Below are 576716 nucleotides of genomic sequence, written 5' to 3'. Positions count from 1 at the left end.
TAAGAGTCTCCCTTAAGTCAGGGTAGGCTCTTCCTTTCCAGTTCTAACAATTTCCTTTTCCCTACCTTACTGTAACATATATAAATATATATATGTATATATATATACATATACATTTTAAAGAGAGAGGGAGGGGGGAGTGGGGGATGGGCAGAGGTAGAAGGAAAGAGCGAATCTTAAGCAGACTCAGCCTCAGCACACAGCCCCACAAGGGGCTTGATCTCATAACCTGAGCCGAAATCAGGAGTCCGATGCTTAACGGACTAAGTCACCCAGACACCCCAGTGGACATATGTTTCAAGCTCAAAGCCCTCCATATTTTTTTTAAATCACTCTACAGATTGGGGTACCCTGTCTTTTGAGACTCTGGGATGTGTTGGAAGTTCATCTTAAAATTGCAACTGCAATAGAGTTATTCTTAAAAAACAGCCCTGCCTTTTCCGCTTCTCTATTAATAGTGTGGGTGTGCCTTCCACGCTGAACCACAACCTACCTGACCAGGCCCCACAAGGCATCTCTTTTAGTTAGACTTCTCAGGTGGCCAGAACACAGAATGGCTCAGGTAACCTCACACAAATGGGGCTATTTTGTAAAGACGGGCGGGGATGGACACCTCCTTAGCAGCTGTGTGGTGTCCTTCATGGAATCCCATTCATCACCGCTCAGCCTTCAGCTACTGTGGCTCTAGCCATCTAAATAGCAGCTTCGGTGACCCACTCATTTGCCTGCCCTCAGAAGTGGGCATCCATTGCTCCTCTCAAATTCTAATATCTCAGCTTTCCTTAATTTCTGCTTCTCTCTTTTTCGGACTCATTGTCCACTGTTTTTTTCCCTATTGCTTCTGCCTACTTCTTCTTCTATTCTCTCCTCTCTCACATTCTCTAATTCAAAACTGCTTTTGATCTTACTTGAACTTCTAATACCTGACACTCAAAATCTGGTCCTCAGCCCAGTAGTATCAGCATTTACTGAGAACTTGTTAGAAATGCAGAATCTCAGGTCCCCCCTCCAGACTTGAATCAAATTCTGTATACTAACAAGATATGGACAAGTGTTGCTTCAGTGTGCTAACTGCTTAACTTTCTCCCTGCCCTTCTGCTCCCCTCTTCTCATCTGTTTTTTTCTTTCACTGTCATTATTTAGTTTGGATCCCACAGTCCATTATATGAATGACACTCTCACAAATAGTCTTAACTCCCTGTCCCTTTGTCTTTTAAGTGCCCCCCCCATTTATCTGATAAAAGCCCAACTCTGAATGAATGCATCTATGTTCCCTCTATGTCTATGACTGAACAACCTGGCACTGTCACAGAAAGACCCATCAGGGCAGATTCGTGCCAATACATTGGGCCCTTTAAGTCTGCCAATTCTTTGTTCCTCTGGTAAATTCTCTCCCTCTATTTTCAAAAAGTGTTTTAAACATTCTACACTCTATTCGAACCTGAAGTATTCTTAGCTCTTCCTTGGTTTCAGCAGATGACTTCACCTCCTACTTCCTGAAGAAAATAGAAAGGATCAGATGGGAACTCCCTCAGCTTCCTGCTACCAAATTCATACAGTTCCATCTGTACCCATGTTCTTCTCTTTCCCTCCTATTTTAGCATAGGATGTAGTCTTCTGATCATTTAAGGCCAATCTCACCACTTGTGTTTTGGATTTCGTCCCTTCATGTCTTATCGGGGACCTTACATTATCCATTCCTCCTCATCACCTCCACTCTGCTATTTATTCAACATATCCTTCCCAGTTGGATTGTTTCCAATTAATTTACACTTGTTCATGTCTCTTCTATCTTAAAAACAACCATCTTTTCTTGACTCCCACTTTCCCTTCCAACTCCTTTCAATCTTTCCCATTTCTTTAAATCTGAATTTTCTAAAGAGCTTTCATTGTTTGGTGAGTCCATTTTTTTTTTCTTTTACCTCCTCAGCTGACAGTTGTTTCTAGCTCTGCACCAAAACAACTGCAGCTAAGGCCACCAATGACCTCCATAATTTAAATCCAATGGATGTTTTCCAGTAATTTTTTTTCTGATCTCTAAGCACTCTTGCCCACTCTAAGTTTTTTTGTATTGTGTTAATTTTGTCTCCTGGGACACAATGCTATCCAGGTTTTCCTTCTTACTTTTCTAACATTTCCTTCTTTGTTACTTTGCAGATACACCCTTCTCTGGTTGGTGTGTTCTGAGCACTTTTCCCTTTCCATTTTATATTCTGTTATAGGTTGGGTTCTCTAGATCAGATGTTGTTGTGATAGAGTTTGGGTGCAAGGTGTTCATTATGAACCAATACCTGTGGACAGAAAGCAGAGATGTGAAAAAGAAGTTGAACCTGGACACAGTTCCAACCAAGCTTTGGCCAATCTGGGAATGAGTGTGGGGGCATTCTGAATCATGGGTTCATCCACCATTAAATTGAAATTGCTGAGCCTTTGGACACCTGCCTTACTCATTCACCAGATGTGAGGTGCCCAGAAAAGGCATGAGGTCCTTCAAGAAGATTCTCTTAGCTGAAAAAGATGCTAAAGGAGTTGAGAGCTAAAAAATATCTGTTGGGAGATGTGAGTGGTATATCTTTGTGTCTATCACATATTCTCTCTTTGGACAGTATTTTCCATATGCATGGTTCATTTTCATCAATTGGCTAATGATTCTCAAATTTATATCTCCAGTCCAGACAAGACCAGACCATACACTGAATTGCCTATTCGATATCTCTACCTGAGTGTCTCAAAGAGTTTTCAGGCTCAGTGTGTCTAAATAAATAAATAAAATAAATCTTAATATTCTATGAATCTGTTCACCTCTCTCCTTTTCTACTGCTATTGTTCTAGCCCACACTACCATTTTCTCTAGCCTGAATCCTGTAGATTCACTCTATTTGGTCTTCCCATATCCACTCTACCTCTTTCGTCAGTTTATTATATTGCAACTAGAGCAATATTTTTCAAATACAATTTTGAGTATGTTACCTCCTCTGTATACCTGAAACCCATACCTTGATGGACTTAACATTGTTGCTTTAAGTAGGGACCAAAATAATGCTTATAGACCTCAAGGGCTTCTCTTGGTTGGCTCCTATCTGTGTCTCTAGCTTAACCTCAATGTACTCTTTTCCTCAGTCCCTGTATTCCAGTGGCTCTGATTTATTATTTATTTTTAAATTTTCTCTAATGGGTTCACAAAAGTCTCACAATATTGTTCTCTCTACTAATAATACTCCTCTCTCATTTTTCAGCTTGTTAACTCTTCTCCATTTTTTAGCTCAAGGCTCATTTTTTCAAGTAAGTCTTCCTTAAGCCTCTCATATTGAGTCAGGCTTTCAAAGTATTTTGTTTTATTTCTTCTTAGCGCATATGTTAGCATGTAAATGTATACTTGTTCATGTGATTATCTGACCACTATCTGACTTCTCCATTAGTAAGTCTCATGAGTACAGAAAATCACTGTCCATTCTTCAATATCTGCTGTACTTAGTGCACTGTCTGACCCAGAGTACGTTCTCAATACGCACTTATTGAATGAATAAATATGTCCTAAGCTAGAACACCTGCCAGGACTATTAGTTGCCATTCAATATGTAAAATTTTTGTTCCAGGTTAACTAACAGGCTCTTAGTTCAGCCTATCTATTGCTTCTGGAGAAGAAATTGGTTGAGGTATATGTAGTCCAATCACATGCAACCAACCTCAACCAAACTTGAAGTAGAAGTTACATGTGGTTGCTTTCTTAGAAGGTGCCTGTGGGTACAACCGGTCTTGGAGAAAGAGAACCTCTTCTCCAGCTTAAACTTCTAGTATATTTACATTAGAGATTACATGACATTAGATAAGAGTGTTTGGTGGATATAAGAGGAATCAAATCTACCCATACTTCTCCTTACTGACTGTTATGTGTGGTACCATTCTAAGCAAATCCTTAGTAAGCACGTCTGTTGAATGCGTTAACAACTCTGATTGAGTACTGTAGGAAAATTACCTTAGGAATGTTAACTGCAGTTAACTGACATTGCACAAAATCTAAACATTTTTTTCATACAAGTGCACTAATACTAATGGCTTTCATTTGACTGGAAAATTCTCGAAGTGATTTGCTAACACACAAAGTTTACCAATGCCAACCAGGTCTGAGACTGCAGCTGGGGGCAGCTGTATATTGCTGCACGATTAAGCTTTTTCAAAATGCAAATTCAAAAGAACACCTTATTCAACTGAAGCTTCTGGGGAAATTTAGAAAGGCAAATGCAATTATGCAAGTTGGACAACTGCCAAAAAAGGAGTTGGCCAACATCTTTAATTTTGCAAAGAGGGTCATTATCAATTTTTATATATAAATCTCTATCTGCCCCTGGAGAGATAATGAGTCCTCTAGGGTACAAAGTGAAGAGATGTTTTTCATGGAGAATCAGTAATATGTTAACAATAATGTTGATGCCAAGATACATATAGTATCTGCTATCAAATAGATAACAATACTGCTTATAATCAGATGATGCTAAGCAGTGACCAAAGTCTAGAATTTTCATTATGCACGAATTTTTATTTTTGTATTGTAAACAACTCCCTGGTGATATTGGACAGAAGACAAGTACGTCACATAGTTTTGTCTCTCAAAGGGCTTAAAAAAATATCTAGTTGAACATATATAAACAAGCAATGTTTAGAAAACAAATGTTAGTAAATACTTATTTATGAGTCTTCTTACACCCAAAATAAAATCTTGAACTTGGTAAAAATTCTTTTTGTTTATCTTATAGTCTTCTTTCTTTCTTGGGAAACTAAGAAATCAACTGAAAAGAGTTTATTTTTTTATATCAAGAATTTATAAATAGGGGCGCCTGGGTGGCTCAGTCAGTTAAGCATCTGCCTTTGGCTCAGGTCATGATCCCAGCATTGTGCGATCGAGCCCTGAGTTGGGCTCCCTGCTCAGCGAGGGGTCTGCTTCTCCCTCCCCCTCCTCTTAAGCTCTTGCTCGCTCTTTCTCTCTCTGTCCTTCTCAAATCAATAAATAAAATCTTTTAAAAAATAATTTATAAATAGATTAGTTCGTTCAATATATATTTGTTTTATTGTGTACCAACAATGTGCAGGACAATGTATTGGATATTAGAAATACAACAGTCCCTATCTTTCTTAGCCTTTATAATGCGGTGATTATGATAGACTATAATGAAGCAGTCCCATGAACAACTGTAAAGCTATAACTGTGTCAAGAGAAGTCAAGTTTGCAATGTTACAAAAATTGAAATTAATCTAATGGATGAAATGATGTGGTCAAGGAAGTCAGGGAAGGCTTTTCCTTCTCTGATGATGGAAACTTTGAACAGAGCGTCAAAGGATGAAAAAAGAAAAACTTGTCTGGCAAAAATAAGAGCCTGTAAGAGCGTTCTATGGTGGGAGGTTGCCTGGTATGTAGGAAGGACTGAAAGAAGACCAGTGAGTCTGCAGCGCAGTGAGCCCAGAGGGGCTATGACATGATGAGGGGGCAGCAGGAACTGGACCATGCTGGGCTGGCTCCATGTGCCACGTTAAGGTGTTTGGTCTTTTCCTTCAGAGAAATGGAAAATACTAAAGGGTTCTAAGCAGAAGGAAACACGATCCAATTTGTATTAACTCCTAAGTTTAACATCGATTATATTTAGATTGCCAATATATATTCACTGAACTATCTGTGGAATAATGTATGTGTGCAGGATATCTACACCTTTTACTTCATACTATGTCCTTGAATATAAAGAGATATTTTGAAAATTAATTTTGATCCCATCGTCATTTTGAGAATGAGTAATAATTAATTTGAGTTCATTGAAAAAATTAAAATAGCTTTGGTTTTTAAATATTAAAACAATGTTGGTTAATGAAGGATTTTAGGAAGTGAAGATTAGCATTTTGAATGTAGATTAATAGAGGGTGAGACCAAGGGACAGAATGATGAGAATGTGTAGAGGAGAAAGTGAAAAATAAAAGACTAACCTTGGGTATTCAGAAATACAAAAAGCATAAGTTTAGGTCTGTGCATTAACAGTTGATGCTTAAAAATCAAAGATAATGCTTAGTCTGAATGCAAAGGGGACGCTTGGAAATTACAATTAAGACAAGTGACATGCTTTGGGGTTTTTCCTTTTTATGCATTTTGTCAGCCTTGCGTCTCTTCCTTTTGGATAAGGGTTCCCATGCACACTGTTAGTCCACGTGGTTTGAATGGGATCTACTCCACCCACTGGCTCCAGGGGTAGTCAGAGGACTCCATTGCCTTGTCCACATGATTGACTTAGGGATGGACCTGTGATCCAAGAAGATAAATAAGAGTCGTTTCTGTAATAATTTCTGAAACTAATGGGAAAGATGTGCTCTCTTTTTGAGGGGGATGGCTATGTAACAATGGATTAAGATGCAAGTGTTCTCCTTTGCCACCAATAAGGAAGAATTTTCCTAAGAAAGAAGACAACAGAGAGGAAAGCAGAGTCAGAAACTGGAGAAAAAGGCAATGACAGTGGCTAACCCCCTGGAACCAGATATACTTCGAAATTTCCAGTTATATAATTTGATCAATTTTCTTCGGCGTTTAAGCTAGTTTGAGTTGGGTTATTGTCATTTGAAGCCATGAATTTTCCTTTGCACTAAACTTCCAAAAAACTCATATCTAGATTAATCTAATAATCTGTCATCTCTATACACTTGAGATCTTAAAAATAACTGTAGAGTCCTTACAAGAATAGCTAAGAGCTATAAAGTACTGGTGGAGATTACATGAACTAGTAGGTTGGTGTCATGGAGCAGTCATGGTTCACAGCAAAGCTGGGACCTCAACGCTACTTGGCAATATTTTTTTCCTGTATCTCTGGTTAGAATGACTCCCATTTTACTCAGTAGTTTTATTTTAATTTCATTTTTAAATATCTATCCTACAAATTCTACCTTTACTCTTAGCTGATGATATGCTGCTTTTTTACTTCACTGAGAAAATTGAAACCATCCGGTGATACTATCTCCCTGCTTATCAATAGCTCAGAATCTGCACTCATCCTTTCTTCTTTTCCTCTTGGCACACAGGAAGAGATGTCCTTCCTCCTGCTCAAGATAATTCTATTTGTGCTTTGGTTTCCATTTTCTTCACCTCCTTTGGGACCTCACTCTGTTGATCTTTCCTGTCTCTTGTGTTATAAATCTCTATTTGTTCTTTTGTGTATAGTCTCACCAATTAAATATAATCTTTAATTTTATATCCTTCTCTTCCTATGGCCCTTTCTTTCTTTCTTTCCTTCCTTCCTTCCTTCTTTCCTTCCTTCCTTCCTTCCTTCCTTCCTTCCTTCCTTCCTTCCTTCCTTCCTTTTGCTTCTTGAGTTAGTTACATATCTCCATTTCCTCACCTCTCCTCTGTACTTTGACTTACAACAGTCTGACTTCTGCATTTATCTTGGTTCAATCCACTCAGATAGAGGTCACCGATGACTTCCATATTGCCAAATTTTTTCTCTCCCTGTCTTTCTTGAGCTCTCTGCAGCATTTGACATTGTTGATGGCTCTTGCTTTCAAATGGTCTTCTTCCTTATCTTGTGTGCCTTGAGCCTTCTCTCTAGTGATGTTCCTCTTAGCTCTTAGGTTGTCTTCTATAGCTCGCTACTTCATGATAAATTTATTAAATACTTATTTTGGGCCAGGCCCATTAGCTTATGTAATTGTAGGCACTACTAATGTTTTACATAATTATTTACATAAATAATTATACAATTATTATATTTTACAAATTGGAAAGTTGAGGCTCAGAGAGCATAGGTACCTTGCTTAAGATCATACAGCTTGTAAGACATGGAGTCATGACTTGAATCCAGAGTCTGCTTTGTATTTTATTTTTAAGATTTTATTTGTTTATTTGTCAGAGAGACAGAGAGAGCAAAAACGCACAAGCAGGAGGGGCAGCAGGCAGAGGGAGAAGCAGACTTCCCACTGAGCAAGGAGCCCGATGCGGGACTCCTTCCCAGGACCCTGGGATCATGACGTGAGCTGAAGGCAGATGCTTAGCCAGCTGAGCCACCCACCCCCAGTCCTTGTTTTGTATTTTTAAATAAACTTTTTAATGAAGCATAATATACAAACAGAAAAATGAATAGCTTGATGAACTTTAATGAAGTGAACACATCTGTGTAACCCACAAACAGACCAAGAAGCAGAATGTTCCCAGTACTTTAGAGCCCCCTCATATTACCACAACACTCCCACAAATGGGTAACCAATACCCAGACTTCTAACACCATAGATATTTTGCTTGTTTTTCAACTTCATATAAATGGGTCATGGATTCATACAAGATATGTATATGGTATAAGATTCATTCATTAAGTTTTGTGTAAGAAAAACTTCTTCACTGTTATTACATAGTTACATTTTGATACTTCATTGTGTAGCTATATCACCATTTATCTATTCTACTTTTGAATGGACTTTTGGGTTGTTTCCTGTATTTTTTTCTAAAACAAATGGTGCTTCTATGAATATTCTTGTATATATCTTTCAGTGGACTTTATATACACTTTTGTTGGCTATACATCTAGGAGTAGAATTGTTGGGTTGGGGGCATGCCTATGTTTTGTTTTGTTTTGTTTTTTTAAAGATTTTATTGATTTATTTGACAGAGTGAGAGTGAGAGAGAGTATGAGCAGGGGGGAGGGGTAGAGAGAGAGGGAGACACAGACTCCTCACTGAGCAGGGAGGCCTACATGGGACTGGATCCCAAGCACCCTGGGATCATAACCTGAGCCAAAGGTAGATGCTTAACAAACTGAGCCACCCAGGAGCCCTATGTTGGTTTTAGTAGACGCTAACCAATGATTTTTCCAGCTAATTTTATCTTAATGATTGACTGCTTCAGTTCCTATAGGCCCAAAAATAAGCCTATTATTTTCCCAGGGGAATAGAAAGGTTTTTTTTTTTTTTTTTTTTCTTTCTTTATTGATCATATCCCTTGCATATACCCTTTACCCAGAATTTATTTTTGTATATATGGAGATATTTTCATTTGTTCCAGTCTCAAAATTTATTATTATATTGGTTGAAAACTTTGTCTCCTTTATTTACCCCCAAAGTAGAATCTTGGTCTGAGTAAAATATTTTTCGAATGTGCTTTGTTCTCTTCTTATCCAAATGGCATGGGCATATCATCTCAAAGTTGCTACATCATTGTGTTGCTCCATTTGCCCACGTTTAAACACTGTTCATGGACATAGTTTAAAGATTCATAGTCACATCCTTTTGCGTAAACATCTTTCCTTGGGGGTGGGGTGGAGATTTTGTTTCAATTAGTGCCACAGCAAGTGATTAGTGCCACAGCAAGCAATGATTGTTGCACAGTGCTCTAATTGTCATTTCTACTTGGACCAGCTGAATCAAACCCTAGAAAATCATGTGTGATGGAATACATACCGCTAACCCAGTGGTTTTCTATAAAGGAAGCCCATTGTGAGGATTAATTTTCCACTGTACACTTTTGAATAAAGTCTCTCTTCATTCTTTGAGAGATTCCTCTATCCCACAGATATGCATAAGTTAAAGCCCAGCATTACCCAGCTGCAATGTTATGTGAACATATGCAAGCAAAAATGCCCCAGATAATATCCTCATGTGTTTGACTGACTTACATTTACTTCTTGCATCATTCATGCTCCAGCTGTCTCTTCTATCCATTTTATCAAGTGAAGACTTGCCAAGGCATCCATTCCTACTCTTGTGTTTATCAAGGCAGGGAACAAAATCATCTATGCTTTATTCTTCTTCCATGGGACTCCTCATAAACAAACAAATAAGTAATTTTTGTGGTGCCTGGGTGGTTCAGGTGGGTAAGCATCCAACTCTTGATTTTGGCTCAGGTCAGGATCTCAGGATCATGAGATCAAGCCCCCCATAGGGCTCTGCTCTGGGCATGGAGCCTACTTAAGAGTCTCTTTCTCCCTCTCCCTCTGCCCCTCCCCCACCACTTGTGTTTTCTCCCTCTGTCTAAAAAAAAAAAAATAAAGAAAAACTAGATAATTTTTTATTGAAATACATTTGACATATAACATAATGTAAGTTTAAGGTGCACAATGTATTGATTTGATACATTTATATGTTGTAATATGATTGCCACTGTAGTGATAGTTAACATCTCTATCACATCACACAATTATCATTTCTTTTTTGTTGTGGAAATAATTAAGGTTTAGTTTCTTAGCAAGTTTGATGATTATTATACAATATCACTGTCTATGTTCACCATATTGTATATTAGATCTTCAGGATTTATTTAATAGATGTTTAATATTAAGTAGTTTTTAAGTAAGTGCTCTACAAATACATAGTTTATGATCTCTAACCTCTTGGGGAAAAATAATCTTTTGTTGAGAACAAATGCTTTGACTTAATATAGAGACATTGTACCAAAAAGGATAAAATACCTGGGAATAAACTTAACCAAAGAGGTGACAGGCCTATTCTCTGAAAACTATAAAACACTGATGAAGGAAATTGAAGATGACACAAACAAATGGAAAGACATTCCATGTTCATGGATCAAAAGAACAAATATTGTTAAAATGTCTATACTGCCCAAAGCAATCTGCAGATTCAATGTAATCATTATCAAAATACCAACAGCATTTTTTACAAAACTAGAACAAATAATAACTAAAATTTGTATGGAACCACAGAATACTCTGAATAACCAAAGCAATTCTGAGAAAGAACAAAGCTGGAGGTATCACAATTCCAGATTTCAAGCTATTCTACAAAGCTGTAGTGATCAAAACAGAATGGTACTGGCACAAAAACAGAAACATAGGTCAATGGAACAGAATAGAGAGCCCAGAAATAAACCCACACATGTATGGGCAATTAATCTATGACAAAGGAGGCAAGAATATACAATAGGAGAAAAGACAGTCTTTTCCATAAATGGTGCTGGGAAAACTGGACAGTTACATGCAAGATGAAACTGGATTACTCTCTAACATCATACACAAAAAATAAACTCCAAATGGATTAAAGACCTAAACGTGGGACCTGAAACCATACAAATCCTAGAAGAGAACACAGGCAATAATTTCTCTGATATCAGCCACAGCAACATTTTTCTAGATGTATCTCCTAAGGCAAGGGAAACAAAAGGAAAATAAACTATTGGGACTATATCAAGATAGAAAGCTTTTGCACAGTGAAGGAAACTATCAACGGAATAAAAAGACAACCTACGAATAGGAGAGGATAATTACAAATAATACATTCAATAAGGGATTAATATCCAAAATATATAAAGAACTCATACAACTAATACCAAAAAACCCCCAAACAATCTGATTTAAAAATGGGCAGAGGACCTGAATAAACATTTTTCCAAAGAAGACATATAGATGATCAACAAGTACATGAAAAGGTGCTCAACCTCACTCATCATCAGGGAAACGTAAATCAAAACCACAATGACATATTCTCATGCCTATTAGAATGGCTAAAATCAAGAAGACAAGAAATAAGTGTTGGCAAGGATGTGGAGAAAAAGGAAACCTCTTGCACTATTGGTGAGAATGTAAATTGGTACATTCATTGTGGAAAACAGTATGGAAGTTTCTCAAAAAATTCAAAATAGAAATGCCGTATGATCCAATAATTCTATTGGGTATTTATCTAGGGAAAATGAAAACATGGATTCAAAAGATACAAGCACCCCTGTGTTTATTACAGCATTATTTACAATACCTAAGATATGGAAGCAACCTAAGTGTCTATCAATAGATGAATGGATAAGGAAAATGTGGTGTATATACACAATGGAATATTACCCAGCCATAAAAAAGGATGACATTGTGCCATCTGCGACAACGTGGATGTACTTAGAAGATATAATGCTAAGTGAAATAAGTTAGACTGAGAAGACAAATACCCTATGATTCCCCTCATAAATGGAATCTAAAAAATGAATAAATGAACAAAAAGCAGAATCAGGACTATAAATATAGAGAATAAACTGATGGTTGCTAGATGGGAGGGGAGTTGGAGGTTGGGCAAAATGGGTAAAGGGGAAAGGGAGATACAGGTCTCCAGTTACGGCATGAGAGTAAGTCACGAGAATAAAAAGCAGCACATAAGGAATACAGTCAATGACACTGTAATAATGATGTAATGGGACGGATGGTAGTTGTACTTGTGAACATAGCACAATGTATAAACCTGTCCAATCACTGAATTGTACACCTGAAACTAACGTAACATTGCATACCAACTATAGTCAAATAAAAACATACACAGAGGCATTGTGATGTAATACACTAGCTGTCAACATTCAGAGTTTCCATAAATAATTTTTCTATATAAGTAATGTGGAATAATATGTCTCCAGTGAAAGTGAAAAGTGAAATCACTTTTCACCTTTTAAAACTAAGCTTAATGTTCACATTTGCTGTGATTCCAGAAATTGGTAAGAAGTGAGAAATTTCATAAATTGATTTAATATGTGACTGATTCATTTTCTTTAAATACCAAAATACTGGCTCAAGACGGCTCTACTGACAAAAAGCCAGAGTTAGGCTTTGACTATGCTTGTTTTGCGTAGATTGAATTACTTATGTGTTGATCAGTCCATGATTTCATGATTTTGCTTTTCTAATTTTGCATGTTGTGACAGGTATCTAATAATACCTGCGTTCAAAGGAGTAAACAGCGAATAACAGGAATTTCTCGCCTCTATGTTATCTACTTTCGTCGTAACTCTAAATGTTCTGTCATTTTCCTTTCCTCTCTTCCTTTCAATAAGTTATTTGAGAATCTTTGGTATCTTCCTTACTATTGTACTTGAGAAAACTAAACTATTTAAGAGTTTCTTGTTTCTTTAGCTTCATTTCAGGTAATGTTTTCTTCTTTTTTATACTTCAGTTTTCCTGAGAGCACAAAATCTGTTCAAGATTTGTGGTTGGTGCAGTCATAACTTCACTTGGATACCCACGGAGTCACGCCAGGGTTTTGAGATCCTGCTTTAGTCTCTTGATGGTTGTGCCACTTATGTTCAGGGAGTTAAATCCATCAGATTCCTCATTGATAAAACAGCAATTGTAATAATGGCCCATATTTCTTGAGCCAGGCACCATTCTACGCACCTGATACACATCAACTAATGCAGCATTTCCAAGAATTCCTTGTGCTGGGCACCATTATGTACCATTCCTGATTTACAGCTAAAGGAAGGATACTATGGTCATCCAAATTTTACAAAAAAAGAAAAAGGAAAAGAAAGAAAGAAAAAAGAAAAAAGAAAAAGAAAAAGGAAAAGAAAGAAAGAAAGAGAGAAAGAAAGAAAGAAAAGGAAAGGAAAGAAAAGAAAGGGAATGGAAAGGAAAGAAAAGAAAGGAAGGAAGGAAGAGAGAAAGAAAGAAAAGAAATTGAGGCCTAGTTAAGCTGAGGTTAAGTTCCATACCCAAGGAACGCATCTAGTAAATGGCAGAGCTGGAAGCTGAGTGGAACTCTAGCACACTGTCCATTACCTGCTAGGTCAATTTGTGAGAATTAAATGGATAATTCTGTTAAAAACACCTCACTGTATACTGGAATTAAAAGCAAAAACATCTCACAGTGAACTTTACCTATAAATACTCAATAAGTGGTGATTATTATTGTTTTTATTGAGATAGCAAGACAGTGAGAATGGGAGGGAAGGTGTCATGTTCATTGTGGATCTCCCTTATCTGGAACTGTGCTTTGCAATGAATGAAAGAACGCATAACGCATGATCTTAAGACAAGATTAAATTGGACATAATTGATAAAAACCATATATAAAGGTACAAAGTGTTCTAAGTGCATCATAAATGTCCTTATGGTTTGTTTTTATAGGGATAATAAAGTTAAGAAAGTGTTGTAGGAATAGGAGAAATGAGACTATAAAAAAGCCCTTAAATATGCTGTTACAATGATTTTATTAATTTGTTTTATTAATTGTGATTATAGTTACTAGCAAAAAAAAGAAAGAAAGAAAGAAAGAAAGAAAGAAAGAAAGGCAAAAAAAAAAAAGAAACACATGATAAAACGTCAATTTTGTTATAAATTTGTCACAGCCAAAAGAAAGGAAGAATATTCTGTGATTTATTAGAATTAAAGAATAATGATAATTCAATCTTTGGGAAATTTTGTGAATGCATAGCTATTTTCAGTTCCTTTTGAATGAATACCAGAAATAATATTAATGTAAAATTTTTGTCTATTCATCTCTTTTTGAGAAGAGGAACATATTTACTCCACTGATATATATATTTTCACATAAACATTTCTTTTTTTTTTTAAAGATTTTATTTAGTTATTTGACAGCGATAGAGACAGCCAGCGAGAGAGGGAACACAAGCAGGGGGAGTGGGAGAGGAAGAAGCAGGCTCCCAGCAGAAGAGCCTGATGTGGGGCTTGATCCCAGAACGCTGGGATCACACCTGGAGCCAAAGGCAGACGCTCAACGACTGCGCCACCCAGGCGCCCCCACATAAATATTTCTAAAAACACAATGGTGTTTTGTTATCCTTGGCTAATAGTACTCAAATGCCTTACTTAATTAAACAATGTATTTTATTTTTAATAGGTCAGGGTAACAATTCAGACTTTATAGACGTATGCGATCGGGTACAAAGATATCACTGAATCATGTAAATTATTTGCGCTTTCCTTGTATTGTGTGTTAGTTATCTGTAAGTCATTCCTACTAAAGATAAAAAGGTGAGACTACAGCTTTAAAATGAGCACAGTCTCCATATTACACTTCTTATAAGTCTGCAGTGGTTAAAACTTTTAATTCTTGAACATTAGATATACTATATTAGATGTGGCCAATGTTATTTTTGGCTAAGCAAACAGGCCATCAGTTTGGCAAAACTGTATCCTTTTGGATCATGTTCAAAATTTTATAGATTTTTAAAAGTATAAACAAAGTTTAATTCTTTTTTAAAAAGATTTTATTTATTTATCTGAGAAAGCGTGTGCACAGGAGCAGGGGGGAGAGGCAGAGGGAGGGGGAGAAGCAGACTCCCTGCTGAGCAGGGAGCCTGCCAAAGGCTAGATCCCAGAACCCCTAGATCATGACCTGAGCCGAAGACAGATGCTTAACCAACTGAGCCATCTATGTGCCCCCAAGGTTTAATTCTAAATAAGAAAAATATGTAACTATGGTTATGATCACTTATTTTTAAATGATAGGGGCAATGCTATCGAAAGTCAAATTTGTTTAAATAATTTTAATTGCTGGGGCGCCTGGGTAGCGCAGTCGTTAGGCGGCTGCCTTCCGCTCAGGGCGTGATCCTGGCGTTGCAGGATCGAGTCCCACATCGGGCTCCTCCGCTGGGAGCCTGCTTCTTCCTCTGCCACTCCCCCTGCTTGTGTTCCCTCTCTCGCTGGCTGTCTCTCTCTGTCAAAATAAATAAATAAAATCTTAAAAAATAATAATAATAATTTTAATTGCTAAAGACAGATTCTATTTGACAAATTTCTGCTTTAATGGCATCTACAAAGAAAGAGGACAGCAGACATTCTTCCTATTTGCTTTACTTAATCGTTTCTACCAGGGCTAACAATATACAAATGCACGTTTAGCACTCAACTTGATACAGGTGCTATGAATACTCTTAACTGTTTATTAGATTCAACTCAAACATCAGGAACAAAATATTAGAATCAATAAAACTTAAGTTTTCATTTTCTTTAAGACAAATAAACTACCAGTATTTTTAAACGTTCTCAAACATGAATAAAAAGTTCAAATTCAGTATTTTTTAGTGTTGACAATTTATTTTTAATCTCATTATTTAAATATGTATAAATCTTAAGCCAGTTTAAATTCCCACTCCTAAAATAAATAAATAAATAAATAAATAAACTCCCAATGCTTATGGTTCTTAAATGGCAACAAAACTAACACTCATGTACAAAACTACAAAACCAATAAAATATAAATTAGTGATATTAATTTTATGTGATGGATGAGGTTTTGCTGAAAAGAAATGGTTACTTGTTCCATGAATACTGACTGTTTAATAGAGCAGGCTCTTTCGAGCTTGCTACGTCTGTAATATAACATGTTTTATGATCACTTAATTTTGTCACCACGTTTACAATTTGGGCTATAAAGAAATCTTTGCACAGCGTGCCATGATAGCATTTGGTCTTCGCTTGGCACAGACTCATTATTTAGGTATTAAGTCGATCTCTGTTCTTTTCTCATTAGCTAGTGACAATTAAAGCAGTGCCCTTTGTTAATGGTATACTCAGAAATACAGGCAACAACACAGGCCCTAAAACTGAGTGACAATATTCAGTTATAAGATTATTCTAATCTTCCACAATCTCTTTTTAATTGTGCTGTTTTAACATCAAACTGAACACGTGACATTAAGGAAAAAATCCACAGAGCACTCTCAGTCTTTTGAAAAAATCCCCAAGGATCAGTTTGAGAAACAATGATTTACAGAATTTTCCTTTCAGATACTATAGATGTCCTTTAAAACCATTTTATTAAAATTTATGAAAACATGCCTGCTAGTCATTAAGGTGTGATGGAGCAGAAAAAGAATGCATACTTTGAAGGAAAAAAAATGTATAAAATGGATTTCCTGGAAAGAATGCTGCTGATTATGGACATTTTACCGCTGATGTAATTTTCTAAATGGCCATAAATTTACAAATACAATATTACAGTAGTTTTAAAAGGAGATGTTAGGTATATCAGAATCATTACAGGCACCATGGTACTTAAGAATTTTAAAGACTTATTAAAGTTCTTATTTATCTTGTTCAATTTTGATTCTTGTTACTGCATTTCTTTAATAAACCAAGGGTAAATTCAAATTTGCTAAATAAAATGAATCTTCAGTACTATCTCTTAGACACTTAGTAAGATATTCAAGTCTTGATTTTCTATTAGGATCATTATAGACTTTGTCTAAGTGAGAAAATGAAAAAATAAAACTTGAATCGGAGAATTAGACTTTTAACTGATATTGTTAGTTTCTTGCTAGATGGACACTACCACTCAGAGAAATAGTCCAATGGAAAAAAATCAACAAAAACAAAACAAAGCATCAGCAATTTCAATATCAATGTTGTTATCAACTATACCTACTAGCAGCAGCCAACCTTTATTGAGTTGTCGCCAAATGACAGGCACCATGCTAATTGCTTTATCTGCATTTTCTCATTTAATCTACACAATAACCCTGTGATTAGATACTATTATCCCCATTTAGCAGACAAAGAAATCAAGTAGCTTGCCCAAGGTCACATGGTCAGTGAATGGCAGAGCTGGAATTTGAATCCAGGCAATTTGACTGTGGAGCCTGTTCTTAGGACTCTGAGAAACTTCCCAAAATAGTTTACTGGTTGGACCAGTATGGACAAGCAAACAAATTTTTCTGTCCCATTAATGACCCCTTTCTCAATTTGCATTTCTTATATGGTTAGTAGCTTAAATAAGGCTTCCATGTGTTTTTTTTTTATGTTGAAATACCGAAAACATCTTTGCCAATGAAGTATATAAAAAGGCATTTATTTCTCCTATTTGCTAAATTGATAGTAATTGAGAATACTAATTCTTAATAAAAGAGAACTACATAAATTTGGCAAATCAAAGTTACACAGAGAATCAAAGGAGTCAATTGTTCTTTAATAAAACTATTCTAGTATTTTGTTAAAAATTTGCATTTTTAAACATTCACTTTGGACACAATGAACTATCAACTGTGTAGTGAATTCGTTTCTTGCTTGAAGTTATGCCTAATTAAAACACTAACCAGAAGCATTGCAATGTCGGATGCCAAAAGCAAACAGGAACGCATATATTTCATATAGTTTAGAAAAGAATTCTCAAGAAGACCAACCAAACAACTAAATAAGGTGGCATTGAAAGCATTAAATATAATATATCAACAAAGTAATTTTGAATTGTCTCATAGAATTCAGGGATGGAAATAAACAAGAAGAACATTGTGTCTGTTCTGTTGGTGAATAGGTATTTTTAAACAAATGGAATGAAAACAAAACAAAACAAAAAAACCCCAAAACACTGTATGTTCTTACTTAGGGTTTTTTTTTTTTTTTTTTTTTGAAGCCTGTGGGAGATGTATTAACTCTTGAAGGTGATGAGATAGAAAGGAGGGTAAACATGAATGTTATATTGAAAACATTATAGGGGTGCCTGGCTGACTCGGTCAGTAGACATGCAACTCTTGATCTCAGGGTCTTGAGTTCAAGCTCCACTCTGGGCTTAGAGCTTGCTTAAAAAATTATATATTTTTTCTTTTTATAAGAGTAAACTGTGATCCTTATAAAAAAAATTCCAACAATACAGAAACATATTAAAGAGCAAAAGTATCCTATAATTCTATTTAGTTTGTAAATATTCTTACAGATTTTTCTCTGCATATAGTAGCATGAATAGAACACAGCCTACATCTATACTACATCTATAGTATACATCTATACTTACATGCACATATTTTATTTATGTTATGTGTAAGTTATGTACATATATTTTTCTTTTACAAAAACTATCACATTATATATGCTGCTTTGTAACTGACTTTTTTTTCCATCTTAATAGTATATCTTGGACATCTTTCTTTTTTTTGGAATTTTTATTTTATTTTTTATTTTTATTTTTTTCTTCAAATTTTTATTTAAATTCTAGTTAGTCGACATATAGTGTAATACTGGTTTCAGGAACAGAATTTAGTGTTTCATCACTTACATATAACACCCGGTGCTCTTCATGACAAGTGCCCTCCTTAATACCCATCACCCATTTAACCCATCCCTTCGTTTATCTCCCTCTGTCAACCCTCAGTTTGTTCTCTCTCTTTAAGAGTCACTTATGGTTTGCTTTCCTCTCTTTTTTTGCCCCTTCCCATATGTTCATCTATTCTGTTTCCTAAATTCCACATATGAGTGAAATCATATGGTATTTGTTTTTTTCTCAGCATAATACACTCCAGCTCCATCCATGTCATTGCAAGTGGCAAGATTTTTTTGATGGCTAAGTAATATTCCATTGTGTGTGTGTGTGTGTGTGTGTGTGTGTGTGTGTGTGTACAACATCTTCTTCATCCATTCATTAGTCGATGGACATTAGGGTTCTTTCCATAGTTTGGCTGTAGTTGATAACGCTGCTATAAACATCTGGGTGCTGTACCCCTTTGAATCTGTATTTTTTTATTGAACATCTTTCAGTGATATTACGTTTCCTCCCAGTGACTGCACATTACTCCATTGTACTGTAATTTGTTTAATCAATCCTTTACTAATGATATTGAAATTGTTTCTAGTTTTTCATTACTGACAGGTGCAATAAATATACTTGTATATATTCAGTTAAATAGAACTTGGTGATTATCTCTGTTAGGATAGGCCAAATTATGCTTCATTAGCAAGCAAACCTGAAGTCTCAGGTGCCTGCTACAACATAAATGTATTTCTTGTTTAGGCACATTGCAGATTTAGGTGATTCTTCAGGGCAGTTGTCCTGCATGTATTGGCTTAGCATTACAAGGTTCTTTGATATTACCACTCGTCCATATCAACAAGCACTTTTATGATCACTGTGACAGGAGAAGAATGAGCTAGAAAGTCAGGCACTAACAATTAAATACTTCTATTGCAAGGTAACTTTTGCTACCATTTTTATTGACCTAAGCAAATAACAAGGTCATGCCTCACTTCATAGGATAGGGGAATGCAGTTGTTCTGTGTGTCTGGGAGTAGAGGAGATCTGAGTTCTGCCAAACAGAAAAATAACTACCACAGTGATTAACTCATTGATCAACTGTGAACAATAAAGAGTCCAAGTTACCTGAGAATTTTTGAGTTTAAATAGTAAGCGTAGCAATGTCATTAACCAGATCCTGGGGTTCTTGGAACGCTTAGTTAATTAAGATAGTGTGGAGATTGTGTTGGGAGTTGGATCAGAAATTATACCTACTCCTGGGCTGGAAGAATTGCCCCAGTAACTGCTGTGTGCAGAGGAATTTCATCCTGGAGAACAAAATGTAGTGTTGAAGGAGAAGCCGTAATTTCAGTCACAGATCTGGTAAATAACTGGCAGTAAGAAAAAGGTGAATATGAGTCATATTACCAGTAGGTAGCTGGACACCAGGATTGGGAGATCCAGAGTTGGTGGCACTCAGTATTCCGAAGCCTTAGAATTGGCCTTGAAGAGTGATATGGTTCTAGGTGCCAAGATAGGATTCAGGATCAGAAATGTAGTATCTCTGAGGGGTACCATGACGTAACAAGACTGTTCCAATGGTTCTCAATACTTATGAGTTCATAGTGTGTTTTATAATGCTGGGAAAGATAAAAAGATGAATATTAGTTAAAAAAATAAGCAATCTTTGGAAAACTGAAAATATTATATAGTTGTTGCCCATATCTCTAGGTGTGCTTTTACACTGAGGACCTGTTTGAATAGAGCTGTTTCATTAAACAGCTTAATGTCTTCTCTTATATTAAATTTCTAAAGAAGTGTGTGGCTCTTCTCTTTACAACACTTCAGTTGTAACCCCATCTCTCCTACCCTTTTCGGACAAGTGCCGTATTGATATTTAATTAGTTATCTCTATTTCTTTATCTTCAACTCACTTTTTGGGGGGTTTAATGTAAAGAAAAGATTTAAAAAACATTTATTGGTTTAGAAATGTAAGGCCTTGATTACTTACTTACTTAATTATCCTTTAAAATTAATTGAACAGCTTTGTTGACACATAATTCACACAGCATAAAATGCATGCTTTTAAAGTGTAACATTCAATGGTTTTTAGTATATTCATGGTGTTGTGAAACCATCATAAGAATCAATTTTAGAATACAGTGGTCCCCCCTTGTCCATGAGGGATACATTCCAAGACCTCTAGTGTGTGCCTGAGACTGCAGATAGTACTAAACCCTATCTATATTATGTCATTCCCTATAATACATACCCATGATAAAGTTTAATTTATAAATTAGGCACAAGAAGAGATTGACAAAAATAACTGGTAATAAAATAGAACAATTATAATAATGTACTGTAATAAAAGTTATCTGAATGTGAGCTTCTCTCCAATATCTTACTGTACTGTAGTCATCTTTGTTCGTGTGATGATGTGAGACGATGAACTGCTTACATAATGAGATGAAGTGAGGAGAATGATATGGGCATTATCACGTAGTGCTGAACTGTTATTGACCTGAAGATACGTCAGAAGAAGGATCACCTGCATCCTGACCGTGGTTCACCACCTGAAACCAGGAAAAGCAAAATGGTGGGTGGGGGCTGGTGGTGGGGCTCTACGGTACTTGAACAGAAACTATTCCTGTGAAAATTTGACTATGACAGTGGCTAGCAGTTCAAATCTCAGGAATCAAATCAAATCTCTTCCCTGATTTGAGCTGGCTTTGATTTCCAGGTGCCCTATGTTAGTGGAAGAGGAGCGAGAGTTTCCTGGAGGTAAGGAACCTACATTTATTGATTACCTATTGTTTGTTATGCTAGATTCTTCATATTTTTCATCTTATTTCTCACAGCAAGTCTGTGAGCTGGAGAGCGTTACAGTAATTTTAAGGAGAAGGTGGAAACATGAGCCCCTGGAAGGTGATTCCGTTGTTTGACATGCCATACTTAGTAAATGATGGGGCTGAGAGTCCAGCCTGGGTCTGTCTGACCCCAGAATTATGCAGTGGCAACAGCTGATGTGTTTAGCTGTTCTGGTTCTAGCACGTTCTATTCAGTTTGAAGCATATGTCAGCCAGTGGTGGACAAACCATGACTGTGTTTGGTCACATGTATTCTATGGTCACGTGCCCATAGAATAAACAAGGTATCTCTCACATTCACCTATGCCTATTTTTCAAAATATAAGGTTGATTTTATGATTAATAAGTCATAAACCTACTTACATCTTTAATAAAATTAGTTTCCTTTTGTCATTATCTAGTAACAGTTTGAGACAATAGACCCACAGGTTGAAAGTATTGTGCAATGGTTAAGACCCCAGGTTCTGGAGGGAGAACATTTTGCATTTGAATCCTGGCTTTGTTATTTACTCTCTAGCTAAGAGACATTGGGCGAGTTACTTCTCTTCTCCAGGGCTCAGCGTCTTTCCCTACAGAAGGAAGACACCATTGAATTCACAAGCTTGCTATGAGGGTTAAATAAATTGATCCATGCAAGCTACTTAGGTAGCACATGGCTCAGACTCAACACTTAAGTTTTAGTTATTATTATAACTTCTCTCCTGCAGAGAATTTAAGAAACATTCTGATTTTAAGAGGGAAAATACTTGAAATAGGTAAGAACTTCTGCATTCAAATCCAGTTCCATCCCTTAGGTCCTGTGACTTTGAAAAGTTATTTCAAGTTTTTTGTATCAGTTTTGCCTAAGGTGCTTTTAATAATTAAAATGAAATTATAGAGACATAACACTAAATGCAGCGCGTGAGAAGTCCTAAGTGCTCAAACCATGATAGAGATGAGAAATATGATAATTATGATTTAATCATTAAGCATAATTTTAAAATTTACTTGGATTAAGTCACTTTTCAAAAATAGTCATTTAAGGAAATGTGTAACAAGAACGAAAACAGCAAAATCACAATTTTCCAGCAAGTTTTATGTGCCTGTCTCTGTGTTAGACAATATTATGCAGTAAAAAATGATGAGGTCTCTGACTATAAAGGAACTTGCCATCTAATTTGAGATATGAGTCACCCACAAATGGGATAATGTCTGTAATGCTCTCAGTATCCTGTCTGTCACACAGTAGGACCTTAATTACTAAAAGCAGATGTTTTATTATTATTAATATTATTATTTTATTAATTATCAAAAAGTACATAGCAAAGAGCTAAACAGTATAATAGCAACAATTAGAGTCTAAGGCCATGTGTAATAAGGGACTAGTTAGTATAGCTATGTTAAAATGAAAGCAATATGAGTTTAAGCTCCAGTGAATTCTTGTTGTTTGCAAGTTATGATCTATAAAGTTGCTGAGAACACTGAATTAGGGAATACTGAAGCTAACTGCTTTGGTAAGTAAGCACTGCTTCTAGGGGAAATACAGGGTTAGGTTACCGTGAGTCTGCAGTTACAACATTTTCATCCACTGATCAATACATAATCTTGTTCTATGTATGTCTCTATTTAAGGACACTTGCTTAATGTACATTGTTGATTCATCAACACTGACCTCACAGCCAATAGCAGTACAACTCACATCTGAAGGAAGATCATCGAACACACACATTCTCTCTGTAAGACATCACGGCTTACTTATGCATAGGAATACTCAACAGCGCTCCAGCACTGTGCTTGGGGGCCATTTTAAACAGCCAGATCACCCACAGAAAGCACCAATATGTAAAAGACACAGCATTAAATAGATGACCAAAAGGCCACTTGTCTATAATATGAAAGCTGAAAGAAGAAGGTGGAGCATTGCTTGGTTTGACTTTGCCTGGGAAGATGCTGCTCTCCACATGTTTGAGTGACTGGGGAAGGACCACAACTATTGATTTTGGGGGTTACAAATACACTGTAGCCAGCAGGTGAATTTGCGAATACTTAACGTATATTGTAAACCTGGAGGACTGACTTCGTGGAAGAGGAGAGTTTCGAGGTAGCCCTTGCAGGATGAATAAAGAAGGGTGGGAGAGATAGATGGGGAGATGCAGCAGGCCCTTATGGGGTCCAGTCTCCCACGTGTTCTTATGTTCCTCCTGCAAATTGTTTGCTTACTCTGGGATACCATGCTGTCTCCCAAGCCGAATCTTTGAACTTTACTGTTTATTAAAGAAGCAGTTTCATAATCAAACACAGGGAGGCATCTCACTTACAGAATAAAGTATTGTTAGGTGTCTTTCCATAACTAAGGTAAACTTCTTTTGTCTGTGAATGAAAATGAGCTGGAGGTTTTTACTTAGGGATAGATATCAATTAAAAACCTTGGGTTCAACCTGCAATTAAATCTGCAAATCAGGACAGATTATTCTCATTTTTTTGTCATACACTTTCATTATGCCGAGCAGAGATAGAAAATTGGGGCACAACGAAGGAGAGCCTTGCAAATCCTATGTTTTCCAATCCCCAAATTAGCTTATATTGTTTTTGATTGTCTTTAAGTGGAAAAAAATGATTTTCCCTTAATCCATAATTCAAACATTGCTTCTTGAAGTGATAAAAATAGCATGTAGGTATTAGTCAAAGATTTTCTTTTTCAAGATTTGGCTGAAAACCAAACTAAAACTTCCATGTGCTCCAATAAACCCAGTGTTTCTCATAGGTTGCTATTTCTAATCCTTGTTTCCATGGAAATGGACTTTTTACATCAGCAAAATGGGGATGAGGTACTGAGTGATTTATACCTGCTGTTTGATATTTTAAGTGATTCACCACTGCTCTTTGTCTTTACTGCAGAAAGTGTATAAGGATATTTTTCTTGTAGGACTCTCAGACCCTCAGAAAAGGAGCTCTAGAAATAAAATCCTTAAGGGATTAAGCCCCAGCCAGTGTGTCCCTTATAAGCCATGGAGGACAGAGGCCGCAGTGGTTATAAGAGAGTAAACCTAGAAGTCATGGTAGTTCACTGCTCTACTCAAAATGGTTTAATGGAAATGGGAGGTTTACGAGGCATTTACAATATATCCTTTGAAGCATTACAATATATCCTTTCTATCCTAGGGGCTAGAAAACATTTAAAAATCATTATTAAAACCAATAGCTCAAGATTGACCTTTATTTTTTTTTTCCCTCTACAGGATATTTTTCCCTTTGATAAATCTAAGAATCCTTGAAGGTTCACTTAGTCAGAGGATCTGTGATTTGGTTCTAATCACCTTCCAGAAAGGAAATTGGTAGTTCTGATGGGTCCACTTGTGGACCTGTGCTTTGTGGCCATTGTTGTTGCTTCTACATTAATGGGAATATTCATTAGTCAAAAGTCAGTTCTGAAAGGTTCAATTACACACATGACTGCTGTCAACTTCCTTTTTTCTCCTGAGCTGAAGTCCCCTATTTCCCCACAGCCTGGAAAATAGGGATTCCCTTCCACCTATAATTGAGCGATTGACACTCTCAAAGTTTGTCTAAAACTCAGGAATTTTAGCTGTTCTGTTGGTAGCAAGTATTGTTATTTTAAAGATACAGTTTATACTAACCTTATTAGTAGTGAAGGTCCGTGCAGACGGATGCAGTTGATTTCAACTTTTAAAAACATCCTGTTTTTCAAACTGCTAGAAAATAATTTGACTGAATTCATTACGTTAACCTGTGTTTAGGTGTAATGGAAAACCAGTAACAAGCTCATTATTTTACAGCAGTTAACCTCTTTTCCCTTTCCTCCAAGTTGGCATTGGGGGTATGAGCTATTCTTACAACTCTAGAATGTTTATGAAAAGGAAGAATGATTCAGTCTGGCTGCAGTCATTGTGCTGAGATGAATAAATCCTTTCCTACTTTTGTTTTTCCAGTTCCTCTACTTTCACTTTTTCCCTCTGTGGCTGCTTCCCATTTCAAATGGAGAAAATCATAGTACATTAAAAGACAGTTCTTTTCAGTTACCAAGGCAAATGTTTTTAAACTCCCCTCTGCAGCATGGAAGCTCCATGATCTTCAAGAATTATTCGTTTCTTTACATTTATATTCCCACAGTAAGCACTAGGTTCATAGTTGGTGCTGCCCAAGCATTAAGTAAGAGCTTGAAGAAAATTTTATAATTCCTGCGTGCTTATGAATAAACACCCAATGAACAGTAAAATGGAAAGCCCCAATTTTAAAAAGCGAGTGTCTCTTGCAATGATTCAAATGTTTGCTTTAAAAGCACTTAAGAAGTTCCTGCAGAATCTCTTGCTCTCTCTTTGTAACAAATTCTGCTTGCTCCTCCTACGTGAAAGGTTGATGTTACCACAAGAGTTCAAATAAAATGGCGTGGTACAAGTCCACACAGGCCAGATGCCTCTCAATTCTTCTTGTGGTGGTAAGTGGGCGGAATACATATCCAGTTCTCTTGACACAAAGAATTCGAAGTACTTTGAATATTTCAGTGTAAGAGTCAAGGTAGTCACATACCTCCTCATTCTGGAACATTTTCGTTCTAGTCACCCCTCCCCAACAATACCCTCCCTTCTGATGTTAAGGCGCTTGGATGCTCGCCAAAAATACAAGGCTAAGTGGAGACTCTTTTCACCCCTCCTTTACAGTCTACACTCTCTTACAACTGCATTGTAATCCAATTATCGTAAAATAAGGAAAATATTTACATTACAGCCTTGCTATAACATGTTCCTCAGGAGGCCATGTGGAGAGAGAGTAGAAGGGGGTGCCTGGTCCTGTGTCTATGTTACGTCACCTAATCATTATATGTGTGAAAGCAGTTCTTCTTCTTTTTTTTTTAATCCTTATTTAATAGATGAAGAAACTGAGTCTCAAACTGGTAAAGCAGCTTTTTCCAAGGGCACAGAACTAGTTACAAGGGAAACCTGAGGTTGGAATCCGTGCTTATCTGAGTCCCACACCATATATGTAAAGAAGGCGAAATGGTATGGGGTTGATGTCCTCAGTGCAATTAAACAGAAAATTGTTTGAGAAGGGCTTCAAAATTAATCTGCTCCATTTAAGATTTTTTATTCTGGAGAAAGGTTATTTGGTCTTCAAGGATCAACTGAAATTAAGTAATGTTCTTAACTCTGCTAACACAACCTTATGTTCTCTTATGTAACAATGTATCCAGCCAGACTTCAATTAGTTCCAGACACATGAATTTACTTGTAGGTTGCAAACTGGCCTGGGGTACAAGAGGGCAAGGAGATACCAGAGAAAGTGACAGACAACTCTGGGTCGGTGCGTGGCAGCTTTATTTTATTTATTTATTTTTTTAAAGATTATTTATTTATTTATTTGACAGAGATAGAGACAGCCAGTGAGAGAGGGAACACAAGCAGGGGGAGTGGGAGAGGAAGAAGCAGGCTCATAGAGGAGGAGCCTGACGTGGGGCTCGAACCCGGAATGCCGGGATCACGCCCTGAGCCGAAGGCAGACGCTTTAACCGCTGTGCCACCCAGGCGCCCCAGCGTGGCAGCTTTAATAAGCAAGGGAATTTACACACGAGGCTTGTCTCTTACCGTCGCAAGACAAGCAGATCTCTGCGCCTGCTGGCCAGAATCTTCAGTTTACAGAGGTTTTAACTGGATTCAGTCACTGTACAGTTCAGATGGTCTCCACAACACGTTCTCTCTCAGGACTGTGTCCTTGAATATGGCTCCGGCTGTGGGAATGGTGGCTGAATGCACATTCTAAGGGCAGGGTTGGAGGTGAGGAGCCTCCTATCTTCTGCGTCCAGCTCAGGGGTCAAATGGCGGTCACATCCTTTCAATGACCGCCTCCGACATGACTGATGGATAAATCCACTCAGATGCCTCCTGGGCCCCTCAGACTCAATACAGGTAGGTCGTTGAATATGAAAATTGTGGTTGAGGGACTCTGCCATGAACTAGCTGTGTGACTGAGCAGCTCCTCGTTGGTAAGCTGGGAATCGTATAGAACCTATCTGACAGACTTGCTGTGAGGCTTTGGGGAAAAGAAAAAAAAAAAAATATATATATATATAGTGCCAGGTACAGAACTACTGCTATGTAATTGCTTGCTCATCACCCAAATAGCCTTATGACTTTTTCCCCAAGGCTAGAGTCCTCATATGTTCCTTGGGTAACCTGCCCTGGCATGCAGTTGCCCAGGGGTCCAAACCAGAGGACTGGGCATCAGCTGATTCTTTCCCCTCCTTCACCCCCATGTTTAATCAGTCACCTAGTCTTGTTGATTTTAGCTTTAAATCTTTCATGAATCAACCTACTTCTCTTCATCTCCACTGTCAGTTCTCTAGTTGGAGATACAATATCTTTTACCTTGACTACTTGAATAACTTTCTTGAAAGTCTCTTTCTGTTCATTCTCTCTACTCCTAACTGCATCCGTTTTCCTCATTGCAGTTGGGGTCGTTTGAAAAATGCAAGTCTGACTGTGTGACTCCTCAGCTTCAATCTTGTTATGGCTTGCTACTGTTCTTGAGGTAAGTGCGACAATTATAATTTTAATAAGGTCCTATTGACGGACGGCCTCATCAGAGCCATCTCTCACCACGGTCTTTGCTCTCTGAACTCCAACCACAAGGGCCTTCGTTTGTTTTCTTGTAGGCTTCACACCTTTTCTGGCTGTAGGGTCTTCTTACTTGATGTTCCTCATGTCAGAATGTTCTCTTTTCTCTTCCCATAGTTAATTTCTATTAATTCTTCAAAACTCAGCTCAAATGGTAATTCCTTCAACTAAGACTGAATCACATGCACCTGTTATATGTTCACACCACTCTGTATTTCTCTTTAATAGCATTTATTTCAAATGTAATGAAATAATGAATTAGCTATTTTTACCTGTTATTCAGCAGCCTTGCAGGTATTTGGCATTCAACAAATAGTTATTAAATGACTTTCTCTATTTAAAACTCAGTAATAATGGCATAAAATGGAAGTACTATTAGTATGTTTTGAAAGCCCACACCTTTGAAAACTATCATACAAGTCTTTGCAAAAAGAATGGGCTTATTGGGGTGCCTGGGTGGCTCAGTCAGTTAAGCATCCAACCTTGATCTCAGCTCAGGTCTTGATTTCAGAGTTGTGAGTTAAAGCCTCAATAATTATGAAACTGGTTTCAAGATAATATTATATTCTAGGCACCTGATAAATGATTACTTTGCCTTACTTCTGAAGATTCATTGGTATTATTTCAAGTATGATTGACTTTTCCTGGCCTGAGGTTTTTTTTTTTCTTTTTTTTTTTAAAGATTTTATTTATTTAATTGACAGAGAGACAGCCAGGGAAAGAGGGAACACAAGGGGGGGAGTGGAAGAGAAAGAAGCAGGCTCTCAGCGGAGGAGCCTGACGTGGGGCTCGATCCCAGAACGCCGGGATCACGCCCTGAGCCGAAGGCAGACACTTAACCACTGTGCCTCCTAGGCGCCCCTGGCCTGAGGTTTTGAATTTGAATTTAGTTCATATATAAAATAACTTGGTACTATCTCTATTGATTTATTCTAATCGCCTGTGGAAGTTGGACTACAAAGGGAAGGATTTCCAGTGTTCATATCCATTTTAACCTGAAAACTATTAAATAAGCACTGTTAGGTGTAAAACACCCTGTTCCATGCTGTGAAGGATACGGAGCTGTATGAGACGAAGAACCTATTCTGAAAGCAGTTTACAAACTAGTAAAGTAGATGAGAAAAGCACTTCAATATCCAAATTCAATAGACCTGTGGTAGGGCCAAGATTTTGACTTTTTAGAAATGTCCCCATGTGACTTGCATTATTACCCCTGATGGTGTGGGGATCAGTGTTGTGTGGCTGACATTAATAATATTCTGAATCCTACATATAACATCATCTGACAGTGGGAAGGGTGCCATAAGATACGATTATTTTACAAGTGAAATAGTTCCTATGTTGAGCGTGCATGCAATAAATACTTGTTGAATATTTATAATTCCATCCTTTTGTTATTGTGGTCAATAACCTTTAAATGGAGCACAAAGACAGATATACCATGTGGAAGCTTAAGGTCAACCCCCACCCACCAAGAAATGTCCCAACCCTACAGCTTTTGCCCCACCCAGACTCTGTTAGGGGTGTTTAGAAAAGCCATCAGCCTCAAGCTTTTCCATTTCTCAATACTTGCAGCTCATTATCAACTGGGAGCTCCAACAAGTTGATATACTGGGGCCCCAGCCGAGACCAATTAAATCAGAGATGCCAAGGGGGCATATTCTGTGTTATCTGTGGAACAGAACACCAACCTAACTTGGGAAAGACCCAACTCAGTTGGCTAGTTAGGGCCAAGGAGACTTTAATAATAAAATGGTCACAGTGTCTTAGTTCTTCATTGTCTTCCTTATCCCTTCAAGAAGACAGGCCTTGGATCAGGGTGGTGAGAGCAAGGTTGCCGGTAAGGTTGGGGGGAGGGGCTGCCTCGTCAAGCATGTCTTACATACAAGGCATTATTTTAGGTACCGACAGATTATGTCACAAAAAGGTTTAGTAATGATTGTGCATCATCATCAGTCTTTTAAAAAATCTGCTAAATTCATGCATTTTTAAATTAGGAAACCCAAAATATTAGAAAATAAAAACTAAAATTAAGAAAATACATTGAGAAAAAATTTGTGACTAGATTAGGAATATCCTGCCTTTCAGTAAAATTTATTTAGAGCTATTGTAAGAAGATATGCAGTAGAAGTAACTGTGGGCTCTAAACATCTGTGGAGAGGAAGTCACAACAAAATAAATCTAATTATTGCTCAATCATAAAATACTAGAGGTAAAGACATCCGAAGGGTCATCCTTCATTTTAGAGAAGTTAGGTTACTTGTCAAAGGTCACATAGCTGGCTATTTTGGGAAGTTTTCTCACATGCCAGCTGAATTTCTAAAAGAAACAGAACTAGTGATATTAATCCAGAAGGTGTTATGTCAAGATGTCATGGAGATTTTATGTTTGCACTATATATTATCATTGTTCTTAGTATCCAAATTATTCTAACTAAGACTTTCTATCTGGAAAGTAAAAATATTAGTTTTTAACCCAATCTATATAAAAGTTTGAATATATATCAGGAATTGCAAGTGTCATAAACCCTGATGTTAATACAAAATGTGAAAATTGATAACATTTTTATTCCTATTTCCCAAATCTTGTCTCCCCCTACAGTACACCCCTTTTCCTACCCAGACTTTAAGATTCTGGATAAGAAAAGGTAAATTGATATCAGTTGTTTCAATAACTTTTGCTGAAGGCAGATTATGCAAAAGCTTTCAAAGCACTGGAACTTGGCCCTCAATATATGGGGGTGCACCCAATGGAAATCATGAAAGGCTTGGTTCCGAAAGGTACTGGGAAAAATAACATCAACGATGTGCATTGTGATAAAAACATTTCCATCAAAACATGAGCAGACTGTTTTGAGGGTATGTTCAGAGTTAATTGTAGGGACAAATATCTTATCATATCATTAGAAATAAAAGGGAATTATTCCAAGATCAACAAGGACGAATGGATGCAAATCACAACTACTGGGGTGTATGGATGAAAACATTTGCTGGCTCCATGACCGAGGAGCCTCGTCAGCTGTTATAATCAGATGTCATCAGTCAATGTCTGTGTGTGGCAAAATTTATGTCTGAGACAATAAAGGAAGATTCTTCAGCTCTTGGCAGCTTCTTCTTCTCATGAAATCATCACTTCTTCCTGTCTTCTTTTAGGACACAATGGCCTTTACATTACCAGGAACCACCTCTTGTTGACGCCATTGCCTGATCCATGATCATGGTCAGTGACTATGACCTTCACGGACTGTGATAGTCTGATTTAGGTTTATGTCCCAGTGGATGAGCAGTCACCCTTGTGTTTGCTTTATTTTCCCAAAGACTGAATATCCACCTTCTTTATTTTGCTTTCTTTTATCTTTCCTCTTCTCTTCTCTATATATTTTTATGAATTCCTTCTCCATGTATTTCCTAAGCTGATACACACTTCCAGGCAACTAGAACATATTCTATAGGACATGATGATTTTTGCAGCCATCTTGTGAAAAACACACATGCACAAGCATACACACAGGCACACACACAAGTATACACACAGACACACAGACATACATGCAATCCTATACCCCATTCATCACAAGAACTCATTACGTACAATGCCTTGGATTGAATTTTTCCATATTCCTGAATGCTTTAGCTTTAATCATTACCATATAGAAGATAATGTAATGGTGGACATTCAACGCTTTTTTTTTTTGTAGTTTTTATCTTTCTACTTAGTTTTATTGATTCAGCAGTAAAAGGACAATATTTTTTATCAGCACTATAATGAAAATAATAATGTTTTTGAAGCATTTTGTTTTATTTCAGTGAGTTTGCTAAAAAAGGTGTTTAACTGCCAATTTGGCAAATTTACCTATTGTTTCAATTTGCCAAAAATAAGTGTCTTTTAAATGCTGGTAATTGTCATAGCAAGTCATAACGGGTAGGGTGTTTAGCATCTGCTGATGTTGGCTGGGCTTGCTCAAGTGTGTGATATCAGAGGGCGGCTTGGATGCGGATTGTACCATGCGGCGTGTGGACGGCTTGCTGCCCTAAAAATGACATAAAATTATTGAAATGTTATTCAAATGGTCAAAAGAAGCAAGACTTTTATAAATTGCTAATATTGGAGAGTTGGGAAACAGGCCTTTTAATTTAGTCATTTAGCTAATTGACTTTCAGTGAATTGGCTTTAGAAAATTTGATTTTTGGCATCCTACTTGCTCCCCTTTCAGATACATTATATCATTTGAGCTTTACAGTAATTCTGATTTTTTTCTTCTGCAATAATTCTGAGTAATTGTTCTTTTTTGTAGTGGCAAGTGGGTGGAATCATATCCAGCTTTCTTAACCCAAATTATTCTAAGTTCTGTGAATCATTTCAGGGTGCACACGTATGGTCCGTTTGTCCCATCATCAGTGATGTGAAATTTGATAACTCGGCTCGAGTGGCATTTGGCAGATTTTCCCATTGCTCAATCACTTCTTTCTCTCCATAATCCATAGCAATCTGTGTGAGAGATACTACGAGAATATGTCAATATACTGTATCTTAACAAATTTTCACCCAATGGTTTTAGCATCCTTTATGATTTCATTTAAATCAATTATTACCTTTGAAGGTTGCACGAGATTGGTTTTCTAATTCTAACATTCATTCTACATTTATTAGCTGGCATTCTTCTATAGAGAAATTCTCTTGCACCCCTTTTTCTTTAGTATCACTTTGGACATGTAGATTTTTTTTTTTTTTAATATTTCACTATCATCATTTTTTTCTGGTGCTGAAATTACCCCAAATTTAGCCTTAAGATAGCTCTTGTGTCCTTCTGGGGCGCCTGGGTGGCACAGCGGTTAGGCGTCTGCCTTCGGCTCAGGGCGTGATCCTGGCGTTGTGGGATCGAGCCCCACATCAGGCTCCTCCGCTATGAGCCTGCTTCTTCCTCTCCCACTCCCCCTGCTTGTGTTCCCTCTCTCGCTGGCTGTCTCTATCTCTGTCAAATAAATAAATAAAATCTTTAAAAAAAAAAAGATAGCTCTTGTGTCCTTCTGACTATCTCTATCAGTTTTTTAGCTCCTCTCTGCTTTATGACACAATAAAATGCTGTAGGCTCATTTTGGGCTTTCCCTGTCTCAGATCTGGAACCATTCACTTCTTTAAGGAGACTGAGTACGGAATGGTGTTTAGATCTAGCACTAAGTGTTTTCCTTGCTATTATGCTGTTGTTGCCTCTAGGCCCTTGCAGCAGTCAGAACTAGAAATATATTAAAATGTAAAAAATGTGTTCATATTGCCACCTCTATTTTAAATCAAGCAGCGTAGAGTTCTTCCTTAACTTTTTCCATTCCATATGTGCATCTTCCTTCTCTTTCAGCGAGAACTCTGGTTCCCCAAACAATCTATTTATTCATTCCCTTTATAATGCAATTTTAAGTTCAGAATATTTTATCTTTTCTCCCTGAGTTATGCTGTAAACATGCATTGTAAGTTTTATTTACTATCCTCGAGGATGTGTATGATTTTTTTAAAAGGACGCTTAGACAAATTTGGATTTGAGACTTCATTATTTTATGGGGACACGGAAAACTTCACATTGCCTTTTCAAGCGTTTAAAGCTGGAGTTGACCCATCCCTTCAATTCACATTTCATTATTGGCCAGAGAAACACGTGACTGGTCACACTCAACTTCAAAGGATGAGAGAAGTGCAAATGTAACCACATGTCTAGAAGGGTAAGTGGAATACCACTGATGACCATCGCAACCATCTCAGTGACCAAATGTCCAATCACTCTTTGCTAAGGCTTTCGCTATTCTCTTCGACTAGATTGCTTAGGCAAAAGCTTATATGGAACTGTTTATTAGAGAATACAGGAAGCTGGTTTGAGTAAAAAGGAGAATGAAGCAGAGAAGGAATTTGAGCCAAAGGAGGATATATTCTGAGCTGGCCTTGGTACTGGCTGGTATCAAATGCAACCGATTACTCCCTCTTGAGGAGCCTCCTTCCGACAGGCCATAGCAAATTATTGCATCTCTGGACAGTCCATCTTGGGAAGAGGAAATTACTCATCAGCTTTTATCTCCCAGCACTCAAAAAGGTGTTTCATATAGTGTTAGCCTCCCTGAGTTTTGGTTGTGTATGTGTGTGTCCTGAGTCAGCAAGGCAGAGTCTTCCATCTCGGTGGTAACAGAGAAGCCCTGAGATTGAAGACAAAGGTGTATCCGTTGGCATGAATGGTCGGGTGTTAGTAGGTGTACCTATTGGAGCCTACATCGAGTTGGTCATCAAAGTGAAGGCTTAGGTGGACCAGTCGGACAAGGAACGCCGAGACAAATGAGGTTGAGAGTATTTAGAGTAGCACTTAAGGGGGTATCTGACATAATCATTTTTGCCTCTGAATCTTAGTTACCATCTTAATTGCCATCTATAAATATAAATATAATAGAACTCATCATGTTTTTTCCAAAAAAAGTCCTTTTTCTTAATTTGCTTTTTCCATTAATGACATTTGAATTACTCAATTAATTTAGAGTTGAGACCTTGGAGTAATCTATGATTACTGCTTCTTCTGCAGTCACAGTGAGAAGCCTAGTTATGTAGACCCTAACTCCGCAATGGCTGTTGAATCTGTTGTCAGTTTCTATTCCCAATGTCATCACTTTAACTTAGGCTTTGAGTACATTTTGCTTGAAATTTCCCCCTGAGGTTTTCCCTACTCTTTGCCTCTTCTTTCTCTTGTTTGTTCTGAAAACTGTTTACCAGAATAACCTTCCTAAAGCATCTGATAATGTTTTTTTCTGCTTTATAACATCAACTGCTGCCACGAGTCTACCAAATTAAAGTTATCCTTTTTTTCCCTGTAGGATCTAGAACAACCCAGAAATTAATAAGCCTACCTTATCTACCTGGCTGTGTTTTACTAGTATCCATATACCCAGTATCAGCCAAATTGGGTCTCACAGGTTTTCCTGGACACAGTGTGCTTTCTTGATTTCATTCTTTGCTCATATTCCCCTCAATCTGAAATGCCTTTTCTACTACTGCTGTTTTCCAAAACATCCCTCTTCCAAGCTCATCTTTTAAATGACCCCCTTCAGGAAGCCTAGGCAGTACCCTCAAGCCTGTTGTTTTCATCACTGCCACTAGCTGATCTCTTGCACTGCTGTTCTTCTCTTCTTATTTGGGCTATTTTTAACTTTCCTTTAAAGGGGGGAGGTGTGTTAGGGGAGGGGACATGTGCCTGCTCCATCATTGGAGCCACAGGATCCTCTGAGTCGCTGTCTAGTTTCAGAGCTTAGCCCCAGGCAGGGAAGAGGTAAATTTGACAGGCTCAGATTAAGGACATTAGAGCTAATTATGCTGCAAAGATACCCATGTTCTGTTCTCTTCGCCTGAGCTCCTTGACATACAAATTTGTAGGAAGGTCTTTCTCAGCTGCCATCAGGCTGTGAAGCATCATTGAGACAGACCGATGCTAACCAATTTTGCAAAGCCAGTTAACTGCGTTATATGCTGATTTGGGCAAACTGGCAGGACTGTGTGGGGGTCTTCGTGTGGTTTAGGAAGGTGAAGATGACATCGGATCTCACGTGCCAAAAATGCTCAATTATAAACGAACTCTAAATTCAATTACATTTACAGAATCTAGTGAACAGTGGCTCAATCTGTAAATCTGTGCTACAGCCTTTTAGAGTCATATGAATATTGATTAATTGGCATCATTTCAACAACTCAGATATCATTTGCTTTGTTTGGGTGGAGTTATTTTTACTAATAACAAAATTGGGGAGAAATGACTCTTATTGCATATGAGCTGACATTTTGTACTAGTAAGAACATATTTTGGTAGGAAAAAGATGAAGGCTAAAAATAGTATCCTGGAGAAGTCATTTTTATCAGGCAGAGTCTGACTGAGAGAGGTCCTAAAACTCTTGTTCTTAAGAAGTGTTTAGTCTTAGATCTGTTTTTTCGGTCATTTTAAGAAAAGGAACAAGATTGCCTTTTGATATTGATACTGGATATTAAAGTTTCTGGTTTCAAAGTAAATAGAATTTATTTACCGAGAAGAGGCCTGCTTCTAAGGAGGAAGCTGGCTAATTTTGGCCCTTTTCCCTGGAATCACAATTTCCTATCTGATGGGAATGTGAGGAGCATGATTGTTTATGCTCCAGAAAAGACAGTGGGAAGAAGAGAGGAAACAGCATCAAGGGATTGACCTTTTGACCCAGCTGACAGCCACAGAATCCAAGATTTTCGAATTAGGATCAAAAGGCATCAGGGACGCATCTTTCTAAGGCGAATGAAATGTGGTTCTGAATTCTCTGAAGAATGTAGGACTCTCTCCCAACTATGTCTTGAATGTGTTCTTTCCTCTCCATCATTTCTGCACGGGATAAATGCAGCAGCTTCTTACCTGGTCTCTTGGCCACCGGATTCACCTGGCTTCAGCTCCTCCTGCTGCCAGCATATTTAATGGGAGTGATAGGGGTTGTCTGTTTTGCTCACTGGATGGTACCTGGCAATAACAGATAAATGAAAACGCCAAAAAATGAATGAATGCAACGTTTTCCAAAAATAACAAATTCAAATAATGCCTCCCCTTTGCTTATAAGACCTTATTGTCTTGCTATTGATTACAGGAAAATGTCAAAATCCCTAAGCTTGACCCTTCCCATCAATGTTAGTAGCATCTTCCCTGTGCTTCCGGTGCACTGTGGCACTGTCTTGTGCTGATTTGTTGACAGATGACTCTCACACCTAAGCAGTGAGCTCCATAAAGGTGGTGATTATGTCTTATTTATCTTTACATAGTCAAGCCCTTAATATATATACTTTGGTACATGGTAGGGATTCATTATATTTTTCCATTTTAAGATGTTAGTTAGTAAACAAGATCTTGCTCACTCTATTCACATGATGTATTTCAATTCAAGGAATATCTGTTGAATGTCTATTTTATGTCTAGAACTCCCTGACTCATGATTCTGTAGACATAATATATCCTTTCACCAGTTCTCTTTAGAGACTGAGGTTGATTCTTGTTTGCTTGTTTTCCTTTTAACACAGTTTTAGTCTTCTCTTACAAGCAATACCACAATTCTTTTGATCTCATTAAATGAGGCTCTTCCGACTTTTTACTCTGCTGCCCCCCCCCCCCTTGCTTCCACCCAAACAACAAAAAGCTTGAAAATGCTGGGGTTTTTTGTTTTTGTCTTTGGCTTGATTATGTCACCACCATATTAGGCCGATCATGGGATGGGATAGCTATGGTGATAGATTCCTAATTATCTCCTTATTAACACCTTTTTTCAGGTAATGTAAAAAAGATGTGTGCTAAGTTATATGAAAGCAACTGCAAAGATTTATTGACAAATTATAATGTATTATTTCTTTAGTGTTTCTAAATATGCCAGGCACTATGCTGAATCCTTGCCGGATTATTTTATTTGATCTTCACAACAACCTTGTGAGTAGGCACATTTTACAAATGAGAGCATAAAAGATTAAAAAAAACCTTAATTACTTCTCTAATTCACCCAGTTAGTAAACAGCAGCACATGTGGGATTTGATCCCAAGTTTCTCTGATTCTTGAGCCCAGATAGTCCCATCACTCCCATTGTCTTGTCTTCCTTTCTCTTCTTCCTTCTTTCTTTCAACTATTTAAATCACCAAGAGGATTTAACATCATGGTTCTTTTCTTGCATGGGTAACTGATGAGGCCTAGAGTTGCTATAACACCTGCTAAGAGCATTTCTTATATCTGTTTACAGTGAATAATATATAATCTCTTTACAAAAAAATGTCCCAAGGATCCCCTCTTCCCTAAGGGTCTCTCCAAAAAATCCTAGTTTGAGAAATACTGATTTAAGAGACTGAAGTTTTATTCTATGAAAATGTTCTTCAATTTGAATTATTTCTACAGAAGAGAAGTTTTAGATTTAAACGGGCTAAGGTGAATTTTTAAAAGATTTCCACCAACATAAAATCACAAACAGGAAAAATTTTACACGTTCAAAAATGTGTCCTTGGACTCTGGGGTCCTCAGGCAGTGGCAGAACAAGGGATCACTTGGGGTTGAGGCAAGGGGATGGCCTTTGCACCTCTACAATGTTCATTATCCACCCTCTAGTGGGCGCTGTGGTGCCTTCTCCAGATCCTGCCTTCGTTCTGTACCACAGTTCGCCTCCTCCCTCTGCCCTGTCCTGCTTCCTTCACTCCCTTGTGTGTGTTGTTCTTGAGAGTACCCCACAATAAACAACCTGTATGCAAATCTTTGGCTCAGGAACCAACTCATGACAACTTTTAAAGCCACCTCAAGCCTTTAAGATGAGGCTCCTACGCCTACCTTTCAGTCAGACTGTTGCCCCTTAAGCTCTTCTATCAGATATTCTGGAAGAGAAAGTCCTGACTCTAACCTAGTACAGGTGTGGACATTAAATATCTACAACAACCCCCTCATCCTTAGAAACCATCCTATAGAAGTCTCCCGTTCCTCCCTAGAGGGGAGAATCTGTACAACACAAAGTAAATTCAACCACTTCAGGTAAAAAAAAAAAAAAAAAAAAAAAATTCATGGCAGCAGCTTGAATGATCTTGTTCGGTTTTCTAAATTGACCAAGTAAATAGAATAACTGACACTAAAACTGTCTACTTTGTATCATGTAGATGGTCTAATATTACAATATGACGTTTAGGCTAAGGGAGCTTAGCTGCCATTAGGAGGATGACAGGGTGGTATATGTCCATAGTGGGAAGTTCTCTGTGGGTTTGTGCGGCCAGTGACCAATCCTTTTATCTACCCCTCAGTAATCTTAAACAGGAGCAATTTGTTTTGAGTTCCAGTAACTGGAGGTGTGCCTGAGTTGCTGAGGATTAAGAATGCAAGAAATGCACAGAGAGTATATGGGATGACACACACTTGAAATTTGTACTAGTTTCAGAACATGATTTTGGAAACAAGAGATACAGGCAAAATCATTATTCAACTAATATAAAGAATTCAAGCCCAAATCCATCTGAGGTTCATTCGATCGTCTTTGAATCTTTTTAGGTTGATTAAAACAAATAATTGTCAAAACTATTAATTTCCTTTGAGTCATCTACATGACTCAAAGGAAAGAAAGGTATTTGAGATCACATTTAAGCTTGATATACCGAGATACTTCTACGTTATGAACTTAGTTCAAAGATGCATTCCAACATATAAACAAAAGAAGTGCAGCTAAAGAATCATTGAGCATTACATAAAAAACTAATGATGCATTATATGTTCACTAAGTGAATTAAAAAAAAAACAAAAAAAACCCCAAAACACTGAAAGATTGGGAAAAAAAAAGAAGTGTACTGTCTCCCAACGACAAAATAATATTAAGTGCCCCTGTGCCCTTACATGGCCATCATGACATACCTTGATAATCAAAGGGAGGCAAAAATGATTGTCCTTAGTTCATTTTGCAGGGCTATGGCAAAGTTGAAAAGAGGCTGGCAGGCAAGGAGGAAGTTAGAAGTAGAGTACACTACAAGGTCTACTGCATGGATAATTACTAGCATTAGTATGTAATGGAAGAGGGGAAAATTCTCCCAGCTGGTCAAGATGTGGCAGTGGAGAAAAAATCCAGATGTAGATTCAGAAGATAATTTTTTTTGCATAGTCTTCGCTGACTATGTTTATAGAAGTAAATGTCAAGGTAAGCTTGGCAAGGAACAAAAGAGATGAGTCACATTTCTCCAGTCTCATTCCTGAGATGCTATCTTTTTTACCTTTCTGAGTATGCACAAGTCTGGCACTGGGTTTTTGCTCCTTTATGGGAAACAGTATGCAAACACTCAAATAAGAGCAGGACAGTCATTTTTCATATATGCTTTGTTTTCATTTCTATGACTTGGAAAGACCAAGTTTCCAAACGCAGAAATCCATGTAGTTGCTCTGCAACTTGAGTCCTCGCCTGCCCTCTGGACTTTATAAAGCAATTAGTTTTAAACATACTCTTGGGAGAGAGAGTGTAAGCTTTGAATTAAAAACCTTTTTCTCTGTGTCTTGCTTTCACATCCAACAAAACCAAGTTCATTTAGACAGTAGAAAGGTGTGAATAAGACTTGTCAGTACCTCCACCTCTTTGTGACTTAATTATATTTTTTCTGTTTCTGAAACAGAGTCTATGTCATCGACTATTATGTTATAACCTGCTGAGCCAACAGGTGTTAACAGCAAGAGACTGTGCTAGTCCCTTTTAGAATACGATGACTTTTAAGGTTAAAAATCTTGACTTGTGGGGCGCCTGGGTAGCGCAGTCGTTAAAGCGTCTGCCTTCGGCTCAGGGCGTGATCCTGGCTATCCGGGATCGAGTCCCACATCAGGCTCTTCCGCTATGAGCCTGCTTCTTCCTCTCCCACTCCCCCTGCTGTGTTCCCTCTCTCGCTGGCTGTCTCTCTGTCACATAAATAAATAAAATCTTTAAAAAAAAAAAAAAAATCTTGACTTGTAATACTAGCGGAAAAGACCATCGCAGTTTCCCTACAGCTTTGTAACGAGGGTGGTATCAGCCTTCCTCAACTTCAACATCTTGAATCATTGCCTCATTTTTTTTTAGCTTTCTTTTCACTTTCAAACTTCCCTAAAATAGTTTATATTGGACACCTCCATTTCCCGCCTATTCATTCTTTATTTTATTGTGATCTGAATTCAGTCCCATCACTTTCCTGAAGTTTTTTTTCCTGAAGTTTTTTTCCTGAAGTTTTTTTCCTGAAGTTTTTTTTCTGAAGTGAACTTTTACGAAACAGATCTAAAGACTTTTAAAAAACTGACTCATTTTTTTTGGACTTTCCTATAACATTTGCCTTGTTGATTGCCCTCACTGCCTTGAAATTCTTCCTTTCTTCTCTTAATATCCGTGAAAGTATATAAAACAGTTTCTCAAAATTGGCAAATACTCTCTATTTCTCTGTTTTGGTCATGGATTCAAACCAGAAAGTTATGTTGGATTCATCTCCATCCCTTTTCTACTCAGTCTTGTCTGTTTCTCCTTTGCAATATCCTATCTCCTTTTTTCCTTCCAAGTACCACTGTTACCACCATTGTCCAAGTCCTATGTCATGCTTGTTCTCAACTGGTCTCTTTGTATTCAGTTTTTTCCTCATTCCAACTGTTACTAAGCTACTGCCAGATTTTTTCATCCAAACAATTTTTTTTTGAACAAGTCACTCCATCAAGCTCTCTGCTTGGAAGTGGCTGGATTTAAGCCAGGTGGGAATATATCTATTCTGAGGATATATTTCCCTTAAAACTAGACCAATACATCCAGTGAAGACGTAGAGAAAACACATCAGTGGTCGTCTTGGATGTAGATACTGACGTAGAGCAATTTAGTCTGGAGCTTAGACCGGGTCGCATGAGCTAGAGATCAGAGATGTGCAATCAAAGGCAATTTGAAGGGTAGGTAGTTGAAATGAAGCCAATACAGATATGGGTTGAAGAATATTAGGAACTCTAAACAAGAGAGACTCAGACAGTCTGAGGACAGATGAGGGTAGATATTCTGACAGGGGATCGAAGGAAATAGCCAATTAATAGACTAGGGTAAGCAAATTTTGGTTGTTATACTAATAGAGAGATGTGGAGGTGGTGGGGGTTGGGGGAGTGGGGAGGTAGCCACGCTGAGTTCTATGGTTTTTCTGCTGTGATTTTTGCCTAAGGAGTAAAGTTGTGCTGAATGGGCTTAGGAATTGTCTAAGGAGAGAGGCTAAGGATTTCCTGGGCTAATTAGCTGAAGAGTGGTTTTTCCATGATTCCTTTGTATCAAACTCTTGTTTTAACTAAATGAATCTAGTGATTGCTCCCCAGCCCATTCCCGCATCTCTGCCGTATTCCCTAGCAAACCATGATGTTTCTTCTCTGTTTTTGTGAATTTTACTTTTTTGAAAACTCATGCATGTTTAATCTCTCATCAGTTAGTTCTTGGTTCAAAGCAATGAAAAAGAACACTGGCTAACTTAAGCCCTACTTGCCCTCTGCCACAAAAAGCATAAGGAATTTACTAGAAGGACTCACAGAATTCACAGGAGGCTGGAAGATAAGTTTGGGGCAGCTGGAACCAAGAAAGCTCTAGAAGGTCAAGAAGGAGGAGACATACATAGCAAGCATCTCACAGCAAGAAGAGTCCATTAAGGACTCGGTCACTGCCACTGTCATGACCTTGACCTCCACGTATCTCTTATCACTCACATCCCCCTCAGAATTCCAAGGCCTGGCATAGAGCATCCATTTGGCCCAGACTAAGTCATATGTCCATTTGTTCTGTCCAGTTTGTGGAAGGGATCTCTGTTTCCATAGTGTGCAGAGAACAGCAGCTCCAACCAAGAGTATGCACACCATGGGCTTTCCCAAAAGGGAGAGTTCAATATTGTTAGGAATAGGAGAGTCAGATCCTGGAGAGCCTCCAAATGACAAATTCCACTGTCCAACTCCTCCATGAATCATTCCTTTGTAGCCCAGCTCAAAGTAACTGCTGCTGCTCCTTCAAACTTTTTTTCCTCAGCCATTACTTTGGGGCGTCGTTCCCAATAGTTAATACTGTTTCTCTATGTCCTTTTCCCTAAAGAAGATGGAAAGACCGTGAGGGTCAAAAAAGAACTTTGCACACGCCATGTACTAAGTAATTTTTTTAAAGGATGACATTGACCAACTATTTCATTTCCAGTGAATGGTGTCCTATGAGAATCAGCTTCATGTTTTATTTCATTTAATATGGGATGAACCAGGAGAGGGTAACTGGCATTTTCTGCACACATACTCTGTGTTAGGTACCATGCAGAATAGTTTCTCTTGTAATAATAATGATAACAATAACAAGTGGCATTTATTTGGCTTTATTATGTGCTATGCATGAAGTGAAGTGATTTACATAATTTCATTTCATCCTCATACAACCACATGATACAGGTCTCACTATTTTGGTTGTTTTACAGATGATGGTGTTGTTGGTTAGACATGTTTAGTAACTTTCCCAAAGTTTCACAGCAGATCCATGCAGAGCTGGAACTTGAAACTATTTCAGTTCGATTCCCCAGCCTTTTTAATATTTTGCGTTGCTGGAAAAGCAAAAATGAAGTTTGAACAAACATATAATTTCAATAAAGATTTCATCTCCTTCACCATTAACTCGACTCCGGTTTCTCAGTCTCACCTGGGAACTTGTTTGAAATGCCAATTCTTAGGGATTGGCACAGACCTGCTGAGTCAGGAACTCTGGAGGTAGGGCCCCAAAATCTCTTAGCAAAAGAGATTCTGGTGCTTCTAATGTACGTTAAGGTTAGAACTGCTGACCTATATTCTTTCTCACTGTCTGTGCCTTTATGTGGGTCTAAACCTATACAAGTCAGGCTGAACCCCTATAATCTGCTTACTGTAGTCTGTTATATGTCATCATTTAAATGTTACTCTTATATTTTCAATCTCCAGTTTTAGTTTATTTATCTGGTGCATTCTGAAGGCTGCTTTTGTTGAAAATTTAAAAATACAAAACTGTATAGAGAGCATGCCTACATGAATGCCAGTTAGCATATTCCAGAATGGGCCTCAGTGTTCTGGGCATTTTTATCTACCAGGAGGAAAACAGAATGAGAAATAAAACTTAATCCATGCAGGCAAGATTTATCTCCGCTACTTTATACCCTTTGTCAGAGGAGCCAAAGGTTTTAGCCAGTAATTTTACATTGCCTTCTCTTCCAACTTTTGCTGGAGTATCAATAAGGATGTCAACAAGTCAGTTATGACTCTACATCTCTTCAGCTTTCCTTGGATTCATTGAAAATCTACCCAGATGCTCCAGATTTAATGTATACCAATTACATGTGATCTTCTCTTCTGTAAGACGTAAAACTCTCTGCTGATCATTTCAGCCGCACCACTCTTCAGGACCAGGTATGTATTCCAAGTGAATGAAGGTTTCCTGTCCTGCTCCTCTCACCTGCATATCTAGCAAATTGAATATTATGGAGGTGGTTTTCAAGATAATATTAGGATTTGCGAATGTTTTCTCCCACTTTCAACAGGGAAATGAGTCAGAAAGGGGGAGATGAACAAATAATTTCCCCTCTCTTTATGTGTCTCTCCTGTTACATTTATATCAAGAATACATTTTACTTGACTCTTTTTTTTAATTCATAATAATATTTTTATTATATTATGTTAGTCACCATACAGTACCTCCCTGGTTTTTGATGTAAAGTTCGATGATTCATTAGTTGCGTATAACACCCAGTGCACCACGCAATATGTGCCCTCCTTACTACACATCACCGGTCTATCCCAATCCCCCACCCCTTCCCCTCTGAAGCCCTCAGGTTGTTTCTCAGAGTCCATAGTCTCTCATGCTTCATTCCCCCTTCTGATTACCCCCCTTTCTTTATCCCTTTCTTCCCCTACCGATCCTCCTAGTTCTTACGTTCCATAGATGAGAGAAACCATATGATAATTGACTTTCTCTGCTTGACTTATTTCACTTAACGTTATCTCCTCCAGTGCCGTCCATGTTGTAGCAAATGTTGAGAACTCGTTCTTTCTGATGGCTGAGTAATATTCCATTATATATATGGACCACATCTTCTTAATCCAGTCATTTGTCGAAGGGCATCTCGGCTCCTTCCACAATTTAGCTATTGTGGACAATGCTGCTATGAACATTGGGGTGCATATGGCCCCTCTCTTCACTACGTCTGTATCTTTGGGGTAAATACCCAGTAGTGCAATGGTTGGATCATTGGGTAGCTCAATTTTTAACTTTTTAAGGGACCTCCACGCTGTTTTCCAGAGTGGCTGTACCAACTTGCATTCCCACCAACAATGTAGGAGGGATCCCCTTTCTCCACATCCTCTCCAACGATTGTTGTTTCTTGCCTTGTCAATTTTTGCATTCTAACTGGCATAAGGTGGTATCTCAGTGTGGTTTTGATTTGAATTTCCCTGATGCATTTTACTTGACTCTTAAAGTCAGTTTATTTATTTGGATCTTTGAGTTTAAAATACAAGTAAAGTGACTAAACCCATCTAAATTACCAAAATTAGGTTTTAGTTACTTATTTTTCTTGTATCTAAGGAGACAATCCTAATGCTTATTACTAAGATTTTGCTTCTGTATTTACAATTTGCTTGATAAAAAGGTTTCCTTTCTTTATTTCTTCTTTTTTCACCTCAACCTCTTCTTCCCTCTTCCCCTCTCACTTCTCTCCCTTTTCCCCTCCCTGACCCTGGCTCCACTTTGACAAGAAAGAAGAAAGAAAGAAAGAAAGAAAGAAAGAAAGAAAGAAAGAAAGAAAGAAAGAAAGAAAGAAAGAAAGAAAGAGAGAGAGAGAGAGAGAGAAAGAAAGAAAGAAAGAAAGAAAGAAAGAAAGAAAGAAAGAAAGAAAGAAAGAAAAGGAGGGAGAGAGGAAGGAAGGAAGGAAGGAAAAGAAAAAAGAAAAGAAAAAAGAAAAGGGAAGAAAGGCCAACAAACATTGGTTGAGCACTTACTCTGTCTCAGAAACTGTACTAACTTCTTCATAATTTTTTTTTCAATCTATTCTCTTCTTGGTAATCCTACATTCAACCATCTCTTTCCACTGAGACTTTCATCTTTTCCCTCTTCACAATTTCTCTGAGTTCTATCGATTCAACTTCGTAAACATCTTTTAAATCTACCCTTACCACTTAATCATCCCTGACTTACCCTTGTTTCAGCCAAAGTATCTAAATGACCTCTGAACTGGTTTCCCTGACCTCATTTTCTTCAGCCTCTAGTGCATATATTTTTATCACTGTTAAAACAATCTTTCCACCATGCAAATCTAGTCAATGATTCATTCAACAAATATTCATTGAGTATCTATTATTTTTTAGACATTTTGTGCTGTGAATATTTGTATGACTATGACAAGGTTTAAAACCTCAAAATATTCCCTATTTAGCAGAGGAGACAGGTGTATAATTGGACAATAAATCTAGAATGTGATTTGTAAGAGGATAAAAAAATATACACAGTATTAAGGAAGGATTAAGGAAAAGTATAGGATTCTGGAGCAGAAATTGGAAGAGGGACTCAGGAAGGACTGGCTGGGCAAAACACCTCCTGAAATGAATCTTGAAAGATGAATAGAAGGTAATTTAGGGAGAAAGATGAAGGGGAGGGCTGAGCATGGGTGCTAGAGGAGAAGGACATTCTGAACCCAGAGGTCATTTTAAGCAATGGCAACAACAACAACCAAAAGAAGTATCTTGATGTTTCCTGAACTAAAGAAGTTCTGTTTATTATTGTTTTAAGTGTCTAAGTTTTGGAATAATTTATTATGCAGCAATAGATAACTAATGCATCAACTGAAGGGCCATTTATAAAAATAGTACAAAAAGAATCTGAACTGGATTGGTAACTATAGAGATGGAGAGGATGATACAGACTTAAAAAACTCATGGTAATTAAAATCTTTAAGATGTGGTGATTTTGATTGTTGGGTAGTGAGGGTGAGTGGGGAAAGAAAATCAAGTTCCAAGTTGGGTATGGCTTAGATATTACTCCCTGCTCCTTAAAACTCGCTAGTGTTTCTTCGTTATCCTCCAGGATAATGATCAAATATCGTCAGAAACTGCTCTGACCCTTATAAGCTGGCTCTTTGCTATTTTCCTTACCGATTTTATTACCAATTCTCTTCACCCTCACTCTCCCCCACCATATTACTGATTTGGGAACATAATCTCTCTTGCTTTTTTAAAAAAAAATTTGCTTGTGATGATTCCTCTTCTAGGAATGTCTTTCCTCTTCAACCCAACCTCAATTACTCCTCACATATGCGCCAATCACACAAAGCACTCTTTCAAGATTCCATGTCCCTCCCACCAACCCCCCCAAGTCAAAGTTAACTATTCTTTCTTCTGTGGTAAAGCAGCAGTTTCTACTTATCTATATTGTTACATTACATCATAATTATTTATTTACATGTCTGCCTATTCTTCTGGACTGTGGACTGCTCAAGAAAAAGCTTGTTATCTTACTTATTTTGGGGTAAGTGCCTGTGCTAGCACCTGGTATATAGTAAGGTTTAATCAATGTTACTGAATATATGCATGAAAGAGTGTCCTCTAAATTAATGAAGTATCATTATATCTTTCCTGTATTGTTAAATTCCTTATTTTGAGATTCATATTGGAGAGGCTTACAGATGGGATTTACTTGAAATTAACGTAGCTTCAAAAACTCTGTGACCACCTGTCATTGGTCTCTCCACAGCCTAATCATTCCAATCAACTTTTCAGCTGGTTTATTATTTTTTTTCCTTAACTTTTTTGTTCCCCAGGGTAAACTATTTTGCATTTCTCTCATTTCTTCTATTTCCACCAGTCCAAGGAAGATAAGAGACACATGGGGCAAACTTGGACCCAACTTACAACTTGGACCTAGACCTGATCAAGCCCAGACTAGATCAGCTAAACCCTAGACCAAGTATAGATGTCTGATCAAGAAAAAATACTGTTTTTTATTTTTCAGCATTGCTTGTTAAACGGCATTGTTGAAGCAATAGTTCACTGATACAATCAAGGTTTCATTTTTTTTTTTTTCCCTTCCATTCTCGATGCTACCATCCTCTTTCCTTCACTATTCGCCTGGACTATTGCCATAGACCACTGAGAGAAGTCTTCCAACCTTTAGTTTCTTTTCTTCTCAACTCATTTTATGTACCACATTAGATTACTCTTCCTGTTTAAAACATTCAGTGATTTCATATTATTCTCCAAATAAAGTTCAGATAAGTAGTTTATTTCCATTTATTGAAATTCTATCTATCCTTTGATGTCCATCTCAAATGCTACCTTCTTTAGAGACTGCTATCTTCCTCCCAACTGATGAGCTCTCATTTTCCTATGGACTTTAACATCTCCCAATTCCCCTGTGCCTCAGCCCCTGGTAACCACCGTTCTACTTTCTGTTTCTAGAAGTTTTGCTTTTTAATATTCTGCTTATATGCAAATATACAGTATCTGTGTTTCTCTGTCTGGCTTATCTCACTAAGTGTAATGCCTCAAGGTCCATCCATATTGTCAAAACAGTGGGATTTCCTTCTCTTTCATGGCTAACAATATTTCATTGTATATATAAACCACATCTCCTTTATCCATTCGTCTGTAGACATCTCCAATTTCTAAATACTGAAGTTCTATAGGGTTTAGTCATTGAAAATATTCTCTTTATTTTTTGTTTATTCTGCTTAGAAATTAGTGGTCTTCTTGAATATATGGATTGATACATTTCATTAGTTTTAAAAAATTGTTAGTTATCATCCCTTCAAATAATGCTCTGTCCCCTTGTTTTGGGCAATCCCGTTATATGTTGAACTTCACAGTGTACTCTAGCTCTCTGAACCACATGCTTTGATTTTTCTCTTCTGGATTATTTTTTTTCTGAGCTTTTCTAGTTCCCTATTCTTTCTTCAGCCAGATATAATTTGCTTTTAAATCCCTCCATGACTTCTTAATTTTGATAATTATATTTTTAGCCCTTTTCAAGTTTATTATGATTTTTTTTTTTAGAGTTTTCAGTTGTCTGCTTTCCATGAATAAAGTAAGCGTGGTTATCTTAAAGTCTAATTTTGGAAATTCCAGTATCTGGAGTTCCTGTGGATCTCTTTCTATTGTCTGGTGTTTTTGCCATATCTTCTTGTGTACCTTGTTACCTTTGATTGTTTATCAAATATGACAATGGAAAATTGACTATAGAAATACTTTGAGGCCTACACATATCTTATATTTCTCAATAAAGGACTCTGATGGTTTCTGCCAAGTTTCTGGGGGCATTATCAATCTAGTATCACCTTTTCAGTGTCAGGTTTGAGATTTTCTGGACTACTCAGATGATTTGAAGCCTGGGTGATCTTTGTTGCTTTTCTGAAGATAAAATTGTTTTTATATTTAGTTAAACACTTAGTTTTTTAAAACGTTTTCTTCCAGTTTTATCGATGTGTAGTTGACAAATAACAAAGGCATATATTTAGGGTGTATAATGTGATGATTTGATATATATGTATACATTGTGAATGGTTTTTCCACAACCAAGCTAATTAACACATCCATCACCTTACATATTCACAATTTTTAAAAAATTCATTTATAATATGAACAAGTTTTGAGGATGTAATATATAGTATGGTGACTCTAGTTGAGAATATCATATTGTATACTCAAAATTTGCTGTAAGATCAACTCTTTTTTTTCCTTATAATTTGGGCATTTATTTTTCTTTCAATTTTTTATTCAAATTGAATTTAGCTAACGTATACTCAATTATTTGCTTCAGGGGTAGAATTTAGTGATTCATCAGTTGCATATAATACCCAGTGCTCATCACATCACGTGCCCTCCTTAATGCCCATCACCCAATTACCCCATCCTCCCACCCAACTCCCCTCCAGCAACCCTCAGTTTTTTTCTCTATAGTTAAGAGTCTCTTATGGTTTGCGTTCCTCTCTGTTTGCATCTTATTTTATTTTTCCTTCCCTTTCCCTATGTTCGTCTATTTTGTTTCTTAAATTCCACATATGAGTGAAATCATACGGTATTTGTCTTTCTCTGACTGAGTTATTTCGTTTAGCATAAACACTCTAGTTCCATCCATGCCATTGCAAATGGCAAGATGTCATTCTTTTTGATGGCTGAGTAATATTGCATCATATATACATGTCACATATATGTATCACATCTTCTTTATCCATTCATCTGTCGATGGACATCTGGGCTGTTTCCATATTTTGGCTATTGTGGGCATTGCTGCTGTAAACATTGGGGTGTATGTCCCCCTTCAAATCACTATAGTTAAACATTTAGTTTTTAACAAAAGAATTGTTCTGAATTATTTTGTCTGCTTTTTTGCTATTCACTCTCATACAGTCTCATAGCTCCTCATGGCTTTAAACATTCTCTCTATAGGTTGATGAATCCTGAATTTGTTTCTTTAACCTGGATTTCTCTCTTGAATTCCAATCTTGTATATCCCGTGTCTATTCTATGTCTCATTTTGGATGTTTAATATCATTTTCCAATTAAATCTGCCTGAAAATAAACTTCCGCTTTTCCCCAAAGCCTGCTTTTCTTGAAGTTTTTCCCATCTTTGTTAATGGCCATTCTATCTTGGATACTTGGTCTAAAAATCTTAACATCTTCCTTCTTTTTTCTTTCTTTCACATTCCAAAACAAATCATTTGGTAAATTCTCATAGCTTTAAATTTAAGATACATTGAGAGTCCAGTTACCTTCATCACCATTATTCTGGTCCCAGGCAGCATATTGTTTATCTGCATTAGCATAATAACCTCTTACCAGGTTTCCCAGCCACCACCTTGTCCTCATACAATTTATTCTGCACATAGAGGATAATATAATACCTTTTTCACCTCAGAGGTATACCTCTTGATATATTGTTGACCTTCAGTGCCTAGTTTTCTCTCTTCCTTCCATCCTAGCTTCCCTGCTGGTTTCCAAGTATTCAAGGAATGCCTCAAGTTTTTGGACTTGCTCTTCCTTCTACCTGGAATACATTTTCTACAGACAGACAAATAAAGCTATTGGTCTTTGTTCAAAAGTTTTCTACTAGGGACGGCTTTTATGACCACCCTGTTCACAATTGCTATCCTTGCCCTACTCCAACCCTTCCAGATATTTTATCATTCCTTGTGATTTTTCTCTTGTTTTATGATTTAAACATTTATCCACTCCTGACATACTATGTATTTTATTTATGTTTATTTCTTATGTTTCTGTCTCTCCTCACATCCTACTAGAATGTAAGCTTCACAAGGATAGGGATTTTGACCTGTTTTGCTTACTATTTTACTCCAAATACCAGGAATATTGCTTGGCACATGATAATGTTAAATACATATTTGTTGACTGGATTACTGTTCATACTCACAGGGAAAAAGTGCAAATTTTGGACGATTTTATATATGAGATCTTATTAATGCAAAAAGCTCTTTTTTTAGGACAATAAGACAGGATTGTTTAAAGTATAATCAGCAAGATATATTTAATCTTCCATTTTTATTCTGTTAAGTCAATTGTAGCTGTCCCTTTTGTAATGAAATGCCAATGGTTACTATAATTTCATGTTATAAAGAAATTTCTAGGCAACAAAGAAAAAATATCACTGAATTGATATTTTAGTAAAAATTCAATTACCATCTGGTTCTATAATCTTATTGTACAATCGATTGTGAATACTTATTTTCATGTTTACACAATGAAAGACATTGGTATAGTGTTTCAAATAGATCACTGCCTGGACAGTACTTTGATGAACTTGTGAGAAATGGGTTTGACCAAAATCTCTTGCCAAATTAGATATTTGACCCTGGACACATCAGGGCACTGATTTGGACATTTTAACATTATCCTACTCAGTGCTCAGATCTTAATATGCTTTCAAAACACTAATTAATGCTGACCAAATTCTGAGAATTTATTTTTAATCCTGATTTTACAGATGAGGAAGCAAATAGAGAAGAAGTTAAATGGCTTATTTAAAGCCACATCAGAAATTAACAGCAAGCTGGGACTCTATGCCAGGCACTCTTGTCTCATGTTTCTAAGTTTATTAATGTCATGATCTGATGCCAGGATAGTCACAGGAACCCAGGCCTGGGGAACATGATTTATTTTCTGAGGCTGCTGCCATGATGACTGAAGACTTTCCCATTAAAATCTTGGACAAGACCTGCTTCACATTGATTAAAGAGTGGAGCTCTACTTTGTACTTCCGTTCTTTGGGAAGAACTATCTTCTTGATGATTTTCAACTTCTCAGATCGAGGTGCTAGTGTAATAGGATCAATGAAAAAAAAAGGGTACCACATGTTTTGATGTTAGTACAATGGAGTATTACAGTTTATAAGTAAAATTAGAGTTGGAGTTTCCTTCTCAAAGAGAATAGAGTTAAGTTAGATACCACTTTTCTAGACAACCACTCACTCAGTTATACAGATGTGGAGTAACCTGTTATGAATCAAAATGTATGTGTTCCTTATAGGTACAGGCGATTCTTATTCAATCTTGCCCTTGGACAAGCACTTCCTTCCTCTCCCCACCCCTGTCTGTGTCCTTTCTCCCTTCCTTCCTCCCTCCTTTCTTTTCTCTTCTTTTCTTTTCTTTTTTCTTTTCTTTTCTTTTCTTTCTTTTCTTTTCTTTTCTTTTCTTTTCTTTTCTTTTCTTTTTCCTTTCCTTTCCTTTCCTTTCCTTTCCTTTCCTTTCCTTTCCTTTCCTCTTTTCTTTCTTTCTTTCTCTCTTTCTTTCTCCTTTCTTTGTCTTCTTTTTTAAAAAGTATTAAAGTATAGCTAACATGCAATTTTATAGTTTCAGGAAGGGGTCCTTTCTTTATGTTAGAAAGAAGGGCTTAGAAGTGTAATTATACTCAGTTATAACTGCCAATTAGTCGACAGGGTTATTTTATTCTCTCATATTCTTAGTTTCCTCATCTGTAACATAGTGTTAATTGTAGAACCTCTCTAATAAATTTGTTGGAAGAATTAAAAGAAATAAGCTAAGTTGAATGTTTAGTGTTGTGCTTTGCACATGGTAAGCACTACAAAATGGTTAGTGCTATTCTTCTCATCTTCCTCCTCCTTCTCCTTATTACCATTATGCATGATGATGATTAAATGATGATGCGAGCATATGTTCTCCAGATGAATGGGAATGGGTGAGGAAGTTTTTTCATCTTCTTTATTTCAAAGATTATGAGAGCTTTTGCTACCAGATGCAAGATAAGAGTATCAACTACTTTAATAGTCATGATTCCAACACAGAAAGCCAGCAGCTAAATTAGCATTTTCAGGCAATAAAAGCAAATATCAAGGAAATATATAAAATCCTATTTTATTTTATTTATTTTTTTATTATAATAATATTTTTTATTATATTATGTTAGTCACCATACAGTACATCCCCGGTTTCCGATGTAAGGCTCGATGGTTCATTAGTTGCGTGTAACACCCAGTGCACCATGCAATACGTGCCCTCCTTACTACCCATCACCGGTCTATCCCATTCCCCCACCCCCTCCCCTCTGAAGCCCTCAGTTTGTTTCTCAGAGTCCATAGTGTCTCATGCTTTATTCCCCCTTCTGATTACCCCCCCTTTCTTTATCCCTTTCTTCTCCTACCGATCTTCCTAGTTCTCATGTTCCATAGATGAGAGAAACCATATGATAATTGACTTTCTCTGCTTGACTTATTTCACTTAACATTATCTCCTCCAGTGCCGTCCATGTTGCAGCAAATGTTGAGAAACCGTTCTTTTTGATAGGTGAGTAATATTCCACTGTATATATGGACCACATCTTCTTAATCCAGTCATCTGTCGAAGGGCATCTTGGCTCCTTCCACAATTTATCTATTGTGGACAATGCTGCTATGAACATTGGGGTGCATATGGCCCTTCTCTTCACTACGTCTGTATCTTTGGGGTAAATACCCAGTAGTGCAATTGCTGGGTCATAGGGTAGCTCTATTTTTAACTTTTTAAGGGACCTCCACACTGTTTTCCAGAGTGGCTGTACCAACTTGCATTCCTACCAACAATGTAGGAGGGATCCCCTTTCTCCACATCCTCTCCAGCAATTGTTTCTTGCCTTGTCAATTTTTGCCATCCTAACTGGCGTAAGGTGGCATCTCAGTGTGGTTTCGATTTGAATTTCCCTGATGACTAATGATTTTGAACATTTTTTTCATGTGTCTGTTAACCATTTGTATGTCTTCATTGGAAAAGTGTCTGTTCATATCTTCTGCACATTTTATGATTTACTTGTTTCTTGTGTATTGAGTTTGAGAAGTTCTTTGTAGATCTTGGATACTTGTATTCTATCTGTAGTGTCATTTGCAAATATCTTCTCCCATTCCGTGAGCTGCCTCTTAGTTTTTTTGACTGTTTCCTTGGCTGTGCAGAAGGTTTTTATCTTGATAAAGTCCCACAAGTTCATTTTATCTTTTGTTTCTCTTGCCTTTGGGGATGTGTCATGAAAAAGGTTGCTTTGGCCGATGTCATAGAGGTTGCTGCCTATGCTCTCCTCTAGGATTTTGATGGATTCCTGTCTCACATCGAGGTCTTTCATCCATTTGGAGTTTATCTTTGTGTATGGTGTGAGAGAGTGGTCAAGTTTCATTCTTTTGCATGTAGCTGTCCAATTTTCCCAGCACCATTTATTGAAGGGACTGTCTTTTTTCCACTGGATGTTTTTTCCTGCTTTATCAAAGATTAGTTGCCCAAAGAGCCGAGGGTCCATTTCTGGGTTCTCTATTCTGTTCCATTGGTCTATGTGTCTGTTTTTGTGCCAGTACCATGCTGTCTTTGTGATCACAGCTTTGTAGTACAACTTGAAATCCGGCATTGTGATGCCCCCAGCTTTGTTTTTCCTTTTCAACACTTCCTTGGTGATTCGTGGCCTTTTCTGGTTCCACACAAATTTAAGGGCTGTTTGTTCCAGTTCTTTGAAAAATGTCATTGGTATTTTGATTGGGATAGCATTGAAAGTGTAGATTGCTCTGGGTAGCATGGACATTTTAACTATGTTAATTCTTCCAATGCATGAGCATGGAATATTTTTCCATCTTTTTGTGTCTTCTTCAATGTCTTTCAAGAGCGATTTGTAGTTTCTAGAATATAGATCCTTCACGTCTCTGGTTAAATTAATTCCAAGATACTGTATGATTTTTGGTGCTATTGTAAATGGGATGGATTCCCTAATTTCTCTTTCTTCAGTCTCATTATTCGTGTATAGAAATGCAATTGATTTCTGAGCATTGATTTTGTATCCCGCCACATTACTGAATTGCTCTATAAGTTCTAGTAGTTTGGGGGTGGATTCTTTTGGGTTTTCCATATAGAGTATCATGTCATCTGCGAAGAGAGACAGTTTGACTTTTTCTTTGCTGATTTGGATTCCTTTTATCCCTTTTTGTTGTCTGATTGCTGTTGCAAGAACTTCTAGTACTATGTTGAATAATAGTGGTGAGAGTGGGCATCCTTGTCGTGTTCCTGATCTTAAGGGAAAGGCTTCCAGCTTTTCCCCATTGAGAATGATATTTGCTGAAGGCTTTTCATAGATGGTTTTTATGAGATTGAGGAATGTACCCTCTATCCCTACACTCTGAAGGGTTTTAATCAGGAAAAGATGCTGTATTTTGTCAAATGCTTTTTCTGCATCTATTGGGAGGATCGTATGATTTTTGGCTTTTTTCTTGTTGATATGATCTATCACACTGAGAGATTTGTGAATGTTGAACCACGCTTGCATCCCAAAGATGAATCCTACTTGGTCATGATGGATAATCCTTTTAATGTACTGTTGGATCCTATTAGCTAGGATCTTGTTGAGAATTTTGGCGTCCATATTCATCAGGGAAATCGGTCCATAATTCTCCTTTTTGATGGGGTCTTTGCCTGGTTTGGTGATCAAGGTAATAATGGCCTCATAGAATGAGTTTTGTAGTTTTCCTTCTGTTTCTGTTTTTTGAAATAGATTTAGGAGAATAGGTATTATTTCTTCTTTGAATGTTTGGTAGAATTCCCCGGGGAATCCATCAGGCCCTGGTGTTTTGTTTTTTGGAAGGTTTTTAATCACTGTTTCAATCTCTTCGTAATTAATTGGTCTATTTAAAAAATCAATTTCTTCCTGTTTCAGTCTTGGTAGTTTATAGGTTTTCAGGAAGGCCTCCATCTCTTCCAGGTTGCTTAATTTATTGGGATAAAGCTGTTGTTAAAAGTTTCTAATAATCCTTCCTATTTCATTGGTGTTGCTTGTGACCTCTCCCTTTTCATTCATAGTTTTATTAATTTTGGTCCTTTCTTTATTCTTTTGGATAAGTCTTGCCAGTGGTTTGTCTATTTTATTTATTCTTTCAAAGAACCAGCTTCTAGTTCTGTTGATCTGCTCTACTGTGCTCCTGGTTTCTAATTCATTGATCTCTGCTCTAATCTTGATCAACTGCTTTCTCATGGGTGGATTAGGCCTGTTCTTCTGTTGCTGTTCCAGCTTCTTGAGGTGAGAATATAAAAACTGCATTTTAGATTTTTCTGTTCTTTTGAGTGAGGATTGAATGGCTATGTATTTTCCCCTTAGGACTGCCTTTGCAGTGTCCCATAGGTTTTGGACCATTGTGTTTTCATTCTTATTGGTCTCCATAAATTGTTTAAATTGATTTTTGATTTCCTGGTTTATTGAATCATTCTTGAGCAGGATGGTTCTTAGTCTCCAAGTGTTTGAGTTTCTTCCAAATTTTTCCTTCGGTTGAGTTCCAATTTCAAAGCGTCGTGGTCTGAGAATATGCAGGGAATAATTTCAGTCTTTTGGTATCGGTTGAGACCTGTTTTGTGACCCAGAACATGGTCTATTCTTGAGAATGTTCCATGGGCATTAGAATAGAATGAGTATTCTTTTGTTCTGGGGTGTAGTGTGCTATATATACCTATGAGGTCCAACTCGTCGAGTATGGCATTCAAAGCTCTTGTTTCTTTGTTGATTTTCTGCTTAGGTGATCTATCTATTGCTGATAGTGGAGTGTTGAGGTCCCCTACTATTAACGTATTTTTATCTATATGTCTCTTTATTCTGGTTAAGAGTTGGCTTGTGTATCTTGCTGCTCCCCTGGTGGGGGCATATATATTTATAATTGTCATATCCACTTGTTGGACACATCCTTTAAGAATAATATAGTGTCCTTCTTTATCTCTAACTATAGTCTTTAGTTTAAAATCCAATCTGTCTGATATGAGATTTGCTACCCCAGCTTTCTTTTGAGGTTCATTGGCATGAAAGATGGTATTCCATCCCTTTACTTTCAGTCTGGATGTATCTTTAGGTTCAAAATGAGTCTCTTGTAGACAGCAAATGAATGGGTCATGTCTTTTTACCCAATCTGCAACCTGTGGCATTTATGGGAGCATTTAGGCTATTTAGATTGAGAGTGATTATTGAGAGATATAATTTTAATGATGCCGAGTTGGCTGTAAAGTCTTCGTTTCTATAGATTGTGACTTTCTGTTCTGTATCACTCTTGGGGCCTTTTTACTTTTATAGAACCCCCCTTAATATCTCCTGTAGGGCTGGTTTTGTGGTTACGAAATTGGTCAGTGACTGGCGATTCTGGAAGGTCTTTATTTCTCCATCAATTCTGAATGACAGTCTTGCTGCATAAAGGATCCTTGGCTGCATGTTTTTCTCTGAAAGAGCTTTAAAAATGCCCACCCCCAACCCTTTCTCTCATTCCAGGTCTGTGTAGACAGGTCTGATGTAATTCTGATACCTTTGCCTTGGTACATGAGAAATGTCTTTGCCCTGGCTGCTTTCAATACTGTATCCTTGGATCTAATAATTGCGAATTGCACTATGACGTGACGTGGCATAGGTTTGTCATGGGTGAGCTTGTTAGGGGTTCTCTCTGCCTCTTGGACACGAATGTTTGTTTCCTTTGCTAGACTAGGGAAGTTTTCAGCTACAATTTGTTCAAATATCTCTTCTAGACCTCTGTTTTTCTCCACCCCCTCGGGGATGCCGATGATTCTGACATTGGAACATTTCATTGAGTCAGTAATCTCCCATAGCCTACATTCTTGAGAATGGATTTTTTTTTAGCCCAGATTCTATTGTAGCTTTCTCTTCTACTAACCCATTCTCCAATTCGCTGATACATTCTTCTGCCTCATTCACCCTGGCCGTCAGAGCCTCTAGTTTTGACTGCATTTTATTCATAGTATTTTTAATTTCTGCCAGATTCGCTCTCATTTCCACCCTTAGAGATTCTATATTCTCGTTAATATTTTCGTTAATATTTTTTCAAGTCTACACATCATCTTGACCATTGTTACTCTGAATTCCATTTCTGATAATTTGGTTATATCCATATCCATTAGTTCTGTGGCAGAGGCCACAGACTCATTGTCTTTTCTTTGCTGGGGGGGATTTCTCCTTCTCGTCATTCTGATGAGGAGAGGTTGCAGGGTTGCCCAGAGCCACCCCAAATTATTGACCAGGACCCAGGCAGTGTGCACTTGTTTTATAGGGACCTTAGGGATGTGGGCTTCTTGATTTCTCAGCCTGCCTTCTGGAGGAGGGGCCTGCCATGCCGATACTCAGGCAACCCTGTTTGGGTAGAGTCTCCGTGTCCCTGCGAGGGGGGATGGGGGTGGGCACACTGTGAGCCAGTGTTTCCAGGCTTTTGTTCTCTGGTGGCTTTCCCTGGTGGTTTGCTGTGCCTCTTCTGAGAATCAGGGCAGCTTGGCCAAATCCTAGACTCTGTCTCAGAACAGAGGGATCGCAGTCGGCTCTCCACTGGGCTCTTCTGGCCACTTTAACTCTGTTTGTGTCGGTGCTGCTAAACCCTGCAGCGTCCCGGGATGTGCGCCCCACAGCCAGCGTCCCAGTCCTCACTTTCAGGGCTGGCGCTCTCTGTCCTTTGTGTTTCTAACACCACCAGCTGCCAGCCTCCCCCACGCGCTCCCGGAGCTCCCGGTCTCAGTCTGGTTCCAGTGAGCACACCGGAGCTCTGTTTCAGACTGGTCGCGCGCATTCCCAGGCTCATGGTCTCAGTCTGTTCTCTCGCAGGTGCTGGTCAGCAAGTCCGCCCGCTCCCATGTGCAGGTGGCTACTGCTTCCTGGGCCGAATGCGGCGGCTCCCTCCCCCATCCGTTTATCTCCCGATATCTGTGTGCGGTTTCACGGCTCCCCACTTCGTACCTCAATACTCAGCGCTGGAGATGTTCATTTGTAGAGGTCCAGATGTATCTTCCTGCGTCTCATGCTGATTCCGTGGATGTTCAGGATGGTCTGGTACCTATCCAACTCGATTCAGGAGACCAGCTAAAAAGGGGGACCCCTACTCCTCCGCCATCTTAACTCCCTCCCCTATAGTCATATTTTAGATTATAAAGTGGCAAGAGTACAATAACAGACTGTAGCTGAATAGGGAATTGATGTGTTCTCAGAGAATAAAAGAGTAAAAGTAGAAATGTAAAATTAATATTGAGTATTAGCACATTGTTAAGAACAAAATGTTTTTTTGGGTGAATGAGCAAATGAATTGGTGGGTGGATGGTTGGTTCCTTGCCTAATCACAAGTCGCCAAAAATGTCCAGTGTGGCAGAGATGTAGATTGTCTTACCTACCATCTTTTCCACCTTCCTTTTAGTGTGTCCTTCAGTACTGCAGAGACTAGAAAGCTAAAAATCACATCTCCTAGCAAGGGTGTCAGATGTGATTTAGGTCCAGTCAGTCAGATGAACTCACCTGAGATTTAAATTACGCCATAAAGGGATGAAGGGCAAAAAGTATCCATTTGGCTGGTGCAGATTGCTGTAGAGGCAGATGGCACTGGTTCTGGCCTTGAAAGTGGTGGCTCCTTGATGGTGGCAGGTGAGGCAGTGTCTAGGAAGCCCATTCCCACAGTGGAAACTTGGGAGTTATTCTTGACACTCTGCCCAGAGTTTGTTTATTTAGTTCTTCCATTTTCTCTGTATGCCTTTAAATACCTGGGAATTAGAGCAATCCCTTTCGATTTAAAGAGGTTGGTGTGGATTCTGTCCTCTGCAACTAAGCTTTGACTAACCCTAGAAGTGGTTCCTTTTACCTCCATCTCATCCTTCCTATCTTTTTTTTTTACCTTGTCTTGGTCAAATACCTCTTTCGTCATTAAACATTCCCTGATCTCGCCAACTAATGTGGTTTATTTTATTCCCTAAAAGATTTTGTGCTTCTATGATGATTTTCATCAGATTCTGTCTTATGAGTTCGTCTTCTTACTCTGTTCAAATGCAAGTTCTTTGAGGGAGTGTAAAATTAAAATGTACGTACAGGCCTTTTTGAATTTCCACGGTACTTATCACAATGCCATAGTTAGAGCTGGTACTTCATGAATATGAGGAGAGTTTTAATAAAATCACTTTAGGAAGACTGCCTGTAGAAACACTATGCTTAGGGGTAGGGGTCGTGTGCCTATAGTTGAAACTACAGTGTATGTGTTGACGGCCACTCTATATTCAACACAGACTTCTCTCTTGCACTTCAGTTTTATTCCTCCAGCCACTTCCCAGACATTATCATCTGATATCCCATTCACACTTTATTTATTAATTTTTTTTGTTTCAAATTTTTATTTGCATTCCAGTTAGTTAACATTCAATGTAATATTAGTTTCAGGAGTAGAATTTAGTTTCATCATTTACATGTAATACCCACTTCTCATCACAAGTGTCCTCCTTATTACCCTTCACCCATTTAATCCACTTTAAACCAAACACTTCCCAAGCTGAATTCACTGTCTATACCCTCAAACCTGCCTTTCCTTCCCCGCCCCCTACACTATAGTGTGTCAGGCATCTTCATTCTCTTAGCTTCATTCAAGCCTTGTCCCTGAGCAATAATCTCAAATATGTATCTTTTTCTTGTTACATCCATTCAGTAGCCAAATCACCTCCACCGAAGTTCCATCTACTTCACCTGTCCCCCTTTCTTCATTCCCTCTGCTACTGCCATTTTTGGTCTTTTTCATTTCCCACGGGGACTGCAGCACTGATCCCCTTCATACTACCACATGCTGGTCTTGGTAGCAAGTCTCACATTTTTCAGCTGTTTTTCAGCTTTACCAGCAATGTTCTATATTTCACCTTCAGGGTCAGTGCAGCTGCATATGATGGGCAGAGGTAAATTGCTGGTGCGTAAAGATCATTTTGAGTGACTGTACCTGGAGTTTAGTTTTAAGGTAGATTGATTTTGATGTCTGCTTTGTTTACTATTTGTGCTCAGTTTTGTAAGAAGATGTGTTTTGGGACAGTTTTAACATTATTAATTAAATAACCACATCAAATATTGTTTACTATTATTAGTTATTATTTTGTTAAGAAGTAGAGCACAAGGTTGAAAAGTGAGTCAGACTCACTGGGTGGGATCAGCCAAGTTCTGCCCCTAATGGCCTGATGACCTTGGGCAAGTTCCTTAATCTCTCTGTGCTTCAGTTTCCTACTTGTAAAATGCGGAAAATAATAATATTTACCTCTGAATCTTGTTGTAAGGATTGGATAATTCAATATATGCAAAGTGCTTAGAAAGGTGCTTAGCACTTAGTAAATATATGGTGCCAACTGTTATATTACTATTTATTAAACATGAATTTGAGCTTTTAAAGTATCTAAATGACGTGAAATACCAACTAATTAAGAGAGAAGAACTGGTATCTCTGGGAATAGATGTGGACTTCAATGATGTTAATAATTGAGGGACTTTTCTTTACATTTATGAAATAAACATACCTAGAATAACTTTTTAAAAGTTCACTTAACCTACCAAATTTATCTTCAGAAAAATAGTGTATGTACAAAGTTTAAGTTATCCTGGTAATTGTTAATAAAAAGTAGCATGCTCCACGAGAATCATAATAACCACTGATTTTTCTACAGCTCTTGCAGATGTTTATTAGAACTTGATGATCTTTTTATTCTGGTACCTTTTTTTTTAAAAAAAAGGCAGGAGCAGGTAATTATACTCTGTCACATTTCCTGAGTTCTTAAATCACATAAAGTAGGCTGGTGATTTCAAGGGGAAAAAAGGCAAGATATTTTTATTAGCTATATTAATAAAAGTAGGCTGTGGAATGATCTTTCTCTTTTTCTTGTCTTTTAGATTAATTTGTGGAACTTAACATCAGTGTTATCTTTATTTTTCTCCTCTAATGGGAAGATGATACTAATGACTCATTTTTTTAAAAGATTTTATTAATTTATTTAACAGAGATAGAGACAGCCAGCGAGAGAGGGAACACAAGCAGGGGGAGTGGGAGAGGAAGAAGCAGGCTCATTAGTGGAGGAGCCTGGTGTGGGGCTCGATCCCATAATGCCGGGATCACGCCCTGAGCTGAAGGCAGACGCTTAACAACTGCGCCACCCAGGTGCCCCTAATGACTCATTTTTTAACCATCACATTACACCATCAGAAAGTAACAATGTTTGGGTATGGAGATGAGAATATCAGACACTTACTTATTGGCACTCAGTGTCCAGGGGAGAAGAACACTGCCTCCAGGGAACTTGGGTGTGATGAGCACCTACTGCCCGGCCCTGACATCGTTCCTTTCTAGTAGGGCTCAGTATGTATGCACTGATTAAGTGAAGAGGTGTTTTCTAACAGGCGGACTTGTTTCATCACACCTTGCCATGCTCTGGATGAAAACCCCTTAAGGGGTGTCAACCTCCTCTTGCTTTGCTTCCCAGTCTTAGGTTCTCTGAGACTCACAGCATCAGCTGCTATTCAAGATTTTTCACATCAGTTCAATAGAGACCAAAAGTCAACATTTCAAGTGGCTCAAGTTCTACAGAGTCTTCAGAGTTGATGACTGGTAAATATATTTTTTTCTGCATATGTTTGTAGTAGAAAGAAGATTTTTTTTATTTTAAGGTCAGTAACACAATTTGTCTTTGAATAAAAATAAACCATGTTTAAGAAAGTACCCGAAAAGCCACTCTGAGAATGAAATGGGAAACTGTCCCCTACACTCCCTCACCCTGTCCTCCCTCGTTTTCAAGTGGGCTTGGTCAAGATAAGATAGATCAGGAGGGAGCTGTATTGCTTGCTTCCTATACTGAATGGGAGAACTTTTGAAAGAAGTTTTGAAAGAAGACCAAGAGAGAGGAGGAGAGAGACTCTTGAGAGGGAGAAAGATAAGGGAAAGACTTAGATCAGCACCATCCAAGAAAAACACAGTGTGAGTCATTCATATACTTTTAAATTTTCCAGTAGCTAGATTTAAAAAGTGGGAAAAAAAAACAGATGAAGTTAATTTTAGTAATATATTTTACCTTGACAGCATGTCCCAATTTGGACTAGCCAAATTTCAAGAGCTCAGTGGGCACATGTGGCTGGTAGGTTACTGTATTGGACGGCACAGATACAATGAGAGGAGCGCCAAAAACCATAGCCAGAGTCTGGAGTCCTGTGAAGAGACAGGCACTTCAAGTCCTACGTGGTGGGAATGGAGAAAAGCTCTGAAGTTTCCATTTTCCATTCATTTTCTGTGTTGTGCTAAGATATAATCCCCACTCCCATTATCCCTATGTCTTTGGTAAAATTCTGGTATAGAATATAAGATATCTTTGGTGAAACTTCTTCATATCTATATTGGTAGAGAGTGCTTCCTAAGCATTCACCCAAGCCAGAAACAAAATGTCTCTCCTTTTCTGGGAGCCTGTAAAGCCAAGTCCCATTCATTATACAGCCTTAATATCACCTGTATCACTTTCCTCCTGTCTATCCCCACTTTATACTTTGTTAGTAATGGACACTCAAAGGAAAAGAGGTTATATGCCATAGTGGGGTCACACAAAGCAGAGAACACGAAACAGACATCGGAAGCCAGATGCGAGGGAGATGGGAACGTGGCAGAAAGGACAAATCAGAAGGCTTGGAGATTGGATGGGGTGGAAGGCAGGAAGTTTCCCATTCTTCATTGGAGGAGAACTTGACTCATTTTTATTCAAATATTAAAATGAAATCTGGAGAGCTTAGGGTCATTCAAGCAATAGTGATTTCTATGGAAGGCGTGGTGGGTGGGAGAGCTGGGAAAGACTGCCTGGGATTAATTAACATAGTAGTATTCCAACTTGAAAGAATAATTTGGTGACAAAGGCCTACTGATCTAATTGGGTCCAAACCTGGTATGAATTGACATAAGACTATTTATGGTCTTTGTTTTCACATTTAGGGTGGATATTCATATATTCTGCAGCAGAAATATTAATGTATTTGATGATGGTACTCCACTATAGGGTATTACATAATATAAAGTATATGTACTTTTATCAACTTTCTGAAGTCCAAGAAATTCAGAATTCCAAATTCCTGCTGGCCTCTTGGGTTTCCAGTAAGGGGCTGTGGGCTTGAATTTGGATTGGAGGTGGGGTGGTGATGGGGAACAGATGAATGGGAAAAGCTTTTCTAGAATACCTCAAATCATGGCCTAGAGGTCACTGCTTGAGTTGTCTCTGTTTAAAGTGATCTCTGCTGATATACACACCGCTTTTCTCTCATTAATTGAACCAAGGCTCCTTCTCTCCTTCTCTTCCCTTCGTTTCTTCCATTCTTCATCGTTTGTCCTCTACCTTCTGGAGTCCTGTAGGGTTGTGTATAGTTCCCAATGTAGAATTCTAGCATTGTTGGATAGTAGGGAGAAACTCTTGAATCTCTAATTAAGGGATGCTGTTGCTCAGAAGTTCATCTCAGAGGTGCTTTTTGTTGTTGTTGTCATTGTCGTTGTTGTTGTTGTTGCTTGGGTTTTTTTGAGCCGAAGAGATTTGATTCAGGTTCATCGTATTTGATTAAGTGTGTTGCTTGCTCTTGAAGGGATGAAGAAGGCGGAACCTAGGCAGTAAATATGTGCTCCAAGTAACACATCTGTCCTATTTTATTAACAGCATAGTGATTCTGATCTTATTGGAGAAGAGAGCTGCTTATGTAGTATGCCCTTCTGGTGTACTATCAACATTCTCTAGCTAGAGATTCTTCCATGCTAAAAGAGTTAATGTCATTATAAATAGGGCTCAATTTACCCTCGGAGAATCATTTACCTGGCTGGAGAGAGGTATATATTTCTTCTGTATATTCAGGGGCAACCCAAATACTCTGACACTTTGTCAAGTCTCCTACTATAATGCCTGATGAAAACAACAACAAAAACGAGTGTCAATAACTATAGAAGGGAGCTTGCTCTCCCCCAAATAGAAAGTCTGACATGACCAAAGTTCATTGTTTCTCATAAATCTCTCCAGAATATTTTTTTTCTGTTTATCTTACTGAGCCAAACTTCTTTCAAGAATTATATCTCTCCTCTATGTGATATTCATTTTGAAAATGCTTCCCTTTCTATGCAGCTTTGACAGAATAATGTGTTCCCTGCTGAACAGAATGTAGAGTAATTTCTTATCCAATAAAAATGAAAAAAGAAAGCTGTTCAAAAGAAACTTCCAAACTGCCCTACAAAGAAAACTCCAGAGAGATACCCCAGCAAGCTGGGAGACCAAAGGGTAATATTCAGGACTCATCCATTTGCATATATCATTCATCTGAGCAGCTAGTGACGTGTCAGTCACTGACTTTTTGCTGTTTCTAAGGAAGCAAACAAATACAATAATTACTGGAGGAAAGACCTGCAGCTTCATGGTAGATGGAAGAAAACTCAAAGTAGGTCTTAAGTTCACAGACATCCATTGGCATTGGTTTTCACTTAAGGGCCATGGAGAGCAGTTGTTATTCACCTTGGTTGAGTCATGAATTGTCAATGAAGAGTAAGGACCCTTTCCTCAGAAAAATGAATGCACATGCAATTGTGTATAATTTAGGGAAGTGTGTGGGTTCTCTGAGGTTCATATCTGTAACCTGGGATAAGTCTGAAAAGAGAAAGATGTAAACATAGATGCCCTTTATTTCTTTTTTCAACTTTTAAAATCTGTTTCTGAAAATCATGCTTTGTTTCATATTTGTATCTTAAAGAAATTACCAAGAAAAAGAAGACAAAAAATGTTCAGTTATTTAATTCTGAAATTGTGTGTGCCTGAAATAATAAATAATAGGACTCATGATAAGATTAATTTCAAAATCCTCGCAAGACAGAGTAGGCCAAAACAAACCATCTCGAGATGTCTTTAAGGTCTAAAATATCACTTTATCCGCAGACATTAAAAGAAAAATTCTATCTAAAAAAAATCCGTGGGAATAGAGCCATTTTATTTGTACCTAAATTAGTAATGCTGTTGCAGAGCATGGCCTTGGACTTCTAAACATTTGCTGTTCCCTTTAGATGGACTTCTTCTGGAAGGCAGATGCTCCAGAATGGAGGGAAGGGTGGGTATGAGACATGGGGCAAGCAGTTAACCAATTACTGATATCACTGTGAATGGCTCTCCAACTTATATGACATTTAAAAATTAATATTAACCTAAAGAGCATCATGAATTCTGTGCCTTATAGAATACAAACTATCTAAACATTAGTTTTCTATTACCTTGAAATTCCCTTTGTAGGCACTTTTCACAGATATCTTTACAACCATGCATGGTAATGGCCATTACCATTCTTATGTTTTTTGATGGAGAAAATTAAGATCAGAGAGGTCAAATAACTTGCCCTTTCAATCCCGGAAGGGATTCATAGATCTGGGACTTCAACCCGAGTTTCCAATTTCCCTTCTTTTTGCTCAATCAAGAACAGTACATTCCACGTCAGAGTCACCTGGCCCTGCAGCCTCTTGGTCTGGCTGTCACTACCAGTGAGAATTTGTGAGATTAGACTAACTTCTTCTAGGACCAGAAAGGATCGCTGTCATGTGAGTAGGTCAGGCTTCTTGTCAGAGAGAAGCAATGAAAGGTGGGGTGTGGTGAAGGGCAGTGGCTCTTGGGAGTTGGGAGTTTGGTAGCAAAGAATGAAGAAAATAGATTTCCTTATGGCTCAACTGTGTCAGAGCCCAATCCTACAGAGCAGTGTTTGATGATGATGTGAAAGAGGTCTTTAGGATTGAGAAGGGGGAAAAAAAAAAAGCAGAGACCCAGTCAACTTTGTGCTTCATTCTTTGTTAAGGAAGATGCTAAGAAGATTTTCCCTCCCAAATTCCAGCTTGAAGCTGAGAGGTCAGAGGTACTAGAATAAATAGCGACAAAGGCACAGTATGTTCTAAACGTAATGACAAAGTAGATGCAAATAAATAGCTGGGACTGGAGGGCACTCATCCAAGAGTAGAGCAGAGTTCCTCCGAAGGAACTCAAGAGTAAAACAGTCTGTGGGTCCAAGGCAATTTATAGGCACAGATGACTCTTGAGTGTTTCTAGAATTTGAGGATAGGTAACAAATCCAATCCCCTATTACAAAAATCTAACATCTGTCATTGCTTTGTTTTTTCTTCTATTTAAAAAAATTAATTCATAAATGTTCATTGAGTATCTCATGTAAGGCATTATGAAATAATTATGTTTTTGACTTTTCAAATTGTTTTTATTAGATTTCCAGAAAGCTCAATGAATACTCAGACATCTCCATAAAAATCCTTATAGACCTAGCAGCCTATCTATTCAAGGACTTTTATTATAAGTTAACACCAATACTTTAGGGAAACAAAATCACAGACCAATACCCAAAACCTAAAAACACAGTTGACAAACAACATTATTTAGGAAAATTAGTCTATACTTAAAGCAAAAAAGCAGAAACATGCCCCAGGTTCCTAGCATAATTGAGCATACAACAAAAGGCTCCCAATGGGCTCAGATGGGGCTGTCAGAAAGCAGGCAAAGAAGTAGTTTCTAACATTTATCCTACAAATTAGTCTAGTTTTTTCTTTCAGGTAATTTAAGAGATGATGTTGTATTGACTTGTTCTAAATAGGAGTCCTAGTTTTTGAATGAGGGTTACAGGAAAATATATGTTTATTTATTTTCTGTCCTGCTAAGCTAGAAATCATTCCCTAGAATTTCTAAAGAAGGACAGAATGGCCTTGAATTGAAACTTCCAAGTACACAGATGTAAGTTCTTGTATTTAGTATTTTTCAGTCAACCTGTGAAACTACCAGAATCAGAAAAGAATTCTTAGATAGGTATTAACAATAGAGACATTACCTCAAAGAAAAGCAGTATGTAGGTGAAAAGGCATTTTTTTTTCCTGGTAGTTGTAAAAATGCAACAATTAAGGCAATGAATTTTTGCAACTATAGAAATTTCAAATGTCTTTTTCCCCCCTTCTTCTTAAATAACACTGACTTGTAAAGGAAAGCTGGATTTCTGCTCCCTGCTTTATCTGTCCATGGCACTTGAACACCAGGGGAAGACAGAGGACCTGCAGAGAAGAAGAGGGAAGAAAAGAGGCACATTTGGATGTTGTTAGTATTAGTTGAATTAAGGACCCCCAACTGTTGCTAAGACCAGGGTAACAACAGCCATGAAACACTTTCATCTTTTTTTTTTTTTTTTTAAGATTTCATTTATTTGAGAGAGAGATAGAGAGGGAGAGAGCACAAGCAGGTGGAGTGGCAGGCAGACAGAGAGGGAGAAGCAGACTTCCTGCAGAACAGAGAGCCTGACGCAGGGGTCCTGGGATCATGACCTGAGCCGAAGGCAGACACTTAACCGACTGAGCCACCCAGGTGCCCCATGGCTTTCTACATCTCAGTATATCTTTTAACTTTAGGACCACATGGGATGACTGACTGTTCATTTTAGAAAACTCCATGTAATGGTGGGTCGTGTTAGTAATAAGGCTCTGTTCTATTTTATCTTTTGTATTATAAGTATTACCTAGCTCAAGAAGAGAGTTTTCCTATTTTTTTCTCTCAGCTCTTTTCTTATTGGCATTCCTTCTTTCCCCCTTTTTTTTATCATAAAGAGTGGGAAATCAGACCTAATGCGATCAGAGGAGGGCTTGCTTGGCCTTCCTAAATCTTATTCATTCTGAGACTTGCATTTTATAGGCAGTAAATAAATAAGGTTTTTCTCATATATCTAGCCATAATCTATTGCTTGTTTTTGAGTGAGAAATTAATGTGGTCCTCAGCCGTTGCCACTACTTATCTGGCAATTTTTCCTCACATGAAATAAAGAGTTGACATTATGTCTAAATGTAGCACGACTATGGAGTTTTTGAATGTGCTATTAAGTGGAACTGTTGTCAAAATTATGAAGGGTCAACAGTTATTTTTTTCTGCTGCCTGAAATGTTGGTTGAGCTGAATAGTGTTGAGTTCAATAGTGTTCTAACCTCAGGCTTTCATTTGTATTTGTATCTCTGGACTCTGCACAGGAAGTAAGTTCTCAACAAAGAAATATCTTGAGTATCTACTAAGTTCCAGGACATCTCGATGTTTAGGAGGATGGGCTCTGGATGCAGAATTGCGTTGGCCTTGTGGTTCCGTTGCCAACTAGCTCTGCACATTCCTAACCTCTTCGTATCTCAGTTTCTTTATTTGTAAAAGATAATAATAGTGCCTTCCTTATAGGGTGTAAGAGTTAAAGAAACATATCGTGTCAGGCTGCTTTGGGATCGTTTGTGTTCAGGTCCATTCCTTGCCCTTCCCCAGCTCTACCTTGTATCACAGAGGGACTGACTCCTCCAGGCTGCCTTTCCCAGTCTCCCGTGTCAACAGGCTTCTGGCTGGTGGAAGATTGGAGGTGCAGAAAGAAAGGAGAAGCCAGGACACCTTTCCCCTTTCCTCTCTGCTTGGGGATATCCTCAGGCAGCAGCTAAATCTCCTCCATGACAGTGGCTCCTGCTGGGCAGTCACCTTGCTTCCTGCTTCCTTCAGGTGTCCCCCACCCCTGGCTTTTGCAACATTGCCTCCTCCTTTGTCTCTCCATCCTAAGGGTGACAGTGACTTCCTGCTCTTGCTGTGTCTGGGTGACCGCATTCTTCCCTGTTTGGCTCTCAGTTCCTCTAGCCATTTGTATGACCAAATTCCCTGAATCATTTTCTCTGTTGTAAATTCTATTTGTTTATTTATTTATTTATTTGAGAGAGAGAGTGAGAGAGAGACAGAGAGCACAAGCAGGGGCAGAGGGAGAGGGAGAAGCAGACTCCCCGCCAAGCAGGGAGCCGGATGTGGGGCTCGAACCCAGGACCCAGGGATCAAGACCTGAGCCGAAGGCAGATGCTCAACCAACGGAGCGACCCAGGCACCCCTCTCTGTTGTAAACGCTTGAAGTGGTTTCTGTTTTCCCATGCGCAGCCTAATTTATAAATTAAAATTTATCATAGGTGTATATGTATAGGAACAAGCAGCCTGATACAATATGTTCCTTTAACTCTTACACCCTATAAGGAAGGCACTATTATTATGTGTATGAAATATTTAGTATAGCACCTGGCCAATTTTAAGTCTCCTTATACATGGGTATGAACAAATACAAAACCAAATAGAAATTAGTAAATCCTTAAGCATTTTAAGTATGAGAAAACCCCAACCCCACAACTCCTTATTCACAATTCTAAAATCTATAAAGCTATGAAGACTTGAATTTTAAAAAATAAGTTTGTGGTAAACTCATTTAATTGCAAGTTCTGACTTGAATTGACATGCCGCTATCCAGAATATTTATTTATCCCATTCAGTGTGTTTTTGTTTATGTTTTAATGCATAAAAATTGATGTGTTTGCTCTCAAGAGACTGATCAGGCTCTACTGAGGATGTTACCTAACAAGTGGATGGCACACATATTCTTTGGAGATACTCCAAAAGATTCCGTGTTCAGAAATCCATTGGACGCAAGTGTGTAGAACAAGGGAGCATGTGACTGTATACAATTTAAGAAAAGGAAAAAGTTATCTTTGAAATGGGCCTTGTTGAATTGGTAGAGATAAGGGCATATTGAGTAAAAAGAAAGTTTTGGAAAAAAGTATGGAAAAAGGGAAAAATGAGTTGAACGTGGAAAATGGTAAGTAGGAGTAGGAGGAAGTGAAGAGAGAATAAGTTGGATACAAATAATAAAAAAATCTTAAAATGTTGTTTTTTTTTTTTTTTTAAGATATGGAAACCCCTTGAATTTTGTGCAGAAGAGTAACTTAACATTGTGCTTAAAGGAACATTAAACTAGATAGGCTGGCATAAAGAAAACCCTTCTACAGGTGGAGATACAGTCAATAGGCTGCTTTGATAGGATGAGCAAATGCAATTGAAGGGAGGTACTGTAGCCCCCCCCTTATCTGTGGTGTCAGTTACTCACCACCAACGGCAGTCTGGAAGCAGATGAGTCTCCTTCTGACGAGTCATCGGAAGGTCAACAGTAGCCCAACACAACATCACAATGCCCATGTCACTCACCTCACTTTGTCTCATCACGTAGGCATTTTATCCTCTCACATCATCACAAGTAGAAGGATGAGTACAGAACAATGAGATATTTTGAAAGATAGATCACATTCACATAACTTTTATTACGCTATATTGTTATAATTATTCTATTTTATTATAGTTGCTGTCAATCTCTTACTGTGACTAATTTATAAATTAAAATGTATCATAGGTATGTATGTATAGGAACAAACGTAGTATATATAGGATTAGGTACTATCCACAGGTTCAGGCATCCAGTATGGTCTTGGAATGTATCCCCAGAGAAAAGGAGGGGGAACTACTGTAGTGTCATGCAAAGCAAAGTACAAATATAGAATCTGTAGGCCTTGACTGGTATGGAAGAAGAGGAAAGTGTGATGGTTAATTTTATGTGTCAGTTTAACGGCTATGGGATGCTAGATAGCTGGTAAAACATTATTTCTGGGTGTATCTGTTTCTGGAAGAGATTAGCATTTGAATCAGTAGATGGAATATGGAAGATCTCCCTCACCATTATGGGTGGGCACCATCCAATCCATTGAGAGCTTGAATAGAATAAAAAGGCCGAGGAAGAGCAAATTTGCCCTCTGCTTGGGCTGGAACACCCATCTTCTCCTGCCCTCTCATACTGGTGCTCCCAGTCCTCAGACCTCCAGACTTGAACTAGGACTTACCTGCTCCCTTGGTTCTCAGAACTTTGGACTGAAACTACAACATGGGCTTTCCTGGGGCACCACTGGCTTTCCTTGCAGATGGCAGACTGAGGGACTTCTCAGCCTCTGTAACTGGGTGAATTAATCCCTCATGATGTATCTTTCTATGTATCAATATATATCCTATTGGCCTGGTTTTCCTGGTGAGCCCTGACTAAAACAGAGGCAAATCTAGAATAATTAAGTTCTTGCCTGGGCAATTAAAAGAATAGTGCTATCATTAGCAGAAATACGCAAGACAGGAGGAGGAGCTGGTTTGGGGGGAAGATAGTATGCTTAAGTTATGACATATTGACAGATTCAAATATTAAAGCCATGTGGAAATGGTGGAATGTTTGTGAAGATAGCAAGTAACCATCAACTTTGCTATTGTCATTTATGGATTCATGGGATTGTGAGAAAAGTAATTTCACGTCTGTTCTTCATTTGAAATTAACATCTAGAAACCTGACTTCAGAACTGATGGATTTGCTTTGGTAAAGCTCTTCAAAACAAAAGACTTGCCAATGCTAGAATTTAAATAAATATCCTTTAAAACCAGAAATTCCTATTTTCATATTAACAATTCATTTTCCCAGCACATATGCTGCAGTTTCACGATTACATCGAATTACATTGAATTCAATGAGTACACAATTATAAAAAAGAAATTCCTAAGTGATTTTTAAGGTTTTGACTTATGGTGAATTTAGAATTACCACTCTGAGGTGATATGAAAATTCCTATTCTGCAAAAATAGTTTATTAAATAGACATTTATCCCCTTCCTTTGTAAATTGTCAATCACAAAACCACAGTTATATTTTTATCAGTGCTTAAGTGCCACTGAAATTGCAGTGTCATGGAAACAGATGCGCTTCTGTAATTACGAAGTGTCCTGCTTAAAGGCAAACACAGTGTTCAAATTTACAAGTTCTTTTTACTAAGGGGGTCTCCTTATGACTAGAGTGGATTCATTGTGGTCAGTGCGCACAAAGACACCTGGATTTGTTTGCCAGAGCCGCCATAACAAATGTCACAAATGGAGGGGCTTAAACAACAGAAATGTAAGCAACAGTTTTGGAGGCTAAAAGTCCAGAATCAAGGTGTCAGCAGGGGAGGTTCCTTGTGAGGTCTGTGAGGAAAGGCTTTGTCCCAGGCCTGTCTCCTTGGCTTATGGATGGCTGTCTCCCCATGTCTCTTCACATTGTCTACCCTCTACGCATGTCTGCCTCTGTGTCCAAATTTCCCCTTTTATAAGGATATCTGTCATATTGGATTAGAGCCCATCCTTATGATCTCATTTTAACTTGATTACGTCTTAAAGATCCTTTCTTCAAATAAGGTCAAATTCTGGGGTCTGGGATCTAGGACTCTAACGTAACTTTTTTGGGGGAATGTGATTTAACACCTCATCATAAGTGTGTCCCTGTGACTCATGAATCCCTAGGCCCCATTACAACATAAGGAAAGGTTGTGGGGTGTCTTGAAAACTGGACTGAGAGTTAGTTGCTGGGCAGATGGATGGTCCTCCTGGCTGATAGGCTGGCCTAGATACCTCTTTCAAAGAGGAAAATTGATGATCAATTAAAAAATGATTGTTTGTTCACTGAGTCCTCTTTACTTCTAAAATAAAGATATTCTTTCCAAAAAATTAGAGCCTGAATAAATCCTAATTGCCTCCCTATCAGTAAAAGCAATAACTTCATTATGAAAAAATTTTTTAAGAAAGTTACTTTTATTTTAGTTAAATATTTGTCCTAATTAATTTTTATTTACTTAGCTATATCTTTATGATGACAGGACTTTGTTTTATGTTCAACATAGAGTAAGTTTGTCAAATGAATGAATAAACTAATGAACAAATGACATTCTGTTCTATACCATTGCATTATCATTTGGGGAGAAGAAAAGAGGAAACCTCGGAATGATAGAATCCCCTATAAAAATTGAAATAAAATCGTAAAACATTACAACTTAGACACTTTGGGGATCCTTGTAAGAGAAGTTTAGTGTTTTTTTTTTAAACAATAGAGAATGAGGTTCAAGGAGATCAGTGTTTCTGAGAGCATAGGATGAAGTTAGTATCTGGCCTAAGAATAACGTGGGATAGTAGAAAAGTGGGCATTTTGAAATCAGAGTTTTTGTTGTTGTTGTTGTTTTTAACAGTAATCATGTATTCTGAAGATCTGCAAGTTAGCTGAGGATTGGCTGCTCTCATCTGGTTTAGCAGATGTCTCTTTTGGGATTATTTGGGCTGACACATGGGTCTGGAAGTCAGCTGATCTAGGCTGGGCTTGCTTTGATTTGAATTGCTCTCTGTGTCTCTCATTTTTCTGGTACTGCTGGGCCAACTTGGATATGTTCTCAGAGGAGCAAGGGGGCAAGCCCAATTGCGCAAGCTCTTTCCAAGCTTTTGGTAATGTCATGTTGCTAATATTCCACTGGTAAAGCCAAAAGGCTGAATCCAAGGTTCTGGATCAGGATATATTCTCCCTCTTTAACGAAAGGAACTGTGAAGTTATGTGGCAAAGACCGTGGATGTGGTGGGGGATAGGGTTATGAAGGATTGGAGCTGTTAATCTACCACAAATAATGAATACTGGGGAGTGAGAATAGAGGGTGGGAGTTTGTGACTTTTTTTCATGGCAAGAATATGGTACATTAAGTCTTGGCTTTATAGCATAGATTTGAGAAGATGGGCTGTCCTCAGTTTCTTTATCTATGAGTAGAGATTAAGGGTATATGTATTGCTGGATAATTGTGAAGAATAAAGAGATGGCACTTATAAAACATTTGTCATGTGGTATATTTTGAATTTATGTTACATCTCTTTCCTCTTCTCCTTCAGAGTACTATTTCAGGGTATATATACCTAAAAAACAAGAAGGCTATTATAAATAAAAAAAAAACACATAAAAATACAAAATACAAAAAAAGCAAATAAATACATAATGATAGAGTGCAGTAATATAGAGAAGGAATATAATAAGGGAAAAAATTCTTGGCCTGAAGAGGATATTCATGAAGATTAATGGAGAGGACTAGAGAGGGTATTCCAAGGCTAGAGGGGGATTAGAAAAATGTGGAGATGATGTCAAAATGAATATATTTAGGTCATCCCACAATAGAGCCTTCCCCCTTTGTGGGAGACTAGGGAAAGAGGCCTGTCCCAGCTAGGTGCTTAAAAAATGTGAAAAATATCTCTTCTCTCACTTCTATCTGGTACCTTGTCTTCTAGGATTCTTAATAGATTTGTAAAATGGAGAGAGGACCCAAGGAGGCTGAGCTTAGGTGTGCTTTGCTTTTCTCCTGTTTTCTGATCTTTTCTCACTGTTTATTCTAGTCCTTACTAAGAATGGATATGCCCTTATATTTTTATTCAATAAGCATTTATTGAAGGCTAAGTGTGTGCAAAACATTATATCTGATGCTAAAGAGAGGTGATGAAGTAGTGGTGGTGAGATGTGTGTACAGAGATGTATGGCAAAGGGTTTCTGCTATCAGGGAGCTGGATATCCTCCATTTCCCCCCACTGCCCACTAATCACTGTTTTCCCCCGTGCTGTGTCTAAGACTGGCCTCTATGAACATCAACTGAGTTCTATTGCCTTCTGGCTTCCACTAGAGTTCAGTCAATGGGACACACCAGCAGGTTGTTAGAGACTGGGAAGTGAGAGTTAGGTTACCGCCCTGCAGCCATAACAATTGGCAAGGGCTACATTCCCAAAGTCACAGTTTCTATCTGGCAGCCCTTTCCTAGAGCTCAAGCTACAGCTTCCCCTGAGTTCTGGTAACTGCTCCCTCCCTTGGCCTATAGCTGGTAATAGCTTCGCAGTGCTTCTAGTCTTGGGATGTTTCATCAATACTTGTTAGTTTCCCTTAGTCCACCCATATCTTGGTAGATAGCCCCTTCACTAAACCTTCTTCAATTACTCCTTTTGATTATGCCATCTGTGTTCTGTCAAGACCCTGATACAACTTCCTACTGTTGAGTCAATATATAAATTGAGAAACAGGTGGTGCTAATATGCTTTCTTTTCAAATGCAAGTTTTGCTGGATTAGTGATAGCCTATTTTTTAATATATATTTTCATACATTTACCTTTTCTTGGAAAATGATTTTATCTGAATTATGGTTGCTTTTTTCTTCCTTCTCCTTCCTTCCTTCCTTCCTTCCTTCCTTCCTTCCTTCCTTCCTTCCTTCCTTCCTTCCTTCCTTCCTTCCTTCCTTCTCCCCGCCATCCCCCCATCCCTCCCTCCCTCCCCTTTCTTCCTTTCTTTCTCTCTCTCCTCCTACCTTCCTCCTTTTTCTTCTTTCTTTCTTTCTTTCTTCCTTCCTTTCTTTCTTTCTTTCTTTCTTTCTTTCTTTCTTTCTTTCTTTCTTTCTTTCTTTCTTTCTTTCTTTCTTTCTCCCTTGCTTCTTCTTTGTGTTTACTTGCTATGTGCGGTAAGACAAGAAAGACATTTAAAATCTAAGCAAGGCTTGGACAAAACAATAGACCTGGTGTTTTGAAGAAAGAGATTACCACTGAAGCCAGAAAATTTGGTGCCCATTTTATATTAGAAAAATTTTAAATCCTGGTGTTTCTATTTAAGTATTATACTTTCTCATGACTTATACTTCTAATCTAAATACAACACTTGCAATAACTTCCCTGCCCCCTTGCAGTCTGTTAGCAAATCTTATATAGTTAATTTCCCAATATCTCAGGGTTTATTTTTTGAACCCCTACTGTACAGTCCTCTTTAAATCCTATTCCATGATATATTTGAAATAGACAATTGTTCCTAAACTTGTATGTATAATGGCTTAATTTAAGTTTTTCTCCCTAGCCAAACTCAACTTAGCCCGTGAATCCTATTTACAATTTTGACAGAAAGTCATTCTTGTTAATTCAAGGTTAACTCAGTTATGCCATTCCCAGATGTAATATCAGAGAAGAGCTTCACCCAGGGTCTGGATTCTGCTTACTTTGTTTCCTATCTAATTCTATGATGTTCTGTTGCTGTTCACATGACGCATTGCTAAACCACCTGCAGTTTCCCAAACAACATGCTTGATGCTTTTCCTGCCTCTGTTTTCAGACATGTAGTTCTTTTAGCTGGGTCAACCACAGTCCCCTTTCTCTCTCTTCACCATATTCACTTCATAGGAATAAATAAATGTCTATTCTCTTTATTTGACTACTCTTTTAAAACATTTGATAAACACCCAGCTTACAAAAGTCCTGTGGTAGTAAGATCATTCCCACTCCAAAGGTAAGAAAACTGATGCTCAGAGATATACCCAGCATTAAAAAAATTGACAAATATATCAGTTGTGGAGGTGGAATTGAAATTTCTGTTTCTGACTCTAAATTTTGTGTCTCACTCTCTACTTACCATAACCTAACTATTTATTCATACAGGAGATATTTGTGGAATTCCTCATATGTAGTAATTGGTGGAATACAGGGATAGTTTAAAAGGTCTCACAGTTCACTGGGAAGGGTTGTAAGTGGAGGGATAGGTATGACACTAATTAGAGAAGAGTTAAATGGTGGTAGAGCAGGGGCGGAGAGAAGTGCCACCCTCTGGGAAGGCAGGAGAATCTTCCTTAGAGAGATAACATTCAAGTTAGTTTTTGAATATAAGTAAGGCTTCCTTAAGCAGAATGAAATTCAGGAAGGATAACTGATACTATCTTTACTTCAAATTTTTATTTTTGTTTATTATGAATTTTTTGCATTGATTTAGATTTTTAAAGTATTGCATTAAAATATTTGTCTTGATTCCTGAGCTTTTTAGTGACCCCTTTATGCTTGGTGCTTGAAGCAAGCACCTTGCTCTTCTCATTCTTGTGCTTTTCCTGTAAGTCATCGAGTCGGAAATTATAACTTTTCCAGCAAAAAGTGACAAGCTAGCCTTGGTAGAGCGAAGGGTGTGAATTGGGAACAGTGGTGGGGGTGGAGACTATCCAAAGACAGGGATACTGCTGGACTGTGAAGTGGCTAGGTCACAGCCTAGAAATCCTGGTTTTGATTTTTTGAAAGAGTCATTGTAAATCTTTTTGAAAAAATCAAGAATGGTAAAATCAGATTTGATTTTTGAAGGATCTTTTTACAAAGTACTGAGTGGAGGAGGCAAGACTTGAACATGGCAATAAGCTATGAGTTGGTTTCATCAAACAAGATAAGGAATATTGGAAACCTAAATAAAATCAGTGAAGCTAGATAGTGTATGAGAGGTAATTTGATCTTATATTTAATTTTGAAATAGAAGTTTCTCTTGTTAAGTACCGAATTAATTTTTTCTTTGAGGACAGTTCCCTTAGACAAGATTTTTAAAAAAATCATCATCTTATCTTCTACTTTTTAATATTTGACTTGTTGAGCTATAAAATGATAGTGAAGTGCAACTTTACACCTCCACCACATGGCACCTTATCCGACCAACATTGCTTTTCTTGTTCTCCGGAAAATCAATGGCAGGAAACCACAGAGTTGATTTTGTTTAGCATGTCACCACCTAGTAATAAATAAATAAATAAATAAATAAATAAATAAATAAATAAATAAATGCAAGAAGCATGAGCAATTGCAAGTATCTTCCAGTCACTCGAGAATTGCCTCTCATAATACTTTACAAACTGTTTTCAACCCTAATAAGGAGAAAGCTCCTCCACTACATAAACGTTCAACTCATTCTACTGTAATTTTTTCATTTGTTGACTTAGCAACAGCCTTTGACTCTGAGAGTTTTTGTTTTTATTTATTAATTTTTTAAAAATTATAGCCAATAAGGTGGAAACATTGATTTACCTAATGAAGTAAGCACCATTGGAAGATAGATAATTTGTCCAAATAGAGGGCGACCAAGGTCATGTCATGTTTCATAAATTAAATTGTGCTAATTTTTTTGAGAGGGTCTCAGAGTAACTATACTGGGGATTTAAGATATGAAAATGGTAAAGGTCAACTGTGAATAGCCTTTAATGTTCCTGATCAGGTTGCACCATGTCATCAATAAGAGTTATAGCTATAAAAATATGAGGTTAAAAAGAATGGAGCAAAGGCTATAGTAAGTTTGTTCTGGAAAAATATGAGGCAATAAGTAACTTTATTTTGGCAATGACTCCTGGCAGACTTGGAGAGTATCATTTAATAGATTTTTCTGAGTATGTTCCTAATAGGACATCTTCGTCATGAAACTCAAAGCCAACTGCCTTATCTTGGAAGTTCCTATCTCTTCTTTCAGTGGACAGAGAGTTTTTGAGAAGCTCCTCTTCAGTTTGATGAATAGAACCTTCTCTAAGCCATTAGGAAAATGAAAATGCATTTGTAGCAGATGTTAATTACGATTCTGTCATCATCATCCTTCCCTATACTTCCCTTCCTTCCTTCATGGTCTTTTACAAATTTATAGTTTTACATTTTACGTTTAGGTCTATGATCCATTCTGAGTTATTCTTTTGTATGAAGAGTGAAGTATAGGTTAAGGTCAAATTTTTTTTTTTTTTGGCCTACAGATAGTCAATTGTTTTATGCTATTTATTGAAAAGAAATCCTATCTCCACTGAATTGTTTTCACACTATTGTCAAATATGAACTGACAATATTTGTGTCTATATTTTTTTATTGTCCTTTCACTATTGTCATTGTCCTTTCACTAATATCATCCCATTTTGATCACTGTAACTGAAAAATCAGATACTGTGGGTCCTAAACTTTGATCTTCCTTTGACTTTGAATTCTTTTGGTTATTCTTATTCTTTTACTTTTCCATTTAAACTTTAGAAGCAGCTTTTTATATCTTCTGGGAAGAAGAATCATACTTCTGGTTTTTTTTTTTTTTTTTTTTTTTGGACTTCATTAAATCTACAGGCCAATTAGGGGAGAATTGACATCTTGACAATATTCTGTCTTCCAATTCATGAATATTGTATATCTTTCCATTTTTAAAAGGACTTCTTCAGTTTCTTTTAACAACGTTTTGAAATTTTCAGCATACATACCATGAATGTATTTTTGCCAGATTTACACCTCAGTATTTAACCTTTTTTGGAGTTCTAAGTAGTACTTATCAAAATTTCAGTTTTCATTTGTACATTCATAATATATAGAAACACAGATGAATTTTTATACTGATATTATATGTTATGACCCTGTTAAATTTACTTATGTATTCCAGCAATTTTATGAATATATTTTGGGATTCTTCTACATAGAAAACGATGTCACCTGTGTATAGAGATAGTTTTACTTCTTCCTTTTCAAACTGAATGCATGCCTTTCCTTTTTATTCTCTTGTTTTATTGCTGTGGTCGAAATCTTCAGGCATACTGAAAAGAAATATGAGAGCGGACATCCTTGCCTTGTTCCTTATCTTTAAGGGGACACATTCAGTTTTTCAGCATTATTATCTTATTTGTTGGTATTTTATAAATTCCTTTTACTGGGGTAAGGAATTTTCTTTTTATTTTGACTTTTCAAAGTTTTTTTAATCATGAAAAAATTGGGAATTTTGTCAAAGTTTTTTTCTGCATTTCTTCGTATGATCATGTAGTATGTTAATATGATGCATTGTATTGATTTTTGAGTGTTGATCCAGCATTGCATTCCCAGGATAAACCTCACTCAGTCATGATATATTATCTTCTTAAAACATTGCTGAATTCAATTTGTTAATGTTTGCTTGGAAATCTTTGTGTTTAAATTTATGACAGTATTGTTCCATTAGTTTTATTTTCTTGTAATCTTTTCAGTATCAGAGTAATGCTACTAAATTTAGTAGGCCTACTAAAATTAGTTTGAAAGTATTATCTTCACTTACATTTTTCTGGAAAAAATTGTGCAGAATTGGTATTATTTATTCCTCAAAAGTTTAGTATAATTTGCTAGTGAAACCATTTGGGCTTCGAATTTGCTTTGTTGAAATAATTTTGAATTTGATTTTTTAAATAGATATATGACTATCTAGGTTATCTCTTTCTCCTGCATGAGTTTTAGTAGATTGTCTACTACAATATAAGATCAAGTGTAATGACTTTGTAGTTTGTGTCTTTTGTCTTATATATATGAAATCTTTGCAAAAACCAAGGTGATGAAGATCTTCTAAATTTTCTTCCAGAAATTTTAACTCTTAATTTAAAGTCTATGATCCATTTCAAGTTAATTTTTGTATATGCCATGAGATAAAGGGTGAGGTGCATTTCTTAATTATGTGGCTATCCAATTGTTCCAATACCATTTGTTAAGAAGATTATCATTTCTTCATTGAACTGCCTTGGAAGGTTTGTTGAAAACTAATTGACCATATATGTACTGGTCTATGTCTGTACTTGCTATTTCATTTTGCTGATCTCATTGTCTATCTTTGTAATGATATCATACTGTGTTAGTTATTGTAACTTTTTAATTTTTGGAATCAGAAGGGTAAATCCCTCAGCTTCATTCATCTTTATCAGAGTTTTGTTGATTATCTATCCTTTTTTATAATTATAAACCTTTTATTGATCTCCTATCTTATTAAATTACTAACAAAACGTATATATAACTTTATAAGGTTCTTGTGGATTGATGTATTATTAGTTAATTATTAATATACTATTATTTATTCATTTAAAAAATATTCCCCTCTTTATTACCTGTGTTTTAAAAAAGTCTTTATTTTAATTCCAGTTAGCTAATGTACAGTGCTGCATTAGTTTCAATTGTACGATATGGTAATTCAAGCCTTCTGTACATCACTATGTGCTCATCACGACAAGTGCACTCCTTAATCCCCATCACCTATTTAAGCCATCCTTCCCCACTCCTCTCTGGTAACCATCAGTTTGTTCTCTATAATTAAGAGACTATTTCTTGATTTGTCTCTCTTTCTCTTATTTTTTCCTTTGCTTGTTTGGTTTCTCAAATTCCACCTATGAGTTAAATCATATGGTATTTGTCTTTCTCTGACTGACTTATTTTGCTTAGCATTATACTCTCTAGCTCCATCTATGTTGTTGCAAATGGCAAGATTTCATTCCTTTTTATGGCTGAGTTATATAAACATATCTATCTATATAATCTCTCTATATAAGATATGTATAATTATACATAATACATAAATTATATATGTAATATAATTACATATGTAATTATATCTATCTAGGCTTACTTAAGCAAGCTCGAATTCAATTAAATGAAATATAAAAATTATATATGTATATATGTAGAAATTATATATGTAATATATATAATTTATATATATATTATGTATATTGATTAATGCATGCATGTGCATATAAACTACCTGATGCTGGCAAAACAACAAACAAACAAACAAAAACACCAGAAAGGAACTAAGGAAAAAATCTCCAAAATTCACATAGGGTTAGGAATAGTTCATGTTCCCAGCAGACACAGTGGAAAATCTTGTAATTTTTTATAAGAAAACAATAATTATATATATATAATTTATATATTATGTATAATTATATATATGAATTATATATAATTTATATATTATATAAGTCTATCTATCTATTTAGATAGATATCACATCTTCTTTATCCTTTCATCAATTGATGGACACTTGGGCTGTTTCCATTTCTTGGCTATTGTAAATAATGCTGCTATAAACATCAGGGTGCATGTATCCCTTTGAATTAGTGTTCTTGTATTCTTTGGGTGATTAGACCTTTGAATTTTTACAAAAATGTTTGTTGGGACTTATTTGGATTGCATTTAATCTATAGACCAATTTGGGGGAAAATGACATCTTAACAATGTTGATCACCTGATCCATGAATATGGCATATGTCTCTATTTGCTTAGGTCTTTAATTTTTTTGCAGCAATGTTTTGAAGTTTTTAGTGTATAAGTCTTATACATATTATATATCATCCTTTTGAGATTGTTTTTATGCTTTGTGAGGATGAATCATAGCAAGTTTTATTCTAGGGTTATTTTGCTCCACTACTGAGGTAATACCCTTCTGAATACTTTACCTAGTGCCCTATGAATTACAAGATTTTCCACTGTGTCTCATGGGAACATGAACTATTCCTAGCCCTATGTGAATTTTGGTGAGTGCTTCCTTAGTTCCTTGCTGGTGTTTTTGTTTGTTTGATTTTGTTTTGCCAGCATCAGGTAGTTTATATGTACATGCATGTACTAACCAATACTTAACTGAATATTTAAGGGGGACTTTCTACAGATCTCTGGAGCTTTCTCTTGCAGCTCTACACTCTTCTGTACTGTGCCTTGCAAACTCTGGCTGCCTTGGCCTCTCCCATCTCTCTGCCCTGTCTCCTCAACTCATGGGGATTACCTGACTTGATCTGGGACCCCCCTCCACATGAGGAGTATCCTGGGGCAGCTGAAATGCTCAGTACACTATTCCTCCTCTCTCAGGGATCACTGTTCAGTGTTGCCTGATGTCCAATATCAGAAAGCCATTGTTTCTTATATTTTGCACAGGTGTTTAATCGTTTTACAGGTTTTAGTTGTTAAAGTTCATAAATTCAATCTGGTCTCTGTTTACTCCAACTTTGCTGGGAGCAGGGATAATATTACTTTTTAAATCTTCCACCTCTTTTTATCTTCTTGCATGTGTACGTTTGTATTTTGAAAGCTACTTCTCTCCACCTAGTGTGGAAATGATGACTCTTTTTATTTTAACTATTACTTTTGAGGTAGGAGTTGCAGATAAGACTCCAATTCCTTAGAGAATGGAGATACAATATAGAAACTGTTGTGGGTGTGAAAAGGTTTATTACTCACACAATGAGGCTTTCTAAGGAGAGCAAGGCAGGCTTCCAGACAGGTCCAAAAATAGCTTTTGAGAGCAAGGAAGAGGGGACTGGCTTGGTTTTTGTTGTGATTATGATGGGGCTGGCGTAAAGCACCACCTTACTGGGGCAGGCTTACATGCTGTGAACTTCCCACTGGAGCTAAAGGACAGAGCTTTCTTATCAGCGTAACCACGTGTGGGACATATGGGGAAGCGCGAGTGGTAAGGCTTGAAACTGTCAGCAGTCAAACATCACAAGTGGAGTCAGACTCTTAATTACAACTCACCCCTGATATTTGACTGCTGACTGAAATGGGCCATGTTTCATTTAATTGAATTTGAGCTTGCCGAAATAAGTCATTATGGCACTCTGTAAGACCTGTAGCTTGAGACCAGTAAGGGAGGGGAAAGCTTCACTGAATGTCTTTTTCAAGAGCTCACCATTGTGTATTCTGTGAAGTGAAATGAGTACCTTGGTCACTTTTAGTCATGTTTGGAACTTGGAAGGATAGAGGGATTGTCTTAGTGAGTCCTCGTATTGTGGCTTTTGTATGTGTGAAGACATGGGGGATCTTGATTTATATTTTGGGTATCTACGAGACAAATGATTCCCAGAGTTCTTTACCCTAAACAAGCAATGTTGATTAAAGAATTGTTGTGCTAGACTAGATGGACTAGCCAATGGCATTGGCTTAAGAGTTTGTAAAAATGCGCAAATGGTACCAGTTTGGCCAGGGCATCCAGTGCATGAAATTTGGCCAATTGTATTGACCCCTGGCTGCCATCCATGATTTGTGGCTATCCTAGTTAAATTGACAGCTCTCCAGTGAGCATCCATCGCGTGGTGGTGCTGTTACCCATAAAACATACAAACTCCCTTTGCTTTTCACTGTTGTTCCCAACAGGCCCCCCAGGCAGGCAAGGGGTCAGTGAGAGGGGTGAATTCCTCCAGACCTGAGGCATCTGATGAGGGAGTGAAGACAGGAGAGACCACCCCCTCCTGCAGGTGAGTTCTGCCAGAAGGTCGAGGCTTGGTTCTATCCTCTGGGTATTATTTCTGTTTTAGCAAGGAGGCTTGGTAGCCTTGCTGAGCTTTGTGGGGTGTTGCTTTTATAATCCAAGTCACTATGAACAGCTGTGTATGGACAGTCAGTCAAGGCCTGTGAGAGCCTTTGTTCCTGTGATGTCCCAATATGCAGTCAGCCATTGCCCCTCTAATGGCATATAGTGTGTAGCTGAGGAGATCAACTTTTAACTCCTGAAGTACGTAGGAAGCTTATGGCCATCATGGTTGGGTCATAGACTCCAACGGGTATTAGAGGAGGTTGCTAAAGCCTCTACAATAAAGAGGGATGGAGTGGCCTTTAGTTTACAAACTGATTTTCAGGAGTTTAACCAAGGTCCATGTACAAAGTATGGCTCAATGATCCATCTTTTTTGTGCCTGAATTCCTTTATGAGTATTTGCACGTCCTGAATGAGAATATTAAGTGAATCTCCTTGGAGGACGAAGTCATCAGTATGCCATGATGATGGGGAAATAGGCAAGGCAATTTTTCTGATGGCTAAAATGAGACATACGGCTTTGCCCTCTATTTTATGTTCAATAACTCTCCTGAGAGCATAGGGGGCACCTTGTTCAAATTTAGTGCTATTCCCAAGTCTAACTAATTTGAGCACCGATATTGATTAAGGTCATGAAATTTTGCCAATTGGTACGTTTCAACAGATGTTAAAGGTAATTTAGATCCTCTGATGTAGAGACACAAAAGCTGATCAGCACCCTTTTATCTTTTTATCTTTCTTTGTATAAATTCTTTTAGTTTGGCATTTTGGATTTCCAATTAGGTCAAATTACGGATCTCTGTTGCAGTTTATTTCCTCTCTCTCTTCACCCAAAGGTTTTTTGTTTGTTTGTTTGTTTGTTTGTTTTTTGTGGTAATGGCATCTACTTCAGTGGGAGTAGTGAATTCTGTTAATTTTCCTACCTTAAGTTTCTTCCTCCAAAGAGTCTCCAATCAGTGTCGTCAGGACTAGCCCCCCATCCCCATGGCAATGGCTGCTTTATAGGATTTAAGGTCTCCAAGTTTAAGTCAAGTTTGAATTAATACCTTGGTTGTGCCCTGGGGGTGTCATGGAGGTTTTCTGTATAACCCTGAAGATCGGGATTTTTTGGGCAAGAGATGCACAGGCTATATCATCAGCAACAGCAATTTTTTGGGTTCTAGTGAACCATCTGCTTTTAGGAATGTGACAGCAGCATGCTGCAAGGTGACTACTATTCCACACATAAGCGACCAACTATAAGTGGTCTGTATAAGACCTAAGTGGGCCTGTATATTCCACATTGTATCTTCCTTTATCCTGAGCTCTCTATGGAATTAGAACCAATTCCTAGTTGAGACATACCATCAATGGTCACAGGGTAAGAATCATTCTCCTGAGCTTAGCATTAGTCACAGCTTATGCTACAATCGGACACAAAATTCAATCTGAGATACACAGGTAGGTCTGGTCCAAGATACATGACCCAAGAGCCACTTTAAGTTGGGCCCCAATCCCATACTTCTGTCCCTAAATGTTAGTTATCAAAACTTCCTACTTGGGTTGGTTCAATCTCTGACAGAGGCTTCATAGGACTCAGCGAGTGCAGCACAAAACAGCAAGTGCAAGCTGGCCAGCAGGCAGCAAACATCACTCAAAGAACATGCTAGAAAGCAGGCAGTAGAGCCAGTTAGCCAAGTGTTTGATCCAACAAATTCCCTTTATACCATTTTACATTACCATAGGAAAAGAAAAATTAAATGGTACATGGTTATATTAAACCAAGGAGTTCTTAATTAAGTATGAGTTCAGCTAGAAAAATAAATAATTGTATTGCAGTGTGATTGGCCAACAGAGAGGTCGATCAAAGGCACAAAAGAGAGTGTAATCATTTTTTCTACGGTAGAGAAGGAGGGAGAAAAGAAGAATTCAAAAAAAAGGAAACATCAAGTTGATTTGGAAGGAAGATTACTCCAAGAAGAAGGGGCTGGGGTGGCTGGGTTGGTATTATAAGCTGAAAGAATTGCATGTGCAAAGATGTGCAATGGTGCATTCGAGTAAATTGTAAGAATCTCAAGATGATCAAAGCAGAAGGTTCACATCAGCAGGTAGGCTGAAGCAGAAAATGGAGATTTTTGCACCCCACTGAAGGAAAATCATGATTAAGTCTGCACTTGGAAAGATCACTATTGCAGCATATGTGAATAACGTGGAGGGAGTATCTAGAAGAAGGGAGACCTTAGTCTACTGTTAACCCATATGGAACTCTTACGCAAATTTGAAAAGGCTACTGTTTCTCAAGTTTATTTATTGGAAAATAGTCACATCACTGATTATAATAGATGTTTTACCGTAAAGTGAGAAATGTTTTATAAAAAAATATAAATCTATAATGCCCATGATGTAAATGATGCCTTCATTAATAACCTCAAGTGTGGTCACTGTGTAGACCACAGACTTTACAAACATGTCTGTCTGTCTGTCTGTCTATCTCTATCCATCCACCTATCTATAAGCAAAGAGCAGTAATTCAGGATGGTATAATCCAAGGGATTGGTGATCTACGATTACTTAGACTCAAAATTCTGGATGTAAGATTTGAAGAAGTAGTAGGACTCCTAAGGTGACTTTCTTGGGGGGGGGGTGTCTTGGGAAACTGGGTAGGTAATTATGTCATCCACAAAAATAAGTAGAAGAAAAGGACACAGGATGGGGGTTAGATGGGGTGACTTAGGAAATGAATTTGGTTTAGTTTTAGATATGCTAAATTTGTAGTGTTTGTGGGCTTATCTATAGTCAATTAGATATATTGATTTGGAGCTCAAGACAGGAAAGATTGAAGCCATAGGCTTAGTAGTCACTAACTATTGGCAGTTGTAAAAAACATGGGAATACTTATTTATACGCAAACTGCATGACTGGAAGAACGAAAAGTAAGCATCGTCCCTTGGTCTCTCCCTCTCATTTTTTTCCTGGTATCTTGAGAGGATTCCCATATGATTTCAAAGATGGAGGAATTGAATCTCTCGAATGACTGGCATAGGACTATTACTCTTCTAACCTGATATGGGGGGGCTCAGAGACAGAATGAACTCATTTTTAAAAAATGGAGTAATATGCCTTTTCTTAAGCTTGCTAATTCATACCCAATTATGGAGGCATCAGAGCTTTCTGGCTGAAGACCCTGGCTCTGGAGGCCAATGTTCCTTCAACACGAGAAAGTGGGATCCTACAGTAGAATATGGAATGTGGAGAGAAGAACCAGGAGAATAGAGATGACACAATGATAAGGGCAATCTGGACAGAGAGGCAGTAAGCAAATTGGATAGGGACAATGACTTTGAGATCAGGCTGCCTGGGTTATAATGCAAGCTCTGCCTCTGGCTTGCTATGTTACATGTTAATTGACCTCATGGTACCAATTTCTTTATCTGTAAAATGGGATACTAATGAAATGACCTCATAACGTTCTTTTATTCATCATAGGATTAAATGAAATGATATACATAAAGCTTTTAGTTGAGTGCCTTGCACATTGCTGTTCGGTACATGTCAGTGATATGCATTTTACTTAGGGAATCTATGTGCTTGCTACAGAAGGATGCCTTTAGAGTCTGTGAAGAAAAACATAATGTACCTATTAATTAATTGATGCTTATTCCGCTTTATCACAAAAGGATCTGAGGCGGCACTACCATAAGATGCAAATATAAAGAGAGTACAATAAAGGGACAGATAAGTTGAGTCATATAAAGCCAACAGGACGTAGAAACATAGGCCATAACGTCCAACACTACATCTGTAAGTGGGCCACATATTCAGGGCCACATATACGGCCACACAAAGACTGGACTATGTATTTTGGGCTATTTCTTCTTTCCAAGATGGTCCTGGAGGCCATGTCATTCCTGTGTTTCCAGCCTGCACCTCTTGCATTTTGGCGACATATTAATGTTAACTCTACCTAAAGGAAAAATGTTTTCAGAAAGTTCTTTTCTCCTGTCTTTCCAGCTCCGGTGAAATTTTCTACTGTACGCCCAACTCTCAGATATAAAACTTTGGGCTTCTCTTGGTTCCTTTCTCCCAATATCTACTCCGCTGAAGATGTTTTTTCTTCCTTGGCAATTCCTTTCCCAGTAGGTCTCACCTTTTCATTCCTGCCACCATGCCTCTGGTTTAGACCTCCGTCCCTTCCTGGATATTCTTTGTAGTATTTCCCTGTTTTTCTCCCTGCCTCTTGGTCTCACCCTATTCAGGATCTCCAGTACATCCCTATCAGGCATATCTTCCCCAAACAGAGTTCTAATCATATTACTCACTTGCTGAAAAGCTTTGAGAGGCTCCCAATTGCATTCTAAATCAAGGTTAAATGCCTAATATTGAAGGGACCCTTACAATCTAAACACATTTTTTATTTCCAGATTTATCCTTCACCACTTCCCAACTCATAACTGTGCTCTGCGGCCCCAGTGCTTTCTTCCTTAGTGATTCCTGCATATTTAAATTCCCGCATGCCTTATTCATCTCTGTATTCTACACAACACCGCCTGCAGTGCCGAGCTGAAGGTGAAGAGTTCAGTGAAAATCTAAGTGTTGCTTCCTCTGAATTCAAAACCCATGGAGTGCTGCCCTCTTTTGGTTAAAGTGACCCAGAGTCCAAACCACCAAATAGGGAATAATGCTGAATGACTCATCTTTTCCTTTTGGTTAGAACCCTCATGGAAACAAACAGGCAGGATGAAATAATTCCATCCTCTTTTCTCATTTCATCTAACTTCAAAGATTGTTTGGGGAGATAGAAAGAAGATAAAATTCTGTATAGAAAACTTGGAACTCTACTGATTCAAATCATATATTACGTGAACACTCAGAGCTGAAGTAAAGCCAGTAGTTACTTTGGACGCTTCCAGAGCTCCGAAAATCTTCAGGCCTCCGCGCCAGACTTTCATGTAAAATTCAGGGGACGAACAAAGAACAAGCATTCCCTAAAAGCCCTGTAAGGTGAAAGACAGCTTCTTGATGTAAGGGATACTGAGGCAAGGGCCAAGATCATTTTTTCACATTGATAGCTTGGTATTTGGTCAGGTAAGAAAAAAATGGGGCCCGGCCTGGAAGGTAGAGTGTACTTCTGTAGATCTTGCTGGATCCCAGTCTCGAAGATCCAGCAGAAGCAGAGAGGCAGGATGACTCGGACGGTCACATGGTCTTTAAGCAAAGATGACAGGATGAGAGATGCTCAGGAAAAAGATCCCAAAAGAGTGAGGTTGGTTCTCGATTATGAAATGGATGTCTAGGATTGTTAATTTCAGAGCTTTACTACCATGCCATTGTTCGGAGTCACACTGAACTGCACCAGGTATGAAGACAATGAGGAGTAAATAGGCATGCACTATAAATACCAGGAACGCTCCATTAAGGCAGACCGTGAGCTTGATCTCAAACGTCAATAAAACCAAGCTTCCTTGGATCTGAAAGGGAAAGGCATTCTAAAATCGAAACCCAGCGGCCGACAGGATGCTCTACACCTCTTGCAGGAGGACGGAAAGGTTTGTGGGTTGGTGTCTGATGCGATCTTGGCACCATCTTTGATGAGGAGCTAATGTTAGCAGAAAGATCAGGTGTCAGTCATGACCAGAGTTGTTCTCTACTATCTTGAGAAGGTCACAGGATTGCTGCCCCTTCTTTTTTGAAACCTGATCTGAGGACCACAAACAGCCACAATGAGTTGGATCACCGCCATATGCTCTAAATTGGGCTGACAAGGCTGACCCAGTGCCAGGAGCTGACACAGGATGCAGCTTGAAATATTCAGATGGGGAGACGGTTGAGTTTTCTTTTTCATTTTCAAGAATGCTATTCAAGGAGATAGGATTGTATACGAACATCAAAGAGTGAATTAAATGAGGTTTGTCCTGCATTTGGGCAGAGGAGATCCACACAAGTCTGCAACTTCCCTGTGTTAAATTTTAGGCTCTGGATTACTTTGCTATATTGGGAGGCTGCTGTTCCTTTTTAATGTGGTGGGCTGTCTCTTTGACTTTGCAAATATAAAATTTGTTTAAAGGTCCATAAGAGACAATGGAAACTCCCTCCTGTGAATAAGAATATGCACACTTCCATAAATACGGGTTCTTTCATTTGTGTGTGAATTTGCAAGCAGCACCTCACTAGAGCTGAACTTTCGCTATATAAATAAAACCATCTGGTGTATCCAAAGAATTTCAGTCTCTAGAGAACAGGATCATAAACAATCGATCCTCCACAGACCTTTCAGTATTTTAGTTTGAGTAAAGTTTTCCCACAGCCCTGCTTTGGTTATTTTATCTGTTCTTAATCTTCTAAGGATTTTATAATTTGGTTTCCCTAATCTAATGTCTTCATGGAGTCTGTAAGGAAAAGGTCTACCCTACCACTTTAGGCATCCTTTAAGTTACTTTGATGAATGGATCACAAGTAGATACTCAGATTAATAGGGAGTTTGGAAGAAGGAAGTACGGTATATTATTCCATTTTTCTGATGGGAAAATGAGAGCTAGAGTGATAAGTTCAAAGTCCCACGTCCCACAACTATTAACTGCTAAACATGAGCCAGATTTTGTGAATCCCAGTTGAATAATCTTTTTACCCAACACTGTCTTTAACTTAATGTTTATTTTCTTTGAAGCATGCTTCTTAGTAAAACAAAGAAAATCCAATCTTTGACCAATTGACCAAACAAGACCCAGCAGCTGGGAAACTGGTTAAGTCTCATAAGAATGCAACTGGCTTTCTTCTGTTTTTCTTTTTTCTTTAACCTCTTCTGACTCCTTCATCAAAAATCATTTAGTGTTAATTCATTTCTTGGAAGAAGCAAATTTCTAGGCGGAATATGTTTGTCTGGAAGACCAAAAGGGATTGATCAAAAAAGGCGTGTCATAGAACATTGGCCAGGGTGTCTCCATCCACAAAGCTGCATTATAAGCACTTGGGGGGGGTTAAAAACAAAGTACTAATGCCTGGGTCCCATACCTAGAGAGTAGCATCTCATTGGTCTGGGTGGGGCTCTCTAAGATCATTCTAAATGCACAGGCTGGGTTTGAGAATCACTATTTGATTCACCTGGACCACATTATTTCACAGGAAAACAAGCTTATGGATTCTCATCTTTCACCTAGGGTGGTCTTTTTTGTTTAGAAATAATTTTAAGAGAAGCTAAGAAGTTAGATAGCAATATGAGAGGAGTCTTTAGGAGGGATCGAAAACAGCTGTAATGGGAACACTCACCCAAAACTGGCTTCTACATTTTCCTGAGGTTTAAGTAGACCTGCAGGGTAGCTTAGGTGATTAGAAGTAAGGGACCTAGGTTGGCAGGGTCTTCTGAACTTGGCTCCTGCCAGAGCTGGCCATAACACTTTTGGCACCATTTTAAAAAAGATTTTATTTATTTATTTGTCAGAGAGAGAGAGAGAGAGCACAAGCAGGGGAAGCAGCAGGCAGAGGAAGAAGCAGGCTCCCCACTGAGCAAGAAGCCCCATGCGGGACTCTATCCCAGGACTCTGGGATCACGATCCGAGCCGAAGGCAGACGCCCAACCGACTGAGCCACCCAGGCATCCCCCATTTTTTGTTTTTATAACAGGTTGAAATATCCTAGATTCTGCATTTTTAATTTGGGTATATAATAATACTGTTGTTTCTATGATTTATTTTTGGCACATAATGGCATTAATAGCAAGTATCTTCACCGCAGTTTTATTTGGATGTGACTTGTCAGACTGCTGTACGCACGCACTGATATTTGCCGAGGTCTTTGGGAACAGGATGTTCCCTGCATCTTAAATGACCTATGAAAGAGCCTCCCCAGTCCAGTAAAATACACACTTCAATGAGGACAATTTTTGAATAATTGAATGCTTAGAAGAAAAAAAGAAATTCAGAGAAACATAAAAAATAATTAAAGCTGGTGTCTACTTTTTCTTTTGGACATCAAGGTATCACTGGCATCAAATCAATGTTTGTAGTTCGCGGAGAATCTATTCAGGAGTTAAAGTTGCCAAAACCATGGGCAAAGGGAACCCTTATAGCTCAGCTTGAGAATTAATCTGAGTTTTGTTTAGTGCTAGTATTCTTAGTGGTTCCCTTTTAAAAATAGTTCTTCCTTTGCTTTGTAGTTCATGCTTTTCCCAGGCTGGTGCGGAGGAGCCTTGGTAAGGCTGCAGCAAAGAAAGCCATCTGCCCAGCTCCAGCAGGGCTGGTTCTCAGATGCAGCTGGCTCTCCGTGAGCATGGGTAGAGGGCTGGGAGGAGTCCGGGTCGTTCCATCCACGGGCCTGAGGCCTCTATCTCTACCCTTGAGAATAGGTCCATCCTGGCTCTGAAGACATCCCTTAAGTTTGTCTTACAGCGTGGCTTTAACGTGATTGGATATTGCCCAGATGCTATTTTGAAACAAGGCAGGGAAGCACTAAGTGAATTTTTAAAAGCCATTTAATGTGTCTCTTAACATATTCAAGTTTACTCTAAAGAACTGCATTGTAATAATTTATAAAGTTTTATTTAGTTTGCTGTTTCTTTTTCAAAATAAAAATGCCATATCCAAACAGTTGCCTTCTTCCTGAGACAGGATATTAAGACTTTACTGACAACTGGTTCTTTAAAGGCTTTGTTGTTAAAGTAGTTTTGTAATGGTTACATTGTAATAGAAAGAGTGATGGCTCAGGGTCAGAGTTCTGGTCCCAGTTCTGCTACTTACTAGCTCTGTGACGACGAGCAAGCTATCTTCAACTGTTTACATGGCAAGAGAGGGCATAGAGAGCACTTATAGGAACTTTAAATATTATGGCCCACTTAAACAAGATTACATTTCAGTGGAGGAATTCTAAAAGGAAATTTCATCCAGATTTGTTTTCGAGAAACCCATCTCTGTGCAAATGATTACAGTACCCATGACTAGGAGGACCACCACTTATTCTTAAGAATTTGTAGCAAATTGTGAAAAAGTATCAAGACTAATACTCTACCACTGGTGCTCTTTCCTTCTATGGAAAAAAATCTACTTCCTTGGCCTATGTATCTTGAAGTTCTGATACATTATTTTGTCTCTCATGGATACCCTCAGCACATATGGTAAACTTTTTGATGAGACCAGTATAGCAAGTCAGACCCCAGAGCAAAATTTTCTTGGCGATTGTTTCCGTTCTCACAGAACTTGGTGTACAGTTGGTATTCTGTTTTGTTTTGTTTTGTTTTTAACCTCCAACACAATCGGTTCAGTAACGTGAGGGCCCCGCTCTGCTTGTCAGGCTATGGTTGGCTACAGTGTCCTGACTGAGATGGCCGCAGTCCAAGATAAGCCAGTCACTCCCCACTCCTCCGCCCCAGAATTCTCTCCCAGATTCTTATTCCTGGTCTGTTCTTCTTTGCTTCACCATATGACCTTACTTTCTCACAGTTTTATGGGAAAATAGAGGCTATGGGTGTGCTCCTTTTAAAAGTGAATATCCACACTGGAAACCTTGCTTTCACTAAAATAAGGTCCTGGATTTCACATAAAAATGAAGTTTCACATAAAAAGGAAGATTTTGTGAAACATTACCAACTGAAACTCTTGTTACTAAATATAAAAATAGCATGTTCTCTTAACAGGCAGGCCTTTTTGAGGGAAAATGCTGTGTAATTCTAAGTGAAAAAGGTATATTTTTGCCCAATGTATTATTTTAAAATAGGGGGAGTATCTGTCAAATGAAAAAGAAAAGTTTCGGATAATTGATGAAAATTATTAAAAAACTAGTAAATGGTTGTTAGGAATCATACTACTTTTTTTTTTTTTAAACCATGACGATCCCAAAAGTAAGCAAGCACAGTAAATTCTTAGTATATATCCAGATAGTTATGAATAAAAAGAAAGCTGTTACTTCAACAATCGGTTGAAATTGGGACATAAGATGTGTCTTCCTCACTGATACACAGTATGGATTTATTTCAAATGTGTTTTAAAATTGTTGGTAGAATTATCACAGCAAGATTTAGAGGATTAGATATCTCTGAAGGACAGTCCAATTCCCTTAATCTGGAAAATACAAAACGTCCTCTAGATGGAGCACCAAGCCTTTTCTTTGGTAAAATAAATAAGTCTTATTTTTGTTGAGAGGAACTTCAGAACTTCATTTTGAACGGAAAATAGTTTAAGGAACCTTACTCTTAACTTTGGGATGTTTTACCCTGAACATCTACTCTTCGATGAAGCAAATGTTGTATTTTAGACAATGTAACTTACTTTCATATGTGCTGGAGTAAAATATGTTTGATTTTCAAGTTCTCCAAGTGAGATCCACTGAGTTCTGGAGGCTTGTTCTGGCCTGTGCAAGAGCCAGAAAAGCCACAGGTGTCTTCTGAAGACTTAAGTAGAACCAAGAGGGAGGAATGGTGAGGTCTGAGAACCACAAGGGTCAGGAAAGGTCCCTTCGTCTAGATGGAAGCATTTCCAAAGGTTGCTGCAGCGTCTGTCCAGTTAGTCTTCATGAGTGTGAAATGCAGGAAGTTTGAAGTCTTCTAATGCATTCTTCTCATTTTACAAAAGAAGAAACTGAGACCCAGAAAAGTAGCTGTCTTTCTCTTGTATCGATGGAGTTTTATGGTACAGACAAAATTGAATCAGCAGTGTAGTGAAGCTTTATTGTTTTATTTATTTTTATTTATTTATTTTTTTAACTGTCTAACATCCAATTCCTCTTTCTCATGACACTAATTTTCTTTTGGGAATTACATTCCTCCAACTGTATGGAATCTTGGAGAACTAGTAATGGAAGTTGAGGTGTTCCATGAATTTCCTTCTCTATAGACAAGGGTTAGGCGTATGACCCAATCAGTCACTCAAGGGACCTCAGATCGTAAGCAGAGTTTTTATAAGGAAATACAAAACAGTTGGAATTCATTTATCTTAAGTGATAACCTAATATTCATTGTACTAAGCATGATCTCCTCCCCAACTTCATTATTGAGATACAAGTGACTTATAACACTGTGTAAGGTTGGGGTAAAATGGAATGATTTGATATATGTACACATTGCAAAATCTAAGCATGATTCTTCAATCTTCCTATTAGATCTGTGAGATCTCTAATAACCTTCTGACAATTCCCCTTTGGCTTAAGTTGGCCAGAGTTAGTTTCTGATATTTGGAACTACAGAAATGTAAGTGATTCCAGTAACTACCATCCACCCAACAATCAAGCAAGACCATCTTATTAGAAATTTAAATCACCTGGGACGCCTGGGTGGCTCGGTTGGTTAAGCGTCTGCCTTTAGCTCAAGTCAAGATCCCAGGGTCCTGGGATCAAGTCATCTGGCATCAGGCTCCCTGCTCAGTGGGAAGCCTGCTTCTCCCTCTCCCTCTGCCCTCCTACCTGCTCATGCTCTCTCTCTCAAATAAATAAGTAAATAAAATAAAATTAAAAAGAAATTTAAATCACACAACAGAGTTACCTTAAGTCATCAGGAATAATTTAAAACTGATTCATATAGGGAAAATGAAAACACCCTTTTTTAATTACCTTGACTGGAAACATAATCAGAAGTGTTATGTTTTAGATCTGTTGAACTATGACAAATTTTGAATTCTAGGAAGAATAATGCGACAACACTATTATAATAAATATTTGTTGTCTAAGTGAAAACAGTTTTCCCTTACATAATGTTATACCAGAGAGGACTCTGAAATTATATTTTAATACAGCATTCACATTTATTTTTTCTGATGATAAAAGGTAATACTGACTTATTTTGCTCAGGTTTTTTTTTTTTTTTAAGATTTTATTTATTTATTTGACAGAGAGAGACAGCCAGCGAGAGAGGGAACACAAGCATGTGGGGCGAGAGAGGAAGAAGCAGGCTCCCAGGGGAGGAGCCTGACGTGGGGCTCGATCCCAGAACGCCCGGATCACGCCCTGAGCTGAAGGCAGACGCTTAACGACTGCGCCACCCAGGCGCCCCTGCTCAGGTTTTTTTTAATCTTAAAAATTATTTAAATGATTAATAAACTATTATCTGTTCTCCTATTAGAAGAGAGGAAAAAATCCTCCACATTGGTAAAGTAGTACAAGCAATGAGGCATAGAAATATGTGAGTCAGGCTAAAATAACAGTGAAATAATAAGGCCTTTAAAATTATTTTCCCTGTTCAAATTCCTTCTCAAAAGCATCTGACTTAACCCTGCTATTTAGAAAATGTGTTACAAAAACTTTATTTTTCTTTATAATGTAATTCCATTGAATGTACCCGGCAAGTAGACACATCCCACCCCCCCTTTCTGTATCTCAGAATATCATTTTTAAAAAGGAGTTTGATGTTTATAAAGTTTATTTAGGCTATTATAACTAATCTTGGAGTAATGCAGTATGATATGATTTATAAGCTGACAAGTCTCATGTTTTAACAATGAAACAGTTAGGCCATTCTTATCTTAATGACATTTTTAAGGCAGAATTTTCAGTTTAGCTTTGCTTGGCAAAGCAGGGGAAAGGAATGCTTTAAAGCCTGAAAGCGCGCACACTGGCTTTCAGAAGCGAGCCAGCAGAGGGCTTTTCTGTGGTTGCTGTGAGTGCCTTGTTAATGGGAAATTCGTAGAGCAATGGAAGAAAAATTGCCTTATAAAAGATAAACTCAGGCTAAAGGGAAATCAATTTCCTGGATATAAGCTAGCTTAAATAAAAAGAAAATAGGAAGGCTGGTTTGTAGAATGAAATTTATGTGATTTCATTCAACCTAGTGTTTGACTTGTTAATGTAATGTTTTTTTGAGGATCACAATGTGTGTTAATCAGGTAGAAGGGCATCAGTTTTGGGGTCCACTCGAATGAGAGTTTGGTATAGACAGTGCCCTATCACGGCTCTTAAACTGGGTCTTAGTGGCGTGGTATGCTGGGGCCAGATCCTATTGGCTCATGAAAGCCAGTTACTACACTTGCAGAAATGTTACGAGTCTGTTGAAATCACACTGAGCTGCAGCCCTTCTCCCCTTACTTCTTGCTTATTTTCTCCCTTCCGGTCTTTCAAAGCATGTAGTAAATGCACTGGTCTCCGGCATTGCCTCAGTTCTCTCTTCTAGGATGTTAGAGCTTTTCAGCTTCACACCTTAAGGAATATCTCTCATTGTCGATGTAATCCTATTGTGTTTTTTTAAAAGATAATGTTTTTATTTATTTGAGAGAGAACAAAAGCAGGAGTGGAGGGGCAGCGGCAGAGGGAGAAGCAGGTTCCCCACCGAGCAAGGAGCCCAATGTGGGACTCGATCCCAGGACCCTGGGATCATGACCTGAGCCAAAGGCAGATGCTTAACTGACGGAGCCACCTAGGTGACCCTATTGTCTTTTAGTAAATGTGGTGGGGCCTTCTGTGTACTAATACCGCACCCATATGTTCAATGAACAATTAGACTCCTTATTTTCTTTTCTGTAGCTGACCTTATGACTGCCATCCATTGCTCTATTTGGATGGCTTAGGTAAATGTCCTTCAGAATGCCAGTGCCTTCCCCCAAGGGCATCTAGGTATAGGGTGGGGTGTGGCTCACTTGTCTTTGTCTGTCTTTGGGAGACTGGCTCTTGGGTCTGGAGGAGCGCCTGGCCGGGCAGAGTGGCTGGTCTGGGCTTCTCCCGGGGCGGCCACCTCTGCACACACGGTCTTACCCCCAGTGTCCTGCTGATGTTTGCAACCGCTGATGGTAACTGCTGTAACTTCTGGTTACAGAAGTTTTGTCTTCTGGTTATTTTCCCTGATGATTCCAACCTCAGCTCTCAGTGGTTTCAGGGGACCCTCTGAAGTCTGGCTGTGAATCCCAGCCCACGAAGTCCAGCTTGCCTTCTCCTGCTACGGCGGTGCTTCCTTGTCAAGAGAGCAGCCCTCTTGCTAACTGAAGTCAGACTGTCGTCAGCCCTCCACCACATGCTTGTGGAGGCATGTGGTCGCGACTGTCAAGTGGCATCTGAGGGCTGCCCAGGAGAGCTGAACTCAGGTCTTCCCTTTGCTTCTCCGTACCCGCTTCTACCTTCAGCATGCCCTTTGTGGAGCCATCTTCTTTCCTACTACTGATTCTTTTCTTTCCACACTCTGTCTGACTGTGGGTGATGAGCTTGAACTCGTTCATCTTCTTACCTCACTGGGAACATAAAAAACTCCAAGATCCAGTCCCTCAGTCTTGCATCTTAATATATAAGACGGGGGATAAATAGTCTAGAAAATCTCCTTCCTTCCTGGAAAAGCCTGACTTTTAAATTTATTGCCTTTCTGCAGACAAGAAAAAAAAAATCCCACTTTGTATGTTTGAAGCTGAATATTACATTTTCCTTTTCTCCTCTTTGTTTCCTGGATGAATGAGCTGGAACCCCCAAGGCGGATGCATGCCTTGTTCTAACTTGGGAGGGGGTCATACACATGAAAGGGCAAAAGAGAAAAACATGTAAATTATATTTGAAACATTATCCCCATTCCATATACTTAATTTCTCTGACCCTCTGGGTTATAAGCTTCTTGAGAGAAGGCTCTCCTATTGGTCAAGAACTGGTCTACTTTGGGCAGCCTCTTATGTCTGTATCTTCAGCAACTACTTCTCTGTGGTATCCTTCCTATCAGCTTTTAAATAAGTACCTGGATCTCTGTAAATAAAGGAACAAAACAGTTCTCCACGGACTTCACATCCATTTAAACCTGCTCTTTCTCCAGTGTTTACTATCTCAGTAAGTGCCATCACTACGCCCTCAATTAATCATGCCAGATGACATTCTTTACATCTAGTTTCTTTTCATATGCTATGTTTGGTGAACTAGGAGATTCTGTGACTCTATTTCCAAATACTTCTTGAATTAGTTTCTTTTCTCAACTCCCACATCTTCCATCCTAGTCTAAATTACTATTGTCTCTTAACCGTGGTCTCTCTGGCTGTTTTTCAGCATTAACCTTTGCTCTCCTTGGATAGAGAGTAATCTTAAAACAAACAAATAGATGAATATATATGATCTGTAATGTGCATGTCTGAATATGTAAAAGTACATATGTGTGTACATATGAATATATATTTACATATGTGTGCATGTATATGTAATATGTGTATATATGTGTGTATATATATATATATATATACACACATATATAAAAATCCTGTTTATCTTACTCCTCTGCTTCAAACTCTCCACTAGCTTCGGTATTTCTTGAGATAAAGTCCAAAATTCTGACAACGGCCCAAAGCACTTGAATGACCTCCTTTTCTGCTCCCCCATCCCAGGCTTGACCCTTTCCCTCCCTAGCTCTCTCTGCTCCAGCTGTACTAAACGTTATTTCTTTAAACCTACCAAGTGCCTTCCTTCTTAAGGCATCTGAATAAGATGTTTTTTCTGTTTGGTGAAATCTTGGTTCTCCTCCTGCTAATTCCGTTCTCAATTTCAAAGTAAGCCTCTCTTAGAAGTTCCTCCTGACCCTCCCCTTTCCTGCAAGACTCTCTCAGGGCATCTTGTACTCTCTTTAAGGACACACACCATAGTTACAATTATATACTTAATTTAGTAATTATTTTTAATGTTGTTGACCTCACTGGCTTTTAATCTTTGAGGAAGGAGGCTATCATAGACATTACTCTATTCCCTCTGCCTAGATTTGGAGTGCCCATTAAATTAGCTTAAGAGAGGATTTATATATGTTTTATCTTTATATTTTAATCTTCATACCATCTAATATACTGTTTTACCCTTAGTAAGTATCTTAAAACTTATATTAATAACTATTTATAATTTTTACTATCTCTTATTTTTCCCCTCTGCCTGATTTGAGGGGTTTCTGTCTTGTTACCCATATGAAAAGGAGAGGTTTTTTTTTTGGTGAGATATATGTGTGAAGATGAAAGAAATTAAACTCAAAGAAGTAAGCCAGCTGTTGGATTCTGAAATGTTGAATTCAACTTTATGGAGCATACTGCTATCAAACAGCTTTTTTTAAAAAATGGCCTCTGGAATTACTAACAGATCTCCCTTGCCTCCAGGGGCAAGACCATTGTATTCAGCATAGACTAGAAGGCTTTCCATGATCTGGACTTTGCCTCCCTTTCTAGCCTTTTATCCCATTCCACACCACCCCACCCTCCAATCCTGCCCACCAAACTCTGTGAACATAGCAGCAGAGGGAGAGCATCATAAACATCACTATTGCCATCTCCACTAATGGAATTGATTAAGCATGAGTTTATACGAAACACTGCATGGGGGCCTGTGGGGACGTACAAAGATGTGTAAATCAGGCTTCCAGCTCTCAATCACCTCTTAATCTAGTAGAAGTGATAGACCTGCTCATAAAAGGTGAATAGCCATATAAATTAAATAGTAAGTGCCAAAGAGTAGTTGAGAGCAGGAGCGCAATTTCCCGAGAGGCAAACGAGCGCTCTGCTTTAGTTTTATGTTTCCACAAATAAATGTGGCTCTTGGGAAACAAGGAAAGGTAGGGAGGAGGTATTTAATGGTTTGCTTTTCTCCATGGAAATAAGTCCTGTGATTTATCCATTGCTCTGTGTAGTCTCCCTTCTTCCTCATTTTCAAAACTGTTGTAATTGTGATCTTAATTCAGAATTCAAAGGAACAGGTATTTGTCAATGACTGAGAGTCCTCATCCAAGTCTCCGTGAACCCTGGGCTCACTAACTTTATGAACTCAAACATGTTAGCTTGACCTGTGGAAGCAATGCTTGGATTTATCTGCCTGGAGGAGTTAATCTGGTCCCCTGGTTGAGGTTGTGCATTAAAATAGCAAAAGAGAAGAGGCTATGAAAACTCTACTCCCACAAGGGTCTTATATTAGAGACACATTAATTTATTCAACTAATTAATATTTTTTTGATGAGGAGGAAAGGAAGTGATTAAGATGAGTCCCATGACCTCAAAAATCCACAGCAGGTGAGACACACCACAAAGAAATACACATATAATACACTGTGCTGAGAGCAATGATGAGTAGGAAGCCACAGGCGGGGCTCAATCCCATGACCCTTAGATCATAACCTGAGCCAAAGGCAGATGCTTAACCAACTGAGCCACCCAGGCACCTCTGCTTGCTGACTTTTCTAAACGAGCCAGATTAATGCTACAATATAGCATCGTACAACTAACCACTCCAAATCTCAATGGCATACCACACATTAATTTCTAGCTATGGGAGTCAACTCTTTGAGGGGATGTATTAGGCTGTAGTCCATATGTTTCTTCATTGTCCCTGGACTAGCAGCTACCCAGGACATATTCTTCTTCTGGTAGATAGCAGAAGTGCAAGAGAACAATCCAAAACCCTGAAACACATTTAAAGGTGTTGCTTAAATTGTGTGTGCTAACATTACCTTGGTCAGAGAAAGTCACGTGACCATTTAAACATCAATAGGGAGGGGAAATATACTTTTTCTACTTCAAGGGGAGGTATTGCAAAAGCACATTGAAAAAGGGAAGATGTGTAATTCTATAACAAGGAGACTATGAATAAGGAACTAGGAACTCTAATCTAACCTATCCAACAGTGTTCCTACCTGCTATCATCCACATGCTACCATAGAATTCTTAGATGAAAGTCTTCATCCGTAAGACCTTCAGTGCCAAAAAATGTCTCCTAAATTTCCAATCTTGTCACAGCTTTCCTGTGATTGAAGTCATCCTGACTCCCATCAATGGAGTACTGTAATAGATGTCTAACTTACCAATAGGTTCTCCTGGATCTGGCTCTTGGAGAGCAGAAGAGAGGTCAAGACTCAGTACAATGCTTGGTAGTATGGGACTGTTTCACAACGTCTCATTTCTGTTTCTCTTGAGGTTCTCGCTCACAACTTTCATCTCACCTCTTATCTATTACCTTTCAAGAAGGTTTCCCCAGGAAAATTTAACTTATTTTATATATATATATATATATATATATATATATATATATATATATATATAATAGTTCTCCAGTTTTTCTTAGATCTAAGTTGATTATTTGGGGACCTTGGAATAGTAAATGCCATCTGGTTTATAGTATCCCTTAGGAGAAATCCATTGTCCCAAGATCTGAAGTCAGCAAGCTGGAGACCCAGGAGAACCTACAGTACGGTTCTTGTCGAAATCTGAGTCCAAGTCTGAAGGCAGGAGAAGACTGATGTCCCAGCTCAAAGACAGTCAGGCAGAGACACAAGGAATTCTTCCTTACTCACCTTTTTTTGTTCTAGTCAGTCCTTCAATGGATTGTTGAGACCTACCAACATTGGGAAGGGCAATCTGCTTCACTCAGTCTACCAGTTCAAATGTTAACTTCATTCAGGAACACCATTACCAACACACTCAAAATAATATTTAACCAAATATCTGGGCACCTTGTGGCCCTGTCAAGTTGACACATAAAATCAACCATCACAGTCATCCTCCTTTTTCTCAGTCCCGCTGTATCAGTCATGGATCCCTGCATGTCAGGGAATGAAATTAGAACCAAATTAACTCAATCAAAAGAAAGTTATTGGATAGATGTGTCATAGAAACCAAGATGTGGTGAAGCATCTTCTCCATCACATATTTCTTTGCTTCCCTCTAAGCACCTGCTCCATTCTCCTACTGCTCTTTCCTACTTCCTCACTTCTACTTCTCCTACTTCTCAATGCTTTCTTTGCTTATTTTACAATATGCACATGACTGAAAGAGAGCTGCCCTCTAATTCTTGTGACCACAAATCTCCAAGGCCCACAACCTTATGACTACGTGGGACTTTTATGTCTGTGATTTATATTTCAATACCTGAGAAAGAGAATTGGATCAGTTGTAGGACAGCTATATATTATTTTGCTTTTAATGTCAGGTGCCTATCCCTGGTGACAAGAGAATATGAGTGTGTTAGGTTCCTATTGTTGCTGTAACAGATCACCACAAATTTAGCGACTTAAAACAGAAATTTATTGTCCTTTAATTCTGGAGATCAGAAGTCTAAAATGAGTTTCACTGGGTTAAAACCAAGATGTGGCAAATCAGTCCATTGCAGGACTGAATTTTTTCTGGAGGCTCTGGGGAAAACCCATTCCATTGCATCTTTGAGCTTCTGGAAGCTCCCTGAAATCCTTGGCTGTGGCTGCTTCTTCCATCTTTGAGTCTCTCTTTCACTCTGATCCTTCTGACTCTGCTTCACTGATAAAGATTCTTGTGATTACATTGAACCCATGAGGGTTTAAGTTAAAGGAATCATTAACTTAATTATATCTCTAAGTCTCTTTTGCCATATAAATAAAAATCTACAGGTTCTGGGAATTAGGACATAGATGTCTTTGGGGAGCCATTATCCCACCTATCATGGTGAGAATCAAGATGTGTTGCCTTTGGGAGGAGTTTTTTTTTGTTTTGTTGTTGTTGTTGTTTTGGCATAAGGAGTGTGGAAAGAGTAGGCAAATTATATAACATACCTACTTTATTTTCCCAAACAAGGAACTGTTCATTAGAGGGTAGTGAGGTTGGCCTCCAACCTCCACTTACTTTTTCTACTCTCTACATCTTTCCCTCCAGTGGAGAAGTGCTCCCATATTTGTAATTCCCTTGCATTCCTTTCTCCTACTACAATGAACTAGTTTAGTATTTAATTTCCCCAAAGCAAGAGTCTCTATTACAATACAGATGGTTAGACTCATGGATCAGAACACTTATGGGATGCAGTGGAGGTGGGTTTGGGAATCTGTGCTTCTAATACACTCACTAGGTGACTTTTGCACCCACCAACGTTTGAGAACCATCACTGTATGGTAAAGTTGATAAACTTACCTTGTTAGACAAGAAAGCTAAAGAAAACCTTCCACAAGAACGAGGTTTTTTACTGCAGCTTTTGGGAGATAATGATAACTATTTCGCATGTAATTCAGTAAGACTCTAATTCAGGCTGGGAGTCAGGGAAGAAGACATGTCAAGATAAAGTGGGAAACATTTCTTTTTGAGATTTTCCAAACTTTATGTGGCTCTCAAATCATAGTCAAGAGCTTGGTTTCTACTAAGTTATATTTTCATACCGATCTGTGCTCTGCTGAAAACCACAGTGATGCCATGTCTCCAAAGGCAGATTTTCTGTACCAACCTTGCCAATTTAGGGAAGGTGGAAGATGATAAGCTGATATTTGACTCTCCAGTGGCTGTTGTTACAAATCAGGTTGTCAGGTGTTTAAGTTGGAATCTTAATGTAGTATGAAGTCATCCAACCATGATATTTAGATATGTAGCAGGTTTTCTTCCATATTTTAAATAATTTGATCCAAATATGGCATGTTTTGATATGCATTCTTTATAAATTTGTATTTGTTTGTTTGGAATAACTTGGTTAAAATTAGTAGAGTTAAATTAGATAAGTATTTACCTATGAATCGTAGATGGCTCCATATTACATGTTTGTAATTCAGATGGAAAAATAAGTTATAAGTATATAAATTAGTAACTTAGAAAGTAAGACCATAAGATTTTTGATAGTTGGTGGTTCTGTTTTTGGCAATATGGCAGATTAAATGATTTAAACATTTGCCAGCTATGAAATACCTAAATATGTTGAATAAAAGAAAACAGCCATCCGTTGAAGTGGTGGGATGAGTTCACAAGAATGTAAGGGATATCACCAGAGGCCAAAAGCAAAGCAGAAACTAGACTTTGGCCTTCTATTACTTTGGGTTTGGGATTTGAATTTATATTTTGTAGTCTGGGAATCTTCAAACTGAGATTCGCTGAAATTTCTTGGAGCAACTGACAGAAGCAATCTTTTCTAGTGGGACGCATTCTCAGCCCTGGAGTAAAAGATTCCCACAGAAAACACCCTACAGATGTGGACCTAAAGTTCAAAATTACAAAACCCATGAGGTAATTCACCCTAAGTGTGAGAAGAAAACACAACAAACCACAGGGTTATATGCCTCCTCCTCCTGAGAAATTCCAATAACATTATTCCTCAGCAACTCTAAAAGAAGAACATCTAAAATGATTGAAGATAAAAAATGAAATTGAAAACATGGGAGACGAATTTAATTTAACATATAAAGAGTGCATTATATATTACACCATATAGTATAAGCGCCTAATGCTCTACTAGTTTAGAGAATGAAGAGAACTGCAGGAAATCCTGGTATGTATCTTCAAATGATATTAAAATGTTGACAAGAAGAAACAATAGTTGTAGAACATTACTTCTTTCAAGATATCAGTTAGTTTTGCAAATCAGTGACACCATAGCAACTTGAAAAACAAATGTCCCTATAAAATATAACACATTAACTTCTGGGAGTGGGCTTCAGATGGAAATCATGACCAACGCAGATATCCCTTAGGACACATAATCATGTCTTTTATTCAGAAAAGCTAAGACAAATGCCATTTGTAAATTAAATGATATGAAACATCCCAGAAATTGCCAAGCAACACACCTCCTGAAAGCATAAATAGAATACTGCAAAACTGTCTTATAATAAGGCAGTTAAATTCAGAGTGGTTAGAATCATGTCGAAGATACAGGATTCTTTTTGTTTGCTCAATGATAACAAATTCCGGATAACGTCACCGAACCTGAAATGTGCTAGGTTTAGTAAAGCAAGTGAGGAATAATTGCATTTCACTGGCAGAATGTGATATGATGGGAATCGAATGTTATCTACTTTAGATTTGGTCTCAATGAATGAAAAATGAGTGCTGTATAAATCACCAAAGACATTCACTTTGCCCAAAGATAATGAACTTCATTAAAAATACACCCCCCTTTTCTATTATTGATGTAGAAGGCCAACGTTTTCCCATTTTTGCCAGTTGTTTTTTAATGTGGTGTGTTGAGGCCAATAGGCTGTCAGGTGTCAACTTTCTAAAGATCATATTCCATGTGGGAAAATGTGCAGTGCTCTTGTAGCAGAAAGGGAACTGTTTATTTCATGCATTATGTAGTCGCCTCCGACTTCTTATGAACATAATATCTCTTCACAAGCTGATGGCTGACTCACTTTTTGCCAAAGTTCCTTTGTCATGGTAGAATGAAATATAAAAGCTATCAACTAAATTTTAACAGTAATAACTACATGTAGCAGCAGTCATAAATTCCTTTGTTGTGGCTCTGGGTCTAATCTTTTATCTAAACTCTCGGTTCTATTGTAGCTATTCACGGAAGTCTATTTTGCCTATTTTCATGCAACCTACCATTTAGTGTAATGACTTCATAATGTAGTTAGTTGAAAAAGACGTTGGGATTTGTCATTGTTTTCTTTGCTGTGGTTCCCTCCACTTTACTACCGACTGTAAGCCTGGAAGGAGGAGGAAGAGAAAAAAGGCATCCACTAAGCCTCTATCTATAGAACAATGGTCACCCTGAAAATTTCCGTTATAATTTCTATTATTTTCTTCTGCAGAAAAAAACAATTTATAGTTTTTAAATGCAAATAGTTCAAAACAGAAAAACAGTAATAAAAATGCCAGATGATATAGCCTTGGAATTTCCAACTTAAACCAGTGAAAATGGCTGTGATGCTTTTGAATCAAGAGTTTAAAGATACTATATGAATTTTGAGATGAGAAGCTCAGAGTTGTTACATTTGAATTAAGTTAATAAAATATCAAAGTTCACATTAGAAATAAATACTTTTTACATGGCTTTATATTTCCGTTTACTAACCTTTTCTCATCAAGTTCTGGTAATCTTTAGAAAAAACTTTGAGTATTATAGAAATGTTTATTTTTTTGAATCATGAAATTTAACTTTGGTTTCCATTTGGGATTTTCTCACATGTGTGTCACTTGTGAAAAATCTTAAGTTCAAAGAAAAAAGTCAAGCCATTAAATAGACTGGGAAAGAAATCCTAAATTATGATTTATGATTTATAGATTCTTCATATTTTAGACTGACTTATACAGGAAACCGTGAAGCCAAGAAAATCTATTGCAAATTAAAGAGGGGACTGAATAATGTATATTTGTTATGTAGAATTTCTACCCTTTCCAGAAAGGGTCAATAAGCATTCTGCATAAGCAAAATTGCTCTCTTAATTTAAAAATTTCTTTGGAAAAAAAAGTAAAAATTTCTTTGGAGGAAAAATTATTGTTCTCTAAACAAATTTCAAGCTTAACTTTTTAATTTATTCTGTATTCATATCTTCTTAAGTATCTAGAATATTTTATAGCTTTGATTGTGGCTGAGTAGATACATATTTTTGGACCAATATTTAGGGTGGAACCGTAAATCGCTAAGCCTATCTCAACAAATATTTATTAAACATATACTATACTTCAATTATTAAAACCTATCCATCAAAATTTTAAAAGGAGATGTGCTAGTGTGTGTATGTGTCCATAGAGTAGGTGCATAGCTATGTATAACTTTAATAAATTATAATGTGTTTTCATGCTAAAAACATGAATTTATAGGCAAACATCTTCTCTTGGCTTATGGAATTAGCAATCATGTAGGCAATGGAAATGGATTAAGATCATTTAGAACAAGAGTGAAAGATCATTGAATTTGGGACATAGGCAAGGAACTGTTTCTATCATAGATACTGGGCATGCGATATATTAGGATATCAAAGATACTTTTCAGAAGAATGAAAATTCATTGCCGAAGAGGTGTCTGAGTCCAACAAGATGTTAAGAACTAACTGCTGTGCTCTTCTGTCTCGAAGGTAGTCCCTGTGTAGTCAGACATTTTTTACTGCTGTGCCCCATCCAGTAAATGAGTGTGATAATAGTGCAGGTAATGGATGGGATCCACTATAGGGATTGTGCACCCCTTATATAAGCATCGCTTTCGCTCATTTATGGAGCTCAGATCATCTCTGTAAGGTTCATTATGAAATATTAGCGCTGTTCTGTGATTCCCAGCTAGGTAGTCAGTTAGTCGCTCCCAGAAAAGAGTGTGCTTCCTGCTGGAGTAAGAAGTCCTCCTTTGTTGTCTAGTTAGGTACGCATCAGAGAGGACAGAAAAATGGGGTGCGAAGGGAGGGTCTTCAGGGCTGCGCGAGTTACTTTAATTTCTTTGTAAAGTCAGATATTAGAATATCGTCTTCTTGTGTTATTTTCTACTTGTGTTGCAGAATGTTTAACAGAAAGATGTGTGGGCACAGGGTTACGTCAACTTAAACTACATTGTAATGGGACTTGAGTTGAAAAATCTATGCACATAATTTTAGTTTCCTTTTAATTTCTAAAGAAAAAGTTATGAGAACATCTAGACATTGGACAAGTGATTGACAGGATTTTATTTCACCTTTTTTCAAAGGACAGGTAATTATTTTATGAATAAAACACAGATAACAGACCAACAATTAGGAATAATCGTTATCTTCTGGGACATCAGGAGATAACAACAGGCTTTTTGTATTTTTGATGGCTGCTGTCTCTAGAAGTTGCAAAGGGCTGATATAGCCTAAAAAGGTGTGTGGTGTGCAGGAGTGGGGTAGGGTGTAACTAACACCGGCTTAGGTAAGCAGCTGCCATGCATCTCTAATGAGACACTCAGCCAAAGCCTTGCCTGCAAGCTCTAAAGCTTCAGATGCTGTATGTAGTTAGAAAGACTGGAATTTCTTTCTGAATTACTTTATTACAAAGTTATATTTATAAGAATTTGAGCACTCTACACATATGCATACTTCTAAGATGCCATCAGAGTAAAGACCAACAATTTGGTTGCATTTCAGGGAGAAAGGCTCCACTGAAATGAACATTGGGAGCAAACTCAATTTAATGATACTTCGGAGTCTATTCTTGCTTCATATACTGTTTTCATTACAAGGTAAGAACTTATATGAATGTTTTACCTTATTTTATTGTGTTCTAGCCTCTCTTGCAACTGATAGGAGCAGCACTTTGAAGTCATTAGAATGGATATATACTAAATGACACCGGGGCCACCTTTTTTGAAAATTCTTAGCGATGCAGATAATTTGGGACTTTAGTTTTCATTTTTTGAGTCTTTTCTTCAAATATTAAAATTAGGCTTTTATCATGATAGGCAACTATAATGAAAGAAACTCTGATTCTAATTTTTTCTTTTCTAAAAGATGATTTAAAATAGTTGTCTGTATAACTTAAACATTTGAATTTTATAATGAATTAAGAAAAATTGAGTACTTAAACTTTTTTCATGCCATCAACCCAAGAATGGTAAAAAGTTCTTTGTAAGAAGGACTTTATCATGTAGGGCTAAGAATTGATTTTCAATTATTTTTAAGGCAATTTTATTTAAAAGTTAATGTTTATAAAATATTCTCACGGGGAAAGCATTTATTTACATTAGTGTTTAATACCTGAAAAGAGTTGTATATGTTGGAGCTTGTAGGAGAAGTGGGAGAAATTACTGAAATGTAAGACTAGCAAGGTCATGGACCCCATCTTCCAATCTTTATAGTGACTGAAATTCCAAGGGGAAAATGTCATAGAGCACTGAGAGCTTGGAGGGGACTTTCAAGACGCACTTGCCCAATACCATCATTTTTGATGTGTTTGCTAGCTTGCTCAAGCTTGGCATGTACTAAGGGGTAGGACCAAGCCTAAAACTTGGATCTCTGAGTCCAATTCTAGTGTTCCTTCCACCCTATTATGTCTCTGTGAATATAGGTACACTGTTCCTTCTATCCAGATTAACAGTCCCTCTGATGTCTCACGGGGAATTGGCTGCTCAAAATCCACTAGAAAATGCAAACTAACTCACAGCAAAACTCAGTCTAAGTTTTAGAATTTAGGCTAAAATGATCTGCTTAATAACCAGATCATGGGACCAAGACATTTGGGTAGTTTTTTCTCTGTTCTTATCTGTATATATTTATCTCTGGCAGGATATATTTGTGCCTCATCCATCTGGACGAAAGTATCAAAGTGAGTATGTCTTATTCTCTCTGTCCTCTCAAACATAAAGTTAATGGGAATGAGCATCACTCAGCAGATAAATGTATCTGCTTTTGAAAAGAAAATAAATGAGATATTTTGTAAAATAAGGGCATGAGATGTAGTTCTTTAAAAACAGTTCCACAAATTAAAAATTATCAGTCATTAATTTCCCTATTTATGAAGAAAAGTTCTTTCTTTTCATTTTAATTATACGATGAGTTCTTGGTGGTGTCCAGTGACTGTAGATACTAAGGAGATATTACTTTCACTTCAAAGAGTTATAAAGAGGTTATGTTGGGTAATTTCCCCTTTTATATTCTTATTATTAATATACATTGTTGATTATAAATGTGCTGTAACTTAACATAGAGTAAAACAATTTTTAATGATTAAAACAATAAAATCGTTCTAGCAGTAAATAATGAAAATCATTTTTTGGGTTAAACCGATCTGCTTAACGAAAAGCAAAATTCTGTTCATCATTTGATTTTGATAGATCACAGTTTGTGATGTACTTTTTCACATTAACGTTAATCCGTGCTTTATGACATGGAAAGGGAGAGAAGTATTATGTTTGGAATAAGCAAATGTGCTCTTGACGAATACTTACCTCACCAGTTTTATGAAGTCATGTGGAGAAAATATCCTGTGTGTTGGTGCCACAATATTACATGATTTTGTTTATTTCTCTATCTTGAAGTTCCTTCCTAAAATTCAGTTTACATCAGAGATTGGAGAGATCTGGGGACACTCTTGAATTTTGTAAAATGAGACAGCACCACCACCCAAATCTAACCCCTCCAAGAGGTGGGGGCGGGGGGGCTTTTAAATGTTAAACCAAGAAAGACCTCTTTGATAAAGTGATGGAAATCAGGAGGAACACATCAGCTCTCTCCTGGGAAAGCCTTGTTCAGGTTGCCAAGGGGCCTTTGACTATACAAGTTCTTTTTGTTTTCTTCCAGAAACAGGTTTAATGAAAATCGACAGAAAAGAGCTCTTTTAGCAGCACAGGTAGGTTATGCCTCTGATGGAGAGAGGCAGAGAAATAATCCATTCTGCTTCGGGACTCTGCTGTCACTTCAACAATGAGACCTTTGTGAAGGGGAATAAAATGCTAAAAACAAGACAGGAAGGAGAAGAGGCAGAATAACTTCTCTACTGCTTTTCTGCAACCCTCACCCTCATGCTTGGTTCACATTGACTTGTTTGCTCAAAGGCTTTTTTGCTGTTCACCTCAGTTACCTACCGATAGGCTCACAGCATGTGTGGGAGATTTAATCTCATCTACGTGCCAGAAATTTTTAATTGGTTTAAAAATTAAGGACGATATCAGAGCAATGATAGTCGAACAAACCCAAGTAAGCAGGGGCAGAGAACAGTATACATGATGCAGAAGGGCATCAGAGGCGACCTGGTGTCCTGACAGACGGCTTTTATAGTGTCTGACAAATCTCCATGACAGACACTTCTGGACAGGTAACCTTTATTTTTGGAGGGGTGTGTAGCACTGCATCTGAGAAGGCCCTTTTGCCAAGATCCCCTTAATAAGGGATGTTGGATAACATAATTGCAATATTTTCCAACTCTGACTGGAATGTTCAAAGAGGTGGGTTTAAAAAATATTTCTCTGTAAAAGATAGTTGGGAAAATAGAGAATCCTAACTTAAAGGTATATGTGGGAAATTAATGTGATTTGGGTATTTATATAGCGAATGGCTTATGTATTCAACGAAGACTTTGTCAAATTCTAAATTGCAATCAATTCTGCTAGTATTTTCTGGTAAGTGCCTGAATTTTTATATTTTTTTGGTGTTAATTAAGGAGAACTGAAGATGGGTTTGACAGTTTAGAGGACAGAACTAATTATTCTTATTCAAAATAGAAATCTTTTTTTTTTCTTTTTTTTTATACTTAGGCAAAAGATTGGAACGGAAACACTTTATTCCCCTTAAAAAAAGTGTTTTATGTACTTAAGTACTTATGCATCATGTGAAGTGATTGAAATGGTTTTTCTCTGAGAAATTTAATGACATGTTTGTCTGTTGACCATATTGACCACAAAAAGACATCAGCATGACTCAGTAGAAAACCCAATTTTGAAAAAAACTGCATTGTGGCGCACCCACCATTGTAAAAAATCTGTAAAATACACCCAAAATTGTCACATAAGGTGACCTATGGGGGAGGTTATACTGTTGTCCATTTAGATATTTCTAGAATTTGTCTAATTTACCCCAAAGGAGTTACCTTCAGTTAGCAAGTGAGGAACACACTTACCTTGTCGTGACTTCCCTTTTAGAGAGAATGAAGAGCAGGCCACCTGCACCTGCTCGTCTGTATCCTGCAGCTAGAGAACACGCATCAACATTAGGTAACATCGGAACAGGTTTTAAAAGAAGAAAGCCTGAAGAAGAAGGGCAGTGAGGTCGTAATCGCGCGTTGCACTGTTTAGGATTGAAATTTCATCTGTCGTAGGCCCTTCTTGTCCACCGATTCACAGTTCCTGCTCTAGGAAGATGGAGCATTGATGGATAGGTGTCTGTGCAAGTAAGGATTCAGAAATATGTTGGCAAGGGGATGAACAATGAGCCAAGAAAGGGGAGACACGGACTTGTGTCAGTGGTATATTTTGTGCCACAGTGATTTCTCACCATAAGACAGTTTCTCTGTGCTTCTCACGCTCCTGTGGAGATGTTATCAGCAAGGAGGAAGAATGGGCTGTCATCTTTTATCGGTTAAGTGGATGTATGCGTCCAGTGCCTGGAGTTCTTTCGCATTTGTGTTACATTTCAAAAGTCGTCTCCTGTAAGCAGGTGCTGAGACAGAGGCTTAGGGGCAGGTCATTTATTTGGGGGAAGTGCACAAATGAGACCAGGAAGGGAGCAAATCTTACAGTGTGTTAAGGAGGGGCTTCTGGGGCTCAGTCTTGGTGGGGGTCCCCTGAGGAGCTGTGTAGAATGAGGTGTGGAATTGTTTCTCCAAGGGATGGGGGAAGTTGGGGTACTTATCTACTGATTCCTGTCTCTCATTGGTTGAGGGTGGCCTCTGGGGGATCTTCTGTCCCCAGGAAGGCATTTTCTGTGGTCTTTCCTGTTTGGATTCTGCCCTGAGGCAGAGACAGAAAGAAGCCAGTGCTTGAAGTTGAAGGGTCTTGAAGGGTCTTTTTATCTCCAGAAATCTCAAGGTTTATTGCGGTTGTGTAGATTAATATAAATCTCTTTGTTGCTAGTTCTCTATGTGTGAGGCACTAATTTACTGTCATAACTGCACAATTAAGTCAGTACCCATCATTCCCGTTTTACAGACAACGAAAGAAGGCACTAAGAGGTTAAGAAACCCAGATGCAGGTGGGCTGAGAGGATGTGGAGGGAGATTCAACAGAATCTTTTATAATCGTGGTTCTAAACAGGCTTATATTAAGGGTGCACGTGTTGTAATGATCACTGGGTGTTATACGCAAATAATGAATCATGGAACACTACATCAAAAACTAATGATGTACTGTATGGTGACTAATGTGACATAATAAAAAAAATAAAAAAATAAAAGAAAAAGAGAAGGCTTGGCAGGCACATCACTCCTATTTGAATAATGCCTATTTTCAGTTCAGTTGGTATTTGTTGACGACACACAGGAGACCGTGCTGGAGGCATAAAATGAATAACAGTGCTTATTGTCTAGATCCTCAATGCCTAGAGAAGATAGGCCGGTAAAGAAGTCATTTCTGTGTAACTTGTCCATTGAATCTAAGACACCATCAATTGTTTGCCATTATTTATATGACTTGAAGACAAAAGTGCTCCCAGTTATAAATGTAAGATGCCATTCTGTGTTCAGGTTGGTTAAAAAAGTAAAAGCTATGTATGGGTCTTGTCTTAGCATCGGTGAAATGTGAAATGATACATGGCACATGTGGTCAGTGGGATGCTACGTAGCTAGGATGCTTCTGCGGCCGGAAGGCTGGGGTGTTGAACAGTTGTTATTTCCGTGGAGGTGCAGCCTGAGTTAGGAAGAGGATATGGAGCAAAAAAAATTATATATTCTAGCCTTGGTTATTCTTGTCCGATGTATTCAGTTTTTGCCTAATAATAAAAATAGGTAACGTATTTAAAACTCTTGTTGAAGCCCAGCACTACTCTTACGGCTTTACTTACCCCATTTCATTGAATACAATTCTACTCTTATTCCATTTTATAGATTGGGAAACTGAGGCTGTGCAGGTTAAATAATTTGTTCAAGGTTATAAGCCTGTATGAAGCAGAGTTGAAGCCACTATACACTTTTAGTGAGTGTCACAGATAATTCACTGGAGCTGAAGTCAGATTTTGGTGCCCAGGAATATTAGTGGCTGTGCTAGAGGTAGGCAGTTGGAAACAAGATGGCTGCAGAGAGGATAAAATTTGCTGTCTTGGGAATTCAAAGTCAGTACTGTTGTGAGTTTAACCTAATTTGAAGATAGAGGCAAAGGCAAAAAGGGGAGATTGAGCGGTGAGGATAAAACCTGGGAGGAATGAGAACAGGAGACAGTGAACTTGAAGGCATAGTGTTGAGCAAGGAGTTTATTCGTTTTTTTTTTTTTTTTAAAGATTTTATTTATTTATTTATTTGACAGAGAGAGCGGCAGCAAGAGAGGGAACACAAGCAGGGGGAGTGGGAGAGGGAGAAGCAGGCTCCCCGCTGAGCAGGGAGCCTGACGCAGGGCTCCATCCCAGAATGCTGGGATCATGACCTGAGCCGAAGGCAGACGTTTAACGACTGAGCCACCCAGGTGCCCCAAGCAAGGAGTTTAGAAAGGAGTGTTGAAGTTGAGAGAGAGTGTGAGAGTCCTCTTCTCTGGCATGGAGCAGCTTTGGCTGTTAAAAGAAAAAGTATTTTGCTGGAAAATACCAAAATAAAACTCTGTGTGTGGGAAGGAGACCAAGATCTGTTAAAGTAGGACTTTGCACCTGAAGTCACATTCCTTATCACCCCTTTCTTATTGTCCTTCACCCTTTCTGGTTTTTCTAACATCTGGTACTCAATTTGACAATTATGTGGCAGATTTTGGGAGTTTGTGTTCTTCTGGTGAACATAGAAATGCTAATCGAAAGGACATTGCTTCAGACCATACACTGAATTGTCACTGAGTTTGAATAAGAACCCTTAGTTAATTAGGTTTAGTAATCCACAATTTTTTGCTAGTAAGCTATATTGATCTCCAGAAATCTTAAGGTTTATTGGGGTTGCGTAGATTAATATAAATCTCTTTGTTGCTAGTTCTCTATGTGTGAGGCACTAATTTACTGTCATAGCTGCACAATTAAGTCAGTACCCATCATTCCCATTTTACAGACAACGGAAGAAGGCACTAAGAGGTTAAGAAACTTTTTTTTTTTTTTTTAAGAGGTTAGGGAACTTGCCTAAGAGTATGGAATGGAAGAATTAGGACTCTCATCCAGGTCTGTCTGATTCCATAATTCATCCTCTTAACCATTACCCTAAAGTGGTGGGGAGTCTATAAACAGTTATATTTGAATGTTCTATGAATTTTAAAGTGTCAGTTCTTTGGAGACTGAGGGGGACACAGTCACACTGTAGCAGCAGAAGCTTCTGTGGATGGTGTCTTCACAGATGGCTCTGCAGGGAGTGCGGACATCCCTGTCTGTTGGTTCATCCGCCCCATGCATTTTCTCCAGACCCATCTGCGCTTCGAAATATCAGAGAAGAACTTCTTCTGTAGGCAAAGCAGTCAGTTAATGCAAAGATTAGATTCCACCCAGGTCCTTTTTCAAGGAGGACAGGGAGGCAGGAGAAGAATGAGTTCAGAGAGGATAAAGACTCATCAAAATCAGGTAAGAGGCAAAACCAAACCTTGAGGTCAGGTCCTTTAACCACAAAGGGCTTCTCTGGGAGCCTCGCTGAGATTGCCTCCATAAGCCAATGAAATAGAGTCAGCACTTTATAATTTCTCTATCTGTAACTGTTTCCCAGACTTCCTGATTTTATTGTTGGGCTTGAATTAAATAATTTAACTGTCTTGAATTCTTATTTCTGTCTTTCAAAGTTGGAAGCAACGTCTCCAAGATATTTCTTCCATGAAGCTATTAATTGGGGTGAGAGCAAAATAAAAGGTCAGTGTCACACCTTTGTTTTTGTATTTGCTTTCTTAAAAGTCCCCTTTGAGGGATATATTGAATTAACTGTTGCCATTGAATGCAAGGAGGAAACTGACCCAAGGTGGTAATAATAGTAATAGCTAAGTCCATTTCATGTAGAAATTTGAATTTCATCTGGAAATTAAACAATTAGACTAAGCTGATAACTACATGATCAGGAAGAAATATCACTGGGTATCACACAATTTTTTTCTGAGTCATTTACTGGCTCCCTCATTCCTTATTTTTGCTCACCCATTTCCCATTTTCAATAAGCAGAATGCTGATGAGAATTTGAACTTTAATTCAGAATTTTCATTTTACTTAAAATAACAGTAATTCTTGGCTAGTTTTGGTTTGAATCTTGTTTTCAAGAGAATAAATAGGGCTGTAAATAAATTTTTGAAGGAGATACATGTGTGTCTAGGTGTTTAGATATTTATTTATTAGATATTTATTATTAAAATGTAAGGTTGTGATCTAAGATCAAATTTAAAGGGGAAAAAAACTGCATTTAAATTTGTGAAAAACGTATGTTTTTACCTTGATTGATGATCAAAATTGAAACAGCTCATTTTTCCTCAGGTAAGATGTACTTAGAGAGTGGTAGGTGTTTAAATGTAAAGAGATATTTTGGCTCAATGGATCTTAAGGGTAGAAGGACAATAGGGTTTTTAAATTCTTGACTTGCACAGAATTGTTGTTAAATCATTGCAGTTAGTTAACTGCCTTCCACGACCTTAACATAGTCCAGAGAGGCACTACTTTATGGTGACTCAGAGATGTGTTCTCAGTCTCTTGATGTGTTACTTAAATTCTTCCTGCTTGAAATTTGCCAATTGCTTCTTGCCCTCTCTCCTTATTAGAGGAAAAATTTTCTCTGTGATTCATTTGCATTTTCAAAACTCACTCAGGAGCTCATAGTTTCTTGTTTCCTCTTGTCAACAGAATCCTTTGGGGCAATGTTTCTTCCCACGAAAAAGAATATTTTTGCTTACAGCCAGTCATGACTTTGGTTTATACCCCATTAAAATTAAGTATGGTCAGAAAGAATGTATTATTTGTAACTGAGCCTGAAGATTAATTAATACACACATTTAGAATAAAATGTTTAATTCTTCTCCTCAAAAATGAGAGTTTCTTTTTTTTTTTTTTTTTAATACTTTGCCTGATTCCTCGAGCTAATGATGGACACTACTCTTTAATACAACACTCATTCCTGGAGGTGGAACCCTTTGGACGTGCAGCCGGGGCCAAACTCCGTCGACGGAATCTTCTGCAGCTTGTGCATTTCTGGTTCTCATCATTTGGGACAGGGTTTCCTTACATGGGAACTTGACCTTTCAATTGCTTGAAGGAAGCTAACCTTTGCTCTCAGGGTAGTTTGAGATGTGAAAGCCTGTCTTTCTTTCACAGCACACATAATGAAATGAACTAGATAGAGACTTGACGGGCTTTATTCTTTAGCTCATCAAGACAAGAAGCCCAGGGTTCTGTTTGAATTAATAATGGTTACAGTTAGTCCAAGCTAAATCTTGACATATTATGTTTATAAGAACTGATGCGTGCCAGAAGATAACTTATTTTTTTGCCCTTCAGGTTCTTGTCCTCGTGAATGCCTTAATGGGGCTTTCTGTTCTAAGACTGGTACATGTGACTGTCAAATATTCCAGGCACTTGGGACACGGTGCCAGATTGGTAAGTTTCAGGGGTACTTACGAGAATTATAAATCAAGGAGAACTTTAAGGTGTAATTGGCTATATCAGTGTTCATGCACTGGGAGTTGGGGCAATCGTCTTATGTATTAACTGGAGTGTCCATAATTCATTCCTATAATTTAGAAACAATGTAAAAGAAAATGCACATGTCCGCTTTCCCTTCTCACTGATCTCTACTACTTCCTCAAGTGTTTTTTCCACTTCCTGGATGGACGTCCTGGATATTAGTCCCTTAAACCCAGGTTCTTATTCATTTCTGTTTTTGCTTTATAAATTAAATTTGATATTTGGAGCCACTCATTCTGTTTGACTTTGAATTAATTGAACATTCTGTACATAAAATCGAAACAGTTTTGAGAGCTCTTCAAAGGCAGAGGGTTCTTTAAAAATATTTTTATCCACGGTGTCTAGGATAGGCTTCCACATCAATACGGATAAATATTAATTTGTTTAATAAGTATTTATGGAATCTCTACTAAATCCCAGGCCTGGGCATTGGGGATACAATAGTGAATAATATAGACATATTTCTGCCCTCCTGGAGGTTACAGTCTAGAGGAAGGGGCCAATGCAAAAGGGATACACAATAATTATACTTGTAACACATACTATAAAGGAAAGTACAAGATTCTATGAAAATCTGCAGTGGAAATACTATCAGAGAAGACTGAATAATGAATCACTCTAATTTTTTTCCTGAAAAGGCTAAAGTTGGTCAAGGCTAATAAATTTAGGTAAAATTACAGAGAAAAGACACAATGATTGTGCCTTATCTCTGTGCTCCCTATAGTGTGCATTAAGATGTTTTACATTGAGTGTTCAGTAAAGTTCATTGATTTCCATATTATTCTAAAGAGAAGGGTCTAGAAAATAAAAAAATGGAATAGAGGGTTATCCACAAGGGAAGAAGAGAGGTAGTCATGAAGACAATAGGAGATAAAGTCGTATGATTTAAGATGAATAGTGCTTGAAATTTGGCCAGTTTAAGGCTATGAATTACTAAATTCCAGCATACTTTGGATGACTAATGCTCCCCATCCCAAGGTCTCAGACATATAAACATGATCTTTCTTTTGTCAGTGGTTATTTTTCTCTGTGGACACTATTAAGATATTTTTGAAAGAATTGCAGAGTCTGGAACACTCTAGTGCTGCTTATGCAAATTTTGAGGGCAATCAGTGGTGACATTTCTTTCTTTTCTGAGCCATTGTGTTCGTTTTATCACTATTAGCTTCTTTTACTGTATAATTTTCCTTACTAGTCTCTTCTTCCAGTCTTCCTTTGGAAGCAAAATTTAAGGAAGTTTCTAACGTAAAACCTTTCTTCAAAACAACTTGGAGACCATGTTTTCCTTTAGGAGAGTTTAATAGTTTTGAGAGCAACTCATAATTTTATGTTAGTTATTTCTTTCTGTGATATTGACCACTAAAGAAGAAAATATTTATTTTAATGAAAGTTAGAATCACCTGCCATAACTGAACCTTGCCAGAAACAGGGTATAATTTCTTTTATTCTACTAAATATTATCCTATTTCTTTTCAGTGCCAAACATGGGCAATGGCAGAGATGGGATTTGCAAAACCTGGGGACAGTACCACTTTGAAACTTTTGATGGCATTTACTATTATTTCCCAGGAAACTGTTCTTACATTTTTGCAAAGGACTGTGGTAATTTGGAGCCTCGGTACACTGTATGGGTAGGTGATCCTAGGGCATAATTAACTTAAAGATTTTTTTCTTAACAAAGTCTGTATTTTTAAAGGACTGGACAAATGATGGAAAATATATAATAATCATAGCACGAATACTTGGGTCTTTGACTGGGGAAAGGGAAAGATTGGTTCTTAATGGGATGAACCCAATTTGTAGCTAAAATGAGTCTATTCTATTGAGATGGAGCTGTGGACTGGGAGAAGAAGGGTTTGGATCCATGTGGGAGAGAGTTACAAGCAATGCAGAATGTCTGTATCACAGATGTCATAATCCCAACTCCAGTTGATATCCTCATTCTTCAGATTTTATTCAAGCATTTTGAAGAGGGAGTGGGTTTGGGCGTTAATCAAATTGCTCATACACATTTCCTTCCTGACACTACCATTGTGATGTACCCCTGGATTAATATTTTTTTAAGGCACCCCTTAGTGTGAATCAGAGGCTGGCCTTCAGGAAACAGAGCACAGTAGTAAGGTCTGAGGACATAGAGACAGGCAGCTACTTACTAGGTCGGTTCATACTACATAATTGAGCTCAGAAAGTTAGTGTTTAGCTGAATTCTTGATTTGGAAGAATTCTTAAGAGAACTCTCGGAATGCAAGCTGCAGAGTGGCTCTACTGGAAATACAGTGAGGGAGCTCTTTCCCTGTCTCACTCTCTTCCCCTGACTTTCTAGCTATCTCCAATCAGTCAGGAACGGCCATGCTATCCTGTTCAGAAGCTAGAACTCACTCTGTAAGCATCATTTGTTTGAACCTCTGTTTTCTTTTTCCCTTCTAACTTAAATTGGAGTTGCCTAAATTCTCCTCTCGTAGGTGGTGCAAATCTTAAAAACTAGGCCTAGGAGCTTTTTAAGAGCAACAAAGGCCTTGTGACCCAGAAAGAAAATGAGGTCTATTGAAAATTAACTTATGGGGCAGAAGGATAAAAAATCCTCTGTCTCTTTAGATGGGGACGTTAGTGTCATGCACCTTCAGTCTTTACAGGGCTCCTGCTTTCAGCCCCTTGTTGTCTGTTACTCCTCTGCTCTCTCGCTGGGTTTATCACTCAAACACCTTCTGACTCCCTCATTGAAATGTTCTTGTCTGGGGTCTCAACCTTCTGAAGAATAAAGTGTCAATGAGATAATCTATCCTTTGATAATAGCACACAATGCTGAACTGTGCTCCCAGAGCTAATTTTGTTTCTACTTGGCTCTGTTTTGGCTGGTGGAATTTTCTTTCTAGGCAACAATCCATTTGCTTTAAATGTCATCTTTCCCCTCATTATAGAAGTAGTTCACTTTTCTTTTCTTTTCTTTCTTTCTTTTTTTTTTTTGAATATTTTATTTATTTATTAGAGAGAGAGAGAGAGAGAGAACACAAGCTGGGTGTGTGTGGTGGGGACAGAGAGAAAGGTAGAAGTAGACTCCCTGCAGAGCTGGGAGCCTGATGGGGGGCTTGATCCCAGGACCCTGTGATCATGACCTGAGCCCAAGGCAAACACTTAACTGACTGAGCCACCCAGGCACCCCAAAGTAGATTACTTTTCTTGTAGAAAATTTGAAAATTTCAGAGAAGTTTAAAAAAATAGCATTAGAGCTACTGCTATATAGACTGCAGTCGGACATTTGGGCTCTCTCCATACTTTGGCTGCTATAGGTGATGCTGCTAGAAACATCGGGTGCCTGGATCCCTTTGAATCTGTATGTTTGTATCCTTTGGGTAAATACTTAGTAGTGTAATTTCTGGGTCATAGGGTAGTTCTATTTTTAACTCTTTGAGGAACCTCCATACTGTTTTCCAGAATATTACTCAGCCATCAAAAAGAATGAAATCTTGCCATTTGTAATGACATGGATGGAGCTAGAGAGTATAATGTTAAGCAAAATAAGTCAGAGAAAGACAAATACCACATGATTTCAGTCATATGTGGAATTTGAGAAACAAGCAGATGAACATATGGGAAGGGGAAAAAAAGAGAGAGAGAGGGAAGCAAACCATAATAGACTCTTAAGGTTAGAGAACAAACTGAGGGTTGGTGGAGGAGGGTAGAGGATGGGCTAGATGAGTCATGGCCAAGAAAGTGGGTACTTGTCATGATGAGCACTGGGTGTTGTATGTAAGTGATGAATCATTAAATTCTACTCCTGAAACCAATATTACCATATATATTAACTAACTAGAATTTAAATAAAAATTAACAGAAAGAGTTACCACTGCTAACAGCTTTACATATTTTCTTCTACTCTTTTTTCTCTGAATTTTAAACATGTTTATAATTTTGAAATCATACTATGTATAATTTTCTATTCTAGATTTTCACCTGGTAATTACATCAGGAACTTTCTTCCATGTCAAATATTCTTGAAAAACCAAATTTTGTTAGCTGTGTTTGTTCCAGTTTATGGAATATTCAAATTCTTTACTTATGCCCTGTTTTAGAAATTTAGATTTTAAAAAATATTTTCAGTCTTTTAATAGACATGTTGATCAACATCTTTATGCATATGTCCTTTTTGTATTCCTGATCATTTTCTTTTTCAATTTCATTTTACTTTTATAAAAATAAAACATGTACATAGTTTTAAAAATTCATCTAAGGCACGTGAAGCAAAAATGTAGCCCCTGCTTGCCTTTATTCCCAACCCTGGGTGAGATCTGGCTCCCAAAGGCAATTACTTCAACTCTTTCAGCTGTTTCTTCTGGCTTTTATATCTTGTGCCAAAATACGCTGTTATTTCTTTACCTTTCAAAGTTAAGCCTTACTTGATCATTTCCTACTATGGAAGGTGGAATCATCTTTGTTATATCACCCTTCTTGCCCCTAACACACACACGCACCCACACACACACGCACCCACACACCCACACACCCACACACATTTTCCTTCCGTCCTCTTTACAGAGCTGTATCACCATCTTAGGTTAAATGATATGTGGTTTAATATTGTCATTTACATATTATATATATATATATATATATATGAATTCATATAAATATTGTTTAGAGCTGAGCCCAATAATTTATTATGATTTTATTTCTCTTCTTTTGCATTTGTATAGAGTTAGCTATTATCCCATTTTTTGTTTGCAACATTTTCTATACTCCAATAACTAATTTTTTTCTTCAAACTCTCTAGCTCCATAAATTTCTTCTCAATATGGTCAGATAGTTATACTTTAATTTCGAATCTTTGAAATTAACTTTGAAATAGAATAAGAGACTCTAACATTCTTCTTCCTTCTCTTCTTGTTTTCTTTATTCTCCTCTTTCCTTTTCTTTTCCTTTCTTCCTTCCTTCCTTCCTTCCTTCCTTCCTTCCTTCCTTCCTTCCTTCCTTCCCTCCAGTAAACTAATTTTCCCATCCAGTTCTGAGATGTAATCTTTGTCTTCCCTAAAATATTATTTTATTTTTAGAGCAATTTTATTTTTAGAAAGGTAATTAGTCACTTTTGCAACCTTTAAGTATTGCATTGTGTAGAGCTCCATTTCATGAGTCTCTAACATGACATAGACATGAAAACTACAAATGTGTTTCTTTGGTGTGCTCTACTGTCTTCTTGTCAGAGCTAGTTTTTTTCCAGTACATACCATGTATCTTTAGAATAATAAGTCAGTCAAAGAAAGACAAATACCATATGATTTCATTCATATGTGGAATTTAAGAAACAGAACAGACGAACATAGGGGAAGGGAAAGAAAAATAAGATAAAGACAGAGAGGGGGCAAACCATAAGAGACTCTTAACTATAGGGAACAAACTGAGGATTGTTGGAGGGGAGTTGAGTGGGGGGATGGGGTAACTGGGTGATGGACATTAAGGATGGCCCTTGAAGTCATGAGAACTGGGTGTTGTGTGCAATTGATGAAATCACTAAATTCTACTCCTGAAACCAATACTACACTATATGTGAACTAACTTGAATTTAAATAAAATCTTGAAAGAAAAAAAAGAATATTGACACAGCATGTAAAGATTCAGTTCATTTAAAAAATATGCTGAATTATCTTATACTTTATAAAGTTAATTTTGTTGTCCAATTTCTGTGGTAAACCTATTTTGTCTCTTGAAAATCCTCAATGTGGCTGTAATCTTGTAAAGTGGCATAGGTCTAAGGGTGCTGTAGAACTGTGGACAGGCATTGTGACATTGGTAACTCAAATGAAGGCCTATACATCTGTTGTTGGTTCCCATGCTTTCTTTTTTTTCCCCCTTCAAGGTTCATAATAGCCCTAAGTGCCGTGGTTCAGTGTATTCCTGTTATCGGTCAATCAGCTTGTTCTTTTCAGACCAAGAGGAAATTCGAATTTATGGACATGAAATAAAAAAGGATGGAATCAGGTAAGATATGATCAATGATATAATGAAAATAACACCATGGGTTGATAGAATTTCCAAACATCTCATGCTTGGAATTGAATTGTGGGGAGTAGGAAGAGAGGATTTCTTTCAAACAATAACCTTAAAGTTATATCATACAGACACTAAAACTTTAGCAAACTCCAAGGCTAGTCAGGTGACCAGAATCTAACCAGTTTAACCTCCCTAATGTTTGTGCAGGATACACTTATGTTTGCACAGGTACAGATGAGATTATCACATCTTTTTCTAAGAAGATTCAGGAAAAATCTTCATAGTTCAGCTCTTCAATTATTCTTGCCCTCTTTCTTAAACCTTTTCTTCTCTTTCCTCTTCCTTCCTTCCTTCCTTCCTTCCTGAACTTAAAATAAAACTAACTTAAATAAAAGCAACTTAAAATAAAACTAAATCTTTGGAAATCTCTTCCAAATGTGTATGAATGAGGTTTGGGTGTCACTTGAGACTTTTCCTTAGTGTTCTGACAAAGATTCAGAGCCAATATATAACTGGCCTTCTTGAATAGATCAGAGAGAGACCCAGTTTTGCCTTCCTAGCTACCAAGAATAAGACCTGAGAGTTTGGGGGAGGGGAATGTTTATTAGTTTGAAGAAAGGTTTTATACATGTAAGTAGGAATACTGTGGAATAACCCATCTTCCAATCTAAATAGTTATAGAATTACTCAATTTTAAAGATTTCTTGGCTAAGTTATGCCAGAAAAAGTAAATTGTGGGATGGAACAATTCTATCATTTAGAATTCATTTGAACCTCCGGGATTCTTCCCAGCACCATGGCCTTACCAACCTATGTACTTTTTCCTCAGTTTAAATTCCTGAAGAGGCAGCAGGTGATAGCATAAAGGGTTTTGGATGAAGCACCAGGCAGCCAGGCACTGACCTAGGCTTTGTCACAGTCAGGGGACCCCAAGCAGTCTCTCACCTCTCTCAGGCTTATTTTCTTGATCATTTGGGTTCTATACTTCTCATTTTCTTAGAAAAGAAAGCTGAGCCTTTTGAATGGGACAATAATGCAATTGCATATGTATTTCTTGGAGCTGAATTTAAATAGTGATTTAGAATTCCTTATATGGGATTTGAGGTAACATAATGGGCCCTTTAAAAAATTATTATGGGGGCGCCTGGGTGGCGCAGTTGTTAAGCGTCTGCCTTCTGCTCAGGGCGTGATCCCTGCGTTCTGGGATCAGCCCCGCATCAGGCTCCTCCGCTATGAGCCTGCTTCTTCCTCTCCCACTCCCCCTGCTTGTGTTCCCTCTCTCGCTGGCTGTCTCTCTCTGTCAAATAAATAAATAAAATCTTTAAAAAAAAATAAATAAAAAATTATTATGTTTTATAAAACGAAAATGACATTCAAGTAGATTTTCGGGAATGTTAACTCTTTGTTAAATCTCAGAGAAAATATTTCTTTGAGGATTTCCATTTATGTGATGGATTCCATTTGTATGATTTGTGTAATGGAAAGAGGATGGTTTTCTTATTATTCAGCTAAGTTGCTTATAATAATGCTGCACCTGGCCTAGGGCCTAACTCAAAGCAGGTGTTAGAGAAATATTTGCCAAAATCAAATCAAATCAAATCAAACGTGCAAGGCTCTGCAAATTGCACCTTACCTCTCTGGACTTTGGTTCTTTCACCTGTGAGATGAAGGGTTTGGTACATATGAACCCATGAATAATTTCCAGCATTAATTTGTACATTCATTTTAGTTTGCATTGTGAATGTTTCCCGGCTGGGTTACATAGAGTTTTTCTTATATTTATGGGAGATAACCTAATTTTTACTATTATCCCCCATCTCTACTGGTATCTTTTTATGTTATACACAGCTGAATAATCACAGTTAGGCATCTTTTATTTTCACAAATTGTGTATTTCATCAAATTTGCTGTGAAAGAATCAAATGACAAAGGACCAAACCAAAAAATAGCCACAGCAGAACAACTGCATCTCTATACATTTACTAGCCTGTAGCGAAGAACTACCTTTAAAAAACATGATTTAATTTTTTCAAGTATAGCTTTTATAAACTTGCAAATTTAAATGATATTACTCAGACTGACTTTTACTGTGAATTTAATATGAATTTCTCATGCTTATAATTTTTAATAAGAATAGATTATGGTAGTAGTTCACTAGAGACATATTTATCCTCCAGTGCAAAGTTCAGTTATTTTTCTATTCTTATAACTAATTCTCCTTAAAAAATTACCAGCAAACAGCTCTGTACGAGTCGTTGCACGTATTTTGAATTGTTTCTTTGAGGACTATCACTTTGTTAATGAGTATGTTTGATTTTATAGTTTTTGTTCCATGGAACATGCTCTTTCTGGAAAGGAACTCACTAATTTGAAGTTTTTGAGAGAAATGTATGAATATACCAACTAGCCTCCCTCCTCACTCATATTATAGTTTATACGTTTCATTTAGCATGGCTATTTTAGTAAAAATGATTTTTTCCCTTCCATTTTCTTAATTATTAGCACCTGTTCTTTTCTGTAATACTCATGGATAGAAGGACATCAGTGACCTTTCAAAAGTATTTTAGGCGACTTACTGTGCTTTTAAAATGTCCAACTGCTTAATTTTCTTCAATGCTCTTTCCCACTTCCTTTCTATGTGTCCGTGTTTGGGAAAAGTAGAAAGGCTAGACATTGGATCAGGAGTTTAAATATTCAGTGTGACTCTTGTTTAAATAGGCCTAATTATATCCAGTTTAAAAAATATGAATATAACCCCTATGCAATACTCTATGACAAAGTATTTTATATTCCTAATAATGTACTTTGCAGCATTAAAAACCTAAATTATAATTAATCATGCCCAGTAATTTTTCTTTTGGAAAACAATGACTTCTACCAAGGTGACATTTTGGGGATAGATGCTCCTATTTTCTTACAACCAAGTTTAAAACAAAATTAAACAAAATCAGAACTCAGTGTGTTTAGGTATATTCACCACTGTTTCTCCTTACTTCAAAATCATTGACCAGCATTAGATTATCTTGTACTCTCTAGATAAAAATAAATACACTTAAGCTGTCATTATTCTAAATAGACAAGGTTGTTTTCCAGATTTATAAAATCATTGATATTTAGCAGAAATGTATTTTTCATTGGTTGGAAAAGGCATCCAATTATATGTAGAAAATCTTTACCAGTGGGGGAAACAGGTACCGTTTTTTGTTGTCTTTTTATTTCAATTTTGAATTTTTCCAAAATGTTGAGATTTCCTGAAAGATGGTTTCTTGGGAAATCTAGCTGTATAGTTTGTTCAATAATTTAGAATAATAATGATCTTTTATTTAATTCTCAGTCACTTCAAGAAAGAAACTGATCATCTGTAATGAATTCTTCATCATAATTCTTAAATTGCCTTTGTTCTATTTTTCAAGTTTAATGTTGCCTCAGACTATTGGGCAGGTTTTCATTGAGAAACTAGCTGACTATATTCTGGTGAAAACAACCTTTGGTTTTTCATTGGCTTGGGATGGAATATCTGGAATTTACCTCAAACTGTCTCAGGAGCATAAAGGGAAATCGTGTGGTTTATGTGGAAACTACAATGGCATTCAGTCTGATGATTTCATCATTCAACAAGGTAAGTGAGTGGAGTGAAAGAAATGTGTGGTACTTCTGAGGTCTTCTTTCCTTCACCGATCAAGCTATTTGTATCCAGAAGGGTGCAACTTATCCTAGGTTGGGTAAAATTGATAGCTATCACTTGCCTGCTATAGCGATTTTAAGTGAAGATCGAAGAGAAAAATGTTTGTGTCATTCTTAAAAACCACAAGCTAATTTACAGTTGCTGAATTAAGATACAAGTCTTACTCATGTAGCAAATATTCAATGAGCATTGAGTTGTGTCCAATGCTGTTGTAGGAGCTTGGGATACATCAGTGAACAAAGCAAAGACTCCTCACTTTTCTGGGCTTATGTTTTAGTGATTCACACCCATTTGAGACAAACTTATCTACTTTTAGAAAAAAGATATTTTGCATTGAGTCTTCATGGGAATGAATTCATTGACTACCAAATAATGGTTTTGTAAATATAATAATGTGAACAGAACTTATAAAAGTTGAATAAGAACTTGGAAAGTTTTTTAGTCATGTATAATGACGCACGTATCATCATTTATCTATTCATTCTAAGTCATGAAACTAATCTTAGTGAGCCACTAAAAACGGGTTCTGTTTCAATTTAGATACTAGTATGCAGTGGCAATGGAATAAGAGAATGACAAGACACAGTTATGATTTAGGTCCACGCTTCAAGGTGCAATAAAGAAGAGTACTCTTCTTAATACCAGCACACGAGACTGTGACTCTCGCTCCAACTCTTACATGTTGTATAACTTGAGGCAACTCATTTAATCTCTCTGATGCTCAATTTTTTAGCTGTAAAATAGAGATATAATCGTTCGCACAGTATTGTCAGTAATAATAATAGTAATAATAATAATAAATACCTTGATACTATTTACAGTAACAGTTAATATGAACCTGTAGCTATATTATTCCCAACCCTTACACCATCCTGGAAGGTGACTGGTATTTTCTTAATTGTACAATGAGGACACGAGCTCATGTGCCCAACGTAACACAGCTTGTAAATGGTATTGCCAGGGGTGGGTTATAGATCTGACTGGCTTCCAATCCCATGCTTAGATAAATGTATGAGAAACTGAATTTTAACCTGTAAAAGTGCTATGTCAAATTTTTGTTTTATAGTATAAAATTCATAGAGAAGTGTCATGCGTATGTTATATTTTAAGAGACAGTGAAAGTCCTACTTAGAGTGTGGGTTCTGGAGTCAGACTGTGGGGTTCAAATTCCGCTTTGCCACATATTAAACTTCCTAAGCTTAATGACATAATCATAGTATGGAGTTGCAAGGATTGAATGAGATAATCCATATAAAATATTTAATCCAGTGTCTGACACATAGTTAATGCTGAATATGTTTTAGCTAATTTATAATCATCTCCAAGTATTCTCAATAACCCTAGAATGGAGCTAACAGGAAAACATTTGACTAAAGACATTGCTTTAAGAGGTCTTTGTTAAAATGCAAACATTTTACCCAGTGCATAATGCATCATCAAGATTAGTTTACTGGCACTGAGAGTAAAGAACAGGTTTCAAGCAGTCAATTTTCCTTCTACATAAAATAAAGATAATAGTAATGACACTGAGAACTTCTAGCCTTTGAGGATCGAATGAGAAAATGCAAGTGGAAGTGTTCAAAGGTCTGTGAGCACCATACAGATGCACAGTATTGAGATCATCATGAACAAGTGTTGTGTATCCAGTGGGATATTTAGAATGAAAGGATTCACAAACTTGTAATCTTGAGACTATATTAGGAAGTAGGGTTTTGAACTCGGGTGGCCCAATGAGATGGTCAATCAATTTCTTTTTCTTCAGTATCTAAGCTTCATGAAAAAAATAATATTCAATTCAGTTCTCAGTGTTTGAGTTAGAAAAGACAGCTGTGGGCAACTTCTCCCAAGATGTCTGGGGAGCATGGTACAGAGGTGAGGATAGAGTATAGCATCTGCTCTTGCTAGAGGCAGAGGGACTCAACTAAGGATTTGAGTTAAGGGTCAGACAGATTTTAATAACCTGGAACATAAAATGGTTGCTCTCAGAGAGATAACTGGGCAGCATGCAGAAGAGTGTTAGCAGATTCTAGGTGGGAGAAGACCAGTGGGAGGCAAGGGGACTGAATTATGGCTGAATTGGCAGAAGGCAAGAAGGACACGGGAAAGTAGGTAGGAAGAGCCTAAAGAGAGATTTTTCATAGTTTAATTTGGTGCACAGTGTAAAGCAGAGTAATAGGAAAAAAAAAAAAAAACCCAAACACAATAACTTATAAGGATGTGACTAAAACCTGCCCTCCGATTTTCTCCCATTCCGTAATAATGCAAGAAAATGAGCTGTATTTCCTTTAGCTTTAACGTGCTTAGTATTTTTTTTTGAAACTCAGCCTGTCCTTTGCTGATTAGATAAAACTTTAGAGGCACTGAGGTAGTTTGATTGAAAGCCATTGAATGCATAGTTTCTTAACAGTGATTAAAATTGTATTTCTATACGCAACTAATGAATCATCGAACTTTACATCAGAAACCAGGGATGTACTGTATGGTGACTAATATAATATAATAAAAATACATTAAAACAATAAAATACTTAATTTCAGCTCTTCAAAAAAAATTGTATTTCTCCCTGCATTTCTACTATCCTTCAGGGATGACTTCACAAAGAAATGAGGCTTTTCAGAATTTCTGTGGATATAGAAATATTTTAATTGATTGCCTAGTTGAGATTCCAGTTCCATAATTCATGTTTATAGCTAGCTACACATCAAAATAGTTGCCCTGGCTTACTCTTGTTTTTCCCAATGTAGTAATTAATAATGCCTCATTTTCACTCTTAGAAAGTGTTCCCATATGTACAAGAAATTACTTTACTTGTAGCATATATTATATGAAACATTTTAAATTTAATTTTGCAGGCTTCCAGACAACCAATTGATATGGATTAACGTCTCATAATAACCAACTTTTGTGACTCTTTTATTAATGTGTTGTCATAAAAATAGCTAAGTGTGTGATTATAAACTGGAATTAAAGTGAGCTCTAAGGGACTGTCCAGGTTGTTTAGTTACATTACAATTTGTGCATAGCTCTTGCAATCAGTGGGCCTTTGGATAATATTTTCTGTCCTATAGACTTTTCAAAAATGATGATGTTTTGAAATGAAATGTGGCACTAAATTTACCTAAAAGTACCATCGGCGGTGCCTGGGTGGCTCAGCTGGTAGAGCATCTGACTCCTGGTTTCAGCTCAGGTCAGGATCTCAGGGTTGTGAGATTTAGCCCCAAGTCAGCTCCCCACTCAGCAGGGAGGCTGCTTGAGATTCTCTCTCCCTCCCCACTCCCAGCTATCCCTCAGGAGCATGAGAATGGACTCCCTCTCTTAAAAAAAAAAAAGGAACATCAGCTTTTCCTGTTTAAAAAAAGTATATTAGGGGCGCTTGGGTGGCTCAGTCAGTTGAACATTAGACTCTTGGTTTCAGCTCAGGTTTGAGTTGAGCACCTAACTCTTTTTTTTTTAAGATTTTATTTATTTATTTGACAGAGATAGAGACAGCCAGCAAGAGAGGGAACACAAGCAGGGGGAGTGGGAGAGGAAGAAGCAGGCTCATAGCGGAGGAGCCTGATGTGGGGCTCGATCCCATAACGCCGGGATCACACCCTAAGCCAAAGGCAGACGCTTAACCGCTGTGCCACCCAGGCACCTCTGAGCACCTAACTCTTGATTTCAGCTCTTTCTAGTCAGTTTCTAGTCAGTCGAGCATCCAACTCTTGGTTTCAGCTCTTTCAAACAGGAGTAAACCAGGGCTTCTATTTTGATGTGTAGCTAGCTATAAACATGAATTATGGAACCAGAATCTCGACTAGACAATCAATTAAAATCTCAGGGATCTAGCATAGACTGGGGCTCTGTACTCGGTGGGGCGTCAGGTGGAGAGTCTCCCTCCCTCTCCCTTTGCCCTTCCCCCTGCTCACACTCGCTCTCTTTCTCTCCCTCTCTCTCAGATAAACAAATAAATATTTTTTAAACAAGTGTATCAGACAGGCCGATGCTTGGTTTAGTGTGTAACATTTCCAACAATATCAGAGTTAATGAAGTGGGCCAAACTTGAAAGCTTTAGGATTCTAATAATCCACTTACATTGTGCAACCCCCCTTTTGTTCATTCATTCACTTAACAAATGTAATTTGATCACCTACTACATGCCAGATACAAAACTAGGGATAAGCAATAGGGGCAGCTTTGACAAACTGTTGCCCTGTATGAAGAAGACAAAAGAAATAGAGACAAATTAAAATATAATTTTTGTGAGCAATAGCAGCTATGAAAAAAAGAATTTGAGAAAGGAGATTAAGAGCATTAGAAGCGTATCTGTTTGGTGGTAGTCCAGGTCATGTGACAGAGACGACGTCTCTGAGGAGGTTCTATTAAGCAGACACCTAGATGAAGCAAGGGCCAAGGAAAGACTGGAGGGGATTTTGAAGGATGGGGAGCAAAAGCAAGAGCAATGTGGGAATGAGCCTGAGTTGAGAACAGTATAACGCCAGTATGACTGGAGTAGACTGAGCAGGGATAAGAGTAGAGGATACAGAGGGATAGGTGGGGGAGAGGTGGGTGAAGGAGGTGAGGAGTGAGAAGAGGGCAGGGGCCAGATCAAAAAAGTCTTCCAGGCCACAGTAAAGTTTGGGACCTTACACTAAGAGAGTGAAGCATTCTTGTAGATGAACTCCCACAATCTCCCCAACAATTGGTATTAACGAGCAGGCATGTTCGTATCTTGAAGATACCAAGAGAGAGCATGGTCAAACGTTTGGCTTGAGATTGCTCATTCTCGGGGTGCAGAAGCTCGTCATCAGGGGCAGGCTGCATAAACCTGAGTGGCGAGAAACCTAAAGCTCACATCTGACCATGGTCATAGATGAAACGTCAAGATGTTGCCTTGTTGGTTCTGCTACATCTTTGAGATTTTAGATTCAACCTTTGTCCGAATGTGGGCCAGGGTTAATTTTCATACGAGGCCCTGCACTTGTTCTCAGGCCAGGTGTTAAAATGACTTCCCCTTGATCTGAAGCAGAGAGCCCAGAATGCTCACCACCAGCCGTCAGTCTGCTGCTGCTTGCATGTAGCTCCTGAGTCCTGCCCCCGCATAATGCTGGGATAGTAGCGCGATTCTTCAACAATCTGGCCGGAGCACGTTTAGAAACACTGCTGGTCATATTCAGATGAAATGGATTCACTTCTTGGTCTTCTCTGGGTGTCTCTTCCAGTCTTTTATTGTTTGTGTGGCTGTCTTCTGAAATCTCCACAAAAGACTTTTTTTTTGTTTTTATTGTTGTGTACCTCAAAAATGGAACCACGATTTTAGCAAGGTTCTGACTCATGTTAAATAGAATGAGAGGGCTGTCAGAAAAATTTCATACCAAATTTTTACTTATGTTTCTTGGTTTTAGGTGTATTTTTCTCCTCTCTACAACACGCTTAGGCTAATCAGTGCTTTACTGGTGTGTATGTTGTACCATTCCCTTTCAATCCCTCCTCATTTGGCTTCAATGATGTTTGCTTTTTCTTCCCTTCAATGACAGGAACTTTTATTTGGTACTTATACTTTGTTCAATGTATTGTTTTTATGCTAAAGTAATGTTATAGTCTAATATAACTGGCAATCATTGGTAATTATAAAGGTATTCAATTTAACTTTTTGACCCGGAAGTTTATGCTGATGAAGTGTGTTTGTGTAAAGTGATGCTAATACACATATTTGTGTGTGTTTGTGTGAATAGAGGACTATACAGAAGACATTGCTATGTTTGCAAATAGTTGGTCGGTACAAATTCCAGAGGACACCAAATGTGTACCCACACCCTCAGATTTTCCAAATCCGTGCTCCAGCGGAATGCCAGCATTTGAGGTAAATTTGATGTGAAAAGTTTGGGCATGGTGGATATAATGCACATATATTGTATTTGCATATTGAATATTAAGTACTTTTAGTGCAAACAGAACATAATTAAACCCTGTAAAATTCAGGGGTTGTAACTGCTATGGGAATAACTTGAAGATATTTCAGAAATTGTGAATGCAATGAGTTTCATGGGAGCAGTGCTCCTTGTGCAAATACGTAGTTAGAGAAATAGTGGTTAAAACTTACCTTCCCTTTCCTGGTAAGAACGGAAGGTCCTGCCAATAGATCAGTAGAAAAAATGAGAGCACGCATGTGTCATTAAATACGTCTTGCTGACTGCCATCGTCTTCCACACAGGCCATCTTCTTCAAGTGTCAGATTTTGTTGCAGTTCCCTTTTCTGAGCTGCCATGAGTACATTGATCCGTACTTGTATATTGCCAGCTGTGTTAATGATCTTTGCAAGTAAGTGAAATAATTAGTATTTGTAATTGAATTTTCTTTATCCAAAAAGAAGAGCAAACAACACTTCTGTAATGTAGCCCTCCAGCAGTTCACAAAGTTTAATGGAAATGTAAAACATAAACTTGTACTAACAGCTATTAAAACTTGCTGGATAATATGTACAGACTGAATGGTTTATAGAAGCAGCATGAACAGGACATAGCAATTCTGTTTGTTTGTTTTTTTTAAGATTTTATTTATTTATTTGACAGAGAGACAGCCAGCCAGCGAGAGAGGGAACAGAAGCAGGGGGAGTGCGGGAGGAAGAAGCAGGCTCATTGCGGAGAAGCCTGATGTGGGGCTTGATCCCAGAATGCCGGGATCACGCCCTGAGCCGAAGGCAGATGCTTAACGACTGTGCCACCCAGGCACCCCAGGACATAGCAATTCTTTTTTTTTTTTCCCCTACCTGACTGAGCCCCTTCTCCTACACCCTCATGCCCTGCGGTGTGGCTGGCAGCGAGGAGGTGGGGGGTCTGCAGCCCCTCCTGTCCTGCAGAAGCTGGTGGGTAGGAGGAGGCAGTTGGGGAAGGTGGACAGCGCCCAAGGGGAGTGCGCTGCCACGGGTGGTTAGCACAGAGCACCACCTGTCCATTCAGGGACTGGGGGGCGTGGCACGGCTCATGGGGCGGGGCCACAGACTGGGTCTTATTTACATACAGCCAAGGACATAGCAATTCTTTTTTTTTTTTTTTATTTTAATGATTTTTTATTATATTATGTTAGTCACCATACAGTACATCCCCGGTTTCCGATGTAAGGCTCGATGATTCATTAGTTGTGTATAACACCCAGTGCACCATGCAATACGTGCCCTCCTTACTACCCATCACCAGCCTATCCCATTCCCTCACCCCCCTCCCCTCTGAAGTCCTCAGTTTGTTTCTCATAGTCCATAGTCTCTCATGTTTCATTCCCCCTTCTGATTACCCCCCTTCTTTATCCCTTTCTTCCCCTACCGATCATCCTAGTTCTTATGTTCCATAGATGAGAGAAATCATATGATAGTTGTCTTTCTCTGCTTGACTTATTTCACTTAGCATTATCTCCTCCAGTGCCGTCCATGTTGTAGCAAATGTTGAGAACTCGTTCTTTCTGATAGCTGAGTAATATTCCATTGTATATATGGACCACAACTTCTTAATCCAGTCATCTGTTGAAGGGCATCTCGGCTCCTTCCACGATTTAGCTATTGTGGACATTGCTGCTATGAACATTGGGGTGCATATGGCCCTTCTCTTCACTACATCTGTATCTTTGGGGTAAATATCCAGTAGTGCAATGGCTGGATCATAGGGTAGCTCAATTTTTAACTTTTTAAGGGACCTCCACACTGTTTTCCAGAGTGGCTGTACCAACTTGCATTCCCACCAACAAGGTAGGAGGGATCCCCTTTCTCCACATCCTCTCCAACAATTGTTGTTTCTTGCCTTGTCTATTTTTGCCATTCTAACTGGCGTAAGGTGGTATCTCAGTGTGGTTTTGATTTGAATTTCCTTGATGGCTAATGATTTTGAACATTTTTTCATGTGTCTGTTAGCCATTTGTATGTCTTCATTGGAAAAGTGTCTGTTCATATCTTCTGCCCATTTTTGATTTGTTTATTTGTTTCTCGTGTATTGAGTTTGAGAAGTTCTTTGTAGATCTTGGATACCAGTCCTTTATCTGTAGTGTCATTTGCAAATATCTTCTCCCATTCTGTGGGCTGCCTCTTAGTTTTTCTGTTTCCTTGGCTGTGCAGAAACTTTTAATCTTGATGAAGTCCCATAAATTCATTTTATCTTTTGTTTCTCTTGCCTTTGGGGATGTGTCATGAAAAAGGTTGCTTTGGCCGATGTCGTAGAGGTTGTTGCCTATGTTCTCCTCTAGAATTTTGATGGATTCCTGTCTCACATCGAGGTCTTTCATCCATTTGGAGTTTATCTTTGTGTATGGTGTCAGATAGTGGTCAAGTTTCATTCTCTTGCATGTAGCTGTCCAATTTTCCCAGCACCATTTATTGAAGAGACTGTCTTTTTCCCACCGGATATTTTTTCCTGCTTTATCAAAGATTAGTTGCCCAAAGAGCCGAGGGTCCATTTCTGGGCTCTCTATTCTGTTCCATTGGTCTATGTGTCTGTTTTTGTGCCAGTACCATGCTGTCTTTGTGATCACAGCTTTGTAGTACAGCTCGAAATCCGGCATTGTGATGCCCCCAGCTTTGTTTTTCCTTTTCAACAGTTCCTTGGAGATTCGGGGCCTTTTCTGTTTCCATACAAATTTAAGGACTGTTTGTTCCAGTTCTTTGAAAAATGAAGGACATAGCAATTCTTAAATATGGTTTGTGTCACTGATGTTTTTTGGGAGTTTAGGGATGTCAATAGGTTCTTTCAAAATAATGTTTCGAAATGCACAAAATCAAACACACAAAGTTACAAAAGAAAATATATTGAAATAGAGTTGTTATCAATATAGTAAAAGAAATGAATTTATGATATATGCAGTTTTCATATGCCTTTCAAGTCTAACTATAACTACTATTGTTTGACATAATGATGAATGTAAATAATATTTGGGATATTTGTAACAACTATAATAAGAAATGAAAACATTAAAAACTGAGATATGAGATATATTGTTGACATGGTCTGGATATTGCTAAGAACATTGTGATGTGTTTTCTATATGAGTAATTGAAGAAAATGCTAAATGTAAGTTGGGGATTAGTGAAAATATGCATGTAATCTTTATCCCATCGAAGGTCACCCGACCCTCACATTTTCTCCCAGATTAGGAACACCTAGACTAGATGGTTGTCTAGGGAACAAATTTAGGGAGACCATCAGAATATGTTCTACGGATTACTTATTGTTGAAGTCTTTTCTACGATTTTTTTTCAAAAATTTACCAAAAGTATTTGATTAACCATCTTGAATGTTCAAGAATATGTCAAGAAATTTTAATAAATTTGCATATTTTAAAGAAGCTCAAGAAGTGTAAATGATACATGGGAACTTTATTGTAAAAGATTAGACTAATTTTTGATTGAGTAAAACCACTTACCTGTCATCTTATAGCCCGTAGTTTGTTAAGAAGTTTAAATTTATCAAAGGTGAGAACAAAGAGGGTAGGTTGAAATAGGATGAAGTTGTCTTATTTATAACTATTCTACTTTAATTAATGGAGTTTATTATAACAATAATAAATATAATGATATTTTTCAGATGTTAAAATAACCTTATTTAGGATACTTGTTAATGTTGAGTAGAGTATAGTTATATATTTATATATATAGTCTCTAATTTTAGAGATTTATGAACTAATGCAGGACTTTTGAAAGAGCCCCTCATCTGCCTAAAATATTGGAGACTGTCCTAACTTAATATTTTACAATATTCTGTTCCCTATTTGCTTTTATTTTTTATTTAAGTGCTATATTGTTACATCTCTGCTCTTTTACTCAGTCTCTTTTTTGAGGATCCCTACTGGTGGTCCATGGTTTGATTTAGCCATGTATATGGAGTTAACAAGTGTTCTTAGTCCACCACAACTCATTCTTTGGCCATTCTCCCGTAGTCTTCTCACTTGCCTTCGGCATTATCATCTTTAGCGCCCACTTCTCAGGTCGACTGAGATGAAATATTATTTGGCAGATCCGGGAAAGTCATTTTCCATTTATTAGTTAGGATATTGTTTGGCTGCTTCAGTTGCCAAAGTATCAGTGGCTTAAATTACATTGAAGCTTATATTTCTCTCATATAAAGTCCAAGCTTGTACGTGGTCCTGGGATCATACCATGTGCCTGCTCCATGAGTTTTCCAGTGACACAGTTTTGCTATTGCTCTGTCATTCCCCCCTGCCCCTCATGGCCACACCTTGATGTGAAGACAGGTGGGAAATATTGTCTTTGGCTGGGCAGCCATATGCTCAGCAAGAACTTGGGAGTTCTAATACTGATGAGAAGCAGGCTCTGGAGACAAAAAGAGAGCCTCTGTTATACTCACTTCATCTGAAATTTCCTCATTGAGGAATTAACATTTTTGTCTCTTGAAATTATGGTATCTGTAGGCTTTAGATTTTGCCATGCAGTTGCTTTCTCCAAGGCAAATAAAAGTGGCAGGATAGAGAAACTCCTTTTACTGGTTGAAACCAACCGGTATCTTAAGTGATGTGTTTGAGGTGAAGAGGCTGGGTTTGGGGGCAGGGCAGGCATGCGATACCAAAAGCAGGGCATTGTAAATCAAGTGAGTGGGCCTCGATTAAACGGAAGTGAGAAGCTACCAGAGTTAGCCTTTTATTTGTCTCAATATTTCACCCAGGTCTAGGCTTACTTACATCCCTTTTCCCCTAAAGTAGATTCTCTTCATTTCTTATATTAGGGGACAACACCACTAAGATCCTGTATCAGGAGAATGGAATTGTGAATGTGCTGAACAGAATTTAATTTCCTGCTTGCATTATGATAGTCTATTGAATTCACTTCAACACACATTTGCTTAGCAGCTATTCTGAGCTGAGCATTGTGCCACATCTTGGAGAAACAGAAACAGTTTAGACATGGACCCCGTCTTAGGAACTCACATTCTAATGAGGCAGAAACAGGTCTCCAGCGATGACACACGCTCTGAATGTGAAGTGCTGTGGCTGTGGAGGAGAGGGTTGCTGGCTGTGTCAGCAGCCTACACAGCTCCACAGAGGGGATGACATCTGAGTTGGAATTGAGAGGATGCTGTAATATCAATCTTTGAACTTATGCCCTCCTGTTTCTGCTTTTAAGAATGATAAACCTCCCCTCAGTTTGTTCTCTGTACTTAATAGTCTCTTATGGTTTGCCTCCCCTTTCTTTTTTTTTTCCCTTCCTTCTGGGGGTGGGGATGGGGGATGGGCTAAATTGGTGATGGGCATTAAGAAGGGCACTTGCTGGGATGAGCGCTGAGTGTTATATCTAAGTGATGATATCCCTAATTCCACTCCTGAAACCAATATTACACTGTGTGTTAACTAACTAGAATTTAAATAAAAATTTGAAACAAAGAATGATAAACCTAGCAGCAAGGCAGTGCTTTTAACTTTGCCATTCCAAAGTCAATTGATTTAAAAACAATTATTATTTAATGCTCATTTTCATTATTAAAGTTAATATCCAAAATGGAGCAAATAAATTCATTTTCCCCTCAGTAAATTGGAATAATAATTTCTTTCTTGCCCAATTGTTGTGAATTTTCATGTGATGCCATATGTCTCAGGCCTGGCATGGATCCTAGAGTTAACATATGTATTTAAGAAATGGTAGCTATTTTAATAATAGTTGCATGGGGTTGGGAAACCAATATTCAGGTACTTTGTTAACTTTCAAAGCCTCTATTAGGCTTTGAAATTGTAGCAACAAGACACATCTTTTAATGTAAATCAGAAACTTATTATCTTTCTAGGAATTCAACAATTTTAGCTTACCCTGTGTTTCAGAGAATTTTCTTGTTTGGAGGTTTAGGATATTTTCTAAGCTTCTGAAGTTTATATGCTCAGTCCTTTTTTTTTCCCTCTAAAGCTCAGTTAATTGGACTAGATAAGCTGCGTGGCTCCAATTGCAGTGGCACAGGAGACGTGCAATTTGAGATGCGTGGCTTTTACAACAGATACTGAAAATGCTAAGGTTCACAAAATACAACATTCTTAAGGTCATTATCTTGTAAGATGTTTAACTATTCAATTTTGAGTTTGAATTGGGTTGAAAAACAAGTCCACTCCCTTATTATAAACCTGCTTATTTTATAGATGTCGTGTTAATCTGCTTTGGGAATTGGCAGACCTCTTATATTTGTTTGGGGGAACTTCTAGGGTGATTATAAGAAAACAATGAGAGATTATTTACTCTTGGCAATATTATAAAAGTAACTAGCTTTAGCAATTTAAGCTTGAAAGAATTAAAAATAAAAAAACAAAAAAACAAAAAATATTAAAAACCTTTTAAATCTTAAAGTTAAATGCTGTTTATTCAATCTTTCAAAACTGCTGTTTTATGAGTACTGGTTTTATTCCAACATGTAGACTATTAAGAGCATGGTATCTTGGAAACGATTTCCATATTTGATGCTTTTATTGTGTTAGAATTTTGTCTATTATAATGGGATTTATAGATGTAAATTTATAAATATAAATTTATTTATATTTATTAATAGGATTTTCTAAAAGGTCTGGGATACTTTGTGTGGGAGCAAAGTGATACATACAAAGATTCTGGGCAGAATGTCATAATTAAAATAGAAATTTTTTTCAGTACAGGTACTCTTTTGAATCAAAAGAAAAGTGGCCAAATTGTTGAAATAGTTTGATGAAGACAATTTGCCCAGGCCCTTTTAAGCTGGGATCTCATGCTTATATGTTTTCTGCGTTATCGTACACAATATGCACATGCTGACATCAATTTATACTAAAATATTCACCACGCACTCAGCATTTCTAGAGATCGGGAGCTCAAAGGCTTGGTTTCTGTCAATATTTCCCATGTGACTATAGTTCTGTCTTTTCACTTTCCAGAACTGATGATGATGAAACCTATTGCCGAGCAGCCACCGAGTATGCGAGAGCCTGTTCCCATGCCGGGTACCCTATTCAAGACTGGAGAGATGACTTTCCAGCATGCAGTATGTTTTCTTATTTTTCTAAACCCTGTGTATTTTTGTTAATTTCAGGTTTATCTTAGTACTTAAAACTAATGATTGGCAAGGATTTGTCATTGACACAATAACATTGGTAAACTTGCATACTTTTCGAAACACTGTACTTTTTTTGAAAGAGAGGTGAATAGATTTGACTTACAGCTCCCTTGTTTGCTCATTTTAGCTGATAAATGTGATGATAGCTTCGTCCATCGGGATTGTATCAGTTGTTGCCCACCGACCTGCACATTTGAGAAACAGTGTCTCGGGAGCAATCTCTATTGTCTTGATGGATGTTACTGCGCAGATGGTAAGCACTTCATGAGAGAAATGATGTCTGTACTCAACGGAAACTAGTATCCAGTGATCTAAGAATCATATCATAACGTCCTGTCTCAGGACATTAGGGATGTTGCAATTTTCTACCCTTGTAGGATTTGGCCCTCAAAGTGACTAGGAAGGATGGCTGCTTCTCTACTTTGTACATTTCCCAGGAAATTTGGAATCCAGAGTCCTGAAGTTAACCATGACAAAGCTTTTGTTCTCTTGGATATTTAAGGACATTGAATAATTTATATATTTTCATATTTTGAAGATGAAAGCAAAGTTCAAAAAAAGCCTCACATTTTGGCAGTATAAGATTTTAGTCCTGATGTAGTTTTAACATTTGAAATTAGAAGAAATATAGCAAGTAATACAGGTGAGATTTAAAATTAGGAATGACTGCTATACTGATGGACTTTTACAAAGAACACTGAGGATTTACTCAAACCCTTTTATTTTTACAGATTAAAAAAAAATAGAATCCTGGAGATGTTAAGTGTCTTTCCTCACTTAATATGAGCGAGGACTACTTGGAGTCAGATCTGTTGACCACAGTCCATTGGTCTGTCACTTCTACTCAAAGCATAATCTTTAGACCAGTGCCAGGCCTGAACCATTTGTTACCAATGATACAATAAAGAGTTTGAACCAGAATAAAAATCCATGTGCCAAAATATAAGTCAATGCTTCCTTCACCTAGGAATTTTTACTTTGAAAGAAGATCAGCTGAACAAAACATGTGCTTGGTAACGTGGTTGACTTATATTCTGGCTCAACCACCTTTCCTCATTAGAGAGGTAGCAAAGGTTGGTCCTCTGCACTGGCCCTTTGAGTAGCACTCCCTGGCTTTTTATTATCTGTGTGACAGTAGTGGGAATCTCTCATTTTGACATGAACAGAAATTAAACCAAGAATATATGTTCTCTCTCCTTCCCTCCCTTTTGCCCTTGAAAGCAAGGAAATACTGTCTAGTTGCCTTTATTTTGTGTAGTGAAACCTGAGTTTTTAATGGCAAGTCATGGGATAAGAAAGTCGAAAATCACTGAAATAGACCCTTATAAGGTTGCTACTGACTGAGATAGAACCAGGTTTCAGTAACTTCTTTAAAAGTAAAAAAAAAAAAAAAAAAATTATTTTCAGCACCTGGTGTAAGCAGGTGTTCAATGAAACTTTGTTGAAGTCTTATATTCAAATAACACATTTTTTGTTATTGCTTTTGAGAATTTGATATATATTTTTCTTAAATAGGCCTCATAATGGACAATGGGACTTGCATCTCCTTGGAAAACTGCCCGTGTAGTTTTCATGGATTAGCTTATTCAGTTGGTTCAAAAATTGAACAAGAATGTACGGAATGGTATGTGATTAATGTACAGCCAATTATTTCTGTGCACCTGGCTAGTTGATATCTTTACCATGATATATGTTTAAAGGAATATACTTGTTACTGTTTTTCTTCCAAAAATTCCAAGACATGGTTTGCATCTTATTTAAAGTCTATAAGGTAGTGGGGCAGCGGGCCATACATATTTTCATAATTTAAAGATGAAAGCAAGTTCAGAAAAAAAGCTAGAAATAATACAGAATACCTACCATTTCTTTTATGATTTAATTCATCTCACTTCCCTTACTAATAATTCCATCAAATCATATACCCCTGTAATGCATCTCTCTGTTGCATTTTCTTCTTTTTTATAACCAATACTTTGCATGTACTTTTACTATTAGAACTTGATGGTTCTCCTGACCTTCTCTTTTGGGTACTTGAAAAAGTGACTTTCCATATTGCCAATACTTGGCCATGATTAGAGACATTTAGGATTTCTTATTACGTTAGCTAACTAAGACTATTCTAGGAAAGCATTGAATCCCTCCAGGGAAGTCTTATAAGGAAAGAGGTATAAATGTCATCAGGTCCTTTTCCCTTTGCTGTCAGTGTAATGTAAGGGACATGCAGGTTGATTACCAACCATGTTCTTAGATACAGATTCAAGCTCCTGCCTGTCAGAGACTCTGTTTCCATCCTTCTCTCCTCCAACTCTTTTTGCTGCCAGAAGACAGAATTTATCTTACAGAAGAGGACATCTTTTCTCTCTTTAATGTCTGATGATCCTCAAAAGAAACTTCCTTAATTTGTAATAGGTGAGATAATATATTAACTGTTCATGAATATTTCTCTAAGAATATAGGTAAATACTTTCCGTGTGTGGCTTCTTTTAGTTTAAGCAATGAGAGAAGGACATAGAACAGAAGTTTTCTGTCTGCAGAGGACTTTTGTTCTTGACCATTCTGCATTCCCTTTGTATCATCTTCAGTGATTTAAGTCAGACTCACAATAAATGAAAATTTAGGTACTGGCCAGTCCAAATTTATCAGTTAATTGAACTTCTGTTGATGTATTTTTCAAGTCAGATTATTCTGAACCTATAAACATGGTATGTTTTGGTACATCAATCAGTACCTTGACGCAAACATTAATATAGTTTCTCTATACCAGTAATTAATATTCTTATAATTTCATTTAGTGTATGTGTTGGTGGAGTTTGGAACTGCACGGAGCATGACTGTCCAGGTAAATCTTTTAAATGTTTTTAAAGAAAATTCTCAATTTTCTTTAAATTGAAGGAAGATAGCAATGATTTTATATGCACATCTCATGTATAATAAGAGATGTAATGATGAATAAATCCAGATATTCAGAGCATAAATGGAAAATTGAATAAAGAATAACTTTGAGTAGGAAACTGGTAAAGATTTATTGAAGTAGTATAAATATTACAGAACCTAAAAATTACATGGAAGAGCTGTCATTTAATAAGTTTTAAGTTAAATGTAATAACATAATCTAGTAAGTTCATCAAACTAGTACATTTTAGACATTTTAGTTATTCGTTTTGATGCATTATTATTTACCCTAAGTCAACTTTCTGCTTTTTAACAATAAACATGATTTCTTTCTCTGCCTTCTTCTTCTCCCTCTCCGTCTTCTTTTAATCTTCTCTTATTTTTGTGATTATTTTTTTGGTAGTTCAATGCTCTGTTGTGGGTGATTCTCATTTTACAACATTTGATGGTCGACATTATTCTTTTATTGGAATGTGCCAATACATCCTTGTGAAAGGAACTGGAAAAGATAAATTCACAATTACTTTACAGAAAGCTCACTGTGAACAGGTAGGAACTTCTTAAAATGGCCAGAGGAATGTACTTTGTTTTGTTTTGTTTTTTTACTCAAGTTTAATTCTAGGTTAAGAGTGATAATATGAATGGGTACAGTTATTTTCTTCAAAAATGATTGTTAAGATGCATCATTAGTCTACATTTCACAAAGGAAGAAAAAATGTTGGTAATCTATGTTTTACTATTGATTATATGATGCATCCTGATTTGATATGAAAATGTGAAAATGTATGTGTTTTAGATTAAATATTACGTATTTAATTGCATTTTCTTTCCTAAAAATGGTATTTGTATGTATAGTTTTTTGAACATTTCATGCATGATTGCACAATGGACCTAAGTTTTTGGTTATTTCAAACACGACTGCTTTAAAGAGGTGATTCTTGACAGGAGTGAGTAGGCCTCATATACTCTTAATGGATATGATGAACTTCTTAGCATACTGAAATATTTATTTTACAACTTTTCTTCAAATAAACACATCAGTTATTTGTAAAGACACACAGGTTTTCCTCTCCTTCAGTCAGATAGTCAAAATTTTGCAGAAATCTTTAATTTTCTAGCTTTATTCCAATGTGAAATGGTTATTTCCAACAAAAATTCTGAGCTCTTTGTTGGCTTTCTTTTACAGTTTGATTTTTTCCCTTGCAATACATCAAGAGTCTCAATAAGCTTTCCATATAGAATCCTAATTCTCTTTGTTCTTTTCCTTATTGAATTTTTTATGTCTAATATGCCACTTAAGTGAATTTGGAGAGGTACTTAAACCATGCGCTATGGAAAACATAATTATTGGCACTTTGTTGAGAACATTTTTATTTAATGTTCTATGTAAAATATGGGTATGTATATGGTATACTTAACGTACCATATAAATCCATATTTTATTAGGAATGGGGCTATATAAGATAGATTATGTGGTACTTTATTATATTACTTATATGCAAGCCTTCTACATGCCAGAAATTGTTATCTACGTGCACTCTCTTTCTCCTTTCTTCTCCCTTGTCTCTCCCTTGCTTTTTCTCATTCCCCTCTCCCATTATCACTGCCTCTTTCTACGTCTATTTCCCTCTCATTCTTTTAACTGATGATTTGATTTTTACGCAGAACCTTGGCTTGGTCTGCCTTCAGTCTATAACTCTGATTCTGGAGGATGATTTTGACAAACAAGTGACCCTTAGTAGGGGAGGACAGATCCTTACCAGTCCTAACCAAGGCTTCAATCTGAATGGTAAGAAGCAATGATGTACTTTCTCTACATTAACAACAAGAAAACAAGCTGAATGAAGTCTTCTCCCATTGGCTGACTAACCTAACATTTGAGTGCCTATGTGTTGCCAGGTCCTCAGCTAGACGCCTCAGATATGACCATGTTTGTGGGAACTAGTATTCACCTCAAGTGGCCTGGAGTTTGCAAGAGGAGAGATACAAGCAAACAGCCACTTACATAAAATATGATAAACTGAAAGATATGCACAGGGACTTTGGGGGTCTAAGTGAGTACAGTGCATCCCGCCTTGGGCAGGAGTGTGCAGGAATAGTCAGGCAAGTTTTCTGAAGGAGATGACGTCTTGTTCAGCATTCAATGCTGAGGACTACCAGGATGAAGGAGGAGGGGAAAGCGTTCCATGCAAAACAAGGAGGTGTAGAACTGTGTGGTATGTTTAGGGAAAACCATCGCTACTTTGGGACTGCTGAAGCCTGAAGAGGGTCATGGAGATTGTCTAGCCATGAGAAGAGAGACACAGGTGGGGATGAAGACTGGGGAAAGCCTTATATGCAGGGCATCGTTACGGTTTTCTTGTTCCTGACTGTGTTCCAGCATAGTTATTGTTAATACTCTCACTCCCAGAGATGTCCCAATCTGTATTATGAATTACATGGTCATGCTATTCATTGTCGTGCTAAGAAGTTGAACTTGATATGAAATTGAATATGACATTATCATTATTTGACCACTCTTATGTACAAAGATAACAATCTCATATGGTTCAACCAAATAAATAATAAGTGTTAATGAGAAGACTGATACAGTCTTTTTTTTTTTTTTTTTTGGTAGACTACTGTGGCAACAGTGTGCAAATGGCTTTAAGAGCTGCTGGCAGGAAACCTGGACAGTAATTAGGATGACTCTGTAGTAGGGCATGCAGGGAAGGAGGAGGAACTGATGTAAGGCAGTGACAATGGAGATAGAAAGAAGACAGCTTGCAAAATTACTCAGAAAAAAAAGTGGTCTGAACCTGGTGACCAGTTGGGGAAGGGCAGCAAGGCGGACAAAGTGATCAAAGAATGATTCTCTAATTTCTGGGTGTGTGACCAGAATGATGGTAGAAATTGCGGTCCGGATACAGGAGCAACTGTTCCTATATATTGTGCTGGCAATAACTCATCAGTTCAGACTTGGACAGAAGTTTCTTGTCTCTAAAGGTGTTTTGGAAAATGCTACATCTCAAGTCCTTTGCTCCTCTTTTTGCTGACATTCTCAAGGGAATGGGGAAGTTTTGAGGAAAGTTCCATTTCCTTATTGAATCATGACCAGTGTGTGGAAAAGTTCGCGCGCACACACACACACACACACACACACGTTAAAAAAAAAAAAAAGAGGACAGATTTCAAATGCTAAGGACTATCCAGACCTGCCAAGAGATGCTTGCCAGCGGAAATTACCCGTGGACATGGTAATCTATTAAAAAGATCTGAAGATCCAGAAAGGAGAGGCAGAGGGAACAGGAGAAAAGAAAGCACAAGGTGGCAAAAATTGGCCCTGGAGCACAGGAGCAGGAACCGAAAGCCTCTCTGCTCTGTGCCCTCCTCGCTCTTTCTTTTAAAAAATGTTTGAAGTTTTTATTTAAATTCTAGTTCCTGGTCTCTTGAAAGAAGAGTTCTGGTGTTGTATGCTAGCGTTTCACAACACTACCTATGAATCTCAAAGCTGATTTATGAATGTTCTTTTCCCGCAGGAATTGTTGAAATTCAAACTCTGTCATCCTTATTTATTCTTCTAAAAACCACATTTGGTTTAAAGATTCTGTTTGCTATAGATGGCGGAAGACTTTATATTCAGCTCACTAGTGCATGGAAAAGAAGAACACTAGGTCTGTGTGGCACTTTTAATGGGAACATAAGGGATGATTTCCTGTAAGTATGATTCCTGGACGGCTAACATGGTTTAATGACTAGTAATTCAGAGGGTACGAATTCTGTCATCGAAAACGTTTACTTAACTACTAATAGCTTAGTCATCACTGTTCCGAGAGCTTCACATGATCATCTATTTAAATTTTATAGCAATCCCCTGAGTAGTAGCTCTGTTTTATAGATAAAGAAACTCACAGAGGCACCAAAGTGGCAAGTAAATAGCTCAAAGTCATTTAGCCCAAATATGGTGGAGCTGGGCTTTGAATTTGGGTGGCGTGACTCAGAGTCCGTGGGGGTAACACATAGAATAACCACCCCTTGATTGTCTCCCCTGTTGCCTATCAAGCTTAACAGTATTTTATTTTTGAACATGCACTGCTTTTAAAAAAAATCTCGATATCATTGGGTATTAATGATAGTAAGTTATACCTTAAAAATATGAATATCCTTTGGTATGAATGATACCTCTAAAGCAACCTTTTGGCATCTAGGTCAACTGGATTTTATGATAGTTGGTGTTTCATCAGAAGAAAAGCAATACAGGACAGTTGTACCCCTTGTACTGGCAAAGCAGTTTCACCCACCTGTGAGAAGACGCAGTGTGTAATTTAATGAAAATGCTTGGGCACCTGTTCTTGTGCTAAGCACTGTGGGGCGATTTAAGCAGGATCACATGGTTTCCATCACCACACAGCTTGTATTGCAAGTCAGGAGGGGGTAACAGCCTTCAAGATATAATTAAGTCGACCTAAGGTATTAATCAACTACATATAAAAACACTGAGGTGGGGCGCCTGGGTGGCACAGCGGTTAAGCGTCTGCCTTCGGCTCAGGGCGTGATCCCGGCATTATGGGATCGAGCCCCACATCAGGCTCCTCCGCTAGGAGCCTGCTTCTTCCTCTCCCACTCCCCCTGCTTGTGTTCCCTCTCTCGCTGGCTGTCTCTATCTCTGTCAAATAAATAAAATCTTTAAAAAAAAAAAAAAACAAAAACAAAAAAAAAACACTGAGGTAATTTCAAGATGTTAAATGTTGAGTTGTGTGGTGGTGGCTAGAAACAGCAGGGATTTTGAGGTCAGTGTGGGCTGGGAAGCCAGGGAACATTTCATGGACAAGCCATTCCTCAAATGCCATTAAAAAAAATTTTTTTTTTCAAATATCCTATTTTTTAAAAAACCCTTCTGCATATTTTTCCTATTTGGGATTTCTTCCGCCTCCTAATCTTTCTTGTGAATTCCTATATATTGTTCAACCCAATTCAGAATTTATTTGCTTCAAAACATGAGCTCATATCCCATCAGACGAAGTTAACTTTGACTCTTATCTATGAAAATCTGTCTCTTTTCTGTCTGGTTTCCACTTGAAACTATGAGGGCTTTGAAAGTAACGATCAATTCCTCCATCCTTCTGTTCTTAGGAACTAACGTAGAGCCTCATATGCAGTAGATAGTTGAACTACATGGAGGTAGGACTTTTTTAAAATACATTTTTAAATTTAAATTCAATTAATTAACATATAATGTACTGTTGGTGTCAGAGGACAGGCCTGTGATTCATCAGTCTTATGTAACACCCAGTGCTCATTACATCACGTGCCCTCCTTAATGTCCCTCACCCAGTTACCCCATCCCCCCACTCCCTCCCCTCCAGTGTAAGAGATTAAGAATCTCTTATGGTTTGTCTATCTGGTTTTGTCGTGTTTTTTCTTTTTTTTGGAAGTAGGACTTTTAATAGGGCACCAAGAAGAGAATTTGGACGGACAAGAAGAACTGGCATTTAAAATTCTAAATTTCAGAAGAGAATTTATTTTATCTTTTCTTCTGGGTGACTAATTTGTTTTCAGCTTATTTAGTTATGTTTCATTTATTTGTAGCTCAGAATATCAATATCTTTATCACATTCATGAAACAGACTATATTAAGTGGTTCGGCTAAGATGTGCAGAAAAGAAGTTGAAGCCTTGTTTCTCGTCTTTGTTTATCAGAATGGGTTAGCAGTCAATGTTTAACAGATGGCAGATCTGTCTGCCTTTTTCTTAGGCACCAGTCTCCTCCCTGTATAAACATTCAGGCATGATAACAGTGCAGGATAATATTTCAGAGGCAGAGATAACTTTTGAACAATGTTTAGCTTTCCAACAAAACAGTTAAAATTCTTTGCTTCATAAAGGTTAATGCGAATCTGCAAATATAGTGGAATGGAAAATATTAATTACTTGAAAATCTTGTTACAGTAAGTTAAATATGGTGAGCCATGGGGTATTTTATAAAATGTGATAAGTAAATGGGTCTACATTTTGGTTCCTCCTCTTTTTTTGGTATTTATTGTTTCAAGTCAATTCAATGAAATAAGAGAGCCAAGCTCTGAGTCAGTTCCTCCTGGGAACCCCGACTACACCCATCACCTTGACCTATTTTATTGTCCTTTGTAGGGGTGAAGAGGGAAGGAGAGGGAAAGGAAGCAAAGAGCTAGGCTCTTCAATTTCTTTGAGTCTCAGTGTTCTTGTTTGAACAAAGTGAGATTTGCCATTAGCTGTTTGCCATAATTCTTTACAGTTCTTGAATGGTTTAATTTTGAGGGAGAGGGAGAGGGAGAGGTGCAAGAGTGGGGACAAGGGATGAGTGTTGTGGAATGGCTTGTGAAGCTCCTTTTTATTCTCCTTTCTCAGCCACTGTGGTGTGAAGTTCCATATAATTCCTAGTGACAGGTCAATGGTAACCAAAGCAGTTAATTTAGGACAAGATAGAGAGCTGAGATAAAGCCTACTCTACTATTTGGGCATGTTGTTGGGGCTTTCATTAGTCAAGTGTTGCATGGTCATAGCTTCCTACAGGAGACTAGTCCAACCTGATTCTCTAGGTAGTTTTGACAGTGGGTGTGGTACAGTGTCCACTAGGGATTGTCACTTGCTAAATATTGGTTGATGAGTTAGTAAATCTTGATGGCTGCTGGAGGGGGCATCTTAGTGTTTGGCTCTTCAATGCTTTTGTGGTTTATAAGCCTGATTTCAGAAGGACAGATGTTCCTTTTCCATTTTGTTTTTCTGAGGAAACTGAAGAAGTGAGCAATCTCGAATGAAGTATGGCTTTTATACCATTTTCCCTCAATTTTCTTTTGTTTTGTTCGGTAACTTCAGGATGGTAACTTCAGTATTTCCGTGCTCATAATGGAAACGAAATATTGAATCAGAAATATAAGCTATTTATATTTGGGACATTCGTCTTTAAACTAAAAAGAATCATGTGAGCTACCCACCTCTACCTCTGCCCATGAGCCCTAGACCACACTCACATTAGCGATTTGGTTGTGTGAATGATGTTTCATTACAACGGTTAGAACTTGATTTGAATTTTGGCTCTGACACTTATCAGCTGAATGATTGTTGATATTTCTCTGAGCTTCTGCTTCGCTTTCTCTTAAAAATGGAAATTGTATTTTCTTCACAAGGCTGAGGTGATTATGAAATAAAACCATGGATAGCCACAATGGGACACATTATGAAGTCTTAATAACAGGAAGCTAATGCCTTGTGTGTTTTTAAAAAATAGAACATTTTAAGCTCTAAGTTTCTTTGTAAATTAAAAAAGAATAGTATTCTCCTTTTCAATAGTTGAAGACCATGAACAAATGAAATGAATGGAAGAGACTAAGATGCATATTATCTTTGCTCTCCAGTTCTCCATCAGGCATGATAGAAGGTACCCCACAACTTCATGCCAACGCCTGGAGAGTTTCCTCCACTTGTTTTGCACCTGTTCATGTTCCTGTGGTGGACCCCTGCAACATTAATCAACAAAACAGTAAGTCCTTCTTCCTGCATGAGGAAAATTCCATATATTACTGTGATCTTATAAAACTAGAGAATTAGATATGCCTCTTTATCTAATCTAGGTTATTTTTTAAAAGAACTCCAGAAAATGACTATTTTATTTACTAGTTTGCATTTACCAATGTACTTATTTTAGGTGTTAACAAATCCCTAAATTCTTCACTCATATGGGCTAGCATTTTGGAGATTTCAGATTCTTTAAATGCTACAGAAAAATCTCGGGAAATACTGTAATAATGCTGTTACAGTCTTGCAATGTTCGACTTCAGTTCCATAGTGTGACAGCTCATACAGACTCTTCTATTACTATCACATTACCAGTTCCTTCTCATACTGCATGTTACGGCTTCAGAAGCAGGAGCCAGTGATCCAAGAAAGCCTGTGCCATCAAGTGTGCAACAATTTGAGACTGTCAAGCTCCAGAGTTCCAATTTGCAATGACAGCGCAACAAACATGCCAAGAAATGTTGGCTGTGTTTTTTTACAAAAGCCACAGCAAACTTATGTGAAAGACTATTTCACTGATCAATAAAAGAAGACATATTATATATATATGTAGTGAAATCACCGTGAAAAAATTAATACCCATGCTTAAGTAAATATTTTTATAATTTTAATTTGTTCCTTTAATTATTTTGGTTAACTTAACTGTTTCTACGTATTTCTTTAATATATTATTAATATTGGTTGAGTACCCATAAGAATCCAGTACAGTCTCTGGATTTTGTAGTGGTTGTTTGAAAGGATTTTGTTGATTATCATATGGTCCTTATTATTACTTACAGTTTTGGTATCCTGGAAAGAACACAAGATAATGCTTCAGTGCTGCTGGCGTTCTATCTAAGCTAGCTTCTAAGCTTGTAGAAGATTGTTAACGCCTGTGGTCATTTTTCCTGTGTATAATAAGAGGATTAGACTAAAGTCTTGTGGTCTCCATAATTCAATAGTTTTAATCTCACTCCCATTTAACGATACTTTCTCCCCTATTCTGTCCTCGAATTTCTACTAATAGATTTCCTTCTCCTTCCATTAGTCTTGCTCGGTTTGTTTCTAACTTTCTTGATTCCCTCTTTGATATTGCAGTAACTTTATTTTTTGTTTTTTTTTAATAACATGTAAAAGTTGGACTAGAGTATAAAGGATAAATTCAGTTTCCCTCTGGTCTTTTCTTTATAACCTCTCTTACTATCTGCCCTTTTATTATACATGTTTTATCATTTTATCCCCATCTCATGTCTTCTATGACATATATTCTAGATATTATTCTTCTTAACCTTTGCCATGATCCATTTTTTAAAAAATTTCAGATAGGTAAACATAGAAAATCCCCAATAAAAGAAAATAGATAAAAGTCAGTAATTCTGAAGTAGATTCTGAAGGATATTTTTTTTCACAAGGATCTTCTTGAGGCACCCTTTTACTTAATGTTAGTAAGAATATTTTTCGATCTACAAATCTTCAGGGCACACAGTAAAAGCCCCACTGATGTAGTCCTTTGCTTTGGAGTTCCTGGGGATTAGGAGAATACATGCCAACAGAAGGCTGTTATAGTCATTATAGTCTAAGTTCCTTGTTTTCATATACATATGATAGCAATGCAAAATATAATGCTCTGATAATTACCATGTGTTCCTTACCAATAATAAATATATTTAAAATACTCAACAGAATAAGTTCAGGTTGTTTTTCTTTGAATTCCAGTTAGTTAACATACAGTGTAATCTTAGTTTCAGGTGTAGAAGTGATTTATCACTTACATATAACACCTGGTGCTCATCACAGGTGCTCTCCTTCACACCCATCCTTCATTTAACCCAATCCCCACTCACTTCCCCTTCAACAACCCTCAGTTTGTTCTCTATAGTTAAGCGTCTGCTTCTTGGTTTTTTCCCCCCGCCATGTTCATTTGTTTTGTTTCTTACATTCCACATATGAGTGAAATCATATGATATTTGTCTTTCTCTGACTGACTTATTTCGCTTAGCATAATACTCTCTAGATCCCTCCACGTCATTGCAAATGGCAAGATTTCATTCTTTTTTTATGGCTGAGTTCAGGTTTTTTTTTAGATAGATGGGGTCTAGATAGCTTTGTCAAACTTGGTTACTTCCATAATTCTATCTGATCAGTCATTCTCAAGGGCAAAGTCAATAAATTTCAAGAAATGATCGCCCAAACCTCCCAAAATGGCTTGGTAGTTATATTTCATGGCCTTTAGCATGTGGTCCAATCCCTAATTTCTATTCATTATTCATTTACTCATGCATTCATAGATTCCTTTTTCACACATTATTCAGCTCCTAGTATTGGCCAGACACTGTGCCTTGTGCAGACATTGTATTTGATGACTATATGGTAACTGCCACATGACATTTACTCCGGAGACTTCATTGGAATGAGATGTTTCCCAATCCTTCCTGGATAGTTGTGTATTCCAAGGAGTTGCCATGGCATCCACAATCTGGCAGCACTCTCACTGTGTGTGGCTGTCTGGAGATAAGCCTTCCAATACTCACCAATTCTTTACAACAGAATTGGGGCAATTTTCTATGAAGATCTGCAGAAAGTGGGGTGATTTAGGCCATTTCTATGGACCCTTCTGTGGTCCTATTATTCAGCTATAACACAATACTGTTTTTTGGCTAAAAGATTATTAAATATGGAGTAAGGGCTGTGACCAATATTACTAAAAGAAAAACAAGCCAACAAAACAGGGTAAATGGAAAATATTGATTCTTGTTGAAAATAATATGCAATTCAGTATATATCTAGGAAAGCAAGATGCTTAGATAGTTCTGGAATTTGGCACTTAGGGGTATGATCTAGACTGGTAAATGAAGTGCTAATGGAGTTTTTTTTTGGGGGGGGCTTGTCTGTTAGTTGGATACGCAGCACACTGTGATGTTATCCACAAAGAGCTCTTTGCTCCTTGCCACATCTACATCAGCCCTGGACTGTACTATCAGCTGTGCCGCCATGACACTTGCAAGTGTGGAAGCGCCTGTCTCTGCAATGCTCTTGCCCACTATGCCTACCTCTGTGGCCAGCGCGGTGTTACCATCGATTTCAGAGCTCAGATTTCATTCTGTGGTGAGTATGATGATGACACGTAAAGATGATCAGATGACATTTTAGAATTTTTGTATAATTAACTGCATTTTTTAAAAAGAAAGGTCAATATTGCTTAAGTTATCTGGAATATGATTATAGTGTGCAAACATGAAAAACAAATGAAATACTTCACTTCTTAAAATTGGAGCTATATTGGATAAGACCAATCTTTTTTTTTTTTTTTTTTTTTTTTTACCAATTTTCTTATAAGCAAAATTAGAGTTGTAACTGCATGGTTTGAGATATGCAACAGAAATAATGTGAAAAATTTGAAAAAAATTTTATCATAGAAATGTCATATCTAAGTATTGGAAAGTAAGGAAAAGCATGATGTGGTATGGTGGCCCAGGAGAGCTGTAGTTAAGGAGGTAAATTACACAACAGGTAATTATCTCCCTTTCATCCTCATGGCTTATAGTGTCTCTTGTCTCATTCATGGTAGATTGTTTCCTTTCTTTATGTGTTCTATGATTTTTGGATGAGTTAATCTGTATCAGGGCTACCCATGCGCCACCCCTGTTAGAATCTTTTATGGCCTGGGTTTCAGGAACATCACTCTCTCTGCCTCTCCACCCCCCCCCTTCCCTGCTACAGGTTTCATTAAGCTTTTTCCTATCACTGCAGGGGTATCACTGGCCAGGTTTGATAGTAATTTCTCAGCTTGGGCTTTCTAAGACAAAATAATATAAATATAAAAGTAATGTAAATTCATATATCAAACGGCACAGGATGTAAATCTGGGATTTAATTTCTCAGAGGATACTTCATTTAACATAATTTCAATTATGTTTATCTAGCATTTTCTAGGGTTTTTAAAAAAAGATTTTATTTGTTTATTTATTTATTTGTTTGTTTGTTTATTTGTTTAAGAGAGAGTCAGAGCACAAGCTGGGAGAGGGGCAGAAGGAGAGGAAATCTCAAGTAGACTCTGTGCTCAACTGATTGAGCCACTCAGACACCCCTCTAGGTTTTTTTTTACAAGTGTGTTTTTAGATTATTTTAGTTTGCCTACTATAATCAGTTTGGGTTGGTCTAAAAAGAAATTGGGAAGATTTAGAATAAAGTATGAACATGATTCAGAAAGTGAAAAATAAGAGCTATGAGTATGGATCAATTAAGCGAAGTTTTGCCTTATTTGTAGAAGACTTAAAGTTTACTTAGGTTTAAAGAATGTCACAAACAAGATGATGTCAGTATAGCAGTAATAGATTTAAAATGTGAGGACAGGAAGTTTGTTTGGACATGCAAAATACCTTAAATATTAAAAATATATGGTATAGACTGTTAAAGACTTACGAAATGTCGCACTTAAAAACATTTCAAAATAGAAACTTTATACATCTGTTACATTTCTATTGAGGCAAATGCAATTGATCCTTGAACAATGTGGGAGTTGAGGGCACTGATTCCCCACCCACCCACACAGTCAAAATCCATGTATAACTTTTGACTTCCCCGAACACTCGACTACTAATAGCTTACTGTTGCCCAGAGCCTTAAATGATAATATAGTCAATAAACATGTATTTTGTCTATGTATTACGTAGTATCTTCTTAAAGCAAGCCAGAGGAAAGATAATGTTATTAAGAAAATCATTAAAAAGAGAAAGCACATTTACTCCTGTTATGTATTTATTGAAAAAATCCAAGTATAGGTAGATCAACCCACGGAGTTCAAACCCATGTTGTTCAAGGGTCCGCTGTAAGCATTTTGTTTATTTATTTGCTTATTTGTTATTCTACTTTTTAAATTTTTGGAAAGATTTTTTAAAAAATTTATTTGAGAGAGAGAGAGCACAAGAAGGGGGGAGGAAGCAGAAGGAGAGGGACAAGCAGGCACCCTGCTGAGCAGGAAGCCTGATGTGGGACTCGATCCCAGGACCCGGGATCCTGACCTGAGCCCAAGGCAGATGCTGAATGACTGAGCCACCCAGGTGCCCTTATTATTTCTGTTATAGGATTCTGGAATGTTCTAAGTTTTACTGATGTACTATATCTTTGTTTTTCATGCTACTGTCTATCAGAGACCTATAACCCAGCGTAAGTGCCCTGCACCCTGTGGCAGTCCTTCTCACCTGATGCTCCTTCATCCTAGGTGTCGTGTGCCACAAGGGCATGCTGTACCATCACTGCTCCTCCTTTTGTCGCCGCTCCTGCACATCCCTTGCTGCCCCTGAGCAGTGTAACGACGACTGTGCTGAGGGCTGCAACTGTCCCGAAGGCAAATACTATGAAGACACACTCAGCTTTTGTGTGCCCATGTAAGTCACTGATGGGATCCGGTGTCTCTCTCTTTGTCCTTACAGCTTAGATAGGCTTGCATGCTTCTTTTGTTTGTTTGTTTGTTTGTTTTTCAAATTTAATTGACTCAGTACCATTTACTGGACAATAAACTGTCTCCATTATTGAACAGCTACTTTCCCCCTACGACCAGTGTGCGTGTATGCAAAGATCTGCTTGTGAGCTGTGTCATTAATGTTTCTTGGTATCTTTACCTTTATTTACTTACTTTTAACCCTGCACATGTTCACAAATAGCTGTAGGAACAGCTAAGGAATGTGATGGTTAATCCCAAAGTTTACTCCTACTTGTTTGACGTCAAAATTAATAGCAAGGTTTATGTTTCACTGTCGTGTGATAAATTTCAGTAGCAGGACTGTCTATTAGCGCTCAGAACTTCCTCAAATCTCACGTGAGATAAAGACTTTTGTCTTGTACAGAGGACGAGATGATATATCGATTATATTTCTCTGAAGTGCATTCAGGGACTTTTTTTGTGACTAAAACAACACAGTCTGTACTGCGACTAACACGACACGGCATCTGTATGTAGGAAACACAATCTGAAGCTACACGATACTCCCCAGGTAGATGGTTCCTGCCATTCACGTAACAGGCTTGCACGCAGGCAATGAATAGTGTCATCTTTAGTGTGTGCCTTGATATTACCAATATGGAGCATAAGGTCTGCTTGAATTTTAGTGTTTTTAAAAAACTTATATCTTATTTTATTAACTTAACTGTCCCCCCCACTTTTTTTTTTTTTTTATAGATTTCACTGCCGGTGTCATTATAGAGGCAGCGTTTATCAACCTGGGGAGCTCATCCCAACACCGTCGGGCTTATGGTAGATTTCAGTGATGGGGCTTGTACTTGACCACATGTACTAATAGAATTTTTTAACCCAAACTGCAAATTTAAATATGACTTCTGTAATTTAAAATGTACAGATAACCTTTATGTGGCCTTTTCAACCATATATATATATATATATATGACATTTCAGCATAGAATGCTTAAGTCTTATAACTGCAAAAAACCGTTATGAATTAAGTGTCATGCAGCAAAATGGAAGCCCTTTGATGAATTTGGTTCTCGGACAGAAATACTGCAAGTTGCTGAGGGGTTTTACTTGGACTGAACTGCCCGTATCACTCGCTGAAGTCAGTGAACCCTCTCCCTAGTGACATTGATCCTAGCGAGATAACACTTATTCATGGGATAACACTCTTCCTGTCCTAACCTGTTAAAAACGCGGGCACGTCCATGCAGCAGTCTGCACTGATCTTCCAACTCCTCATCTCCCTCTTTCAGTTGCACCACGGGAACCCACAGATAATAATAGACAGCAGATATAGTAACAGTCGTGGTAATAATGATATCTAACCATCACTGTGCGGGTTCTGCAGTCCCGGTACCCTTCTAAGTGTTTGATGTCTATTATTCAAACACTCACCACTGTAACCCTAAGAGATAGGGCCTGTGGCTCTAGCCCCTGTTTACAGGTGAGGAAAATGAGGCCCAGGCAGTTGAGCAACTTGGTAAAGAAGCTGATTTTCGATTCCAGGAAACCTGGTGCTGTGGCGCTTGCGCTATTGCCTGCCTTGCTCTGCAGCTCATTTTGCATTTATGGCAGAATTCTGCTCATGGTCAATTTCCCTTTATTCTCATCTCTATCTGCCCCCCTTCCACCGCTCCATCAAGACACCAAGGCGACCGGCTCTTGAATCTTTGTCTAGTAGGTTGGACTACTAGCCAGTTTCCCAAGCTGGAAATTTAGGAGTCATTTTGGACTTTTTCCTCCTGCTCAACCAGGAAACCCCCAACCACAGCGGACTTTGCTTTCTAGATATAGGTGAAATTCAGTCCTTCATTCCCCCCTCACTACTCCAAGGCACATCTCTCACTGTCTCTCTTCTGGACCTTTCTACCTGGTTTTCTTGTCTCTAGTCTTGCCCCCTTCCATTCTACTTAGGTGTTACATCTCTCTAGAATTTAATGCTATTGAATTTATTTAAGTAAACTTGGCAAAAGCAAAGGAACCATCCCACTTCAATGAGGAAAAAAAATTCTGTTAGTATAGCGACCCCCTGTACCATTCTTCTCAAAAGGCCTATGTCCCAGAGAGAGTATGATATGGAAAATCCGGGTCTGTGCCCTGAGACCCAACTGCCTCGGTTCCTCTCTGCCATGCACAGTGTGAGTGACTCATTCCTCTGGGTGTGAGCTCAGTGTTACAGGATGCATAAGCATACGTTTCAGGTAACATGGTCCTTGCACGTGAGTCAGCTTCTTCCTCTGGGCTCAAATATAGAACGCGTGGTCTGGTCCAAAGCCGAAGTAAACGCTGTTTATGCTGGAGTTGTTGAGAACTGGTATGTTGTTTCCTAACTTGATTTCTTTTTTTAATAGAGATATAATTAAACAATATCTTCTTAAGGGATTTTCAAGATTAATCTTGCTTGATTTGGTTTGTCTTGTGCCCTGAATTTAGATCCTAAGTTGCAAGGAAAATGTGACTCCACTCTATCTTCAACACTGCTGCCAGAATGAATTTTCTGGAATTGGAACCAACCTTATTACCTCTCCCTTTAAGGTCTCCAGGATAAAGTCTTAGCATCTTAATGGAGTTGGCCTTGGCCTCTTTGCCATCTGCATCTCCTGTCACTTCTTGCCTTGTACTTTGTCACACAGAACACTGCTCTGTACCACGTCTCCCCTGAGTGTTATAGCCTTTCTGTTTTATCCATATCATCACCTCCATCCATTCTTTAAGACTGTCCAGACTTCACCTTCTTGACTGTCTTGATGTCGGTTGCCAAGAGATTTTAAGACATTTTTCTGTGCTTTACTTTTCTATCTTCAACATATTTCTCTGTTGCATATGTCACACTGCATAAATTATTTATTTGTATGTCTTTCTTGCTAGAATATAAACCCTTGGATGACGACTATGAATTTTGGGTTTTGTATCCTCTATGCCTATTGCAGTGTCCCACACATACGTGTTTGATAAAAATTGAACTGAAATAGGTCTTTTTAAATTGGACCTAAGCCAATAACTAATTTGTAAAAAATTATGTGGAAAAAATAACATTTGTATATGTACCTATCAATTCTTGCACAATAGATCGTTTTTGAAATACAGAAAAAAACTGAGGTGTAGCCTCATAAATTAACTATTTGTTTACCTCTACTAGCCAGTGTTCAAATGGGACCGTGAAATGTGATGAACCAGCAACGCCCTCTACTGGTAAGATCGAGATAGATGTTTTCCTTAAAGAGAACGCAGCTCTTACACTGTTCCCATTTTTCTGCGGAAAGACTTTTCATATATCCATCATAGCCCTCCTTGCCAAAGTTCATGAATATGGCTTTGGGGATGTTCCTCAACACTGCTCCTGTGCTTCCTTAGTTTTTTCACATTGATAATTATAATATTTGTAGAACATCCTGGGGTGAGGTGACAAGGCTGCTGGGGGGCCGAGCGGACCATCCCAGGGATGCTGCCTTCATGCTGCCCACCCCAGAACGACCTCAGGTGCATCAAGGCTCATGTATCCAGGCATCTGTTGAAAACTGCCTGTAGAACGGCAATTGGGAAACTAATGTGTACGCAATCACGTGGGGACCTTGGTAAAACGTTAATTCTGATCCAGCAGGTCAAGGATGATGCCCGAGACGCTACATTCCTGCTGATGGCCGAGGCAATGCCACTGCCACTGGTTCTTGGACTCTAGGACTAGCAGCCATCAATTAAACATGGCTTGCAAGATGACATCTACTGCCATCTCTCTTTAGAATGTTATTTTACACTTGCGTATCATTCCTGAAAGTCCTGTGTATTAGAGTACCCTACATATGATTTATTTTCACCATAAAAAAGCCTCAAGTTTTTAGTTGCAGTGCAGAAACTCTAGACAAATAACAAACAACACGGCTTTCACGGATTTTAATGGACAGAAAGAGTGTGGGCCGATAAAACGGAGCTATTGCTTTGTTATTTATTTGCATGGTCTTGTATATATTATTATAAATTAGCTTTGATTTATATGCCCTGGATTTGCTTTATGAGGATTCAAACTCTGTAGGCTTCTTTACAGGCAATGTTCAGGGACCACACACATATTCAGTAGCAACGGGGCCATCCTTGCCCTGTCCTGTTCGCTTCAGGGTGGCTTCGAGGTAGAGGGGAAAATCCAGGTGGCCAGACTTCTCACAGAGGAATCCACAAGATTTGATCCCATTGGCCCCAATAAGGGAAGTTACTTAATCCCTCTGAGCCCAAAGCTTTCTGGAAGACTACGTAGCCCCTACACTGCCTATAATTATGTCTACTTTTGCACTTCTACCCTCCAGTGAGGACTGATGTAAATAATGACTCAGAGGTGAAGATCTGAAACTGTCATGTGTTCATTGTAAACACAAGGCTTTGTAAGAGTGTTAGCTGCTCTCTCACCAGCCCTCAAAACATTGAAAGTGTGTGTTTTGGATTAATCAAAATACCCTGTTTCTTGACCTCAGAAAATTATATAATAGTTATTTAGTTATTGCTTTGTGGAGGGCAGCTAAGGTTTTCCAACTGCAAACAGGTTTTTGAAATGTAGGAGACAATAGAACACCTTCCTGCAGAAAGTTTGGAAGTTCCTCAACCAAACATTACAGAGTCAGAGCACCGGCTAGTAATCCCTGGTAGGATATTCTTGGATGAGTTCTGCTTTGACGACAAATGCCTGTCGGGATGATTATCTGTCTATGGAGCAAATACAAAGTTAAGGGTATTTTATCTGTGCCTTTTCCCTGAAGTTCATGCCTGTCCCGAAGGAAAAGTGTATTTTGACTGCAGATTTCCTGACCCTGAATTACCAGCTGGTGGTGTAAATTGTGAGACTACATGTGCAAATCTGGCCATGAACTTCACTTGTGCCCCATCCTCACCCTGTATAAGTGGCTGTGTTTGTGCTCCAGGGTAAGCCTCTTGTTTTGTTTTGTTTTGTTTTTGAAAATATTCAGAATTTGACAGAAAATGCAGGAGCTCTTAAAAACATTATTTACAGAAATAGCTAAAATTGTTCTGTTGTTAACTTTGAGTAGGTAACTAGAAGACTATTGTACTTAGTTTGCTATAGTCATGTAAATATCATGTTATATTTGAAATATGTATGATATATAACAAATGATTAAATATGTCACACATGTGATATGTACAATATTATTAAAGTAGTACAATGAATTGAAGAGAGAATCATTTCAGGATGGACTTGGTATTTATCTCCTGGTTTAACTGCAATTTTGGGAAAGTGATAGTGAGTCAGTATCCAGTTAAAATACTTTGAGTGCATACTTTTTGTATATTCTGTTGGGCTGTTACTGTTGTTGAAGCTAAGTTATAATAGTGATGCCAACCGCTTTATTTTTCTATTTTTACTTTTTAAAGATTTTATTTATTTATTTATTTAGCATGAACAGAGGGAGGGGCAGAGGGAGAGGGACAGAGAATCTTAAGCAGATTCTACGCTGAGCAGGGAGCCTGATGCGGGGCTCAATCCGAGGACCCTGAGATCACAACCTGAGCTGAAACCAAGAGTCAGATACTTAACCAACTGAGCCACCCAGGCATTCCACCAACCGCTTTACTTAATGGATGCTACAAAAAAATGGTGTTTTGAGGCTATATAGGGCAGTGGGTAACAGCAGGAATTCTGGCCTCAGACACACCAGAGTTCAAATCTCAGCTCTGCTAATGTTAGCTGAGTGATTTTTCTGCAAGTTTCTTTTAAGCCTATTAGGTGTGTGAGATATAGTGTGTGTGTGTGTGTGTGTGTGTGTGTGTGTATGTGTACTCAATAAATATGAATCACTATCTTATGGCAGAATAATCTATTTTTGTAAATTTCCTTTAATAGCAGGAATGCCTCGGACACGGGAAAGTTAAATACAGAATCTGGTGCTATCTGCTTCCCTGCGGGCACATAACATCTGACCTCACTGGCCCTCCCTCCTCTGGTAGTGAATGGAGGCAGTGCACAGAGAGAGGGCATCTGAGGGAAACAGGTCTCCTAGTCTTCCTCGGTGAACATATTCACACAGAGGGATTCCTGGGCTCGGGTCATCTAAACCGTGAGCAAAGAAGAGAGAGGCTTTGTAGTCTGTTTCTCAGGAGAATTGCTCTTGTGTGAATGGTCCCCATCTGGAATGGGCAGAAGAGCCAAATGACCTGGGACTGTACCAATCTCTTTAGAAAGGGAGGCGTTTGAGAGAACAAGGGCCCGTGCACGGGAGAATAAAGGCAGGTAGAAATCAGGCCGTAAAGCAGGTGAGTGAGGAAGACATTTTAGAAAAAAGGACAAGGGAAATATGACCTTTATTATGGTAAAATAATTGAAACCTACAACGTTGCTTGATTTACCTGATTTGATGATGACTCAAGGGCGCAAGGCTGATTCGATAAAGCTGCATCCTAATTTTGTTGCATAGGCTTGCAGTTGATGCTATTATTGTTTTTTTAAGAATATCTAGTTGCTGTCACCTTTGACTTTAGTTCAACAATGATTTATTTATTTACTGCTCTAATTTCATTACAAAAACTGAAGAAATTCTCTCCCACCTTCTCTTATTGTATTGAAGTAAATATAGTTGGAATTACCGAAGAGGCCTCTGACTGACTTGGAAATACTTTCATCATAGAGAACTTTCTGTTATGAAGTTGTTCGTGGTAACATGATTTGGATTGTCTTCCATATGACTTTGGCTGGCTTATTTTAGGACAATAAGCCCAGTATTCCCTGTTTTATGGGGCTTCTCAGAGTGACAGCCGTTCATTGGGTATGAAGGATCCTCATACCTCGGTTTAGAGATCACTGTTGGAACTCCTGGGTGGCTCATTTGGTCGAGTGTCAAACTCTTGGTTTTGGCTCAGGTCACGGTCTCAAGGTTGTGGGGTTGAGCCCCTCTAAGGGCTCAAGCTCAGCGAGGATTGTGCTTGAGTTTCTTTGCGTCTCCCTCTGCCCCTCCCCCTCCTCAAATAAATAAATACATCTTTTTTAAAAAAAGAAATCACTATGGATTAAAGAAGTGGAAAGTAATACAGTGAAAAGAGTCATATAGAAATGGTTCAAATATTGGCTCCTCTTCTTAGTAGCTGAAGTACTTCAGGGCTAGGGACTTAACCACTGGGAATCTCAGCTTCCTCTTTTTAAAATATATCTACAAATGTCTATTTCATGGGGGTCGAGTGTGTGCAGTGCACCAGTCATATGGTGCTAGTGTTCGGGACACTGTGTTAAGCTACAGGGAAGGGGGGCGCACTGCTAAAATACGTTTATACGATAACAACAGAATCTACCTATGGGATTGTCACTAGGATTAGGTGAATTAGTGCTGTATTTAAAGTGGTTAGAATAGTGGCTGGGCCATAGGAGCCCTCACAAATATTGGTTCTTGCTGTTGTTTTTATTTTCTCTGTGAGACAGGTAAGGAAGTACTTGCAGTTCATTGTGATGAATCCTCCAGTAAAGGTTTATGCCCATTTCTATGTATGGGGAGTGTGGGACATAAAAGATTATATTAAATTGAGTCTTAAATGGTGAGAAGTCTTTCAGGCAGAGCCGGGAAGGAGAAAGGTTTTCCAGGCAGAGGAGAAATGGCGATGTCCAGGGGAAGAGGAGAGAAGTTTGGGAGGGGTGAGCTGAGAAAATACAGACTCTAAGATTCTGTTGTCTGAAAGGAAGAAATCTCAATGAGATAATGCAGGGCTTATATAGATAAGTTCCTTCGGTCACCTTTACTTCACAATTGAGTGTCTGCTACATGCTAGACATTGGGGCACAACCATCAAGATATTCATGGTTTTCCTGAGGGGAGCTTGGGGTCTAATGGACAGCGTAGGCATTAAATAAGGAATTACAGTGCTGTGCTAGAGGAGCTGTGAGAGGGAAAGCAGGAAAGGAAACATGGGATCATTTCTATTCTAGAGAAGAGGCAAGAATCCGGGATTCCTGACTTCTGTGTTAATTTTGATAGCATTGAATTATAACATTTTAAAGCAAATTCAGGAAAAACTTCATTAATTTTCTCTATTTTTAGTTGCTTTTATTATTTTATCATTATTATTTTAAATTATATTAGTTCTATTATTATAATTTAAATTTTATTTATTAGTAGTTTGTTATTGTTCATGAGATAAATTCTTGAGAAAAGATTTAAAGAATTTTGAAAAATATATGTATATATTTATATTAAGGGTATGGGAATATGTATCATATATAACATGTATTTTTTTAATCTTCAAATCAAAATATTTTGAAAATACACTAAAGATAATTTTCTTCTGAGATTATGATATTTAATTTTTATATTCATAGATATTTTAAGGTACTTTTTTGTGGGATAATCTTTCAAGAAGGAAATAACACATCAAAGGACACTAACATTTAAAATATGTTCATAATAAAGAATGTGAAGCACTTGATACAATGGCTTTTTATTCAAAACACATCTTAACTAAATTCTCAGGATTTTAAATTTAAGGACTTACATAAGGAACTTGTGATTATTCCCTCTGTCCTGCAACAGAAAATGTTATCTATTTCATAATTTACTCTTTTATTGAAAAATTGTTAAGCCCCACAGATTTTCAATTAAGTAGTAAATATTGAAAAAAGGGGCCCTCACTTATTCTTGAAATTTGTTTTCAGAATAGCTCACTGTACCCAGAAATCTAAGCTTCTGTTCGTTGTGCTAAGTGATAACACAAAGGTTAAAATACTGCATCTGATCACTTGCCTGGCATTGTATTCACTCCTGTGATATGCAAGGTTCTACGTGAAAAAGAGGGAGTGAACGATTAGAACCATCTCCTCCATAGGTCAGAGAAAACATGCCTGGGGCAGCCGTAATAAATACAGATGGTGTTGAATATGACAAGATTACTGATTTTTTTAAAAAACTGAAACTAAACAGCATTTACTTCTTCATTTGGAAGAATGGCAGAGCACAAAGGAAAGTGTTATATTCCTGAAAGCTGTCCGTGTATCTGGAAAGATTGGGAGTACCTTTCAGGAGAAGTGATTGCTACACCATGTTATACCTGGTAATGAGATCCACTTATTTCACAAAATTTTTCCTAAGCAATTGTATTAGTTTCGATCATCTTGTAGTTACTTAATGTGACTGACTTTAGCAAAAAACAAATCCAGCCCGAGTAAATAAGATTTTAAAGGCATTCAGGAGTTGGTAGAGAGCTAATACCAACAGGGGAATAATACCATTATTTGGGGGCGTATTTGTTTAGCCTGGAAAAAAAAAAACGGTGAAATGTGAAAACTTGAAAATTTAATAAGAATAAATATCTCAAGTTTATAAGAAATTAATACATGCTCCAAAGAGAAGATTGCATTTAATACAAGGTCTTCTGTTTGGAAATAAGCCAAAACACTGCCATAAAACAAAATTGAAATATGATTTCTTTAAAATGTGGAAAAAAATTCCAAGCTCATGAACAATGTCACGTCTAGTATATTTAAACTGATCCAGATACAGGAGACAGCATTATGGTTTTTTGTTTTTTGTTTTTTTTTTGCTCCCATCAGGGCTATATTCAATTTTTTAATTCTGTCATCTGTTTTCAGGTGACCCAAGCACCATATTTTAGGCTTGGTTGTGCTGTCTGATAATATATTTAAGCAAAGTGATAAATATAGGCCTAACTTGTCAGTGTAATAAATATTATTGAACCAATTGGCAATATGACAAAGGGCTCTTGGCTCAGCGAGTGTTCTTGAATACAAACCTTACAATGTCTTTACCGCTTGAAAAACACTAATTAGCGCCAAATGTCTTAGAGAGATAACTAGTGTGATTTTTGGCTAGTGTTTGCCGACGAGGGATGTTCAATTGCACCTACTACCCATGCCCAGCTGTGTGTACAATATATGGGGACCGGCATTATCATTCTTTTGACGGACTGGAATATGACTATGTCAGTGATTGCCAGGTATTTTTGATAAAGGTATGTCATGATTCAGTATTTTTATTTGCACTTGTCTAAAGGCTTAATGTAAGAAACAATAGGCTGATACGTGATCTATCATATCCACGTGTCATTAACAAAACGTACAAAAGTTATAGCAATTGTAAACATTTCATTGACTCATTCTTAAGTTTTATTACTTACAGGTGATGGGCTAATTCTTAAAGTGTCTATGCTTCTGTTTTCTAATTTGTAAAATGGAGATAATCATTGTACCTGTCTCCTGGGGTAGTCTTTAGGATTAAATGAGATAAAAAATGTGTAAAGCTCTTAGATAGTGCTTGAAGTAGAGTAAGGGAATTAGTTTGGTGAATACAAATACAAGACATTAAACCATGAATTGGACAGTATGTGTTATTTATGGTTATAGCAATAAAGAGACATTATTCTTAATTCTAGACGGGTTATCTTGATGATATACTACAGTCAACCCTGGGCTTAGTATACCTGACAAAATCCTTAAAATTTCTCATATGTTTAATGCATTTGGGTTTTCTTTATACCTAAATTTTATTTAGACGTCACTGATCCCAAAATTAAATTTCTAAATGTAAAATGTAAGCTTCAGAAAAATGTAGTACGAAAATAAACAAAATAACATCTTTTCTTCCAGCAAGGTAACCTGTGATTATCTTGAATGCATGTCTTATTTCTGGGTAAGGCTTTTATGTTATTAGAGGTGCGTATGTGTTCCTGTTCTTTTAAGCATATATCAACAAAGTAGACACATTCCTATTTTGTATTAGTTCTATTAAATAAAAAACAAATGGTGAAATCCATTGTGTTCCAGACTTAAACAACTCCTGTTTATGATTTAAACCACTGAATTTCCCATTTGGTACTGTTCTCAGCCTCCATTATGAACAACTTTAAGTTTCTTAAAGAGTAAATCCAAATTTGTCCAAGAAAATTCTGAAGTTGAGAAGATTGGGATCATGCCTTACATTTCTTTTTCCTCCCCCAAGTCATTTTGCAAAATGCTGAGTGCTTGGTGAACTCTTACTAACTACTTATTTGAGCTGGATGGTCTGTCTGGCTTTTCCTTAACCCCTCATTTGTCTTCACAGTAGAGAAATCATAGTGTTTACCAGCCTATTTTAAAACAGTGATTGTGCAGAAAGCATTTCAAGTAGAATATTTGTCTCAACTCTGATTCTCGGTAAAATGAAAGTATGTGCTTGTATGTGATGCTGAATGATGATAGCAGCCTTTTAAAAAAAATCATTTATTTATTTATTTACTTATTTACTGGTGCTTCACTCTAACAGTATCATTCCACTTAGCAGGCAAGAGCCATTAAAGTTTGGCTTTTAGGCTTTTAAAACCTGACTTCAGTCATCACTTTAATTTGCTACTATAGCCTCAGATATAGATAAGTCAATATGTCATGTTCAATTTCAAATTTTAATAAGATATGCCCGTCTGTGTATGAGAAGACATGTCACAGGAAATATTCTTACAATCTTTTAGTAAGCAATGGAATTTAGATCCCTAATTTAGTATCTGGATTAAGATCTGTCATTAGGATTCATGTAGTAAGATTAAGATATGGAGACTATTAGAAGTCTAAACTTTCAAGTTCTAGAATTATAAATTGTATGTGTCTTTTTTTTTCTTCTGCCAAAGCAGAAGTATTCTTCCTGTACTTCAACAATGTTCTTTAAAATAGAAAGTGTTTACAAAAGATAGACTTCAAAATGTAACTTTCACGGATTTCAATTTGGTAATTAAAGAGAAGAAAAACTACTATTAAAAATTAATTGGAATTATACTGGAGAATTATTTACTATATTGTAATGGACATTTTTACAAAAATTAGTAAAACCAGTACCAGGCCCCAAAATAATTAGGATAGTTTGATCACATTTACTTGATAAACCAAGAAATACGCTATTTGACCATGGAGCAGATAATTATTTCATATCAAAGATGAATTAGTGATTAACAATGCAACCTAACTTTTGAAATCTTCTCATGTCGGATAGTAAATTTCGTAATGCTTGGGTTTTTTTTTTCCTGCTTCAGTTTTTCTTCAGTAATTTGGTTTGGTTTGGTTTGGTTTTGGTTTTGATTTCTTTGCTTACTCCACATGCCTAGCTCTCTCATAGCAGAACCTTCCCTTTTGAGGAAAGAATCAGTGTTTCCTTTGGGAAGGATAGAATTGCTGCCAGCCCATTCATTTACTTGCTCCTTTTTCAGTGACAGGAATAATTTCTGTGAAGTACAGATTTAATTCTTTCTTCCTTGTCAAACAGCTCTCTTTTCTCCTGCCTGTATTACAAATTCTAGGTTTTATTTTTGTTATTAGTAACACATTTTTATCTGGTGGGACTCATTTATTTCCTTGGCCCTTACACTGGATCTAGTACCCTTATCCATAAACATGCCTCTTCATCTGCCAATTGGACTTCTAAAAATTAATACTTATTTACCTTTATTTTATAAGTCACTTGACCCTCACATTGAAAGAGATATGAAAGTCTCCCCCCCTCCCTTTTTTTTTCATCTCTGGATTGTGGAGTTTTCAATGTAATCTAGTTTTAGATACAAAGTAATTACTCACCATACCTTTGTTGAAGCTTGTCAAACTTTAAAAATTCAGGTTCTCTGATATTTTATTCATTTTGGAGGCTGTTTACCCTTTACTGGAAATAGCATATGGAATAGATAGCATGTTGTTTTTTAAGTGGGTTGAAGCAAATTTAAGACAGAGGTATAATTGTATATCCAGAGGTAAGACTTGTTTAATAGTAAGAAGAGATGAGAAACCAAATGACCTCTTGACCAAGGCTGTAAACTCAAAGAGAAAGAGAGAACATTGGATGTCTTCAGCAAAAATAGGAAATATAATACTCCAACTACCAGATTCAGAGCTAAACTCTACTTCTATCAATCTATGACAAGCCCCAGTCACTGCTTGATTTCTTCTTATAATTTGTTCCAGAGAAGGTTTTCAACATCCTCTTCAGGTTAGATCTCAAATGTTTAGTGCTCTCCTTAAGCCTCTGAAAACCCTTCTAATTTCATCACTCTCCATCATTTGTCCCATTAATGTTTCTGATACGTCTTCTATGTGTCAGGCCCTACACTGAGAAGTACAAGTATGATGACAAGCAAAAATAGAGATGGGCTTTGTCTCTGAACCTGAGACTGGGGTGTGGTGGGGGGGGGGTTAGTTAATAACCACCTAATCACAAAACTCATAAAATTTCAACTGAAAAAGTCAGTGATGACCTGAATGCAAAATCTAATTAAACTTTTAGAAGTTTGTCTTCTTTTTTCCTTTGATGTAAATTGTGCTTTGTGATTCTACTGTCTCTGATGGTCCCTTTTCTCTGATCACCCCTCAATATTCTCGGTGGCTCCTTTCTTCAAGAATTTCTTAAGACACTGGGACTCACCGGTTTCATATAACCATGTCTGTTTCCTCCTCTAATTAAGCAATGAACTGAGATCCTAAAAACATTAGAGAGTTGATATATAAGTATTTCTTTTAAAAATGATAAATATACTATCTTTCACTTCCTTTCACTTCCTCTGGCCATCCTAACGGTGACTGGAAAATTATTCCCTATTATAAAAATCTTTTGATGATTTTGATTGACTTCCTGTTTAGCAAACTCTGATTGTCTCCGATCTTTATTTCCAGTTTAGTCCCATAGAAGAAAAACTACTCCAAAGGGACCTTAAAGTTACAGACTCAGGAGATAGGCAGCCAATTTAAAATTTTCTCCAACTAGTAATCATTTGCATGTATTTACCATCTTTAAGTCAATCATTTTTATTCCCTGAAATGAATTTCTTAGTGTGGTTTGTCTTCCAGGTGCAGTTTTTATTTATATTGCTTGTGTGACAACCATGCTGAGGACAAAGGGGTCAGAGGCAGAAAGACAATACCTTAGACCTTTATTCATAGTTAGGATAATAACTTGTCTATATTATGGTGAATATTTTCAACCCAATCAGTTTTTTATAGTTTCCTAAACATTTTTATATCAGGAAAATCAGAAACACTTATAATTAAATTAAACTATATGATAAAAATATAAAGAAAATTCCCCTTTACCTCTGATACATTAATATTGCCAAAGCTAAATGGAAGTGAAAAATATATTAATTTTATTTCATTTTTAAAATTATATGAGCAAAACTTTATGGACAGCTCCGGTGTATTTTTTAACCTATTTCAGTAGGAAGATGAAAATCTTGGAGTTTATGGAATTAATTCTGTATCTTTTTATTTTTTTTGGAGAGAGAGAGTGAGAGCAAGTGAGGTTGGGGGGAGGGGTAGAGGGAGAAGGAGAGAGAATCTTAAGCAGACTCCATGCCCAGTGCAGAGCCCCATTCAGGGCTTGATCTCACGACCCTGAGATCATGCCCTGAGCAAATATCAAGAGTTGGATGCTTAACTGACTGAGCCACCCAGGTGTCCCTGTCAGTGTCTTTTCAAAAAATTAGTGTTTAATTACTTTTCTGCTTTATCCATATAAGCTAAGTCTTAAATATTGTATCCTTGTTGGAAATTTCAGGAAAGATGATTGTGATATTTTGTCCATAAGATTGATTTCCATTATTAATCTTAGATGTTAAGGCTCAGTATTTACTTTGCATTGTAATAGTTTACCTACTTAGATGATACACCCTATATATTAAAACCTTCTAAAACACTCAGTACCACAAGAATAGCATAGGTTTTCCAGTAATTATTTTTGTATCTTTCTCTCTTTTTCTTTTCTTTTCTTTTCTTTTCTTTTCTTTTCTTTTCTTTTCTCTTTTTCTTTTCTTTTCTCTCTTTCTTTCTTTCTTTCTTTCTTTCTTTCTTTCTTTCTCTTTAAATTTATACTCTATGCTAGGAGGTGTTAAGGGTACAATTACTAAGACATTAGCTTTACCCTCAATTGTTTTATGTTTGGGGGAGTCATTAATAAACAAGAAGATAACAGGCTGGGATAAATGAAAGCTCTCTTGTGGAGTTGTAACTAATTTTGACTAGAGAAAGAGCAAGCAGGAAAGTTTCATGGGAGAGGGAGGAATTGGTACTAGAGTATTTCACCCCATTATAACCCACTTCTTTTTCAGTGTATTTTCAGGTAGATTTCCTTGGTAATGAAACACCTCAGGGTGGTTTTCTTCTCATGGCATCTGGTTAAGTGCCTGCTATTTCAGGGAACCAGCAGCAGGGGGTCCTGTGGTAATCTCCATGCAAAACCCTAAGAGAAATACCATCCCAAGGAAATCTTTGACCAAAACTGTACACCTCACAAAGATGACACCTGAAGGATGGTTTTGCCTCCGAGGCAGCAGGAGTTCATGGACGCTCTGTTGTGATTCATGCAACTGGGACAATCTCTGTGCGACTGCTCTATTCTCTTCTTTCTCAGGCTTGCTTGTATAACTCTTATTTTCTGTATCTTTTATCTTTGCATCAGTTCAATCACTGTTTCTGCTTCCTTATATTTTAAGCTTGCTCTCATCTGCTCAGCACCCCTCTACCTTCTATCTTCTTTCTGTCTAATCACTCTCAAATCTTACACCAAAAAAACTTAAAAAAAAAACCCCATCATTTTCTGGATCAAGCACGAGAGATATCTAAGACTAGAGACTCTTTTCATGCTTGCATTAAACTCTGTTGGCCCAAGTTGGCACCATGACTGTATCAGGTCTAGCACAGTGGCTTGGCTGTGTCCCAGCCACCGTGCAGAGGGTGGCAGGATCACCCCTTCTGTGTCATTGTGTGAGGAAAACGAGTTCTCAAAGAGAAATCTGAACTCATCAAACAATCTCAAGAAGCCACAGTTACCAGAATGTCATTTTGATGCACCAGAGGATTCTAATTTAGAGAAAGTACCATTGACAAAATTTCCAGATTATGTTAATCCTGTTAACCAAAGAAAAAGGTGGACCTGGGGACCCAGAACCTACCCAATATGGAGCTTGGAAATGAAAAGGATGCTGTATTGATTTTTAAGCCACATATTATTAACTTCATGACAAGTTTCATGACAGCTATCAAATATAGAAATAAAATTTGGTGGCATGAAAACATTTATGGTCTTTATATCCACCAAACATTAATGAAAAAAACCTGAAGACTTCCAAAAACTGATGTAGCAGCAATGGAAATGCATCATTCAGATCTCCTCTTATGGGAAGCAGAGTTGATGGAGAACCCCACCTGTTGCCCCAATGGGATCCCCTACTGTGTTCCTTCTGAAGCCAAACTTCCCCCCAGCTGTTATTAGCCAATGAATGAGTATGGTGGGGCTGCAGTAAGTGAGTATGCTAGCCCACTTCCCTGGTGGGTGACTTTGGCTCAAGGACTCCCCATAAGCCTCCCTAGAATTTTCTTGGTACTGTGCTGCTGTTAGAGACTCTTCCTACCCAGTCCTCCTTTTTTCCTCTTTCCCCCTCACAGGTGTCAGACTCTGCCTACTTTGCCCCTTTATAATTCAAAAGGTCTCCCCAATAAATCTTTTTCACATTAAAAAAAACAGAATAGAACTCTGTTGGCCCATAGGTGAATGTACTGCTTTGGGACATAAAACATGGCTTCCTGAGACTACTGTATTAGCAGGAACTTTGTGTGCGATACTTACCCTTAAGGGGTAGGGGCTAGGACAGGTGCTTAGATTGACTGACATTTGAGTAAAATAATATTCTGCCTTGAGAGGTGTTGACATTTTGTTTTGCAATGACTTGGGAGAATATTTTCTATAAATGTTTGCAGTACCTCAGAATAAAGGGTTTGAGGAATCCATGTGGTACACTGATGTTGACCTTTTCCCTCTAGCTTTATAATCATTACTTATTATGTTGCTTAGCAACTCTGTAACACTATCTCCAAACCTAATATTAACTTGAAATACATTAGAAATGAAAATTATAGAAACATGACTCTTAGGAATTGATATTGTTTCAAGTTACTGTCAGCAATAACATGATATTACAAGGCAGACTATACAATATAGAATATTTCATGGCATTCCTGAGTTTAATACAAAAATAATCTAACATTGAGGAACTTTAATTAATAATAATAGAAATGTAATAACAATAGAAAGCCTTTCAGCTGTCTTCTCACATCCTTTAATCTAAATAACTTTCCTCAAGAGGAAAAACAAAACAAAACCCTGAATTACATATTTTTTCTTCTTTGAAAATCGTTCATAAAGGCAGAAAATGTGGCATGATGTTTTTGAGAAGTACAATGCCATAATCATGTTAACGACCTTTATTATTCTCCTTTTCAAAATTTGGGCTATGCTTTGCAAAAGGATTGTTTAAGAAGAAGCAAATGCTTTCAGTTCCTATGAAAGAAGGAAGGAAAAATGGGTCACAGAAGGACACATTAATTACTTTGTCAACACCATTCATTGAAAACCTATCCTCTTGGCACTATGCTATGGTAATCACTTATAAGACAGGAAGAATTTGGCCAAACCAAAAGAAATATTGAGCTAGTGTTCATATTGCTGGTGATATGAAAAACTAAGTGTAAAGAATTTATAAGACCTGTATGATTTCCAGATATTTAAAGACTTTTTCACTTTGAAGATAAACACTGACCCATGTATCTAAAAATGAGAAGAATTCATGAAATGTGTGCGGGCCTTTGAAAATTGGACGTAGAGTTCAAAGAGGAATGCCACGTTCTTTCTGGTGAAATCCCCACCTTTCACAAGTTAGTGAGAGCCCTCTTAGAGCGGCGTGGCTTTTAACTTTTGGAGGGATAAGGATCACTTTAAAATCTGATGAAAACCATGGCCTTTCTTCTTAGAAAAATACAGATCATCAAAAAACAACATTTTACAATGAATTTCCAAGGTCTCTAGAGCCACAGAAGCCCACCCGGGAAACTGATACCAAAAAAGAAACCCTGATTCTAGAGAATGTGTTCTTAGTGGATACAGTTGGGAGTGGCTGAAGGATGGTAGAGGTGAGGTGGGAAGTGAGGGGGTCCAGGTGAGAGTGTACGGGGTTAAATAATATTCTCCAAAACAAAGAACTCCCTTCAACTTACAATTGACTTTTCTCCTCAATCATTGCTAGACCCTTCCTAATTTCTCTACAAGTGGTGTAACAACAACAACAACAAAATTAGGATTTTGAACTCTGGCTCTGCTCTTACTTAACCAAGTGACCTTGGACAATCAGTTAATCCTACTTCACTTCACTTCCTGATTTGTCAAGTGGAGATAACACTTAATTTAAAAATTATCTTAAGAATTAAATATCATATATAATGTTCAAAGGAAGCCCTCAAATAATACGCATTATTCTATTTACTAACACTACCAAAGTTCTGTATCTATTTCAGTTTTAACCTGTAGGCAGATAATTGTTTAGCCAGAAAACTTTTAAAAAATATAACAAAAGATGTTGCCTAAAATGAAAATATTTCTTTTAAAATTCCTCTAAGTGACATGGTATTTGTTGTAAAGAAACACGTTGATAAATTGGAGCTATAACAATAAAATAGAAAAAAAGAAGTTTTGTTAGAACAAGATTTTAACAGAAGATATTGAAGATAAATGTTTAAATACTGAACTATTTTGGTATATTTTTATAAATTTTTTACATTATTAGATCAAAATGATTTTTATTTTAGAGATAAGCTGTATTTTCTTTTATTTAATTTTTTTGCGATAAGCCATATTTTAATTTCAATACAATCCATTGTTAATTGTAGTCTTCTTTAAGGTTTATTAATAAAAAATAGCCAAAAATTACAGATAATACACACTTGTATTAATGCGTTATTTTTGACATTTCAGAGTGCAGATGATTCAGATATATCTGTCATTGCCCAGAACAAGAAATGCTTTGACAACGATATTGTTTGTTCCAAAAGTGTTTTGATTTCAGTTGGGGACACAGAAATTTACCTGAATGATACTCCTTACAAACAGGTTAGTAAATTATTTCTTTTAGGATCATTTTAACTTGTCCTGAGAATACCAAAAACAAAATAGAAACAATTCAGGGTACTTTTCTCCGCAAGTGGTTACTAGATTTAGATTTTCTTTGTTGTTTTATGTGGCTTCAGTAAATCATACATGACTTGTCTCTTTTGTTTATTTTTTTAAAAGATTTTATTTATTTGAGAGAGAGAGAGAGTGTGAGCTGGAGAAGGAGCAGAGGGAGAGGGGGAAGCAGACTCCCCGCTGAGTAGGGAGCCCTAAGCAGGAGTCCATCATAAGGACCTGGGATCATGACTTGAGCTGAAGGCAGATCCTTAACCAGCAGAGCGCCCCAGGCGCCCCAGTCTCTTTTCCACTTCTCCATACTCCAATTCTTTCCTCTTTTCTTCAAACCCGTGGTCACCATTCTGACCCTAGTAGCCATCACGAGTTATCTGGAGGACTCAGCACCATCTTCCACACTAGAAGCCTAGCTTCCCGAATTGGTTCCTCTTTCCTTACCCTGCCATACTGCAACCATGGCATTTTTTTTTTCTAAAATGGGGATCTAATCTCCCGTCAGTCTAGTGCTTCAAACTTTCAGATGACTTCCCAGTTCCCTGATAAGGCCTTACCAGTCTGACCATCGTCACCTCTCCTGCCTCACATCTCCTCACTTTCTGCTTCGAGCCCATGACCCAGAAGTCTGAGCTTTCATTAGTTCTTCAGATGGTGTATTCTTCTTCTCACCTCTGTTTCTTCATGAATATCATTGCTCCTACCTGGATCTGCCTTTTCTTTAACTTATTCTTCTGTGATAGGTCTCATCTTATCTCCTTCAGGAGATCCTCTTCATACCTTCAAGCACCCTGTTGGGACACATAGCACACGTTAGCGAAATTACTTGTGTGGTTGTCTGTCTTCTCTCCATTTGTCCATGAGTTCTGTGAAAAGTGGGACCACTGTCTCCCTTATTTATTCCTGTATTCTTGGAGCCTGCCCAATTTGAGAGAATGAATACATCTTATTCATTCATTCGTTCATTCATTCATTTGTCTACTATCTACCAAAATCTGTGTTAGTTATTGGGACTAAAACAGTGAAAAGACACTGTGCTTGCCTTTAAAGAATTATACTCGGGGAGGGAGACATTCAAGTAAACAACTGTGCTATAGCAGGAGTGCATATAGGACAGTGTGGGAATCCCTGAGAAGAAGCCAACCTTGGATGTTTAGGGTAGTTGTTAAGGGTGTAGACTTTGGAGTCAGTCGGTACTCACCTAGAACCCCTGTTCTATCACTTGCTGTTTGTGTCACTTTGGGCAAGTTTCCTTCACCTCTTCAAGCTGCAGCTTTCCCGATTGCAAATTTGGGATGATTATAGAATCTACTTCTTAGGTTCATAGGAGGATTAAATGAGATAATGGATTTCAAGAAATGACTTTCTCCTCTCCTTTACCCTCCTTATATTTTCAAGGCTCAGAAGATATGCTTTGGATTAAATGATTTGAACTGTTTCTTAAAGGATAAGTAGGTATTAGCCAGGTAAAGAGAGAGAGTAGAAAGGCAATCAATACAGAAGAATGGTCATGTTGAAAGGAACCTAGTTGAAAGATAAAATGGCTTGTTTGGAGAACTGCAAGTGATTGATTTTGGTTGAAGTATATGGAGATAGTGGAGGGAGGGTGTGGCAGAGAGATTCAGGGAGGAGTATCCAGACCGACTTTAAAGCAGGGGGCATGGGAACAAGGGCAGTAGACAGGAGGCTGGTTTCAGACCATGGAAGCTCTTCAATGGTATAAGATATTTGAACTTATTTTACAAGTAAGAAATTTTGACACTGAGAAGGGACATGATCTGACATATGGCTTTTAAAAAGTGGCCTCTCTTTGAGGTTTTAGAATAGTGGTCTGTAAATGGGCATTAAAATCATCTGGAATATCTACTCTAAAAGCTGGTTCCTGGGCCTCACCTCAGTAATTCGAATGGCTGAGGTTGAGAATGAAGATCAGTATTTTTAATGGTACCCCCAATTCTTCTGCACACTAAAGTTTGAGAATCAGGGCTGTAGATCACAGCTGGTATTTCAATCAGAAATATTGAGACCAACAAGGCAGCAATCCAGCTTTTGGCAAAACAGAGTTGCTATGTCATGTTGACATCTTTTGAAAGTAATCACTGCAGTTTGGCATAGCCAGCAGCTGGGTATTCATTTATAGGTGAAGGTTCTAAGAACGAGAATATGTTTTTTAAAGAGAAAACTGAAGAGAAAATAGTAAATGCTCTTGTAGAGACAATTTGGCACATTTTTGAAGTGATAATTACAGTTCAGTGTAACTTTCAACTTCCAGGGTTCACCTGTATGCAGGTGTCGATGAATCTCCATATCAGTTGTGAAGTATGAAGTAAGATAAACAAAAGTCATAAAAATAGTTTGACCCTAACAAATCCCCTGCTAATATTTTTTCTTGAACATCAGAAGTGAAAATAAGTACCACTATTTTTGGCAGATGGATTGCTCAATGAGGGAAAGAAAAAAAACTGTTATTCTTTCAATAAACACACAATTTTGTTTTGTCAAACATGTAAGATATAAATGTTTTATGAATTTATTTAAGCTTCACTTTAAATGTTTTCATTCTCCACATTTATAACTTATCTTTCTAACATCATTAGAGTTTGTTGAAAGTGCTATAATTCTCATCTGAAGTAGAGGTCTCGATTTTGGGCAATTCACAACACCCTCACTTTTCTAAAGGAAAGCATCTTTGCTTCCTAATCTGAAAAGAAAGGAGCGCAGTATGCCCTGTTGACCAAAGAGAACTGTTTTTCTTGTGGTAAACTGCCCTGTTTAGTAAAACTGAAGGATTTTTACTTCTACAGGCAAATAGAAAATACCTCTTTTACATCAGGATAACGGATGCAACAACAACCCAAAAGAAATCTAATGATAAGCTGCCTGCCTTATCCAAAAATTATTTTCAGGTTCTAAAGATATGTCAACCAGTCCAAGGGAACTTTAATAGGAAAATACACGAAAAAACATTTTATGGATTAAAAGGAGCTATAAGCCACAAATATTCCACTTACTTGCTTTAATTCTTGCTGATCAGGCTGGAAGGTGAGACCTGTGAAAAGGCCGTTGCAGGAAGGTTTTAAAAATATATAAATCACACCTTGGTCTAGAAGCTGAGGATACTGCTATAAACTTGACAAAGTACATCCTTCAAGGAGCTAACATTCAGGTGGGGAGAAGACAGATGCTAAAGCCAACTACAAATCATATAATAGAAGAGTACTGAAAAGTATAATCAAAACAATAAAAATAGGTTCTATGGCAGAGAGTGACTTGGGAGCAGGACAGGCTACACATTGTATGGGCCTAGTGAAAAATGAAAATGCGATGCCCCTTGTTCAAACAGGAAATTTTTTTTCTCCCTTTGCTTTGCTTTCTCTTTTGACCTGTCGTGTGTGTGTGTGTGTGTGTGTGTGTGTGTGTGTGTGTGTTTCTGTATTTCTTTATTTTTAAGGCCTTGCTCACTCAGGAACAAGGATACTCCCAGGTTGAGTGCAGACCCTCATTGGCACCCGGGGCCTTGCCCCATAACTCCAAGTTGGCACTGGGAGTAGAAGGAAAAGTGGTTAAGTAGAGTCCATTAACTGTATATATGTTAACCACATATATGTTTACACAATATATACTATTACATATAATATACTGAGTCCTTGTAAGTTTGAGCTTGGTCTAGAAGACTGAAAACTCTTTATGGATATGACTAAGTTTATTTACCTTGCCCTAAGGAATGTTTCTAAAATACTATTTCCAAACTGTGATTTTGTTATTGTATAATCGAAGGATTGTATATCCACTTCAAAATTTTTATTTTGCTTCTGGCTAAATTTGCTTTACTTACTTTGATTTAAGTTATTATATGAGTTCATTACAATGTCAGATTTAATGTAATCTTTTATAGAGTATAGCTGCTGCTCATAAGGAATGTTGCATATTTGTTCTTTAGGCTAAAGGTACTCTTAATTTACCCAACAGGTTCCATCTCTAGTTTCTCTCTAAGGTTATTATTTATCACACACAAATTATTTTCCTTTAATATAAACATCATCTCTCACTTTCCCATTCAAAAGCTCTTATTGAATGCATTTTGCACATAGAATAGCAGCTCTTGACTGTCGGGATAACTTGGCTGCAAAAGGGTCTCTGACTATGCTTGCCATGGAATCCATGCTCTAGCCCTTTGGTGCTCTCCTTAGTCCTGAACAAATTTTGTATTTTCTTGCCCCTAAGTCTCAATACAAGTTATTACTTTTGCTTGGAATGATTTCTTCTCCATTCTCATTTCCAGCTCTGTATACCTTCCTATGTTTGGCCTCTTACAGATCCATTCATATCCCACTCCTTTCCAAGTCCCTTTAATGGAAATTCATCTCCCCATTCTCTCTCTCGATATAGATAGATATAGATACAGATATAGATGGATAGCGATAGATGGCTCTATCTATAGGTAGATCCATCTATCTATAGATCTATCTATTAATCTATCTCTATATAGATACATATACAGAGAAAGAGTACACACAAGCTCTGTGTCTTTGTTTTTCAGTTATGCAGGTAACATCATATATTTTTAGTACTTAATCATATTAGTCATCATCAGCATAGAATTTCTGAGTCAGCAGGTATATCCCTTTACCCTTAATGTACTCTGTGTCCGTACTTTGGTCATGCTCTTTTCTGTAGCAGAAATACTTGTGCTTATTTATCCATATTGAGCCCATCTATCAGATTGCGTCTCATTACCAATTTATGCATTTCCTATTTAATGCATATGGTATGCATTTATTTTGTCTTTTACTACAGAATTTGGAAAAGACAGAGCCAGGCAAAAATACTAGTACATAGATACTTATTGGTGGATATTAATTAATGTTTACACTTTGGTTAATGAACAAGGAATTCATTTTTTTCTTTCTTTTCTTCTTTTTTTTTTTTTTAAAAAGAAACGATCAGTTTTTTTTCTGGAAAATAAACCTACATACCAGCTTTGGAAGGCAGGGTACTACATAGCAGTATATTTTCCAGAGAACGATATCACTATTCTTTGGGATAAAAAGACAACCATTCATATCAAAGTTGGACCCCAGTGGAAGGTAAGTCAACCTATTTGGTAGGCCAATCCAAATGAGATGTAAGAAATGAAGTTACATTTACCTTTAGATGTTTTACGGAAATAAAATAATTGATATTTTATTTAAGAAACAAGTTATATTATCAGAATTACTGATTCATAAGCCAGAGAAGAAAACTCTTACTGTGGCATACAGTACTGTGTACCTTAAAGTCACCAGTTTTCCAAAGTTACTTAGGTCAGCTCCTTTCTTCACATCCCTTCAGCGTGGTTGTGTGATATGTTTGTCATACAATTAGATTCATTTATTACATTCTGCGTTCCATCTTTTCCTCCACATTCTGGATTTTTTTAAGTTTGCCCACAGTGCATGTGTTAAAAAAATAAAATAAAATGTTACCATCTAGAGTTCTATGGATTTTAACAAATGAATGGAGTTGTCTATCTACCATCAGAGTTCTGTATAGAACACACCTCTCAACTCGCCGATTTCTCCCATGTTGCCCCATTATTATTATTATTGTCAACTCCTACTTATTTATTTTTCATCTCTATAGTTTTGCCTTTATGGCTTCTTCGACTTGACAAAATACATTTAAGATTCATCCATACTGTCTAATGAGTTAATAGTTTGTTCCTTTATACTGTTGAGTAGTATTCCATTGTATAGATGTGCTAGTTTTTTTATTCATTCATGGTTGAAAATTCAATCTGGGCTGTTTAGAATTTTTGGCAATTTCTGTTTTAAATTGTTTTAAATACTGTTTTCTGTTAAATATTGTATAAATATTATTAAGTATGTATATTATTTTAAATATTTTAAATCATATTAAATATTGTAAATTTATATATGGAAGTTGTTTTTGAAACATTAATAGATTTTTAAAAATCCAGTTTATCTGAAATTGAAATTCAGAGTCATGGATATAATGTGTGGCAAGTTGGGGAAAAATTGGGATAGTAACAACATATTCTTTTTTTTTTTTTTAAGATTTTATTTATTTATTCGACAGAGATAGCCAGAGAGAGAGAGGGAACACAAGCAGGGGGAGTGGGAGAGAAAGAAGCAGGCTCATAGCAGAAGAGCCTGATGTGGGGCTCGATCCCATAACGCCAGGATCACGCCCTGAGCTGAAGGCAGACGCTTAACCGCTGTGCTACCCAGGCGCCCCAGTAACAACATATTCTTATAAAACTGTGGAAAAGATACATATTTTTAAAGATTTTAATATGTTGCAAATTTAAGATATGATTGTATATTGAAGTCATTTTCTTTCAATCCTCAAGAGAGATAAAGCCCATAAATCTATTACTAAGGGTTTGCTGCCTTCTTGCATACTTTGATGCAAGTGAAATAATTTAGTCATTGCCATACTTCTTCAACCATGTTTCTCTGCCATTCTTTATTATGTATCCTCTCTTCGCTACTTTTTGGAAGTGAATTACCCAATTATTCTTCTACATCTCCCCATTTACTGGTGCCTTAACTTATTGGGTGACCAGTGGTGGAAGTGGTCATTGTCTTTGGATAGTTATTGTGGCTTCTGAGAGAATGATCATGACAGTTGTAATCCCAGGATTATTGTCAGCTTTGCTGGAGACATGGGCAGCCTACTTCATCAGCTAAGGGCTGCATTCCATTCCTCAGTACATGAAGAGAACATGTAGTTTGTTGAATTTCAATGTTTTAAGGTGGATTTCCATTGTTTTAGGATGATCATTCTTCTTTGTACTTTTGGTTTATCTTCCTCCCCTAAAAGTAAAGTATTTCACATTCTTTGAGAAAATGCAGTGGGTAATGTTGATGTGAGCAATTCATATGGTACTTTCAGTAACCATCTCATAACCTATAACAACCTTTAGAAATGCGAAGTAACATGTGGTTTTTATTTATTGTGTCTAATGATACATGAATATTAAAGTTAACTTTTTCTTTGGGAGTTATATTATGAATGTTTTGGCTTTTCAAAGTATGACCTAGAGAAAAATTTATTATTTTTATTGTTTCAACATTTAAAGTGTTACAAAACCTTAAGCATATCTGGAGGTGGGTTTTTCATCATAAAAATGAATATGTATATGAATATATACAAAATATATATGTATACATACACACATACAGTGGTGTCTACATTATACTTCTCCAAGTTACTTACATTATTACTTGTATCAATGCTAATCAATTTGTGAATAGATAAAGTTTGAGAGATGGTAAAACATTGTTAAGAATTTAAAATAAGTGTTAAATATAATTGAAAGGATATGAAATTATCTTGAAACATATTTACATGGTTGTGGAAATTCTTAAAATGTCTGTTTTAAAGCTTTAAATTTTTTGTGAATGAGACATTAAATGTTGAAAATAGAATATTTCATATTTAATGATAATTTTCTCTCACTTTAGAACAAACTTTCAGGATTATGTGGGAACTTTGACAAATGTACTTCAAATGATATGACTACTTCCAATAACTTAGAAGTGAGAAATGCCCAAGTATTTGGAGATAGTTGGGCATTAGGGCAGGTAAGTAGATTATATTAATTATAGAACTTAACAAATATTTTTTTGGTATATTTATTCTCTCAATCATTTTATTCTTACAGGAAAATTTATTTAGATAATGCTATTTAATGTCCTATTCATATAGTAATTCATAACTGACAAATTACTTTCACATTTACCTTCTCCTGTAAAGCTTGGGACAATCTTGTAATGTAAAGGGTGTTGCCTCTATATGATAGATGAGGAAATTGAGGCTCAGGAAGGTTAAATGACTTGCCTAATATTATATATCCAGAAAGAAGCAGAGGTGAAATTCAAATTCACATCTTTTAATCTCATACTTTTCCTTCCATAGCAAATGCTTTATCAATGTATTTGTATTTCTAATAATGTAACTTTTGCCAACTCAAAGCAATGAATAAATGAAGGCAGAATTTCTTAACATTTGTTCTCCAGACATGGTTGTGTGTGGGGTGGGGATAGTAGGGAATGGATCTGTGGTTGGCCACCTCTGGGAGCAACTTGAATAAATTAAGTTAGACATATTTCTTTTTTGGAGGATTTCTTGAGGAATTATAAGCTTCCAAGGGAGGGATGAATCTGAAGGGTTTATCAACTTACTGACACAAAACCTGTTTTTATGTATTAGTTGACAAGGAAGTAGTGTCCTGTGGGCTGCACTTTGAGAAATGTTGAACTAACTCAGAAAACAAGGTCAAATTGGAAATTTGTATTACTGTTTTCTTCTCCTTTTTCTTTTTAGCCTATTTTTCTTCCTAGATGAAAGTGGTGTCCACAACTCTAGCTTTCTGATTGGTTACTATTTGGTTAATTGCTTTCCACTTTACCTAATTTACCTACTATATCTAGATTTCTTTAAAAACACAAAAGGGGTCTGGGATAAAACATTCACCTAATTCAGTAAAATTTAGGCAGCATATTTTAGTGTGTCCTAAGCTGAAAAGTACAAACATTTTATTTAATATATGAACTGTCTATTCTATGGAGAGATACAAAATCTTTTTTATTATGGCTCTCATATATCTTATTGCATTTAGAAGTCTTTGAAGAAATTATCTTACATCTGTCCTTTTAAAAAGAATTAAGGAATAACCAATTTATAATAACACTTAAATAGTTGGAGCAATCAAAGAATTTTAGACTCATTATTATGTGTATTCTTGTTCATATCTAATGGCCAAATCTAAAAATTAAAAAAAAAAGTTTTTTCATTTGGTAAGTTCAATTTAGCACTTAGATGTTTTCCAATCATATGAACCTACATTATGATTAAAACACAGCCTCTGTCATTAGGAATTTAGAGTCTAGATTAGTAGTTGAGGTAAAAAAATTAACAATGAAAATATGAGATAGGTGCTTTAATAGAGGTGAACACAGTGTGGACTTCATTATGGTCAAAGGAAGGTTCCTGAAGAAGGTGCCATTGGGCTGAATCTTACAAGACACAGGAGCTGGAGAAGTGAAAATGCTGGGAAACAGTGTAGCAGCAAAGGAGGGAGAGGCCCATTAAAAGGTGTCAGGAAGACCGATGCTGAATGAAAATTTCAAAACAATTTAATATGGCGGTTCTGGAGGGTTTGAAGTAGTCAATAGCTGGAATGCAAATTATAGACCTGCAAGGTATGAGTGCTAGGGTCTAAGGCCTTAAATTAGTTGGGAGGCTCTTATAATCCAGCTGGTAGTGCTGAGTCAGTGAAGATTTAGAAAACTATACAAACTTGAGAGGCATTAAAGATTAAAATTACACCAGCATCTATTGAAAGATTGCATTTAGGAAGGATGAATCTGGAGAATTCAAGACAGTCTCCTACCTCCCTGGCTTATTGGGTAATTGCTGGTGCTCTTCCCTGAGGCAGGGCAAAGAGGAGAGGAGATGGTGGAAGAAAGTGGGGACAGGCCAATCGTGTAGCGATAAGTACAGGCTAGGATGCATTGAGAGAGAAGCTACAGAGAAATTTATGTGGCGATACCCAGTTTTGAGATTCAGGAAAGAGATTTGGGCTGGAAATACGGATTTGGCAGTTACTAGTATATACAGGTTGTTGAAGCCATGAGAAGTGTACAGAATGAGAAAAATAGAGGTTTGAGGATCAGGCTTTGCACAGAAGGGAGGGGGCAGAAGAATGGGGAGTAGCAGCTCATGAATTAGGAAGAAACCCAGAAAAAAAATGATGTCACAAGAAATAAATGAGGAGAGATATTTAAGAAGGGCAAAGTAATAAATAGAGTCAAAGGTAGTGAAATGTCAGGTGAGATGAAGACCGAAACATTGCCTTTATATTTAGGCAACGCTAATGAAGAGATCATTGATGACATTTCCAGGGCGGTTTCAGGGAGGTGGATTAGGAGAGGCAGAGACCAAATCGCTGAGCACGTGGGAGGTGAGCCCGAGACACGTGTGCGTACACAGCTCCTCAGAGGAAGGCTGTGACAGAAACGGAGGAGCTGAAAAAGGAAGGAAAGAGAATCATTTGCTCACATAACTTTTTAATGACTGCACTTGAGACAAATTTAAAACCTGTTCACCTCTAATAGTGCCAGAATTTTAAGAGTATGCTTAATTGTTTTCGAAATACTATATACTTAGAGTTGGCTGAGCACAGATGCTTTAGGTAAGACCTGTCTAAAAGAAGGAGAATATATGAGATGTGATTGCAATGGATGGAGTCAGAATAGTTTACTCTGGTTTCAGCCTCAGAAGTCACCCCTTTGAAAATGTTCTCTTCTCCCTTATTTCTCTTCAACAGTGTGAAACCCCCAGTGAATTATTTAAACCCTGTGAGGCACATCAAAACAAATTTCCTTATGCCAAGAAAGAGTGCTCCATTTTGTACAGCGATGTTTTTGCTCCTTGTCGCAATGTGGTAAATGAACACTTTACTAAACTTCTGTATTTACATGGTACTGCTGTGTCTGTAACACCGAGATGAACGGGACAAATCGTTTAACCAACAGCTGGTTTTTCAGGTGGACTACCTCACTGCTGTCAGGAAGACAAATTGGGTAGTGTGTTTCTCTGTAGAAGTGATGCATTTAGTTGATTGATTTTCTCCCTCAATCCAACTTAACAACCTTCATTTGTACATATTATTTGTAATATTCTGTGCTAGTTTATGAAGCATCTTTAATACATCCTCAAAGCCAGAAATGATTGGTCAAAGCCATAAATATTTCTTTTTCTTCAGAGAACATTGCTGCCTGGGCGTTCTTCTCCTCAACCCAGTGTATAGTTTCAAACTCTTAGTAGTGGCACATTTAAAACAGTCTTAAAAGCATATGCCAAGATGGGGTGTAATTTATTTAGAAATTTACATTTCTAAATGCCTTCCCAACATTATAATTTTAGACCCCAATAGAGGTTTAAAGAAATAGTTTAAGGTATTCATAAAAATCACTAGAAGTACAATTGGTAACAGAACATTTTTATTGCCATGTGAATATGCTAATAATGAAACAATGAGCTTCTACAAAATATCAAAATATTATTATATTGCAGGTGTGGAAATTATATATTTTGTCAGACCCATTACCTGTTTTGCTGGTTCTTTGATCTTACATTTGCCTAATAAATTCCTTTCTCCTTTGGTCCATATGGAGGTTTGAGATGTTGTGAACTCTAGGTGGCAGTGTAAAGTTGATAATAACCAAATTTTGAAAATCTACCAGTTAGTTTTCTTTTAGAAGGTTGAATTTCAATCAGTTACTTATTGGAATTAACCCATTTTTCATTTCATTTTCAGATTGATGTTACTTCTTTTGCTAAAAATTGCCACGAAGACACGTGTAACTGTAATCTTGGTGGGGATTGTGAATGTTTATGCACAACCGTAGCCGCGTATGCATACAAATGTTGTCAGGAAGGGGTGTCTGTTCACTGGCGGTCATCCACTAGTTGTTGTGAGTACCCTAGTTAGAACACCATCATGGTGGGAACCTAATAAGGAGATTAATTTGTCTTACCACAGAACAAATACCATGGAATTCATGCAAATAGAATTTCTTCAAGATAACTAAATTTTCTATTCCTTTGACAATGACAATAAATTGTAGTACAGCTAAAGGATTTATAAAAATAAAAATCAAGGTAAAATTTTAAATTTTATTTGCCTGTTGTCACTTTAACATTTGAACTATAAATTGTATACCATCCTCAAATTGTTTATGACTTATTCCCCTTACGCCTGTGAAATTTCACTGTTCTGATTATAAGAAACAGATTTGAGTTTTTAAACTTTTAATTTACTTAGGTAGATGGCAAGTCATCTAAAGATTTTAACACTTTCAGGTCACATTTCTAAGTAGACAGATATATTTGCCTACGTATAAAATAATCTTACAAAATTTAATTAATTACAGCACATCACTCTTAAAGAATCCTCTTTGCTCAGAGGATGTTCCCAAATAATGATGTCATTACAGAATGATGGCATCATAGTTCTTTCACTTGTCATTAATAAATATATAAGCCATATTTTGCATACTTTGAGATAAATGGTCAGATTCTTATATAGTTTAATATTTATTCTTTTATTTTTTAGCACTTGACTGTGAATATTACAATGAAGGTATGTGACATTTAAAGACTATTACTATAGCATTCTGTGGGATGTATTTTCAGATTAAAAGTTTTTGAACAATGTGGCTGGGAACAACAGTTCATAATTTGGTATATAATTCAATTAAAGCCTTTACTTTCTAAAATTTATCTAAATTTCTAAGTATTTGAGTCAAAATTTATTCTCTGTAAAATAAAAAGAGTGTGAACTAAGTTCTCAGCATTTAGGAGGCCTCAATAAATAGTTTTTGAATGACATGAATGAATGAATGAATGAGTGAAGATAGCTAACCTTTTAGGCAAAAAGTTTGAAAGACATATACCAAATGCTTATCTTTTACCACTATGTATAAATATAACCTTTATTCCAACATTATGTCATAGATACCAAACAGTGTGATAAGAATGTAAGGAATTTATTTCACCATCATTGTAGGCAAAAATAATTATTTACATATTATCAGAATGAGAATTTATTGATTTAATAGTAATAATGGATCTCTCCTAGCCCCATCAAGCAACCAAATTTGCAGTGAGAAGTCGAAGTGTAGGTGCTACCTAAACTAAGGCATAGATATAAGAAGAGACAGAGTTATATCCTCAGTGAAAATGCCACCTACTGGCAGAATTGGAGCCTGCTTTTTGTCAAACCTACTTATTGAGGAAAGCATAACCACTTAAACCTAATTCAAACAAGTAAGATGATCCAGGATGGTGTTCAGTGTTCATTTTGTCAGTGACTGGACAAACTCTGGACTCATGATGGGATAAATTAGAGTAATAGTTACAGGAAAAGTGGGCCATTACAAAAACCCCAAGCAACTAATCAAAGGCATTTTTGGTGATTTACTGAGCTAGGGAGAAGTCTGTCAGCTATAAATACCCAAAGAAAGCTAGATAATTTTAGAGAAATAGAGATGATGGATTAAAAGGAAAATTGACATTTTAGTTTTTGGTTGTTTTTGTTACATTTATGGAAGTTTGATGGAAGAAAAAAACCCAACATTAAAAAAAATTCACTGGTAGTTAAAGAAAATGTAAACCAAAAATATCTCCTGTTGAGGACTTCACACACACACACACACACACACACACACACACACACACTCCACATCAATCCTTTGGATGTCATGCTTAAATTGAGACGGATTCCCTAATATTAATAACAGTAATAATAGCAATAGCTTTTATTGTTAACTACTTTACCTATATCATATAATTTAAGCTTCAAATATGCTTGTAAGGTATTACTATTAACACTTTGTAGAGAAGGAAACTGAGGACCAGAGCGGTTAAAATAACTTGGTCAAAGTCACTTAGTCAAAAACATAGTAAACTGAGATTTGTAAGCAATCTGAGTTCGGAATCAAGGAGCTTGACCTCCAGGCTACACGGCCCTGTTGTAACATCCCAGTCTCAGAAAGATCACCATGCACTGTTATCATACACTCTAGACAATGTACACAGACATCAGTTTGAAAAAAAAAAAATGCTCCAGTAACTTCCTTACTTAAGAATTCTTGCTTCACATGCTTCTGCTGTAAAAATCTCCATCTGTGACTTTGTACTTTCTGGCATTCCTTCTGCAGTCCTTTGGCTCCCGAAGCAGAATTTTCTATGAATATTGAATTTCTCTACCTTTTGCTTCTTGGTACATTTTGCTTTCTGTCAACAAGTCTGCTGCACTCCTAGTGATGGTTCTTTTTCTAATGTGTTGCACGATTCTCCCAGCCAGCTCCTCTGGCGTCATCTAGAACACTATATGGGTAATATTCAGAGGGCGAACAGGGGGCATTTAGCCCCCATGAGACACTGATCAACTCAGTGGGGTGACAGGGGAGTCTGTTTCCTCTGATCAAAATAATAGGCAAAAGCATTAACCTGCAAAGGAGAGTACAAGTTTGTAAAAATAATCCAAGGAAGATAGATGATTGAAGGGCAATATAGAATTGAGGAGATTGGTGATAGTACTTGTGAAAAGAAAATTGTTTTAAATGACTATTTTTAATTTGTTTCATCCCAAATAATTTCATAGATATTTTAAACCTACCTAGTCTTCTTTGGATATTCAGCACTGATCTATTTCTTCCTTTATTTATTACACATCGGGCACTGTGTTATCAAGATACTTATTAACATTTCAAGCTAATGCAGAAGTAAATAATTGTGATTCTATAGGAGGAAAATTTTAAAAAGTAGGAGAATTCAGAGGTTACAGTTGGTATCATTTCAATAATCTTTAATGCAAAGAGTATATGTAATATCTTCATGTTCATTTTATGGCATTTACTAAAAATACTAAGATTTTATTATTGTGATTGCTGTCAGTGAGCAAGGACTTCAATATTCCACTAAAATTTGTTGTGCAAGTTTTAAGCTCAGAGTGATTTTATTAGATAGGATATGCTTAATATTGTGTTAAATAATCACTGAAGGAAATGATTGCTTTTAGTAGGTGGTGAAATCATACTTCTCCCTAAAGAAAATAAATGATAAAGTCAATGGTTTTGTCTCAATTGCTAGTGAAAATGCATGACTATCCAGACACAAGCATCAATCAACTGGGAGACAATTCAGAAGTTTTTGATTTTTATACAAATGCATTTCTCTGAGTTCTTTAGATTTTTTCCCCCTCCATCTTAAGAGTGAGCTTGGTGAGGAAAATTGTTTTTGAGATAAAAATTAGAGGAAGGAAGGAATGAGAAATTCACTGACAACAACTGGATTGATCTTGTAGGATAGCACTTTCCATATACATATCAGCATTTTACATAACTTATACCATAGAAAATATACATATACGTATGCCAAGCATACAGCTGATAATTATGTAACTTAATTTTGATGATTCAAAAGAAACTTCAAAGTTTTGTAACCTCTCAGTTATACTAAGGCCCTTAAATGGCATAGAGATTGGGCTGAAGGTAAACTGAACTTATTATCACAAAACCTAACTCATAATTTTTTTGAATATCAGTGAACTTATTTATAATTCATAAGATAAGGTTTGCAGAAAAGTTGTTCTGAGTGAGTTTCAAATTTGGCTCTACACTAATAAGTTTTTTACTATAGTAAATATTTTCCACTTTATATGGAGCTAGTTAAGTGCATGAGAAACAACAGCAGAAGTAAAAAGACTTTGGACTTCTTTGTTGAGCTTCAACTTATTTTCTTTTTTATAGACATGCCTCACTGGTAAAATCAGTAATTCCCCAAACAGTAAAATATTGTATATCATGTCTGTGAATTCTGTTTTCATGCAACGCAACCTATTAGGGAGAGATGATTTTTAGAAGACAATCAAAATCCCTGGCCATGGATAGAGATAAATTTATGTTTATTGAGAATAGATTCAAATCATGGAATATTAGAGTGGAAAGTAACCTGGACAACCTTCTTCATATAGGTGAGAAAAATTGAGATCCAGAAAGCTTAAATCAGTCTTCTAAGGAGCACTGTTTTATACAAACAGATACATGTAAATGTGTATACATATATGTATATACATATACAAAACATATATTTTTTAAATTATATAATCTAAATATGATGCATATATTCCAATTCATTATAGTATTTTATTTTTGAAAATAGTTCACTTATTTTATTAATGATAAATAACTTAAATGCACAATAATTTTTGGAGTATTTCTTTGTTATTAACATCTATCCCATTGAAATGATAGCTGGAAATGTAAAACTCCTATGCCAATATATAATTCTCTTATCTGCATTTAACTAGGGCTTGGAGAAGGGCCATACATGCTGGCAAGTTATGGACAGAGTGGCCTTGTTCTGGGGGCCAATATGACCAGTAGGAGCATTTTCTCTTTGCCAAGGAGTAGTATTCATGGCAATTTATTTTTTAATTTTATGATCACTCCAGGCCTTTTTAAAGAGAAGGCATCATGTAAGTATAATTTCCAATTGAAAATAGGAATTTTATTTTCCATTTACATTGTTTTTCATTTATTCATGCAGTAGCTATTAGTTGGGGATCTAATACGTTTATGGCATTTTTTAGGTGTCCTAAAGGATATAAAATAAAATAAGAAACTGGTACATGAACCAACTATCTCTTGTATATAAAATCTTTTCTTTGTATATCTTTTGGCATATATACATTAGAATTGCAATTATTTGATTGAATTTTTGGTCCTAAATGAAGCACAACTTAAATTTTCATAGTAACCATGGTAGACTTGATTTGCAATTCTCGAAATTTTGATTTGTTATCAAAGTAGTTAAATATTGAGGAAATAAATCAGAGTCTGGACAGTCTGTTATTCTTATATGGCCTTGTCTGTCCTGGTACCTGGTCCCACACTTACTGATTTGCATCTGCAGATCTATACTGGTTCCATCCACTTGGCTCCTGTTCTAACTAGCGGTTAGTGTCCTCTTCTGATCTGGTGATAATCAGGCTACTTGTTGCTATACTAGCCCTACTTAGAATCATGCATAAGGTGTTGTATAAGATTAGAAAATATTTATTAAATGAATCAGACTTAACTTTTATATTTATTTTGAGAAATCTCCTGATTTTCTAGCTAGAATGAATTGCTTTTTTCTTGTCAAACGAACTCCTTTAGTTATTTTAATCTATGAAAACACCTATCACAGTCTGAAGTTCCAATTCATATGTTTGTTATATATCTTTCCCCTGAATAAGATTTCTTTTATTCTTTTTTTGCATCTTCCAGTGCTCAGCAGAAGGACTTGCAAGTTTTAAGATATAATCAATGCCTTTGGAATTATATGTTAGATTTGAGCGAGCTCTTCATTTTATGATTTATAATAATTAATGTTTTCAATAGAAAAATCCTAATGGATTTAAACTAAAAAAATTAAAACCAAAAAATTTAAGGTCTAAGAAATTAAACCTAAAATCTCAATTAAGAAACTTCATCATGGGTTTTACAAAGATGAGGAAATCTTTTTAAAGCATGTAACAAAAAAGGATGACATTTCTCAAATGTTTTATAGTTGTTCATTAGCCATTTGATCATCTATTGGGAAATAGACAATAATGTTGAGCAAATAGTTTTTTCTTAATGCAGCAAGATCACTTGAAGACTATCGACTGGTTAAGAACCCAGTGATACTGAAATGCAATGACATGCCTAAATTGATCTGTTTCCCTGTTCTCTTAGATCATCCAATTTAGCCATTTGGAGATTCTGTGCATTTGAAAATGTTAAAGCTTGCAAATACAAATATGTGTTCAATCAATCATTCAATTCCTTGTATGAAATTGTGTGTTCCGGGGTCCTAAGCTGATATTTCTTTTCTTCCGCCAGGGACATGAGAAATTATTTAAAAAATAGAACTCAGCAGAGACTGACCTGTTTGAGCTTTAGAGCTGAATAACAATTCATTACATTAAAATATTAATTTTCCTTTTAGAGATCTTAGAATTCATTGCTAAAATCTTGGAGATTGGTATTAATTACATATGGAGGTCATGCAGCTCTGTTTTTGTCCACTTTCTAAATACATTTGACAATGCTGGTGATGATGATCTGCTTCCTCCAGAGAACCCAGGGGGGTGTCAAACACACTGTTTATGATTTACAGCATTGGCACTTGTTTCCTTGGAATCTGCTGAAAGGCCAAACTACTTTCTCTACGTCCACGACGATGACACTCTCCGTTTGGAACTATGGCAGGCGAATTCAGCCTTCCATCAGAGAGCCACATTTTTCCACCATCAGAGTCTCTGGATTCCTGGTTACAGTGCATTTGAGTTATACATCAAGAAAGGCTTTTTCATCATCCTCACAGATGCTAGTGTCAAAGCATCAAAATATGACGAATCCGAAGAATTCAAACATTCAAGTAGCTTCAGTATAGAAGGTATGGTTCCTGAGGTCTTCAAAAGGAGAATCAATAGACAATTTACATTATGGCAAAATATCTATCAAATTTTAATTTTTAAGTCATTCCTAAAGGAGTCCAAGTAGATCAAATTGTATGACCTTGAGCGAGTTTCTTTCTTTCTTTTTTTTTTTTTAAGATTTTATTTATTTATTTGATGGAGAGAGAGACAGCCAGCAAGAGAGGGAACACAAGTAGGGGGAGTGGGAGAGGAAGGAGCAGTCTCCCAGCGGAGCAGGGAGCCCGATGTGGGGCTTGATCCCAGGACCCTGGGATCATGACCTGAGCCGAAGGCAGACGCTTAATGACTGAGCCACCCAGGCGCCCCTTGAGCGAGTTTCTTAACCTCTTTGTCCTTCAGTTTATGTGAAATTAGGAAGGGGAAAATAATAATACCTACTTTATAGAGTTATTATATTACATAAATTAATTGGCAAATAGCTTAGAACAGCCTTAAATAATGTTATTTTTAATTATGGCCCCAATTATTACTTTCAGTGCTACCTGGACTTTGGAAATCGAGGTTCCTCACATCTCTTGGGGCTACTGTTTGTACCTTTTGTTTCCTAGAAGGTAGCTTCTCAATAACCTGATTCTTAATGATAAAGACAGCATGTTTATGTCTGTCTTTTGAATAGTAGGGTATCTGGTTCCATTGACCTCTGGAAGATTTCCCTGGTTCAGTAGAAGCCTGATTTTATTTCTAGAGATCCTTACAGTTTTATAGCTATTGAATTTTCTGAATTTCAGAGAGGAATCTTCGCTGCCTCATCTGATGTTTAAAAGTCATGTTTTATTTTCAAAATCTAGGAGCTTAACATATGCCTTGGACCTCCCAAACAAATTATTTCATTTCAACCTATCATTTGTTTTATTCATTCATTTGCCTTTTCTGTTGTGGATAAATTTCTGCAAATCTTGATAGTCTTTGGATTATAGAAATTTAGACGAGCTTCAAGTTTTTGCCTATTAAAAAGGGTTCCTGTACTCATAAGAAAAAGTCACTGATATGCCTGTACTACATTCTATAGATATGATATTTTTACTTGAGTTTACTTAAAAGTTGAATATTATGACTCTTTGTTTCCTCTTCAATCTAGAAATTTGCTCTGTTATAATCAGACCCAGTGACCCCACCTGAGTTTTGGACAACTGTTGCCAATGGCACCATCAGAATGTCAGAAACTGATCTTTGTGGGCTTCCTAAAACTGGTACTCTCTAGGGGTCTACTCTAGTCTTGGAACCAATCCTCTGTCAGGACTCACAATTCCAGTGACCCAGGTCTAATGGCCACTCTAATCTTTAGATGCACAGATGCCTTCCAAAAAGTTTTATTTTCCTACACATACTTTGGAATTGCATTCTGTATCCAGAATCTAGGAAACATAACCTCTACCCTGAACTTTGTGCTTTATGGAGCTCTCTTCTTCAGAAATAATTTTGGACTGCTACAGAAAGACTGTTCTCTGTTGTGGAAAGGGGAGAGTACTAGCAGAGTTTGTAAGAGAAAACTCTTCAATCGGGGGAGGTTTTGTAACTGTAAGCATGTATTATTAAAACCCATTCATTTATTTTTGTCATCAGGTAATACTTACCATGTACAAGGTCATGCTCTAAGTTCTGTGAGAAGAACAATGCTCTCCCTAGTTTTGATGTTAGGAAACATGTCTTTTGTCTTGCCATTTTCCTAATTGTTTGAACTTGGCAAGTCATTTGGCTCCTCTGAGCCTCACTTTTTTCATTTATAAAATGAAAATAATACTCAACAGTCTTGAGGATAAAATAGAATAATAGACAAAAGATTACTTTGCAAAAAGTAAAATTCCAAACAAGTGTTCGGTATTATTATGACATGTAAATCATGAGAACCCACCGAACATAAATGGAAAAGATTTTGAATTTTCATGGCTTTCTCCAACTGCTGGCTTTTTAAAGTCTTTGGAAGGGAAACTAACGTTTAGGTATTCAGCCTAACCATGAAATACTTTCATCACCAAGCAATTGCAATGCCTTTTTCCCTAGCTCTGTCTTTTCTACAACATTATAGTCAAGGAGGGGTCAAACCTAGAAGGGTTACTATAATAAATCATTATTTTTCAAGCTGTACGTCTTATTTCTCCAGAAACCCAGGCAGCAGTGCCCTACCGGAGGATGTGTGAGTGGAAATATGAACCTTGTGCCAGTCCTTGTTTTAAAACATGCAGTGACCCTGAAGCACAAGCATGTAAATTTCTTCCACCGTAAGTCTTTTAACCATCCAATGGGCAACTTCCAGCATTAGCAGATTCTTCTATCGATGGATTTTTTTTTAGAATTTTAAAATTACAAAACAATTCTCGAGAATAATTTGTATGTGCTCTATACTTATTAAAGAATTCACTTCCTTTTATTTAAGCAGTAGTTATTGAGGGGCTGCTACGTAGCAGGAATTCTGGCTGATATGGGTGTAGTACTGAACAAAACAGACAAAGTACCTCCCCTCATGCAGCTTACACTTTGTTGGGTTAGAGCAGAGAATAAACCAATAAAAACATAAGTATGTAATACAATATATTGTTAGATGGAGATAGGTGTTATGGAGAAAAAAGGAAAGTAAGGAAGACAGAGAGCAGAAGGCATATATGTGTCTTTGCTAATTAACACAGCGTGGTCAGGGAAAAACACATGAATAAGGCAGTGTGTGATCAGAGATATAATGGAAGTAAGGCAACTGGTCATGTGAATATTTGGGGAAAGACTCTTTCAGTCTGAGAACAGTGCAAATGTCCTGGGATGGGAATGTGTTTGTTGTGTTCGAAGATAAACAAGGAAGTCAGTTAGTTGGAGCAAAGTGAACAAAACTAAGAGGAGTAGGAGATGAAACCAGAGAATCACCAGAGAAGTCAGTTAGTTGGAGCAAAGTGAACAAAACTAAGAGGAGTAGGAGATGAAACCAGAGAATCACAGTGGTGTGCAAATCATATAGGGCCTTGTGGCCCATGTGGGGCTTCGTTTTTTTCTCTGAGCAATGCCCTGGTATATTTTGTACAGAGAAGTGACATGATTTGATTTCTGTTTAAAAAGTTTCCTTTGGCTGTTGTACCGACTGTTGGGGAGGTGAAGAACAGGGCAGAACTGGTCAGTAATTCAGATAAGACTTGAAAGGGATTTGACTAGGCTGGTAGCCTTGAAAGTTGTGAAGAATGTTAAGATTCTGAATATATTTTGAACTTAGGGCCATGGTTTTGCTGATTTAATATCAATCATGAGAGAAAAAAGAGTTAGATTCAAGGTTAGGCCTCCGCAAATTGTAGGTAGAACCACATGAAATTACCATTTTTATAGTAAAAACTGGTCAATAATAGCAAATTCAAATGATTCCACTTACTAGGGTGACTTCGTTGCCGTTTATTGAGGTAGGGAGGTTGTTAGGAGGAGCAATCCGCAGGAAAAGTCAGGAATTTAGTTCAGAGGATTTTAAATTTGAGACCGAAAATTGTTCATTAGATTTGGCAAAACAGAGAATAAGAAGAAGCAAAATGGAGACAGAGTATAAACAGTTTCTTTCTTTCTTTCTTTCTTTCTTTCTTTCTTTCTTTCTTTCTTTCTTTCTTTTTCTTTCTTTCTTCTTTCTTTCTTTCTTTCTTTCTTTCTTTCTTTTTCTTTCTTTCTTCTTTCTTTCTTTCTTTCTTTCTTTCTTTCTTTCTTTTTCTTTCTTTCTTTCTTTCTTCTTTCTTTCTTCTTTCTTTCTTCTTTCTAAGGAGTTTTGCTGTAAGGGAGAACAAAGAGATGGAACAATAATAGGAGGGAATATTTTTTAAAGGATCATTTTCCATGAGGCATTTGCGAGCTTCCTTTCTGTGACAGACAACGGGCCTACAAAAGGCCCTGGGCGTGCGAGTGAATGAGACACAGCGCCTCTTTCTGGGAGCTCCCAGCCGTTAGGAAGAAGACAGAAACAAAAGCCGATACTGATAATACAGTGGCAAGAGGGTTAAAGCACTCATGACAACTAGCTCACTGTAGTCTTTGTGTGACTCACATGGTGCCGAGGGCTGTGAATTGGGTCATCTCTTTATCCCCGTTGTCAGGGGAGACACAGAGAGGTGACACAATTTGCTGTCTATGACACAGTTTGCAGGCAGTCATGGGGCCAGGAATTGAACCTCTACTGGGTATGAAGTGCAGTGGAAGCCAGCGAGAAGGAAGTATTTCTATTTCTATTTCTTTTCTCTTTTTTTTTTGAGATTTTTATTTATTCATTTGAGAAAGAGAGAGAGAAAGAGCACACACAAGTGGGGGAAAGGAAAAGGGAGAGGGAGAAACAGACTCCCTGCTGAGCAGGGGGCCGAAAGCTGGGCTCAATCCCAGGATCTGGAGATCATTACCTGAGCTGAAGGCAGACAGACGCTTAACCATCTGAGCCACCCAGGTGCCCCTCTATTTATTTTCTTAAAAATAAGAACAGCCAATTCTTATGAAAAGGAGACATCTTCAGCATTCACTTGGACCTCTCAAGTTCACACACCTACTTCCTGCCACTTCCAGTACCAGCAGGAGGAAGGGACACAACAGGGCCTCCATAGTGAGGAGGGCACCAGGGCAAGGAAGGAAGGAAGACAGAGGGCAGAGAGCATGGCCAGCCTGGCACAGGGGAGGAAATGAGCTATAGTTTGAAGTGGCATTTAGCTACTTGATTATTTCTTGTGGTATAACCAGTCTCCAAGGCGGCTGAACCCAGATCCTCAACGCTTCCATAACTTGGTCTGTAGCTATTCCAAAACTTCTCTTTTGGTTAGGATACAGAGAAGAGATTCAGAATGAAACTTTGCCTCTGCCAAGCTGTTTCTCATCTCTATCTTCTTTCACCTTTTCCCCCTGCCCTGCCCCAAGGTGCGTAATTATTGCTCACTCTTGGATTTGCAGGGGAGACTCAAGTACGGAGCTGGGGCTTTAACATAGCTCTACACCCCTCCTGCAAGTTCCCAACAGAACCACCACCCTCGTTCTAGATGATGCGGTTTCTGGCACATAGCAAGTGTTAAAAACAAAAATATCTAGTGGAAATGAGAACTTGTATGAGACAAGATGCCAACTAGCATACCATAGAACCCATATGTAAATACAGTTATTCCTGTTATGTAATATACCTATTATAAGACATGGTCTACATCTGAGGCGTTTATTTCTCAGTCAGGAGTTGAATAGATTATCGGTTGGATGACAAAATAAAGAAGAATCTGCTGTGTGCAACCATGAAGGCATTTTTAAAGGAATAAGTTACTGATTTTTCAAAATATTTTAAGAAAGTGGCTGTGGTTTTGACTTGCATAAAACAATCACAGAGTAATTGAGTTGCACAAAAAAGTGATGTTTATTTAATTTAATGATAACCAACTGGCCCTAGTCCCTTCGTCCATATAGTAACTTTAATTTTTCTGGTTCGTTTAACAAAGTTTAGAGTAGAATAGGAATATCGTACGCCAGTTAAAGTTTTATTATTTAAGTTCATTTTATAAAATAAACAATTGATCACATAAACTAAGCCGTTTGTGTAAAAAAGAAAATCATCTGCGAGGGAGGTATCCAAAAGACGGCTAAATGTGTCTCATGTTAAAAGAGAAATTAGCTTTTCTTGTTTTTTAAAGTGTTGCCTGGATTTCCTTCCGCAAACTAGTGCCCTCTGGTGGCTATACTTGCTCTTAGTGTCAAGTTCATTTTCATCTTCCACGGGAGAGAGGCCTTGAGTATTTTTAATTCAAATTCTTTACAGATGTGGCAATTGGAAATGTCTAAAAATTAAAAATATTATTACTAACTTCTAGTGTATTTGAAAGGCAGATAAGCAAGGCTTTTTATAAAAAATATTTGCATTAATTCTCTCTAGCTTGCATGAATCTAGTAATTGGTTATACACAAAAGAATGCATTTATTTCCTTTGAATCAGAATAAATTAGACGCTGAGCCTCAATTGGACAAGAAAGAAAATGTAACCTTCTTTCTTATATTGACTTCATTCCCTTAGATAAAAGCACTTCAGATGTCTTTGGCCCATGATATCCAAGCCATAGCTTCTTTAAATTCGGCACCCTTGCTTTGCTTCTGTGCCATGCATGAGAAGTGGAGATCTTTAGGAAACCAAACATCCTGTAACTTGAAATCCAATCTCTATGGTGTCATATACAACCATATCCTCCAAGGCACTGCCGAACATTTGGGCCCTTGAGAACTACGGCTTCTGCTCCTCCCCATCCCTGTCCTCAAAGAATAACAACCATGTTCCACCTCCATACCTTCCACCCAGAGATTCCTCTATCTTTTCAATGACTTCAGGTCTTAATAATAGTCAGGGAGAGCCACTGTTCTACCAGGGTCCTTAAGGCAAGGATATTTAAAAAGGATCTCTATCTGCTGAGATTTGGGGGAATATAGGAGTGGAAAGTTCAACAAGTGTAGATTAAAAACACAATAAATGATTCTTCTGCATTTCCAGTGATTTATAGAGCATGTCTTTAGTGTGTCCCAAACATAAGTGTATGCTTTGAAAAGTCTGTGTTCAAATTCTTCATTAATCATGAATGATATCCATTTATCATCCCCTAAGGATTGGGATTCTGTAAAATGAAGTATGATGGGATGGCAGCAAATGGAGCACTGCTTACTGCTTGACAAGTAGAAAAGAAGACTTTTGGGAAGAATATGTCTTAGTTGCATATATTAAATGCAGTATTTTTTTTTATATTTTGAACTTTTCACTTTGATTTTTTTTTTTCATGTAAAGCGTTGAAGGATGCTTGCCCTACTGCCCTAAAAATATGATCCTTGATGAGACCACCCTCAAATGTGTTTATCCAGGAGACTGTAAGTGGGAACCTTACCTAATTTATTCTGAAAAATGAAACACTTGAACATTTTTTCTCTACTGATAACAAGTGGTTGTAAACAGAAGTTTTAGACAACAGACTTTTATAAGATTCTTATTTAATATCCCTTCCACGTTTTTTTTTGTTTCTACTTACTTTCTAAAACATATAAATCTTCCCTCTAACATCCCTCCTGTGCTGTCTCTCCCAAAACATTTTTCTTGATGCTAAAGATCCCATTAGGAAGTATATATGGGCCTCATTTTAAGCACGACAGATGAAGGAAGCGTATCTCTGTGTTTTTTTGTAGGCATACCTTTGATTCCCACAGAACCAGCATTAACGCCACCAGGTAAGCCATCTCTGCCCATGCTTACTGCTGTTGTTACCATTTGAGACCCTGAAATTAGCATTTTGTAATTTAAGTCTGGCACACTTATAACAGCTAACTGACATTGGTACTATCCCATTGACTAGAAAACCCAGCAGTCACTTCGTTTCATTCTGTAGCTGCTCACTGGCTCAGAGCGCCAGGTTTTCTGAATGGCTTCTTCATTTGGTTCACCTCTTCCTCCATTTCGGTAGTATGGATAACAAGGACTTCCCCTCACATTTTAAACCTAGGATTTGAGTGTCACTAAATCACAGAGGTTAAGTTGACTCTAAAGAGGTGTTAATGCAAATGAAGTCATCCTTTGGCACTTCCGCTCCGATTCCTGTGTTCTGCCCCAGCCTCTGGAGTAGGCATTCCAGCTCCTACCTCACTTCTCTCCCTCTCTGTGAAACTTGGCTTAGGAAAGAGTGTGATAAATCTATTCACAGTAAGGCTTGACAAACATAATATTTTTCCTGAGACTATACTTTAGAAAAGTTCAGATACTTCTTCTTCTTTTTTTTTTTTTGGTTATATTATCATAGTTTAATTGTATTTCTAATTAAATTATCTGCTAAAAAAGGCAAGTGGCTGTTGTGACATTATATAGGAGTTACAGATTTTGTAGTCCATGCTAAGAGAATTTTTAAATGAAAATGTTCTGAACCAACTATCTAAATAAACAAAATTTTAAAAATTGAAGTATAGTTGACATATATAAACTTCCCTATAACTATCACTATTACCACTATTCTTACTGGCTCCCATTTATCAGGTACTTAGTACCTGCCAGGCATTAGACTAACCCCTTGGCAAACATTTAATCCTTACAAGTCATTAGAATTTTCCATGATTCTGTGCTTGTTTTGGACTAGAACTTTGTTTCCTTTTGATGGGTTAAATGTTTATGATGATAAGAATAAAAATATTTAAGTCTGTATTAAGTTTCATATTTTCTAGAAGATGCAACGTCTATATATCATGAACACTGCTCCGAGGACTAAGGAATGGGGAATTTTTGTTCTTTATTCTGTACATTAGAAACTACAAAATAAGCACAAAATTAAGGTTACTTAGAGAATTTATTTCACTGAAAAAGTAAGTTTTCTCTTACATCACTGTGATAGACTAAATAATGGCCCTCCAGAGATGTTGACCTCTTAATCCCAAGATTTTGTGAATATGACCTTACCCGCAAAGGGACTTTGCAAATGTGAGTAAGTTAAGGATTTTGAGATGGGGAAATTATCCTGTATTATCCATATGTACCCAATGCAGTAACAAGGGACATGATAAGAGAGTGGCAAGAGCGTCAGAGTCAGAGAAGGTGACAGGATGACGGAATCAGAGAAGGGGGGAAGGGAGAGAAATTTGAACATATTATGCAATGACTTTGAAGATGGAGAAAGGGACCATGAACCAAAGTATTCCGGCAATCCAAAGAATTGGAAAAGGGAAGGAAACAGATTCTCCCTTGGAGCCTCTAGAAGGAACGGAACCCTGCTGATACCTTGATTTTTAGGACTTTGACTTCTAGGACCACAAGATAATAAATTTGTGATGTTTTAAGCCACTGAATCTGTAATAATTTGTTACAGCAGCAACAAGAAATGAAATAGTCATTTTTAGGCAGTATCAACCATGGATACTAATTATAGCTAAACAAAAGTTCAACCATTCATTTTCACTGTTCTGTGGTCCTTCAGACTTTGACTACTTTAGAGATAACTTTAGTCCTAACAAAAAGCTTTTGAAGGTGCCTTACACATGTCTTTACCAATCACATCTACAAAACTTGTAACTCCTGAGCACTTTTTAGTGATACTGATATTTTTACCTGTTCACACAATTGTGTTGACACTATCAAGACAGTGATGATGTCTACAGAATGCTGGTTAAAAATCTGAGCTTTGTTTTTTTTTTTTTTTTTTTAATAATGATTTTTTATTATATTATGTTAGTCACCATACAGTACATCCCCGGTTTTCGATGTAAGGCTCGATGATTCATTAGTTGTGTATAACACCCAGTGCACCATGCAATATGTGCCCTCCTTACTACCCATCACCGGTCCATCCCATTCCCCCACCCCCCTCCGCTCTGTAGCCCTCAGTTTGTTTCTCATAGTCCATAGTCTCTCATGTTTCATTCCCCCTTCTGATTACCCCCCCTTTCTTTATCCCTTTCTTCCCCTACTGATCATTCTAGTTCTTATGTTCCATAGATGAGAGAAATCATATGATAGTTGTCTTTCTCTGTTTGACTTATTTCACTAAGCATTATCTCCTCCAGTGCCGTCCATGTTGTAGCAAATGTTGAGAACTCGTTCTTTCTGATAGCTGAGTAATATTCCATTGTATATATGGACCACAACTTCTTAATCCAGTCATCTGTTGCAGGGCATCTCAGCTCCTTCCACGATTTAGCTATTGTGGACATTGCTGCTATGAACATTGGTGTGCATATGGCCCTTCTCTTCACTACGTCTGTATCTTTGGGGTAAACACCCAGTAGTGCAATGGCTGGATCATAGGGTAGCTCAATTTTTAACTTCATTTCTGTACACGAATAACGAGAACGAAGAAAGAGAAATCAGGGAATCCATCCCATTTACAATAGCACCAAAAACCATACGTTACCTTGGAATTAACTTAACCAGAGACGTAAAGGACCTTTATTCTAGAAACTATAAATCACTCTTAAAAGACATTGAGGAAGACATAAAAAGATGGAAAGATATTCCATGCTCATGGATCGGAAGAATTAACATAGTTAAAATGTCCATGCTACCCAGAGCAATCTACACTTTCAATGCTATCCCGATCAAAATACCGAGAACGTTTTTCAAAGAACTGGAACAAATAGTCCTTAAATTTGTATGGAACCAGAAAAGACCCCGAATCTCCAAGGAACTGTTGAAAAGGAAAAACAAAGCTGGGGGCATCACAATGCCGGATTTCGAGCTGTACTACAAAGCTGTGATCACAAAGACAGCATGGTACTGGCACAAAAACAGACACATAGACCAATGGAACAGAATAGAGAGCCCAGAAATGGACCCTCAGCTCTTTGGGCAACTAATATTTGATAAAGCAGGAAAAAACATCCTGTGGGAAAAAGACAGTCTCTTCAATAAATGGTGCTGGGAAAATTGGACAGCTACATGCAAAAGAATGAAACTTGACCACTCTCTCACACCATACACAAAAATAAACTCCAAATGGATGAAAGACCTCGATGTGAGACAGGAATCCATCAAAATTCTAGAGGAGAACATAGGCAACAACCTCTACGACATCGGCCAAAGCAACCTTTTTCATGATACATCCCCAAAGGCAAGAGAAACAAAAGACAAAATGAATTTATGGGACTTCATCAAGATTAAAAGTTTCTGCACAGCCAAGGAAACAGTCAGAAAAACTAAGAGGCAGCCCACGGAATGGGAGAAGATATTTGCAAATGACACTACAGATAAAGGACTGGTATCCAAGATCTACAAAGAACTTCTCAAACTCAATACACGAGAAACAAATAAACAAATCAAAAAATGGGCAGAAGATATGAACAGACACTTTTCCAATGAAGACATACAAATGGCTAACAGACACATGAAAAAATGTTCAAAATCATTAGCCATCAAGGAAATTCAAATCAAAACCACACTGAGATACCACCTTACGCCAGTTAGAATGGCAAAAATAGACAAGGCAAGAAACAACAATTGTTGGAGAGGATGTGGAGAAAGGGGATCCCTCCTACATTGTTGGTGGGAATGCAAGTTGGTACAGCCACTCTGGAAAACAGTGTGGAGGTCCCTTAAAAAGTTAAAAATTGAGCTTTGGAATAAGACTTTCCAAGTGTGAATTCTGGCCCTGACACTTCCTAGCTTACCTGTCTATACCTTCATTTCCTTATCTGTAAAATGATAAGAGTATTGCTATCTGCTTTACAAAGTTCTTAGAGGAATAAATGAAATTATCTGTATAAAATTCCTTAGCACAGTTTCTACTGCATGTAAATTCCATATCTGATGGGTACCATTCTACTAATGGAAAGGATATCTTCATTTCTAACAGGTCCAGAAATGATTACTCCATCAGACTTCACTGTAGTGGACATGCTAACGCCAACAACGACAGGTTTGGAATGTGAGGTAGGGCTGGGCAATCTATTCCAGCTACTTGCATTTCCTTATCGCATCTGTTCAAGTTTCTATATCACTATCCAAATGCTCTTAAACTTCTTTTGCTATGCTCTCTAGTCTATCTTTGCCAAAGATAATAAGAAATATGCATTACATTTTAGCAATTATTTGTGCCCTCTCTGAGCCACAGACATAATTGTATTTTCTTAACTGGTTTAAATATGTCTTACTAATTAGATTTTGGTCACACTAAGAAAAACAAAATTCAAATGAAGTCTTTTTTCCCCCTAAGATTTTATTTATTTATTTATTTGTTTATTTATTTATTTATTTATTTAAGGTTGGGGGGAGAGCATGCACGAGCAGGCAGGAGTAGCAGAGGGAGAGGGAGAGAGGGAGAAGCAGAGTCTCCATTGAGCAGGGGGCCCAGTGCGGGGCTCGATTCCAGGACCCCGGGATGATGACCTGAGCCAAAGGCAGAAGCTTAACTTACTGAGCCACCCAGGTGCCCCTCAAATGAGGTCTTAAGTGTGATCCTTTAATAAAAATTTAACTGACGTGGGCTTCTCTTTAGATGGGCATTCAAAAACATTTATTAAGCAGCTATTATACACTAGGCACTATGCCAGATAACAAAGATGCATTGGCAGGCAAAAAAGGTAAGCTCATTGGACCCCAGAGCTTGTAATTATCTTGGCTGAGACTTGAACACTTAGTTATCTTCTTACTTCAAACCTGCCACTTGTTTGATAAGCCAACTGTTCATTCCACCAATATTTATTTAACACAGTTTTTGGCCAGGCACTATCTAAGTACCATAGATAAAACAATATAAAACCAAGTAAAAATTCATGCCTTTATGGAGTTTATATTCTACTGGAGGCTCTAAGATAGCCAGTAAGCAAAATAAATTACTAGTTATATAAAATGTTAGAAGGTATTGCTCAGGAAAACATAAATCTATTTTCACTGACATGCTCAGAAAAACCTCACGGATGAAGTAACTTAAGAGTAAAAGATCTGAAGAAGTTCAAAAACAGAGCCATGCAGAGAACTAAGGCAGTGGGAAGAGCTGTGGGAACCGGGAAACAGGGTTCCAGGCAGAGGGACCAGTAAGTGCAAAGGCCCAGAGGTAAAAAAGTACCTGACATTTTAAAAGAATAATGAGGAGGCCATTAAGTGAGTAAGCAATAAAATAAGAAATAAATGAAATTATTTAAAGGAAGACACTGGATATTTTTGAGCAGAGAAATCACACGATCTGATTTGCTTTAGAATCATTTTAGCTGCTGTGTGGAGAGTAGGGTGTAAAGGGTCAACAGAAGCAGTTAGGGGGCTGTTGTAGGAATTTAGGCAGAGATGACAGTGGCATGGACCAGAGGATAGCAGTGGGGATGGTGAGAAATGCCTGGGTTAGGGGTATATTTTGAATATAGAGGGCACAGAATTTGCTGAAAGATTAGATGTGGAGTGTGAGTGAAAAAGAGGCGTCAAGGATTCTAAGATCTTTCCCTGCAGCAATTAAAGGATAAAGTTGGCATTCATCAGGATGGGGAAATTGTGGGAAGTGAGGGTCTGGTGTGGGTGTCATCAAGAGTTCAGTTTTGCCACGTAAAGACTGAGATAGCTCTTAGACATCAGAAAGCTGCAGATTTTCCAGGGAAAGAAAATACTAAAGAAGATGGAATACTAGGCTATCCTAACTATGTTAGTAGGTCAAGGAAGCTGAGGTCTGAAAACTGATCCTGGGATTTGGCAGTGTAGAGTTCATTGGTGACCTTGTTCAGACAGTTTCAGTAGAGTGGAAGGAATCGATTCTTTTAGGCAGTTTTTTTGTCTAACTGCTTTCATTTTCCTGGTTAAACGGAAAGCAGTGTCAATACTGGGAGTTGATACAATTGTACACAGAAAATTTTGGAAAATCAGACTTGACTATTTGCCTCCCTTTGGCTCTTAAATTTGGAAGCACTCACTTAATAGTCTCACTGTTTCGAAAAGTATTTAGCCTCTCTTATCCCTGTTTTTGATCACGTATAATATTGGAATGATAGAAATTGACTCACAAAGTACAGGGAGAAGCAAAGGAAATAATCTACTATTAGTACACGGCATATAATAGATGCTAAATAGATGTTAGATTTTTTTCCCCATCCCCTGAGATGCGGTATCGTCAAGATCACAGATTTCAGAGTAACAGTCCCTGAACTTAAATTTCGACTCCACCGCCTACTAGCTATGGGGTCTTGGGCAAGTTACTTTGACCTTCATCCTCCTGATTTCCTCATCTATAAAAGAGGAAAAAATAATAGTACCTCCATCAGAGGGTTGAATGTTTAATGAAATATTTATAGTATGAAGTAGTGATTTTTTTAAACTGACATTAACAGAAGTTATAATGATATACTAGCTTTACAGGACATATGAAAGCTTGTCGTGTATTGTATAGGTCTGTTTGCAAACACTAATGAAGTCAATTTAGAAAAAGATTTCAATTTCCTCAGATATCTGAGTATATGGGCAATTCTGATATCAAATCAGTATTAAGGTAAAGCTTAAATTAAGTTTAAACTGAGTATTTTAGAGAGAATACATCAACAAAAATTGTAGTGACATTTAAATTATCTTTCGAAAGCTTTCATATTTAGCAAATGTACACTATGGGCAATGTGAATGGGGAATTAAAAAATTAATTGAAAACATTTGTTGAAAATAGAGAAAAGGAAACTAATTTTCTTTTCTATTAACAGCCTCAACAATTTGATCCTGTTTATAATTGTAGCCAGTATATATGCCTTAATATGGAGTGGCAGTTGTACAACTGGTCTCTTAATTGCCCAAAGGCCTTGGAAATGCCTGACTGTGGTTTCCGGGGAAGGCCCGTGCAAGTGAACAGCGATATCTGCTGCCCTGAGTGGGAATGTCCTTGTAAGTTTGCGTTTCTTACAGGGCAGGCAATTTTCTAATCAGGAGGAGATTGTTATTTTTTTTTAACCGATCACCTCATTCATCACGCCAAAGTTATTGCTGAACTTTCTCCATTGAATTTATGATTTGATTTCCCAGTATACAACTTTTAGAGTTGCTTCTTTTCAAATGTAATAACCTAATTTAAAAGTTGGGTGTTTTTTTTTTTTTTTTAAGGAGCAATCATTACTACAAATACAAATAATTCGTTAATAGACCGAATCTACTCTCTATCATTTTTATTTTTAGGTCGGTGTTCCATGTTGTCAGAACTGAGCATTATTACTTTTGATGGAAACAATGCAGCATTGTATAGTATGGCTTCTTATATCTTAGTAAGAATTCCTGGGGAAATTATAGTTGCTCATATTGAAAAATGTTCCGTGAATCAGGTAGGTCATAATCCATTCTCGTGTCATTTCCTCATGAATCTACAGCTGATGTACACTGCAACATTAGATATTCTCAGAGCAAGAAGGGGCTCAAGAACTCACTGAGATTTATCTTCTAGTACTTAAAAAATGTTTCATGTGAATATATTTAGAGGCATGTAATATTAATTTGAATAATGTTTTTAAGAAGTCAAGCAATATATTTTTTAAAGTGTTTTTTATACATTTTTTTTCAGAATGGAAATTCACTTAGAAAGCTAGTGAGTATTTGCAAAATGTTTCATAAATCCCTTCTCTTCATTGCTGAAGTTTTGTTTAACTCCATAAAGTTTTAATGTTTTTTTCAAATTAAGGCATCCTCCGGAAGAATGTATGGACTTTGTTTTAAGAAGTTAAATTTGACAATATCTATACATAAAATACTTGTTAATCGGGCAGCAAGAAAGGTAAGAGCACAAAGTTAAAAGATAGCCTCACATTGGAGAAAATTAAGAAATTATGTTAAACACGATTATTTCCAAAAACAGCGGAAATTAAACATATCAGTGGAGTTTCATTGTTACTGTGTTTAATCGTTGTTTTCATGGACAGTAAAAAACGGTGTTTCTTAATATTATATTTCTCCTTCCGTAATGTTACAAGTGTTGCAAATATTTCTCCCCTTGTGGGATTAACTCTAACAGCCATGTCAAAAACATGAAATCCCTCTTGGATAATGTGAGTCTTTTAGTTGCAGAGCTAACATTAGTGTTTTAAATTAGACAAAGTGGAAGTGATGTAAAAAAAAGAGGGATCACAAGGTTGAAAAACATAGTAGCTAAAAATACCAGAATGCAGACCACCAAGAGAAAAATAGTTTTGAAGTGCTGATGTTAACTTTGCAATGAATATGTGATAGCTAAAATAAGAAAAAATGAAGAAATATTTAACGAAGAAGGGGGATATTTTATCAAAAGATTGAAAAAAGCCATTTAGTTTTATAGCAAAAAGCCTTTATCCCAAGGAACCTATATTTACTGGAGAAGACTGAGTTATAAGCTGGGTCCTTCACCTATATGGTTCTCTCAAAAATCTAAGAAAATAATGTGTGAAGATTTTGCTAAAATGAGATGTTACATGCTTTCTAGAAATGATTCTGTCTTTTTTAACACAGGCCAAACATTCTAGACTGGAAACAATTATTAAAATGAACCTAAAATATAGTAAGGTGTTAAAAGCTTAATTTTAAGTAAAGCAAAATATATGAATGGGGAAATTGTTTGGATGATAGCATTTGTGTGTACCTTTGATTTGATCAGGTTGATACGTTAACAGGAAGTGGGTGGGAAATAAATTTAAACTCACATCTGGTCAGTGCTCTTAGTGAGCATTTGGGCCAAAGCACTTAGTTTTGGCTTCAACTGAATTCATCTCTGGTCATGTATTCAGTTAAAAACTAAATCTTTAAGAATCATTTATTGAGAGTTTACATGATAAAACAACAAGGTCCTGGTCTCAAGTAACTTGTAGCTGTATTTGAGGGGCTTAAATGTAATTGTCTGCCAATTATAAAGCAATAGGAGGTAAAGTGATAGAGTTTGACTAATGTGTCATGGAAAGAGGTCACTTAATGCAATTTATAGGAAGGTCAAATACGTGTTTTTGGAGGAGGTGACACCTAAGAGAAATCTTTTTTTTTTTCTTAGATTTTATTTATTTTTTATTTGTTAGAGAGAGAGAGCACGCACAAGCAGGGCGAGCGGCAGGCAGAGGGAGAGGCAGGCTTCCCGCTGAGCAAGGAACCCAATGTAGGACTCGATTCCAGGACCCTGGGATCGTAATCTGAGCCTAAGGCAGGCGCCCTTTTTTTTTTTTTTTTTTTGGGTGGATTTTTATTTTTTTCATTTATTTTTAATTTTTTATAATAATTTTTTATTATGTTATGTTAGTCACCATACAGTATATCCTTAGTTTTTGATGTAGTGTTCGTGATTCATTATTTGCATATAACACCCAGTGCACCATGCAATATGTGCCCTCCTCAAGGCAGGTGCTTAACCCAGGCCCCTGAGCCACCCAGGCATCCCACCTAAGAGAAATCTTAAAAGAAAGCAGAAATTAACCATGCAGGAGTAAGGATATTTCAGCCTGCAGGTGGCAGTATGAAGAAGAGATAAAGATGAGAAATTGGATGGTTGGTGAGACATGACCAACAGTTTCTGCTGGTTCTATGTCTCTGTCATTATCTAAAACTGTGTTTTTCTAAATATAATCATCAGATTGCCTACATTTGTATTACCAAGAGTACGTGCTAAAAATACAGAGCCTAGAATCCCATCCAAACCTCGGAAATAGAATCTCTGGGAAACTTAATCTTTACCAAGCTTGACAGACAATTGTGAGGAATATTACAGTTGAACACTGATTTAGAAGATCAAAGAAAGGACCTGATTAAAGAAAACATCCTGAAAATAACTTTATTACCCTAAGTTCGTATTAGTAGATAATGGTGTAATCAACATGTATTGAGGGAAACAGACAGAAAAGCATACATAATACAAAAGAAAGTTAAGTTTTAAAGAAAATAAGGGGCAACAAGGTTAGAACAAACACTGAACATAGCAAGATACAACAAAGGAATAATAAAGGAACTAGAAGTTGTGAGAAGCTGAGGCAGCAGCAGGGAAATAAATTTTTAAAAACTTGGGAAATAGTTTATATTCAACAAGAAGAAATGGAATCATCCAAATTCTACTTTTAATGAGTGTATGTTGAAATATAAATATTTTTCTAACAGATGTAAATTCATTGTGTTATTTTAGGTAGAAGTGGATTCTGTTGCTGTGCCTCTGCCCTTTTCAAGTCAAGAACTGTCCATAGAAGATTCTGGTACCATGTATGTTATTACGACTCCAGCTGGACTAATCATAAAGTGGGCTCACCTTACAGGGATCATAGACATCCATTTTGGCTTTCGATTTAACTTGTCATCTTACACAGAAGGACTCTGTGGTGAGCATTGCTCTCAAATCTCACTTTCTTCTAATTTTTTTTTTCCTATTCACATGACACCATTTTGGCTCCTGATGCCCCACTTTTCATATTTGAGGTGTGATGTTAACTTCCAGTTCCCCACGTGAATACTAAAGAAAGCAGTGACTTTCAATAAATGGGCTAAGAAGCAAGAAAGAACAGTTCAATTTGCATATTTAATGGAAATACATATTTACTACTACTATTGCAATACTGTTTATACTCCTACTGTGTTCTATATTCTCTATATATCCTATTATATTCATCTTTATTAATCATTAATAAAGTGCCAAACATTATTTTATATACTTGAACTTATTCAATTCTAACAATAGCTCTCATAAGTTGGTATTAATTTATAAGTGAGAAATATGAGTTACAGAAAGATTAAAGGCTTAAAAAAGTTTGTTTCTTCCTTAATATGTTAAAATTTGAAATAAGGGAAAACTTAGTTGTTTAAGCTACCTTGAAAGTTACAGGGAACACAATGTTCTCAATATTTGTCCCAGTCTTATTATTAAGTATAATGTCTAGGTGTATCTTTACACCTAGGTTAATATCACACCATGTTACATAGACACATAAAGAGTTATAAGCCAAAGGAAACAAATTAGAAATAGCTCTACTTACACAACAAAATAAAAAAGTATAATACTGGCTTTGATATCTGATGGAGGCTATTCTTTTTGTAGCTCTGTGCTCTGAAGTGAACATCAGTTTCCTCATCCTTAAAATGGGAATAGCAGCATTCTCCCTTCAAGATTGTTGTTTGGGTTGAATGTGAAAGTTAATGTCAACACTTAACACATTGCTTAATACACATGATCAATAAATGTTAGCTTAGTAAAATATATCTACTTGAATCTCACCAAACATTAATTGAGTAAAAGTTTATGGATCACCTTCTGAGTGTTTAGACTCAGTGCTTGGTGTTGGCAATGCAAAAACAAATAAAACTAAGTCCTTTCCCTCAACAAATTACATAAAACACCCAGAGTTCTTCCTTAAAGCATTTAATGCAAAGTCTGGCTAAAAGGGTTTAGGTTTTTCCTTGCCTATTTATAGTATGCTAAACATAGCACAGAGTTCTTTGGGGACTGAAGATTATCACTGTGGAAATAGTTATTTTTGAGTATGTATCATATTGATTGTATATAATAAATCAATAATTATTATTGAGTAATACTCAGAGACTTTAGGAATGCATATTTTCTCTGATGACTTATCATTTCTACGTGCTATGATTTCTGTTTGAGCTTGTGGATCTTTTTCCTTCACTTATTGTCAGCTCATGCATTTACAGACATACTTTGCTAACTGGATTCTTAAGTAATCACTGTAGAGAAAGGGGTAGGATCACCTTTTTGCTAACCGAGGGTACCCTCTAAAGTTCATGACCTCCATGGTGGGTAAAGGATGGTTTTTGTTAAAGGGAAATCTGGGTGCTGTCAGGTCTGAAAAAGTTGCAGTGACCATGAGTATGACCTAAATTGAGCAGGGACACCAGAAGGAGAGGTTTGTACAAATACCTTGTTCTATACAGCACTGTGAAGTTTATAGGGCTGGTGGCTGGAGCTGCAATAAAAACAAGTTTTTATTAGCACTTCCTTTTCTCCAGGAAAGTTTAGACTTAAAAAATAGTAGCTGCTTGACAGTATAGTTCACTTCACTCGAGTTTTGTTTTTTATTTGTTTGTTTTTGCATTGCCTTTGGTCCTTTGTACATTTACAAGGACAAGGCAATTATGGTAGCAGCAATCTTTATGATCTTAATATGCGTCCTTGAGGATTAAGATTTGATACTTGAAGAAAATGTTCAAGTTATATCTTTTATAGCTGGAGCCTTGGGGATTAAGAAAAAATATGTCTTAAGGTGGAGTGGGATTCAGCTCAAGTAAGATCAGGGTCAGGGCTATTTCTCTGCACTTCCCTTGGCTCTGCATGCCACTGGATGAAAAGTAAGCTCTGTCCCCATTCTGGCCTTCCTCAGGAAGCTAGAGGGTATGGCAGGTCAAAGCATGGTAACGATCAACAGGCCACATCATCCTAAGGAAGGGAGATTGTCTATGTCTTAGAATTCCCAGGTCAAATCCTGTTTGGCAGTGGTTGTCCAAATGTTGAATGTATCCATGTGTGTAGGTGACTGCCTGACCTGACTGGTTTATTACCTGTAACAGTTGTTAATGCACAGGAGTAAGGACCACCTTTATGCAGATCATGGCCCTCTCCTGTAGTGGTGATGGGGCAGGGATACTTCCTGAAGGTAGAATTTAATGTTTTCAGGCAGGGTTTTCCTGGGGGAATGGATGTCTGGGAGGCAATCACCAAATGACCACTACTCTAAGGAATATCTTGGAAAGGTAAGAACTAGTTCTTCAATTAGGAGATCGCGGTCATAGTGAAGGAGTGTGGGAGCAGAGTCAATCTCCTCTTTCTTCATTTTCATCATCTTCTCACATTTCTTGACTTCTAGGATCGTGCTTTCTTTCTTATCTGGTTAAGACATCTTTGTACTATTTTATCAAAGAATCAGATACATAATTAAAAAATCCATCAACATTAAAGGGAAAGGATATACATTTGGTACCTTGTTCAGTAAATAATTTATTCATTTAGAATCAATTATTAAGATGATTTATTTCTGCTGCCTACCTTTGGTTTAGTGAAACAAGTTTTTCCTTCTAAATGTCACATATCTTTCTAGGAATTTGCAACGAAGATCCAGATGATGATCTAAGGATGCAAAATGGCACAATTATTACAAATATGGAAGACATAGAATTATTTATTGAGAGCTGGGAAATTGAGAAATCATTTGAAGTAACAACAAGACGACCTGTTAGGAATTGCACTGAGCATGACTGCAGTCAATGCATTGAGTTATTAAATAGAAGAGTTTTCATCCCATGCCATAATAAAGTAAGTTAAGGGCAACCATAAATAAGAACTGTCATGTTGGACATGTTGAGAGTAAAGCCAATAAATTCCTGTTCTTGCCATGATGTTCTACTGAGAATAGTTTAGCCCCAAACCTTCTGTCCGTGTGCTTTGGAATTCAGAATCATTTACTTTTATAGACTTAAAGAGATAGGAAGGATAATTACCTTGTTTTTCAGAGCTGTATCTACAGCTTTCAAGAAAAATGAAATGATGTCCTATGAATAAAAGTCTCTAGGAGAAAGAATCAATGTCACTTGATAACCCAGTAGAGAAACCAAGACAGTGAGGATATTATCCATTCTCTATGATCCTCGCATCTTAGGCATATACTTGTAATAGAACCTGTCATATATTCAGTTTAAACATTCCTTATTTGTCTCTAACTTTCTGACTTTATGTGACTAGTAGGTATTTTAAGTAATCTCTATCATTTAAAAAAAAAAAAGACCCATTGTTAGGGACACAGGACAGACAAATAGAGCATTTCATGTATCATTTAATGAAGTCTGTGAGCATCTAGCACTTACAAGGCACCATGTTAAACTCCTGTAATCCAAAGACGAGTAAGACTCTCCCTTATTCTCAGGAGGTCTGGTGGGAAAGTAAGCCTGTGGACAGATACATGACAATATAGGGTCTGGAGGTATATGAGAGTGCAGGTTCGGAGAAGACTTCTCATAGCTTTAGATATTTGATTTTTTGAGAAGGATGAATTTGCCAGGAAAGAAGAGGGAGGAAGGAACACCTAGGCAGATACGACAATATGTGTAAGAACAAGTTTTGCGTAAAAGGGCGTGTTAAGAAGACGTTGAAATGGTTGAATGTAAGACATATGGAGGGGAAGAGCCTGGGAAAGAAGCTGAGGGAACTGTCAAAGCAGGAAGGAGCTCACTGCGCAGCACCGCCCTGCTAGACTATGAAGTTCTGCACTCCATAATTCTCAGCCTGCCCCAAGAGTTCCCTCACGGAAAGGCAAAGAATGGCAAGTCATGGGATAAAAATGGCAGATTTTTTGGCAGGTTCAGTTTTACTTGGAGATTTGTATGCAGATGGGTTTTTAAAAAGCAGGTATATAAAAATGAAAAACACAAACACTTTAAAACTCAGTTTACTATCATTTTAATGTCTTTTTAAAGCATAATGATTTTTGGGATACCTGCATGGCTCAGTTGGCTAAGGGTCTGCCTTTGGCTCAGGTCATGATCCCAGGGTCCGGAGATCTAGTCCTGCGTCAGGCTCCTTGCTCAGCAGCGAGCTTGCTTCTCCCTCTGCCTGCCACACCCCTCCCCCGCTTGTGCTCTATCTCTCTCTGACAAATAAATAAATAAAAATAAAATCTTTTTTTTAAAAAAAAGCATAATGATTTTCTTTTTTTTAACAATGATTTTTTTAAAGATTTTATTTATTTATTTGAAGTTTCTTTCGCTTACACTTAAAGTAGCTGCCAAACAACCATCTTATCAAGGCTTTCAAGGTCCTCTACACTCTGGCCCACCCACTTCTCTAGCTTCCTCTCTGCTACACTCTTCTTGCTTACTAAACTCCAGTCCCCTTTCAACCCTTTGAATATTCCAAGGTTTTTCCTGCCAGTGGGCTTTTAAGCTTCTAGTTTTTCCGGCCAGAATACTTCCCGCCTCTGATTCATTTTAGTGTGGTGACTCCTTTGGATTCTATTCAAAGACCTTTTTTAGCTATGAGATCCACAGGCAGAGAATAGGTCTGTGTTTTGATCTTTATGCTCCTCATGCATAGGACGGTGCCTGATAGGTAGTCGGGGTTTAATATATTATGAAAGCCTGTATACATGAACATATGAATGGGGGATACAGGAGAGTCAGCTTTTGTGGGTTAAGTGGAAAGGTAAATAATTTTTAACTTTGGATAAATTAAGTCATATGGGATTTCAAAGCAAAAAAACCCAGAAAAAGCTTAGAAACATAATTCTGGAGCTCAGAGGAGGTAAGTGGAGGCCAGGGATCAGGTTTGGGGAATTATTTGTGTATGGATTTTTAAAAACAACAACTGCGAGAGTCTGCTCTGTACATTTACTGTATATGAGCTCACAGCTATCTTAAGTAGTAAGTTTATGATTAACTCTTTAACTTATGAAAAAAAACCGAGGAAAAGATTTACATGCCCAAGACAGTGGTATGAGTCTAGGAAGAACGTTTGTAGCTAGTAGACATGACCACTGAGGATGAGGTCTAGAGAAACACTCAGAATAAGAGGCAGCAGGGGAACTGACACTGGGCAGGTGAACAGGCAATAGAATGAAGTACACTCAAGGTCCAAGGAGAGGGTTTTAGGAAGGAAACTCTCAGTGTTCCCTGGATTCCACAATGACGCTGCTCTTGACCACAGGAAGTATTCCGTGTGAAGTGAAGTATTGGAAACCAAGGGAATGCTATAAAGAAGACTAAAAGAATGTAGAATCTTGGTCTTTATAGATATGGACCTTGAAGAGGAAAGGATGGGATATGAAAAATATGAAGTATTTTTATCTGGCCCTTTGAACTGTGTCAGAATTTGGTATTTGCACATAGATGTTTAGTATGTTTGCCAAATGAACGAGTAGAGAGAAAATTTGGAATAGATGTTGCTACAAGTTAATTATTTAGATTTCAGGCATTTCTAAATCAAAATGAAACAATCTGTAGGAAGAAATGTCTTTAAATTGAGGCATGTCAAATTATATAAATTATTCAATGTTCAATATTAATACATAGTTTTTGAGAAGCATTTATGACTCATTTAATAAATAATACCATGTATCATTATGGAATTCCTCAGGAAATTCTGGTTTTATCTATCATAGATTAAAGTCCCATTCAGTATATGGAAAAGATGATTGTGACCCAAAGTATAATATCAGAAATAGATTTTGGAGCACCTGGGTGGCTCAGTCGCTAAGCGTCTGCCTTCGGCTCAGGGCATGATCCCGGGTTTATGGGATCGAGCCCCACATCAGGCTCCTCTGCTGGGAGCCTGCTTCTTCCTCTCCCACTCCCCCTGCTTGTGTTCCCTCTCTCACTGGCTGTCTCTATCTGTCAAATAAATAAATAAAATCTTAAAAAAAAAAAGAAATAGATTTTGATAGGTCTACATACTTTGTTTCTTTTTCATCTTTATAAGATAGACTTATGTAGATTTGTGCAGACAATATTTACCTTATCTAAAATGTGTTTAAAAATATTGTCACATCAGAGGTGACGTCTAGGATTCTGAAGTTTGGAATCTAAGGTCAAGGAAGATCCATAATAAGTATGAACTTGCTACCCTTGGATTCTCTGAATAGTTTTAGATGAACTTAGGGTCTTTAGAGAAATAAAACAACATACTTATCCCAAGGCAAAATGTGTCTCTAGGTTTCACCACAGAACTTTTGTGAAAAGATGTGGATCAATTATACCTATTTTTGGAACTATGAATGTGATGCACTTTCTGCATACGTGGCTCTCTGCAACAGGTTTGACATCTGTCTTCAGTGGAGAACACCTGATTACTGCTGTAAGTAGTACATTTTCAATAATGTTTTCTAACAATCAAATAGCATTCCATGTTTTGCATTCCCTTTTCTTTTCATTTTTTCAGCACAAAATAATTTCATAAGAATAAAATGCAGATAAATGTAACCTAGAAGTTAGAGGTCAGCTCTCCCACACAGGCAACGTCTAGTTTCATTTTGATCTAAATCTAAGGTCAGCCTCAACCCTCCCCAAAAAAAACCTAGTCCACAAAATAGGAGTCAGCAAAACCAATGGAAATATTGAAGAAATCATAGGGGATTGAACAGGGATTTTAATTCTGTATCCCAAAGCACATTTTGTTGGTCTCAATTCAACCTGCCTCATTTGCCCCCCTGCTTGTCTCCTAGCTTGTGAAGAAGATGCATATTTTTCTGTTCCCTTTTCCTCCTTTCCTGACATAGTATCCACTTCCTGGAAACTAATCTTTCTGGCTTTCTTTGATCAGTATCTGGGTTCAGTCTTTTACCAAATACACGTTTGTGAATCCTTTTTCTTTTATATGTATTGTTTGCCAGTTTTTATCTATGAGGCTCATGTTTTCTCATCTAGTTATAATTCTTTTCATAAGAATTTTATTAAACCTATATTCAGTCCTGGGTACATTTCATAGAAAATACTGTTAATTTAAGAAATAGCAATTAAATGGATTAAGCGGTAAAAATATGGTCAAAACGAATATTAGTGAAATATTCCAAAATAAAATAAAAGTTTTCATTTTCCCTAGAAGAAAAAGTAAAATACATATAGAAAGGAAAATATATCACAAATACCAGTTACATGACTTCATTTCAGAAATAAAGCAGCTCCTGGTATGTTCTACTATCCCTTACCTCTCTTTGCTCCCAGAGGTAATCATTATTCAAGAGTGGGGTTGCTTGATTCATAGGAAATGTATGACATCTCTAATTTTAATAGATACCATCAAATTGTTCCCCACTGAGATTTTACCAATTTATACCCCTACCAGCTGTGTGTTCATTTTTTAACAGTATGATTTTTTAAGATCACTGAGAATCAAAAGAATTTTCTAAAACATCATTTAGAAACTGTTCAGCAATGGTAGTTTCTTTTGACAGTGAAGGATTAAACCTAAACACACAGCATTTTTCTTTTTTATGGCTTGCTTGAGTTACATACTTAAAGCATATTTCTGTGCTTATTCTGAGTAGAACTGTTGTATCTTTTCACTATGCAGAGAAGTAACTTCATACTAGTTGACTCTGTATTTATGCCAAGCAGATTTGGGCTGCTTCTTGATCATATTTACTTGTTACAAATCAGATGAGCTTTTCTTACTATAACATAACATATAACGCTAGCTGGACCCCTGGAAGATATTCAAAAATACGTATTGCTTATTTTGTTTCTAGTTCTTGGTTACATAATAAATGAAAAATGAAATTTGAAGAGATGGAAATCGGCAAAATTCATTTTCCGAAAGAAATCTGACATTTCTTCCTTTTACTATAATCCAAATAGGTGGCTTTTATCATTAGCAAATTCTGTCCTCTGTTATTCATAGCTCTGAGTTGCCCAGAGGGGAAGGAATATCAACCCTGTGTGAGGACTTGTGAAGCAAGAACATGTCTGAACAGATGGTTCTATGGACATTCCTCATGCCTGAATTTAAGAGAAGATTGTGTGTGCAAAAATGGAACCATCCTTCATAGGCCAGACTCAATTCAATGCATTCCAGAGCAAGAATGCGGTAAGCAGCAGAGTGAGTGTGCAAAATGACTGCTTAGGGACTCAGCAAATAAATAAAGCTTTTTTTCGGTCTTAGGGACATGTGCTGAGAAAGACTGGTCAGCAGGTCCCCTAGGTGTTGGAAAGAAAACCAGTTTGTTTGTAGTTTGATTTTAATATGATTTCAGTTGAAGTTACCCAAATTAGATGCCTTGGTGGTGATGTGGATTTGTTGTTGTTGTTGTCCCAAGTTTTTATTTAAATTCCACTTAGTGAACATACAGTGTAATATTAGTTTCGGGTGTAGAATTTAGTGATTCAACACTTACACACAACACCCGGTGCTCTTTACAAGTGCCCTCTTTAATCCGCATCACCCATTTAACATCCCCCTACAGTGATGCAGTGATGATGTGTTTTAATCTCTACCTATGCCTGTAATAACGAGGCAAGGGTATGGTAAATTAAGAATTAAGAGCATAGGATGTGAACTGAATTGAAATTCCAATCATTTCATGTAATAGTGATTCATCTTTACCTCTTTGAGCCTGGGTTAGCATCTGTAAAATGGGGAAAATAATAGCATTTATCCCATAAAGTTAGTGTGGGGATACATAAATAATACAAAGCATTTTGCAACAGTGCCTAGAGAAAAATAACCTCTCAAGAAATGTCAGATAGTGTTATTATATGGGAGAAAACATTTAATTTTTCTACTTTCATTTTCAAACCATTTCATTCTGACTCATTGTCTCCAAGGTGGTTGCAGATGAAAATAGTGCAAAATTGAGAAAATTGCAGTACAGAGCTTAACATTACAGTTAGAGGAAAAGAAATTAAGCTAATAATGAAAGAGAATGGGCAAGTTGAAATGAAATGCAAATATAGTTCCTGAAACAAGTTTGTGTTTGCCATTGAGAAAAGTATTTGTAGAAGACTTTGAGAATAAACAGGCATGTTTGTTTTTTTAGGGATCTGTGAAGTTGGTTTGATAGTAAGGAGAATAATACAAAAGAAGTTCATTTGAGGCTGGGGATATGGTGGTTACTATATTCATCTCTATCAGTTTTAAAAGAACTACCAGTGGACTGTATTTATCATTAAGTAAAACTTCAATAATAAAACTACATAATCACTAAATAATAAGTTACTCAACGATTAGCTACTTCCCACATTTAGATTTTAAAGCAGACATGTTTTGAATTTTCATATGACAAAAATGATAACTGTGTGGTAGGGACTTTTTTTCCCTAATACCACTCAGTTTGAATAGTTAATATTTTAAAACTAACTTACATTTGTTTTACTGAGTTTGTTCAAGTGAAATAAGTCCTATTAAAAGACAGAATGAATAAGAAACAATGAACAGGTTATCTTATGTGTGGAAGAGGACATGACAATTTACAGATAGTTGTAGAAGGGAAAAACAGTTTTGTAGACTACATTACAAATTTCATGGAAGAAAAATGTAAGCTACTGGCCGATAAAAAGAGGAGTATAAGAAAGGATAAATCTGTGACGTGTTATCTATGTCGCTGAGCCAAGTCATGGTCTGAAATCCAAACGTCACAGCCTGATTTATTTTAGTGGCCGGGTTACAAGTGATGTAACATTGTCCATCTTTTTAAGCATGCACGGATAGTGAAGACCAACCTCGCACTGCTGGGGAGGTTTGGAATGGGGGCATTGACGAATGTGCCCTCTACAAATGTTTGGAGAATGGGAGTGTTATTCCTATAGAACCGGCTTGTGATGAAGAGCCCTCTCCAGTTTGTGAACGAGAAGCTGAAGTCGTACTGAGCATCACTGACAAGTGGACCTGCTGTTCAAAGGAAGTTTGCGGTATGTGTGAAGGCTGAAGGCTTCCCATCCGTCAATGCCACAAAATATGTTGATATTATTTGTGAAAAGAACAGGGCATGCATAATGTTTGGTAAACAAAACGGCTGAGGTAAAAACAGAAATAGGGCCATAAATATCATTTCTACCTTCTCAAAGCAAGTCTTTACTCATTATGATTTTGCTGATATTACAAACACACATGCAAAATTCTGGCTATAAGCAATTAATAGTAATAATATGTGACAAGGTAAAGGTTCTGGGAATCTTTGACTTATGACAATTGAGGGTGAAAGACCATACTGAATAAACCTTAAATTTGCTACCTTTTCACATAGGACCCATTTATAAGCTGAATGTGTTTAATTGCAGTGTAAAAACATGCAAAGTGAGAATCAGTTCCCTGATTTGAGTTAGGACCCCAGATTTTAGTTATATTCACTAATATTTTAGTGCTTCTGTTTCTTATTTCCAGGATGTGACATGACCTTGTGTGAAACTGCCATTCCAACATGTACAGAGAGTCAAAAATTGGTTGTTGGCCATAGTCCTCTTTCTTGTTGTCCACAGTATCAATGTGGTGAGTAATAACTAGGAAAAATAAGAGTGAGGTTTATTGTTTGTTCAGAATAGTGGATTAGATTCTCATTCTTTGGATCTACAAGAAAGTGATTTGTTATAAAATATTGTGGAGTTGTCTTGCTAAAGATAGTTATTTTTTTAAGATTTAGTGATTTATTTATTTATTTAAGGTTTTATTTATTACACACACACACACACACACACACACACAGACAGGCAGAGGCAGAGGGAGAAGTAGGTTCCTTGCTGAGCAGAGAGCCCAACATGGGGCTTGATCCCAGGACCCTGGGATCATGATCTGAGCCAAAGGCAGACACTTAACCAACTGAGCCACCCAGGTGCCTCATGATTTTATTTATTTATTTGAGAGAGAGAGAATGGGAGTGAACAAGAGCTGGGGGAAGGAGCAGAGGGAAAGGGAGAAGCAGATTCCCCACTGAGCAGGGAGCCCAATTTGGGGCTTGATCCCAGGACCCTGGGATCATGACCTGAGCCAAGGGCAGACGCTTAACTGAGCCACTCAGGTGCCCCAAGATACTTCTTTTTTAACTTGTAATTTCTTTATACATATATGTACGTTTAAATTTTAAGTTTATATATTATATTAACACATGGATTTAGATAATTAACTCATCTTAAAAATCTTATTAGCAGAAATATATAGGAAATAGCAGATGTGATACTGTGATTTATAATAAGAAATGGGTATCTGGTCTTCCACCCTATTCTCAGCACAGAGCTCCTAATCCTTGGAGTTTCCTAAATGAGGAGATCTGGGAAGGTGTCTTTTGTTACGTTAATGATTCCTTTTGGAAAGCCTTTAGCTAATCTGAGGATGGGGGGGCTGGTTGCCAGGGCAACCACCCCTGTGATTGGAGGGTTAGAACTTTTCAGTCCCAAGGATTTAATCAATCATGCCCGTGTAATAAAGCCTCTATAATAAACCCACAAGAGAGTGAGGTTCAGAGAACTTCCAGGTTGGTGAACACAAGGAAATTCAGGGACTGGTGGGCTCTGAGAGGGCATAAAACTCTCTATCCATTCCCTATACTTTGCCCTATGCGTCTCTTCCATCTGACTATTCCTCCTGAGTTATATTCTTTTATAAAAAATTGGTGATCTGGTAAGTTAAATGTTTCTCTGAGTTCTGCTGGCTGCTCTAGCAAATTAATCAAACCCAAGGAAGAGGTTGTGGAAGCATCTGAAATAGCCAGTCAGCCAGAAAGGAGTACAGGTAACAAGGGGGGCTTGTAACTGGCATCTGTAGATAGTGTCAGAATTGGGTTGAATTGTAAGACACCCAGCTGGTGTCTAGAGAATTACTTGGTGCTGTGTGCGAACCCTCCTCCACCAAACACACACTGAGTTAGCAGGACATATGTAAATTCAGAGAGAACTAAACCATACTACTTTATTTATTTTATCATTTCACTCTATACAAATTTCCAAATACCTTGGTGTTTCCGCAGAGTGTGACCCCTTGAAATGCCCCAGTATTTCAATACCAGAATGCAGAGAAGACCAATTCATGATTCAGGTTCAACAGGAAGAGCCTTGCTGTTTTTCTCCTCTCTGTGGTGAGTGTTCTGTAAGATAACTTTTTTGAACCAAAGAGAGAATGTAGGGAAAATTTCTTATTTGATATGAATTTCATGGGACTGATGGTAACCAATATTCTGCTGATATACTGATAGGAATTCAACTGAATAAGAACAGTTGAAAAGAAGGTATGGCATTTTAAATGACTTGACAATTATCACAGTTAGCACTACTTTCCCTTATTATATATATGGACTATATATATCAGTCAAAACATTCTCAAGACAATATAATTAAGTTTTTTTTTTCTTTAATAAGGCTAGTACCAGTTGTTTTTAAAGAAAAATTTAGCCTTGGCTTTCCTTGAAAAGCCAACTAAAATAATGGACTCTGCTAAGCCATTGGAGTACCTCTTTAAAACTTCATTTCATGTATCATGTGTGATATATGTGTGAGCATGGGGATGATGGAAGAGAATGGTAGAAATGAAAGGTGTCTGGAAAAAGAGTATACAGAAGCCATATAGACTGTCTGATGAAATGGACGTTGAAAAATAAAAAGTTCTCTATTTTCCATTTCAAGTGAATTTTCATATCAAAGCATGGTGATTAATGTAGGTTTCAGATGTACCTATGGAAATCAAAACACATCTCTTTGTACCAGTTAAGATTCTTTGAGTGCAGGTGGCAAAATGGATTGATTTGGGCTAGCTTACACACAACCAATTACTGGAAGGCTTGGGGATCAAGATTTTGTAGGATCAAGATGAAGCATAACAACCAAGCCCTGGGAAGGAGAGACACCAGCTACTCCAGATGGCGGTCACTAATGACTGAGTCAGCAGCATCTCTTTCCTGCCCCAGTGTGCCTCTGTTTATGATTCAAATGCCATAGAAAGAGATTCTGATTTGTCTAATGTGGTTTGTTACTACACAGAGGCCTGCTGAGAGTCAGGCACCTTTATTAAGAGTCATTCCAAGACAGCGTGGGTGGGACATTTCGTCAAGGTCTTTCAGAGAAGTGTAATTGAAGTGGGAAAGGGACACTGAACAGCCCAAAAGAACAGGTGCCTACTCTATTATTCTTTTCTGTAAATTGGAGTTATCAAGGGTAGCAAATTCAGAAAACTGAAGTAAATAAACCAATGACATTTTGATCCTAGGAAAAAGAAGTTGCTCTAGAAATCTTACTGCTCTGTATTTCTGGTAAGACGGTGTTTTTCTCTGTCCCTGAGCTTGGAAAGCATATAGTGATATACTTAGTAGTACTGTTTTCATGACCAAGTAAGGAGATCTGTCTGTTAAAGCCTTATTTTCCCTGTTTCCTATTTTATTAAACATTATTTCATGTTGATTTTTATACGTGTGTAGTAATCCAAATTAATAATTAGTTTTTAGCTCAGCTGTGACTTCGGGCTTTTTGTTTTACCTTCAGTTTGTGAATCTTGCACCAAACCTATTCCACTATGTACTGATGGGGAATTTCTCACTGTGGATCTTAATACCACACATTTCTGTTGTCCACAGTATTATTGTGGTAAGTATATCTTAACTAATTTAAAATATTGAGATGTGTCCAATATTTGAGAAGCCCCATGAGTCTTAGTTACACTGTTATATCAGATGTTTGTTGAATTCTAGCATGTAAAATATATATTAAGTATATGTAATGTTTTTATACGTCTAAGAGCTCTTCTTGGATAATATCATTACCTCCTCAAGATAGATTACTATGACTTTTCTCATCATCCTAGAATTTCTAGCTTTCCAGGTGATTCCATAGGTTCTCTACTTCCTTTCTCTTCTTGCACACCTGGCATTTCTCAGGGCTCTTCACCTGCTGAGCTGTCCTAGTTCTACTACTGTTGTACATGCTTGGGAGTCATATATTCCATCCCCAACAATATATGACAGGTGAGTGGTGGGAGAGATAGGAGTCCATGCATTACATCAGCAATGGCAGTGAACTAAATGGTAGGTAGCAAGGACAAGCTTTTACGAGAAGCTAATCTTTATCCATGGAATTTTTTTCTATTTAGTTTGTGACCCAAATCTTTGTCCTGCACCACTACTCAACTGTGCAGAGGATATGAAGCTTGTCAAAGAAAATGTATCTGGTCAATGTTGTCCAACATGGCATTGCGGTAACTAATTTTCATACTTTGAAGTTTTATCACAGTACAGTGATATATTCTGACCAATATAATCATGTTGATTTTTGCCTTTTAGAATGTAGCTGTGAAAACCTTGTTATGCCAACTTGTGAAGTGGTAAGAACACATATTTTGATTGAATTGTCGTATTATTTAAATTAGTTTGTTCTTCCTTTATCCCCCTAATTTCTGAGTTCTCAGAGTTAATGAAATTATCCTCATTAAATTATACTGAAGTAGATTAAAGTAACATGCTCTGGTATCAGGGAGCAGTGAACCCTTTTTATTTACTTGAGATAAGAAAATGCAATCCATTTATCCCCCCACTAGTGATTGAATATACTAGCCTTATATTTACTTAACTTCACTGGTCTTAAAATGAAGCAAAACATTGAAAGAAAGATTATCTCAATATTGAGAGGTGTCCCCATGGATTCTTCGAGAAATTGTGCCAGTGATGCATCTGTTGTGAAGCAGGAGGAGTTATAAACATGTAACTGTTGGTACTTTCTTAAGAGTTATCTATGAACACTTTGTCAATAAGGACGTTGAGGTCTAGAGAGAGCAAATGATTGACGGAGATCTTTAGGACTCAAACCAAGGGTTGTTTTATGTCCGTGTGTGTTTTTGCGTATTTCTTTATTCTTTCTACTCTGTCATAACTCTTTCATTTCCTTTAGAAACTATAGCCCAGACATACAACAAAACAAGAACAAAAGCAAGTTGAAACTGCCTTGTTTTTGTTCCTGGCCTGGAGTCTTCTTACCTGTGCTTCACTTTCCTCATCTGCAATATAAAAAGAATGACAATACCTATATCATATGAATAAGTTAATACAAATTAAGTACTTAGATAGTACCGGACACATAGAAAGAGCTCAATAAGTATTAGCTATAATTATTATGATAAAATAACACAATACTCAGAATGTTAACCATAAGGTACAGATCTTCATGGAGAACTTTCTAGGAAAGTTAACCATCAAGAAAAGTTTGGAAGAAAGTGATAGGTTAGAATAATGGATGGAAGGAGTTGAACTATTCTAGATAGAGGCTAGGTAGAACATGAATAAATGCACCAAAGTGTGAGGTAAGATACGTAGGCTGAGAGATAGAGACCTCTATCTTGCCTTGAGAAAAAGCATCCAACTCTTGGTTTCGGCTCAGATCATGATCTCAGGGTCATGAGAGCAAGCCCCGCGTTGGACTCTGCACTCAGCACAGAGTCTGCTTGGCATTTTCTCACTCTTCCTCTCCCCCCCACCCTGCCCTGCCTCATCACTTGAACTTGCACTCTCTCTCTCTCAAATAAATAAATAAATAAATAAATAAATAAATAAAACCTTTAAAAAACAGAAAAAGGACTCAAATTAATCTTATTACTGATATCATATGAAAATTAAATGCACGCAGGAAAAATTAATACTTAAAAATGTAATTCTTGAAACTTTACATCTGGTACCACACTGAGAGGAACCTATACCATTTCTGACAGGGCAATGTTTAAGCATTGGTTTGATAGCAATTTATTGACACCTAAGGATTATACCACCCTTTTCTTTGTGTCCTCCTTATTGTAAGTTCTTTACCTGAATTGACCCATTTATTTCTCTAAATAAACCTAAGAGGTAGGCAATGTTATTATCCCCATTTTACAGATGAGGGAAGTGAGAAGAAGTCTGGCTCAGTAACCTTCCGGAGATCACACAGCTAGTAGGCAGCAAAGCCAGGATGGGGACAGAGCAGCCTTGTTCCTGAGTCTATGCTATTAGTCGCTCCGCTATACTCTTCTGCTCCTGGTTTATGTGCTGTAGGAGCCTTGCTCCATGCAAACATCTGAACCTTGGACCACTTCTATACAGAAGATCAAGAACATCTGCACCAACCAAAACTTCCAGGATTACCACATATTCTCTTATCTCCAATTATCCATTAGAAGCCCAGAATCCAACAATATTTTCAAGTTAGTAAAGAATATAAAGATCATTTTCTCTACTTTCACCCATTTAATAGATAAAGAAATTAAAGTTTAGAGAGATTAGGTGATCCATAATCATATTGTTTATTGTGATTTTTTTCTGTAGGCTGCTAATTAAATGACCACTGGGTTAATCAAAGCCTGTTCACTATCAAATATTTATTAAGCACCTGATATGTGTCTGGCTGTGTGGTAGGGAACTTACTAAATGTTATACTGTGTATATATTTTTATAATTGTCATATAATAAGCTGTATAAGTCATATTTAATAATAATATCTTTCTAACAGGGAGAATTTACTGCAATAGACCATAACTTTCAGAGTGACTGTGGATGTGTACAGTATCTCTGCGGTAACTATGTTTTATCTAGCTTTTAAATGATATGAGTATTATTGGTATCTGTTGTTCACTATTAATAAATTATAAATGATTTTCTTTGAGTTGTATTACACATCTTAAGCCATTTTGCCAGTTTTTGAGTATAAAAATGCACTATAATTTTTCAGTTGCCTCTTTTGTAATATCTTTAAATGTTCTGACTAAAATGTTAATGGGACAGAAAAATGAATGTGTTTTTCAGAGGTTTTGCAGAATTTAAAGTTGATTCTATGGTTCTTTTAATATATATATTTAATATTTTAAAAAATAGACATCTAAAAGGGAGACTTTTTGCTCACTGTTCTATCATTATGGATGTTAACATTGCAAAGCATAGAACTGATTTTTCTATAAAATAACAAATCTTCATATTATGTATTAGTGGGTTAATAAAAAACCTTTTATTCAACAGCTTGAAACTTTTGCATTTTTATATGCAAGAAAGGTTAAATTCAGTTGTTGGCAAGGCACAAAGAGCTTCTGAGCTGAATCTTCATCACTGTCCTAGCCTAACTTAACATGCTTTTACTTTGCATCATCTACCTTTGTCATCGAGTTTGATGACAAGGACTATTTATTTTGCATCACAACAAAATGGAAAATTTTCTTTCAAAAGAACCATTAAAAACCATGAAATGTTACTGCCACCATGAATAGCCCTACTAGTGTTGATTTTGATTTCCTTCCATTTATATCTACTCCCCCAAATTACCATGTTATGTTTCCAGAAGAGAGAATAACAAGTAGCTTGATGATAATTCTAAAATTCTGGAATCTGCTATGAAGTATATAGCTTTTGCAGGCAGTTCAAACGTAAAGAGGAGTTGAGTTTACAGATCACTTTCTTATTGTATGTTAAGGAATAAATGTGCTACATTCATTATTAAGTAAACTCTTGAGTTATTAACAATATATAGAGGTAAAAATCTTTATTGGTTTTGAAAAAACTGCACATCACAATGAAAACATAAATATCAATAAAAGTTCGATTTATTGATTAATAAAAAACTCAAAATAGTACTTTTCATTGACTTTCTTTTCTTAGAAAAGGATGATGTGTGTGTATTTCAAGAAGTATCAGTATTGAATCCTGGCCAATCTATGATCAAGTATCTGGAAGGGGACTTTTGTTATACAGTGGAGTGTCTGGAAGAAAAAGATAACCATACAGGCTTTCACACTCTGAATTTTACAATGGTGAATTGCTCAAAAGAATGTGACATTGTAAGTATTCTTTTTAAGTCATTCTGGTGGATAGTTAAATTAATCATAAAATGGCAGCTGTAGAGTTTTAACTAGTGAATACTGCATAAGTTAAAAGTATACCCTTGAATAGTTCAATAATCTATCAATGTGTAATATATCTATATAATGCATATTTTCCTTTCCCTGTGTATGATCCTGAGCCTTATTATCTATTTATCTATATAGCTTGCTTGACCTGCTTGATGAATCTTGGCGCTAGAGGTAAAGGTTAATATTTACTTCACTTTCTAATACAGTCATATACAGTCAATTATTATTTGAAGTGTCTCAAATTCAACCCTTAAAATGCTTACAGGTGTTCTGAGAGAGCATGTAGTTATATTGGGAAGCACTTCCAGAATGGATTCATTAAAAATACTGGTATTGTTATGTGACTAATTAAATGTACTCTCATTATACCCAGCACCAGATGTACACTCCATCTCCAAGTGATTATGATTGCTGTGGTACCTGCAAAAATGTGTCCTGTAAATTTCAAATGGAAAATGGAACATCAGTTATGTATGAGGTATGAATTCCTTAGTTCCTAATATAAGTTCCTTGGAGGGTAGCTCTCTGTACTATTTTCTGAAGAAGAGGTTCTTAAGTCAAATAAGTTTGAAAAATATCACACATGCACACACACACAGACACACACAGGGTTCTACATACAATAAACACACTCATATACAGCACACAAGACATAGTTATATTTCTTACATTTTAAAGTTTCTGATAATTCCTGCTGTAAAGGAATATGCTTAACTCATTTCTCAAACTTATTTTAATATAGATCCTCATTTTTTTCCCAGATGTGAGCAAAAATGGGCTTTGAGAATTGCTTATTTCTAATCCTTAGAACAAAGGGGAAAAAACATTATTTTATTCACTCATTTAAAATGAAGCATTTTAAAAGAAAATCTTAAAAAAAAAGGGGGGGGAGCACCTGAATGGCTCAGTCAGTTGGGTGTCTGCCTTCAGCTCAGGTCATGATCCCGGAGTCCAAGGATCAAGCCCCTCATTGGGCTCCCTGATTGGTGGGGAGTCTGCTTCTCCCTCTGCCCCTCTCCCCTCTTGAGCTCTCACTCTCACTCACTCACTCTCTCTCAAATGAATAAATAAAAACTTTAAAAGAAATTTTTAAAATGAAGCATTTTAACAGAAATCTGAAATTCACAATGGTAACATTTTGTTATTTCAGGTATTGAAGATTTCAGTGGGTAAATAAGAGAAAAGATTTAGAATATTTGCCAATTTTTTTTTTTTACAAAGAAGACCTCAAGAGTCAGTAATGCTATATTTCATCTTTCCACCAAAAATAATAAAATAATTATTCAGTATTCTCCTATAGTCTCATAATAGCTCCATATAGGTTTATAGACTGACCTACTCCTTCCTAGAAAAGTGGAACTTTCTATTATTAATGCAGTTATTAGTGATGTCATCAGTTTTAAGAGTGTCACTAATTCTTTATAACTTACATTATCTGAAACTTGTTCCAGTTTATTGTTGCCATTTTTAAGTTTTTCCATTAGAAGTTTAATTTTCTAGAGGTCTTACTTCTGGTGTTCTTAATTACATGAGATTACTCACATACCCCCAAAACATATTTCTCCAAACTTGTGCATTTTATTAAATAAGAAAGATGAAAAATTGTCTTCTTGTGCCATAACCTATGTTTCACAGTTATGTGCAAACTAGTGTTACTGGTTTAAATAGTGTTGTTGATATAGTTTGTCTTTTTTTCCTAGCACTATTTCTGTTTTATAATATATTATTTTAAAGAAGGGGTTTTGAAAACAGAAGCTTCTAAAATGATGAGGAACACATAGGTGTCAGTGAGAGAAAAGGAATCAGAGTTTACTTGGAAAAACACAGAAATTTGGGGCTAAATTTTAGTAAAAGGGCAACATAAACTCTATAATCAATAATCCAGGAACCATCTATGTATATGACTAGTATTCATTATGATAGCCTGAAATTTAAATTAAAGACTAAATTATGTCCAGGATATTTTTTGAGAACTCAACAGGTAATGCAATCAAGGTAAATATACATCAAGATCGTTAACTCCTCGCTCTTTCGAAGATAAGCTTTAGTTATCTAGAAATCTAATTTCTACAGAACAACTGATTTTTGATTTCAGATAAACAAGATAGTACTATTTGAACTGAATATTAGAATTACTATTTGAACTTAAATATTTTATTTTCTCTTATACCTGAACTTGTAGATCTTTTCTAATTGAGGTTCATAGAAGATCTAAAGATATTCGTAAGTTAAAATAAAATCTGGAGAAAAAGAAGTTCATCAAAATTCCTTACTGCACAGGAATCTTCAAGCCAGAGTTTGGCTAACATTTCAAAATGTGGGTTATAAAATAAAAATATAGATCGACAACTACAGCCTGATAATTATGTTATAATATGTCCAGCTGCTTTTATTTCTAAATAAGAATTCTGAAATCAGGAATGAAATAAACAGTTCTTATGTTTAAAAATTTGTTATAGGAATATGTTTTAAAACAATGATAAGGAATATAAAACTCGAAGCAAAAGTCAACAGTCACCGTCATCCAAAGATTTTTTAATTGTTTTGTTGATAAGGGAGTAGAAGGAAGGATAAACAAATCTCAAGAAAGGAGGCATATTAACTAATATGATTTGTTGTTTTATAATTAGTGAGGGATTATTAGAACAAGACCTTTGACACTAGGCCAAATTGGATAATTAATCTTGTAGTAGAAACAGACATCTATTTGTTTTTCTTCTCTATCACTTCATTTCACGTTTACATCTCACTTCTAGTATGAAACCAAACACACATGTACACACACCATCTATGTATTTCTAATCCTTTTAGATAAATTTGGGGATATTTCCAGTATGCCACAGGAAGTTCTCTGCATCGTGACTTGGCTAGGAAATATTCTACTTAGGAAATATATCAGATTTTAATAAGCAAAACAGTAACTTTCTCTTATTTTTAGGAGGGGAGTACCTGGCATTATAATTGTACCACATATGAATGTGTTAAGACTGACGAAGGGACAATGATTCTGAACTACAGTATGGTCTGTCCCCCTTTTAATGAGACTGAATGCAAAATGGTTTGTACTTTATCATATCTAAGAAAATGTAGTATTACATATAATTTAGAAAACAGTATGTTTTTGAAGGTCATATGCACATACATTGTGGCTTATTTATTTGGGTGTATGTTTTATTTTCATGTATATATAAAAGCTCTATTACATTTCTTCAGTTTGCCATTTTGAGTTTAAATGGTGCTCCAAATAACTTTGATTCTCCGTGATCAGCAGACCTAGCCTCTCTTTCAGTATGAATTAATAATCAATTAGAGGTTGGCCAATTTTATTTCTTAAACACATAGCCAGATTTATGACACCATTCTCTTTTTAATGCATGCTGGCCTAAATTTGTCTTAACTTCTCTGATCACAGGCCATGGTGGAACCTGGCATATATCACAGCACTGCTGATCCATTAGCTTAGATACCCTGATTCCTTATTCTCTCAGAAAAGAGTCCATTGGGAAAGTAGATTTTTGGAGGTGATACTTTTTTCTTACAAGATCCTTTGTAGATTTAACTATATAGGAGATAATAATCCCTAATGAAAAGTGAACTTTGTTCTATTGTGTAGGCAATATTTTTCTTACGTGTACAGAAATAGCATAGTCTCATTGATTTTTTTCTTCTCAAGATGTGCCCTCTTAGTGATGGTGGCTAACTGGCTGGGGAGGTAGATACCATATATAATAAAGTAATAGAATTTCAGCTCTGGAAACAATATTAGGCCTCATCTTATTTCACAGATTCATTATTATGGCGTAAATTATTTTACTTGAATTGCAATTATCAAGTTACTAAAAACATTAGCGGCTTACTGTAAGAATGCAAAAAGATAATTAATAAAATTGTCTTAATTTAGTCTTAGGCAAGAGTCATCCTAAAGTGGGGGATTTTTTTGAATAAAATGTGAAAGAAAAAGATACATCATTTTAACATTCAATTATATTCAAGACCTTAGTCTTGTTTCATAGAGTACTTTTAGGTTATTTCAAGGAGTTGAAAAAAACATAATGGCCTCTATTTAAAGCACCTATTAGTACTTCGCTTTGGCAAGAATTTTTTTTGTGTTGTTTAAAATGTTTTTTAAAATAAAAAAAATAAATATTCTTTTAAGTAAGTTAATCTTTTTGCACTTTTTCTTACTAGTGAAGAAATAACAAAAGTTTAAACAAAATATTAGCTCCTAATTTTAAAAACAAATAAATTCTCATTAGAAATAGTTAAATTTCTGTAAGTTTCCTATAAAGGTTTTGTGATATTTAATAAAAATACCAAGAGAGTTAGTTTTCTATTTCTAGTCCAAGAGGAAAATGAACAAACATTGTGAGTTTTGACTTTATTCCTTCTCTCTTCCTAGAATGAAGGGATTGTAAAGCTTTATAATGAAGGCTGTTGCAAGATCTGTAAGTGAAGACATATTACATGCATTAATTTGATAGATTAGTTTTAATTGCTCATGGTGATTATGCTTTTTCTAATAAAATTCAGATCTTATGATGCAAGGAAGGAAGCACATTTTATAATGTTATTATTTAAATGTCTGTCGTGTGGTTAATTATTTTGTAATTTAATCTTCTGGAGTTTGAATAAAGTATTTTTACTTTAGATGAATTTTAACCTAAATATCAGAAATTTCTTTACTGTTGTATTTCCCAAAAGATATTGTATAGGATTTTAATAGGTTTTAAATTTAAAAGGTCTCTATGGTCAAATTTGCTTGGAACATGTGGGGCTATACACAATTAAATAGGTAATGATGAGAATGGCATTGTGACTTCAATAAGGACCTTGGATTCTATAGCTCCACGTTGATTATTAAACAAGTAAGTACAGTTTGATATTTGAGGGCAGAAAGAGAAAGATCTATGCAACTGACCATAATCCTACCATTTATTGCCTACCATACATCGGCACTATTAAGACCCCTGCAGACAGTAGTGCAACCAATCTTCACAACAGTTCTGGGAGGTAGATGGGGAGGTAGGTATGGTTTCTCCTATAGATAAGGAAATGAAGTTTCAGAAATATGATTGCACTAATTAGTAATGACTCAGGCCTATCCAGTGCCTGGGTCCAGGACCTTTCAATTCTGCCAAGCTCTCTGAATTTACAGAATAATACCAAGCTACCTCAGTTTCTCCCATCTGACATGTAAGAACTTGTGAAATAGTTTCTGCTTTGGTATCACAAAATCCTTGTCTGCAGTCTTTGCTTCTGGGTGACTGGGCTATCTTGGGGAGACTGGATGTTGGATACTATTGCAGATGCTGTGCTAAACAAAATATGTTACACTAGATTTTAAGGAATGAATAGGAAATGTCTCTTGGTACAAATAAGTTCAGCCAGCTAACAATAATTTATGCTGTCCCAGTTGTATTCATCGCACGAATTAGCTAAACAAACTGATCTCTATGAAGTGCCTGCCATGTATCAGGCTCTCTCTTAGGCACTGGGACTATGATAGTGAATGAAACAATACCTGCATGCCTAGTGAAGAAGGGGGAGAAACAATGAACACATAAATACATAGTGAATGAAACAATACCTGCATGCCTAGTGAAGAAGGGGGAGAAACAATGAACACATAAATACATACTACTGTGTCAGGTAAAGATGAGTGATATAAAGAAAAATAGTTACAGACTAAAAGGGATAGAGAGTGGGGAGCTGGGTTGCTAATTTAAGTGAGTGGTTAGAGAATTCCTCTGTGATGACATGTCATCTGGGTAGAGACTGAATGTCTTTGGGAAGCCAGCCAGGAAGAATAACAAGCGTTGAAAGCAGAGGAAGTAGCAAAGTTTGGCTAAGCACAGGGATGAACGTGACAGAAAGAAGAGGATAGGAACCTTACAGGTCATATTAAAGATGACTTCTTTCTTAAGTCTTCTTTCTCCTTACATGAGAATAGAAAGGCTAATAAAGTAACTAACCACTGAGTGAAAGCACCATAAGGTACACACCAGCCTGCCCTCTATCACCAACTCTGAACCTCCAACCAGGCTATGATTGGGAGGCCAGGGAAAGGAGAAGGAACAAGTATAGGATTCTGAGGAGGAGCCATGAATGAATTGGAGGAAAACCAAAAAGGGTGTTTCGGAAGCCAAGTGTGGAAAGTCTATCAAGGAGGAGAGAGTGATAGACTGGGTCAAATGCTGCTGAGAAGTTAAGTAGGATGAGAACTCCATAGTTAGCCCTTTGAAGGTCAAGAGTGACCTTGAGAAGGACAGTTTAATTTCAGGCAATCTTTACTACACATCTCTGCTTTAACTGGAGTAGTTTAACTTTTAGATATGTTACATGTTGGAATTTCATATATGCACTTAAACAAAGATTTTGTGGCTAAACTAGTTCGGAAACTGGAGATCTAATTTCAGTCTTTTGCAAACAAGGAAACTCAGCAGAACGAGTTCATTGACTTTCCTAAAGTCACAAAGCAAGTAGTGTCAGAGTGAAGTAAGAACCTTGGTCTTTTTGCATCCTGATTCAGGGGTTATTTACATTCACTATCATATAGTGTTAAATATCTATTCTTAGGTGTATTATGAAGTGGTCATCTATCACACACACAGAGGCATATTAATATATCATTAATTAATACAAAGTATTTTAATGTGAAGTCCTGAGAGATCATTTCAAAGCCATAAATATCAACTATAATATGACTCATCCATACATTTCAAAATGGTTGCTAAATAATTCAGTTATATTCATGTATGATTTTATATTGAAATCTATTAAGATAAAGTGGTTTTAAAACTGCTTTTAACTTTAAAATAGATTTATGTATATGTGTATAGAAGCCTAATTATGTACATGTATATTTACTTCTGCATACAATGTTTCATTCTAAAAATTATTTCATATTTTTAGAATTTTAAATATATATTTTATCTCTCTATATGATACACACAGGTTGATGTTAGCATTATTGCATGTGTGGAATGTTTTGATTTATGATTATGATTATTCTAGGACAATAAGGTAAAGAGGTAAGTATAATGCTAAAAAATATGAGAAAATCTATTTAGAAAATGAAACTAAATATTGAACATAAAGTATATGAGGGAAATTTTAAGTATACCTTACTATAGGAATATTTTTATATAAATATAGACATTTATTATTTTAAATATATGCATATGTTTAATTGAGTTAAGAAACAATCTGCCATGGGCCTTCTGATGAAAAAATATATTCTGTATTTTATCAGGCAAACGAGAAGAAAGAATATGCCAGAAAGTGATCATTAAATCAATCATAAGGAAACAAGACTGTATAAGTCAAAACCCTGTAAGTGGAAAAATATAATTTGTTACATAAAGGGCATGTGTCTTTCCAAAAGTATATGTGTCACAGCACTAATGCGTTTGTAAGTCAACAAAATGCCGGCTGTCACAATATTTATCTTTGAGATTATTCATACATCTTAATATTAAAATATTCTGTTTGTGAGGAAGTGCAAACTATTCTTAGCATAAATAATCAATAGTTATGAATCATAATTGCAATCTAGAGAGATGAAATTAAAGCCAAATATATTTGACTACATATTTTCATAACTATGCAATTTTACTCAGCAGAAATAGTCTTAGTTCTAACTTTACCCCATTTAATATGACCTATCCAATGCTACAGTCTACACGAGCCATGATATAATACAGATTACAATAGAATCATTGTGAACATTTTACATATACCTGACTACTTATATGTGCACATTTATTTCAGAGTTCGATTTATGTCAGCCTTACTATCTTGGGCATCACCGTGGAACATCTGTTGGACTTATTCAAGTTACTAAGTTTTAACCTGGTATTTTTTGCAGTCTTCTAACATATAGAAGCTTGAGAGTTATTATAGTGATAATGAAGTTTTGCTTTCTTTTGATTTCTCATAAGAATTGAATAGCCAGTTTTTAAAAATTTTAAGAATTCCTTTCTCATTGTCTCTCCTGAAAGGTAAATGTTGCATCTTGTGATGGAAAATGCCCATCTGCTACCATATATAACATCAATATTGAGAGCCATCTCAGATTCTGCAAGTGTTGTCGTGAAAATGGAGTGAGAAACTTGTCTGTGCCTCTGTATTGCTCAGGAAATGGCACTGAAGTCATGCATACCCTCCAGGAACCTATAGACTGCACATGCCAGTGGAATTAAACTTTTGGATTCTAGGAACTCTATGCAATAATCATAATGTCAAGTGAAGTTACTTTCTAACACTATTATTTAGGCACTGGAAGATTTATACATTTAACAATAATGTATTATTCACACTCTTGGGATATGGCAATTTAAGACTTGGTACAAATATATGCAATTTCCTAGAAAAAATAGATTTATTGATTTACTCTATTTTAGAGAATCAAATGATTTTAAGTTGTTCAGCTGAAATGCAGTTATGTATATAAATGCAACCTGCCATAGCCCTGGGATATTCTCATCAATTAAAAAAGGTTTTTTGCAGAATTTTTCAGTTGCACCCAATAGTGATTTTTTTGCTTTACAAAGTCTGCCATAGCTACCCAAATTAAGATAACAGTACGCTTTCATCGCTACTGTTTAGTCTGGTAAATGTAATTAGTTAAAATTTGCATCTGGGTAGTCATAAAGAGTAGGATACTTAGAAACAGATCATAGAACTACAGGATTAGATTATTTAAAGCCTGAATGAATATCGCGGTTGTTATTGCAAATTCCTCTCATTTTGCAGGTGTATCAGGTCACTGGAGAAGCCGTGCGACTTACACCAAATGTCTTTGTGCATTCCAGTCCTATGCTCTTTTCTTTTGAATGGTATAGTAAGGTGTCTGTCACAGAATCTTTGATTCTTAAGAGTTTGCTTTGCATAGAATCAAGAATTTTAAATTCAATTCCTTTTAAAGAAATGAAAAAAAAATGCCACACATATGTAGGTATATACATACATATAACAGTAATCCCAATAATCGAAAATGGAGAAATGTTGCATCAGTTGTTAAATAGTGGAGGGATATCTTGGACTTTTATTTTTTATACCATTATGACGGTTGTTAAAATGGTGTTACTACTTAACATTTAATTATTTGCTATCTCATGGACCTATGGTTTTTGATATGTATTTGCATTTGATCGAAGTTGCGTGCTATTTTGCTTTTCATGCTGCTGCTTTGCCAGTGAAGAATGAAATAAAATTATTTGAATGTATTAATAATTTTGCATTGGAATGCTGCACTTTTAAATATAGTATTGACATTTGCAAGGAACGTATCTTGAGATCTTTGCAAATCCCCAAATTTCTGCCACTTAGAGTATAGAATTATTTGAGTAGGGCATTTCCTCATCTGTAAAAAAGAGAATGCCCTACTTGGTATGATTGTTGTGGGGATCAAACAAAGTCAAATAGCAACAAGAGAACAGTAAAGGTGCATTGAAAAGCAAATGCGGGGCCTGATGGACTACGTTCAGATTTCAGCTAGGTGAGTAGCTTGGTTTCAAAATCACGCTTCCCAGAAAAAAAATGCAATTTATTAGATATTTTGGACCTCCAGGGTTACTAAAAAACGAGTGAAAGAACGAAATGAACATTGCATCAGCAATGTCCCAGTGTCTACTGTTTATAAAAACTGACTTTATCTTATTTGTGCTTAATAAATGTGTTTCATCTAGACATTAACATTTCAGTATTCTTTGACTCCTGTTAACATACAGGTTGAATTAAATGTCTTTGGTTAAAATAAATTAACATTGCTTGAGAGAAACTATTACGTACCTCAGCTGAGGCACATAAGTTGTATGTTGTCTGCCACGCATTTCTTTATTTTCATCCTCTGTAAAATATGTGTTATTAAATTAAAAATCTAAATCAAGTTTAGACCTATTTGTGGGGGAACAGGAGAAACATTGTCCTAGAACATCATAAGCATTCTGCAATGCAACAGATAGGTATTGAGCACCGGCTATGTGGCAGGTGCTGTTCTGAGCTCTGAGCACATAGGTAAAATAAAGCAGACATAGTGCAGACCCTCCTATAGTTTAAAGTCTAGTTAGAAAGCAGGCATGAGTTAAATAAACATACCTATGAGAAAGTTCAGAAGGAGAGCCCAAAACTTTGGAATGTAGCATATGATACAGGTGGCCCTCAAATCATCAGAGAGGATGATTTGAGACACCTGGATAATAACCTGGACAATAACTTGGTGTTGGGACAACTGGATAATAAGTTGGACAAAGAGAAATTTGGATTCATACATCTACTGACATGGGGATAAATTCTACATGAATCAGAGGTTTAAATGTTCAAAAAGGAAGGGGGAGGGTAGAACTTCTAAAGAAAATATGGGAGAAATTGACTAATACCTTCGAGTGGGGGAGAGTCGTTCTGACTCAATATCCAAAGGCCCCGAAGAAAAGATTGATAAATTTAGCAGGAAAACTGGAAACAAATTCTGCAAGACAAAACAAGTCAAAGTCAAAAGAAAAATGTAAAACCAAAGCACAATATTCACAATGTATGGCTGATAAAGGCTAGTCTTCTATATAAAGAGCTCCTAAAAAAATCACAAAAGGAAAATATGAACAACCTAATAGAAAAACGGGCCAATAACTTGTACTGATGTTATAGAGAAAAAGAAATAATACTTGAGGACACGGGAAGAAATCGAGCATACTTTTTTTTTTTTAGGATTTATTTATTTATTTGAGAGAGAGAGGGAGAGAGAGAGAAAGAGAGTTAGAGAATGGTGGGGAGGGGCAGAGGGAAAGGCAAAGCGAATCCCACGCAGAATCTGAGCTCAGCACAGAGTCCAACGCAGGGCTCAATTCCACGACCTCGAGATCATGATCCTAGTGAAACCAAGAGTTGGACACTCAACTGACTGCGCTAACCAGGCACCTGATGGAGCCTACTTTTAATAAAAGTGTTTCACATTCAATTTACACTGAAAAGCCATTTCTTACCTACAAGATGGTAACCAATTAAAAGTTTATTTATACTTTTATTTTTTAGGCTAGGCAGCTTATAAACCACAAACATTTATTTCTTACAGTTCTTGAGGCTGGGAAGTCCAAGATCAAGATGCCAGCAGTCTTCTTGCTGTTTCCTCACCTGGCAGGAGGGGTGAGGGAGCTGTCTGGGGTCTCTTCTGTAAGGGCACTCATCCCATTCATGAGGGCTCCACCCTCATGTTCTACTCACCTCCCAAAGGGCCCACTTCCGAATACCATCACACAGGACGTTAGCATTTCAACATATGAATTTAACGTGGGGTGGGGAGTGGGAGATACAAAATTCAGACTCTACCAAGTAGGTTGAAAGGTGACTAGTGAGTGGTAAACTGAGCTCATATATACACCCCTCCTAATGTACTCATGCCCAGATTCACTCAGACACACGCTCATGTTTCTGCAGCTGGTGGTCCTGGACCTGCTCCCACCTTCATGGTAATTCTCAATGCAGGCAGCCTGAAACGGCGAGGCAGGAACGGCACAGCACATGTGCAGAGGACCAGCCAAAGCCATTGGCCTCCTTGTCTTCCCCTGACCAGCGTTTTCTTTCTGCCTGCCATAGGCACTCTGGCTTCTCACACCACTTCTGAGCTTGGAAGAAGCACCGTAAACCCCAGGACTACCCTGACAAATTGGGTAACACAGCCTGGAATAAAGAGGGAGTAAATATCCTGTAAGGTAAACTCTGAGCAATGAAGACAGGCCCAGGAGCCAGCAGGTAACTTGCTCACTGTCACTCCTCATCCTCACGGATGATTCCCAGTGCCTCGGTTCCTTTGGCCTTTCCAGATACATCTGTATTCTATGTGAGCTGTGGCCCACTCTCTAATAATTTGACTTGTATTTAGTTTTGTTTCTCTCCTGCCCCACTTCCCTTAATTCAGTTCCTTGCAGAGTCTCCCCCACGTCAGTAGGTAACAATTTTAATATCTGTGTGTGCTATGTCAGCATGTACTTGAACCACGTACATATTTCCTGACAGGCTTAGAAATTTACATTAAAACTACAAAATGCTAACTTTAGCTTATTAAATCAATAAAGATTGAGCTGTTTACTATGTCCTGGTGGAAGGGAGAAGAGTGAAAAACCAACTCATGCAGTTTCTAGGAGAAAAAGAATATAAAACATGTACCTAAATAATTTCTATTGTCATTTTATTTATTTTCGCTTTTCTCCCTGCCTCTCTGGATCCAGGATTAAATTGAATATATATGTTTAATTCTCAATTTCTTTAAGAATTTCTATATTCTCAAAAGCTTTTCAGCTTTTTCTCAAAAGCAGTAGAAATTTTATATGCTATAGAGTATTTTTGTAAGTGAATATCATGATTTATTTAACCAGTCTATTAATGGATATTAAATTTGTTTCTCATTTTCCCTATTATAAACCCTCATGCATGAAGTGTAATTGAAGGACCAAAGGGCATCAACATGCTGAAGAATTTCCATACATTTTGCTAATTTGTCTTCCATAACTGCTGATCAACTTTTTCCTCCCCCAAGAAGTTTATGAGTTTGTTTCTTTTATCCTTTATCATCATCAACCCTAGGTAGTAGCAGACAAAAGTCCTTATTGACATAATAAGAAAAAAGGTCAGCTTATAGTAGAATGGATATCTGACTGTGCCACTGAATTCAAACCTTTTCATAGACTCATTTTCTCTCTTGTCTATTTTTTCTTTGTCCATTTTCTTAGTGGTAATTTTATAGAGTGCCCTTTCAGGACAAATGATCTTGCAAGCTTTATTTCACCTGTCTCCACCTTAAGCACTATAGTTAATATACCCTGGGACTTTTCGTTCTGTTTTTTAAAATTAAATTGTTAGTAGTAAAACAAAACCTCTTATTCATGTTACTTTTAAGAGATGAATATGAATAAATTATTGATATATTCCATTCAATTTAAGCTGAAAAGGAGAGAAGACAGACATAGTACCTTGAGGCTCTAATGTCCAAAAGAGAATAGAGGCTCTTAATAGGAATTAAGAGGTTTCTGAAATTTTTCTAGGCAAATAACTATCACACAATGTTTCAAGGTTAATGTAAACATTACATAGAAAAGATCACTGTTGAAATCAAGATATCTCAACAATTTCCTAAAACTAATCTTTTGAGAACGTTTGTGGTTACAATATGTAGATTCAGAAGATTTCAAGGTACACAAAGATTAAGACTCTGGCCAGAGGGCTCAGGTGAATTAGATTCACATTCGTGCTAATATTCCCAGGCAAGGTCACTGTGAATGGTCCAGAGGTCTGGTTTCCGTACAAAAGTGCTCCTCTGAGGGGTGAGGGAATACTGAAATCTGGCTCAGGTTTCTCAAGCCAGGTCACGTACCCTGACAAGAAGCTGTTTCTACCGAGAGAAAGGAATGCCTTTTTCTTTGCGTGAAGACCCTGGCCTCTCGCCAAGCCAAACACCCATTTGGGAGTGCATCTTCCCAGAGGGAGGAGCTGTTTCTCATAATTCCTGAGATATTTTCTAATTTATCCACCAGACATTGTGCCTTTTCCTAACGTATCTACCATGAGGCATCTTTTGCTAATTTGCACAAAGGTTAGCAATCATCTTGTTCTTAGCCTTAGCATTCTTTTTTTTTTTTTCTAATAACGTCGTACAAATGGCTATGGTACTTGAAATCTTGCCTCTACACTGCATCTTTGGGGGGGGGGGAACACTTGACTTTTCAGAGTTATTTCACTAACAACTGCTAACTAGAAAGACTGATGTTCTGGTTAAAGTCAAAATTCTGTCATATTACAAAAAATGTTATCAATTATCAGAAAATAGATTACAGAAGACTTGAGATGGATAAAAATTTTTTAAATTTGTATTTTGTTTACTAAAGATATGGAATTTAAGTTTTCTGCCTTCTCAGTCATATTTATTTTGTGCCAAAATTAAATTTTGTCTGTCTATATATTCTGTTAAAAGCTATATATGCATGCACATAAACACACACATAAAAAGAAATTCAGTTTTGTAACCAAATTTAATAGTTCTGTATATGAATTAACCGTAGTCCTTACATGTCTTCAAGAAATTTTTCTGCAGAAAGGCATATTGAATATATATTTCTTAGGGCTTTACTCATACTGTAGCATGATAGCTAAGATCTCAGGCCCTCGGATGAAATAGGTACAAGTTCAAATCCTAATATCTTTTTCTGTGCGACTCTAAACAAACTTAATTTTGTACTTCATAGTTTTCAAATTTCTCATAGGATTTGTGTGAGGCTAATGGAGTTAATACAGGTAAAGTACTTACCAGAGTATTTAACACATAGAGAGGACTTGATATATATATAAGCTGAGTATAAAAATCTGAGGTCATAGTTTTCTTTCAAAACTCTAGACATTGCTTTGCTGTGTTTAGACATTTAGTGCTGCAAAAGAAAAGTCCGGTTTCCTTTTTAATATTTGGTTCCATTATAGGTATATTTCTTTTCTTTTTTTTTATTAAAGATTTTATTTATTTATTCGACAGAGATAGAGACAGCCAGCGAGAGAGGGAACACAAGCAGGGGGAGTGGGAGAGGAAGAAGCAGGCTCATAGCAGAGGAGCCTGATGTGGGGCTCGATCCCAGAACGCCGGGATCACGCCCTGAGCTGAAGGCAGACGCTTAACCGCTGTGCCACCCAGGCGCCCCTCTTTTCTTTTTTTCTTTGAATGATTATAATTTTCCTTCGAGTTTCGAATTCAGTCCTACTGTGAAGTGTGTGTAGTTACGGTTCTCTACTTACTGATGTTCTTTTGGATCTTCCGATCTTCACACAATCTTTTTCTAAATATATAAAAGATGTTTCATCTATTGCTAGTATATTTTTATTTGATATGCTTTCTTTTTAATCTGGTTTTCCATTCAGAAATATTAATTATGTATACATTGTTTTTCTTCCATACCTATGACATTTTCTGTCTATGTCTTCATCTACTTGTCTTTTTTGTTCTGTATAATTGTATATTAAGTTTTTCTTCCATAATAGTTATTTTCTTCCATAATAGTCATACTTGCTTTACTTCCATCAGTGTAGACTGTAAATCTGCAAATGCATTTTTAGTTTCCTCGTATTTATTTCTTATCAGATTCCCTTTTTAACTCCTCTAATTTTTTTTTTAATTTCAGGCTATTTTTATTTATACAAGCCTATTCTTCCCTCTCAATATTTTTCCACAGTTACATGGAAATCATGTATTTTGGGTACTTTAGACAAAAATAACAAATTTCTTGATTTCTTCCCCTGAATTCTGCATCAGAGTGCTTATAATAGCTAATCTCTTTTTCTCCTCAATTTTTAGGAGATATTCTCTTTGCATTGTAGTACTTTTTCATAGGTCTCATGGCTTATTTTCATGTCATTTTGGCTGTTCATATTAGATATGGATTGCCTGTGGTTGTCCTCTATTACCACTTCAGGAATGGTAAGAATTTTACTCTCATAATTCCAGCTATAGGGCAGGATAAAGTTGATTCCTATTTTTCTTTCCATATTCTGGACAGCATGTCCTAATAGTTCTCAAATACAAAGGTGACAGATTCCTCTACTTCCTTTCATGCTTCTCTGATATCCCGAATTGTCAAAATTCAGGAAAAACTATGATTTTCTTTGTTCCCGGCTACCATTTTTATCGTTCATTTTTCTTGACACCTTCTTCACCTATAACGTTTATCTTGTAATGACCACTCATACAATACAGTGGAGTACTGCTAAAATTTGTTTCCTGGGAGCTACTATCTCTCAAGAGATCCAGAAAGACTGGAAAGAGAGTCAGAATTAGAGAAAACTTAGCTACTTTTGAAAGACACTGTTTCATAACCTTGCGGCCACTGACCAGCTGCTGATGCATAGAACTCTGAGCTAAGGAATTGGAAACGAGAGAGATATAAGCTAGCTTCTTTGTCTTTCCTGGTAAATTTTATCTATAATAAAAAACAGATCTTCTCCTGAAATCAGTTTTGTTCTGTTATACGATTTTAGTTCATGAACCTTGTTTTGTCTTGTTTTTGTATTTTAGAACAGTACAAACTGAGACTCAACATTATACAAAAGGTCTACAAAGTTCTGCAAAGGAGTCTTGAGAAAATGACTATACTCTTAAGATAACAAATGCTTAACCAAACATGAGAATTACTTAATGTTGAGAACAGTAAATTAAAACCAACATTTAGAAAATTATTTCTTAACTTTAGAAGTCTCTAAGATATAAATATGTTAGACCTGCTAGAAGTAGTACCTGTGCTTTTTGTCATGTTCATTTCATTGATCTTACTGCAGCTACTCTAAATTATATCAAATAAGATGAGATTAATTTAATCAATAGGTAAGGATATTCTTATGTGACTTATGGTTAGGAAAACAGCCTCTGGAACTGGGATGCCTGGGATCAAATCCCAGTGATGTTACTAATTAATCCTGGGGAGGATGAGTGCCACTGCGAAGAATAGCTTTCACAGAATTTAAGAATTTGAGATAACCAACTTTGAGATGGGCCAGAATGAATGAAGTGCCAGGACTTGAATGCATTTATCTCTGCTTCCCTTGCTCTGCCAACTCCATTCTCTCCCACTGCATTCCTGGTGCTCCACCTGGCAACTCTGGCCATGGCAGCTTTGATGAAACAGCCTTCAGTGTGTTTTCTGACAAAGAGGACAGGACATCAATCTCTGAGCTCTCGTTAGAAACTTCTGTGCGATGACTGTCCAAGTTTGCAATCACATTAACTGTGGGTATTACTTTTCTATTGCTGTGAAATGAAGTACCACAAATTTAGTGTCTTGAATCAAAACATTTATTATCTGACAATTTCTGTGAACCAGGAGTCTGGGCTCTCTGCTCAGGATCTCACCAGGCTGAAATCAAGTTGTTAGCTAAGACTTCTTGGGAGTCTCATTGGGAGGCTATGGGTCCTCTGTTTCCAGGCTCATCCACATTGTTGGCAGAATTAAGTTCTGTGAGACTTCAGGAGTGAGATCCAGTGTTCTGGCTGGCTGTAGGCTGGGGCACACCCTCAGCCACTGGAGGCAAGGCCGATGTTCTAACCACCTGGTCCTCTCACATCACGGCAACTTACTTCTTCAAAGTCAGCAGGAGAATGCCTCTTTTGTTCCGCTACAAGGAAGTCTTCTATAATGTAAATAATCATGGTAGTGAAGATCTCATCATTTACACAGGTCCTCCAAACCTCAGGGGGATGGGATTACACAGGGTGTGAATAACAGGGGGTGGAAATCTTAGATGTCATCCTAGAATGGTGCCAACAATAAGGGTTAGAGCATCATGCTTGGACTGGCCAAGGTGGTTGGCCATCCCTATGAGCTCACAGAGCTTCCTTATCCTCTAGTGCCCTATAAAGAGAGACAAAAACAGTCCCACTAATTCATCTGGGTTAGAAAATTTAAGGAGGGATGTTATTATGCTGGTCTTTAACTTTTTTTCCTTTATTTTTCAGGGTATAAATATAGTGGATCTTCCTGTTTGGCTCTAAAGCCCTTGTAATAAAGAAGTCACAGTTTTCTTGCCTCGCCTTTCCTGTCCCTCCAGCTAACATATTTTCTTCATCAAAGTTTCTCAGTAAAAATTTACTGCATTCATTAAACATGTTAAATGTACTGATAATCTCATTTAGAAATAAATTCCCACCCATCCTGGCATACTTGTTAACAAATCTATCAGGAAAGCCATAAACGTGATGGACCAGACCTCAAATTATTTCACAGCCACCCCATTCCAAAGATGCAGATCCTTTTTGCTCAGTCTCAATTCCCAATATGACATTTGCATTTTAGCCCACACCAGTAAATACAGATAAATCCGAGTTTTAATCTTGGATTCTGAAATGCAGCCAATAACACTTTATTAAACATACCATTTTCACTCAAAGCAAATTCATTTGGATTAATTTGGATGATTAAATCATTTCATAAAAGATCTGTTCAATAACTACTTTTCATATTATATAAATAAATATGCTAAAAAGATAACACCACGAATTGTTAGGAAATTTTACGTTGTAGGAAAGGCCACTCCTAGTTAGAGAACTAAAACACCAAGCTTCTTGGCATCACATTTAAGAAACAAATACAGATGAAAAACATGCTGCTAATCCATCTTTTATTTTCTTTCTCTTGTAACTCATGCCAGCAAAATAAAGCTTAGAAATTCTATAGCAACAATGGCTTTCCTTTAAATAATGATAGAAATCTGGCTCACTTTGATTACATGTCAGCTTATAAAAGTGTTATTTTTGTGAGAAAATTTAGAGTAAAATATCCCCTTTAAAAGAGGACATTTAGGGGTGCCTGGGTGGCGCAGTCGTTAAGCAGCTGCCTTCGGCTCAGGGCGTGATCCTGGCATTATGGGATCTAGCCCCACATCAGGCTCCTCTGCTGTGAGCCTGCTTCTTCCTCTCCCACTCCCCCTGCTTGTGTTCCCTCTCTCGCTGGCTATCTCTATCTCTGTTAAATAAATAAATAAAATCTTTTAAAAATAAAAAATAGATAAATAAAAAAATAAATAAAAGAGGACATTTAAAAAGAACCATAAGAACAGGAGACAGGAAACAAAGAAAGACAAAAACAGTACATATAATTTATCTAGAAGATTTAAGAATGAATGTTTTTGTGTTGGTCTTTAACTTTAAGCACTGTTCCATTTTAACCTTAAAACAATATACTTTTCCACAATCTGGAATGTGACAGATCTTGCTACTCTAAAGAGTAAATCATTAGGAAAGAAAAAGTCTTGTGCACATCACAAATGATTCAGAAACAGACTCTTCAGATTCAAAGCAAATTCAAGTTAGAGGAATGCTCTAAGTTATACATTAGTTTTTTTAGAGTGACATGACTCACCTTAAAACTTGTATTTGTGTTTCAAAAACATTTAAAAATATTTACAATGAAGTAAGTCCCAAGTGTCACCTAGAAAAAGGAGAGAGCAGAGTTTTATAATATCCCTTCTACAACTATTTATTCAAAACATATTTGTTGAGTGCTCACTATGGAAGGTATCACAATTGGCTCATGAGTAATGTGAAAATCAGTAGGAAATAAGACTTACCTTCAGGGTGATGACAATCTGATAGAGATACTAAGATGTTCACAGATAATTATATAAAAAATAGAGCTCAATGAGCCATGTATTAGAGGTACAAAGTACCGCAGAAGCACAGAGGAGGGGTATAGAGCTCTTGTTAGAAATACCAGGAAAAGTTTCATGAAGAAGATGAAATAAGAAGAAAGTATTTCAGGGAAAAATAGTGAACTAAACATGTATGAAGTAAACTGAAATATTTCTGGAAGATTTCAATGGGCACAGTAAGGAATTAGGGAGGCTGAGGAGCCATTGAAGACACTGTGAGTAGGAAAGTAACATTATCAGAACTGAACTCTAGGAAGATTAATCTGAAGACAGTTGAATACATTAAAACAGAGGAAAAACTAGAGATAAGGAGACTTGCTTTGTTTTGTATTTGGGGGGGGGCATGGAGGGGGGTATGCAGAGGGAGAGGGAAAGAGAGAATCTTAAGCAGGCTCCAAACCCAGCACAGAGCACGACGCCGGGCTCCCTCTCAAGACCCCAAGAACATGACCTGAGCCCAAATCAAGAGTTAGATTCTTAACTGACTGAGCCCTAAAGATAAGGAGACCTGTTTTAGATCAATCTAATAAGAAGGAATGAAGAGACGCCAGTTATCTACTGTGATATTGTGATTTATAATAAAAATATATATTTGGTCCTCATCACTGTTTCCCTTGGAATCTCCTAAGTGACATGAGCTATACAGGTGTCTTTTGTTATTTTAATGAGGTAACTTTTGGACAGATTCTAAGAACGGGGGCTGGTTGCTAGTGAGGCCAACCATATGATCAGGGGGTTGGAACTTTCAGTCCCATCACCACCTCCAGGAAGGGGAGAGAGCTTGGAGGTTGAATCAGTTACCAATGGCCACAGTTGACTTAATCAACTGTGCCTATGTAATAAAGCCTCCATAAAAAAACAAAAAGGATGGGGTTGAGCAAGCTTCTGAGAAGTGAACTCATGGAGATTTGGGAAGAGCGGTGCACTCCAAGAGGGCATGGATGTCTCTTCCCACATACCTTCCTCTTGGATTTCTTCCATGTGGCTATTCCTGAGTTCCATCCTTTTATAATAAACCGGTCATATAGTGAGTAAACTGATTTTCTGAGTTCTGTGAGCCATTCTAGCAAATTAATTGAACCTAGGGAGTTCAGTTGAACCTACAGCCAGTAGGTCAGAAGCACGAATAGCAACCTGGGCTTGCGACAGGCATATGAAATGGGGTGGTGGGGGGAGTCTTGTAGGACTGAATGCTTAGCCTGTGGAATCTGACTCTATCTCTGGGTAGACAGTGTCAGAATTGTGTTGAATTGTAGGACAACAAGCTGGTATCTCAAGAATTGCTTGGTGGTGTGGGGTAACACCCCCCTCCCAAACACATATTGGAATTGGGTCCAGCAGCCCGAAGACTAAATGAGAGGGAAAGAGGGCCTGGGTAGTAAGAACAGAAACAAGAGGAATACAGTTGTGCACAGAATCATTGTATATAATACTCAGCAACTCCCTCAGTAGAATTTAAGCTCCATGACAGGGAGGACTGATAACATTTGTTGCTACAGCCTCAGTGCTTAGCACTATGCTTGACGCATAGTATCCACTCAAAACTTTTGATTGAATGACTGGAATTTGAAGGTGAGGAAGGGATGGGTATTGTTTATTTGTATAACTGTTACATTTCTATCAGAGATGTGGTTATACATATATGTCGACCCAAACTCTGGTGAAGATGTGGGCTTCTTTTCATAATAGATATTTAAATAAGATGCCAAATGACATATTTCCTAATAGGGAATTCAAGTTATAAGACATTCATGATCTTCATTATCTTCAAATGGCTTTCAGCTGTTTCACCATCAGAAAAGTTCCTTCCATTAAAAATAAATGCCCTGAAATAGTACTAAATTTACACTTTCCCTTTTCTAAAAAGAAAACACCCATAATTTTAAAAATCTTTCTCTTAAATTCTCTATAACTAAGTTCCTAGATTAAATAAAGGAACAAAACCTTAACTAGGATAGAATTTCATAGGGTATTAAATCAGGAAAGAGAGCTTTTGCGGGAAACCCCATTGATTAACATGAAACCAGGTTTACTGATTTAGTGGAAAGATTAATGTAAACTATGGAAAGTAGTCGTCTTCTTCTTCTTCTTCTTCTTCTTCTTCTTCTTCTTCTTTTTAAGACTTTATTTATTTATTTGAGAGAGCAAGAGAGAGAGCTCCAGTGGGTGAGGGGCAGAGGGAAAAGCAGACTCCCCGCTGAGCAAGGACCTCAGACTCATCTTGGGATTCTGGGATCATGACCTGAGCCAAAAGCAGACACTTAACCCACTTAGCCACCCAGGCGCCCCTGGAAGGTGGTAGTCTTAACAATGGCTGTTTATTTAAAATGCCATTGTGTGCAAAGCAAATATATGACCAAAAAAACCACATATTGAAATATACTTTATTCAATTCACTTGATGGATTTATATCTTATATATTTATTTACTTTCATGATCAGTTTCCTGATTTTTCTGTTTTTTCCACTTTTCTTGAGATACAATTGACATACGGCATTGTACAAGTTTAAGATATAAAACATAATAATTTGATATATGTGTATGCTGTAAAAGTGATTACCAAATACATTCAGTTAACACTTTGGTGGATTTTTAATTTGATCGTATTTCTCAAAGCCTAAAACTAATTCATTGACAATAAAATCATTTTGTGATATATTGTCTTGATACTTTCTACTTTTAAAAAGCAAAGATATCTATTACCCTTAGGAATTAGAACCAAAATATAGTTCACATCTGTAACTGTGCTTAAATTAAGACACAGTCCATGCCATCAAAGAATTCCTGGCTAAGGACACAAATACAAAAAAGTAAAGTTTTTTGTAAGAATATAAACAAAGTCATATAGGAAAACAGAGATGCAAATGATTATGGCCTGTTACGTCAGGAGGGTACAAGTTAGGGTGACAAGGAGGAAAGAGGTGAAATTGGAATGTGGATTTGGCCCGAGGTACTATGTAAGCAAGAGTCAGAATAGGCTTTTAAGTAAGCATCTCAGGAATGACCACGTATTTCAGAAAGCCTACACTAGCTAACAGTGTGTAAGGAGATTGGGGATACCTGACCTAGTCCAATTATGTACTTATTGAAAGTAATTTCCGCAAACTAATACTAGTTATCAGCGTATTAAGTATTTATACTCCAGGAAGCACTCTACAAGATTACTGTTGACTGCACACAACTTTCAGAGATGATGTTAGTAAACTGAGCCAAACGATCTGAATGAACTGAGATTCCAACCCTTAAACATGGCACATACCTTCCAGAGAGAAAGATAGCTAAAATTATCACCTAAGTCCATGGCTGTGGGACTAGAGGAAGTAATTGCCCTAAGAGATGTTTTAGAGGAATCAAAAAAGACTTTTGAGGACAAAATTGACTTTGGATAGTGAGGGAAAGAATCTGAGGATGCAAGTTGATAATGTGTTTGTTTGGCTGACGCTCTACTCAGGAAAGGCTCGAGAAGGATGATCATGAATTTCATTTTGGAAAGATGGTTTGGAATTGCCTTTTGGGGACATGGGGTGAAGATGGCCAGTGCAGAGCCGTAAAAACTGCTCTGAAGACCTGAAAAGAAATGAGAGGCAAGACGGAGTGACACAGTCTTGAGTAGACTGAAATCACAAAAGTGAAGGAAATAACCCAGGCTCGAGGAAGGCACCATGGGTCAAGCCGGTTTTTAAGGTGGAAATGTAAGAGGATAATGTGGATTAAGAAGATGGACGATCCAGGTGAGGGTGAGGTCAGGGATGCTAACTGTGAAGATCTCAGAAAGGAGGAGGACTTCAATCAACACTTTCAAATGCTGCAGAAAATAAACAGCAGTTAAACCACACGACCTAACAGTGAAAGAATGTGGCTCCATACATAACCACATGAATGAACTTCACTCGAAACTGTCCACTCAGGGCTGTTCACAACCGCACGGTGGGCTTCTGTTTCTTTTCCATGAGAGGCCAAATTTCCCCCTCGGGTTCTCCTTCACTGCCTTACCCCTCCCTCCCTTCTTCCATGCCAAGCTCCTCCACACACCAATGTTGTGGGACTCACCTCCCACTCCCCTGCCTTCCCGCCGCCGCTCAGCGTTTCCATGGAGACCTTCTCTTAATGAACCAACGGACAGGGCCCCTCGGCGGGAACAATACCCGGCCGAGCAGCGAGCAGCGGCGTAAAGAGCGGGAGCAGAGCGGACCGGGTGGCGGCAGCAAGGAGTGCGGCCGCCAGGTGGGCTGCGGCCGCGGGCTCGCGCGCCGCCTCTACGCCTGCCCGTCCCCGCACCTGCGCGCGAACCTTGCGAAGCGCGAGCGGCTGCGCGACGGGGCGGGCTCGGGCCGCTCAGGGCGGGCTGCGTGCGCGCTCGCACGCACGGGCTCCTCCGCGGTGCGCCCTGCGCTCTGACTTCGGGGCTCCGCTCTCTCCTCCGTCCCTCCGCACCCCAGCCTCCTGCTGGGCACTCATTCTTAAAACCTGAGTCCTTTCCTCTAAACGCTGTTCTGCTCTCCGTCGGCCCAAAGTTGGCTCCAGCAGCTTCTTTCTAAACCAGTGCGCCCTAGGGCAGCTCTGGCGCGGAGCCCGTGACTCACAGAATTGAATTTGAGCGGCGATTTGGACTTGACGAGCAGGCAGCCGGGAGCAGTCTTTCCACTTTGGCATTCTTACTTGGGTACAAAGTCTTCGAAATGCTAGTTTACACTTAGAGTTGGCGTGGGGGGTTGATACCATAACCCCGTGGATAGTACAATTACATCTGATTGTTGGGAAAAGTGAACAAGGTTAAAACTTTGCAGTTTTGTGGAGGTACCTGGATTGGATTATTACGTATTTCTTTTTAACTGGGTTGAATTTTATCAGAGGTAAACACCTTGAGAGGAACAAAAGAGGATTTTGTAGGAAGGAACTTGCTTTACAGTGGGCTCTCTAGAGGGTTTTAAAATTGATCATGGGGACCTGTTTAAATATTTTTCAGTTTTAGAAATACACACACACACGCACACACACACACACGTGTGTTAATTTTTTCCCTTTATATCTTTTGTTGAATGTAAAGTTCTCAGTTACCCAGGGAGTCTAGATTCCTAGGAGAAGTGACACAAGCTTTTTAGATTAATGACCCTTAAAAATAAATTGAGTTGAAAAGACTTGAATGTTTTTCCCATTTTGTCAATAGTTCTGAAGTATTTTTCATAACGATGGTGTAATTTTAGAATGTGAGAAATTACTTCCAACGAAGTAGCAGTGTGTAGGTGTTCTAGATTTCCATCAATTAAGGTTAAATAGTTTCACACAATGCGATGCAATTTCCTATAATTGCCTGATAATTCATTTCATTTCTAACACCTCTTTTATATTTAATTATAGCAGCTTCTAGAAGCAAATCATTTTGTTATTTGTTGGAAAGTACTGGTGATTCCAGTTTTATTAGGTGGAGAATATTATGCAGCACCTACTTATTAATGCCTTAGCATTTAGTTGGATGAACAGTCTAACTTGAAAAATTATGACATTAAAGTGATACAAACACATCTAAAGAATGTCCAATAGTTTAGTTTTGAGGCTAAAAAATACATGTTTAATTGAGCTGAATATACTTTATTTTCCAGATGGAGAAATCAGTTATTCTGTTGCTCTGCTTACAATATGTTGTTAAGGTAAGACATTTTTGAGCATGTAGTGGCTTTTTGTTTTTTGGGGGTTTTTTTTGTTTTTGTTTTTTAATAATTAGTTAATGGGCAGGTTGCTATTGCATTGAGTCTGCCCATTTTAGAAAATGAGAGGTATGTTGAAGAGAAATAACACTAAACGTTGGGTTTGGTACCTAAAACAATTTTCTTTGCTAGATGTTGCACAGATTTGTGCATACAGGTGGAATCTGTTTTCACTGCTTACAAATTGTGTTGGGAAAATCAGTGGGGAGAAAGATCAGAATTTGGTAAGATTCATGGTATAGTGAGACATTTTAAGGTGGTTTTTGGTAGGAATTTTCAAAAGTATATCATTCTCTCGAGGTCTGAAGTCTTTTCTTATCCTCTAGGGAATATATCTCTGATCCTGTGATCTAGCAATTTTGTCTCAGTTGCTAACATTTTCTTTATAAATGAACTGAACCTCTAAAATAACTCAGAGTAAAACATTTTGTACTCTACCTTATTTTTATTGCAAGCGTGCTATTAAGAATGTCTGTGAAATAATTTAATTCTGTAGCCATTATCATCAAGGTACACAGTTGACACACCGGGATGGTGTGCTGTGATTTTCTTGTGATTTGAATCTCTTCTTTCTCCCTGACCCCAGGAATGTGGTGTTTCCTACTTTCAGAAGCATGGATCTTGAATTTCCTTGCTCTCATTTTTACTTACCTTTCTTGAGTCGTTTTCAAAATTATGTTAACAAATAAAGTTATCCAACGAATGTTACCTAATTCATGTGTAGAAATTAATCTTGCTGAAATACTTTTCAATTATAACTTGACGTATTTTAGGCTTAATTTTTGTAAGTTTGCTAATAAAATAGTAATAATAACCAAGAGTGCATTTTTATTATATTTTTACAGTTACTTTTCTTTCCCATTTCAGATCTCAAAAAGTTTCTGTTATGTGCCAAGGAATAATCGAACAACAGCAGTTCTTATTAAATGGGATGAATTTCCTAAGGGAGGAAGTCCTGAATTTTATTTTTTAAAATACCAACTTGTTAATAATTTTGCTGGAAAAGTAAGGCATCTTTTTTCTTTGACTCTGATAAAATGCAAGCATAGTGTAAATTTGTGACTTAAAGTCACATCGTAGTAGGAATTTAATAGTTATTGGAATTTCCTTTCCCCCAATTTTATTGAGATAATAATTGACATATAACATCATATAAGTCTGGGGGCACCTGGGTGACTCAGTTGGTTAGGCATCTGCGTTGGGCTGAGGTCATGATCCCAGGGTTCTGTGATCCGGCTCCCTGCTGGGCAGGAAGCCAGCTTCTTCTCCCTCTCCCTCTGCCTGCCACTCTCCATGCTTGTACGCTCTCTATCTCTCTCTGTCTCTCTCTGTCAAATAAATAAATAAATTTTTATAAAAAAATACACAGCAAACAAAACCCCCAAAACATTGTATAAATCTAAGTTATACAACATAATGATTTGATATATGTATATTGCAAAATGATGAGCATGGTAAATTTAGTTCACATCCATTATCTCACATAGTTACAAATAGCTTTTTCCTTATGATGAGAACTTTTATGATCTACTCTGGAGCAACTTTCAAGTACACAACAGTATTGTTACTTATTGTCATCATGTTGTACATTATATCCCCAGAAATTACTTATCTTATAATTGGAAATGTGTATCTTTTGATTATCTTCACCCAGTATACCCTCACTTCTGGCAACCACCAGTCTGATCTGTTTGTATGATTTTAGTTTTTTTTTTTTTTAAAGATTTTATTTATTTATTTGACAGAGATAGAGACAGCCAGCGAGAGAGGGAACACAAGCAGGGGGAGTGGGAGAGGAAGAAGCAGGCTCATAGTGGGGGAGCCTGATGTGGGGCTCGATCCCAGAATGCCGGGATCACGCCCTGAGCCGAAGGCAGATGATTAACCGCTGTGCCACCCAGGCACCCCGATTTTAGTTTTTTTAATTCCACATTTAAGTGAGATTGGTATTTGTCTTAATCTGACTTATTTTACTTAGCATAATACCCTCAGAGTCCATCCATGTTGTCACAATGGCAGGATTTCCTGCTTTTTTTATAGCTGAATAGTATTCCCATCTGTGTGTGTGTGTGTGTGTGTGCGCGTGCGCACGTGTGCACATGCATGTACCAGATTTTCTTTATTCATCTGTCAATGGACACTTTGGTTGTTTTCCGTATCTTGGCTGTTATAGATGATACTGGAGTGAACATGAGGGTGCTAATATCTCTTTGGGATGGTAATCTTGTTTCCTTCCTATATATATCCAGAAGTGGGATTGCTGGTAGTTTTATTTTTAATTTTTTGAGAACCTTCCATACTGTTTTCCAGAGAGCTGCACAAATTTATATTCTCAGCAGTAGTGCCCCAAGGATCCCCTTTTCTCCATATCCCTACATAGCATTTGTTGTCTCTTCTTTTTGATGATAGCCATTCTGACAGGTGCCATTCTGACACTGTAGTTTCAATTTGCATTTCTCTGATGACTAATGACATTGAGTACATTTTTGTATATCTATTGGACATTTTAATATCTTCTTTGGAAAAATGTGTAGGTCTTTGGCATTTTGATTGGATTATTTGTTGTTGTTTGTTTGCTTTTTGTTATTGAGTTGTACGTTTCTTATATATTTTGCATATTAACCCGCTATCAGATGTGTGGTTTGCAAATATTTTCTCCCATTCCATAGGTTGGCTTTTTCTTTTGCTGATCTTTTCTTTTGCTATGCAGTTATTGGGATTTCTTACTTTTATTTAATTAGTGTATGAAATGTTAACATTTTATGAAATAGCTTCAATAAGTAGTTGATCAAATTACCATTGCACTTTTTCATAGGGATGATTATATTTTTAATAATTTATATGCTATACAGCAAGTAATCATTTGAGGTAATATCATTTTATGTAAAAATAAATATTTTATGTATATATTTACATTCTATTTTCCTCCTTATGAAGGAAATATACAAAAGTCAAACTTTTAATGAATGTACCTGACACAGTTAATAAGCATTCCTTATGAATCTAATTATTTATAGAATATCAAAAGTATTCTTACAAACCCACAAGACCTTTCAAAATCAATAACACTAGAGGAAAATGAAGACTATCACATCATTCTACAGTCCATAAAATATGGACAAATTTTAAGTGAAAAGTCATTTGAAACCCGTAAGTAATAGTTTTTGTTATCCATCTATATTGCCTAATTGTAAAAGGGAAACAATTTTATTACCAAATAATCTGAATTTTATAGTGATTGACAGGTATATGATAGTCTAAAATCACATCATGATGATAGTGGGTTTTTTTTTAACATAATGTAAATTTCAAACTTTAAAGGAAATTGTAAACTAAGGTAAGAAGAAGATTTTCATTTTTGACATTTGATGTGTATTAACATGAATAGATAGGCATAGCAGAGATGTTACATGTAATCCAGATTATCTAAAAATATTATAATGCGGATTTGTAATCTAAGTCATTTATTTCAAGGAGAGGACAAAAAACATATAGTCTAGAAAATATTTTATAGTAGATAATTTGCTTTCCTATCATGGTGATTCTTTTGTAATTCAACATCTTTTGTGTTTCATTCAGTTTTATTTGAATCTGACTAATTAGTGTCGTTGATTTTTTTTAGGTGGTTTCTCAACTAACAATATTAAAACAGTAGCAACAAGCACAAGTGTTTCTTTTAACTGGAGTGTGCTGTCTTCCAATGACATTTCAGTGTCAATATCTCTCAATAATTCTTCACAAATTATGCAAAATAATGTTACAGTTTATGAGTGGGATAATTTAAAACCTGGAACCTTATATGCTTTTGAATTTGAATTTAAACAGTTGTATTTGGATTTTATAAATATATTTCAGAGACTGGATGTTCTAGTAGAAACAGGTATGCAGATATCTAGTTCATTATTAATATATATCTTGTAGATAACTTGGTAGATGTATTGTTCTTTTCAAAAGTGGCTCAGCCAAGTATTAGCCACAGAAAACTGCTTATAAATGAACTAGCATAGTCCCTTTTTTCTAACTATATCATTCTGGTATTTGATTTATTGAACAAGCTGAATTTAGCAAGGTTAAGATTCAACTTTGTTTCCTTCCACCACTTTTTAAAAATGGAACTGAGTGGGTTCTCTTTTCTTTAAATCTGGCAATTATTGACAGCTTTTTAGGTGACTTTAAAGTCAACAGTCTCATTCTCAGGTATTAATAGGTCCATTAAAATCCAATATAAAAATATCAATCTTTCATCCTATTTAAAGCTTCATCATTATTCATCCCTGCTCAGACCTGACCAAAATTTGGAATACTGCAAGGGAAAAGGGGATGTATATTTAACTTTTTTGTGGTTTCCTAAATCTACTTCCTTCCTCCACAAGGTGAGAAAGGATTTAAGAGAAGAGGAGAGTCATAGACTAATAAGGGCAACACGCTGTGATGTACTAAGAGTCCTATTTTAATACCCTGTGCAGGAATAAACTTTGAACCACAGTATATGTTTACAAGTGAAATAGAGAAACATGTCAGTAGTAAAAAAAAGATAGTAGCATCCCCTCTTCCCATCCTCCTTCTCCCCTCTGTGAAAAAACAGGACAACAGTTTTTTCAAAAGATCCTTCTTACATCTCCGTAATATGTTGGGTTGAAGCACTGATAATATATCTACTCTCAACAGGTTGATATTTTCCTCAGGTTTTCTATGGTGTACAATCTTAGAGAAAAAGGTTGTTTTCAGGATGGTGAACCCATTTGAAGTCAAGTAGCAGTAGCAGAGAGCAAAATTCTTAGAAGTGTTATATCTACTTCTCTAAAATAAAAATAAACCCGAGAAGTCTCAAAATAAATACTTAAAAAGTCTCCACCAGCATAAGAGTTAAGGGAAAGGAAGGGCAACCTAAAGTGACTTACAAAGAAAAAAATCTGTGGCTTTTATATTAATTAAGTTATAATTGGACAATAATTCTGCATAATTTTTAGAAACTACTTTAAAACTATTTTAATTGTTAGTAATTCATTTGCTACTTGAATAATAGCAATTTAGCACTTTTACTGGTTTGGAAGAAATATAGGGAAAGTGCATAATTAATGCTACGAGGTTTTCACGATTAACTACTATAGAAGAAATGTACAAATGCAATGTTATATTACTGAATTCATCTTTCACAAAACATTTTTCTTTTGGTAGGTTCATGTTCACAAGGATGGATAGCATTAAGAAATAGCTGTTATAAAATAAGCAAAGAGAGTATGCCATGGAATATAGCCCAGCGACATTGTAGGTTATCCTTAAGTTCTGCACACCTCGTGGATATAAAAAATGAAGAGGAAAAAAAATTTATATTTTCACTTCTCAGGTCAAAGAATCAAATAATTATATGGACTGGTCTTAATGATATAAAGGTTAGTAAAGGTAAAGAAATGCATATATCATGATAAAACTATTTTTATTTCCATTCCTCCCTCCCTTCTTTCCTTTCCTTGCCTTGCCTTGCCTTGCCTTGCCTTGCCTTGCCTTGCCTTGCCTTCCCTTCCCTTCCCTTCCCTTCCCTTCCCTTCCCTTCCCTTCCCTTCCCTTCCCTTTCCTTCCTCTCTTCCCTCCCCTCCTCTTCCCTTCCCTTCCTTTTTTGCTTTCCTTCCTTTTTTGTTCCCTCCCTCCCCCCTCTTCCTTCCTTCCTCCATCATGCACTAAATGTTTATTGAGTACATCTTATAAGCCAGACATTGTTTCTTTTTCTGTTTCTCTATCTTAATCTTTCTCTCCCTCCCTCCCTGCTCCCCACAACCTCTCTTTTGAGCAGTTTAGATTCATAACAAAATTGAGGGAAAGGTACAGAGATTTCCCATATACTCCCTGTCTCCAAACACAAATAGCTTCCCCTGTTGTTATCAGCATCCCCTACCAGAGTGGTACAATTGTTACAACCAAGGAACCAACACTGACAACATTGTAATCCCCCAAAGTTCATAGTTTGCATTATGGTTCACTCTTGGTGCTGTACATTTTATGGGTTTGGACAAGTGTACAATGACATACATTCATTATTATGGTATCATGCAGAATATTTTCATCACCCTAAAAATCTTCTGTTCTCTGCCTATTCATCTCTTCCCACCCCCTTCAATCTCTTTGTAGGCATCTATTTCTTTCTGTAATTTTGCTTTAATTTTGGTCTTCCCCAGAGCTGTCTTAAATGTGGGTGATCTCATCCTTTTCTTCACTTATTTACTACCTTGCCCAATTGTTCTTAAATATTTACGTAGCCCACTTTTCTCTTATGAGTTCCAGACATCTAATTTTCTTCTTCTTCTTCTTTTTTCTTTTTTTTTTAAGATTTTATTTATTTATTTGGCAGAGAGAGAGAGAGAGAGAGAGAGTGCATGCAGAGCACACAAGCAGGGGGAGCAGCAGGCAGAGGCAGAGGTAGAAACAGGCTCCCCATGGAGCAGGGAGCCCAATGTCAGGCTCAATCCCAGCACCCTGGGATCATGACCTGACCTACAAAGGCAGACGCTTAACTGACTGAGCCACCCTGGCACCCCAATCTAATTTTCTTCTGATGATCTCTTTTGGAATTTTCCATTTACACTTCAACATTGCCCAGACTGTCATCTCCTTCCCACCAACCAGCTCCACTTCCTCTTTTTCTCACCTCTGAGAATAGCATAGTAATGTGAACCTGAAAATATGGAATATAGAAATTTTGTTCATTTTATTCCTTTTATTTCAAATATCTAGGTTTATGAAATTTAATTTTACTGAAAGAGTTATAGAAAGATCTGAAGATTTTATTTAATACCAGTGAGATAAGGAATGTGTGACATTTTCTCCAGCATTCCTATCACTATGGCTTATTTCATGAAATTTCATTTTGGTCAGCTTTTTGTAGGAAAGCCCAAGCACAGTTATCTCTGCCTAGTCTGTATTTTCTTCTTGATGATCCATTTTTAAAAAATTTCCTGCCATTCAAAAATTAATCAGTTCCCTATGGGATACCCTGATATGTAGTGACCCAAGGCAAATCAGTCTGATACCCTTTTTTCTGTGGAAATTTGCATCAGCTTAGGGAAAACTATTGACAATCTTTTTTAAATTATTATTCTTTTAAGATTTTAAATATTTATTTGAGAGAGAGTGGTGGGAGGGACAGAGGGAGAGAGAGTCTTAAGCAGACTCCATACTGAGTGCGAAGCCCAGCTCAGGGCTTGATCTCACAACCCTGAGATCACGATCTGAGGTAAAATGAAGAGTCAGACGACTAACTGACCGAGCCACTCAGGTGCCCGTTATTGACAGTCTTTAATCGCATTTTCATCATTCTCTTTTTGAGCTTCCTTTAGCTTTTCACAGGCAGTGAATGAAGTTCTAATAAAGATTCCTCAAACCACAGCTCATCTCAGACATCTCACAAGCCTGCCTCCCAGCATGCCAGTCTCTTTTCAGGTAGACCAGTTAGTGTATATATGGTTGTTTCCTGCTGTTAGCATGATTGTTATAAACTGTTAAATTAGAATGTGCTCCCTAGTAGTTCTGGTTACTGGTCTCTGTTATAAGGTTCAGGTCATATGGTCATGACAGCCAAAGTGAAGATTCCCAAGGCATCGTAAGGGTTGCTGTGAATTATAAAGGGGTCTAAGATACAGTCTCTGCTTTTTTGATACTTAAAAATAATTTAGGAGGTAAATGAAACATCAAAGTAGTTATTAAGAAAAACTTCCTTTATAACTAATAACTAAGTCTGATAGGGTCTCCTAAGTGCTAAAGGCCATTCTAATGCTTTGCTTGTATGACATACAAGGAAATTGGAGCACAGGGAAGTTAACTTACCCTTGTGGACATGCATCAGAGTCTGTTCTTAACCATTACATTTTATAACCTCTGTGTTAAGCCGGTCTCTTGAGGTTAACAACAAAGTCACCTCCTGGGTTATAATCCCTGTGACAGGTTGAGAAAATAATCACCCCATTCACTCATGCTGACTAAGTGTGAGTTTGTTGTTGGACTTTGAGGATAGAGACTGTGTCTTATTCATCATTGCATCCCCAGCTTCCAGTTAGGGCCTGGCACTCAGCAGGAACATAATAAATGAAAGATTAATAGCTCTGTATTCCAATCTGGAAAGTTTATATAGGTAACTCTCATTTAGTTCTCACAACAACTTTATGACGGAAGCACTATCATTATTCTCATTTATAGATAAGGAAAATGGAGCTCAGAAACATCCTGGTCACCCTGCTAACAGATGGCCCTGGCAGGCTTTGAATCTGTGTCAGTCTGACCAGTGCTCTGTGCCCTAACCACTTACACGTACTGCCTTGAGCCTCTATCTGTGTTCAAAGCTGCAGCGCCATATATGCAATAAAGCAGATTTTCCAAGGAAACCGTATTCCTCCATTCTGTTAGGTGGAATTGGAATGGATTGTTTTAACATCTCTTGCCTGTGAGGATTGAGGTTGGTGATATTCACTGGTGACATCCCTTAGTAGAAAGGTATCAACAGCCTCCCCTGATGCATATGACTTATTTGGTGACTTGAAATAAAATAGCTAATCTGTAATGAATAGTGGGCCTGTACTTGGCATTGTGTTGAGCCTTTACATGTACTGCTTCTTTAAGTAATTTAGGATGTAGGTTCTATTATTATATCCATTTTATGGATGAGAAAATACAAGCTTAATGTGAGATTCAGCAATCTTCGTGAAGACATATGGCTAATGGGTGAATAGAAGTGAACTCTGCCTCTAGCTCAGAATAACTTATGAAGGATACATGTATTTGAATATATGGCACTTACTTTTCCTTCAAATTGGTTTAATTTGTACATCTTATTTCAGAAAGAAGGTCATCTCACATGGACAGATGGATCATCTTTTGGCCTTAAGAAAAGTGAAATCTTTTCTTTTCCACTGCTACCCAAGAATGAAACAGATTGCTACATTTTACAGCAAAATGCAACTGGAACAAACTATTTCTTTACAAGATTTTTCTGCTATGTTCCATTGCCATATATTTGCAAATATGAATGTAATTATTTTTATTAATATTCTTATACCAAAATTATTTTAAAGATAGAATTATGATTTCTAATTATAAATAATCCTCTATTTTTTTCAGCACCTTCTCTGCAGGAAAACCTTTTGATCTATATAAAGGATGTTGGAACAACTGAAGTTGTATTTAGTTGGCATAATTTGAATGCTTGGAATAATTTGAATGAGTGGCTAAAACTGGGATATAAAATTATCATCAAGTATTATTTAGATTATACAGAAGAACAATATTTTGAAAGCATATCCCCAAATACTACAGAAAAAACAATTACCCAGTTGTTTCCTGGCCATATTTACAGATTTTTACTCTTTGCAATAAACAAATGGGAGGCAAAAACTATGTTAAGTTCAGTATTCGTTGTTGAAACACGTAAGTTACAAAATATCTGAAAGTATGATTTTTCAATTATTGAATATCATAATTAGATATTTTCTGAGGGTCTGGTATTTTCTCATAACACTCTTGGCATACCTAGATCTTTAACCATTTTGAATTACAATGAATCCATTTACGTCTTTGGCTTTCCTGTGAAACTATAAACCCATAAGGGCAGGAACCATATCTTATTTGTCTTAACAATACCAACCAGACTGGTGCCCAGCCCACAGTGGGTAATCAGTACATTTTTGTGGAACTTAAGTTTTGATATGTGCTGAGAGCAGGAGATAAACAGACGTGCATTGTGGATTTGGGGAGGCTTACAAAGAAGAGAATTAGTAGGGAGTAAAAGTAAAAGCAAACAAAAGATAGCAAAGTGTAGGAAAATGTAAGAGCCTAAATTCTCAATCACTCAGTGGTACATTTAATAAATGTTTTCTAGAATTCAGAAGATGGGTGATGGGAAGGCTCATGAAAAGGAGAGGCTTAGATTCAAACTTGAAGGAAGAAAGCACGTTGTGAGCAAAAGTGTAGAGACAGGAGTTTGGGGAAAAGAATAGTGTAGGTTAAATGGAAAAGATTTCCTCGGGCATGAGGGTAAAATCAATTGGAGTATTGAAGTGGTACCAGATTTGGGAGTGCCAGGGGTGTGAGTCTCAGATGGTTAGACTTGACCTTAGAAGCATTGGAAATCCATTAAGACTGCAGTTTCTAAGACTCGCTTTATCTTTTACAAAACACTTTTAATGCATAATCTCACAAAGGTCGTGTCTCAACCCTGGGAGTAGCTATATAGAAATGAGAAAACTGAGCTTCAGAAAGGTTAAGTAAACTGACTAGAGCAACACGCTTTGTTAAGCCACACAGGAATCCAGGTGGTCTTATTTTAACTCTTGAGCTATGGCTTCTAAAGAAAGAATCAAGAGGAATGTGAGTATGGGGTGTGTGTGTGTGTGTGTGTGTGTGTGTGTGTGTGTGTGTGTGTGTTGGGAGAATAGGGAAGGATGTGGGTGTGAAGCTAATATGTGCAAGGTGCTTTTTAAAGAAAATTAATCTGGAAGGATGAATTAGGAAAACCACTGACTGGGATTAGATGAAATGGTTTGGAGTGGGGAGAGATTTATGCAAGAGGACAAATGCCCAAGGTCTAGTGATGACAGAAAGAAAGAATAAGGGATAGGAAGTCCCTGCTCACTAGTCTGACAAGACAGAAGAGGTAAAAGGCATGTAAGATGTGATCATAGAATGCCAGAAGTGCCATTTTTGGTGGTTTCGTTATAAAAATAATGAGTGAACCAGTAATGTGGGTCAAACACTTTGATGAGTGCTCTCCGTTCCTTATCTCATTTAATCTTCTTAATACTTTTCCAAGATAGCTGCTACTATAATTCCCACTTTACAATAAAAAAAAGGAGGCTCAGGGAGAGTAAATAATTTACTCAGGGAGTAGAGATGTACAATGGAAAAGTCAGGACTCAAATCCAGTTTTCCTTTTCTCTCCAACTAGACTATTATGGAAGTACTGAGAGGTGAGAGATTACTCTGCCAGACCACACCACTAATACAAGGTATTGTTCTGATTTTTTACATCTCTTAGGCCCATTATCAGCTCAAAATGTCACAATTACTCATGTGACCCCAACAGAAATATTTTTACACTGGAATCCTCCAGATCTTGTATCTTTTCACCATTATCTTGTGACTATTTTGGATGTGGAAAACAATAAATCAGAAGAGGTGCTTGTTGAAAAACTCAACACATCAATGAAAATCGGAGATCTGAAATCTTTCCATCATTATCTGATATACCTATTCAGTGTGGCAGAAAGAGGAACTTTAAGCTGCTCTGAGAGACCTATTTCAGGTGTTACAGGTAAGCACAGGGCAATTTTGCCTTTTAATAAAAATGTAAACTTCATATTTTGAAATTTATTTGCTGAAATTTAATTATGTTGATCCTTCATCAGTATGAATACTCACAGTGAAACATTTGTTTGAGTGTTGAATCAAAATTTAGCATAGATTCTGAATACTAAATTCGTTCAGATTTACATGAACTCTTTAAACATCTGCGTTGTTCCTACCAGAGTTCCTAGAAGACATCTTTCTTATTATAGCCTTGGCTGGGGAATAAGTTATCATGAAGCATGAAGATTAGTTCATCCAGTTCTTTTTAACAACACTAGATCCAACAAATTAGTCTGCATATTCGCTCAGTTTTACTGGGATTCTTCATTTTCTTACACAGTGTAATGAGTTGACCTCTAGGGGGCAGTATCATGCCAGAACTTTGGGCAAATGCATTTCTAATCATTCGCCTGCACATGCCAATTTTGAATTCTTGTCTAGAACATAATCTTTAGAGTAATCTTTCTTTTAATTAAGCAGTATATTTACCCCCTTGAGTATAAGTGAGTGTTTTTTTGAAAACATAAAAGAGTATTGTGCGAAACAACGCATAGTTAAAACATGTTTTGAAGTATATTCCTGTGTGTGTGGTATGTGTTTTGTTTGTGTGTGTGCATTTAACATGCCTATGTGCAAAGTTTTGTGGCTGAAATCCCAGTCAAATCATACCAGGTAAAATTTAAACACAGTAGAGCGGAGGTAGGAGGAATGGAAAATGTGCACAGCCATAGATTAATTAGCCTTCTCATACTCACTGGGAATACTTGCAATACTTTGAAAATAAATAAGAACAACAAAAGGTACTATTTAATGATAACTAAATGCAAATGCTTAACATACATGTATTCAGTGTGGCAAATCCTAAGCAAAAATATTTTTCCAAATGGACAGTAGATAGCTGATGTTTTCTCTTCCTTGAGCTCAAAGCACCCTTCAGTGGGTAAATGCTTGGTTGAATTTTTACACTTACGAAGATGCTTTTTTTCCTTTTTCTTTTTTTTATTATATATGGTTTATGTGTACAACATTATAATTCAACATCTGTATATACTACAAAGTGATCACTCAAAATTCTAGTTACCATCCATCATGCTACCCTTGACCCCCTTCACCCCTTTTGCTTACTCTCCAACACAGATCCTCTCTGGTAACCATAGATCTCTTCTCTGTAAGATGCTTCCATTTTTAACTGACAAGGCGACTAGGAGGATTTCTCACAGATTTGTTCATTTTTAAGTCAAATTAAAATCTTCAATGGTATGTACCTACTTACTAGGGGGACAGGAGGAAGGTACATGTGCATCTGCACTTTCATTTTTGGGTCATTTGCTCTGTATATTAACTGTAGGCTGACACAGCAGTGCATATATAGGAATTAATAATCCAGTGCTCTTTTACTCTCCTAAGGTTAAGGCAATATTCTTTTCTTTTTCATTATTCACTCAATAAATTATTTTTTTAGTATCAGGAACCATAATAGGTACTAGAGATGCAAAGATGAATAAAACCTAGCCCCTGCCTTTAAAGAGCTTATGTGCTAACAGAGTGAGACAAGTAAGTTAAAAAGCAGTGATAATGCTGTATTATAGTTGCAGCTACAGGGGTTCTGCTCTGGGGACTATGGGAGCATAGAGAGGGATCAATTCACCCGGAAGACTTCTGGTGGAGTCATGCACTGCTTCATGAGGAAGAGTAGGAGTTAGCCGGGGGGCAGCGGGGAGGCAAGAGGCAATTACTTAATTGCTGTAAGTGGGTCAAACAGCACGTGCACAGGCAGAGAGGACCAAGGAAGAGGCATCCCTGTAGCCATACCTGGGAAAGCCGGACAAGGCTTTTAGAAGGGACTGACATTTGAACATTAGCAAAAATTGCAAGTAGTTTGACATGGCTGGAGTGCAGGGGCATGTAGAGAATCTAGAAAATGTAAGCTAGGCACAGCACATGAAGAACCTTCATACATATTAAGAAGTATATTTTATTCAGTAAAATTTAACTTTCGGGAGGTCGTGAAGTCTTTTGAGCACGTGGAAAAATTAGTGGATCCTCTCCCGTAAAAATGCACATACAAGCACAGAAATTTTTGTGAGTAATTATAGGGCCATCACAGACTTACCAAATCTGATCTTTTCCTCAATCTCTGCTAATGTGTGGCATTCAGTAGATTTCATCTAAGTCCTCCACTGAAGTAAACGTTTGTAAGTTTTGCAATTATACAAGAACAAAGATCTGAAGTTGTTTCACCCTGGAATCTTGTGGGCAGTTTGTTTAATTGGATTATTCCAGCATTCTTTGATAGTTTTACATACATAATTAATTTCAGTGCCTAAGTCAGACCAGCTACAATTTTGTGAAGTTGTATAGGACGAACAGATTATGGGTCTGACCCAGAGTGATATTTTTCTGAGAACTTAAAATGTGGTGTTCTATTGTGTTGATAGGAAGTGAATCTCAAAATAGATCAAAAGTCAAGTTACAGTTTCTGGGAACCAAATAATTATGAAAACTATAGAGAATTCTTTAAAGATGAGTTCCAGTATAACTACTGAACATTTTAAAATTACATAATTATTCTTGGACATGAATTAAAGATTGATCTTTGTTTTGGTGAACTTTTAAAAGTTTAGAGGAAGCGTGTAACACAGGATAAACAATTAAGACTAAAAGGAGGGCATTACTATTTCCAGAGAATTGTATAGTATTAAAAATCACGAGGGTTGATAGTCAAATACGTTGTTTAAGGAGATAAGCCAAAGTATTTTCTTCTGTTATTATGATAGGATATCAAGAGCATTCTCTGATGATTTTCTTTAAGAATAGCAAACACAGTCTGATACCATGCTATTTTCAAATGAGTATCATACCTTTCAGAAATTAGAAAAGTAATATAAAGTTGTAACTCTTTCTATGATAAATACCTGTCCCAAAGTCTTTTTAAAAATCTATATGTTAATAACTCCCAAGTTTATATCTTTAGCCCCCAGACCTTACTCCTGAACTTCAGATCTACATATGTTTACTCAGTAATCTATTTCATTTGAATATGTAATAGACATCTTAAATCCAACGTGTCCAAAGTGGAACTACAGATGTTTCCACCCAAATCTGCTGTACTTACAGCTCTGTCAGGTCAGTTCATGGCCATTTCTTTCATCTGGTTGTTTAGATCAAAAACTTTGAAGGTATCCTGGACTCTTTTGTTTTTCTTACAGCCTACACCCTAGCTGTCAGGAAATCCTGTTGTTTCTATCTTTGCAATAAATCTAGAATCCGAATACTTCTCCCTACTCCCCTACGGCTATTGTCATCCTGGCCACCACTCTATCTTGCCAAGAGTCCTGGGCTTGCCTCCTCTGTTTCAACCATTGGCCCTCTCTGTAGTTGGTTATTAACATAACACCCAAGTGATTCTTGGTGACTTACTTCACTTAGCATAATACCCTCCAGTTGCATCCATGTCTATGCGGATGGTAGCGATTCATCCTTTTTAATGGCTGAGCAACATTCCATTGTATATACGAACCACATCTTCTATGTTCTTAACCTCCTTCCAGTGCTTTGCTCAAAATCTCATCTTTTCAAAGACACCTGCCGTGGGTTCCTTATTTAATACAACTTCTTCCCTACAGCCACCTCATTCCTGGCTTCCCTAACTTTAGCTTACTTTCTCTTTTTTCCTTAGCCTTATCATATCTAAAGTACTATATAATATACACATTTGTTATATGACTGTTTATTGTGTATTTCCACCCATTACAATATAAACTCCACAAGGCAGTGACCTTTGTTAGTTTTTGTTGATGTACTCTACATGCCTAGGTGAGTGCCTGGTACATAATAGATGCCCATGCACATTTGATGAAAAAATGAATAATCTTGATAATGGGAACATTATTCTGATGGAACTCTTAAAAATCTGAAAAATTTGCCGAACACTTTCTAGTTTTCCTTGATGTGTAATGCGCTTGATCTTATCGACAAATATTGCATATTAATAAGACATATTTTTCTCTAAAATGAGTCCATCTCAAGTCATGGTGATATAGGGATTTACCAAATTTACTTTAAACATGAACTAATATTGGATTAAGACATTTTTACTCCATAGCAAGAGTAATGCTAACAATAAACTAGGATAAGCATATCTGTTTATCTGTCTCTTGAAGGTATTAATCCTCCTCAGAAAGTTCATGCTAAACCTGAAGATGTGGGAGAGGACAGTATAGTTCTTCAGTGGGAATCCCCACCAGATGGCCACGAAGTCTACATCCAAATCAAACCCACATCGGATACAAGAGAAGTCATGAAGCTCTTTGTAAGGGATGCTAATAGATTCAAGATTGATAATTTAACACCTGGAATGACATATGACATTGGAATGGCAACAGTGATGAATGGGAACTTAAGTGAGCTGGTAACTATTCAACAAACTCTAAGTGAGAATCAAATACTTTTCATCCATAACAGATATCTGGTGATTTGGGGGTATTGTAAAATATTCCCTAACACACCCCTTTGGTAGCAGGTTTTACCTTCTTTTTTTTTTTTTTTTTTAAAGATTTTATTTATTTATTCGACAGAGATAGAGACAGCCAGCGAGAGAGGGAACACAAGCAGGGGGAGTGGGAGAGGAAGAAACAGGCTCATAGCGGAGGAGCCTGATGTGGGGCTCGATTCCGTAACGCCAGGATCATGCCCTGAGCCGAAGGCAGACGCTTTAACTGCTGTGCCACCCAGGCACCCCAACAGGTTTTACCTTCTTAAGTAGATTGTTGGTGTGCTTATCTAATGGTAGCCCAGGACTTGGAGCGGTTTGCGTTCCCCTTCTTCTGAGAATGCTTAATGCATGAATAAAGGCAGCATTGTTTTTGATTAGAAACTTGACCCTAAAGCCACACTACTTAGGTTTGAATCTGGGCCCAACTAGTCGAGTGGCCCTGGGCAATGTACTCAAACTATTTATGCCTCAATTTACCCATTTGTAAAATGGGAGAAAATAATGGTATATATCTTATGGATTTTCCTGAAAATAGCTGATTTAATAAAGGTGGAGACTTAGAACAGTGCCTGACACATAGCTATATGAATGTTTGCAATTATTACTATACCAACAAAAGCACACTGTTGTAGCACACTGAAAGAAAATATTGACAGTATTTAAAAGGTTTAGGACCAAACCAACAACAAACCTACATGTTCTTTCTTAAATAAGTTAATTCATTCAATAGGTAATCACTGAAAATCTAAAAAAGAAACTCAAATAAGAAAATGCAAAAAAAAAAAGAAAAAAGAAAATCTATTAAGGAGGGAGAAAGAAAAGAAATGAAAAGTAAATAAATAATATTTATGGATATTTATGAATTGCGCTAAACATTAGCAGGGAAAAAAAGCAACATGATGTGATAGAGTAACTGAAGAGGGGTGGGGTTCTAGTGGAGATAGACTGTAATGGGAGTTGCATTTGAATGGAGGCCTAATGGATGAGAAGGAACCACAGTGCAATCAGGTGGAGGAAGGGTACTTCAGGCATGAACAGCTAGCATAAAGGCACAAAGGCTATAAAACAGGGAAAACTTTGGTGTATCTGAGACCAAAAAGGCTGGAACATGTGGTGTCTAATGAAGAGGGAGAAGAGGAATACGAAATGATATTGGAGAAGTATTCAGGGGTTAGGTCACATAGAGCTTGTAGGCTGTGCTTTACGTTTGTTTTGAGGGCAATGGGAAGCCATCGAGGGTTTTATGCAGGAGAGTGATGGTGTGATCTGTGTTACAAAAATTTCCCTCTGACTATGTGCAAAGGATGATTTGTAAAGGGCCAGGGATGGAAGTAGAACAATTGGGTAGGAGTGTCGTGGAATTTAGGCAAAAGATTATGGTGGACAAGGATGGGAAATATGCAGATAGAAAGTAGTAGATATATTTTATGGTATGGAAGTAGGAAGTCTGAGTTTTGGTGATGGAGTACATGTGAAGAATAAAGGAAGGTGGTTTTGACTTCTATCTGATTTGGGTAGAAAGAGGTAACTCTGAGGAAGTAAAGAACATTGGACCTCACGGGCCTTTTTGGCTAACAGTAGGGCAGCCTGATGGAAAAAATGACTTTGTCCAAAAAATTATGTACCGGTAGTTTCCACACTCAGCCACCATCAAATCTTCCCATTTTGTCCTCGAAAGACTAAAACTAATGAATCGTTGAAAACTACATCGAAAACTAATGATGTGCTGTGTGCTGGCTAACTGAACATAATTTTAAAAAAAGACTAAAATAAATTTGTGTATAGCACTTTCATACTTAAATTTCTGAGAAAATGTGCCTTAAGATAATTATCATAGGAAAAAGGTGGGAAAAAAAGAAAACACCTGAAAAAAAGATATTCCTGAAAAGAATTATTTCATGCTCATCAAACAACCCAAATATTTTTATTGGCAGAATGGAGGTACTGAAATTAAAATTCATAGATGGGAAATGAACTGTAAGCAATTATTAGCAGTAAGAGGTTAGAGTGTCCCCACAGTGTCTTGGTGCCTAAGTTTTCTCTCTAAAAATTTAGATCATTGAATGAATTCATTTTTCAATTGACTTCCAGCTCTAAAATCCTATTTTTTTCTTTGAGTCCAGGGAACTCAGCAGATTTCAACCTCTTTGCCATCTAAAGTATAAACATTTTATCTCCCTTTCTAGAAAGTGAGCTTCTTTGAAATCTTATTCAGCCTTGTATCTCCAGGTGTAAGCACAGTTCTTGACTGTTTAACTCAAACACTTATTTGTAAAACTGCTTTCCAGCATGGAAGCTGAAACATGACTAACATATCTAAATCCTAGGGAAAATGATAGAATTTGGGGGTTTGAAGTTAAGACAGAGATCTTCTTGCCAATGCCTCACCTGATACGCAATTCCTAGCATAGAGCCCCTCATTATTTTGTAATGCACCCCTCTAATTCTCCTCTATTATAAGACCATGCATGTTTTCCAGAAGCATCACAGACAGAGCAAATCTACTCCCTGATTCACATGAAAGGACATCAGTTGTTTGGAAATAGTCATTTGGTGTTCCTGGTTTTCTATAGTTTCTTCCTTTCTGGTGAATTATCTTTAGTTCCTTCAAGCATATCACCATTTATTACAATTCTATTGGTTTTTCTATTCAGTTCTTAACCTTGGTAAGCACTACTGACATCATCAGATTATTTACCATTCATCATTTTTATTTGTCTCGGATGATAAATATTAACCTATCCCAAGGTGCATAGATAGAAATTAATTCTCTGTATGCATTCATTCAACAAACGTTTATTGATAAGTGTTATTTACCATGTCCCATTTCTCTCTCTTCCATATACTTTGAGACAGTTAATCATAGAGGGACATTTACCTTTTTAATGACCTTTTGTAGACACGTAGAAGAAAATAAAACATGTGTTCATTGACTTCCCTTTTCCTTTTGAAACATATTTGTCCATCTCTCTAAAGTATCCTGAAAATACCTAGCAGAACTTGATGTCCAGATGTTATTGAGGTGCACCTGAGCTGTAGCATGTGACCTTTGGGAGAAGGCAGTGAGTACTTAGGAGCACAGACCTTGAAACTGGATTGCCTCGGTTGGAATTCCAACTCCACGATTATTAGCATATATCCACTGGGAAGTCCCTCAACCTTTAATGGCTCTCAGTTTCCCTCTCTCTAAAATGGGAATGATACTAATGTTATCTAGTGTATGAAATTAATAAAACTTAAGGGCTCAGACGCCAAGCAAGCACGATGAGAATGTTTATTGTGATGACTTTTATTTCTCAATAGTACTGGACTGGTGGCTTTGAGGAGTGAAGAGCATCCCTAGAGTTTCAACCACAGTAAAGCCATTTGTCTATGTAGTCTCTCATTGTTGGAGGAATTATCTGTACTCCTTTTCTTGAGGGAAGGAGAGCTAGTATTTGAGTCTCCTTTTTTCCCTCTTAGTATAGAAGAATAAATTTTAATATAGACTGGAAATCTCTGAAGTCTTATTCTCCCTTGCCTATAATAAAAGCCTTTGAATTTAGCCTTGTTCCATTTATCTTATATTGAAAAAACCTCATACAGCCCCCAATGCCACCACTTCTTTTGAAAAATTTTTTTCAGGAAAATGGGTAAGGATAAAGGTCATAGTCATGAAAGTGGAGACACCTAGAAGTCTCCAGAATATGGCAATGCCTTTCATTTATTTATGTATGTATGATGTATGTATGTATTTATTTTTAGGTGATACTTTCTCTCACTTGAGTTTCCAGAGGTTCAGGATATAGTTTTGAAGAGAAGAAAAAACTTTGTCCTGTTCTACACCTTTCCAGTCTTGGTGTCCATCTGCCTTAATATGTCATTTATTGATGCCATTGGTCCCATTTCCCCGAACAAGTGGAACTGATAAAATACCCCATATTTACGCACTGTAGAATATGTCACAGACTCTATACGCTTTTAGAAACTAAATAATGCCTATTTAAAGCATTGTCTCTCCTTAGAAAATATCTTCAGCACCTAGGAACACGGAAGTGAAATGTTTCCATGACTACACTGGCCACTTATTTCCAATCTCCAGATATTTAATTTCTGCTCAAGGCAGATTCAGAAACTTCCACATCATTGCCCACACATTCAAATGGTTTGGATACTTGTGGGATGTCATACTGACCTTGGAAAAACCATACTTAGTGTAAGAGCTTTGTAACTGAAGAGAGCTGAAAGGATTTAAAGAGGAAACTCACACACACACACAAAAAAATAATGATGACAGAAAAAGGAAAGTTAATATAACTGGGAAAAAAAAACCATGGTAAAAGTGCTTTGAAACCGAGTAGTATACCATATGGTATTTGTTATGGTTAGTATATTGAACATTTCCTCATAACTACCCAGACTGAAAAAGGCAAGAAAGTTCTATGTTACAAATGAATGAATTGATGGAGATACTGCACAGATTTTATGTTGAATGCTAATTATAGGTATGTGTTTAAATCCTTTTACACAGTACTGGCTCTGAGTAAACTGACAGAATCACAGTATCAAATACAGTATCATTGACTTAGAGCAAGTTCCATTGCATCAAACCAGATGTCACAAAGACAACTGAAAAGCAAAGGCTGTCCAATTATTCTCTGGAAGAAAGACTTTCCTCGAAAGGCAGATCTAAGGATGTACTGATAGTATTTCAATAATCCGCAAATAGAGTTGAAATTCAGTTGACCTGAGGAAAAAATAACGTGAATCGAAATCATCTAAAATGTCAAATCTGCTCTAAATGGTAGAGTAGAGGATTACAGTACAAGAAAGCTCTTACGTAGAGGTCAGCGAGAGTGTGAAATGTAAGCGAATCCTTCCTCTAAACTGTTGCCAGGACTGTGCTCCTAAAAATGAAATGAAATGTCTGTTCAAAATCCCTGTGCCTCCAGGATAAAGTCTGACCTCTATAGCAGGGCACGCAAAGCCTCTCGCAGACAGCATCCAGCCTCAGAGGTGGCCTTCCCTGCCTGATCCCTGTTCCTCACGCATACCCCAGGCTTTAACCACCCTGAGCGCCTGCCGTGTGCCTGGAGCTAAGTGCTTTGTGTGTAAATAGTCTCTCATTGACTCATCACAATGACCTTGCAAAGTAGATACTAGTCTCGGCATTTTAAGGATGAGGAAACCAAGGCGCAGAGGGATTTAGTAATTTGCCAAAGATTAGTAACTAGTTGCCAAAGATTAGTGATTAGTAACTTGCCCTGCTAGGAAACAGCTAAAAGAACCTGCTATCCCTGAATACATGATGATGATGATGTCCTTTTTGGTTTCCATGCCTCATTCATGGTTTTCTCTTTGTCTGGAATTCCCTCCTTATTACCTCTCCCCACCACACGCTCTTTCTGATAAACTTATACTACCTTTTAAGATTCAGATAAAACATCGTAGACTCTGGAAGCCTTCTCCAATAATCTCAGCTAGAGTTGTTTTCTTCCTCTGTTCTCAACAGCTTTTTGTTCATCTTACCATCCCAGCTCTATCCATTTGGGATCCTAGTAAGTGATTTGTGTATCTCTTTCTTGAGACTGGGAACTCTGAACACAGGAATCTGGCCTTATTTACTTTATTTAAGCACTCCTCCTAGTATATAGGTTTTCAAAAGCATTAGCTTAATAAATAGATAAAAAGGTAAAAAAATCAGCGAATCTTAGATTCTTAGGTTTTGGAGACTTACTGAGAATCAGAAGATGAAAGTTAATCAGGTACTTCTACTATATATGTACGTACAGTCTCTCAGAATGTCCACCTTATTTTTCTAATTATGGCATAGTAAACATAAATTTGCAGTCTTTTAGTATTTTTGCATTTTCTAGAACATGCCAGACAAAATAGAGATTATTTGAAATTTAAAAAACCCCACTAATTATAAATCTCTTTTTTTATTTTTCAGAGCCCAAACCAGTCCAAATTGTCATCCCATATGAAAGTCATAGTACCTCTGTAATCTTATTTGTTCAAGTGCCTGATACTGGAGTGTTTGATGGCATACATATTATAATTGAAGGAGGGCCAAATGTTACCAAGCCCTTGAAACAGGATGATAAAATAACTGTTGGCAATTTAATCCCAGGCACAGAATATAATTTTTTTGTTTCCATCATCAGTGGGACTAAATTAAGTAATATGTATTATGTGCCTGCAGTAAAAACATGTAAGTATTTTGGGACTTACATAAGTTTTTTGTTGATTTTGATTTTGTGTACCATTTCATATTAGTAGGCTACATTCACTTCAATGCAGTTATTTTCAAAAATCTTTTAAAATAATTGCAAATGCCTTACTACTGAGACCGATCTTTCATTGCTCAAGTATAGACAAAGAGCTAACTTTATGTAAAATTGATGTCATGAATTTTTTAATCTATCCATTAACAAAAAATGTATGTGCATATTAATCAGAACTTACAATGACTTATTTCAAGAGTGAGGGATGTGAATAATTTTAGGCAGATTATGAGAAATAGGTTATATTTTTTGAGTCTAGAGGCATTTAATAGTGTCTCTCAAAGCACATAATCTTAGCATGTGTTTGCTCTCTTTAAGCTGCCCTTTGTCTGGAAAGAACTAGTATATATTTTCCCTAGTTCTTTGAATATTTAAAATTAGTATGTATTATATTTGTTCATACCAGTACTTAACATTTTGAATTTCATATCAATTTGGATTTATCTTTCCTAAAGCTACTCACAAATTCTACAAATACTCATTTTGAACATTTGAGACACATGAAATTTATCTAAGATACTGACCCAGTAGATATAGAAATGAATGGCACAGAATAATAAATGCCATGAAAAATCATATGTAGTCCTAAAAATGTTATAATTTTGACTCTAACATATCCAGGTTCTTCATGTTTTGCTCTTTCGGTCTTTAAATCTACACATTATTATACTACTATGTGTCTTCTTCCTTTCGAATTGTAATCTTTCCATTACTGTTTAAACTCAAATTTTCATAAAATACTCCCAACTGATATCACCAATCACATTACTGTAATAGTACTTTAGCATAATTATAATCAGCTCAGTATATGTCTATACTTTTTGTTTGTAATTTTTACATACTTTTTATATCATATCTATATTCTCTGTCTCTTCCTTATATTATGAGTCGTTATGGGCAGCATTATATTTGACAGTTCTTGTCTTTAATAATAATTAGTATTTGATCATCTAAATATACCAATTTTGTGATGTAAGTGGCAAAATATATCAGTATATAAGATGAGAATCTAAAGCTGCAATTTTTTTAGTTTTTCTGAAAATTTCTTTATGCTGAATGAATGGGATCTTTAAAATGGAAAATATAACCATTAAAACTCATCAGATAACATTTGGTTTTAGCTTTAGCCAATATTTGATACAAAATATTCCCTTGTCTGGACTTCATATTTTTCTCTCTGTTGTCTTTTTAGCTATGGTAATAGTTGCAGAAAGCTTTAAACTCTTTTTTTCTTTTGAATATTACACAGTTTGTACTGTGAATTTGCTGCTATGTAGTTTTTGCTGCAAAACCAAAATTAGCTGCTTGTTATGGTGTTTGCAATGATTCTGAGCATTGCAACTGATCATTATATTTGATAAACTGTCATGGATGTATAAACAACTATTTTAAATTAGGATATAGAGATGGTTGATTAATAAACTTGACTGTTCTTTACCCACATTGTGGTTTGTTTGTTTTTTTCCCCTCTAAAGGGATAAATTAAAAGAAAAACCCAGTTAGAAAACATACAAAAAGAATTTAAATGTGTTGTGTGTTTTGGGTAGGTCTGGAAGCACCATCACATATCCATGAGGGCAAAGTGACAGAGTCTTCCATAGAAATTCTCTGGAATCGAGCTGATGGGAATTTTCAGCATTATGAAATCACATGCATGAACTGTACTGCTGCTTTCATGGTACGTTACAAGCGTCTCTTGGAGGCATTAAACTTGAATCTTTCATGCTGAATCCAGTATTACTGCATTCTTACATTAGATGGTAGTGAAACTGAATAACCCCCATGCTCATTTGGTTGTGTTGAATTATGGAACATTTTTAAAATAAACACTTGCTAATTTATTCTTTTGGATTGATAGGTCCAGAAGGTAGTTCAAGAAGCAGCAACGTTCTCTAACCTGGAACCCGCCACAATGTACACTTTTTCAATTCGCACTGAAAAAGAAGGTTTTAAAGACAGCACTACTAGTATCAAGGAAATACAGACAGGTACAGCCTGTGTAAGCACTTTAGGTATTATTCAGTGTTCAGATATTTATTTCATTCTTTAGGGAAGATTTGGTAAATAGTTCATTCTTCCCAGATTTTCTTTATGGGCAGGCAGTGTCATCTCTTCTCTCTTTTTCTGTTTCCTGCTGCATGGGTTAGAATAACCTCTTTTGTACATGTATTGCCAGTCAGTAGAGTGGGTAATTGCCTGGGGTCTGGCCAGATTTTCCATTTGTGATTTAATTTCCTCATTGTTCAGTTAAGCAGACAATGAAGTGACATTTCCCCAGTGTTAGCAACTTACTCCCCATGGCAGATGGTGATGATTCCATGCTAGTCGTATAAACTGAGAGATGATTGGGAAGGATGTATGCAAAAGGTATACATTTTCATATCTAGATGAAGTAAAATTTTTAACTATTCTACTAAAAATAGCTGTTTTAGTGATTCTTGACACTGATACTATGAGAACATTGATTTACGTGTTTAGAAACTGGTCATGTCTGGTATCCCTTTACTATAATAACACAGAATGGAATTGGGAGAGAATATCTTGGCAGTTTTGTTCCTTTCTTATACATGGAAGGATTTTAGAGATGAAACAAAATACATATTATACACTATTTCATTTGACTTTTATTCCTTAGGAAAGAAGGGAAGCATTTCATATTGAGATTGCAATGAACTTTCCTGCTGATTAACCTTGTCACTATTTGGTATTTAATTAGAATGAGTCTTACGAATCATTGAATATTTCTGACATTCGTCGTGTTGGAAGGAAAAATAATTTTCTCTCTGCCCTTTTAGGTCCTCGACTGAGACCCCTCCTTTAAGACAGATCAACAGGAGAGAAAAATCAGAAATTTAATAACATGTATACTTCTTGCATACATGGGAGAGACCCAGGGGATCTGAGTAATTCCCTGAAATGGCCTAAACTCCCACCTTAAATACCATCTCCAGATAAAGACAAAAGAAAATGTTGAGGGGGGTAAGGGAGCCAGTTATGGGAGGCTACCGGAAAAAGCACAGTAAACAAATGTAAGGTGTTATGCAGATTTAGGTCTGTCTTCTCCAATGATTACCCAACATTTGCAGCAACATGGACGGGACTGGAGGAGATTATGCTAAGTGAAATAAGTCAAGCAGAGAAAGACAATTATCATATGGTTTCACTCATTTATGGAACATAAGAAATAGCAGGGAGATTGGTAGGAGAAGGATGGGAAGAATGAAGGGGGGGTAAACAGAAGGGGGAATGAATCACGAAAGACTATAGACTCTGGGAAACAAACTGAGGGCTTCAAGGGGAGGGGGGTGGGGGATTGGGCTAGGCCGGTGATGGGTATTAAGGAGGGCACGTATTTCATGGAGCTTTGGCTGTTATACGCAAACAATGAATCCTGGAACACTACATCAAAAACTAATGATGTACTGTATGGTGACTAACATAACATAATGAAAAATTTTTTAAAAATAATAATTAAAAAAAAAGAGTTTCTAAAGATTTAGTCAAGCTTCTCTCCCTAATAGAGGGAGACACTCTTATGAGTGGAGATTTCCCTTATAAATGTAAATGTCTCTTTCAAAGGGTAATTTTTACTCAGTTTTCAGAGTTTCTCCTGTGTCTGCTGTTTCTTAAAAATAAACAGCTCAAAATAATCCTTATGGCAAAGAGGAAGATTTGGGGGGGGGGCATATTCTGCTCCTCTTCAGTGCTTGCACAAGGCCAAGAAATAATCTCTCCTGACATTTTTCAGGCAAGGGAACTATTGGTTACAGTACCACAATAATGCATATTGGCTCCATTTTAAAGTTTAAAATGATTCTTGCTGGGTTTTTTTCTCTTTTTTGACTTTTAACTTTTCATATGTACTAGGAAGAATAAAAGGAATGTCTTGCTTACCGTCCGAGTTTGCTGAAAGTAAAACAAATCTTGGGAGTGTTTCAAGTCTGTTTTAGAGCAGGTGCTTTGTGCGGTAGAAAATGTTATTTTATGTGTATGTTTTAATGATATAGCCCCAAGTGCAGTTGAATTTATGAACCATAGTAGAAACTCCAATGCAATAACTGTTAGCTGGCCTTCAGCTAGAAGTCTTCTGGATGGATACATTATTTCAATATCCAGCAAAAACTTAATGAAAGAGGAAATCCTGCCTTCCACAAAAAGGTATGAAAATATTGAAAAGAAATTGTGTCAAGTTACATGGAACACGAGATGAACATTTTATATCTATTTTTGAAAAGCTATATTAGTGGCTTAATACAGGCAGAAATTAGAAAATTGTAAGACAACTTTTTGGACTACAGTGTGATTAGAATAACTGAGTCAGATGTACAGTAACAAATAAATCCCTTCTGCAAATAAATAATAATAAATCAATTCAGGGTATCTCATGCTTGTATATATAATACATACTTTTTTGACTTAAATGGATTACTCTGTGTAAGAAGTTATGATTTCTCATTAACTGTGCTTAAGCATAGCAGATTGTTTCTGTGATAGGCAGTAAAAATACCACAAGACTTAAATATAGAATTTTTTCTGTAGACAATGTGAGAAAACGGGAGTCTTCCAAATGTTTCTGAGCTAAATATTTTAATATGTGATTTTTTTTTTTAATGTGTAGGACCTTCAGATTTAATAGCCTTTCTTCAGGGACCGACTTTTTAATTAGCATTATAACTACCAAGGGACTGAAGAGAAGCCATCCTACTGTCCTCATGGTTAGCACTTGTAAGTTTATTTATATTTAATTGACTTTTCATGGGTAAAAAATAATGGAAGTGGTTGTGTTTAGGCCAATATCTAATTAAAAATGAATGAAAATGGAAGTGGTTTATGCATGCTTAAAGAAAAGGAGCACTGCATTTACTTGGAGAATGCCTGAGTTATATTCCTGCCTCTATCACTTATTAGTTATGTGACCTTGGGCAAAACTATTAAGTTTTCACTTAGAAAATGAGAATAATTATTCCTGCCTAGGTACAAAATCTTGTTACTAAGATCCAAGCACAAAGTTCTTTGGGCAAGTGCAAACTACTCTAAACCTCAAGCTATTATTGTCATGAAATACTCCATATTTTTTCTAATATTTTGACTGTATTTAACATTTTATGAAACACAAAACAAAACTTGGAGTATGAAAAAATAAATGGTACTGTCTTTTTAATTGCATTATTTGGGTTCAATTTGCCTCTTCCGACCTTATTAGCATCACTTCCACATATGCCTGCCCCGAACATATGCAGTTTCCAAAAAGCCCTTTCACTTGTAGGGTCCAGCCACATGCACCTGTGCTCATGTGCCAGGGCCTTATCAGTGTGAAAGGAGGTTTAATCTCAGAATTTGCAGTGTGGAGGAATAGAAAGCACTGGAAGATGAACGACAGTCAAATCAATTCCCGGAAAATACAATAAAACATTTGAGCACTTACGATTCACCAGCATGGTATTATGTGCTTAAGTCACCATATTGAATCTACCCAGGCTACCTCAAATGTAGGTTAAGGCTCAGTGGTGTTCATTACTCGTCATGGAAGGTGAGATTTTTAACCCAGTTACCTAACTCCAATACTGATATGAACTCTGCTGCCTCTCACAAAGGCCATCGTAAGAAATATCAGAAATAGATGAGAAACAGCTTCATTTTTATAAATTTTATTTAAAATTTTTTTCAGTGCAAGTTTCTTTGCTGCTTTGATCTGAGCTGTGTCATTATCACTGTCACCATCACCGTCATTGTCATTGTTGTCATCAAACTGAGTGCTTATTGTGTGTCAAAGACTTTGCTCAGTATTTTCTATGCTTTATATCACTTAATGCTGAATGACAGCTTTCATTCTATTGGCCACAATGAGATGCATACTTTTACATTTTTTATAAATGAGGAAACTGAGGCTTGGAGAATTCTAGTAGCTTATACAAGATAATAAAGATTTGAAGTTGGGTTACTTTGACATTAGATTTTGCCCTTGTAACCACTGTGCTTCACTAGAAAGGCCACTATGTCTGTCACAGGAAGGACACTACCCATTCTTGTTTCTGTGACTTTGTATAAATCCAGATTCCATTTGAACCTCCAGATCTTCATTTCTACTCTGGGCTTAATAATACTTTCATATTTCATGATGTTGCTTCGGCTGTGTTTCCCAAGACAAGGCTGGCAACCTGTCACCCCATCTTTTCTACTGTACTACTTGACTTTTATCGTCTACTGTATCTTAATAATTTTTTATCTTTCTGTACCTCCCTTTTCTGCAAGCCACCTCAACTCCATTTGGAGGTAGGTGGAATATTAATAAATGTGTAAGATAGAGTTAAAATATGGGAATTTGGAAGCATAATAAATTAATTCCAGTTAGAAGGGAATATGCATCACAGAAAAATAAAAAAGACAGTGAATCAGTGACTCAGTTTTAAATCTACCACTGAGCTGAATTCTAATAAACTTAGTATGTAAGTAGGGACAAAAAAATCTCGTGCAAAATTTGAATTTTAGAGATGAAATTATTCCAAGAAAATATTAACGTTATATTTCCCTTAAAGAAAGCAAAGCAATATGTCAGTTTTTGATATAAATTAGAAACAGAGTCATGTTACCAATTTAAAGAATAAGATTCAAGAACCTTTTCAGATATAACATTTAAAAGGAAAAGGAGTTTGTGAACTTAAGGGGGGGGTGTAGATCAATCTCTATGCAATGCATAAAATTATAAGTTAAAAATCTCAGTTATAATAACTTCATACTGAATTCTGCTATGATAAAAAAGAAATGTTAAAATTCATAGTTTATATAATTTTGCTGTGGGAAGAGGCTTTCTAGAAAATTCTTTGTTTCCCTTCCATTGCAGAGTTAGGGAGACTGAGATTTACGGTAAATAGCTTGCGCAAGATCACATGGTGCTAAATCGGACTGGAAAACCCTCCGTATCCTAGTGTGAGGTGGTATCTAATTGTGGTTTTGATTTGTATTTCCCTGATGCCGAGTGATGTTGAACATTTGTTCATGTGTCTGTTGGCCATTTGTATGTCTTCTTTGGAGAAATGTCTGTTCATGTCTTCTGCCCATTTCTTATCTGGATTTTTTGTTTTTTGGGTGTTGAGTTTGATGAGTTCTTTACAGATTGTTTTTTAAAGATATCATTCCCGTGTCTTATTTCATTGCCCTTATTTCATTGCCCATAGATCCAGACCCACCATCAGATTTGATGATTTTGGGGCAGGAAGAAAACACAATATATTTGTCTTGGAAACTTCCACAGGGAGGCTTTGAAAAGTTTCAGGTAAAGAACAGTGCTATTTTACAACCCTGATGTTTAGTGGGGTCTTTATTTCACTCTGTTTTTATCCTTTCTTTTGCATGATGGTTTTAGAAACATGAGATTTTCCTCCAAAGTAAGTTTTCTATTTACTACTTTAAAAGTACAAGGTTATCATGGGAAGTGTTCAAATACGAATCAAAGCTGATACTTTAGAAGTTTGGTTTTCAGCAGAGGTAGACGTGTGCACACATAGTACAAGGACGTGAGTAAAGGGACGATGGTGCTGGAGGGTAATGCTTCTGTGACAGCACCGGCCAGAACACGGATTCGAGCTGTTAAAGCTGGATGTTGTGTCATAAGCTCCCTTTCAACCTAATCCTAGAGATTTAGTTGAGTGGAGACTCCTGGCCAAGAGAGTAGGAGAGTAAGATATATGGAGAAACCACTTTTCAATTTTATCTGTTATTATTTGCAGCAAACATGTACATTTTTGTTGTCTTTTGTCATTAATAATATAACCTGGCATCACATGAAGGAATATATCCCCCTGCATCCTACATTGTATGGTTTACAGAGTAAGTTTCCAGAGACAGCACTATTGCTTTGTTTTCTATGGGGACAAACAACTTTTCCATACTTTCGTAGCAGTAGGAGATAATAGAAAACAACCTGAAATAGTTTAAGCAATAAATAAAATAATGATTAATACAAGAGTGCTTCGTGGAGACCAAGGGAAAGGGTATAACTGGGTGTTAGGAAGACCTACAATCAGATATTTAAGGCTGTGGAGAGTCCAGAAATTATTTTCTTTTCTGTCTACTTCTGCTCATCTGCCTTATTTTTTTTCTCTAATAACCAATTTTCTTTGCTAAGCAATCCATGTGGTCAGTGAAAGAATGCTGTATACAACTTCGGAGTACAAATGTTGCATTACCAGTCACAGAGAGACAGAGTCTCCTTCAACTCCCTTGGGAAGGACTGCGATTATTCCAAATTGGATTAGATACATAGTACAGTTCTAGTTAACTGTGCTTGTAGGTCCCTAATCATGTAAAAAATGGTGGCCACACGTCTGTGGGGGATAGGAATTATAAAAACAATCATTAGATTTAAGGCAAATACAGCAAAAGATGTTTCCTATAAATAAAAATAATACAAAATTTAATAATTTATAGAATCAGTGCAATCTAAAAGGAACCAGAAAATAAAATTACTAGATACTTGATATGAACAGAGTAGTACATCTGGGTTTTATATTTGAATATGAATTTCTTAACAATTAAGGTAATAATAGAAACAAGATAATGGGCTTGTGTAAAATATAGAGCCTTTTAGTGGTTCCCCACTGTCCATCTAATGTGCACACTACTTAGTGTGATCTAATAACCTGTCTAATCTATTTTCTCTAGATTACATATTTCAGCAGACCTGTATTACCTACCATTATCCACATATTTTGTGCTTTCCTGATTCTATTCCTTAGTCATGTTCTTTTAGCCAGAATACATTCTCTCCCATTTTTCTTTGACAATTCTTTAAGGAGTTGCTCAGATATATCCTCTCTGTGAAAGCTCCCTTGAGTACCAGTTATCAGTCTCCCATACTAGAAATTTTGCATAATCTTTGGCTCCTTTTTCTTTCATGTCCATATGTACTTGTTTACTGAATCCTGATGATTCCAACTTAGAATTATTGGGAAAATCTTTCCTTTCCTTTCCATTTCCTTTTTCTCTGCCTCTGTTCAGGCTCTTACCATCATTGTTGGCTCTCCTGTGCTCCAAGGATCAATGTGACCCCCAGGACAATCCTTCTAAAGCCATTGAAATATCATCTCGTTTTCTTTTCCCTGCACTCATCTTAGATTTCAGGCTCATATTATAAATACATTAAACATCTTACTCTTTCTCTCCTCAATAGTGCATACCTCTTTGAGACTCATCCCTGTAAGTTGTTTCTCTCTGAAGTGTTTATTGACTTATTTTTTGCTGTCACCGTATTTTGGGAGATGGCTTCCCCAGCTACTTCTAAAATAATTATTTATTCTCTTCTATGATCCACCCAACTTTATGTTTATGTCTTTGTCATAGCCTTTATACAATATACTTGTTTTTTAAAAAATTTTTATTTGGTTATAGTTGACACACAACATTATATTAGTTTCAGATGTTTACCACATAACTTGTTTCGATGTCTGGTTAGAAGCAGACATGAATGCCCACCAGGAATTTCTTTGGATGCCAAGGCAGATGACACAACAACAGTTATTAGTAGTCACAACAAATTGAGGATTCCCAGAAGGGGATTAGCTCATATAAGGGTCCAATGAGGAGGGGAGCAAATAGAAAGGAGGAGGGGTTGATTTTTGGTTTTTACTGTGATTAGAGGATAGAACTGGAACAGGGGCTTCCTGAAGGAACTAGAAGCTGTGAGGTTTGACAATTTCCTGCTCTCAGAGGCAAAAGGATCTAAGGCTTTTTTATCTTGGAGGCCCAGGTGTGTGGTAGACTGGAAAGAGGGGTAAGGATCTAAAGTTGTCAATAGTCAAATAAAAAATTGAGTTAAACTCTTTATATTATAGAACTTTAATTAATTACATAAGATTAGAAGAAATAAGGTAAAAGGGAGTTATTACTATTTTTTTTAAAGGATAGATGTGTAGTGCATGCCTTCAGGCTGAGTTGAAAGATTCCTGGAACAGTAACAATTTCATTCATTCAACAAATCCAGCGTTCAGCATTAAAAAAAAAAATTATCCCTTTAACAACAAATTCTTGTCTTTATGGTGCTTACATTCTAGAAGAACAGCAGATATGAGAAATATAGTGACTAATATGGCTCAAAAAAGCCTGGAGGAGGTAAGATCAAGCCTAAATCCTCTAAAACCAAAAGGAAAGAGGGCATTATGTGTTAAAGGTCTGGTTGATTAACCAAGGCAAATTTTAAAATGAACTATCTTAAATGAAATTTTCAGTCTCAGTCGCCAATTCCATTACTGCAATATAAATTCTAGTTGGCTCTTAACAAGTTCTCAGAAAACCAAACCATCTAAAAGTTCTCTACCAATGTGAAATGATGAAGTCTGCATGACATTCACGGTCATTAGAGTCTATGTCACAGATAACATAAGAAAACAAGTATCTTATATTTCTCATGATATTAGTGGACATCAACTTCAATCAATTCTGCCTTTTTTCAAAGGAATTAAGCTCATAGTAATATACTTATGCAGAATATTCTGGTAATAAATTTCATAATAGAAGTTTCTTTACAAAACAGAAATCCTTGTTTTGTTTTACCTGGCATTCTGAGCCTTCAAAATATAAAGAACATTTATTAGTATGGACAAACTGTGAAATTCATTTGAACACCAAATATTTGTTCTAGTGAGTAATCCTCTGAAATTATTAGATTGCTGGCTTTCTTTTCATGAGTACTGGGAATGCAAAAAGATTTATATCCTTTAAAAGAATCTCATAACTGTAATGGAACTGAAGGTATAATCTATTCCAAGCATGAAAGTAAACATTGGCTCACACATTTAAGACCTCAGTGTGAATTCAGTGTGAACCTAGAAAAAATCAAATAGTTGATATAGGACATCAATGGAAGTTTGCCATTTCCCTTCTTAACGCCTTACAACTGGTTTTTATGTACTCTGGATTATGTTACAGACTAGCAGTGTCCAATAGAAATATAATGAAAACCATAAATGAGAACTGTATGTGTAATTTCAAATTGTCTAATAGAGACATTAAAAAAGTAAAAAGACACAAGTGAGGTGGCAGTTCCAGATGGAAGCATAGGAAGATCCTGAACTCATCTCCTCCCACAGACACACTGAATCCATAGCTATAGATGGAACGGTTCCTTCTGAGAAAGACCTAAAGACTAGATGAACAGCTCCTTTCCAACAAACAGTAAAAGGGTCATATTGAGGTGGGTATGAGAGGCTGAGACGCAGTCTTGACAAAAACCACATTCCTGCCACAGTAACCCACAATAGGGAGGGATATCACAAACCTGGAGCTTCTCCCTGAGAAGCAAAGGGTTCACACCCCACATCAGGCACCACAACCCCTAAGACCTGTACCAGAATGATGAACCCCCAAAACATGTGGCTTTGAAAACCAATGCGGTTTATGTACAGGGGAGCCAAAGGTCTGTAAAATATTGAGATACTGCTCTAAGGGCTCTCATACAGACTCTTTCTCCCTGGCGCCCAGCTGAAAGCAGCAGTTTGAAAACAATCTAGACTATATGTGAAGGAGATTCATTTGCTTATCTTAAAATTTCTGCTGGAAAGGCAATGGTCTCTTGGAATGTTGTCCAGTGAGAGAGGTCTTAGCAAGAACCATTTTTGTGCTTTTCTTCTACCTTGCTAGCACTAGTGGGCATGTGTAGTCCTTACATTCACTCACTGGCCTGGTAAAACCAGTAGGTATGCCCTAGCCCTGCATTCTCCTGCTGCCTACGTAAAGCCATAGGCATAGGCACATAGTCCACACAGGGAATGCTCCTTGATGTTGGTTCTGGTGGCCAGGGGGCTTGTGTTCCTGGGTTCCATGGGATAGTAACAATTAGAGAGAGAGTTTTAGAAAGCCACCACTCCCAGGGCACTTCACAAATAACAGGGTAAAGCACACCCCAAGTCTTGCCGTGAAAACAGCCTATTTACTTGTCCTGGAGCTTCAGCCTGGAGGGCAGACCTCAGGTTTGCCACACATTTAGAGTATTCTCAGGGAACATTTGCTGGGGGAAGCCATCTTTGTGCTTTCCCTTAGCCTCACTAAGCTTGCTGGTACCTCCCAGAAATTTTTACACTCATTTGGAGCCCTGATTTTTACAACTTTTGCCCAGGGAACACCTCCAGACCACCTGGTCTAGAGGCCAGCAGGATTTATGATTGTGATCCCACAGGACTATATATGTATTTGTATACATTAAAATCTGCTTCCTGGGGGTCTGCATTCCTATCAGTCTGAAGCTAGGTGATGACTGAGACCTCTCCCTTTGAACACTAGCAGGACTTGGCACACCACTTCAACTGGGACCTATCAAGAATAAATCAGGCTTTTTGGACAATCACAAAGTTTTAAGAGACAGCCAAGAGCTGGGGCAAGGTTGAACAATAAGGTTTATCTCTTACATGAGGCCTCTCCTTCAAGAGTGGGAGAGGTAGCTGTTTTGCCTAATACATGGAAAGAAACACAGGAAGAGCAGCAAGATGAAGGAACAAAGGAATCTGTTTTAAATGAAAGAAGAAGATAAAAACCTCAGGAAAAAAACCATAATAAAATGGAGATAAGTAGTTTATCTGATAAAAGTTAAAAGTAATTGTCAATAAGATGCTCACCAAACTTAGAAGAAGAATGGATGAACACAGTGAGAACTTCAAGGAGATAGAAAATAGAAGAGAGTACCAAACCAACTCACAGAGCTGAAGAATACAGTAGCTGAGCTAAAGAAAAAAAACAAAAAAACAAAAAAACAAAAACCAACAAAACAACAACAAACAAAACAAAACAAGAAATTAAAAGGATTCAATAGCAGATTAGATGAAGCAGAAGAAAAGATCAAAGATCTAGAAGACAGGGTTGTGGACTCACTCAAATAGAGCAACAAAAAGAAAAAAAGATTTTTTAAAAGGGAAGGTAGCTTAAGGGACTTGCAGCACAACGTCAAGTAGAATAACATTCACATTATAGGGATCCCAGAAGAAGAGAGAGAGAAAGGGGCAGAAAATTTATTTGAAGAAACAATGCTAAAAACTGTTTTAACTTATGTAGGGAAACAGACATCCAGATCCAGGAAGTTCAGAAAATTTCAAATAAGGTAAACCCAAAGAGATCCATACCCAGACACATCATAATTAAAATATCAAAAGTTAAAGAGAGAATTTTAAAAGCAGCTAGAGAAAAATATTATCTTGTTATGTACAGGGGAACCCCTGTAAGATTTTGGAGACTTTTAGCAGGAATTTTGCAGGACAGAAGAGAATGGCACAATATATTCAAAGTATTGAAAGAAAAAACTTCCAACCAAGAAAACTCTACCCAGCAAAATTATCATTCAGAATTGAAGGAAAGGTAAAGAGTTTTACAGACAAGCAAAAGTAAAGGAGTTCATCATTGCTAAACCAGACTTACAAGAAATATTCAAGGGACTTCTTTGACTGAAAATAAAGAGCATTTATTCATAATAAGAAAACATATGAAAGTATAAATCTCATTGGTAAAGATAAATATATAGTACAGGTAGTGGATTAATCACTTACAAAGCTAGCATGAAGGCTAAAATCAGAAGTAGTAAAAGTAACTATAACTACAATAATTTGTTAAGGGAAACACAAAATAAAAAGATGTGAAATGTGACAATAAAAACATAAAATGTGGAGAGAAGAGTAAAAATGTAGAGTTTTACAATGTACTTGAACTTAAGTTGCTATCAACTTAAAATAGACTTAAAATAGACTATACATAAAGTGTTATATGTGAGGCTCATGGTAACCACAAAGCAAAAACCTATACTAGATACTCAAATGATAACGAGAAAGGAATCTAAGTGTAATGCTAAAGAAAGTCATCAAACCACAAGGGAAGAAAGCAAGTGAAGAAGAAAGGAGCAGAGAAGAAAGCCAGAAAATGATAATCAAAATGCCAGTAAGTACATACCTACCAATAATTACTGTGAGGGGTGCCTGTTTGGCTCAGTTGGAGGAATATGTGACTCTTGATCTCAGGGTCATGAGTTCGAGCCCCACGTTGGATGTAGAGACTGCATCAATCAATCAATCAATCAATCAATAAAAATTAAAAAATGAAATAATTATTGTGAGTGTATTAAATTCTTCAAACCAAAAACGAGTGGCTGAATGGATAAAAAAAGAAGACTCATCTATATGCTGCATATAAGAGACTTACTTCAGGTGTAAGGACACACACTGAAAGTGAAAGGAAGGAGAAAGATGTTCCATGAAAATGAAAACCAAAAGAAAGGTGCAGTAGCTATATTAACATCAGAAAAAATAGACTTTAAAACAAAGGCTGTCATGGGGTGCCTGGGTGGCTCAGTTAAGCATCTGACTCTTGGTTTCAGCTCAGTTCTTGATCTCATGGGTCATGGGATCAAGTTCTGTGTCAGGCTTTATGCTTAGTGGTGAATCTTCTTGAAGATTCTCTCCCTTTGCCCCTTCTCCCACTCACGTGCTTTCTCCTCCTTTCTCTTTCTCTCTCTTTCAAATAACTAAATCTTAAAAAAAGAAAAAAAGGCTGTCATAAAGGACAAAGAAGAGAATTACATGATGGTAAAGGGCTCAATCCAACAAAAGTATATAAAAGTTTGTAAATGTTTATGCACCCAACATAGGAGCATCTAAATACATAAAGCAAATATTAGTAGACCTAAAGGAAGAAATAAATATCAGTACAATAATAGTAGAGGACTTTAATACCACACTTAAATCCAGACAGAAAATCAGGAAGGAAAAATCAGCCTTAAATGACATATTGGACCAGACAGACTTAATTGATAAATACAGAATATTCCATCCCAAAACAGTAGAATACATATTCATCTCAGGTGCACATGAAATATTCTCCAGGACAGATCACATGTTGGCCACAAAACAATTCTCTATAAATTTAAGAAGATTGAAATCACATCAAGCATCTTTTCTGACCACAATGATATGAAACTATAAATCAACTGTAAGAGGAAAGTTGGAAAATTCACAAATACGTAGAGACTAACAACATGCTACTGAACAATCAATGGGTCAATGAAGAAATCAAAGGAGAAATAAAAAATACTTTGAGATATTTTGGTGTAGTACCAGTAGTTTATTTTTGCTTTTGTGTCCCTTGCCTGAGGAGACATATCTAGAAAGATGTTTCTATGGCTGATGTCAAAGTAGTTACTACCTATGTTTTCTTCTAGGAGTTTTATAGTTTCAGGTTTCATATTTAGGTTTTTAATCCATTTGAGTTTATTTTTATTTATGGTGTAAGAAAGTGGTCCAGTTCTTTTTGTTTGTTTGTTTGTTTTTGCATTTAGTTGTCTGGTTTATCAAGCACCATTTATTGAAAATACGATCTTTTCTCCATTTTATCCTTGCCTCTTTTGTCGTAGAATAATTGATCATGTAAGCATGGGTTTATTTCTGGGCAGATGCAGCTTTGATATACACACCTATGTTTAGTTTTCTTGTGATTTTACAAGGTGTGGTAGATATTATGGTGAAATGGAAGAATCAAGGCCCTGGAATTTCTGTTTTGAATCCCAACTTCACCTGTACTGTTAGATCTTGGGCAAGTTTTTATACTCTTTGGCCCTACTTCTTCATCCGTCAATGAAGATTATTGTTATTCTATAGAATTGTTGGAGTAATTTAATAAGATAACGTGTTTAGCAAATGCTCTGACATGTAAATTACATGAAAGCAGGTCTTTTGTCTGCTTTGATCACCATTTGGTACCATTACTGAGACCAGTGTCTGACATATAGCAGGAGTCTATAAATATTTTGATGAGTGAAGGACTGAATTACTAGCTTTCATTTTTTTTAAGTTTCATTATTCACATTTCACAACCAAGGAAGCTTAATTTTAATGTGAATCTCTTTACGCCCTACCTTATAACACAACAATCAAGAATGCTCTCTCCTAGAAGTAAAATATATATAATTCTTGGGTTTAAAGACTCCTGCCATGATTTACAAGGCTCTGTTTTTCTCTTGTGACCCCCACCCCTGCTCCTTCCAGTCTCTCCCAACTCAGGAATGAAATTGTCCTTAAATCACTGCCCAATTTTTCCTATCCTCTCCTCCCTCAATCCATCAGCTAGTTCTGCCACTTATACCTCTAAAACAGATAGTCAGTGTGTCTGTTTCTCTCCATCCCCACTGTACCTCTCTTGTCCTTGTCACTAACGTTTCTTACCAAAACTAACAGCCTAGGTGACAAATGGTAGCTTCTCACATCCCAGCTGGTCTCTGTTTCCATTCTTGGTTTCCTTAAAATCCACTTTCCATATAATAGCCAGAGAAAGAGAGAGCTATTAAAAACATAGTGTCTTTCATTAGTTTAACATCTTCCAGTAGATTTCCATTGTCTTTCAAATAAAATCTAAACTCCTTGCCATGGTCTCCAAGACCTCATCTAATTGGACCTTCATCTAGGTATCCTGTCTGCTTAGTTACTGTGCTACAACCACATGTGACTCTCTTTCTGTTCCTCTGTCATGCCAAAAACATCTTTATTACAAGGTTTTTCTCTTCACATTCATTTTGCATGGATATCTTGCTTTCAGTTTTGGTTGTGTTTTCCTGTTATTAAATTCTAATCTCAAATATTATTTTCTCATCTCCTTTTCTGATTCTCTAATCTAAATAAAACTGCTCTTTCTATTCAATCCTGATGTAGCTGAGTTATCTCATTATTTATTGAGTTGCTTGCTGTTAGGTGCTACCACTAGAAGGTAACTTCCCTACAGTCAGATGCCTTTTCTGTTGTCTTTATCACAGTGTACCTAGTGCCTATACTAATGCTTACCCTGAATTAGAAGCTCAATAAATGCTTGATAAATAAGTAAATCCTTACATGACAGTGTTTTCCCATATCTTATTGGGGTAAATATGGAGGGAAGATATTGATACTGAATATAGTATCAGGAAAGGGTAGAACTTGAGATGCACTTTAGTAGGCTTCATACTCATTGAAAAGAACTTATTCTATGCTAGCAAGTTCACAAAGTCAGGAGTGAGCATTCTATTTGTTATTTCTAAATGTCATTCAATGATGGGGCCTCCTAATAAATCATTCATTAAAAGTTCTATCCTTTCTGAAATGATTCGATTTATTTTTATATTCAGTGTAGGTATTCTCTAGTGAAAATTCTAAACATGTTTAATGTTAATTGTAAAAAGTTCACGTTTTTTTACCCTTGTCTGTCTGTCCTAATTCTCATTTCTCAAGGCAAGTGCCAAAAAAATGATCTTTCTTTGGGGTTAACTGAGGCCATAAAATTATTTGTTGTCAGAAAAAACATATAACCCTAGAGTTAATTTTTCCTATATTTATATGAACACCTTTTTCCCCAGAGACTGTAAATTATGGATCTACTACTAAGTAAAACTTATTCTAAGAAATCATGTTAATATTTAGGATTCATATTATTTTTTCAACTATATTATATCACTAATGGTTATCCTAGTCTTTTTCAACCAATGAGATTATTTGTTAAATTTTAATGAATCAAGCAACAGTATCCTGTTTGCTTAGCACAGTGTAATTGCATAATTGGGATCATTTTCCTAATCATTTAAAATTAATCATCCCAGGTCTTCAAACTATGCTTTAAAAGTAGAAATAAAGCCAAAATTACATTTTTTTTCCAATTGGTTTCTATTAGATGTGTAGTCCACATACTTTGGGAAACAAATACACCTCTATCCTTCAAATTGGATTTTAAGAATTTACATATTTTTGCATGAAATCACTACAGATTATTTCTTTTCTTTCTGACCATTCATTAATGCCTTAATGTAACTCTTCGCATGTTCAAATTTAGCACTCCATTAAGGTTATATTTTACTATTACAAGGTACTTTCTCCTACCATCCTTTTTTGTACTGGAAGTCCTCAGCATTCTCCTCACTCCTCCTGCCTTTCCATATGCCAGACAAGCAAGGTAATTTTCAGTGACACCTTATAAATCAATAAACAATGATATGCTTCTAGACCTCATGATTATCTTTCTCAGTAACAAAACACTCTTCCCACAAGACAGTGATAAACATGTCTACCTAGGAAATTTTTTTTCTCTGATTCCTACCACATAACAATTGTTTTTTAAAGCATAATAAAGTTTAAATAATTTATAAAATTAATGTCATTAGTTTCATTTAGATACATCTTTCTGATTTACAAACATGAAATATAGAGTGAAGAAAAGTAAAGATTGTTATAGCTTTTAATGAATCAATAAATCTCTACGGTATTAGAACTATCAGGTTATTCCACTGAAAATTTCTAAAGGCAATGCCAATTCTCAGAGCTTTAATGAATAATTGATTGGCTCAGGTTACAATGAAAGATGGGCTGGCATGGAGCATGACATTTATTATGCATCCATTTAATAAAAATTGGAGTGTGTTCTCTATTCCATGTATCTATTTTTGTTGTTCTCTCTCTTGCTGTTTTGTTTTTGTTTGAATCCTCTAACACTGAATGTGTTCCAATCTGTTTAATGGTCCTCCAAATACTGGCTCTCCCTGAGGCACATGTGTGAGTTCTCTGGGGGCCCTGGGGCTTGTCCCCATTGCCCATTTCCTTGATATGATGGACCCAGCTCAGGCTCAACTTTTTGCCCCTTCTCTCAACCCTTTCCTCTGACATTATATCCCACTGCTTTGTGCTGCCAGGGTCTCTGCACAGGGGCCAGCCTTCCTAGATGGGGTACCGGTAAGATGGTTTAAGACTGACTACTTGTGCTTGTACTTGATTCATGGGAGATTGGCATCTTTGTCAGGGCAGAAGTGGGTATACAGATTGCTGCACAGCTCTTCTTTTGCAATGTTCTTTCCTTCCAATTTCCTTTTTCTCTGATCAGTCAAGAACATGAGCAGGAAGTCCAAGTGACAGGTGTCACTCTTTCTAGTAGGCACTTCAATTTACAATAGTTATACATGTCAGTCTCTCATTTACCTGCAGTGCGGGGTGTGGGCAGAAGCACCATTTACCATACCCTGGGAAGCCAGGGAAAAGCCATGGTATTCTTCACTAGGTCAGAAATGTGGGACTCCAGTGATTCCTGCTTTCTCCTCCTCCAGTCTTCTGCTTACGTGGAGCTGGAAGAGTGGAATTTTACACAGCAATTTTATACAATATTTTTTTGTTTTCAGGTGACTAACATGAAAAGTCCAATTCATTATGTAGTACATCTATTATACACCTATCCACATATAAGTCAGAATATATACATACATACACACATATGTGTACAGATACATATTTTAAATATTTCATATATATATACCTGTATGTACATATATATATACACATACATGCATATCCATGTAAGTGTATATATATACATATATATATACACACATAAATGAAATTTAAGAACAATTTGAGACTACTGGTGTTTTAGTGCATAAACTTCTGAGTCAGTCCACTATGCTTATTAACTATGTGAACTTCACTAAGTTATTCAATATCAACTGACCCCAAATTACTCCTTGAAGACAGGAAGAATCACAACCGCTTCCTTGCAGTATTAATGTCTGTGAATTTGACTGATACAGAGTTGGTGCTCGGTAAATTCTTTTTAAACAATTAAAAGCATAAATTTCTCTCTTTCTCTAGATATCCTATTGTATGACATCTAGAAAGGAAAAGATATTTGAAATAATTGTGTATAGCAACAAAGCCAAAGTAAAGAATTTGATTCCAGGTGTGGACTACATGTTGGGTGTGAAGACTGTTAGAGGCAGAGATTACAGTGTATCTGTAATGAAGAAAGTGGCTACAAGTAAGGTTATATCATGAATAAATTATTTGCCTTAGAGTTTTATAAGACTTAAAGTATTTTAGCTTAGCATAAATAAACCTATTTTAAAACATAATGCCTGATAATAAAGAATAATTATGACCATAAAAATGATTAAGATAATTCTCAAAAACTATATGAACAACAAAAAAAATCTTTGTATGATTTAATGTATTGGGAAGTACCTAGAGTTTTTTCTTAATAATCTGAAGCCAACATGTATATATAAGTGTATTATATGTCACATATATGGAATATACATGTGTGCACACATGTATATGTATATGTTTGTACATACACACAAACAGTACATATAGTGTTCCATAATAATATCAAGACAATTCATTTTCTACTGAGGAAGGGGTTTGGTAAACAGAGAAGTTTTCCCTGATGTTTGTAAATTTACTGTAAATGAGTTTCATAATATTTTGGGTGGGGTGGAGTAATAGCATCTTAACAATAATTCTTATGAAAGTTTGTGAGGTCTACAGGATCCCCTCTCAGTGGAAACCAATTGGTGGTGCAAGAAACAACTTTATTTCTGTTGACAAATGTATTAAAAATGCAGCAATATAGGAATGCTAAAAACTTTGATATAACCAGAAGAACCACATTTGAAAGTACCCTTACTTCTGACCCTTACTCACTCTATAACTTGTTTTGTTTTCTCCCTCCCTCCCCTCCTCTCTTTCTTTCTTTCTTTCTTTCTTTCTTTCTTTCTTTCTTTCTTTCTTTCTTTCTTCTTTCTCTTTCCCCTTCCTTTCTTCCTTCCTTCCTTCCTTCCTTCCTTCCTTCCTTCCTTCCTTCCTTCCTTCCTTCCTTCCAGAGAGCGAGTATGAAGGGGGAGGGGCAGAGGGAGAGAAAGAATCTTAAGCAGGCTCCACACCCAGCCCAGAGCCTAACACAGAGCTCCATCTCAAGACCTGAGATCATGACCTCAGCTGAAATCAAGGGTCAGATGCTTTAACTGACTATGCCACCCAGGTGCCCCATTGTTCTGTTTCATTTCTATTCAACATCTAGCTAACTGCTAGGTGGTAGCACTCAGGAGATACAAGTCTACAGGAATGACTAGTAATATATGATCAAGGAAAGACATTTGGGAACTAGGGAGGATATTAACAAGGCACTTAAATGGAAACTCATATATAATGTCCTATTTCTCTATTTGTAGAGCTGAACATAGAGGATGTTTTACATGAGAAAATTTAAGGACTAGTAGATAGATGATTAAATTATATTATTCATGTTTGCTTTGTTTTTACATATATATGTGCAATTTTATTTTATGTATAACTTACCGTTTCAATAGAACCATCTAGGATATGTGGCTTAACATTAAAAGCTGTGAATACAACTTCTGCAAATTTAATGTGGAATCCAACAGAGACCAACTTCACTCATTACAAGATTTATATATCAAACAGAACGTTTGGAGAAGAATATCTTATTTGGGGAATTATTACAGAGCACACAGTTACAGATCTGACTCCTGGTGGAATATATAACATCACAGTACATAGAGTGAGAGGCAGTGTTGAAGGACCTGGCACATTTATCAGAGTTGTTGCAGGTATACAAATTCTTTTTGATATTTTAAAAATTCACAATTGTGTTGCATATTATACTGTTCAAGATAAAATTTCAATGAATTTTCTCTGAAATTTGAATATTTAAACTTTGTAAAATGAGGATAAAAATTTAAACTTTGTAAAATTGGGATATTCTGTGGACTTTTGAAATAATATAGTTAAAATGCAAATCAGATAAAATAGTTTCTGGTATGTGATCAGTGCTCATGAAATGTAGCTAATATTACACTTTAGTGTCACATCAAATTAGAGGTCCAGCTAGGGAAATTCCCTCCCCCTAAAAACTTATTCATTGTCTTTTGCGTCCTACTATGTGCTATACACATGAAAAAGCGTAGTCTTAGAATGTACACAGAGTAGTAAAGAATGGAAGCATAGAGGCACATATAGTATAAGTCAAATTAATAGGTGAAACAATGGAAGTAGTTCAAACTTATTCTGGTTGCACAGAAAAGGGAATGACTAGCTCCGTGGCATGGATGAAGAAGTGAACCTGGTAATGGCTGTAAAGGATAAGGAAGTTCCTAATTAGACTAGAGAGCATATGGGGTGTGAGGAAAGGAAGACTGACAGAGGGAATAGCCTATGCAAAATTATGGAGGTGTAAATGCATAATGGTGTATTTGTGGAATTATAAGCAATTCACTATTGTAAGATTTTGTTGTTTGTATGTGAGAAGAGAAAAAAAATCCTATTCTGAATAATTTAAAGCATCATTTTAAAATCCAAATGAAGCTGTGAAACCTATCCATATTTTAAATTTTTGAAAAAAGAACATGATCACAGCAATAACTCATGAGATTGCTCTCAAGTAATCTTTAAGACTGTGGATTCAACATGATCCAAAGCAGACATGTGATGATAACTCAGTCTATGGACATTTGTTATGTGGCTCTTACACATAGTATTTGCCTCTAATTGCTGTTGTGACAAATTGCCATAAGCTTAGTGGCATGAACTAACAAAAAATTTATTATGTCCTAATTCTGTAGGTCATACATTCAACACAGATCTTACCAACCTAAAATCAAGGTATTTGGAGGGTTGTGTTCTTTTTAGAGGTTCCAGGGGAAACCCGATTCTTTGCTCATTTAGATTGTTTGCAAAATACAGTTCCTTGCAGTTGTAGGACTGAGGTAACCATTTCTTTGCTGGCTGTCAGCTGAAAATTGATCTCAGCTCTAGAGGAAGCCTCATTCCTTGGCTTATAGTCCTCTTCTTCCATCTCCAAAGCCAGCAAAGAAGGTTGAATTGCACTCATGCTTAAACTCTCTCCTACCTTTTTTTCCTGTCACATGTCACTATTCTTCCTCTTTCACTTTTAAGGAATTATGTGTTTAGATTGGGCCTACCTGGATAATCTGGGTTGATTTCTCTGTTTTAAAGTTCATAATCTTAATTACATCTAAATCCCCTTTTGCCATGTAACATAACATATTAACAGGTTTCAGGGGCTAGCATGTGGGCACCTTGGACTGTCATTATTCTACATACTAAATACAGTATTGTTTTCCTAAATGTGTTATGTATGTGAAAATGAAAAACGAGCAATGCGTTTAGAATTCATACACCAGCTTTACTCCTGGATTTGATACTTATTAACTGACTACTATTGGCTATTATCTAATATCTTTGGCTTTATATTTCAGTGTAATTTAGAGTACATGATCTTTGAGACTCCTTATGGCTCTTAAACATTCTATTATACTTTGTACATTTAATTTTTAAATTTTTAATTTTTAAAGATTTTATTTATTTGAGAAAGAGAGCACATGAGTGGTGAGGAGAGGCAGAGGGAGAGGGAGAAGCAGACTCCCACTGAGCAGGGAGCCCTTCATGGGGTTTGATCCCAGGACCCTGAGATCATGACCCAAGCCAAAAGCAGAGACTTAACTGACCGAATCACCCAGGTGCCCCCACTTCGTACATTTTAAATATTGTTTATATATAAATACTATACATCGGCACATATGCTCAATCATGTATTCAATGTCTTTTTTTCAAAGTGTCACAATAAGTAAAGTATACAATCTAACACATTAAAACTGGACCCACTCAAGAAATTTTAGTCTGTGGCAGGTTTTCTAAACCTTGGCTCTATTGACATTTTGGGCTGGATGATTCTCTCTTGTGTGCATCTGTCCTATGCATTGTAAGATGTTTAGCTGCATTCCTGACCTCTGCGCACTACGTATTAGTAAGATCTTAATCATGATGATCAAATTTAATTTCCAGAAATCCAGATGTTGGCAAAATCACAAATGGTCTATGGTAAGCACTGATATATGTGGTTGGATGGAAAGATCAAATAGACCACTGAGCAAAGGCTGAGAAAAAGCGTGATAAATATTTTGCTGATGGACAGGTAAAGAAGATTATGCAGTAAATGGGACATAGTTTGCTTACTTAGAATTTGGTCTGAGGAAAAAGTAACAAAAGTAACATCAGTGTCAGAAAAGTTTCATGGAAGATATAGATTGCCAGTGGTCATTTTAATTAGAGAGAGCAGTTTGTGAAATAGAAGGAGCCTGAGGTTCTGGTTGTACAGTGTGGATTAGGAGATGGTTTTGAGAGATTAGAGGTGGGTAATGGAAGTCACTGTTAGAGGAGAGGAGTGATTTGAAGTGAGTTGATAAGGAAGGGAAATGGGGAAGGGTGGTAATCTAGGTTTCCAGATTTGGGGGTGGGGGTTCTCTGGAGCAGGAATCGATCCCTCTGCTCTACTTTTTGTAAAGAGAGTTGTAATAATGGAACAATGCTGGGGGAGCCCATTGTGTACAGAGCTCAGTTGACATGAGGAGGGGTCTAAGTAAGAAAAGAAAAAGAGGCAATGTGATGGTTTTACTAAGAGGTGACCAGGGTTCACAGAGAAAGACAGCAGGAATAACAATTACTACTAATGAAGGTTTACATTTACTAAGCTTTTACTATGTTCAAGTCACTCTTCTAAGCACTTTATGTGTATTAACTTATTTTATTCTCACAATAGTGTGTGGAGTAGCAGTATTATTATCCCTAAATTGATATGGCCAGTGAGGTACAGAGTGGTTAAGGATTTTGCCTAAAATCTTATTTATGGGGCAGAGCCAGGATTTAAACCCAGTAATCCAGTTCCAGAGCCTACGACCAGTGCCCGTACAAAAAATGATTCTTTGTTTAGACTCTTCTGGCACCTAATGTGATGCTGACTTATTAAAGAATGTTTATTTTTATTTTTTTCAGTGTATGAAAATAATAAAATTCATTTTCATTTTTATTTTCCTTTATTATCCTCATGGGAATTATTCATTGAATTTTTTTAAATCACAAGGTAGTTTTTCTTAAACAGAGATTTTTATTTAACCCGAGTTATTACAACCCTTAATATCTGCTTGTGGGTGTCCATTGAATAAAAATTTAAAATTAATAAAGTACATACATGTACTAATAATATAAAATAAAGATTATTATTAACTTTGGCAAAGCATAATCATGGTGATAACTCTGATCATAAAAACATCGCATACGCACTAACCAAATATAAGTTAAACTGTGTCTTAGGTTTTCTGAGAAATGTTTTCTCTCCTTTAAACAAAACAATTCCAGAAAGCTTATGGATAGGATAGTACGGAAGAAAGACTTTTTTATCAGTTGAAAGATGAGTAAATTTATAAGTAACTATTTGTTTTTAATTTACATTTTAAATATATTTGAATTTGGCATTGTTACTCCAGATTGTGTGTGTGTTTTATGTGTGTATGCCTCAAAATGGTAGATATGCTATTTTGGATACTTTATTTTTTATTTATTTTTATTTTTTATAATAATTTTTTATTATGTTATGTTAGTCAACATACAGTATATCCTTAGTTTTTGATGTAGTGTTCCATGATTCATTATTTGCGTATAACACCCAGTGTACCATGCAATATGTGCCCTCCTTAATACCCATCACCGGCCTAGCCCAATCCCCGACCCCTCTCCCCTCTGAAGCCCTCATTTTGTTTCCCAGAGTCCATAGTCTCTCGTGGTTCATTCCCCCTTCTGTTTACCGCCCCCCTTCATTCTTCCCTTTCTTCTCCTACTGATCTTCCTGCTATTTCTTATGTTCCATAAATGAGTGAAACCGTATGATAATTGTCTTTCTCTGCTTGACTTATTTCACTTAGCATAATCTCCTCCAGTCCCGTCCATGTTGCTGCAAATGTTGGGTAATCGTTCATTCTGATGGTTGAGTAATATTCCATTGTATATATGGACCACAGCTTCTTAATCCTAAGTCATCTGTTGAAGGGCATCTCAGCTCCTTTCACAATTTAGCTATTATAGACAATGCTGCTATGAATATTGGGGTGCATAAGGCCCTTCTCTTCACTACGTCCATATCTTTGGGGTAAACACCCAGTACTGTAATTGCTGGGTCATAGGGTAGCTCAATTTTTAACTTTTTGAGGGACCTCCACACTGTTTTCCAGAGTGGTTGTACCAACTTGCATTCCCACCAACAGTTTAAGAGGGTTCCCCTTTCTCCACATTCTCTCCAGCAATTGTTGTTTCTTGCCTTATCAATTTTTGCCATTCTAACTGGTGTAAGGTGGTATCTCAGTATGGTTTTGATTTGAATTTCCCTGATGGCTAATGATTTTGAACATTTTTTCATGTGTCTGTTAGCCATTTGTATGTCTTCATTGGAAAAGTGTCTGTTCATATCTTCTGCCCATTTTTTGATTTGATTATTTGCTTCTTGTGTATTAAGTTTGAGAAGTTCTTTGTAGATCTTGGATCCCAGTCTTTTATCTGTAGTGTCATTTGCAAATATCTTCTCCCATTCCATGGGCTGCCTCTTAGTTTTTTTGACTGTTTCCTTGGCTGTGCAGAAGCTTTTTATCTTGATGAAGTCCCACAAGTTCATTTTTTCTTTTGTTTCTTTTGCCTTTGGAGATGTGTCATGAAAAAAGTTTCTGTGGCCAATGTCAAAGAGATTGCAACCTATGTTTCCTCTAGGATTTTGATGGATTCCTGTCTCACATCAAGGTCTTTCAACCATTTGGAGTTTATCTTTGTGTGTGGTGTGAGAGAGTGGTCAAGTTTCATTCTTTTGCATAGCTGTCCAATTTTCCAAGCACCATTTATTGAAGAGACTGTCTTTTTTCCACTGGATGTTTTTTCCTGCTTTGTCAAAGTTTAGTTGCCCAAAGAGCTGAGGGTCCATTTCTGGGTTCTCTATTCTGTTCCATTGGTCAGTGTCTGTTTTTGTGCCAGTACCATGCTGTCTTTGTGATCTTAGCTTTGTAGTATGGCTTGAAATCTGGCAATATGATGCCCCCAGCTTTGTCCTTCCTTTTCAACAATTCCTTGGCAATTCGGGGCCTTTTCTGGTTCCACACAAATTTAAGAGCTGTTTGTTCCAGTTCTTTGAAAAATGTCATTGGTATTTTGATTGGGATGGCATTGAAAGTGTAGATTGCTCTTGGTAGCATAGACATTTTAACTATGTTTATTCTTCTGATCCATGAGCATGGAGTATTTTTCCATCTTTTTGTGTCTTCTTCAATGTTTTTCATGAATAATCTGTAGTTTCTAGAATATAGATCCTTTACCTCTCTGGTTAATTCTGAGATAACGTATGATTTTTGGTGCTATTGTCAATGGAATTGATTCCCTCATTTCTCTTTCTTCAGTCTCATTTTTCGTGTATAGAAATGCAACTGATTTCTGAGTATCGATTTTGTATCCCGCCACAATACTGAATTGTTCTATAAGTTCTAGTAGTTTGGGGGTGGAGTCTTTTGGGTTTTCCATATAGAGTATCATGTTAGCTGCGAAGAGAGACAGTTTGACTTCTTCTTTGCCGATTTGGATACCTTTTATCCCTTTTTGCTGTCTGATTGCTGTTGCAAGGACTTCTAGTACTATGTTGAATAATAATGGCAAGAGTGGGCATCCTTGTCGTGTTCCTGATCTTAAGGGAAAGGCTTTCAGCTTTTCCCCATTGAGAATGATATTTGCTGTAGGCTTTTCATAGATGGTTTTTATGAAATTGAGGAATGTACCCTCTATCCCTACACTCTGAAGGGTTTTTTTCAGGAAAGGATGCTGTATTTTGTCAAATGCTTTTTCTGCATCAATTGAGAGGATCAGATGGTTCTTGACTCTTTTCCTGTTGATATGATCTATCACACTGATCGATTTGCAAATGTTGAACCACCCATGCATCCCAGGGATGAATCCCACTTGGTCTTGATGGATAATCCTTTTAATTACTGTTGATCCTATTAGCTAGGATCTTGTTGAGAATTTTGGTGTTCATATTCATCAGGAATATCGGTCTATAATTCTCCTTTTTGATGGGGTTTGCCTGGTTTGGGTACAAGGTAATACTGGCCTCATAGAATGAGTTTTGTAGTTTTCCTTCTGTTTCTATTTTTTGAAACAGCTTCAGGAAAATAGGTATTATTTCTTCTTTGAATGTTTGGTAGAATTCCCTGGGGAATCTGTCAGCCCTGGACTCTTGTTTTTGGGGAGGTGTTTGATCACTGCTTCAATCTCTTCATAATGAATCGGTCTGTTTAAATAATCAATTTCTTCCTGTTTCAGTCTTGGTAGTTTATAGGTTTCCAGGAAGGCATCCATTTCTTCCAGGTTGTTTAATTTATTGGCATAAAACTGTTGATAAAAGTTTCTAATGATCCTTCCTATTTCATTGGTGTTGGTTGTGATCTCTCCCCTTTCATTCATAATTTTATTAATTTGGGTCCTTTCTCTATTCTTTTGAATAAGTCTGGCCAGTGGCTTATCAATCTTATTTATTCTTTCAAAGAACCAGCTTCTAGTTCTGTTGATCTGCTCTACTGTGCTCCTGGTTTCTAATTCATTGATCTCTGCTCTAATCTTGATCAGCTGCCTTCTCGTGCGTGGGTTAGGCCTGTTCTTCTGTTCCAGCTCCAGCTTCTTGAGGTGAGAATATAAAAACTGCATTTTAGATTTTTCTATTCTTTTGAGTGAGGCTTGGATGGCTATGTATTTTCCCCTTAGGACTGGCTTTGCAGTGTCCCATAGGTTTTGGACTGATGTGTTTTCATTCTCGTTGGTCTCCAAAAATTGTTTAATCTCCTTCTTAATTCCCTGGTTTACCCAATCACTCTTGAGCCGTATGGTTCTTAGTTTCCAAGTGTTTGAGTTTCTTCCAAATTTTTCCTTGTGATTGAGTTCCAGTTTCAAAGCATTGTGGTCTGAGAATATGCAGGGAATAATCTCAGTCTTTTGGTATTGGTTGAGACCTGTTTTGTGACCCAGTATATGGTCTATTCTGGAGAAAGTTCCATGTGCATTCAAAAAGAATGAGTATTCTGTTGTTCTGGGGTGTCATGTTTTATATATATATCTATGAGGTCCATCTGGTCCAGTATGTCATTCAAAGCTCTTGTTTCTTTGTTGATTTTCTGCTTAGGTGATCTGTCTATTGCTCATAGTGGAGTGTTGAGGTCCCCTACTATTAATGTATTATTAACTATATGTCTCTTTATTCTGGTTAAGAGTTGGCTTGTATATATAGCTGCTCCCCTGTTGGGGGCATAGATATTTATAACTGTCATATCCACTTGTTGGATACATCCTTTAAGAATACTACAGTGTCCTTCTGTATCTCTGACTACAGTCTTCAGTTTAAAATCTAATCTGTCTGATATGAGAATTGCTACCCCCGCTTTCTTTTGAGGTCCATTGGCATGAAAAATGGTTTTCCATCCCTTCACTTTCAGTGTGGATGTATCTTTAGGTTCAAAATGAGTCTCTTGTAGACAGCAAATGGATGAGTCATGTCTTTTCATCTAATCTGCAACCCTGTGGCATTATGGGAGCATTTAGGCCATTCACATTGAGAGTGATTATTGAGAGATATGATTTTAATGATGTCATGTTGCCTGTGAAGTCTTTGTTTCTAAATACGGTAAATTTCTGTTCTGTATCACTCTTGGGGCCTTTTTACTTTTTTTTTTTTTAATTTTATTTATTTATTTGAGAGAGAGATAGCCAGCGAGAGAGGGAGCACAGGCAGAGGGAGTGGGAGAGGGAGAAGCAGGCTCCCAGCGGAGGAGCCTGATGTGGGGCTCGATCCCAGAATGCCAGGATCATGCACTGAGCCGAAGGCAGACGCTTAACGACTGAGCCACCCAGGCGCCCCGGGGCCTTTTTACTTTTATAGAACCCCCCTTAATATCTCATGTAGGGCTGGTTTGGTGGTTACGAATTTGGTCAGTTTCTGCCAGTTTTGGAAGGTCCTTATCTCTCCATCAATTCTGAATGACAGCCTTGCTGGATAAAGGATCCTTGGCTGCATGTTCTTCTCAGGTAGAGCTCTGAAAATATCCTGCCAACCCTTCCTGGCCTGCCAGGTCTCTGTAGACAGGTCTGATGTTATTCTGATATTTTTCCTTCTGTACGTAAGGATTTTCTTCCCCCTGGCTGCTTTCAGTACTGTATCCTTGGAGCTAATATTTGCGAATTGCACTATGACGTGACGTGGTGTAGGTCTGTTCTCATTGATCTTGGGAGGGGTCCTCTCTGCCTCTTGGACACGAATGCTTGTTTCCTTTGCCAGATTAGGGAAGTTCTCAGCTACAATTTGTTCAAATATCTCTTCTAGATCTCTCTCTTTCTCCACCCCCTGGGGGATGCTGATGATTTTGACATTGGAACATTTCATTGAGTCAGTAATCTCCTGTAATCTACATTCTTGAGATTGGATTTTTTTGAGCCAAGTTTCTGTTTTAATTTTCTCTCCTACCATCCCATCTTCCAATTCACTAATTCATTCTTCTGCCTCATTTACCCTGACCATCAGAGCATCTAGTTTAGACTGCATTTGATTCATAGCATTTTTAATTTCTGCCAGATTCACTCTCATTTCCACCCTTAGAGATTGTATATTCTCGTTAATTTTTTTTTCAAGCCTACACATCATCTTGACCATTGTTACTCTGAACTCCATTTCTGATAATTTGGTTATATCCATATCCATTAGTTCTGTGGCAGAGGCCACAGACTCATTGTCTTTTCTTTGCTGGGGGGGATTTCTCCTCCTAGTCATTTTGCTGAGGAGAGGTTGCGGGGATGCCCAGAGCCCAAATTATTGACTAGAACCCAGGCAGTGTGCACTTGTTTCATAGGGACCTTAGGGATGTCGGTTTCTTGATTTTTCAGCCTGCCTTCTGGGGGAGGGGACTGCCGTGCTCATATTCAGACAACCCTGTTTGGGTAGAGTTGCCCCGTCCCCTGCGAGGGGGGATGAGGATGGGCACAATGTGAACCGGTATTTCTGGGCTTTTGTTCTCTGGCGGCTTTCCCTGATGTTTTTCTGTGACTCTTCTGAGAGTCAGAGCAGCAGTGGCCATATCCTAGCCGCTGTCTTAGAGAGATCACAGTCCTCTCTCCACTGAGCTCTCTTGGCCACTTTAACGCTGTTTCTGTTGGTGCTGCTAAAAACCCCACAGCGTCCCGGGTTGTGCGCCCCACAGCCGCTCTCCCAGCCCTCGCTTCCAGGGTCGGCAGGTCTCTGTCCTTTGTGCTTCTAACACCACAAGCCACCCCCGGTTCCCGTGCACGCTCCCGAGCTCCCTGTTTCAGTGTGGTTTGCGCGCGCTCGGGAGCGCCGGTTTTCAGTCTGGATGCGTGCGCGTTTCTGGGCTCACAGTCTCAGTCTGCTTTCTCGCAGGTGCGGGTCCGTGAGTCTGGCCAGCTCCCCAGTGCAGGTGGCTACTGCTTCCCAACCCCCAAGCACGGTAGCTCCCTCCCCCTTCCATGTATCTTCCGATATCTGTGCGCTGATTCATGGCTCCCTGCTTTGTACCTCAATGCTCAGCACTGGAGATGTTCGTTTGTAGAGATCCAGATTTATCTTCCTACGTCTCAGGCTGATTTCTTGGGTGTTCAGGATGGTCTGGCAGATATCCAGCTTGATTCAGGGGACCAGCTGAAAAAGGGGTCCCCTACTCTTCTGCCATCTTTTTCCCATCTCTCTATTTTTATTTTTTAAAAAGATTTTATTTATTTATTTATTTGATAGCAAGAGTGAGTGAGGGAGAGAGAACAGAGGGAGAGGGAGAAGCAGATTCCCTGCTGAGCAAAGAGCCCGACATGGGGCTTAATCCCAGGACCCTGAGATTACCATCCAAGCTGAAGGCAGATGCTTAACTGACTGAGCTACCCAGGTGCCCCAAGAATGTTTATTTTAGTAATAGTTTATACTGATTTCTGAAATATGAGGAAGCTATAAGCACTTGATGAATATGTGTTGCCTTGACACAGGACATATTTAGATGGAGTCCCTTTAAATTGGGGGCCGTTTTCAATGATAATCTTGGACTTTAAAGTAAAACTATGGATCATGCTATTGCTTGAATCCTCTATAAAGTATTGATTGATTGATTTAGGATTTCTTGATCTACTATTATTTGTAAGCCACTTTCTATAGGTTAGAGCAGTGCAGTTATCATAATAACTGAAACTTAAGTTCTGAAGCTGTTTCTTCTAGGTCTAAAACCCGGCTCTGCCATTCGCCTGTTAGCTTTAAGACCTTAGTGAAGTCGCCTAAATTCTTTGTTTCTCAGTTTTCTCATTTTTAAATGACAATAATAATAGTATGTCCATATGAATTGTTAGACTGTTACACACAGTGTGTGAAAATGCTAGCACAGTGCAGAGGGTATCATAAATTTGGTACGAGTTGGTTATAATTTTACATGTCTTCTGCATAAGTATCTCCTCAATCATAGTATATATTATGCCCAGCCTATGATTTAATCATGGAAAGATTTAAATGTGACATGCAAAGCTTATTATACACAGTGTTGGTACATAGGATGTGCAAAAAGAAGTTAATAACAATGGCAATGGAAACTTTCTAAGTCTTCCCATTATATTTTAAAATAGTTGGCTTTGGTTTTCTTCATACTGTTCTGATAAGTATGTGCAGCTTTTTTTGTGAATATTCCAAGGTATATAACATTTTGCTCTCATTTTGTGTACGTATACTCTTTTGAGTCAGAATCTACTGAGGAGTTCCCTGTGTAGATTGCTCTTCCATTTTGAATCTTTTCTTACTCTCTTTCTTAAAGGTTAATGTACCATAGTTTGTATCAGAATTTTGTTTTTGAGGTCCTGCTAGTTCTTTTGAACTGTTTTTTCTTTGTAGGCAGCAATCATGGGATTATATTTCCGTTTTTTTTTTTTTTTCCAGCTTCTCGAAATGCAGTTTAGGTAAATTTACTCAAATGCCAAGGGGAAAAGTTGAGACATTCATGAAATCTATACTGTCCAGCATGTAGTGTTCAGCAATATATGACTATTGAGTTTTAAGAAGTGGCTTGTCCAAATTCGGCTGTTCTATAAGTGTAAAAGGCCTAGGATTTCAAAGACTTACTATGAAAGACAGGGAACTAGCTCATTAATATTCTATTGACTATATGTAAAATGATGTTTTTGATATGTTGGGTTAAATAAAATGTATTATTGGATTAATTTTACCTGTTTCTTTTTACCCTTTTAATGTGGCTCACATTTTTTGGGGTACTGCTGTTTTATAGAATTACAGGACAGTTAAGCATATTTAAGTCCCTGAGCTATCCTGCAGAAAGAAAGCTGTTTAACTTAAAAAAGAAGTTATTGGCAAAGTGGCTTAATCATAGAACATCTATTAAACTCTAAGGATTTAGGGTTCTGAGGATTAGCTTGAAAAATTCTAATAGAAATATGTAACTAAACCTAGAATTCTGTTTGCTATCCCTAATTAAATTGAACACAATGTAGTGTTGTCTTAAAACTCCACACACATCCATCTCACAATTTGATTTTTTATTGGTTAATAACAATTTGATTTTGAGTAACATTTTTGCTTCATATTTTCCCACCTTCAGAGAGATTACATTCCATTAGGTACAAATCATGTATTTATTATGGCATTTACTTTCAGTTAATTGAATCTTCCAGCTCATATCCAGGAATCTGCACTCTTCCCCAATGACATAAGCATTGCTCCATCTCCGCTACCTTTTTCTAAGGGCAAGCCTCCTTTCTCTCTGTCCAGGCTACCACAATATCCTACTAATTGGCCTCTCATTGCCATTTTTGCTTCTCTGCAAATCTTATGCCATTCATATACCATTTCAAAGTAATCTTTTAAAATAATAATTTTTTAAAAAGTCACATTGTTTTCCTCTTCAAATTCTCCAGTTTTCCATTGTAGTTGGGGGTGGAGGGGAGCTAACAGCTCTATTATGGCCTACATGATCATCAGACTTCCACTTCCTTACTTGATTCCAGAAACTCAGGGTGGCCTTTCTCAGTTACATTAAATTCTAGTCCATTTCCAGGGCTTCTATTCACTCTGCTTTGAAAAGTCTTTACCAAACTGTGTTGAAGCTTCCAGGCCGCCTCTCTTGATCAGATTGGCAGATTTCCAGACAAATATATTCTTCCTCTTCTTGGTGAGACATGCTTCATCCTTAGCCAAGAGTCCTTCAGCATGTAATCTTAAACCACAGTCTAGGAAACTACATCCTATAACACCACCATCCCAGTAAACAGACCTTCACTTCTCCTATCTTTTCTTTTCTTCCATAGTTTCATCCCAGGTCTTCTTCCCGTTTCTTGCCTAAGATTTCATGGATATTAGTTATTTTCCAGGATCTTTGAGGAAATACATAGTATTAGCCCTCACATAAATCAGTAGGCGTGAGTAGTAATTGATTGGACTTTTGTTATGTTAGACTTTTGTCTGTTTCAGTGCGGGCTGGTGAGAAGAACTAAGCTCTTTTCTCTCAAGCTTGGGAATACAGAAGACATAGGTCTGTGTGCAGAATGATCCAGGAAAAATGCCAGCAGCTATGCACAACATAGGAATTCTATCCATACAAACTGGGTATCCCCTAATCGTTTTACCTTGGGTTTACAGTATTCTAAAGAGTTATTATAAGACTATAGTTTTCCCTACATGGACAGTTTGGAAATGATGCCAAGAGAATGTTTGCTGTATCTTTGAGAATGTCATGGTGGAAATTAATTGATCAATACCAGGATCAGTTACTAGGGAAGCATTATAAGCATTAAAGGAACTTTTCAAAGAAGATAAAGAAAGACTACTCTAAAAGTATGTCTCACCTGCCCAAACGTGAGAAATTGACCTCTTAAGGTTTCTATTTTATGCCATGTGCCTTATCAGTTTTGTTAGGAAATGTATATTTCATTTTTTATTATATCCATTTGAAATCATCTCTGATAGATGGGCTTTAAAATGATAAGTGGAGTTAATTAATTCCAGAGTCCTTTCTTTTGGAAATGGTATTAGATTTAGTCTTTACCAGGCATGTTTTTCACATGCTTGGCTTCATAATCTCTCTTCCTCCCCCTATATTGTTTGTCTGGCATCTGCACTAAAGATAAGGCAGAGTGAAAATCTGACTCATTGGCAACCAGTCAGAAGAACTTTATGTAGAAAACTCCCTTCAAGGAGGTACAGGCAGCATAAACAAAACTCTGGGAACAGTGGAAGCAAAGGTAGAAGAATATGGTTGAAGTAGCTAAGACAATTAATACTTATTGTTCAAAAACTATCGTATTTCACTTCCTACGTGAAAACAGCTTTTCTTTTAGGGAGATACCTGACTAAATAGTCATCAGAAATGCTCACCCTTTAAAAAAATATGGCAGAAGTTATATTTTTTTCCCAATTATCTTCTGCTTGGCAAAATACCCACGTAATTGGATCAATAGTTTGGACTTGAATGATTTGCTTAAAATGATTCAAGTTTTAAATTAGAGCATAAACTTTAAAAAACAATTTGGGCAATGAACAGATTTTAACAGGTAAAGAATATGCCAGAAACAGATACATAAATTGATATATTATTTCTGATAATTATACGTAAAACCTAGTTACTATTAAAGATTTAGATGCCTAACAGCTTTGTATGACCAGAGATAATTTGAAGGGCTCAGTGCTTTTTAACAGTGTGGTTATATTGAAATCTGACAGTTTATTGATTTCCATTTTTCTTTGGATATTTAGGAGAATAACTCTATTTCAAACCTCTATTTTTCAATATCAGAACCAGAAAAACCCAAGAAACTTAAAGCCTTCAATATTTCCACACATTCCTTTTCTCTGTACTGGAGCCTGCCCTCTGGCCATGTGGAAAGGTTTCATGTGGATCTGGTTCCTGACAGTGGCTTTGTTACTATCAAAGATCTTGGAGGTGGAGAGTATCAGGTATAGTTTTCATTATCGTACTTGCCGAGCCAACTTGTATTTATATTTGGTCCTCATAGGAAAGTTCTTTATGAAACTCATACACCATGAACGCTTACTCCTTTGAGAGTTTTTAAAAGCATAAAATGAAGACAAAAACACCGATGCTGAATTGATGAGTGTAAGTTTCAGCATGGGTGGACTGTTACCTTAGCAACGTCTATGCCTTTTTTTTCTTAAGACTTACCCTGAACCTACAGCCAGCCATCCAAGGGTTCATGAATAGTTTAACAAAGAAAGGGCAGAGCTATTGAGTAATCCAGGCTCATTAATTGTGTACTTGCCAGGAGGATCTGTCTTTAAATCATTAATGCAGGCAACATTTCTCTCTAGAGCCATCAATGTGATTCCACTGCCTGAAAAATGTAATAATGATGGATTTTCTTATCATTTTTCTTTTACTTTTTATTGGAACTTCAGAGACACAGGTATTTCATGTATACTCTTAAAAACCAGGGTTAAGCAATGGGCTGTAGATTTCTTAAGACTCTTAAATAGTTGTTTCTTGTGACAACCAAACTAGAGAGATTGAAATACTGATTTAGTTTTTGATAACACAGTATGCTTGGTAAGTTTTTATTACCTGTTATTTGGTAAATAGTTATGTGATAGAACAAATTTATTATATTTTGCAGTAATATGGAACTTGGAATATTTTAAACAGTGCAGAGTTACAGTGTGAGATTGTTACTTCATTTTGTTGTTGTTGTGATAGATTTATTGTTTCAGCTTCCTTGTTTTCCAGAAAGAGTGTTAACGCAATTATTTGTTTTTGGTATTCTAGGTTGATGTTTCCAATGCTGTTCCTGGTACTAGGTACGATGTTACCGTCTCTTCTATTTCTGCTACAACATACAGCTCACCTGTTAGTAGAACAGTGACAACCAATGTAACAAGTGAGTATATGTTTCCTTTTTTTATGAAGTATTTTTTAATGAAGTATTTGCAGCTAGTCTAAATCTATTGGATGGAAATACTTACATTAGGACTATGTGTCTTATATACGTGAAAACAGGTTAGTAATTAAAGCAAAATGGAAACTTACGAAAGTGATCTGTTTAGGACCTGTGTTCTACTGGTTCTTTAACTTTCTTGACTTTCAGAGAGTAAAATAATTATACTTGTTTGTGAAATGGATGAGAGAGACAGTTAATGGTAATATTTAAATAATACAGAGCCATGAAAATAGACTCACTACACTTGCTCAGGAAGAATTATTTAGCTTGTAAGACTGTGTTCTTGCTTTCTTAGTTTAATGTGTAAGCTTTGCACAAATAAATTTCTTTTAAAAATCATCTGGCATCAAAAGTGTATTTGGCATGTAGTATGTGGTAGCATTCCATTTTTTACATTCTTATAAAAGAATGCTTTCGGTATCCCCCCAAAGCATTTAATCTCTTTTTTTTTTTTCCCTTTGGAAGAAAAACTCTAGGGAGGATAAAGTCACATTTGAGAGACCATTAGTCTTTTGGAACTTCAGAAGTCCATGTTTGTAAATACTTTCTTATTTATGATTATGAAAATTCAATAATTGACCTTTTGACAACATATTTTTTTTTTAAATAGAACCGGGGCCTCCAGTCTTCCTAGCAGGAGAAAGAGTTGGATCTGCTGGGATTCTTCTGTCTTGGAATACACCACCTAATCCAAACGGAAGGATTATGTCTTACATTGTGAAATATAAGGAAGTTTGTCCATGGATGCAAACAGAATACACACAAGTTAGAACAAAGCCAGACAGTCTGGAAGTTCTTCTTACTAATCTTAATCCTGGAACAACGTATGAAATCAAGGTAATATTTTTGTTAATATTTAGTATTAAATATTAAGTATTTAGTATTAATACTTAGTATTAAAATATTCTACTCATTTAAAGTGAAGGAGCTTTTTCCCACCTGGTCAAAGCTTTATAGCTGAACGCAGCCAAGTGATTGAAGAATGATCATCTGAGTCATGACCTCAGTGCCCATCTGGGCTCTTAAAATTTGAACAACTGTTGCAATCTCTTTTCATTTTTAGATGTATTTATATAATCTATTTATTTTAAAAACATTTAACTTAGCAACTTTTTCAAAGAATAAATCAGGTTTAAATTACATAATTTAGACCTTATATGTAAAAATATTCTACTTTTATTAACCTTTAAGTTAGCTTTGTTATTTTTCTCTTAATCTTGTTGTATTCGTTTATCTGTTATCAAAATTTGAATAATGGTATGAAAGTTTCTATTGAGACAGCTTCTCAGAGAACAATGGATTCAGTTCAGTTCTCCTCAATAAGTGTTTCTTGAACATTTGTCTTTTGTGTTTATAAAAATTTTTAGTTCTTTACAATGTTTAATATTCAAAATTAAACATCTTATTTAGAAATTAAATAAAGAAGAGCATATAAAAAGCAATCCTAAATTACACCACATGATAATGTTTACAGTTAAGATTTGTGATATTTCCAGAGTATAATAAAAGATACAGATATTCTTTTGATCCTTTCTATTTTCAACATAACATTAATATGTTCTTTGAGCTTTTAAGATAATTGAATATAGAGAAAAAATCTATAAAAGCTGTATAAATATGTGATAAGACATAACTGAGACAGCTTTCTGGATGATACGAAATGATGGGAAAGAGAGAATTTGCCTGGTGTGGGGGTTTCCTTATTGGAACTATGCCTATTTGTGAAAGCAAAGCACGCAGTAAGAATTGGAGAGCATCCCAATAGTAGGGATCCCCCTATATAAAAACAGTTAAAAGTAAATTTTTACTGATGCAAAGGTCAAAGTCAGAGATTCATGATGGCTATTTCATTGCAGAAACATGGCTGAAGGGTAGGAGACCTTTTCTAACTGTCACATAAAAATGGCATAGTATACATATTTTCTGTCAACAGCACATATTTAAAGTAGTTTATATGTTAAAATATACTATTGAAGGTAATATGTAAAGATTAAATTTTAATGTGATAATAAGAAGCTGTTACAGACAGAAAGGTAATTTAGCTAACCTCGTTCTGCTTAGAACTATTTTTATGGAGTTGGAATTTTTATTCATTTGAATTCTCTTATTTCAGGCCTATTGAGAAGCCCTTATTCTTCTTTTAATCCCACACTTTATAAATCATTGCTGTGACCTTTACACTGTTCAAATAAATGTTAGCCATTGCAGAATTCCGAAGGGTATTTGGTGCAGTACATTTGATATCTTCAAATGTAGATATCAAATCTACATGATCTGGGGAAAATCCTATTAAGTACTTTCTGTGTTATTTCATTTAGTCCTTAGAACAATTCTTTGACGTAGATGTAGCGTTATTCCCATTTTAAAGGGAAGGAAAATGTGACTTAGGATAGGACCAGTAAATTGCCTACAACTACTCATTTGGGAATTGGTGGAGTTCAATTTAAACTAAGGTTTTCAGACTCTAGTTACGGCATTTGGAAATGCCTAAGAGTCTTGATCTCAATAATGACATTTTCTCTGCCTATTCTAGTCTATTTGATTAGACTATCTGAGTCAAAAAGAATTTTTCTCTCTTTTAAATTCAAAATACTTAGTCTAACTGATTAGACTTATTTTTAAAATTGTTTTCTGGAGTATGTATTTGACTATTAGATTGTAAACTCTAAAGCCAGATACCATATACACAGTTTAGTATTTGTTACAGAAATAGTCATAGTGTTTGGCATGAAGTGAATATAATGGAAAGAGGTTGAGCTTTAGAAATAAGCAGTGAGGACATGCAAATGGCTAACAGACACATGGAAAGGTGTTCAAGATCATTAGCCATCAAGGAAATTCAAATCAAAACCACACTGAGATACCACCTTACGCCAGTTAGAATGGCAAAAATAGACAAGGCAAGAAACAACAATTGTTGGAGAGGATGTGGAGAAAGGGGATCCCTCCTACATTGTTGGTGGGAATGCAAGTTGGTGCAGCCACTCTGGAAAACTGTGTGGAGGTCCCTTAAAAAGTTAAAAATTGAGCTGCCCTATGATCCAGCCATTGCACTACTGGGTGTTTACCCCAAAGATACAGACGTAGTGAAGAGAAGGGCCATATGCACCCCAATGTTCATAGCAGCAATGTCCACAATAGCTAAATCGTGGAAGGAGCCGAGATGCCCTTCAACAGATGACTGGATTAAGAAGTTGTGGTCCATATATACAATGGAATATTACTCAGCTATCAGAAAGAACGAGTTCTCAACATTTGCTACAACATGGACGGCACTGGAGGAGATAATGCTAAGTGAAATAAGTCAAGCAGAGAAAGACAACTATCATATGATTTCTCTCATCTATGGAACATAAGAACTAGAATGATCAGTAGGGGAAGAAAGGGATAAAGAAAGGGGGGGGTAATCAGAAGGGGGAATGAAACATGAGAGACTATGGACTATGAGAAACAAACTGAGGACTACAGAGGGGAGGATGGGGGAATGGGATAGGCTGGTGATGGTAGTAAGGAGGGCACGTATTGCATGGTGCACTGGGTGTTATACACAACTAATGAATCCTCGAGCCTTACATCAGAAACCGGGGATGTACTGTATGGTGACTAACATAATATAATAAAAAATCATTATAAAAAAAAAAAGAAATAAGCATGACTTCAATGGAATTCTGATTCTACCACTTATTCCTGTATGACTCAGGCAAGTTCCTTGACTTCTCTCAACCAGTTTCCTCATCTATAAAATGATGATAAGAACACTTTATGCTTTGATTATGTGGATAAAATGAGATATGTAAAATTTCTAGGAGATTTCCTGGCACATGAAAGTTTCCCATAAATAATAACTGTTATTATTAATACTAATTGACTATAAAACTTGACTATTAATTTTTCCATTAGGAATTGAAGAAACCTGTTGAATCAAACTATGCTGCAAATATATCCTCAGGGAAAGTGGAAATATGGAATAGCTCCATGTGTGCTTTCTCCTTTGGGAGTATTGCAGGAATTAAGGGAAAAGTCTCTTTATCATTTAACTTATCAACAAAAAATTTTATTATTTCAGATTCTGTTTAATTAGAGAGTAAAAAGCTTGAACATAATTTTTTTGGTCTGTTTTAGGTTGCTGCTGAAAACAGCGCTGGTATTGGAGTGTTTAGTGACCCGTTTCTTTTCCAAACTGCAGAAAGTGGTAATTTGCCTGAATCATTTATTCTAAATAAACTTAATTATGAGTTTTTGTCATTTAAAATAAATAGGTATATAAACCAAATAATGTTGTTAAAATCTGTAAAATCTTCAACAGCATGGCCATTCAATTACTTTTAGTGTCTTCTTGGATAGTTATTCATTAAAATATATCTTGTTCTCTATGATTATGAAAGCAGTAAGTGTTATCTTAAAAAAAAAAACTTTGAAAAAATAAAAAACAGGCAGTAAAAATTATCCATGGCCTTGTCATGTAAAAACTCTGTTACCATTTTGGTACATTCCTGGCTGGTCCTTTTTTTCTCCCATGGGTATGTGTCTATATTACTATATATTCATGAAAATAGCCTCCCCTTTACGCAAGTTTATATCCTGCCTTTTCTTGTTAATATCAAATTATACACATTTTTATGACATTAGACTTTTGGAAATATGGATTTTATAGTTACCACATTATTCCATAACATGTCGTCATTACCAAACCAATGTAAGATACCTCTCTTCTTTCAGTGGTGGAGAGGAAAGAGCGTGAGGTATTATTGATGCCTCTTTCTCACAGTGTACTCTGGTTTATCAGCAGATCCTGCCAGCACTACATCAAAATGCGTCCTGAATCTACCCTCATTGCACACCATTCTAATCTATTATCACTTGTTGGCTGAACAATTCAAAGTCTCCTTACTGGTTTTCCTGTTTCCAGCTTACCTGCCTACAGTTCTCCTTCTCCACGAGAGCTACATCATCTTTTGAAACATAAGCCAGACCATATTGCTTCTCTCTTCCCAATATGGCTTCTGTTTTACTCAGAATAAGACCATAAGTCCTTCTCATGGTCCATAGCAATCTGGATGATCTTTTCCCTCTCTGATCCATCTCTAACCTTCTCCCCTCCCTCCAAATACACCGTCCACACCTATCTTCCATCAAAGGGCCTTTGCACTTGCTGTTTCCTCTAACTGGAATATTCTTTTCACTATATATCCACATGTCCTTCTCCCCTAGTTAATTCAAATCTCACATTCACTTTCCTAACTACACCTTCTAAAATAGCCTCTATTTCCTCCTGCCCATCTCTAGTCCTAACAATTCTTTTTCTTCATTGGACCAGCCTGATGTATTACACATTTACTCTCTTGTTTTTTATTGTATATATCAGCCGAGTAGAACATAAGCTTTGTGATAAAAGTAAGTTGGTGAATGGAGGTTCTTTTATTTATTTAATAATTCCTCTATTTATTTATAATAGCAAAAATTTAGAACCAATAAATGCAGAATGATTAAATAAATAATGCCATCTCCATTCAACAACAAATACTTTCTGTTGGACTTACATTCTTGTGGGCTAAGATAAATGAGTTACTAAGTAATATGTCAGGTTAGTGATAACTGCTATAAAAAGAATTTCCATAATTTTTTACAACTATAAATGTTCTACATATTTATGAGATAAAAATCTTCCAGTGAACCACTTTATGCCAAAGGGATAAATTGAAATGGGCCCTGCGTATCTAGATAATGCAATGGCTTATGTTAAAAAACATGCAAAAAGCTTTGGGTCCTAGTTTCTATTTGCAACTTTATCTAGAGAAGAATATGAAAACATGCTCTATTCCATAGGAAGTTAGAGAAAATTCAGGAGTTTATTTAAAATTAGAAATTAATGATTTATGAGGTTTAAATTACCCTTGTTGATTTTGAGCATATTGACTTTCAAATTATTTATACAACTAAAATTCAAGTGGGAAAATTATCATTTCAAAATTAAATATTCACTAGGATAGAAAGGAAAAATTTATTACTTATGTTTTCAGTTTTAGGGAAGTTAACTGGAATAACTTTTGAATGACAAATGAAAAATTTTGTCTCAGGAGTCTGTTTCTCATTTGTTGTGTGGTTTTGGGCAAATTGGATAATTATATAATTTCTCTTGCTCCTCTATTTCCCTTTTTTTTTTTTTTTTTTGGTAAATGTAAAGAGGTAAAAACACATTGTAAATCTGAATTTAATTGTATCAGTATTCTGCAATTTTCACCCAAGCACCCCTTTTTATTATTTATGCTATAAAGAACCCAAATTTAAGGAATAGTTCAATGGAATAAATAAGCTGCATTTTTTATTGTTAAATCAGAAGGAATTTCTTTTCACATGAATAAAAATACTCTTAGGAAGAGGATACAGGTGAACTAGTTATACCATACTGAGTTAATATTGCATCTGCAAGCACGAAAATCTCAACTTCTTAACTTCCCATACATCATTATTTCAGGTAAATATAGAATTTATTTTGGCTTTAAGATAATAGAACGCACCTTCATTTTCAACTTGATGGATCTTTAGAAATGCAAGAAAAGTCTCTATATTGGATTTGTGAAGTTTCTTTCTGGCTCAATAAATGTATACTTTGCATAGTGTACACTTTGAAAAGTTGTGGACACCTTCACATACCTATACAAATTTATGCATTTTGGAAGACACTTATCTGAAAGATGAAATGACTTTATAAACAGAATTTTTTTTTAAGATTTTATTTATTTATTTGACAGAGAGAGAGACAGCCAGCGAAGAGAGGGAACACAAGCGGGGGGAGTGGGAGAGGAAGAAGCAGGCTCCCAGCAGAGGAGCCCGATGTGGGGCTCGATCCCAGAATGGTGGGATCACACCCTGAGCCGAAGGCAGACGCTTAACTGCTGTGCCACCCAGGCGCCCCTATAAACAGAAATTTTTGATACCACAGTGTCAAAGCTTTACTTAGATCAAGATGGATAAATTCACTCTATGAACATCAAGGAATAATGGGTTTTGGTACATGAAAGTCCTGAAGTAGAAACTAGAATATTTACAATAGGGAAAGACCTACCAACTAGAGAGATGAGTCAGGATTATTCTTCAGACATAATGAAGTCACAAAAGGAAAATACAAGCAGAAATATTTAATTGAGATAAAAATTATTAAAGCAAGTTAATAAAAATACCATTTTTTCACTAAATGGTATTTAACATATTTAATTACTTTCTTTTTAAAAAATATTTATTTATCTGAGAGAGGGACAGACGGACAGAGAGCATGAGCAGGGGGAGGGGCCGAGGGAGAGGGAGAAGCAGACTCCCCGTGGAGCAGGGATGGCGACAGAGGGCTTGATCACAGGAGTAGGGGGAAGGCAGATGCTTAACCGACTGAGTCAGCCAGGCACCCCAGCATTTTGAATTACTTTCTATGTATTTAATATTTTTGGTCACTTTTTAAATATTTTGAAATCATGTATTTAATAAATTTTTGGTTACCTTATCAATTCAAATTTCTCTATCTTTGAGTAGTTCCCTGTGATTGTTTTTGAGGCTCATTTGAAAATGTGTTGGCTTGTCTGCATTTGTTTTTTTTGTATGAATATATTTAATTTGTGTGTGTGTGCGTGTGTGTGTGTATGTATATCAGGCATACTTATAAACATATGTATAGTTTACACAAATAAATTTAAAAGAGTGATTAGGATTTATGAAGAGAGTAAAATGGTGGTCACCAGAGGATGGGGTAGGGGAATAAGACTGATGTTATTTATGGGTACAAACTTGCCTCAAGTAATAAATAAGGCATAGAGATCTGATGCACAGTATGATGAATATAGATAATTGCGTTATTATACTTATGTAATGTGATATTATAATTACGTAATATGATAGAAGTTCTAAATATCGCTACAACGGCAGTTATAATACAATATGGAAATGTATCAAATTCACACCTTGTACACCTTAAATTTATTTTATTTTATTTTAAAATATTTTATTTATTTATTTGAGAAAGAGAGAGCGAGCACGAGTCGGGTGAGGAGTAGAGGGAGAAGCAGACTCTCCTCTGAGCAGGGAGCCCGATGAAGGCCTCAATCCCAGGACTCCCAGATCATGACCTGAGCCAAACACAGATGCTTAGCCAAGTGACAGTTAACCGAATGAGCTACCCAGGCGCCCCACACCTTAAATTTATACAGTTATATGTCATATATATTCAATTTTTAAAAAGATTCATGATAAAAGTTTTAACTCATAATTTCATAAAATCATATATTTAACATTTTAATATTTTGCTTTATTATATTTTATCCATTCAAAAGAAATTCAAGTGTTAAGTCTTTAGTGTCAGAGAGTTATATTGTCATTGTCCTTCTTAAGCTTTAATTAATTACATTGATGAGTTTTCCTTAGAGAAAAAAATTTCCATCCATCATTTTATCCACTATTAATGATTAATCATCCTTCCAAATTGTTTTATTTTTTCCCATTAAAATGCAGTTGTCCTTAAGTTTCCTAGTTTCTCTGGTTTAACTCATATCATTCATATACAACCCTTTTTCCCACGACCTAAGTTCCTTATCTAATTTATATGGCTTTTATTTACAAATCATATTTTGGTATTCTTCCCTACAACATGCATTTAAACTCTAATTACTCAGTATCTTAATAGTAGGCACCTCTGTTATCACTTATATTGTTTTACCAGAAACATCCTGTTTTGTTTCTATTTCTCTCAATAGTGATTTGTCATGTTTGTATTCTAAAGGATTTTGATTATTTACTCCACTTTGTTTTGCATAACTTACCTTGAGATTAATGGGCATAATTTTCCTTCCTTCTGGCTTCATGTTTGTCTCATCCCAGTTAAAATAGCATATAGATTCTTTTTTTAAAGATTTTATTTATTTGAGAGAGAGAGAAAGGGAGAGAGAGAACGAGCACGAGCTAGGGGAAGGGCAGAGGAAGAAGCAGACTCCCCTTGCTGAGCAGGGAGCCCAACACAGGGCTCCATCCCCGGGCCTGGGATCATGACCTGAGCCGAAGGCAGATGCCCAAACAACTGAGCCACCCAGGTGCCCGTAGCATATAGATTGTTATTGCAGTTTATCAATAATTGATAATAAAGTATCATGAATTCTGATGAAAGTTGATATTGAGGGTGTATAAAACTCAAAATATAATACCCACAACCAGCTGGGTGCTATTCACTTTATATTAGACACTAGATATTTACATACATTCCAGAAATATACTTTTTGGTGTAAATGATTGGATAATTGTTTCAGTTTGCCACTTCTTCATTATCTAAGGAATTTACATAATTCCATTATTTCAGGAGGGAATTTGTTATTCAAATTTGTTTGTATATTCACAAATAACTGTTGATTGGATATTTTTCAGAATTACTTGAAATAGTTCACCAATGGATCCATTAGACAAATAATCCTAAAGTAAAACTTATTTGCCTCTTAAATACAACTCTTTGGACTCAAATTCCTGTTTTCTTAGACAAAATTAATTAAATATATTTCAAAAAGTCTCACCCAAGTAGATTTTTTTTCTAACAGAGTATATTTGATTTTATATAACATGAGAAATATAACATCTCAACATTATAGAAATGCCATTCTAAATTTTGTAACTGTTTTTTTTTTCCTTTCCTTTAATCTCTGTCACTTCTCCAGCTCCAGGAAAAGTGGTGAATCTCACAGTTGAGGCTTTTAACTATTCTGCAGTAAACCTGATTTGGTATTTGCCTCGGCAACCAAATGGCAAAATTACCAGCTTCAAGATTAGTGTCAAACATGCCAGAAGTGGGATAGTAGTGAAAGATGTCTCCATCAGAGTAGAAGACATTTTGACTGGGAAATTGCCAGAATGTAATGTAAGTATTATGGAACACTTTCTATGTCTCAAAATTTTTAGGTGTGAGCTTATAACTTGAAGTTTCCAGTATCTGGAAATGTTTTTAACCACAGTGGTTATGAGCTGTTTGATTCCTTATAGTGCTCAGTTATAGTATCATGTTATACACAACTGACTGTATTCAAGGCAGAATAAGAGAAGGGCTTGAGAATTCAAGAGATAGAAAAATCTTGCAGGGAGCCTTCACTCCATTATTTGTTAATGGGCCTTGAATTAGCCTTGGTGTAAGGACAGGGGAGATTGTGTGAGGGGAGTGTTTTTAATGGTGGGTATTTTATAAAGACCTGAAATAGGAGAGTATAGAATATCACTGGAAAAAGATAATATTTCCATGTGACAGGAGGGGTAGGGAAGGCAAGAGTACAAGTTACGTTTATGGAAGTAGATTGTTTTTGTCGTGCGTATCTTTAGTGAAGAATTTGTTATGACTCTAGTCATTTATGGGAAATCCCTGGAAGTACCATAATAATGTTTTATCAAAAATAATATAGATGATCTTTGTGATATTATTGATGGAAAAACAGTATTACTTTTGTTTTAAATACTGGGTGTTATATGCAACTAATGAATCAGTGAACACTACATCAAAAACTGATTATGTACTATACAGTGGCTGACTGAACGTAATAGAAATAAATAAATAAATAAATAAATAAATAAATAAATAAATAAATAAATACTTTAAGTTATAGAAGTCTTAAAACCTTTTTAAAATTAGGCTATATTTCTAATACACACACAAACATACATACATGCACATATATACACATACACAACATATGTGCTATTGGTTTTATCATTTGAGTATTTATGAGAAAAAAAATGATACTGTCAGTGAGAAAGTGACCCATGCTTGAAATTTCACAAAAAGGAAAATAGTTTATCTCATTGGTTCTTGCACTTTTAACATGAAGTTTAAAATTTCTTACTCTAATGATGTTGCTGTCGCTTTACTTTTATTCTAAGGCTTTTGAAATCCTATTCATGAGAAATATGAAGGTATAAAGGATGCAGTAAATATATCCTGTTCTAAAACTGTAGATATAAATCGGTATAATTAAGCTCTAGCAAATTTGTCCATAACTTGAATAGATAACAATCTATTAAAATCTTAATGAATTACACATATACACATAAATTTAAGAATAATATTTATGCTATAAAGGAAAAATAAATGAATTAAACTTTTCATGTTCCTCAAGAGATACCACATTATTTTTCTGTTGCTATGTATTTTATTCACTAGGAGAATAATGAATCTTTTTTATGGAGTACAACCAGTCCTTCTCCAACCCTTGGTAGAGTTACGCCTCCATCACGTTATGCCTCCACCACATATTCGTCAAGCACGTTGTCGAGGAGTAAGATAAGCTCTGTGTGGAAAGAGCCTATCAGTTTTATAGTGACACATTTGAGACCTTATACAACATATCTTTTTGAAGTTTCTGCTGTTACAAATGAAGCAGGTTATATTGATAGTACTATTGTCAGAACACCAGAATCAGGTATGATTTCATTTTTTGTGTATGTAGAAAAAAAATAATTAAACTAGTTATCTAATAATGTTTAATTTTTTTCATATAGATCTTTTTGTTAAAACCTTCCTTCCCTTTCAATAACCTTTCCCCCCAGTCACAGATCATGGGTATACCATCTGGAGCATCTTTAATTTCAGCATTCTTTTATAATACTAACATAAACATCTATAAAGAGAAAGGAGATTTGAAAGAATGGATTCTTGAGCTAATAACCATGATCCTATGATCAGCTTTGATTTTTCTTTGATATGAGTAATTTTTCATAATCATCTCTGCCCTTTGCCATCTCCTATAATCATCTATACCCTCCTCTCGCTGATACTGTAATAACCAAATATGGAAGTAACACCTGTAGTGGTAGAAATACCTTGTGATGCACATTTCAGTATTAGACAAAAATAGTATTTAAAAAAAACCCTACTTATATCATTTTTGCCCTGGAGTTTCCCTTTATGAAAAATGGAGACAGCAATAATAACTCCTTTATGGTGGTGGTGTTAGGATTCAATGAGTATAATTAGATATTATTTCTACTAAATTTGAAGAGTACACATTTCTAGCTATGGGTGTTTATATATTTAATTATGGGATTATAGTATTAGATGTACATGTAAAGTTATGTAGTTAATATGGTAATATTAAATATGTAGTATCAGACATTCAGTTGTGATTGGTAACTTTTGAGGTTACTGGAAATTATTACTGGTAGGGTAATTTCCCTAAAGCACAGTATTTTTTTTTCTGATGACATAGCCGTCAGCTTTTATCCTTTCATCACCTGAAGTTTGAAGTTTTTTCTTGATTTAAATAGTCATCTTTGAATCATACCATTTCTTCCTTCCATACTTCTTATACAGTTAAAAAATAATTTCATAAGGATAATACAAAGTGAAATTTAGCAGACAAGAACTTTGGCTTGAGAAAAACATTTGGGATATTTCATTTCAATCAAAAGAAAGTAAAATGTTAAGAACACATCTGTGAAAAGTAGACCTATTTTAAAATGTCATTATTTTTTATGTTACCAATGTTACATTAGTCTTCTATCTGTAGATTCTAATGTACATTAGAATCTTCTAACTGTCGGTTATAAATTTCCTCTCAGAACCTAGTACAAATATTGATGCAGAAAGTGAAGATCCTTGCCAATAAGGTAATATAGGTCGAGTTAATTCCCTGACCCTTCTACATGTGTCCACTAGGGGGAGAGTGTTTTTCAAGTCAGACACCTGGCCTGGTTGAATTCAATATATAAGTGTGTATTAGGACAATGTAACTGTGCAAGGAGCAATATTGGAATGAGAATGAAACACGCTGTGCAGTCATATACAGCATTATATTAAATTAGCAACTGTTGCAAATAACTAGCTCATCTGATGATCAGCATGTCTTATGTAAATTCTTTAATTCATTCATTTTTCCTTTTCTTTAAAGTTAAAAAACCCTTTGCTCATAGTGTGATATTTTATTTTCTTTCTGCCTTTGTGTTTTATTGTGTATTTAATAAGATGCTCATTTATTTTTAAGTATATATTATTTATTCATTTTTTTCTATAACCATTTTAGTGCCTGAAGGACCACCACAAAACTGTATAACAGGCAACATTACAGGGAAGTCCTTTTCAATTTCATGGGACCCACCTAGTGTAGTAACAGGGAAATTTAGCTACAGAGTTGAATTATATGGACCTTCAGGTAAGTCTCAATCAGCTTTGTGTTTATCTTTTGGAGTAAGAATTATGCCAAATATGTTAGTATTATCAAACTCCTTAAAAGTATCATACTCTTTTTTATAAGATTCTACAATTGAAACAAATAATAGAAAAGCAATAAGGGAGGTGAGGCTCTTTGAATTTCTTGTTTAAAATCATAAATAAGTATACGGATTCCAAAACATTGTCCTTGTTCCATATTTCATGAGGAGAAGCTGAAAGAATGAGATGACTCCTAAGAAGAGAAGTGTTCGAGGACATACGTGTCTTCAAATGTTTGAACAGGAGAACCTTGACTTACTTAATTGCAAATATATTTATGAAGAACAATGGGCTCAATTTCTGCTTAGAAAAGGAATGCATTTCTAATATTTGGAGCTCTCTAAAAATAGGCAACTTCATACTGTAGCAAGTTCTCCATCTTTGTGAACAATCAGAGCCTGGACATGCCCTTGTCAGATATTTTGAGGGGTTCAAATATTATTGCTGGAAGTCAATTAAGTAAACTCTAAAATTCTTTCCTAATCTGAGATCCTATGGTTCTATGAAAGAAATCAACCAGAAGAGTAGAGAGTGATTGGGCCACGGAAGTTGAGTAGGGGGCTAAGCACAATTCAGGGCTTCTTTGAGGTGTGGTAGTGAATAAAGTCATACCAATCAGAGTGGATTTGTGTTTTTCTCCAGCTCCCTTCAACAAGAGGAGGGCAAGGGAGTGGAAGGCTTATGTAAAGGTAGTGATTATAATTGACAGTGCCACTGAGGAGGGATAAATAGTGGAAACCAAGTGGTGAGGGATGAAACCAAACAGAATAAAATAAAATAAATCATAAGACCAATGGACTGGAGGTCCCAGTGAACTTAAAGAATTGTTGCTTCAGGGCTCTAGAATAAGTGAGATAAGAAAGAATGGTCAGAGAGAGATGCACAAAATAGAGATCATGGAAGATTTAGTTACTCGTAATAGTGATGTCTATGGGAGCGGCTGAGATAGGGTGGTGGATTAGATTATTTGAGAAGAGCTGGGAGTGTTTTAAGAATCATTTCTAGGGATCCTGAAATCACAAATCAAGATGGTAGTACTGAAGACAGTGACACTGAAGCAGGCACTAAACCATCTAGAATGAGGGTGAGTGACCCTGGGCCTAGAGGATCGATGATGGCAACAAGGAGGGCTGGTGGAGTCATCCATGACATGAGATTGAAAGCTATGAACTTTTATAAGGTGGGAGGTGGGTTGGTCTAAGACTAGGCCCCGTGGTGCTAGGGAAACACACAGCACACCTGAAGGCCTCGTCACTTGATGACCGAGGAAAAAATTAGACCATTTGGGGTGGCTGCAGAGAACAGAAGCTGTGTTCTTAGGGGAGAGCCGGGTTTCAGCTCCAGCAAGGGATGAAAGAATTACCAGAGGTAAAGTTGAGGATTAAAAGAATTTTGATGATGGACTATTTAAGGACTTTTGCTCAGAAGCTGAACTACAAATATTTTCTAAACATGTCTTTTTATAGAATATAATGAGAATATTTAGCATTTTAATTAAATTTATGTATAAAATACTGTCACTATTTTAATATTAGCAAAATCTAATGTTTTCTTTTTAAACAATGTCAAAAAATAGCAGGGTAATTGGATAGGGCTTTATGATTTAATAAGTTATTTTGAATACCAGAAGATTTTCATGTTCTTTCCATTATTTTAATTAACCTGATATCAATGTACCACCAAGCTAAATGTTTGAAACTTGTAATAATTGTAATTATAATATTTTAAAATTATAATAACAAACATTAATTGCTATTCTTGACTCTCAACTGTGAGAATGAGTACATGCCTAATGAGAAAATAATCCACAGCTACCTTTTGATTTTTGCAGGTCAGATTTTGGATAATAGCACGAAAGACCTTAAGTTTGCGTTCACTAACCTAACACCATTTACAGTGTATGATGTGTATGTTGCAGCTGAGACCAGTGCAGGAATTGGACCCAAATCAAATATTTCAGTATTCACTCCTCCAGAAGGTCAGAACATCTTCTTCAGTGTGTTCATAAGATATTTTACTCTGCTTGTGGATTTTATTGCATCGGTTAAACATTATTTTAGAAGCTATTTGGTTTATATTTACTTAATTCATGCTATTTCCTTATCAGATTACTACCTAATGCGCTCCTCAGAACATTAGACCCACAGCCTGCTTCATAGAGGAACTGGAGATCAAGAAAGATTAGGAAGTACTACATGTAGTATTAGTCTGTTTGAGACTCACAGTGAAGATTGGCAAAACCTCAAGAGGTCGAAGGAAACAAACACATATAACATTGTTTGACTCACATCATTCAATGTAGAATAGATTTTTCTCACAAAATGATGTTTAGAGGAATCCATATATCCCCAGTGCCTCTAACAAAATGTGTTTGTAAACAAAAGGGTATTTTAAGCAAGTGAGGATTCTGCGAGGGTGCATAATACAAACTTACCAGCACATCCTGAAATAATTGAAACAACAGCTCCCCTAAAGAAAGCTTTTGTTTGCGTGTATTAAACATCGCAGTTTTAGATGTTTAAAAAATGTTCCCGCATTGTCTCACAACATATTTTCCTGGCCCATGTCAAACTTGCTACAATGTCTTCCTATTTACTTAGGGATTGCAATTATTCGAGAAGATCACAATTTTATTACAAGTAAGTTAACACTTGGAAAAGTTTCCAGATTTTGTATGATAGCTAACATACAGTAACTTGTAAATTAAATACACACATGTGTGCAAGTGCACACATGCACGTACAACTAAAGATTGGGCGTACGTTCCTCAGATAAATCACTCAAGTATTTGACCATTAGAGGGCAGCAGCTATTAGGGAATTTTGTACTTCTCCCCTTCAAAGAACAATTAACCATCGGGAATATTCTGCTGTTGAAAAAACGTAAAAATTATGTTTTATATCAATTTCAAATGAAAATGCTGATGTATATATGATTTCAATACACAGATTAAATCAAAAGAGATTCATACTTACAAGCAAAATGTTCTCATTTTTTCTTATTAACATTTTTCCATTGTGTTTCTGTCAGAGGAGTCTTAGCTTTGTATGTCTTTTCCATTACACCTTAAATCTCCCCTTCACCTAATAACTGCTCATAAGCATTTCTTAGAAAGCTAGACAGCTTTATGAATGGTGACCAAAAACAGCAGAGTGACCTGGCCCTCATCAAACTAGAGTCCTTGAGTTTGATTTTAATAGAATTTTCTCAAGCAGCTTAATTGACCAACTAATTTTTATTCTTATGTCATACAGTTAAATAAATTCAGAATTTTTGTCTTCCTTCAAATCAAGCCAGTTTTGGTGCCCCTAAACTGAATCTGAAATTTAAAATTATTGTTTTATTGTCATTATTCTTGGCCTATAGCATTTGGCAAAAATAGGGAAATAGGTAATATATTGCCAAATATGATGTCATGCTGTTGATTTTGGACATCATTTAAACAGTTCATCCCCCTTTCTTTATTTTTGTGTCTTTCTTCATTCACAAAATAATAAATAAAATTTTAAGGATGTTGTTCAATATATTTCACATGGCTTATTTTTCACACAAAATTATTTTGAACAAATGACTCTCTTTGCCTTATGTAGTAAACAATTACCTGAGTTTTGTCCTACTACCCTGCTGACCATATCCACGTGGCTCTCAGGAAGTTCCATTGACAGCAGGTAGGCTCCACTAAGGGCAGAAATGGCATGGTTCTTATCTCTGCATGCCAACCTTCCTCCATGGAGTTCTCTTGGGATAGTTCAGACTTAGGAAGGGCTTCAATGAAATGCTCTGGCAAATGCAGTAAATGTAGCTTCGAACTTCTGACAACACTAATTAGTCCTAGTCCTGCTAATTAAAATTTTGCAATAAGGGACTCCTGAAACTATATGAGAACAATCTAATAACTCACTAGAACTATATACTGTCAGTTAAAATTGAGATCTTAATTTTTTCATTTATTAATACAGCAGGGTTCTTTGTATTCTAATTAAGGCTACTCAATTTATTTTCTTCTCCATATTTAAAAATAGTCTATTTAAAAATACACTAGGACCAATTTTTAAATTAATGTTTTTTAAAACAACTAGTGTTCTAACAAATCTCCAGATATTCAAAGAAAAATGTTGAATTGACCTCTTACAGATAAGGATATAAGCTATTACAGTATTATGGGGCTGATTTCATTAACACTTAGAATGTTATGGTCCATAGTCTACTTTGATCATCAAAGAAAATCAATATCATGTTGTGATAGCAGTATTCTTATACATTTCATAATATTCCTACATATCTGTTAATATTTTACTGAACAGATTTCTACATAGGTATGAAGATGAGATGGTTTTGGAAAACAATGATAATTTAATAATTTTCAATGTTACAAAGTGTCATGGAATTACCTATCCCAAAATGAGACAGTGCTATTGTATATTACATAAGCACCAGCATTTTCTTATTATTTGCATGGGGGGGTTAAACAAATCTTAAGTAAAACTTTATTGCTTCAATATCCCCTAATAACTTTTCTGTTACTAGTATCAAATATCTCATAAGAAGGTTAACATCATTTTTTAAAAGCAAACAGAGTACTGAAATCCATATTTATTCTTCCATAAACAGACTATGGAAGTGAAGACTTTTGTCCTTCAACTTGCTACTTTCTGCAAATAGTAAAATCTTTTGTAGGGAAATCACTGAGAGACTCAACTTTTCAGGGTTCTCAATGACTTTTATTTGTCAATAGATTTTTTTCAAATTTAATTTAATTAAAATTTAACAAATTCGTTTAATTTGCTAGATAGTGACAAAATTTATTTTATTTTTTAAAAGATTTATTTATTTGAGAGAGAGAGAGATACAGAAAGAGCCAGGGGAGGGACGGGGGAGAGGGAGAGAACATTAGGCAGACTCCCCACTGAGCACAGAACCTGACAAAGGGCTGGATCCCAGGAGCCTAAGATCTTGGCCCTGAGTTCATGACTTGAGTTGAAACCAAGAGTCAGATGCTCAACCAAGTGAGCCACCCAGACACCCTACATAATGGCAAAATAGATTTCATGTATTTTCTTTGCTCCAGTGCCATTTGTCTCAATTTTATTTTTTCTAATACTGTTTCATTTGAAAGCTTAAAATCATTTGGAATATTATGTATCCTTTATATGTCTATTCTGTTTCTCATATATTAATAAAATTTATAGACGTATTGACTTGAGAATGATTCTTAGGTAATCCCTGTGGACAACACCTCAGAACTGATGCTGAACCATGAATAATTGCCTTGTGTATTTGATTTTCTTTAGTTAATTCGGTATCAATATTAAAGGAATTGATTTAATCCATACTTCTCTGGTTTCCTCATAAGAATTTGTGGTATAACAGATCAAGTATCTTTCTAAGGACAAAGACAAGGACAAATGGAGTCATTTCCTTTATCCCCCAAGACTTTTCTTCTTTCATTAAAGAGAGAGAGAGAGAGAGAGATAGCTTTACAGTTGTTCTTATCCAGGTTTAGGGTACATTTTTAGGGTAATATAGAACAATTTAATCTTTACTTGAACTATAATTTAACGCATTATTGTCATAGAGCAATACTTATTAAGTTATATTGAAACATGCCTTATAAATTAGAAGATAAAGAAGCTAAAGAAATCAGAAGATAAAGAAAATATCTTATAAATTAGAAGATAAACTAAAAAAATCAGAAGATAAACTATGTTATAAATTAGAAGATAAAGAAATATCTTATAAATTAGAAGATAAAGAAAAGAAGATAAACTGCAAAAGTTTAAAGATAAAAAAACTACATATACATATATACACACACATATACATGCTTTTTTTTTTTCTTTTTGCTGTACTGGGTAGTTTTATTCTACTACATTAATGTGTTCTATCAAATGGAAGTGACACTACTCATTTTGTTTGGTAGGCAGGGTTTCCTTACCTGTTAAACTGGTCAATGTAGTCATTCAATTTGTTTCTTTGTTGAGATTCTACACACGTTCAAATTAAATGGAAAAATGCCAGATCTCTTCCATGAATTATGTTATACAATATTGACCAAGGCTTTGTCTACACAGCAACTCTAAAATAAAATGTACAAGAAAGGTGGAATGTAAAAGAAAGGATTAAATGGCTGTGTTATTTTCATAGTACACAGCTGATTGGAAAGTTGCTCTGCCTTTGAAAAAATGTGTGTTGGTAAATATGTTGATAGAAACATAAGGACAATATACGTCAGGGACAATATATATTTTATATATACTTATACCAGAGGTGACCTGTGTAAAAGGTTTTTAATCGATCTTATTTCTCACTCGGTCCTCAAGTGCCTAGAACAAAGACCAAAAGATGAGTGCTCAGTCTGTTGAATGATGAAAGAGTGAATCAATGATTATGGGGTCCTAGTCCAGAACTCTTCCCTCCACCCTTCAAAGGTCAAACTGATTCTCCTTCAGATTAGAAATTCTGTGGGGAGAGATGACTCTAAAGAGTTATCCTTCTAAATATAGAAATATAGAAATGTTTTTAGAAAAGGAGATTTATTTCTTTTTTTTTTTTTTTTTTTTAAAGATTTTATTTATTTATTCGACAGAGATAGAGACAGCCAGCGAGAGAGGGAACACAAGCAGGGGAGTGGGAGAGGAAGAAGCAGACTCATAGCAGAGGAGCCTGATGTGGGGCTCGATCCCAGAACGCTGGGATCACGCCCTGAGCCGAAGGCAGATGCTTAACCGCTGTGCCACCCAGGCGCCCCAGGAGATTTATTTCTTGTGTATTGAATTTGAGAAGTTCTTTGTAGATCTTAGATACCAGTCTTTTATCTGTAGTGTCATTTACAAATATCTCCTCCCATTCCGTGGGCTGCCTCTTAGGTTTTTTTGACTGTTTCCTTGGCTGTGCAGAAGCTTTTTATCTTGATGAAGTCCCACAAGTTCATTTTTTCTTTTGTTTCTCTTGCCTTTGGAGATGTGTCCTGAAAAAAGTTGCTGTGGCCGATGTCAAAGAGGTTGCTGCCTATGTTCTCCTCTAGGATTTTGATGGATTCCTGTCTCACATCGAGGTCTTTCATCCATTTGGAGTTTATCTTTGTGTATGGTGTGAGAGAGTGGTCAAGTTTCATTCTTTTGCATGTAGCTATCCAATTTTCCCAGCACCATTTGTTGAAAGGACTTTTTTTCACTGGATGTTTTTTCCCACTTTGTCAAAGATTAGCTGCCCAAAGAGCTGAGGGTCCATTTCTGGGTTCTCTATTCTGTTCTATTGGTCTGTGTGTCTGTTTTTGTGCCAGTACCATGCTGTCTTTGTGATCACAGCTTTGTAGTATAGCTTGAAATCTGGCAATGTGATGCCCCCAGCTTTGTTTTTCCTTTTCAACAATTCCTTGGCAATTCAGGGCCTTTTCTGGTTCCACACAAATTTAAGAGCTGTTTGTTCCAGTTCTTTGAAAAATGTCATTGGTATTTTGATTGGGATGGCATTGAAAGTGTAGATTGCTCTGGATAGCATAGACATTTTAACTATGTTTATTCTTCTGATCCATGAGCATGGAGTATTTTTCCATCTTTTTGTGTCTTCCTCAATGTCTTTCAAGAGTGATTTGTAGTTTCTAGAATATAGATCCTTTACGTCTCTGGTTAAGTTAATTCTGAGATAACGTATGATTTTTGGTGCTATTGTCAATGGAATTGATTCCCTAATTTCTCTTTCTTCAGTCTCATTGTTTGTGTATGGAAATGCAGCTGATTTCAGAGCATTGATTTTGTATCCCGCCACATTACTGAATTGCTCTATAAGTTCTAGTAGTTTGGGGGTGGAGTCTTTTGGGTTTTCCATATAGAGTATCATGTCAGCTGCGAAGAGAGACAGTTTGACTTCTTCTTTGCCGATTTGGATACCTTTTATCCCTTTTTGCTGTCTGATTGCTGTTGCAAGGACTTCTAGTACTATGTTGAATAATAGTGGCGAGAGTGGGCATCCTTGTCGTGTTCCTGGAAATTCAAATCAAAACCACATTGAGATACCACCTTACGCCAGTTAGAATGGCAAAAATTGACAAGGCAGGAAACAACAAATGTTGGAGAGGATGTGGAGAAAGGGGATCCCTCTTACATTGTTGGTGGGAATGCAAGTTGGTATAGCCACTTTGGAAAACAGTGTGGAGGTCCCTTAAAAAGTTAAAAATTGAGCTACCCTATGATCCAGCCATTGCACTACTGGGTATTTACCCCAAAGATACAGACGTAGTGAAGAGAAGGGCCATATGCACCCCAATGTTCATAGCAGCATTGTCCACAATAGCTAAATCATGGAAGGAGCCAAGATGCCCTTCAACAGATGACTGGATTAAAAAGATGTGGTCCATATATACAATGGAATATTACTCAGCTATCAAAAAGAACGATTTCTCAACATTTGCTGCAACATGGATGGGACTGGAGGAGATAATGCTAAGCAAAATAAGTCAAGCAGAGAAAGACAATTATCATATGGTTTCACTTTTTCATGGAACATAAGAAGTAGGAAGATCAGTAGGAGAAGAAAGGGAAGAAGAAGGGGGGTGGTACAGAAGGGGAATGAACCGTGAGAGACTATGGACTCTGGGAAACAAACTGAGGGCTTCAGAGGGGAGGGGAGTGGGGGAATGGGATAGGCTGGTGATGGGTATTAAGGCGGGCATGTATTGCATGGTGCACTGGGTGTTATACACAAGTAATGAATCATGGAACTTTAACATAAAAAACTAGGGATGTACTGTATGGTGACTAACATAAAATAATAAAAAAGAAGTAAAAAAAAAGAAAAGGAGATTTAAAGAATTAGCAAATTATAGTTGTACTTTCATGTTTATATCCCAATTTTGAGCACAGGTGTTACTATGTGCTGGACACGAAAATCTTGGCTGCAGTAGTAATGAAAATCTTAGGCAAGAATGACTCATTCATTCACCTAGCCATTAACTATTTAAAAACATTTAGAAATGTTTATATTGTTACAATATCTAGGGGGCTTTTTAAATGGTTACTTCATAGAGACAAAGGAAAAAACTCAATCTCTGGAATGAAAGCTCCATTCAGTTTCCTGTATGGTTGAGGTAAGCATAATTATGTTCACTAATTTTAAATAATATTTACAAGAGTTGTGACATTAATTTTCAATTCCTTTCTGTTATCTTAAAAGGCAAAAGGGTTGTTCTCTATTTATATTATATCCCTAAAGTGCCTCTGTTCTAAATGATATTTGCTAAAACTATACTAATGTGAAATAGCTTAAGGAAATGAATTTGATATTTTACTACATTTTGACCATAAGGAGTTATATTATTTTCTTTCTTGAGCATTTCATTCAAGGTTCCTTATGGTAACCTTGCATAGTAATAAGAACAATATAATTTTACCCATTTTATAGATTACCAAATTTAGGGGAGGGGTTAATTGGCTATTCATAATCACATTGGCTATAAACAAAAAGTAGACAAAAGCCCAAGGCGTGTTTATCCTTGATCTGTTATTACTCCTGTGGTACTGGGAGGTTTATCAGATGTCACTCTTGGCCATTTTCTAACTAGAATTTACATAAGTACTTGGTGCTTAGTTGTAAACCAGTTGTTAGTTTGTTTCCGTTTCTCTTTATTACTGAAAAGAGTAAGGGTACCTTAAATTAGAGACTCACATAATTCATTTGTAAACTTAGCAGACCAAAATCAATCAACTCTTCAAGCAATCTCATGTAATAAGTTGAAAGACAACCTAATTGAATTTACCAACTACATTTCATTTCATACAAAGTCTTCTGGATGTTATTTTTTGATATGTTGTTATAATTTTATAAAACTTTCGAGGTTTCTACTGGGCATTAATCATCCCTAAACAGCTTTCTCTGGGAAGTTATTTTGATTAATGAATTTGTTTCAAACAAATATTATGACATTTTGATTTGAGGAAATTACTCCATGTTATCCTATTTCTTATTTACATTTTTGAGAACAGTCTGTAGCAATTTATCTCTGTCTTTAAAGAATCTTACACATATTTAATTGTTAATAAATATTAAATTGTCTTAGTCTATTTTCTAATAGACTTTCTTACAGGTCTTAAATGGTGAGCTAAGAATTTAGAGAATTTTTAAAATTTAAAAGTATATTTTTAAATTCTTCCCTCCTTATTCATTTTTTTTAGTTCCAGGTGCAATATTTGATTTACAACTTGCAGAAGTAGAAGCTACACAAATACGTATTACTTGGAAGAAACCACGACAACCAAATGGAATCATTAACCAATATCGAGTCAAAGTACTAGTTCCAGAGACAGGTGTAATTCTGGAAAATACTTTGCTCACAGGAAAAGATGAGGTATTCACTTTCATTTCACATCTTGGTGAGCCCTTTCTCCTTGGTTTTGGCCCTGATAACTTGGAAGACTTTTCAGCATTCAAACCTTAAATATTTGGCATCATGGTATAAAATGAAGTAGATTTGGGCTATGTTGATAATCTAGCTAGGTCATATTTCATTTTAGAACATATATTTTTAGTTAAATGCTATTATTCTTTTTCAGCATATAAAAATGTTAATTGAGCAATTAAGCAGGACTGAAGGTGTTTCCATAAATGAATATAATTTGGTAATTCAGTTAATGAGTTGTTTAGAAACTCCTGTTATGATTTAAACACTCCTTCTAGGCTTGCTTGCAATTTGGAACAGTTGCCAGTGAAAGGCACAGTATTTAGTAGATGTTGTTGACAAATGACTTGTCCTATTCAGTCTTTGGGAGCTAATTTTTTCAGACCTACCTCATTTTAAAAAAGAACCAAACAGAGTATGTTTGATTAAAGAAAGCAAATGGGGGCACCTGGGTAGCTCATTTGGTTAAGTGTTAGACACTTGGTTTTGGCTCAGGTCATGATCTCAAAGTTGTGAGGGCGAGGCTGTGTCCCGCTCCCTGCAATGAGGGGAGTCTGCTTGAGGTTCTCTCTCTCCCTCTGCCTCTTCCCCTCCACCTGCTCAGGCACTCTCTCTCAAATAAATAAATAAATCTCGGGGAAAAAAAAAAAAGAAAACAATCGACTCAATAATGGAGATTAAGTCATTCATAGATAGAAAATAAGAAGACAATGTGTTTGCCTCTATTCACAATGGAAGTCTTATTTTTTCCCTTTTGTTTCTGTTAGAAGTACAGGCCACACTGGTTTCCTTTTCCTGTCTTCATTCACCTTACCTAGCCAGCTATTCACCTCGTGAGGGCCCTGTAAGCCTCCAGACTAGTCACATCCAAGTATGCATACAAAAATAAATGTACTTAGGACCAGTGAATCCAATCACAGGCCTTGCAGGAGCTACCTGATGATTATTCATCAATTGGCTTCTACTGTTTTGGTTCAGAATCACTGCTTTTTCTATCTGTGCTGTTATTTTTCTCCATTCATATTGTCCATTCTATTTCTAGTCTCTGCTTTCTTCCATTTCTTGTACATACTTGAAAATTGATGATGCTATGTACTCAATGCACTCTGGCTGCCCAGGATTTACGACTCCAAATTATTCACCATCTCCAGCACAGGATTAAAATTCAATCCTATGTTTACTTCTTTTCTGTGTGTAAAAGATGTGAGTTATGCTTTCTCTGATACTCTAGTTGACAACTCAGGCAAAGGGCAAAAGCTTAAACCTTTGCTCCACCTGAGAAGGTCTTAAATTAGATAGTTAGCTGTTTTGGGACTAGGTGACATCTCCCACTTCTGTTAATGACATCTGTTGAATGGCTTGACACACCTGTTTTTCTCTTGAAGCTAAGATGTTCTAGAAAGACTTCTTTGTGATTCTGCCTCTGTCTATATGACTTGTAATCCCTGTGATACACTGAAGAGAACATGAGCTTTGGGTTCATATAAATCTGGGCTGGTCACTTAATGGGCTCTGCAGTACAGAGATTAAGAGCACAGACTTAGGAGACAGAATACTTGGGTTTAAACCTTGGTTTTGCTATTATGGTTGGTTTAACCTTAGGAAAGTTGGCCTGACCTCTCTGATCTTCAGTTTCCTCTTCTCAAAGGTAGAGATTATAAGAGTCCCTATAACAAGGGTATTAATGAGGATTTAATGGGTTAATGTGCATGAAAGAATTTAGAACAGTATGTGGTATGTAGTAAGTGCTATGCTAAATAATTGTGACCTTTTGTGATTTTTATCATGGCAGTGGAACTTTCACCCTGATTGACACTCATTATTAGTTTCTTTATCCTCTCTCAATAAAAGGGCACATTACTTCTCCTTATTTCTATGATGGTATTTTTCTTTATTAGATCAGGCCTGTTGATATTTCTGTTTTCCCATGTGACTGATGCTTGGGTTCGTCTTTCAGGAAGTTGATGTGGGGAGAGAGATATGGCAGAGGCTCTAAATCCAAATGGACTTGGGTCCTAGCCTTGGCTCTGCCATTTACTAGTTCTATAACCTTGGACAAGTCAACTTTGGAGACTTGGTACCCTCATTTTTAAAGCAGGGTGTATATACCCACCTTACAGGGTGAGGAGTAGGAGAAATAATAGATAAAACCCCTGGTTTAGGGTATTCATTTATTACCCTTCATCTTGACCTTGATACTGGATAAGGACTCTTACCTTTCATTTACTCTTCTACTTCTCAAAGTATGGCCTCCACACCCTGTACAAGAATTATCTAAGTCCTTGAAATCTTGTTAGAAGTCACCCATGACCTCCTAAGTGTCAGATAAGGTGGTTATATATTTTTAAGTGTCCCCATCTTCATTATCTCCTCCAGAATCCATTTTTCTGCTCTCCCACTCTCCAGCTTTTGAGTATTTTCTGCCTCATGCATCCTCCACTTTCATATGCTGTGACTTTGCAAAATTTTGGTCTTGTGTAATGAAAAAATGAAACAGCTAGTTCTCCTATAATTTTATAACTCCTTTATGAAGGCATTCCAGACAGTTCTGTTTTCAGCCTTCTTCTTACACTTTCTTTCGATGATCACACAATTTCAATCACGGCTGCCTACCTGAATGATCCCTTTGCCTTGCTTTCTATTCTGGTCTTTCTCTGACATTCTATTCCTAATGGCAACCATTTGTAGAGAGGTTCTGTCAGGTTTGTCACATCTAAACTCATTTTCCCTCATAAAACAAAACAAAAATCCTTTTTGGGATAATGGCTTGGTTAATGACCAGAAGGAGGAGACAAAGCTGGGATACAGCCTAGAACAGATACTCGACAGAGATCTGGGGATGGCGATGGAGACCTATGAAGGTTTCCACAGGATATACAAGAAGAAAGTCTATCCAGACAATTAATAGTTTCAGTTATGAGGAACAAAGTCTGGAGAGAGACTAATTTGATGCCTAGATACCAAATAACTAAACTTAGAATTCCTTTATTCCTTGGACTGGGCACACCATAGCTCTCTGACCTGAAGGTCATCGTCTAAGCACTGAGAAGGTCTTTATGGTGCTTTTACATGCCTTATATTTCTCTTTTCAGATTATGGCATTGTTATTCTTTCTGTCATAAAAGCTCAAAACCATGGGACTCCCTCTGACTTGGGTTATACTCAGCATTCAATAGTCATTCGATATTAAGCCAGTTATTTTTACCTCCGAAGGGTGATTCATACATCTATATTTCATTCCTGTGTCTCCACCGCAGCTCAGGATTGCATAGTCTCTTGCCTGGACTACTGTTGTCTTACTGCCTTAGTTTTCCATCGTTGTATAACAATTTGCCACATTTATTTATTATCTCACAGTTTCTATGCCTCAGGAATCCACACAGCTTAGATGGATTCTCTACTTAGGGTCTCGTAATGCTGCAATCAAGGGCAGACCGTGCTGTATTCTCGTCTGGTGGCTTCACTGGGAAAAAGCCATTTCCAGACTCACTTAGAGTTTCAGCAGATTTAATTTCCTTTTGACTGTAAAACTGAGGGCCTCAGCGTTTTGAAGACTAGCCTTAGTCCCAGCTCATAGAGGCCTCCCACAGGATTGTCACAAGGATTCTCCCAACATGGTCATTTAGTTCATCATGCCAGCAAGGGGAATCTATACAGTATAATGTAATCATAGGAATGACATCCTCTCACCTTTGCCTTATTTCATTGGTTAGATACAAATCATAGTTCCCACACAACAGGAGGGGATTATACAAATGCATGAACAGCAGGAGGTAGGAATAATAGGGGGGCCACATGAGAGACTGTCTACCGCACTCTCCCAGCCCACTATTTTATATTTCACACATCTATTAGAATAATCCTTCCAGATTTAAGTATATTACTTATACTTCTTTTTAATGAGAAGTAACTAAATAAGAATTGAGAACAGATGGGGAAGGTATATATCTATTTAAGAAATCTAACTCCTTAGTATCATTGCAGAAAGTCAGTCACCCTTATTGAAATTTTTTTCCAGTGATATTTTATGGTTTATTTCTTAATAAATAGGGTTTATTTGAGCATGCTGAAACATGTATAAAATTTTACTTTCAATATTTAAACAAATACTTGAAAAAATATATTAGAAAATTTAATCTCAGCATTTGAAGACTTTTATTTCAACTGCCAAATTTATATATGAATTGCATATATAACATGCCTAATAAATGATTGGGAATCCAGCCTCTGCTAAAATATTTTATCAACTCTGATAATAGGGTATCTACTGCAACAAAAGCAGCTCCTATTCTATGAACTTTAAAATACTCTTTTTTATGACCTTTCATAAAATATTCTTCTTTATGACCTCTGTATTTATTAAGTAACTACAAAATTCCAGGCACTCTGTTAGGTCCAGAAAATACACAGCTGGATAAGAAACTACTCTGTTCTTTAACTGTTTTGAACTGAACTAATATTCAGTTCAGTCTTCTAATGTTTGCCAGTTTGTCCCATCTCTCTTCTCTAGACCCACATGGTATGAGCTTGGAATTTTGAACCAGGGAAATGTGTTTCAATCCTACCTCTGCTATGACTAGTTTTGTGAACTTGAACAGATGACTGTAAAATAGAGCTCTTGACACCCAACTCTTTGGGCTATAATGAAGTGATATCACATAAGTGAAAGTACTTAGCACCCTATTTGACGTATAATAGTTTTAAATGTTATTCTTTGTAGAAGTAACAACAATACACAATGATTTAATTTTTTTATCATTTGAAGATGATAGTCATGATTTTCGTAAGGCTTAACGTCCTCAGTTTCTCATCAGCTATGGTTTCTGGAGCCTTCATATTATTGATTTCTCTCCTATGTATATTTTCCAGTTTGTCAGTGAGCCTCTTAATCATCTGAATACAACATTCCATATGTAATTTGATTAGATCCAAATTGAGAAGAACTATTTTCTATCTCGATGTTCATTTCTTCTTTCAATGCAAAGAATAAAATCAATTTCTTTGCGAGACTCATTCCACTGAGACTAAAGTCTGTAAAACCCTCAAGTCATCTCTCCATAGACTGTTCTTAAGTTGAATTTCACACTCAGATCTCATCCTGTGCTTGTTCTTCTGGTAGAATCCTGGGGCATTTTCTCCTGAGAGACACCATCTTGATGCCTGGTGTTACAAATTTCTGAGATTCATACGGATACATCTTTTCATCTGATTTATTTCACAAGTATATCAATATTTGTCCTTGGTGAACATGAGAAGAAAGCCAGCTAAATGCTTGACCAATTGCTATGGAATGAAGCTGACAGGACTCAAGAGTAGTTTAGGAATGCTTGAGATAAAGTTTATTTTATTGACCATTAGGAACAGAAAAAGAAACCTTAAAGATTTGACACTTAAATAATATGCAGAAGGATACAGTATCCATTAGGTTTCCAAACATATGTTAATTGCAGACTTTTCTTTTTACCACTGCTTAATAAGAGAGTATAAATCATGATATAGTCTGTAATAAAATATAGAAGCATTTCTTAAGAATAAGTCAACTGTTTCATTAATTCAATCCAGTGGACTTCCAGTGAGTCTAAATTTTGATAGATGTAATAGAGATTTTTTTTTAGAAATAAAATCATATTAGCTATAATGAAGGTTATAGCACGTAGAATCAGGTTGGTTTATACAGATGGATTAGGAATTTAACTCTGAAGAACTTGTAATTCTTTCACATAAATTCCAAAGATTCCTGGGTAGCGTATGAGAGGACTTTCATGTTGATGAACTGTGACATTCACAAAGTCAATTGTGTTCAACCAAGGGAGATTTTGCTCTCCACTTGGCAATCTCTGGAGACATTTTTCTTTGTCACAACTGAGAAGATGCTTCTAGTGGGTAGGGACCGGGGATGCTGCTAAACTTCCCACAACAAAACATGATCTAACACAGAACATTAGTAGTGCTGAGGTTGAGAGCCCTGGACTAACTCAGTGAGTCTGAAACCTTGAGGAGTTGCAGTGGGCTTCTCCTCCCTGCCATTTCTCTCACATCCACTTCGGCCCCTTCCTGTTACTTTCTTAAGTTTTAGTTCTTTCCCATTATTTTTGCTCTTAAAATAATTGTCTTCATCATTTGAAAAACATAATATCTAATGCCTTTTTAAAAGAGGCAAAGTGTGAGAAATATTCATGGCACAGCCCTCTCAGTGATAACGAATAGCCTTCCGGGTTGTTGTGAAACCAACATCCAAATCATTGCCCCAGTTAGGGAGAGTCTTTCCAGAATACCAGCATTTGGGAGAAATTCAGAAAGTCAAAATTTAAGTCAACTCTTATATTGAAATGGCAATTTGTCAACAGAGATGTTGAACTTAGTTAATTGTTGGGATGCTGTGGCTTAACTCTCAATAATTTATCGGACATGGAGTGTAAAATGTTGGGAGATTTAATGCAAAGTTGTAGTTCATGGGGAAATTGTTTGTACTACTTCATTGTACCTTCTGCAGTGCTTTGTACACCCTAGATTCTCAGAGAGTGGCTGATTGATAGTGGAAACAGCTGTGTGCTTCAAGCATAAACTATTGACTGGAATACCAGAGCATCTCTGAATTATGTGTTTGTGATTCATGCCCTCCCTGATTTCCCTGTGGAGGCAGAGCTGAAGTGAGCCGTTGGAAGATAGAAGACCTTTAACTTGTCCCACATAGAGTTCCCTATCCAGAGTTCTTTATTGCAACAATTTTAGAATAGATCTTATAGGTATCGCCTTGCTTTTCATCACAATACTCTTCTGGCTAAAGATGTAACAAGATTTAGATAATTTTATTTTATAAATATCATTTAGAGAACGAGAGATTTCCTTGGATCATTTCTCCACTCTTTTATATCTTAGAAAAGTTAATATTCCAATGACCTATTTTTGTAGATGGTTAAACAAACTGCCTTAAAATTTCTTGCCTTCCTGAAATTTTTCCTGAGCACCTCTTACGTTTTTTAAATACTAAGTATTGATGTTACTTAGGAATAAAAACCCTGTTTTTGGCTCTAGGACTAAAGACAACCACAAAACATGTAAGATAATTAAAAGATAAGTGTACCAAAACTTATTTACCTAAATAAAACCTTTATTATATATTATAAGTTTTGAGAGTATGAGAGCATGGAGTTGGGAAGGAATAAAATGATTTTCTTTTTTTTAAAAAGCATTTTTGTTTTTCTTAAAAAGGTGAGTTTTGAAGCAGAACTTGAAAAAGAATGGACCAAAAGCAAGTAGTTCTTGCAATGTCTTTTTTTTTCTCAAAATGATTTTATCTTGGAAAATTTTGAACAGATATAAAAGTAGAGAAGAGAATGTAATAATAACCCCCTATTTGCCCCACACCTGGATTCAGTAACTAACATCCTGCCATACTGGCATCAGCTGTTTCCCATTGTTACTGTTGCCTTGGACATATTTTAAAATAAATTCCAGACTTCATTTTGCTCCTACATGCCTAATTAAGAACAAATCTCTGAAACTCATGGACATTTTAACTCATACAATAATTCCATTACCACCACTAACAATTATTAATGTTGTCTTGATATCTTCTAATATCGAGAACATAGTCAAATTTTCCTGATTATCTTCGAAGCCTGTGTTGGTAGGTATGTACTAATTAGAATCCAAAATCCGCACATTTCATTTGGTTGTTAAGTCTCTTAAGGCAACATTTACTTTGATTAATGTTTAGTCTTATTTCCAAGGTTGAAAAACTACACAAAGTACCTAATGGTATTTGCCCCAAATACCCTTTCCTCAATCACTTACGCTGCGTAGGGAGGGAGAAGGGAAAGAGTCGTTTTGTTATCCCCATAGAAATTCTTTCTGTATTTATCTGTAATGTGCCCCTGATATTTTCACTTCAGTATCTGTTACTTGGTGAACTTGACATGTGCGAAGTACGTTATGGGATCTAGGAGCAATCATAGTTACTTAAAATATTCTTTAGGTCCAGAGCCTTGGATAGGCTATTTGAAAGCTATTGCCATGTATTTTTGTTCATGTCTGTAAGTAACTTCACTTAATCAAAGATAAACTACTGTTATTGACGTATCAAGCAGGCATGCAAGCCTCTCACACCTCATATGCAAATGAGAACACACAGAGAAGCATAACATATTTTAATATGGCAGTATGCCTAGAACACTTACTTTTGGGGGTGAATGGTTTTATTATTTTTTTTATTTTTTTATTTTTTAAAGATTTTATTTATTTATTTATTTGACAGAGATAGAGACAGCCAGTGAGAGAGGGAACACAAGCAGGGGGAGTGGGAGAGGAAGAAGCAGGCTCATAGCGGAAGAGCCTGATGTGGGGCTCGATCCCACAACGCCGGGATCACGCCCTGAGCCGAAGGCAGACACTTAACCGCTGTGCCACCCAGGTGCCCCTGGGGGTGAATGGTTTTAAAATAGTTTATTTATGAAACCTCTGTATGAGGATGTCTAATTTTACAATAAAGTAATTAACTTGAATCAGAAACAAATATCCCCTTCATCCCACAATACAGTATTGATCTCTTAAGATAATGGAGTGATCAGAATGTGTTAAAATGATGCAGGAGTTTAATAGCTCTAGAATGAAATCTGGGAAAGAATGAAATCTGGGAACATAAAGGAAGACAGTAGTTGTGGAAATAGTACTATCTTTTTAAAAAGTGTGATTCCAAAGTTACTAGTTTTTTAAACTAAATACTTGAGTGAAGTCATTATTAAGTGTAACTGTTACAAACGGTCATTGTAAGTGTCTGTTTTTAATTTCAGTATATAGATGACCCCATGAGTCCAGAAACTGTGAACATAGTAGAGTCAATGGCAGAATTATTTGAGGGTTCAGCAGAGATATCTTCAGACCTGTACTCGCTTGCTTCCGCTATATATAACAGTCATCCACTTAATAACTTTCCTGTGAGGAACAGAGCTGAAGACCAGCAGTCAGCAGTTGGTAGGTACAATTTTTATGTTCTTTGAAGTGTATTTCCAACCACCAGTACTGGCTAGCCCAGATATGAACCTTAGCTTAGAGTTCAACTGAATTATTAATGGTTCATGGGCTGGAGTCAGATTTTTTTCTTCTTCAACTGTTGGATAACCTCATGCAGCAAATGGATATGCCACACAGGCAGGAGTTGGCCCCTCCTAACCCATTTGACCTTCCTCCTAGAGAAAGTAGCACCCTAGAGTCTCTGGCCAAGCTGCATAGACAATCAGTTATTACAGTTGCCAAAGCAGGTGTGATGGGGAGGGATTAACATATCTTCAAATCATTTACAGGCCTCGCATTCTCTGCAGCTTTTGACTAATAGGTTTTCAAATGTCACTAAAGGTAAATAGGTCAGAAAGTTACAACTCTAGTGCATGGGGTGATAAACAGGTGTAGGTGACCCCAGCGATGTGGTGATGTCATTAGTGTATACACTTGCTTTTCAGGGTCAATGGATCTTATTGTTTCTAAAAGAAGAATGCCATATATAGCAAATTAAAAATACTTGGTTACATGACACAGATCTAAATGATCTCTCTGGTTATTCTAAAAGTGAGAAGAATATATTTTTTTTCATTGCCTTTTTTTCTGATTTGGTAGTTATCTCATTCCAAATTAAAAGTGTTATGTTATTTTATTGATGGTAGAATTAGCCAAAATTTCACATTACGTTCAGTATATGTTTATTTCATCTACTGATCCATTTTTTTCCTGTGCAAAGACTGGAGCAACACTAAAAATTAAGAGGCCCACAATTTCTGATACAGATGTTTCCTTCAGTATTTGTTTGGCCTAATTGTTATTTAACATTGTTGGAAACACAGGTTCTTAATTTAAAAAAATAACAATATTTGAAATCCTTGCTCAGGCATAATTTTGTGTCAGTTATCCAAGCATGCTTACTTTAAACCTCCAACGAGTTTAATAAAGGTATGGTGATTTTTCAGTTCAAATAAGTCTCATTTCAATAACATTCACATTACAGCATAGCATTGACTTATAAAATTTTAATTTGATATTATTACCTCATCTTTCATTTCAGAAAAAAAATCCTAGCCAGTTCCTTTCAGAAGGTTGTATTTTCCCAAAATACTAGTCTCATGTTCCAGGATGTATGTATTCTTAATTATACATGTTTATTATTTACACATATTTTTATTATTTTACATACAGGAGTACATAGAGAAATTAATGACAAGTGTGAAACCAAGTTTCAGATTTCACTCTGTGAGGAAAAATAATTTTGATCATGATTTTTTAAACTGATTTCAAATAGGAGCTATAAGGAATCTGTCTATCACTGACGTTGCTGCAGAGCAGCTGTCTTATGTTATCAGGAGACTTGTACCTTTCACTGAGCACATGATTAGTGTATCTGCTTTCACCATCATGGGAGAAGGACCACCAACGGTTCTCAATGTGAGGACACGTGAGCAAGGTAAGAATGTATTTCCTTTGAATTAATTACCTGCAAATACTGCTCTTACACATTGTAATACTTTTTGTTTGCATTAATTTTTCATTCTTCTTTACAAGTGCCAAGCTCCATTCAAATTATAAACTATAAAAATATTAGTTCTTCATCTATTTTGTTGTATTGGGATCCTCCAGAATATCCCAATGGAAAAATAACTCATTATACCATTTACGCAATGGAACTGGATACAAATAGAGCATTCCAGATGACTACTACAGATAACAGCTTTCTCATAACAGGTAGAACAATCTTTTTTCAAACACTGCTTTTCTGGTGAAAATATGCATCTCTTTCTGCCTTAAATACTGCAGGACACGTGCTGCATCATTTCAGATTTTGTTATGCTGTGCTGCCATGGATATCTTGAAAAATGTGCAGAAATAACTTGATTAAATGTGTTTTTCTTTGTCTATATTTATCTACTAAAAATGAGATCATCAGATCACAAGCATTATAGGCACATATTTAAGCCAGAGAATTTTATATCTGGAATTGAAATAAAGTATTAAAAGCTGGAATGAATGAATCAATGAATGTGAAAATCAGCTGAAGTAACTGAGCTGACATGATGTTTGTGCCAAGTCAACATAGTCCTAGCAGCGTGCCAAAAATTATTTTTCAGCCTCAGATGATTGCCCTAATATTTAGGAAAGAACTAAAATATCATCAACATGGGAAGACCCTCATGCTCAAGGAATTTTGGGAGAATGAGATTACAAGGAAACTGACTTGGAGAGCCAGTCTCCCAAATAAATTATTTTCACTGGTGCTGTATCAAATGACGCTAATACATGAATGTTATTTTATGATCTTTAAACAGATTACTATTATCATTATAGGGTTAAAGAAATACACAAAATATAAAATGAGAGTGGCTGCCTCAACCCATGTTGGAGAAAGTTCTTTGTCTGAAGAAAATGACATCTTTGTGAGAACTTTAGAAGATGGTAAGAATATCAGGTGCATTTTTAATGAAAAGAAGCAAGTAGTGTTGCATGCTTACTGCTATCTACCTCATGCTCCCTTTAGTGGCTGAAACAGCATGAAAAAATACACGTATTTAAAATTTTGTTTTCATCCCTCAGAACCAGAATCATCACCTCAAGATGTTGAAGTTATTGATGTTACTGCAAGTGAAATAAATTTGAGGTGGTCACCACCTAAGAAACCCAATGGGATTATTGTTGCTTATGAAGTGCTGTATAAAAATATGGACACCTCGTTGATGAAGAACACCTCAACCACAAACATAATTTTAGGGGGCTTAAAACCTTACACCCTCTACAACATTTCTGTCAGGTCGTATACCAGATTTGGTCATGGCAATCAGTTATCTTCTTTACTCTCTGTAAGGACTTCTGAGACTGGTAAGTTTTTTGTTTGTTGTTTAAGAACACATAGTAATGAAGTAAACATGGCTGACAATTGTCATATTGTTTATATTTTAAATAACCTAAAATCGCTCATTCTTTTTTGTATAACCCAGAAATTAATTTGTTTTTATCTGGGAAGGTGTGGGGAAAAGGCTTGCTGTGTCCATTGTTAAAGTCTGATTTACATATATGGGAACTCCAAAATAAAATCAGTGAATTTTTCAAATGAAAGACGTTGAAAAACCAAGGAATCTTTCAGTGTACCTATCAAATAACTACATGCTTTCAAATTAGGTAAAAGCAGAACATACTCGTAAGAATAGATTCCTGTACTCCAATGAGGTACGTACGTAGAAAGAGGTGCAGAGTAGGAACACAGGAAGGGCATGCCCAGTTGAGCCTTATGGAGGAGATAGCATCTGACCTGGATCTTCAAGAGTAGGGTAGAATGGATGTTATTGAAGTTGTTGGGTGGGCAAGGAGGGGAGTATCCTACCTAAGGGAAATCATGGAAGCAAGGAATTACTCTTGTGTTTCGGTTTCGGTGATAGAAGAACAAATAGCATAAGGCAAGACATTTTGCCTGATGATTTTAGTTTATTGTTATATTATGTTTAAAATCATGTTGGAGCATCACTCATAATCCAACTCTAATTTATGCTGAGAATTAGACTAAATGTAAAGTTACTGTTTTTTACCTACTTAAAAAAATTAAATATTTATTGACTAGCTACTGGCTGAACCATATGGAATTACTATTCCTGTGGGTCATAATGGCCAAATATCAGCAATTTCATATGGTTCAGCCAGATGCTCTGTGTGAGGCCCTCTCTCTAACCTTGAGGATCCTAAGTATCTAGTAAAGCAGCTTATCTTTGAGCAGGAGTACCTTCTTGAGACTGGTCACAGAAATGAGTGTAATGAGATGACACAGAAGAGCTTATGGAGGGAGGCAATCATGATTGCAGGCCTGAGAGAGTAATGAAAGGAGTGTTTTATAGCATCAAGAGTTATCCCTTAAAATGAAATCTAATTGATGTTAAACCATATGTTGGCATATTTCATTGCTTTCATAGATTTTGTTTTTTAAATCAGTATTTCTTTTAAGAAAATATCGCCTCTTTACCTGACCTAGCTTTATTTTACACTGGGTCAAGGAAAGAAACAAGCATATTTTAAACACCTGCAAAGCGCCGTGGGCTATGCCATTGGCTTTCATGAAAATTAACTTTTTAACTCTAAAACATTAAGGTATTATTATCTTCATTGCCTAATAAAAAACAAATCTAAGAGGTCATCTCTTCAATAAATATTCAGCAAGTATCTGCAATATGCCAAGCCCTACTGGGAATATAGCACTGTAAATGAAAGTGAATTTCTACCCTCCTAAAGTTAAAATTAATTGGTGGATGTTTAATTGCTTAAGGTCACCCAGCTGGTAAGTGATGAAGCTGGGCCTGGAACCCAAATGCATCCGACTATAAAGCATATTTGCTTTCACAATATAATCTCTTTTAGAAGCCATCAATAAAGTTGGTAAATTATAGAGTATATCTAGGATTTTTTCTGTTCATTGTTGCAGTAATATTTTGCTGCTTGGGTTCTGCACAGCATGAGGAAGGAAAGAAGAACTTTCAAAGTCCCTGTTATATTAAACAATCATTATATTCATGAATGCTTATCAAATACTTCACTACTTAAGTGGTCACAGCATCAAGAATACTTTATCTTAATGATTATCTATAGAATAATCGTTTTTGTTGTTTGCTGATACATGCATGCAATCTTTTATTTAGTATTGAATAAGTAAATTTTAGTTTCATTTTATTTTCTGTTATATGAGCTTAATTCTAAGGCAGGGGTAATAAACCTTAAGTCAATATAAGAATTTAATTTGACATGTAATTAAAAATGAGAATATTAATGTTGAAAGGTATCTTACAAAACACATACAACCCTTTATTTTATAGATGAGGAGACCTAGAATTACTTGAGTGAAATTACTCAGAAATCAGAGTAGATGAGATGTAATGTTGGGACTTGGATGTAAGCCTCCCTATAGTCATTTCAAGCCTCCTGGCGAGAAAAGTAAAGAGAAAAAAGAAACAACTAATGCCTGGACTTACCCATTTGGGTGGGTGAAGGTCATTTTGACACTAGACTCTTCAGCAGCAAAACAGACTGAATAATAGGGCATAGTGTTCAGTGTCCATACTTACAATTCTAACTCTCTGTCCTAAAGTAGGGTACTCTCAACATCTTTGCATTCTTCATCCAGATGGAAAGAGTGGACAATGAAATCTACATTAGTGACTTTTCCCATAATATGTGTGCTACTATTGAGCCACAAGTCTTAGCTCTTTTTGCAAAAGAGGAAGCTAGAATGTTAAGTAGTCTCAAGGTATCATTTGAAGCAAGATGTACTCAAGAATGGCTATTTGGGGGTGCCTGGGTGGCTGAGTCGTTAAGCGTCTGCCTTTGGCTCAGGGCGTGATCCCAGGGTCCTGGAATCGAGCCCCGCACTGGCTCCGTGCTCCGCTGGGAAGCCTGCTTCTTCCTCTCCCACTCCCCCTGCTTGTGTTCCCTCTCTTGCTGGCTGTCTCTCTCTGTCAAATAAATAAATAAAATCTTAAAAAAAAAAAAAAAAGAACAGCTGTCTGTTACCCTGTTACCAAGGCTTCATATTCTTATTAAATACAATGAATTTATCTCTACTCTTAATATAAAAAACAAGAGCCCACTTTTCAATATTATTTCATGAGAAATTGAAGGATTGGTTAGTGGTGTGTGAATGTTGCTAGCTACAGATAAGAATAAATTATTTGTGCACATGCTTTATCTTGATTGGGGAGTCAGAGTTTACTAATGCTTGGGAGTAAAATACTCTTGTGTTCAAGCAGAAAAGATCAATACAAGGTTGATCTCATGGATGGGGGTGTGTGTGTGTGTGTGTGTGTGTGTGTGAAAGAAAGACTGTGTGTTTATGTGTGTTTTAAGTATAGAATGTACAGTTTGCAAACAAGATTAATTCATGTTTTCTCATGCTTAGAGTTCAATAATCACGTAAAGAACTTTAAGTTCTCATACAAATTACCTTTTGATGATCTCTATTTTTCTCTTTCAAGATTTAACTTTCTTTATGGTAAGCCTTTAACAAAATGCCTTGAATATGTCTGATGTGGGGTAATAACCACTAGTGGATAGTAACCTAGATGTTGACCACACTTTTGTGAAGAACTCTATAAATTTATGTATATTAATGAATAGCATTATGTTTCTACATATGCTTGTACATATCATTGTAACTGTGTATGCCAAACAATAATCTTTTGGCATAGTCAAGGTAACCTGTCACTTCCTGTTTTAGGACCATCATGAGCAAACTTTTCTTATTTTTATCTTTTAAATAGATTCAGCTTTTTCCAACTGATTCTAATAATTTACTTTGTATTCATGAGTTATCTATTTTACACAATACTATTCCAATTGGACACACAGTGTTAGTCCAGAAAACTCTAAGTCCGTCATTGCTCTCCAAAATCAGTAAGTCATCAAGTCTGTCTTCTTTATTTTCCCTGAATCCAGCCAGCGCTGGTTATCCCCTAAGGATAAATGAATAAAAATGCAAAGGATATCACCCTGGGGTCAGGGATGCATATTTATACTCTGACTCCTGGTGGTAGGCAGACAACTCCAGAGGGACAACTTAGCAAGTTCCAAGGAGAATTCTTCAAAATCAGAAGTCATACTGAGTTATGAAGTTCAAACATAGTATTACTAACTCCTTTTTTTTTTTCTTGCGTTAAAGAGCTAGTCAGTTCAATCTTGCTTTGCTTAGCTGTGAATTTCTCTCTTGTTTTTAAATATATTTCATGTCAGAACATATTTATTCATGACCTGAACAGGTGTTTGTGGATTCATATGCATTGTAGATATAGCAGTAAGACAAAATTCCCACTTTCCTGGAACTTAACGTTTTAGAAGTTCCACAGAAAATGAAGCAGTAAACAAGTAATATATACGACTTTGGTAGTGGTAAATTCTAGTAAGAAAAAAAAACCAGGGAAAGAAAAGAGAGTTATTGACTAGTAAACGCACTATTTGAGGTAGAGGACTGAGAGAAGCCCTCTCTGAAGAAATTATATTTGCCCAGAGATATTAATAATTTATGAGTAAATTAGATGAGGATATGGAAGAAAAGTACTCCAGAAGGAAGAATAGCAATAGCCAAATTCCTCAAGTGGGAAGATACTTAATGTGGTTGAGGAAGAGCAGAGCAGTTCTGTCGTTCAAGTACTATAAGTTATGGGGAGAGAATTACCAGGTGAGGAGAGACAGGCTGGCAAAGGTAGACTGTGCAGATTCTTGGTTTTATTCTAAGAGGTTTGGAGTTTAATTGTAATGAGTAGCTCTTGAATAATTATGACAAGAACATGATAGGATTTGCAGTTTTGGAGGATCATTGCTGACTATGTTGGATTTGGGAATGAAGAGGAAAACATGATTACTTACTAGGTATTTCGTTTGAATATCTGGGTGAATGGTGGTACATTTACTGACATAGGGAAGGCTGGAGAACAGGTCAGTTTGGAGGAAATTCAGTTCTGTTTTGGGCACATTTTAAGTATCTGAATACCTGTCATGAAGGCAATTGGATATGTAAGTTTGAAACTCAGGGAGAGGATCCAGGGTTGAATATACAATTTAAAATCAAGGGATGAGATAAAGTCACCTCAGGGGGTGTGTAGATAGCAATGAAAAGAAGCAGACACCTATGTTCTCGGGCAATATGACCTACAGACTTGGAGAAGTCAGAGTGGATTTAGTCAAGGACTAAGCAGAAGTGGCAGTGGTGAGGTAAGAGAAAAATCAGAAAATTGTGTCTTGCAATGCAAGTGAATAAAGATTTTCAAATAGAGGGAATTTATTTCCTATGTCAATTACTGCTGCCAGTGAAGTAAGATGAGATGAGGGTCTATAACTGATGAACGGTTTGGCATTATGGAGGTCACTGGTGACTTCATGACAGAAGGTTTCACGGAAAAATGGGGGAAAATGCCTACCTGAAGTGAGACTAAGACAGGATGACAGATTTAAAAAGTTGAGAGAATGAGTAAAGGTGAATTTTGACCAATTTTGATATGGCATGGAGGCCAGAAAGGAGCAATAGTTGAAAGGGCAAAGTGAGTCAAGTGTCTTTATTTTTCTTTTGCTGTGACATAATGTGTGTGTTTACATGTATACAATACAGAAATAAATCAACAAAAAGAGAAAAACCAATAACACAACAGAGAGGGAATAACTTTAATTAGAAAACTTCTGACTAGATAGAAAGAATGGAATCTAGCACAGAAATGGAGGGCTAGGCAAATTTTCGTTCACTGTTGAATGGATAAAGAAGATGTGGTATATTTATACAATGGAATATTAACTCAGCCATCAAAAAGAATGAAATCTTGGCATTTACAATGACATTGATGGAACTAGAGAGTATTATGCTAAGCGAAATAAGTCAAAGAAAGTTGAATACTATATGATGTCACTTGTGTGCAGAATTTAAGAAATGAAACAGATGAACATAGGGACAAAAAAGAGAGGAAAACCAGGAAACAGATTCCTAACTATAGAGAACAAACTGATGGTTACTGGAGAAGAAGTGGGTAGAGAGTTGGGTGAAATAGGTGATGGGGATTAAGGAGGGCACTTATGATGAGAACTAGGTGTTGTATGTAAGGAATGAATAGCTAAATTCTACATCTGCCACTAATATTACACTGTATGTTAATGAAGTGGAATTTAAATAAAAACTTGAAAGGAAAAAAAAGAAGTGCAAGGTTATGCCTTGAAAGGGAGTAAGGCGAGAAAGCAGTTAAAGGAAAATCAGTAGAAGGAAGATAATGCAGTTCTCTTCTGAGAGTTTGGGTTTTTTTTTAAGATTTTATTTATTTATTTGACAGAGAGAGAGAGCATAGGCAGGGGGAGTGGCAGGCAGAGGGAGAGGGAGAAGCAGACTCCCCGCTGAGCAGGGAGCCTGATGTGGGGCTCCATCCCAGGACCCTGGGATCATGACTTGAGCTGAAGGCAGATACTTAACTGACTGAGCCATCCAGGTGCCCCCCTTCTGAGTGTTTTTATTATCTCAATGAAGTGGGAAGCAAGTTTCTCAGCTTTGAATAAGAAGTGGGGAGGGATTTTGGCTGTTTGTGGACAGAGAGGATGGTGAAAACAAATACAACAAAGCTGTAGACGGAACTGACTAAAGTAAAATATAGGCTGCTGGGAAGTGGAAATGATTCATTTGAAATTTGAGGTTTTAATTTAAATGAGGCTAGTTAGCATGGAGTTTTGTTTTCTTTTGATGTTTTCAGCTGTCCTATTGCAGATCTGGAATAGCAATGAGCTCAGTTCAACTCGAATTGGAATTTTGCTAGAAAGCAAGATGGAAGCAGAAGGAGTTGATGGAGATTACCAGGGACGGGTTTTGGCGGTAGGCGATGGGCTCTGGCCTGAGTGAGTAGGGAGAGGAGGACATAGGGAGGGATGAACAGTGAAGTTATGATGAGGGTCAAAGAATTGTTGGATTGTCAGTACAAAGGTCAGTAAGCTGGAAAGATAGGAGGTGTTTCCAAAGAAAGGAATACTGGCAGTGACTGGTAATGACAAGGTTTTGGGTATAGCCATGAAAGCTAGTGGTTAAAGTGAGGTGGAGGAAAACTTGGAATTATGGAGATCAAGGAATACAGAGTCCAGGGAATTGGGCAGATCATTTGCATTGATGTTGACGTCTCTTAAGAATGGAGAGAGGAAGTCAGTCATCCAGGTGATAAAATTTTTCCCTTTTTAAGTTTTTGTTTTAATTCTGGTTAGTTAACATACAGTGTTATATTAGTTTCAGATGTACAATATGGTGATTCAACACTTTCATGCATCATCTGGTGCTCATCACAGGTGCAATCCGTAATCCCCATCACCTATTTCATCCATCTCCCCAACCTCCTCCCTTTGGAGTGAGACAATTTTTAAGGTGTTTGAAGAAGTGGCATAGTATCCAAGATGACTCTTAAGGAGGGGTAGTACTAGAGTTCTTCAGGGGTAGAAGGAAGGAGAAACCATCTGGATATGGCAAAGAGGAGCGATAAATGCAGCTACTGAACTCCCAGGCCCTATGGTTCTGGGGATTGTAGGAGAAAAACAAGTGACTACCTGTTACCCAAGAGTGCTAAAATGTAATGTTCTCAGCAGGTCCAAGTCATTCAGATCTAGAAGGTTAAGAAAGCATTCAGAGGAGTTGAGGATGTTTCTCCATGTGATGGGTTGGCTTGGGAAGATACTAGAGAAGATTTTGAGTGTATGCAAAGGGATTATATGTGTAGAATTATATTGCTACATCAAACTATGTGTTAAACTACAATTCTTCCCAAAGTTTTAGAAATATCAACATTCATATGTCAGTTTTCCCTATTAGGTGTGCCTTATATTCCATAGCAGGTAACAACTGGGAGCAGGTGGTAATGCATCTACACTTTCAAGGCTTTTGAATCATGTTTTTCTACTTTATTAAATTTATTAGTTGCTACTAATTTATATCCGTTGTATTTAGAGTGACAATAAAAAAAGGTTCAATTCTTTCTTTTGAAAGGAAAGATTCTTGTAATAGGACTTTGTAGTGGCAATAATGTTTATATAGTTTAAATTGTTTAACCCCTCAAATTAGTTGTTATTATTGCTCCATGCAGGCAATTTTTAAACCATTATCTTTGCGACTGTGGTCTTTCGTCTCCCGTAAATATTTTTTTTGCCTAAAATGCATTATCACATCATTCATTGAGGATTTTCTGGTTGTGATTATCTGAATATGTTTTTCATTTTGCTTTTGTTAATTTTTCTGGGTATAGAATTCCAGTTGGTTTTTAGTGAGGTCAATTTATCAGTCTAATTGTCATTCCTATGTAGGTGGTAGGTGATCTGTCCTGTTTTTTTTTTTTTTTTTTTTTTGGTGCTGTTAAGATCTTCTCTTTCACAATGATATGTCTAAATATGATTGTTTTAAAATATTTTCCTGCTTAGAACTTAATTGAGATTCCTTGACCTGAAGTTTGATATCTTTCAACAAATTTGAAAAGTCTTAGCCATTATTCTTTTAAATATTTCTTCTTCCTCATCCTGTTATCTTAGACTCCTTTGATATATATACTCCATGTCTCTTAACTGCCATTTTATATTTTCCCTATTTTCTTTCTCTGAGCTACATTCTTGATAATTTTTTAATACTGTCATCCTTTTCACTAAATTTCTCTCTATCTCTATCAAAGGTGCTTTTTGATACATCAAAAGAATTTTAATTTCAGTTATTTTGTTTTTCTATTCTAGAAGGCCTGTCTGGTTCTCTTTCAAATCTGCTTGGCTATAAGTATCATTTATTATTATCTAAAGAATTTTTTGCTCATATTTTCAGTACTGTTTGAGCTGTTGAAATACATTAAACATTTATTTTTATTCTTTGGTAGATTCAATAGCTGAAGCCTTTTGAAGTCTGACTGCTGTGTGTTTGTGTGGGGGGTCTGAGGGGGAAAGACAGAGAGAGACTGATTTTTATTTTCCTTTTTCTTTGCTATCTTTATTGGGGTCTGATTTGCTTGTGTGTTTAGCGATTTTATCAGTGAGCACATTTTCCTTGAAATTTATCCGTGGTATATTTATGTGGCCTGAGTTGAAGCTGAGTTCCTTCTGAGAGGATTTATGTTTGCTTCTGCTAGTTGCTTTTGAATAACATCAACTCTGTTACAGATTTGTTTTAATTTAAAGTCTGAAGTGAAGGTTCTTCAGGTTCCATGGATTTGAGCCACACAGGCTCTTAGGGATAAGTGTGCAGTTCCAAAACTGCATAATTTTTCTTTCTTTTTCACTTCTTCATCCATAATGGAGCGAGGGGAAAAAAAATTCTTCTCTGTTCTCTTTTGTATGGTGGGTTTACTTCTCACTCCCTCTTCCCTGAGGGTGAACACACCACATTGTACAAGATCAGGAGTTACTACTCACACTGTTTTCTGTGGCATTCTGCAGAAGCATTGAAGGTACCCCCCTGAGTTGACCAGTAAAATGGTTGAAATTGCGTGCTTTTGGTTTTCCAGTTTCTTATACAGGGATATTCCCTACTCTTCTCCTGGCCCAGGGCTTTCTCTTCTTTATCTGGAATTCCACACAGCTGTTAATGCAAAAACTCAACATCACCAGGATTGGCCAGTCTCCTCCAAGACAAAGCTGGCCTTAGTACCAGCTTCTGTTTCAGGATACCCATTTTTACTTTGTTTTTTGTTTAATTTTTTTTTTTTTTGCTTTTGTTTTTGCTACCACAGATTTCTAACTTTCTTGTCCAGTCTGCAATTCTTGTAAAAGTTTGTTTTAATTTTATGAAGAGTTTTAATTAAGATAGTCATTCAATTTAGGGTATCTATTTCAATATTTACCAGAATCAGAATCCCACAAGTAGTACTGGTATTTGAATATATGTAGAGAACCATTTTATGACCATTGAATTCAATACAATGAGAACATTTGTAGATACATAAAACTAGTATTTTATTTAATGATATCTTGTATCCTTGGGAGACTTGTTTGTTGCCAGGTCCTAATGTGCAACATTATATCTAGGAGAGGTTCCTTGCCTTGTCATACATCTTGTTTTATACCCAAACTAATTATTAATCTCTTATATATTATCATCATTAATGAAAGGCAAAATTGATTTTTAGATGTTTTTCAAACTTCTTTCTTGCATCTGTGTGTTCTGCAGTGAGAGACAGTTTAATACCATCTCAAGTACTTTAATAAAAATATCATCTGATAAGCATTATTCTGTAGAATCATAGAATGAATTTTCTTTTGAGATGCAATCTTTTCTTACATAGTTGTTAAGTGTATAAGTTTTGTGTCTTTTATTCCATTTAGGATATTCTTATATACATACCCTATTGCACGTGGGTGAAGACTTCAGCAAAATGTTTTTTTTTTTTTTCAGAATGTATTTTTAGGATAGAATTATTTTATGCATTTATGTTTCTGTTTTTTTTCCCAGTGCCTGATAGTGCACCAGAAAATATTACTTACAAAAATATATCTTCTGGAGAGATTGAGCTGTCATTCCTTCCCCCTAGTAGTCCTAATGGAATCATACAAAAATATACAATTTATCTCAGGAGAAGTAATGGAAATGAGGAAAGAACTATAAATACAACCTCTTTGACCCAGAGCATTAAAGGTAAAAATAACGTATAATGTTGGGCATTTACATTAATATTGACAGGGGGCACAAAATATTAGTTTGCTTTTATATTATAAATGATAAATATGATTAGTTTTATACAGGGTAGGACAATTCTGTCTTTTTAGTTAAATAAAAAAGGAGTTCATTACAGTCACATGAAAGTATAAGTCAGTCCTTTGTCACATTATCCTATATCATTTTGTCTTTGTAATATGACTTACTATTTGAAACCACTTCATTTTCATTTAGTTTTTACTATTGAAATATTAATTCATTTCATAGTTTGCCTCTTGCATATTACTAAGGGATATTTTGTAAGTCATATCTATTTGATTTCTTTTTAGGATTGAAGAAGTATACCCAATACAAGATTGAGGTGTCTGCTAGTACACAGAGGGGTGAAGGAGTGCGGAGCAAACCCATAAGTGTATTGACTGAAGAAGATGGTAAATATATTAGTGGATATAGATATATTTTGAATCCATCACATTTCAAAAAAACATGTATTTAAAATGAAGATACAATGTAAAAATTCTACTAGACTTGGGTATCAGTTGTGTGCCATTCCAGCATTATACAGAGATTTCATTGTCATGGAGTAAAAGAAGATAGCAAAGTCAGATTTATGTTCAATAAAATCAGGTATAAAATGCTCTTTTTTTGATTCTGAAGTCATCCTTGCTCTGTAAGAAATCAGCAATATTTTTTTTCATCGGAATTTTTAAGGCTAAAATTTTGGTTTGAAGGGTTTGAACATCAGCTAATGTACATTATGACTGTGTTTTTCAACTTTAATGTTCATGAGAATAGACATTAAAATCAGTTTTGTAGTAGATTCTGTTATGTCAACCTGCAACCTTTTTTACTGTATTAGGATTAGCTTGCTAATGAGTTCAGGCCAGTTACCAGGTTTCTCTACATAATTTGCCAAGATGCTATTCCTGAATGTTAATAGCCTTCATATTGAATATTTAAACATGTCTTTTCCTAACCTGAATAAAATCAACTTTACTACTGAGACCACTTTACACTGGTACCTCACTAAGTTCTAGGCATATATCATGCTAAGAAAATTACTTTTGAGGAATATATTTGAGATTTAGATTTGCATTTTATGTTTTATACATTGTATATATTTGAGACTGTTATTTTTATTTTAATTTCTGCAAAGAGAAGTCCTATTGTCATGAGGGATGTATCATAAGTGTATATAGGGTATCTCCCACCTGCCTCTCTTTCAAGTTCTTCCATCCTCAAGTTTGGTTGCATTCTGTGGATGTTCAGATTCTAATCATTCACCAGGACAAAAATGTGCATTATATACTTCTAGAAGAAAGCTTTTTTCTGCATTGTTCTTATTTTATTCAAAATGACAGTCTTCGGAGCCTTGTCCATTTCAGGTCCTTCCCTGTTTTTGCCTCCATCAAATTACTTCATCAAAGCATCCTAGTGGGCTGCTCTGGTTTGTCCCTGGTTCTAAGTACTCTCATAGGTTGGTCTTCCTTAGTCATTGCATCTACTAACTATGCTTATTTCTCCAACAACACTCAACTGTCCAAATTTTCATTTTTTTATAGTTCAACTATTTGTGCTGAAAGAAAGTAAAAATTAACCTAATAAATAAATCCTTCCCAATGGGACGATTGTTAAAACCGGGAGCAAGGGGGGTGATATTAGCTCTTTTTTCCATCTTAGGTAATGCCCAAGAAAGATGTACTAAATCATTTATGCAATGCCCTTCTGAACATAGTAACCACTTTTTTTTTCTAATTAAATGAAATAGTCCTCATGGTAAAAATTTGAAGGAACCTAGACCAGTAGTAAACATATATGCTGAGCAGCCAAAGTTTGTTTGTTTTTTGTGTTTTTTTGTGGTTTTTTGTGTTTTTTTTTTTTTTTAACCACTTAAGTCAATAGTTTCAAACTATACTGTGTATCTATCTGAATTGCCTGGACTGTTAAACTTACTATGGTATAAGTCACCATGGTGAACTTACCATCTAAGTCCTTGGCCAAGTCATTGATATAATTGCTGATTGACAGGGTGAAGAACAAGACCCTTTTATTGAAAAATTTCAGCAAATCAAGAATGGATAAAGGACTGAGAAGATTTGCTTTCTTGGGTATTAGGTCCTCTTCACCCTCAAGAAATCTGTGGTTTAGTGAAAGAGATGTAAATTTGATTTGTGTATGGATGAATAATCTTTGTAACTTTAATCACTGGTTTAAGTATTCCCCCAAATTATTCCTAAGGACAAAAGAGGAATTTTAGCTACTCCGAGGCATCAGAGGAAGTGTAGCTGAGGAAGTTACACTTAAGCTGTGACCTGAAGGAAGGTGAGTGAAGAGGGAGGGTGAGAGATAGGAAAGACCACACCAGCCAAAAGGAGGAAGAGTCTTATGCATACACTTCTCATCTATTCTCATATGCTCTGTCATGATGAATTGGATAGATTGCAAAAGATATTATTACATTTATGTATTCTAATTTTCCTCTTTCTTTCTTTAAAGTAAATTTAATTTTTTTAAATTTATTTTATGACTGGAAGTTTGTACCTCTTAATCCCCTTCACCAATTTCATTTTTTAAATTGTTCTTTAGAATACAAATGCCAAAATGATTAAAAGTTAGTCTGCTATAGTACATATTTTGTTTTAGACATGTTAATTGTATTTAGTTAGCAATAAAAAGTCTTAATTCAAAAGGAAATTACCCATACTGAAATTAAAAATAAAACACTCAGAATTATCTGTTTTTTGACATAAAAGCCTTAGAGCATATTATAGAATAAAAATGCTTAGTTACAACATATTATGTTCTAAATCCTCTTTTTCCCAATAATAAAAGTTAGGTTTGCAAAGATGTCAGTAAAACTATCATAGGCTTTTGTTTTGACAGATGAAAGAGTTCTCAGAAGTAATTCATATCTTGGGAAACAGACATTTCCAAGTGATATATGGATTCTTGTGATAATCAATATTTGATAGTATTTTTACTGTAGTGCCTGTAGAGAATACCAAATGAAAATACAAATATAACCGTCACCATTATTCCTTAGAATTCATCTCATAAACCTTTTCTCTGCTCAATAATTTTTTTGTTGTTGGAAAGTTGTTACTACCAAAATAATGAAAACACACATATACATATACAAGCATATGTAAACACACAATTCTAGCTGAGATTATTCAGAAAATCAAAAAGAAATTAAAATAATTCAGGTAGCATTTTCTCCAAATTATTGGAAGAAGTGATGTGCACATATGCTAATTTATAAATTAACATTGTTCAAAGATCTGGACAAATTCTTTAAACTTCTATTAGCTACCAACGAGTTCACTTTCCATATATAACAATGATAAAAAGTTTTAGTAATTTATACCTTTCTATGTGCAAAATGTTGTATGTTAATCTTCTAAGACATTACTGTGGTGTTACACAGTAGCTGAGAAATGCCATTCTAAATGTTTTATCTAAATGTAAATATAAACTTGTCTAAGTTTGCTAGTAACTTTTTTAGTGCTTATACAGTGCAGAATGGCTAAGGTATTTGAGTCCTTATGCTGTCACAGCAGAATTAGAAGTAGACGCTAACCTGTCCCTATTCTTGTTAATGTGCTACATTGGTTTTCCTTGTCACCATTCAATTTGGAAGACTCAGTGAACAGATTTTGATACTATTTTACAGTTTAATGACAACTGAAATTGAGGAATGTAGTTTTTATTTGTGAAGTCAGTCATTTTAACTGCTCTCCTGGTGTTGTGCTTATCACTTTACCACTTCTTGAATGTGTGGTTTTTTTCCACTTCTTTTTATTGTTTGAGGAGCACTTTTACTACATAGTATATTTATTCACCCCAGTAGTTTTATTTTTACTAGAGGATGATAATTTACCAAGATGTACTTGAACAGTAGGTGAATCACTGTGACATACCCCTTGTTCTTTTTTCTCATGAAATATTTTTTTCCATTGAATCACAGAAACAGATGTTCTAACACCACCATGCAAAATCTCTTTTTATCATCTCATTTTGAAAGTAAACAATTAGTCTCCCATGCTCATGGAGAAAGGCACTGTACCTGATTCATTTACCAAAATGTTTATAAAGAAAACTTTGTGTGTTTCCATTTTAGCCTTCTCTTGTATATGTTTAATAAAATGTATTATCCTCACCCTAACTTTTCAGCTCCTGATTCTCCCCCCCAAGACTTCTCTGTAAAACAGTTGTCTGGTGTCACGGTGAAGTTGTCATGGCAACCACCCCTGGAGCCAAATGGAATTATCCTCTATTACACAGTTTATGTCTGGTAAGAAATTTTTTCTTTTTTGGAAATAGTTCTGAGAACAAGTATTAATCTGTAACATAATAGGAATGTAGTTTTTTTATTTCAGAATGTGATGCTACATTAAGAACCTGATTGTTAGTAGGCTAGTTAATATGCTTTTTTAAAGAAATAAGTCTTTCCCATACTATGTAGAGGTCCAAGCATAGTCAAATAACATACTTTTTGTACCTAAAAAAGTATATATCATGCATAATTATACTAAATTTCTGCTCTTAAAAGCCATTGACTAATCAACATATGTGAATACAAGCATGTAATTTTAAACTCAGAGTTTTACACAAATATTCTGTATGTCACTTCCTTAAGTTTCTTTGAACAGAATAATTTTAACTAAAATTTAACTGGAAGATATTTCTTCATAAATCTGTTATTTAAGGTCAATTTTTCAGTGAAATTTAAGCAGTGTGTCTGTTTTTTTTTTTTTCTGATCACCTTTACCTTGATTACCTATTTATGGGTCAGTTATGTAAAATATTAAATCCTATAGCTCATCTCACATCAGTTAACATGGCTCTACTGCTTCATGAAAACTCAATAGATAAAAATCCTCAATTTGATCTCATGTAAGTCCTCTTAAAAAGGTTCACCAGTTGTATGTTTCCTAGTAGATTTTAAATATTTCAACTCAGAAATACAATTTACACAATACTTTATAGAACATGCATTTCATACCTTTATATTCCTGACTTGAAGGTCTAACACTGAGAGGCTATGATGTTTTAAAGAAGTCTACTCTTCTCTTTCCCAAATTAAGACTTTTCTTTCCTTATTTCTCTTTAAACCCTTTGCATACCACTCTTTAGGACTACACTTCCTGTTTTTTTCATTGCCTGATTCCTAGTCATTTTGCCTAGTCATGGAAAAATTGAGAGTGACAAGAGAAATATCAATAGGAAGAGAAGCCATGAGAAGGTAACCATTCTCCTCTGTGGCCCAGTTCATTCGTTTATCCATTTTTCATTACTTCATTCAAGAAAATTAATAAAGTGCCTATATACCAGTGAGTGAGAAACACATTTGACTTCTGCCCTCAAGGAGATTACATTCTAAAAGGATAACTGGACTATATATCCCATAAACAAACAAATGAAGGAAAGTCAGGGGAAAAAGGGCTACTTTTGATTGGATGCTTGAGGAAATCCTTTTTGGAAAAATGGTTTTGAATTGCAGTCTGGATAACAAGAAGAAGCTTTTTATCCTATGAAGATCTGCAAGGTGGAATTTTCTAAGAAAGAACATCAGCTGTATAGGCTTTGCGAAGAAACATATTTTTTTCATTTTGAAGACCAGAGATGTCAGTGTTGCTGGGGGTTAGAGAGACAGAGTAATACTGAGGGGTAGGAGGCAGACTAAGGTCAGGAGCCAAGCCACAAAAAGTATTTGATTTTTCCTTTTAACTGTAATGAGAGTTACTGGAGAATTTTAAGCACTTTGGATACTTAATGGAGAAAGAATTGTAGATGGCAAAACTGTTAACAGGGATATTAGCTAGGAGACTATTTTAGTGGTCTGGGCAGTAGTTGTTACTGGCAATGGAGGAGAGAAATGGGTAGCTTTTTTCTACATTTAGGAAGGAGAGTTGACAAGACTTCTAGATGCATTGGATGTGGGGATAAAAAAAAAGAGAGATGAATCGATGATTTTTAGATTTTTGAATCAAGAATGATGACTTTGAGATTTTTGACACCATCGTATTGAGTTAGCAAAAATGGAAGTGAAAGAGGTTAATAAAAGTGAGAATCACTTTTAGATTTTACAACTGGGGTTTCTGGCCCACACTGTAGCGACAGTCTCATCCCTCTATTCAGTGATCATGCTGTGTAAATTTAGTGTCCCAGTGGTGCATTCTCTCTCTCTTTTGAGGTGTGTCACTTTTCTGTCTCACTTCATGAGATGGATTCTAGGTGCAAGGGAAGCCCACTGAAAGTGGGGCCAGGGAATCTCAAGTCTGTGATATCATAGCTCATCTTACCTGGCTTTTGGGAATCGTGCTACTGCCCACCTGTAGTCATAGCTTCTAGTTTTAAGGTTCTGATTTTGTTTTATCCTTGATCCAACCTCAGGCTTATTCTAATGCCCTAGCTCTCTTATCATGTCTGTCTTAACCCTCATCGGGTAGCTAGATGCTCTCACCAATCTGCAGTGGGCAGGATTGCAAAGGTGACTTCCGCATCCTTCCCTAGCTTTTAGATCTTGCTGAACATGGTAGCATACTGAAGACAGAGATTCTGTAAGAGGCTTGTCATTTTTCTCTCCATCCTGACAAGGAGCAAGCCTTTCTTACTGTCATTCAGAGTGATTCATAGAGACACTGAGTCAGAGAAGCTGCTCCTAGGATCAACTGGAGAGTTTAAGATTGCAGAATTAGGGTGGTCAATACATGGGGCATCATCCAAGAGAGTCATCTCCCTCGTTTGTACTGGAGGGAGCCAGGGACCTCCTTTTAAGACTGTTGAAGTATATCCCCAGCTGTAGGCTGACTCTAAAAAGAAATACTTGAACACACCCTGGATCACAGTAAATTCGTCAAAACCAGCAAATAGCCAAAAAAGCAAAGCCTCAACTAGCAGACAATCATAAGACTCTTGTAGGGAAAGATACCCTTGAGCCAGGGCTGCTGTAAAACCTGTCAAGAACAGGCCACTGACATGTATTTTACTGTTGACTGCCTGCACCTAGAATGTTACTGAAAATTTTATATGTATATTTTACTGAGCAGGCAGTAACTCAGCCTCTCCATTCAGAAAGTTCCACTTCAATAAATAAGACACTCTGAAGTCAGAGTAGCCATAAGAATCATGGTAACTCCACTGGTTTCATAATCCAGGGGCAAGGTTCAATTGCAGCTGCCCCACACCCTGTTTTGAGTAAGGTGTTCTTGTGAAAAATGAACTTGGAGTCCAGTTATGGGAATGTGGCCACTTTGCCCTGATGCGTTCAGTTAAGGAGCCCTTCAATGACCTTCCAAGCGCCTGAGTGTGTGTGTAAGTTATTGGGTAACCAAGCCCGGTAAAGCTGTTGGAAGGAATATGTGAATCTTTCTTTTTATGTGTTAAAGATTTTTTTAAAAAGATGCATAAATGCATTTAAACTTTAAAGCTATTTCACAACTTACTGAGATTAGAGAAATAAACTCTTAATATATTAATTCTAACAGCTAGACCTCCCAGGAATTAGATTTCAAAGGATATAGAAAGAACTCCTTATAAAAGGTTTTAATATTACATTTTTTTTGTTAAACTGGGACTTGGAGCACTTTTGGAGACATGGGGTTGAATTCTGGCACTGCCATTCAATTATCTGTGTGGTTCTCTTAAAATACAGGATAGATGGTGGTATTGTTATTAGCAGTGTTCCTGTTTCAGGGGTTCACATTTCTTTCATATTTCTCCGTTTTCATAACTTTGGTTGTTCCGGTAATTACCAAATTCTTTTAAAAACAACATCTTTGGATGTTTGTTATTTTCAGTATGTCTACAAAATGCAGACTGCCAATTTTATTCATTGTAATGGGTGACTTCACTCTTTGTCGTGAATATTTTTCTACAAAATGAGGGTTAATGTGCAAACATTTTATAACCACTACTGTTGTGAGTCACGTTTGATTTTTAGATGCTGTGCGTAGAAATCTGCTTTAACTAATTGCGTTTTAAAATGATGTTTCCTTTTAAAGTTTGTTTTGTGACATAACTTTTATCATTTACCAAGCTGGTAAAGTAGCATATTTTTGCTCTGTTATATTGATAAATTATGCTTATATGTGTCTAAACGATAAATAATCTTTGCATTGCGAGGGCAACCACCATTAAATAAATGAAGTCCTCTTAGAGCAGTTATTCTTTTAATACACTTTGGATTGAGGTGTAGTATTATAGTAAGCTGATACAGATCTCATTTACTTACTTTATATGGATCTTCCTTGACTTACAGTAGGGTTACATCCTGATAAGCCCATCATAAGTTGAAAACATCATTAAGTCAAAAATGCACTTAATACACCTAATTTACAGAATGTCACAGCTTAGCCCAGCCTACCTTAAATGTGTTTAGAGCACCTACATTAGCTTACAGTTGGGCAAAATCATCAAACACAGACCTACTTTACAATAAAGTGTTGACTACGTCATGTAATTTATTGAATACTTTGCTGAAACAGAGTGGTCATATGGGTACAGTATGGTTGTAAGTGTATTGGTTGTTGAGCCTCCTGGTCATGTGGCTGACTGGGAGCTGTGGCTCGCTGCCACTCCCAGCATCGTGAGAGAAGATCGTATTACATATGGCTAGCATGGGAAAAGGTCAAAATTTAAAATTCCAAGTACACTTTCTACTGAATATGTAATGCTCCGCACACCATTGTGAAATGGAAAAATCCTAAGTGGAACCATTGCAAGTTGGGAACCATCTGTAGTTGAATTCAACTTGGATTTGTTCAGCAATTTTGCTTCTATATTTTTAGTAAAATTTAACAGTAGTTTTCTTTTTTTGTTTATAAAACTTCTAGGTGAATTCCATATAAGGTATAGCTAAAAGACTGTAGTGAAAATAATGTTGAAAATTCTAGCTTATGTAGAAGTCTTGGCTTTTAAATGTTTCTCATTTTCTTAGCAGTAATTTTGAGAAGTAATTCTGAGTCAGTCTGACAAATATTTATTAAACTCTGCGGGGAGATAAGAAATATATATAGAATTTAAAAATGATTGTAGACTAAGTGGAGATAAAATTTGTGTGTAATATAATTTTTTTAAAGATTTTATTTATTTATTTGACAGAGAGAGAGACAGCCAGCGAGAGAGGGAACACAGGGGGAGTGGGAGAGGAAGAAGCAGGCTACCAGCGGAGGAGCCCGATGTGGGTCTCTGTCCCAGAACTCCGGGATCACGCCCTGAGCCGAAGGCAGACGCTTAACGACTGAGCCACCCAGGCGCCCCATATAATTCTAAAAATACTTCCTAAATAGTATATTAGGAAGTCAGTTTTTTAAAAAATGTCATTGATCGAATAATTTCCTCCATAACATAAAAGTTTACCTTTGGAAATGGCCTTCTGTATGCTAAAAGTATGTTTAGCTCTGTTGCTTCCAGTTTTCTAAAATATTTTCACCCTATTAAAGCTACCTGTTTGAGCATACAGTATAGATAAGTAATCAGAAAGGGAAGGTTGTAAAGATAGATTGATAAATCAGAAGAATATCTCATTGGAAACAGTACAGTAGGCTCCTCTTAACTGCAGTTTTGCTTTCTGCAATATCACTTACCCACAGTCAACCACAGCCCAGAAGTAGATGATCCTCCTGATAAATCATCAGAAGGTCAGTATCATCAGGTCAGTAATAGCCTAATGCTATCCCAATGCCCATATCATTCACCTCGCTTCATTTTATCACATAGTCATTTTATCATCTTACATCATCACAAGAAGGGTGAGTACAGTACAGTAAGGTATTTTAAGAGAGAGAGAGGCCACATTCACATAATTTTATTATAGTATATTGGTATAATTATTCTATTTTTTTATTAGTTGATCTCTTACTGTGCTTAACTTATAAATGAAACTTCATTATAGGTATGTATATATTCAAGGAAACATAATATACATAGGGTTCAGAATTATCTGTGGCTTCAGGCAGAAATCCACTAGGAGTCTTGGAATGTATCCTCTATGGATTAGGGAGGACAATTGTATATAAAGGCTTGGAGGCATTTGAATGATCACTGCCAGGAAGTTGATAAGTAGCATTGTAGAAATGGAATATTGGGGTTAAGCTGGGCTGGTGAGAGATATGAACACAGATAGAGGAAGTAGTTCAATACAAGGATGCCCTTGAACTGTTTAACTTGAGGTTTCTAGTGGGATATTAAAAGCTCTATCTCAGTTCTATCTTGCTAGTTGTTTTTCTGAATGACCTGGATGAAGGTGGGTGCCATTCACAAACAGGCTACTTGTGGGCCACCTGTGCTTTGCTGGACCTGTGAACTGTTAACAAATTTTGAATAGAATTCTGTCAGCATTTGACAATGAATAGATCTCTAATACAACTTCAGGTTCCTTTGTTTCTTGCAGAAATCAGGAAGTTTGCCATATTCCTGGTGATAAAAATCAGCTGGAGTTGAATAGAAGCTGTCTTTAGATGGGGCATATGCTTGGCAGTTTACCACAGTTCCCACCACACCCTGTTTCAAATCCAGTCATCTTAGTCATTTATTTTGCTTGGGTGGATCTTGAGTTTTTACACCCTTAATTTAGCGGTCTTTAAATCACATTTGTGATATGTACACAGCTGGGAGAGATTGTGATTTCCTTGCATTACAGACTTGGGGAACAAAACATCTTGGAGAGTTAGGCAAAAGGGCCCAAGAGGGTTAGTGTAGTAATTAGTATTTTGAGACAAATATGTGTTCGGTTTCTTATCTATATTTCCTTATTTATTTTTCATAAAAATATCGTGAAGAGAATATTATTCCCATTTTCTAGGTTAGGAAACTGAGATCTTAAGGAGTTACTTAAGCTTACAGAGCCAGAAGATGACAGTCAGAATTCATACCTTGATCTGTCTTCGTCCTAAATCATGCATTTCTCAAATCACTAGGAATAAGTGTTGTAACTGGTATTTTTTCTAAATACTCAGCAGTGTGTTTACAGGATTAGGGAAGTCTTAGTTTGATAAAAGTATTTGTAATAAACACTTATGGGGTTATAATAAATTAAGCTTATTGCATCAACTCCTATGGGCCATTTCTACCCAAAAAAAAAAATCATTGGTTTATTATTGGTCTGCATTAATTGATGGACTATAGTCATTGTGAGAGAATAAGTATACTGTTTCATGTGTAGACCATTTGGATTACTGGTCTCTGTCTATCTTATATAGACAGAGTAGAGCCTGTTCAGGGAGGAGTGATGCAGCTGGTGGAAACACTCAGGATCAAGGCGTGTGAGAAGCTGCTGGGAGAATGGGAAGAGGTTTCAGTTAAGACTTTTAGTTTCAAGTGAGTGGACCCAACTTAAATTGGCTTAAGCAAAGATGGGAATCTATTGACACATGGCTGAAAATCCGGGATATACTAATTGGATGTAGGAGCTCAAATAATTTCATTAGAAGCTTGTGTGGATAACAGCAAGACGTCCCTCTATCTTGAGTATAATGTACAGAAGGAAAGCAGGAGATGATGAAGCTAGAGAGGTGGGCAGCCCAGACACATGGATTTTTGAGGCTTCAATAAGGGTATACATTTATCTTTATCTGTCCATCTATCGGGAGAATATGAATCTCAATATCGCATGGGATTTTAAATTTTTATTTTAACCATGTACGCAAAGATCACACCGCTAGAGAAAATACTCTAAGAACTTTCCACTCCTCTTGTAATAAAATTCAAACTTCTTATTCTGGCCTGAGGAATTGTATCCACTCTCAGGGAATGAAATCTTTCTCCTTCAGCTCAAGCACAATACCTCCTCCTGTTTTTGGTCCTTAATTCCTTGTGTCTGCTCCAAGATCATGGTTTACAAATGGATCCCCAGCTTCAACCTCATTCTCTTTATGGCTTTTTCCTTTAATCTTATAAATGTGTCTTTTCTGCTAAAGGCAAACAAACAAGACAAAAGCAAACCAAATCAACCAGCCAACCAAATGATAGCAATAAGAATAATAGCAACAACAAATAAATACCCTGCTTTCACTCAGACTTTCTCTGAAACTCTAGGAGAGTTTTAGAATCATAGAATATGCAGCTATTTATGTCTTGCTCGTTTGGGGTTGTTTAATACATGATTGCTTGTCTATTAGTACTACTCAGCTATGCAGAGTAATTGTTCTAGAGTAAGGTGCAACATAGAAGAGAAGTTTCCTTATACTGGGAAAATTAGTGAAAATCACTAGTTCATACAGGAAGAGAATATTTGACTGTTAAGTAAGTGGATGTTGAAATTATTATTGGAAGTTTATTTAATGAGTGAAATGATGAATCTAGAATATTTAGATAACAGCAGATTATAGCTTTGAAAATAAATACATAGGAACGGACAAGGATGGATGTGTCATTAGGTTAGATTACCCACATGGAACAAGATACCAAATGATGAAGATTAGAATTAAGACCATGACCTTTCAAAGGGTCTCAAACCTTGCGTAGAAAACCATTCATGTTCATGCTTAGGGAAATAGAATTTGTTTCAGTCTTCCTGGGTGGTTTTGGTACTCAAGATTCCTTCGCTGGCAGTTGTTGCTTGACATGATCTTGATGTGATAAGAGATGCGCAAAGAAAGTGCTAAGCCAGACCAAGGAAACTGCTCTTATACTCTCGAATTTCCTCTATGCCCTTGATGTAAAAATGTGGTCTTTAAAAAAAAAAATCATAACTTAATGAGGAAAAAACTTCATTTTAAAGACTCCATTAATCTCATCCCAAGATATTTTCTTGGTGTTACCAATGAGTGTAGAGAGAAAAACTGCATCCTATGTTCAGAATAGTTTCAGGGTCATTCAAATTATTTTGATGTCTCAAATTCAAGAAAGCTTTTACAGTGCTCTAATAAGTTTCTAGAATTAAATCAGTAAAACTAAGGCACTGAGGATTCCCCTCACGTTTTTTCTGTTTGAAAATTTACACTGATTAGGAGGTTTGCCTGATGTTGAAAGTTATCTATTTTAGAGATTAAGTATTATTGGCATTTATATTCCTTCTATTTCTACACAGTTTATGCTTTTGGATGTGCGAGACTTTGACCTGTTTTGTCAGGGAGGCCTCTATTCCTTCTTTCCCCACCATACTCAACTCCCTATTCTACTCACAAACTTTACAAACTAACTTTCTAGTTAACATTTTCTTGCATCTTTGGGAACTATGTTTTATTCTCTTTTTCTAGATGTTACCGATAGTCAAATTTTACGGATTTAATTTTTTTTTTTATGATTTAATTTTTTTGCTCATCTCTTTTTCTTTGCTGTTAGCTGCTGGTGGGATGGGATGGGGGGATGTGTTGTCCTTGTCCTTAAAGGGATCCCATTGTTATTAATGAATTGTTTTATAATTATTTACTGTTTTGTCTATTTTGAGGACAGAGGCTGAATCTTACTCATATTTATTTCTAACAGTTCTCGAATAACGTAAATGTTCAATAAATTTTGTCAAATCTTGATCACATACATATCATCTCTAAATTCAAAAGGGGCTGGGGAGGCATCTCTCCTTCTTTGTTTGGAGCACTAATTGGAAGAACAATGACTTTCTAACTCTAATATATATTGTTTTCCATTTAAAACATTACAATAAAATATAGAAAAGGAAATGTGTACATCGTGCAAAAAAAGAAAAAAGGACCACAAATGACTAATTTTATCTCACAAATGGTTAGGGATGTACAGATGAAATAGATTTCTTTTGGTCGAGCTTGCAGTAATTAAGAAGATTAATATCCAGATTAGTAGTAAGAGTTTGCCAAAAGGTGTGCTCTCACGTATTGTTGTTGTGGCTCTAAATTATAATCATTTATAATTTAAAACAGTTTTGAAACAGTAATCACTAGAATTTTTTAAAAAATCAAACCATTTGATCCAATGATTACACACACTACTGGGAATGTAAGCTACAGAAATCCAAGTATCCTTATGAAAAGATATTTGTGTAAGAATGATTACTGCATCATAGTTAGTAACTAAAAGAGAGAGAAAGCAACCTAAGTGTTAATTTTACAGAAGAATGGCTGCATAACTACAATCCATCCGAATTAGGGAGCTACAAAAAAATAATGGTATCAATCATTGTTATTATCACATAGATCATAATAAGCCAAAAACAATCAAGATATGGGAGAACATATACTTTTATAAATGGAAATAAAACACTCTAATGGAACACCTAACACTTCTATTATAGTATTTTCAAACTAATAAGAACAAAACAGAGATCTTGAAACTAAGCCAGTTAAAACTAAAAGATTATGGCCGTGTCAAACCTGGGTTTGACGGGACAGGGTGACCCATCCGAACTGCAGGACTGCTCTCTTCAGAGAGCAGAGAGCTCAGGCATCAGCCCAGTCTTTCCTCCAATCTGGCAACTGTGTAAGAGCAAGGAGGGGGGACTCAGATCCTCAGAGACAGCAGCACTTCTCTCTCATTTTTACTTCCAAGTTCTCAGTTATAGAGCAAACTTTTAACTATCTATGTTCTGAATTTGGATCAGAAATTGAAATTTCAGTTGAAGTTTACTTATGCTCAGATATATATATATATTTTCTAACTTAGTCAATGAAATATCAACCACAATCCTAAACTCCAAAAGAAAAGCAAACACACCTGAAACAGCAAGACATATCAGTATCTGAAAAATTTTGTTGGTACCATTTTATCTCAGGGTAAGCCAGTATAGAGGTAGAAACTATGTCCGTATATGCTGAGGTGGGTTCTTGGTTTCATTATTGAGACAATTTATAAAGACTGTCTTCTTCTTACTGAAATATCTGGATATGTGAGACAATATTTACTTTTGACCTGCCTTTTTAGGTAATTGGCTTCATTCTACATTATTTATGGAACATAATCAGGGTTTTTCTGATTGTGGACATACTCATCTGCAGTATTTTGTTGTGAAGGTCGGCATTGAAAAATGTGCTTGAAAAGGAGTTTTAAAAATAGATAAAATGCAATTAGATTACTTTAGCTAATTTCATAGCTTTGGAAATCTGAATTGGATTAACCATACTGCAGTGTTCTAATGACCTGTGACCAATGACAGGAGTATGGAATTGGGTAAAGTTTCTATGACAAAGCATCTTTCTCCGAGACTAACAGGCACAGCATTAAGTTCTAAAAGCCCCCTCCTGGGTCTCAGTGAAGTCCCTACTGCTTCTGAGAGACTGTCTGATGAAACTGTTTCAAATTGCTGAATAGCCTTGCTAATCTTGCCTGTCTCCAATCACATACTCTGAATCCATATTCTACTCACTATGGTAAGCTTTCCAACTACTTTTCAGATAACCATACTTAATATTTGGAGTGGATTGACACTTTTGTAATAGTAAAACCATGCCTAAAATGTCTGTCTTTGTGGATACCCTTAATTATTTCAATGGCAAAGAAAAAGCATTTTATATTCAGAGGAAATAATCCATTTACTTCTTGGGTCCTTTGTGATACTATAGAGGAAAAATGAGATTACATGAAAGATAGATAGTTTTTCTGTGATGTTGATCATATTCCCTTACTTACATTCTTTCATAATTAATTTTATTGCTCTTAAAAATCTAAACTTCTTTTTTTTTTAAGATTTATTTATTTATTTGAGAGAGAGGTGAGGGGAGGGCCGGAGGGAGAGAGAGAGAGAATCTTCAAGCAGATTCCCCACTGAGCGTAGATCCTGACACGGGGCTGGATCCCAGGACCCTGAGATGATGATCTGAGTTGAAATAAAGAATCAGATGCTTAACTGACTGAGCCACCCAAACGCCCCTAAATTTCTTTTTAAATGCAGTTTTCAGCACCCCTATATACATGTTCATTCTTTAATTTAGATTTTAATTGATATACTTCATTCAAAACTATAGAAACTCTACGAGCATGACTGAAGTAAAATAATTGTAGTATTATATTACTTAGCAACATTTTGTTCTTTAGACTTTCTTTTCCCTCTTGCGATTTCAGTACTTACTTGGAGAGTTTTTAATCTACATTTATTTGTGTTTCCTTTTCTAGAGTGACATTTTAAATAGTTCTAAGATTTTAATTGGATAAAAGACATGAGCTCTACCTTTTTCTGTTTTGTATGTTATATATACATTATTTTCAGTTTGTTTCCAGTTAATACATAATTTGTTATTATAAATTAATAATTAAAGGATAATATAATTAATAAATGAAAGATAACCCACAGGTTGGCTATTTTAGATACTACTATTCAAATATTTACTGTTTGCTTGAATTGGTCTAAGGTAAATATTACTTTTGTACAATATATGAAAAGTGAATTTGACAAAGAGTATAAATAAGAGGTTGCCAACACTTAAAAAGAAGAAATATTTGAACAACTAAAACATGGGTATGAAAAAAAGTGGTGTAATTATTTGGACTACACAGTATTCCTAGAGCTAAATTAAAATCAGTCCAAGCAAATTCTAATACGAGCATCTTACTAACATTTGATTGAATTACTCAATATACTTGAAAACAAAAGAAATTTATTTATTGAATTATTCTGAATTTCACTCTTTTCCACATTTCAGAATAAGTGGCATCTTTACCCTGTTATTCTGGATTGATATATTTCTGTGCATTAATGTTGCTTATCTTTAATGTGCTTGTGCTCAAAATGTATATGTAATGTTTAATAGTCAATTATACAGATAATTTCTTTCTTTTCTCCCAGGGATAGATCATCATTAAAGGTTATTAATGTAACTGAAGCATCATTAGAGTTCTCCGATTTGGACTATGATGTTGAATATAGTGCTTATGTAACAGCTAGCACCAGGTTTGGTGATGGGAAAATGAGAAGCAGTATCATTAACTTTCGAACACCCGAGGGAGGTAAGTTCTTTTGGATGTAGGCCAAGTAAAAGAATATCCTACTCAGAAAAAAATAAGAATTAAATACAAAATGTGTTATTAAGCCTAATATCTGTCATCGTTTTGGAGGCAAAATTGCTTTTTGGTCATTTCCTAGCTGTGTGATGTTGGGAAAGTTAATCTCTCTGTGCCTCAGTTTCCTATCTGAATTAATGGAAACAATATATACCTATTTTACAGGGTCCTTCTGAGGATTAAGTGAGTTTATATTTATAAATGCATTCAGTACAGAACTTGACAGTTAGTAAGCATTTTATGTATTTGTTAAATGAAACAAAATAAAATGCATGAAGTCAGCTTTCTTTGTTCTCTATTATTCGATTTCAAGATTCTAAGCTAAATTAGAATTTCATATTACGTGTTTTATAATGGAGACTTGTTATAATGTTGTTTTCAGATACAGGGCAGTAGGCATGTTTTATAGCTGGGATAGTGTTTTACCAGTAAGAAATCCAACAGTCCTCTGCTTGGATGTTGCTGTGATATAGTGTGAGAGGGATGGCCCAATGAGCCTACAGATTTCATTTCTGACTTCTAATTAGGTGTTATTCCTAATTTAAGGTTGTTTTTTATTTTTTGTTTTTTGGGTTTTTTTTTTTGAAAAACGATGGTCATCACTTATCAAAGACAGGTAAAATTTAGAATATTTCGGACATTATTTGGAGCCACAAATACAGTTTTCTCTTCAATTGTTTGTGTTGTAGCACCAAGTGATCCTCCCAAAGATGTTCATTATACAAATCTCAGTTCTTCATCAATAATGCTCTTTTGGATGCCTCCTTCAAAACCTAATGGGATTATACAATATTATTCTGTTTATTACAGAAATACTTCAGGTACTTTTGTGCAGGTGAGACCTGAGTTTTCTCCTAGTTCTTTATTTATAGCCTTCAGTTTTTATTGATGATGATATAGACTTGGCATTGTAGAAACATCATTTATCTTACACTGATAATTATGCATAGACATTTTATAAAACTCCCATTGACGCTGAAAAAGTGTGGTAGAGATAGGTCAGATACATTTTAATCTAGCTATGCATGCTCACACATTTCAAATGCATTGCTAACAATGAAGCTGCCACCTATTTAAAATTCTGTGTATAAATATGGCCTTAATTCTACTTCTCCAAGAAGGGTTCTCTAAAGAGTTGATGGTTTAATTTACCCTCAATTATTTCTTAGCTAAATTTTTTCCCTTTTGTTTGTATACAATATAAATAGTTTTCAAGTTTGGATGTGTTTGTGTATTTTTTTTTCAATTTTAAAAATTTTCAACTGTTACAGGAGGGGTTGTTGTTATTATTTAGTATTAGATGTAATAAAACCACTAGTAATGTGATTATTTAACTTGAAGAATGCAGGGTTTTAGGGTCGCAGTTTTCTGATGTGAATGATGGTTATGAAAATAGCTAAAATGCATTTCATTTAGAGAAGTATTTTCAATTTACTTAATAGAAATCCTCTGTTTATCCAAACTATGTATTTTATAGACTTCTAATATATGAAAAGGATGAAACCGGAATGGTTGTGATTGAACCAGGAATGGAGAGAGTTGGAATATAATTTGGAAAAAAAACCTAATTTCAAAGAAATACTACAATTTACAATCTCAGGAAATAAAGCATGCTTTATTGTATTATTTGCCTTAGTGTATCTATGCTGTAGTTTAGGTTGATCAGTAAGGTCAAAGCAGAATTTTACCAGCTATCTCAGGACTAACCTAGCAGTGAAGAAGAGAAAGTCAATGTTGGTTTGGTTTTTACATTCTGGTCAAGGACCTCTAAGGGTACGGGTTGAATAAGTGTGACTACTTAAAACTTCATGCCAAAAGGAAAACTACTTTATATAAGGCATGAAGATATACATAAAAATGTAATTATAGATGTAGACTTTTTAAACAAATACCTTAAAAGCAGAAGAAGAAAGGAGGATCCTTTTTTCCCCCCTTCTATGTACATTAAGCAATTTTTCCTACTCTTTTTTGTTCTACTCTGTTTGGAGAAAAGAAATGGGATTAGTGTGCAATTTATTATTATTTTTTACACAATGTTGTTTACAAATTTAACAATGTGTCATTACATCACGCAGGCTATTCAAAATGCAGATTTTTCTTCTTTCATGCATTTAACAAAAATATTGCAAAGTGATGTCAGTAGTTCTAAATCTTAGCAAAGGTTTTGCTTCTGCACAACTTACTTTAATTCTAGTTTGGTTCTTCTTGTCCACATCTAAATAATGAATTGTAAACATCTAACTATGTTTTCAACATGATCTTATGAGCCTATTTAGTCAAAGCTGGGTATATGATACCATCCCATTTACAGTTCATCTATCTTAGAAAATGTAATCTTTTATTAAATAATCTTAAGAATGCTTTTATGTGTGACAGCTGCAAGAGGGCACAGGCTAACGATGTGAAAACATTTCTCATATTGCTTGAAGTTCATCTGTGCTTTAATTTGTTCCTCCAGTTAGTGTTAAATACAGCATCTTCACTTCCTAATTTTCTATTTTGGATTGGCAGAATAGAAGAAATCCTCGAAATGAAAAGTATATAGCAGAATAAGTGTATTGCTTTTTTCTTCCTCCTCCTCTTTCCCACAGAACTTGTAAAATACTTCATGCACGGTTCATCATATTCTGCTTTTCATTCCTGGTATCTGCTTACTTGTCTTAGCTCCTATGCCACAACAAATAACTCGAAGAAAAGGGTCATGTGACACTTATTGTTCCATCCCCCAGAGTCCTCTGGTTCTGTATCATACATAAGTTTAATGCTCAATTAATATTTTCAGTTGAAAGAACATAAAATTATTATAATGGACCAACATGACTTTTGGTATTTAGTTATAATTATGGAGCATTTGAGTTTGTAGTGAAGTGATTTTTCCTTCTTCTTACCTTCGGGAATTTAATCTCTGCTACCACTTGTTTTCCCTTCGATTGCTACTCATTGTGTTTAGTAGACTGTATTAACTCTTCCACATTTTCACTTTTACACACTTAGTCATATCTCCTCCTGTGCCTGACATAGTGTCTTATTATACTAACAAAATGCTAAATGAGTACTGTACTGGTGGATTAATCAAATTTGGAAGCTTACACTATATAACTTCTGACTGCATTTATAGATACAAAGTAGTGAGTCTTAATTCGATGATTTGAGCTGAAAGATAGTTTTTTCCAAAAACAAAACAATTGAATTGATCATCTGGATAATTGATCTGATTCCAAATGTGTTACATGTCTGTGCATGCTAAGTCACATGTTCATCAGGAATGACTTCTGGGTGATTCAAAATAATTCATTTCTGAATAGTCATTAGGTGATTTATTCTGATAGGTAGAATAAATTCTATAACAAAGAAAAATTAAAATTTATACCAAAAATCTGTATTAATATATTTTTTCATTATATACTCGTGACTTATTTATTTTATAACTGGAAGTCTGTACCTTTTGCTCACCTTCACCCATTTTGCCTACCTCCCCCCACCCTGCACCTCTGGCAACCACCCAGTCTTTTCTCTGTGTCTGTGAGTTCAGGGTTTTGGTTTTTTGTTTGTTTTAGATTCCACATATGAGTCAGATTGTAAGGTATTTGTCTTTCTCTGTTGGACATATTTCATTCAGCATTATGCCCTCAAGGTTCATCCTTGCTGTCATAAATGGCAAGATTGCTTTCTTTTTAAAAGGCTGACTAATTACCTTAATATTTTTAAGAGATACTTCATATAGGGGCGCCTGGGTGGCACAGTGGTTAAGCGTCTGCCTTCGGCTCAGGGCGTGATCCCGGCGTTATGGGATCGAGCCCCACATCAGGCTCTTCCGCTATGCGCCTGCTTCTTCCTCTCCCACTCCCCCTGCTTGTGTTCCCTCTCTCACTGGCTGTCTCTATCTCTGTCAAATAAATAAAATAAAATCTTTAAAAAAAAAGAGAGAGATACTTCATATAAACCAGCTATTCCATGTGTAAAATAGGTATGTTGAAAGATATTGAAGTTTACAGATCATATTTTGTGTGAGATTGTTATACTGTTTTAACTTTTCTGTTCCTAAATAAGCAATCACAAAATTGAGGTAGATCTTTTATTAAACTCATTCTTCCCTCCCCCCTACACCAAATACTGGCAAAAGAACCACAGAACTTTGCTGAATTTAATTTTTTGATACATTATAGAACCATCCTAACTATAAACTTTAGTCAATTTTACTACCCTAAGTTTTTCATCTAGATTTATTTATTTGAGAGAGAGGGAGAGATTGTGTGTGAGAGAGTGGGGGAGGGAGGGGCAGTGGGAGAGGAGAGGGAGAGAGAATCTCAAGCACACTCCCTGCTGAGCACAGAGCCTGATGTGGGGGCTTATTCCAGGACCCTGAGATCATGACCCCAGCCAAAATCGAGAGTCGGATGGATGCTTGGGGCATCTGGGTGGCTCAGTCAGTTAAGCGGCTGTCTTCGGCTCAGGTCATGATCCCAGGGTCCTGAGAATGAGTCCCACCTCAGGCACCCTGCTAGGTGGGGAGTCTGCCTCTCCCTCTCCCTCTGCCTCTCTTTCTTTCCTCCCTCTGTATCAAATAAATAAATAAAATCTTCAAAAAAAATAGTTGGATGGAGTCGGGTGCTTAACCAATGAGCCACCCAGGGGCCCCAGATTACCCTGTTTTTTCATTTAAATGAACTAATTATCATTTATTCTGTTTTTAGTTGTGTATCAGATATGATATTGTTTTATGTGCTTGCATATCATGTAATCCTCAAAATCTCTCTGTGAAGGAGAAATAATTATTCCTATTTTATAGTTGAGGAAGGAAAAGCTTTGATTTGAGATGATTTATTGAGGGCTACTCTGCTAGAATTGGATTTAGGTCTATAGGATGCTCAAAGTTTTGTGTGGATTGGAATGATTGACCTTTCTTGGTGTAAACGCACATTATTATTAAGACTTATTCATACTAATTGCCTACATAATTTTCAAGTCTATTTTCCTTTATTTTAGAATTTGTTTTCTTTACCTATTGGTGTTTTGTGTTTAACATATGGTCAGAAAGGAAATGATTGCATAAATAAATTCCCTAATCATTGAAAAATGCCTTAGGACAAATATAACTAGGAGTCAGGCAAAAGAATTTCAAAATTGCTCTTACTCTGCATATAGGAAAGAAAATGTGTCTGACTTCCTATTTCTCCTCATAATTATAGAAAAAAAGCCCCATTAAGGATGAATAATAACCATTTGAGTTGAGAGAAACAGGTGAATACTTTCATAATTTCTTCATCATTAACAGGAAGAAAAAAAATAAAAGTTTTTACATAACACCTAAACTTGTTCAAAAATATATGGTCTGTGTTTTGAAAAATACTTGAATGTTTTATAAGGAAAAGTGACACTGATCAGTACAGTTATAGCATTTTCAGCTGGCCACTGAATGTTCTCCATAAGCTGGGAGTTTTTACTCTTTGCTATTCTGTATGCTGATTTTATGATAAACTACCACCATCCATTCCTCTTTTAGTACCACATATTTCCAGTTTAATTATTGCGCTAAAATTTTCTATGTTGATTTTTCTCAAAAATTGACATATTAAAATAATGAGGCAACCAATTCATGGATAATAATTATTTTGAAATGTTCATGTATACTAAAACTATATTCTGAACAATTATATGTTTATTTTTCAGAATTTTACACTCCATGAAGTAACCAGTGACTTTGACAATATGACTGTATCTGCAATAATAGATAAACTGGCAATATTCAGCTACTATACATTTTGGGTAACAGCAAGTACTTCAGTTGGAAATGGGAATAAAAGCAGTGACATGGTTCAAGTACACACAGATCAAGACAGTATGTAAACAAAAAGCATTTATTAATCTTTAAGAGGATTAATTTAATACTTTATTTCAGAGTGTTTTTCCTATTTGTGTATGTTGCTAGTAAAATCTGTAATTTATTTAGACACATTTAAAAGTTATTATAGAAGTTTGAAAATGCATTTAAGGTGGCTATAAAATGACTACAATAATAATAGCCTTTTCTATTCATGAAAACTGCTACCCCTCATGAAAACTCTGTCACTTTTATTGCTTCAAAGGATGTCACAGCCATCCAGTTACAAGCATGAAAAATACTGTTGGATACATCGATGGATTTCCCAATATTTAATATACTTGTCCCTTTGCTTTTGGAACTACTTTCTTTTTTTTTAATTTAATCTAGCAACTTCCGTTTCAGCCTTTGAATCCACATAGGACTCTATACAGCATCTTTGTTCTTACTGTGATTTTGACTCAGACACCTGGAATATCTTTACTTTTTTAACCCCAGAAGTTCTTGTACGCGGCTTCAGCAGTATCCTGTTTGTGCTGAGTATTCAGAAAACTATGATGATTGAAGCGCTTGATGCTTTTTTAGGTTTCAGCGTCAAGAATACAATGATGCATGAATCATTGCCTGTTTCTTCTTGTTTCTGGTGTCCCTTTATTTCTTAAAGACTGGTCTCTTATTGAGAAATGGTATTGACCTAAACTTCTGCTGAGAGTAAGATCTCGTGTTTATTGTCTTAAGACTGTAAACTGGCAGACACGATAAGTAGGACAAGTGAAGGCTTTCCTTGTTAGAACAATCTTTTAAATAGTTTACACATTGAGTAACAGAATAATATGCGAAAAAATATGTGAAAATATGTGCTTGCAGAGTCTTTAGCAAGGTGTTTTAGTGCAGTAGGTGGTCAATATCATTTCAGGCATTCTTTAAATGCAGATCTCTCCCCGTATTTTCTCCAACCTATAAATTTTATCAGTGACTGTTATAGCACCATGAATAATAAACACTTACTGTGCACTGTTGTAGGCGAGAGGTCCTAGATGTAATATATGTACAATAATCTTTAGAAGAAGGAAAATAAAAATATTGTTTAGATAATATAAATGGTCAAATATTTAAATATCTGAGCATATATATACAGTCATACATGTATGATACATGGATCATCTCCATGTTGTAGGAAAGAAAAGACAAGAGAATATTATTTATAAAGCAATTCTCACACATATTAAAGATGACAGGGTTTATATCTTGGGTCACTTTTAATATAATTATTTTGTAATGATACTTTGTAATAGGTGGTATTTACTACATCTGCATTTAAACAATTAAGAGCTGATGGTTTAGAAGATACCATATTAACAATTATGCTCAGTTTGTGAATTTACTTAAATTTTATTTGGGGTGACTGATAATTTTTATATTTTGCACGTTACCTACCATAGTACCTGAAGGGTTTGTTGGAAACCTAACTTACGAGTCCATTTCGTCAACTGCAATAAATGTAAGCTGGAGCCCACCGTCTCTGCCAAATGGTCTAGTCTTCTACTATGTTTCTCTGAGCTTACAGCAGACTCCTCGCCACGTGAGACCACTTCTCGTTACATATGAGAGAAGCATGTATTTTGATAATCTGGAAAAATATACTGATTATATATTAAAAATCACTCCATCAACAGAAAAGGGATTCTCTGATACCTATACTGCCCAGCTACACATCAAGACTGAAGAAGATGGTAGGCTGGACCCTTTTATTGCCTATAAGCAGATTGTTGCTGTTCTCTTATTTATAATGCTTTCTGATAGAAAACATTCTTATGATTATATAAAATCTGTTTGTTCTCAAATAATTAGCCTTTCAATAAATATAACAAACTCTATACTTTTTAAAATTCATTGTCTGCTAATAAAATTAAGTCCCATTATTATTATCAAAGCCTCTTCTTTTTAATGCTAATTCACTTTTGTTTCATTTAATATTCTTTTTTTCTTTTATAGTCCCAGAAACTTCACCAATAATCAACACTTTTAAAAACCTTTCCTCTACCTCAGTTCTCTTATCATGGGATCCCCCAGTAAAGCCAAATGGTGCAGTAATAAGTTATGATTTAACTTTACAAGGACCAAATGAAAATTATTCTTTCGTTACTTCTGATAACTATCTAATATTGGAAGAGCTTTCACCATTTACATTATATAGTTTTTTTGCCGCTGCAAGAACTATAAAAGGACTTGGTCCTTCCAGTACTCTTTTCTTTTACACAGATGAGTCAGGTAAGCCGGAATCCATACCTCTTCAAATGATTTCACTGTTGAAGCCTTGCTCTCTCTTTTTAGGGAACAGCATGGAAATTGAAAGGATATTCAATTACCTATTTGTAACAGGCTTACTACTATTCATCTACTTTGCTGGACAAGAATGAAGTGCTTGTTTAAAACTACTTTGGAATGACTGAGTTGGAAATACAAAAACAAAATTACTGATGCTATTTATTTCTGAAATTAAAATATCATTTTAGAAATCTTAACTAGTGTCTTCAGGAAGCTAGAGTCACAATGATATTTTTATGCTAAAAATGTTATGAATATAAGTTTTATAATGTGTTTTCCTGCAGTGCCTTTAGCACCTCCTCAAAATTTGACTTTAATCAACTACACTTCAGACTTTGTATGGCTGAAATGGAACCCAAGTCCTGTTCCAGGCGGTATTGTTAAAATACATAGTTTAAAAATTCATGAACATGAAACTGATACTATATTTTATAAGGTAGGTTGATTATAATGGTATATGTTAATTTCAAAAATTCAAAACTTGAATTTAAATCTTTTGACATGCAGGGGAAAATGGACTGCTTTAAATTAAACAAGGACCATCTTGTTATATAATCTTTTTTTCCTACCATTTAAGGATACTTGTGGAAAATATAGAAAACATTTGTCAGATTGAAAACTGAATACTTTGAGGAGCAATTTACTTAGAATTTATAACTTCTAGATATTTACGAGTTAAGAAATAATTGCATAATTTTGTTAATGCTGGAAAGTATATAGTAAATTTTTTCAGATTATTTAAGACCTGTTATTATCTTAAATGCAGTATATTTCTATTTATTGTTAAGATAGATACCAAGTGAATGTTTTTAACCTGTCAGAAAAGTATTTATACTGGACATCTGATAATCTTCCCTGATAGAATATAATCCCACACTAATTGGTCTTTTAAGATATACCATTATGCTTTTCCTTTCAATGCTAATTAGAAATTTTGCAACACTAAATACTCTTTCCCTCCTCCATTTTTAGGTTCCAGAATCAATGAAAGAACTGATGTAACAAAGGATCTCATATATACTTGTATAATTTCTAACATTTAGTTGCCAAAATATGTTACATGACTGGCATTTATTTAAGAATTTTTTTTTCCAAAAGCAAATGAAATACTGGAATGCTCTTATTTAGTTGTAACAAGAAGAATGAAAGAACTCTGCAGTAAACATTGTCCCCAAAATTATATGCATTACAATTTATTGCTGATGGTAAATCATTTTTATGGCATATGTAGCTTACAAAGTGAATAGTAAAAAGCAAAAGCAGTGGTTAAGGTTATGTCATAAGGAACAATGGCTTTCTTTCTGGAAATCAAGATACTACTTTGAAGTCTGATAAGCTGAATGGAATTTGAATTATAGTACTCCATAAATGTGGAGTCTCTTCCCCAGAAGTGTGAAATTCTATTAATGATGCTAAGTCTCTAGCTCTCTAATATTTATCCCCGGTTGAATCTTAACAATTTTTTGTTTGTTTTATCTGTATGGGTCACTGGGAAATGCATATTATCAAAAAGGAAAAAGCAATCATGTTCTTACTGCAATCACATATTCAGACTGAATGTGCTGTACTATGGCAGTTGCTTAACTTCTTCTAACTCAGTTTCTTCAAGTGCAAAATGGGAGCTATAAAGATGCATACGTTAAAAAGTGAGGATTACAAAGAGAAAATCTGTATCAAGCATTTAGAATAATCTTTAGCACATGTTGAATGTATTGTTACCATACCAATGTAATTGTTACCATGCATAGTTTAAAAAAAGATTTAAAAAATCCACCCAGCATTGTCATAGCACTAAGCATGAAATGATGGTGTACCTTTACCTGAATATGAGAATAAGTTATATGCTAAGATTTTTAGACATCTTGATTTTTCCGTAGAAATGCTACCATTAAAGTTTTGCTAGTAGCAAACATATAACCTTTATACCATAAGTATTAAATGTACCATTTTTAATTGAGGGAATAGTTTTTCTTTAAAATTTACTACTTTTAGTTACTCCTTGTTACATCTGTTTTTCTGTCAATGTTCATAGTCTTCTTTTTTAAAACATATTTATTTATTTTAGAGAGAGAGTGTGTATGTGAGAATGGGGAGGGACAGAGGGAGAGGGAAAGAAGCAGACTCCCTGCTGAAGTTGGAACCCTAGGCAGGGCTCAGTCTCATGACCCTGAGATCATGACCTGAGCAAAAAACAAGAGTTGGGCACTTAATTAACTGAGCCATGCAGGTGCCCCTTCATAGTCCTATTTTAAGTTCCTTTATACGTACTTCATGCCACCTTTTTATCTTTCCGAGTGTATTGTCCTATTTTCCTCTCTATGTCTTCCTCTACTTCTTTGTCCTATCAATTTCTATTTCTTTTCCTTTTTATCCTTTCAAATTATATGTGGGTATGTGGAGGTAGAATAATTCCAGAACCCCCAAATATTCCTACCATTGCAGTCCATCCATTTTGGTCCACATGGAGACCAGTTAGATCCAGGTCTACTGGTAACTTGGGTTGCTCACACATATGGAAAGAAATTGTTTATTCAGGAAAAAGTTCTGTTAAAATGTTTGGAAATATTCCTGTCTCCATCTTATAACTTACTATTATGTAAATCTGGTCACTATCCAGTAAGCTGCTCACATTTTTTATTATAATCTCAGGTTCAGTCATTTCTCTGGGTACGAGCCCTTCCTAACCCAAGTCAGAATTTACCTGAGTTGTGTTTAATTTCTCCTCAGTAAACATTTGTTTATAGATTTCTGTGTTTAATATAAAAATTCCTTGATGACAGGAACCATGTATTTCTTATATATGTATCTTTATAAGCTCCTGGTTATCTAACAGTATGCTTTATAAGTAGTAAGCATAGAAGAATGAAAGGAAGTAGTGTAATACAATGAGTCCCTAAAGTTTGTGAATGACTTGGAGTATTATTTTAAAATGTGATTTAATTTAAAATGTGATTAAACTGTAAGTGCCCTGCGAGGTAGTAGTCTTACTAAATTTCTGTTACTGAAATGTTTAATAAGTCAAAGTTAGGTCAGATAAAACGCAGTATTTTTAAAATGATACCATCATATGAGGTTGTCTTCTCTTTCCATAAGGATAGCAGATTAGTCTTAACTGATCTCTCAGTTTTGACAATTATCTTTGAATGAAGACTTTATACTTAATGGTAAATTTTTCTGTGAGAATGCATATCCTTCCTGGATCAGTTGTGATAACTGTTCTGTTCCTTTTTTTCATTTTCCTAAGAGACTGGGTAAAATTAGAAATTTAGGAGTTGTCTGAGAAAATTCATGATTTAAGCTTTGTGAGAGCAGAGATTTTGTTTTATAAACTGTTGTATTCCCAATGCCTAGCACGAAGTAGCTGATGAATAAATTAATTTACATAGAATATTACTGGGTTTTAAAAAATGATTCTAGATGAATTCAAGAATAATCTAATATCACCGACCACCCATAAGTTTGATTTAAGTTGGGAACTTAAATTTTTGCAAATTTAAAGGAAGTAATCAGTATATTAATCCAAGCAAGCATTAGGGAGACAAAATGAAAACAAAATACTCTAGCATTAAAAAAAAAATTAAAGGATGCCTGGGTGGCGCAGTTGTTAAGCGTCTGCCTTCGGCCCAGGGCATGATCCCGGGGTCCTGGGATCGAGCCCCACATCAGGCTCCTCTGCTATGAGCCTGCTTCTTCCTCTCCCACTCCCCCTGCTTGTGTTCCTTCTCTTGCTGGCTGTCTCTATCTCTTCAAATAAATAAAAATTAAAAATCTTAAAAAAAAATTAAAAACATGGCCATTATGAGATTTTTCAGGGCTGAGAGGGTTCCCAGTTCATCCTATATCATCATATGATCACACCCTGTGGCACAAAAAAATGTTTAACTTTTGTTTTAACTGAAAATACCCATGCTTATTAAACACAGATGGCATAACTTTCATGTAATAAAACATTTCTTCCAGTTACAAATTTTTGGTGATGCATCATGACAAAGAATTTTTCCCTGATTTTCAGAATATTTCAGGTGTTCAAACTGAAGCCCAACTTTTTGGACTAGAACCAGTCAGCACCTATTCTGTCAGCGTATCTGCCTTTACAAAAGTCGGAAATGGCAATCAGTTTAGTAATGTAGTAAAATTCACAACTCAGGAATCAGGTGAGACACGGTTTTTTGATCCTAAAATGTTTCACTTTGTATTTAACACTTTTCCCTTCCTTCTGGTTTATGTGATAAAGTACCATCATTTAAGAGTGCCTTCAAAGGGAAGTTGAATTTCAGTGCTTTAACAGTAGGCTGGGTCTTGTGTGCAATCAAATATATATATTTACATGTGGGTTTTTCCTTTGAACTGAGGAAATTGAAATAAAGGAATAGTTTAGGAATAAAGTAGGTTCTAGGTATCTGTGAAAATTACCTAATTCTTTTTTTTATATAATGTTTTTATTTAAATTCCAGTTAACATACAGGGTAATACTAGCTTCAGGTATACAGTACAGTGTTTGAATACTTTCATACAACACCAGGTACTCGTCACAAGTGCCCTCCTTAATCCCCATCACCTATTTCACCCAACCCTACCCACCTCTCCTCTGATGACCAAAGTTTCCATAGTTAAGAGTCTATTTCTTAGTTCCCTCTCTCTCCCTTTTTAATTTCCCTTTGCTCATTTGTTTTGTTTCACAAATTCTTAGTATCAACTGAGACAGCTGAGTTTTTAGGGAGGGAAGAGAAACCAACCAGTAGTCACTTTTAACAGGTTGGTTTATATTTCCATGCAGTGATACCGATGTTTATTTAAAGATGTATTGTGACTGTGAAGACCACTGGTCATTATGTAAGCTTCTACTTTCCCATAGTCCATTTGTAACATGTGGAGGAAATTATGAAGACTATGAAATACCGCTGGTCTAATTAAACAACTTACCTACATGTCACACCTGGCAAAGCTCACCTTTGCTTGCATACTGGATGGTTTTCATTTATGATCTATTTCATGGGTGGCTTAGAAATGCACTTTTCCTTCTCTCAACCGGACCATATATTTAAAGGCACCTCTTCCTCACTTTTTTCATCAATGATTATTGAATGAGCACAAGATACTGCTCTAGGTATTTTTTCTGTACCTTTAGATGCACTTCCTCTTGCTTTAGATTAGCTCTAAATTGAAACTGGAGAGCACTCGCTGACAAATTAATCATTTTTGCATTTTGCATTAATTTATGAATATCTGAGAGATTTTTTCATAGTATTCCTTTAAGACAGGCTAAGACAATAATATTTATCATGGATAAAAGTACATGCTTTGAAGTCAGAGCGTCTGGATTTGAATTATTAACTGTATAACCTTGCAAAGGCCTGTGAGTCTTCTGAGCCTCTATATTCCTAACTGAAAAGAAACATGTATTAGCAGTAGCCACCTATAAGGTTGTGGTGGAAAATATTTTAAAAGATCCACATAAAGTTCTTATTAGTGTGTTGGACACACATTTAGCGTTTGAAGAAAATGTTACTGTTGCCCCATTCTCGTATTACAGATGAAGAAACCATGATTAAGGCAGTTTAGATGAAAAGGTCTGAAAAAATTAGTGGAGAAACTGAATTAGAACATCAGCTTCTGACCTCTAGTGAAGGGTGGACATGACTGTAGGAAATGGATATATTATAAATGATAATTTACATATTATATACAAATGCCAAACCCATAAAGAAAACACTACAAGATTAGCCTTGATTTTTACTAAACGGATTCATGTATAAATTGTAGACAGTGACACGGTAAATATTTTTATCCATAAAATAAAATTATTGCATAAAATTCTATACCTTGATTGGCTAAATAAAAGAAAATTTTCAACTTTAAAGGTTAAATATTGTTGGTTAATTATTTTTCTATTTCAGAGTCAGTGAAATAGATATTCACAAAATCTGAGTTTATAAATGAAACTTAAGCAAAGTATCAACTGCCTCAACTTATTTTATGAAAATACTACTATGTTTTTAAAAATAAGGAAGCAAATAATTAATAATATTTAATTGCCAGAACCCTGGATCAGCTGAGATATTGTCTTTTCTTTAATTTTAAATGCCACACATTCTTTAGTTCTGATGCCTTGATCTTACAAAGGAAAAAGAATTTGTAAAGATAAATTTAGGTCAGGAGAGAAAACTTCAGACAAATCAAAGATTACTTGAGTAGGCTTTAAATAACTATGTTTTGCATTAATGACAAGTTGTTTCACTACTTTTTTATAATCCACAAATTGACGATATGTGAATTTTCTTTCTAGCATCCTCTTTTTACTGTAATAAGAAAAAGCTATGCTACTATTAGGGGGCTTTACATGTTGGACATTTCCATGGGAAGTAGCCAGTCTCTGTACCTACAGTCACTTTGGTGGGCTGGGGTACTGCTCTTCAACCAGGTCCACAAGATAGAGTGGGCCTCTGAGAAATTGGGTTATTTCTAAGTAAATTCATGGAAGTTCTAGAAAAAATTAGGACTGAATTAAAAACTGGAACTGATTTAAATCTTCCCTGCAATGACTTTTTAAAAGATACTGAGGGATCAGTTCTTCACAATTCTTCTAAAGAAGACTACCAATTGTAAAAACAAAATCCTTAAATTGGTTGCATGTTTCCTGGTACTGTTGCAGGAATTCTCTGCCTTTCGTGCTTGCGGTTCTTGGTCACCCCACTTTGAAGAGTGAAGAGGTAGACCAGACAAAGAGTGGTGGGCAGCAAAGCAAAGTTTATTGAGCAATAGTAGAAAGCTCCGAGAGAGGGAGAGGACCTGAGAGGGTTGTCCTCGGAGTTTCTAAGTTTAGGGGTTTTATTATGAGCTCTTTTGCAGAACTATCTTATGCAGTCAGGGCATGCTGAGTCGTGCCAATCAGGGCTTTGGTCACGTATCTGTCTACCTATTAGGCTAATGTCCATGTGCTGATGGTCTGTTTTGGCTGACATCTGGGGGATAGCAACGGCACCTTGCCCGTGGATATTGATAAATGCTTTTGTGGTTAGTTGTCATATTTTGGGACATTTTGCAGAAGTCATTTCTGCAAAGGCTGCAAAGCAGAATGCTAGCGTGGTCCTGTCTAAGCTGCAAAACCGGATGTTAGTGCTGTTTTCTTTTAGCTATCCTGACTCCCTGTTTTCTTGGTGGGGACCCCGGCCCTGACTACCTGATTGTCCAACTATCTCCTAACACTGTTAGGCCCAGATGTGTCTCATCATGGAGGTACCTACATCTATGTTTTCCATAAAAAGTTTCCATGAAAAGAGTGTTACTAAGACTACTCCTTTCTGGTTGAGATAAAGAGAGCAGGCTTCAACCACTGCCTGAGTTTGAGACTATACAGTTAGTTGCTTCTCAGGATTTGAGGATGATTGCTGCTTGGGCGTAGGAAAATATTCAGTGATTGGCTCAGTATTGTAAGGATTAACATAATAGCATAGAAAATGAGCCAACTACCATTTGATTCAGCCTATGTGAAGAACTTACTGAGCACCTATTGTGCCGGGAATTGCCAGCAATCCCTGTACCAATGGATGAAATACTCTAAACTTTGCTGTGAAAGAGAAGAGAAGGCAAGGGGTCAGCTCTCAGAGATGAAGACCCTTTGCTCTTCTTTGCTCCTGCTTTTATTGGTCCTTCAGGATAATCACAAATCCTTATCATTGTTTCTCAAGTGCGTGATAAGGGGTCTTACTGAAACTGGAGGATCTGTCTACGGCTAATCTGCCTGTTCTACGATTTCTGCTAAACATAGCCTGAGGGACAATGCCTACATCTCTTAGATCACAGAGCAGCTATTTGGGCTAAGAAAGCTTGGGGGAAGGCAACTCCCTGCAGCATTCCAACCGCAGAGTGGTGGTAGTGCAGGCCTCCGCATTCCCAAGGCCTGTGCCCATCTCCAAAGCCTTCCCTGCCCCCAGTGGCCTCCCTGTTACATTTTAGCAAGCCAGGTATTATGGCTGATTTCATGTTCTACATTAACCCCAACAACATTGCAAGGTTGATATGTTAAATTTTTATTTGCACTCAACTCCTAAACATGATTTTATGTAGCAATCATGTAATAAAATCATTTACTACATGTGTATAAATTTTAACTTTGGGCATTTGTTTATCTTTTAAGTTCCGGATGCTGTACAGAACATACAGTGTATAGCAACGAGCTGGCAGTCAGCTTTAGTGAAGTGGGATCCACCCAAAAAGGCAAATGGAATAATTACGCATTATATGATAACAGTTGAAAGGAATTCTACAAGAGTCTCTCCCCAAGACCATATGTATACTTTCGTGAAACTTCTTGCCAATACCTCATATGTCTTTAAAATAAGAGCTTCAACCTCAGCTGGTGAAGGTGATGAAAAAACATGCAACATCAGCACACTACCTGAAGCAGGTAACTACTGTGAAACATGTAACCTGAAACAGGTAATTTACCTGAAAGAGGTACCTAACACCGGAAATGTGGCCTGTGTCATACATTTGTCAATAGCAGTTGTAATCTTGTTTTTCCTTCACTTTTATTTAATTCTAGTTAACAGACAATGTAATATTAGTTTCAGATGTAGAATTTAGTGATTCATCATTTACATACAACACCCAGCGCTCATCACAAGTGCCCTCCTTAATGCCCATCACCTATTTAGCCCATCCCCCCACCACCTCCCTTCCAGCAACCCTCAATTTGTTCTCTATAATTAAGAGTCTGTTCTCTGGTTTGCCTCTCTTTTTTTTTTTTTTTCTTCTCTGTTCATCTGTTTTGTTTCTTAAGTTCCACATAGGAGTGAATCCATATGGTATTTGTTTTTATAGCACATTTATCTGGAGATATGAAAGAAGTATTTAAAAATGTAACACATTTTTATGATACGTGTTACCTGAGTACCAGCTGTGTAGTATATTGATCCCTCTCCACAACATTGGGCAATTAAAAGGAGGAGAAAAGGGCAAATCTGCTCTACTGTCTTTCCACAAAAAATTATTTCTTATTATACAAACTCTAAACTTATCGAATTATGCTTTCTCATAATTTAAAATATGGAGTAAACATGTAAACATGTTGATATTTATCTTTTTTTTACTTAATTTATTTTATGGAATTCTAGATGCTTCCCTGAATTCCATAGCTGGCAGTGTTAAACTCTCTTTCATCTATTTGTTTTCCTATACACCAGCCTTTATCTTGTATATTATTTGGGTTTTTTTGTTTGGTTGTTTTTTGTTTTTGGGTTTTGTTTTGTTTTGTTTTGTTTGCTATCTTGTATATTATTTGAATAAAAACATCCAGTTCACTAAGCACTCGTCCTCAAAGAAGAAAACTCTTGCTCTCCCTAACACTGGTCTGACCTATGTCATAATCTCCTACATTCTTCTACCTCCTCCAGTATTGCACCTGCACATAAAAATGTAAGTCCGATTCCTTCCTTATGATACTACTTCCCTGGAAGCCCTCTCTAATAGGAACTGTGGCAATGGCATAATTGTTTACTTCTGGCGCAGCCACATCTGTTATCTTGGTAGCACCTTTTAATTCCTTCCTCCTTTTGAAATCAGCATCACCCAATTTTACTCCGCCTCTCTATCCTTGAGGCGGTAAACCGCAGAACTTTGAGACATGGTGTACCTTCTCCCTGGTTTCAGCATCCTAATCAGCACCCTTTCCTTCTCATTCTTCCAGTGCAACACTTCCTCAGACTTCAGTGTTCTGCCTGTTCAGCTGGGATGGATGCTTTTTAGCAGCACCTGCCTCTTACTCCTTATATCTCAAACCATGGCACTGTGACTCATCTTCCAGGGGTGTCCCAACTCTGAGAGGATTCCACTGTTTGTTTTCACCAGATGCTGGCTGATGAATAGTGCTATAAAAAAACAACTAGTTTACCTGTTTCAGGTATAAATTCACCTTTTCTAACTCTCCTAGCTGCTCCATAATCTTCTGTACATCCTTTGTTTACCCTCTTTCAATTTTCCACAACAGAATTCTATTCTCATTTTGAACATAATCTACCCACGCTATCATCTGTATTTGATGTTATTATTCATTTTACTACATCAGTAATACTGACTTGACCTCCTTTAAAATTTGCCCATGTCTTTATTTATGCTCTCAAGATAGCCTCCCAGGGGTGCCATTGACTTCCTCTTTTCAGGAATCTAACTGCTTGTTTTTGTTTCAATATCATATCTCCTCTAGAATATTACTCCATCAATTCAATCTACTTTCTCCTGCATTTTATCCTCTCTTTCTTTCTCTCTCTCTCTCTCTCACACACACACATACACACACAAATACACACACATAAATTATTAGAAAATTTCAGCTAAGGAACTGGTTGGCATATGAACCCTAAACATCTTCACATGGAATTTATGCTACATGAATTCTTCTCTGCCCTACTTTTCTATGCCTGTACTTCATAACCGTTTGGACACCAAGCCTCATATTTATATGTGATTCTTACTTCCATCTCTCCTACATAAAATCAGATTTTATCAGTTTGGTCTCTGCCATGGTTCTGCAATCTGCTCCTTCTCCAACTTGACTGCCCTATTTTGCATCAGATTCTTGTTGCTTCTTGTAATAATATGCTAAAGTAGCCTTACTACACACACTCATCCAGCCTGCCCATCAGTCTTTTCTTCTTACCCACTTACTTTGATTGAATTGTCTCTAAAACACAATTAGACCATTTATGTGTTGGCAGTTGAAGTTTATTATCTGAGGGTAAAAGTTAGACATATAGATTTGGGTGTTTGAAGCATAGAGACAAGAATGAAAGGCACAAGGTGTGGGAGATGGCCCAGGAGACTCCAAATGTTTTACTTATTCTTGTTGTCTAGAAAATGCATCCCAGAATTTATCACCAATTAGAATCTGACTTCTGTCTAGCTTTTCATTCTTATGTCCCTCCACTGCGTTTCCTCATCCAGCTGATGCCTCTAGCCAGACTTCATTTTTTCAGTATATTAGACTTCATGTATTCAATTCAAAGAACATTTATTAAGCTCTTGCTACTTGCTATGGGCTAGTAATTGATTAGACTCTCTTTTTAAACATACCCAACACTTTCTCGTGATCAAATTGCTTTGCTTCCTGTAGCTCTATTGTCCTTTTCCTTTTCTATGTCACACAAAATTCTTAAAAGCCCAATTTAAGTGTGTGTGTGTGTGTACGTGGGTGTGTGTTTTAAATTCTTCAGTGACATGCCAAGATTTAAAGTCACAGACTTCACTCCAGACTTGCTGAATCACAGCCTCAAGCACTGTGATGCCCAAGGGTCTGTACTTTTAAGCTTCTCTCGAGGTGATCTGATGCTCTGTAAATTTGGGGAAGTACTGGAGTAGATTATCCATGAACTTTGATGGTTGGTAATATGTAGCAGTGAGAGCAGGCAGTGTCAGAGAGGTCCAGAAAGGAGTGATAGGTATTTCCCTAGTAGGTGGGCAGCAGACCATTGCTATGTAGAATCTGGCCGAAGGAAATATGTTCAAATCCAGGCAGATGGTCTAGCATCAGGTACAATGGTCTTACTCATTGGACAGGAGCTGAGTCTCAGAGAACTGGAAAAAAGACAGGATAATAATTCTGAGATAAATGAGAGGTTCAAGACTGAAAATGAGGCAGAAGACTCATTATTGAGTCCATTGGTACTCAAGGTGACTGCTTCATCACAGGAACAAAGCAGAAGTTCACTTAGTAGAACTGAGACACATAATCAAAATAGTAATATGCATTTGATATAGAGACACCTGAATGTAAGGTACAGGTCTCTGTAAAAAATTAAAAATTAAAAAAAATAAGTATTTGAATTTGATCTTAACTCAGGGTTAAAAGACTACATGAGTGAAAGTTGAAGGGAATCTAAATCAATGAATTAGGCAGATATTAGATATATGGTACTGTGTGCTATGTACTTGCTTACTACTGAACATAAATGGTTTTCAAAGTTTAGACTTCTAACTCCCTGCATCAGAATGTATATCCCTGAGGCCCTTCTCCAGACCTATGGAATCAGAATTTGAAAAGTAAGACTCACAACAAATCTGCGTTTAAACAAGTTATGTGGGTAGGACAATGCTGAAATTAGAGATGCACTCTATTCCACTGTAAACTTTTTGCTTGCAGGGTCTATGTCTAATTTGTCTTTGTTTTACTCACAGTTCCTAGCAGATACCCTGTGAATTACAGGCAATCACATGTTTGTAGAAGAAAGAAATGAATTGTTTTCTTATGACATTTATAATTTTCCATAAGGGTTTTTATTCCACTGCAAAATATTATTTCCCCATTCCACCAGGCAAAATTATAGATATTTTCTCCCATGCAAATGTAGAAGTATTTTTAATTAAGGAGAGTCATTCACATGAAACATAAGTATTAATTGGCACTTCAAAAATAGTTAAAAATTTTTTTTCATCTTTAAAATTAAGTTTCAGGTCTAGGATATAATTATATTTCTGATTACAATATTCATTAGGTAAATACTTTGCTTTTATCCGGGTTCACATGAATTGTTTGTTGATTAGACATTAGTAAGAACTGGAGATTCATTGTTCAGAATGGAAACAGTTTTATAGCTGTTGCAAACTTCTAATTTATAGTGGTCTGAGATTAGTCATGGTGTATAGTCAGCTCTGAGTCACTGACTCTGGACTTATTTCTGACATAAAGTAAAGTCAAATTTGGCTCACTCTCTCACTGCCTGGTGTCTGACCTTAACATTCCTTCCAGGGATTATTGGGTATTTTTCTCAGTGTAAACTCAGTGATATCTGGGCACAGTTAAACATGCATCATGACGACTGAATTTATGAGAAGATTAGTGTTTGGTGTCTAAGCTGGTTCCATTGTCACAGTCAAACATGTTGGAATAGGACAAATATAGATGAAGGCCCCAAACCTTGGTACTTATAACAGTATTTTATGTCAAAATATATCATATGTACCAATAAAAATATTATAGCAAGTTCATGTGCACAGGACTGAATTTTTAGAATCTCGTATTAGCTCCAAATGCATGTACTTATCCATATTATTTTCAAATCTTAGTAAATGTGGTGATCTAATATTGAGTTTTTAAAACTTTTTTTCTTTTCTGGAAGATAATTTTACAGTTTGGATTTATTCAAAGCTCTTTCACATTCACTAAATTAGAATCAAGAGAGAAAAATTAGCTATATCCCTTGGATGTCCAAAATTTAATTGAGGGAAAATAAAATACACATTTGTGGTTTTTAGGAGTGTTATTTTCAGCAGTGATTTCTTCATTCATTTTTGTCCAACAGATGATGTCAGGCACCTGTAGGGACCCACTGGAAGTCCACTGAGCTAGCAAATATAGTAATGGTACAATATGATTGAATTGGAATGTGTTCGATTTCCCTGTTTTTCTTTTTTCTTCTACTCTTGGTTATTTGAAAAGACCGTATATGGAAAACTGTTAATATACATATATTTGTATATTTTACTATATTATATATAATATATGTAACATATTACATATATTAATAGAAATATATATTATATTTATACATATTATATATTTCAATAAAATATCTATATTAATATATATTTTACATATATGTAATATATATGTGTGTATATATATGTAATATATATGTGTAAACTCTCAATCTTCTTCTTCAAAGTCCTGACCACAGTTCCCCTAATTATTTAAGAAATGTATCTGTCATGCATTTTATTTGAATCCTTATTTTGAGGACCTCTCTGAGCAGTGCAGAGATTACTGGGCAAACTGTGATTATAACTAAATTTGATTTCCATTTACCAGCTTTTTGAAAAAATAAAATATTTATATCACTTATAAGAATGCATACCATTCTCAAATACCATTTAATAGATGGAATGTGGGTGGTAAAAGTGTTTCTCAGGGTTGCAAATTAATGCACTAATTCAAAAGTTCACTTTTTCCTTTGTCTGCATCCCACTGACATTGTTCTCCTTATCCATCACCTCAGTTGAGATGAGAAGTCAAGCATGTAGGAAAATTGCATGATCCTGTTTGTTCTTAAGCAAGTGAATTGACACATTCTACTTACCAGTCAGTAATTGCTGAAAGCATAAAAGCCATTATAGTTGCCTGTCATAGATCAGAAAGAAATAGCTATTAGCATTGCTACTCTAATTGAAATTCAAGTGTTTTACAAAATATCCCTCATACAGACTTAAGTATTAAATATAATATTTCTCTTAAGAGTGAACATCAGGTGAGAAGTATCTTTTACATTTGTAGTGTGGAAATTTGAAAAAATATATACTTATTTAGTGCTTACCATGTGCAGGCTCTGTGTTTGGAGTTCAAGATTCAAGTTTGAATCCCAAATAGCATCAGTGATCTCTGCTGTGTGCATCCAAGTAACTTCACCATTATCGTAAAGACATATCCAATACATATATAGCAATTAAATATAAAACTATATTAAGGGGCACCTAGGTGGCACAGCGGTTAAGCGTCTGCCTTCGGCTCAGGGCGTGATCCCGGCGTTATGGGATCGAGCCCCACATCAGGCTCTTCTGCTGGGAGCCTGCTTCTTCCTCTCCCACTCCCCCTGCTTGTGTTCCCTCTCTCGCTAGCTGTCTCTATCTCTGTCAAATAAATAAATAAAATATTTTAAAAAAAAAACTCTATTAATATGTTAGTCAATTGTGTGAATTGAAGATTAAAGCAAATAGGAAATCGATTTTATTGAAGGCTATATTGAAGATTAGAAATTGATTTTATTGAGAGCTATATTGAAGAAATGGAATACAAATTAGATGTAGAAGCAGCTTAGATTCAGTAACCTAATGGGAAATGATGATATGGTCTTGAACCCTGAATTTCATAGGCAGTTACACTAGTGTTTATTTAGATTATCTGTTACAGATCAATAAAATAGCCGAGTTTTTGAAATATCCTTTTTTTGTTGTTCCTCAGTGTGCTATGAGAAAATGTCATAGTACATGTCAAAGAACATTCTTCCTTTTATTTGAGCTATACGAATGTAGAGAGAACTGAAGATTATGAGTATAGTAAGGCACTCATGGTAAGCCACCCTGTGACACCATGAGTATTCACGAAAATAGATTAATAAAGAGAAGGAAGTAAATATGAATTTCAAGATACATCAAGAGAAAACACACAGTGGGATAAAGGAATGAGGTCAGGCTGAAGGGTACCTGGGTGGCTCAGTCTATCTTTGACTCAGGTCATGATCTCAGGGTCCCGGGATTGAGCCCTGAGTGGGGCTCCCTGCTCAGTGGGAGCCTGCTTCTCCCTCTCCTCCCAGCTTGTGCACTCTCTCCCTACCTCTGTTGCTATCTCTGTCTCTCCCTCGAATAATTAAATAAAATATTTTAAAAAGGGGGGAGGTCATGCTAAGGTGGAAGCCTGAGTAGAGTGGGGTGCATTAAGTTGGAAAGAATGTAGGAAGGAAGGTTGAATAACTTAAGTGGGCCTTACTTTGCTCTTAGTTTTGCATATTTGTAGCAGAACTTTGAATATAATATCATGGAAAAATGAGAACTCTGCTAAATTTAAAATAGGAAGCAACATAAGTAACTCTAAAAATAGTGATTGTTTTTTGACCATTGTCCTAAAAGACTGCAGTAATTTTTAGAAGAAGAATTTGTTCATTACATAGTTTCCGAGCCTCATCAAGTCACGAAGAATAAAATCCACAGTCATTTCAATGACCCATAGGGTCTTTTTTTAACCCACCATTCTCTTCCCCTAGTTATGTATTGTCTCCTCCTTTATCCTTTGAAAATTTATCCTCAATGCCACTTCTTTAAAGAGGATCTGATTTATTTATAATCGAACCTTCTCCCAGCTAGAATTTTCTGTCCTCTTTATCTGCTTTACTGTTCTGTGTTGTACATAACATTGTCCCTGGATCTGTCCTCTTTACAATGCATATTCCATGAGGATAGGGATTTTTCTTTGTGTAGTTCACAGCTATTTCCAACATCCAAAAATGTGTCTGGAATACAGTGATACTCAATAAATATATTATGAAAAATCAAATGAATCAACCAATCAATCAATACACAGTCCTAGAAAAGTGATAAGCACACAGTAAACACTCAGTATGCATACTTTTGGGAGCCTTTAGTAGAAACTTATGGTTATAAAATTATTTTTAGACAGTTATATGGTAAAATATCTAAGAAAGGTGTGTCTTCTGGAATATATATATTTTTAATTAAACTTCTTATTTTGACATAGGTATAGATTCACATGCAGTTATAAGAAGTAATTCAGAGAAATTCTGTGTTGCCTTTAGGCAGCTTCCCCAATGACAACATCTTTTAAAACTGTAGTATTTTATACAACCACCATATTTATATGAATGCGATCAAAGTAGAGAGCATTTCCATAAGAATAATCCCTCGTGTTGCCTTTTTACTGCCATACCTAAGTCTTGTCCACCCTTCTTGCTCCTCCTCTCATCTTAACCCTCTGACAATGGCTTGTTTGTTCTCCATCTTCTATAATTTTGTCACTTGTGATTGATATGTTCATGTGATTTTCTTCGTTAGCTTGTTAAAATGGTGGGTTATACTGACTGATTTTCTAAAATTGAACAAGCCTTTGATCTTTGGAATCAACCTCACTTGATCAGGGTGTATTTATTTTTATATATTACTGATCTCTATTTGCCAATATTTTATTAAGGCTTTTTGCATCTATATATTTATGAGGTATATTGGTCTGTAGTTTTGTGGGGTTTCTCCCCACTGTCTTTGTCTAATTTCAGTATTAAGGTAACACTAGTTTTATAATATGAATCTCTTTTAACTTCTGGAAGAGAATTGGTACTAATTCTTCTTTAAACACTTGGTTGAGTTCTCCAGTGAGTCTCTGGGCCTGGAGATCTCTTTTTGGGGAGATTTAAAATTACGTTTAAGTGCTCTCAGGATGCAAAATTGGAGCTGAAATGTGATATCAAACCAGTTGCAGAAAGTGGTAGTTCTAAATAATCTGTTTGTCAAAAAGGAAGTCTCAAGAGAAATAAAGAAATATTGTAAACTAAAATATATTGAATTAAAATAAAATGAAAATACAATATGTAAAATGTGTGGGACACAGTTAAAGCAGTGAAGAGAGGAAGTGTATAGTTTTGAATGCGTTCACTGGAAAAGAGGAAACATGTCAAATCAATAATCTAAGGTCACCTTCCCCTGCATTACAGTCTAGAAAAAGAAAAAGAAGCCCAAAATATGCTGAAAAAAAGAAAAGAATAATAAAAATAAAAGCAGAAATCAGTGAAATCAAAAACCATAAAACAACAGGAAACATCAGTGAAACAAAGAGCTGGTTCTTTGAAAGTTAAAATAAAAACCTCTAGCAAGCCTGGCAAAGAAAAAAAGGAGATACAAATTACCAGTATTTAGGAATGAAGCTACTACAGACACTACCAACATCAAAAAGATAATGAGGAAATAATACCAACAGCTTTACACACAAAAATTTTACACCTTAGGTGAAACAAACTCATTGTTCAAAAACCACAACTTCCATAGCTCACCTAATACATGAACAGCCCTATAGTTATTAAGGCCATTGAATGTGTAATGATTTCCTGTGACCCACTCTGGTAGGGAAAGGGAGGGCACCTCTCTATTACTGGCAAGTAGGGGTAGGAATCCAGGTTCCCCCTCACCCTCCACTGACACCCCAGGGAAGGATGCTGAGTGGGCACAGGAAAGAGGGCTGCCCACTAGGCCTCCACTGAGGAGGCCTCTTGGCCCTAGCTGGGAGGCTATGAGTTCCTCATTACTACTCTCCACATGGTTGTCCACTGACACAGTGGAGAGGTTTTGTTACTTCTGGAAAGAGCAGAAGTTCTAGCTTCTTATTTTGTCTTCTCCAACCTCACCCTATCAGAGATGCTTGGGGTACCTCAGTACCTAGGGCAGAAGACTAGGTTCCCCATTTGACCTTTGCTCTCATGGGAGAGAGTGAGGCCATAATTTTCTTCTGTGGTTTTTGGGTAGAGCTGTTATTGTCTAAAAAGTTTTGTTTTGCTAGGCTACACTGGTTTTCGACTAGAGAGAGCAAGCTTTTATAGCAGAGCTTTCTTGGCCTGAGCTAGTTGACATTTCCAGATTGCTGGCTTCGGGGATATATGAGGCAAGAAGAAAACCAGAGAACTCACCAGTCTGCTGTCTTGGGTCCTGATTTCCCTAATTGTTCTGCCTTCTCTCCACCTTTCAGTGTCTCCTTATGTTTACTCTGTATTTAATGTCCACGGTTTTAGATGAAGATAGTGGAAGGAGTAGGGAGAATACATCTATTCCATCTTCTCCAAAGCAGAAGTTCATATGGGGATATATTTAATGGTTCTAACTAAGCATCTTTGTTGCAAGCATTTTCACCATGATCAGATCATTTCCACTCTGTAAGGTAATTTTGCTGAAAAAGATAAAAATAACAGTTGACAGTTTGGTTTGATGGTTGGTTTCATCAACTGGTTGACAGTTTGGTTTTATTTCTCTATTGTTACAGTACTCCCATTTTTGTATAACCGAAATCTTAGCCAGCTTCCATAATCGTCTGTAGAGTGGCACAGAGTTTTGAACCTACATTTCCTGTAGAACTTTGGAACATCTATCAGTGGGCATGTGACAAAATGCCAAGAACAAATAACGGTGTGGAAGGTTTTCACAATGTAAGACAAAGCTTACTTACAAATATGCATCCCAGTATTTGAAAACTGATATATCTTTTAATGAAGGAAGAAATTTTAGCAAAAAGGGGAAAAAAATGAGATACTGTACGTGAAAATAAATCAACAAGCAAAAGCATGTATGATACTATGAATGAAAAACTTTGATGACAAATGCTTAGGTAGAATCCGAAAAATAAAATCTGTTATTTGTGCAGTCTTGCCACGAATCTACACTATACATTTTGAATGTATTCAAATATTTAGTATTTTGCAACAAGGTTTTTCAAATTTTGTCATTCATTTTTAATGTTTCGTTATGTCCTTTTTAATGAATATCCCTCTTTTATTTTTCATGATTTTATCTTTTATAGCAGAATTGCCTTACAGCCAATTAGTTATGCAGCAAAGATGCTTCCAGCAAAAATTCTGAACATGATGTTTACTATCATGCATGGTACACTTTTTATCCATCTACTCAAGATGATGTTATTTAATACATATGAAGTAGTATGCTAGGGACTATGGGAAGACTATGATGAAACAAATTTATTTCTTGTGCTTTTAAAATTTAGAATTATATAATTTTGTATCTTCATTGGACCTCAGAGATAAACTCATTCAGTCATTTCATATGGCAGACATGGGAAATGCAGCACACACGTTGTCTACTAAGTGAGCTGTAACTAATTGTTAGCAGAACTACTGATCCAGAACTCTTTCTGCTAGAAAGAGTTACCCTTACCTTAGAAATTCAACAAATCATTTGCATTTATTAGAATTAGAATAGTTTTCTTCTGTTATTTCACAATATCTCAATAGAATTGTTATGGGGTAGGGAGATCGAGGTCCATTACACGAATTTCCTCATTAATCTGTGTAGATATATTTATGATGTAACTATATACAGACTCTTGTCCAAATATGGATTTAAAATTCAGGAAAACTCAATTTCTACCACCAGATATGTGCTTACCTATAGTACCAAAAATACTATAGTACTAAAAATACTGTGTAAAATACTGAAGCCATTCTGGGAAATTTCTGGAATTCCTAGACACATATCGCATTTTTTATCCTGGATCAGTTCCGAAGGTGCAATGTTTGCTTTTGTGAAATTGTCTTAGGTATCAAATTCTAAATTATATATTTAAAAGTCCTTTTAGGGGTGCCTGGGTGGCATAGCGGTTAAGTGTCTGCCTTCGGCTCAGGGCGTGATCCCAGCGTTATGGGATCGAGCCCCACATCAGGCTCCTCCGCTATGAGCCTGCTTCTTCCTCTCCCACTCCCCCTGCTTGTGTTCCCTCTCTCACTGGCTGTCTCTATCTCTGTTAAAAAAATAAATAAAATCTTTAAAAAAAAAAAAAGTCCTTTTAAATGTAATTCCATTTGTAAAAATGAATTTGAGTTACTCTGCATAATTCTCCTTGACCCCATTGATGCTCTAATACCTTTCATTAAGTAGACTCCGGGAATTACTCCTTTCTTCATCCCAGCTCCAGCTAAAGACAGCTGTTCTTCAAGCAGCATTTTTATTAACTTATTTAAGAACTGGGGCATATCTTATTACCCTATTTTCCATTCCTGTCCTATGCAGCTGTAGCCGGCACTTTTCATAACAGCCTCTACATATCAACCTCCTCCCCCCATTTCACTCCATTTTTGTTTCTTTTTTTCTTTTACTTTCCTTTGTAAGTAAATTAAGGTTGTGTGTGTGCATGCAAGAGCCGCCTTCTGTCTTTATCTGTAGTAACCCCATTACTTGAAAGCTTCAGGAATGTGCCTGTTGTTTCTGTGAGATTATAAGCTTCAGGGAAAACCATTTATGAATGGTGTAAAAACTCTGAAAGGTAAAATAAATGACCTTTAATGATAGCAAAATTTCATTAATAATACTACACTTAGACTCAATTTAAAAATAATGCAATATGAATATAAAGAAACGGCTTTGAACAAATAGAACGTTGTGTAAATTATTGTTAACCTCAACTTAGTGAACTTCAAATATTACAAGTTTTATGGTGTATTAGAAAATAACTTTTGGTCAGGAAGCTATTTTATAAAAATAAGGCATGCATAAATAGCAGCCACTATATGATTAAACACTTTTAAAATTCAAGTAAAGAAATAGTGTTTCTTAGTATATTAATGTTATCACCGTAATTTAAATTTTCACCACCTAGTATTCATTACAACCTCGAATAAATCACCCATTACTTCTGTGTCTGGATAGTTTATTATGAAAAATTATTACTTTAAAAGCAATTTGCACTGTTAGAAAGATAATAACTATTATTCCTTATGGATTACAATAATGAAATCTATACCAATTAAAAGATACATTAAAAATCAGTAGTCTAATTTTCTGGCTTGTTACTAATTAAATTAGCCTACTTTAGAAAGGAGTTTTTAAAAACCAAGATCCTGTTTGTAATTTTTTAAGCACAACTACATTAATATGTGTGATGTAGGAGAAGTCTAACATTTTTAAAGTTTAGACTTAAAATTTTAAACTAACTTTGTATTTAGGATGTTATTATAGAGAAATGGTTAACTGTATAAGACATGTTCCCTGAAAGCTGAATAGAATGCTCTTCTTACAAGTACTATTAGGAAATTTGCCTGAAGACTGAACTATTGCCAGAAGATAGCTGAAAGTATTTGTTGACTACTTGGACTAATCTGTAAGGCTTCTTCTCTAGTATGAATATATGAAAAATACAATAAAACTCATTGTTTTATTTTACTAACACCTAGATTTATAAAACATTAGCTAGAAAGTATTAATGCCTAGCATTTTAAGTTTCTGTATAAATGTAATAGATAACTTATTTTGAATATTACTGCTACACTTTTATGGGAAAGCTTTTTTCTTTTCATGTTTTTATGTTTTCTTTTTCATGTTTTTTACTTATGGGAAATTATTTTATATAAAATGAAATGCACAGAACCTAAGTGTGCAATTCAGTGGTTTTTCACAAATGCATACCCCCATATAACACCACTCAACAACATATAGAACATTTCCATCTCCCAGAGAAAATTCTCTTGGACACCCACTCTCCAAGGTAGCCACTATCCTGATTTCAGTCAGCAAAACTTACTTTCACTTGTTCTTGACCTGTATGTACTCTTTAATTTCTGGTCCGTTTCTTCCCACATAATTGTGAAACTCATGTTCTTGAGGGTTTCAGTAATTTATTCTTTTTACTGTTAAATAATTTTCCATCATATGAATATTCCATTATTTGTGTGTCTGTTTTTTCTGGACATGTAGGTTGCTCTAACCTAAGTATTATGAATAAAACTGCTATAGATATTTTTGTTTAAATTTTTTCTTGTGGAATTGTTGGGTCATAGTCTAGATAGGTATTTGTGTTCAAGAAACTGGCAGTTTTCTAAAATGTTTGCTCTATTTTAAATACATACCTAACAACAATATATGAGAATTCTAATTACTTGTTGGTATCAACAGAATTTGATGTTAACAGTCTTTATAATTTCAGAGATTGTAGTTGATGTAAAGAATTTGTATCTTATTGTAACTTTTATTTTCATATCCATGATGATTAATGATGTTAAATCCTCTTTCTATGAGTTTCACATTTTTTAGATTCCACGCTTATCTTTATCTTTCTTTTTTGGCTTAGTTCACTTACCATAATAATTTTAAACCTTTCTTCTTTTGAAATATAATCATTTATAGTGATGTCTCCTTTTTTTTTATTATGTTATGTTAGTCACCATACAGTACATCATTAGTTTTTGTTGTAGTGTTTAGTGATTCATTATTTGCATATAACTCGTAGTGCTCATTACAACACACGCTCTCCTTAATACCCATCACCTGGTTACCAGCCCTTTATCTGTCATTTGCAAATATTTGCAATGTCATTTGCAAATATCTTCTCCCATTCCGTGGGTCGCCTCTTAATTTTGTTGACTGTTTTCTTTGCTGTGCAGAAGCTTTTTATCTTGATGAAGTCCCAAAAGTTCACTTCTGCTTTTGTTTCCCTTGCCTTTGGAGACGTGCCATGAAAGAAGTTGTGGCCAATGTCGAAGAGGTTACTGCCTATGTTCTCCTCTAGGATTTTGATGGATTTCTGTCTCACATTGAGGTCTTTCATCCATTTTGAGTTTATCTTTGTGTATGCTGTAAGAGAATGGTCGAGTTTCATTCTTCTGTATATAGCTGACCAATTTTCCCAGCACCATTTATTGAAGAGACTATCTTTTTCCCATTGGCTATTTTTTCCTGGTTTGTTAAAGGTTAGTTGACCATAGAGTGGAGGGTCCGTTTCTGGAGACTCTATTCTGTTCCACTGATCTTTGTGTCTGTTTTTTGTGCCAATACCATGCTGTCTTGGTGATCACAGCTTTGTAATATAGCATGAAATCAGGCAAAGTGATGCCCCCGGCTTTGTCTCCTCCGGATCATTTAATATCAAAAATTTTAGTTTTTTACTTTCAGATAAAAATACTTTCTAATTTCCTTTGCAATTTCTTCTTTGAGCCATGGTTACATAAAAATATGTTTAATTTCTGATTATTTAGGACTTTTCTAAATAATCTCATGTCATTGATTTTTAATTTATTGCCATTATTGTCAGAGAATATATCTTTAAGACTTAATCTTAAAAAAAATTGTTGAGAAATTTTCTATGGCTCAGCATATGATTTATCTTGTTGAATATTCTCCCATGCACGCTTGAAAATAATGTATATTCTTCAGTTGTTGGCCATAATGTTCTCTGTATTAGTTCATGGTGTTTGCAAATGTTTTGCAAATCTATATCCTTACCACTTTTTAGCCTAATTATTTCTTCAATTATTGAGAAGGAAATGTTAAAATACACCACAATGATTGTGGATTTGTCTGTTTCTTCTTTCAGTTGCGTCAGTATTTGGTTCAAGTACTTCAAAGTTTGTTTTATTTTTAAAACACATACATATTTATGATTACTATAACTCCCTAACTGACCCTTAAATCATTATAAACTGTCTCTTTTATCTTTGGGAGTACTCCTTACCTTGAAAGTTCTTTTGTTCGATATTAATAGAGGCACATGCTCTTTGGTTATTGTTTGTATCATATATCTTTTTCTATCCTTTGAATTATTTGTATCATATTTAAACTGTGTGTCTGGTGACAGCAAAGTCTGCCTCTTGGGGAAAGCATATAATTGGGCCTTTCATTTTTATTTTGACTGATAATCTCTGCTTTTTATTTTAATTTTTTATTTTTATTTTTTAATTTTTAAGAATTTTTTAGTTTAAATCCAATTAGCCAAGGTATAGTACATCATTGGTTTTTGATATAATGTTCAATGATTCATCAGTTCAGTATAACACCAATCTCTCCTTTTAAATGGAGCATTTAATCTATTTATATTTAAAGTCATTATTAATTTTGTTGAGTTTAGTTCTACTGTTTGCTATTTGTTTTCTCTTTGTCTTATCTTTTTTTTTAGTTCCTCTTTTCTTTCTTGCCTTCCTTTGGGTTAATTGAATAGTTTTAGCTTTCTTTCTTTTTTTTTTTTTTAAGATTTTATTTATTCATTTGACAGAGAGAGAGCACAAGCAGGGGGAGCCTAGGCAGAGGGAGAGGGAGAAGCAGCCTTCCCACTGAGCAGGGATAATGATATGGGGCTTGATCCCAGGACCCTGGGATCATGACCTGAGTCGAAGGCAGACACTTAACCGACTGAGCCACCCAGGCCACCCTAGTTTTAGCTTTCTATTTTAATTCATCTGTTTTATTTTTAGCTGTACTTCTTTGTCTTATTTTTTAGTGGTTGCTCAAGGGAATTATAATATGATTATTTAATTTGTCATAGCTACTTAATATCATACAACTTCACATAAAATATATGGAGTTGCAGGGGTGCCTGCATGGGTCAGTCGGTTAAGCATCCAACTCTTGATTTTGGCTCAAGTCATGATCTCAGGGTTGTGAGATCAAGCCCCATGTTGGGCTCTGCACTGGGCGTGGAACCTGCTTAATTCTCTCTCTCCCTCATCCCTCCCCGCCGCTCTCTAAAATATGTGTGTGTGTGTGTGTGTGTGTGTGTGTGTGTGTGTGTGTGTGTGTGTATGGAGTTGCAAAAGTACATTTCCATGCATTTTGCCATATTTTGTGCTATTCTTGTCATGCATTTGATACCCATATATTTTAAATAATTTACATATATGTACATTGTAAACCCCACAATTTATTGTACTGTTTTTACTTACAGAGCCTGTAGAAATTTAAATAAAGAGAAAGACCACATATCTTTTCTATGTAATTACTGGTTTTGGTTTATTACAGTGTCATTTCATCTAGTCACACATCTAGTGTCATTTCCCTTTAACTTTCTTAAGACTTTCTTCTAGTGCAGGTATGCTCACAATAAAGTCTCTCAGGTTTTATTTACTTAAAAATAGGTTTATTTTGCTTCCATTTTTAAATAATATTTTCACTGGAAAGAAAATTCTGGGAAGGTAGTTTCTCTCCATCCTCCCCCCCAAGTATTTTTCCCTTTAAAGATGCCATTCTTTTGTTTGTGATACATGTTATTTTTTCTGGCACTTCTCAAGATAGTTTATCTTTTCTTTACGACAGTTTCTCAGTGATATGGCTAGTCTGCTTTTTATTGCATTTGTTTTGCTAAGTGCTCATTTAGCTTTTGTATTGGTAAATTAATATTTTTCTGAAATTTGAGAAATTTTTGGCCATTAGTTTTTCAAATATTTTTCTTTCCCTCTTCTACCCTATTCTGAGACTCCAATTATAACCTCTTGATATCATTCTTTAAATAACAGGCTTTATTAAATTTTTTCACTTCTTTTTGTCTATGTTCTTCCGATGGAGTTCTGTTGATGTTTTACCAAGTTTATTGACTATCTTCTGCCATTTTTATGCTGGTGTTAAATAAATCCAGTGAATTTTTCATTTCAGATGTATTTTTAAGTTCTAGAATTTTTATTTAGTTCTGTGTTTCCTTATCTCCATTCCTCTGCTGAAATTCCCTCTTTGGTTTCTAATTATGATTGTGTTTCCTGTTAAGTCAAATAAAATATTTATATAATTTGAAATTCATTTTCTTCTAATTCCTCCACCAGAGTTATTCTGTGATCTCTTTCTATTGAGCACTTTTTCTTCCTGACTATGAGTCACATTTTCCTGTCACTACTAATTTTACTGCCTCTCCAGTAATTTTTAAACTTATATTGAACGTTGTTGGTGATGTTTTGCAGAAACTCTGGATTTTACTATCCTGTTCTGAAGAGTGTTAGTTTTTATTCTAACAGAGTATTACATTAGTGAGTAGCAATTTTGTGAATGTGTTGTTTTGATTTCTCCATTACTTACAGAGGAAAGTCCTTAATCTTGGAATATAGAGTAAAATTAAATATATGGCCCCTTTAGGATTTTAATATGAAGCCTGTGCTATTTAACAATCCCTTAACTTGGTGGAATTGAGATTCCAAATTCTGTCTCCTCTGCACTGGGAAGCAACTCAAATTTCTACTCAGTTTTGCATCTGTTTCTTTCCATTGTGTTCCTCAGTGTGTCCCTCATATATGCACAATCAAGAGATTAGCCAAGGATTTCAGAGGAGTTTAGACCCAGAATTTAGGTCTAACCCCTCTCTGGCTCCCTCCTTTTCCAACTACTTTGGCAGTCTCACATGCCATTCCCTAACACCTCAAGCCAAAAGTTCTTTGTATGTTTCTTTGTTTCCTCCAGGGTGCATAGCTGTTATCTGTAGGAGAATTAGTCTGATACAAACTATTGCTGTGCCATCAGAACAGATCCTCAATCTTACTGTGTTTGGGCACTGGGATATTTTGATATGAATTTTCAGCTGCTTTTGCAAAATTATTTTTTGCATATTAGTCATACTGAATAGTTTTATGTAAAATAGCCTTACTGAATATTTTATGATAAGCACACAGAGGGGAGGTTTACATTGCAATAATATACATGACTCTAAAATAAACAGTATACATTTTTGTTCTTAAAAATATTTTGGCAATCAGGGATTTTTCTGTTGGCTACTTTATTTCACAGAGTCCCCAATCTCACTCCATCCTTTCATCCTTTCTTCTGTGTTGGTTGTTTCTCTTTTCATAGCTCCACTGATTCTCTCCCTCTCCCTGAATGTGCGTGCGTGTGTGTGTGTGTGTGTGTGTGTGTGTCACAGAATCCCAGAAAATTCCAAATTCTTCTTTTTCCTTTATAGAGTTTTCCCCAAACTTTAGAACCTGGACTCCTTTTGTATATTTTAATCTATCAAAGTTTTCTGTACAGCCACAATCCTTAGAAAACCAGAATGGTTTCAAGTAACATTTTATTACAATCAGCATTGGTGACACTTTTTCATCAATCAACATTGGTTACAGCATTGGTGACACTTTCTTCTTGAAATCTATACATGCATCCATCCATTTGTTTGTTCACTTATTCACTTATTTGTTAAACAAATCTTTCTCAAATATCAATATATGCCAGACATTATTGACTGAGTTTTTTTTTATGATTTCTTTTTCCCATTCTACTTTACTGCCCATTAATTACTAATTTGACAGAGACTCAGTTTTTTATCATCTGCTATTGTGATACTATATATATAAATACTCCCTTTAAATGTTTATTCACTCTTACGACTTCCAAGCTTATATATGCTTATTTATCCCAAATTGGCTTCTCTTGACCTCTTAGGCTAACCCAATATTCTCCTCCCAAGATATTTCTATTCATGTTAACAAGATATGAAACTAACATGTTATTTACTCATATCCATCCTCAAGCAAATCCCCACAAACCAGGATATCTTTCCCATTTCTTCATTAGTATCAATGATTCAATTTCATTTCCAAGTGTTGTAGGATTGTTCTTAATAGACAACTAACTCTGCTGTGTAATTACTACCCTAAGAACCGCTTCAGATGAACAATTTCAAATCAAAGTTGTCATTTTTGATGGACATTCTCATGAGATGACTTGGTATATAAAGCTGTCAAACTAATGACTTTATAAAACAAATCAACTCATTTTCCCCCCAACCAGAATGTATATAACCCATTTTCTTTGTAGTGTTGTTCAAAAACAAAACAAAAGCTTTAGCGAGGTATTTTTATAAATAAGTTATGTATTCAGTAATACTTGATTTAAGAACTAATATTATTATAGCTCTGGTCCATAGAGTTTTGGGTCCCTCAATTGTCCATTTATACATGCATTAGGACAGACACTTAAAAAAAATTTAGGACATTTTGTCCTGCTTTATAGATACTTTCTCAGTTCTCTTTCATTCAATTGGAATATTTGAGATGAATTTATTTGGCACACTAATAAGAGTATGTCAACTCATGTTCCCAGTTTCATAGTATCACCTAAAATCATGTTTATGTAGTATATTTTGATCAATTCTAGCCCGGCTACTCCAAAATCTATTTCTGGAGAGAAGAATGCCTGAACTGAATAATTAGAACCTCTGAAGAAATAGTTTTACAAAAACATGTTTGATAGTTACTCTGTTCACTCACATTGAGAGACATTGTAAGAAAGAGCCAAGTTAAAGATACTTAGCATTCACTATGTAAAGATGTTGTTGAAGATATTGTTCATTAAATTACATGGCAACCTGTTTTTTTTTTTTTTTGAGAGGAGAGAGAAATACATCTTTCATCTCAGTACCAGAGATTATTGTATTTTCTTGTTCATTTAATTTGTCTTTATTTATAATCACAGAGATTTATAATCTTGAGTTTTTCTTTTGTGTTATTTTCTATAACATAGAGCCAACTCATAGGCTACCTCTAGGAAGTGTACAATATACATTTTATATATTGACCCAATTCCTGGGTTCTTCCATGTTTTATTCCTATCTCCTGTCTGCCCAATAAATAAGCACATTCTGCTGATATTCTTTGCCTTTTAAAAAATCTCTATTCCTGGGGTGCCAGGGTGGCACAGTCGTTAAGCATCTGCCTTCGGCTCAGGGCGTCATCCCGGCATTCTGGGATCGAGCCCCACATCAGGCTCCTCCACTGGGAGCCTGCTTCTTCCTCTCCCACTCCCCCTGCCTGTGTTCCCTCTCTTGCTGGCTATCTCTCTCTGTCAAATAAATAAATAAAATCTTTAAAAAAATAAAAAAAATAAAAAATCTCTATTCCTAATTATTCTTTGTTATTGTAATCTGCATTGTACTGCATATATATAACATCTAACCAGTTTCTATCAAACTATACTTTTCTTAATAACTAGCTAAATGAAGGCTCAGGCTTTTCTCTAAGCTTATACTTTACCAGTCAATCTCTGTTGATTGTTCTCTATTACCTAATAGATTTTAGGTAGTCACCTAAACTCACCTCTCAAACTTTCAGTGCCTTTCAATAACACAACACTTGATGGCCCCCTCTTTTTTTTATTACTTCCTTAAACTTTCTTTTCTCCAGTATACTTTCCAGATTTTGACAATTTGTAGTTACTAGTATCTCTCCCACACTTAATGTACGTAAACATCTTTTCTTCCACATATCTACTGATTCTTAATTGTTCCTCCAAATTATAGCCCCCAGATATTCTCCTTCCTTGAAACTTTCCTTTGGGCATCACCTATTTGTGGTGGTTTCTATTAGTTAAATTACTTTTCATATGTGTATGAAAAGTAGCTTATTCCATAAGGCTATAATAACTTGCCCGCTCTGTTCAATGTGAATGATCATTAAATGTTATTGATGAAATTCAAGTTAGTGCAAAATTTATATCTGCTATGCTGAAATTTTTTTCACTCAACTTTGTAGGAATTTCTATTTTTATATTGATTCATACTATGTTAGTGTTGGTAAACTGTAATTTTATTTGTATAAATATGCTCACATCATATATTAGTACATAGTGTTTCTAAAAGGATTATAGATTATTTAAAACTAGTAGAGAAAAAAATATTCTTGATAAACTAGGAAAGATTGTGTTGGTACTTTTTTAAGGTGTATAAATATAAATTATAAATATAATTGTTCAGGCATCTGTTTTATTTAAAAGAAAGTCCATCTGTGGTTGAAGATAAAAATATATAGTCATAAATAAAGAATTAAAGAAACTTGGTCTTCCATGTTAGTATACTTAATCAGGTCAGTGAGAAGTCAATACAAACCACTGTAAGAATCTTATCATGGGAGGTTGGCAACTTCTAATAATTGATATTCAGAAATTTTTAGAGAATAATTACACTTTATATACATTTTCATCTTCTAAGTGGAACCTACTAAATAGTCACTAAAAACTGACATGCATTTAAACCTACAATAAATTTCACTCATATAGTTCTACAGGCTTTCTTTTCAACTACGATGAAAGTATTTCACAGATAAGAATAATTTATGAATAAAAATGTAATTTACAGAATACCTTGCCAGTGAATGTTGATCGCTTCATCACAGTTCAGTCATGTTTAGAAAATCTAAGCAAGCTGTGTGATTACTCCAGGAAGCATGGAATGATGTGTTCAAATTAGTACCATCTGTGGATAGAAAAAAATTGAGGTTTTTAGTCATTCTTAAAGAATGGAAATCTGATTCTCCATGCTAAAATGAGTGTAATCCTTTTTGTATCTGTAATTCAATAGGGCAGTTGCTTTGAAATAGTCTAGTTCAACACACAGTTCATCAAAAGAGAAGATACTGCATATAAATGTTGGTCTTTTATGAGTGCCACTGAGGTAGCCTTGCTTTAAAAAATTGTCTATGAGTTATATATTTGGCCTCAGATTAGATTTATTTCTGGTTTATCTTTCTAAATACATTTGATTGGAAAATGTGGACAAAATTTTGTACCACTTGAAAACCAGAGGACTGTTTCAATGAACCATAATTTATTCATATAGTCAACACTAATGAGTGCCCATATGTGCCAGACACTGTGTATCTGTGCAGGCTCCAATACTGTGCCTGTCACATGGAAGGCAACTCAATTGTTACCCTTCCTTTAGTTAGGTTACACATAATTCTTTCTGTTTCTTTGTCAAGTTAAAGTACTCTCTTTTTAGACCTTTATTTCTCTGCAATACTTATTTGGAAAACACAAGATTCTGTGGACCAATATTAATCTGCTGAAAATTTTTATGCATAGCAAGTTTCACCATTAAAGTCTTCATTCCTAAAATCTGAACATTGGAGGGGGGAAAAGATGGTCATAGAACAACCATGGGCATTTAGTCATCCCTTCTGCTCAACTGGGAAAAAGATAGTCTCTTCCGCCTCCCCAGTTCATTGGATAACTAATGCATCCCATTTTCTTCCTACTTCTAGTCGCTTAGTAAACCCTAGCTAAAGGAAACTGAAACATGGAAGGGGTCTTTGGTGGTGGACTCAAAAAAGAGGGAAATGTCTGTATCACAGTCCCTGACTTCCACAGGGAAAGAGCAGAGTCTCTGGTTTTAATGCAGATGAAAAGTCTATATTAAAATTCTCAAGTACCCCCACTACACTTAAGATAAAACTAAAAATCTTGAATCCAGTCCAGAAGGCTCAACATTATCTGATTCTGACCTACATCTCCAGCTTTCTACCTTCCTATCCATCTCCTTGTGGACCCAGCTATGTTCCTTAAGTGTTTCTAATGTGCCACACTTCTTCCCCTCAGAATCTTAACACATCCTAATGTCTTTCTCTTGGGAAGCTAATCTTATCTGTAGTTCTCTGATTAAATTGAAGCCTTTCCTGACCATCTATCTAAATGAAATATCTGGGGCGCCTGGGTGCCTCAGTATGTTAAGCATCTGCCTTCGGCTCAGGTCGCGATCCCATAGTCCTGGGATGGAGCCCTATGTCAGGCTCCCTGCTCAGTGGGGAGTCTGCTTCTCCCACTCCCTCTGCCCCTCCCTCCCACTCGTGTGCACACTCTCACTGTCTCTCTCACAAATAAATAAAATTTTAAAAAATAAAAAAATGAAATCTCCTGTTATGCCCTCTTACTTATTTGTTCATTGTTCCAAAAATATTTATTATATGTCTATTTTGTTGCAAGTATTACTCCAGACTTTCAGAGACACGATCTAAGATGTAGATTGATATTTGTATGTGTATATGACATATGAATAGGCATACACATTTTGGAGTAATTGCTCAATCTTTTTTTATTGATATGAATGTAGAATCAGAACCTTTCTAGATCTTTGAAATACAAATTGGAATGAAGTGGAGTTGGAAATAGGATTAGGCCTATTTGAGGTTGGTTTTCAGAGTAGAATTAGGATTTAGAGAAGGGTGGCTATCAGTTCAAAACAATGAAGTACACACTAGTAGAGTTATCTGAAAATAAATTTTAAAATGAATCCCCTCAAGATTTTGAGTTTCCCTTTGCTCTGTATATTTAAGCAGAGGCCAGAAAAGTAGAAATTGGACATTTTATAGAGGAAACTTGGATTAGTTTTCTACTGTTATGTCACAAATTATCACAAACTTAGTGGTTTAAAATTACACCATTGTTTATCACACAGTTCACTGGTGAGAAGTCTGGGTATGTTGTGTATGGATTCCTTACCCAGAGGCTCACAAGCCAACTCAAGGTGTTAGTAAGCTGTATACTCATGTGGAGCTCACAAGTTTGTGGCAGAATTTGGTTTCTTAAATTTATAGGTCTGAGATCCCCTTTTCCTACCTGGCTCATAGTCAAGGGTTCCTCTTAGTTCCTAGAGATGTCCTAGATTCTTTATCGTACGGCCCCTTCTTCTTCCAAGCCAGTAATGGATATATTTTTATATATTAAATCTGTCTCTTGCTTAGAATACATTCCTTCCTCTTTTGTAATGAACCAAAGAAACCTCTCTGCTTTTAAAGAACTCATGTTATAAAATCAGGTCCACTGGATGATCTCTCCCTATTTTATTTATTTTTCATTTTTTAAGTCTTTATTTAAATTTCAGTTAGTTAGCATACAGTATAATATTAGTTTCAGGTGTACAATAGTGATTCAACACTTCCATACAACACCTGGTGCTCATCACAAGTATGCTCCTTAATTGATCTGGTTTCTTAATTACAGATGAAAATTTTTTTTTGTATCGGCACTATATCAGAGCTTGGTTGAAAAACTGGATGAAGGTGAGTGTACAGGGGCCAGGAATCTTGGGGGACATCTGCCTACATAAAGGTCAGACATAAAAAGACAAGTTGACCAAGATCATCTCTAAACTTCCTTCAAATTCTGATCCTGTCATCTTCTGATTCATTTGCCTCTTCCATGAATTCAACCACCAAAATAGATCTAAAAATATATTTCTTTCTTATTGTTACCATCTTATTTCTTTTTTTTTAAAACATATCCAGTGGTCTATAAATTTGTCCTTTTTCCCCTGCAGTGTAATTACCAGACTAGACTTGATAAAATGTACTTCTGAACATCTCATTCTGACACCTTGATAGCTTTCCATTGCCTGACAAACTATAAGTTCCTCTAACACAGAATTTCCCCAGGTTATTGTGTAGCCTTTCTGTTTGTAATTGCCAATAGGACCTATAAACAATGGTTGAACTTGACTTAGATCACATTACCCCCTCTTCTAAATCTCTACCTTAATAATCAGCGAAATCCTATCTCACATGCCACCTTTTCTCTTAAGACTTTTCCTGAACCACCAGGTCTCTGCTTTGGGTTAGAATATTTTGAAAATTTGTCTTCTCTTTTGGTGGTCTGAGTTCAAACTTAGTGACTGAGAGATTCAAATAAAATATAGAAATTCTACTTTTTATGGAAATTCTATTTTTTAATTAATTCTAAAACTGATTCCTCTGTAAGGTAAATTTTCCTAAAAAATAACTTTTTCTCTAATTGCTTTTCTGCAAACTAAAAATAGAAGAGAAGGTATGTTGTAGGTAGTGTATTAAGTATTCTGTTTATAATCTACTTTAAAGGTTAATTAATTCAATCAAATAGAGTAAGATTTGAGGATAAATATTAGTATTAGAAAATAGAACAATTGAATCTGACCATATGGCTTTAAGTTATCTTCTTCTTGTTTTCCATTGCATTAGACTTTCTCTTCTCTTCCAGATTTAGGCAAATATATAAGCAATAGGTCTGTAGATAATTCAGTAAAAATTTAAGAGGAAATTTAAATTTTTAACTCTAGTCTAGACCTTTCTACAGAACTCCAGACTTATGTATCCATCTGTGTGACATCTCTTTCTGGGTATCTGGTAGGCATTTCAAAGTTAACATGCTCAAAATAAATTTTTAATCTCTCTCTTTCACATCATCTTGGTTAATAATGACTTCATCCTTCTGTTTGCTCACTCCAAAGGCTTTAGAGCTTTCCTCTACTCTCTCCTTCCCTTATACCCCACATGTCACACTTCAGCAAATCCTGTCAGTTCCCCTTCAAAATATATTCAGAATCTGAATGCTTCCTTTCATTTCTGCTGCTGTGATCCCCATCAGGCCATCATGATCTGTTGTGTTGATATTGTAACAGCCTACTAAATGCTCTCCCTATTTGTACCCTTATATCCCTTCAGTCTATAATGAGCTAGAGTGATTGTGTGAAAACAGGTTAGAGCCTGTCATTACTCTGCTCAAATGAATGTTATAAGAATATCCTACAATGTCGTATACAATCTAGCCTTCATATTTCTTCTCAGACCTCAATTCCTACTAGCTGCATTGCCCTCCTTGTTCTTCTTCAAATATACCAAGGATGGTTCCAACTTAGGGTTCATAATCATGCATTTTCCCCTGCCAGGAATGTTCTTTTTTCAAATATTCCCATGGTTTGTCCCCCCACCTTCATTAGGACTTCATGTCTTCTAATCACTGAGGGCTTTTTAACTATTCAGTTAAAAATTTCAGTATCCATGCATCATCTTTCTCTCCTTCTTCCTTTCCTTATTTCTCCCCAAAACACTAATCATCATCCAAAATACTATATACAATACTCAATTATACTTTTATTGTATATAAATATCCTGAATGTAAATTACACAACGGCAGGGACTTCTATCTGATTTATTCTTGTATACCCAGCACCTACAATAATAGCACTTGGCACAAATTAGGTGCTCATTAGATATTTACTGAATCCTGAATTAGTATGCTACATTTAGGAATGAATGAGTTTTCTAACTCATATTTTCTTAAGTGTGACTAGTGTCATGTGGTTTTTATGAATTATGTCATTTTCATACAAGTCATTGTTACCATTATATCTTAGTCTTCTAAGCAAGAGCCTTTGCACACACACAGGGAAAGGCATGATTGAAGAAAGTGCTTATGTAACTTAGTTCATTGTTCTTTCATATTCCTAACCATAACATGCTTGTATTACTTGTTCAATAAATGGCTGTTTCTTGAAAATAAGACATAAGCCTTTTATACCTTAAATCGTTTATACTAGGCTCAGAGCCTCACACATGGTATACAGATAGCAAACCAGTGGTCAATATGAAATCTAACAAGTGACCCCAAGTAGGACCATGTGATTGTAAGTGATATAAGATAGCTTTGTCTGTGTATTACCATCGGTGTGCTGGATGATGTTCTAGAAAGGGTTTAATCATATTTATTTATTTGTTTGTTTTGTCAATTTTAAGTATATGCAAGATAAAATAAAAATCAACTAATTTGTAAATTATTAATTCAGTTAATAATATTGTTTATTTAGAATAATTGTATAATCAATATTCACTTGTGTCTGTCCAGACATTAAAATGTAAGTATGTCTTTCTTGGGAACCGAATATTAAAACTCAGACCATACCCTGGGAAGTACATAGATTAAATGAGTATACAATTTTCTTTTGTACTAGTGTTTATATATGAAGCCAAAGTAAGTTTATATGAGATTCTTATGAGTCAATTTGGGAGCAAAACTGGGAATTAATCAAATCACAGTTGTTTTTTTCCACTGCCTTTTGAATCAGTGGTCTCTGAAGCATCACCTTAAGGTTCTGCTCATTAAATGTGGTGATACTAATTTAAGGGCAGTTGTAATAAGAGATTGCCACTAGGTGCATAATAAAGACATATTTTTGAATCCATTTCTTCCTTCTGCTTAACAATTTTTGGTAATTCTAATTGTTTTCAATTTTTCTCCTTTAACTTTTAGTTCCCAGTGTTCCCACAAATATTGCTTTTTCTAATGTTCAGTCGACTAGTGCAACATTAACATGGATGAGACCTGACACTATTCTTGGCTACTTCCAAAATTACAAGATCACCACTCAACTACGGGCCCAGAAATGCATAGAATGGAGTTCTGAAGAATGTGTTGAATATCAAAAAATTCAATACCTTTTTGAAGCTGACTTAACTGAAGACACAGTGTATGGATTAAAGAAATTTAGATGGTACCGATTCCAAGTGGCTGCCAGCACCAATGCTGGCTATGGCAATGCTTCCAATTGGATATCTACACAAACCCTTCCTGGTCGTAAGTATTATCTTGGATATGTGTTTATAATTTTGCATTCAAGAAGAAGCTCTTTGAATGCTTTTCCACAGAAATCACTCAAAGTATAGGTAATGATTGCTCTTGCAACTTTAGTGTTATATTTTAAAACTAACTAGTTACCATACTTGCTTTGACAGCATCTTTAATCATGATTAGCTTAATAAATTTCTGTTACTTATCCTGAAAACTATCTACATGGAATTTTAATGGCTTCCGTGCAAAGGATATAAATATATACATATTTACAAATAAATAAATACATATCCATACATACACTGATATCTGTTGAATCAATGATTTTTACTTAATACAATTTTGTGTAAAGTCACTGAACATGAAAATTACTGAATTAGTGTATAAACTAATTCACGTAATAACATTTGTTTTTAATTTAATTGAATCCCAATGGGAAATTCAATTTCAGACATTATTAGTTAAGGCTTTTCTCAGATTTTCAGAGTTGTACCAAGGTCCTAGAGTCTTCTCTTGCAATAAAGCATTATGGGCCTCTCTTGTAGTATATTATTAGGCTCCACTGATTGCCATTGAGCACTCTGTCCGTGCTTACATTTTCACTTCATATCTGGATGCTCTGCTGCTTTTAAGCCAGACTTTACAACCTTTTCAGTGACTTTAGGGATACACACACACACACACACACACACACACACACACACACAACAGCTGGGACAGATCTCCCGGCAAGCATATTTTCAGCTTGTGCTTTATACCTATATAAAATTCTGAGGCAAAGAAATACCAAGGGTTCAACTCCTACCTTGAAATGTGGAGAAGGGAAAAAACACAGAGAAGAAACAATATAATTTCTCAAAATTATTCTGCCATCTACCCATCTTTCAGGACTTCTGTATTCAAGAAAGAGCTCTTTAAATGCTTTTCCATAGAAATTGCTCAAAGTATAGATAAAAATGCTGTTATAACTTTAGTTTTATATTTTAAAACTAACTGGTTACCCTACTTGGTTAGATAACATGATTAACCATGAGTAAGTAAATAAATTTCTATTATTTATCCTGAACAGTATCTATATAGAATTATAATGGCTTCCATGAAAAATAAATAAATTGCAAATCAAGTGCTGCAAGCCAGAGCTGCATTGTCTGAAATGTCATTTCCACCCCAAGCCATCCTGAGCAAATTTCAAGTTGCCCAGGTCACCCAGCGTCAGTACCCTCCTACGTAAACCATCCAAGTAGGGACCTTATGTTACCATTCTTCTACCTTAATCAAGACTGTTATTAAGTGATTCCTTTCAAATCCGCATAACATTTTCCTAAAATTTTTTGGTACCTGTAAGTCAAATAAGCACAAACATAGACATTTTCAGTGGTTAATAGATGCTGTTATAGGTCTTTATAATAGAGAAATAAACTTTGATATAGAGACTTTATTTTTTTAGGTTACTAAATGTATTCCCAGGATTGCCTGGCATAATTTTTGCATAGTAAATTTCCAATCAATACTTGTTAATGCAATTCAACATTTGAGATAGAATCCAAACAGCTCATCTTTCAACACAATTATCCAGCCTTTCTTGTAGCACTTTGACTCTAGGTTTCTGTAATATCTGCCCTTCTTGTTTTTCTCGTATCTCCCTGGTAGCTCTTTCTCAGTCTCCTTTGCTCATTCCTTTTTTTAAATCTAAGTGTTGGAGTGCCCAGATACCTATACTTGACCCTTTTGTGTATCAACCGACTACCCTTGAGGTGACTTTATCCTGTCCTATGACTTTAAAGTCTACTCATACAGTGATCATTCTCAAATATCTATTTCTAGCCCTGACTCGTCCCTAGAATGCAGATCAGTATATTTAACTGTCAGATCAACTGACCTCATCAGGCATGTGTGTCCAATATACCTTTCAAAATTTAATGTGGTCTAAACACCAACCTGTCCTCCTCCAATCTTCCCTATCTCAGTAAAGTGCACCATTGCTCATCTGGTTGCAGAAAATGAAAATCTAGGCAGTGTTCTTTTCCTCCTCATCTCTGCCAATGATTCATTTCAACTGTGCCATCTAAATACATCCCTCCATTTGCATTGCTATCATATTTTTCCTATCCTTCATTACTATTACCACTGCATTAACCTAACTGACCTCCTGGACTTCCAGGCTGATTTTTTTAAACCTAAATCAGATGATATCACTTCCTTGTCTAAAGCCATCCAATGGATTTCCTTTGCTTTAGAATAAAATTCAAATTTCTTAACATGATTAACAAAGTCCTACATGACCTGGCCCTTACCTAACACTCTAACCTCATCTATAACTACTTTCCCACTTACCGTTACTCACCACTCACACTAGACACTTTTCTGTTGTTTGAACACACTAAACTCTCAGAACGTGGGCCTTTGCCCCCCCTGTCCCTTTTGACTGGAATGTGCTTTTTCACCTGCATCTTCACATGACCAGCTTTTCATAGTGGATACCTCTACTTAAACCATTCCTGCTCAGAATGGATTTCCCTGACCACCCAATCTAAAGTAGCTTTGCAGACTTTCTCTAGAATATCATGTTATCTTAATGAGCATTTATAATTACCTAATAGCTTTTTATTTTCATTTGTTTGTTTTTAGAATCTGTCTTGACCATTATTTCTTTTTTTAAAATTTTTTACTATGTTATGTTAGTCACCATACAGTACATCCTTAGTTTTTGATGTAGTGTTCCATGATTCATTGTTTGCGTATAACACCCAGTGCTCCATGCAATATGTGCCCTCCTTAATACCCTCACCAGCCTATCCCATTCCCCCACCCCCCTCCCCTCTGAAGCCCTCAGTTTGTTTCCCAGAGTCCGTAGTCTTTTGTGGTTCATTCCCCCTTCTATTTACCACCCCCCCTTCATTCTTCCCTTCCTTCCCCTACCAATCTCCCTGCTATTTCTTATGTTCCATAAATGAGTGAAACCATATGATAATTGTCTTTCTCTGCTTGACTTGTTTCACTTAGCATAATCTCCTCTAGTCCCGTCCATGTTGCTACAAATGTTGGGTAATCGTTCTTTCTGATGGCTGAGTAATATTCCATTGTATATATGGACCACATCTTCTTTATCCATTTGTCTGTTGAAGGGCATCTCGGCTCCTTCCACACTTTAGCTATTGTGGACAATGCTGCTATGAACATTGGAGTGTGTATGGCCCTTGTCTTCACTATGTCCATATCTTTGGGGTAAATACCCAGTAGTGCAATTGCTGGATCATAGGGTAGCTCTATTTTTAACTTTTTGAGGGACCTCCACACTGTTTTCCAAAGTGGCTGTACCAAGTTGCATTCCCACCAACAGTGTAAGAGGCTTCCCCTTTCTCCACATCCTCTCCAACATTTGTTATTTCTTGCCTTGTCCATTTTTGCCATTCTAACTGGCGTAAGGTGGTATCTCAAGGTGGGTTTGATTTGAATTTCCCTGATGGCTAATGATTTTGAACATTTTGTTATGTGTCTGTTAGCCTTTTGTATGTCTTCATTGGAAAACTGTGTGTTCATATCTTCTGCCCATTTTTTGATTTGATTATTTGTTTCTTTTGTATTGAGTTTGAGAAGTTCTTTATAGATCTTGGATACCAGTCTTTTATTTGTAGTGTCATTTGCAAATATCTTCTCCCATTCCGTGGGCTGCCTCTTAGTTTTTTTGACTGCTTTTTGACTGTTATTTCTTAATGCCTAGAGAATGGTGCCTGGGAAGAGCAGGTACTCTATAAATATTCCCTAGATGAGTGAAACTTGATTGAGTAGGCTAAAGTTGGTAGGGGAGAATAAACTGTTTTCTTGTTCAGGTGATACTGAGCATAATGGTGCCATAACACAGAAAAGAAAAAAAAATGGAAAAATCAAATTTGGATTGGGTTCAATCAGTTAGCATGGTTATTTTGAACCTATTGGTTTTGAGAAGAAATAACTATTCTAATCCAATTAACTAGAAAACAGAAAGAAATACATGGTTAGAGATAAAAATATAGGAAAGGCTAGGGATTTTAGTTTTATCAGCCTGGAAAATCACTAATGAAGGTTTTGACTAAAAAATGCACTGACTGGGGATGCCTGGGTGGCTCAGTTGGTTAAGCCTCTGCCTTCGGCACAGGTCATGATCCCAGGGTCTGGGATCGAGCCCCACATTGGGTTCCTTCCTTAGTGGGGAGTCTGCTTCTCCCTTTTCCCTTTCCCCTGCTCGTGCTCTCTCTCTCTCTCTCTCTCAAATAAAAAATAAAGTCTTAAAAAAAATGGGACATTGACTGAATGAATAAATTTTAAAGTCCTTAGGCAACTGGAAATTAACTGAAGGGGTACTATAATGAATGAAGCAGGCTGATGTAAGGCAATTGGTAGTGGTGGAAACTGTGACAAATTAACAGAGAATGTGTTGTCTAGAGGCTTATTACTGTCCTATAGACAGGTCATGCTATTAGGACTTCTGATGTTTTCAGAGAGACAGGAAATTTAGACTTTTTTATGTGAAAACACTCAGTTTCAAACTTGCTTGTGACAATTTGTTTTTTTTTTTTTATTTAAAATCATTTAGTAGCTCAAACTAACATCAGTAGCCCACATCTGGCCCATGGACAGCTACTTTGTAGCCTTTGGTTAAACTAGACCTTCTGCCTGCACTGAAGGTCTGAGGATTCAGACACTGAGGATGCCCATTCCTGACACGGGATTCCCATCCTACTCTTTACCATCAGCTCATTTGGGTAGTACCTGCTTTTACCTCCTACAGTGAGCCAGAAAGTGGATTTTCTGAATGCATCATCTCTTCAAGCACTCTAGACATAATGATAGATGTTCAATTAGCATAAAATAACAATTAGCATGATTAATTCAGAATCTGCTAAATGAAACTGCAAAGCTGAGTTTTTAAAGAATCTCACATTCTTAATTTGAAAATTCAGGAATTTTTCCGTTTGAATGTCATTTCTTCCACCCTAGTCTCCCCTCCTCCTTACCCCACTTTTAGATGTGTGATCAACTCACAAGAATTTGGTCACTTTCAATTTCTTACTACTACATTTTGCTCATTTTGGTCTAAAGGAATAATGGTAGAGGACTGCATACTCTTCACAATCAGTGTGAGCTTTTTTTTTTAAAGCATTATTTTCCTAGTTTTACCAGGATGTCTCCCTTTGTCATTAGTAGTTCATTGGTTGGTTAGTTCTTGGTGCAATGGAGAAAGTAACCTTGGCTTCTCTTCACCCCAACTTCCAGGTCTTTACTTGATGACTAATCCACAGAGTGCCTCTCTACAGAGCACTAGTTTGTCTTTTATCTGGTGCTTTTCTTCTCTCTGGATCTAGGATCTCATTGCCACAGTTTGAATCCACCATCAGAGAATACTTGAGTATGAAGATATTTACAATATTTAAGTAGGTTGTCTATACTAATCCTTTTCTGTTGCTTGAGGACTGATTTTCTACTCTGTTGTTTATCAGTAGAATAAAAAAAAAATTCCTATTTTAGTTCCAGAGGATACATGGAAAGTGCCTTTCTACCACAGTGATTTAGAGAGAAAAGAGTTTGTGACAACAGACATATGATTTTTCTTGGCATTTGCAAACTTACTAGCTTTTCATCTGAGTATTCATATGTATGGGAATAATAAATTGTATAAGTTACGAGAATGAGAATGAGTTGGTTACCCCTTTTTAGTCTCAGGAATGGAGAAGACATTTTTCTGAAAAAATATATGTATACACACACATATATATCTGAATTTCATAATTATGCAGTGAGAGAAAAGTTTTATCTGTTATATTAAGCCTAGGAGAGATCCTCTGAGATTGCATTTGATATGAAAGACAAAAAGACACTACACATATTATTGCCAGATAATATATACGGTGAACTAACATATGATATAAGAATAAAATAAATGAGGTGACTCAGTCAGTTAAGTATCTGCCTTCGGCTCAGGTCATGATCCTGGGGTCCTGGGATTGAGCATCACGTCAGGCTCCCTGCTCAGCGAGGAGTCTGCTTCTCCCTCTCTCTCTATCCCTGCTCATGGGCTCTCTCTTTCTCTCTCAAATAAATAAATAAAATCTTTAAAAAAAGAAAATAAAATAGTCCAGCAACAAAAATCTTGATAAGCAGTAATGCTTTTAAGATAAAAAATAAGTAATGATTAGGTGTTTATTCTGAATATTAAAGATGAAAAGTATTAAAGACATTTTGCAAACATAAAATTAATCCAGATGAAGAAAATTAATTTTGTATTATCAGTCATTATTCAAAAAAGTGTTATGTTGTTTCATAATCTGATGTAAGAAGATAAAATGATGAATATGAACAATTTCTCTCAATGATAGGAAAGACTAAATAACAGTATAGTATAAATCACTATTTCATATGTGTGCATTTATAATGGCATCGAGTTACATGCCAGCTCTTAGTAATAGAACCTCGTATCAGAAAGCCTGGAACTTCTTGATAAGGAGCTAGAAATTGATGGCTAGTTTGATATCAACTTTTTCAAAATTTTGAATTCAAAATTCGAAAATTGAATAACTCTAAAAGACTACCCAGTCTGAATAATAAATATTATAAAACGTTCTGAAATGGCCTTAGAATAAGAAAATATGTAGTATTATCTCTCCTTGAGCTCATTAAGAAGAGTACCCAAATCGAAGATCTAGGGAGCAAAGTTAGAATGCAAACTAAGAATTAAATTGGGTTACTTTCTGCATTTGAATCTACCACTGTAAACTAGAGTGAAGAAAGGAAACAATATTCAGCCAACTCAAGCGAACATTTCTTTCTCCCACATACCCTGATCTAGATAATTGAAGCCAAATTGCTTTTCTCCTTAAGTCATCTGTATAATAGCCATAACTCTCTACTTCATGCTGAGTGTGTATAGATACAAAGTAATCACAAAAATTACAAATGGCAGAAATATTTAACTTGAGACATTAAAGTCTTGCAGATTATTTTACTCATCTCTTTTTTTCTGATTACCCTTATACTCAAAAGCCATTTGAGTTGTGTGTGGGGGAGGAATGTAGAATGGAAAGCTGTTAAATATCTCCATGGTGTACAATAAGTACTTATAATGCTGAGGAAATGTATGACTTTAAAAGAGTGTGGGTGTGAAATTAGTATGGAATGAAATGAGACTCTCATAATGTGCATCTCCTATAGACCACCAGGACTGGAAGACAGCAAGAAAGGAAAATTCCTGGGGTAACACTTAGGTTGTGAAAACCACAGGATACCATACTCATGAGGAATTTTAACTACCCAAACATCTGTTAGGTTAAAAAAAAAAAATTCAACAAAACATGCCTCATCAAAGAGGCTTCCAAGGAATGCAACTTTATGATCTAAAAAGAAGAAAAACTAAATAGAGGGCAAAATATGCCTTAACAATTTTTAAAAATAAATGGTTATTGAGTTGCTATATATTCAGTTATTTTCCTTAATTTATTCTAAATGGTGTAATGCACTTATAATGTGATAAGTGCTATAATAACAAAGGTAGATATTATCCCTTTTACAAAGAAGCAATTATGTAAAAATAAGAAGAGATGTTAGCCGTAAATAAATAGGAAAATATAATCAAAGGCATAAAGAAGCGCATTTGGTGGCAATGCATTTTTAGAATGGCTCTAACCTGCTGCCACTAGAGGAAATGAATATAATTTATTCTAGACATGATGGTTGTACTTCTGTGAAATTAGTTAGACGCTGTTGAAAGCCTTCTCAGTTAGTTGCCTGATAGTTCCAAATGTGTAGTTCAAGAGGACATCTCTCTTCCAGGCCTGTAGGTTGAAGTTACTGGTATGACTGCTTAGGTTTCCAGACATGTCAGACCCCATATTACCACTGCCCCTGCCCCACTGCAAACCTTGCCTGCCTGTGTGTTCCCTGTTCCAGTGCATTATACCGTTGTTCATTTACTTGTTCATGCCAGCCACCTAGGAATCATTCATTATTTCTAGCTGTCACCCATCCCCCACCCCCAAGTCCATTCCTGAGTCCTATTGAATTTACCTTCTAAGTACTTCTTGAATTTATTTTCCTCTGTTAAACATCTCTAAATCAAGACTCTTAAAATTAATTTCCTATATTATTACAAACCTAAATGATCTTTCTGGTCCCGTTTTCTCTACCCTCCACCTGAACCCAGCTTTTGAATATACCTCTCTGACCATGTTATTCCCCTGCTTAAAATCTTTGATTTAAGTTTTCTATTTTCCTTTTGTATAAAAATCATACTTTTTAGTGTGCTCTATAAGGTAGGTCATCTGTGATTTTGCTTATATTCCCCTTGCTCTTTCTCTTTTGTGCTCCAGAATCTTCACTGCTCTGTCTTTTTTTTTTTTTGGAGACCAGCTTCCTTTTCTTTATATTTCACACCAAACATCTCTTTTGCAAACCCTTCTATTAGTTCCTCCTTCCACTCCCACGTCTCAAAAATTGTTTCTCAAATACTGAACATTTTGCTTCATAATTGTTTTTCTCTCTCTCTTTTGTGGAACTCTGAGCTCCTTAAAAGCAGAGATGACTAGGGGTGCCTGGGTGGTGCAGTCAGTTAAGCTTCAGAGTCTTGGCTTCAGCTCAGGTCATGATCTCAGGATCTTGAGATCAAGCCCTAATTTGGGCTCCACCTCTGCATGGAGTCTGCTTGAGATTCTCTCTCCCTCCTCCTCTACCCCTCCCACTCATGTACTCTCTCTCTCTCCCTCTCTCAAATAAATAAATAAATCTTTAAAAAAAAACAGATAACGAGGTGATCATGTCTTATGTATGTTTCCACCCTCCATGCCTACTCAGTATCTAAGACTAAATGATTATGGCATTTGGACTCGAGGAAGGCATTTGACTTAATGTGAAAGTATTTCAATGCCAAAATTTTCCATTGCAGAATAGTTCATACTAATTCTTTTCTTCATTTTTTGGTCTATAATTTGTCTTTCAAATACTTACATGGTTATAGCCAAAATTAAAATTCTCCTAGTCAGTTACTGTCTGTGTTTAACATGTTCAGATTCTTTTATTTCACAAAGCCAGTCTATTTTATATTGCTGATATTGTTTTTATTTTTTCATTAGCATAGGAAGTATGATTACTGCACTTTGGAAAGAAACATGCATGTAATTAATTAAGAAATATTTCAAACAATAAAGGAAAATAATGCATGTTTATTTCAGAAGCATTAACAGTAGCTATATGATTAACTGAGAGAATAAACTTAATGTATTTGTATAGCAAGGTGGGATCATAGTAGATTGACAGTTCATGAAAAAAACAAAAGAGAACAATGTCTAGATTTGGGCTGCTAAATATGATTACAAAGCGAAGATATTTGGGTGAAATCATTATTTTTTTTAAAGATTTTATTTATTTATTTGACAGAGATAGAGACAGCCAGCGAGAGAGGGAACACAAGCAGGGGGAGTGGGAGAGGAAGAAGCAGGCTCATAGCAGAGGAGCCTGGTGTGGGGCTCAATCCCATAACGCCAGGATCACGCCCTGAGCCGAAGGCAGACGCTTAACCGCTGTGCCACCCAGGCGCCCCTGAAATCATAATTTAAATGTCAAAATAATATGCATATAAAATTAAAGAATTTAATAGAGCATTCAACTATATATTTAACTCAGAAGAGTTTTTGCCAGATTATTAAACACGTTTTTAGAGTTTAAATAAAAATATTTTTAAATTCTATTACATAAGCACATAGAACATGTTTTTCAACAAAATCACTGAAAATCAAAGGATATTATAAAGATCATCAGGTATTTTAAAATCATTAATATTATAGAAAAACTGGTTATCATAAGGAAAAAATGAGAAAAAAATATCTTTCCCCTAAGTATAACTCACTACATCTTATCTTTCAAATATTCAAATAAATTCTCTTACTTTCTCATCTCAAACTTCAAATCTCATGATGAATTGAATTTATTTGGACTCTCCTGAGAATCTTTTTTTTTCCTTGGTTCAGAAGTATGAAGTTAGGCTTAGTTCCTTGTGATTTTTAGTCTTTAATCTCGGTTCAGGTCTTGGGTCAATACTAGGCCCTGGGTCAACAAAAATTCAGCCCTGTTTTCTTCTGCATTACTAAGGAGGTGGGGAGAACTTTGATTTGATTATGGAAAACTCCCAAATCTGAAAGACCATATAATTGCTATACCTGGTAGCTTGGGGCAGTTTTGGTTGGACCCAACAACTGAATTGAGAGCCCTTGGTTGAGTTGTTAAGAATAATGACAACAATAGCTAAACTTATCAAGTGTTATGTGCTGGTTCTATTCTAAGAACTTTATACACATTGATTCATTCGTGAACTTCATTTATTTCTAGGGTAGAGGCCGTGCTCTTAGATCTTGAATAGGACTTGGGCAAAGCCTGCTGGTGATATGAAAGTACCACAAAAAAGAAGCAGAGAGTGGCATTTGGATGGCTCAGTCAGTTAAGCATCTGCCTTTGGCTCAGGTCGTGATCCCATGGTCCAAGGATCAATCCCTCATTGGGCTCCCTGCTCAGCAGGGAGTCTGCTTCTCCCTCTCCCACTGACCCCCCCCCCCCGCCCCGTTCCTTCTCTCTCTCTCTTGCTCACTCTTGCTCTCTCAAATAAATAAATAAGTAAAATCTTTAAAAAAAAAAAAAAAAGCAGAGAGGTGCTAAGTAGGATTACAAAGAGAACTATCCAGGTTAAATAGTAATTTAAAGGAAATAATAAGCATATAAAATTAAACTATTTACTTATTTACTAATTTACTAACATTCAATATTTAGTGTCAGAAAAAGGCTTTTGCCAAACCTTAAGCAAGTTTTCCAGAATATAAATAAAAATATTTTAAAATCCCATTTGCATGAACAAATCCAATGTCTTTTTCAGCAAAAGTGCTAAGAACCAAAGAGTTAAAAGAAATTTTAAGGATTATCACTATGTGATATTATTAACTTTGACAACTGGGACTAAAGCAGACCTGGAGATATTAGACAAGCTTCTAGTATATAATCCAACCATCTCCATTCCCAAACAGATTGGATGGGAGTTTTCTTCAAATTACACTTTCAGTTTCTTTTCTCTTTGCTGATACACCTGATAGTTATCTTACCTACATACAATGAATGGAAGGATGAAATAGGGGCATTTATCTTGGCCCCAGTACTCCATTGTGGTGATGTCCCCATCTGATATGGTGATGGCCTTATCTATATTATTCCAGGTGGTTCCTTCGCAGAGATTCTGCGTTCTTACGTAACACAGTGGCCTGTTATTACTGTGGGAATGGGAGGGAGCGACAGTAGGGAGAAACCTCTTCATAGTTTATCCAGAATTAAAATAAATGGAAGGTAGGAAGAGACCAGCCTGTAGAGTATGAATTGGCTGGATGAATATTTCCATGTTTATCACCACCAGCTCCGAAGCCCTCCTCCACTGCTTCACAAGCCCTCACAGAAGCAGTAATTTAATCCCTGCCCAGGCTTCTGATTCAGTTAAGTCTGGGGTGTGACTTCAGAATTTGCTTTTCTAACAACTTCCCAGGTAATATTGATGCTGCTTGTGTGGAGACCACATTTTGAGAACCACTGTTGTAGAAAGTTATTTTTATAAACATGATGCTATTCTAGAAAAAGATGTGCTTTCTGATCCTAAAAACAACAGTACTAATATCAGAATATTTTTATTCTTACCTGGCATGGCTAGTGTTGGAAGAGAGGGTTTTTTGTATTTTGTATTATTTTTCAACTTAAGCCAGACTGAGATGACTCAGAAAATTATTCATTACACATCACAGAAAATGGTCATTCAGTGAGGTCTAATACTATGGGCATCCATGAATCATTCCCAGTACTCATCAAACAGTCTGATTGGACAGATTGTTAGGCTTACAATATTTGCCTTTGTGATGCCATCTTGCTGTAGGAAAATCTAACTATAAAACAAAATTAAGGTCCTGTAGAATAGTAGGAAATATTTTGTACACCAACCATATTATCCCATACTAGGCAATGAGATCACTGGGCTTTAGGGAAACATTCAGCATCAGGGAAGGATAGCTGATTAGTGTAGTGTTGTAACCAATACAATGTGTCCTGGGATGCTCTTGGCCTGCGTGCATGTAGTCAATCTAATTGCTGAACTTCTTCAGGTCCCTTGATGAGCTGAATTATTTAAAATGCAAGGAATCCACTAAAACCACCAAGCCAATTAGATTTCCTCTAGTCCTGAGAGACAAGTAAAACTTAAAGCTAATTCTTCTAGGTGTGCTGAATCAAAGCCAACTCACCGTCCTAGGGACTAATACTTGTATAAGCTGAGAAAGAATGGAGTCCCTCATGTAGTGATGATAGTAGCTAGGAATGTGGTAGTCTACTCTACCAAATCCTGAAACTAAAATACCCTGAAGGGTAGGCCCTTGAAATAAGTTTAAGCTCAACTTAAATCCACATATATATACAAGACAATTTAAATCACATGTGTGCAGAGCTCAAGATTTTCTGTCTTGTAAGTTGTTGTCAAATCATTTATATATTTATGTTTATTCTTTTAGGAAAGTCACGATAGCATGGCGCACTAAAAAACTATACAATATTTTCTACATTTTTGTCATTAGATTAAATTTGCAGGGTTCTACAGAAGGCAAAGTTACTAATAAGTCTTTGAATGTGCTTATTTTGAAACTATAGTATTAGACACACCAAAATATATGGTTCTTAATCAAACTGGCATAGACTTGGGGGCATTAAAACTCTTATATGTATGAGGCAAAATGATGGTCTATCCAGACTCACCTTTCAGCTAACACACTTAGCACAGGGACACAGATGGATGGGAAAGATGACCCTGACCCACATAAGACCCACATTCCTGTGCAAGGATAGAAGCATGATAATCAGGAAATGATGGTTGTTAGTTACAGAAAATGCATTATTGTGAAAACCAGGGGAAAAGTGCTTATGAGAGGAAGTGATTGGATTATGGGGAATGAGAGAATAAAGATAGATCATTCCTACTGAGTAAATTGCTGTGATTTATAAGAGAAAGGGTATAGTGATATCTTGGCCCATTACTGACTAGATTCATTTCACAAACAATCCTAAATCAGAATGTGACAGTTTATGGGGAGACAAACAAAGTCTCCCAAAGATGCTCATACGTTACTAAGCTTTTAAACTGGCATATTTTCATCTCCCCACACCTTTACTGCTTTAAGCTTCCTTGGTTTTGCTGGTTGACATTTGTAATTGTAATTTTGCATTCTCCCTTATATGACTCTAGTAATAGTTTACTACACATTGGAATAAGAGAGAAAAAAATACTCATATATTTTATTATGTATTTTTGGAATTTTGAGAATTTCCTAAAGAATATTACCTAAAAGAAATTTGAAAATATCATGTACTTAAAAGTATACTATAATATTTGGACAATATTAAAATAATTAAGTATTGTTTAATAATAGACAAGCATTTTGGTGTTTTATATTATTTCTCTTAAATTAACTGTGAATTAAATGATTATCTTTAATTGCTTTATACAGGTAAGAATCAGTTATATGCATATAATATATTCTTACATCAGTTTAGTAATGTATGTGTTTGCTTTTATTTTTTTTAATTCAGATTTAGGAGTTCTTATATCATTATATGCTAATCCTTTAAGAATACAGATTGATATACCACATTCTAAGAGAAATTTTTCACAAAGGATTCAACACAGGAAACACTTGTATAAAAAAACAGACAATTTCATCAAATTTACTGAAAATGCAAATGTTGTTTAGTGTTTCTTAAAAAAGAAAAAAGAAAAAGTCTTTGGGAAAAGTTCAAGAAATGGTATTAAAGCACAGCTCAGCGAGGGGCTAAATACCTTGCCTTTTTTTAATAATGACTGATTAGTGTATAAAACTGAAAATATTGAGTACTCCAGTTGGTTAGTGTGTGCCACGAATGATCTTTAAATGTCATTTTTCTCTCAGCTCTGCTTGGGGTAGCAGACACTCGCTGATGACGGCTTGATTACTAGTATTTAAGGAATGATTGCAGGGTTGACATTTTCTTGTGAAAGACAAGAGTTGAAGTAAGGCTTCATACTGCTTTCTGAGCTGGTCTACAGACATACTTGCAAGACTAGCCAAGGTTTCCCTTGGGAAATGATTTTGGATCTGCTCTCACTTGAGTCCCAAAAGATCCAAACTACAGAGCAGAGGAGACGTAGACAGATTTCCAAAGACAGGCTACCATTAGTCACAAAAAAAATCTCATCAACTTTCTTAGTCACAGAAAATTATCAGTAAACTGTCTGTGGTGTCTGTCAATAATGTACCATCATGCCTGCCTGATAGAATGAGTTTGGTTTAAAAGTTAGTCCCAACAGCTATTGAACTGGTATACTTTCTAGAGGTATACGAATTAGATTATGGAGATATTTTCTCTTTGGATCTAATTAAGTTTGACCCATCTTTCTGGTATGAGTTAGATATCAAGCATCAAAATTTAGAGAGGCCCCTTTAGTCCATGAAAATATACTATGGTGTTGTCTTTTTACCTGTGACAGCAGTTCTTACAAAGCCCCTAACACTGGCCTTAAAGGCCATACACAAACTGGCTTCCATTTCCTCTCTTACTCTCATTATTACCTGGCTTCAGCCTCACTGGAGTCCTTATTATTCCTAGAATAGACCAGGAAAAATCCTGCCTCAGGGCCATTTTGCTTCAAAATGCTTGTCTATTATTAAACAATACTTAATTATTTTAATATTGTCCAAATATTATAGTATACTTTTAAGTACATGATATTTTCAAATTTCTTTTAGGTAATATTCTTTAGGAAATTCTCAAAATTCCAGTCTTGTCTGTGACACTCTTGCTTCAAACATTCCCATGTACCTTTACCTCCTTCAAATCTTTGTTTTAATGTCACCTGCTTACAGAGGTATGCCCTCACCACCATATTTAAAATAGTAATTCCCATTAGCATTCCCATTCTTACTATCCTGCTTCATTTTTTGTCATGGTACATATCACTTCCTAACATAGTATGTAATTTACTTACATATTAGTTTTTTTTTTTAAATTTATTTGACAGAGAGACAGCCAGCAAGAGAGGGAACACAGGCAGGGAGAGTGGGAGAGGAAGAAGCAGGCTCCCAGCGGAGGAGCCTGATGTGGGGCTCGATCCCAGGACTCCGGGATCACACCCTGAGCCAAAGGCAGACACTTAATGACTGAGCCACCCAGGCGCCCCTACATATTAGTTTTAACTTATCTAAATTTTTATAATATGTATTATTTATCTCCCTCCACTAAAATAGAGATTCTATGATCTTTCTGTCTTTGGTTTTCTTCTCTATCACCAGCACTTCAAAAATGCCCACCATGTAGTAGGGGTTCAATAAATAGTTGTTGAGCGAAGAAGAGCAATTATATTCTAGAAACTCTATATGGATAGGTCTACAACTACATCCATCACTTCTATAGTCTTTGTGTCTTCCTAGTCTCTGGCACACGGAAGGTGCTCAATCAATATTTGCTTGTTGGATAAACATATAAATTTCATCTAAAAGCCAACAGAACATTTGGGTATAACTAAAGAGAAAGGGAGCCTAAAATATTTTCTTAGAGTGGTATAATCTAAATTTGCGGCCTGTCAGAAAACTGTTCCTTTCCACAATGCTTCTTACAGAGCTAGAAGGCAGGTTTTGCAAAAATATTAATTAGTGTTAAATAATAAAAACATTAATTATTAATTGGTAGATGTCTTAACAAAATTGTACTTAACTTCTAGCCCATCCCGTTTATAGAGTCAAAGGCAGCAGAAGATAGGCCGTTAAAATCTACAAAACATCTTATATTTTTCAAAGCAGATTTCTCTGTGAGGAAAGAGTGCAATCATGATCAGTAATGGTGTCCCAGGTCCTGAGGCCTATCCACTCCTCATTTAACATTCCGAATAGAGAGATTCAGGGATGCTATTTGTTATTTTGCTACTTGTTAAGGTGGGCATAACATTTCTAAGGAACATCTAGTTTGGAAAGGAAAGAGGGTTGCCACTCTTGAATATGAAGTGCATTGTTCTGTTAGGGCATCCAAAAGCAATTAATTATGCTAGTGGCAGGAGATCTCTCATAGCTCTCATTTGTTATATGTAATTATCTAAATGAATTATGCTACAATTTGAAACACTTTTCATAAATCTAGGACCATAAAATTAGAAGTAATAAAGACTGAAGATGTTAGGATATGCAGGTGTTTAAGTGCTGGGATTCCACGATCTCTCCACATTTGTTACCAGAGTAATCATGTACCCAGTTCTGTCATCATTATTAGCACTTCTCAGCTCTTCAGACCTCTGAATCCTGAAACATTCCCTCTTCACTCTCTCTCCGGATGCCTTCCTGGGCCATACGGACTAGATCTCCGAGTCAATGTCCAGAGTGTTACACAAGGGCCAGAAAAGGTATGTGTAGGAAAGATATGTTTGGCACCTCAAAGGCATTTTCCCACAGAAACTTCCTTATACACGATTGCTAGACTCCTCTATTGTTACATCTGAATATTCTTTTAAAATATTTTAATGCTACTATTAGAATATATTTTTATGGGGGTGCCTGAGTGGCTCAGTTGTTAAACGTCTGCCTTCAGCTCAGGTCATGCTCCCAGGGTCCTGGGATCATGCCCCACATTGGGCTCCCTGCTCAGCGGGAAGCCTGCTTCTCCCTCTCCTGCTCCCGCTGCTTGTGTTCCCTCTCTTGCTATCTCTCTCTGTGTGTCAAATGAATAAATATAATCTTAAAAAAAAAAGAATATATTTTTATGGGCTGAATTGGGTACCTAAATTCCACACATAATATCTCTCTTGGAAACATACTCTAAGTGCTATTAACACATTCGTAGTTTGAAAATTGTCACTACTATTAACATTTTATTTATTTATTTATTTATTTATTTATTTATTTTAAAGATTTTATTTATTTATGTGACAGAGAGACAGCCAGTGAGAGAGGGAACACAGCAGGGAAGTGGGAGAGGAAGAAGCAGGCTCCCAGCGGAGGAGCCCGATGTGGGACTCGATCCCGGAACGCCGGGATCACGCCCTGAGCCGAAGGCAGACGCTCAACGACTGTGCTACCCAGGCACCCCAATATTAACATTTTAAATAACTATCTGGTCCTGAAATAAACCTTTGGCTCCCTTCAGAGCATGTGACTCACTTGCTGTACTTATGCTATCTTGATGTGTAAGGAATTACCTGAAATTTAAAAAAAAATCTTTTCCATCCTGGCCCTGTCTTCCTAGTTCTAGGCTTATCTTTCAAATCAGGTAGGCATTCTCAGTTCTTGTGTCTCAGACTCAATGAGTACAAATCCAGAATTATTATGTCCTTCAGTAGTCTTATCCCTACCAAAACCAGTATCTGCTCTTGAATATGCTGCTGGTAAGAATTCTATCAACAGTCTCCTGGTATTAACACATGAATTAGCTTTTGCTACATCCTCTATGTCAATTTTTACCCACATATAATCAGCCTTAAGTTTTTTTTTAAATCAAATTTTCTAAATGACTCCAGGATTCATCTCCTCCTATCCATTCCTAGGGCCACTAATCTAATTTAGGATCTCATCATATCTTATCTGGCTTTTTGGAAATAGCGTCCCTGGACTCATTGCTTCAGAGCACTTACCTATTTTATAACTACTGGAATTTTCTTCCTAAATCGTTAGAAAAATAATTTCTTTTTCAAAATCCTTCAGTGGCATTCTGTTATTTAAAGAATGAGCTTCAAACGCTTTAACGTAATAACCTAACTTAGGTCCCAAAAGACCATGTGAGGCTTGTTCCTTATTGTATGAACACCAGTCTCTCTGGGATATCCGTACTCCTCGAATTTAGGGATTCTGAATCTTTTTTGTACCATGGATTCCTTTGGCAGTCTGATGAAGCGTGTGGACTCCTTCCTAGGACAATATTTTTTAATGTATAAGATAATAAACATAAGATTACCAAGGAAAACACTTCTACAGTGATAAAATTCTGTCTGTGGACCCGCTGTTTATGTCTTTGTGGCTTTCCTTGTGATCCTCTCAGCAAGAAGTGCCTCTAAACCACTCCTCTGATTATTGAAATCCTTCTCATCTTTCAAAGCCTATTCAATTCCCATCTCCTCTGCGCAACTTTACCTAGGCTCCCTGCCCCATCTGTATTCACCACTTTGCCCTTTGCCCACTCACAGTAGATTCTTTGTATTTCTAATTAGTCCTTATCTTAACTTAGCCTTTTATTAGAATATATTATATTAATTGACAATAATGGGCCAAACAGTAAACTAACTGGCCCCTTTCACACATTTTGAATTTATGATTCTTTTAAAACACTATGCAATATGCATATGAGGAGGAAACTGAGGCCCAGAAATTTTGTTTGACCAAGCTAGTACAATTTGGTGCTCTTATAAATTATTTGAGGAAAGGAATATTTGAATAATCTTCTTCTTTATACCTTCTCAGGGTCTGTGGAATAATATTTGTTCAGTAATGTTTGCTCATATGGATTTAAAGATAAGGAAAACTGGGAAATTCTTATCTCCAAGTATTTAATGCCCCTAGAATTGACTAGAGGCTGTAGTAGGACAGAGATATGCGTAACAGTGTTCCTAGTTCAATGTATGTGAAATCAGTGGTGACTAAATCCTTCTTAACATCCTAAAAACTCTTCTGGTTCCTAGCAGTTTCACAAATTGAAAATTTACACAAGGGTTTTCAGCAGGGGTTTCACAAGGGGTTTCAGTTCCCTAAAATATTATCTCTTGCTTTGTACTCTTGATCAAAAACAATAGTAATAAAAATAGGACAAATTAAAGAATTTGTGTGGAATCATAATGAATTCAGGAAACGTTTACATGTGTGATAATATCAGTTGTATAACCTATTTCCTATGTTACTCCCTCTGTGAAAACAATAAAAGCAACCCAATTTTAAATATAATTCCCTTGTTTCAGTTTCACTTTTTTTTTGTAGTCAAACATGTTTCTTCAGGTCTTCCTAAAACAACATTATTAAACAATCTATTTTTAAATAAAAGCATTTATTAAAAAAAAGATTTATTTTGCAATAGTAATGTTTTCAAAATATTAATTTGTAGTTTAAAATCATATATTTATGATTATTAATTTCTCACGTGGAAGTTTCTCATATATAAGAATTATTTTGTGCTGTGAACTATAAATTAATGTATAATTAATCACTATCCTTTTCTCATGGCCTTTTCTAATCTTGTATTGTAACAAAGACTAACTCAAATGTCCCAGGGTAATTGATGTTCTATTTTCACAGCTCCAGATGGTCCTCCTGAAAGTGTGTATGTAGTAGCAACATCACCTTTTAGCATCAACATCAGCTGGAGTGAACCTGCTACCATTACTGGACCAACATTCTATCTGATAGATGTCAAATCGGTAAGGTGTGTCTTACGTTCTGCAAAAGATGGTATAGAAAGTGATTAAGAGGGGCGCCTGGGTGGCGCAGTCGTTAAGCGTCTGCCTTCAGCTCAGGGCGTGATCCCGGCGTTCCAAGATCGAGTCCCACATCGGTCTCCTCCGTTGGGGGCCTACTTCTTCCTCTCCCACTCCCCCTACTGTGTTCCCTCTCTCGCTGGCTGTCTCTCTGTCACATAAATAAATAAAATCTTAAAAAAAAAAAAAAAAAGAAAGAAAGAAAGTGATTAAGAATACACATTTTGGAACCAGACTATTTGAATTTTAATCCTTGCTGTGTTAGACCTCAGGCAACTTACTTAACCTGCGTGTGTGTGTTTCAGTATCCATATCTGTAAAAGAAAGATTAATAATTGTACCCAGGTTATACGCAACTAATGAATCATCGAACTTTACATCGGAAACCGGGGATGTACTGTATGGTGACTAACATAATATAATAAAAAATCATTAAAAAAATAAATAAATAATTGTACCCAGGTTACAGAGATCTTGTGAAGACTGAATTAGAAAATATGCATAAAGAACTTTAAACATTGCCTGAGTAAGACTCAATAAATGTAAGTAAGGCTCAATTAGTGTAAGTAAAGTATTATTAGCAGGATTATCATATTTATCCCCAGGTTTTAGATAATTTTTTTTAGATAATGTTTATAAATGAGGGGTTAAATTGATAATAATATACTGGTTTAAAATAGAGTGAGAAAGTACTTAATTCAGCAGCTTATATACTAAAATTGGAATGATACAGAGAAGATTAGCATGGCCCCTGCGCAAGGATGACACACAAATTCATGAAGCATTCCATATTTTAAATAATAATAACAATAAAATACAGAAAAACTCATAATATGAAAGGTGAAGGGAGAAGGCATTAGGAGAAATAGCTCCCAAATAAGGTAAATTATAGCTTAATATTGAAAAACACCTGAAGCAGACCATGAGAAAGAAATGGTACTAAAAGCGTGAAAAGAAAGATTCATTCAAGAAGAAGCAAGTCGTTCGGGAATCCTTGGTCAAAGCATTCAAGAAAACTACTGAGAGAAGCTAGATTAGGAGGCAGACTGTATAACACATAACAGAATTTGGGTTTTATGATAAGGCCAGTGGAGTGTCAATTGAGGAATTAAAGCAGTGTTGGGATATAGATTTCTATTTTATAGGATCAGCTTGGTTGCCCTGCAGAGGATAGAGCAGTCTTAGTGCAAAATTCAGCAAGGGGACAGGACGCTGTAAGAGGAACTGGGTAAGAAATGGTAAGGACAGAAGAAATGTAGTGAGGGAATGGAATGGAAAATAATTTACATCTACAGGATTTGGTGGAGAAAATCGGTGGGTAGTGAGTGGAAGGAATAATCGAGGATGACTTTATGATATAGGATTTGGAAAATTGTGAGAACGATTTGTAAAGGAAAGGAATGAATTCAGTATTAGAGGTGCTGAGTTTGAGATGCCAGGGAGCCCTCCAGATGAAGATACTCCGCTAGCACTGTTATATAGAGATCTGGAGCTCAGGAGAGGAGACCTGAATTTGCAGATTTGGAAGTGTTGGTATTTAGATGATAATTGAAATGATAGGAAGGGATGAGATTAAATATGGGACATGTAGTTTGAGAAGCTCTTCTGTAAGAACTAACCTGAGAATTGAATCCTGGGGAATCCAAACATGTAAACAAAAGGCCACCAAAGGCACCAGACTGGAGTAGCCATCCAGATGGAAGGAAACCCAAGCATAAGAGTCAAGCCTTTCACCTAAAACAGGGTGCTCAACCACATAAATATGCAGAGTTCTTAGCTGGGATTAGGATTAGAAAACCTTATGAGGGCCCTGCTTGGGTTTTACTTGGCCTGATGACTGCTCTTTTCTCATGGCATCTAATGCATTGATTCAAATAATTTATGGTGAATTCTCCCCCTTCCTTGCTGTCTCTACCTATCTTTTGTTTAACGTTTATAATTTTATTACGTCTTTATGTTATTTCTAAAATGGAAGTACTTCTACCTCAAAAGACCTGTCATGATTAAAAGAAGGTTTAAGGGATTATTGGTGCATTTGTTAAACCCCATTCAGTCTTCTGTTTATGTTCCTTTTTAGAGCTTATTTGTGAAGACTTTTAGTTCATAATTAGCCAAAAGTAATCAACATGCATGACAAATGCTCTGGGAATATGTATTAAAAGCAAATTACAAAATGATAATGCTTTCTTCTGTCATAGACACCTTATAAATGAAAATAGTTCTCTCTTGAAATTTGTGCTTAAAGGAAGGGAAAATAAAATATTTTTGAAAGTGATTTATAACATCATTTTCTTAGTATTCTTATTGAGATTAAAAATGAGCAAGGGAAAGAGAAAAGGATGACTAACATGGTATTGCTTACTTTATATCAGTTACACAGTAGCCTCTCCATAGCATTACCTTACCTTATCTAACATTTTGCTGTAAATATATGATCTTCATTTTGCATCAAGGAGAGTTGAGGCACAAAGATGATAGCTTCTCAAGCAGTTAAGACCTGGCTACAACCAGTAGACAATGGTGTGATAGGAGAAAGGAAAAATGACCAAGTAGCAAATAAAATTTGCCAAGTTGAAATATATGCTCATCCAAAACTTTTGGGTCAAAACCAGCAAGAATTCAAATAGATTGTAGCACTTTGTAGTTTCCCCAGGGTTCTTGGAACAAGGCTATCATTTAGTTCCTTCTCTCCTTTATTCATTTGACACATAGTTTTAAATACATCCAACATGCCTGCATTGTGCTAGGTGCTGGATGCCTAGAACAAGTCTGATGTGGTCATTGTCTTTATAAAGCTTATCTGCAGCTCATTTCATGGATATATAATTATCTATCTTCAAAAATCATTGGCTTCCAGGGAAGAACACATGTCATTGAATTTAAGGCTTATGCTGTAGCCTGGCCTTTGCCAAATACTAGTCACAGAGGCATAAAACTCTTTTCCTAAAAGACTCAAGTTAAGCAAAACTTGACAGTCTTAAAGATATATGGGCGCAGATATCACCCTGGATGATACTACCAGAAATTCATGCATTTTGTAGTCCTTTGTTCACTGTTCCCTTTTTTTTTTCCAAAATAACAAATATTTATCATTTCTGTTCACCACAACGAGGATGCAAAGCATAAGTAGCTCACATTCTAGTGGGAAACACCAGAATATAAACAGCTAATTACAGAAGGTGAGCTATGCAGTTTTTTGGAATATAAACTAGCAAAGTAATTGAAGTTCCTGTTATGAGGGGCATACAATAGAGAGGAGACTTCAAGAGCAGGTTAAATTGGTTTTAGAACTTGAGGAATGAATAGTGGTATGCCAGGTGGGGAAGGGGGCAAATGGAGTAGGAAAAGGAGAGAAAATAGAATCAAAGTCTAATTGCTGATGTTGTCTATAAAACCACCATACTGCAAAAATAATAGGACACATTTCATAATAATAATAGATGATCAAATATAATATGAGCAAACAAGCTTGAAATTGTTGGAAGGGAAATAATGAATTAAAAAGTTCTGAGGTTTCAGTCCCAGGTGAGTGGACAAGTAATGATTAACAATAACAACAACAGAGTAGGTTTAGTGAAGAAAAATAAATGAATTTTGGTACATTCTGTATTTGAGCACCCACCATTCTTTTTGGATTTTATTAAATATATTTTTAAGATATAGTAGATCACAGGCATGTTATGTCATATTTTTACTACTCAGTATTTAGTATGGACTATTTTAATGGAAGACATTAAAATAATTTTAATTTTACTTTATAAGATCAGGCCCAGTGTAGTAGTGTAGAGAGTTCTGGATTCTTGAAAGACTTGGGGGCAAATCATATCTCAGCTACAAAATAACTATGGAATGTTGTGGAATTCACCTTAACTCTATAAAATTAGAATTCAAATAGGTATAGTGGTCAGTCAAGGAACATAAACTTCACCCACTTGAGTGAAGCAGTGGTGAATTGGAGACTTGTGCCCCATTATAGAAGTCAGCTAACACTCATCTCTAGATAATTACTACCCAGCATGAATATAAGCCTAGTTTTAAGGATAATTTAAAAAGCTAGATTTCTATGTGATGTTTAAATGCTGACAGCTAACTGAATCACGCCTACTTTCTACCAGTGAGAATATGCTCTTGATCAGTAGTATCCCTATGCTGATCTGCTCTTCGGCCACTTTAGAGGAAGGAGGCAACTGCCTTCAGTGCTCTAAGGTGGGAACATCGATTTGACTTTGCAATGCGTATGTTATTTATCAGCCTTTTGCTGTGTTTCTCATAGCAACATCTTTAAGTTAAAACAGCTCTTAGAAAAGAGCATTTAAAGAATATTTTGAACAAGAAATCTTTCAAAGTTACAAGGAAAGGTCAAGTTGGAAATGAATTTAGTAGTGTGAACAGTGTCTACAATCTGGTTCTAAGTGTTTCAATTCGGATACCTGAGAGTAGCATGCATTGTAGGATTTCAGATTTTCTGATGTTCATCTCAGGAAAAACCCTTCTTTTTATTGCTAGAAACTTTAGCTATGTTTAATCCCTGCAGCGAATAAGCCAGACTCTTCATCAAAGCAGACTGTGTTTGAACACACTATACACTATATTTAATACACCTAAGGATACTCATTTTTGCACATCTAATAATTATAACATCCATGATTAACTGAGTCCTTATCCAGTGCTATGCGTAGTGCTCGATGGGAGTTTTTCAAACTGCAATCATGACCAAAATTTTTTAAATGAACTGGAATAAAATTGAAAAGAGAAGAAAATATCAAAGTGCATTTCAGAAAGAAGTGGCATTTCTAAAAATTGTTTTCAAGTTATAAAGAAGTGTGTGTATGTATGTCTGTGTGTGTGTATGTGTGTGTATATATGTGTGTGTGTGTGTGTGTGTATATAAAGTATAAACACATGCACAGCCTGAGTTATGTTACAAAATGTGTTTCCTTTTTGTAGGTCATGATCAAAAAATATCAAAATCTCTGTCCAGCTACTTCAGATCCATTTTTCTAAATCTCACCAAGCACTATAAATAGATGTTATTACTCCAATATTACGTACACAGAAAGTAAGACACAGAGAACATAAGTAATTTTTCAAACGCTACAGGAACTACTATTACATGACCAAGCTGGGATTTGAACCTTTAATGGTTGATTACCAAAATCTGTATTCTTTCGCCTATAAAACATTGCAGTAGAAAGTAAGGTTTCATTGACACAGAGATAATACTTGCTTGTTCATTGGATGGATTGATTGTGGTCGTTGGTTGATTTTTTTCTTCTTTTATTTTCAGTTGCTGAAATAATTGCTTATAAGTAGACTGTTAAAGTGGCACTTTAGATTTTCCAGGACAATCTGACTGCAAGAAAAAAATAATTCAAATCTTGGCTAGATAAATATACTACATGTAGCTTTGTAGTATTGTTTTGGTAATTTGGATCTCACGTGCGACTTCCTTTAATTACTAGCTGTTTTGTCCTGTAGGTAGATAGCGATGAATTTAATATTTCCTTCATCAAGTCAAATGAGGAAAATAAGACCATAGAAATTAAAGATTTGAAAATATTCACAAGGTACTCTGTGGTGATCACAGCATTCACTGGAAACGGAAGTGCTGCGTATGCTGAAGGAAAGTCAAGTGCTCAAGTGATTGTTACTACTTTAGAATCAGGTAAGGCATATTTTCCATCACTGCTAAAAATTGACTGAGATTTAAGTGTCTTTCTTACAATTTCTCACACCGCCCCCTAAAAAGGGTATGCATTCCAAGAAATTTTTAAAGCGTATAAAACATAAAATTCAGTGATTCACCATAACTGACAGAAGTGAAGTTTTTCTAGTTACCTTTTTTAGGCTAAGTGGAATTATGTAGAATAATCAATTCTTGGAAATACAGAAACAAATTAGTTCATAAAAATGTCCTAATTGTATTTTTTTGTATTTATTTTTGCACTCCATATTTCAGAAATTTGAGTTACCGTGCCTAAGAGATGATTTTTCAAATGGTCTATGGCCAATAATGCTTCGTGTAAACTTCCATTTTAATTATTTCTGTCCATGATTTAAATGCACAGTAAAGTAATAATATTCTATCATTATATAATCTGGAATTCAAAATTAGAATCTAGGTCATGCTTACCGTATCTGTTTTCGTCACCTAATCAAATGACATGTTTTTTTATATAACCTATTTAATAAATGTCAGAATCCATACAGATTTCCTCAAGTTCCTACGAACAGGGTCTGAATCAATAATAAGTTTGTAACCAATAGGAATAAGTGTGGAAAGTCAGCTTCCCAGAACTTGCTTGCCCTATCCTCCTTCAGACTCCTGATGTTCTTTGCCACCAGATATATCTTTGGAAAGAGCACATGAAGGGATGTGTTGCTATAGTTTATTTGTTGCTATCTGTAAGGTAAGTATAGGAGGTAAAACATGTTTTTTAGCTAGTCTTTTCATTATGTTATATACTCTATTGTCTATAAAGTTATGGTTCTACATTAACAGATAACATCTTATCCTCAGCACCCTAAAATTTCATTTGTTTCCGTTTTGCCGCCACATATATCCCAGATATTTATTTTCTTATACTTTCTACACGTCTCCCACATCCTACCTATGAGGAAAGATTATCCTGAATTTATTCACACTCATACCATAAAGCACTGATTCTTTTTTTTTTTTAAGATTTTATTTATTTATTTGAGAGAAAGCAGGCAGAGGGAGAGGGAGAAGCAGGCTTCCTGCTGAGCAGGGAGCCCGATGCAGGACTCGATCCCAGGATCCCGAGATCATGATCCGAGCCAAAGGCAGCCGCTTAATTGGCTGAGCCACCCAGGTGCCTCTGATCATCAAATCTTAATGTGCTACCTCTCCCAAAGATATCATAGTTAAATAAATTATTACTAAATCTCTAAGAGTAGAATTTTAGGTGTAAAACCAAAGATACTTGGAGAATAGGAAATTCTTTCCAGCATTCAGAGAGTTATTTCACTTATTCAACCTTAAACCTGATCTGATTTTTAGAGAAAGTTCTTATTAAAAGAAAATATATTTTTATATCATAGAAATGTATAACAGCAAATGCAAAAGTATTTTTGAGCCAATTTTTCACTTTAGCTATGCGTTTTTCCACTTAATATGTGATATTTGGCACTATAACATGTTTATCTGTTTCTCTTTTTTTCTCACTGTTATTTATTTACTTATTTCTTTTGCTTGCTACAGGGTACTATCTATAAAGATATTTGCAAAATAATAAATAATAAAGATACTGAAGCTTGAACATCTGAACCTTTGACAGTCAAATATTAGCAGGCTTCTTCATGGAAATTCCTTTACCTAGTATGGGAGATATATCCATTTCAATTTGATCAAAATAGATATATTCATGCGATCAGTCATTTATATAAAGAACACTATGTAGTACAGCAAGGACTAGTTCCTATATTCATAAATTAATTTTATCCTCACATATATCACTTTCTTTCATGATAATTTACTGATACCTAGGTGTTGCATATTTTTTTTTTAAAGACACTTTCATTTTTTTTTTTTAAGATTTTATTTATTTATTTGACAGAGGTAGAGACAGCCAGCGAGAGAGGGAACACAAGTAGGGGGAGTGGGAGAGGAAGAAGCAGGCTCATAGCAGAGGAGCCTGACGTGGGGCTCGATCCCACAACGCCGGGATCACGCCCTGAGCCGAAGGCAGACGCTTAACCGCTGTGCCACCCAGGCGCCCCTAGGTGTTGCATATTAGGCTAATTTTTATTTATCAAAAATAAAATGGAATATCTAGACTATATAAAGAACTCTCAAAGCTCAACACTTAAGAAAATCCAATTAGAATTTGGCAAAAAACGTGACTAGACATTTCATCATGAAGGAGATACAGTGGGCAAATAAACTCATGATAAGATAGATTTTCAGCATCATTAGCTATTAAGGAAATGCAAATTAGAACCACAATGAGATATCCTATGCATCTACTAGAAAAGATAAAATAATAATTATAAAATAATAATGATGCCAAATGCTGGCAAAGATACAAAGAGACTGGATCTCTCATACATTGCTAATGGGAATGCAAAAGGGTACAGCCACACTGAAAAACAGTTGGCAGCCTCTCCTAAAACTAAACATGCACTTAGAGCACATTACCTAGCAATCATATTCTGGGGCAATTATCACAGAGAATTAAAAATTTATGTTCGTCAAACAGCTGTAAATGAATGTTAATAGCAGGTTTATTAGTAAGAACAAAAAAAACTGGAAACAACCTAAATGTTTTCCTATGATTAAACAAACTTTGGTGTATCCACAAAATGGAACACTACTCAGTAATAAAAAAAAGAATGAACCATTGATACATACAACAACCGTGAGGGAACTTAAGCATTATGCTGTTCTTTTTCTTAAAATGACAGAACTATGGAGGACAATGGTTAGTGTGGGAATGCATAGGGTGCAAATACAAGGGGATAGCCAGGGAAGTTTCTTTATGGAAATGGAATAGTTTTATACCTTATTTCTGGTGATGATTGCGGGAACTGTTACATGGGAAAAAATTGCATAGAACTACTAAGAAAGCATGAAAAAATGGTGAAATCTGAATAAGGCCTATAATCTAATTAACAGTATTGTACTAATGTCAATATCCAGGTTTGATATTAAACTACAATTAGGTAAGTTGTCACCACTGGGAAAAGCTGAGGGAATGTTCTAGGGGACTGTACGTACCACTTTTGCAAATTCCTTTGAGTCTATATTATTTAAATAAGCAGTACAAAAAGTCATGGAGATGCATTCTACATAAAAATAAATACATGTAAAAGTCAAAATAAATAAATAACCAAACTAACTGGATCACCATTATGATTTCTGTGACCTACATGTATCACCCATTTTGTTTGTTTCCATAACATATATGGTTTAAATAATTTGTGTAACACATTTTATAAACAAAAAATTTGACTCAAATGAATTTTATATGGAGATTAAAAAGAGGAACACAAATTTTAATAAATTAATTGCCTAATATTTCATTTTAGTCCCCAAGGATCCACCTAACAACATGACATTTCAGAAGATACCAGACGAAGTTACAAAATTTCAGTTAACATTTCTTCCTCCTTCTCAACCCAATGGAAATATCCAAGTATACCAAGCTTTAGTTTACCAAGAAGATGATCCTACTGCTGTCCAGATTCACAACCTCAGTATTATCCAGCAAACTGATACCTCCGTCATTGCGATGTTAGAAGGACTAAAAGGAGGACATACATATAACATCAGTGTAAGCATTCATAGCTTTTAATTATGCACCTATTTTACAAAGTCAGTTTACAAACTCAGCATTCAAAAAACTGCAGTTTAGGTACACGCTAGATTTAGCATATCTTTTTGCAGGATTGTGTGAGACATGCCAACAGAAAATAACATTTAGAGAAATGAAATTGCTTATTTCCTATTATAATACAGCAAGCACTGTGAAAATATGTAGGTAACAAAAAAGTTTTCACAACAATAGTAGAAATCCAGAAATAAAATAGAAGGGAAAGAAAATGCATGTTAAAAGCAAGAGGGCGATGATATGTAAAGAGAGAATTCTACCTAAAGGGAAGCTGTTTATGTGTGGTTATAAGTGGAAAATGGAAAAGCAAATTTCAAAGGCAAAGGGCAGAAATAACTATGTATATGTTTGAAATTCACCTGCCTTTCACATAATAATTACTAAAGCTAAGCATTTTATATCCTAATTCTAAATTATCCATGCATGTTTATATACATACAGACATACACACAATTTATTTCAAAAATGCATTTTGTAGTATGTCTTAAATTTTCAAATAGAATTATATGGGTCAGAATATCATCTTTTAAGCAACAAAGAGTTCGCCCTAAACCTGCAGGTAGCTTAGTAATTAATTTTCCTACCAGTTCTTTATGATCCTCGAGTAATGATCAGAACGCTGTTATTAATAATTTGTATTCATATGTATATGTTTTTCTCTATATTATATTTCTGCATATCTTCATTTCTTCCTTCACTCACTATATATTTTATTTTATTTATATCTATCTATCTATATAGATAGATAGATTCTTGTTGCACATCCCATTAAGCGGACCACCATTGTGGAGGGTCTATTAGAGGGAGGGTTGTTAAGAGAATAAACTGATCCGAGTTCAAATCCTGCTCTGTGGTTTGTTTCTGTGCAGCTGCCTCAAATCTGTACCTCAGTTCCTTTATCTAAAAAAGAAAAAAACAAACGGTAAATTCTACTCCTGAGACTAATATTTCACTGTATGTTAACCAACTGGAATTTAAATAAAGACTTGAAACCAAAAAAGAAAGGAAAGAAAGAAAGAAAGAAAGAAAGAAAGAAAGAAAGAAAGAAAGAAGAAAGAAAGAAAGAAGGAAAGAAAAGTAATAAGAATAATGATTTCTTTATAGGATTTTTGTAAGAATTAAAGAATTATAGTTATGGGAAAGAGTGAGTGCTCCATCAGTTTTGCCTTTTGGAATAAGAGAAAAAAACAGGAAACAAAGTAGAACTAATTCATAATTTAAAGAACAGTAAAAAAAATTCGCTAACTTACTGTTCAGAAAATGCCATTTATAGTTTCCTCAACACCTGGGGAGTTTATTAGAAATATATAACTTTCACATCTATCCCAACCTACTGAATTAAAACCTGCGTATCTTCATTCAACAGATTTACAAGTGACTCCTTTGTATAATGCAATTTGAGTAGATCACCTAATTCTTCATTTATTATCTCACTTAAATGTTAGGCTATACCACAAAGAAGTAAAAATAACGAAGCACACCATAGTATCACTTTCCATTTTTAATACTTTTTAAAAAAAGATTTTATTTATTCATTTAAGAGAGAAAGAGAATGAGCATGAGCGGAGCAGGGGGAGGGGAGCGGCTGAGGGAGCAGGAGAAGCAGACTCCCCACTGAGCAGGGAGCCCATGTGGGGCTTGGGTCTCCATCCCAGGACTCTGGGATCATGACCTGAGCCTGAGCCAAAGGCAGATGCTTAACCAACTGAACCACCCAGGTGCCCGATACTTCTTTTCTTAAATTTACAAACTCCAATAAATATTTCCTTTAGATGTTCTTTAACCACATTCTTTAGGCTTAGTTTATTCACCATACCCACCACATCATATATATTATTATAATTTTAATTCACCTAAAAACATTCCCAAAATATCTATAGTGTGGAAATATAGAAAACAAGTTAGTTCCAATAAACATATTATATTCTGAATTGTTTTTGTGAATGAAATTGGGCAAGAATATAGTCTTTGTTTTATAGTGCAAAATAAATAAAAGAAGATTCTCTATCTACAGTTCCTTAAGCGTAAAGTGAATTGAAAGGATTCACATTTGAATCACCCTCTGTCTATACAAACAGAAATGTTTTATGTGTATATGCTGCATTATGCAGGTTATAGCGTCGGATACTTTGGGGCAGGGGTGAAGAAGGGCATAAAGGCCAACTTTCAGAGGGATGATTTAATACAGGAAAACAAGGAGGTTGAAGGAATAGGATTTCATTTCAGAGAAGGGAAAAAAAGAGGGTCTTGAATATGGATTTAAAGAAAGCCAGAGTTACCTAGCTACAGAGGAAAGGAGCAGATGTGAGAGTAGATGAAGGAGTGTAGACATAGTGGCTTTTCTGCGTCTGCACCTCCTCCTCAAATTGAAGCCACATCCTTTCCTGGTCACTATGACAGGGCTGTTGAAGTCACTCAGTCTTTGTTCTCAGGACTTAGTACTACAAGATCAGTTTTAAGAACTACTTTATTATTAATGTTCTTCCTACACACGTGTATTCATTTCAGCAAGTGCAAGAAAAATATAATAAATAGACTATATTCAGTTTTTAAAAGTAGAATCATTTTTAAATTACATATGACTATAATAAAAATAGTAACAAGATGTTTCTTTTTCTTTTTTCTTTTCTTTTTTTTTTTTTTAGGTTTATGCAATCAATAGTGCTGGCGCAGGGCCAAAGGTTCAGATGAGAATAACCATGGACATTAAAGGTACATACATGAGCTGCCTTCCTGTGAAATACTGTTGTCTTAATCAAAGAGTAATTATAATTGAATTCTATTATTAGAGTTCAGAATGTAGTCAAGCTTTTAAATGATGCATATGCAATAATAAGCATACATTAAGTAATAAAGCCTCCTTATTAAAGCTATACTTAAAATGCCTAAATAATAATGCAAATTACCATCTTAGAGAATGCCCACCTGCTATTTATCGTATATATCTTTCCCTCTAAATTTCAAGTTTTCTGGGACAAATTTTATAGTCTGTTATTATGTATTGTAATTTTGTTGAAAATTCATTGTTAAATTACCCATGGCTAGACTTTTACTAGTTTTAATTAAATTCCTTGACTGATCTTTACCTTGAAAGTAAAATTCTTTTTGGCTAATCAGATAGTGTTTACTGAACTACCATATATTCAACTTTATGATTCTGACTGTAAAGTAGATCTATCAATTCATTATTCTGACAGGTATTCTTTATAGGAAATAGAAGTAAAATTGAAGGCTGCCTCCCTCACACAAAACAATCCATGAAAACTAAAGAAGATTGTTAGTAAGAATTTAAGACTAGTCGGTCATTTGGGATACTTTCTCTACCCGACTGAAACCATAAATGCAATTGTGCCATCTCTCTAAAAATGTATAATAAAACCTGCAGAGGCGTTAAAAAACTGAAGCGTATGGACCTTTAGTAGAACACTCCTCTTTCTGAAGCAAAAAGTAACTGTTCTTAGTCTTTGGTAAGCACAGCAGAACAGAGTGATTAAATGTGCCAGCTCTAGCCTAAGTCTAGGGTCAAACTGCTGAGATTGAATCCTGGATTGGCCACTCGATATCTGCTTGACTTTAGGCAAGTGTCTTAACCTCTATAAGCTTGTAAAATGCAGATAATGCTAGTTCCTACCTCACAGACTGTTGTGAAGATTTAAAAAGAAAAAACCCTTAGGACAGTGCCTGGAAACTAGTACAATTAAGAATAAGAAATATTCACTGTAAGATGAAGCTGATATAAGTTTTATCTTTTCATCAATGGTAGTTCATATAATTGTAATATTATTTAAAAGCATTAAGATTTGCTTTTAATTCCAAACGACTTGGAATGTGCAAATGGATAAGCTCTTCAAAAACATCAGCTGTTTTACTAAACTACTTCATAAAGAAGAGCTTATGTCATACCATCTTAATTTCTTTTTGTTATTCAGTGACAGGGAAGTATGCAGGTAACGATGGATGCATTATATTAATTCTTTAACAAAACTTCCTATGTCTATTGCTTTGATCATCCCCAGGTAGAGATGATTTGTTCTGACTTTCCACTCCTTAGATAGGACAGATAGACTCACGATCAGTTGTCTAGAAGGAATATGTGAGTACTGGTGCTAGTGGTGAGGTGCCAGAGAAATATTTTTCTCCATTAATATGCATTGTTTTTGGTGACATGGAGTGACATTGAATTAATAGTAGTCTTATTAAATTTGAATTTGACACATAATATACAGTTGGGCAATCATGTGCAATGCCAGATTCCTCTAACTGAAACCTTTTCTTAGGGACTCCTCAGTGGCCTGGCTGAGAGTTTCTCAGAACTCCTGAAATCTGAGGCTGTTCCTGCTGAATCCTTCCTTCCTTCTTCTCTCACACAGGTCTTGGACCTGTGATCTGTGGTTGAAAGGCTCTCACAACCTACTCCTGTTCCTGTTCCTTGACCCTTCATGGATATTTCCTCCAATAAACATCCTACACATCTAATATTATTCTAGCCTTTACATCTCAGAGGAGTGAGCTAAAGGATCAAGCCAAAAAGATTTGATTCAAATCTTGATATTTCCCTTTTACAGCTATGTGACATCAGGCCATTTCTTCATCTATAAAATGGAAATGGTATTGCCAACTTTATGGCATTATTGAGAGGCTTTTTAAGAAATTTAATAAATATGGAAATTGAAGTTTGATTAAGCAACTTGCTGTGCTCGAGCAGCAGGCACACATTTGGCTATGAGATGAAATGAAACAAGCAGAACTCCTACAAATATTGATTTTGGAGATATTTGTATGCATTAGTGGTAAAATGTGAATTATCATGGCACTTACAGAAATTATTCTGGTAATATCTATTAAAGTTAAAAATATTTTTATCTTTTGTTCCAGAAATTTTGTTCTTGGAAATCTACTCCATAGAAATAAAAGGATCAGTAAATAAGGCTAAATATATAAGGCTGGTTATTGCAGCAAATGTTCAAAACCGGAATGAAAAGTGAATTCCCATTACTAGCTGAATGACTAAATAAATATGATGTTGTCACACCGTGATATATAACATAGTCACTAAGAACAATGAGTTAGTCCCATACCTGGTGACTTGGAAAGACTTATATAAGTCATATTTAAGTGAAAAAAAGCATATGTGGAGTGATAATAATATATAATATAGCCCTATTTAAAAAATCAAACAGTGAGAATAATCCGTTATGTATGACTTTATGTATTTTACATGGTTATGTGAACATGGAGAAAAACATGGGAGGATATCATCCATATGTTTGGCATGGATAAACTGTGGGAGGGATGCTGGTATGACTAGAATAGAAATTGATGAATCAGCTAAAGGAAGTAAAAGAAGAAAAAACGCACTAAAATATCCATATTATTTAATGCACTTATAAAAATTATATGGTGTGGGAGCAAATATAATTTGAAATTTTTTTAATATGTGAAGAAGAGTCATATGCCTAAAAATCACACCTGAGTCCCATTATCTCAAGTAAGTATGAAATACATAATTAAAGCATCAGGAGATAATAATTGCTAACCATCTCTTGTATTCAAACAAAACTCTGTTTCATTTGTTATTTGTTTGTCATCATTTTATCTATAAATCACCTGCATGAAATGAGAATTTAACATTTTTTCTTCTCTTCAGAAACAAAAAATCAATTGCCGTGATATTTCTTCTTTGTTTAAAGCTCCAGCACGACCAAACACCAAACCAACCCCTATTTACGATGCTACAGGAAAACTGCTTGTGACTTCAACAACAATTACAATCAGAATGCCAATATGTTACTACAATGATGATCACGGACCAATCAAAAATGTGCAAGTGCTTGTAACAGAAGCAGGAGGTATCATCAACTGTCAACCTATCTCGTTAAATTATAGAGTATGAATTGCTGAATGCTAAAGAAATTTCAGTTCAAAATTAGTAATATAAGGTTGATTATCTATTATCTTTTGTTCCAGATATTCTGTTCTTGGAAATCTATTCCATAGAAATAAAAGGATCAGTAATAGAGTGTTAATATTATCATTAATTATACTAATCATTAATTTATACCTAATATACTTGACCAAAATTTAAAAAGGCGTAGTCAAAATATGTGATTTATTTATTCCATATACTGATTGGATTGATTGATTTTGGCAAGATGGAGTCTTGATAGCCTTTTTAGAGGTATGAACTGGAGAGTTACTTTTGACTGAGAGATGTTCTTTCTGTCTGTGAGAAGTCATCCTCCACAACAAAGCCTAAAGATTCATGTGTGATAGGAAAAGATAGGGTTCCCTGTTTATCCGGGTAGATCAGCTGAATCATCCCTGGTGGCTCATAGAGTGAAAGATGTTGCATCCAGATTTTCCTCATGTAATTATAGAAATGCTCTTCAGAAATGTGAAAATACCTTCATATATTACTTGTAATTTTATCCTTTTTTTATGAAAATAGCTCAGCATGATGGAAATGTAACAAAGTGGTATGATGCATATTTTAATAAACCAAGGCCATATTTTACAAATGAAGGCTTTCCTAACCCCCCATGTACGGAAGGAAAGACAAAGTTCAGTGGCAATGAAGAAATCTACATCATTGGTGCTGATAATGCATGCATGATTCCTGGAAATGAAGACAGAATTTGCAATGGACCTCTGAAACCAAAAAAGCAATACTTGTAAGTAGAGTTGACACTAATGCATTGTGGTAGCAAGCAAGTCAACAACTTTTATTCATCCATCTACCCATCCATTCATCTTTCCAATAAGCACTAGGCATCCATAATGTATCATGACCTGATACATGGTGAAGATCAACAAGACATTGTCCTTACATTCCTTAAATGTACAGTTCTGTAGGGAAAGTAGGCAAGCTTAAAAGTAATTATAATTTGATATTATAAGTAACATAAGGACGATATGAAAAACATGTAATTGGAGAACATGGGTAGGAGAATTGCATTCTTTCTGTAAAGGATATTGTGACTCACATGTAATATTTTGTGCTTTTCACTCATTATTTTGCAACACATGCTAATGTATGGGTTTATAGAAACACTATCCTAGTCTTTTATTTGATGACAGCTTCAGTTTACCAGAGTCATAGCAATAATTTTCTCCTCTTTGTATTATCAAACTTCTCAGTTAGTGACTGAAATATTTATAATTCACTTTAATACTTGTCATTTTGTAGATCATGATAACCTAATGTATTAAATACCACTGCTGATGTTCTGGCTTTATTAAATGCTTTGCTAAATTAATCGTTTAACTCCTGTTAAATTGATTGTGTTATTTTTGTCATAACTATAATTTTTTAATCTTTAATTATTTAATTTCCAAAATGTAATTTTTACTCAATTTGAAAAATGCAGCTAATTTCATGTTTGCCTGCTAGTTAAAGCATTATTAAATTCTCCATAAACATCCTCAGCCAAGTTAACATTAGAAAAATAGAGAAGTCAGGCGTTTGAAAAAATAGAATGCTCTGTTACCTATTAATAAGTATAGTTACTTTGGTTATTAAGTTATTACCTAAAATTTAGTCATCATACGTAGGTACTTATGAAAATAATATGCCACAAAATTTAATATCTATTCAAATATTAATTTTGCATATTTTTCCAACACAGTCTCTTCATATAATCAATAAAATCGTAAGAATTTGAGAAGAGTAGAGATTAAATTATAAACTGAAACTTATTAATGTAAGTTGGTTTTGTACTTTAAAATGCTTAGATGTCTATAATTTTTAAATAAGGTAAATTTCAGTTATCTCTGAAGACGTTAGAATCACCCATTCTGTAACCATTTTCTATTTTTTATGTCATAAAAACACAGAAAGAGAAAATATTTCTGTGCACACCCAGAATTAAGAAGCATTTTTCTTAATTTGTCAACATGTGAACAAAATAAGTTCTGTATGACCATTCTAAATCTAGGTCACTGGCATTTTCAAAGGTAGTTGAGGTATAACAGTTATACTTTATAAAGTATTTTTGTATAACACACTTTCACACAGACATGAAATAATTTCATCCAAATAAATCTATGAGGGATGTAATCTGCTTCATCTGTTTAACCTGCTGACTGCTCATGAGTCTGGCCAGACTTTTAATTACTCTCTTATGTGCAGGATAATTATTCGTCTCACATAAAAATAGGATATATTCTGATGGCAAGGATTTCCAAGTGTACATCTCATAAATACATTTCCTCTCAAATAAAAATGTGTATTTTTCATTGCTATTTGTTAAATTATTCATAGAAGAAAGTCATACAGCATGCCAATTGTTGATTTCTATTTTTTTTATTTCATAGATTTAAATTTAGAGCCACAAATATTATGGGACAATTTACTGATTCTGATTATTCTGATCCTGTTAAGACTTTAGGTAAGATATATTCTGTAATTTAATTTCATTGATAATCTCAACATGCTAATCACAGTTGTAACTTTCATTAGTAAATATATTAATCCATGACTGAATGTTCTCAAGTATAAGTTCATTTCAGGGTTAATTAGCCTGACAAAGGAAAAAATAGTATTTGCAATATTCTTTTATTTTATTTTATTTTTTTTTAAAGATTTTATTTATTTATTCGACAGAGATAGAGATAGCCAGTGAGAGAGGGAACACAAGCAGGGGGAGTGGGAGAGGAAGAAGCAGGCTCATAGTGGAGGAGCCTGATGTGGGGCTCGATCCCATAACACCAGGATCACGCCCTGAGCCGAAGGCAGACGCTTAACCGCTGTGCCACCCAGGCGCCCCTGCAATATTCTTTTAAGTGATGGATGTTCCATCTATTCAAATCAGGACATAGATTTCATTGTGGTATTAGTTCTATGCTGATGTGTACTAACATTATACTAAGCACATATTTACTTGGCTGTTTCATATATAATCTTATATGTAAGCCATTGTGGTTGTCACAACAATGGGGCCAAGCTACTGGCGTCTAGTGGGCAGAGGCCAGGGAGACCGCTGAACATCCTGTATTGCATAGGACAGTCTTTTCAGCAAAAAAAATTCTTTAGTGCATGATGTCAATAGTGCTGAGATTGAGAGAAGCTGTTAGGTGTTATTAGCTCCATTTTATAGATGAGGAAACCAAGGCCCAGATCAAGTTATTAAGTGGCTCAAGCAGTATTCTAGCACAGATTCCATAATCATTCCAGTGCACATACAGGGTTTCGACCTGGATTCAAAACTTGACTTTGCCACTTAAGAAAATAATTTCTATAAACCTAATTTTCCTATTTAGAAAATGGTGATGATAGTGTTCACCTTGAAAGATTTAAGTAAAATAGCATATGTAAAGATATTAATATTTTATACTTAGTGAAATTTCAAATACGTAATCACTTCTTTTTGGATAGATTATAATCAAATATTTTAGAAATATGCTTTTTTAGGAGAAGTTATTTCCCTAGTATTTCTCTGCATACGTTGCAGCTTCCAGTCTTCTCTGGATCAAGCTCTGAGAATGTGGACCTTTGTGTGCTGTTCAGATTCACAGTGTAATGTGAGCTGCAACAGATTTCAGGGAGAGTTGTGGCCGGGAGAAGATAGATTTTTCCATTATTTTCAGTTAGAAATTCTCCTCTGGTTGTGGCAGATTAATTGTCTAAAAAGTCAGCTTTTGTAACCTCTACTTAGTTAAGGAAATTTTCAATCTTGAAGAAATAAAGGGGCTCCTGGTTTGCTACATGGATGTTTATAGAAGAATAACATGAATTTCTTTGGCTCTATTGTCGTATTCCACAAAATCAATGGTTTAATTAATTAATTTTACCCAGTAATTCAATCATTTTACAATTGGCTGATTAGATTTGTGGTTTTGAAATGGTGTGGAGTATTTCTTCATTTGATAGGGGAGTTGATCACACCCTGATTCCACCACACCGAAGTAAATGTCTTGATGGCACCAGCATCCTTTGCTTTAGGTTACAGCATTCACAACTATTGCCACAGCAAATTGGTGATCCTGGTGTGTTTACTGAGGGAAGATAAGAGACAGAGACAAAGTGGGTAGCTCATGCATCTTAGGGAGATGACATTTTGTAGGAGCAGTGCTGAAGATGTTGCCTTGCTGTGTAGTTTTCTTGTGTGCTATGTCTCCCGTGTGCTTGCTGGTTTCAGGCAGTTTATTGATGTGAGGGTACATTCAGTCAGTTCTCTGAGAAATGAAGTTACAACATCCAGGGTAATAGGAATGAAAAAAGGGGAAAGACAAACATCATAAACCATGATGTACAGGGATGTGATTCCTCACATTCTGCCAGATGGCTTCCCTCTGGCTTCCCTCTTCCCTCAACTAGTACTTTAGCTGCAGGTGGTCTCAAGGTGCTCCTCAGTGATGCTCTTCTTTTTCTTCCTTCCTCTCACAGCCAATTGAGTGGAATAAATTAATTCTAGAAGGTAGCAGAAATACACTATCAGTTCTCTGGTTCCTTCTTAGAAATCATGACTATCCCTACCCCTGTGATCCAGGTACTGATGTTTGTGTGCCCTGGTAACAGCAGGAGTCTAAAGGGGATTCAAGATGTGGAACAAAGGGCAGAACATAGGATCTGGTCAAGGTTAGGGAAGGAAGCACCAGTGAAATGTAGACTCGATGCATAAGGTAGAAAGCCATTGGGCTGGTAAGGGGTAGTTAGAAGGAAGGGTCCTGTACATCTATGATCTAATTTTTCAGAGTTCATATATTATTTGTAGACCAGTGACATAAAGGCAGCCTTCCAGGCTCCTCCTTAGAGTTTCTTCCATGGACTCTCTTCTGATAAATAATGGCTTTGTATTAGGCTTCTGCCCTATATTCTTACTCTGGATTGACCACATGGAGTTCTACTATCAAGCTAGTCATTTATAGTTAGTAAAACCATGACAGGCAGGAGTGGAGAAAATGATTAGGAGTGCCACCCTGAGTTGTGGTGAAATGAGATGTGCAGCTTTGGAGTATGGAGTGTACCATTGGAGCAGAATTCCTCAATGTCTGGAAACTTAGCCCCGTCATCTGACTGGTTAATGGATTTACTACCATCAGTTCCTGTCCTCACATTTTACGTGGCTATTGGATCTTATGGTTCTGTGGATATCAGATTCAGCTTGGTGGGTCAGATACCAAAAAGTACCCTCCAAAAATGACCTTTGTCCATGATTTAACATTAATAAAAGGCTATGGAGTCATAAGTTTTTTTTGGGGGGGGGGGGGAAACATTGCCAAGGAAGATACAGTAGAGGATCTCAAAAAGGAAATAAACTTGACTATTTCTACATTGGTGAGTGGCAAGAATGGTTTCATGGCTATGAGAATGGGAGCAAGCAAATAGTAAAATCCATTGATATTATACCCTGGTATCATCAGAAGATTACAGTAGATGCTGGAGTCCTTGTTTATCTCAAATATGTCATATATTAGGAGGGATGATACCATTTGCAACAGGCTAGAGGCTCCCAACATTCCTAACAAGTCTCCTGAGAAATTGTGTGTGTGTGTGTGTGTGTGTGTGTGTGTGTGTGTGTGTGTGATCTCAGACTTCAGTGAAAGAAGTGAAGATCCCATCTAGGTCATCAAACCACCCGTGGATATAATTCCTTTCCTGGTATTTAGCATAGCACAGGCAGTAAGCTCCAAGCTAAGCTGCCTGTCAGTAGAATCTTCAGGATTTAAGAGCCTTTGTAAGGCTGTCTTTTTAAGTTAGTATAGAGTGTACACTTCTAAAACAGACCATTTTGATAGTGGTTGTGCCTCTTACAGATACTATTATTTGGAAGTTAAAATTAGGGGCAAAAGAATCACCTTAGACTGATCAACTAAAAAGTTTGAGTTTATGGAAAAGGGTTAACAAAAGTACAAGTGAGAAGGGGCCAGGCAGGGCTTTGCCGAAGAAGGATGAGTGTGTGGAAGAGGAGTTTGCACTTAGGGAAATCTTTATGGCCTGTAGGAATAAACAGGGGAAATGATACATGCCATTATTTTAATCCTAAAGAAATACCTACAACTTATTTTATTTTGTTTTCACTCAGAATGAACATTAGCATTTTTACTCACAAAACTCGTAAGAATTCTTCTTAAACTCTTTTTAAAAATCCTCTTTAGGCACATCAGTTTATGGAAACTGCTCGTAGGCAATGTTTTGATTACCAGGTTTAATTATAGAGGATTCCCGTGATTTGAAAACCAGACACTGCTTTCTGCACCTTACCGGGCTTCATTAAAGCTGAACAAGATGAAACCTTAAACCCCATGGCAAAGGCACTCCGTGATTGTTTTCTTTTGTCATAACACTTCTCATTTAATTACTGTGCTAACAATGAGAACTTCCAATATGCTCACTTAGAAACAGAAATAGGGAATCGCTATGTATTTATTTTGCAGCAAAAGGACCCCTTGTCTCCAAGACACCAGACGAATGAGGAAAGTTTTATGATGTTAACGAGGCAGCGGTAATGTGGGGCTGAGCCTCATAAACTTTGCAGTCAGACAGGCATATTTCAGGCAGTATGGGCATATACTGAATTTGTGTGACCTTGGGATCATTACTTTAACAAATTAATTTCTGAAATCTTATTTCCAAAATGAAAATAATTATACCTACCTTGTAAGCTAACTAGAAGATTAAATCAGATGAATGAATGACAAATAAATATGAAATGTTTATTACTAAAGATAATTATGTGCCAAGGCTTTTATGAATATTTTTATATATAACCCCACATACTCTTCACAGCCCTATTAACATAATCCCCTATTTATATGTATCCTCAATTTATGGGTAAGAAATCTGAAGGTGGGTCTTTAAGCAGCTTGCCTGAGGTTACAGAGCTAGGACAGGGCAGCACCAGCTTTTAGACCCAGGCAGCCTGACTCAAGTCAGTGCTGTGCTAGTAACCGCTGTACGCATTGCCTGGAAATCGCTGTGTCCGAGTCCTTGCTGTTGCACTGCTCTTGGTGATTTTTCTGCTCCCACAGACTTCCTCTCCTTGCTGTACCATTTTCTCTTTGCAACATTTTTAATTACTTTCAGCTCTTTTTTTATCTTTTCCTCTTAGCTTTTTGAGATTAACATTCACACGAGTATGCTTTACTTTTGCACATAAAGATACAAAAATTCTTTTTTTTAACAATGAATAAGTGTGATTTTTCTTTACACCCTGGAAACCACTGTTTATTGTCTACTTTTACTGTTTTGCCAAACTGATGCATGAAAATAATATGTCTAGGGTATTTTATTTTATTTATTTTTAAAGATTTTATTTATTTAGTTGACAGAAAGAGAACCCGAGTGGGGCGGGGAGTAGGGACAGAGGGAGAGGGGAAAGCAGGCTCACCACTGACCGGGAGCCCAGGGAGGTGCTCGATCCCAAAACCTCAGGATCATGACCTGAGCCAAAGGCAGACGCTTAACTAACTGAGCCACCCTGGTGCCCCTACGGTGTTTTAACTTAACATTTCTTCAGTTATGAAATTGAGTGACTTTTAATAAATTCTTTGTGCAGTACTTGAATATCTGGGATGAATAGTACTGTCCAAAAGAGAAGAAGAGATCCTTATACTTCAGTTCTATTATAACAACTTGTTTTCTTTTAAGATTAATAATATTAGAAGATCTTTCACATGACATACATCTATATCAAGAGCCAGATAATGTCCTATGAGCTTTATACTCATTTAATTCAGCTTCTTCTTAGAGTTATAAAACTGGCTTAAATCAGATCTATCAACTGAGCTGAAATAATAATTTCAATCAAAAAACACTTATGAAAAATTAGTGCTTTATGATTATGTTTGCTTAATTACAGCGGTACATCTTATGATGCAAATAAAACATAATTTAATGTGACCTTTCTTAGGACTTTAAGTCTAGTCAGGAAATGACTTCTGCTTATTACAGAGAGGATCATGTTTATATTTTCAAGTGAAAGAATTCCATTTTTTATGGAACTATTTGGAGAAGTGACTTCCTTTCAGATGGTAATGCTCTGTGGGTATATGCATAGCAGTGAATCAGAATTTGTACTCGACAGTCATGGTACACTTTGTCCTTTCCTACCAGTACATTTGTAATACATGTGCCCAAAAGGATTACATACTGTTTATTAATACATTGTATGTCATTTCCTCACTTCACTTGGCTAGTGCTTCGAAACGGTAATCTAATCTGAAACATTTTTTTGTGGTCTATGAAATCATTTTTCCCCCCACTGGGTTCTAAGGTCCAGTGATTCAATATTACCTGATAAAGAGGATTCTTTATTCATCTTCATGTGTTTCCTTTCCCATGCACATCCAATTAGAGTCTGCACGTGAAAATTCATAAGACAAGCCACTCACATATTAATATATAAAAAAGGGATATCTAAAATACTGTATGAGCTACATGCTGCTTTCCAGTTTCCTAACCTTAGCTGGAGATTCTAGATGACCACAAAACTCTGGCAACTGTTTTTAAGATTCAGTCTTCATTCGAATCTACCAGGCAAGAGAGCCACAGGAACCCTTTCCTGTTGTTAATGTTTTGTAAGCGCCAATCCAGGGAAAAGAGATAAAACACTAATTCTTGCATGTTGTACAGGTAGTTAACTTATTTTATTTTGTCACTTAACTTTAATACTTTTTACAGTAAAATAATAACTCATATAACTTAAAAATGGTTACAATTATAATCATTGTTTCTAAGTAAATGGTAAATATCTTGCATTTCAATGCTTGATCTTCAACTTGAAAAATTTAGCATCTATTTCAAAACCAATGTTTATATTCATTAGTAAATTTAGCAAATATTTATGGAGGATTTATTGCATATCTGGTATTATTCTCAGAACTGGGAATACAGTTTTGAATAAAACAAAGACTCCTGTCCTCGGGGAGCTTTACATTCTGGACAGACAATGAACAATGAGGATCATAAATAAATTTATTGTAAGATATACTGAAGTGTGGTTAGAGCAAAGGAGAAAAGAAAAAGTAGAATGGAGTGCAGTTGATGTAGAAAGAGGAAGGCAGAAGTGAAGAAGTTGGAGCTCTCAATTTTAAATAAGATGATGTCTTAGTCTGCTTAGGCTAGCATAACAAAATACCACAGGCTGTGTAGCTCAAACAACAGAAATTTTGCTCACAGTTCTGGATGCTGGAAGTCTAAGAACCAAGTTCCAGTCAGTTTGTTACATGGTGAGGGCTTTCTCCCTGGCTGGCAGAAGGCCTCCTTCTTGCTGTGTTCTTATAGGGCCTTTCCTCAGTACGTGTGCACGGAGGGAGAGAGCCAGCCTTCTGGTGTCTCTGGTTGTAAGAACACTAAGTCTATTGGATTAGGGTCCAACCCATATGACCTCATTTAATGTTAGTGACTTCCTGACTCCAAATACAGTCACACTGAGAGGTTAGGGCTTCAACATATGAATTTTGGAGGGACACGTATAATTTGATCCATTCGGGCTTCATTGAGAAGGTGATATTTGACCAAACCCTTGAAGGTTATGAAGTGGCTACTCAGACAGATACACAAGGGAAATACCTTTCCAAGCACAGGAAGATGGTACAAACGCCCCATGACCTGGTATGTTCCAAGAACAACAAGGAGGCCAGTCTGGCTCCAGTGGAGTGAGAAAGGTGGATATTGAAGGGGAAGTCAGAGAGATAACAGAGAGAGAGTTAATGAGGGACGAGGTCACAGAGGCCATTGGAAGGATTTTGGCTTTTTTTTGTGAGAGATGAGGAAGATTTTAAGTAGAAAGGTAATATTTTAAAAAGATTACTCTTCCTGCTATATTGAAAATAGATGGGAAGAGGACAAGGGTGAATACAAGACGACTTATTAGGTATCTATACAATAATTCATGTAAAGCAGGGTGGTGGCCTGGCTCGGGATCCTGGCAGCAGAGGGGATGAAAAATGAATGCAGCATACACAAAGTTTTGACTAGTATAATGAACCCCCAAATACTAACTAAATGTAATAATTTTTAACATTTTGCTACATTTGTTTTATTTATGCATTTGTTCTTTTATTTCTGAGGTATTCTAAAGTGAATCACACAACATGTTATGTTCCACTATTTAGTATGTTTCTCTAATAGGAATATTTCTGTTGTCCCAGTTAAATAAAATTAATGATAAATCCTTAATATTATATAATACTCTATATTTTCAAATCATCTTCTGGTTTGTTTTCTTTATAGTATGTCTGAATCAGGACCCCAATAAGAGGTTCATACATTATTTTTTATTGTTGTGTCTCTTGATCTCTTTTCTTCTTCCTCTTTTTTCCCCTATGTCATAGATTCGTTAAGGCAACCACATGAGTTAATCTATAGGAGGTCCCATGTTCTGAATTTGATTGCTTTCTCTTGGTATGATTTAATTTTTTCCTCCTTCCTCTACTTTCTTATAAATTAGAAATTAGATCTAAAGGTTTGAATAGTCACAATTAACATTTTCAGCAAATGTATTTTACAGGTGTTGCTGCCTAAATTAAAATACCTCTCATCGGGAGGCATATAATATCTGGTTGTCACATTTCCATGATGTTAAAATTGATCAGTGAGTTTAGTTGTAGTGACAGCATGATCCTTCATGGGAAAGTTGTTTTTTCCCCCTTGTTATAACCAGCAAATAATCCGTAGGATGATAGTTTAGTGTCTTGTTAATATCCAATTCCCTATCAACCTACCTCCTAATCATTTATGATTGTTACCTAAATCACTTACTTTACTAGGAGTGAAAAACTAATTTCTAATTGTATTATTCCTTCCGTACTTATTAAATGGAACTCTCCTCTAAAGAAGAGCTTTATTGCCTTATGTAAGACTATTTTTTTAATTCATGAAATATAGTTCGTATGAGAAAGCTAGGAAAAAATGCTTTTTCCTTTTAATTACATATTTTTAAAAGAAGGAAATGGTAGTCTGACTATAACCAGTGTTTACAAATTAAAAGTTTGTATATTTTTTCTTTTTCATTGAACAATATTAGAACTTCTGGATTTTTATATATTGAATCTATTTCCACAAAATCCAGTTTTTATTCATCATAAAATTTAAATTGTTCACTTTTTAACCAGTAGGAACTTCTGCAAGGTGATCTTTGGTTCTTTCCATACCATTAGTCTTTGATAGCTTCTTGGCTGTCTGGCCCCACTAGATATCCCAGATTGCTTTTGTTTTCTAAACACTTTGGAATTACTATCTCTCCAAGTTTCCCTAGTTTCTAAACACTTTGGAATTACTATCTCTCCAAGTTTCCCTAGTTTCTTTTAATGAAAAGTGTATGTATCTTGAAGATGGAGGCTACAAGATTTCCTAGGAGATTGTGGATGTGTTCTATGAGAGAAAGAGAGTCAAGTCTGCTGCAGAGTTTTTGTACTGAGCAACGAGATCAATGAATTTGCCATCAACTAAGAGGTAGAAAGATGCAGTTGAAAGGAAGGAATTATAGGAGTTCAATTTGGATATTGACTTTGAAATTTTAATTACATTTCTAAATAAAGATATATGGTAGGCAAGTGGATACTCACGTCTGAAGTTCAATAGATAGCAATTAAGTAGTCATCATCCTATAGACGGAAATTAAAACCACAAGACTGCGTGGGCTCACTAAGGTGGTGAGTTTAGATAGGAAAAAAGAAGAGGTCCAAGGCCTAAGCCCCACATTTAGAAGATCTAGGAGAAGAAGGGGAGCAAACATATATGTACACTTTATTAGCATTCTTGAGAAACATTCCAAGAAACTATTTTTCTGTGTTTTGAGACCCAAATAGTATTTCATCATAATAATCAATAATAATGTTCTACTTCCTCTTCAGGTGAAGGACTTTCTGAAAGAACTGTGGAAATTATTCTTTCAGTCACTTTGTGTATCCTTTCAGTCATTCTTCTTGGGACAGCTATTTTTGCATTTGCAAGGTAACATTTATTTGTCCTCACTTTCCTAAGATGCTTTATGGACATTATTCAGTCATTGTCCAATCAGGAGACAGAAGCCACAATAGTTCCTTGAATGGGGAATATTTAATTTAAAAAAGTGCTGACTGGTAGAAATAGTTAACTACTCCAAGGGGTAAAAGAACTCTCGAGGGTCCAGAAGTAGCAAATACAACAAAACAGCTGCTCTCCTCTCTCAAGGCTGAGGAAGAATGGACAATAAAGGACAATGGACAATAAAGGAACTAAGAACTAAAAGTCTCACCCCAAAGTTTGACATGGAATGTCTACCACAGGCACATGCAGCCTGTCACCTGTCAGCGGGCAAAGAGGGAAGGGGCTGGAGCTGTTCTGTAGAAGCTAACCACCATTAATGGAGGATAAGCAGGCTGGAATTAGAAACAGCCCATCTTGCTGAATAGTGTGTGTGTTCGTTTGTGTGTGGGGGGGTGCTGAGCTACTGGAATAGTTCATCAATGGGAAGAGCACCCACTTGGGGGGCAGCAAGCACTCGTCCAGGTGGGCTGCTGGGCTTCCACGATGAATAATAACCATGCAGCATTGGAACACACCAGGGAAGTATCTCCCTGTCCCTCCGGCCTTGAAGGTCACTGTGGTATCCTCAGTGGACAAAGCTTAGCTTCCCAGCAGCTGGCAAAGGGAAAGTATTATAGAGTATAGCTCCAATTTCACAAAGCGGGGTAAAGAAGGGCAGGTTTAAAACTAAGAGACAATCAAGTGGTAACACAAAAGCAGAAGGTGCCGGGATTTTTAAAAATAATTTATTATTCTAGGGGCACCGGGGTGGCTCAGTCGTTAAGTATCTGTCTTGGGCTCACGTCCTGAGATTGAGTCCTGCTGAGCTTCTCCCTCTCCAGCTCCCTCTGCTTGTGTTCCCTCTCTTGCTGTCTCTCTCTGTCAAATAAATAAATAAAATCTTTAAAAAAATAATAATAATTTATAATTCTGACAGGTTTAATGAAAAATATTTTAATCAGGTCTTAATCTCAAAGTTTATACAGAAGAGATCATTTTTACAACCAGGACAACACTTTGAAGCTTCCAACTTCCTTACATGGTGGGCCCCTTTTTCCTGTTTACTTTACCAACAAGTCTGTACTACATTTTCCAAGGGTCCCTTTAAATTCCCAGTATCAGCCTCCTAATTCCCTTGCTATTTACAGGGCCTCAGGGGAGATCTTAGTTGTGGTCCTAAAATCTGGCTTCATAAATTAGATTTCTGACTTAAAACCTGAGTTAAGAACTTACGTTTGCAAAGATAACCATGACACTAATTTCCTAAGTAGCTTGATAGGCTGTTTCTATTTTATCTGAAGAAGGTGGTCCTGTATTCTGTATGCCACACATCATCTCTTTCACCTTGAATCTCTTAAATCATCATTTTGATGGATAATTTTACGAGCTCTTGAAGCAAATATTTTTCTTATGATGCATACTGTTCTCAGATTCAGCCAGGAGATGGGGAGAGAAAGTCATTATTCTAGGCACTTTGAGGGATAGATTGTATAAGATATCTTCCTTGTCCCTGAGGGGCATGCTTCGGCCATGTTTGTATTGCTTCCTTGCTCTAAAGTCTTTTCTGACTTTTCCTCTCCTTACAGGATGAACTCCTTATGTGGGCAAGAAATGCTCCCCTCTTATTCCCTACAATCTCCCGACATACTTCTTTCAGACAAATGGGTCTCTTCTCACCTGAACATTCCTTAGGCTTTTCTACAGCTCTTCTTTTATACAATCAATCGGAAATGCGCTTCCTCCTCTTTCTGATTCTGGAACACTCAAATCAGATCTCACTTTTTTACTTCCTGTCAATACTAATAGATGTCCTATGAATTGGAATTGGAATTTTTTTCTTTTTATTGCTTTTTCTACATTTAGATCTTGCTTCTCAACTAAACTGTAATGTTCTTGAGGATAGGAACCATACTTTATACTTTCTATACCATCCTTAATACATAACTCATTACATAATAAATGTTTGAAAGGTAAAAGATAGCTAGAATAGCTAATATTACTTTGTAATTACCATACTATGTCATAGAAAAATAAACATGTAAAGGGCTTAAAATGAAAGGACTTTGATTTGATCCTCAGATTCACGTGACTTTTATTTTTGAACCTGAGCTTTCTGAGTGTAAATAAAGATAACATTATATGCTGCATAGTATTTTTTATAAAAAGCCAGTGAGACAATTCAAAACCTATTTCTATACATTTTCATGAATGTAGAAATGTCTCATGTATATAAAAACAATGGAACATTGTCTTTTAGCACTGGTGCTGATAGCAATGACCTGGTTCCACTTTGGCACACTTTCTTTTTATGACAAATCTAGAGGCAACTAGAGGGAGGAAAAACAAGCTCACAGCATCAGTTTCATTTGCTCTATAGTTGAAATTTGCCAGTGGCCCAGGCCTTGATCAAGTGATTCTCATTAAAATTTGAAACTTCCACAAAGCAGCATGTTAAAGGAATATAGGAGAATAGGTTTTATGGAATTAAATCAGGAAAAAGAAGTTGAGTAGCTATAACTTTGCACCATATTCAGAGACACGACCCCAACAAAGAAATTATTTGACTGATATCTGTACTTAAAAAGAAAATGAAACTTGATTATATATGCTTTCTATGGTATTTCCTTTTTGACTTTACTACACTTATTCTAGAATTCGACAGAAGCAGAAAGAAGGCGGCACGTACTCTCCTCGAGACGCAGAAATTACTGACACTAAATTCAAGTTGGATCAGCTCATCACTGTGGCCGACCTGGAACTGAAGGACGAGAGATTAACGCGGTGAGCACACTCCTCTTGGCGAACAGTGGTTCAGAGGGCCTGGAGCCATGACCCTATTCTGACCTATGCTTGTTGGAAGTGTTTGTGGGGCTCCTATTTACACAGGTCATAGAGATCTTCTTTCAAAGGGTGACCTCCATCTTCTGCACACTTCTCACTGGTGTTCGGAGAATCACTTAATCTTCCTCCTGCTTGGGTTCAGTATGAACCTCGGACTATAACATTCAGCCAAGCTCTTTTTTTTTTTCCTGAGACAAATACTCTTACCCATTAAACCTTGAAAATTGTGCTTAATAATTCACTTCATATGATTTGTTTTATATTGGATTTTCTGGAAGTGTCCATATTTTTAATCACAAGTTTAATTAAATTTGTAACGACTTGATACTGTTTCCATCATTTTTATAAAAGACTTATAGCTCTTTATTTTAGTATGAAATTTCATTGAAAATCTAACTTGTGTATTAACACTTCATTTTTTAAATTGCTGAGCATTTAAAAATTAAATACAAAGTAAGAACTACCTTTGGAAGGAAAAGTATGTCATCAGTATGTATTGGAAATAGTAAAGGTGCTTAATTTTAAAGAGAGGGTATTTTAAGTCCTTTTGAAATCATTATAAATCATTCAAAATGTTGGCACATTTGAAAATCTTGTCTATTAAGATAAGTTCATCAAATTCTTAATAAAAACTGTCATCAGGTTATCATAATAAGTTTAGATTCTTATAAGATCCAATATTTTGTGATGCTTATAAGCACATGACAGTTTTTACAAAGTACATGAACAAGACTATTTCCAGCATGTCCAAAACTATCTAATATGTGTCACAGAGGGAAGTGTCATCTGATAATCAGGGGCCTTCCAAATACTGCAAAATGAAAGTTATTCAGTGTTATCACTAAATTAGAAGGAAATTTGTTCTGTTAAAGAGGTAAACTTACTTCTTTTTATTTAGATATTTACCTTTGTTTATATTCTAATAGAGGTTGTTTCTGTGGATACAACAAAATGGATAGTGTTCCAAAGACCATATGGAAGATGATTATATATTATCCAGGACATAGTTTTCCACATTAGAAATGTTATGTACTATATGGTGACTAACATAATATAATAAAATATTATTATTAAAAAAAAAGAAATGTTATGTATAGAGATTTGCGGGTAACCTGCCAAAGTTACATTTCTTCTTAGGAGCAATAGAGCATTCCGGTATTAGGCTATGTCTTGGTCCTAAAAGGGTCATCCTGCATAGTAAAAGTAAGTTTCTTCTCCTTTACCCCTGCGGGACAACTGGATTTCTGTAGTATTCTACAACTCCCTTCCTCAATGTTTGTGCCACGTCCACAGGCTTAGAGTCTCAATGTCTTCTAACACCCAAAAGTAAAAGGGATAACACACACGTCAGATCTCTCAGTGCAATTAATTTTAGTTGTTTGAACAATTCAGATGAATCTGTTCATACTAAAATGTGAACTTCTAAGTGTCTAAATGCTTTTAGGGACCTTTTTTAAAAGAATCTTTATTGATCCCCCCAAAGTCCTTAGTAACTAGATCTTTAGGAGAGAGATGTGACATAATAAACTGAAAAAAGTCAGTCAGCATTAAAGTGCTCTTTATCAAGGAGGTTATCATTCTAGGCAGGCTATGGTGAGGTTAGATTCCCTGAGCTCTGTGTGTTTTCACAGCTTGCCCTTTCCTGCACTTCTGAACACAGCCGTTACCTAAAAGCTGGAAGATTTTTTTTTTTTTTAACAAGGACTGTCATGGCAGCTAATGGAAAAGGTGGATAAGGACTGTATAGATTGTTTATTATTGTTTTTTTATAAATCAGGGACTGCCTTGTTTAATCTTGACTCCTAATTATTTATTTTCTTGCTTCCATGTTTTTTTGTGTATATGTGGATTTATCTGTAAAATGATGTAGAAGTGTCTTTCAAGTATATTTCAAATAATATTAATTTATTTTTGCACATAGATCATTAGTATATATTACCCCCAGTATTAGTAAAGTTGGAAATTTTAGTTTCTATGCTTTTTACTTTCTCATTTTTTGTTACGATTCCAGCATTCGTGACTGTAAAACATCTATATTTGTAATTCCAGTGGCACATAATAATATGCTTTGCTTGATTATTACAGAAATTTATGAAAATAGCTATCAAGTGGTTTGAGTACTACAGAGATCTGTCTCCAGATTTACTACTTATTGAAGGTTTTTCATGTGAATAAGGTCAATAATACAGTAGACAGTAAGTCTAGAAAAAATGGTAACTAACAGATCCATATTTAGTCACGTGAACATATAAAAAGGGCCATCCTTCAATGAAGCTTTCAAGCCCTTCTCTTGTCTTGAGGTGCTGGAAGATGTAAATCTATTAAAAGCCATATAGGTCATGAGAGTAGAGCCACAGAGACTGGTAGTAGATTCTGAGGGTAAAGAATCAGGGAGTTTCAGTTAGTTTCTAAATTGTTGAATAACTTACATCATATGTCTTTGTTATTTGCAGGACAGAATTTAGGTAATTTCCTTTAAATCTACCCAGCTAACATATGCTCCTTCTACCTGAGGCTTGGGCATGTTCTTTTCCCTCCAACCTGCCCACTTTCTTCATGCTAATTGGAGTAGCAGTTTTCCTCAGTGTTGTATGTCTTGACATGTCCATAAGAGAAATGATAAAAGAAGAATATCTAATCAATAATTAAAATATTAATTTTAGGGAGTTACATAGTTGGCAAAAGTCATTATGATGCTTGTACTGAATCCTGTCAAGGACTTGGAGTTAAGAAATTATTCATTTTATGACATGTGCCTGTATTTTTATTTACATGTTAAGATTCATCCTGTAATTTTTGTGTGTGTGTAAACTCTCATTATTTAATTATCTTTTACCTTGTTTCACGAAGGATCTGAAGAAGAATTCTCTCACACTGTACTTTTTCTTCCTGAAGGAGAACAAAACTCAAATGAAGATTTAGTACTCTGGGGAAAAAAAAAAACCTTTAGTACTCTGTAACTCCATGAGAACATTCAGGATAGGCCAAGATAATGTTTTCAATTCTTATTTGGAATGAAAATTATATCATTTCCTTATGCACATTTTATATTTAAGTTTAGACAGTGCACACTATATTTCTTAGGAAGGGTATTTAATATTTTGGGCTCATCTCTTCCACATTCATCAGATTAGAAAATGACCCTTGGGGTTTATTTGATGAAGAAATGAACAAAACGACATTTTGTGATGGCTCCTTTGAAACACAACCACTTAGCCCAAGGAAGTGAGAAAGGTTTCTAGGAGGAAATATTGGCAAGATCAGCAAACACTCAGGTAAAACAGACCTGTCTCTTCAAGATGCTGAGACCAGGTGGCCCTGTGGATTGCTTTAACTAATTTAACTGCAACAGAAACTACCTTCCCAAGAGAGTTATAACACTTAAAATTAAATAACCTAACAGAAGGCTCACAAGTTAAATATTCTGTTTGCTAAAAATGTTTATTTTTCACTGTCTCCTTACCAGTCTTAATTAAGTTATAGTAGGTTCTGTGCCTATCCTCCCCCCCCCCACCACCCATGGTAACTAAATCAGAAAAAACAACAACAACACAGTAGAATAACATTAATCAACATTACTAATCTTCTTACTTGACACTCAGTTTCTTCCAAGCCTTAATTGCCCCCCCCCAATTTTGTGCATCATTCCATATTAATTCTCTTGCCTACTTTAGTTGAGTGAATGTAATGGTGCATTAATTAGACTCAAGGCCCAATCCAGTGATCACAAATGGAATTAAAATCCTCAACAAAATAAAACAAACAATTGAATTGCTACTTTAAGAGTATCTTTCTTTCTTCCATGACTTTAGAAGTTTGCATGTTGAATTTTTGTTAAATGTGTGTGTCTTCAGGAAGCTCTTGGAAACGCCAAGGCAGAATACATTTGGAATTATAATTGTTATTTACAATCTTTATAAAATTAAAAATCACCCCAATCTACTTTCACATAGAGGGCTTGCTAACATAATAATTGCTACTGTTTTTGAGCAATTACTGTGTGTTAATTCTGTGTAATAATCGCATGTAACTCTTTCAGTCCTTTGTGGTAGATACTTTTTTCCCCCATTTTACAGTTGAAAAACAAAAGATACTTAGAGAATTTAAGTAACTGTCCAAGGTGGTCCATCTACTAAATAGGACAGCCATGATGCTAGCCTGGGTGTGTTTGATTCGGAGGTAACAAGATACGCCTGAACCTCTATGTGTATGTATAACTCAGAAGCATACTAATTTCATGTAGTGATGAGATCAATATAATCCCTCTTAAAAAGACAAGACCCCACAGGAACCTTCTTCAGGCAGCTTTGTCTATGCAGAGAAATGATTCTAAGGGAAGAACTGCTTTTTTTTTTAATTTTTTGTTCTTTAATGATATGGGACAAAGGAGAGATGGCATTTTAGCATAGGTTCAAACTTGCAGAAACTGAAAAATCTTTAGTAGAGCAAGTCTTATTGTACCTTCAGTAAGAATACATGATATTTGACTGATACATGAAATTCTATGTAAAATCATTAGCATTTTAATTGCCATCAATTCTTTGACAGGGTCTGACCATGAATTTTACTTCTCTCCTAAACTATTTTGCAAACAATGACAAAAATACATGAATCCAGATAAGAAATGTCTGACAGATATGTGAATTCCAGACAGGTGTCCTGGAGTAGGATGAAGCTCAAGATATTTAATGCTCATGTTCTTGTAGTAGCAAAAAATAATCCAGTGTGTTTGTGTACTAAATAAATAACGAATCTTTACTTCCAGATATTCTTCATTTTTCTTTAGACGCAAGGAGATTTTTGTCATCCAGTAAGTCACTGTGGTGGTGCAGAGCTCTGTTGTGATTGTTTTCATCTTGTCAGGTGGTGTGCTCTGTATTTTTAAATACACTATATTGAGAGTTTTGTTTTTTAATGTGCTATTTTTTCCAAAGCCAAAAAAAAAAAAAACCAAAAAAGCCCTATGCTTTCTACTTACAATATGTCCTCTCTAATTTGCATGCTATTGATATGGTAAAGTTAACCTTATCAAAATGCACATTGACTCATAATGTGCATGTCCTGAGAATTTGCTGTGTTCTCACGTTGTATTAGCTTTGATAGTAAAGTAAGTTTCCACCCAGATTTCTTCACATGCCTCTTGTCTTATTACCATGATACAAAGCTGACTTCTCCATGTGACAGATCAAGTCTGGGTCCACACTTCACACAAGCTCATTTCAACTACCGCAGGTGGTAATCTGTAAGGACCAAGATGACGTAATTTCCCATTCTGTGCTTCTGGGGCATACACAGAGTGGCACAGTTCATACTGTACTTCTGCCCTAACCAATGGGTAGCTAACTGTGCATGTTTTCAGGCACTCCTCTGATGCTCAGAAATGCCATTTGTATGCTAGCACAAAAATTGCTTTATGCCTTCTGAAGGTAGCATAACAAAATGCCAGCATTACCGTGGACCCCAGCAACAGATTGAATGCCCCAGAGATAATCAGTTTCTTCATGCAAAGCATATGAATGGAGGCAAAGAACGAAAATGCATTTGATTTCAAAATCCCAAATCTATGACAGAGAAGTCAGTCTCCATGAGCCACAAGGCTGGATGGGGCCAAGTGTCCCGCATTCTAATTGATCATGAACAGTACTCAGCATGATTAAAACAGTGGAAGCCAGGACTATTTCTACTCTAATCATATTTAGCGTTTTGGAATCATAGGTAACCTTGTTTTACTTCCTATTAACTACTTGCCAAGTTTCCATTGACAGAATTAAAGTAGTTTTATAAAAATACATTTTCCTCAAAGTACCTGCTTGATCAGATTCAGTTATCAAAGTAAGACTGTTGAGCTAAAGGTTTAAGTGATCACATCACACATAAAATATCCGTTTCCAACCAGCCCTCAAAGCTGACCTCTCAGCATTCTAGACTCACAAGGGGTCTGGTTGAGCAGCTCTGCCAAGTATCTTTCTTCATCATCATTAAATAGAATTCTTCTACTTTTTTTGCTTTATGCCATTAATGCCTCAGAAAAAAACTTCCATTTTTACCTCATGTTTCTCCTTGAGCATCACATTTTCTCTCAGAATTAGTCAGTAGTGTCCTGCTTAGTCAGAGCTCTTACTTTGATAGAGCTCAACTTAGCAGTTTGGATTCATCAGAACCTTGCTAGAACGCCTGTACTTAAATCCTGTTTGTTAAGGTAGATGCAGTCTTCTTCCAAACTTAGTTTTCTGAGGTTACCTTCTAACCCCTGACTGAGGAACTTTAGTGCTAACCTGCCTTGCTAGCTAATAGTTCAGGCTCGAAGCACTTCTTCTTAGATGATATCATGTCATCCGTGTCCTCTTTATTACATTTTCACCGAGAGCCTGTGCCCATCCCTTCACACGGCTGTCAGCAGTGTCTTCATCCTCTCTTTCTACTCCTTCTTCCCTGTTGCCCAAGGTAGCTAAGCTTGTGCCCCTGGCTGTAATTTAGAATATGTGGTTGACAAAATAAAACATCTGTCAGGAATTTGTTTTCAAATGTGCTAATGTGGTGAGGCTTTAGTAATAATGAAAATTCAACTCTTGCTACCTTGGGAATCTTCTCTCAGCTCTTTGACATCAGCAAGAATGTTGCTTTTCCTTATCGATCTAAAAATCCATTTTACCTCATTTGGGTAACAGAAGTATCAGTCAGGCACCTACCAAGTGCCAAGCACTGTTCTGGGCACTGGAAATACTGCGATGAAAACGGAAAGGGCATTGCCTCCAAAGAGCTGCCCTTCAATTAGCTAAGCTCGTTTTAAACCTATTTGTCTTTACAGATACGAAGAAATATACTGAGAAAGCACTTAGATAGCACTTACTAATTGATTGTTTTTGTAATTAAATAAGAAAAATATTACATTACTTACTTATTGAGGTGGTATGTTTACTTTATAAGGTAACGTTTTAGAGTCAGCTATACAGTACCAGCTACCAGGATAATATTTTTAAACTTTTTTTTTACAGTTTTATTGAGAAATAACTGATACATGTCACTGTGTAAGTTAAAGGTGTATAGCATAATGGCTTGATTTACATATATTGTGAAGTAATTACCACAGCAGGTTCAGCTAACAAACATTTTTTTCGTATAAATACAATAAAAAGAAAAGAACTAAGAAAAAAATGAAAAACAAGTGTTCTTATGATGAGAACTCTTAGGATCTACTTTCTTAACAACTTTCAAATATACCACACAACAGTGTTAGCCAGTCATTGTGTTGTACATTACATCCCTAGTACTTAGTTACCTCAATACTGGAAGTTTGTACCCTTTATCCACCTTCCTCCAATACCCCCTCCCTCTCCCCTCCGCCTCTGGTGACCACAAAGCTGATTTCTTTCTCTATGAATTTGTGTTTGTTTGTTTGTTTGTTTGTTTGTGTTTTAGATTCCGCATATAAGTGAGATCATACAGTATTTGTCCTTTTCTGTCTGACTTATTTCACTTAGCATAATGCCTTCAAGCCCATCCATGTTGTTGCAAATGGTAGGATTTCCTCTTTTTATGGCCAAATAACATTCCCTTGTGTATATATGCCACAACTTCTTTATCCATTCACCCACTGACACTTAGGTTGCTTCCATGTCATGGCTGTTGTAAATAATGTTGCCATACACATGGGGATGCAGATGTCTTTTTGAGCTAATGTTTTCATTTCTTGTGGATATATTCCTAGAAGTAGACTTGTTGGATCATTATGGTAGTTCTATTTTTAACTTTTTTGAGGACTGGTTAAGAAAACTTTTTAAATTTATATTATGGACCACAGAAAGATTATTGGTGATTAGATAAAAGAATGAAGAAAGACCTGGAAATGGGGCAGCGGGGTGACTCAGTTAAGTGTCTGCCATCGGCTCAGGTGATGATCCCAGGGTCCTGGGATCCAGCCCCTCATCTGGCTCCCTGCTCAGCAGGGTGCCTGCTTCTCCCTCTGCCTGCCACTCCCCCTGCTTATGCTCTCTCACTTTCTCTCTGTCAAATAAATAAATAAAATCTTTAAAAAAAAAAGAAAGAAAGAAAGAAAGAAAGAAAGAAAAAAGATCTGAAAGAATACTATTTTAAAGCCTAGAACAAATAAAAACAATAGGAAAGAACAAAACTGAAGACACCGTTGAAAGCATCACAGTAAATGCTGAGGATAAGTAATAGGATATCATTATAGAAGTAGATATAAATGTTGGAGCAATTAATGGCTTGATTGAAATATAGAAATTAAAAATTCACACTCAGTATTTTATAAAACTTGGAAGGATTAATTAATATGTTTTACCAGAAAGATAGATTCTTAACAAATTTTTAGTTGAATATGAAGTATATGTCAGTATGACAAATACGTATTTTAAATCACAATAGAACTTGAGGTTCTTTTCTTTTTAACCTAACTTAAGTAGAAAACACAAAGTTTCTCAGTTTGTCCTATGCCACTGGTAATGCTGATTTAAGCCGCTCATCTATAGGCTATCATCCATGGCTCTCTATTTGGACTATATTTTAATTCCCTATAGATTTCAACTAATTGACCTTGAGGGAAAGCTGAGTCTCTGTGACAATATGGTCTTCAATCACCACTGCCAACATAAATAAATGGTTCCTCTCTGGATCTATCAAGAGTAATCTGAGTGGAATTTAAGTTTTTGATAGACTTTTAAAAAATGATCCCAGACATGAAATAATACCCTTTTCAACAAAAGGGAATAGGATTTAAGACAGCTAAGATTCATGTAATAAAAAGTGTTTAGCCCCTTCTGTTGGAAAGTGGTCAGTTATCTTATTGAAATCTGGACAATTCCCACATTGATTTATATAATAATGAACTGAATTTGATTTGACAGTATCATTCACCATTGTAAGTGAATAAAATACCAGTCTAAAATGCTCTTCATGTGACAGTATCATTCACCATTGTAAGTGAATAAAATACCAGTCTAAAATGCTCTTCATGTAACAATTTGTTTTTAAAAATGTTAATGAAAGTTTTCTATTTGAGTTTCTTTGAGTGTCTTCACAGATCACTTAATTTGAAAATAGCACTCCTGAAATAACATTGTTGACTTTCATGCACATTAATTTCTGTGAGGTTTTCTTTTATACTTATCTAACCAAACAGTTTTTCCTAAAAGAATTTAATTTCCTCATCAGTATAAGTCAGTGGTTTGGGTTTTTTTTTTTTTGTTGTTGTTGTTGTTGTTGTTGTTTTTTGTATTATGCCCCACCTTCTTTTCTAATTCCCTGTATAAATTGTCCAAATTCATTTTTTCCTATTTAAAAGCAAAACTTTAAAACCTATAATAAAATTTAGAATGCAGCCAATTCCCTTTTTTTAAAGATTTATTTATTTGAGAGAGAGAGAGAGTGTGAGGGTTAGGGGCAGAGGAGAGAGAGAGAGACTATTATATTGATATAATAACAGGCCCTTAGACTCCCCGCTGAGCACAGAGCCTGACATGAGCCTTGATCTCACAACCCTGAGATCACGACCTGAGCTGAAATCAAGAGTCAGATGCTTAACCAACTGAACCACCAAGCACCCCAGAATGCCATCAATTCTTAAAGGAAAAGTACACTCATACAATATGAGGCTAAGTATCAAAACAGTGATATGGATACTACAGAAAACAACAAAAAAAAATCTTTTATTTGAAATAGTTAGGTAATATTTGCCAAAACGTCTTCTCAATTTAAGCTATCCAGATAGGTATTTCAATTTCAGTTCACACATACTGGTGACATCGGCATAGACTGAAAAATTACATAAAAATTAGACTTTAGAAGTCTTGTTTCTCACATTATGTAAATACAAATGTGAAGAATAGGTTACATAAAGTGATTGGGTTTGATAAAGAGAGTGATACAAAGGAAAATAAAGCCAAAACAGAACTTACTCTTTTTTTGAAGTCTATCTTTTTACTACTTGGATAGGCAAGATGATTTTGTTGTTCATATATCTAATTTCCTAAGAAGTATCTAACACCTGTTAATTTCTAATGTTAGGGGATCTAATATGGCTTTGTTTAGACTCATATGGTGTTTTGTTTTTAAGATTTTATTTATTTATTTGACAGAGAGAGAGCACAAGCAGAGGGATCAGGAGAGGGAGAAGCATACTCCTCGCTGAGCAGGGAGCCAATGTGGGGCTCGATCCCAGGACCCTGGGATCATGACCTGAGCTGAAGGCAGATGCTTAACCAACTGAGCCACCCAGGCGCCCTAGACTCATATAGTGTTTATTGATACTTCTATTGATCAGACTTATCTAAAGCTCCTGAGAATTCTCAATTGCTTACTGTTTTAGTGGAAAATTCGTTCAGTTCAGATACTCTCATAATAAGCACAGTACTTATATTTAGCTTTCTGTGTATCTTAGTCTGAATGCATCAACAATTGTATGTTTAATGATGATTTATTCATTGTCTACTATGAATAAGGTTATGAGGGTCTTGTAGGGAGCCAGTGTTAATCCTTTCCCTGCCTTCAAATACACATGAACCTCAATGCATGTATCCTTAATACCTGTGCTTATATAGCCATAATACAAGGTGGAAAGTGGTTTCTCCATAGAAATTTCATTTCATAGAAGGAAGAAATTATTTTCTCTACAATAGAACAGGGCAAGGTCCATGGAAGAGTTAGTATTTGAATCGGCTACTGAGGAATCCATAGGATCTGGTTGTGGGAAAACACCTAGAATGGTACAAACTTGGAGGGAGGGATGCTAGAGAATAGCTGGAATACAAACAAGAGGGTGTGAAAGGTAGTTGTAAGGAATAATGTTAAAAACGCCAGCATGATGATTACCCAATTTTGAGTAAAATTAAGATAGAATATTCTTTTGGAAACAAACAAACAAAAAAAACACCTTCCTTTATATCAGTGTGAATTATAGGACAGATGGATAAGAGAAGCTTGAGTTTTACAAAATAAAGTAGACATAGCAATTATAATGCTAATGATAGTAACTAATATTTATGTATTGCTTCCAAAGCTAAGGGCGTTTCTAAGCATTGTACATATATGAACTTGATTTACAGATACTTAGCCTATTTTCCAAATTAGGAACTGAGGCACAGAAAGATTAAGTACCTTTCTCAAGGTAATGTAGCCGGTAAGTGTTGGAGCAGGTATTTGAAGCCATCATATTATATAGTAAGGAAAGAATTCACAAATATCCACCTGGATCCAATAGCTAGTCAGTTACAGTTTAAAATTAGTCTCTTTAGAGAGATCTTTCAAATACAAAATAAAATAATAGTAAAAAAAAAAAGCAACTTTCTGTAGTGTTTTTCACTGTAAAGAAATCGACAAAAGATATTTTTATTAATTACAATTTCTAAATGAGAATAGATATCATTAATAAGAAAAAGTAAGGGTGCGGATAATAACATGGTGCTTTAGCTATTTCTTACACATTTATATTTTAACATGATTATTCATGTTTAGTGTCTTTTGAGAATTTAATGGATCGTGTTCTGATTCTTCAAATGCCTTATCGATGGCTGCCCAGAAGCTAGCCCTACTTTAGATTCTAGAGAGCCTGGTAAAAATATTCTGCCAATACCACCTCAAATAATCCTGGATTCCCTGGGAAAAGAGACCCTCCCCACTGTAGGATGGCAGTCTGACTGTCCTTAACTAGGTGGACCATGAGCCTGTCATGAAATCAGATGTAGTGTGTTTGAATTTCACCAACCACGAATTGATTTTAATATTCCCTGTTGTTAGGAAAGCAATAACCGTGAGCTGAAGAATTTCCGTTTCTGCGTGGTAGCAGGGAGACTGATCTTGCTAATTCAAATATCTCATCTGTATTTCTATCTTAAGCTCAGTTAATTAGGATTTGCCCAACCTTCCCCACTTACCTTTCCTGTTTCTGAGGAACATGATGGCATAAGAGCATTGGGGCATCAGGCATCTAAGGGGACTTGGGTAGTATGGGTCTAGTCCATGATTATGTTTTTTTCTTGCTGGTCTTTGCTGAAGGGTAATTATTTCCAACAGGAATTAACTGTTGCCTCAGTCCCCACTTTATCTGATGCTATGTCAGAAATATTTCCAGGGCCTCTAATTCAGACACTCTCTATTTTCCTGTCACAAACCTTAAATCTAGGATTCTTCTGATTCAGTAGCCCATTCAACCATCTCCATATCCATTTAGTTAAAAATTTCTCTGTTGTATTCTCAGAATCACTCTAGGTTCTTGGATGAAGCTTACAAGTTCATCTACCTGGACTTTGTTCAAACGTTGCTGTTTTATCACTGTGACACTGTGTTTGATAATGGGGTGCTGTATGAGGATATACTCTGAGAAGCTGGAATATACCTCCTTCCCCTTGCATTAACCAAGAATTCTATTATTCTTCTTGGTAGTACTTACTCCTGCACCCCCATATTTTTCACCAATTCCTATTGTAATAAAATAAACTTTTTGTCTCATGTTTTCTTCATTGAACATATCCCTTTGTGACCATTTTCATAGTATTCATTATGACACATTTTTCAAACTAATTATTTTCTTTCATTTGTTCTTTACTTCAAAAACCACATCCTCTCATAAACATTATTCACTTAAGGAATGCAGTAAAATTATCCCTGATAATATTTAAAATTTGAAACTTTGAAAAATTTATATTTTATTCATTTTATTTCATTATACTTTGTGCCTTTTGTGGTTTTGCAGTGCTAATTGATTGTGCATGACAAATGTGTTATTAAAGATGTTCCCATCTTTGAATTTGTGTGTGTTGCATAGTTTATTTAGCTGTTAAAAACTATTTCAGTTTTTTTCAGAGTATGAATAATTTGACCAATGATGACCAATGAACTGTCAGAGGAGATATGTCTAAAGTAACTGAAAGAATTGTAATTTTTTATGGTTATAAACTCATCAAAACTCACTCATGAAATAAAACTTAGGCAATATGATGTCATTCTTCAAAGATCCACTTTCCCTGGTTACGTACTCTCTATGGACAAAGAAAATATTTTTTAATATCCACATTAACTCTCTTCGGCTCTAAATACTATGCAATATTTTAAAAAGTGACCTGTTTTTAACATAGTACCCCAAATGCCTAACAATATTAAAAGGGTGTCTTAGCTTGAGAGGGAAGCTAAGTTATTATTTGGCCATATTTGAGTCCAAATAATATCACTTAGAAAAATGAAATAGAGTTCAAAATAATGATTGCATATCAGGTAAAGGCATAGCAGTCATATATTACTGATTTATTATATTTATCTGATTTTAATCTAGAACTCCTTCAGAAAGAGCTATACCCTCAACTTATCATGCATTTAACACAATCTCTGTTGCAGGTTACTTAGTTATAGAAAATCCATCAAGTAAGTTTGTTAAATATCTTTTCTTCTTTTTGAATATCAATGCTAGATTCACTGATTCAATGAATCTTAATGTGTGGTTCCTTTTTTTGTATGTTTGCTAGAAAAACCTCCAAGCTGGATATAAATCATAAAAGCATGACTAATTGCATGGTAACTGGAGAAATGCTTTCTCTCTCTCTGGGGTGAAGCCTGCATGTCTGTATTTTAGCTTGGGAAGTAATACGGGGATATTTAAACTCCTTAGGGTTTAAAAACCATGTCATTATGAGAATGAGGTCACTGCAATATTTTATATCTTCTAAAACCTTGTAATGTATAAAATGTTTTCTGTATGACAAAGAGGTATTATGTGCTTTAGGATTCAATGATAACTTTATGCCCTTATATTTACTTGAAAAACTTTCTTCCTTACAATGTGAAATCGTTCATATAAAGTCACTTAAAAATGGAAAGGATTTTGTGCCAGGGATATAAAGAAAGAACACTTACAGGGGAAAAGTTAATTTTGTAAATATGGCAGAGTGACTTTAAAGGGCTGTGTGGTTACAGGTTTGGCAACGTCTGCTGTTCTTTGACTTGTTCACTGTACAGCCGGTGCCAGTCTAACATGATTCCATTTTCTACCTCTCTTTGCTTGGAGGCCGGTAAGCAAGAAGTCCTTCCTGCAACATGTTGAAGAGCTTTGCACAAACAACAACCTAAAGTTTCAAGAAGAATTTTCGGTATGTTACTAGCAGTTGTCACAACATTGCCAGACCTCCAGTCGTTTCATGTGTCACATTTCATGTCCATTTTAAGCATGCAAGGCCATGAAGGACTCTGGCCTTGATAATCAATACCCAATTACCAGGTTGATTGTTTGGATAGTAATGTTACACGGGGTGGCCTCTGGTGCAACCTGAACAGAATTATTCACCTACTGTGTGAGGAAAGGGTGCTCTTCTGCAGACCTCCCCAGCAATGGCAGCCTGGCCTCATTTCTGCTCTGCTCTTTCATCCAGATGTACGTGGGAGTCTGGAAGGTTGCATTCGTTGGTTTTTGCTGGTGGGCAAGATTTGGGCTTTACCATAAATGTGGTTTTATATTTAAATAATTATTTTAGATTTAGAGACTAAATAATTCAATTTTATATTTGCCTGCTTAGTTTATGTTCGTGATATAGATAAACCTGAGAACAGAACGTGATGTTTCCAGAAACTACAGAAATAATATTATTTCTAGAACTATCTAAAAGGAAAAATACCCGTGTTTTATGAGGCCTATTTTTAAGTTACTATGAAATAAATACACTATCACCTTATGGAAAATATGTGAAGTTAAGAACATTCTGCTCTAACACTATTTAAAAGTTAAGATTAATCATATTGTTTTTAGCATTTTGTATATCTATAAAATTATATTAATGCATAAGGTATATATCAGATCTGTAAATAAGCTTTTTTAAAACTTCTGTGCATCTTTCCAAACTTATGTGATTATTTTGTATTATATAAGTAAAATGGATTTCTAAATGTCACCAAAAACTTTATTTCTTTTTTTTTTTCATGAAATTTTTAGTGTGTGAACCTATGAAACAAAGAATTAAGCAATTGGCTTGAATAATTCAGGATTATAATATTTCAGCCTCTCAGGGAATAATAACAAAATGTGAGAAGATTAATGGTATTTCCTACAGCTCTTTGGTTATGCTTCTTAAGTAATATTGGTCTGGACTTAACAAAATCGATGGTACCATAAAACTTTTCTTAGCATTTACAAAGCGAGAACTTGGAATTTTTCAGGAGCAAAAGTGTAATTTCACTGGAATAGGAGCGAATAAAATCACATTATGCATGACTGAGTAGATGAAAAGTTTTATTAGCAACAACATTTTCACATATATTACATTGAAAAGATTTCTAGTTCAACTTCTTTGGAGATCATGGTTTTAAGAACTTTTTAAATGCAAATATATAGGTTGTATGTATATATTGTATAAACATATCTATATACGTAAGGAACTTTTTTAAATTGTTTTTTCTCCTAATGCTGTATGAAGCTTTTTAAAGCAAAATTATATTTTAATAAATAAATGCATATTTGATAAACTTTAAAACTCAGATCATACTCACCTATACCTTAAATATTTATAAGCTCCTACTATAGGTAGGCATTATATTTGGCATATCAATATATAGCAATTCAACAGCTAATAGCTAAGTGATTTGGACAAATCACGTATACTCTCTGTTCCTCAATACCCTCATTTGTAAAATAATAGTATTTACCTCATGGAGTTGTGAGTACTAAAATGATTGAATGTGTGTAACACTAAGAATAGTGGCTGACACAGTATTAGCTATATATTACGACGATCACTTCTACCATAAAGGAACTCATACTATGATAAGAACTGCAGACGTGCACAAAAAATACATAAATACACTGTATCATGACAGAGATATGCAGAAAGAAGTGAGGACTGGCTTCATTTGGATACACTCAGAAAAGACTGCTCAAAAAGGTGATGTTTGAGATGAACTTTTGGACAATCAGAAGACCAATGGGTAGTTAAAGGGGGAAGAGTATCCCTGAGAGAGAGCGAGAAAAGAAATACAAAAGCATAAGGATACAAAACAGCCTCATTCATCTATGATCCCGCTAAAAAGAACAGTAAGAGAAAGAATTGAATAGGATGGCAGAGGCCCAGTGTTCCCTGATAAGAAAAAGGCTGCCAAGTGTGAAATTACTATCCAAACAGTCAACCTGGTAATTGGGTATTGATTATCAAGGCCACAGTCATTTAAATCTATAAATGGAAACTTCTATATGAAATAATTACAGAAAAAAAGTACCACCTTTCAGGAGATTTCCATTTCACCTTTGTTTCCCCCTCTATTCCTTTGTCTCTTATGAATATGCTGACATCTACCCCCAACACTTTGACACAGGGAAACTGTTCTAGGATTCCCTATTTGGTTAAACAAATTTTTTCTAAGCCTTTTGTGCCAATACACCAGATTTCAGATGCTTACACTGCACATATCCACATGCAAAAGACTGTCTGGATTTTCTTTTTGCGGAATAATAAGGGGGAAAGGGAGACTTACCTAATAAAAGAAATAGTTTATAATGATGTTGAAAAAATTGTAAAAACATAAATTTTTAAACTTTTTAAGGAATCTGGCAAGTTGAGACTTACTTCTAAAATAAAAACTATAAACTTTGTAAATATAAATCACCAGCTCAACAAAATAGTGAACACGTTTTCATGCACCAACTTTCTTGATGAATGGATAATATCATGATTTTTTACCAAAATGTCAATAATGGATCTCCTTGACCCTTCATCTGTGTCTGATAATTCTTAATCGCACCTTTGCATTCCAGTATCGATTTAACAATGCCTACTGAGAACAGGAATTGACCTCTGGCATCTTCTTAAACTGACCAATGTTGTACCAATTAATAGGCATGAAATCACACTGCCTGAGGAGAAAAAACAAAAAATAAATCACCGAACTCCCTTTCCCTACTAAGTAGACATTAAAATATTAAATTATACTCAGTGTGTTCCTGATGAAACCATTAGTAAAGTATGGAAAAGGGTTATTACTAACATGGTTGCCACATCTTACAGCTTCCAAAAGTACAAAGAAATTATCCCAGAGAAAGCAATAGCCCAACTGACCAATTTTTTCAGGGTATTTTCAGTAAATGTTTGTGTAAGTTCATTGCTAATAATTTGACCTTGTTTCTGCAGTTAGGAGAGGTGTTTTCAATTTAAAAGTAAAAGGGTTTAGAACAAAGAATAGTTTTTTCCTAAGTAGAATTTCTTGTTTACCTCTGAAATAAATCTAAACTTTGCAATGACTTCACTCCACAGGAACTACCAAAATTTCTTCAGGATCTTTCTTCAACTGATGCCGATCTGCCTTGGAACCGAGCAAAAAACCGCTTTCCAAACATAAAACCATGTATGTGCCCTTACTGCCTCTGGTTTCTATCTGCAAAATGTTTAAAAATGAGCACCAAATGCATATTTCTTAAATCTATTATATTACATATTAATTGAATCACAATAATATATTTTATTAGCAGTAATTTTCAATTGTATCTCTTTTGCTTTGTTAATATTTATTAAAGTTAATGTACATGATTTTTAGCTTGCTCATACAAGGTTTACTTATGCAGGTGCAAGAAACTGTAGACCTAATAGTTTCTCAGCTTTGTAATTTAACCCAAGTAATGAACCTCTCTAACATCTTCCTACAGATCTAGTTCTCAAATGAAAAGAGAAACATGTAACTTTGTGCATTCGTTTCCCTTAAAAGCAGGGCAGTGCTTTCTTATGGAATATAAAAAATGCATTGCAAAATATTCATTGAAGATCAAAGTAAATGTGTGGTTACCAGGATTGGTTTTACAAAAGGGCAGGGTGGTGCCTCACCATGGTAAAAAAAAATTCATTTTCCAATCAGTAAGAAAAGAAAGTATACTATCGCTTTAAGAATTAGTAGTGATGTGAAAGGAAATATAGAACCTTCGTCTGTTAATAATAGCTGTATGTTTGCTATTACATTTTTTGAGCAGATGTGCCTCCTATCTGTATTCTGATCTAATACTCTTTATGAGATAAAGAAGTGCTATTTGTGATATTCTGAAATACTGTTAATATTGTTTCAAAATCTAGAATTTTAAAATAGTCCTAATTTTAGAGTACTTTTAATAAATATACGTTTTTCTATGTTCTATGCCTTTTCAAAACTATATTGGGAAAATTCCTTACTTACGAATTGAACTCTTCTGTCTAGAAAGACACAGATTTGAAGAAGGATAGAATCACAGAGTGTAAAACCATAAAAGATGTGGCTGGGAGGACATAAACCAAATTCTGATATTCTAGAACTCAAGGATAACTGAGGCATGAAATAAACAAATTTAGGGAAATGTGATATAGGAAGTAGTAATCTAGCGGAATCTGCTAATTCCCAAGAATTAGGATAGGATGAAAATGCAAATAGCTTTAATCACCAAAATCCCTTCTGGAACAAAGCAAATCACAAGTAAATGACTTCAGGAGCAAGTTGACAAATCAGACACTATTGTAGGAAGTAAGGAATGTTAGTATTGAGTCTCTGAGTTTCTATGGCATGAAGTTTCTCAGTAGGTCTTTTGTTTTCCTTTTCAAAGAGTTAACCTGTGTTGGATGCATCATAAATTTAAGAGATATGGAAATGTTTACATGTTTATATTTGTCTCTACCTAAATTTCTTCAGTACTATCTGCCTCATGCTTATTCAATGCTCTTCTGTAAAAATAAACACTGTAATCTGATTGAAAGATAGTTCCCAGGCATCTGGGTGGCTCAGCTAGTTAAGCATCTGCCTTCCACTCAGGTCATGATCTCAGGATCCTGGGATCAAGTCCCACATCAGGCTCCCTGTTTAAGGAAGTGTGCTTCTCCCTCTGCCCCTCCTCCCGCTCATGCACTCACGCGCGCGCTCCCTCTCTCTCTCTCAAAAATAAATAAACAAAAAATCTTTAAAAAAAAAAAGGCAGGTACTATGAAATATTTAATGTTTATTTATAATCATATATTTGGCTGAAGTAATTTATAATATATCAGTATATATTTGGTCCAAAGACCAAAGAGTATCTAATTAAAAATATGTAAAAATTTGAGACGTTAGCAAGATTTTTTTTAAAGATTTTAAGAGAGAGAGAGAGAGAAGAAAGAGGGGTAGGGGGAGAAGGAGGGAGAGAATCTCAAGCAGAACACCAGCCTCTGCCCCTTCACAGAGCCTGACATGGGGTTCAATCTCACGACCCTGAAACCATGACCTGAGCCAAAATCAAGATCAGACGCCCAAATGACTGAGCCACCCAGGTGTCCCAGCAAGATATTTTTTAACTGTGAAATTTCAATCGTTTTTTATTAAGATCCCAGTGCATTATTATCCAGATTCACAACATGGCTATAAGAAAAGTCAGACCATATAGCTTATTACTTATAGGATAGGAAGAGAATAAGAGTGGTCAATGAAAATAAATAACCTTAAAACAACAAGAAGAGCTGAAAAGTCTGCACAGTTTCTTCAAATCTGAGGCTAAGACAAAAAATAATTGCTGATGAGGGAATTGTGTTATAAATCAAGGATGTTTGGGATATTATAATTGGCATTTCATGCATTTTTCACCTTTGCTAGAGTCAAATGGATGATGTCCAATTGTTTTCTGCTTTCTTCTTGATTCTAGTACAGAAAACTTAGGGTAATTTTTCAAATAATGTGTTATATCTACGTTCAATAGCCTTTAATGGATTTGTAGGGGAAACATTTTTCTTAACTATACATTTAGAGAGTTGGAGGTCCTATAAGAAATAATTTTGTTAGGTAGATTTCTCTATTTTTTGAGAATGCGATTAGAATAATTTATTAATTCAACTAATATGTACTGCCTGCCATATAGGAAAAATGCTAAGAATGTGTGGGCTCTGATCAAACTTCCTGGGTTACAATCCTGTGTACCTACTCACTGCCTTAGTGACTGGACATATTATTCAGTGGTTCCCACCTTATAAGGTTATTATGAGGATTAGATGAAATAATTATGTAAATCTCTCTGCACAGTACTGGAACATGGAAAGCTCTCAATGTTAATTCTTATGATTGTTAGTAATCAATAGATTGCTTACTTTTAAAAGCTGTTAACTTTCTGGGTGAATAAGATATAATAACAGGCCCTTAGGGTCTCTAGTCTGGACATAGCAAGCCCACTTCCCTAACCTGAGTGAGAAAGTGAGCTATAAACTCACAGCCACCTCTGTGAGCAAGTACACCCCGGCCACACACACATACAGTACAAGCAAATGAGATGTTTAAACTAAATATATTCTCCCACTGTGCTTGCAGAGAAGCCATTAAGCTGAAGAAAGGTTTTTTTCTCCCATAAAGAATGAATTCATTTTAATAGACTCTGAATTTTAGCTTGAGACAGCTTAGTGAAGTGCATTGTTTCCCCTGAGTAATGTAGGAAGTAGGATTTCAAATATCACAGTGCATTTTAGAAGATATTAGCTTACAGGGCTTTAAGATACTAGAATTAGCAGCAAATGCTTGCAGAAGAGATTTCCAAATCTCTGACAGGACACTATGACCTTCAGAAATGTTCCAACACCACGAAGAAAAGTTTAGCTTGCTGTTGACTCAGATAGTTATAAGCAGGCATATCGTATGAACAGAAACCTGATGGCTTCCCTTCCTAAGTTACAGGACTAGCCACAATGTCATTAAAACAGTTAGATCATACCAAATTCAAAGTCTTTGGGACATAGATCATTTGCATAAATTTGATTAAACATTCCCCATCTCTAAGCACATTAGGCAGGTTATTTGAATCACTAACAATACAGCAAAGTTGTTTAACAAGTAACATGTGCTTAAGTTTTATCAAGTCCTATTCAGCTTTATAAGTTCCATAAGTTTTCATGTAAGTTTTCCTCAAGAGGATTCTACGAAATAACTGTTACAACCATATATTATAGGTAAGGTAATGAAGGAGCAGAGAAGTTAAGAAATTCACCCAAGGCCATTCATATGGTAGATAGATCATCTGGAATTCAAACCCAAACCCATTTACGCATTTTCCTCCACTACCATGTGCCTTCCCAATGAGATTAAAAAAAAAAAAAAAAAAAAAAACCTTCAAAATAATTATGTAGTAATAGGTATTTTATATCATTTCCATGCCTAGCTAAAATTAGCCCTGGACATTCCAATTGAAATACCAATCATAATACCAACTTTGGTAAAAAGCCTCAGGAAAAAAATAATTTGAACCCCTTTCTTGAAGAAAAATAATGGTTAGGGGGCATCTAGTTATACCAGATCTTAAAATATTCTAAGAATAATAATTAAAAGTTCGGTATTAAAGAAAGAATGGGCAGATAAGTTACTAGAAAAGAATAAATAGTCCAGAAATAGGCCTAGAAATGCATAGAGAAATCTAGTGTATAATAAGAGTGGTATTTTGAGTAAGATGGGAACAATGGAATGTTAACTAACTGGGACTGTTCATTGTTCCAAATGGCAACAAAGAAACAAACAATACAAGCTAGATTTTACCTAGTTCCATTGAAAATAATAGTAAATCCCAATGATCAAAGATTGAAATAGTTAAAACAAAAGCAGAAAAACCATTAAAGTTCTAGAAAAAGATATGAATGGAGGATTTGTAAAAATAAAAATATTGGTGTGACAGACACCTTTGTATGAATGACCCAAGAAGCCATCATGATGCCATGAGGAAAAATAATTCAAATTTTGATTATTAAAAAATGTACATTTTATGTATGGCAAGATAGCTAGCTACGTTGATGGACAGGGTCAAAAAATGGTAAGAAAATTTCAGTGCATGTAATATGTATTGAATATGTAACATGATATATTTTTTGTATAAAATGTTTTTTAGAAATAGAAAAATAGGGACATGGGTGGCTCAGTGGTTAAGCATCTGCCTTTGGCTCAGGTCATGATCCCAGCATCCTGGGATCGAGTCCCGCATCGGGCTCCCAGCTCAGTGGGGAGCCTGCCCTCTGCCTGCTTCTCCCTCTGCCTGCCGCTGCCCCTGCTTGTGTGCATGCATGCTCTCTCTCTGACAAATAAATAAAATTTTTTTAAAAAATAGAAAAAAAGTATAATATGAAAAGACCATTAATGAAGAAGTTATTTAAAATGGCCAATACACAAGCAAAGAAGCTCAGTTGAATTGCTTTCATATTTAAGGAAATAAAAATAAGTATTATGAGACATCAATTTGTATCTATCAAAATATCATGAACTAAAATGTTTAACAAAATCTTGTGGTAGTGAAACTAAGAGGAAACAGAATTGTTCAAACACTTTTCAAACACTTTTGTTCAGAGGATGAATTGATATAATTAGAGAACAATTTGGCAATATCTTTCAAAATTTGAAATGCATGACAGGATTTTGGAATTTTATTGCTGGTAATGTATTCTTCCAATACACTACAACATATATGCAAAAAGTTTAGTTATATTTCTTTATCATTTTGCAATAACAAAATGAAGTTAATTTAAATCATCATAAGATATAAAGTAGTATGTTATATTCAGACAATGAAATACTATATGGCTGTTTAATGAGCAAGGGATTTTTGTTTATGATTATATGGAAAGATATAGGTAAATGAAAAAAAATGCAGAAAAGAAAGTATATCACTCCATTTGTGGTTAATTTTTATGAAATTGTATAGAAGATTCTAGCAATATTTACAAGAACATATTAATAGTCATTATCTCTGGGTAGTGGAAATATGGGATAAGAGGGAACTTCTACTTTAATTTTATGACCATCTGTAATGTTTGGTGTTACATCTTGAATTTCTTTGTATTACTTTCATAGTACAATCAGTAGTGGCAATTTAAATAATGAATTAGCATTACTGTCTTATATTGTCCTCTAGATAACAATAACAGAGTGAAGCTGATAGCTGATGCTAGTATTCCAGGATCGGATTATATTAATGCCAGCTATGTTTCTGTAAGTTGCTATTTTTTTATGTTTTGTATTCTTATATATGCTTTCTATTCTTATAAAACATAAATACTTCAATACTTCAATTATATTACTCTTCCAACTATTTTAAATAAGAAATTTATTATAAACTACAGATTTTATGTGCCAATTCCTTACAACACTAAGTACTCCCATTTTATAGATGGGAAAATGGGGGCTCCTAATAGAGATTGCAATTTACCAACAATCATTTCACTAAGAAGTGACAGATATATAACTTCAAGCTACATATCCCCAGGCCTTTCCACTATATACATTCTTTGTACACAAGGACGACGTCTGTCAATCTCTCTTACAAAGAAAAAGTTAGCCAAATAGGCAGTTAAGTCCACACAACATAAAAATTGTATGCTCTCCTTGCCATCTAGATTTTCAGTCCTTCAAGGAGACTATGATGTTCTCTGATCCTCAGTTACCTGTAGAATGTGCACTCCATTGTAGCTGCTCAAAAAACATAAATGAACCAACACAGGATAGATTGTGACATGCCTAATGTACTGTCTGGTGCATCATAGATAAATACATGCTGCATTGGATTAAAAATTGAATGAAACCAAAGTGTTTTAGGGATCTCTCTCTCCCTCTCCTTCTGCGTGGCTCTCTTACCCTCTCAATGCTCATCACTATCACAGGTACCTAGAAACCTGAAATGCACCCAAGACCTGCACTGGGGTTGACACATGGAATTGCCCTTGCCCTTGCAGTTATTAAATTCAACCATTCACCTTGGAACTGTTTCTGAAAAAATCCTGATAATTAGATGTTAGCCTCTCTTGGCATTGATTCACCTACTTCCTCCTAAGGCAGATGATTCTATCTCTGAACAACTCCAATATACAGTTGTTTTCTTAAAAACAAGATATGCTCCCTTATATTTTCACCCACTGGCTTCAATTCTAACATATAGCAAAGTTAGCCATCCTTATCATGGTGACCCTACAGACACTTGAGGGTTTCCTCTAGTGTCCACAGTCTTGTATTCTTTTCTTATTCATAGGTCATCACTCCCAGGCCTGCCCTTTGGTCCCACTGAGACTCTGCTTCTATGATGTTCCATCCTTTCCCCAATAACATAATTTGTCCTGTGTCCCATTCCCTTGAAACCACTGTTAAGTGGGAAAATTTCTTTCTAAATTCTATATTGGTTGATAATGACTCCAAAATTGTAATTATATGTGGGCCTTATTGTGAAAGAAATATGTAAAGGGAGAATTTCAGACTTTTTAATAGGGGAAATGAGGGAGGGTTTGGAGAAGTTAAAGCATCCTTTGAATTCCAGCCTATTTTTATGAAAGAACTTTAAATCCATTTTGAAAAACCACATGTATTTTCTATTGTGATGACATATTTTAGTCACTTATCAAATGTTTGAGTCCCTTGAAAATGTAATTCCTCTCTAAAGATTTCAGTGAAATCTTTTGCTTACTGATTATCATTGCAGCCTAAACTCTACAGGATGTCGAAGTTTTACTTTGATTTACAGAATGATGCATATATGCATTTAATTTCATCAATGTGCTAATGAGCATATGTTTTGTGATACTATAGAACGGGGCAAGGGCAAATGGTTATATAAGTGATCTACTGATTTGTGCCATTTTTATTCACTAATAACTACGTACAAAAGAATAATTCATATTCTCTAATGTTCAACCAGATATAGGGTCACAGTATAGGGTATGACTATGATTAAAAAGGAAACTGACAGTTTTAGTAGGTGTAACTAAACCACATAGATTTACATAAACAAAGGAATATTCATGAACACCTAGTGCCCACTCTAAATATTTTAGGTTGTCAGGAAACAGCCATAAGATGATAATGCAGGGTGAGCAATAAACTAAGAATTCTGAATATATATGTCCTGCTATAATCAAATGATGTTGTAATATAATAAATCTTACAACAAAGTCACTATGAACCATATGTAATGATATGCATTATCGTTACTGAGCTGCATGGTAAGTAGGCCCAGATGGAAAGCACTGTACGGTAAGGCAGATTTCAGAATTGGAGTGGAAGTATATTGTTGCTCTTAGCTTTTAGGTAAATCTCCTTTGCTTGGAATGCCAGGAACAGATGGGAATAGAAAAGCCATGATACCCTAGTGGCCCTCACTTCGCCATCCCCAAATTCATGAAATATCTGATGCATCGATTCCCCCCCCATCCCCCCAGTTTTGTTCCGTGGCACCTCCAGCTGAAAGTTCATGAACACTTGTTCCAAGAGCAAAAGACAGAGGCCATCTACAAATGGGTTCTGGATTTCTGTATCTCCAGGTCTAGAGGAAAAAGAGAGGAGAACTATAAAGGGAGGTAGGGCAGAAAACAAAATAACTAGTCTTCAGATGGAAAAGCAAAAGGGCTAAAGTCTGGGGAAAGGAAAAGGGAGAAGTGATGTACTTTAGGTACATCTGAGGGATATCCTTTAAAATTGGGAGATTTCAGGTCAGGGTCTGTCAGTAGATTAATGTATCTTTATCTCTTTGCCCTGGGCTGTCCTTGTGAATTGTGCTCCCGTCCGTAGGACTCACAGGGAGTTGGAACATTTTGGTGATGGATGGACTGTGGGAGAGAGGTAGGGAGGGAAAGAGATACTGCATCCCTGTAAACAGGCACTAACTTTACAAATGAGTCTAGAAAGGTTTTCAAGAGAATTAACAATAAAAACGTTATGTAAGGGACAAGAGAACGGCACCAAACCCTCACAATTATCTCTACTTGAGATGCCTGAAATTACTTTAACCTGAGAGATTTTTACCATAATTAGAAATTAAAGATTAAAGGCCATGATGCCAATGAGCTGTAATAACATCAGAAACATCAGAATTGTTCCCACATTGATAGAATATTATAGTACCAAAAGGACATTTAGTCCCTGAGAAAGGGAAATGCAGATGACCAGGAGAAACATTTTATAAATTGATTCCTGTTAATTGCCCTCATCCTTGAAACACTTTCTTCACTTGGCATCCAGGACCTCATTCTCTCAATTTTCCATCTACAGCTGTGACTCTTTCGTCTCAGTGTCATTAGTTTTCTGTTTTTTCTTCCACGACCAAACACTTGAATTATCTAGAGCCCAATCCTTGAATTTATAGTTTCTTTCCAAATTCATTTCCTTGATAATTTTCCATTCTTGTGTTTTAACTGAGATCTGTGTGATGATTACTTTCAAATTTATGTCTCCAGTTTGGATTTCTTCCTGAATTCGAAACTCATACACTCAATTGCCTTCATGATATTCCCACTTCAATATCCAACAAAGATTTTAAGTTTAATAGGTCCATAATGAATTCCTAATTTTCCCTTCAAACCTGAATACCCCAAAGTCTTCCCAATCTTCCTTTGAAATTTTTACTGATTCTTATACCCAATATCCAGTCCATCAACAAATTCTATCGACTCTGTCTTCAAATATATCCAGATCCTGTCACTTCTCACCATCCCCACAGTTACCACCCAAACTACCTTTGGTTGGATCATTGCAAAAGCCTTCTAGCTATTCTCCTCCTTTCACCTTTTAACCCCTATAGGCTGGTCTTCTAACAGAAATCAGGAGTAAAACTGTTAAACCATACACTCTATATGTTCAAAACCTTTCAACAGCTTTCTAGATCATCCCCAGTAAAAACCAAAATCTTTTCATTACCTGCTAGGACCCAAAGCACCCTTATCTTCCCTCTTCTGTTCTTTCTTATGTCATCTTCTATAACTGTCCCCTCCTCGTTTACTCCACTCTAGCCATTTGGTGTTCATAGAAAATTCTAGACACATTTTTCCTTTAATGTTCTCACACTTGACTTTCTACCAGGAACATGTTCCCCTAAATCCTGCAGAGCTTACTTCCTTACTTCTTCAAGTCTTTCCTAAGATATCACCAGTGAGTCTTTTCTGAACATCCTATTTTCTAAAACCCTCTCTCATAGCACTTACCACTTTTAAAAGTTATATGTAATTTGCTTTTTTAAGAGACTTATTAATGGACTTAATGTCTATCTCCCCTAATATATAATAAAGAATATAAAATAAATATCAATATATTTATTTATATAAATATAAAATATAAAAATAAATATATTTATTTATATAAATATAAAGAAAATAAATAAGAATGGGAATTTTAGTGTCTTTGTCAGTGATGAATCCCCAATTCCTAGGACAGTGCCTGGCACACAGTAGAAACTCATAAATATTATTTCAATAGAGGAATGTAGATATTTTAATACTGAAAGAAATCAACCAAAATATTAACAGTACATCATTCTGGAAGTGAGATTGTGGGTGAATTCCTCATTCTATTATATATTTTATAACTAGCTTATTTTTATCTATTGCTCAAAAACTAAAAAATACTGTAATATAAATGTTGATTTAATGTTGTAATTATATCCTTTTAGGGCTATTTATGTCCAAATGAATTTATTGCCACTCAAGGTCCATTACCAGGAACAGTTGGGGATTTTTGGAGAATGGTGTGGGAAACCAGAGCAAAAACATTAGTGATGCTAACACAGTGTTTTGAAAAAGGGCGGGTAAGTTGTTTGAAAATTTTTCCACAAGATGTTAGTTTACAATTGTCTTCATATATGTGTGACAATTTCAGCTAATACTGTGAGTCATCAATAACTTGGACATCTATAAGGCAGTTTTAACTTAGTAGCAATAACTGTGATATATAGATCAATATAACAATGGTTCTTACGACTGCTGATTTTGCCTGAATACAGATCAGATGCCATCAGTATTGGCCAGAGGACAACAAACCGGTTACCGTCTTTGGAGATATAGTGATTACGAAGCTAATGGAAGATGTTCAAATAGATTGGACCATCAGGGATCTGAAAATTGAAAGGGTAAAAAAAAGGCAAGGGAGGGGAACGCAATAGTAAATATGAATGCTCTAAATGTCTAAAAGTAAAATTAATTTCTAGAACGGTCCCTTGCAACAGTACCTCTATATTCAACAGTACTTTCCTGGTATTTTCTAAACAGAAGTTTTTAATTGGTAACTGACCTCAATATCTATGTCACTGTGTTTAATTCCAAATCTCAGGGTTAAAGTTTATTTTAACCAATGAGCACCAAATTCTTAGGTAGACAAGGGGAAAAAAGAAGGAAATAAGTAGATCATTAGGTTTTTCTTTGGTGAAGAAACTGTAATATTTGACTTAAAACAGGACTTTCCCTAATCAGTCGTCTCTTTCTTCATCTTAATGATTTAATTTTCTATTTGATCCAGAACCGATACAGAAGATACAGTATGGGATCCCACTTTATCAGTTTGTATCGATGCCTATACACACAGAAAATGACACAAGGATCTTTACACTTTCTGACATTAGCAGACACTCAATACCTGTGTTTTGAATAATAGGTGAATGTGTTTGTTTAATTTTGGATCAAAATTATTTTAAAATCTGCTATTCTTGTGCTACCAAATGTTACACTACATCTGAATATAAACACTCTATATTATCATCATTGCAAGCTTTTTTATTGTTTCCATTCATGCTGGAAGGCAATTTGCTTTATTGTAGCAATAATAGAGGATCTATCTTGCAGGAAATCATGAAAAACCTAGTTTCTTCTGTTTGGTAAATAGTCATTTTTAAAAGATCACTTTCAAAAGGTAAGACATAGCTGCCTTAAAACCTTCATTATGGTGCTTTAATAATCATAACATGCTTCTTTAATCTGTCGTGTTACCTAGCATGGAGATTGTATGACCGTTCGACAATGCAACTTTACTGCTTGGCCTGAGCATGGGGTCCCAGAAAACAGTGCTCCTCTAGTTCACTTTGTAAAATTGGTTCGAGCAAGCAGAGCGCATGACACCACACCCATGATTGTTCACTGCAGGTAAGGAAGAGACTTTCAGAACCTTATATGAAACGCTAGAAATGGTCTTTAAAGTCAATGTGGTCTTTTTATTATCATGATACTGTTGATTATTTTATGGAGGAATGTTAATATAGCTTCATTCCAATTTCCGGTTTTTGGATGTTTTACTAGTTATAATGGGTCAAATTTTAGCTTTATGAAAGGTTAAATGGCAAAAATAAAGTGAGTAGGGAAGGCGTCTAAAAGCAAGGGAAAGTATCTTACTGGTAAGGGGATCTTCCTGAACTCTTGACTGGATTTTGCCTCTCAAAGGAAAGTCTTTAATTTTTTTTTTTTAACTGTAGCCCCTCATTAATGTGTGTGTGTAGGATTTTAAGAATTTTACAAGTAAACATCTGTTCCTTTATTATTTCAATTGGCATTAGTCTACTACCATAATTTAAATTTTTTTCATAAAGCAAATTTTTAGATTTGAGTTGTAAAGAATAAAAGAAAATGGACTTTAAAATAAAGATCAAATTAAGTGACCAACCCAAGTATGACAACAATTTTTTACGAACTTTAGCTGCACACATCTTCTTTTGACTAGCTCTTTGAACATGGATAAGAGAACATAACAATAAATTAAAGTTTTTCTCCACTTTGTTTTCATTGGTATTTAACACTCTAAGAAATAAAACTCAAGGTTGTTTAGAATTCAGAGTTTTTCTGGACAGATGGATTTGATTGTTTTGTAAGGTAATAAATCTAAATAAGTCTCAACTTGAGTCTCTTCAACAATTGGTTTGTAAATTAGAGAAAAAGTAGGTAATAATACACTATTTTATGATTTTGTTTACATGAGATACCTAGGATGGGTAAATTCATAGAGACAGAAAGTAGAATTGTGGTCACCAGGGACTCAAGGGAGACAGAGAAGGGTACATTGTTTAACAGGTTATTGTTTAATGGGTACATTGTTTAATTAGTTGTTTAATGAGAACGTCTGTTTGGGATGATGAAAAAGTTCTGGAAATGGATGGTGGTGATGATTGTACAACACCTTGAATGTGCTTAACACCAGCTGAGTTGTGTACTTAAAAATGCTTAAAATGGTCAGTTTTATGTTGTTTCCTTTACTGCAATAAAAATTTAAATAACAGTATCTTACTCACATTAATAATAAATTATTAATTATAAAAATTCCAATAGTTAATTGATTGATAATTTTCTAACAGGTATATACTATAATTAATGTGGTTAAAGGTGTAAGAAAATATCAATCCATCCAAGTTTTTTACTCTTATTTAGAGGAAAAAACTCACTATGTAATTTAAACGATTATATATTTTCCAGGACTCTTGTGGATTTTTTAAAAATTACAAGGGTAATACATAAATCCTTGCTCATTATAAAATATCGAAATAATGCTTAGATTTAAAAAGCATATAGAGCAAAAAGTAAAAGTGTCATTTTTACCCTCCTAATTCCATTTCCCATTCCTACACTTAACATTTTCAATAGAAGAGTATAGAGTGTAAATAGAGTAACAGTTTGCTTCCAAAGTCGATGATTGCTTTTAAGCTGGGTCACTGATGATCAAAACATTTAATGCACAGTAGCTTCCTTCAGCTTCTCCGTATCTTGCACATACACTGCCACGGACACTAAAGTCTGTTAGAAAAGTACCTAATATTATCCTTGTAGCCTCGAAAAGAGTAGAGAGCAGATAGTAGCTACACTGTAGTAAACAGCATAATGTCAGATCACTGTTTTGTCCACCTGAAACTAATGTCACAGTGTGTGTCAAGTATACTTCAATCAGTAATAAAAAAGAGAGAGAAAGAATCTCCTTTGTAATTGAAATGGATAAGAGAGTTCAGAAAAAAAGTTTGCTCATATTAATAATTCTTTTAGTATCATTTAAAACCGTCTACTAAATTTTTATCTCTAACTCCAGCTTCTCACCTCAACTCAGACATACGTTTAACTGCCAATTCAATGTGACAACCTGAATGACCACAAAACTCTGAAAATCTGATGTGTCTAAAACAGAACGCTTGATACAATCTCCAAACTCACTCCTCCTTCTCATCCCCCATCTTGGTAAATGGCAGATCCATCGTGTGTGGCACCAAAACCCTGGAGCCATCCTTGACTCTGTTCTTCTTCTCACGTTCCACCTGCAGCCCTGCAGCAGACACTCTGATGCCTCACCCCTCTCACCTCTCCACTGCACTCTCCCCACCCTGGGCTCCTGGCTCTTCCTCAAAAGCACAGAACATGCACCACTCATATCTCTTCTCCCCCCACTCCGTCGGGCTGCAGTGCTTCCCCCCCAAATACCCACACTGTGTGCTCCCTTATGCAAGTTTCTTTTCAAATATTACATAATCGGAGACACCTTCTCCTTAACCTGATTTATCTTTCTTCATAGCACTTACTACTGCCGGGCACTTTCTATGTGTGTTTGCTGAGCTATGCACTGTCCTCTGTCCTCTAGAGAGTAAGCTCCATAAGTTCAGGGACTCTGTATTTTTGTTCACAGCTGTACCCAGATGCCTAGGACAGGGTCTGACACTCAGGGTATATTGAATGATGTCATGACAGATTACACTGTTCAGCATATGTGTTGCCATAATCGAATTTATGTTGTAATGCTCATTCTTTCTTACATGGTTGAACCATGGGATATTGCTAAGATTCAACTATTTCTTACCAACAAAAATAGCACTTTCATGTTGTTCAAAGTAACATTTATAAGACTAGGTGACTTTCGAAATGTCTTTTGTTGTTCTTTTTATATTTACTTCCTATGTTAACCATTCAAATACCAAGATTCTTGTCCTTCTAATGGGAATTTCTGCATAAATCTTGTCACGTTTATCAATTCACAGTTTCTATGGAGCACATACCTATCTCTGGGTATTAAACTAATTTCTTGAAAGGAAATAGCTTTTCAATTTTATTATCTATAGGAAGTAAAAAAAAAATCTAAGAAAAGAAAGTGAAGAGAACATATGAGAGATTGCCGTTAAGATGCAGGGGAAATGCTATAGGGCTAAACAGTGGATGTTTTTAATGTTTATTAGCATTTCTATTGGTAACCAAAAATATGTTCAATGCAAAGGTTCTGGTGTTAAAAATTCTCAACAATTTTTTAAAAGATTTTATTTATGTATGTATTTATTTATTTGAGAGAGAGTGAGCAAGCGAGAGAGAGAGAGCACAAGCTGGGGGGAGGGGCAGAGGGAGAAGGAGAAGCAGACTCCCGCTGATCAGGGAGCCAGGACCCTGGGATCATGACCTGAGCCAAAGACAGACACTTAACTGACTACGCCACCCAGGCATCCCAAGAATTTTCAACAATTTTTTAAAACTCTTCTCTATACTTCTCCAGCTAAACCCCTTATAATATTATGAAAGAAGAGGAAAAGTTCAACTGCTAAAAAACAAAACAAAACAAAACCTCAAAAATTTGCTCGAGTACTAATGTTAATCATCTTGATCTATCTAGACAGTCTTGGTAACAATACAAATCTGAAGACACTCCAAAAAAAATTCCTCCAAATAAGAAAAGGACCTGCGTGGAATTTATTCCTACCATAGTTCCCTTTCTTCATCACTATCCACGTGAACAACCTTTGGCTGAACATGTTCATGTAATTTTACTCTTCCTGCAGTGCTGGAGTTGGAAGAACTGGAGTTTTTATTGCTCTGGACCACTTAACACAACATGTAAATGACCATGATTTTGTGGATATATATGGATTAGTAGCGGAACTGAGAAGTGAAAGGATGTGCATGGTACAGAACCTGGTAAGGTATCTAGCACCCTGTGCAGTGTCAGCTCTGGACTTCCCACAAGGGAAGATCTGAGTGGCAACAGTCTGGTTGGGCATGGACTTCAAACTTTACTTGCAGAGCAGACACTCTGTTTTTCTACATTATAAACCTCCTAGAGGGGACAGGGTTGGAGAGGGGCATTCCATGTGGCACAGTCACCCCTCAGCACCAGCACTGACTGCTCATCCTAGCTTGTTTATAACTGATCGGCATATAGAAAGTAATTCAAAAATTGATGTCTTTATATTTGGCAAATTTGGAAAGCTTAGGAAGTGAATCAAATCAATTTCTTTTATAAACATGCTAAATGTTATATTTGGAAAAAGCTTAAAATATTGACTCTTATGCAGTTCTATGTATTTCACTTGTCCATATTTATCCCTACTGTATATTAGTACTAATAACAATTGTCATAGCATCTTAACTAACTCCCTGGGAGTTTTTTGTTTTGTTGTTTTGGTTTAAAGGCAAAAACATTTATAAAATATATAGATTTTTCTTCATTAAAAAAATCACATAATGATAATGAGACTAAAATCTTACATTGAGTGTCTAGTGGGTTCCATCTTCTATAATAATCCTTTACATGTATTATCTTATTTAATCTTTATTTGTAAAGCAGTGTCAATAAAACTAATCAAGAGATGAGGTATTATTGGCTTTGCTTCACAAATAGGGAAGCAGATGTTCCATTCAAAGAATTTAAGTGATATTTCAAGATTATACAATTAATGTTTCAGAACCAAAATTCAAGCCCAAGTCTGTCTAACTACAATATGTAAGATGTTTCTCTCTGTATATTTGGATTGATATTTCTATACTCTTCAAATGGAAGTTTTCTCACAGTAAATATATAGACCTGCTGTAATAGTATTTTCCACAATACCTACTAGAAAACACATACAGCATCACAATTGTTAAAGGTGTGAGAAACCAGGTTCTTTGCTAAATAAGTTTGAAAAGAAGTTAAGCTGATCTTAGAATTTCTTAAAGCCTCTATGCGACTATACATTGACAATTATAAATTCAGTGCCCTTGTGAGTAACATTTCCCAGAATTACCTGATTGTGAAATCCTTGAACCTCTTTTGACCCCAGAACCTACAATGCATGTAGGGAATGTTAATATTCTTGGGAGGCTGCTGCTCTAAACTTTGTGGACTGCCCACCCCTTTCAGGAAGAACGTTTGAGCATTCAACTCCAATAAATCTTGATTTACTTTTTAAATGTATTCGGAACAGGTACATAAATTATAAAATGTATATATGCAAGGTGAGAAATCAAAAAACATGAGACAAAGATCAAATGAGCAATATTTTGAAATCTTGCTAATTGTGACTATCATTAAGATAATGATATTCATATTGTCAATACGATAATGACACTTAGCACAAGATAATTGTTTCAAATGATTTTTAATATATATTCTAAATTACTTATAATTTTTTAGAAAGCAATCTAGCTTTTTGTCAGATTTCATTACACTGTTATTGTTTTTACCTCATAGAATAGCTATAAGTTTATTCTAGAAGCACAAAGAACATCAGCCCTGCCATTTCCTTGTCATTCATTTGGACTTACATGATAAATATTACCTTCAATCCATAGTATCTTTGTAGGAATCTTTTTAAACCACTGCAATTTTGTGATGGTTAAGTAAAACTAGGTAATGTAGTCCATATGATTTCCCTATATGCTTAAGGGGAACATTTGAGTGAAGTATCACTCTTCCCATCAGAAATGGAACCTAACTTGTGACCAGGGTTGACTTCCTGGGTGTGCGACCTGTGCTCAAAAGGGCACTGCACTTGATTTAGTGTTTGCTGTCACTGTCTTGAAAATCTTTAATACTTTTTGAAGGAGGAAACTCTCATTGTCATTTTGCATTGGGCCCACGAATTAGGTAACTTGTTCTCAATTATAAGGGTTCCAATATCAATCCAAATATTAACCATTATTAAAACCCAAATGCTTTCTTATTTTTGTTAACAATAAGAATAAACAGAAAGCTAACGTTTTCCTCCCATACCCTAGATTACACATATGCACAGGTGCTCAGTGTTCTTGACATTGATCAAGACTGGTTGGCTCTTTTGGCTAGGACAGAGGGTGGGACAGATCGGAATCTTGCTTCCTTCTAGAAACTAGAGTCACTCTTCGGGTAATAAAAGTTGAAAATATTTTTGCTACGCTCTATAAGTGGAACTGAACTTTTTGAAGAGTGTGTTCAAGAATGCTTGTTAATAATTTCACACAATTTCGTACACAATATATGCTCTAAACTTCGTACATTATGCTCGTTTAACCAGCCCGAAGAATATGTTACAGTTGGGTAAGGGAATGGAAAGAGCATGAATTTTGAAGTCAGAGAATTGAGTTTCGATTCTAGCTCAGCTGCTGAATTAATTGCTGGCTCTGTGACTTGTTTGAGTGATTTCTCTTTTGTAAAATAGCCTTGTTGTACTTCTCACATGCTTATTGTCGGTATTAAATAAGAGAAAGTATCTAAAGCACCAACCGCCCAGTCAATGCCCAGCGTGCAGTACACATCTGACAGAATTCTGCTGGATTCCCTCTTTGCTGAAAAGCTGGTGCTGAAGCTGTCTCTCACCTGACTTCCTTCCCAGAAGTTTTGCTCGTTACCATCTTTTCTCTTGGATGATAAAAAGGAAAACGACCACAGTCCTTGGCTCCGGCCCTTACAAACCGGTATTGCCTTGCACAAGAGTGGTTTCTTATTTTCCTCTGTTGCACTTGGGAGTGATTGCAGTTTCGATGAAGAACGCTGTCTCAGCACATACTACAGTAGCCGTGGGCAGGGCTGGGAGGTGGGAACCTCAGAATATATTACCACTCAAAGGCCGCTCTGGGGCCATGGCCCAGACCCAGGAAAAAGCTTTGAGCTCTTTCACTGTCTACCAAAAAATAGTTCATAGCAGCCTCAAGAACTTTCTGAGAGAATAGTCCTCAGTGAGGTAATATCCTGAACGGCTATCAGTCCCTCAAATAAGGGTTAAACTGGGATGAGTCCCTTTCCTGCTCTGGTTTTCCTAAAGATATACTGATGTGACGTCTTAGGGTAGAAGAAAAAAAAAAACTAATATACTTGGGCTGCCTAGTTTTTTGCCAGGAACTTTACATATAGTAAGGCCTTTAAACATCACAGCATAGGTGTTATGATCCCCCAGATGAGGAAGCTAAACATCAGACAAGTTTCATTCTTAAGGTACCGTGATTATCTAAGGCAGAAACTGGACTTGAGCTCTTCCCTACCTCTTTGGCAATAACACACCATGACAGAGGGATTTTGGAAAATATAGTCCTGCCCTGTGAAGCTCAGCCTGGCCTGCTGGCAGAGTTTACACCCATCATTCTTTCCAGTGGAGAAAATGAGATCAGGACAGTCTGAAGCTTCACATATCAAATGTGACTTCAAATTCAAATGTGATTTTTGTAAAAACTACCAACACTCATCAATTCAAGTGATTGTTGTTTTTAAAGAAATTGTATTGGGTCCATATATTTCTGCCAATAATGTTATTCATTGTGTGACATGTATTTAGAAAACATATTTTTAGAATTACCCTGAGAAGTACTTTACTAGCAATTTCAACGGGTTTTCATTACTGTATAACGACATTCCATTTCTTCCCAAAATTGAATCATGTAACTCGATCATCCACTCACTGACAAAACTTAATCCCTAATGACTTCTAAATGTTCTCCAAATGAAATCCTTCCTTAAATGGTAAAGGTTGGCTAGTTGTGAGAATTAAATGATACTGAGTCAACAAACATTTGTTATGTAACTACTACGTGCCAGGCACTATTACAGGTAATGGGAATAGAGCAGTGAATGTGACAGAGTTCTGCCCTCCCAGAACTGACATTCTGTTGAGGAGATGTTTGTGGAAGCATTTTGTAATTTAGGAAGAAATACATATTCGTAATAGATATTCGTAATAGATTCGAAATAGAGATTCGTAATAGATATTCGTAATAATGATCAACAGCTTCTAAAGCCAGTTTCAGTAGAGGAGTTCCAAAAAGGTTTTGAGATACAGTAGCAATAGGTATGAATATATAGTCACTTTAGAGGACATCCTATTTAAATAAGTTGCTAATATACATACATATAATATGTAATATATAAAGTATAAATATTTGGTTATGTTCCTTTAACAACAGTTATGTTTCCTGTGTAAAAAGGAGAGTGATTTTCTATGACTTAACCTTAAGTTCCTTTGGAAAAGTCCAAACTCAGAAATGCTAACAGATTATTGAATTATATTGAAAAACACTTAAAGAACCTGGATGGTACTGAATTTAGCCTAAACATTCAGATGAAATGTTAGGAGTCCTTGTCCAGGACATGGGTGTTTGAATATTTCAGTGATCAGCTGCCTTGTACTTTCAAATAAAGACCAGATACTTGACATAAAGTAGGCCAAGTGTCAGGTGATCAACAGAATTGTCAAACATATTTTAAATGTGCTGATGGTGTGTAGATATGCTCACTCACAGATAATGAAAGCAAATTTATCATCTGCATTCCAACAGCCATTCTAATCATTCTAACAAGAAAATTATTTATAAGAAAAATTACTCATTTAGACCTAACAGGAAAAAGGAAGTTCATAAACAGATTTAAATAACCCAATTTGCCACTTTTTTATAATCACAGCAAGCAGGAACAAATTAGTATGAGGTTTAATGATAAGAATTAAAAAAAAAAAAAAAAACTTGAAGCTACAAGAAGCCGTGGAATTTAGAAAACCTGATGTTTGAAATGGTACAAAATCATTTACATACATGGTAAATTCTGTGCTTCCAGCTTAGCTCTTTAACATTTTTAAATTCAGCATTACTCTTCACTGTAACAGTATAGCTCCCCTTTTAGGAAAGATAATTTTTTGAAACAATTTTTAAAAATCCACCCCACCCATTTATTTAACCACTTTCTTTGGTGTCTAGGCGCAGTATATCTTTTTATACCAGTGCATCCTGGATCTCCTATCAAGTAAAGGAAGTAATCAGCCCATCTGTTTTGTTAACTATTCAGCACTTCAAAAGATGGACTCTTTGGATGCCATGGAAGGTAAACAGAGGCAACATGTACCAATCTACTAGTGCACCAGGAGCCTTAATTTAAAAGTAACCACATGTTGAAAATGTTTTAGAAGCTTGGTTAATGCACATAACAAATTATTATTATATCTCTCTAATCCAAGTTAGGGTACTAGCCTCTGTATCTGCACTCTATTTTTGCCATGAAACATTTAAATCTTTTGAACTGGTCATTTCAGTTCTCTCTTGTGACATGTTACTTTATGTTATAGGTGATGTTGAGCTTGAATGGGAAGAGACCACCATGTAAATATCCAGACCAAAGATTACAACTGGAAGATATTTTCAAATCCCAGGGGCCAAAATTTCCCCCTCACTCTTCTGGATTGAAATGTGCAAACTTAAAGAAATCTCTATGTTTCTGTTACTGTGCCTTACTAAGTGGATGGACATGTTAGGAATAGTTCTAGGAAATAGCTAATTCGGAATAGTCATTTTGTTTTGTACAGAATAAATATGTGTTCAAAATTTTTAAGATATCCCAGAGATTTTTGAAGTCTTCCATACTTTTGGAATGAGCCAAATAGAAAATTATCATGATATTAGCATGAATGTTTCCAGGTAAATTTTCCCCACATATTGGATTGAACCCTGAACAAAAGTTGTCAATGTTGATTCGGTCGTGTTATTTTGGCCTCCAGGGTGTTAACGTTCCTTGTGGATAACTTCCAGGACTGTCATAATGATCTGTACTTCCATGTACACCCCAGTGTTATGAATCCTCTGTTTTATGAGAGCTGAGATGTCATCTCATGATCTCCAACAGCTGAACAGTAACCCCTTGGCACTGCCGGGATTACTTAGCCTTTATACAACACAGAGTAGCTCTTCAGGGACACTTAGGGCTATTTAGTTGCATTGTGAGCTTTAGTTTGAAAAACAAAAAGAAAAATGAAACAGTGCAATTGTTCATAGGGGGCTATAGAGTATATTCGTACTGTCTACATTTGTATCTTTTTCGGGACAAGTTGTACCACTGCTGTATAATTAAATACATGGTTAAACGTATCAGAGTATTTGTCTATTAGATATCTATTCAACCTAATAGAAATAGGTTTGAAAGGTCTCTTCAGCAGAAATGTAGGATGTATGACAAGCTCATAAACTGATGATGTGCTGCTGTGCTGCCAACAGAAATTTCTGAATAGATTACGTAAAAGTGTCCTTTCTCATCTCGCAATGTATCGTGGAGGAGTGTATTTGGTGGAATTGCAAAAAGGGTATTCACCAGGTTGTAGCAAATTGGAGATTTTTTCTTAACATATTTCAATCTCCTTTTTGTTAATGACAACGTACTAAGTAAGTTTTGAACTATATGAAATTATTTTGTCATAGATTTAAATTAAGGATCATAAAATGAAATAGTATCAATTATTCTATTTCTTCTATGATAAGAATTGTACCTTATGGTTATTTCTGCTGGCATATACATATAGGAAATGTGATGGCCAATCAAATTAAATTTTAAGGAATTGAGTTACTTTGCAGCATGATTTCAGAGGTCCTTATAAGTATAAATTTTATTTTATATCACATATTGAGATATAATTGATAATTACCTTAAATAATATAATACAGTAAATTATATATAAGTACAATATAGTACTAGAGTATAATATATTTAATTAACATATAATCATTTCCCAAGGTAACCATCAGTATAAGATATTTTAAAATCAAATTTATTACCCAAGAAATTAAGTTCTTCAATCTTATAAGCAGTCCTGCATCTTGTTTTTTCATGGCAAAGCAGAGTTATAATAAAATCCACTATTGTTCCAACCAAGTTTATTCTATAGAAAGTTACAGAAAACAGTAAGAAATGAGAATTCTAAAAGATTTAAGTTGGAGTAGAAGCTCTTTAGTTTCCTTCATGTATCAGTCAATGAAAAAGTGTGGTGAACCAGTACTTAGGAATATGGGTTTTTTGCATTCATGGAAGATAGAGAGCCTTTGGAAAGTACTGATGAGGTTACTTTTTAATGTATTAGATAATAAGAAAATAAACAGTTCAATCTCCAGGCCAGCCCACTCTTTAAAATACCTGTATAAAACAGATGTGTACAGCGTAGAGTTCCAGGTTTGACTCATGTGTATATGCATATGTGTCTGTACAAAACAAAGTTTTAATATAAGACCTCTTCTAAAACAGTGCTAGTCAAACTCTAATGTGCATACACATCACCTGGGGATTGTGTTAAATGCAGACTCTGTTTCTGTAGGTCTAGGGTAGGACCTGAGATTCTTCACTTCCAGTAAGTACTCAAGTGATAATACCACTGCCTGATCTCTGGCCATACATTGACTAGAAATCTCTAAAAAGACATAAGATCAGAATAATTTCATGTCCACCTGAAATTATTTGAAACCTGTTAAAAAAAAAAAAAAAGCTTTGTCTTCATTCACAGAAAAAAAAAATTAGAACACCTGTTGAGTGTGTATCGCTCACTAGCTCTATCACAAAACTATACCTAAAACTGAATTGAAACTCACATATATTAACGATAGCTACATTTTCTCTTAATTATATTGTGAAACAGCTGGTGTATAGACATGTTCTATAGGTGTCTATTGCTACTAAGTGCAAATTAGAATAATGAGGAACATCTGTAACATTTTTAGATCAGATTTGTCAAAATACGTTGAAGCACATGTACAATAAATGAGCAACGTGTGTTTCATCTGAGCCAAATGAAACTGGAGCCTCTCAGAATGGTTTGCCAGAGACGAGAGCAGCTGCGGTATCCCCTCTACTTTCATCCTGCTTTAAAACGCATAATTTTCTTCTTGCAGTTTATAGGTGAAATGTATAATAAGTCTTTTGAAAAAGGCTAATTAAACCTTGCCCTCTTCATAAAAAAGATGACGATTCATTCTCCACATCTGGTCAAACCTTAGATTTTAGAAATGGAATTTAAGTTCAGCGAAGTATGCATCCTCCAAACCCACGACATTATTGTGGCAAGTCCATTTTCATGCCAACTCCCAGAAAACTCACATGAAATTTTCGATGAAGCCTGGAACACAAAAGGATCTGAAATTCTCAACTGAATGAGATGAGAAATGAAAATATGAAAAAATAAATTTTATAAAGCATAATCATGACAAAAGAGATTGCCTTTTTAGGACAAATAATATTTCATGTTAAATGACTTCATAACTCTGCATAGAGTTTTCGTGTGGAAGCAGGAGTCATCCACCTACCAGCTCATGAAGATGTTCGGAGGAATAGATTAGATTGCACATACGAAAGTGTTTCATAAAAGTACAATGAACCCTGCAAAGTTAATCTTTTACCCAGACTGGTCAGTGTGTAATGTTTATTAGTAAGATAATGCATCTCATTTTTAGGTTGTATTATACTTTTTGATATTAGTACCATATTTGTATGTCATACCCCATGTATGTTTCACATGTACTTCTTGAAAATTATGGCAGTTATATCGACTTCTGCTAAATAAGACAACTGATGTTTTTGTTCATGAATGATTTGAGCATCGTCAAGGAATTTTCTGGACTAAAATGAATAGAGAGACATGTGTACAAATAACATAAAATGTGATTTGGAAAACAAGTCAATAAAATTTTGATTTTGGACATTTCAACTAGATATTCTGAATCAGTGTCTGCCATACAGTCACTTGAAAACTAAACTGTAACTTAATACGAGGTAACAAAAATCGTTATTCACCTGTTAACAATACTATGCTTCTATTTTAATTTTCACTGAAAATATTCTTGGATTGGCAAGTTATTGTAGTAAATTATAAACTTTTTAGAATACTCTTATATATATCATCCCAACTAATCCTTACAAAATCCTTTAAGATCTGTGGAGTCCCATACTTTATAGATAAGTATAATGAAAGTTTAATTGTTGTGTCTGAGACCATGTTTAGCAAGAGTGGGAGCTGCGTATCATAATCAAGTTACTGAAAGTGGATGATAAAGATAGAAATTTTAAAGGCAACAAAGAAAATGAGAGACCCCTTCAGGGATTCAAAGGTAAGAAAATATGCTGGCTTCTATTCAGAAATAAGCCAATAGACAATGCAATGAGGTATTCAAAGTGCTGAAAGTGCCTCCTAAAACTGATTAAAGGCAACTATAAAAAAAAACTAGAGCTAATATCATACTTAATAGTGAAATATCGAAGGACCTCACCCCAAGATCAAGAAAAAGGCAAAATACCTACCCTCACAACTTCTATTCAATATTGTACTAGTGTTGCTAGCCATTACATTAAGGCAAGAAAAAGAAATAAAAGGGGGCACCTGGGTGGCTCAGTTGTTAAGGATCTGCCTTTGGCTCAGGGCGTGATCCCAAGGTACTGGGATCGAGCCCCGCATTGGGCTCCCTACTCTGCTGGGAGCCTGCTTCTTCCTCTCTCACTCCCCCCTGCTTGTGTTCCCTCTCTCACTGGCTGTCTCTCTCTCTGTCAAATAAATAAATAAAATCTTAAAATAAAAAAAGAAAAGAGATAAGGTTTGTAAAGGAAGAAACAAAACTGTCTATGTGAGTAGACATATGTGTGAGGAAATCCTTGAGAAATCAATTTTTAAAAAGCTGCTAAGTATGATAAGTAGCTTTAAAAAGGTTACAGGGTATAAGATCAAGATACAAAGATCAATTTTATTTCTATATATGATCAATTAACAATTGGAAATTTAATTAAAAATACCATTAACAATAGCATCCATAAACATGTTAAAGAATAAATTTAACAAAATATGTATACCAGATCTGATATACCAGATCTGTATACCAGAAATATACTAATGAGAAGAATTAAAGAATATTCAAATAATTTTTAAATGCATGTCCATGAACTCAAAAACTCAATATTACTAAGATGTCAGTTCTCCTCATATTGATCTATAGATTCAATGGAATATCAATCTTTTTCTTTAAGATTTTTTTTTTTTTTAGAAAGAGACAAAGAGAGCATGACGAGTGGGAGAGGGAGAGGGAGAGGGAATGTCAAGCAGACTCCACGCTAAGTGTGGAGCATGACACAGGGCTCAGTCTCACAACCCTGAGATCATGGCCTGAGCCAAAACCAAGTTTCATATGCCTAACTGACTGCACCACCCAGGTGCCCCTGGAATATCAATCTTAATCCCATAAGGCTTTTCTTTTCTAGAAATTCATAAGCTGGTTTTGCAGTTATGTAGAAATGATGCAAAGACTTAGAATAGTGAAAACAAATTTTAAATAGAGCACAGTTTAATGATTTACACTATAGATATAAAGTGTTTCTCATTAAAAGAAAAAAGAGAAAGTCAAAAAATAAATCCATACATATCTGGTCAATTGTTTTTCAACAAAGGTGACAGGCTAATTCAGTGGGAAAAAGAGTGTCTTTCCAATAGTGTTGGAACAACTGGATGTCTATTTGGAAAAACATGAATTTTTATCTCTATCTCACATAACAAATACAAAAATTAAATTGAAATATACTTAAATATAATAATTAACACTATAAAGCTTATAGAAAAGAAACTAAGAAAATCCTTATTACCTTGGGATAGGCAAAGACTTCTTAGAATACAAAAGAATGAAGTATAATTAAAAATTAATAAATTGTTCTTCATCAAAATTATAACCTTCTGCTCTTCGAAAGACACTATTAAGAAAACGAAAGGTCAAACCACAGGCTGGGAGAATGTCCCAAGAGACTTGTATACAGAATACATGTATATTTACAGAATAATACACATACACTCACCGCCCCCAACACACACACACACTCACACAAATGGCCAATACATGAAAAGTTGCTCAACATCATTAGTCATCAAGGAAATGCAAATTAAAATCAGAATGAGATCATCATACCAGTAGAAGGATTAAAATTAAAATGACTGGTCATATCAAGTCATCTCAGCAAGGATTTAGAACAGTTGAAACTGGAAATAAATGGTAGCCACTTTTGAAAAAGGTTTGGTAATTTCTTATAAAGTTAAACATAAGACCATATTACCATTTTACCCAGCATTTTCACTCCTAGATATTTATCTAAGAGAAATTAAAATTTATTTCTTGAAAAAGACTTGTATCTATAATGTTCTTTTTTTAAAGATTTATTTATTTATTTCAGAGAGAGAAAGAGAGAGACCACGCAAGTACACGAGTGGGGGGAGGGACAGAGGGAGAGAATCTTCAAGCAGACTCCCCACTGAGTTCAGAGCCTTACGGGGGCTTGATCTCAGAACCCACGAGATCATGACCTGAGCGAAAACCAAGAATTGACCACTTAACTGACTGAGCCACCCAGGTCCCCCTGTATTTAAGCTCAGGTCATGATCTCAGGGTTGTGAGATTGAGCCCTGAATCGGTCTCTATGCTCAGCATGGAATCTCATTGAGATTCTCTCTTTCCCTCAGCCCCTCCCTTCACTCACACTGTCTATCTCTCTCTCTCTAAAATAAATAAATAAGTAAAATCTTTTTAAAAATGTATACATATAAGTGCATTTTATTTCATGTAAATTATAGTTCAATAAAGTTGATTTAAAAAATGGAAGGATAATGAAAAAGTAGTCACAAAATAGTTACAATATATCATTTACAGAATTCTTAAAAACACAACAAATAGTATGTATTTTTATGAATTATTTCGCATGAGACTCATGGTTTCTTCTAACCTGGGAGGAACACGGGTACAGTGATGGATTGCTATGGGATCAGGAGGATCCCCAGGGTTCCAAGTGCGTTTATAAATCTTGGTTTAAAATCTGAAGCATATATGGGTTATATGGCAACACAGATTTGTCAAAATTAGCTAATGAGTGAAAAAGTTCATGTTATTCTTTAAAGTTCTCTTTGTGTTTGAAATAATTCACACTTTTATAAACATGAGCAAATTTTAAACTCTAAAAATATATTAAAATGACATAAAATATTTATGTATTATTTTCACAAATCTATCAATGTGTCCCACTCTCCTGCTTGAATGAGCACAATACGGAAATATTTATTGACTCTTGTCATTTACCTACCGCATTCCCAAAGCACTAACAATTGGTGTTTTAAACATTAAAAATAAAACTTGACATGCTCCAAGTGCTTTCCACAGAATTCACTATGTTCTTACTCACTTAGTATTTATAACCAAGTGAATTGCCATGGAAGATATGATGAATTCACTTGCGGGACTTTCATCCTGGAACACAGAGTTTCATGAGTCTAAGGACAGCACATTCATAAGTTGATGCGTGCTAACAGGATTCGTACTTATGCCTTGGACTATTAGAAGTGTTACGTATTTATGTTTTAAAGAATATACTTAAAATTGTGATGTGAATAATCTGCATAAAATAGACTATTATAATTTTATTTATTGTAACTTAATAACCGCTGTCTTTATTGAATTGTTATTATGTGCCAGGCACTCTTTTAAGGACTTTACAATTATTAATGAATTAATCTCCATGCAATTCTTGGAAGCAGGTGCGACTGTGTTTTACAAATGAGAAATCAAAAGCAAAAAAAGGTTAAAGAATCCGCCCAAGGTTACACACTAAGTAAATGTAAGAGTCTAGGCTCAAAGCCTAGATTTCAGAGGCGCAGTGTTAGCCACCATTCCCCAATTTATTACCTAGAGACCACTGTATATGTAATAGCTTTGATCTTCCCTAATTAGACAGAGAACGTACAGGTGAGTGCTAGTTACTCCCATCTTCAAGAACAGAAGTTTTCTGATATTGTCTCAATTAGGCTACTTTATGCAAATTATTCACACCACATAGCCAGTGGTAGTGCTGGCCTTTGAATTCAGGAATCTAGTCCAGTCTTCTTTCTGTAATTTGCTGCCTCCTCCAGCATATATTTGGTCCAAACCAAATTGCATTATTGTTTTTCCAGTTCTCTACAACTTGGTACCAGATTTATCTCCCTAGCTCTCAGCTCTGATCATTTCACTGATCTAGTCAGTAGCCTTCATTGTCTGTTAAACTCATTAAAAAAAATCCTTTCAGGGGACGTGGGTGGCACAATGGGTTAAGTGCCTGACTCTTGGTTTCGGCTCAGGTCATAATCTCAGTGTTCTGAGATGGAGCCCGCTCCGTGCTCTGCACAGAGACTGCTTGGGTTTTTCTCTCCTCCCTCTGCCCCTCCCCCCCACACACAATCTCTCTCTCTCTCTCTCTCTCTCTCTCTCTCAAAATAAATAAATAAATCTTTAAAAAATAATCCTTTCCCACAGTATTACTTTTTTTTCTAGACCTAAGCCTAACGAGAATACTGGTGGCCCACAAAAACACACCCTACACATTCCTAATACCATGTTTTGGCTCCTACATTTTCCCAAGAGTTCTTACCCATTGGCGCTCCCCACTTAAACTGGATTGTCAACTGCTTGTGCGCAAGAACCCGGTGCTCTTGATTTTATTCATGTAGCATCTGCCATAACATCTTACATGCGAGAGAAACTCAAACAAATATGTTCCATCGAAAGTTTGCCATAGCAGAAGTAAAATAGTATCGCCTATGTGACAGCCTACTTTCCTACCAATGCACACATGCTAAAATATCTTTCCGATCAGGGAGCAAACACTGCGGGATCACAGATAAAGGTGGGAGAGCAGGGAAAACTGGCATACAACACAGTTGCTTGTTCAGGATTATCATGATTCAGAGTGAAACCAAGATCATCATAGAATGCAAAAAGAAAAAGAAAAAAAAAACCTTTAAAACAATTGAAGTTGATGAAAAAGAATTTTGTACATTTGGGCAACTTACTTATTCAAATGTAGCTTATCAACAGCCTTTTCCCCCTACATTATAGACACTTCAACAAACTTGGTCTCCCAGTTCACGGCAGTTTGAAAACTGCAGAGCCAATAACTTATATCCCTAATATTGTGTGTGCGTGTGCGACACACACACACACACACACACCTTTCTATTAAAAGCACATACGCCTTCAAAACATAAAATTCAGGACCATTTGAAATCCAACATATGTCAATAGCTCCTGGATAGAACGATAATACCTATTGCAACCAAAGTTCTCTTTAAGAAAACACATTTTTTTTCTTTCAATTATATTTACCCTTTAGGGAGTCAGGAATAGGTTCAGCACATTTGTAAAGACCTTATCAAAATCAATTAGACTGAAGAGGCAGGGTGAGGCGTTTCAGAAGAAACTTGGAACAAGATATCCCACAGGGTGAGGCTGGTGTGGAGATGCAGGGGAGGTCTGGGTCCAGCTGTCCCTGTGCGCTCGCACGGAGGCAGACGCCGGGTCCAGAGAGGACAGGAGTGAGCAACAGGTGGTAAATCAGGCTAGCGGGACACATGAGGGCGGACTAGTAAGAGGTAGCGTGTCATAACAGGCAGGTGGAGCGAGGCTAAAGAGAGTCCAGGAACTGGCGCCATGCAGATCCAAGAAAAGGCAGAGGCAGGAAAAGTGGGTCAGCACGGAGCAGGGTCCCACCTGCCAGCTGGATTTAGAGACGACTCCTTTCCTCAGAAACAGACACAAAGTACAGAGACCCAGGCAGGTGTCAATGACCCCTTATTTCCTGAAAATAGATAAATGATGATGACAGATAGTTGATAGATGATAGATAGATGATAGGATTATAGACATACATATTTATACACATATTTATCTCTATCTCATCTCTCCATAGAGCATGAACTCTAAATAAATGGTGAATGAATGAATGAATGAATGAATGAATGAATGAATGTCTTAAGTAACTAGGGTATTAGATTTTAGAGGCAAAATAAAATTATCAAAATGAGTTACCAAAAATATATACCAGTAATCTAACCAAAACAATAACAAAAATAACAGAAGTGAAAAATGCCATTATTTGATACAAAAATATTATACCCAAAAAATCTAGAAGATAGAAATAAGTATCCTGAAAAGCTTTAAAAGTAATAACAAATCCTCTAATGCAGGTGACCCCAAAAGAAATATGCCAAAACTACAAATAACCAATTAATCAGTGAGAAGATATAATGAGAAAAATTAGTTCACTGATAATGTCCAAAATATTATAAAGTACCATGAGGTTAATGTATAGGGCATTTCTGAAGAAAACTATAAAATAGGGAAATCTAAAATATGATTAAAATTTTTGGTAATGGACCTTACGCCAGTTAGAATGGCAAAAATAGACAAGGCAAGAAACAACAATTGTTGGAGAGGATGTGGAGAAAGGGGATCCCTCCTACATTGTTGGTGGGAATGCAAGTTGGTACAGCCACTCTGGAAAACAGTGTGGAGGTCCCTTAAAAAGTTAAAAATTGAGCTACCCTATGATCCAGCCATTGCACTACTGGGTGTTTACCCCAAAGATACAGATGTAGTGAAGAGAAGGGCCATATGTACTCCAATGTTCATAGCAGCAATGTCCACAATAGCTAAATCGTGGAAGGAGCCGAGATGCCCTTCAACAGATGACTGGATTAAGAAGTTGTGGTCCATATATACAATGGAATATTACTCAGCTATCAGAAAGAACGAGTTCTCAACATTTGCTGCAACATGGACGGCACTGGAGGAGATAATGCTAAGTGAAATAAGTCAAGCAGAGAAAGACAACTATCATATGATTTCTCTCATCTATGGAACATAAGAACTAGGATGATCAGTAGGGGAAGAAAGAGATAAAGAAAGGGGGGGTAATCAGAAGGGGGAATGAAACATGAGAGACTATGGACTATGAGAAACAAACTGAGGGCCTCAGAGGGGAGGGGGGTGGGGGAATGGGATAGGCTGGTGATGGGTAGTAAGGAGGGCACGTATTGCATGGTGCACTGGGTGTTATACACAACTAATGAATCATCGAGCCTTACATCAGAAACCGGGGATGTACTGTATGGTGACTAACATAATATAATAAAAAATCATTAAAAAAAATCTTCACTGATTAAATAAAGAAAGCTGAAGACAGTTGTCAAAAAAATTTTTTTGGTAATGGAAGCCTATTATAAAGAACATGGTTCTTTTCAAATTAGATTATTTCAAATTTGTAAAACTGCTTAAGTTTATCTGAAAGAATAAATAGTTGGAAAATAGGTTAAAATTCTTTGAGTAGTAAGTGATGGGAGAATTTTTCCTTCAGATATTAAGATGTTTTATTATCTAAATAAAGTATATTACTGATATGAGAAGCAAGCAATACCTCAATGAAACAAGTTTTTCTAACACAGACCAAGTTATAAGGTTTTAATATGTTGGTAAGGAAAAAATCACAGTGGAAAAAAAGATAGTTATTCGGTAAATGATGAAAGGAAATTGGCTGCTAAGAAAGAAAGTATCATGTTAAATTTTCCCACCTCACTATTAACCAAAATGAATTTTGGAGTGAATAAATCTTAGTATGTGCATGGCCTTATTTCCCTTTAATGACCATAAATAACTCCACTCTTTCAGGATAATCGCTCCCTCAACTTCTAATGCCCAGTGGATCATACCACTTCAACATAAAACATTTACAATTTTGTCCACAATTTACAAGAATTCCAAGACCTATCTATGTCCCAGAAACAAAATCTAAAGTTCCGACTCTTGGGCCACTTTGAGTAACCTTATGTCTCAGTCCAAAAAATTTAAGTAAAGTAGTATATAACAAGATCTGTTCTAATTAGGAAGGACTGAATTTTCCGGATAATTGAAGCTTATCGTGTAGAGCAAACTACCTGGTTCCCTGTGCCAGAGTCTTCACGTCTGTACACAGAATCAACTCTGTTTAACCAGAAAGATCAGCCTTGCCCCAGACTCTGGGAAGAACTTAGTCCTTACCCAGGGACATTTACAATACATTCCTTCCATACTTCCGGGTCAGCATCAATAGAACTTTGCTTCAAATGTGCTACAGATCTTGTTTCCTGGTCCTAAAAATCAAGATACTGTGTTATTTACCAGATACACCAGTTCTAGGTTTGGGTTTTATTTGATTTTCTCGGCTGATATTTATTTGATTTTCTTACTACAAAAGTAGAGAATGCTTATTATAGAATTTTTTAACGACAGAAAAATCTTTTAAAAAATGTATATCAATCAAAATTCCAGTACCTAAGTGTAACTATTTTTTTTTCCTAAGTGTAGCTAACACTAATTTGGAGTACTGTTTTACATTTCTTTTTTTTTTTTTTTTCTGGTCGTGGTCACAGAGAGAAATGCATCAAGATTTTACAAAAATGTTTAATAAGGTAATTGGGATATTTACGGCATTGGCTTGAAGTATGGCTCTTTTGCTTTTAACGTTTGGGCTTGAATTATACGCAATTTACAAAAAAATATTTAAAATGAATCTACCCACAGATGTGCTGAAGTCAGTTCATCGAAAGGCAAGGCTGGTTCTACTGAGTTTTCCATGATTATGGGGTGTTTTCTAAAATATTTTTTAAAATGTGTATGTTACCTTAAACTCAATTTTTTAGAAATGTCCTTTTTTGCATCCTGAATACAATCTAACTATACTAAATAGGAACTTATTCTCTAATTTTTAAATGACATTTCACATAATCTAGCAAAGTCAACATTATTATAATATGGAATAATTTGTACTTCAGCTCTCATACTTTTCATAATGTAACAAAGTAGGTGATTATATACCAAGAAGAATGTCAATGTGTCAACTTTTAAAGGAAAAAAAATCAAAATTTAAGAGATGTTTATGCAAATTTAATTCCAATAAAGAATTCTTTATAAAAACGATACCTGGGGACAAGTGATTCATTCTAGCGCTTTTTGCTACATGTTTGCTTTTGCTTTAAATGTACAAGGTGAAGGTTTGGATGTGATATTAACTCTTAGGGATATTGTGAAAAAATAGTTAATAGACCTAAATAATTTTTATTAATAAATGATCATTTGAAACGTCTCATGGTAGGTATGTGATAAATATTGGCATTTATCATCATGTCTTTATTATCATATGGAATTTGGGTTTCTCAGTGATTGAATTATGGTTTTATTTCTTCTTGACATTGTATTCTAGAATCCATGTTTTAAAGTAGGACTTTACTGAAGAAAAGGAACTGTGTTACATAAAGTTACCAATGCTATTCATAATTTAAATGCTATTTATTTTTACCTAATGTAAAATCATTTAACTATATGTATTTTGGGGGAGATTTTGGAGGTAAATATCCAAGATCTAGTCTTCTTTGAAGTAAAAAAAAAATTATACTGGAGATTTCATTGATCCTATCTTTCCCTTGGTAAATTAAAATTAGAGATGGGTTTTTAATTAGTTACTAGCTTTAATTTGTCTAACAACGGTATCTATCAATTACTAGGCGTCTAATAAGTGTTGGTCATTGTGTTAGGTCAGGTGTTCTCAACCTTGACTGTGCATTAAAATCACCTGGTGTTTTCCCAACTTTGCAGATGATCTAATGTCCAGCCAAGATGAAAAAGCACTGTGCTAGACACATTGAATTCCAGCAACAATTCTATTAGCATTTACAGAAATATTCTACTTCAGTTGAGCTGCAGTGGGTCATGGGAATCCAAATTTTCACAAGCTCTCTTAGGGATTCTGATGCAATTGTTACCAAGACCACTTCTTAAAATAAACCTTGAGGCCTGGTTATTTCAATAAGTGACTTATATAATCTACTGTCTACATTTCAAAGGCCCTTTATAATGGGGCTACCCAGTATGTAACATTAAAGATACCTTTTTTATTTTTTTTTTAAGATTATTTATTTATTTATTTATTTTACGGGGGGGGGGGAGAGAGTGAGCACAAGCAGGGGGAGTGGCAGGCAGAGGGAGAGGGACAAGCAGGGTCTCTACTGAGCAGGGAGCCTGACACGGGGCTGCATCCCAGGACCCTGAGATCATGACCTGAGCCGAAGGCAGACACTTAACCAACTGAGCCACCCAGGCAGCCCCTAAAGATATCTTTTTTTAAAATGAAGATTTACTGGACTAAAAAATGTTTTAAGTTCTTTTAAGGTAAATGAAACACAATTTTATTACTGTAAAGCCAAGACTTAATAAAGAGGGGAGTTAAGGATTACAGTTTTCCATGCCGAGTTCCATGCTGTTGTAACCACCTTCAGGTACCCAGGACACTGAACCAGCAGGGTTCAGGAGATGAATGGATAGCAACACTGGTCAGCTTCTGAGAGTTTCCCGGGAGTGGCTGGGTATAAGGTCAACACATATCCTGAGGCTCTCACTCTAACGGGGCCAGTTAGGTGAAATAGTGACTCTTACTGACATAGAAGCCAGGAACATCAAGGGTGGCGAGGTACTCAGGAGCTGAGTGACCACAAACAAGCAACCCACCAATACTTCTAAAATGAACAGCCAATAAACAGTCATAGTCTCTTATAGCATGAGTGCCTGAACTCAAATTCTCTACGCTAATTCAGTTGTGACGGTCAGATTTAGCAATTAATTAGTCAGACTTCGTATCTGAGGCTTAGCAATTTCATGTACAAAAAGAGAAGTTTTGCTATAAAGTGGTGTTTTGTGTAAGGGACCTCCTGGTCCCATAAAGTTTCTGGGACCTTCTACCAAAACAAAGGTCGGAGAACCCTTTCCGAAGACAGTAAATGTTCATTATATCTTCTACTGATCTAAATACATGTCTTTTGGGCAAAACATGAATAAACAAGCAAATTCCAAGTAGAAATAAAAATAGCAACAAATCTCTATAAAGGAAAAATACCACTTCATCTCAGAAAAGACGATATGGGTTTTGACAATTATCATTCTCGTGAATTCACTCAGCAAAGACGACCTAGTACCTGTTCTCCACTGATGATTCCACAGGTCCTGCCCCAGAGACTGGGTCATATGAACAAATAAGCATTCGAGGGCAATGGAATGAGTGCTTGGTTCTGAATAATTATAGAAGCAGATATTGTATTCAATATGAGATATGCGGAAAAAGACAGTTGTGAAAAATGGACATAGTTGGCTGATCCATACTCTACAAATAGATTCCTTGTGAGTTCCTCACAGCCATCAACTTTGAGGCAGGAACATACGAGACAAAGAAGTGCTTCCAAGCTTCCTGTGACTGCGTTTTTTTACCAAATTTTATGCCCAAGGAAGCATACCATAAAAAAATGTGCTTTCCCCTAAAGCCTTTTGTGTTTAGCCAGTAATGCTAAGCATTTAAAATCATTCCAAATATGCCTTGATTTTCAAAACATTGGATTTTTTAAAGAGTTGATTTTGATAGAAGTCTAGTTGTCAGTTCCAAACTTGGAAAGATTTCACAACCCTACTCTTCCTCTTCTTTACCTTCACGCCCCTCTCTTTTCTTCCCTGCCTCTCCCCCTCTCTCGCCTCCTCTCTTTCCGTTATTTGCCTTTTCTCTAGATAGACTATTAAAGCCCCAGAGCCCCAGAAAAGTCGTGCTGCCCACTTCTAAAGGTAGAGCTAAATTACTGCGCCCTCAGGAAATCTCACACTAATCTTATAAGATCTTATAAGATTGTGCCTCGTTTTTTCCTGTGGCTGAGGTTATTGCTAAGATAATGTATTTATAAAACTCTTTAAGTAACACACCACTGCCAAAAATAGTATTATAGTATTAGCATGTGTCCAAAAGCTGATTGTAATCATCACTTTAATCTTCAAAAGATAACTTACTCCATTGAGAAGACTGGGATTTTCTTCAAAGTCAGAAAAAAAATAACCTTTTGGTGAATTGAAATGGATAAGATTAAAGAAAAAAAATATGCTATGGGAGTTTTAGAAAGCTATATAAAATACCAAATCCTCAAAGAAGTAAAAATAAAGTTGGAAACATAAGAAGTCTAGCTATCTTAGAATCATACATAGAACATGAAAGAATTAATATCTTGAAATTACTTAGTTCTTTAAAAAAAGGACCATATGTTCTTAGCGCTATTACATTATATAACATAATACAAAAGTCTGAACGACTAAACCACACCAATCTGAAAAAAATGGTAAAAGAATATAAAAACAATCAAATACCACTTATTACACTCTTATTAGTTTTAAGCATAGCAACCACACACACACACACAAACTGCTACCTTTTGGCAACTTCAAATACAAACATTTCTGAGAACAGCGCAACAGATTGGTAAAGAGCAAAGCTACCCTTGATTCTTGCATTCTTTCTTCATGATGTGATGTTTCTCACTAACCGCAAACAAAAACTGACACACAAGTAAAGAGCTTGTTGTGCCGTGGAAAAGACATACCGTTATGCACGGTCCAACTTCATCTTACTACAAAACAAATGTTACACTCAACTCCAGCCATGCCTTTTATTATTCATTTTTATACCCTTTAATCCTCAAAGAGCTGGAATTTCCCAATCGTGAGTAAAAATTAGCCAAGTTGACCATATTCCACAAAGAGATACAATAATCATTCTCCGTTCCCTAGGACCTGTTCGCGCTCCCAGTCATGGCGGTGAAGACACCCCACTCACACAGTGGGCGCATACACACCTCCAATCGGAGGGGGGAAAAAGATTTTCTGTAAGCAGTTTATAACTTGGAATGTATCGGATCCACTCCGGTCAGGTGTGTGGAAGGATGCAAGTCAGGAAAGGAAGTATTGGCACAAATTTACTGCCACCGATTACTGAACCTCAGACAGTAAGTCCTGGTAGAGAGAACGAACTGATTTTTCTCTCTCCGTTGTCAAAGGGGTCAAGCTAAAGTTTCCCTCTACGAGAGTGGGTAATGGAACAAGTGGCAAACTGCACTAATGACTCGGTGACATTCTTGAGGGCTCTGGGGTTATACTGTCTTCTGGATACAGACAGAAGGTCCAACAAAAAGCCGTAGCAGAAGAGCTGGTAAAACCTGAAATTGTTGCAACAGCTGAGCGAAGAGAATAGTTCTATTGAAAGGAAATTAATGAACAAGTGTCAAAATGGACAGTTGGTGTCAATTCCTAGAGGATTTGGAAGTGAGAAGTGGAGTTGAGGAAACCATGTTAACAGAGCCCTTGTTTGTATGAAAAGAACATCGAACTTTAGCAAATATCCATCATAGGAGTCATGCTTGTCACAGTCCGCATTAGTCTGCATTGAGCAGAAGAGAACGTTTTATTATGGGCTATGTGGGCGTCTTATTATTTTTTTTTTTTTTTGATCTCCAGCAGCATATGATCGTCTGTTTTCTTGGAAACAAATTTAGAAAGAAATTCTACCCTCAGCGATGTAATTCTTGGACCAAATGTGTCCATTATTTTTGAGAGAGAAAAAGACTCTTTCAAGCCCAAACTATCTTATTTCCAAGTGAGTTTTTAAAATATTTGGAATTAAAATATTTTAAGTTTTAGCTTTTTTCAAGAGCAACCCCACTCAAAACTAAATTTTCTCTGTTCTGTCAATAAATGAATAGTAATAAAAATAGACATTTTTCCTGATTATTAAATCTGACTAAAAGCATAATTAATAAATAGAAAATTTGAAGTATGTTCCCTCTCTATTTTGGGAGGACATTATATTAAAAGGATTTCTTAATAAAGGTTTTCTTTATAAATGGCTTATGTGAAATAGTCTCTTAAACTTTGATGTAATTTGCATTGATAAACCAAATGTACCAAAACAAGCACTGTGAAGGCAAATATTCTATAGATCTTTCTAAGTTTAATATAAAATTTTGCACAGAATAAAGGCTTATTAAGGAAGCGGTAGAAAAAGAGAATAAGAGGGGTGCCTGGGTGGCACAGCGGTTAAGCGTCTGCCTTCGGCTCAGGGCGTGATCCCGGCGTTATGGGATCGAGCCCCACATCAGGCTCCTCCGCTATGAGCCTGCTTCTTCCTCTCCCACTCCCCCTGCTTGTGTTCCCTCTCTCGCTGGCTGTCTCTGTCTCTGTCTCTGTCGAATAAATAAATAAAAATCTTTAATAAAAAAAAGAGAGAGAGAGAATAAGAATAAAGGGAAATTTAAAAAACATTTTATGTGGGAGTTTATGGAAACTCTGAAGTTTTTGCTTAATATTTCTGTAAATCTAAAAGTCTGTTAATTTAAAAAAGTTGAAAGGATATATTTTAAAAAGGGAAACCCATCTTGAAAGTTGTAGAATATATAATAAATATGGAATCAGAAGTGGTAAGATAAACTTAGATCTATTGTTAAATAGTTAGTCATATCAATGTTTGTGACTGATTTGAGATCTAGAAATTTAAGAAGTTTGGTAGTAAGTGATAGACTCTTCCCAGCAGGTACACAAACCACGTGGGGAATATGGGATTTGGTGCGGGACTGTACATGGATAAAATAGCAACTTCCAAAAAGAAGCAAAGAACAAGGAATGGACAGAGACAAATGGAAATGAGATGATACTATTAAACTTGTATAAAAACCGATTCCTATTAAAGGATTAAAATAAGTTAGGTAAACAATGAAAAATCATGAAGCAACAGCAATTCTAGTTGAGAGCACATGCATAATTACTGTGAAAGCAGATATAATACACATTTGCTATTGTTTCAGAACATTCAATCCTACCATAGAGTATAAGAGGAGGAAGAAGAAGAATAGATGAAATTAAATATAAAAGCAAATGGCTTGGAAAACAAATTAGACATAGATCAAGCAGGGGTAGCCTATGCTTGTCAACATAGGAAGGGATGGTGGGCCAGTTAAGCATTAACAACCAAATATGCCTGAGACATCAAGTATTCAGGAGGCCTTACATTGAGCATTCATTTGGGGAATCCAGTCTGGCCCCTACAGACCAAAGCCATGGCTGCTCAGCAGATCATAGGTGAGCTATAGCTTTTGACTAGGTCCAAGGAGCAACCATGTCTTGGTTCCAGGCACCTTCCATTTGCTGCAATCTCTTGCTTTCCCTCAATTATAGTCTTTTTAAATACTCTAAGTGGGCAGACTGAAGGAGGAGAAAGGCAGGACACAGCACAGTGTAATATAAGACTTGGATAGTATGGTCTTTCCACCCTACTTTTACCCCTCCTGAGTGTGCAAAACTACTCCATCTTTTTCCCTGTGCTTCTTACTGTATATTTTTAAATAATGAAATAAACACAGGGCATTTTAATTTGAGCATCAGGTATATGACCCCGGCGACAGGCTGTCTGTACATGGCAGTGTACATGGAAAATACAATTGCATCATTATTTCCCAATGGGACAGAACACAGATCCAAGTCTCAGTCATCAGCTATCAACACTGCTTCTTTGGGTCACTCCACTAGAAAAAAGGAGGTTACCCTGAAGGCTGCCAAAGAAACACTCAAAGGTCTTCTAAGTTAGTTTGCCCCTAGACTTTTTTTTCCACTGAGGATTATTCTTCTATGGGTCACTGTAAGGAGGCTCTAATAAGAACTCCTACTTGATTATATAAATGACCGGTATAGGAACCAGGACTGGTTTATAAGCATGTGATCTTGATCGAGTAGATTAATTTCTGCTTTCTCCCTCTTTAAAATGAAGGTAATCATATGACGTGCTTGGTAAAACACTGTGAAGATGTAATGAGATCGTTCATTTAAAGCACTTCGACACACAGCCTGCCGCTTTTTTTTTTTCAGAGTTGGATAATGGCTATGACTTTACAAAATAAAATGTAAAACTACACTCTACTTTTAGAGTAGAGTCTACCCTCTCAAAGTACCAATTCTTGAACATTATGTTGTCAAACAGCTTAAATCTCATGGTAGTTTATACTTAAATACAAAAAAATGAAAAGGTAATTTACTTGGCTTAATAAAACGGGTATGCTTTTACTGTAAAATTACATAGCAAAGTCCTTTCCAATCACATCTAGCCTAGATCATGAAATCAAGGAAGGTAAAACTTAACATACTTTTTATGTGACTAGCGACACATTGAACATGTCATTTCTATACTTAAAAAGCTCCAGATAATATAAAATTTAAACACATTCTAATTTGGGGGGTGCTTATATCACTATCCTAAAAACTAACATGTATTATCGGAAGCAAAAATGTCTGAGCTTCTCAAAAAGTATGAAATGTGTGTGTGTGGCTGATTAAACAACTTTTTTTTTCTAAACCGGTAGAAAAACTTTATGGAATAAGATGTGTTTGTACAGTGGTGACTATTTGTCACGGGAGGCTATGACACTGGCATTAAAGCACCAACTATTTTGGACAATATGTCATAACCAGCCAGTTGGAGGACAGTAACAAAATACTTGGCAAACCATTCTACACTAGAGACATCTGTTTAGCTTAGCAAAGCTAGTAACACCAGACCCTACTATAATTTGGACCATCGAAATAGCACAATTCATTTAGTTTTTAAAAGATGTAAACAACGCTGAAAAATTACTCCAGTCTCTTAGACATTTTAAACAGTAGTTGTATTTAGTGTCATGAAAAGGTCATGTAATATTTTAAGTTCAAAAGGTAACATATACATAATACTGTATTAGATTTATATTTTAAAAATAACAACACCACATTTACGTTATGTAATATTACATTATATGACATTTTCGGATGTATCGAAAACAAAAAAAAGCAGAGTGTGACCTATTAAGGTGATATGTAGTTGGATGACTTTCTTTTCTTTTCTTCAATCAAAAGTTAAATAGTATAATACTGATATGTATTGAGTTTTACTATGTGCCAGACACTGTATATTACGCGTTTCATTGACATTGTTTTAGTCTTTAAAACAACCTTAGATAAGGTGATATTATTTCCACTTTATGGACTAGTTAATTGAGACTTAGAGAAGTTATATAATTTGCTCAAGGTCAAATATTAGCAAGTGGCAGAGCTGGGCCTAGAACTTGAATCTAAAGACAAACCCTGGGGGCGCCTGGGTGGCACAGCGGTTAAGCGTCTGCCTTCGGCTCAGGGCATGATCCCGGCGTTCTGGGATCGAGCCCCACATCAGGCTCCTCCGCTATGAGCCTGCTTCTTCCTCTCCCACTCCCCCTGCTTGTGTTCCCTCTCTCACTGGCTGTCTCTATCTCTGTCGAATAAAAAAAAAAAATCTTTAAAGACAAACCCTGTATTTGTAATCACTGTAATTTTTTTAAAGGAAAAAAGGTCTACTTTATATATCCTGTACTCTGTTTGTTGTCTTATTTATGAATAGATATTAGTAGGTATCTATTGTCTTTTTCTGGGATGTATGGTGGCCAGCTTGTTCTGATTTGCATGGCATTTTCCCAGTGTTAGTGCTGAAAGTCAGGACCCCTGGGTTCTCATCCTAAGCAAACCTACACCAGTTAGTGTCCCAGTCAGTGACCCACCAGGAAGCATTATTTAACCTGGAAAGATTCTAACGGTTCCTGAATTTTGCTCCCAGATTTGTAAATCTGAACGAAAGGTAATGGAGGGTACAAAATTACGAAGAAAACTTCATTTTTGTAAACACCAAGGAATGCGTGTTTCGCAGGTAGGGGAGCGTTCATTGCCTCTTTCCCTGGAAATTACGGCCTAGAAAACAAGAAATGAGCAGTAGGCTCCTTCAGTATCGTTTGCGGTCGGTGCATGAACTGAACATAGGTTTTGGTGGAAGTTGTGTTCTACTCCCAAACGGAAGGGAATCGGGGCCTGGCGAGAGCAGATCTTCTATTTGTTAGAAGATCTGAACAGCAGCCTGTCTGGTTCCTCCTTGGCTTGTGTTAGACCCGTGCCTTAGCTGTTTTGAAAAGGCAGCCAGACCTCCCCAGCAGGCCTCAAAACCAGTCCTCCCTAGGCCAGGGCCCGCCGCGTTTCCGGCGTCACCTCTCACTGCTGTCCCCTGGAGACTGCGCAGGACGGGCCTTTAAAAGCTTCCCTGTTCCTCCGTCCGGGCCCCTCCCCCGCGCTCTCCGAAGTGAGGCGACTGTTCCGTCCGAGCGCAGAACTATCTTTAGCACAGTGTTGGGGACTCTGGGCACAAGCTGTCTGCAGATGAGCTAGGTTACAGGGGCTGGGGTTCGTGTTACTCACTGAGCTGCCACAAGTTGAAAGCACTGATGTGCCTCTTCTGAATTTTCCCTTTCGGTCAGCGGGCCTTTCCTTCGATTCTCTAGGCCTCTCGGGGGCCTTGCTAGTTGACTCTTCCTCCAGGGCAGGCTGGACCAGGTTCGGTTCATCCTGGTCTCTCCTTTCCCGCCCCCTCCTTTCTTCTGTCGTTTTTTCTCTCGTTTCCCTCTTCACAGCCGCTTCTGTCCGGATCTCCGTCCCGCTTTCTCAGCTACAAGTGAAACGGCTTTCTTTGGACCCAACTAGGCAACAATATAGCCAGATTCCTTAGATATGACCCACAGAAATCTCTTCACCAGTTTCTGACAAACCGACCCTGTGACCATGTCTTCCTTGAGCTTCCTCCTCCTGTCTCCACCATCCGAACCCACAGGTTTGCTAAAAATCTTCGGCATGCTCCCTGGAAATACCAACCCCACATTCAGGGACTTCCATCCCCAGACCATCCTTCCTCAAGTTCCCGTTCATGATAGACTCGTCGTTGAATGCTAGCTTCGAACCACGCTCTCTCCTCCAAAGTTCCTGCTTCTGGTACTCATTTGTGTGATTTTTTTTAAATTAGCGTCTGTCCCCCAGGAAACCAGACATTTGTTGAGGGCCTAAATACATGAAACACTGTTATTGGAGTCACTAGGTTCAATATTTTCACTTCCACTATACCATTAACATCAATCAATCCCTAAATTCATCTTAAATACCTGTCTCATCAAATCTAGGTATTTCCATTCATTCACTCTGGCTATTTCAATCAGAGGCCTTATGAACTGAGTAGGGGAAGGGGGGGAAATAACATTTGTTGAGTGCGCATTCCTTATCATGGACTCAACAATTAATTATTGCATTTTAGGCGAAGGACGTGCCTGTGACAGATGTGTTATATATGCCAATCGATCTCTTATAAAACTGAGGCTCGGAATATATAATGAAGAATGGGTAGAGGGGCGCCGGGGTGGCTCAGTCGGTTAAGCGTCTGCCTCCCACTCAGGTCCTGATCCCAGGGTCCTGGGATTGAGCTCTGTTCAGTGGGGAGTCTGTTTCTCCCTCTTCCTCTGCCACTACCCCCACCCCCATCTCGTGCTCTCTCTCTCTAATAAATAAAATAAAATAAAATAAAATAAAATAAAATAAAATAAAATAAAATATAAAATAAAATAGACTTAAAAAGAATGGCTAGATCTTGGATTCTGTCTCACTCCAAAGTTGTTTTGACACAGCTTACATCACCTTCCCAAAGGCTCATAGCTGCAATCCACCATTGACTGAGTAGCGATAATCCTTTCCCTCCCACTCCTTTCACAGAGAAGAACTGGATATAGTCAAGCTTTTGTGAAGATGATGGGAAGAAAATGCATTTGCAAATAGCTAAGCATGAAGAAAGAACAAGGTGGTAAACTGTTTGAAAACTCTCAATTTTATCACTAACCTAGTTTCAGATGTTGTTATGAATGAACTCTAGGCCCCTGAAGTGAATAATTGTTCCTTAATACTATTATTCTCTCATTGCTATTAATTCATCCATAATTTTTAAAAATGCACTTGCACTATTTAAAGTTCAGAGGATTTCAGTTCACACAAACCTGTCTGGACCACTTGTCAAGGTCTGTGTCTCCCAAGTTCTGCTGAGAAATAATGTGATTGCAATCACAGGCATCTCATATTCTGTAAACAGTTGGAGTTCCAAGAGCTCACCAGTTAGTTGTTTGGGATCACTGCGTATTTTCCCATTACCTAATCTGGTAATGGGTGGTTGTTTCCCAAGCTGGCATTTCCTTTTTCTCTCCTCCCACCTCCACCCCAGCCCCCAAAACAACAACAAAAGAAGGAAAAGCCTGTTTCAACCAAGGTGAACACCACCACTAAATTTTATTGGCCCGAGTTCTAGAGAATGTTGGGAAAGGGGCTTTATAATTTAATAAGGAACAACAATTCTGTAGTAAAGTTTGAACTCACACAAAGAAATGCCACCCCTGTCTGGGAGGTTAATATTGATCAGCATCTCAAAGCTTTTTCCAATTTCTAGAATCTTCTCCTTCTACATTTTTAACTCGCTGTTTCTCCAATGACAACACTTGAATGAGGGAAAAATAAAAAAGGAAAGGGCTCATTTTCCCATTCTTTCGTAGGTTCAGGATGTGCAGACTCTCCCACATCTATCTGATAGCTCTTAAAATCAATGGGGAGTCTAACAATGGTACCACCCTAACGTTACTCCTACTATCCGAGCAACAAAATTCCTTAGCAGTGCTATTTTTCTTACCTCATTTTGTGCCTACACCTAATTCCATTAGTGAAAGTACTTTTACAGAATAGGCAACATTTTCGAAATGATGGCACAATTTTAAAAACTTCATCACTACCTTTGAGAGTATGACATCTTTTGTCATTATATTAACTTTATGGATTAAAAAAATGAGAATTTGAGATATTAGAGTTGACGGAGTCTTCACAAGCTAAAATGACTGTAACCTAAGCCTTCCGCACCCCAAATTGAGAGCTATTTCTCACATTTTTTAATCTCTTTGTCATTTTCACTCACCCTTCTAGATTCAAACTCCATGAGAAAAGGGATCATTTCTTACTGTTTTATCCTCATCTCCCAGGATACTATCTGGCACTTAGTAGGTACCCCCAAAATGCCAAATAAATGTATTTCAGTTATCGTTGTCTTAATTATCCTAGAAATAATGTGATATACCTTTACTGATTAAAAATGACTTTTCAGATTGTCTTCCCATTATAAGATGCATCATGCAGGTTTGGTTAAGAGCACAGGATAATTTTCCATAATGGATGTTAGAGTATACCCTGAGTTGCTGGAGCCTCCAATCTGCTGTCCTAACTGCTGATATCAGCAACCTGCCCTGGCAGAAATAGGAGAAAATGTCACAAAAGAGGTAATGGCTCCTTATTATTCTTCCCTGTGTTGACTACTTTTCCAAAAACATAAAAATGGTTCTCGATAGGAAATTATTCAGCTGCGCAATAACAAAAACATAAAAACAGCCCCAAATGTCAGAACATAACACCCGGAGCCTGTGGCACAGTAAGAAAAGACTATGAAGAATCATCTTCTGGAATAAGTGACTTGGCTCAAAAATGTAGCTAGTTCCCACATGGACCATTGGTCCCTTAGACTGTCTTCACGGTCTTCATCTAAAAACTGAAGTCACAGAGAACTCAGCCTATAATCATCCCTACTCGGGGGCAGAACAGGAAGACCTTATGTTTCCATCTACTTTTTCAGGCACTGACTATCAAAGCCAAAACCAAGGTTGACTGTCATCCCAAAGGCCATTTATAGGTGCAGGGTGACCTTCCAGAGCTCTGGAAGGGACAAGGAAAGGAAAGAAAAGAGAAAGGAAAAGAAAAGAATGCGATAATAAAAGAGAAAAAAAACCAAACCCTCTGCAATAGCTGTGCCTTATTTCCTCATAGGAGCGGGTCTTAGCCCTGTGCACAGCCTCAGGCTTCCAATGCTACTGCTCTTCAAGCAGCCGATAGAAGGCTCTGTGCTTCACCTGCAGGGCACCGTTCGAGTCAACCCTCGATCAAATTCTAGAAGACGACTGCTATTATCTTGGAGAAATCCAGAGCTAGTACTTGTCTATGTACACAGAAATAGAAATGAACTCAGCTAGGACTTGAGGGGAGTTCCTCGGAATCTAGAGACGCTGTCCTCATCCTTACGTTGTACTGCGTTCCCGACCGCCATGCTGTGTGTATTGGACCATGGCGGGCTGCAATTAAAATTTGTATTCCTTGCTTGTGCCTTGGTTGCCACCTTTCTCATCTGAATCCTATGACACAACTTATCTGGCGTCAGTGGATCTCAAGAACGCGAACAAACAAGCCGTGAGCACAGTGTGCAGGGCAGGAGCCCCAACAGAGGCACCTCGGGGAAGGGGGGCTGCAGAGAATTCTGAACTATCCAGTAGCAATGGGGTGAGTCTTGTTTCCACTAAAACTGTTTTTAAAGAGAAGTGATTACATGTATTGCAACCCCATCCTCTGCCCCAGCCCTTACCTCATTGGTACGACTGCTCCGCCATGGAGGGGTACAGAATTCAGATCTTGGTTGCCACCCCCCCCAAAAAATAAGACAGCCGAGGAAGGAATCTGAGCACCCTCCAGCCACCCCTCCAGCTCCCAAATCATCTTCCAGCCTTAGCAAAAGAGAGGAAAGAGATTTACCTGCTGCTATTGAGGCTGAAGCCTGAAAGTCATGTATAACCTTTGAAGGACTGTAATGGTTTTAATCACGGGAATAGCATCTTTTTGACAGGCAGGACAGAGAAAAGAGCTGAACCACTCTGCAAATACTAACCAGGCTATTTTGGAGCAATGGCTATTGCCTCTGAAATCTTTCATCATGGGTCTATACTTAGAATTCAGATGAGCCTGGGGGAGGGGAACGGAGCGGTGTAAATCCCCAGTTGTTTTGAAGTTGTCCCATAAACAAGTTAGCATCTAAACTGTCTTAACTGGAAGCAGTCAAGGCTTCATTTAAATTGTAGGATTCTCTCTAAGTGTTTTGTTTTAACCTGTTCTGCATACAGATTGTCCCATCGTCCTGGAGGTGACACTTCTCAGTTTTCTTTCAAACCAGATATTCTGGAGAGCACTGGCTGGGATCACATTGGGAGACTGATCCTCCGTGAGAGCTAAAAGTTGGATTGAGTTTCAGGAGCTACTATATATAAAGCTGGGGCGACTTATGTCACCGCACTAATTAAATGCCATCTGGGTGGTTCCTCTGGGTTTTTGAGCCCATCACCCAGTTCAGCCCGAGTCAGAGGCCAAGGAGGAGAACATGATGATGGACCTTTTTGAAACTGGCTCCTATTTCTTCTACTTGGACGGGGAAAATGTTACTCTGCAGCCATTAGAAGTGGCAGAGGGCTCCCCTTTGTACCCAGGGAGTGATGGTACCTTGTCCCCCTGCCAGGACCAAATGCCCCCTGAAGCTGGGAGTGACAGCAGCGGAGAGGAGCACGTCCTGGCGCCCCCGGGCCTGCAGCCCCCCCACTGCCCCGGCCAATGTCTGATCTGGGCTTGCAAGACCTGCAAGAGAAAATCTGCCCCCACTGACCGGCGGAAAGCTGCCACCCTGCGCGAGAGGAGGCGACTAAAGAAAATCAACGAGGCCTTCGAGGCACTGAAGCGGCGGACTGTGGCCAACCCCAACCAGAGGCTGCCCAAGGTGGAGATTCTGCGGAGTGCCATCAGCTACATTGAGCGGCTGCAGGACCTGCTCCATCAGCTGGATCAGCAGGAAAAAATGCAGGAGCTAGGGGTGGACCCCTTCAGCTACAGACCCAAGCAAGAGAATGTAAGCCCAAATGCTGCCCGGGCAGGGGAATGCACAGGCTGATTAGACGGTTTCCTTGGGCCCTTAACCTCCAGCTGCTCGGGCTTCCTTCCCCTTCCCCTTCCTCGCCCACCCCTCCCGCTCCCTCTCCAGTGAACCCCCAGTGACCCGTGAACTCGGGGTGCCTGCAATAGGCAGGAAATTCGTCCCCGGCCTAAGGAAGCAGGGGAGACACCCCCACAGAGCCTCCCCACTCCCTCCCCGGAACGACGTTTCTTTCCTAATCTTCTGCGGCCTTGGTTTTCCGCAGCTTGAGGGTGCGGATTTCCTGCGCACCTGCAGCTCCCAGTGGCCAAGTGTTTCGGATCATTCCAGGGGGCTCGTGATAACTGCCAAGGAAGGTAAAGTAAAAGAAAGGGCACTGGGCTGTGCTGGAGACTATCCCGGGAGGGGGCCTGGGATGAAGGGGTGGAAAGGGCTCGGAGCCACGGCGGGGACGGGGTCCTCCCGCGCTGCCTAAGCGGCCTCGCGCGGGGCCCGCGGCTGCCTCGGTCTTCCTTCCTCGGGGCTGCTGTACTTGTGTGTTTTCTTTTTCTGCTCAGGAGGGGCAAGCATTGATTCGTCAGCCTCGAGTAGCCTTCGATGCCTTTCTTCCATCGTGGACAGTATTTCCTCAGAGGAACGCAAACTGCCCTGCGTGGAGGAGGTGGTGGAGAAGTAACTGGCAGCCGGAGGTTGGGATGTTCTCCGCGCAGCAGGAAGACCCCACCCCCTCCTTCGCCTAAGCCTTCAGCCTGGGTCGCATTACATTAATATTTAGGAACCCAGACCCGGGGGGTTATGAAAGGGAAGGAGACCTGTTCACAAAGAAACTTCTCAGAAACTGTTGTGCACGCTCAGATGAAAGAGCCTTTCGGCTTTGGGCTTTTACTCTTGGAACCGCGAGTGGCTTAGGTCTAGCAGCCTTACTTTGTGTTTGTGTGGTTAGTTGTGTAACCTCTTTCTTTTATTCCGGTGATCCTTTTGTGCCATGTTCAAAAGAAGTTCATTCCTGTCTGAAGCGAAGTGGGAACGTTGCATCTAAATGTTAGTGGTATTGAATGTATTTTTGTAAATAATCTTAGTACTTTCATTTTTTTATGTAAACCTAAGAAATATATTTTAAATGTAGAGTGACGGATTGCGTATATAATGTGCGGGGATCCTGATATTGTAATATTAAAAAATAAGTTTATGAACAAAGTTGGTCCTAATTTGATTCGGCTGAAAAGTATGTTTGGGAGCAGGTGCACATAAAGAGGAGGCGTATTTTAGACGCCACACAAGCCCATTTATTCGGGTGTGTTCTTTAAGGCTGGTTTAAAGGGAAGAAAATGGGTTGTTTTCCTATGTCTGAATTAAACTGTTCACTTTTCTATCTCATACAGACCTCGCACTTGTGGTTAAAAGAGGAAAATCCAGAAGGAATCTGCCCTTTTCCCTTTTACCAGCATCCTTTTTATGTTTTAACCACTCTACACCTGGAGATCTGGGTGAGATTTACTTACCCAGAATTAACAAATGAATTTTCAATCCAGTAAAAGCTCATTGTTGCAAGAAATAGCCACACAAAAACTTGTGTTTGCCTAAAAAGCTCTTCAGCTAATTTAGCACAAATTACTTTCCCTGTTTGACTTTTCAGGCCCGGCCCTTCACGAAGAAGCCTTCCCGCGGAGGACCCAGGGGCTGCACTGGCCTCCCAGCCAGGTCTCTGGCCCCTCCCTACTTTTCTTGAACTAGACTAGTTAGAAGACTGAATATCCTCCAGGCCTCGTGTGGCTGGGGTTTGTTTTGCAAATAGAAAGATAAAAGAAGGGAACAATTTGTCTCTGAGGGGGGCGGGGTAGGCTTCTTTGAAGGACAGGTTGCTTCAAGACAGGGAAGGGTTAAATGGCTGAGGGCAAAAGACAACAGCAACACACATGAAACCTCTTAGCTGGACCAAATAGCGAAGCCCCCAGAGAGGCTTGAAGCCCCAGGAGCTCCTCACTGCCAGGATTTTACAACGTGTGCCAGGTTTGTTTATCCTGTAACTTCAGGAAGAAACGACCACCAAGAATCGCGGTGGGAAGTGAAGCAGAGGAGAGGGCCAGCCATTTCTCTGGAATTGCTACTTCTCGCTTACGTTCTGTAAACGGCTCCTTCACGCCAACACCCCTCCCCACTCTTGGCTTCTTCCTTCCCTCTTTTTCCCCCGACTGGTCCTCAGTTCACAAATGTGAAAATCAAGCTGAATTCAGTATTTTCCAGCCCAACCTTGCTTCCTAACACTCCAGTCTGGACCTTCCTGCTGCACACCACAGAAGTTCCAGATACAGTCGCAGACAGCGCCCCCTGCAGGCATGGAGCAGTATCATGCCCTTTTTCTACCTCTAAGGGCCTCTTTCTGAGGGGAATAGTTACTCTGTCATCAGAGCACCTGAGTTTCTCCTGGAATGCTAAGAAAGTGCCGAAAGCTTCATAGAGAAACCCGACATTGACATATAATCTCTCCTAGAGGTTTGAGAAAAGCTGGCGGGAGCGTTAGTGGCTGCAAACTGCCGAGCTGCTGTGGGCACTGCTTGCCTAGATTGAAACCGGGTTGCTCCTGTGTAGCCTTGGGCTATCCCAGCTCCTCTCTTCTTCCGGGTTTCCTCCTTTATAAAATAAAGATGACAACAATAATGGTGCTTAACTGGGGCGGGGGGGGGGGTGAAGATTTCAGTGAGGTAAAACACAAAGGGTTTAGCCAAAGCAGAGCACCAAACAAATACTAAATGTCAGCTCTCTTTATTTTTCATTAGTGAATCTACATTGGCCGTCAAAAGACTTCTCTCCCACCAAAAGCCACAGTTCCTTCAAATACTGTTGGCGACCTTGCAGGCCCTATTTGGGGAAAGTATTAATAACAATGAAACAGTAGCAATATGAATGACTCATTCTTAGCATTTTACATATTCACTCATAATCCTACAACTACTTGTGTGAGAGAAACTTGTTACTTCTTTTGAGAAGAGGTTTCTTTGGAACAAAGAGTTTCTTGCATTTCTAAGCATAGAGCCAGGGCTTGGAGCCAGTAAATACCAGTGACTTCCAGCCCATTGGCTCCATCGCCCTGCACCCTGAAGGAGAAGCCTTGGCAAATAAGAAAGAACATTTAGGGTCTAGAATGGTTTGGCTCTCTTTAGCAATCATTTTCCAAATGTTCTTTCTCAAGAGTGATTAGCTAGCGAACTCCAAATCAGGGTAGTAATTTAATTAAAGATAAACTGCAGATCATTTCAAATTATCCAATCAGAACACGTATGTGTATATGAATATGTCTGGGTGATGTGGATATCCATTCAGCATGCTTATTATGTATCTATAATTTTTTTCTTGAAAATCAATATTTTCCCTAAAATGTATGCCTATACATATATATGCACTCTATGTATACACATTACATATTATATAGATCATATATATAATAAAACATAGGTATATATATATGTGCCTCAGATTCAAGCCACAACTGAAATCAAATCTCGTAATTAACCAGGTGAATTCATTTACTTTATGATTGCACGTATATTCGTAATAAGATCTGTGTTATAAACTGTTCAGCAGCAGAGTGCTTTTTATCAATTCATGGGCTTTATTTGCTTGATGGATTTTATTCAGTCTTTGCAAACCAAATCTTCTCTATCTCTCCTAGCTAGGTAACTTGAGAAATTGTTTGGAGTAAGTTTGCCTATAGAGGTTTCTTCGTTAAATAGAGCAAATATTTCCCAAAGATTTCATGTGACCTCCACTGCTATAGTTGACATATCAGGCTTTCCAATGAAATCGTTGGTGTGTTTGCAATTAAAATGTTTTTATTTGATATTAATGATGATAATCTTTACTAAGGCCAAAGCCAAAACAAACAGGGCCATGGAAGCAGAAAATCAAGATATAGTAACTTGGTAGAGATAAGCAATTTGGGATTTAAACTGAGCCTCTTTCCAGAGGTAGGCATAAAGTTATCAAATATTTTTAAAATGAGTTATTTTTTTATGTTACTATACAAATAATTTATGAAACGTCAAATGCCAGCTTTTTCAAACTTTCATCATCACACCTGAATCATCGAATTCCAACCCTGAACATAATGGAAATTCACTTATGTCTAATGGACATAATCAGACTCCTTCATATGTAGGGGGGATGGGAGCATGGTGCTGAAATTCAGTGTTCTCAACTACTGTTGAGAATGCCAGAGAAGTCTTGGGTTGCTAAACTGAACTCTATCCTCACTAAGACATTTTTGACTCTAAGTTAGAATATAGCCTTTTGTGCTCTTCTCTTAGTAAGCAATTTTTTATATCATTTATTTATCTCAGAATTCTCCTCCCAGAGCACCCTGCCTAGAAGAAAACATTTTAAAAATATTAAAGTTTAAATTTTGAATATCTCATTTCCTAATCTAATGCAGTAGTAAATTAGCAATAACATGGTACTTCCTCAAAGAGCCAAGCCATCAAGACATTTCCCCAACAGACCCCTCCAGTCACTCCCTTAAACTCAAAAGCAGTGTTACAAAACGTGACCCTCAGTCCTAGAGGTTTCATTCCGAAAAAGAAGTTTTTTGCAAGCCGAGTTCAGAGTCAGCTTGGCTTCTCAGTTCAGAATGGCTATGCCATGTGCTGAAACAAAGATAATGCTACAAGAACGGGCTCCTTTCTCTACTCTCAAGGCTGCTCAAAGTCCCTCCATAGGCCTTTGATCTCTCCTGGGAGTCTTCGAATTCAAGCAGAGGCCAATGTCTTCCTCAGCTGTCTTCTCCACAAATTCTTCCAGCAGCTTTGGCAGGTACTAATGTGTTTACTTAGGTGTGCCTGGCTCCCAGAGCTAAGAGCAGTCTGAAATTGTTTAGCACATTGTGAAGTTATACATGATAAGCAAAAATCGCTAGAACAGATCCTTTTGTCCAGGACTTGATAGGGGTCTCAGATAGAGGCAGAAGTGAATTGAAATGGACTCATCTTTCTATGTATATTTGGTTTCTCCCACTGAGAGAAGCATAGAAAATTTGGAATAATGCAGAATTCCTAGAGTAGGCAAAATTTACTAGTAAAGGAAGCTCTGGGCATCATTTCGCTGGTGGGGTCTGTCCATCAACACTAGGATTGTTGCCATAATACTTAAACTAAAATAGGTTCTCAGGGAAAAAAAAAAAAAAGGTTGGTGATTACTTAAAGGTCTATGCAGTTAAAGCCTGCTGAGTCTAAATTGTAAGAAAATCAAATTTATTTATTTTCCTTCAGAATGTTAAGTGAAAAAAAATTTTTTAATTATATACTTCATGAGAACCTTGGGTGGCATTCATGTATAACACCATGCATGGCTTAATTGTCTTCCCTTCATCCATCTACCGTAAGGCTTTCCCAGTAGTTAGTGTTGGGATGTCATTTCTAACGTGGCTGCATATTAAATATATGGGAATATGCAGGTAAGAAATCCACTTCTCTGAAGAAAGAGTGAAAAACTGTATTTTTATTCTTTTCTATGAGGAACAAAAGTCAGTCTAGTCTGATTTTGAGTAAAAGCAGATCTCCCTCTCTCTTTTTTAGTGATTTTCAACTTTTTTCATACTGCTTTGTTCAATTTCCCCACTCAAAAAAATTGTTTTTCTCTGTATCGCTCACCCAGTTTCTCATTTTCTCTTACAGTTTCCCTTCGGAGAAGAGCCGCAGAAGCTCTCCTGAGCACTGGCTCCCTTTTTTCTTTGTATCCTGTCTCCCGTTTTTTGTTTGTTTTCTCTCTCTCCTCTCTCTCCCCTCTCGCCACTGACAGCGGTTTAAAAGTTTTGTCTCGTTTTTTACTTTGGTGTTTTGAGATCCTATTTTCAGCGCTTGAGTCCCAAGGGTCCTCAACCCCGGACCTTGTTTCCCCCCAGCAAGTCCCATTAAGTCGCCGGGCGCTTGTGTTTTCGCGGCTTCTTTAGTTCCACTCGCCCGCGGCACTCGGGTAAATTTGTTTTGAGATCACCTTACCAAAGACAGCCCTCACCTCTGAGAACTACGGCTCCTGCCAGAGCCTCCTGAGTGACAGCAGCTTCCCAGGCCCTGAGCGGAGGGAACCGCGTCCCGCACCCAACTTCGGCGACTTTCTGCGCCGCAGCGCTAAGCACGCGCACTGAGCCGCAATTGACCGGGGAGAAAACAAACACAGTTCACCTCCAGGAGCGCGGGATCTAAGGGACAGGACGCCAGTTCCAGTCCTGCGGGACCTGGGGCAAATTACCTACCCCCTGAGCTCCGGTTACCGTCTTTTAAAAATGGATCTAATGAATAGTTCCCACAGAGTCGTCGAGAGTAGTAAATGAATGAACGCATGGACGGGGTTGAGAACAGTGCTTGGCAAATAGAAAAGTCTTCATAATTGTTTACTACAAATATCCCGCACTGAGGGATTGGGTACAGAGCACATGAGGTGCCTGGTGTAAAGAAATCAGCTGAAAGGCGAGGGTAACATATCTTCCACTTAAACTTTCAGGGGCAAGTTGATTGGTGCCCAAATCATAAATCTGCGTGGCACGTCTGTACTGCATAGTCGGAGAAAGTGGGGGTATTGCTGCTGGCCAGAACCCGTGAGACTTGGCTGCGAATTCCCCGGTGAGATTGTCTCCCCACTCTTGTATTTCAGAGGTAACAATGTGTATGCACTCCAGTGTTTCTACCGGTGTGGATGGAGTCTTCCATTCCGCCAGGGTCCTTTAGGAACGTGACTCTTTTATCTAGTGTAGCCCTTGGTACCCTATTCATTTCAAAGGCATCCACTTGTTAATAGTCCTAAATAAGGTGCGGATGGATTTCCCACTGGCCAGACAATTAAGCAGCCCATTGGTGTGAAGGGAAGCTTGATTTTCAAGGGTGTGTGTGTGTGTGTGTGTGTGTGTGTGTGGTGGTGTCTTTGTCTTAGTAGCTAACCTTAGTGACGGACACTCTACCACCCGTGTTTTTCCGGACCTTCACTTTGGAGAGCGGATCTCACCCTAAAAAAGTTAGAACTTCTCTGATCCCTGCAGACTTGGGATCAGCCAGCCAGGGTTGTTTGAGGAAAATAATTTTAGGAATAAGTAGTAGAAGAAAGCGCTCCCTCCCCCCACTCTGCAGCCACAACACTTACTTACTGGACCGGATGACTGAAGATGGTGATGAGAACACTCCCTCCCATTTTAATCGGACCACAAACCCTGTCCAAACCTCCAGACTACTTAAGTCTGTGTGCCTAGACCTTAAGTAATGGTTTTTCCTGTACATAAACAGCACCGTCCCCTCCCATCTCCACCCCAAGAGATCTGGAAGTGGCTTAAGGGTGGAGGAGCACTGGCAGAAGCCGACGAATAGATTCATTCTTACATAAATGGCAACCCTCCCTTCCCTCCTTGTACCCACCGAAGTCCCAAAGACCGTGCTACGATTGCTTTTCTGGAAGGCTTTTGTCGCCAAAGTGTGTGAAGTTACTCAAGGTTTGAGTTGGAAATTTTACACGAGCCGAGAAGGATTGCTGTGCCGGCAGCTGGCATGCATCTGTAACGGTGTTAGTTCGCCTGAAAGCAGAAAATTAGCGACCCCAAAGCCCAGCTTGGCTGTTTAGTCTGTCGAAATGGCAGGGCGGAGCAGAAAGAGGAGAAAGGAAACTCGCCCCTGGAAAGAGAGATCGCCGTCTAAAACTCAGTTGCTTTGAACACAAATCACAGAGGTGCAGTCAGTACTGATCTGCGGCCGGCTGGGGGTCTAGCAAGGGCCTGGTACAAAGGAGGAGGCGCTCACTAAAGGTGTGCGGAAGGGGGAAGGGAGGGAGGACTGTTCGTGGTCACTGGGCCCTTGAGCCCACCTTCTTTTACACGAGCAGACACGTAAAGTGAACTCGGAGAGAGCCCTCTCTTGGAAAAAAAGACCCTCCTTGCCCACCCTCCAATAACACAGAGCCTAAAGTGACATTCTGACCAGAGCAAAATAGATTTTTAAAAATCTGAACTCACTCCATGATTGAAAATGTCACTTCAAAGTTTTTAGCAACTGTTATTTGATCCACTGACTGAAAAAATTCCTGAGATAATTAAAGTCCGTGTAGAAGGGAAACAAACACCTAAAGCAAGGTAATTCCTCATGTCCAAGATTGGGAAGGCAGGTCGGCTTCTGGTGTCAGCTTATAGCAGGGTGTTTTATTTATTAATATTTTTTAATGTATGAGCAATTCCAAAAAGTTGGATGGACTTCGTTGCTTTGTCTCTACCACTCTTTAAGTGATCCCTTGGTTTAGGTTATCTAGAGAGTGCAAGTGAGCGGGTTGGGGAATGATCCCTCCGCCCCAGCAGAAATGCAGTAAAACCATTAGCGTCAAAAGGAGCTGTAAACAGCAAATTGTCTCTAGAGGAAAGGCGGAGGTTTGCCCAGACAGCCCCTGCGGGGGTTGTGGTGGGATATGCTAATAGTGCCTGGCCACTGGGGCCGGCCTCCCTCCCCCAAGAATATATAAAGAGCCCCAACCCCAGCACACCCGACCCGGGGCCGCCAGGCGTTTGCCCTTGTTAATTACCGGAGAAACCGACCAGGGAGCTCCGCCCGGGATTTGTGGGCCCGAAGCGGCGCTAGGCTCCCGTCTCTCCCCTTATCTCGCGCTGCGGTCCAGGTGCGCCACTTGCTTCACCGCGAGGGATGGAAATGATGGACGGCTGCCAGTTCTCGCCTTCTGAGTACTTCTATGACGGCACCTGCATCCCGTCCCCGGAGGGCGAGTTCAGGGATGAGTTTGAGCCGAGAGAGGCTGCCTTCAGGGCGCACAAACCAGAGCTGCAAGGCTCAGACGAGGACGAGCATGTGCGAGCACCTACAGGCCACCACCAGGCTGGCCACTGTCTCATGTGGGCTTGCAAAGCATGCAAGAGAAAGTCTACCACCATGGATCGGCGGAAGGCGGCCACCATGCGTGAGAGGAGACGCCTGAAGAAGGTCAACCAGGCTTTTGAGACGCTCAAGAGGTGCACCACGACCAACCCCAACCAGAGGCTGCCCAAGGTGGAGATCCTCAGGAACGCCATCCGCTACATCGAGAGCCTGCAGGAGCTGCTGAGGGAGCAGGTGGAGAACTACTACAACCTACCGGGACAGAGCTGCTCCGAGCCCACCAGCCCCACCTCCAATTGCTCCGACGGCATGGTAAGAGCCCTGGTCACCCCGATCTTTCCCAAAAATTCTTACATCTCCTTTAAACCAGGTGTGGCAACCAAATAGTGGTTATTGGTGGATGGGGGGGGGGGCTAGAAGAGAAGTGGCACATTAGAAAGATGCCAGGGAACAGCTGGTGAACAGTTTAGTTTGACTTCCTCCCAGGTTTCAGGTGAACCTTGTAGGGGAGGGTCGTCATGTGACACAGGTGGCTGCAACTGATCAATAACATGTTTTCTCCACATGGCCCCGTCCCTGTTCTGCTGAGGCCTGGCTGGAGAGAGATGTTGATGCGTTCTTTTCAGAGGGCGTTTGCTCCAACGCTGCCAGGTTTTAATGTGTTTTTGCCCTGGGAAAGTATTCTCTCCCTGAATTAGTGTGGCTTCCTTCTACTCCAATCCATTTTGCATGGTTAACCCAACGCACATTGCTGCTGAATTCCACCCCCGCCCTCTTCCCTTTGCGCTGCTCTCCTCTTCTTCAAGCACAGAGATTGACCTCGGTGCCCTTACAATTTGGGGAGGGCCGACCCTTCCTAAATGGAGGCAATGAAGGTGATTGAGAGTGGTCAATGTACAGAGCTAGTGGTCAAGCACAGCCTCACCGGAGGTCAAAGCATCTTTTGCCAAGACCTGAAAACGAACTTCCTTTGTGTCTTGTGTTGTAGCCTGAATGTAACAGTCCTGTCTGGTCCAGAAAGAGCAGCAATTTTGACAGCATCTACTGCCCTGATGTACCAAATGGTAAGAATTGATGACTTCAGAGTAGTTTAAAAATCAGTTTAACTTCACGATTCAGCCTGTCAAAGCAGTGCTTGATTATCCGGGCTGTATCGGGGAAGGGAATGGAAGGGAGGGTTGTTATGGGGAGGTTTTGGTGCCGCAAAATATACATACATCTTTCGTTCAAAATCCCCCTAACGGCTGCACACATATGCACATTTGCTTGAAATTTTACTAGGGGGCTTCTCCACGCCCTGTATTCACCCCCATGAATTGCTAGATATTTGTTGCAAATTTCTACATCAGGCTTTCAGTGACCACCTGAACTCTGGGTGTCAAAGGTGCTGACCTATGGTTTAAGGGGCCTATTTGGGATTGGTTTTTTTTTTTAATGGTTTTCTCCTTGTATTCTTAGTCTACACCACAGATAAAAGCTCCTTATCCAGCTTGGATTGTTTATCCAGCATAGTGGATCGAATCACCAACTCAGAGCAACCTGGATTGCCTCTCCAGGACCCGGCCTCTCTCTCCCCAGTTGCCAGCATGGATTCACAGCCTGCAACGCCAGGGCCCTCTAATTCCAGGCTCATCTATCATGTGCTATGAACTGAAAATCTAGTCTAGATGAGTTCTACGGGGAGGGCCTATTACACAGGAGGAAGGAAGTCCCAAAAGTTCAAAAGCAAGATGACTTGTATATAAAGATTTCCTTTCAGTTGTAAATTTGTAAATATTATCTTGCCACTTTATACGAAAGTATATTTAACTAAAAAGTCAGCATCGCAATTAATACTTTATTTCTTTTCTCCTCCTTCTCTTCCTCTTCCTTCTTCTTTACCTCCTCATTAGCTTTAGATATATAGTTCTAATAATATTCTTTCTGTTAGGGGGCAATTCATTGAAGGTAGCTTGTTGCAATGCTTAACTTATATTTTTTTTAATAAATATTGCTTATCAAAATATTATGTCTGATGCTAGATCTTTATTTTTTTTCTTTAAAACATTAGAACAGCTGGAAATCAGTTACAGGAAACCTTAAATCTATTTAACTTTTGTTTTTCTATTAACTCTTTGGTGTTATTGTAATAAGTAAAAACATAACAGTACTGCCTAATGGTATATATTTTGATCTTTTCTTACAAGGAGTGCATCTTTTTAATATAAGCACAAAATAGTACTTTGTGGATAATTTCAAGATATAAGAAGTTTTGGAAATTCCACCATAAATAAAATTGTTTAGATGAAGAAATATTTTGGCTCATGTTTTTGTTTTGTTTTGTTTTGTTTTGTTTTTAAAAAACACCCCTAATGGAATTGGCAGTCACTGGCACGAAATTTTTAACATGGGGCTGAAAATAACAAAATAGTTGGCTTTGTGGATACATTCGAACGTTTACCATCTCACAGACACACTTTAGGTTCTGTTGATGTCACAAATCAGGAGAACATTTCTATTTTAATCAGCTTTCAAGGGAGCCTGCTAAATACAATTTTTCCCTTCTCTTAGTACTGTGCTCTGTAATGTCAAATTATGTGTGTGTGGAGGGAAAGTAGAAGTTATTCAGGACAAGACTACGTGTTTCAATGAAAAGAATGTGCAACATTACATCATTTTAATACCTACAGGACATTAGAAATCATGAATTAGAGCATATTTACTTGATCTACTTGCCTGAAAAGATCTTGATATATTAATGTTAATATTGTCAATAAAATATTTAAAAGTATTGAGCTGATTTTTTTTGTATTGCTAAAGTGCTAGAATAAGCAAACTTACACAAACTAGAGTGAAGTGAAACAGATTGCAATTGGCTTCCTTCTTTTCACAGCTTTTTTGATTTTATTAATCATATTGTGTGCGTGCTTATGATGGACATGCATTTTTTATTGTTCATCACTTTAAGTCTGCCTTAGCAAGAATTGAGATAAAAAATAGAACAATTAAGTAGAAAATAGGTTCAGATGGTCATTGAGATAATTCTCACAAGTTCACCATTGAAAGAGAGAAAAAGGAAATATCCTCGAAACATCTACAGTAAATGTTCACAGACAGAAAAGATCATTGTTTCATCCTCTAATTTGTGCTTTCGCTTAAAATTGCTAAGCGTTGCTTTATATAGGGTAATCAACTGAACTCTTTGCTAGAGCTTGGCGATTAGACTGTTCTCAGGAAGGTTTCCCCTTCCTTCCAATATGATTTTTCTTGTGCTTGTCCAGTCTTCAGGCTTAAAAGAATGGAAGTGATTCCGTAAAGGGTAGGAGAGAAGAAGGGCTGAGTTCAAAAAATAATGTAGCCACCTGTCCCTGTTAGCCTCATGCCCTGATAGGGATGCTGACTTTTAGCGCACAGGTGAGTCTTTCTTCACCCTTGGTTTGGGAGTGCGAGGAGTTGAGGTGAGGAAAAGTCAACAAGGCATGATAGAGATGCGTCATGTCAGTATAAATTTGAATTGTTCCTGCTCACTGGACGCTGTGCTAAGTATACTCTCTTTTATACTTCTGTGGAGAGGTTGGAGATCTGTTGCTGTTCTCCATAGACTTAGACTAAAAGGAACCATCCAAAGATTGGTTTGGTTTTTTTTTTAAAGTTCAATTCTAAGTCATATTACCATACTCGGTTCTATTTCTTAAAAGCAAGCAGAGAATATCATGTAATTTTAATTCAAGTGAATAAAAATTAACTCTTTCTTACCAAACTCCAGTTACTTCTATACCTTGTTAATGTATTTGATATTCTCGGTGGAAATTATAGTGCCTCCAAGTATTTAGTTCATCTTCTGGTGATCTGGAGTGATCTAGGTGGTGATCGATGTGTTGTTGAAGATAATACAGTCCGCGCCCACTTGCTCAATCCTTCTCACTTCCAGTGTCCTAACATCGAAGGCTGGTGTCTCCGCAGCACCCAGCCTGGCACGACTTATCACACACAGTCATATATACTATTTTGACAAGGGGACTTAGAGATTTGGCTCTCTGGTAGTCCAGACCCAGAAAAGTCTCTTCTCCAAGAAAGTAGATAGAGAGGAGTGAGGAGTGACCCTGGCAAAATTTTCAAGCAACGACAGGAGTTGGCCATCTGTAAATCCGCTAGAGTGAACAGTTGGGCCGTCACTGAACTTGTATCGGACCGCTCCCTCTCAACTGGCGGGGAAATGCAACCGACAGGCAAATGTCCAGGAGAAACTAGGACAATGTTCCTTTTACTATCTGCAAAGCTGCTGGGGAGGGGGCTCTCAAGAAATAGTCAAAAGGAGACTCCTTTCTCCTCATGCCTGAGAAACACAAGCCTACTGGGTTGTGCAGGAAAACTCTGGCTAGTGAGGTTACTGGAACCCGGGACGTGCTATTTGGAGGGGGGCCGCTATTACAGATTAAGGTGTCTTGATTGCCCCTGGTTTTTGTTTTTGTTTTGTTATTCTCATTTGAAAGATTCAAGTTAGTGACTATATTATATCCCACAAATTCTTCCTTAAGATGGCATTCCTACAATTACTTAATCTAAGAGAGGTTTTTCCTGATATTTTCTCTTTGGGGTTATAACAGTTACCAGCTTAAAGCAGTAATTTAATTCCCTGAATTTCAGAGGCGGTATTTCTGGGGAGGATATTAGAGGACAGCTATCTGTAACTTCAGAAAAGCCCAGCTGAAGTGGCAAAGTACCTCCTGAAAATATCACCACTGGATGTTTCCACATCGTTGCAAAAAGCGTAGAACAACAAATTGATTTCCTTTAAGAATTCTGATTATAGATATTTTCATTGACTAGTGATTTCGTTGTTTAACACGTTATATTGGCTGAGCAGAGGATCTAGCATTTAATCTAAAGCCTAAACTGGGTCTAGAATGATTGCTGTCTTGCTGTCTTCTCAATTTATACTTGCCATATCTGTAAAATGAGGTAAATGATCATTTGTGATGAGACTACAAATAGTTGCTACTAACATTATTATAGTGTTAAAATCCTACAAAAATAATTCTTCATAAAGAGGAAGATAAGCCAAATTTTATCTCCATGTATGCTACTTAATTCATTTCATTATGGATTAAGTGGGCACTAATGATAAACCAGCAACTAGTAATTATTGAGTACTTCTCATTATGCAAATAAGGAAATTGAGGCTAAGGAGTTTAAGAATTTGCCTAAGAACGCTCTGTTAGGACTGGCAAATTAGGCTCCTCCACAGCACATGTTCTAGCATGCTCAGGCAGAGGTATCGAGGCTTCTTATGACCCAGCACCGGAAGTCCCAGAACATCCTTCTGGTCAAGCAAGTTACTAAAGCTAGCCCAGAATCACTGAGAAGCAAATTAAACTCCACTTTTCAATGGAAGAAAGAGCAATGAATTTGTGGCCACATTTAATCTACCACACTGACTAGTATATATTTTCTCTATTTCTTTACCTTTCACCCATTTTACCCATTCACTGTAATCTGGCTCTGCTTCTATCCCTATCCATGGTCAAGACAACTTTCAAATCAGTAGACCGTTCCTATTCTGGGCAAGCTTATACTTGCAGCCCAGATGTCCCCCTGATCTTTACACTTGTATATTCTTAACATCTTTTTAAGATCTCAAAGGCACCTCCAACTAAATATGTTCCAGATTCAACTCATGATGTCTCACCTCTCTCCCAACCTCTTACCCTGGCTCGCTTTCACAATTGCGTCTCTCAGTGAGTGGTATCACCAGTGACGTAAATGTGAAGTTTAGGATTGACTCTTGATGTGCGAATCTCCCTTAACCTCTTGTCTAATTCATTAAAAATCCTATAAATTTATTCTCCTAAGTATTTCTCAAACCTCTACCCTCAGTCAAAACTGTGATTATCTCTCTCCAGGATTATCATGAGATCCTCTTAACCTGTCTCCTCACTCCATATTTTCTCTGGATCTCCCACTTCAGGAGACATCATCCAAGGTTTTCTTTGGGGAGTGTTCCTTTCCTTTTCTCAGGCCATGTGGCTCAGGTGGGATAGACTGTACCATCTGACTCTAGAAGTGAGCAAGTCATTCAGGCCTGACTCTGAGTGTGTGCTCTTCTTTGGCCATAATGATTGTTCTGTGGATGGACCTATGACCAACTTTTTCATTAAGTGTCAGTCCTGGGATATTTGCTGGATTGATTTGGGGGGGGGCAGTTCTCTTTCTGCTAGGGTGATAATATATAAGATTTTTTTTTTTTTTTTACTCTAGGTTGCCAGCTGCCATTTCATCCCCAAGAGTGGAAATTCTGCCTAAAAACAAAGCCAACATAGCAGAAAGCCAAGCTATGCCTGTGATGCCAAGAGTTATATTCCTGAAAACATCATTAAGTATCTGGATCCCAATATACCTGAATATCCGCTCTTGGCCATGCCTTACAGTTTTGGAGCCAACAAGTTATCTTTTCCCTTAAACCGGTATAAGTGGGAACCCTGTGAACTGAAAGGATCTTGTATAATATCACTTTTTGATCTTTCCTACCTATTCTAGCCAGAGCGATCATCTCAGAACGTTCATCTGATCCTGTCAACCACTCCATCTCCCTTCCAGCTTATTGCACATAGCTTAACAAAAAACCAAACTTAACAGGACCCTCCAGTTCTGCATGTCTGTCTCCTTGCTACATCTCAGGCGTTGCCTCCTTGTAGAGGTAATGTCAAGTCCCTGCTCTCTCCACTCCAGCCACCTAAAGGACCTTTATCAGCCACTGTGTTTCCTCTTGCTGAAAGAGCTGTCCACATTCTCTCTCCATTGCTCTTCCTTCCTCCACTTCACCTAGTTGATTTCCAATCTCCTTTTAGATGCCAACTCAGGCATCAATTCAAAATTATCCTTGAACTCTTTCACAGCATTTTGTCCTCTGATTCTATGATCTCAAAATACTAAATACCCAAGGGGCACCTGGGTGGCTCAGTTGGTTAAGCGTCTGCCTTCCAGTCAGGTCATGATCCCGGGGTCCTGGGATCAAGCCCCAAGCCCTGCGTTGGGCTCCCTGACCCTGCCCAGGACGGAGTCTGCTTATCCCTCTCCTTTTGCCCCCCACTCGTGCTCTCTCTCTCCCCCTCTCAAATAAATAAAACCTTTTAAAAAATACCATATGCCTCTTCTCTGTAGCATGTCTCATAATTGCAATCATGTATTAATTTGAGTGATTATTGACATTTGTTTCTTCTGCCATGTGAACAAGGACCTGTTCTTCTTACTCAACCTCCTGTCCCCTGGACTGTAGTAGCATATTTTGTGTTATATAATATATATATATTTTGTGTTATATAATATATATATACATATATATAATGAATTGATATTGCTGAAGCATTTGTTATTGTGGAATACACTCCTATTTTTCAAACTCTCTTCTTCAAAGAATTCTTTAATACTGTTTTCTATTTTTCTATGGGTTCTCTTATTTTTCTGTTTTTTGTTGATATCTTGTACTGACCTTTCTAATTCTGGCTGATCTGTATACATTTATCTCTTAAGGTTCTATTGTGTGACCTCTTTTCTTTTGGTCTACTGTGGACTTCTCTACTTCCGTAACTTCTTTTCTACTTCTACTTCTTTCCTACTTCCACCTCCTTTTCTACTTCTTAGCTTCACATAGGAGCTAAGTAGGAGGTGAAGCTCTGGAAGTAGAAAAGTCCACAGTAGACCAAAAGAAAAGAGCTTAGCTCCAATGGTAGAGATATTTCTACCTTTGCCTTGTCCAAACTTTTTCTAAGGGAAGCTTCCCCCACATGCAGCCTCTGATTGCCGTGATTGGCCTTTTTAGTAACTGTTAATCAGGTAGGGATCGATATCTGACCTGAAAGCAACCAGTTCCATAGATTGAGCAACATTCATGAAATGCATAGCTTGATTCCAATATATGCATTGAAATAAACATATCTTTTAAAAACTCGGGAATTCAGACTCAGAGAAATAAATCACTATTTAATAAGGGGAACTAAACTGAAAGTTTATGATGTTGATGGGGCTGGAGAGATTATGATAGGCCATACACAGACTGAAATTATGGAAGAATATGAATTAAGTAAACAAAACAAGCCCATTGATAGTGGGATAGAGTGGATTCAGAGACAGAATAGAACACATCACCCACTATGTGCCCACTATTTATAGAAAATCTGGGGCCCTATATGCACCCCAATGTTCATAGCAGCATTGTCCACAATAGCTAAATCGTGGAAGGAGCCAAGATGCCCTTCAACAGATGAATGGATTAAGAAGCTGTGGTCCATATATACAATGGAATATTACTCAGCTATCAGAAAGAACGAATTCTCAACATTTGCTGCAACATGGACGGCACTGGAGGAGATAATGTTAAGTGAAATAAGTCAAGCAGAGAAAGACAATTATCATATGATTTCTCTCATCTATGGAACATAAGAACTAGGATGATCGGTAGGGGAAGAAAGGGATAAAGAAAGGGGGGGTAATCAGAAGGGGGAATGAAACATGAGCGACTACGGACTATGAGAAACAAACTGAGGGCCTCAGAGGGGAGGGGGGTGGGGGATTGGGATAGACCGGTGACGGGTAGTAAGGAGGGCACGTATTGCGTGGTGCACTGGGTGTTATATGCAACTAATGAAGCATCGAACTTTACATCGGAAAAAAAAAAAAGGAAATAAATAAATAAACAAATAAATAAATAAAAGCAAAAAAATAAAAAAAGAAAGAAAGAAAATCTGGGGCCCTGGACAAGAGCTGAAGTTGAGCCCTACTAATTTACTACTATTTGACTGAGGGAACTTAGGTAAGTTACTTAAATTCTCAAGAACTTGTTTTCTTACTATAAATGTGGATAGTAATAGAATATAAATCACAGAACTTGAGAGGATTGCATGATCTAAGGCATAAAAATGCTTAGCTTAGTGCCTAACATGTAACAAATACTCAGAGAATGATAATTAATAAAAGAAAGCTCAGTGGTTGAGACTTAGGATGAAGACTTATAAATGTCTGATGTGGAGATCTTTGGAACCATCCAGAAAGTCCTCCTGCTTTACTGCCCATGGGCCCAAGTGATTCCCTTATTACTCTTCATGAATCCCATAAATGAGCCAGCTTGAATGGATCTGCAACTGAAAGAATCACATTAAAACATCTTCCAAATATTAATCTGCAGGTTTTTCTTCAGAAGGCCATTAATATTTGCAGTGGCCCCTGAAACTTTGCCCCTTGTTGACAGTTCCAAAGTGGACAAAATTAAATGCATCTTCTCCTATGTATCCTATTTCGTTTTGTGGCATCCTTTGCATAGGTAAGCATGCCAAAAATTTTAAAATCATTTTTGGTTCCTCATTTTCCCCCCAAATAGTTAATTTAGTTTATTGGTAACACACATGAGAGGGAATAGTAAAAATAATTGCAGTAACAGCAATGGAAACAATAGTGTATTTCCTCAATAAGAATAATTTTCCACACTGTAATTAACGAAACTAGTTTTAGTTTTATATTCTTTGCCGACATTTAATGAAATAAGATTCCTTTTTCTACTCAAAAACTTGTTTTAAACTGAACATCTTCTAGTCAATGGGCTTTCAAGGTCAACGAAATGTTGACCCCAAGCGAAAGTTAAGGAAGGACATTTATTAAATATTTCTTTTATAATAGAAACTGGGTTTTACATGTATTATTAATGTTGATCGCTAGTAGATAAAAATAATTACCTCCACTCATGGAGTGACTACTATGTCCCTGGAAGTATTTTTGGCGTCTGATGTGCATAACATATAACTAAGCATAAAAGCAGCTCAACGAGATGAGTATTACGGACTCCAGGCTCTAGCTGAGGAAGGGCTTGCACACAGAGAGGAAAGTAACATGATCAATTCATAAGTGGGGTTCTTGTAAACCGTCCAATCATAGCCGGATGCAGCAAGTAGAGTTCAGTGAAAACGTGAGGCAGGGCAAGTATTTTGAGCAAGTAACTAGAGATCTTGAAAATGGTGTTTTAGTATTCTGGTTGTTTGGAATGGGGGGAGGGTAGAGTCAGGAGGACTAATTACGAGGATTTTGTAAATGGCCCCTGCGTGAGGTGACATTGTCCTTTAGCCCCTGCTGATTTGTCCAGCACAAGCAGGGTTCTCAATGAAAGTTGTTGACTGATTGAACTGCTGAGGTTGTGTCTGTATGATGCCAGACATCTGGATAGAAAGAATAAAATCCAGTCATCCAGATGTTAAGGTTACGTGATACGTCGCCATCAAACATTTAAAACTTTTAACTGATTGACTGCCTTTTTTACTTTTCAACCAGATGAATAGCATTGAGTTAACTCAGCTTGAGCCCATACCAATTGCTATTTCTTGATTTTTTTTTTCTTGCTGCGGAATGGTTAATCAGGTTGCCTGGGCTGATGAATCGCTAAAAGACGAATGATTATACGATTATACAGCAGGCAGGTGAATAGAAAATAAGTGAGACCTAGTAAATAATGAAGAAAGTGAAAGCTTCATATTATCAGAGTTGTATCTGAAGCACTATTTGTGGTGGTTTCTCTTCTTTTTATTAAAAAAATTTTCTTTGGGTTGGGTATCTCAAGCTTACAGCGTTACAGTCCCCTAAGTAACTATTATTTTTTCACATCAAAGCTAACTCCTTGAAAATGTTTCACAGACAATTAAATGGTAACACTTTCCTTCTGTGCACAGTTCAAAACGTGGTATTAAAGCAAAGCATTGTAATACCATATTCAGTTCCCTAAAAGTAAATTTTATCCTCCTAAACAACTATATTGCATATAATAATGTATTTAAAATCCCAATTTTGATAAAATCCTACTATTTTAATGAAGTAAGTGTGGTAACATAAAATATATATACCTCCAGTTTTTGAAAAATCATCTCCAAGGTAAAATAAACGTAACTTGAAAATAAGAATATTAATCTATCATTGAAGATAATACTTTTAAATCGAATTCATTGTATGTCTAACTGCTAACCTGACTTATTGAGAAATAAAAGTCTGAATAACTGGTTAATTGAGTGCTTTGTGTGCATGATAATAAAGAGATTAGCTACTATAGGACTGGACTCTTTTTTTTTTCTTTTACACAGTGTGGATTTAATGAGATAAGCCCAGGGCTCATCACATACACTTACACACATAAGTTTACTAGCGCTTGTATCTTAATGAAAGAGGACATTAGTTGAAGGATGCACCATACACAGTGCAGTTCCAATGAGTTGAGCATATGGCTATTCTCATATATTTTTTCAAGCTTTTATTTAAATTCCATTTAGTTAACATGCAGTGTAATATTTTAAAAAAATACAGTGTAATATTAATTTCAGGTGTATGATTAAGTGACTCAACATTCCATACAACACCCAATGCTCATTATCCTTAATCCCCATCACCTGTTTCACCCATTCCTCCACCCACCTCCCTCTCTGGTCACCATTAGTTTGTTCTCTAGAGTTAAGAGTCTGTTTCTTGGTTTGCCTCTCTCTCTTTTTTCCCCTGTGATCATTTGTTTTGTTTCTCAAATTCTACATATGAGTGAAATCATATGCTATTTGTCTTTCTCTGACTTACATCACTTAGCATAATACTCTCTAGCTCCGTCCACATTGTTGCAAATGGCAAGATTTCATTTTTTATGGTTGAGTAATATTCCACTGTGTAAATATACATCTTCTTTATCATCATCCATTTAACTATTCATCATCTCTTCATTGATGGACATTTGGGCTCTTTCCATAATCTTTTTTTTTCCTTGAAGAAATTACTGATTTTTAGTTGCTTTTTGAATCACTTGATTGGCTTTACATTCTATGGATAAGGGTAATAGTAACTAGAAAAATGAAGTATCTGCACAGGAAAGTGACAAGAAAGATTGAGATGATTTTCTGGACAACTAAACCAAAACTCCACTGACTCTAGTTAATACATTTTGGAAGGAACAGGAGTTGTTGGCTAAAGAATACTAAAAGCATGTGGGTTTTTGTTTTGTTTTGTTTTTCTGTTTGTTTTTCCTGTTGGGTTATGAGACCCCTGAATCCAGGACCCCTGATATCTAGTCTTGCTTCAGGCACGTAAAAAGTACAAAATGAACGCTCATTGAATCAATTTCTATATTCCTGTATCAATTTGTATACATGAGTAGAACCTCTACTGGAAGAATTCAGACTTCTTTCCATATCTAATTGTAGATCAGAACATCCATCCTGTTTTAAATGTTATAATCTCTTTTAGAAAGACAGGATATATGATATGAATAGTCTCATACAAATTTAGAACCAATTCAACATGAAGAAATGAGAATCCACTACAAAGACTTCTCTTTACAATCACAGGATTAATAACAGAGCTAGGAATAAGTGCATCAGGCTGCCAACCTTTGGATGGCAGAAAGAAATTTTTTATAAAGTTCCATGAAACTTTTGAAAGTCTTTCAGGCTAGCTATGCTGGAAAGGATAAGTGTCTTTTACATTGACACATTGCCAACTCAAAGCATCTCAAAGTCCTTTCAGAATTACATATAAACAAGAATCATTTCACCCACCTCTGGGCTGGAATGTGACAGCTGGCTAAAGTAAGCATAGCAACACCACACAACAATGTCAAACAGGATGAACGGCTTAACCAATCCAAAATAGAGCATCAGAGTAAAACTGCTCAAGTTAGACTTCTGGCCAGGCCATCAGGGTTAAATGTTCTGTACCAGTATAAAGTCCCTAGGGTCCTTGATGACCACAAAAGTCATGTTAGTGCAACTAAATGGTTTTAAGATGTGATTCAACAGCTCAAGAGTTTCTTAATAACACACGGGGGCTTCTTTGGTTTTCTGATCCAACATAGAGAATGTAGAAAGCAATGAGTATAGTTAAGGGAAGGAGAAGCAAAAGAATAGTAACCTTGGACAAGTCACAAGTTCCCAGCTTAAAGGTTGATCAAGCTAATTCCCTCTCTCTGTGCTGTATTTTCCTCAGTGCTAACACAGGTTCTTAATACTTGGCTCTGCAAACTGTTTTTAGGATTAGTGACACACATTAACATGTATCAAGCTCTGAAATCAATTCCTAATACAGAGAACTCACACTATACATGGAAAAATTATTTTTACCTATTAGTGGTCGGCAGAATTCATACAAAACCCTGGGGAGGGAGTTCTGAGACATATACTCCTAAATACTGAACTATTCATAACTCAGGGACCTGAAAAGTCGTTGGCCCAAGAGCGAGTCTGGTTTAACTTAAGATGTTTCAGCAATAGCAATAGATTATACACCTTGTATAATATCTTTCATAGCTGAAGATATGTTTAGGTGGAACTAGAAAAAAACATAAACACATTAATTTTTTGTTTTGTTTGTTTTTGTTGTTTCAGCCTAGCAATAAATATGCAATCAAAATTCCAAAATGAATTGCTTCAACCTCAGTTTGATAAACTCTAGGATTTTTAAACAAATATTCGTGTTCATATAGGAGGCTATACAATTCTCCAGTATTAAATAAAGTTACTTAAACTAGTTACCTAAAATCATCATTCCTTTGATTTTGATTAATTTGTAAGTTTTAATAAATTCTTACTTTCAGCACCGGAGACCATATCTTCTCCATCCCATCTCCCTTCTAAACTTTGGTCATCATTCTGAATTAATAATGAAGATATAATTTTAAAATGTTTTCACAATATAAATTAAACTCTGAAATAGTAATAAATACATGTGAGCATACAACACAAAATTGCTATAAAAACTATTTTCTAGGGGCGCCTGGGTGGCATAGCAGTTAAGCATCTGCCTTCGGCTCAGGGCATGATCCCGGCATTATGGGATCGAGCCCCACATCAGGCTCCTCTGCTATGAGCCTGCTTCTTCCTCTCCCACTCCCCCTGCTTGTGTTCCCTCCCTCACTGGCTGTCTCTATCTCTGTCAAAAATAAATAAATAAAATCTTAAAAAAAAAAAAACCAAACTATTTTCTAGGGGTGCCTGGGTGGCTCAGTCATTAAGCATCTGCCTTCGGCTCAGGTCATGATCCCAGGGTCCTGGGATCGAGCCCCGCATCAGGCTCCCTGCTCGGTAGGAAGCCTGCTTCTCCCTCTCACACTCCCCTTGCCTGTGTTCCCTCTCTCGCTGTCTCTCTCTGTCAAATAAATAAAGTCTTCAAAAAACCCAAAAAACTATTTTCTAATAATCCTTAGAGAAAAATATCTGAGTTACACTTTGAAATCATATACTAGTGATTAGCATAAGTGAGTTGCAAGCATATTACAATCAAAGTGCTCTTCACTTTGTCTCGGTATGTATGGTTAACTCGGCATCATGAGAAGATGTTTTTTCATTCTAACTGGAGTGTGGTAGGCAAAATCATCTCTTTTAAAATCATTGTGTAACAAAAGTCGGGTGGCAAGACTTATAGCTCACTGAAACTTAAATACGTAGGATTCTAATTGTTAGTCTAATCCTGTCCGGAGGTTAATTCTTAAAATCGTGGCTATTAAGTTTCATGTGTTATATTTGCTATGGCACTTGGGAACACTGACCAAGTGTTGAGTGTCTCTGGTATGTCCATTCTAGCTTTAATCGCTGAGCCATATCACATGCCGGTAAGTTATATGGAAGACTTCTGTTTTTATGGCAGTATTTTAAAAATCACTTTATATATTAGCTCCCAGTAAATGTTCAGGCAAAAGTAATGACATTTTATAGTATGTGGCAAATTCTTTCATGTAGTACTTGTACTAAATATTCCTAGATATTCATGTGCAAAGAATGACAGCGCATCTGGATGACGGAACTCTGGATATAATTGTGTCATTATTTTCTTCTTTTTTTAGTTTTTTTTTTGTTTTCTAAATAGACACTTGAATAAAGAAAACAAAACAGTGGATAGCAACTCACATACGCTTCTTATATCAACATTACTGAACCTATAATTTCTATTTTAGAGAGTTAGTTGACTTTGAAAGTAGCCCTGATGTTTCATATACTATTTGGACATGGATATATCTAATTCCATAAGCCTTAATCATTAGAAGGATGGATAGGTTGGGAGGCAAGGAAAATGTATTTGAGGGTGGGCACTGGTCTACTTGCCAGACTTAGTAAAAACCCATTATACAGAATTCTGACAGAAGCCTTTGTGAAAGCCCGTTGGAGAGTATCTCCTTACTCCCCTAGTGATTACTTACACCACCCCCATCAAATTGTTCCTCCCTACATATTATTTATACTCAGAACATCTTTGAGAAAGATCATGTTAATTTAAAGACACAGAAAAATATTGATTTCAGTTAAAGAATTTATCCCGTCTATTTCAGAGCTAAGAATAAGTACTAATAACTGTGACTCCAGTATCTCTGCTTCTCACTAACTAGCTTTCTAATGTATTAGTCTTAGCTTACTGCAATAAATAGCTTATATTAATCCTCTTTGCATAATTTTAATTTTTATTATTTTGCAATTATAAGACAAGTCTATTCATATATTCAAGAATCTCATCAATATTTAAATGTGGATTTATTACCACTGTATCTCTAGTATTTTTTTTTTTAGTACACAGAGCCCTCTCTCACTGAAAAAGCAGATACGTAGAGTCACTTGGAGAATATTCCAGAAGTCTGAGGAAAATATTAGTCCTTACTAAAGGCTAGAAAGGAGTGCACATAAAACATTTAAAAATCCACAAAATAACATAAAGATATACACTTCATGTGAACTTCTCTAATAGATTTAGAGGAAAAAAAATTCTTTCTAATGAAAACGATGGACTGGTCATAAGTTCATGATAAAGAAGAGAAGCTGAATAAATAAAGTGTGTTAGTAGACTCTTGCTGAAGCAGAATATAGGGGATTGTCGAAGATGAAGTTGTGCGGCTTCCATGGAAAATCTGACCAGAAGAGGTAAAAGACACGGAGGCACCTGAAACACATTTCTCCATTGTTCCTCTTTGCCTGCAAATCCCTTTCTAGGGTTTTTGCTCTTGTTTTTACTAGAGTGGCATATACCTTCATACTTCAAATATTCTCCCAGTGAATTATGAACCCCAAATAACTGTGAGTAATGTCCGTAATGCTTGCCTTCTACAGGACTTAAGCTGGGCTGCATAGTTTATAGCTGATAAACTGGGAGTCAACCTTTCACTGCAGTGATGTATTCACTGCGCTAAGAACCATTTCCATTGTAAATTCATTCTTGAAATGTTGGACCATAAATGTCATCAGTGTCATTACCCAATGTGCTCCCAGAAGCAGTGACTCTGTCAGTCTGCTGCAGGTGCCAGCTTCTGAAAGCAAGGTGCTCCAAATCCAGCACATTAAACCATGACTCCATTCTTAAGGGCAACTCCTTTCAAAGGCCCCTTTACTTTATGCTGCTTGGCAAAGACATTAATGGATGCCATTTCTGATATGCAACTGGCTTCAGGGTTTTTCTTTTGCCCTTTTGGAAGGAGACACCCTTGAGTGCCTCTTAACAAATATATCTCCCAAACGTCGCTTCTTTAGAAGAATGTGCCAGTTCGGTCAGAATCCATCCTTTACATGCCTGCTTTTAGAACACACGGACTTAAACTCTAATCAGTTGTCCTGTTTTTATTGGATCATCAGTGCCCGGGGAACTGACTGGGGATGGTGTAGAGAGATACGAGAAGCAGACAACACAGGACTGGGCTTGGGCAGCTTAGATTTTGGTTGGGTGAGAAACAATCCTGCCACGATGAGTTAGGGAACAAATAATAAGTGAAACTCATTTCAGGTATCAGTTACTTCATCATACATTTTGCAGTGTTAACTGGGGAAAAAATGTTCTCAGGGAAATCTAAGTAACATGAAGGTTTAAGCCCTTGGCATAAATTGTGCCAAAGAGTACATCATTTGGAATATTAAATCGAGTCCACAATTGCTACACAGAGTGGGAAAGACTTTTTTTTTTTTTAAGATTTTATTTATTTTTGTGACAGAGAGACAGCCAGCGAGAGAGGGAACACAGCAGGGGAGTGGGAGAGGAAGAAGCAGGCTCCCAGCAGAGGAGCCCGATGTGGGACTCGATCCCAGAACGCCGGGATCACGCCCTGAGCCGAAGGCAGACGCTTAACGACTGCGCCACCCAGGCGCCCCGGGAAAGACTTTTAAAAGCAGTTTTCGTATTTATCTTTAGATGTTCCCTTCTTTTTGAAGTATGCAGATTAACTCAGTGGACTGTGCATCAGATCTAAAGCTCAGGAGACATCGATCTGGTGAAAAAAACCTTAGGTGCTGCTGCAGAAAACTGTTATTTCTTTAATGTGTCTTCTGATTTTGTATTCCAGGAAAGTACTAATGGGATGGTCTTCTCCTTTAGAAGTTGGTAGGAAAATGTTAAGAGCCAATCACCTGAAAGCAAAAGCCTGATGGAATAATTCTAAATCAGTGTTCAATCAATTCAAGTCAAGAGTGGCCGACTGGAGCACCCACACCCCAACCCCCAACATGTACTCCTGGGCTTGCAGCCAGGAGGACTTTGGGTGCACTGTCTTAGCTTAATAACGGTATTACGTAAAGACAGTCATTGCAATCATTCTTTGACATGCATTATTTTACAGAAGATGAAATCAAAGTGAGGAAATTTATAACATACTTGTCAGATTTCTTTTTTCTGAAAGAACAACACTATTCGATACTTGGAAAATATGATTGGAAAAATATTTTCTGACTCTTTCCATGATGGACAAATTATGGAGACTATTTCCAAGGGTTTACAATCATATGTGGAGGAAAAAAACCACAAATATTTTCACCTTTGGGCTTTAACCTGACTGACAATGCTCTTCAAGCATCAATTACTGAGCTCACTGATTAATGACGTTGTAGCAATGGAAAGCTCACATGACTCTTTGGTCATTCTATCAATCACAATATTTACTGAGGTGCTTTTAAGAAACTTAAATATAAATATTGAGAGGCAAGTGGATATATATGTTGGAAGTTAAAAAACAAAGACTGAGATGGAAATAAAATGTTGCAATGTTTAATTAGTTGGATAGTCAATGAATCCATGAACATGTAGGAAGGCATGTGGAATGAAGAGATGATTTAGAAAGGGTCCCTGAAGACTGACTGTATTTAAGAATCAAGGAGAAGAAGAATGGGTAAAAGAAGCAGGAAAGAGCACTCAGAGAAGTCTGAGCTAACTAGGAAAGTGTTGTAAGGATGCCAAATATAATACATGAGATTGTACCTAAATGTTTCTTTTGGTGGTAAGTAACAGTATTCGTTGTTCTTGATGGGGGAATGAAGATGGGGTTATTCATCACTAGACGTTGTGTGCTGTGTTCTGCATTGCGCCTAGAGGATGATATTCAGGAGATGATCCCTTATCAAATGGGGGAAGGGGACTCTAAGAAAAAGAGTTGGACTTCTGGTTTCAACTCTGACATATAAAAATCTTAGAAATCATCCACCTCTTCTTCAAGTAGAAAGAACCTGAACAAAATGAAAACCAACAATTTTTCTTAGACCTAACAGAGAATTGAGGTTGCAGGGCAAATTGTCCCCCTGAAACCTGGAAAGACAGGAGAACCCAAGGAAACAGAGCCAGTATCAGCTTACGCGGAGCAGAAGGGACAGGAGTCATCAACTGACAGGAACATTTACATGCTAATTTTGACAAATTGCAGGGGGTGAGAGTGGACCAAACTGAGAGTGAGATACTCCTGGAAGCCTCAGTCTAAGAGGGGTCCCTATGCTTTCCTGGGTTTTACCTCTAGGAATCCCACTAGGTTTTCATTGTTAGAGCCAAGAAAAATCACCTCCTGTCCTAGGCAGGGGATAGGGTAAAAGTTACCATTTGGAAATACACCCAGAACATTCTCCATAACACAGTCCTACGCTTGGTGAAAGTAGAAGTGTATGTAAGGGTCACAGCCCCAGGACATGGGCCAATTAAAACATGGGTGTTTAATCCATGTTAATCCATAATCAGGCTACAGAATGCTTACATTCTCCTACTCCCTACCACCATACCAACAGGGCTCTAGTGCACCAAGAGTAGATTATAATGGAAAGAGCTACAAGACTCAGACCTTGTTTTAAACAAAATTTAGACTTCTTTTCATATAAGCACATGTAGGTATCCCCTATGCTTTTAAAAACCAGTGTAGTGTTCCATTACATGACGATGCCATCATTTATTTTATACTTCTCATACCGATGAACATATAGCTTGTTTACAAGCAACACTGTAATGAATACTCTTATAGATCTTTGGATGTTTGTATGAATATATTTGGAAGACAAAACTAAGAGATAGGCATTTGCTGTAGCCTTACCCTGTGTAGGCCATTATAGTAAGATCAAGAAGGATTCAGGAAGATGAGAAAAATAGTAGAGCATGTTAAAACTAGACATTTACATACACCCTCCATGATTTAGAACACTCTGTAGTTAAACTGAATTAAAATGTGTATTAAAAACTGGAACTGAATATTTTAAATTCCATTTGACTGATTGCATACAGGAAATCTAGTGTCAACAAGTACAGTCTATGTTTAAAGGGTTTTTTATCAGCTTTTTAGAGCCAAGCTTTTCTATGAGCAGACAAACAAGAATCGGTAGATGTACAATGAAAGAAGCTAAAATAATTAGAAAATAAAATTTTGGAGGGAACAGGGACTATGCAGAGAGAAGAAAACCTCCAAAATCCTGTAAAAAATATCCCCAGAGAGATTCATTTCACAAATAGTTGAACATTTACTATGTGCCAGACACCAGATATTCAGTCATACGTAGAACAGACCAAAAACTCAGCCCTTGTGATACTTAGAAATTATTGTATCAAGAAGCAAGAAAGAGGGGCACCTGGGTGGCTCAGTCAGTTAAGCATCTGCCTTCAGCTCAGGTCATGATTCTGGAGTCCCGGGATCAAGCCCCATGCTGGGCTCCCTGTTCAGTGGGAAGTCTGCTTCTCTCTCTCCCTCTGCCCCTCCCCCTGCTCCTTCTCTCTCTCTCTCTCTCTCTCTCTCTTTTGCTCACTCTCTCTCTCCGTAGAGAGAGAGAAACCTACAGAAAAGGAATATTTGGAGAATTGAAAGTATAACAAAATATTCAGGAAAAGGACTGAAGAATAAAGTCAAGGATACTTCTCAGAAAGTAGAAAAAAGAGAGCAAAAAGCAGAGAAAAGAGTGCACATCTTATTGGACCATGCCAAGTGATTTAACACCCAAATAATAGAATTTCTAAAAGAAAGCAGGGAAAGGAATAATTCAAAAAATTCCCCAGAAAGAAAGAAAGGGATTTGTCAGATTGAATGAATCCTTTGAATGCTTAGCACACTGGGTGAATATTGACCCAAACCAAATAATGCCAGTATGCAATTTCAGAAGATGAGGGCAAAGAGAAGATTCTAAAACCTTCCAGAGAGAAGAACACAGACTTATACACATGCTCAAGACCCGAAAGCAATATACATCTCAAAAGCAATATGGAAAGATAGAAGACAGCAAAACAACGACTTCATAATCCTGTGTGAAAATGATTTTCCATCTAGACATTTTTCAATCAAGTGTGAAGATAGAATAAGGACATTTTTAATAGACATGCATGGTTTCAGAAAGTTACTAGAGAATGCATTTCACTAGTAGGAGGGAGTTTACAAAGAAACAAGTGAGACATAAGACCTATGAATAAACTAATGACAAATTTCAAAGAGACAGCTGTTTGGCTGACCAATCAGATTGGAGCAAGATAGAATTCTCCACAGGAAACATCTTCAGAAAATTGAAGAATAACTTCCTGTTTTTAAGTGAATAGAGAAGAGATGAACAACACATTGGGAGTTTGGGGATGGATTAATAGAAATGTACAAGAAATTCACACAACAGCCAAAGAAAACAAAACAAACTATAGAGGACAAAAAGTGGTGAAGAAGGAAAAAATCACCCATATACCACAAGGCCCGTCTGTGAGTAGCATTTATAGAACTCTAACACCTAAGCCAGAGTAATCTGGAGAAGGAACGGTGTCAGACTGGTCCGTGGATGTGCAGAGGTTTGAGGTCGGTTCTCAACTGATTTTGACCACGGAATTTCAAAAGTTTGTGAGTTGATCAGAGGGACTGAAAAAAACATGGCCCCAAGATTTTGCTGCATCTCAACAAGGGGCTGACTGTGCTGCTTGCCTTGATAAATAAAATGTGGTATAGGTAACATAGTACAGGCTCTTGAACCTAGGGCTCAAAAAGCCTTGCAGCTGTCACCTCCACCCCGTTGGAACCCTGACACCATCACGCTACGAAGACGCTCACCCAAGCCTCCTTGAGGAAAAGAGTGCATTGAGAGAACAACCCTACCATCCCAGCTGCCCCAGCTGAGCACACCCCCCACCAGGACACCAACTGAACGCAGCAGCCCCGTGAGAAAGCTCAAGTGAGATCCGGAGAAGAGCCATCCAGCCAACCCACAGAATTATGAAAAACAATTAACTGTTGTTTCAAGCTACTAAATTTTCAACCACAGTGCTGTGCAGCAACCGATAATCAAGACAGTATATATACGATTTATTCGCTACTTCTGCTAAGATCTCTTCCCTTTCTGGCCCGACGTTATCAACCTTACCATAAATGTTTCTACATGCTGCTTTTCCTAAGACACTAAGTGTGTCCATGAGTCAAACTTGTTTTTAAGCTTGTTTGCTTTCATATCTCTTTCTAACAGAAACTTAGTACCTACGACGGATCGTGCTCACTGTACAGAAGGTCTCGCCTCTGTCTTCATTTCTGGACATCGCTCCAGTCCATCGCTTGCCTTTCCCATCCTCCTATTGTGACGTTTACCTCATGACTCTTTGTCTTGAAGACACCGGTCCCTCTCTCTGGAATAATCTCTCTTCCTAATCAGCCTGGCAGACGCTTAGGTAGACATGCTGCAATACTGTTATTTCCCTGCAACGTTGAAAATCTGCAATACGGGATCTCCGGTGACCAGGTCTTACTTGTTTTGACGCAGCGGACTCAAAACCCCTTCACTTCATCTTCCAGCAGAGTCCACGCTTCTGATGCCGTGGTCCCTCATTCAGTGGCCACGCCTCCGCTTTCTCCTGAGCACAAGCGCAGCGGCTGCTCTCGCTGTTCTTTCTTCTGTTAGTTTGGAGGCTTGTGAAACCAGCGCGCTTGGGCCGGTTTTCACCTGGTCTCCACGTTTGTTCAGCCGCAAAATCACCTTCGGCAGTTTCCTGAGCTGACGCTGGTGTTGACATAGTGAGGCTCGTGTCTCAGGGTGTGTGCAGGGAAGACCAATACCTCTGCCACGTGCTCCCCAAGACGTGGTCTTCCTGAAACTTTTGGAAGTTCTAGATCAATCTTGCCCAGATTTGTTACAGAGCTGTTATACTCTTTCTTTCTTTCCTTTTGGTATTCCGCTCTTCCTTTTAGAAAAGTTCAGTTCGGCTTTAACAGTTTCCCTGATTCTTACATTGCTCCCTTTCCTAGGTAGGTAGAATTGACATCATATGCTGGATTTGAATGTCTTGTTCTTTCTTGTCTTTTCTTTGTTTTTTTGGCTCAGACTTTATTTTTCATACATATTCCTCTAGATTTTGCCTTTTGGCATCTGCCATAGAAATAGGTATCACTTAAAAGCTTCCAGTATTCAAGCACATTGTGTCCCTCTTTATTCCTTCCAAGTCAGATCATCCCTCCCTGGAGATATTCTTCCATCAGACAAACGTTCAGATCAGGCGTGGACCCTATGATGGTTCTGCCCAGTGTTCAGTAGTGTGTTTCATCTTGTCTGTGCCTTCCCTTGGATTCAAAATGTCTAAAGTTCCTGGAGCATATTCCTTCAAGACGCAGGCAGTATTTGCAAGCCTGTTGACAATTACTGTCACCCTGAACATTCACCAGATAATTCTTGAGTTTCTATATCAATCTTACTGGGTTGTGGTTTTTTTTTTTTTCAATAGGTACAAATTTTCTATATTAAAACTGTTTGCTACAGCTGTCCTGGTCTTCAGGGGGGCTTTCCAAGTGTGCTGACTTTGACTCTGCAGCAGCTTTAATTGAACTGTGTGGTTCAAGGACAGTAATTTCTCAAATCTTGTTTTTTGGGAGGCAGTCATTCTAACCTGCCCTTTAAGATCTTACATCTCTTCCTCTGTTAGAAGTTATTGGACCCCAGTTACCCTTTGTGAATAACTAAAATGATTCCTCTAGTTTATATATTCTCTTTAAAAGAAATGAGATCTGGAAATATTTCCTTCTCTTTTTTTAAAGACTTTTTAAAAAAGGATTTATATATTTATTTTAGATAGGGGTTGGGGGGAGGAGCAGAGAGAGAGAGAGAGAGAGAGAGAGAATCCTGAAGCAGACTCCCCAAAGAGCACAGAGCCTGATTCAGGGCTTGATATCACAGCTCTAAGATTATGACCTGTGCTGAAATCAAGAGTCAGACACTTGACTCACTGAGTCACCCAGGCACCCCATTCTTTTCTTTTTTTGTATCTGTTTATTATGGTCTTGAAGATCTAATGTCATTTTCCCCTTCATATCCCTCTAGAATATCTTCTGTGGTCTTAACATTAAAGAATGCTTTCTCTTCCTCAAGTTTAATTATTTGCTTTCCTTGCTTTATTTTTATTTTTCTCTTGCTTCTTTCTGAGTGTATGTCTGAAGCCTAATTTTTTTAAACCAATTCTTGGGCACTGCGATTCCAGGAAACGTGTTGTTGCAGTTACAGACCTTTATTTTGCAAAAGGTTCATTGGGTTCTTTCTCTGCCTCCAACAAAGAAGAAGGGATATCCTCTTTATAGGAAGCAATGACATAATTTTATTTTTTTCATGAATCGTGAATACTAAAATTGACCACACTGATATGAATAAAATCACACTTTGGGTCTCTACAATGTGGAGGTCAGGACGGTCAGATCTTGGGTAATGAACAAAACCACAGCCATCGTGAGCCCCTGTGTGATGGTGGTAGAGGGTGCACGTGTGCGAACATGTGGACAAGGACCATGAATCAAAGATGTTGGCTCTTACTTTGCCCAGAATGCAGTGTAAGACAACACAAAGAAGGATGGGATCTCAGGCGGCTGATACAGCACCGTCTGTTCAGGCCGGGCGCTAGCAGCTTAAAGTCTGAAATTCACTAGCGGAGTCCACTTGGAACCCAGCGACGTGTGCTGGGCGAAGTCCCACCTGAACGCCTGGCTGAAGAACAGCACAAACAGCCAACATTTCTCTCCCTATGAATGTTCAAAAGGAACAAATCCACTTTCTGTCTCTTTTGCAGTGCCAAGTCAAAACAGAGTTTGTAATCAAGCTACAGCGGCTTGCCTTCTAGTGCCTATGCGGCGGACATCTGTCAAGGCCATTATGGCCCATTTTTGCTGAGATATTGTCAGTTGCCTGAGGATAAAGCCACCTTCCAAAGTGATGACCTGTCAAGGTCAAAATAACCATGTAGTCTGCACACAAAAAATCCCAAGTCTTAAAGCCACTCACCCAAATCATGCCAGTTTAAAGTCAGCTCCACAACCTTAAAAAGCATGTCATATAGTACAGTTTTGACTATCATCTAAGCTAAAACAAAACAAAACAAACAAAAAAACACAAATCAACGGTTCAGTAAATCCCCACCCAAATCTTAAGTCCCAGCTCTATGACCCGAAGGCTAAGAGCAGAGCACACTACATTTGCTAACGGCAACAGATCCCAAAGGAAATCCAGAGATGCCAGACCACGCATGCTTGGTTCCTTCCCTCAGAGTCTCTAAAGAGTTAAGTCATTCCTCCCTCACACGATGCCTAGAGTTTTACTTGCGAGCAATCACACTACGTCATTAGTTCTTAACTGGGAGCCATTTTGCCCCAGTGGCAATGGCTGGAGAAATTTTTGGCTGTCAAAATTGGAGGGGTGTTACCAGCATCTAGTGGACAAAGGCCAGGGATGCTGCTGAACGTCCGAGGATGAACAAGAAAGCTTCCACAACAGAGACTTACCAGGCTCAGGATGACCTCAGTGCAAGGCTGAGAACAACTGCTCCATACAGAAGTACGAAAGTCCTCACACTTCTTCCTCACACTTAGTTTCACTGCCTCCCCAAAATTCCACATGAGGGAAGTAGACAGGACACTCCCCAGGACAGCAGAGTGCTGGTAGAAAGGGGGAAGGTACTAGAGAATAAAATGATAAATATCCTTTTCAAAATGATGTGCCTCTGTATGGGCGTGGGTTTGGAATTGTTAACAGTCTCCATGGCAGTATTTTAGGTGGCTTCATTGCAACATTTCCTTTTTTATTTATATTTAAATATTTCTACAATGGTTAATTAGTATTTCTGTAGTGCTACATTTTAAGAAGGAAGTCACTTCCTTGACTTGAGACATCCAGTCTGAGGTCAAGCCAGGGGAAAAAGAAGATATCCTATGACATGGTTCTGAGCTTCTAGAAACACCAGGGAGCCTGTGTCCCCGGTTGGAATATCGCAAAGAAGTACTGTTCAGATTCTGACAGTCCTGCTGGGAATAAAGAAGAACTTATTACAATTATTATTATTTATCTTTCAAGTGGCAACAGAACTCTCACTGCTCTGCAGAATATAAAGGAACAGATGACTTGGCAAATTCTTCATCACAAGTTCCCTGACGCCTGCATTCTCCTCTTTTGTGTTGCATAACGGGGAAGACAGAGTTGCTTGACTCTTAACATATTATTAACTCTAAATCACATCTGAAATGGGAGCCCTGTGAAGAGGATTTAGATAACAACACATCAAAGAAAAAAACACAGTCTAAAAATATTTGGTTTAAAATCTCATTCACAATGTGCCAAGTATTATTTTCCTTGACATGCTCTCTTGCCTGCCTTTGCAAAACCATAATCACAATAATTTCCCAATCATATTCAGTGGGGAGGAGGGTAAGGATTTCAGGACCCAGCTGGCAAATTATAGAAACTGATGAAAGTCCAGTTCAGAGAACTCTAGAATCATAAAATTCTAGAGCGAAAAAGTAGTTGTGATCATCCAAATTAACTTCCTATTTTCCAAAACATGGAAACTGAGACTCAAAAATGGAGGTATATCTTGCTGAAGGTCCCATAGTATGTTAATAGAAAAGCTAGATAGCATAACTCCTATACCAGTCCCGTCCCTGCTCTGTGACACTTTCTCATCTACTGCATTAGCCTTCCATCAAACATTCAAGGAATGCCCATTACATGCCTTCATTTGCATTCATTCCAAAATGAAGCACAGAACTCTTGAAGAGCCAACAGTTGGGGAAGAGGAAGGACCTGTCCATTGGCAATTATAAGAACAGACGGTAAGTGATACACGCCCTAAAACAGATACAGGCACCAAAAGAGAAAATCAGAGAAATGAAATTCAAACTTCTCTAGAAAGGAGACAGTTATGTAAACAAGTGAAGGACGCTGTGTGTGATTAAAGGGATTAGCGGTGATGGGGCGGGGCGTTTACACTGCCAGCTCTAGCTAATGACCACCAGCAAGGAATGCAGGCCCATTTTTTTTCCCCAAGAGAAACTAAGCATCTCAATTTTTAAGTAAAATGGTCATGTTTTTAAATGATGTCAGTGGAATAAAATTGTTTTAAAATCACGAAATTTGTACATGCATCGTGAGGAAAGGGAAGAATGATCAGGAAATGAGAGAAAAGGGATAGACCCACCGGAAAGGAACCAACAGGTTTGGGGATGAGCTGGCCATGAGACGGAATGCCAAGTATTATGCAGGTTGGCAGCTGACTTCGTGCAGGAATCTCTCTCCTTAAGACGCTGTCATGTTCCATATTGATTTCTTTGGTTTTGTTTTAGAGTAAGGTAATTCTTGAACTAGCTATTTTGGGTGTTTTCATTATCTCAATAATAACTGGCACATTTCTGACTCTAACAGCTTTCAAAGCTACTCTGGGTCCTACCATTTGCCTTTTTCTTACAGATTGAGATGTGAAACATGTCTGCCGCTCTTCTGCTACCCCCTTGAACCTTAGGTGGGCAGTGAATCTCTTTGTGACAAGTTCGTATTGAAATTGCAGAACAGATGGGAGTTGGTTAGAAATCACAAAGAACAGAGAGAAGCCAGCCATGAATTATGATTGTCAAGAAATCCTCCAAAGTTATTCTGTTTTAAGTAGCATGGAATATACTGGAAAAGCCAGAATACTGAAAGAATAATGGAGTTAATTGTTTCTGCCTTTTTGCCAAAGAGTCAGAAAAGCTTTTTGGTAGATTTTAAGCACCTGCTTTCCATCTCCTGAGACAGAGTGCATGATGATTTCCTTTCGAACCTGGAATGGGGAGGGTACAGCATGGGGAATGGGTGGTCCTCAGGTCTTTCTAGCACCCACAACAGGAGGAGCCGCACCACTAAAATGTGAAGTCTTGTGCAGTCATGGCGCTGCATAGGACACGGAGATTCTGTCCTTTAAGGTACTTAAAAATACAACACGTGGAAGCATGAATGTTATTTCGGCCACATCTTGGTATAACAGGAGAGAGAAACTGTGTTGCTCTTAACTCAGATGAAGGAAAGCACAGAGTAATTCATTATGGGTGATTTTCTTGTTTCCCTAATTGTTCTGTTTGTCGATGGAGAAACCATACAACCACTGGCATAGAGCATTTATTGAGTGCTTACTATGTGCACGGCCTTGTCTCCTTGCTGAGATTGGTCAGATGAACAACGTTACCATGCTCTACTTGGCCTGGGAAAGGCCATTTCTTCTTTCTGAAATGCAATTCCCTTTTATTCATTCTTCCGATTTCAGCTGAAAGAATCTGTTTAGGAAGCCTTCCTGACCCAGCAGTGCTGGATTAAGAACTCTTCCCCGTGCACTATCCTAAAAGCCTGTGCTCATCTCTATCGTAACATGACTTCCTGTCTCCTCTTCCAGACTGTAATGGAAGGTAGAGTTTTATTTAACCTTACAGCCTCAGTGTGTCTCATGGTGCTTACTATACTGCACACACTCAGTGAATGTGTGTGGCATAAATGAATAAATGAGTGAGTGGATGAACGAAGAAATGAATCATTGGATGGATGAATGGGTGGGACGGATGAAATATGTCAGGAATACAGAGGGAGTGACTTACTTCACCTCAAGGAATCAGGAAGGACTTTACAGAGAAGATAGAAATATTTGTTGGGACTTTTTTAAAAAAAGATTTTATTTATTTTGGGGGGAAACAAAGAGAGAGAGGGAGAAGCAGACTCCCTGCTGAGCAGGAAGCCTGCTGCTGGGCTCGATCCCAGGACCCAGAGATCATGACATGAGCTGAAGGCAGACACTTAACCACCTGAGCCACCCAGGTGCCCCTTGTTGGGACTTTAAACATTATTTAATTCATTTAGTAAAGATTTCTTGAGGGTCCATTCAGTACCATATGCTTTTCAAGGCAGTAGGAATACAGTACAGAACAAAACTGCCAAGTTCTCTGCTCCCAGTTTACAGAGTAGGACTAGAGAGAAAAAGAAGGAAGGAAGGAAGGAAGGAAGGAAGGAAGGAAGGAAGGAAGGAAGGAAGGAAGGAAGGAAGGAAGGGAGGAAGGAAGGAAAAAGCAAGAAGAGCGAGGGAAAGAACATTTTAAGTAGTGGTAAGTGCTATATGAAATAAAACAGTATTATACAAAAGGGTGTGAATTACGGCAAAAACAAGTAAGCTTTTCCACAGCAAAGCTCAGGCAAAACTCTATAATTTTCTTAACTGATTCTGCTCAATTCTCAAGCTTCCTGCTTAGGGGTGCTGTCAAAGCTGTGTTCTGAAAGAAGATTTCTTTAGCTGGGCAAGGCCTTCAGTCCTTTGCTGTGTTTTCCTCTTTCCGCTCTGAACTTCCTGAATTTTTCTACTACTCACTCAACAAGATCCCTTCTTTCTGCTTATTTAAGCCTACAATCAAACTCTAAATCTCTTAGAAAACCACCTGTATCCCTTTTTTGCCTCCACAGCCAAATGATCCAAGGAAAATGGAAGGAAATAAAGAAGGTGGTGTGTTTTGTTTAGGCTGAGAATGAAAAGAATGGATTGCAGGAGTGGGCGGTTTACAGCAGGCACTGAGACAACACTCTTCCTCCCAGATGGGAGAACCAACACCGGGGAGCTGTCCTGTCTTTAGGCTTTCTGCATGGATACGTCATAAATCTTTGGCAGCATGAGACGCATGACAATCCAAAATTCTGCAGAAATATGTAACTAATAATCAAGGAATTTAGATACTGGTCAACCCAGAATATATATTACAATTTAAAAATATCTAGTGGAAGCATTGATGTGTCAACAGAGTTGTCAAAATTCTCTTTTGATTGAATGTGAGTGTACTCAGTGTAGGCATCTCATATACTCAGGCCCTTAGGCACTGTGGCTGTGTTCCCTAAAGCCCCCGAATTCAGTGTAAGAACGATGGATGCATCATGAGTCAAATTCCACTCACGTTTACTGCATAGTAAGCATGCTCTTCCAATGGTAACGCATAGGTGTTAGTCACTCAGACTCACAACAGGTCACCTTTGTGGTCTGAAACATCACTGAACGTGAATGATAATATCCCCTCGTCTAGCTTCTGCACATGAAGGCAAAAAAATAAAAAAATAAAAATCCAGTTTGGTGGTAGATTGAAGATGCCTCTGTTACACACAGCACTGCTCAATATATAGCTGTCCCCACTTTGCGAAAGTTTGTGTTACGACCACTTTGCTATATTAGTATCTGTTTTCACGAATCGAAGGAAATGTGAAAAGAATTTTCACTTCCGTGAGCAAGGTGAAGAGCAAAGCTAGCGTTGAGTGTTGGTGGTGCTGTGCACGGTGATGGAGGCAGCGGGTAGCCGAGCAGAGAGAGGGGCTGCGCCGAGCGCCTTCTCCGGGGCCCACCCTTCAGCCGCGCAGCCTCAGGCCGCATCTGTGAGGATCTGTGCTTTGTCTTCATTCATTCTGTTCATCCATGAGCAAGATGTGTCCTAAGGCACCAGAAAAGCCTAAGAGAGGTTAATTTTCGGGTCTGGGAATGCTTAAAAATTTTCTCTTATAAATTAATAGTAATTGTCTCTTCATTTTATGCCATTTCGCCTTATAAAAGGTTTCATAGGAATGCCGGACTTTTGGATAGCCAGCGGAAACCTGTAACTAGCTGCTTCCAACTTGGACTTTTTAAGAGAACAAATAGGCACTTTAAGAAAGCTCCCCTGTTCCACTACAGCCCAATGTCAAGTGCATTCTATCATCTATCTATCTATCTATCTATCTATCTATCTATCTATCTATCTATCATCTATCTATCTATCATCTATCTATCATCCATCTATCATCTATCTATCTATATCTATCTAGAACAGGAGCGGGAGGGGCAGAGGGAGAGAAAATTTCAAGCAGACTCCACAGGGAGCTCAATGCAAGGCGTGAGATCACCACCCGAGCTGAAACCCAGAGTCGGTTGCTTAGCCAATTCCGTCGCCCAGGCGCCCCGACAAGCGCTTTCTATTTAGTGATTCACTCAACAAAGAGTAACGAAAACCTACTCTGTAATGTGGCATAATGCTAGTTGCTGGGGTGCAGTGGAGTTTATTTTCTAATTAGGAAGATATTAATCAAATAATTATTCAGATAAAAATCAAAATACAAATGATACAATGGTTACAAAGATAAGACATACGGTGCTCTGAGAACAAGTGACGGGGACCTAGACATAGCCTGGAGAGTCAAGGAAGTCTGCCCTGAGGAAGAAGTAAATGAGGAGAGATCTAAGGAGTTACTGGGTGAATGGAGGGTAGCCGGGAGTGGGATTGGGGAAGAGAACGTCAGAGGAAACGGCATACAAAGTCCCTGCACTGAACAGGGGTTCAATCAAAAGGGCCAGTGTGGGCGAGAATGATCATTCTGAGATCAGACTGGAGCGGAGGGTGGAGGCCAGACCTCGTTGGGCCCAATTGGCCGCTTTAGATGATTTGGTCTTTATTCTTAGAACAACAGGAATCTCTTAACTTGAAGCAGAAGCACGGTCAGGCATTGAAATATATTTTTTGTTAAGTATGTCTCATCCCCACATTTTAATAAAAATGAATAAAATCCTGTTTTGCTGTGTTTTAAGGGTGGTAAACAAGCTTTCCCACTGAAACCGTTTCCGTGTTGGTAAACACGCTCTTCTCAAGAGCTGCTGAAGTTGCGAACAGGTTTACTCCATTTCGAATCCGCAGAGAGCACCTCACTCAGAGGAGATACAGACCTGCTGAACCTCAAAGATGTGAATAAATTTTGGGAAAAAAGTGAATATATTTTGGGGGAAAAGAGTAAGAAACAACGTAACTTACGAACACATTATATCATCAATGATGTAGTGGTTTACATAACTTCGGGTCTAACCAATCAGAATGAGGTTCAAACCATTGCAAACCAATGCGATGTGAGGCTCTTCCAGAGCTCCCGATTTCCCCAATTAGCTTACAGCCTACTGGGCAGACCCTGGGATGTACTGACCCCGGCGCCCTAGGGAGTGTGCAGAGCTGGCTGCAAATTGCTACAAGCCGACAATTAGGTACCCCCTACCCTTGGCAAAGACATCTGCAAGGGAGACCCCAAGCTAAACCTGCTGGCGGGAGCAAAGGCTGAGCTGGCGAGAAAGACATGTGCCCTTCCAGCCCCACCCCGTCTTGCTCACCTGCAGATGTCTCTTAGCTTCTAGAGGAAATAAAAATGTAAAAGCTTTTTAAGGTAAGTGGTGTTTATGTACAATTTCTCTTGGTATCAAAAACCCCAAATGCCAAACCTGGGTCCTTGCTTTGACCTTAGCTGTATTTCCATAGACCGAAAAAGGCATGCCTTTTGAAAACTTTTTTTAAAACACCAGATGGAGAACTGCCCGACATTTTAGCTTTTTGTTTGATTGTTTGTTTTGTTTTCCTTCATCTGCCTGATCTCTAAATGTTAGTGTGACTGAGACATCAGCTTTTGGATGTCTTCTCTTATTCTCCTCGTGAACCCATTCCATCGCATGGCTTTAAATACACAGATCAGGGGCGCCTGGGTGGCACAGTGGTTAAGCATCTGCCTTCGGCTCAGGGCGTGATCCCGGCGTTATGGGATCGAGCCCCACATCAGGCTCCTCCGCTATGAGCCTGCTTCTTCCTCTCCCACTCCCCCTGCTTGTGTTCCCTCTCTCGCTGGCTGTCTCTATCTCTGTCAGATAAATGAATAAAATCTTTAAAAAAAAAAAGAAAAAATACACTGGTCAAATGTTGAAGACTCTCAAATTTATATCCCTAGCCAAGATTTTTCCCTCTGAACTATAAACTCATAAATCCAGCTGTCTGATCAACCACTCTGCTTAGATGTTTAATAAGCATCTCAAACTGCACATGGGAAAACTGAATTTTTTTTTTTATCTTCCCCCCTCAGTAAGGACAATTCATTATTTTAGTTGCTCAGGCCAAAAACCTTTGACTCTTTTTATTTCATAAGCTATTATGATTTATTAAAACATTCTGGCTCTACATTCTAAATATGTCAAAAGCCGAATAACTTCTTACCACTTAACTAGTCTCCCCACTTCTGCCTTGCCCCTTGCAGTCTGTTCTCAACATAGTACTCAGATTCTGATGAAACATATACGTGATCACGTTATTCCTCCACTCAAATATTTCCATGGTTTCTCATCTAATTTAGCACAAAATCTGAATCTCTTAAAATGAGCTACAAAGCTGTAGAAGAAGTGTTTCCATGTTGCTTCTCTGATCACACCTCTCGCTCTTCCCTGGTTCACTCTGCTCTAGCCCGTTGGCCTCTTTGCTGTTTCTTGAACACACTAGTTCTCTCTCACCTCAGGACTTGAATTTTCCCTTTCTGTACCTGGAATGCTCTTCCTCCAAATACCCATATGGCTCACACCTTCACTTCTTCTAGGTCTTAATTCACATATCACCTTCTTGGAACCCAAAACTGTTTTCTTGACCGTCCCCTGTCCTTGTGCACTTCTTACAGATCCTCCCCTGTTTATTTGTCTCTTGTAGTTATTATCATCCAACACAATCTGTATTTTACTTATCTTGTTTGTCATCTGTTTCTACCAGTAGAATATCAGCTCCTGAGGTGCATGGATTTTTGTCTTTTTTATGTGCTGTTATTATCTCCATGGCCTAGAAAATTGCCTGACCCTTAGTTGTGTTCAAAAAATAAGTGTCGAACAGGAGAATTCATGTTCATAGCACAGTGAGTAAAAATGTAGTGAATGCATCCAGTAAAGTGCTAGGCAGCAGGTGGAAGTACTTAATCAGATGAACAGTGTCATAAATAAATATTTTTTTTAAATTGAGGTAAAAATGACCCCCCCAAATAGTGAAATTTGGCAATTTAA

General features: G+C 36.6%; 5 protein-coding genes, 1 non-coding gene and 1 pseudogene across 46 annotated transcripts; 6 read left to right on the top strand and 1 right to left on the bottom strand.

Annotated features, from left to right (window-relative positions):
- The first annotated feature begins 109130 nt into the window (after positions 1-109130).
- On the top strand, positions 109131-239302 carry OTOGL (otogelin like). 2 transcript variants are annotated; one of them, XM_087868911.1, is made up of 58 exons: positions 109131-109218; positions 110261-110300; positions 111275-111323; positions 116356-116422; positions 118046-118144; positions 119708-119862; positions 124080-124201; positions 127627-127832; positions 133613-133740; positions 134092-134198; positions 140754-140860; positions 141060-141185; positions 142448-142556; positions 143725-143771; positions 144228-144373; positions 145490-145613; positions 147343-147520; positions 151194-151318; positions 154228-154437; positions 156554-156719; positions 157511-157585; positions 159939-159991; positions 161545-161707; positions 165722-165829; positions 166609-166747; positions 175543-175677; positions 180684-180833; positions 183216-183335; positions 186083-186199; positions 187076-187232; positions 187874-187900; positions 191633-191800; positions 193468-193746; positions 195891-196008; positions 200529-200608; positions 200921-200962; positions 205060-205136; positions 207875-208052; positions 208341-208483; positions 208720-208743; positions 208837-208929; positions 211285-211474; positions 214199-214413; positions 217800-217941; positions 219484-219669; positions 221277-221489; positions 221962-222066; positions 223538-223645; positions 225042-225143; positions 225646-225750; positions 225836-225876; positions 228027-228090; positions 229163-229341; positions 229787-229891; positions 232352-232471; positions 233813-233858; positions 236666-236745; positions 237414-239302. In XM_087868911.1, the coding sequence occupies exons 1-58, from the start codon at positions 109143-109145 to the stop codon at positions 237612-237614; spliced, it is 7035 nt and encodes a 2344-aa protein (XP_087725037.1). In that variant the 5' UTR covers positions 109131-109142; the 3' UTR covers positions 237615-239302. The 2 variants fall into 2 exon arrangements, with proteins under 2 accessions (XP_087725037.1, XP_087725036.1); XM_087868910.1 differs by lacking the exons at positions 109131-109218; positions 110261-110300 and adding an exon at positions 110527-110600.
- Positions 172416-172712, top strand: LOC148108661 (succinate dehydrogenase assembly factor 4, mitochondrial pseudogene; annotated as a pseudogene).
- Positions 239303-252699: 13397 nt separating the features above from the next.
- Positions 252700-510910, top strand: PTPRQ (protein tyrosine phosphatase receptor type Q). 8 transcript variants are annotated; one of them, XM_045779834.2, is made up of 62 exons: positions 252700-252804; positions 254181-254228; positions 255153-255290; positions 257303-257435; positions 257908-258165; positions 259464-259678; positions 263111-263300; positions 263391-263696; positions 265303-265578; positions 269777-270046; positions 276041-276301; positions 277922-278052; positions 278233-278362; positions 280382-280532; positions 280993-281099; positions 283550-283647; positions 295991-296156; positions 297487-297747; positions 311848-312008; positions 312832-312943; positions 313614-313840; positions 317126-317195; positions 322687-322886; positions 324174-324432; positions 326032-326160; positions 328051-328197; positions 336389-336561; positions 345405-345585; positions 346901-347062; positions 347161-347340; positions 347941-348048; positions 348187-348468; positions 358550-358732; positions 359083-359184; positions 362927-363047; positions 375450-375610; positions 376354-376499; positions 381335-381503; positions 382928-383218; positions 383481-383756; positions 384098-384249; positions 387826-387967; positions 391951-392220; positions 419586-419909; positions 439235-439356; positions 444892-445078; positions 448462-448706; positions 451409-451475; positions 454454-454612; positions 455212-455434; positions 457077-457150; positions 466560-466659; positions 469366-469494; positions 483566-483647; positions 486792-486882; positions 492395-492471; positions 496907-497041; positions 497237-497362; positions 498220-498368; positions 502013-502148; positions 507150-507273; positions 507515-510910. In XM_045779834.2, exons 2-62 carry the CDS (start codon positions 254181-254183, stop codon positions 507550-507552), a joined length of 10131 nt encoding a protein of 3376 aa, XP_045635790.2. In that variant the 5' UTR covers positions 252700-252804; the 3' UTR covers positions 507553-510910. The 8 variants fall into 8 exon arrangements, with proteins under 8 accessions (XP_045635790.2, XP_087725022.1, XP_087725024.1 ...); XM_087868894.1 differs by lacking the exon at positions 252700-252804 and adding an exon at positions 252929-253243; XM_087868895.1 differs by lacking the exon at positions 252700-252804 and adding an exon at positions 253250-253377.
- On the bottom strand, positions 334084-533637 carry LOC148108660 (uncharacterized). 33 transcript variants are annotated; one of them, XR_015727161.1, is made up of 7 exons: positions 533388-533545; positions 529161-529407; positions 516357-516828; positions 472391-472443; positions 466272-466416; positions 462997-463060; positions 458505-459171 (listed from the first exon to the last, which is right to left on the bottom strand). XR_015727161.1 is itself a non-coding variant. In XM_087868906.1 (5 exons), the coding sequence occupies exons 2-4, from the start codon at positions 529304-529306 to the stop codon at positions 413921-413923; spliced, it is 285 nt and encodes a 94-aa protein (XP_087725032.1). In that variant the 5' UTR covers positions 529307-529407; positions 533388-533545; the 3' UTR covers positions 401968-402240; positions 413895-413920. The 33 variants fall into 33 exon arrangements, 9 of the variants coding, with proteins under 9 accessions (XP_087725032.1, XP_087725029.1, XP_087725033.1 ...); XR_015727164.1 differs by having other exon boundaries at positions 516741-516828; XR_015727163.1 differs by lacking the exon at positions 516357-516828 and adding an exon at positions 486283-486394.
- On the top strand, positions 440103-440209 carry LOC123780955 (U6 spliceosomal RNA). The gene has a single exon (XR_006776551.2). It is a non-coding gene; the product is annotated as a U6 spliceosomal RNA (small nuclear RNA).
- A 151-nt stretch (positions 533638-533788) lies between the features above and the next one.
- On the top strand, positions 533789-535734 carry MYF6 (myogenic factor 6). Its single transcript, XM_045779836.2, has 3 exons — positions 533789-534525; positions 534815-534905; positions 535107-535734. The coding sequence occupies exons 1-3, from the start codon at positions 534007-534009 to the stop codon at positions 535223-535225; spliced, it is 729 nt and encodes a 242-aa protein (XP_045635792.1). The 5' UTR covers positions 533789-534006; the 3' UTR covers positions 535226-535734.
- Positions 535735-543056: 7322 nt separating this feature from the next.
- Positions 543057-545654, top strand: MYF5 (myogenic factor 5). Its single transcript, XM_045780029.2, has 3 exons — positions 543057-543710; positions 544387-544462; positions 544857-545654. The coding sequence occupies exons 1-3, from the start codon at positions 543210-543212 to the stop codon at positions 545045-545047; spliced, it is 768 nt and encodes a 255-aa protein (XP_045635985.2). The 5' UTR covers positions 543057-543209; the 3' UTR covers positions 545048-545654.
- The last annotated feature ends 31062 nt before the right edge of the window (positions 545655-576716 follow it).

Source organism: Ursus americanus, chromosome 17 (genome assembly GCF_024610735.1).
Source record: "Ursus americanus isolate L20-20 chromosome 17, mUrsAme1.1.p, whole genome shotgun sequence".
NCBI lineage: Eukaryota > Metazoa > Chordata > Mammalia > Carnivora > Ursidae > Ursus > Ursus americanus.
The sequence above is the reverse complement of the archived record's forward strand: the minus strand, read 5'-3'. Positions and strand labels throughout refer to the sequence as shown.

Coding starts and splice junctions, on each gene's coding strand:
- OTOGL (XM_087868911.1), top strand. CDS start 109,143: ATGAACATTGGGAGCAAACTCAATTTAATGATACTTCGGAGTCTATTC. Junction 147,521..151,193: donor AACATAAGGGATGATTTCCT/GTAAGTATGATT, acceptor TTTGCTCTCCAG/TTCTCCATCAGGCATGATAG. Junction 225,144..225,645: donor TTGTCCACAGTATTATTGTG/GTAAGTATATCT, acceptor TTTTCTATTTAG/TTTGTGACCCAAATCTTTGT.
- PTPRQ (XM_045779834.2), top strand. CDS start 254,181: ATGGAGAAATCAGTTATTCTGTTGCTCTGCTTACAATATGTTGTTAAG. Junction 469,495..483,565: donor AAGGACGAGAGATTAACGCG/GTGAGCACACTC, acceptor CTTTGCTTGGAG/GCCGGTAAGCAAGAAGTCCT. Junction 502,149..507,149: donor TGTGCATGGTACAGAACCTG/GTAAGGTATCTA, acceptor TTTGGTGTCTAG/GCGCAGTATATCTTTTTATA.
- LOC148108660 (XM_087868901.1), bottom strand. CDS start 529,306: ATGAACCGAACCTGGTCCAGCCTGCCCTGGAGGAAGAGTCAACTAGCA. Junction 472,444..529,160: donor TTTCAACTTGTGGCAGCTCA/GTGAGTAACACG, acceptor GTTCTCCTTCAG/GAAGAAAAAGTACAGTGTGA. Junction 471,928..472,390: donor CAGATCCTTCGTGAAACAAG/GTAAAAGATAAT, acceptor CTTTACCCTCAG/AATCTACTACCAGTCTCTGT.
- MYF6 (XM_045779836.2), top strand. CDS start 534,007: ATGATGATGGACCTTTTTGAAACTGGCTCCTATTTCTTCTACTTGGAC. Junction 534,526..534,814: donor ACAGACCCAAGCAAGAGAAT/GTAAGCCCAAAT, acceptor GGTTTTCCGCAG/CTTGAGGGTGCGGATTTCCT. Junction 534,906..535,106: donor CGTGATAACTGCCAAGGAAG/GTAAAGTAAAAG, acceptor TTTTCTGCTCAG/GAGGGGCAAGCATTGATTCG.
- MYF5 (XM_045780029.2), top strand. CDS start 543,210: ATGGAAATGATGGACGGCTGCCAGTTCTCGCCTTCTGAGTACTTCTAT. Junction 543,711..544,386: donor CCAATTGCTCCGACGGCATG/GTAAGAGCCCTG, acceptor CTTGTGTTGTAG/CCTGAATGTAACAGTCCTGT. Junction 544,463..544,856: donor CTGCCCTGATGTACCAAATG/GTAAGAATTGAT, acceptor TTGTATTCTTAG/TCTACACCACAGATAAAAGC.